This window comes from Phodopus roborovskii, unplaced genomic scaffold (assembly GCF_943737965.1).
Source record: "Phodopus roborovskii unplaced genomic scaffold, PHOROB, whole genome shotgun sequence".
Classification (NCBI taxonomy): Eukaryota; Metazoa; Chordata; class Mammalia; order Rodentia; family Cricetidae; genus Phodopus; species Phodopus roborovskii.
In genome coordinates, this window is record NW_026126433.1 from 29,832,345 (window position 1) to 30,265,387 (window position 433,043).

General features: G+C 40.6%; 2 protein-coding genes across 3 annotated transcripts; one reads left to right on the forward strand and one right to left on the reverse strand.

Annotated features, from left to right (window-relative positions):
• Nucleotides 1–15,709: 15,709 nt before the first annotated feature.
• Brinp2 (BMP/retinoic acid inducible neural specific 2) lies at nt 15,710–116,832 on the reverse strand. Its single transcript, XM_051186058.1, has 8 exons — nt 116,378–116,832; nt 63,264–63,608; nt 38,042–38,232; nt 36,782–36,990; nt 25,210–25,315; nt 21,546–21,782; nt 19,375–19,597; nt 15,710–17,720 (listed from the first exon to the last, which is right to left on the reverse strand). Exons 2-8 carry the CDS (start codon nt 63,530–63,532, stop codon nt 16,604–16,606), a joined length of 2,352 nt encoding a protein of 783 aa, XP_051042015.1. The 5' UTR covers nt 63,533–63,608; nt 116,378–116,832; the 3' UTR covers nt 15,710–16,603.
• Nucleotides 116,833–122,727: 5,895 nt separating this feature from the next.
• Nucleotides 122,728–427,236, forward strand: Astn1 (astrotactin 1). Of its 2 annotated transcripts, none has more exons than XM_051186059.1 (23): nt 122,728–123,222; nt 239,643–239,830; nt 269,861–270,254; nt 272,128–272,274; nt 273,246–273,353; nt 277,561–277,710; nt 278,683–278,874; nt 288,164–288,248; nt 335,566–335,640; nt 342,639–342,776; nt 343,234–343,384; nt 351,569–351,735; nt 354,733–354,927; nt 356,391–356,518; nt 362,416–362,520; nt 365,035–365,223; nt 402,523–402,791; nt 407,304–407,437; nt 410,767–410,918; nt 411,963–412,098; nt 417,062–417,162; nt 422,470–422,653; nt 426,739–427,236. In XM_051186059.1, exons 1-23 carry the CDS (start codon nt 122,940–122,942, stop codon nt 426,974–426,976), a joined length of 3,909 nt encoding a protein of 1,302 aa, XP_051042016.1. In that variant the 5' UTR covers nt 122,728–122,939; the 3' UTR covers nt 426,977–427,236. The 2 variants fall into 2 exon arrangements, with proteins under 2 accessions (XP_051042016.1, XP_051042017.1); XM_051186060.1 differs by having other exon boundaries at nt 278,683–278,850.
• Nucleotides 427,237–433,043: the final 5,807 nt, after the last annotated feature.

Below are 433,043 nucleotides of genomic sequence, written 5' to 3' on the forward strand. Positions count from 1 at the left end.
TATGAGTGTCTAAGATGTACATGTGGAAGGGGCTGGAAAATCACATTTGCTCAATTTCTTTGTCCAGAGCTCAGGCACATGGTTCTATCTAACGCCAAAGGAAGACAGGCAAATGGAGATTTACTATATGCCAAAGAGGCACGGGGAGGATGTTTTGTTAAACTTTTATCACAATCATTCTCTTATTTTTTTCTTTCTCCCTAGAGAAGGGAGGATAGACTTTTTTTTTCTATGACTTGACCCTGAAGGTGAAAGAGTCAGGAGACTACAAGGCAGGGCAACATTAATTAGCAGACAATGCCCGAAAGTTCCAAAGTGATTAATCATCAGGACAATGTCATAATCAAATTTGTAATGTCAAGACAAAAATTTCCTTCTCTTGTATTACAAACAAATTTAACCAGTTTGCCTCGTCAACAGCAGGAACAGCTTTCATAGGGCAGACTCTAGATTAATCTTAGCAACATTATTTGCCACCAGGTAGAGAACAATGTACCACAGGCAGCAATGCTGACGACGGTAGGATAATAGAAATGGCTGTCATGTCATCATTCTGGAAAATACCCAGAAGATAATTAAAAGGGGAAATACACTTGTATTTGGCTTATAATTTTGGAATTACAATCCATAGTCCCTTGGTCTTATCTCTTTAGCATGAGCATCTAATGTTTACTTATCTCTGTGGCCACCAGGATGCAGATATTAGGGGAGGGAAGAGAAAGGATCCAGAATAAAATACACCTTTCAAAGTCATTCCTTCCAATGACCTACTTCAGCCAGGTCCAAACACATTTGTAAAGCTAGTGACTTTATAATCCAAATCCCTCTCTATAGTGCTACCAGTAGCATAGCCTTCCATACATGAGCCTCTTGGGAATTATTTCATATCCAAACAATTTAACTCCACCACTGGCTTTCCAAATGTCCATGTTAATCTCATAATCAAAAAATGCCTTCAGGCCATGTGTTGATTAAATTTTTTGCAAACTTGGAAGAGTCAATCTCAACTAAGAAATTGCCTCCATCAGACTGTCTATAGGAATGTCTGTGAGGCATTGTCTTGATTGCTAATTGATAGAGGAGGGTCTTTGCCACTGTGGGTGGTGTTATCCCTACGCAAATGGGCAAATGGGTTGTGTAGGAATGGTAACTGAGCAAGCCAAGGGTACGAAACCAGTAAGCAGCATTCCTCCAAAGTCTATGTTTCAGGTCTTGCCTTGAGTTCCTGCCTTGGTTTCTCTTGATTACAGACTACCTTGTAAGCCAAGTAAACCATTCCTCTCTAAGTTGTTGTTGGTCCTGGCGTTTTATTACAGCAACAAAGAGGCAAACTAGAACAGTACATTTCCAAGAGCCTGTATTCTTTTCAGTTCCAACATTGCTCAAAATGTCAAGTCCAGAGTCTTTTCTGAGAGTCAACTCAAACCCTTACCTGTAAGATAAAAAGGGCAGGGGTGTTAAAATCAGGAATTGGACCAAAACAAGACTGAAACTAGGATGGAAAGCATTAAATCTTGTAGTTTCTGGAAAATTTGAAGCTTCCAAAGGCCTAAGCAATCTCATCTCTACAGCCTTGCTGCACGCATTTCTCTTCTGGGCTGGCTCTATTCATTGCTTGTGATTTTCTATGGAAGATGTTTCTCTAACTTCCCAGGGTCCCTGGTGCAGCATCCATTTCAGCCTTACCTTCATATATAACTTATTCAGGAGTTTCTCACAGGGAATCTGACCCTATGATGTGTTAACTGATCTCCAAAGCTATCCATTAAAAACTGGGTGTAGTCCTCTGCTGCCTTGAAACTCATACATTCTCTGTGCCTGAAAACCTAGCAGCATGACTGTGATGCCAGCCAGCATTTGCTATCAGTCCATGCAGTAGCTCAACCCATTTTGACTATTAACAAAGTAGCCACTGCTCCTGGACAACTGGGCATGGTGAAATGAATCCTATGAGCACTGGCATCCCTGTGATGCACTCTTCTCAAGGGAAAGTCCTCCAAATTAGTATGTATTTTTTTTTACATCTGGAGCCTGTGATAGCAGAAGGGTCCAGCCAGATTCAGAGATCTCTTGAGTCATATTCCCTACTGTCTTGTTTTCCAAGGGAACACCTTGTATCCAAAGCACAACAGACAATATAATCCATATGGCTGAGGCAGTGTGCCAAAGGGTGTCCTCTCCATGCTTGATACAGGCATCCACTAGCTTCCTGGAAGATCAACTGTTTACATTTCACACTAGCTTCTTACTAGAAATTCCCCTCAGTTACAGTGAACTGGCTCTTCCAAAGTCATGGCTCCATTTAGGGAAGCAGCTCTTATAAATGACTACTCTGACTGGTGGTATGAAAGTCCCTTATCTCATTTTGGGACAACTCTAAAAGGCCGGCCATTCAGGCTCCATCCCTAACCACAGAAGCAGCTTGCATCTTAATTACAAGCTCTTTACAAGTTAATTTCTTCTTCAATTTAAACCTGCCTTCCATGTGAATTTCTTTGCATGCAATTTCCATCTAAGAATTCTTGATGCAATAAGTGGTTTTACCAATTTCATCATTAAGATGGAATTTTGTACATGTGTCAATAGCTGGCTATCCAGCATTGCAAACACCATTGCTGCAGTAAGTAGAGGAGAGCAGCCCTTGTGTTGTATCAGAGCAATTGTTAAATGCTAGTACATTATTGTGCCATCATTAGCATTTTACCCATGGTTGCTCAGGGGATTATCTATGTACATGGTCTGAAACATTGCTACTCATGCCTAAATGGCATATAAGAATGGTGACTATTAATATGGAGTTTGGTGACTTTGTGAGCACCAGTGATTTGTAAAAGATAAACAATGGCAGGCTCAGAATTAATTCCCATTCCAAGGCAAATGTGAGATCCAAGAGGTTTCCTTTGCAGCATGTATGGAAACTACTGCAGCCAAATATCAAAAGAGAGTGAGCTAGGCTCAGAACCTAGTCAGTAGAGAGCCTTCATATAGGATTAAATCCTTTGCCTCAGTAAACCTCTTCTGCCAGGTACAAAACCCTAATATAAAAAAAGACAATAATTGAAATGAGGTTGCAGCTAAGAGCTTTGGTTGGGTGGGCTTTTCCAAGTCCCCTCCACACCCTCTCTTCATTGTTAGAAGATAGCGTTAAACCACTTATTTAAAGTGAGTGTAGAAGGCACACACTTTCCAAGCACTTTGGCCTGCTTTAGGATCTATTTAGACTTAATTCTGCCGATAGTTAGCCAACAAGAAATACCTGACCCGTTCACCAGTCTGTTAGTATGCTGATTCTGCTGTGGGATGAGTAATCACATACAAAAGGACTTATAGGGCAGAAATATTGCTAGAATCTGGTAGTATGAGACCAAATTGTGGAGTGATGGAGCAGGATGGGCAGAACGCTAAGCTAGATAGGAGTTTCTTTATATCAGAGCGGCCTCTTTGGATATTATTTGATAGCATAATCCGGGGTCAGGAAATGATACCAAAAAGTCGCTGGAAGAATCTTAGACTTCAAAATATAAAGTCTTGGATGGGCATTGGTGGTGCATGCCTTTACACTTGGAAGGCAGAGGCAGGTGAACTGTGAATTCAAGGCCAGCCTGGTCTACAGAGCTTGTTCCAGGATAGCGAGGGCCACACAGAAAAACCCTGTCTTGAAAAACAAACAAATGAAAACAAAATATAAAGCCACATGAAGATGTGATAGTACTGCCACAGAAGATGGTGGCAAAAGGTCCCGAGAAGTTGAACATATGAAATGTAGGACTAGATACCTCACTGCTGAAGATATTCTATGATAGAGTCTCAGTAAGGGACATTCCCAATGTCAAAGCAATAGGAATGCACTAGAGAGGGGGACTAGCTCATTGGCAACTGTTATCTTTAGAACAGAGCTGATGGCAGAAAAGAAACCCTGAAACAAAGACATAAACATATAGGTGGTGGCATTTGATGCTCAGAATGAACAGGATCATAATTGTGGCAATGAAGCACATTAAGAACAAATATTAGAGTGCAGGGAATCTCAAATAGCATTTAAATAGGGCTGGTGGAAGGACCTCTGGCTTCCATAGACATCAATGGAGTTTGTTGTTTCCAGAAAAGTGTTAGATGAACAGTCAAAGGGAATACTTTACAGTCTGCAGAAGCAAGAGATGTCAAGAGTGTATGAGAAGTCTAAAAGAATCTCTCAAATTAAAGTCCATATAACTTTGTAAGGTGTCCAGAATTGAGTCAGTTCTTACCCCTAGGACCCTGGAGGCAGAAGGAGACACTGATTCCAAATGAAAAGAAATTGTGCAAGTCTGAAGCAATTGTAGTCAGATGAAAGTCCTCCTGTTGTTCAAAAGGCATAGCCCTTTTCTCGTGATAACATTGGGGAAAAGGAAGGCCAAGACTTCTATAGAGTTGTTGGACATTGTGACAGAATTGATGTTAATACCCAACAAGGGAACCAATCTACATAATGTCCTATTAGAATTGAGCTGTATGTGGCTAAGGAATAAATGTAAACCTGGAATCTTAGATCTGTCTCACAGTATGTTCACCCTACTTATTCTATCTGATTGTCATCCTAGCTGATTGGCATAATTGAATAGTTAGTATAATTTGGTGAAAATCTTCACATGTGTTTTTTACTCTGTAGGGTAATATAATAGTAGAGATGGCATGGAAGTCACTGACTCTTTGTTCCTACTCAAGCTAAGATAGTAAATAAAAAGCAATACCTGATTTATTAATTTTTTTTTGAAATCTAGGGAAATGGTAGAGATTGGTGTTGATTACAAAGATGTAAAGAATGCAAAGGTCAAGTTCCATTCAAACTGGACCATACAGGAGGAGACTGAATCACACCCGAATGAACCACTACTTGAACAAATAGTGGCCTTAAATGCAACTGCCATTTCAGCCAGATGTGTTTTCACTAAATTAATGACAGTGTCCAGCATATACCAACAGGTAAGCTGTCCTATGAGAGAAAAGGGCCAGAACACAAGCAAGCAGGTAACACAAAATCCCATGCAATCTGACACTAAAGTACTAACATTTTTCTTGTAGATCTAATCAACAGCTTAATGAGAAGACTTTAATGCTTAACTAACAGAGAAGTAAAATGGCCAAGCTTTATTTATAGGGTGGTTTTGATGGATAGTGATAAATAAAAGTTCTTCCTATTGGTCAAAGGTCTTATATGGGGTATAATTGGCCATCTATTTTGTACAGAAAGAGCAGTGACCTAAGATAAAAATATACATGTATTTATAATACTGGTTAATACCCTGGCTTGTTAAGGATCTGGAAGGAGAATGATTTAATGGCCAAAACACAAGAAATTCTGGGAAAGAGGCTTGTGGTTGGAACTATGAAGTGCACAGGAAATGTCAATGTTTTTAAATTACATGTTAATGTTATCAAAGAGCATTTTCCATAGAAGAGGCACTAAACCAATGGACAGAATGGCTTGGTTAGCTACAAAGAGGCGATCTCTTTCACTGGCCACCTTGGTACAAGGAACATGTAGACAAAGTAGCTACAAATGCAAGTATGGAAGTTGCATAAAGGTCTTATTAAATTGAACTAATCACTGTTGCTCTACAGTATGAACTTTGGAGACAGCTGAGAAAATTGAAGCTGTGTAAAACTCAAGCACCATGCATTACTGAGTATTCTCACAATCTTCTCTATTAATGCTTGAAAACTTTTTATGTGTTCACACAATGCTGGCAGTGAGTTTTTATATGACAATCTGACCCCATAGTAAATTTTTTCCTAGTAAAAGCTTCTAGTAAAAGCCTAGGAATAAAGAACTCTTGCTCTACTCTGATTCAAGGATAAGAGCACATTAGCTAAAAATAGAATGCCACAAAATAAAAGGGGGGATGTTGTGTGTGTATGAATGTCATATTGAATAAGATTATGGCACATATATACCTATTGAACAAAAAATAACAACTTCAACTATGTTGCTAGACATAGATCAGCACACAAGAGTCAGCTCTAGTTCTATATACAAACAAAATACATGGACTACCTGAGCCTTTTGTAGAAATTGATAAACTGAATCTAATATATGTACTGAAATATATGTGATCCAGACTATCTAAAACATCTTGATAAGGAAAACAAGGTCAGGGTCTTTAAACTTCTGTTTCAGAATGTACTAGCATGCTACAACAGTAATAAGTCTTCTACTGTAATGAAGATAGACACATGGATCAATGAATCAAGCCATACATTTATGCTCAGTGACTTTTGACATTTTTGCCCAGAAAATTCCATGGGAGGAATTTTAATAAGTGACACTAAGAAAAATAACTATCTATATGCGAAATCAAGTTGACTCCTAACTCATAGGGATCTCTGAAAGTATCACAAGTAGATCAAAAGCTTGGAATAGACAATCTAAACTGTATTCTTTGGGAAAAAACCATACATACATATTTTTGTGACTGTGGATAAGCAACACATTTTTAGATATGAAGGCAAATAACAATTTGATTGGTAAGTAAATGGATTCATCACAATTTAGAACTTTTGTTCTCTAAATAGTAGCATTAAGAAAATGAAAATCCAAGTATTTTAATGAGGGAAAATATTTGTTAATCATGTATCTGAGAAGGGAATCATACATACAGTATATAAAGAACTCTTACAACTCACCAAATTAAAATGTACTTAATTGCCTTTTTAAGATGGGAAAACTTTTTGAGTAGACATGTCTTCAAAAAAGAAATACAAATGGTTAATAAGCACATATATACACTCAGCATTATCAATTTTCAGGGAAATGCAAGTCAAACTTACAATAGGATACCTCTTAACATTCAGTGGGAGGGCTATAGTCAAGAAACAGAAGCCTAGCTTAGAAGGGATGTCCTGTGAAAATGTGAAAAGATACAGCTCCTTTGGAATACAGTCCTACAGTTCCCCAAATTGTTAAACATGGAATACCATGTTACCCAAAAATTCCATTTAAAGCGTGTACTCAGAAAAGCTGAAATCATTATATTGACACAAAACATATACACAATGTTCATGGAAGAATTATTTGTGAATAACCCAAAATGCATAAAGAACCTAAATACCTATAATCTGATGAATGAGTAAACAAAAATTGCTACAACCCTTTAATGAACTATTTGATCTTACAAAGGAGTAACATTCTGATGTGTGTTACAACATAGATAAACCTTGAAAATACTACACTAACTGAAAGAAAACAGATACAAAAGACCACGTTTCTTGTGCGAGTCTATTTACATGAAATTTTCAGAATAGTTAATTCCATTCAGGTAAAAGATAGATTAAGAGCTAGTTACCTAGAGTTGGGATTGAGCAGGAATAGAGAGTGGCTGCTTATGTGTGTTGGTTAATCTTCATAATCAAGTTGAATAGATTAAGAAGAAATTAGATTAGTAAAGCTCACATGTGGGATGTCTACAAGGGGCTTCCAGGGAGTATTAACTAAAGGAGAGAGACCTAGCCTTAATTGTGAGGCAATCCACCTGTCTTGGTGAGCAGTTAACTAGAATTATCTGGAAAGATAATTATGTAGATCAGACTAGCCTGTGGAACACATCTGTGAGGAGTTTGTCTTGATTTTCAATTGATGAGGGACAGCCTATCTGACCATGGCCAGTACCATCCCCTAAGCAGATGGTCCTGAACTATATAAAAAAGGTAGGTAAGCATTTGCTGCCAGCAAGTAAACTACATCTTCCACACTTCCTGTTGTGCTTCCTTAGCTATGAACTGAGTTCCTTGGTCAGTTATGCTATGTCAAAAAGCAAGTGAGCATGCTTTGAGTTTCTGCTTTAAGAGCTCTTGTCTTGACTACCCTCAAAGATGGTGACTTGGAATTGTAAGTCAAAACAATTTTTTCCTCCCTCAAGGCTGATTTTAGTTGGGGGTGTTTGTCACAGTATCAGCTGTGGAAGGAGAATAACCCATCCAGTATGCTGGGGAACCCAGGAGAATAAAAGGGGAAAAGGAGAAAGGTGATGAATGCAGGCAAAATCTCTTCTAACTCCCTGGCTACCATGGGATGAGCTACTCTGGTGTGTCACATCCCCCTTGCCATGATAAATGAAAAACTCTAAAACCTTGAGCCAAAACGAATCTTTCCTCTTGGCTGGTTTGCTCATAGAATGTGAAAAACTAAGACACATGCAGTGTTTGGGATTTCTTCCTTGAGTGATAGAATTGTTCTGGATATAGTTGGTGATGATCTGTGCACACCTTTCAAAATAAAAATTACAAAACTACATACCTTAAGAGGACGAATGCCATGAGATGTGTTAGTGAAGCTGTTCCTTTACAAAAGAAAAAGGGAGGGAATGAGTTTAGGAGCTTAGCTATGGAATGTAAATTCTCAGCTGACTTTTTGTTGTGTTCATGAATACTTTCCAGGACTTATGTTGCAGCCATTCCCTCATATATTTCTCTCTACCTTTCTGTCTACCTATATCTTATGCTTCCACTGTACCTGCAATTTAAACTCTGCTTCTCTCCTGTCTGTATCTAGGAACCTTATGACAGAACTGCATGCTGCTTCCCCATCAAATAATTCAGCCAGGAATTGACTGCAATTTGGTGCTGGTGAAAAGTGCACTTAAGATGCATCCTTGCAAGAAGCCAGTCTAATGGTCACGTTAATTAGCCATTCTCTTAGGAACTCCGAGCTCTGTCGTTGAAATAAGTTATGTCATCAGAACAATGTCCCTAGGCCACATGACCTAGCTGGGCACAGACATTTTGGTGATGATTTATGTTGTAATAGTATATACTCTGCTTTTGTAGAGAGTCTATAGAAGAAATATACATTTGAATGGCTTATCTGTGTATTCTGGAAACTTTAATAGAAGAAGTTTTTCCATTATATTACCCAATGACCTTTATGTAAAGGCCCAGATGATAAACTCTTTGTTTCCAGGAAGAAGTTTGCTTAGCAAATGAGTCACATCAGCCTTCCCTCAATTTGTTTTTTTTTTTTCTCTCTCTCCCTTTCGTTCTCTCCTTTTCCTTTTCTTTCCCTCCAATAATAGATACCATTTAACACAATAAAAACAACCCAAATGTGTTGGACATGTATTATGAGTGTGTCAATCATACTTCATGTCAGTTAACTGACCATCACCATATCCTATGAATACACACTTGGTGCGCCTCTTTTATTTCCGTACAAACTGAGGCTGGAAGATAATGAATGGCATATCCAGTCTTGCACACCTTGTACAAGGTACAGCTGGAACCATCTGACTCTGGAGACCAAGGTTAGTCCAGCTTCTGTATTCCTAGAGCTGTGCATGTCTCCCCACCTTCCTGAGTTTCATTCCCTCAGTCATCTGCAGACCTTTTGAATTAAGGAAGTGTACACACTAAATCCATGTTTGCTTTATTTCCCAAAGCTCCAACTGAAAATGCTCAATAAATAATTTTGATTGATTCGTTCTTCCAAGTTCTGAGAGCCTTGAAATAATGACCCTTCATAAATCTTGGTCATTGTTTCTATTAATGATGCAAGGGTGGTAATCGTGCAGGTTGGGGCTGAGAAGGACAGAACTGAAAGTAAGAATAATTCATTTCATATTTTGGATTAGGTGCCTAGAAGCCTCTGGCTACATTCTAAGGTCTGGGGGCCTCTGCTTGCTCACACATTTCTAGTGTGAGTTTAATCATCTCTTCTGATGTATGGTTCCATCAGTGATGGGTATTCCCTGGCCCTCTCCTCAGCAGATTGACTCTAATGGGCCTGGAGTAAAGGCCTTTACTCAGTCACCATGACTCAGCCAGTCCTTGGGGCTGCTTATCTGTAAACACACATTCATGAAGCAAGTCAGCTTGGAAACCTTAGAAATTTCATTTATTAAAGTTTCTTTTCTTTTCTATCATCCCTCCATCCCATTGGTGTATATAGGTCAGGCATCTACCTCTTACATGGAGGAGAAATGAAGGGCCAAGAGAGCACCAAGATTTCTATCTGCAAGCTCCCTGTCTCCCAGCCAGAAGCGATGGATCCTTTTATTAGTCTGTGTATTTCCCCAGAGTCTTCTGTTTTAAATTCCTGAATACAACAGGGAAATGAGACATACTTTCTGAAAAGCATTCTTGGGAGTGTGGTTTCTGGAGAAGCAGCAGCAGCATTGCCCAGGGAACTTGTTAGAAATGCAGTCTTGGCCCATACTTCCTGAATCAGAGTTTTCAGATGATGTAAAGTGCAACAAGTGCCAGTTTCACACCACTGCACTCTCGAGAGTGGTCCTGTGAAAATCACTTCAGTGTTTCTTGGTGAAGAGCAATGTACCAATGTGGTAGGTACCTTCAGTGGGGGCTCTGCTACTATATTTTCTGTTCTCTACTTCTAAAATTATATCAGATTAAGTAGCTGGTGATCTGGGGGTTGCTACTCCCATAGTTGTTAGAAGAGACACAATTATTTTGTAAGTATTTTTTAAGGGTATAGTTTTTACTTTTTCTGTGTTCTCACAATACTCTGTACATGCCGGGCGGTGGTGGCGCACGCCTTTAATCCCAGCACTTGGGAGGCAGAGGCAGGTGGATCTCTGTGAGTTCGAGGCCAGCCTGGTCTATAAAGCTAATTACAGGACAGGCTCCAAAGCAACACAGAGAAATGCTGTTTTGATAAACCAAAACAAACAAACAAACAAACAAAAAACAACCCCCCAAAACCAAAACCAGAAAAACAAACAAATAAACAAAAACAATACTCTGTTCACTTCTACTGGAAAGTGAACCACTCCTGTTTGAGTGTTCTATACCAGAACTCTGTATGCACAACCTTAGAAACATGTTTTGGAGGGTCTTGAAATCCTGGTAATTGATACAGGAAGAACTTGTCAGCAATGAAGAAATTAGATAGGAGGTTGAAATTGAGTTATGGTGAATTGGGGCACATGTGTATTCTGAAAGTTGAAGAGTATAGAGTAAAAAAATATTGGGAAATGAGATGGCTTGAAACAAAAAGACCCCCAAAGGGAGTGGCACTATTAAAAAGTGTGGCTTTGTTGGAAGAAGTGTGTCACTGTGGGGGCAGACTTTGAGGTTTGCTATGCTCAAGATACCACCCAGAGAGTCTGTTGACTTCTTGTTCCCTGCAAGCCAAAATCTAGCCAGCACCATGTCTGCCCGCACATTGCCATGATGATAATGGACTGGACCTCTGAAACTGTGAGCCACCCCAATTAAGTGTTTTCTTTATAAGAGTTGCTGTGGTCAAGGTTTCTATTCACAACAATAAAACCCCTAACTAAGACAGGAGATAAATGTCCAGATAAAGAAAGCAAGGTGCTACAGTTGGGTTGTAGACAAGAAGATGATGATGAGGGTCATTCAGATTGTAAATGTGGGTCCAGATGCAAATGCAGATTGGCTTGACTCATGGGCTACACAGTCTGTTTTGTTCACTGCTCATCTTACTGTGGAAGGATAACTTAAAAAGTCCCACAGAACCCGTGCAGAAAATCCAACTCTTTCTTCCACGGGGGAGCAAACTAAACACCACAGATGTAAAACTCTTAGCTTAATCAGGGGACTGACTGGTAGCAGAACCACAATTAAAAGGCAGAAGATATCTCATGTAGTCCTGGCAGACTACCAACAATTCCCAGCCTGTCTTTCTTCCTTCTCATGCCTAATGCCTCATCTGAGAGAATAAAGCTGTTCCAGGAGTGCAGGTTGGTTTGGTATCATGGGTGAGACACCAAAAACACTTGGTGTTTATTGTTTGTATTAGAAACCGCCTACTGCAGGGTATCTCTTTATGACTCTTCTTGGCTACTTCCCAGATGCAGTGCACAGTGACAGCTCAAGACTTTCAGGGCTGGTGGCAACCAATGCTTCTAGCCTTCAAAAGAAAGATGTTATACAGACACCAGAACACTTTATTGAGATTCAAAATCTGTACTTGATGATCATGACTCATAGGGGTTCACAGAAACTGAAGAAACAAACACAACTTATGTATAGGTTTGAGCTAGATCCTCTGCATATACCTTATGGTGTGTAGCTTTGTGTTGTTATGGAATTCCCGACAATGGGAGTGGGGATGTCTTTGACTCTTTGCCTGCTCCTGGGACTCTTTTCTTCCTATGGGTTGCTATGTCCAGCATGATTACAAGGGTTTGTGCTTAGTCTTACTGTATTTTGTTAGTCCCTGTGCAGTGCAGTGGGTGCCTCTGGGAGGCCTGCTATTTTTTTTTTTAAAGGGAAACATAGAAATTGATCTGTAGGAGTGGGAGCGGGGACTGGGAGGAGTGGATGGAGGGAAAACTACTATTAGGATGCAATGTATGAGAGAAGAATAGAAATTTAAAAAAATCTGTAGTAGATAGTTTATAGAAAATAAAACTGGTATGGCCATTAGGAGACTAGCAAGGCCATTGCTCTGTTTATATCCTTCATGGAAACATGCCTACTTCATACTTAATGCTTCCTAGAGATACAAAACATATTAATTATTCCTAGAACCAACAACAGGGAGTGACACTAAGGTACCACCATCTCTTAACAGTCTTCTTCTTGGAATATTGTTTTCCTTTGTCTGTTTCCACACTCCCAAGTTCTGAACTGGGCCTTGCTCAACCCTAAGATTTGGGTATCATTTACTGGCAGAGAGAAGCCAAGAAGGGAAAGACAAGACTGTTGTGTCTACCTTTGCTGACAGATACAAACTAAACAGGCTCTTTACTCTTTTCAGTTCCCTTAGCTTCTTTCTCTTCATGTCAGTAATGAATATATTAGGCTAGCTAGCCTCTACAAAACTTCCCATTCCAAGAGTGCAGTTCTCTATCTTTCCATTGCTTAATTTGTAGACTTACTTCTCCCAAGGGATATTTTAGCTTCCATGCAGAACATAATGTCAAAAGAAGACTTCTCTTAACATTCAGGACAAATCTACCTGATGAAATTATAGACTTTAGGTCAGAACATGATGTAGGCAGAATATTCTGTCTACTGGCAATGCAGCTCTGCTTATTCTGAACCACTGTTCTCATACTTTTGAAAAGAAGCCAAGGACAGGATTTGAACGATATGTGATACCCAATATTGTGAGTTCATTTATGTTTTAGGCAGTACATCACCGAGTACATTTATGGAGCACAGCGCTATATTATTAGCAGCAGGTATTAAATATATTATTTAGTATTAGAGGTATTAGTCTCGAGCATTAGGGAAGATTAGCATTTGATGTATTAGTTCTTTGAGGTTACAATTAAGGCTTGAATTCCTGATTGTTATTATCCAGTTCATGATAGTAACTGAATTGTGATTTAGCTTTAATTCCACAATGAGTTAATCAACGTTGACAACCCAGTACTAATTAATGGCATTTCTTTATTTGCGAATGTGTCTGAGAATAGGTGGCTCATATGTTTGGTTATCATAGAATTTACAGGTAAAAACTTCAACATGGGCATCCTTTCCTTAATGAATTTCACAGCCTAGTTTTATGAAAAACTCTATGCTTAACTAAGTTTCAACCCTTTAAAACTTCCTCATAAGAAGTGGTTCTCAATCTTCTGAAATCTGCAACCCATTAATATTATTCCTTGTGGTGTGGTGAACCACAACCATGAAATTATTTCATTGTTATGCCATAACTATAACTTTGCTACTGTTATGAATCATAATGTAAATATATGATATGCAGGACCTCTAATGTATGACCCCCCCAAAAGGATCATGACCCACAGGTTGAGAATCACTGCTCTTAAGGGGCCTTGCCTACCCACTATGACCCTTCCTTATTTCTTTCTATTGTCTTCAAGAGAAATCTTTGGTCTGCTGCTTTAACCCAAGCTCTTCTACCCTAGGCACTCAATGATATTCCATCACAGTCCCAAAACCAGTGAGTAGGCAAAGTATAAAAATGTTTACTGTTGTCCTTAACGTTCATCTGACCTCTATCATTGTCCCTACACCTGATACACTGATAGAACTTTTGGATGCACTTGATACTCTCACCTCCCCATTTCAAAGCTTTCAGCAGGCAAGGGATGAAATCTCTGTAATAGGTAAATACATCCCTAAAGCCACAACATCTCACCCTATCAGACTTACAGGTTCCCAAGATGTCCTTCATCTCTCAAATAAGAACATCCTTACTTGAAATGCTGTAGCCCATTTTGATCTGATTCAGGGGCATAAGGCTGAGATTTCCTAGCCCTCAGCACAATAGTAGGATCGACCCAAGGGGAACCTGTATCTCTATGTGCTGATTCACTTCCTACAGAGGCAGTCGTGTCCTGCTGCCGGGGCTCCACACAGCTAACTTTATGCACAGTAGATACCCAATTTCTCTCTTCCCACTCTGAGTTTTGCTATTCACAGCGGGCTGACAATTTGCCACATAAAAAGTGTGCCCGTAATTTATGAGTGGAAGTTTCTGTCCACCCACTCCTACAGCATGTAGACAGGATCATTTGGAGTGCTAAAAGCAGACTCCTCTGTCTGCCTTACACCTCTCAAAGCCCATCCTCGGCATATATCAAAGTCTCTCTGACATTTGCAACCCTCTTCTCACCAAGAGTACCCTCCTCTGGTACCTCTCAGCACTTCCATTGATGAAGATGTCATCTGCTTGATCTGTTTCCTGCAGCTGAGAAGCTTGGTATAAACTCCACTTAGCAAGCAATGTTTTGAACTAGGACTAGCTAGCCTTTAGCTGTCTTCACCCTCAGTCCTCCCAGTACTCTGTATTTAAAGCCTTCAGAGAGGGTTCTAAGAGGTAACCTGCCACTTACCTGCCATGAATTTATTATTGTTGTAATTGACTAAATGTATCATCAGTTTCTTCAGTATGCAACATTGAACACTCCCCATTGTTCAATGGGGAGATGGGACCATTTTATCATTACCTTCCATTTCATTTCCTACTAACAAAGATGTACCATGGCTACAGATTGAGATATTTAGTATTTCTGTGATTTGCTCTGAATAAAAATAGGGCTGTCATACTTACATATTACACTTAGAACATGAAGCATGTGGACACAGAAATAGTTGTTTACATACTATGCTACGAGGTGATGCCCTACTGTTGTGAGGGGCAGTAAGTTGAGGAGCATGTGTTGTCTGTCTAGTGTATGTAGGTTGGGGAAGTGCGGACAGACTAGAGGAGATCAATATCACATTTGTATCTTTGTGAATTTCCTCAAAGGATTATCCCAGACCATAATATGTAGAACATGGGAGAGTATCCTGCTGCCCATAGGGGCACTGTCAGGAAAGCCCCTGTCATCAGGGTTCAGGTTAGGACTGCAGCTTCTTGTGAATAAGAACTGTCAATCCTCAGACATGATAACAGGATATTATGGTTCCAGGGCCTGTGCTGACTCTCTAATAGAGTTCTACTCCATTTTCATTTGGTGTTATTTCCTCCCTCCCTCCATCCCTCCCTTATTCCCTTCCCTCTCCCTCTCCCTCTCCCTTTCTCTCTTTCTCTCTCTCTCTCTCTCTCACACACACACACACAAACATACTCACACACACACTCTTCATACCCGAGTTAAACAAAGGCACAAATGAATGCATATATATACTAGTCAACCAGCTCCCACATCCATGTGCATCATCTGTGGGACAGTCCTCTCAGACACAGGACAATTACAACAACAATATTCAGGCAACTATGTTTCTCTTTCCCCTCTCATTTTTCACTAAAAAGGGTCTTTAAAATGTATTAGATCAAGTAAATTTTTACTCAGAGCTTCATGTGACTGGAGCAGGTTGACAAGAAAAACAATCACAAAATAAATATTTTTTTTTGTTTTGTTGTCTTTTAGAAAAGAACATTTCCATATACATTGTCTCTAACTTGACAAAACTGTTTCCTTGGACGGACAGGTGCTTCGGGAGGAGGGCTCTGGATGAAGTGTGAGGGGCTCTTGGAACAAGTCAAAACTCTGACACTGGGGAGGCCAAGGGAATGAGGGGTCTGGCAGGAGGAGGAATTGAGGAAGTCAGCAAGGAGGCTGTGGCCTGCCCTTAGTGTGTTCCTCTGCCATAGCACAGCACATACTTTCTAAAGAAGTGGCACCAAAAGCTGTCAGCCCATGGCCTCTGGGGTGCAGGGAGGCAGTGTACAAAAAGTAAGAACCGATGCAGGGAGTCACAGAACAACAACATTTTAAGAAATCTGGTTAAAAAGAATACAAAAGTGACTCCACAGAGGGGAGGTCTCCCGCCCCTCCCGCTTTTGTCCCCTCTTGCTATCCTGGGTGACACATTTGAAGAATTTTCACTCATTTCTTTCACGATTTAGCTGGTTCTTTTATCTCTTCCTTGGCTCTTTTTCAAATGCATTCATTCTGGAGAGCACCAACTTTACAGATCCCAGGCTGCTGAACTGTGGCCTCCCTGTGAGTGGGGGCGATGGGGGGGGGGTTCTAATCACGTGTGCACATGAGCAGTAGCTGTTTCATTGTCTCTGGCTGCTTCAGTCCAAGCCTTGAGCTCCCATCTCCCAGGTGCTGAAGGTCTCATGGAAGCACCCTGTTGGCACTGAGGTGAGGGCTCGGATTATCTTTGCACCCTGAATGTGTGGGTCAACTCTCTGACCAGCACTGGGGTTGTTGCCCCATTAGCTACAGAGTTTGCCTGTCTCATACTCCACGGGATTTGGCAGCTTGGAATTGAAAGCTCTCAAGGAGGACTGGATCCTGCCCACCTCATTGTTGGCCAGCTTGAGCCTATGCCGGAGCAAGCAGGAGAAAAGGTCAAGCCGGACTTTGCCAGGTGGAGAGAGTTGGTTCACCCGGTCTCTGAGCTCAATGAGTTGTAAGAGTGCTGAGTCCTGGGAACCTTGAGTGTATGGGTAATCCAGCTGGAGAATTAAGTCTCGAATAGCATCTGGATCAAAGGGCAGACTGTAGCCAAAGACCTGCAAGGTGTTGATTTTCATGTAGCCCAAATTCTTGGAGGGATCAGTCATCTCCAGGGGCTCATAGTAGATTGTCTCATTGGAGCTGTCATCCAGGGACTTGATTCGGCTCCTTAGGTAAACATGGACTGTCTCAAAAAAAGTCTTCCACCTGTTCCCCAAAGTGATAGTCCAGTTTTGGCACTGGGCAGCTGCATCCACGTTAGTCCTTTCCCAGTCAGGAAAGTTGCCCTCATTTACAGGCATGAACCAGCTCTCAGAATGGCTGCCCCCAAAGGGGTTTACGTAGATGGCCATGACAGGCTCCAGGGTGCTGTTCTTAGTGAGGCAGATCTGCAAGGACAAGGCCAACATCACATGCACCAGCCCAGGCTTGTACTTGTTGCTCTTCAGAGTGAGCAGCATCCGCTTCCTCCAGGAAGGGTCAAACCAGCTGCCCAGACGCATGTCGTTGCTAATAAAGATAGAGTGCACCTCAATGCGGCTATCCCGCTTCTGCAGCAGGTACTTGAGTTCTAAGTCCTGCAGGTCTGTTTCCAGCCCCAGAAAATTCTCCAGGGACTCAGCTACCTCTGGACGGCACAGTCCCTGGGCCAGCACGTAGCCAGGGTTACAGCTCCCACAGCGAGTGCTATTGTCTGAAGCACAGTGGGCACATGCAGACCCTTCGCCCAAGGCACATGGGATGGGGCCCTGGCAGGAAGATTGGTCATAGGGACAGGTGCAGCTGTGGCTTTGTTCCAGGAAGGTCCCAGGGAGGGTGCTTTCTCCACAGTAGAGAAGCGATTGGATTCGGTTCCACCAGAAAGACAGGGATCTTGAAGAGATAAGACAAAGAAGTGAGAATCAAGGGAAGCCGCCGCTATCCTCCCTATGGAGTATCAGCTCACTCACTGTCTAATAGAAGGGGCGGAGGGAGCAGGGAAACAAGGAGAAGATGAAAACCACAAGTTCACTGAGTGGTGAAAACACGGGTACTCCACTTTGGACCTACTGAGTTAAGCCTGAAACTCTCCGCTAGACAGCCAGAAAGATTTGATATCAGGCGTGTCCTGGAACCAGCCAGGATAATTTCTTTCAGGTCGTTCTGCTTTTCAAAACTGGAGGTTTTTCAATGTTTCAAATAAAACCTATCTTTTTAGCCTTCCCTACAGCATAGATCTTTAAACAGTCTATATTTTTGCCAAATTCATGTTCACCTAAAGGTCTCTCCTTATTTTCTGGTTTATCCTTCTTACAGGAAGACTTGGAGTTTTTTGTGGGTTACTTAGACTTTGGATTTCAGCTCTTAGCTACCTCCTCAAATGGGCTGTTCCCAGTGTCTCCTTTCAACTCCAGTCACTATCTCATCACTGTGTTCTGGTTTAATCCATGGCAACTATCTATGTATAGAATGACTATTGGTTTGTGGAACACTTATTTATAGCTGACTTCCCTGGAAGTGCAGTGAGAAGAGAGGTTCAGTACTGTCCACTAACACATTAGAGAGCAAGCTTGTTTCTTGTTCATGATAGGCATTTAATAATTAGTGGCTTTAAAAAATGAATATCTTACTAACCCCTGCTGGTCTGTCTTCTCCACTCCTTCATTCTGCCTTCCCTGAGGCTCAATCAGTGACATGGTTGGGCCTCTTCGAGAGTAGCTTCACTGCCCAGGGCACTGTTGCACCTACTTATTCCAGGCATTTCTATCTTTTTTTGCACAAGCTGTCCAAGACCTTTTTTTTTTTTTAGGAGGTTCTCCTCCCCAGCCTCTGCCTCTTGGGAACTATTTATTTATTTATTTATTTATTTATTTATTTATTTGGGGGGGTATGTTTTTGTTCTTTTTAAAATTTAAGTCCTTTTGATTGGTGCTCTATCCCCAATGATTTTAGGGGTTAATACAGTCAGGATTTTAAATATGTATGTCTTTACATGTTTGCTAAATCTAACTTTGTCAATGGTGTCCCTTATAGCTAAACAGCAGGGCATAGAATATAGGTGTAATATATTTGTAATGAATGCATGTATGAAAAAGTGAATATATAAGTGGATTCCTATCACAGTACACTCCTACCCTATTGGGAGATTCTAGGCCTCATCTCTCCTCCCTACTATGACTCAGACAAGTGATGAGAGTCACTGGTTTCTCATCATTTGCAATTGCTTGAACTCAACCTGTTTCCTCTCTAGAAGACTTAGAAAACTGGGAAGCGATAAGTGAGAATCCGGGTGTTACTAGAGTAGCATTTGAATCTACTATAATTATACAAAAGTAACACAAGGCTCCCTTAAATTCTTCATACACAATTGGTGCTTGAAAGTAGGGAGACCACGATTATATAATAATAGGGAGGCCAAGATTACATAATCAGAATGACTTAACATGTCACTACTTTCTCCTCTTCCATGTGACCACAGTGTCCTTCTTGGACTCAGCAGTTATGTCCAGGAGGTGCTGAGCCTTGGATCTGAAGCCTGGGTGCTCACCTCTCCTTGGGCAGGCGGAAGCGAGGCTGCCGGTGGCAGCGCTTGCAGAGATTGAAGAGGCGGCGGACGATCCGCTGCATCTTCTTTAACAGGACCTTCAGGCTGGCTCCCAACTGCTGGTAGCGGTGCTGGACGTTAGTGTCCATGGTCCAGTACTGGGAGATGGCTGTGGAGTTCAGGAATCGGTCACTGGGCAGTCTCTTGAGCAGGGCCTGGAACTCTTCTGTGGGCAAAAATATAGGATTTGAGCATAGTGAAGCTATATAGTGTTCTGGGAACAAATATTGCTACTTCTTTTCTCCCAGGGGCCCCTCAGAGTCACTCCATAAGAAAGAAGCCCCACATCCATTGTATTAGCCTTTCAATTTACACATGGCTTTGTTTGAAATTAATTAACATATCATAAAATATAGTTCCAGGATTCTTTTCTTAAGAAATCATTCATTTTTAGGTGTGTGTGTGTGTGTGTGTGTGTGTGTGTGTGTGTGTGTGTGTATGTTGTGTGTTACATGTATGCAGGTGCCCACAGAGGCCAGAAGAACAGGGCAGATCTCCTAGAGCTGTGTTAGAGGGGGTTGTGAATGACCCAACATGATTGCAAGAAACCAAGTTTAGGTCATTTGGAAGAGCAGGCCACGTTCTTAACTACTGAGTCATCTCTCCAGCCTTAGCTTCTGAGTTCTTGTTGTTTTGTTTGTTAGTTTGTTTTTGTTCTTATTCCAGTAAACCTTCAATTTTCAAAACTGATTTCTGTTACTCTTCAAATGGCTAAAATTCCTGCTTTTACTAGTACCCTTGGGATGTGTCTCTTTCTTTTTCTTCTCTATATAACTTCTTCATGGAACTATCTCTTTTTTTTTTCTCATATAACATGTTCTGATTACTGTTTTTCCCCATCTACTCCTCCCACTTTGTCTCTTCTTCCCCTCCCATCCTGATCCACTCCCTTTCTGTCTCTCTTCAGGTAAATTTCTTCAAAACTACCATACTCTCCAGTGAATGAGATAAACAGGCTCAATGACAGGCAAATGTTGGCACAGAGAAGGTACTGTACCCAACTCATAAATCTTAGAAACATTTAATCCCTGAGCCTAGCCTCTCCCTCCACAGCCTACTCTGATTCTCTAAGATACTCTTGCTCTCTGGGGCTCCTGGTTGCATAGACTTCTTCCAAGTAGCTAATATAGAAGTAACATGGTTTCTGCTTCTGAGCTCCAAGTAAGAGTTCTTTAAAATGTATAGTATGATTTTTGAACTCATGCTCAAGACTCTCTTCTCTGCTTTGCCTTGGGACCTACCACCACCTTACCAACTGGCATGGGTCTATGACATTCTCATATATTCACCTGTAGACTCTCACAGTGGTAAAAGCTAAAGTTGTATTGTAGAATATGTCCTAAGCATGGATTGGGAACTGGAACTTGATTTTGTTTTAATAGCTGCTTGCATCAAACTGTTGCTATTACTCTCTGACCTTTTTGTTTTGTTTTGTTTTTTAGTTTTTCAAGACAGGGTTTCTCTGTATTGCTTTGGAGCCCATCCTGGAACTACCTCTGTAGACCAGGTGGGCCTCAAGTTCAAACTCATAGAGATCACCCTGCCTCTGCCTCTCGAGTGCTGGGATTAAAGGTGTGAGCCACCAATGCCCGGCTACTATCACTCTTTTAATGATGAGGATATTATAGCACCAAGGAACTGCATGGTTAAACCAAAATGGGAAAGTTGTTCAGTAATAGAGCAAAAAGCAAACTAGCACCTCAGACTCTAGGTCTTAAGTTGGCATTGATTCTTAGCTATGTCAGCAACAAACAACAGTCGGTTTAGTTTCCACTGGGTGCCAACTAGATCATTCTATACACACTTCATATATTCAGCAAATACTTATCATGTGCAAGCATTGTGCTAGACAGCATGAAATCAGTAGCCTGAAGGACAGACAATGATATTTATACTCTCAACAGTATTTTTCTTAACTAAGTCCTTAACATGTAAGTTAGGCCCTGTGATTGCTGGAAGAAAAACACATCACCTGAGACTCTTGGTGACCATTTAGTCATTCTTTCCTTAGAAGTTCACAAAAATAGTTAAATTGGGATCTAAGTCAGATTCCTCATGTTCTGTCTCCTCACAGCCTCTACTCTTCAAAATTCTGAGTTAGTTGTCTTGCTTACCTGACTCTTCAAATTGCCTGTTGTGAGTGGCCCAGGAGTCTTGGATCTGCAGCAAGCTATCTTCCATGGCTTGGATGTCAGCATCAGGACAGTTGCATTCTGGGAAAGTGGGACCGCACTTGCACCAGCAGTCATTCTCCCTGCAGACAAGCTCACCCTCAGAGCTGCATGTGATATAGCTAAGTGCTGCAGCCACAAAACGCTCACGCAGGTGTTCAGGAAGCAGCACCTGCAGGCCTTGGGAAAGGATGAATCAAGGTATCAATCACTGAGCAGAACCCGTGGGGACTCAGTTTCTCAGTCCCAAGGCTAAAGGAATCCAAACTGTTTTACTGACTGGGCCTGAGCATGGTCACCTCAGGGTCTGATCATGCTGAGCTGGTTGGGAGAGAGGGCTTTTCTAGCCCCTATGACAGATGGGGGAGGATCTGAATATGCAGATGAGGAACATCAAAGCCCAAGGCTTAGCCAAACTCCTCACATCAGCCAAATTGAGAGCTTGCATATCATAAGAACAGGCTTACTGGCTACACATCAGCATTTCTAGGAGAGAAACAGGAAGATGTTTCAGATAAAATAGAGCTTAAGGCCCTCCTGGGGGAAATAGCCAGGCTTGATGAGCTTGCTCTGCCTCCAATAGCCATTCTTCTTATAGTTACACAAAAGCTGCAGTAGGCATGCTCAGACATTACTAAATGCTAACCTCCCTGGACCTGGCATTCCAGCTAAAAGTGTTCTGGTTATGAGATAGGGATAGGTACTACAGCCATACAGTAGTACTAAACCAAGTACATTCTATATATAGTTGATAGTAGCTCTGAGGGTCATCTCCATCCCAGAGGTGGTGTTGCTGTTGTTTTATTTTGTTCCCTAAAACCAGCTGGGCTCTCACATTCCTTATACTATTGATAGATTCTGGTCCTTCTGCCTTTGCCCAGCTAAGTGCTGGGATTATCAGTGTGTGTCACCATACCTAATTTCATATTGATTTTTTTTAATGAGAAAATAAAAGCCAAAAGGCCACAATGACCCATTCAGTGTCAATCACTGCCCTTATCTTACCAGGTGATACTGCATACTTGGAAATGGTTGCTTACCTCAGTGTACTGTAACTCTTTGTGTGTGTGTGTGTGTGTGTGTGTGTGTGTGTGTGTGTGTGTGTATGTGCGCGCATGCATGTTGTCTTGGTTTGCTTTTTTGAGACAGGATTTCTCTATATAGCCCTGGCTGTCTTGGGACTCACTCTGTAGTCCGGGCTGATCTTGAACTCACAGAAATTCATCTGCTTCTGCCTCTTGAGTGCTGGCATTGAAGACATGTGCCACTACTGAACAGCTAATTTAACTCAAAAAAATATTAATGTAGAATGATAGACTGTGCCTCAAGATTCATCAGGCCATTGGGCCTGGATAGGGATTGGCTTCAGGTCATGAGTAAGGTGGCTGTTGGAAGTATACAAAGGATGAAGGAAAAATAGATATGGATTATGGTTGGATTGAGAGTGGGTTAGTTCTTCAGGAGGCTCTAGAAGTAGGGATATTATTGGACTTTCTGCCGGGAGAATGAGGTGTATAATGACCCCTGAAGATGAGGAGTCCTTTTCCTCAAATATATGTTCTTTATTTCCATATCCATGACTTTGTCCTTGGCAGAGCATCAAAGAGCTCACAGTGTGAGTCTCAGCCTCAGCAGACCTCACACTATAACTTAAAGTTGTCAGCAGCGTGAATGTTTTCTGTTCTCACTTGAGGTCCACCTCCTACTCTTACTGGCTACTAAATTTCCCTTTCTTGATTCTGTGCCCACCGTGGCACTTGACAGTCCATTCCCACTCCTGCTCAATACACACGCCATATCCACATGCTCATTTTCAACACTTATGGTCTTCAAGTAGTCTCCTTCCAGCACCCTGTCGCTGCCCCCCTCTTCTCCAGAACATTTCCTATTGCTATAAAGTAAGTGCCCTGAGCAATGTCTGTGTGAGTGATGGGCTATAAAATTAAATGGCATAAAATATTCCAAATGAACCACCAGCCATTTTGAACTTCACTCACTGCTAATTTTCAGACACAAATCCAGCTTGTATAAGGACATAGCAAAAGAGAGATATTAATTGTAATGGGTATCCATTAGTAGGTTTTTTAACTCCTCTTGTATGTTCGTCAATTCCTAAAGCAATGTAGGTTGCCTCTGGTTCAGATTGCTTAAAATTTGTAATCGCAGATCCTGGGGGAGGGCTATTGATTTTGTGATGCTGGAACAGTAATATCTTAAACAGAGGCAGATGCAGTTGGCTCTTAGGAAAATGAACTCCTCTACTGAATCAGTTTGCATAGTTCTGCCCTTAAAACATTTGAGGAACAGATGGAATTAAACATCTCTACTTGTTCCCCCATTCTTTTGGCTTACAGCAGTGACCTTTTCTTTTTCTTTCTTTCTTTTCTTTGCCCATTCTATCTCCAGTCCAAATGTTCCTGTTCATTCTTCTCCAATGCTGCTCCTGGCTTTGAGGTTCTCCACTCTCCCAGAAAACCACAGACAGGGAAATGGAAAGCAAGAGCCACTCTTCTGCTGTGGTTACAGATCAGTAGGATACAAAGTTTGAGCTAGAGTGAGCCCACAATTACTATGCCTTAGTGTGTCTTTGGTAACCAAAGTGATCATTGAACTAGTTCCAGGTTTACAAGGTTGTGTGTCTGATCCCTACAGGATAATGATACAGGTTTTGAAAAGGAATACAATGGAAGTGGCAGGAGCAATGGGTAATGGGTGTGGGGAAAAAATGATGGAAAGTTACTACATGCAGGTCCTAAGATTTGTGAAGATTCTTCTCTTCAAAGGACTTAGCTGAGGCAGATCAGCATATTAATAACTCAAGACTCGTTCAGAGATGTGTACACACTTCTATTTGAAATCAATGGCATCCTAGGTCTTTTATCTGCAAGTGATTTACATACACACCTTACCCCAAACAATGCACCTAGTAAGTGTTAGTGACCTAGAACACCCTCCTGCAAAGAGCTGCATGTACACCCTGCTGTGAACCACAGAGTGCATTTTCTTCCTCTTTACAACCATTAGATTGCATTCTATTCAATTGAACTCCACTATGTCCAGTTATAATAAAACTGGGGGAACAATGTGACCTAGACTGGTTTTGAACATATGTGCAATAAGCTAAAACTGTGCCTATGCAAAATTGGGTACACATTTGACTAAAATCACGTGTTATGGGAATGAACATATACGGTAGAAAAAACTGGTTGGTTGTGGAATTTAATCGTCTATCTAAGTAGAGAACCATCTAAGCTCTGTCCCAAATAACTAGCTCCTCCTTCTCTTGAATACCATAAAAGGAAGACCTGAACAATAATCTAAGTCCTTGAGTACCTTCACTTATATAGCTTGCTGCCAATTCTGATAGTATATTTCTGATCTGTACTATTGATTTGCTTTGAATGAAGTTACTTTGTTCATTTGGTGAGCCCTTATTTTAGTGGTATAACTAAGAGACTGAGAGCCTAGACATATCCATCTCAGACACTCCCCGCCCCCAATCCCTGATGACATATGCAAATGAGAAAATAAGATCTTTCCTTTCTCTTTGAGGGTCCAGGTTTTCCATCAGACCTGAGCAGTATGGAACAACCATGCAGCTGCTTACCCAGTAATTGTACTTTGTTCTCTGGACTCTGAACCAGGACAGAACTGACCGAGTCCAGATTGTCATAGTTGCTGCAGCCCAGTGGACCAGTCCTGGTCTCTGTGACCTAGAGAAGAAGGGACAAGATATGGACTCAGAAAACAAGAAGAACTTTTCTCTTGGCCCTTTCCTTCTAGCCATCTATGTGGAGACTCTATGTCCTGTCCCTGACCAAAGGAACTGCATTTGTCTACTCTATGAAGGCAAAGTGACTTTGTTTCCTTGTCCTGAATCAGCGAACATCCTTCCTATGTGGGTAGTGGCAAAACTTGCATGTGATCAAGAGAGCCTTTCAGTGGGGAGCAACTTCCTGTATAACCAGGAAGTTGATATGCTGTGTGATCTCCAAGTTGGTGTCTGCCAACTGGAAGGAGGTAAAGGGTCAGAGATGGTCCCCATTAGCCTGTGAGTGAGCCTGCCCCATCCACTAGATGGGGTGCTCACAGGTTCTGGATATCCTGAAGGTGAAAAACACTAGTAATAGAAATATGAGTAGTTTTGAGTATTATTATTAGAATTGAACATTTAAGTCCACCTCAACACGGAGATGTTCTTAGAGAAAATCAGCTATGGTATTACTGCATATTTTACTAAGTATATTAAATATACATAAACTCTTACAGCTACATAATATTCCAAACACCATCTTTTAAAATATTATAAAGTTGGCCCATCTGTTTCCCCTGATGTTTAAAGTGTGTGATGAAAAATGGGAAGCTAGAATTTCACTGAAATAAGTATGTAATAAGAATGATGGGGACCTGAGGCCCTTTCTTCTCAGGGCTCCAAAGTCCTTGCCAACAATCAATCAACCAATCAAGGAGTATTTATTGAGCAGCCCCTGTTCAGTCCCACACAATTCATCAAACCTTCATAGAGTGCCTTTCTGGAGCTCTTCCGGGTTCTACTTGGTACTGCTGACCTCCTGTAGCTCCAGGTACCTGTGCTTTACAGCAGGCACATGAGCTGCAGTTTTATACCCTTTCCTGAAAGGCTCTCACCTGATTCCCATACTAGAGTCTCTACAAAGGTATGCTAACATTTATTTTGCTTGTTGAGAAGTCAGTAATGGCTAGGGCAGTGTCTGCAATATCTAAGCAGCGAACCTGAGAATGTATGAGGAATGTGTCCCAGTCTTTTCAGGAAGATAGGCACATGGCATATAAGCTACATAATGAGTCATTCAAGGAGGCAGGTAGTTTACAAGTGACAGATATCTAACCTGTGCCCAAAGGAAGTATCACATGGAGCCCATCCCTAGGCAGAGGGAAAACAAGAAGAGCAGAGGAAACACCACTGATGCTTGACTTTAAAGCTAAGTAGAAAGTAGACTTTAGAGGAGTTATGGGAAATATGTTGTAAAATGAAAACTTCAAAAAGAAAGACATTGGGGTCTACAGCTCAGGCTCCAAAGTACATAGGTATGTGTCTGGTTCCTTAAGGAACCCAAAAATGTAGGGAAAATAGCTGAGGGACTGGTGTTTATCTGGGCTTAGAAAATGTATAGAGAATAAAGTTGTCAAGTGGGAGACGAGATGATACCGCAAACTGAAAGCATGAGTGTAATGATTTCATTTGACCCAAGATAAATGACAAATGCATGTTTATTGGGGAACATTTACACAGAAAATTATAAAGAACCATGGGAGCACTTCTCTGCTCTGACAACAAACACTGGGAAAGGAGTCAGGGCTGATCCTGGGAGCCTAAATTAGCCTTGAAAACTGAACAGAGATGCAAAGGAACTTGTGAAAGTATAGTGATTCCGTACAAGAAGAAAGAAACAGCATCAGGCACAGCATCTGAGCGCTAACAAGACGCAGTCCAAATGAAGAATAGGACCAGGACCACACCAGGAGTAGGGTGACTCTACAACTTTCACCCCAGTGCAACAAAATGCCCCCAAGGCTCTCAGGACCAAATGTCAATCCTCCCTATCTAAAAGACAGACAATTTTTAAAGATTGATTGATGATTGGTGATCGATTGATTTCGAGATAGGGTATTTCTTCCAAGCTGGCCTATGAGTTATGGTATAGCTCACCCTGTCCTTATAACAATCTTTCTGACTCAGCCTCCTAAGTACAAGGATCACAGGCCTGAGCCAAAATCAATCAATCAATCAATCAAAATTAACATTGAAGTTTTCAGACTCTAAGTCTGTGTCATTTCAGTTCTTAGAAAACAGGTCCAAGGGCTGTAGAAAGTAAAGTTAACTAAAGCCATGTTGAAATGTCACCACTTTCTAGACAATATTCTAAAGAGATTAGTTCTGATATCATCAGAATAGGCTAGTGATCTTCCCTCCTCAGAAGGCTCACAGTGGGGGAAAAAAGTTTGTAATAATTGGAAGTTAGTATTGCTATCTATTGGGTCTCAAAAGTCTTACTCAGTACCTGTGGCTCCTCCCAGCACTTCCCCGCCCCCTTCCCTCTAGCTCTCTCTATGTTAAACTCTCCCTGCCATGGGATGGGCCTCCATATCCCCTAGCTTCTTTTCCTTGTATAATTCAGACATTTTGGCTATATCTCTCTTGGTCCATGCACTCTCTTGGCTCTCTTGGCCTGCTCATAACCTCTTGGTCCTCAACTTCCCTCATCCCCTTTCTCTCCTCCCTTTACTCTCTTTCTCCTCATGGCCTAGTTCAGTCTGCTGGGCCCATTCAGTCTGGGCCCTTCCAGATGCCTCTGATTGCTTTCTTCATCATATCTACAATAGATCCCCTCAAACATACCCAGGAGCCACTATGTCCTCAATTTTTCATTTATTATCTTCCTATATAGATTAAGAAAACAACATCTAGATAAGTTAAATGACAAACTCAATATCACATATGTTGTAGCCTAGGGGACCAGGATGAATTCATTATACTCTTGCATTGCTTTATTCAGTTAATATCACCTCACAGATGAATGTGACAATTCCTGCCTGCATGGCACTTGTAGACTGGTGGAAATGCTTCTAAAATCCCAGTGTTCTAGTAGATCTTCTTGGCCTAGCCTCTCTTCCCATGTGAACAGTATGTGTGGAATATTTCCTAGGGAGTGGTTGGCTAGTGACCAGATAAGACTGGGAAAACAGAGCCAGTCTTACTTCAAAACAAGTACTCCCCATAGGAAGAGCCAAAAACCTGTGTAAGTTGGCTGGGCTGAGCAGCAGGTTAAAAGTGGCATGCTATCATATTGAAAAACTAGCTTGTTCCAACCTCAAGGTAAGTTGGCCACCATAGTATCACTAAGCTGCATTCTGGATTTTCCAACTACCTACTCCAGAGTTGGTGATTCATCAAGTAGCGTCAGACAGGGAGTGAGATAACAAGCCATGTGTCAGGAAGGGCAGGACAGAATAACAATAGAGGTGTTCCTGTTCTTTATCTGTCTTCCAAAGCTTTTCCTACCCATCACTCATCTATCTACTTCGCATCATCATTTTCCCATACCGAGGCTGGCTGTAATCTTGTAATTCTCTCTATCTCTCCTTCCCCCCTTTTTCTATTTGCTTGTTCAAATGTCAATTCCACAAGAAGACAATCAGTCAGGTAGGTTTCTGAGAAGAGATGCTTCCTTTTGTTGATTGTGGTGCTCCTTGTGGTGTGAGAAAATACCCTGGCATCATACCCATGTCCTGATAGAGGGGAGAGTGGAAGCCATATCTTTGTGAGGAAGGCATGCTCAGACTCCATCTGATACTAAGGCCATGATTACTTTTATTTCTATTCTGTTATGAACCATCTCTCTCCTCCCTGGATAGATAATGAGGTTGGAAGAAGAAAAGGGCCTGGAAAGAGTCTCCATTAGACACTGTTAAGCACCAACTTGGGTAAACAGTACAGGCTAATGTATAACCCTGCTCCTACCCATGAGACAAAAGCCCCTGTCTCTGAAGGGCAAGTCAAGACAGTCCTGTAGCTTTCTCTTTGAAGGGGCCAGCAGCTCTGGGAGATTATTAAAAGGGCCTATAGAGGTAACAGAAAGTGCAATCCACTCAGGCACTCACATTTCAAAAAGTGCCTCAGATAAGCTTTCAGAAGGGGAAAATAATTGTGTGCTAATTGGTCTGTTGACAGAGACCATCTTGCCTTCAGAAAGCCCTGATGTATCTCAGGTTCATTAGCGCATCCAATTTTCCATAATACCAGACTGTGCAAGCCATCATTCCAGTGAGCCTATGTTCCTCCCCCTTCTTTCACTTCCAGGTTGCTACTGCCCTACCTGGGGGGACACCTTGGATTGCTAACAGCAGGGGAAAATGGGCTTCTAATGGTGAGCAATGGGGCTAAGCATGAAGAGCACAATGAAGGTGTGTGTGCTTAAAAAGGCTTCCAAGTGAATCGCAGGCCACAGGCTGCTATGGCTTTACCAAGTCCTTTTGTTTTGTTTTGTTTTTAAGGATGCACTCTGAGAAACTCTCCCCTTTGTCTAGGGTCTGGCTGGCTTCTGACCAGCTCTATTCAGTCAGTTTATGGGCTTTTCAATCCCTCCTCACCAAGTACTTCCAAATCCTTCTAACAAGAAGGTGAAGTATAGCTATGAAAAAGGCTCTATCTCTTCTTTGTGGTGCTGATCCCTTCTAGGAAATTATAGGCAGATATACATGCATATAACCTTTTATATTTGCACAGTTTCCCTGAGGATTGTGTCATCTGATGTCATCCCAACATGATAGCAGAGATGCAGTTATTATCGTTATCATCATGTAGACTATGAAGGTAGTAACCACCCTTATTATCCAGAAGGCACCAGAGAATTCCTGAGGTGCATTTGCCCTTTGGCTCTCTCTCTCTCTCTCTCTCTCTCTCTCTCTCTCTCTCTCTCACACACACACACACACACACACACACACACACACACACACACACACAAAGGTATGGAGGAACCAGTGGGGAAGAGTGACTGTGGTTAGGGCACATGAAATGGGTTGAAGAATTTGGAATTATTTCAATGTTTTAGAAACAGGAATAATATTAGCTGAAGCTCCTGTGTAGAGGTGAGTTAAGTGGTTGGTACCTCCGATTATGGAGGAGACAAATGGTGTTCAATGACTCCTCAAGGTCATAGACACAGCAAGCATCAAGGCTGAAACCCAATCCCAACTATTCCTGCTCTTGGTTTGCTTCTCTCTAAACTGGGTAGCCTGATTTTACCTCTCAAGCATTTTATTGAACATCCTGCCACATGCCAGATGCCGTAAAGGGACTTGGAGCTATGTGCATGCAGTCGAGTCCCTTCTGCTTTAAGGCCTACCGTCACAGTGGGTGTAGGGAGGAAGGAAACAGGCATGCAAACAGACAGAATGTAACATGACAAATCCTATCTTGAAAGTGTCTGCTGATCAGGGCAAGCCTTACAACACAGAGGGATGTTTACTGGTTCCCAAAGGAATAAACCAGAGGGGGCAGGGCACCTGTTTCTCTACTTCAATGCAAAGAAGTAACTAGGGAAGAGTGAAAAGCAACCACAGGTTTGCTTAGAGAAGAAGCATAGGCAGATGCACTAGAAGACTTTTCTTTCATGAAGGCACAGCAGGTGAGCCGAGTCCTCACCTTTACTTCATTCATCCCCACCCAGTGATACAGTAAGGAATGAGATTGAGCCCTGCAAAACTAAGGCTTGCTCAGTAGACGGAGACAGATGGCAAGTGCTACTGCACAGAGGAGGAGTGTTAGCTTCGAGGATGTGCTGTGGGGACCATCCTGGCTATTGGACTATCCTACATGGGTCTATAAGTACTAATCATTTAGAGCAAAGAGGGGGAATCTGTTCACAGCAATACTGCAGATCAAACCCAGCCAGTGAACAGAGCTGTAAGAGGGGTTACCAACATAGCTCTTTGATTCTTAGTCTAACAGGATGCCCTTGAAATCTACACACCTCACTAAAACTCTGGAAGCATGGAGATGGGAGAAAATATGAAACCATCCCTTTTAATGCATGGTCTTTTGAGTTGTATCCAATGGGAGAGCCCATTGGTACTCCCAAAGAAAATCTCAGGGCAGTCGGTGCAGCAGGAACAGGTTATTCATTTCATAATCAATGTGTCACTGGACAAGTTCCAAAAGAAGGCTTCCAGAGATTATGGTCCCTCCTCTGAGGAGACATGCCATGGCTGTAGCTCTGGGCCCATCCACAGGCATTATAAGAGATTTAGCTTTGAATACTTGCTGTCTTTCACTCCTCTATCATAAGGGATGAATCTAGGAACCCATGGCAGCAACTCTACATACACCGCTGTGTGTATGAACGGAAAGCCAACTCTCAGGCAGTTATTTTTTCTGAAGATAATTGAGAGTTATATGAAAACCCAATTCGTAAAAGGATTTGATTGTCGATGATATAAAATTCACCCAATTAATACCTAAGGATTAAGCCCACTCTTAATTAAGGCCATTCCTGATATCCTAGATATCAGAAACTAGGATTTGACCATGAATGAAGGTGTGGTCCTTGCACTGATGGCAGATAAAACAGAAAGATAACCTTCAGGGTCAGTGGTGGCTCTGCAGCAAAGGGAGGATTCTCGTAAGTCCAAGCCATGGGGTTCAGAAAATTCTGATAAACAGAGAATGTAACTCCCAAACAAAGAAATTGGATTATAAAGTAAGTGAGGACTTAAAAAAAAAAAAAACAGAAACATGTATCCAAATAAGAATCCAAAGGAGTATTCTGAAAGTGTAACCAACCTTTCCCAAGGCATAGATGTTTGCAATAGATTCAGTAACTGACCTTACACAGAACTCTTTATACGCCATCTTTATACTCAGATGCCTTCAGTAGAGTGTTGTTTCTTTCAGCTAAATGTGTGCATGGGTATTTGTATGTGTGTTAAGCAGACTTCTCTGACACGTGCAAAATGGTGGGTTCAGAGGCAGACAGATGGACTTTACTCCTTTGTTCGTTCGTTCATTCGTTCATTCCTTCCTTCCTTCCCTCCCTCCGTCCCTCCTTCCTTCCTTCTTTCCTTCTTTCCTTCCCTCCTTCATCATTTGACATTTTGTTCACTCACTCCCCATAAGGTGGCAAGTTCTCCAGGAAATAAAAGATGAATATGACCCAGTTTTTCCTCTAAGAATCCCTTAGTTTCCTGTGTGCATAGTCATGTTGGCTGGCACCTATAGTTCAAATGACAAGTTCAGTAATGGAGCATGTGCTTGGATCATTGAAAAGGAGATTTAACTAGAATAGGAGTCAGGAGAAGCTTCAAAGGAGTCACTTTTCTGACCTGAGCAAAGAAGGGAAGGAAGAACCAGGCATTGAGAATACAATAGAAAGCAAGTGTCAGGAAGTGAGATGTGAGAGGATAGAGTGTTCTAGTAACATCTGGTATGCCTCAGTTACATGATGTGAATGGAGGGTAAACAGTGGACAGGCAGAGAGAAAACTGTTTAGAGATGAAACTAGAAAGACAGCAGGGGCAAACCATCAATAATTTTGCTTTGTTAAGAACAATCAACTCTTTCAATCTCCTACTGTGTTATGCTCTGGGCAATCTGTACATTTCTTATTAAGTATCCCAGAATTTCTTCGAGGCTGAAAACTCTTCTAGTTATTTAATGATTTTAGAGAGAGGAAAATGAAGTCCATATAAGTTTGGTAACTTGTTTAATACCCAATCCATGCACAGTGGTAGGACTCAGATTCTTGGAATAGAGACTGCTTTCTTTCTGTTGCATCACACAGGCACCCTTCTTAGACAAGCAGGTTTGCTCTGTGTACAGTTAGAGCTATGGAATCAGGGGACACAAGAGTATATGCTCATAATATATGTAGTATAAATCAGGGAGAGGAGCTGAGACAGGAGGATTCAGAACGCATTATGAAAGAAAATCAGGTACATATTGATGAGGACTTGGATTGGGGACCACATGGGTATGAAAGGAATTCAGGGGCAAGGAGTACTGGTAGTGATGGATCAATGAATATAAATTAGGGTGTGAGGGGAATGGGCTACTAGAAGGCAATGAGATCTTCAAATTGTTGATAAAATGTCTTTCTTCTCATTTCCTGGTGAGAATTTTGTGTTTCTTTTCCAACTGTGACTCAGTTCATATGAGGCTGAAGGATGTGGTAAATTCTATGAAGTTCTAATCTTGGTAAAACTCTCTCCAGGCTACTTAGAGTCCCTTTCCATCACTTTGAGTTGCATTAGATACCAGCTTCATAAATGAACTTTTTCATTCTGTTAATGGAAACCCATCTTCTTCTCCTGGATGCTCCCTCCAGACACTGTACCCCTGTGATCTGCTACTTTTTCTTTTCTTCAGTTAATTTCCGCTGTGCCCCCGTATGCCATGACTAGTCCTCAGCAACATCTCTATAATGGCAAGCTCTTCTTAAGAGTCCACTTCACCTGTTTTGATTTAACTACAGCCTCACTTCCCCAGGGATGTAGTTTCCTCTGAAGCTTTCTCTAGTGGTAACTGTTTCTTATCTTGCCTCTCATACTCTTGAACATGGACATGAGGCTGATCCCTCACTGCAATTGTCCTTTATTGTCTAGTCATCTCTGGCTCCTGGAAGCCAGAATCATCCTGTGCCTGGTTGATATTTATTTTCTTGTTACACTTCTTGGTTCACTGAGGATTTACAGTAGTGAACAATTGTTACCGGCAGAAGCCTATACCATTCTTACTAACTTCTGCTCCCATACGTACAATCATTTAACTTTTGCTCCTCTTAGATATTTACTGCCTTACCTTGCTTCCTCATAGTTATAATCTCTTCTCAGTCACTACACCAATGCTATGTCCTAGACTTTATTGCAAACTGCATTTCCCCTATAACTGCAACAAAAAATGTCACATCATACTTCCTCCAGTCTCTTCCCTATAACATATCATCTCTCATCCTGGGGTTCAAATGACCCTTTCAATGGGAGTTACATTTCAGATATCCTGCCTATCAGGTATTTACAATACAATTCACAACCATACCAAAATTATAGTCATGAAGTAGCAGTGAAAAATTGTTGGGGGTCACCACATTATGGGGGACTGCATTAGATGACCACAGCATTAGGAAGGTTGAGAACTACTTATCTTTGGACTTGGCCTACCTTTTTTTTTTTTTAATCATAATTAACTTCTCTATTTCAATGATTGGCTTAGAATACTGAATCTATGGTGTATTCACTGGTATATAATCTTAATCCCTTTGTTCCTTTGTCTTTTTCTTTCATCTTGTCCACACATGCACCTTGATTAAATCCATCTTTCCATCTAACACATGCCTACTGGTATGTGAAAAAATGAATAGAGCTGAAAAAAATGCACCCAACTATAGTCTTGTGTATTTATGACCATGAATACTATGTGGGTCTTTAATGCTGCCCTGGAGTCTACTATGCGTTGCCACTCAAGTGACACTCCTCCCTCCCTGCCTTTGAAGTGACCAGGTCACACATTTTTCTACAACAGTTTCTTACTCCTTTTAGCCAAGACCATTGCTTCTTGATAGCCGAGGAAACAGAACCAATCAGAGAAGAAAAAATTGCATCTTCCCATCACTGCATCTTCCCATCCTTCAAAAGGTGTCCTCATACCTTCTACGTTGCCCCTGACACAAAGAATGGAGTGATTCTTTGTAAGGCCCATTTCTCCATTCCCACATAAATGTCAACCCTTTTATTTATGGATCATGCCCCTGAGATTATCTCCTCTTTCTACTGCTTCATCACTCCATTACTTTCTACCAAATCATTCTTCCTATGTACCAGTAAGGTAGAATATCTTTCGTCATGAAAACAAAATCCATTTTCTGGATCCCACTTCACTCTCCAATAAGTACCCACTCTTCTGATTTCCCTTACGGCAAAGACATGGTTTCTATTCACAACCAATGCTAACTGCCCGCATGAACACATTCCTGTGCCAGATCATGACTTCTTTCCTGAATCCTTGGTGTGTATGTCCAATATCCTATCAGATTCCTTTCCTTGGATGTCTAACAGGAAAGTCAGCCCAACATACCTGTATCTAAAACTAAACCCTTCCATTGTACTCTCTGGCTCTGTACAACGTTGATCTTTTCAGTAAATAGAACCTCTATTCACTTGATTGCTCAGATCAAATATCTTAAATCTGATTTTGATTTCTTTATTCCAATCCATTACCTCACCTTGTGGGTTCTGCCTTTCTACCATCAAACTGCATGTTCCACCATCTTCTTTCAAGACACTGTAATGTTCCACTGTACCGAACACATTGCCCTTGGACACTATACTGGTCTCTAGCACCACCCTTTCCTGTTTCCATAATCAATAAGGTCCCAGTGGTCTAGCCATGCAACTTCCATAGCTTTGCTTCTCATTTCACTACCTTGCTGACCTCATACCAGCTACACTTTCTTTCTTGGTACTCAGGGTCATACTCAAAACAATCTCCCTTTAAAGCATGTGTACTTGCTCTCTGGAGTACTTTTGCTAATGATACACAAATCACTCATTCACTCAGGCTCCTCCTGAAGTGGCATTCCTTTAACCCCATCACACCCTGTCCTCTTACTTGGTTTCATTTCACATTACTTTTGCATTTATTCACAGGTCCACTATTTGGACACAAGATTCACGAGTGTAGACTTTTATGTTGTGTTCTTGGTGTCTACAATAGTATCTGATACATGCTGAGTACTCAAGATATACTTACTGAGTTAACTGATGAGTAAACGAAATCCCCTTGCTGTTTTCAGATGATACGAAAGTAGAACATAACTTTGACTTCTATAGACCACTTTAATTTTATAGTTAGAATTTTAAAACCTCAGCATTCCCAAAGTGTTATTAGTCATCTATTAACCAAAGCACCCTTAGTAGAATGTTCCACAGGTTAATTAGAGCTGGTGTATGTATGTGGAGAGCATAGCTATTGAAGTCACGGTAACCACAGATCCCTTAAAGACATGCATGTGATCAAGAGATTCTGCCATGCTCCTGCTAGAACTCTTGCTTTGTCTGGTGTTTACGTCCCTTTTTGTGGTCATGCCAACCAGTTCCAGCCTACTTCAGAACCTCATCTTGTATCATGTCCTCATAGTGTATCTGTTTTCCTCTCTGCCGTCTCAAGACTCTTCTCAGCAGTTCAATGGGCAGAAAGCTACTTAGCTACTTCCTGACTTGGGCTTTAGCACTTAGCATTTGACTTTTTTTTTTTTTTTTTTTTTTTTTTTTTTTTTTTTTAATTAAAACAGCCTTCTTCAGTTCTACATGATCAGGTGATCAGGCTTGTCCTCTTTCAGATCTCAGCCTCTGACCAATATAACTAGTGCTAGCTGCTCCCCTTCCAGCACCCTAAAAAAATGTATACCTTGTCTTTAAATGGCTATGTGAAATCACCTTCTCTTACTCAATAGTTCAACCCTACCAGGATGCAGTCACACCTATCTTTGGCAACAGCAAATTGTTCTGCTGGCTAGATGTTCCTTCAGAAGTTGGATGATGCATCCTTTTGTAAGGACTTGAGATGCCACCAGAAAGCAACTGTTTCCCTTTGCTCAGTGTGGCCTGGCTGACCTGGAGCTAACAGGATTTGGCTTCCCCTTTACCTTAATAGCCCCTGTGGCTATCTGGATATGGTGCAGTCGGCGTAGTGTGCTCTCTCTGTCAATGAAATAGGAAGCTGCCAGCTGGTGCAGGGTTTCCAGGGACACAACAGAGCTGTTCCCACTGCCCCCAACTACAGGGGCACCTCCTGATGTTTCTGCCTTTCTGCTCAGTTTCCTCTTGTCCACAAAAATGGTCAGGGACTCTTCTCCTATAACAAAAAACATGAGCTCATTAGTGAGGATGTCAGTTTCAGAATCCCCAGCCATTAAGAACCTGTAGCCCTCTGGCAGAGCAGACTGAGCTAAGAGAGAACAGTGCCCCTGCTGTGGGTTTCTCCCCATCATTTCTACTTTGAGAGCTCTCTCCACAGACTGTGCATAGGGTCACAGGCCTCCCTGCCTGGAAGGGTCTCCTTTCCCTAGCTCTTAAAGCTCCCCAAAGCTCACCCCTCAACAGAGTCTCCATTTAACATCCTCTATTGATCTCCATCACAGGCAATCTGTCTCCAAGGGGGAGACACAATTCTCCCCTCTCAAGTTGTTTATGAGAAGCCACATGGCTATTATTGCTCCCAGGGAAAGGGCAAAAGCTTTGAGGCCCTGCCTGGTTCCTCTCCATCAAACACTCACCACCTACCACATGCCAGCAGCTGGTCCCAACCCTGGGGAGCTGCGTTTTTGTCCACTGCACACTTAACTAAATGTTATGATAAACCCTGCTTGCTTCTTCCCATAGCTGGGAGAACTCTGTGTCTTCAGGTCTTGGGAGTCTGTCAGAGTGCCGGCTTCACTGTGCACAGCCCAGTCCTCACCCCCATTCTACCAGAGGGAATTGTGGTTTGGCTAGTCACCAATCCTCACAGTGAGAAAGGAGGGGATCAGTGACTCAATGAACATCTATCTATTTCTGTGCCTATAGATGTGACATTTGTAGCCACAGTAAGAATTAAGAAGTGTTTTTAAGTCCCTGGGTTAAATGGCTAGTCAAAATAAAAGTAGGAGCGCCCCCTGCTGGTACATGCTTAGTAGAAACCCGTGTGCACCCTCCCACCCACCCCAGCCTGCTTACCCCATACCCCCTTCCCCTCATGATGTCACTTTCAAATGAATAGAAATGTTCTAGGGTGGTTTCTGGTGCAGAGAGGACGCACTATTCTTCGATACACCAAAAAGGGGGAAAAGATGCAAGGAGAATATCAACATACAAAAGCTATTTCAGCCATGGAACAACCAGTTGGCGCGGTCGAGGATGCTGCTTACCTCCGAGAGTGGCAGAAAGTAAGAAATGAGTGCCGTACTTTTTGATGAGGTTTTCAGTAACCTGTTGCAGGTTGGGTCTCCTTCCGAGGAGGCGGATGTTACGGACAAACTCTGGAGCGAGAGGCAGGGGCAAACTGAAGAAGTCTTTCCTTTCTAGGGCCAAGTTGTTCACTTTCCATCTGGCAAATTCCCTGCAGGGAAAGCCACTGTATTTCAGAACAAGAAGTGTGAATCCTGAAAGAGATAAGGTCATTCCTCTGCTTGAGGCCTCCTATCAAGTCCCCTTTTCACAGGATGGAGAGGTCCAGTCTGAAAAGCTGACCTCCACCAGAGTATCTCCCACACAGCTTTCCCACTGAACAGTGGTATCTCAGTGTCTTCCCAAGGCAGTTGCTATGCCTCACAGAGAAGTAGAAAAAGCACAGGCTGGGCACTGGGAAGGGATTTTCAGAGAACTACAGCTGTCACACAGCCGATGAGTTATGGCTTCCATCTTAGCTTCAATTGCTCACTGCTAAAAACCAGAAGGCAGGTCTAGAGAGAACAATGTTTTAACATTTGGGACTCAGATCCCTTAGTACCCTCAGAGATAATTACACCCCCCTACTTGCTTATGCAGCTCATATCGATTGATACGAACCACATCAGAAATTAAAACTGAGAAGATTAAAGTTATCTATCCAATATTGCATTTGAAGTTAGCAGTAATAAACCAAATACATAACACATAACCAAATCAATGCATTTTATGACAATAACTATAGGTAGTGAACAAAACAAATTTGACAAGAAGAGTATATTGCTTTGTGACTTTGTAAATCTTTCACAGTTTCATTCTCATATTTGCTTCTATATTCAGTGTGTCATCATAATTGTGGAGTTCCAAGCTCGGGGCCACACTAAACTAAAGAAATGGCTATTTCTTACAAGTTACTTATAGCATGGTGTCTGAAGCCATATCAATAAAATGTGTACTTTACTGCATTGAAATCTAAAGTTTTATATTCCGTTTTTAACAGATCTTCTTACCCTGCACAATCAGTAACAGCATGCATTAGCCATCCTGGACATATCTGTTCACTGAGATATGAAGCTCTTTTAACATCTGGGCATTTCATTGTATAGTTCTAAAACATCAGACTAGTAAATACCACCATGACTGCATCAGAAATACCTAAATATCATGGAGTTGACTAGCTTATATAATAATGAATATTTTCTTTTGGAATTTGAGTTTTTATGTGAAAACTGAAATTTTATTTTTACTAATAAATCACCAAGTTTTCCTAAATTTTAGTTGTTTTACTAGTAAATACCATCAGTTTAAAAGATAGCTTTTTAAAAGAAAACATCTGCCATACACTTGAGTCTAAATAACTATAGGTTGTCTGCTGCTCTTGCTTTCAAGAAAAATAGAGTATTAGGAAAACAAAGGTTGCTTGCTCAGCTTGTAACTCAACCACATATGTATTTTCCCTTGAGATCACCACAATTCTTTAGTAGCCTCAGACATGCTCTGTGTGTGCTAGCCATTTCATCACCTGGAATATTAAAAAAAAAGTATTCAAGGTCAGTATTTAATGCTATTAATAATAAAATGTATTGCTTTATGACATTCTTAAGTGAAGCTGCCATAGTCTATCTCTCCTTTCTGTTTGTGTGTGGGGCTATGTGTTTAGTTCATTTGTATTATGATGAACAACACATGATTACCAGATAAATTTTAGTTGAGAATTTTCATTCCAATTAACACATGAGTTTTCTTTACCTCCCTGCCTCCCAACTTTCAGTGCAAATGTCACATGGGTCCTGAAAGGAACCAAGAAGACCACACTTTAAGCAGCCTGTTTCTAAAGGTATCTGGGTCTCTTTACAGACACATCCATGATTTTACTCATCATGATTTGCCCTCTCTGACACATTTGAATATCAAGAGAGGAAAGATATCTAAGTGGAATCTTTGCTCGAGCTGAAATTTAAATAATTCTAGGAAATTAATTTCTCATCCCCTACCCAACCCCATATTACACTGGTAAAAACTGGGCCTTTCTGTCTTGGGAACCAGTAAGATATAAAGTTTTCATAGATCCCTCACAGATCCCAATCCTGGTCATTTTAAAAGTTCATAACCTTGATATAACCTTCCCCTCAAAGCCAAGAGTGCCAACAATGAGAGAGCTTCAGAAAATAAGAAAAACAAATAAATGAAAACCCATGCCTAATCTAAGCCTATGGAAGTCTCCCCCAACCCTATCTAATTCAAGAGGCACAGATTTAAAGTAGGAGCATATGCCCAACATCACCAGCCCAACAAAGGAAAATGGTGACTAATAATTCATGGTTTCAACTTAGTCTTTCAAATTTTTCATTGTGCTGCTTTATTTATCGAACAAGGCAAGTTAATAATAATATATCATCGGTTATTTCTTTTGTGCAGGAAATGCTAAACTTTAATTAAAGCACAGGGTATTTGTCAAAAGCATTTGCTATCCCAAATCCCAGTACAGGGTAAAGAACAGTTGCTGATCTCATTTGTGGATAGCTGGATGGGAACCAGTATCCTCTCGTTGGCTAGAGGATAATTATACTGATGAATCATAAAACCAGATTACTAAAAACAGAAACAAAATATAATCAAAAGAAAACCCCTGGGGTTATCAAACCCAGGCTCTCTACCTTGGAATGAGCAACATGTAGATTTCATTAACTAATACTTTTTATCATGATCTCTTCCTAAATTCAAGAATGAAGAAGAGACATTCTTGCACTTTCCATGATTTCTTACAATGACTCAAGCCCATCACTTTCCTTTCCTGGCCATCTCATTCAGATGGGCATTCTCTCTCTCTCTCTCTTTATCTCTTTCTCACCCTCTTTCTCTCTCTCATTCACTTAGACTTTTTATCACCTGATGTCATCTATTTTCCCTCCTTCTCCCATTAGAACATAAATTCTGCCAAGGTAGGATTTTTTTCCCCTGCCATTAACTTTTCTCCAGTAGAAGAAACATATTAACCATTCTTACAACAGAACAACAGTAGATCACTGCAGCACAGTTTTGTTAAGTAATTGAAGGAGACATTCTCCATGCCCTACAATGCCGTAGCTTTTCCAATCTACTTAATGGAAAATTGATTTAAAAATAGTTATAGGAAAATAACCTAGGAAGCAACAACCAATTAGTGATTGACCTGACATGAAATGAAACAGTCAAAAATGTATGTGTATCAGGAAGTTAAGTTTTATTTATAAAAGTACATGAGATAATTTTGTGCATTTAAATATCAATATTTAGAATGTAGAGGTAGGAAGATTGCTATAACCAGCATGGTCTATGTAGGCCAGTCAGAATTACATAGCTAGACCCTATATCAAATAATAGTAAAATACTGCCAGCAAATCCTTTTCTCTTTTGCTTTTATAGTGTCTGGGCCCTCATACACTCTCCATTGCAGACATGGACAACTTCTTGTCTGTCCGCTGTCTACATTCAAAGCCTAGTTCATGCAAAACATTCTCTCATTGTGCTTTCCACTCAGATGTTAATGATCAGTAGCTCCATTCCTCTACAATGAATCTAGTAATTTCTACCACTCATTGTGTTAAAGATCGACCAAAGAAGCAACACTCTTAGAGTTCTGCACTTTTGCTCAGTTTGTCATCAGCCTTGGAAACTCTGTTTAATGCAAGTCAATAACTAAAGAATATTTACTTAAATGAGGAACTGACACTCAGAAAGCTAAGTGATTGCCCAATGTCATCTACTAAAGAGCATGAGAGCATGTATTCTTTTATACTGTTAGAAATGAAGGGAAAGTTTGAGTGTCATCTGCCAGTCTTCTCCAGATTATGGATTGCCAAGGGTTTTGGGAGCAGGATAAATTGCAGTGTCAGAACCTGTCTCAAAAAGATGGGAAAAAAAGAGGAGAAGGGAAAGCGGGAGGAGGAGGGAGAGTAAAAAGAAAGGAGGAAGGAGAAAAGAAGAAAGGAAACAAAGGCAGAAAACACTTCAGAGTCCTGGATGAGGATGCTCAGAGCAGGCTAAATCAGAGAAAGAAGACCTGCCACCTTAGCACTTGCCCTGCTGTTTTTAAGACTTGGGAAGCCTTTGACTTATCTGTGATCCATTTATAGTGGACTCAGCTTCTAACATGCATCTTGGCTAAGAAAACCATGAAACAAAGATGTCATAGTTTATCCAAAGGAAAGCAACCAGCTGATAGCAGAACCTGAGCAAAATGATATCACATTAAATTTCCTCAGGGTCATGGTGACAATAGCAAGAGCTGAACCCCCAAAATGTTAAAGGAATAACTTGAATGGAGTCACAATTAGAGGGAGGCCAAGCTTAAATCTCAGTGCCAGTGGTTAAGGTCAACACTACACTGCTTTTGACAATTTTGTCTTCCTTTGTGTCCCTGAAGTATATACTCATGGTATTTCAATCCCTTTATAAAGTTAGCTGTCTTCTAACAAAAATAGTGTCATTACTAACAACATGGCATTTCTTTAATTACTACACAAAACATGAGTTTACTATATATTCAATACAGTATACTATTTATACTACAGCAGAACCTTTTTTGGATTGAATTGGTTTCCTGATGCTCCTTTGTAGAAGAAAAAATTGAGCTTGAGAAAGAAATCCAGTTAATATACAAAGCATTATGGGAAGAATCCCAAAGACCTTAGTCCAAGTTCCATGGGTGCTCAGAAAATCCTAACACAGAACAACAAATTACTTAGAAAAGTGATTGGTATTGTCTTAGAAAGCATTTCATGAATAAACTATAAAAAGAATGTCTAATGTTTAATGAATTCTTACCATGTGCTAAGATTCCAAGTACCTTAGAAGGGTTATCTATAAAATATCCCTATTAGGAGGAAAAATTACTTTTATCCTATGAATAATGAAATGGAGGCAGGTTATTTTAATTTACCCTACTGGTAACAGCCAGTAGGTGGCAGAATCAGAGTTGAAATATGCTTGTTTTGACAGGACATTGACCACTGTTACATGATACCACTGCCTGAGAAAGCAAAGGAAGGGGTCTAACACAGAGAGGGGAAGTGTGGAGGGAGGAGGAGGAAGAGAGAGGTTTGCTGGAGAAACAATGCATAAGGGCAGGGACTTAATTGGAAGCATTTCACCAGAGCAGATCACTGGAGGGAGAACTCATGGAATAGGGTGACATTTGCAACACAGGAAAAACAAACAAAAGCCCAGTCTTCTCCTGTCATTTCAGTGATTGTTGTTATGTCTTGGATGTGGATTGGACAACATATACGTGTGTGTGTGTGTGTGTGTGTGTGTGTGTGTGTGTGTGTGTGTGTGTGTGTATGAAACTTGATAGTCACTATGGCAATGTTAAGAGGTACTGGGAACTTTAATAGGCTGGGTGGGTGGGGGAAATGAGAGTGGGGGAGGTGGTTAGGCTAGATCTCATGGGACTGTGGATAGTTTTCTGGGAATTTTATCATACAAAATAATGTTCCTAGTTCCTCCTCTTTGACTGTCCCTTCTTGTTTTGTTCAGTGATCTCTCCCTCCTGGATTAAGTTTCACCATGATGCCATCCACCATGCAGCCACATGGTTCCTTACCAGTGGCTAACAGCACCATAACCTATCTCCTCCATAACTGTGAACTCTATTAGCTCTTTCCTTTATAATGCACCCAGTTGCAGCTATTTTGTTATACTGACTAATACAGGTGTCAATTTGGGATTAGGAGCTAACTACACAAAGGCTCAGACTCCAAGGCTTCAGAAACCATACACTAACTCCAGTCAGCTTCTTCCCAGGCCTTGGGGACTTTCATTGATACAAAATAATTGGGGAACATTTGTGAAGGAAGTTTAACCCAGATAGTAGTAGTATAAGTTCTATAAGCACATTTAGAGGCTGGTTCTTTGCAGCATCTAAAACCACAGAAGACAATATGGGAAAGCAGCCTAAGCTAGCCAAAGAGTAAGTGTTCATTTCCGATTTTTCATTTAGCAGTTTTTTCCCCCAGTAATAAAATAATCAAGGCTTTTTTCCCTAAGAAAAGAATGTTTTCTATATATCAATTATATTAACACACAGTGCCTCAATTAAGCCATCATCTTTGTTTCAATTAAGGCATCAAGTAAATCTCCATTTCAATTTAGCCATTTCTCCTAAAATCTTCTCCCACTGTGTTTGTTACACAGTAAATAGTCTGAGAAAGCAAACATTTCAAACAGCACTGTAGTCCTATGGAAAGTTCTTTAGAGCAGCAGAGGCCATTGCAGAAAAAGTTCCTGGGTTGGGCAGAAGAATGGACTGAGCTCTTGAAGGCAGACTTTGAGAAAAAGGCATATGCATTTCAAAAGGATACTTCAGTAGATGGCTATCATCAATAGAAGCTTACTGCATTTCTCATCTCCCTCTAGTGCAATCAGGGCTACCTCTGTCTGTCCAACTAACACAAACATAAAATCATCAATAACAACTAAGATAAAATATAAGAAAGGTGAATTCCAGACAGGAAGGTGAATTCAGTGTCTTGTAACAGACACACATACCATGCACAGCCATGTGTTCAGATATTTTTAGGTATAAAGAAAAAGAGGGGAATTCTAAAGTTATCACTACTATTTTCGTCTCAAACTGCTTCACACTAATGACACAGATGGACATTTAAAGATGGCTGGCTCTTCCAGTTGTACAATGATGATTGTACATGAGATTAGGGAAAGTTGAATCATACTCATGCCAAATTTCAAGCGCTTCAGCAGGGATTCAACTGGGTCAGCTATGAGCCAACTCTGCATTTGAAACCAGAGGGGGTCTCTACTCATGGTGTTAAATGGCTATAAGATGTACTTATTCAAAAACTGTAACTAGAAAGTGGTATCTCCAAGTCTTCACTACCCTACGGCACTGTGTCCTGTGTAACACAAGGTCAACAACAAATCTGCCAGGAAGAGCCTCCCTGCAGGGTCTCACAGCATCTGAAGATGAAAGATTCAGCAAGAGCACAGCTGGGGTCTTCCAGCCAGGTGGTGTTTCCACTTAAGCACCACTTTTCAGACTTGTAAACTGAGAGCATTGATCCAGCTACATGAAGAGCCATTAGTTATGAAGTTTTCCTACCTATGAAGGCTTAAGGGAGAGATATTTGAAAATTGAATATGCTGGATAGATAGGTGAGTAGATAGGTAGTTAGATAGATGATAGATACATGCATGTATAATACATACATATATACAAATAGAAATATGGTAGATAAATGACAGATAAGTAATAGACGATAGGCAGATGATACATGATAGGCAGATAGATGGATATGTAGAAGGATAGATAGATGCATGATAGATTTTTAAAAGTTAAAATCTAGTAATAATGAACAGTAGTCTAAACTGTGGATAGTGAGCCAAATTTTTCTACTACTGGTTTTCTAATACATCTTTATCTTTATTCTTTTATTGGAAAACATGTTCATCACACTACCAAGGTCACCGATATGGTTGTCATCTGGGAAGTGACATTCCACATACTCTGAGCTTGCAGCTTTCTGCATTGCATTCACCATGGCACCCCTGCAGGCTTAGCAGCATCCTATCCTAGAGTCAGTGCACCCCTGTGTGCTAGGAGCCATTTGTTCCTCCTGAGTTAGACTCTGGGAATCATTGCTGTTTCTAGCACAGTCAACCGATTATCACCTGCTCGGTCAGGCAGCAGTTCTCGGAATAGAACTGGGACTCCCTGAGAGGTGTGGGTAACTTAAATCAGCTATAGAGCCCAGGATGCCTAGCACCAAGCAACATCTTGCAGTTCTCAGATGGCCCACACAAGTGGGCTGATATAACAAGTACTATTGCTCCTTTCCATTTTGGACCCTTCTAGTCTATTTTTAGCAACCTCTCTTTTGGGAGGCATCACCCAACTTTGATGCTCCAAAGGACTGCTACATTGCAAGGGACTAAACTATCATTCTATAAGTGATTTCTATAGAATAGACCATGATCATAACAAAAACATATGGCGGGGTTTCCCTGCAAAATGAAGAAAGACAAAAAATAGGTTGTTGAATAAACTATTTAAGAACTTTGAAACAATGTACAGGCATTAATCCAAAAACATGAATGATTTTTGTAATCTTCCATGACTCTTCTTAGTCTACTTAAACTGTCAACCAATGACCTCTCAGAACATTTCTCACACCTCAGTAAGTTCTGGATAAATGTTAATATTGGATTCTCTGAACTCACCTTTTTCTTAAAGAGTTGTTTCTCTGGGCAGCTTAAATTTTGCTGGCTGGACACAGGAATGTCCACTGAGTATTGCATCACTGACTTTCCTAAAGAGTTTTTGCACATGGCTTTCTCTAGTTCTATGTCTCTACCAATGTCCCACATACCCAGGGTTCAATCTGCCACACAAAAACACTATCATTTTTCTTTTTTCATAGGACCACGGTTTTAAGTTCAGAAAACTCACAGGAATATGTAGTTGATGGTTTCTTTATTTCTTTCTTCCTTTCTTTTTTCTCTCTCTTTTAATCTTTCAGGACCCTCCACCAGCTCCCAAATAATCACATGGAGGCTTATTCTTATGAATGCCTGGTCTTATGTTGGCTTATTTCTAGCCAGCTGTTTGGAACTTAATTGATCTCATCTACCTTTTGCCTCTGGGCTTTTTTATATTCTATGTACCTTTGTTTGCTCCTTACTCTATATCTGTTTCTTGCTGTGTAGTTGGGTGGCTGGCCCCCCTTTTTTTTCTCACTCCATCATTTTTCTTCCCAGATTTCTCCTCTTATTTATTCTCTCTGCCTGGCAACCCTGACTGTCCTTTCTCCTTCCTAGCTATTGGCCATTCAGTTCTTGATTAGACCAATCAGGTGTTTTAGACAGGCAAAGTAACACAGTTTCAAGAGTTAAACAAATGCAATATAAAAGAATGTAACATACTTGCATCATTACACAAACATTACATAGCATAAACAAATATAACACATCTTCAACTAATATTTCTCAACAGGAATGGTCAGACCCAACATGGACATTGGGAGATTCCAGTTGTTCACCTCAGAGACTTGGCTAAGAGCATTTTAGATTCTCAAGCTTGATTTTAGAGGCATTGAGATCTATAAGTGTTTTGACTCCTATACAGAGTGAAGTATTTCTAGACATATCACATCATTAAAAGATTTCTGTCTCAACAACAGATCACTATAATCTTCTTGGCTATTAGAGTTTCTACTGCTATAATGAATGAGACATGATTAATCAGAGTCATAAAAAGAAATGATAATAACAATCATAATTTCTTATATGGTATAGTGAAATCTTTTAGTATTTTTTTAAACTGCATTTCTTAAAATGCATTTTCATACTTGCTTAGCTAATTTATCAAAAGGACCTTAGAGGAAATAAAGGGGATACTATTAATCAACTATTTTCCTTCTATAAGTTAACAAGTAAGGATGCTGGAAACAGAAATGACTGGCTCCCAAGACTCAGTCAATTAGCTTCCAGGTCATGCTACTAATGATTTTATGTCTTTGATGGCTGAGCTCAATCTCAAGTTCCAAAACCCACCTTTATCATACTCCCTAGATAATTCTGCTTTGTTCAATATTTTAGATAGGAAGACTCCCCAGGCAAGAAAGTTTTCATTTTGACATCATTGGGTTAAATATGTTCTCAGCCCCTAAAATCTTGAAGTCACAAGAACAGGCATGAGGGTGGTGTTTCCTTGATGTCCTAGCGCCATGTCCTTCTCACTGTCTGAAAAAACTCAAGAAGCTTGGCATGGAGGTAATTTAGCAGCCTGCTGTGTTCTCAAACAACGGCCCGTAAACAATGATTGGCCAATTTCATTCTAATCTTTTCAATTTTGCTCTAATTAAAATCAAGCTGCAGCTTTCAAACAGTTTAATTAAAGCTGATTGGAAGAGGTGGGGAGGGGAGAGTCAAGCTTAGAGGAGGAGGAAGAGATCACTGTTTGGTGAGTCACACTGCCCTGTAGAGCTTAGGGATGTGAAGAGGGCACCCAAAGTGGCATGTTTGTGGAATCAACATGAAATGCAATAGATTACTTGCAATGAAGAGCCAGTTAATCTCTAAGAAGGAACTGAACAGGATACTGAGTGCTCTCAGGGAACAAACCCCATCTTTGCCTCGACCACCCAGCCTGCTGTTCTAAAGTTCATCTGTTCACCCATAGAGAAAATGACCTTCACACCATGGTTCACCTCCTGTCATACTTGTTTATTCAACTAGCCCAGTCCATGCTCTCCTTCTCCCCAGTAGACTTCTTTCTAGGATTCCTGAAAGCCATTGGATAATTTCCATAGGCTGTAGTTCCTACCAGTACTCTGAAAGTTTACTCATTCTGAAATGAGGCAGGTTGTCCATTATATAGGTGTATTTGCTTTTTATAGAGATACTTTTCTTTGACCAATTATTCTTAGTTCCTAAGAATCCCCATCTCTAGCCCTTTATGTTCAACTTTCACTTCTTACACTCGACCATATCAATGTGTTTCTTTCCAAATACCATCAGGTTGATGTATTTCAAGAAAGTGAGAGTAAATTGGATACAAGTGATGATGACTCTGTCATCATCTTCATCATCATTCTCATGATCTTCATGAGATGATTAACATCATCACCGGTCAATGTAGTAGACTGACTTCTCAATCTTGCACGTTTTAGGTCCCTGATTATAGTTCAGTAGAATCATTCAATTATCATGATATAACTTATTTTTCAACCCCATATATTCATAACGTGGTTGTATTACTTTGCTTTGGACAAAGTATTGAAGACAGAAGTGGCAATGTGACAATTCCTGGATGATGCCTCAAGAGCCATTACCTATCACCTCTCCCAGCTGCTCCTCTCTCCTCTTTAGAAAAATCACACCCTAAGGGTATTCTTCTAGTTCTGTTCTGTTAGCTTTGTCCTTAAAATAAATACCATTAGGAGACAGACCTAATGACCCCTTGCCCATCTTCAGCATAAGGCAAAGCTCTTGCAGCCAATCCTTACACATGGTCTGAATAAATGACCATTTTAATCTACTGAATATTGTTCTACTTTCTATGCATAATTGTGGCAATTGTTAAATAATACATATCAAGTGTCCAAGCTCTATTTCATATCTGAGCTAGCAGTTATGAATTTAAGTACCTTTATCAAGGTTTACTAAGTGATGAAGTATCTCTTTTACTCTCTACCACTTTCCCATTGTTCTTTCACTTGACTATCATTTCTAAAGATAAAGCATGATTGTGTAGCAATGATTTTGTGATCACCCAGCACCCTACAATCCTTAAAGGCCTAGCTTCTTTGTCATAAGGCACTCTGAAGGAAGGCCTCCTATATCCTATATTTGTGAAGCTGACACTTCCAATTTAAATGTAGGACTTTGCATTCTACTTTCTTACATTCAACCCTTTGTGACAGAGATTAGAAAGTTGTTCTGTGGGCTATTTCCATTTTCCATTTTGGACTCACAGATGGTCAAGCTTCCCTGATCTCCACACCCACAACTTTCTCTTCTTGTTTAGCCATGTAACTGTGTTCTAGGTAATAGAAGGCGAGTACAGGCCTGGGGGCAAGGCACAGAACTCCTACATAATTCTTCATGTGCTCTCTTCCTTCATCTACCAGGATTCAGAAGAGGGCTGGACTTCAGGCCTCAAAAGATGACAAAGTAACTTAGGTCAAAAGAGTCTCAGTCCAGAATGAAGCCCTGAAGCAATCTCTGCCTTAATCCTTCTCATCAATTACATCGCAGTGTGAAATGAACAGAAAAGGGTAGAAAAGCATGTTGCCCAGGTTTGTGGGCTTGCTTGTTTCAACACTTAGCCTGCTCTGACTAATACTATCTGAATTGTATCAACCCAATTTTCCAACTGGTGAAATATTGTTAACCTTGTAAGGGTCTGTTTCAATGACTTGTATTGTGTGTGTTGTCTGCATGGTCAAATAGCTGTGCTCACCCAGTATCTCTTCTAGCTTTATGGATACACGTGGTAAATGGCAATGCTCTCCTGGCACTAATGTTAGGCTATTGGATCTTGTTGGGGAAGGTCTTCACAGTGAGAGCACCACTGCCGTGAAGGATTTATTTTAAACTGTCCTATAACTATAAAATCAAAAGATTAACTTGGGCTACAGTTAAAGAGAGTAGCACATAGATTTTAAGTGATAAATTTGATTTATACATGGATTTTCATGTAGTAAAACAAGCTCAATAGAGTGAGGCTACCTCTCCTTTTCTCTTTCTGAGGAAACCTCTGCACATTTTCTCCTTACAAGTTTCTAGTTTTATCACTCTGGTATTTTCCATATTTACCTTCTTCACACACACACACACACAAAAAAAACCATATTAACCATTTATCTTGAAGTACAATAAATCTATTTTTGGTAATCTTCAAGTAATTAAGTTATTGTTATCCTACCAATTGAGGAAATGAAGCTCAGACATTCCAAAGTTACTTACACAATACTACAAATCTATCACAACCGCAGAGAAATCTAGGCAGCCTATTTGAGAGCCTGGAGTTTCAATCACATCTGTGGGCTGCATCTAATTCAGTCCTATACAATTCAACTGTTACTGAGTGGTTTTATCCTCTTACTCTGTTTACTCTGTCTTTCTATGGTGTAGACATGGTGCTGAGACAGGGAGGTTATATAAGATGTGTCCTTTGCCCCAGAGATCTCACAGACAAGTGACAAGCAAAGATAAGTAAGCACAAAACATATTAAGTTCTATTATAGTTATATGAAGGAGATGGGGAATCTTGGTAGATATAACCAACCCTCTGGCAAGAGTCAAAGTGGATTTGTTTGAAGGATGTGTAAGAATCAAGAAAGCGTTTTGCAGGCAGAAGACATGAGACACAGAAAGACATGCTGTCAAATGAGCATCCTGTGCCTGGGCAGATCTCAAGCTGTGCATTAGGGCAGAGCAATGGGAATGCAAACTCAGTAGCCTGAATTCAGTACTCACTGACTATTGGTAGAAGTGGGGAATAATAGATTTGTGCACAAGTTTTATAATGAAAAAATTTGAGTTTTATTCTTTGGGTCAGAAGAACTAACTGAGAAGATAGAGTTCCAATGAAGACAAAAATACAAGAGGTCCTTGCTAAATCCAGGAGAGGGGAGAAGACTGGACTGGAAGTTGAACTACAGTTTGGGTGGGGACAATGTTAGAGCAGAGATGGCAGTCTCAGCGATGACATGGCTGCTCCCATTAGGGAGTACCGTAAGAAACACAGGAGTGTAGTAGGACAAGTTTTGACATGGTCATCGCTTTACTACCAAGATCAAGCTCGGATATGCAAAACCAAAGCAGGATTCTTGGAGAAACTGGTAAACAAAAGTCAGGACATTTTCCCTATACTTAACTTGAATGAAAACTGTCTAGATTCTCTCCTTGTTTTTCTACACATTTCCAACTCTGACAGCTGTGATGGTTCAGCTCCTAAGATATGCCCCTGTGTTCTGGTGTGTGCCTGCGACCTACAGCCAGAGCTACTTGCCATCCAGAACTACAGAGAATGCTTCGAGGAGGAAAAGCTGGCTGTCAGTAGCTCTAAGATAGGCAACAGATATTGAACTGTGACAGTTCTTAAGAACTCTGAAAGTGAGCAAACAAGTGTGGTCCCTAGGAACCAGAATTGGTTTAAGGAGGGAATCTTGTCAAAATAAATTTCATTTGCTTTCTTTAGGAAGGAAGATAAAACTCAGGGAGTTGGAGTAAAATAAACAAGAACAGCTTAGGAGAAGATGCTTGAGAGGAAAAGGAGGAGAAGGGAGGAACCTCTGGGAGAGTGTGAAGAACTGACTTAGGCTTATCCCAGAGGAGAGAAGGCAGAGTCAAGACCAGCCAATGACATTAAGGGGGAGCAAAACAGACTCTACTTCAGAAAGATCTTCATAGCACTCAAGAGCTGAGGCAAGAGGATTACCATCAGTTTGAATTTCAGCCAAGGCTTCATAGTGAATTCCTGGGCTACAGGGTGGGGTCTCTTTGAGAAAGATAACAGAAGGAAGAGAAGATGGTTGAAGAAGAAGAGAGGCAGGGGAGAAAAAGAGAAGAGAGAAAAGAAGGGAGGAAGAAAAAGCGGGAGGAAGGGAGAGATCATCATAGTATTTTTAAACTCCTGCTCCATGGAAATGGGCTTTGGTAAATCCCTGTGCTGGGAACTGCTCCAGCCAAGTCGTTTAACTACCATTGTGAAAATGTGGAACTGGTTGTCTATGCTAGTTTGGAAATGAGTGATTTTGGAGTTTCCTTCTAATTTAGACATCCAAGTATTCCTTCGTTCTTAGGATGTGCCATTTCATGTCATCAGACTTCCTTTCGAACCCAGATACTGTCTGTGCACATTTGGCTCCTCCTCTCAGGCTCATAATCTCCATGGTCCTCCGATCTAAGCTTCTGCTCTGGCTGTGACATTCAAGCACCAGAATGCAAACAGCTCTACTTTAGTGCTTGCAAAAACCAAAAACCATATTGTCAGCCGCAAGTCACATTTTTTTCCCTGTGAAGTCACACATGCATATGACTTTTTCCATAAACCAGGCACCTTTGAAAGATTCCCACAGCCTCTTTGCTTCTCCATGCCCCCTTAATCAAATTCATAATTTAGAACAGACACAGAACCAGCAAGTAAGAGCTTGGCTTCCCTGCCAAAGTTTACTTCTGTTACTAATAAACCAATGATGTAGCCCATGGCGAGAGATCATTAGGTGTTTACATGCCTCTGTGAATCCACAAGAAGTCATTCCCCAAAGAACCTTCTTTCCTGTCCTTCCTTCGTCACTAGCATGTCCCCAGGTGAGACCCGAGCTCTCCTGACACACGAGGAATTCTCCCTGGCCCTGGGATTGTAATGAAGGTTATGCACACCATTTTCTTCCCCTCAGAGCCTCCTGCCCAGGGAGTGGGACTTTGCGCTCACTCTGACTCACTGACATGAAGAGCTTGTTTGCTTTGTGCAGGCGGTGGAGACAACGGGGTAAAGCTCTGGTTTGAGGGAGAGCCTGGTGACAGTCATGGTGCATTGAACAAGAAACAGGGGAAGACGTGGCTGAACAGCCCTGAGAGATTCCTTCTTCTCTAGGCATGCCTTGACGAGGCCAGCCCTAATCTCCCACAGTCTTGACTACAGATTACAAAACAGTCACAGGGTTTCCAGCCTAGACACCTTTCACTCTCCCATCTGACAGCACAGTGTAGTGTGGAAGTGATATCAAACAGGACTGTCTGAACACATACAGGAAAGCTTGTCTGCCCCTACCTCCCCCCCAAAAAACAAACCTTTTAAATCCAAATTTTCAGTTTCTCAAATAACAGGTTATTTATAGTATTCACAAGTTTCTTTTGGCTTTGTATAGATATCCCTTGAAATATGAGATGTTTCCAAATGGCCGTGTATATTTGTAAATCAATGTCTACCTGCTCCTAAAAGCTAGGGCCAGGGATTTACTCAAATTTACTTAACACTGAATTTTTATAAGCCATTGCCAGGCAAGAAATAAGACATTATATCTGGGAAATGACATTAAGTGTCCCTCCAGTAGAGGATCTGTTTACAGAAATCCGATTTATACTGTATCCTGTGTGGAAAAACACAGTGATGCAAAGTCTACACATACAGAACTTGCCGTAGGTACACTGTTTCAGGAAAGCCCAGTGTGGCTTCCTCTTGCTCAGGGTTCCCAAGAGCCTGAGTGCAGATGGGGAGTTCTGGTGGAAAGAAAGGATTGCAGGAACTTGAGGTAGGACAAGCCACCTTATAGCCCTCTGAGAATTGTCTTCTGGATGTCAAAAATCTACAGGGATGCTGAAGGGAAGAGAGGGTGCATGACGATATGGCGGGGGTGCCATTTCTCTGGTAACATTAAACATCTGTATCTCAGTTTTTTTTTAACTGCACAATAATCATTGAATAGTCAGGCCTCGTATGTTGGGTACTAAGTACTGAATTTTCCTCCTGGTTGTGAGACAGCCTTAAAGTTATATAGGTGTACAAAGAACATACCACCATAGAATTATTATTAGATTATTTTAAGTAATATAATATGTTGTATGTTGGGCTGGGGAGATAGCTTGATGGGTAAGGGTGCCTGCTACCTTATGTGAGCAAGTGAATTAAGATCTCAGTACACACAAAGTCAGGTGTGGCTGCATGTGACTGTGACCCCAGAGCTGGAGGGTGATGGAAAGAGGAAGGTTGTTGAGGGTTATTAGCCACCACTGTCAACAAAATAATAGTCATTTCTAGGTACAGTGGAAGACTGTATTTCAAGGAATAAGGCAGAGAGAAAAAGAGGATCCTCAATAATTCTCACCACTGTGCAAGGGCACAAAGGTGTGTAAGCCCACACACAATGTGTACACACGTGTACATCACACATACTCATGAACAAATGTTGCATGTTTATATTAGCTCTTATTTATGAATACCATTAATATTAGTGTTGAGAGGATCCTTGCTTTCTTTCTCTATTGTATGTTAAAAAAAAAAAAAAGAATGCTAAGCTAGAGATAGCTCAGTGATCAAGAGTACTTTCTCTGCTCTTGCAGAATGATTGGCGTTTGGTTCCCAGCACCCATGTTGGATAGCACACAAACACCTATAACTCCTATTTCAGGGGATCTGATGTCCTCTTATGGTCTCTGCAGGCACACATGTGAACACACACACACACACACACACACACACACACACGGGCACACAGAGAGAGAGAGAGAGAGAGAGAGAGAGAGAGAGAAGATAGACCAACAGAGATCGAGACAAGAGAGATGAGCCATATACACACCTTTAAATTAAAAAATAGATGTTTTAAAAGTGATAAATAAAAATATTCAACCAGTTCTGGTTGTCCTTGTAGAAGCAGCAATTTTCTTTGTACCCCCTCCCCCACACTCACTTCTTCCATTGTAAGAACAGGAGACTGGAGGGATTCTCTTCTTTTGGGTGATCCTGCAGCAGTGCAGGCTATGCAGTGGGCAGGCTATGCAGTGATTACTTTGCTAACCAATGCTTTCTGTTTGGGGGAACTCCTGCCTCAGATAGTAGACAATCTTCTGGCTCTCTCTGCCTCCTCCCAGTCTACTCACATGCCCTCTTATATGTCACCCATTGAGGCAGGCTCCAATTCCCTTAAGACTGTGTAGACCTGTCAGCTAAATAAGTACATTTAATTGTCTTTAGCTTGGGGCAGGGATGAAAAGGTAGAGTTGGAATCCTTATCTCACACTGATGTCTAAACCTTGATCTGCAAACTTGCCTTTACCGTCTTGCTCAGCTGTTTCTGATCCTGCAGAGGGAGCTGGGTAACTGGTATGGGAGTCAAACTCTTCTCCCAGGGCCTTTTACTGCACCACAGACGATGGCCACACCAAGTGACTTTCATTCATTGGCTTTCCTGGAAGGCTGATCTCCCTGTACCTGAACTGTGCCCCAGCATTTGTGGAGTCAGCTCACTTGGATACTAAATAGGTGCTCAATGTTCAAAAGACTTGCTGTGGGCCACTCACTGTTCTGAGCTCTGTGTACTGAAAGGATTTTCTTGTGGGAGATGTGGGAAGCTCTGAGGTAGGAGAAATGCAGCAGACGCTGAATAAAGAAACACAACATGAGAATCTCTGACCCAGAAAAAGCTCATCTCTTGAAGACATGATAAAAAGAAAGAGAGAGAGAGAATAAAGAAACGAGCATGTGACTAGCCAGTGTCCCTGTCTGCTTGAGTCTGTGTCGTGACAGTTTCTGGAGGCAGTCTTCCTCACTGTTCTAGAGTATCTGTAAGTAACAATTCATTTATGAATAAAATTAATTTTTCTTGAAGCAAAAATTAATCTTCTTTTTCTCTGCCTGACTGACTCAAGATCTCTCTACTAAATCTTGTCTGAAAACATAAGTGATCTTGCTCTCCCTCCTTGGCCACCCTGGAGGCCCCTTTATTTCCTTCTCTCTTTTTTTTTTTTTCTTCCTGTTGTTGGTGTGTGTATGAATAAGCAGGCACTATAAATGCTAGGCAAGATTGTAGAGTTCAGATGACAGTCATGGGTGCTAGTACCGGACTTCCACCTTGTTTGAGACAGAGTCTCAAACAAGTACTTTTAGTTTGTTTAATGCACCCCCATTATAAAATGGTACGCTCCTACTCCTGAGAGATCTTTAAAATTGCACCCTATAAGAAATCTTTGACTAAAATATACCTAGGACATTTTTGGAGGAAAACAATAAGAACAGAAAGAGTAGGGGCATACTCTAACATTTCTTGACACTTATAGTTGCCTCATGGGATTGGCTGTCTGAGTCCTATTCACTTGAAGTACTTCAGTAACCCCACCCTGCCAGATCTTCTGAGAGATCCTCCAGCCACCCATCAGGACTTGTCTAAGTATTACATTTTTATCAGCTCCCAATCATATCTTTGCCAAATAATCTAAAATTTTCTCCAAATGAACTCACCTGGAAATTCAATCCAGTTAAAAACCGTTTCTCCCTTATTTCATGGTTTGTTATTTCATGAAGTCCTGTGAAATACTAAGAAGAGATGTCTCTCTAAAATGCTTGTTGAAAACACCAGTTGCTCTCCTCTGAACTGTAGAGGGTTGTGTTCTCGTTATAACCCTGCTCCAAGAGAACAGTACACAGCTTCAAATACAGGACTTCATAGAGGTGGGCTATGTGGGTCTTCACAACAAGGGACAAGAGTTTGCATAAGGTGAAGGACATGCTGAGGCTCAACTTCTAGACATTTCTGGAATAAAGTTTGCTGATATAACAAAGTGCCTTACATTGGGTCTACAATCTAGATTAATATTTTTGGTAGAGTGGCTATAAAGTTAGCCAACCACCCCACACTCTTAATAAATGCAACTTCTAAGCCATTACGTTTGGTCTCTTCCCATGTCCTCATTTCTCTAATCTGAGAAGGTGTATCTATGACTATGACTGCAAAAGCTCACCCTTGCCCCTTGTCATATGCCTCAAAGTGTGATCAACTTTGGATCACAGCACCAGTTGATGGATATCTCTTTCCATCTTCTGTCTTAACAACTCCATGTAACTAAAATGTAAATCCAGCAATGATTTTGGCGATCCAGCAGTTTACTTGGATGCTGGTCATTCTCCAGAAATTTTGTTCTTGCCTATCTCTGCTCCTGAGAATCATGGCTCCTTTGTGGAGTCCTGCAGCAGCACAGTAACACAAACTTCCTCTTTCTCACTTGCTGTAGTAAATGCCTAAGAAATCACTGGGACGTACTTAAGCAAGCTGAGGTTGCCTTTGGTTGCCATTTATTTATGTGGATTGTGATCTCTTAATTGGAGAAGATGGTACCTCTCCCAGGGTTTTCTGTTTATCCAAATCAGTATTTGTTAGTCGGCAAGACGTGGTCTGGATGATAAATCAGCTCTGGTGCTCCTCCTGCGATTGAATCCACAGCTGCTCTCTGCCTCCTCACCTCCCCATCTCCCAGGAGGCGCCTACAGGCTGCTCTGAGGCCATGCAGCATCCTCTGCTTTTAAAGTTTTCTCCCAGCTGCTGCAACTATTCTTATGAGTTCATTTGCCTTGGTATTAATAACTCCTAAATTTAACCTCCATCACCTGCTATTCTCTTCAATTTGTAACAGTTTCTTTACATACTTTCTATTGCAGATGCACTGTGAGGGGTGGTGGCTTCCCATGATACCATTTTCCTCATCCATTCTGGTCATCCTTTTACTTGTTTCTGTTTTGGGAATAAGATCTTAGTATGCAAGCCCAAACTGGCCTTAAACTTGTGATCCTCCTGTCTCAACCTCATTATTCTGGGATTACAGACTGTGCCACCAGGCCAGATTCTGCACCATGGACATTCTTGTTCTTGAAGCTCCATACACTGAGTGTGATCAATGTAGCACTCCTCAAGCTTCAAGGCCAGGGTAGTTCATCCGGGATCCAGTTCAAATGCTGATCCTGACTCTTGTGGGTCTTCGGAAAGACTTGAGGGCCTGTCTTTTTAACAAACTGTTGGGAAATGATAATAGGTCTAATTCACAGACCACTAACTCAGGAATGAAGACCAAATACTTAGTCCTTCCTGACACCTTCTTTACATGTGACCTATTGCCAGATCTCACTTTGCGTCTTGTTGGATTCCAAACAGATTGTGTCTTCTCAGGATTACCATTATGCTTCCTACTGGAAAGTTCTCTTGTCTTGCTCACTGTTGCCATTCACCACATGCTCAGCCTCTGCCTCTGTGATTCTACAAGAACTTGGCTTTGAGATATTTTCTTCTAGGGGTCTAGAAATTTGTGGAGTTTTCCCAGAATACAATGTTCTCGTCTGTCAATGTATGATGGCTAGTTCTGTTTTCATCTCAGACTTCTGATTTAACCTCATACCATTCCTTTCCAGAAAGAATTAGGTTTGTGCAGAAGTAGTAAGGCCAACATTCTGGAGTCACACCTGGCTTTGCTTTTCTCCCAACCACCATGTTACATTTGCTATTCTGTATGAATCCCAACTTTCTCAATTTTAATATATTCTTTCCTAGTTTTAAGTGTTTTATCATTGTGGCTTGGATTTTTTCCAATCCCATGATTATCTCTGTATTAAAACTTTAATACAAAAAGAAATTAAAAAAAAACCAGACTGTTCATTACTTTGATTTGTAGAAGAGAGAGAATGGAACATTACTGCTAGAGTGTTTCGAGAAACCATATTTACATTTGCATCATCTCAATTTAGGGGCTTGATTAGGTTGTGCGTTATGATGAAGATGCACTTAGCAGTCAGAGGGAAGTGGCATGGGCTGGAGTAATGAGCAGGAGACTTCAAGTCAGGAGCCCTAGTGCTATTTCTGGCTGTGACTGGCTACCTCTCTGACCTTGAACAACTTCATCTCAATGCCAAAGACCCTAATGGGCTCTATCTGCATTGAGGCATGGCTATGAGAGGTTAGGCACTCAGTGTTTATTGTAGTGGGACTATGGAGTGAATCAAGGATGGGTGCAGTTGGGGGTCACAAATGGAACTGGAGCCAGTATATCTCTTCCTACAACTCGTCTAAGTAGCCTGTTGAGAGATGGCGTCTAAGAGGTGGGCTGATGCTTCAGATTGTGTTTTTATGGGAGAAATACATGGCAAGAGGTCATTGAATGGGATTTTAAACATTTAGGTAAAATGTCAAATGCATCTTACTGTTTATGGAGGGGGCTTAACCAGACAGAGCACACTCCTTTCCTACTGGCACCACCCTGCCCAGGGATCTGGGAGCTTATGGTGGTCAGCCTCTGAAGAACATGCTTGAAGATTGCCGCTCTGCTACCTCTGGCTGCAGGAGCAAGAACTAAGCCTGTGACATTGCAAATTATGCCTAAAATCACCTTGCTCCCTCCAGTAGCCCCTGTGGTCAGTAAGAGTATGTGTGAGAAGCATCACCTGTTCTTTACTTGGGATCATCTCTCCATAAAGAGACAAATTTGGGGGAGATACAGGTTAAAGTGCTTTACAACAACAAAGGGATTCTCTCATTCTAAATATGTTTCTGTATGCTAAGCCCTCAGAGGGCTTCATAACAATCATAGCTATGGTTCTCATCTTGTCTTACCATTTTTGCCCAGGCTAATACTCATTAAAAACAATCTAATATCAATAAGTAATATTTATTAACCACTAGTCCCAGTGTTATGTTATCAACTAACTCACTTAATTTTACATCAGTCTTGAGATGGGTACTGTTGTTATCTTCACTTTACAAATAAGGGCATTGGGAAATAAGAACTATTAAGTAGTTTGCCAAACATGCTTCAGCTGGTAAACTTCCGTCTCATAACTTGGGCATCTTGCTCTAGAGTCTTAACTCTCAAGCACCCATACCTATAGAAAACCAATGTAAGGGAATAAGCACCTTTCTCTGGAAGCTCATGGGTAGAGGGATTGAAATTATTCTGGAATTATTAGCTATTTTCTCAGATTGAGACTTCACTCTGATAGTTAACTAAGGATGCATAAGGTCAGGTGGGTTAATAGTAGCACCTTGCTATTTGAGCATCTGCAGCTAGATGAGAAGGAAGGTTTCTTTCCTGCAGTTGAAAGAATTGTCAAGTAACTCTGCACCTTGCGTTCCACCCCCCTCGGAAAATCTTATTCTTTACTATCAATTTATTTTCCCTTTATATAGAGAGCATATATGGATGCCATCTGATTCCTATGTACCAAAAGCTTCCTCATTTTTCTTGAGACACAATAGTTTTCCCACAAAGTCTTTCTGATATCCTCTGTCAGCTGTTTTCTTTCCAGCCCCTTTGAATAGTAGGGGAGAAATTTGGATATGACTCAGTGTCTATTTTACCAGTTTCCTGTGACCTGCTTTAGTCAGCATTAGCTAGGTCCTGAATTTGCTAGAAGCAATTGCCATGGGATCCAAAAAGAAAAGGGATTCAGAAAGAATTCCCAATGGGATAATATAGAGCCCTACCAATATCTATAAAGGCAACATTTTTGCTTAATCACTGAAGGCAAATCTCCCAGAAGGCTCCTGGAGAAGTGGTGTGTGACAATTCTCCTCTAGCCCCACCAAAGGGTCACAAATCAGAATGCAGCATTTCTTTCAGAATGACTGGTTACTGTGTCCTCAAGTACAGGTTCATGTGCAATAACTGACCCCAGAAAAACTGAAGAGCGTAGTGTAAGAGCTTGTCACATTAAATGATCAGAAAACCATTACTACCTGATAGAGGGTTGATGGTGCAGAAGAGATTAGAGACACCCCCATGGGCCAGTTCTGAGCTGCCGGCATTAACTGGCTGCTAAGCTATGCAGACTTGGGTCTGGGGCTTAAGTGAGGGGGAAAGAATCTATCCAGAAGGGAAAAAGGAAGCAAGCAAACAATAGCTTAGTTTTCTTTCCTATAGCTCTTTGAAGCTCATAGTAGTATTAGGGTGCCTAGCTTGCCTTCCATTCCAATGTACTTAATAAAAATTATTTTTTTTTTTTGAAGACAGAGCTTCTGTGACACTTGAATACACTAAATCATGGAAGGTAAATTAAATCTCATTTCACTGGACTGGAAGAATTCTTTGTTAAAATGTAAGTTTTGTTTTTTTTTCTTGCAAGATGGATAAATGATTGCCCTAAATTGCCTTATGGAAAGTCTGTGGGGGCATGTGCCTAGAATTCCACATACTTACTGAAAGTTGAGTTAATGCTGAGCTCTGGTTCTTCTACGATTCTGCTTTTGTCTGAGCAGGTTGATTCAGCCTTCAGTAGTTCAGTATGAATCTGTGCTAGATTCTTAGAAAAAATACAAGGACTAATTCCACTTAAGTAAGGGGCAGGAACTGCAATCTCTTCCAGAATTCGACTAGGCACAATGTATAAATATGGCCATTGAGGGGAGATAGGAAGGTCCTTGGTGTATCAACTTCTCAGCTGTTTGGTCTTGCCCTGTTTGTATCCAAGTTTGAAAGTTGTAAAGCATGTGATTGGGCTCCCTAAGTGTCTGCTCTGTTCTCTTTCTACACCATAATCCTCCTAAACCTTGTTTCCAATGCTCCATATTTCCCTAAATAGGTTGCAAAGTCACTATAAATGTTAAAAAGACAAATAAATCCCATGAAAATGATATCAAATGTCTCTTATTCTATTATAAAAATTCAGACTCTGGCATCTGACTATTTGGATATTTGTTGCAAGTTGTACCATTCCTCTGAACATCAGTTTCCATATCACTAAAAATTAGGGGAAGGCTTTAAACAGGGAGACAAGCTCTTAAGTCAGGGAAAGGGTTGAGATGAAGACTCATGAAATGCTTCTGTCAACAGAAGCACTGGTGACTTGAGTCCCATCCTGGATCACACAAGGTGGCAGGAGAAAACTGAGTCCTGAGAGTTGTCCTCTATGTCCATCCACATGGGCACCATGTGGTCTGTGAAGCTGGCCATATAGGCACACAGATACACACACACATACATGCAAGCATGCACACATGCACACACACATATATAAGCATGCATGCATGCATGCACATACTCACAGAGAATCATACAAATAAAAAAATAATTAAGTGAAACTTTAAGGGCTAAGTCTAGGGAGCTATCCAAAGACTTTATACTCAGACCTAGGAGCACATATGTACAAAATGTGAACAAAATATCTAGATGCTAAAAGAATGAGTGATTTTGTGTTTCTGTTTCCTTTCATGCTTTTCCATATTTTCTTATTATTATTCTGCCTTAAAACTGATCTAGAAGCTGGACATGGTGGCACATGCCTTTAATCTCAGCACTCAGGAGTTTGAGGCCAGCTTGGTCTACAAAGCAAGTTCATGGACAGGGCCGTTACACAAAGAAACCCTGTCTAGACAAACCAAACAACATCAATGATAATTTAGAAAATAAATGTTTTTAAACAGAGAAAAAAAATCAGTAAAGCTTCCAAATGGCTAATGAAGCCTTTAATGCTGATAAGATCAGCAAAGAGAACAAGAGATATGGTGGGGGCAAGGAAGGGTGCCAAGGGTGAAAGGAATGATTGAAAACTGATATGTGTTATGTGAGGCCCAGCCTTGCCTGGTTAGTAGGGTGAGGAACTTTCCACTTTTGCAGTGTAGTCTAGCACCCCAATATGTGCTGTTCCCACATCTTATAAACACACTAGATACACCCACTTGCCTTTCATGGGGGTTGTTCCTAGAGATGGGCTTCTTCGCATGGTCAAAGCTAGCTGAGCATTTGGTATCGTCAAGGATGAAGGCAGGTTTGACCCTAACTGTGCAGGCTTCCCAAACCCTTCCCTTAAGGCACCTGAGGCAACAGGAAAACTTCCCTCCCTTCATTGCATGGCTAAATAATTATAACTCATAAAGTCCCTAACCTATTAGTTAAAACAGGACCCAGCATTTGACTCTAACCTCCTATTGCAGCCTGGGACACATGCTGTCTGTCTGCATGCCACCTGATTTGTCCTCAATTTATAAGCAGAACAATCTATAAATAGAAACCCTTTTGCTAAGTCCCCAGAAGGCATCAGCAGGTTTTCTTGTTTGTATGTGTTTTCTTTCAAAAACAAACAAACATGGCAGACTTGTTTCCCATCCCTATGTTGCTCCATATCCCTCCTCTAGTTCTGTTTGGAGGCATTCTGCTCAGTTTGGGCTTTAGGTTTGACACACCAGCAGGACATTGCCTAGGCTGGGACCTGTAGGAGACTCCACTCACCTGTAGATCCTGTACCTGGTGGTGAACCCTTGGCGGTAACGCTCCATGAAATCGGCATACTCCTGGGCACGGTGAAAGGGGCCTCTGTCTGTGAGCAGCCAGTCCAGGGGAGTCTGGGCAGCCGAGGAGGCATGCTGTTCCGGGAGCACAGCGGCCACGGTGGCTGAGACAGCCAGCACCCACCCGGGCACGCCTAGTGCCAGCAGGACTGCCCATGGGGTGGCCTCTGGCCAAAGCCCTCTAAATTGGGAGCTGCGCTGCCACCTCATGCTTCTCCCAGGCGGTTAGTGTCTTCATTCTCTCGCCAAGCTCTCCCACTCGATGCTGCTCCTCCAGGGCTCCAAACTAGAAAAGTATGAAGAGAGATGTGAGGTGGCTGCAAGTTTGTGTCTCATCTGAGAGCATCATATATAAATGGACAGTGAAATCCTCCCTAGTAGGTATGAAATGAAACTGATGCCCTAAGACGCTGAGATGAGCATTCAGTATGTATGATTTTATTTCTTTAAACACAAGCTTATGAATAAACACCATGTCAACATCATACAGATGACAAAAATGACCTCAGGTTAAGACAGTGACTTATGTCCTCACAGCTATGAAGGAGAAAGAACAGACTTTGATCTCAGGGCATATGAATGCCAGCTACATTCCTACCTGGGTTCACTAAGCATCATCCCTTTCACAAACATGTTCACATATTTCTGTAATTGCCTCATAGACTGAATGATGCCTTCCAGTAGCCTTATGCTTCAAATGGAGACTTGCGGGAGGGAAAAGTACTTTTACCCCTTTGTTGCTCTGAAGCTGAGAAACCTGATCACTCTCCTCCCTGGATCCAAGGTGGGTTCTAGGAATAAACAATTAAGTATACAGTAGCGAATAATCTTCTGAGGTTGAGCATCCAACTTATTCTTCTATTGAAGGTCGTACAAAGATGGAGTTGGAACGTGGAATTAGAGGAGATCCCCATACAAGGAGTCCATGGGATTCCTTCTCTCCCTGCTAGGCAAGAAAGCCCCTCAGGGGCCAGTCTGTGTCTCTTTCTTTCATCCGTCTAGCTCAGCTAACTTAGAGCACAGAGCAAGCTTGCAGATATCCTTCTTAAAGGAGTGAATAAGTGTATTCCCTGTTTTCTCTGGGTTGGAGGGAAGATGCCAGCAGGAAGGCTGCTTCTATCTTTCTCCATTCCTGGCTGCCTTGTGACTCATCACAGAACTCTGATTTCCAGGGCCTATACTTTTTTTTTTTTTAAGGACAATTGGTCACCTTTATCAACCTCTAGATGCAAGGAATCATTCAGGACTGCGGGGTTTCCTGGAACTGCTGCTCTTTCTCCAATCTTTAATTTCCAGCATGTGCAGTCAGAGCTCTGCATGTCACCTCGCCAACACCACTTCAGCATGTGCCAGAATGACTTCCAACACCCAGCACCTGTAATTCATGATTTGATGATTGTCTCTGGCTGCCAAAATCCAGAGATAGGATGCCTGGGGGTGAGGCAGACATGGTAATTCTCTGAACTTTCACTCCCCTGAAAGGGCAGCAAAGAGGGCTTCAGTACTTTGTGTTGCCTTCCAGAGTCACCCCCAGGAGCACTCTGAGATGTGTCAGCTCACTAATCCACAGAACCTAAAAGGCATGCTGGAGGCAAGTGTGAATCCTGGAATTCACAGCTCCAAAGTTATATTGAGCCGGAGATACAGAGGCCTCAGTTTGGTACAGGATGCTTTTCAGAGTCCCTGTATGTAAGGATGGAAGGGCAGAAGGATGTCTGAGAATCTGGGCACTCAGACAGCTCTCCTTCTCCGTGGCAGTTATTGAACTGGAGCTGAGTACTGAGAGATACTTAGAAACTGAACCCACTATTAAAGTTTCCTATGTTGGCATTATAATTATGAAATTATATTATGATGGAGCAAAATGAAAACCTCAGTCTGTCTTTTTGCCAAAGGATGCTATACCATTTGATAAGCCAGAGTAGTGGTGAGATACTGTCCCTACTCAACCAGCCAAGTTGGGGTGCTGGAGGAATAATGACACACCTTTTCTTTCATATCTTAAAACATGATAACCTTCTCATAATTAAACTAATGATGCTAATTCACAAAGTTGGACAGGTTGATCACTGATGTGAGAGAGCTCAGTATTAACCCTTATACAACAGTATATAAAAACCAAGCCATTGCAGACTAATTGAGTAAAAATAGAATATTTTATATATAACACCAAGAACTTAGTTCCATATGGATTAAAAATTAACTATAAAAAGTAAAACCATAGAAGTCGTCTTATTTCCATCAATAAGTTTGCATTACCAGGAAGAAAAACCAAAAGGAGGAATCATCCTTGTATGTGTGTGTGTTTGTGGGGGGGGGGTATACTGAAACAATCTGACAAGGATGCCCAAAATATTTTTCATTTAATCATTCACATATTCATTCATTGAAGAAACATAAATGAGAACTCGCAAGTGCCAGGCATTATGCTAAGAACTGACAAGCACGAACAGTGCTTACAGCCTTACCTTAAACTCTAGCATTAGTGACTTATACCTTTTATTGCTGTTTCTCCAAGACACATTGAAGGAGAGGGGTGGGAAGTTTGTTCATTTGGGAAAGTATGGTTCCTTGACAGAGGAGGCCAACACAATGCACACAGTAAAGCAGAAATCCACAACCATGGCTGGAAAGAACTTGGGAACCAGGGTCCTAAAGTGACTCCCCCAAAGCCCTATGTATTTCTGAGTATGCGTTCTATAATTCTGTCCCTGTGAGTGTGGGTGGGGCCTGGAAGTGAGATGGGCTATCAGGCTGTAATAGTAGACTTTGAGTTAAAAACGAATGAATGTCGACATTGAAAGTTCACACAGTCACTTAAGTGATGGTGGGTGCAAAGAAAGACTTGTGGATAACTTTGAACAATATCCTACGTGGGTCTGGCCTAGCTGGGTGAGCCTTTAGAATAAAATAGTGGCACAAGCTGACCAAAAACAGAGCAAACAGACATGCTGTGAACTGCCTATGAAAATCATATATCAATGAACCAAAGGTGGCATCTAGATTTGAAAGCAACCTCCAGCCAGCAGCTAGGAGGAAAGTGGGAACTTCTATCATACAACTGTAAGGAAACAAATGATACCAGTAGAGAAGAACTACACCCAAAAAGATCTGTTTCTGTGTCTAGCACATTGATTTCAGACTAGTAAAAACCAGAGCAAAGGACTAACTATCTATCTCCAGGCTCTGTAGTCACAAAGACTACCAGCCAGGGCTGAAGAGGTAGCCCAGACAGAGAAGTACTTCACTCATAAGCACAAGGACCAGAGTAGTGTCCTTACAGTCACACAGAAAACTCAGACGCAGTGTTTTGTGCTTATAATCAGAGCACTGGGGGGACAAGCAGATCCCTGGGACTAGCTGGTAGGACAGTCTAGCCATTTTATGAATTCCTGTGCAAAACCCCATCTCAAGAGGAAAAAGAAGGAAGGAAGGAAGGAAGAAAGGAAGAAAGGAAAAAAGAAAGAAAGGAAGGGAAGGAGTAAGGGGTGAAGAAACCTGTCCTCTGTCCTCCACACATGTGTGCATACATGTAGCAGTGTGAGATGGCAAATTTGTAGTACTTTAGATGATGCAAAGTTACACAGCAATAGGAAAACAGAACAGACACAAGAAGCTACAGCAACTTCTCCTATCCTGCCGAGGATCTGGTGCTTCATGTTCCCTAGAGGAAACTAAGATGTTATTCTGTGGGAGAAGAAGACACATGGAAGTTTCTAAAACAGAGTAATATCAATAGTGCCTCCTTACTCTGCCCTTCCACCATACCCCCCCATGCCAATTACACAGGTTCATCTAAGGCCATGTATGGAACGTATCATCAGTTTGCAAACATGTGATCCATCAAATTCCATGTACTTTATCAAGGTGTGACAAGACATAGCCTGGTCTAGCCACTCAGCCTCCTGACATCCTATGCCATGGTGGCCTCCACCTCACCTGCTGCATAAGGGTTTCCTAAGGACAGGTGAGCAACCACTGAAAAAACTTTTTGAAAGAATCAGACTATGTTAAGCATGCATCTTGTCATCACTGTTTGTAATTATGCCTTTTCAGAGCTCACAATGAGCTGGAACCTGCCAGTTACAGGAATATCAGCTTTGGAATCAAATGGTTTTGATTGCTGGGCCATGTCTGCTGAGCACAGCAAGAATGTCTGAATTCAGGGCCTGCCATTCCTCAGAAAAACCTGGCCTGGGAATCACATACTTTCTGCTTCAGTGGTTTTCCTGGGGGGATCTGAAGACATTTTGACTAAGAAGTCTCTGTTTAAGAAAGAAGATCCTTAGGCAGGCTTCAAAACTTCCTCAAAAAAAAAAAAAAAAAAATAGACAAGATAATTACTGTGTTGACAGTTGTATGAAAATTGGGCTTTTGAAGGGGAACAGCTATTTGGCCACTTCCTGTTTATTCTTTATAATAATATCACTGGAAATTTTGTAACAGCAATCTATCAAGCACATCTTGACTGTCTAAATTCTCAGTGTCTGGGACACCATTAATAAGTAGTAAGATCTAACAATCAGTGCCTTTCCTATCATGCGTTCAGTTTCTGCCCTTCCAAAGTTGACTATCCAAAAAAAGCCTCCATGTTACCTGTGAGGATGGTGACACAGAGACCATGCTGTCCTGTTCATGAAAATTGTTATGGATTTACCTGAGAAAAATGACTAATTTCTTTTGTCCTCCACAATAAGGTCATTATACACCTAGACAGATAAATTTGCTTTGCATCAAAGGTACAAGCTTAACAATTTTTACTTTTTAAAATTTTATTTTGGCTGAGTACCTAAGCTCAAATCTGTCCTTTAAGCCATGGATTAAATGGGTCAGAGTTCTGTCAATAGAGAAAATCAGGTAGAAGATGAGGTCACATGAGAAATGGGCAATGCCATCTTCAAATGGTAAAAATTATGTCACCACCACTCTGAGCTGAAAAGGTTCGGGACTCTTTCTATTGTTTTCAGTCACCATATCTGCTTGGTGTTTGAGAATAAGATGAAACTGTGATTTGTGGCTTAGGCTACTGATGTAAACAAAGTCTTGGCAAATGAAGAAAGTACAGAAAATGAACGAAAATTGGCATGGGGTTAGGGGTATAACTCAGTGGCTGAGCACTTGCCTGGGATGTGTGAGGCTCTGTTAAACTCTCAGCATTGAAAAGTAAACAGTAAAACAATTTCTGGTATCCTATGTGGGCTAAATACATAGCTAAGTTATAGGTGGTATTTGACTAATAAAGCTGTTAATGTTAAATATATTAATAAATACCATGGAAATTAGTTAATGTGCATGTGATAACTACTGCTTACGGAGCATGGATAATAAAATTACCTCTTTAAACAGAGGAGAAGAGTGTGGCTTAGAGTGGCTCAGTGCAGTGTAAAAAGTAGCAATGCTTCATTTGCATGTCTAAGTGTGCCTAACTGCAACTGCACTAGTCCCATGACTTGCAGCTATAGCAAATAGTTGCTTGTCGTTTACAAGATAGCGTCTGTGGGCAAGACACTTTTCTGTGGGAGCCTCACTTTAGCCATCAGTGGAATGATTTATGAGCAAAGATGATCCCCATAATATTCCTCAACGTTGAAGTTCCGTAATCCTATGCACATAGAGGGGGCACCGGCACAAGGAAGCCATGTTGTAGGAAGAGTTGAGCAGAAGAGAGATGAGGGATGGAGCGGAAATTTTTGCCAGCTAGAGCAGTGACATTTCATAAAGTGATTAGTCAGTGACATTAAATAAGTTTTCAAGCCATTTAAGTGGTTAATTGGCCAACTCTATTGAGTTGTTTTCTTGAATAAATCTGAATGTGTCAGTGCTAAAAAAAAAAATCACGGAAGTGTTATTTGTTCTTGTCATCCACAACATGTTTGATGCAAAACCTGTTTATCCTAGAAATAAAGGTTAGACAGAAATGACAAGACACTCCTACAGCCAAGGTGGGGGGGGGGAGGCTGGGATGCTTTTGGCTCCCATCAAGGACTGGGTGACTGGGTCCTTCCCTCTGTTTGGCTGACTATGCTGTTTTAGTCCATAAAGGATTCTTGGTTGCATTTCACAGAACTCCAGTAGCTCCCAGCATCCTCATTTGAATCCAGGCAGGTGTGAGGTATCTGTTGCCACTTTCCTCCCTGGGCTCCATGACAGGACCTCCAGCTTCAGCTCCAGGACTGGCATGAACCAGCTGCATCCTCCTTCCACTAGTCTGAAAGCAACTTCTAACATGAGGATAAAGATATCCTCACTGCACAAAATCAGGTCAACAATATTAATAACTATTTATGCAGAGAGGAGCTAATCGTAATTACTGTTTACTAAATGCTCTTACATTAATTTGAGACCTTTAAGAGGGGAGGCTGAGAGAGGCAAAGGGGTTCTCTAGAGATCACTCCACAGAAAGCAGAAGCAAAACTCAAACCCCAGATATTGTGACTTGTAGACCTATAACTTACCTCTCCCTATTCTGCCTCACCCCTGTCTATCGGGCAGCCAATTGGTTGTAAGCAATGTCTATACACAAGAACTGTACACATGGATGGGAAAAGCTGGTGGACATGGCAGACCCAGCCCTTCACTTCACTGGCCGGGAACAAAACACAGGAATGGAGGACTGTGTGCTGAGCTTTCTATATAATTCCACATTCACAACACTCACATACGCAGATTGTTCCAGTGTCAATAGTCCTTGTAGGCTTCATCCCGTTGTGGCCCCAAATTTATAAACTTCTCTCTGTGACAACTAGCCCTTCATTTGTCAAGGACAGTGTCATCTGTCACTTACTAAGGTGTCATACTTGTCATCTGGGAGTCCTTGTCATTTTCCTTGGGCCGGAGAAGCTGACAGGCTGACCTGCAGCCTCATATGACAAAACTGGGGTCAGATAGTATAGACTAGGGAAGCTCACATGAACAGATGAAGGCAGCTCTGCTAATGGGGTGGTTCTCCTGATGAAAACTTGTAAGCTCTGCATCTTTAATCTCTGTGCAGAACCTTTTCCTTCTTCCTCATTTAAGAAAACCTAGCAGTTCCTATTGCTCTCTACAAGCCAGAAATGCCCTCTTCTTACAGGTTCTGAGACCTCCCTGGAAGCCATTTGGAAGAGGAGAATGAAAATAAAGTCTGGTTATGGTGGTACACACCTTCTACCCCAGCACTTGGGAGGCAGGGGCAGGCAGAGCTCTGTGACTCTGAGACCATTTCTGGATTACATAGGGAGTTCCAGGCCATCTAGGACTACATAGTAAGACTGTGTCTCAAAAGAAGAAAAGGAGTATTATGTAGCAATGATACTTCATAGGGTTATGGGAATTTGGACCCTTAAAAAGTATGGCCTGTGTTGAAAGTTTTGGTGGTTGGGGGCATTCACTTATTTTTTCTGTTGTATCACACATTATTAATGTGAGAAACAGTTCATACACACCCCCTCTCAAATATGGCTTCGTTGTTGATCATTTGCTAGTTTTCTGGTTGTTTACAAGCAAGAAATAGCACAGATAGGTAGTCTCCTAAACTTTGTGTCTGCATGAGTGTTTAGCTATCCCTGCAGACTCAGAGGTGCCCCTCCACAGCACCTCACAGTGCTTCTAGCAGAGCCTTGAGCCTCCATCCAGGGAAGTATTGTCTTTATTCTAAGACCCTCGAATCTAAAGGTCCGGCTCTGTGCCCTGCCACTGTGCCACTGGCGCCTGGCTTCCCTGTCAACAACTGTCCCTCATGCCTTTCATAGCCATTTAGCTTCTTTGAGTGAGGCTAGTGCTGATCACAGTTACTCAGCCTTCCTTTTGACCCAATGTCTCTGAGCAGCCATGGCTAGCTATATCCTATGTATATGAAGAATGTCGGGAGTGCGAGGAGTAGTCTACCGATATGGAAGGAAGTGCAGAAGGGAAGGGAATCATCATCAGTTGTAATATATTGCAGCATGGAAGCCCCCTCACATGGTTCAGTCGATGAGAAACCTATGGCTACAGGAGTGGAAGGGGTGTCTCCAGGCTGGACTGTCGGTTTAGGGGTAAAACCCGGGCTCAGTGTTGAAAACAGAGCTTGTTATGTTTCTGCTTCAACTGTGTTAAAAGTGAAGTCTTTGAAGGCTAATGCTTGTGTGTTCCAGATCTGTCCCTAGAACCCTCTATGTCTGTGCAGATAGTGTTAGGATGGACCAGGTATTGATCTAAACACATGTCCTAATTAACTCATCCAAAGTTCACAAATCTCTGTAAGGTTGATGGTGGTTCAGATGACCTGTGACCTAACCATGGCACAAATTACAGTATTTGACTTTACCATGGCGTTGAGCAGTAGCAGTGAGGGGCAGTTCACACTCAGATAGATGTGTGCCCACGAGAGAGAACCATCCATACTCCACCCTGAAATTAGCTGGCAAGTTGTGATGTCCCTTCATTAGATATTAATATATTACAGTAATTTTCAATAATTTTAGTCTATGGTAGGCTTATCTGAACATAACTCCTTCAAAAGTCAAAAATTATCTGGGTTGCATCCATTTTACAGAGGAGAAAATTCAGAAGCCCAATAATGTTCTCCCAAGAAAATCCTAGTGCTCTTTCAGTGCCTATGTACATAAAAGCTACAGAGTCCATATGGGAGCTGTAGATGGAGACGGCCAGTCTGGATATCTATAGGTTAAACAGTGCTCTGAGCCAAGGGATAGTCTAAACTTGGCAAGGACAAAAGCAGAGGAACCTACCACTGCTTTTCCAGCTTGGCTGCAAGTACTGAATACCTCCTGCTTCATTGAAGCTGTTGACTTCCCTTGAGACTTTCTCTCTGCATGGCCTGTGAGAGGGCAGTGGTAATTCATGGAGGCTTTCTTAAAACAGTGCTTCTCAACTTTCCTAATGCTGCAACCATTTAAAAGAGTGCCCTGTGTTGTGATGACCCCAAACCTTAAGATTATTTCATTGCTACTTCATAACTGTAATTTTGCTACTGTTATGAATTGTTATATGCTTATCTGATACACAGGATATCTGATATGTGACCTCTGTGGGGGTCATGAGCCATAGGTTGAGAACCACTGCTCAAAAACCTTATGGTTAAGGGCTGGAGAGATGGGTCAGTGGTTAAGAACACTTGCAACTCTTTCGGAGACTCCAGGTCTTGGTCTTAGCACACCAGATCAGGTGATTCACAATTGCCTATAACTCCAGTTTCGAGGAACCTAATGCTTTCTAGCTTCTATGGGCACTGCATGCACATGGTACACAATAACTCTCTCTCTCTCTCTCTCTCTCTCTCTCTCTCTCTCTCACACACACACACACACACACATATTCATAAACATAATAAATTTTTCTTTTATGCTTATTTCCCTAAGCCCAACTGAGCATGTACCCACAATTTACTGTCTCCCTGCTTCAGGCCCAATCTCAGCAAGGCTTTCCAATTCTTGCTGGCTCTTTGTCTCCAGTTGTAAGTTCCTCTACTTCACATGTAGACAGACAGTCCTCCAAAAACTGCCAACCCTCCTGCCTCATTTCTCTGTATTCTGACCAATTCATAGGCTTCCTGTTACCAAAACTCCTGGAATAATGCCTTTTGACTCCTCCCTCTAGGCATGTCCAACTACCATCCCTGGTATCCTGTATGGCTTTGCCACCAACTCCACATTTTTGCCAACAGCTGACTCCATATTTCAGACCTTGTCTACAGTCCCCTTCCCTGTGCTTCCTTCCACAAGAGTAGATCCTATTGCTTTAGCCCAGATTGATTTTCAGCAGCGTTTCTGTATACACATAGAGTAGCTGGAGGTCTGCAAAGCCAAAATAAACTCAAGGAAGGCACACAGAAACCTCTCATCACTATGTGAGCTTCAGTACTGAGGTGGGGCTGACTATCAACTCTCCATTCTGACCTTCAGTCCTCAATGTGTCTCTTGCTATTGGCTTTCTGCCAGGCCTGTCATTGAATCTGAACTCTTAGCCCAGGACCTGCCCTATTTGGGCCTTGGCACTGACCAGAATGTAAAATGATAATGCGCCGAGCTGTGCCAAACAACACAGAGCTCTGAGATGTTACAGATGCAGATGTGACCAGCAAACACATTGTTTCCGGGACTGTGTTTGTAAATATATGAGTTGCCTGACAGCTTGCAGAATTAAATATAGATGCTACATCACAAACTCGAGCTAAAATAAACTATATGCTGCTCAATGAATGTCAATAAGTACACCGAGAGAGAATCATTATCCCTTTCCATAGCGTAGTCCAAGAAATCCACATCCAAGTCCTTTTCCCCCTCCTTCTACCTCCATCTTTCTCTTTTATTCCCCCACCTACCACCTCCACCATAACTCTTCGTTCTCCCCTTTCTGATTGGTGCTGGTATAAATGGAGCTGTGGAGCAGGATGAGGAGACAAAAGGAATTCAATCAATAAGGTTGCTGCAGAAGAAGTGAATGTGGTAGCAGGAATGACCTTGGGGTTTTCTAGGAAGGCTGGGACCTTGCAGTTAACCTACTTAGGCTTCTGGTCTTGAGATACCAAGTCCAAAGGAATGTCCTGGCTACCGCTTATAATTTACCATCACCTATTGATTGGAAGTGAGTCTATCCATGCAGCAGTGGGAGATCCCTCTTAGTTCTTGAGCCAAGTGACTCTTATTTCTTTAGATTGGTATTTACAGAAACCAGATCTTATGTATGAGTCCACCTGTTAATTAGTAATAATGTGTTAACCTGAAGCTCCTGTTCATACACTAATATCAGTACCCTAGAAGAATTTGAAGGTATCTTATTCCATAGTCAGCTGCAAAGGCTTACTGCTGTGCAATCTTGGGTGTAGAGAAAAAAACAAAACAAAACAAAAACAAATAATAAGCAAGCAAAAACCAGTTCTTAGCCCAGATCCCAGAAGACACTGCTCTAGACCTTGGCCCAAAATAAAGAGTTTTCCCTTTAAGACAACTTCTCTATTGTCCTATTGTCCTGGAGATTTGTACCAACCATTTTGAATTTATATAATTATTATTATTATTTTTTTTTTTTTAGCTTTTTGCTGTATTGGCTCTCAGTTTCTTAAAAAAAAAAAAAAAAAAAAAAAAAAAAAGTGTGTGTGTCCGTGCATTTGCATGCAGATGCCCATGTGCTGTGGTGCATGGGTGACATGTGGAAGTCAAAGGACAGCTCTGGGGAGTCAATTCTCTCTTCTACCATGGGTCCCCAGGATCAGATTCAGGTCATTAGACATGAGCAGCAGGTGGTTTTCACCAGCTGAGCCATCTTTAGTTCTTTAACACCAAATTCTTTTCCCGTCAAAATGTGAAGCAAAGACTTAGATACACTGCAGTGATTTGGGCACTGCCTCGTGGCCCTTGAGCAAAACTTTAAGAGTCCCCAACGGAGAACTGAAGTAATTCTAAAGAAATTGAACTTGGTTCAGACTCAGACTGCCAAGGCTTCCCTAAACTGTTGTGACAAGTGAAACCCTTTGTAAAATGTGGCAGTCATCTTTCATTTTCCTTCCATTTAGGAAAGTTAAGAAATATTGACCATCCATTGAGCTGTTCCTTTATTTATAATTATTTCTTTTATCTTTTGATATTTTAAGTACATTATTTCTCCTTTCCCTCTCCTCCTCCCAAACCCTCCTTGCTCTTTTTCAAATTCATGGCCTCTTTTCACTCAACTGCTAAAGTCTAGGCTCAAAATCAAAAGATAATAAATGTTTTTTTTTTCTTTTTTTTTAAATAAAGAGCGTTCCATTTAGGGAGAATGTAAAACTGAAAGGAAAGGGAGGCAGCCAGGGCCGAGGCAATGCTTCGGGATCTTTGAAAGAAAGCTGCCAAGCTCTTGCTGAATTTTTCTTTTGTCAAGTCCTATTGCTCTAAATCCTGTCAGCAAGCTTTTACCTGGAGGACTTGGACCTCTCACAACTCTGTGATACCCAAGATGCTTGGTTTCTGAATAAAAACTAAGATTATCTTCTGCCTTACTGTAAATTATTTCTGTGAGTTTTGGTCCAAATTTTTGGAGAACTTTCATGAAGTAATTGATCAGGAATTTTAAATGTATAATCGAAGATCATGCTTCTCAAATCTATTAGAAACAGAATTTCTGTAAGACAAAGCCAGCCAACCACTTGCTCTGGTAGTTCTCAACTGAGGAGGAGGACAGGATTTCCTGTTCCTAGGGGCCTTGGTTTATGATTGCAGACATTTTGCTGTTGTTGTTTGACTAGATGAAGAGGGTGGGGCCACATGTAATGGGATAAAAACCCTGATTATGTCAATAAATACTAATGAGGCTGAGCCATTAGAGCAAGACCAATAGTTGGTTTTTGTTTGTTTGTTTGTTTTTTAATCTATTGTTTACTGTAGACAAACTAGAAGTATCTCAGTATGGCTTTGATTTGCATTTCATAGGCTCATGAGCTTATGCACTTTATTTTCTTATTTTACACATCGATCCCAGTTCCCTCTCCCTCCCTTCCTCCCTCTCTACCTGCGCCCCTCCCACCCCACCTCCACTCCACAGGGAGGCTGATGCCTTCCAGGAGGGATCAACAAAATCTGTCAAGTCATTTGGAATAGAGGCTAGACCTTCTCTCCTGGCAAGGCCAACTTTTAAAGGACCTTTATTCATGCATGCCAAGGGTCTAGTTTCTAATGTACATAATGGTGTCCTTGTCTCCAAATCCCACATTTTCCCATTGCTTCCTTAAAGACCTCTAGTTACCTGCTCAAAAGGCTCTCAGTGTCAGCAGCAAAGATAATAGACAAATTCTACTTACTGAGCACTTACTGTCTACTAGGACTGTATGAACCAACTCATCCCTTGGGGAGAGTTAGCTGCTAAGACCTTTTTTTTTTTACAACTTTGCATCCCTCCCTTCATCTTTCTTATCATGCTAAGTCAGTCAGTCCTTGGGTTTGTTTGTGTTAGGACCAGGACAACTCATAAAGGATCTATCTAAAGTCATGAGTGTAGTTGAGCGAGGCAGAAGCCCAGTGGAGATAGCAACCCTATTACATACAATGGGGGTTAGCTATGTGGAAGAATATGGAAGAAACAAGAGCCAACTTCCTTGACCAAAGAAGAGTGATAATTATGGGATGAATGACAGCTACATTAAGACTTATGGTTGAGTCTTGGGATTACAGACCTACCTTTAAATATATATATAGGAAAATAGAGATGAGGATAAATTGGTGGATATGTCAAATTGTACATATATTTATTTATGGATAAAATATAATATGGTACTATGGATAGAAAAAAAAGATGTTAGTAGAAAAACTTGTGAAATCTAAAACAGCTGGCACCAATGTAAATGTTAATTTCCTGGATTTTATTTTATTTTGTCTTATTTTATCTCTGAGACATGCTGATCTCAAATTTTCTATGTAGTTGAGGATGGCCTTGAACTTTTGTCCCTCTTGCCTCTGCTTCCTGAGTGCTGGGAATTTCCCAGTTTAATTGTACTATGGCTGCACAATAAAGGAAGCTGGGTTGGGGGCACAGAAGAATACTATGCTCTAACTTTTCTATCAGTCTAAACATTTTCTAAAATAGATTTTTTTTAGGTTAGGATACACACACACACACACACACACACACACACACACACACACACACACACATATATATATATATATATATATATATATATATATACCTCCATTTCTCCCCCTTAGAACATCCTACCACACTCACTGGTTCCAAGATCCTGGTTTCTAAGTGCTGGTCTCCACTAAAAGGGATTTCAGGTCCTTGGAAAGTGAATGGATACAGAATGAGGCAGTTAACATATCAGTGGAGCCTGTGACATTGTTGTGTGACAGAAATGGTGGTGTGCTGGTTTTGCTGGTAAATTTTTAAACAACTAGATCTGGAGGGAAAAAGCTATTATGACATTTGCCAGTTTCCATGATGTAAGTACTCTTCCCATGCTTGATTCCAAACTACCAACCGGATATGAATGGCTCACACATTTCCTGAAAAATTTACCACTGGTTCTCTTAAGCTACAGCTATAGGACAGCATGGAGAAACAAATTCTCAAAGAGTAATGGGCACATGTCAAAATTACACAAAACTATCTTGAAAAGCCAGCTCCTGTGACTTCCAGGAAAAGAAGAGTAGAATGTAAATCCTTAAAACCATTCTATCTCTCAATCATATATCTCATTGATATTTCAGTCTGTTTGCATGTATAGACACATGGAGGTAGGTATGTAGGTGGGAGATGAAGTACATGAAGAAGAGAAACATTTTTCTTATATAACTTGCTAACTAACACAGATGAAAAATGATGACTATAGAAAATCACCTGCCAATCATCACAGTGATAATTCATTCAAGCCAGAAACAGGTCAGTGACAAACTAAAATGGTAAAAGTTGATCAGGTTGATGGTGAGATGTTTCACAGTTTCAAAGAATCCAGGCAGCAGCCACCATCACATTTCAGGGATCAAAGTGAACATTATCAGTAAGGCAAACACCTCGGGACCCCTGAGAGAAGTCAGTGAGATTATAAAACTATCATGACATATTCGGACTACAGTGTCTTTAGGAAGAACATTACACATTTCATCTTGCTGACTTAAGCATACAGACTTTGAATGGAGGGTAGTTCCACAGGAGTGAAGGGATCAAAGATACAGATGCCTGACCCTTTGCATCCATCTACTAGGTTATGCACCCCTCCCCTTTAATTATGGTGCCCTCTGCTTCAGGACTTAGGGAGATAAATGTTGTACACAGCAGGGTGTCATAACTAGGCAGAACTTCTTATGAGTGAGAAGCCTCAGTCAAATTTTAATTAGTTAGTTATTTTTGTAATACAGGTCAGAACCAGGGGAAAGAAAACACTGTTTCACAAATCTCTATGACTTTAAATAAGTCTGAATTATTTTCAATTCTTTCCCATATTGATAATAAGAAGATGCACAGTTCTCTTCCAGCTATCTTCATACACCTGCATGTCGAAATGAACCAGAACATGCCTGCACAAGGCTGGGCATTTGTATCATAAATGAATTTATATGAATAATTGTTACCATATGCTGAAGTTTTGGTTATTTTCTGGAATTTTACATATAATCACATATTTTCAGTAGAAAAGGATACATTATTTTTGTGATCAGAAGAAAAAGGACCTTTTTCTAATTCAGAAAGTAAAGGGGAAAAAAAGAAAGTAAAGAAAGAAGAGATAAGAATTAGGAGCACTTGTCTGTCCACAATTTTGTTATCTGTAGAACTCTTGGCAAGACATGAGGCTTGTTCATACTGGAAGATCTCGGCCACCGACCTGAGCATCTGGTCAGACCATCTTCTATTCGAAGCATCACAGCGTTCTCACACTTGTTTGCTCCACAGTGTGAAGCAGATCTGGGTTCAGTGGAAACAAACAGAAGCACTCCATCATACTCATTCACAAACTCAGCTATCACTGGGCCCCCACAGCCTTGATGTTCTGCCAACTACAGACCGGTGCTTAGTCAGTACTTGGCCAGGAGACCCATGGGAATACCCAGGCAGATCCTGGTAGTGACACTGGTGACTCAGCAAGACATGGCTTCTGTTTCCTTCATCCATCCTTACTCTGCCCTAATGAGCTGCCCTTGAGGCTGTGACTGCCCTCCTGACATCCCAGCTGGTGTGCTGGACCATGGGAGCAATTACACATATGCCTTCTGTGCTTGTTGTCCCTGGAAATTTCAATTACAAATGCTCTCAATTCTTTTTTTTTTTTTTTAATGTCTTCACTTAGAATGCTCATTTCTGCTATAGGGCCATAGCACAAGGGGGAATAGTTTTCTTGCACAATACTAAGAGGTATCACTCATACCGTAGTCTATGTGAATGGCAGTTGGTATTGCTGAGATACATAGAACCTTTAAGTACACACAAGGGGCTCAACCACTTCCTATCTTTTATCTCCCAATCCTGAAAATGGCAACACAGCTGTCTCTTGATAAGGTAGTACATTTGCAAAGAAAAGGATTCAGACACATGATAAAGAAACAGGAAAGGTTAATATAGCTGACCATGTACATCTGGAAGCCATTCGTACACCCCAATAGTAGAGTGCCCTGAGGTAGCAGTTTGATGGGATTTGAACCTGTGATGGTATAATGTAAGAGTGAAGGAGACACTAGGAGTAATATATGGTACCCTGACTTCAGCCATAAGGTGCCATTTCTTTGAAAAGCAGTTATTAACATTTGATGGGCAAACTGTTAGCACTGGAGGGAGAGAGAATACGGAGGAGTAGCTGAGGAGACTTCTTAAAATTCTTACCTTTCCTTCCATTGTCATTTGTTGGATTCCCTTCCCCTACATTACCTTTGGATATTGTTCTTGAATTTACACTTGTGTAGCAGTCTCTACCACCCATCCTGCATTCCACAAACATCATGAAGTGTGACTTCAGTGAAACAAGCAGAAGCTTTCAAATCACCAATCCAAAGAGTTGTTTTAATATCTGTGGGTAGTGGTTACCGAGAAATACTATTTATTGGGGAATGTAGGGCAGTGGGCATCATTCTTGCTGCTTTTAATACATTGGACCTTTTGATCTTTAATATAATTAAAGGCGCTGTTTTCTAAAGTTGCTTTCTTTTTATGATGAAATTGAGCAGCTCAGATGGCAAGTTAGTTACTCTGGGTATCAGTCCTTTATAACCAAAGTGGACTGACTATCTGGATCAAGAACCCAGGGTGTAGCCACTAGGTTTTATTCTCCTTAGTCCCCTTCTCCCAAGTCACCCTATGTTTCTGCAGCTCTCGGCATGGCTGGACCCCAGGGCTGAATGTTCCCTCATTTTGTTTCTATAATTCTGCTTTCTCTTGCCTCTCTCTTCAAATGCAGCATCCCGATCCACTTGGTAGCTTTATGTCTATGTCTGTATTAGAAGTCTGTTCTAAGTTAGTCCTGGGAATGCTCTTGAGGGAACAGGGAAAGTGGATCACCCCAGAAAAACTGAAATCTGCAGAGAAACATCTCTGGAACAGAGACACTATATCTGCAAGCAACACCAGAAATTCTAGATGCATAGACCAGGAAGGTAGCTTGTTTTAGAGTCAGTATATATAGCCAATTGAAAATGGATTGGGATTATACCCTGTATAAATCTTCAACATAGCACACAGACTCTTGCTCAAACAGCATTTTCTAATATATATATATATATATATATATATATATATATATATATATACATATATATATATATGTGTGTGTGTGTGTGTGTGTGTGTGTGTATTCTGATTTTTAACAAATACCAAGGGATATTTATCACTCGCATAGAACTTCCACATACCCATTCATGTACCTATACATAGCCATATTTATTTCCAATTTCTTTATTCTGTCCCCTTAAATGCTTCTGCCTGCTTTTACTTCCCATAATCACATTCTTTAGGCTCTAAGGTATCTCACAGTCTGTCCACACACGATCTTGTTTTCTTCTAAGTCCTTAGCCACTTGGGCTCCGGGTAATATCTTTCTTCTTCTTTAGGGGCTATTTGCAGCAGGATATGAAGGCCATTAGTCAATCAATAACTCTTTATTTAGAAAAGGGGTGGGGAGGTAGAAACCAGGAGTTTTTAATTCAGCTCTAGCAACTCCTGGGGCATTATTGGGAGAAGTCTATAAATAAACCTTTGAAAAGCATGATGCTGCAACTGCTGGAACGTTATAGCTTCCTACCCATAAACAAGAGCGGCTTGCTGCAGGTGGGAGCGTTCACTGAGTTCTTCTTCTCCTGTGGTTGTTGTGTCTTCCTCTAACTTGCTAGCATCACAGGTATTAACTATTGCTTTGGGCTCTTTGTTTCTTTTGTTGCTGCCTCTTTTATCTCCACATGTCTGTTAGATATGGATTGAATTTCCAACCATCTGTGTGTTTCTATCCCTCACACTAAATATACCCATCAGTGTATGAAGTCCTGTATTAAGTCAAGGCAGGCACACTGAGCGTCTCTATTACACCTTTTTTCTACTCTGTTTATAAAAATGTTTCCTCAAGAGTCAGCATATGCCCAAAGACCTTGTACTTCCTACTGACTTTGGGGAACCTTTTATTGCTATTTTACTTCCATTGGCCCAATTGTCTCCACACAGACAGTAATGGCATTGCCTTCCTGGCAAGTGTATGAGTGAGGCAAGGGTTGTGATAACATAGCTTTAAGGCCAGTGCTATGGCATCTGAAATAATGCATGCAAGATTCAATCATACATCAGGGTCCTGGATCTCCTTCATCTGACAGGGCTACAATTAATTTGACTATGAACATGAAGATTTGGCTACAGAGATGGTTGCTGACTGATACTAGGGAAGGAAAAACATGAATGCCATGACTTTCTATTTCTAAAACATCTTAACTCATTGCTGTTTAACAAATCACTCCAAGCTCCAGAAGCTAGAAACAATAGAAAAGACTTATTGTCTTTTTCATGCAATCTTTGGGGTGAGGACTTTATGAGGTCCTAGATCTAGGTCTTTCATGGGATTGTAGTATTATGGGTTGTAACCATATGAAGATTTGATAGGGAAGGAAGGGTTCGTGGATGAGGTGGTATGGGGTGTGCTGTTGCCATTTGTTGATAAAAAGGTCTCTGTTCCTCCTCACATGGACATTTCCAGTGATCAGTTTGAGGATTCTTGTGAAATGGAATGCGGTTCCCTTCAGAGCAAATATTCCCAGAAGCAGCACCGTGGAAGCTGCAGTGATGTTTAGGATCTAGCCTTGAAATCAATCATACTCACTCTATCATTTCTGTTCTATTCTTATTTACATGAACAAACGCTGTTATGTTTGAAAGGGAACTACACAGAGGTGTGAAAAACAAAGAGTAAGCATCACTGACGGACATCTTGAAGGTTACTACATGTAGGGATGATGCTATCAAGGAAAATACTCCCCTTCTCTCTGATCACCAAGGGAATGATTGTACTGAGTCTGGAGGAAACTGACCTCATCTGGCTCTACTCATTCTATCTAGACTTCTTTGTCTTTGACAGCTGTCCGTCTGCAAAGGATGGGCATTTTGCCTTCTCTGTGTTACCCAACAACAGCCGGAAAGCTACACCTTGCAGGCTAGCAACAGGAAGCCTCATTTGTCTGGTGCTGATTTTGTTCTAGATCTAGGTCACACTCTGTGCTCTTTCTTTTTGGAGATGAAGCTCATCTTTGTGTCTCATTTCTCAAGTGCATCTCCAGTGTAGAGATAAAGAAACAGGTGGTATTTGTTCACCTCCAACATCACAAAAATCTATTTATATTTTACTAAATGATCTTTATAATAGGGGAAATTTCAAAATAACCTAAATGTCAAATAAGAGACAACTTGAACAAATTATAGTATAGCCATATGATTCACTGCAACACAATCATTTAAAGGCATTTTATTCGAGAATAGTCAATGATACAGAAAATCATTGAAGATATATGAATTTAGAGACACAGGTTATAAAACAGCATGTGTGCTATTATTATATTAACAGTAATGTATATGTAACAAATCCCTCAATACCCAAAGACGTGTGTGTGTGTGTGTGTGTGTGTGTGTGTGTGTGTGTGTTTAGCAAAGTACTCTAATAGAAAAAGAAACACATCACATACACACATATCATTTGGAATTCTTATCATTGGTCAGTATATGAAGTAATTAAAATTCTCTTTATCTCACTTATCTGTTTCCTCCAAATTTCCAATATTTCACAGTCATTACCTTTGTTATGAGAAAAACATTTTACATCTCTGAGGTTCAATTAAAAGTAACTGGTGCTTCCTAACATGCTTTATTAGGGAGGGAATCACATATTTTAGAAACTGCAACTCAACTCTGTGAGTTCATTTCCCATGAGTGACTATCATCTCTAATGAAAACTTCTTTTCTCCTGTCTTCTTGCCCCATACTTGCTGTTTTTTGTGTGTGTCGGGGAGGGTGCGGGGAATATGGTTTCTCTATGGCTACTTCTTGTAGTTTCATTCTATATCAAATCAGGACATGTTGCTGTTCCTCAGAGTTTGGCTCTTATCACTCACTACGAACTCTATCTTTAGGAGACATCTCACACACCCATGGCTTCAGAATACAGTTACAGTATATGAACACATGCCTTTTGCCCTGGCCTTTCTCCTGTACTCACATGATTTATGTATTACTTGATTGTGTGCATAAAGTGGTGCACATCTCAAAAACATCCTCAAATTTAGCATACCCCAATTCAGCATTATGACATCAAGTGGTTTTCTGTCACAGTGATGGGCAAAATAATCCATCTGTTCTTACAGTTCTAAATCTTATGAATAGACTTGAACTATTTAGAAAGATTTTTACATTTTTCCTTTCTTGGAACCTCCCCCCCCCCCAAGAAACATTGTGGTTTTCAACATCCAGGATCAGGTCCTAGATCCCCAATGTTTCTCAACAACTGACAATGTTGAGTGCCACTGGTCTACTTATTCAACAGAAACCCATTAGTATTTCAGATATCTCTCTCTTCTTCCTTGCCCCTCAAGTGCAGGTCATCACCAAGTTCCATCAGTTTTTAACTCTAAAATGTTGCTCACACATGACCACAATTCAATATACACTTGCCCAACCTTATGCTGGACTCTCATTTCTCATCAACATTTTGAGTGTGTTTCTCTGCTCATCAGATCTGATCATGTCATCCTCCTTACTCCTTCTGCCATTGATTCACTCGAAAGTGACCCCCCCAAAATGGCTTGACCCATTTTAATTCCCTGTCCTTAAGTAACAAATAGGACCTGTGACTTGCTTCTAACTAAGGCAGTGTGGTAAAAATAACAGATGTCACTTACAATCACATTGCGTATATAAGGCTTCATTTTAGCTGACTAGAGAGGCAGAGACTCTATTGCTTACCTTGAAAAAGACAACAACTCTACACTGAATATCTGTGCTGAAGACAGTGTAACTTGTAATTGCAAGTGGGCTCTAGGACTCAAGTGAAGCAAGCCTCTGGCCAATAGTCTGGAAGAAGATGCAACCCTCAGACCTGTAACTAAACATTATAATCTCTGCCAATATCCTGAAAGAGCTTGGATGTGATTCTTCCCTAGCCTAGCTTCCAGGAGAGAATGAAACCCAGCCTATACCTTGACTGCAGTCAGCCCTGTGAGCTTCTGAGCAAAGAGCTAGCTAAACCATGCATGGACTCCTGACCCATAGAAACTACAAGATAATTAATGGATATTGGTTCAAGTCACTGTAAGTGTGGTGATCTGTTATGCAGCCCTAAGAAGTACAATCCCCACACCTATAACTCATCTAATGACATCCCACCACTGTATACATTTATAAAAATCATTGCAATGAATTCAGAGTTATGAATGGCCTCCCACTTGCTTACTTCTCCAGCCTCATACACTCTACCTTGCTCTGCAAATCACCCACACAGATCTTCCTTAAGGGCCTTAGTCCTGACATTATCAATGTTCTGTTGTTTCATTTGTCTCTTACTCAACCCACGTCTCTTAGTCCCAGCATCACTTATTTGGGAAAGCCGTTCTTGAATCTCTCTGTCAGGGTTAAATTCTCAATTACAGCCTTTGACAATATATCTCTTTTACTCATGAAGCTTGTTCCTTGTGATTTTACATATATGTTTGGATCATTGTTCTGTCAAAATCTGTCTTCCTTACTAGACTGTGAGTTGCATAGAGGCTGCAACTGTATCTGTTTTGGCTCATCATTTTATTCTTAGCCCTTATTCCCTAAATCAGTGGAAAATCAATTAAGAATAGTCCCTACTTCTTAGTACATACAAACTGGATCCCATCCCAGGACATCCCAATTAGAACAAGGGTATACAGTTGATCTCCTGTTCAGAATCAAGCATGGAGTGACAGATATAGTCTAGATGTCAGGAAATACTGCTCCCACCAGGCATTCAATATCCTGCTCTTCAAGCAAAACATTCCTAATGGTTATCAGCAATATGTAAAACAGCACATTACTACCTAGGCTACCAAGAGAACATGCAAAATCTTTGACTTCTAAAGACAAGTAAATTCATTTCACAGCCTCTTGGGGAAACTGGAGAAGCATTCTACCTTCTCTTTTATTAAATAAATAGTCCTTTATGATACAACTGATGAATATGAAATTTCCTGAAAAATCCTATTCAAGACTATCCTAATTAAAAGAGACATTAGGAGAAAATAAACCACAGGCATTGATGTATCATCAGGAGTTTAGCTTCCTGTTTCTCTTGGATATCCAAGTTCTATGGATATGTATGTTTTGTATACTATGTGGTACTTTAAATATTCTTTTTAATCTCATACTTATTCCACAAAATGTTGAGGAACTTCTATTTGTTAAGCACCGATTAACTATAACTTCAATTTTATAGTGCTTAAATTTTAGTGGAGTACACAGAGAAAACATATCAGTAACTAAACATAAAAATGCATCGAATGGGGACAAGTGTCATTAAAATTAATGCAGGGCAAGGGAACAGATGTCAGTGGTAAAGGGTGCTGTCATACAGAATACTCAAATACAAGTTGCATTTGAGCAAAGACTAGAAGCAAGTGAGATAGAGTCCCAAGAGGGCATTTGGAGGATCAGAACATAGCAACTCAAGGTAAGAATGAATGTAAGTGGCACTGGCTCTGCTTGTCTCAGGAATAGCAGAGACCAGAGCACCTAGATGGAGAGTTGGAGTAGATGAGGTAATTTCCTTAGTAGTGACCAGAATTTTTCAAGTGATGACCCTGTAGGAGTTTAAACTTGTGTCTAATCTGAGTGTGACATTGTATAATAGAAGGCTGTCTCTGGTTGTTATTTTGAGAGCAGATTCTAAGATGTCTGGGATGAAAATAGAAACCAGTTGCTGGTTCAGAACACTGGGTCAGATGAAAGATGATGGTGTCTGGAAATGGTGTGGCATCTGGGAAGATGATAAAATGGATTCACTACATTTGTTATACACTGAGCCACTGGTATCTGCTGATACAGTGCTGAGAGTGTGGTCAAAGAAAGTGGTGAGGGCATCCTCTTGAGTTAGGTTCTTTTTTTTTTTAAGTAGACATTTTCTTTTCTCACCCTGCTTTTATAGGATATGAAAAACTTCTCAGGACATGCCTGAATCTTAAATTTCTCAACCTAAATACAATTTTAAAATTAGAATGCTAAGAAGTTCTTTTCAGCCTGCAAATGCTGAATGCCTTTTACATCTTTACTGAAGAATGCGGGGTAGGGCTTCATCTGTACCATGCTGGACTCCACCTGAATACAAAGGAGATCCACATCAGATGCTGTGAGTTACTAAATATGGGCACGGATCCTTAAAATAACCGCCATTCCATTTTTGCCTGGGCAGTTGGAGGAGGACTCGGCCCATCTCATACCATTTCTGAGACTTGAACCCGAGAAGTAGATGACTAAATAGCAGCAGATAAGCACTCTCTTTATTAGTCTCATGCTGGGCAGTTGCCCTTAGTAAGTCACACTAAAAGTGCTCCATGTAGGTGACCAAAGTTTGAAAACAAAACTACCACTCTACTGCAAATAGGTCATTGATTTCTCTCAAATCTGGCCTACAATGGTTCTTCCTAAGAGAGTTATCATGCTGCCAAATCTAGAAGTTTCTGATACCATCATCAAGGAGCAATAAGGCAGAATAAGGTGAAAGACCTTCAACTATTGCCTGCTCCCTCCTTTTCCTTCAGTGAGCAAAACATCTTTAAGAATTATTTTTTCCCTTTCCTAAAATATTACCCCAGGAGCAAAAATAGAATGCAACATCTATGTGAAGCTTATTCATGTGTTTGTGTAACTAAGAGGCTACATTTCTTATCAGAATCAGCAGAGAGATATCAGATACAAGGTATGCCTCAGAGGAGAGAAAATAAAAATAACCTTTTATTCTTTTGTCTTTCATAAACCAGAAATCCTAATTGCCAAAATCAAAGGGCATCTTGCAAGCCAACTCCCATCTTCCAGCAGCCTGTGATGCTGATGCAACACTTTTTATCTGAAACATATTCTTTCACCCATCAACTGTGGAACTGTTAGGGATTGGGAGAGATGACTCTTCCAATACATCCTCTGATCCCAGCCAGAGCACACAAATGGTCTTGCTTCCTTTGCTCCTGAAGAAATAAGATACGAGTATAGGCATAGCAAGCAATCTAGGTTTACTTCAGTAAGGGAGAAAGCAAAAACAGGAATCAAATGCTCACTCCAGAGTGGAAGGGCAGACACAGTGAGAGGCAATGGCAAAGAGCTCTCTCCAGTTGTTTAAATCACTGAATCACTGATATTTTGGAATGGCAGCCTGAGCAGACCAATACGCATTTTCCTTGATTCTTTTAAGGGCAGCTCTGCACAGCAGGAGACCAGCAGAGACGATGATTGTTTGACACTGATTGGTCATAACCCAGGGGAAGAAGAGAGTACACAATAGGAGAGAGGAAAGAGAGAACATGGATCTATCAGAGGCACCAGGTGAATGGGATGGGGAAGGAGGAGGACGGGCATGTGAGATGAAAGAGGGAGACAAGAACTAAAGCTACCTTCCATCATGTCTGTCATTTCCCCCATCCTTTCCCACTCATTGATATTCTCCTCCCTGGAATATGCAGAGGCATTCTTTACCCCCAATTCAGTCTGCTAGAATTACATTCATTAGATGCAGAGATATGTATAGAGACATAGCTAGCCATTGGGTTGAGAAGTTTACCAGTCGGAAGGATGCTTTGCCCTTGATCTTTACTGGAAGCTCTGTGGGAGCTGCCATAACCTGCTGCAACTAACTTTGTTGTTTTTTTTTTTTTTCCAGACTCCCATCCTTCCTTTTATCCAGTCAGTATGGCTACCTCACACTCAGCTGCAACCACTCTTATTTACCCTACTCAGTGTTCCCTAGCCATACCATATGCTTTCCTCTGTCCATCAATCATTTGGACTGGGCTAGACACCAGTGTGTCATATTCAGATTTGCTTCCTTCTTCCCAAGGTTTATGAAATCTCACAGTATTCTCTGTGACATATTCAGCAATATCTCCCAATTTTACATCTCAGACTAAGGACTGTGCTCACATCTGAGCTCCAGAGCTGCATGCACGTGAACCAGCATTATTAAATTTGCTGAAAAATTAAATAGCACTGCATGCTCATTGCAATAAGTAAAACAATACAGAGGCTTAGGGGAACTGTAATTATTTCTTCTTTCCCTCTCTGGTTTCAATAGTCTGAATAAAGAATGTTAAGCATTTAATAAGTGTCTTTAAACAACTTGCCCCATGCACAGGAATGTGCATGTCTGCCTGCATATAATACATATGTAAACAAGCCTATTTCCGTAGGCATCACGATCCCAATGCATCTTAGATTTAGAATCAAACTTCCTTTATTTTAGTTCATTTTCTTTGCTTTGACCCAGGAATTATGCAAAAGCTTGGTAACTTATCAGTCTATTCTCCTAGACAATATCATTGTATTTTACCCCTTAACAGCTGTTGTTCTAAAATGCAACTCTGAGAGGAGGAAAGGCCTGGATAGACCCTACTCCAAATGACTTGACAGATTTTGATGATCCCTCCTGGAAGGCCTCACCCTCCCTGTGGAGTGGATAGGGAATGGGATGGGATGGGATGGGATGGGGGACCTGGGGGCATAGGAGGATGGGAGGGAGAGGGGACTGGGATTAATATGTAAGAATATTAAAATATTAAAATATATTTAAATAAAAAAGTAAAATACAACTCTGATTTGTTGTAAAATCTTCATTAGCTTCATTGGCTCTTCATCATTCATTAAAAAGGTGTAGACCCTTTTTCTATGCATAAGAGGACTTCAAACTCTGATTTCAATGTCTCTGACTTTAGTTCTTGTCTCCCTCTTTCATCGCACATGCCTTCCCTCCTCCTTCCCCATCCCATTCACCTGGTGCTTCTGATAGATCCATGTTCTCTCTTTCCTCTCTCCTATTGTGTACTCTATTCCTTTCCCTGGGTTATGACCAATCAGTGTCAAACAATCATCGTCTCTGCTGGTCTCCTGCTGTGCAGAGCTGCCCTAAAAAGAATCAAGGAAAATGCATATTGGTCTGTTCAGACTGCCATTCCAAAGCATCATAAACTGGGTGGTTGAAACAACAGAATTATTTTTTCATGCTTCTGACAACGAAGAGGTTCAAGGTCAAGATAGTCTTGGTTTCTGAGAGTTTATTTTTTGCACAAGGCCACTCATTGTGTCTCCTTCATATCACACAGAATGGATAAAATAAATTCCTGTCTCTCTTCTTTTCTGTCTCTCTGTCTATCTATATCTATCATCAGTCTGTCTGATGGGGCCACAAGAAGTCCCATAAAAGACCACCAGTCATCTATACAATAAGAAAAAGTATTTTATTAAAATTCCAACATGTTGGAGTGTCACATGGCAACCAGGAGATAAGCCCAAAGGCTCCTTTTAAGCAAGATTAGGGGAATTCCAGGAAGGGGAGGTTAATCTGGGGGATGATTGGTGGGTTTAAAGAAAAAAGTTTGTGGGTTGCTATAGGATTGGTTGGCAGCTCAGTGGTTAGGCACTTTTCAGCTACAGGGTGGGAGAAACTATCTTTAGTTCTCTTAATCTTGTAGGGCACCCTCTGGTTGGTTGTCTCTGGGTTGCAGCTTTCCCAAGAACTTCTTGCTCAGCTTTAGCCAGTGCTAGTAAGCTGAAACTAAAGCCTGGTCCCTGATAGGGGGCATTAGAAACCTGTCATGACTCTGCTGACCCCTCTCTCTTTCTCTCTCTCTCTTTCCAATTCCTCTCTACTAGATTAGGGCTATACCTTTCCAATCTCACCATTAAAAACCTTCCAAAGACCCTGTCTCCAAATACCTCCTATGATGGTTATAATGTCAACCTGACAGGGTCTAGAATCATTTAAAAAACCTTCAGGCACATCTGTAAAGGAGCTCCTACATTGGGTTAATTGAGATGGGAATATCCACTCCAAATATTATTGGCACCATCAGGCTGGGATCCCAGACTGATTGAAATGTAGAAAGTGAGCTAAGTGTCAGCATTTCTTTCTGTTCAGACAGGTTATAATGTGACCCGCTGCCCCACATTCCTGCTGCCATGCCTTCTCTGCCATGGTGGGCTGTATCCTCAAAAAGTGACTCAAAATATTTTCCTTCCTCCTGCTGTCTTCTGAAAGAATGTTTTATCACAGCAACAAGAAAAGTAACTAATATACCTCCCACTGTAGGGTAAAGCTCCAACACATGAACCCAGGGATGGAGAAGAAGGTCAATTCAGTTCATCTTTATTATGGTTCCTTCTCCTTTCCCAGCACAGACTTTAAGAGTGGATACCACAGTCCCATTGGTCTGGTTTGAATCCGCTTTCCACTGTTTAGTCCTTGAGTGATTCTGAGCAGGTCACTTTAACAATTTTCTTCAGCTGTGCTTTTTGAGGGGATTTCAACTGTGTGTACACATCACAAGCAACCTAGGGCCACATTAAAACTCTGAAGTCTATCCAAAGGCCTCCCTCCCAGTCAACAAGTTTGGGTTGAGGCCTGAGAATTTGCATTCTGAATGAGTTGTCAGGTGGTGGTAATGCTGTTGTTGGAGTCACTGACATTCAGAGAACCTTTTTGCTGTAGAAAATGTGAGCATCTATTTTATGTTTTTGTCATTGGAATGATTACATGAGTGTCAGGGCACAGTGTTCAGGGCAAGGGCTGGCTGTGCTATTAATAATTGCATAGTAAATATTGGGTATCATTATTAGTCTCTGCCTGGTAAAACTGCTACCCATTTATCATCACTTACCTTAAACTACAGTTTTCAGAAGCAGAGTTCTGATATACCCTGGGAGAGTTTTCAGCTACTTCTTATTGCCTCCTTGCCCTTTAACTCCTACCAGGATGCACATAACTTTGCACCTTAAGTGCACACTTGCATGTCCCTCATTGAGCTTTAGGAGGAAAACTCTATTATTTACATCGTATTTATGGAGAAGGGGGCAGTAGTGAATTGCTTCCCAGTGAACACATGTTGAATGAGAGAACATGCAGGACTGGCTAGACATATAGCATGACTATCATTTAGATTTCACCTAAATTCTAGCTTGAAATTTTCCCTTTTAAACTATGGCAATACCTAGGCCTGTATTAGACTAACCAACGCAAAATCCTCATGCCCAGGGCCTGAGCACTACAACTATCAAAGTTTCTTAGTCAACTTTAAAATATATGTGTGAGGGAATACTGAGCTAGGAAAATGCAATCCTCTAAAATGTGAGTCCCATTCAACTTTATCAGTTGTCTGCTCTTGACCATGAATTTGTTTCTCTTATCCCACTATAAATTGCCAGTTTTGAGCAGTTTTGAAAAGAGGTAAATAGAGAAATTAGCATTTGTAGAGCACTTTACAGTTTTCAAAGCACTTTCATACTCAGTGTGTCATCAAAATCTTAAAATAACCCAGTGAAGAAGGTATCATTCTTTACAGATGCTGAGAGGCAATAGCTCAGAGAGGGGGGTCCACCTAGCCCTTTTAAAAGAAGCAACAAATCAGCAAAATGCCATCTGCCAGGTTTTTGTGCTCCTGGCCTCTCTGTTGTTGACAATGCTACCTACAGACCTTGGATGCTCTTCTAGGGCCATGGACCCTGGGTATTTTCCTCCACTTGGCTGTTGGGATGCCTGACTTCACAGCTGGTCAGTGACTTCTCTTTTGCCCTTTGGCATCCAAGATTGGCTTGGCTCTTTGCCAGATGCTTTTCAGGAACCCATTCTCTCCTGCCTTGTGGGTGTTGGTGTTCGTTTGATTTCATTTAAGCTTAGAGGAATTAAATTACTTGCTTACAGCCACAGCACCAGTGAATGGCAGGCCTGGGATTGAGACCCAGATGGAGAAAGAAACAACACAAGGGGATCTAATGCTTTGAGACAAAGTGGATTCAGAAGAGGAAGAAAGATGCTCCAAAGAAAGAAAGGGTTTAAATGTCATCATTTTCAAGTTGGCCACCTCTGAGTTGTGGACATAATCAAAAACAGTACTTTAGGAAATGTTCCAGGATTGGAACTTCCAAAAGGAAAATTATGCCTCAAAGGAGTCCCATAGACAAACTGTTTTATTCTAGGGTGAAGGCAAAGAACCAATAATACTTTTAGAAGCACCCCAAAGCCAGAAGCCTTTTCCTGTAAATATAATTAATGATAGAAAATATTTGTCTTTGAGGGAATAATTTATGTTTAGATAAAGAAACATTTGGAACTGATTATGATGAGTGTTTAAGGGGACAGTGAAGATGGAAAGGGCTTTTTAAGGAAAATCCTGGGCTGTACAGTCCTCAGGGGAGCTGAGTGTGGCATTTTAAAATTGTATAGCCATTGACCTGTCTGTATTTCTTGCCATATAGTATGTTATCAATTGGTGTTTGATGAAACAACTTGTTGAATAAGTAGAAAGTGTTTTTATGATGCCCATAATGTGAATTCTTAAAAACAAACAATAAAAATGTTCAAAACTACTTTTGAATGTTTTCTGAGAGTGTCCAGTCTTTCAACAGCACTAGAAACAATTGCTGGCCACGTGGTACTGGGTATTTCAAAGCATGAAGTGTGTAATTTGCATGTATGCACACATATTCACCTGACATAAGTGCACACAGCATTGCCATTTAATACTTCTACGTTTATATATATAATGTATATATGTAATATATATGTAAGTATATATATACATATATATGTATATATATATATATGATTCTCATACATGTAAAGAAAGAGAATTAAATCTTCTTAGTCATGGGTAGCTGTTCAGTTAAAAGAGAAAAAAGAAGGCTTATTAAAATCAAAAGGGGACAGCATGAGATTAGATCCGCTGAGTGGTTAGACATAAGGTTTTGCCTGCAAGTTACAAATGCATCTCATTCCTAATACTGACACTAAGCAGATGAGTGATTCTTGTCGGTTTTTTTTTTTTTTTTTTTTTTTTTTTTTTTTTTTAGTAATCTCATCCATTAAAACCAAATGTGTCTTTTGAGGCTGAATCTTGGATATCACACATTACTAGATCTAGACTTGGGTTCTCAGAAACACCTTATTGGAGAAAAGAATGTGTTTATCTATCCCCATTTGAATTGTAGGTTAAAAAAATTGTGAAAGTGAAATATCCTACTTGTAAGAGTATCTTGGACTAGAAATGTCTCATAGAAAAATATTTTTAGGGTATTGAATGGAATAGAAACTATGTTTTCCTACATCTTACTTAAAAATGATTTTGGGAAAAGACGCATATGAAATAAACATTAAACTTGTGCTCTTGTACATGGAATAATGATAAATGATAGAATCTGTCAGTGTTATTGCTTTCTGCATGATACAAATGATTATATATATGCATATATACATATATATACACACACACATATATATGTATATATGCAAACATTTTGCAAGCATCATTAGCATCTTATTTAAGCATCAACATTTTTCTAGTCTTAGTTCCAATGTATCCATGGTAATAGAAGCAGGTAAAAATTAAGAGACATGGCCTGGGACACAAGAGATGGGTTCTAGTTGCAACTTTCACAAATAATTAACTGTGTGGCCCTGAGTGAGTAATTCCTCTAAGCAAATTACTCTCTGAACTTCGGTTCAATAAAATGAAGCTGAGTAAAAGGAGTAGATGATGACTGGGTCCTTGCCTGACACCCATGGGCTGTATAAATACAGTTTCACCATGTGATGGGAAAGACAAATGTAAAAGCCCATAGTTGTCTCTGCTGTGATGCTCTTGGTAGGAGTACCTGTTAGACACAGTAGACTTTGCTCTGTTGAGCTCTAACTGAGGGATGCTTTAGTGGGTGTGGCTCAGGTTCAGAAGAAGGCACACATTTATCTCCTTCTTTACATTAGGAGAGACAAATAAAAATTATATTGAATGTCCTAACAAGGGGAATGTAAAAATTTAGTGCAATTATATGATTCCTGAAGGTTCTTCTAATTGAATTACCATAGATGCCAGTTAGGCATTCTTGGCCATGTCCCCTGCAATTCCATTAGTATTACCTCTGTGTATGCTATAAATGCCATTAACATAAGGCCGATATTTGATTTCAATAAGATAACACAGATGATCAGATGATTCTGTGTAATTGTCTCTCTAATCCCTCCCCCTCACAGACTGGGAAATGGCTTCAAAATGCTCAAATACAGTCATTTACTACTGTTAATAAAAACTGCTTTGGAATCATGACGGTGCGATTGGGGAGATTCAGGCACTTCTTCTCAACCATGCTATGGTTCTGGTTTCAGTTTGTGAGGTTGGTAAAAAGAATCAATGGTATTAAAGTCTCTGTCACTTAAACAAAGAAAATTAGGCAAAAACTCACCCATTTCTTATGGTTCTGTAGATGCAACATATGCATCACAGCCCATGGAATTTTCTACTTACAAGACCTCTCTTCCTGTGTAGGTAGCAGTTTGTTATTGTTGGGCATTTACATCCAGTGCAATAGGCTCACCTTGCAGCCCATGCAACCTGGCTCCTATCTTTAATCAAACCTTAGTTTTCCTTGAGTTATTCAATATTTCTAGATCTAGTTTTTTGTTTTGTTTTATTTTTTCAGGGTATTTCCTGATCTACTTTATGTTTTCAATTACCTGATAACTAATTTATCCTTGCATGTAGGCTGAGCAGGGTAAAACCTGATCTATTTTTTCCTTTTTCATTGCTACAGTGAGATATTCATGAGAAGGCATGAATAAAATAATTTTTAAGTGTTCCTGAAATTTCATTTACTCATGTTCTCATATGCCACTATAAATAAACCAAAGTTGAACATAAGGTCTGGCTATTGGTCAGTGGTAGTAATAAAAGTTGAAACTCAGTTGTGTGAGGGATATGAGTGATGTTATTAATAAGACTAGAGCCAATACAGATTCTTTTCCTTTTCAGAAACCAATACATACACACAGGCAATTCAGCAATGTGGGTGGGGAGGGATAACTTAGACTGAGTTTGGGAGCAGAAAGCTTTTACAGTTGGTCTCTCTGGTGTCACCTTTATTTCTGCAAATAATTTCCTTTCAGGACGATACAGAATTGCAAGGTACATTCATCCACCACAGAAAAATCCATTTATCTACATAGAAGTGGACCTCCTCCTATACACTGAGAAGTGTGAACTGTCAACTAAAAAGCCTATGTTCCTTGTTTACACTGCAAAAAGCCATCTTCAAGGAGTTTCAAATCAGAACAGTCTTAACTTTAGGAGTTTGCTGAAGATTCTGAGGATTCACAGTCAGGAAGTAATAAGAGGAAATGAAGTTTGCAAGAGACTTCAATTATGTCTGCTCATAGTGGAGCAATTATTGGCGTAATCGCTCCATTGTGAATATGAACTCCACGCTCAAGAGTTGTTTCCCATTATTTTCATTACTCCAATTGATTGATGCCACTTTAAAACCTATTTGAAAGAAATATGGTCTTTCAATGTAATCTTTTATTCTTTAATGTAAGGTTAAAGCATTATATGTATTATGGAAAATTCAAGAAGAATGACATATTTAATGTGCATAACACAGCAAATAATTTTATATTTGTAAATAGATCTGATCATTGAGCATATGCAGCTTAAAATGTGAGGCTGAAAAACTTCAAAGGTTTACTGTGTCCAGCATTAGTGTCTTGTGTATCCACGGGAGGTAAAAGACACATGAATCATATGATCAAGATTTGGAAAGGATCTGAGAGCCCATTGAATCCTATGTTACTATTGTGATTTGTTCTCATCTTCATATTTCCAAGGATTGTATTTAGTCTTAAATAATACATTCTTCAGAGGACTAGAAGTAAGGGGCAGAATTGGTCACTAAAAAACCTTCCCAGCCCAAGCCTGGTGAACCTTTGAAGATTCATTCCAGAAATGGTCTTTGGGCAAATTATCACTTGTTCCATCAAGATACAAATTTTGGTAGGGCCCTTTAGCATCAAGACTTGGGATTTTATAAAGTAATGTTTTGTGAGCAAGAAGACAATGGACACAGCAATGTTTTCCCGAGTAGAACATTGGTTTCTGGCTCCTAATCTATGACACCCCAAGAGCCTTATGAAGGTGCTGAAGTAATTCTCTTGACTAAGAAGGGGATGGTGAGCTTTAATGTATTCATTTAAGAAGCTATACTAAGAACAACTAGCATGTATGAGCCAGGCAACAATGTAATGAAAAGAATTACTTCATTTAATCCTTTCTATAACACACAAGGAAAACAGGATGATTATCTATGTTCTCTACATAAGTAGCTTTTAATCTATTAAAATGACTCAGCCATTATTACAGAGCTGGGGAGTTCAGGTATGAAACCAGGCAATTTGACCTTAGAGTCTGTTCTTGTTAACTGTAGCTTAATCTACCCCTGTGTCTAGATCCACCTGGCATTCTGAGACCCCAAAGTTTACTTCCTATTTGGTGAAGTGAAGGTCCATCAGAGAAGCGGAACCAACAGAAAAGTCCACTCTGCCCATAACTGCTTCAAATAGGGATCTCCATGATTTTCCTTACCAACTCCCACCAGGGGAGAAAGGAGAGGAGTGAGCTAGAGCCTGCCAACCTTGGCAGATGGTATGTAGGCTGTTTTGGAGATGGGAAGAGGGAGATTTTTGCTGGCTGACAAAGAACAAGAGAGAGATATGGGAGAGAACTGTGATACAAGCAGAAAGAGCTGCACTTGAAATATATGTGGAAGAGAAAAAGAATGAGGGACTGTTCTAGGCAACAGATGGGTAAATAGACTTGAAAAGACATTTTCTAAATGTCACATCACTTCAGTCTAGTGAGGAAAAGTGAGTGAAGAAAGACACAACCAGAAAGGAGAGGAACAAGATCTTTTCCATGGTTGTTTTGCAGCTTGTTAATAGAAAAGTTTGAGAGCTGTTTAATGGGCAGAGTTGGGGACTATATAGAGCTTCTCAAGGAAACCTGCCCTGGCCATGCTAGTTTGGAGGCAGCCTAGTAAAACACAAGGAACGGGGGACATTCTGAAGAAGCTTCAGCTTTACCAAGTACTTTCCATTGTCATCTGAGTTCCAGGAAAGAGGATAATAAGGCATGATGAGATTTCTATTTGGTAGGCTCTCATCAGTGTAACATGTGTTACCAAGCTCTAAGGACTATCCCAAATCTCATCTGAGAGCACAATGGTGATATGGTTAGTGTCCTACACAGTATTCTCTTTTCTGTTCCCCTCACAAGCCTACCTTCAATTATTTATGTACATGACTTAATGTTAAAATGGTTTATTCATGAGTTTGCCTTAGGAGACAGGAGATGGACAACCTGCCTTTGTGAGGGCCTCTCTAGAGAGTGACAGATGCACAATGTGTTACTCCATCACGCTCTTTCAGGACAAAATATCTCAATGTAGAGAGGCCTCTGTTTAAAATAATGATCAGTGTTTTTTAGTTCCCAAGTGGAGAAGCATTTATATTGAAGTGACTGCTGGAGGTACAAGATCAAAAGATTCCTCAGCATCAGACAGGTCAGGTCTGTGTGCAGGAAGAACGATTAGTATCTCTGATTGTTCTGATCCATAACTAGCCTGAAGAAAATTTACCATCCTAGAGATAATTTGCCACTGTTGACCATGGTTCTTCGCTGGAGGAACATGTCAGCCAAATGAATCATTTTGTTACCTCCCTATGACAGTCAAGGCACATGGGCTTGGCCAGAGGAGACATACTCTGGAATCGATGCTGGGATGTTGGTACTGACAGATTCAGTGACCTGAAGGGCCTTGTTGATAAACAGGGCTCACCTTTCAGTTGACTGACTAGCAAAATAGTTTTTGATTATATCTTTTTTGTTTGTTTGTTTGAAATCCAAATTTTCCTTCTTATTAGCTTCTCTCCATAGTCTTCAATTATTTCTTTGTATTTGTGGTCAAATCTACATAGAAATATAGTTTTCTTTAAAGCCAAGTTTCAACTGCAATTTAGAATTACATGATGGTATTTGAAATGTTTTGTCAGTGTTAGGGATGTATAGGAAAACCATTTGTGTCTCTATCTCACCTTCCCACATTTTGCCCTTCTTCATTCCTAGAACTGCAGATTTCTCTGAAGTCAGTGTGCACAGTAACTTGGGTTAGCTTCATTGAAAATATCAAGCAAACACAACCTGAAGAAGGTGATTGAGCGTTCTGTAAAAGCATGTGTGAACAGGGTAAGTTTTACTCTAAATGTGTAGACTATAGTTTTTGCTTTTAAATAATAGCTTCCAAGGAAGATAGGTGGGATCATTTCCTGTAAACGATGTAGTGTGATGTTTTTTCTCTTTTGGTTTTTGAGGGGCTCACCACCCAGCTCCCAAATAAATCATACACAGAAGCTTTTTCTTAGTTATGAATGCCTGGCCTTAGCTTGGCTTGTTTCTTGCCAGCTGTTCTTAACTTAAATTATCCCATCTATCTTTGGCCTCAGGCTTTTTTATCTTTCTCCATTCCTGTGTACCTTTTCTTTTCTTCTTACCCCATGTCTGGATGTGTAGCTGGGTGTATAGGTGGCTGGCCCCTGAAGTCTTCCTCCTTCCTCTCTAGTTCCTAGATCCCCTTTTTCTCCTAGAATTCTCCTCCTACTTATTCTCTCTGCCTGCGAGCCCCACCTATTTCTCTCTTGTGCCTCACTATTGGCTGTTCAACTCTTCATTACATCGTCAGGTATTTTAGGCAGGTACAGTAATACAGCTTCATGGAGTTAAACAAATGCAACATAAACAAAAGCAACATACCTTAAAATAATATTCACCAACAAAACAATGAGTAAGCTCTTAACCTACACACACAGCACCATATTTGGAGCTCTGTGAGTGAACAGAAATGGAAGATACAATGTATACTTTAAGCTCTAAAGAAGCTCATAGTGAGATAGATGGAGGAAACTTCAGAAGGTAAGAGGCAGTACATGAGAGAAATAGACTTAATAAACTCATTGGGCAGCCATTAGACAAAATCCACTAATTTTCTGCTTTGTGGAAAGTCATATATTCAAATGGCATGATTTCCAAACTTCTAGTCTTTGTAAAAATATCACCTCATTGAGAACAAACCTGACTATAGTAGAATCTTGCAATCATTTTTGGAACAGCAGTCTTTTCTGCTATAGTGTTACCATAGAATCTATCGCCTTTTAACACAAAAACAGCAACAAAATTTATGTATTATGTATTACATTTTCTGCTTGTTGTCTATCTTCCTACCACCATTAAAATATAAGCTTCAACAGGGCAGGAATTTTATTCTCATCTGCTTTGTTCATATCTATTTTCCTAGCTCCTGGAGCCTCAAAGAAGCTCAGTATGTATTGGTTGTTTTTATTATATAAATATGGATTGAACAATATAGAATAAACCGGGATACAGAGCTGAAATAGTCATGGTACTTGCTGTAAGGAAGTTAGCAAATGATGCGAACTACAAAGACAATAATAGCCACAAGGATCATAGTTTTTATTAGTCAAACAGTAGCCAATAGTTGTGCTGTATTTGCTCTACCATCTAATTTAATTTTCACAGTAATCCTCAGAGTAAGATGTTATATCCACTTTATTAAAATATATACATATATTATTGACTCCAAGTAGTACATATTCTATGCATATGGAATATATATGTCATATCTCTCTCTCTCTCTCTCTCTCTCTCACACACACACACACACACACACACACACACACACACACATACACGTACGTTATTATTGGTCCCCGGTAACAGAATGATAGTACTTTGTTGAAACTTCAGCCTAAGACTCTATTACTCCAGGATCCATGGACTGATTTTCAATCTTTTTAATTATTAAACCAAACATATATTAAAATCACAGAATGATTCTGCTAATCCCTTAGTATCCATCACTCAGCTCCAGCCAACAGTGACAAATCCATGGTTAACCCAGTACCTAGAGTCCCCAGTCTTCACCACTTACAATAATCAGTTATGGAGAACAGAAAGTTGATCTTCCACAAGCAGAAAGAGCATAGGGCCACCCGTGAGAGGGGTTGGGGGGCTCTGATGAAGCTGAGGTTTCTTTTCCCTTCTTATAAGCTGCTGCTTGTTGTTTTACATGAAGCTGAGAGGAATGACAGGTTCTATCCTCACTGTGTTTGACCCTGCATTTAGCATATGGGAGGGAGTTTTTATCCAAAGGGAAATAGAATGAGAGCTCATTTGGGTAAGTGTGCCTGTTTAGTTTGAGTCAGAAGAAGTTTCTGCTTGGTTTCTTCAATGCCAGGGAGCACGGGGACCAGAGAAACAAGCTCACAGTGGGGGACAAAGTAACAGAGACAAGATCCCATGTCTCTAGTTGGGCTAGGAGTTAATAGCTGACGGTGGGTCAGCCAAGCCGATGTGCTATAGTCATTTAAAGTGTGGATTCAACATATCCTAGAGTGTGAAGCTATTGACACAGTGGAACCACATAACTTGGGTGTAACCATGGCATGCTGAGAAGGCTGATTCCTCACATACTCAAGAATAACTGTTGAAACCATTTTCTGAAGCCCCACCATTGGAAAGTCATTTCTATTTCCCATGTAGGAGTACCTCTTGAAGTGACTGAGAATGTAGTGGGTAACAAGAGCCAGGTTACTGTTGTTTTGGTCAAAATGTCAGCAGGATGCCCAGATAGTCAACCCATTTTGGGATTTCATAGGTACAATATTCTGTACCTAATTACTCTCCATGAATCATCTTTGTCAGGTTGTTTTACTGACCATATTTTGTGTTTAAATATAGCAAAATATTTCAGAGGTTTCTATGGACATTATAATAATTTCTCTGATGGATGAAGGGCTGTAATCATAGGTCTTCACCTACAGACATCTGTCCAGAAGTATTGAAGCATCATAGTTCTTGGACAGCTTATGTCTACCAGGGCCTGTCACACTCCTTGCTGGCCATAATTTCCAGGTTCTCGCTCCTGGAAGAGCTGCCTGACAAAGCAGTTAACAGGATAGGCTTTCCAGAGAGAACTCCCCATGTTCAAGTCTCACTGTACCTTTTGGTGAATTCGTGATCACTAGCATATTATTAACATTTCAGTGCCTTAGTTCCATCTCAGTGAAATGGGGATAATAAAAGAGTCTGATGTTTAAGGTTGTTCTGTGAATAAAGCGAGTTAATACATAATTAAAAAGAGAGAATGGTGCCTGTAAATATCAACCGCTTAACAAATCATGACTGCTTTTACAAACACTCCTCCAGACTATCCTCCAAAGCTAAAGAGTCTCCCAACTCACACTTCCTCCTTTAAGTAAATTGGACTAACACAGCTGGCTTGCAATACCACTCTTGTCTGCAAGAGATCCATACTTCCTATGGGTAATACTTTCCATACCAAATTCCTCAACATTTAAGAGGTGTTTGCAATAAACTAAATGAAAATTTTAAGATATAAATGCATATATGCATATATGTATAAAATATTTTGTTCAACATGTCCCTTTCTCGTGGACATAAAACCTCTGAGTGTGTCTGAGAAATGATTGTTTGAGAGACAGTGATGTTCCTCTAACTTTCCTAACCACAGACCCTTTTCCCCTATATGATACCTATTAACCAACTGAGAGACATACAGCCTACTAACTGGAATCTGGGTACAATTTTATTCAGCTAGTCTAAAATGTTGCTTTTTAATGTGTAGTCTTTACATCATGTGTGTGTTAAAATGTAGCTTTCTGCATTTCACATAAGACCTACAGCATCAGAGTCCTTGGAGAGGGCTCAGAAGATGCTGCATTTTAATAAGCTCCCTGGGTGCACATTAAAATTTGAGAGCCACTGCCTTACAGGAAAACCTTCCCAAATTTTATACGCCTATAAATTTAAAGTTCTGAATATTGAATACACTCCATAGAAAGGACACTTGATGACTTTGTACACATCACACTTTCATGAAAATGGGTGTGGTGCAGTAAATATTGAGATTTGTGCAGTTTTTGTTTGTTCTGTTAATTTTGTAAATAAAGAAGTCTTCCAAGTGGTTGATATTTGTGCCAGGAAGGAGGGGCTAAACTGATAGACAAGTCTCAAGTCCTGCCTTCCATGTGCGTTATCGGTTATTAAGAAGGAAGACAGCACACTTCTTAGCCTCTCACTTTCCTATCACTGTGGGCTATTGACTAGAGTCACCTTCATGGTCAGGTCCACCAGGGAACAAGGCACTTATTCTGGAAGGCAAAATGCATCAGACAAATTTTCTCTTCTACTTGGTCTAGTCATAAATGGACCATCAAGACTTGTTTGTTTTATGATATCCTGGTTGGGGGGGGTGGTGGGGACTGCAGTGGAGGACCAGAGTAAAGAGCCAAACAAAGCAAAGAATGAGAAGTAAGGGTTTAAAAAAGAAGAAAATGTAGTAAACAATGAGTTATGGGAATAAAGAACCAACTGCTGACTATGTTCAGTTTCAGGAGAGAAATAACAGGGTTAGAATGTCAAAGTGCTGAGTTCTCAAGGCTTGACTAGGAACCTCTAAGCTCTTTACCTTGTTTTTGTTTGTTTGTTTGTTTTTATTTTTTCTGCACTCACTAACTAAATCATGATTTGAAATATACAAAATGAAATAAATAAAATCAAATGCTTCGAGTCCAGAAGACCAGACTGCATATCATCAGCCCATAAGGGGCTGGGCTTCTGACCCATGCACAGATTTATGTAGAACTACTTACAGGAGGACCTCAGAGCACATTTAAAGTCATGTCTATGATCCAAGAACTGAACATGTTTCCAACAAGAGAAATGACCAGAAAAACTCAAGATCCCAAAATCAGGGGTTCTAACTAATCCCATGTCCCTTTCATAATGCACCCTTTTCTAGCTAATAGCTTAATGAACTGAGGAACTGCTTAATTTCTGACACATAAAGCTTACTGTAGGTAACTTCCTCTCTCTTCTCACTCAGTTCATGAAAACACAGTGTCTGTGTTCCATTCTTGGTAGATGGTATTTTTATAACCAGATGTCTTGCCACAAGAGCCTGAGACCACTATGAATCCATTTTCTGTGTCCCTCCTCACTTTTACACAGGGTAGGTTTGCCGTAAACTAAGACTATAACTGATGAAAACCTCAGTAGATATGCTGGCCCCAAGTTCTTCTGTTGTTTGCCTGAGCAAAATCTATCATTACTCTATATACATATGGCATGTGTCAACTGTTTTAAAATTAGGCAATTTTCCTAACCATAAAAATGGATTTTTGTCATATCACATGAATCATATATCACAAAAACAAACCAGGTTTTGTTATGGCTTTTTTTTTCTTTCCAAATGCATTAAGTCTTTCTAACTCACTGCCAAATCCATTTCTATCACTGAATTTGTGAGATACATTTAAAAAAAAACCAAGCAGAGGGGGGAAAAACCTCATACAGTGCCATCATCTGGAAAGCAATCTAGTTCTTTACCAAACCAACCACGCCTAGGAGGCTGCACTGCTGGGGAATCTTCTAAGTGATCAATAAATACAGCATTTGCATGCTGCTCTGTACTGGGAGCTTAAGATGGGGGGGATTATAAAAATAAAAGTAAGATTAGGAACAGAACTGTCACAGAGTGGGCATTCTTCAAGCACTAGGCATTTTAGGTAGTAATTCTCCATTATTTCATGCCCCCAAGCAATCCCGGGCTCTGAATTTTGCTACATACATATTATAGTTGCCTGCACTGAGGCTCATGTGGTAAAGTAACTGAGCAAGGACACATATCATCCCCTAACAGAGGCTGCCAAAGATGTGCACTCCAGTTAGTGGTACCCAATATCAGTGACTAAGATATTTTCCATGAGTGAATGAAAACTCATTAAGCATCTAGTCTTTTATGTCAAGACACTAGCAGCAGTGTCAGCTCGTGCACTCCAGCATTCTTCTTCTGATGAGGGTTATGCAGATAGGTGTTATCTTTAAGGAGTGTGCTTTAGAGAAGGCCTCTTTTGAACAATTCTGTGCAAGTGACTGTACAATGTCTTTGAATGTTGCTAGAAGTGGCAACTGTTTGTTCTGTACATTGTGAGTGGCTGGCAATACGTCTGAAAGGGGGAAAATGTGGGTCTTTCACTTGGTATAAAAATCTGTGAATTTCTCTCTTGAAATGCTCCAGTGTTAATTGGGAGGGCAGCACATTAAGTCATTATTGGTGATTAATGCTTCAGTACAAATGAGTTGATCAGGATACTGTGAGATGTGAAGGGGTCCTAGGGAAACTGTCGTCTTGACAGAGGCGGTAGGGACTTTATAAGAAGAGCAACCTTAGGGATGCCAGGGGGCTCAGCAGGGGCTGAGAAAGATGCTCTCAGGCAGGCAGAAAAGGGACTGGACCTAATCGGCTTAGTTCTGGACAGGACTGCTTCTACAAATGTAACCCGCCCTTCCCACTAGCTATACCCACGCACACGCGTGCACGCACATGTGCCAGGCTATGCCTTCTGAGCTTGCCCAAAGTGTACTTTATAAAAGGCCAGTCACCTCTATACAAGAACCTTCCCAGCTTGGAGGCCAGGGTGGGGGTCTTGTAACACAGGCTCTTGCCTCTAGGGGTCTCCAGAGCCCTGAGGCTTCGGGAGGATGCTGACCTTATTCTGTGATTACTGAATCTGAAAACCCAAAGGGCAAAGATTGCAGAAGAGGCACACAGGAAGCCTCTGGGGACCTATCACCCACAGGAACGCTGCTCATCACCTGCGCCTGTTCCTTGTCTAACAACATATTTATAGTATGTTAAGTGTCTGGATACTGTGAAGGGGAGGCAGAAATGAGCTGCCCCTGTAGTCAGACGTTATCCACCGCCTAGGTATTTCTATACCTCAAGGGGATTGATTGCAAGGACTTCTCTGGCTCCTCACCCCACACTCTTGAATTAACTCAGTTCTCAAGGCTACGAAGACTGAAGCCTCACTGGAATCTGTGCTCTCAGTCCGACTACCTCCAGTTCAGAATGTGACACCCTGAATGCAACCCCCAAGTGAGGAATGGAGGTGGACCCTCAAACCATGGCTGCCACTGGGCCTTGAACCTGATGAACAGGCTGCCCCTGAGCTAGAGGACGAAGAAGGGAAAGGCCAAAGAAGGGTATCCACAGCATGAGTCTGTGAGGCAAGGAATGCCTTGTGAAAACATAGAGGTGAAGCATGTTGATCTCCAGGAAGAAACTTTGAAGTACCTTAACATTGTATCCATCCGATATAGAATCTTTAGGGGTTATTGACCAATGTCAGACATGCTAATCCACTCTACCCATTGTTAAAAATTCCAACACAGGTGCCAGGCATACCTTTAATCTCAGCACTTAAGGAAGCAGACTTGGGAGGATCTCTTTGAGACCCACCCTGGTCTATATAACAAATTCCAGGGCAGGCCAGCCAGAATTACACAGTGGGACCCTGTCTAAAAACAAACAAAATTTCCTGGTATTATTATTCTCCCTCTGGAGAGATCGCAGATCAGTGTCATGCAACTCTTTTTTTCTCGATTGTTCTCATTCTCAAATTGAGAACAGTGAGATACACTACATAGGGTGTGTGTGGGGGGGGTTGAATTGAAGGAAATTGCACATGTACCACAGTCAGTGTCTGGTACAGTCCCTGGCACACAGCAGGTGTTTATTTATAGACATTGGATTTCATGCACTTTCAATCATTGAGAATAAGAGAGAGCAGTAATTTGTCCTAGTCTCAGTGAATGTCACAGTTGTGTCTTAGTTGGCAAAGGTCTTACATTTTATGATCAATTTTAATATGTCACCTATTATTTTAAACAAATGGCAAGTCTCGCTTTTTGAAGGATTTGTATAGTGTATGCTTTTCAATATTTTTCAAGGAGCCTTTAAAGCTCCAAGGAGGTGCCCTGGGCAGAACTCTTGACAGAGGAAAATAGTGTGGGGCTACCCAGCTCCAGACCCCTAGGCCTGCTCCAGCTAGAGCCTTCCGTATGCATTGACTATGTGTAGTGGGTTTTTAGATGAACACTTGTTAATGTAAGTCCTCTGATTTCCCAAAAGGATAAAAATCTTGTGTAGTTCAGGAAACCTTTGTTTGGAAACCTTGATCTTTTGGAAAACTGTAACACACCTGTGTTCAGAAATGGTGGCACTTGAAATATTCAGCCTGCCTGCACTAATTGCATAGGCTGTATAAAGCTTTGCACTAGAAACTCTTTTGGGGCTTTGTCTAGGTTTCTGTTTTGGTTTGTTTTGCTTGCTTTTGCACCCCCAGTGTTCCCATACATCAGCCCTGGTGGCCTGCTCCTAAGAATCCCCTTAGCATCAGAGAATTCTCTGTCCCACTTATGAGACATCAACTCAGCCCTATGAGTAGCTCCTCTTACCTCAACCACTGAAGTACCCTTTCCCTAGGACATATCCCAGGACAACGAAAGTCTAATGTTGGAGCAAATGATAGATTTAGGGTCAAGTGTGAATTCTGCCTCATCCAAGCTGGGAGGCCTTGTATGGGAACTTCAATTGCCTTATTAGTAAACAGAAAATAACCCATTTTATATGTTTTGTCACATGATTAGATGAGAAAGTGCCTGGAAAGCAATAGCTTGGGAGTTGGTACTTGGTAATGATTCTTAGGAAATACCTGAGTTAATTCCTCCAACAGAAACTGAAAGTAGCACTGGCTCTCATTGGCTATGTCTGGGTACCAACTTTGCCCTCTGTGGAAGTCCATGTCTTGCAAGTGCTCCTCTTTGGAGACACAGAAACAGAAGCAACCATTTTCTGAATGCCTGTTTTGAGGCAAGTACTTTGTGAATATTTTTTATTCATTATCTCTAATACTCAGGAAATGTTATCATTTACGTTTTGTTAAGTGGAGATACTTGTTCATACAGGTTATATAAACAAGTTGATGTCACATAGCTGGTCAGTAACCAAAACAGGACTGAAGTTTGATTGGCCTACAACATGGTGGTTTCTCTTCTCCTGGTGGCTCTCAGAGTTTCCCAGAATGTAAGTCAGAAAGCCTGGTACAGTAATTAGAACCTGTGGCTGAATGTTAGGTCCTTTGAACTTTACTCTCCTTGATTTTAGTCTACAAAATAGAAATGACACTCACATCACAAGGTAAGAATAAAACTTAAGTGAGCTATTACAACCAAACATGAGACTAGTATATTTTTTCCATTTTAAGATGTATCTTAAATATTTATGAACCTGTCCCAGCTAAGCTTTACCTGCTTTCCAAATCATTTCTTAAACTTTTAATTATAAAAATATCCCCAAGAAAAAATACATAAATATGTGGTACAGATTTGTGTGAAGATGGAAATCATGACCAAGCTGCCACTCAGCAATCTGTCAACTTCTCATTCGCCTTCCCATCTGCATGCTCCTCCTTGATCAAATTTCCATTTCTCCCCCTAGTCCAATTCACTTTTCATCTCGTTAAAAAATAATTTGCGTTTTCCCTTTTGCACATACCTCTGGGTTGTCTCCATCCTTTGGTGTACCTGTCACTTTAGTAAGGTTCTGAGTGACACATGGTTCACAGGAGAAAAATAAAATAAAGAGGTTTATCAAAGCCATTTTGTGTGTGTGTGTTTTCATGACTTGTCTCCTTCTACCATTATCAAGAGCAGCAAGTCATACACCTTGTGAGCCATGTCTTCACCCAAAAGAACAGGAGGAATGAATGGTCTGGTTCACAGGAGGTTGGAAGCATCTGGACTATTCACTACAGCCAGGATTACCTAGCCTGAATCTGGCAATTCCAGGGTGAATGTTGGACCACATGAACAAGAACTTCAGTTACCCTAGTTCTCATTTTTCATGCCAGATTCACCCCTATCCTCAATCCAACTGCATCTCTACCTTTCTGAGGACAAGTCACACCTCAAATGTAATGTTAGCTCCTGTAAAAGTCCTTCCCTGAATACTACCCCCGGTCATGCTTTCCTACAATATCCTATTTTCTTCTTTTCCATTATCACTATCTGAAATTGTCTCATTTGTTTACTAGCCTGTATGGCTATTTTTCTGAAGCCCGTGTTAAAACCTATGGACTCAGGACCTAAACTTGTGGGACACCAGCCCCCAGACATACTAGCTTTGTGACCTTGAACTACTAGCTTTTCTATCTCTCCCTTAAGCATTTTAATTAATTTGTATTTTTATTTATGTGTCTGCATGTGTTTGTCTTTGCACATGTGTTTGTCTTTGCACATGTGTATTGTGTGTGTTCACATGCTCAAAGAGGCCAGAAGAGGGTGCTAGGTCCTCTGGAGCTGGAGTTACAAGCAGTTGTGAGCTGTCCAACATGGGTGCTGGGAACAGAGCTCAGATCCTCTGGAAGAGCAGTAGCACTCTTAACCACAAAGCCATCTCTCCAGCCATAGCTGTTTCACATCTCTGAAATTCCAGTTTATCTTATATAAGATGGAAAGGATGAACCTACTATATAGGATCACTATGGAAAGTAAATGAGTTGATGTGTATAAAGTGTTCAGTATAGGGTCTGACACATAAATGCTATAAAAGCGCTGGCCATTATCAGCAGTGACCATATGAACCATAGTGGTACATTTTCCCTCCAGTATGGAAGCTTCTAGATGACAAGGTTTTGGTGACTACTAGCCTCTGCTCAATCTCTTATGCTTGGGGATAGGGCTTATCTTCCAATAATACACCCCCCTAAATTCAATACTAGTTAAGAACTATGTCTTAGCACCTCAATCTCAACTCCACTGCAGGAGCCAAATAAACAAATCATTACATTTTTGTGCTTATAGGGAGAGAGAAGATCTGAGCAGGAAATGTAGCAGTATAGAGGGAAAGGCAATTAATTCTGTCTCAGTATCTCAGAGAAGCCTTCACAGAGGAGACACTGTTTACAGAGTCTTGAAACTCAGTAACCCTCCCGCCCCCTCACCAGGAAGCAGAGACTAGGGTAGCAGAGTGAAGCCACTGTCAGCAAACACCAAGGCACAGCTAAGGGCCAGAGTGCTGGGGCTTCACTGCAGCCTGTAGTGAAAAGGTTTAGAGGACAGAGCCACAGAGAGGCCGAGGACTAGCTCATGGAGGAACTCTGTTTGTCAGACTAAGAAATTTGGATTTCATTCTGACACTCCTGGGAGCCACGGGAGAATTGCAATGAGAGGAGAGGCATAATCAAATTTACCATTTTGAAATATCACTCTGGCTGCAAGGAGGAAACAGACCTGGCTAGCCCTCCAGGCAGGAAACAGGGAGAGCAAATGTAGGAAGGCCCAGGCAAGAAGAGATGAGCCTCTGACTCCAGAGAGAGGAAGGAGGGGTGACAGGAGAATGAGGTTTCCAGACAACACTAGAGGCACACATTTTCCAGGGTTGCTGATGGATTGGTTGTAGGTGGGGAGCAGTGAGAGAAAGGAAACAACCAGTATCATTAGCCTTTTTGTTTTGTTGTTGTTGGTGTGTGTGTGTGTGTGTGTGTGTGTGTGTGTGTGTGTGTGTGATGTTGTAGGTACATGTGGTGCATACATGTGAATGGAGGGGTATGCAGGCCCACAAGTTCACACACAGAGATCCAGAACAGGATGTCTAATATCTTCCTGTATCTCTCCCTGCTTTATTGCCTTGAGACAGGGTCTCTTACTCAACCAGAAGCTTGTCAGTTCAGATGAGCTGGCTGGTTTAAGAGCCTTCCATATCTACATATCTTCCTTCCCCAACATTGCATTTTTAGACACATGCAGCTATGCCGGATTGGTTTTGGCTGTTCGTTTTTTTTTTTTTTTTTTTTTTAATTGATGCTTAGGATTTGAACTCAGGTCCTCAAACCTGCAAAGCAAGCTCTCTTACCCAACTAAGCATCTCCCTAACCTTTGTTTTGTGAAGCAAAGTCTTGCTAGCCTTGTCTGGCATGGAGCTCACTGTGTAGAAGAGGTTGGCCTTGAATTTTCATTGACCCTCTGCTTCCCCCTCCCCAGTGCCAGGATTACTGATGTGTTCAATTAAGCCCAGCTTCACATTTCTTTATCATGTCTCTAGAGATCTGATTATGTCATTTACTGAGGCAGGTATCTGGGGAAAGAAATGACTACAAGTCTAGTTTGGCATAATCAAGCCATGAAGATATCAATCCAGAGATCTTTGGCAGGAAATGGGTATAACATTTTTTGAATGTCTACAATGTACTGAAGCAATATTTGGCACTCTGCCTTCTTTCACATTGAACAGACCCCAAAGAGAGGGGACACAATTGTGTTTATAGGTGCTGAGACAAGGCTGTGAGAGGTACAATGCCTCTTTCACATGATCCACAGTTAAGAACTGCAAGCAAGACTGAAAAATTAACATACAAAGAGAAGAATCAAAAATATAGTCATAAGGGTAATTTGGAAATAGATCATGGAAGACATAGGAGGGAGATAATAATTGTCCCGCAGGGTTGTCGTATGAATCAGGTGAAAATATAGTTTGGGAAAACATTTTCACAAATGATAGAAGGCTAAGGAAAAATGACAAGTTCTAGGCATGTCCAAACCTTACATCAATGATGAACAACGAGAGCATAATAATAATGGAGGGTTTATAGTATTCCAATCTGTGATTAGCAAATAAAATTTAATCTCATGTCTTCTCATTTTAATTGCTAGCTTGATACATAATCTTTAAAACATAGTGGTGTTTCTTCTTTCCCCCTACCACACTAAAACATGTCGGTTATGTGAAATGAAGGTAGTAGAGATAAGAGAGAAGGGGATACTTTGGAAGAGATCGCTCACTCAGTTATTTCTACCAACATGACTTTAAAAGAAAAAGGAAGAAGAAAAAGGGTAAAAGCATGAGGCCTCTCACCAACTTGCTCTGGGCTTGTAAGCTGAGAGCTGCTTTCTTTGCAAAGACTTCCGGTGGGCTGAGTCACAGTTAGCTGGGTTCCTCCTCAAATAAATATAGGCCATGTAAGCTATTTGTGTCCATTGCTTTTAAATTTCAGAAATACATGACCACAGGCTCCCTCTGGGCTGCTCTTGACCTCTCCCTCCATGTTCTCTTTCTTTTTATGTCTCCGGCTCCTCCTGTCTCAAGATTTGCCCTTTTATTCCCCCATTAACCTGCCACTATTCTGCACGGCCTGGCCAGCACAGTCTAAAAGAAATGCAATGCCTGCCACAGATAAATCTAACTTTCTGGTACCTATATTAAAAACTAAAAAAGAAATGAACAAAACTAACAGGATCTTATTTAACCCACCATATCTGAAATGTTATATCACTTTAACCTAAGATCAGTGTACAACTAGTGATAGTTTTACATTGCTTTCATTTGTGCATGTGGGTGTTTTGTTCTTTGAAACAGGGTCTTCTGTATTCCTTGTAGGCCTCCTACTCTTTGTATAGTAGAGAATGATCCTGAACTTCTGTTCCTCCTCCTTCCACCTCCTAAGCAGTAGGGTTAACAGGTGTGTATCACCATGTATGATTTCTGTGATGCCAGGGATAAAAACCAGGGCTTTGAACATGCTAGACAAGAAGTATTATCAACTGAGTCACATACCCAGCCCCTTACATGGTTTTTTAAAGTAAGTCTTTACACTCCAACTTGCATTTTATAATCCTGTCACACATTTCAAGAGCTCCTGAGCTACCTATCTAAGCAGAGTTCTTAGATAGATTCTGCCTGTAATGGTTCCCCACTCTACTCAGGCCAGGAACTCAGATGTTTTAGCATTGCAAGTGAGTTTCAGAAAAATAAATAATGGGACAGGGCCAGCCACTGAAGATCCACAGGTTGCAGTGATAGTGTTCTACATTCCTCTGCATAATGGATTGACAATTTAAAGAGGATCAACCTGTTCAGAGAAGGCTAGCCCATTGCGGCCTTCATAACTAAGCCTTCTGATACTTTCCTGCCAAACAGAATAGGGTTTCTTCCAACACTATGAACCATACATCATGCGCCTTGGGCTCTGCCTCAACCCCAAAGTGGCAGTGATGTTTCTACAAGGAAAGAGAGACGATGCCCTACTCACACTCCATCTACATGCTCATTAGCAAAGGGGTGCTGACAGCAGAGTTAAGGGTAGGATCTTCAAGAGAGAGTTAAAATGTCTCTTAAGATCCTGTCCCCGATTGCATTCCTGGGTCAAAGTGCAAAAAGAGACCAGGGCTCCTAGAGCATTTCCTCCAAACCTCACAGAAGTTATGGTGTGAATTGTGGCAAGTCATTCTCTTCTCACACTCAGTGGAAGCTTTCTGTACTCTAGGAATGGAGCCATTCATGCAGTGACATGCAGCCTGCATGATGCTTCAAGCCAAGAGAAGACCAAGATCGCTGTGTAGCTGGTTATCTCACAGGACCTATGCTGTTCTTGACCTGTTCTCTGGGAGAGAGGCTGACTTCGAGAACATGTGTGTATGTCTAGCTGGCTGGAGACTTCTGGTAGAGAGCAACAGCCCCTAGACTTCCCTTGGCACTGCCCAGGCTGACACTATGCTTCTCCCCTTCCTTGCTCTGCTGAGCAATCAGTACCTCGTGGCACAGCTGCGGGCAGTACCACTCCCCACCCCCTCCTGCTTTTTTGTGGTCTCTTCCTTTGTGACTGCTACAGCATATGTTTTATTAAAAGAGGAAGAGAAGAGGAGACAAGAGGTTATGTACATGGGCATGCTCAAGAATCTTAAGATTGAAAATCTTCTGCTCAATGCTAAATGCCTAAGGGCTTTGGCATTTTGCCGGCTCCCAGTAAACCCCAAGAGGGACATTTGGGTGGAGAAATAGGAAATGGAGGAAAAATCAAAGCTCTCTCTTAAGAGATTCTGATTCTAACATATAAGATTTTTCTCATGTTCTCTTGAAATTTGCCTGCTTTCCCCAATATCCTTATTCAAATTTTTGGATATGAAGTGGATGGACTCTCTGACCTTGAGTAATGCTTTTCCCATTGTATGTGGATTAGACCTGAGAGTAGATGGAAGGCCAGGTAACATTTTTTGATGCGTAATGAGATTCCCAGTATTTCAAAACCCTCTGACTGGGGTCTTGGACCAACTTCTTCTATGCCATACATGTTTAGTATAATTAACTCAGATATGTAGGCTTTCCAGTTTGCAAGAGAAGTGGCCCTAAAAATCATGCAAACCATGACATTTCCAGCCTCTTACCTATGCCACAGTGAGTTTCTCTATCAACTGGAACTCTTCATTCCCTCTGCCTGCCCCAAAATATTCCACCCCAACTCTCAAAGCTCAATTCTATCTCTCCTTTCTTGGAATACTGATAGCTCTTATTATCAGTGAAGATCAATTGTCAATTAATAAGGACAGCCTTTTGACTTCTCTTGTATTGAGCTTCTGTTTAGAACTTACACCATCATGTACCTTTTACCACATAAAAGCCTATTTTCCCAATTAGACTACAGACTCATGGAAGATGAAGTTTTCTAGGGTTTTTGTCCCTCACTATACTGATGTTCCAGAGGAGGAGCCCCAAATCACACCACAGCCTACCAGCCTTGTAAAGTATAAAGTAACCAAGTCAGGGCCCAATCACAGAGGTGAAATAAGGCCTTAACAGAAGCCCATAGGGACTGAGGCTGGTGAAGAAGTAGTGAGACCCAGACCCATCCATGACATTCTTTACTGCTGTGTGACCGAGGTACGACAGATCTCTGTTTGGGGTGCTCCGTTCTACCCTTTCCAAAAGAGGAGGCTGAAACCATTTACCTCTGCATCTTAGGGTAATCAAAGACAAATAAGACAATAAGCCATGCAAGGATTATTTAGAAGACTTCTGTAAGTCTTCCCAGCTCCTTGGGAAGGGAGGCCATTATAAAATGTATGCAAGGACTTATTATTTAAGGGAAAGAACTGAATCTCCAGAAATAATAAACATTGTGTTTGTTTAAACACCAGCCAGGAACCTGAACACTGAGCATTCCAATGCCCATACACCATCTCCAGTCCCTTAGATTACCTCTTGTTTGTGAGTGAAGAGGGATTCTGGAGCATGCTCTCAGAGGGATAGGTTATAGGTGGTACTCCCCAGGTGCTAGCCTGTACCTTGGGGAAGGGGATCAGGAGTTGTTGATGACGCAGGGATGTTCTGTGCCCTCTGACTTTGCTGGGTAAACAACCTGTCATTGAGAGGCCAGATAGGAATACTCAGAAGGGGATCTTGAGGTCCAAGAAGAGAAGATATTTCCCATCCTGAAAACCAGGCCAACATAAGGAGGATAGGGTCCTTCTGTCCTTCCCAGCTCTTAACTTCCTCACTCTTTCTTGTTTCCACCCTGTAGCACATACCACTCACTCCATTCTGAGAGAGGAAAGCCAGCTCTGTTTGTTTGTTTTGTTTTGTTTAGGTTTTCTTTGGGGGGTGAGGAGAGAGAGAAGTGAGAGTCAAGAGTGCTTCTGTCTTCCCCATGGCTACAGCCTAGCTGTCAACCCCTTTAAAAACAAGCTGCTTCCCAGCAGTGAAGACTCTGTCTGACCTTTGCTCTCTTACCCTCAACACAGCATCCTTACTCTGCATCTTTTCGAATCATATTCTTCCTCAGAGAGGCAAAGTGTGCACCTTCCCCCAGAGTATGTGGCAGCTAAGATACTGGTATGAGAGGATCACCGTGGCAGCATTGCTTGGTCATGCTCTCAAGGGTACATAGCAACTCAGTCTAGGTGAGAAGGAACTCCAGAGGGTCATATCACAAACAAATATCATGCATACAACTGTATGAAATCAATAGGGAGAGCACCAGCTCAACTCTAACATCACTTTAGCTGTTGCCTGATGTCATCAGACTGCCCCCCAGGGGATTTAGTAGAATCCTTTAGCTGCCTGGTTAATACTGGGATTGCACATCTTCTAAGAGCATGGATGTGGGATGAGGAAAGGAAAGGTAAAACCATGCACATGTTTAGGAAACACCTAGGGGAGAAACACTTAACTAATAGTGTACATTTAATTCTTCTGATTGGCCTAGGCTAATATATCACTGTCCTTGTAGATTAAGGTCCAGATTATCTTTTTAAATTGTTATTCTCTTAGCATATTTGTTCCTACTCAGGGCAACCTGCTCCCAGGACAGGGGAAAGCACACATATGGTTCTTTACAGAGAGGTTTGCTCAATCACGTTACAGTGCATCCAGCTGATTGTTAGTTAATATTTGGCTTAAGTCTATATACCCTGGATAAATATGTACCATGCCAAAGGACTGCTTGGTGAAGAGAGAACTCCTCTGGGCTAGAACAGCAGTGCCTAAGTTCATTCTCCTTTGGGCAGGAACACTATAGGCATCCATGGCCTGGGCAGGGACTCACATGCATGCTTAGTGTTTCTGTGAGCAGCCAGCTTCCTGCATACAGCTGTGAACATACACACACACACACACACACACACACACACACACACACACCCCACAGGCAACATTCAACTGTGTATGAACAGGGAGAGCATTCTGATAGATAGTATCAGTAGACCCTTCCTTTCAGCACAGCAACACCCCACCCCACCCCCTTAGTGTCTCCAGTGCACTACTAGGATCAACCCAATCAATTGGGGCTTCTGCTATATCACTCAAGGGAGACTATAGGGTTCACTCTTAGGAATTATTTTTGTTCCTGGTTACACTTCCATGGAAGAAACAGACCGGCCTCTAAAGCATGCTACAGGGCTTTAAGAACATGTGAACACCGATATATTGTACAATGCAATACCAGGTCTTCAGGGTCCTCCCCAAATAGAGCGAACCTTTTGCAGGTCTCTCTAGCATCAGCTAGGCAAGCAAAAGTCCTTGTCATCCTCTGCAATTATGGAACCCGAATGAATTTTCCAAAGCTAATGGGAGTTGCACTAACTTTAAGGACTTAAACCAGGAAAAAACAATATAGGTCAGGCAGAGTGCCCGAGCTCTGTGACAGCCATGCGACACCAGGAGGCAAAACCAGAGTGAGCTCAAACCTAAAGTCCACTGCTATGCTCCACCTGACGAAACTAAGGGAAGCAATGGGAATTATTCCTTTTGCTTGCAATTGCCAGGCACCAGACCAGAGGGTTGGATGAGGACTCGTCAAAATTACAACGAAAGAGGATACAGAAAACCCACGACCCCCTGCACCATTACCTTGAATCCTTGCAAAAGCCCTTCTTGCTGTATCAGCTGCTCTCCAAACGACCAAGGACTGCGAGGAGACTCCTAAAAGATGCCCGATTTTTGTGCAACATCTCCAGTGGCAGTCTTCCAAAGTTTTTACTTCATGATTTCTTGTGGCTCTTTCTCCTTTGGGGAAATGCGAAAACCTCCCCCTCCGCTCGAGCGAGGGAACGGATGTCGCTTTTCAAATTCTCCTGCTCTGGGCTTTGCTGTTGCCGCTGCCACCGCCACCGCCGCCGCGGCGGTTAGACCACTTGCCTGCTGCCTTGCCGCGGAGCGGCGAGCATCCCAAGCACCCACAGCATATGTGAAGTGGGATCAGTGCTAGGCTGGGTCGCACGCAGCGTGAGAGAGATGAGGAAAGTGGGAAGCCAACTGAGGAGTCCCCGGTCCCTTGATCGAGGTGAAACCAAAATCTTGCCTTTTCTCCCAGCAACTCTAAAGAGACTCGCCCACCCTATCATCCGAAATCTGTGCCTTGCACATGGGCAGAAACCGTTCCTCGGGCGTCTGGGCTCCTTCGGCTGCCTGAGGACCAGCCGGTGTCCTCGGAGCGCGCGGCAGGTGCATTTCCCAAGTCCTCCCGAATCCTCCGAGCTCAGCGGAGGAACTGCAGGATGAGCCCCGAGGCGCTCCGCAGGCAGGCGGATTCCATCCTAAGGCTGCAGCCCGGCGCGTCCCCACTCCGACTCTGCACTCCGTACCTAACCAGTGTCACCTGCAGACTCAGACACCAGATGAGTGTCTTAAGATAACAATGCTGCCCTGCCTGCCTCTCTCGTTCTTTCTTATACACGTAGGTTGGCAGCCAATAGGACTCTGCGCCACACTCCTCACAGGTGCCCATTGGCTGGGCTGCCTGGCAGGGGGCGGGTTCTGAGGCCTACCGGCAATCTCCTTTGGTTAGCTGGCTTGGGGTACCAGCTCTCCTAACCCTCACAGCTTTGCAGCAGCGACTTTTTCTTTTTCTTCCCCCTGCTCCTCCCTCCCCCCCATCGAGGATAAGGAAGCATTGGATAAATTCGTGACTGAGTGTGGGATTGGGAGTGAGGGTTGGAGTGTCAAAAGCCTGAGGAACAGGAAGTAGACGGGGAATTAATTACATTTTCTCTAATCTTGCGAGTTACAATAATCATTTGTCCCAGCCCATTTTCTTTGCTTGCTTAACCAGAACTCCCAGAGATGGGGACCCATTTGATCCATTTTCCTTCTAATCTGAGGTTTCATTTGGTTGTTCTGTGCTTTTTAAGCCTCCAGAATTACTTAATTAGAAGTGAGCCCCCAAGTGAGAATTACCACTACCGCGCGTGCCTACACACACACACACACACACACACACACACACACACACACACACACACACACCAGAGATCCATGGGAAAGAGGGAGCATAAGACTACAGGAGTTTGTAAGATGACTAGGCAGAGCCTTAGAATGGCTGGACAGCTAAAGTGAGACACCTCTCGCCCCCACACCAGAACTGTTGAGACAATGACAAAGTAGAGAACTTGAGGGTTCTGGGGAGACATTTAAAATGCCCTGGGTCCAAAAGAAGGGAATTGTTTTGCCTGTGATGTTTTTCTTCTGTGTATCTCCTTTCACTCCAGTGGGTATCAGGAAGAGGGGCTCGTTCCCCCCCCCAAAGGAAGACTAGAGAAAGGAGAACAGGACCAGCCTTGTTTCTGTGAAGCAGGTGCTGTTGCTGAGCCTGTGAATCGAGGGGCAGGGGATGGTGAGAGAGGGAGGGAAGAACGAGGGATAAAAATATTAACTTTGAGTTGAAGGGTGTGAATAATATATTTTTGATATTCTAATAAAAGTGTGAAGCCGAAATGCATGCTATTAACTGGTGCACTACACTAAATTTCGGCGAGAGTAGGGAAGAGTCATTGTTGCAGAATCATCCACTTCAATAGAAGAGCTGGAGGTTGAAACTGCCAAGGAGATGTGTGGGGGGATTTCCATTAAGTCATGTGATGAGGGGCTATATAGAGAAAAAAAAGTTAGAAAGGGAAAAAGGTGTTTGAATTTCGTTTCCTTGAGTTAAGAGCAACATTAGAGATCATTTTTATAAAGAATTAGAAAGAAGAGTTCAGAAGCTTAATGTGTGCTAAAGCAGTATATATCTGGGTTAGCTAAAAAGTGTCTGTTAGCCAGATGTTCTGAATGGGTGAGGGACTCTGAGAAACCCCATCTTGCCTAAAACCCTCATTCCTACTTCCACTTGCTTCCTCCTCTGCATCCTAGTTAAGTTATTCCTTCATGCTGCAGGTTTCTAAGCTATAAAACATGCCAGAGAATGGTGGTCCTGTGGAGTTCCAATATCTTCAATCAACTAGAATAAAATATTGTGGTAAAACATTGAGAATTTAACTGCTTCTGCCCTGCACAGCTGGTTTCCCCGAAATTCCCAGACAGAGGCCAACTGAACCTGGCCCAAGTGAAAACACATTGGAGGTTGGTATTCTTGTGAAATAACTTGAGGAAGTGAGAAAATGGATGAATGGTACAACAAATGTAATTCATATCCATAAAAGACCAAAGTGCCCTGATCTTTGGGCTGGGTTAGGGTCTGATCACATGAAAATAAAAAAACATGGCTGTGCTTTCTTCTGCGGTCACTTAAACCCAATGCTATTTTAATGAGGAAAAACACACATTAAAAACTTAACATGAGTTCATCTGATTAATGTGTATGCATTGATGTAACCACATTCACACCATTTCCAACATTACAAAAAAGCAAATAAATGATTGTTGCTGCTTAGTCAAAATCTTATCCTCACTCAAAGAGAACTGCAATTTTAAAGCTCATTCCCAAAGAATGGTACTTGCTCTTAAGTTTTGAAAATACATAATATTAGTGAATATAGTGGTCTGTACCTTATTTCTTTCACTCATTACTGTGTTGGTTCTACATTTTAATATATTACTATTAGAGAACCTGCTCATAATGTTCTGGCATTTATCTGTTGGTGCACACTGGCCAACATTTCTTCTGGATAAACATCAAGGAATATAAATCACTAAATTTACTTTTTATATTTATAGTGGAGAAATTTATGTGGCAATGATTCAAAAGTCTACTTCCTGTCTGAAACTGTTATATAAGTAGTGACAATGGTGAGGGTTATCACCATTAAATGACTAAATGTCTGAATGTGCGGGATCCTTTGCGTATATACGTTCATTTCTTTTTCACAAACACCATACATATTATGAATTACTATTATTATTATATATCAGAGTTCTTATTTAAAAACTATAATAAAAACATTCCAAGACACTAAATTCAGTGTCAGCACTGAATGTGTGTGTGTGTGTGTGTGTGTGTGTGTGTGTGTGTGTACATGTGTACATGCTCAGTGATTGGAGCTAAGGGAACAGGAAGTGATGGAATTTCTCACTTCCACATGAGGCTGGAGGTTCATCTGAGGAGTTTGGGTAACCTGAAGAATGAACATCACTGTATATCATATGAACAGAAGGGAATGGGGCGGGGGGAGAGTGAAAATTGGATGTGGGCTTTATTTTCATTGGTGTGTATGTGTGTGGACACATATTTGGGGAAGGTGATGATCAGGGAAGGAGCTACAGCACAGTGAACAAGCAGTCTAGAGGGATAAATAGTGAAAGAATTGGGAAATTCTTTAAATTTCCAAACTACAGAAATTTGTAGAAAAGCTGCAATGGAAGGAAAAAAGAGTTCATGAATTTCTGGTAACTGTTGGGTACAGAACTGGCTGATAATGGAAGCAATCAAAAAGGTATTATAAGAGTCAAGGAAAGAGGCCACTGACATTTAAATATACAACAATGGACCTCAGGAGAAATGTTAGGCTTACAACTAACAAAACTTGGTATTTTGTAGTTTTAAATAGTGTAAGTACTTGCATCATGTGTGCTGTCTATGGCGTGGGATGTGGATAGAGACGCTTGAACTTATTCTATTAAAAACAACAACAACAAACAAACAAACAAAACAAAACAAACTAAAGACAAATACAGTTCAAATTTCATTCCAAAGGAAAAGTATGAAGGCACATACTTGAAACACAGCTGTTGTTTTGCTACAGCACATTGACTCTACACAAGAGCAAAAGCTGAATCAAGCCCACATCTCCTCATCCCACTTAAATGTAAGAAGTTGCACAAGAGATATTGTCTGGTTTCTGTGAACTGCAATGTCTATCCTCATTTCTAGGTATGAAACTGTATCCATGTGTTTGTGGGAACCAAGTGTCTTGGGCAAAATATGTTGTTCTTTTGTTGCCATACCCTCTATTACTAAACTCTTCTGTGGAAATTGACATCATAAAAGAAATCCAGATGTCAGCATCTAACAATCCCAACTTTAACATTTTAAGAAGATCCCATAGTGACTTGGGGGAAGCAATCCTATGGTGTGTCACTTGTGCTTTCCAACACATCACTTGGTCTTTTCAAAATCAGGAACACTCAAAATTTATAGTAGGTTACATACTATTCAAAAATAGGCCTATTCTCTGCCCATCCTATATTGAATGCCCCCAAAAGGTAGGTAACCTGTGTTTGCTGAATGAGTTGCTGTCATCTATGAAATACTGTTTGTGATTTAGTTGCACTTGGCTATTCTGTTGGCCTTAGCTTCCTCATCTGTTAAATAGGCCATTAGACAAAGAGATAATATGATAGTTGTATGCCATTTTTCACATTCTAGGGCTATTTCTGCTTCCTGGCCTTAGTTTATTCCATGTCAAATCACTTTTCCATCTATGTATCATGCTTTTGTTCTATGCTGGAGAAGAGGAAATGATTTCATGAAGCTCTTTAGACACCATTATGGGAGCAATGAAGTTGGCTGGAAAGCACACTAGCTGCTGATATAGCTTTTTTTCAGTAGTTCACAATGAAATGTGCTAATATATCTTGCATTAGTTTTCGGATATGTCAAGTTTAGGAACAAAACATACCTCAATTCATCAATTCTTTTTCTTTTTCCCTGCCACTCTTTAAATGTGACCTTAAACATGGCTGGTTCAACTAGATTGAATTATTCAATTATATTAATCTTGTAGAATTCCTGGCACATATCTTTGTCTTTTAAAGGGCACACATTTGCATTCATCAATAAGTTACACTGAGTAGGTTGGGACAGCAATTGTTTCAAAGCTGGGGCCCTATATGAAAAGGTGGCAAATTACATTTCTAGAGTAGGAACTGAGCTAAACTCAGTCTTCCAGCCCCTGATGTTTGAATTAGTACTTAACAGGCTATGTTGGTAAGGTGTGCTTTTGAAGTAAGTCATTACTTATCATGTGCGGATCCAGGCAAATATCAGATGCCAGTGTTCCAAAATTTTTGCTTATCAGCATTTAATGACAGCACCCTGCTCTAGAGGAAGCAGGCTTTACATGAACTCTGGATGGTGGTGATGCTATTGTTCCTAATGCATAGGGGTGGGTTAAATCTACTTTGCTGTTTTCTCAACAGAGTTTTCATTGATCTTGACCACAACCTGCATTATTCTTTCGTTACTTTCCTACTGATTAGGATTACTGAGAAACTTTAGTTCTCATGTATCCTCTCTGCTCCATTCTATTTACTGAATTTTCTGAAATTAAATGCTTATCATTTCTTTGAGCTAAGTCTGCTCTTCCTATCAACCACAGGGTCCCATCATCTTTTTATTGCTTATTGTACATAATGGTTGTGACAGAAGCGAAATGCATAAATTGCAAGTGAAAGTTCTGTCTTGCTTGATGGAATGAGTTACCTTGACTTCCTTCTTTGTTGTTCACCCTTTTTCAATTGTTCTATCTATATCAATATTGTAAATGTTATCATTAAATATTCTGCAAAGTCCAAATTGGGTCAAAATGTATACATGTGCAATTATTTATCGCAACACCCTCTTAATCCCTTAATCCAGCAGACAAATCCAACTAAGAAGTTGCTTATAGAAGAAACCACATTTAAAAAAAAAAAACCTTAAGAATGTGCATTTTTATTTAGAATGGCACCCCTTGTTCCCCTCCACCTGCTTTGAAGAAGAACCCTTTAAGGTGTGTGCCAGTGTATGCCTTTTCCCAAGCCATTTGGATGGTGCTGCCACAGGAGATATTTTTGCATTACAAAGACGCAGTTCTGAGAATGCAGATCAGGTAGTTAATAACTAAGAGCCTGGGGGATGGAAAGGAGGAGAGAGGCAGGAGCATCATCAGCCAGCTGGGGGCTGACCTGATTCCCTAGAATCCCCAACCCTCTTTCTCTTTCCTCCCAACATCCTTCCTTCCCTTTTTCTCCCCCCCCCCAAACCCCCTTTTTCCTTCCCCAGACAAGCAGCTCCGGGAAACAAAGAGCTAGGCTCTTCAGACCTCAGCGCTGGAACCTAGGGCTCTCTGAGAAGCATCTCATTTCGGGGACCAGGGCTCTCAGAGCTCTGTGTCGCCTCCCCAACCTCCCCCGCCTCTCTTGCTTGCTCGTTGCTCCCTCCCTGCTCGCTGCCTCCCCCACCGTAGCAGTGCTGGGAGAAAGGCGGCCAGGGCTCAAGATGGCTTTAGCCGGGCTCTGCGCCCTGTTAGCCTGCTGCTGGGGGCCGGCTGCGGTGCTGGCCACAGCTGCCGGCGACGTGGATCCATCCAAGGAGCTCGAGTGCAAGCTGAAGAGCATCACTGTGTCAGCACTGCCCTTCCTGCGAGAGAACGACCTGAGCATCATGCACAGTCCCTCGGCCTCCGAACCCAAGCTCCTCTTTTCTGTGCGCAATGACTTCCCGGGAGAAATGGTTGTAGTGGACGACCTAGAGAACACGGAGCTACCCTACTTCGTGCTGGGTGAGTCCCTGGAGAGGTCGAAGAGGCCGGAGGAGGCGCTGGACCGGCGCCCCCACCCCCCACTCGGCCCGCTCCACACATCCACTTGCTGCCGCCACCTCCCCTCCCCCACACTACCTCCCTGGTTCCGCCCCACTGCTGGACATCTTTCCACACCCACTTGCAGGCCAGCACTTTGGCCTTAGAGCACTTGATGTCTCCCTACATCCCATCTATCCGGAGACCTGACACCCCTTCACCCCTTCTCAGCTGCCTTGTCCCAAAGGAACAGGTTGCTGGAGTGTCTCTGAAACCTTCCTCAGCCTTGAGCTGGGAGTTTTCTTTCTGGAACACATCTGAACAGCATCAGTTTTCAGCCCAACTCTTATAGGCCTCTCTCCCTGCTTGCATGCCACATGCTTAGTTGGCTCCTTGCTTCACACCTTTGGGCACCCACACCCATCCACTACTATCCCCAGGCCTTGGGAACAGGAATTCTGTGGTCACCTTGCTGGTATGTAAGCCTCACTGCAAGGGCTGATCTTCACTCATTCAAAGTCCCCCATTTGTCACCAGGTCTTTGATACCTGTCCTTCCAAACAAGTTTCTTATGTGAGTTCATCTTGGGAAGTTGTACCTCCATGCCTAAATCTAACAACCTTTTTATTCAGACACCTCCATGAGGCTTTAAAGTCTCTTGTTTAAGGAAGTGGCCCAGCTGTATGGCTCAACTATTACTTTTGCCTTCCTCTGTTCTCTGAACTTCCTTAGGTAGGTATAGATATTCATGCATACAGAATGGCCTCCCTGAGCAAGAGCCTTTTCCTTCCTTTGTTTATATCTCTCTGATCTCTTCCTCATAATTTTCTAACAGTCACAAAATTCCTCCAGATACTGAATCTTATTTCACATTGACTCTACCCTTTTTGTTTTCATTACCAGAGTCTTGCAAAGCATCACAGGCTAGGCTCATGTGACTTAGGTAACATCTTTTCCATCTGAAGCCCCATGTGTCCCCATGCTTCCCACACCCAACTGTGTAGTCCATTTCTCCAAAATACAATATATGTAGTCTTTCAATATGCTTCACATATTCTAATTTTGTTCAGAAGAGAAGTTAAGGATAACCATAATTCAGCCTCCAGAAGGAGGGAGGGAGAGAGAGAGAGAGAGAGAGAGAGAGAGAGAGAGAGAGAGAGAGATAGAGAGAGCATGCCCAAGATGCTATTACATTTACTTAACATCCTACAAACTCAAGTTCACTTTGCATGAATATGGTTCCCTGCTGGCCCTGTGTAGGTTGAAGCCACAGGTGAAATTATAACCTCTCTCCCTGGTCTTCTATCACAAAGATTCGTCTTTACACTGAGAGCATTTAGGGGGCAGGTGAGTAAAACCTTGTTCCTGAACATCCATGGAAAAGTAATTTTAAAAATTGCCTGCTCCTATGAAAAGTTCATTTACAGTTCCTGGAGTGCAACTCAGTTAAACCCCTTGAAGGCAACCTACACACATGAATGGATTATTTTATTTTTTCTATAGGAAAATTACCAATAACATAATAAAGACTGGGGGCTGGCTAGAAATAGGAACAGTGTGGATGTGCTACTCTTTACAGCACACAATTTGTTGAGTTATTCAGTGGATGTAAAGTTCGTGTTGAAGTCATGCTGATGTGCAAATACACTGTGTTGGCCATGCTTTGTAAGAGTGAATGTGCAGAATTATGTGTTTCAAAAGAGGCTTCTTGGGGTTCTGCATGCATTATTTACTGTGCATAAAGGTGGACATATGTGGATGAAAAGGGGAGGTTGAGCTAGCAGGTACTCAAAACTCCACTTCTCTTAAGAAGAATCCCAAAGCCAGGGGCACTATACTGTGATATTCCCAAAGCTCAGAATGTTCAAAAATGGGTTTCTTGAACCTTTGTACAAAGCTGCCCACTGCAGCACCCTGTTGGGGTTGCTATGGTAACCTACTGCACTGAGGCATTTACACAGAGGCACAGACACTTTCACTTCAGAATCAGAAAGTACATGATTGTGCTCCAACCTCTCAGTCACCAAAATAGGCTCAGAACCAGTGATTTGGTGGTATCTGTCCCCTTTGACCTGGAATTTCCAAAGGAGCAGTGTCTAAGTGAGCAGAATGAGCAGAGTCCAAGTTCATGGAGGACAGACTGAAGGATATCTGTTCTTGAAGTTGACTTCTGTGGTGCTGAGTGCTACAACTGAAGACTCATGGTGAGGAAAGTAACAATCCCTGACAGATCTCATCTCACACTTCCCTGGAAGCAAACTAGCTACCAGTCATTAGTTCTGCAAATTTACAAAGCTCAGGACATAGAAGGTAACTAAACACACATGGCCCAGATACACTCTAGTCAACAGGAACATAGATACTTGTGTGTTTGGATGTTGACAAACATAGGAATGCCGAGGAAAGAGATGCTTCTGTGAGGGGAGCAGGCTTCATGGAGCATGGATGTAGCAGGGCCTTGGCCAAAATCAGGTGTTATAACTCCTGGAAAAAAAGTGAGAATAAACAACAAATGTTGTCTTTCTTTTTCTCTGAGGATCAAGTCAGACTTTTCTCATTCCAGGCAAGGGTCTTTGATAAGTGATCTTGCTGCCAATGCTTCAAGTCCCCTTATCCTTTCAGATCAGCTGCTGTTTTCAGGATTCTTTTAAGTTTTTTCACATGCCTCCTTCTTCCTAGAGGGCTCTCTGTCCTTTCCCTGCTCACAGCTGTCCAGTCCTGTGAACGTTATACCCATGTTACCTTAGTGTGAAGCCTTCCCTAACACCTCTTCAGGCCACTGTCATCTGGAGCAGTTTTATATCTGTTTGCAAAGAGTAGGAATATATATATATATATATATTAAAAGCTACATTTGACTTGGCTTTGTCTAGGAAATCTGAAGGTATTCTAGGTCACATGGAAAGGTTAAGATGATAGTGGTGACTATGAACACTTGGACATAGGAATGGCCTGGCTAGTATGGAGATTAGCTTGACTAGAGTGGAGCCTCAGTATGGGAATGGTGGGGACTGCATGTGGTTCTGGGTAGTAGTAGGACATGGCTCTCCACAGGTCAGCCAGAGAGGGCTGACTTGACAAAGAAAGCAGTGACATGTGATATGTGGCTCCAGAAACCATTTCAGCTATCAACCCTGTCCATGTGGTAGGGTAGAAGGTATCTTTGCCTCCTGTTCTTTGAGGTAGAAGTTGCAGACTGTGGTAAAAGCGTAAGATAACACTTTAAGTAGTATCTTCTTTGGTTATCCAGAGTTTTGAATTGGATGTTTATAGTCAGGTTCCATAATCTCTAGTTTGCCTGCCTTCCCACAGATATGAATTTTACTGTGATTGTTTTCTTTCTAGTAGTTGTCAGGCAACCCCAAGTCAGGTAATGTACACCTCTGCTTTCAGGTGGGTTGTGAAGGATTTTAAAGTATTGCAAAGCAGCTGTAATTTTTAACTGACACTATTTGGGTATATAAGCCACATTATCCTCTTGGGAGAATCCAAACGTTTACTAAATTAACATCTCAACTAAAAATTCTTGTCTTGGCTTTGGTAATAGCAGATATTTCTGCTTCGGGGGCATATTTGACCTTGAAAACAGGGTTAATGTGAAGAGGGATGCTCAGCTTTTCTGTGCTGGGAACAGGTTATATTTATCATTTCCAATGGCACCTGAAGAGGATGTTCTTCTGCTTCAAACCCAACTCTTGAGCCTTTTCAAGTGTAGAACTTAGTGAAGAGACTGTTTGTCCTTATGACTTTGTGTTTGGCATTAGCTGTTGTAGAGTTTATGGGAGAAAGTACACCTAAGGATAAATTAGTTAGCCTGTAGAGGTGTTGTAGGGACCCACATAGAAGATGCTGTCAAAAGTGTCTGAAGCAGTCGAATGTGGTGGTTTAAAAGAACAGGCTATGAAGTCAGATCTGGTGTCAGCCTCTGGCTTGCCACCCTTTCCAACAATAGAGAAGACTGAAGATCATTGAAGATAAATAAATTGTTCAGGGTCCCTTTGTTAATAATGGATAGATCTGTCACTTAAACTTAGGGTAGAATATATGACATTTAGGCTTTTCTCTATGCCTTTCACTGTATGCTTTATTTTTTTTTCAAAATCTTTTTACAAAGTTAGATAAAGGATTTCTAGCAATGAATAGGATAGAGAAAACATACTCACCTGCTTTATACAGAGAAATGCTTTGTGTGTAAATGTCTCTTCAACAGCTTTATCCATTTAGTGTTTCCTCACACAAACCTTGATGCAGAAGGTGAACTCCATCAAGAAGCACCCTATAAGTTTTATTTAGCTATAAAGGACTTGAGAATTCTTATTCATAGCCCTTTACTAGTTGGAGGCATTTTTGTTTTGTTTTGTTTTTGGCACACAGAGGCTGGATAATGATAATGATAATATGTTCAATAGTCTAAGTGGTGCCCCCCCACCAGGCAGAAATGCCAACTGAGAATATGAGGGGGAGCAGACCATGAGGCCATGCAGAAACCCCTGTGTGTGTGGCTCCTGTAAGAAGCCTTTGATTTTTGTTATATGGTCTTGTGCTTAGAATCCACTGTCACAGCCCAGTGGGCTATTCTGAACTGAGCAACTGGATTCCTACACAACAAAGGACAGCATTTTCTCCTTACAGGTGGCTTTGGGCTTACAGGAAGCAATTGAAGTACTTCAATATCCCTCACTTCTTTACACAGATCTCTCCATCTTCTGTGGAATAGGGAACTTTAAAATGAATTTCCTGTATTGCTTTGCTGTACAGTGAACTGTTTAGGTTAACAGTGACTAAATTTATACAAAGTGGCGACCTCATCTGAGACATGGTTGGATGAATGATGGCAATCTTAAGCTGGAGTTTTCAGCACTTAAACAACACATACTAGCAGAAGGCACTAATTTATAGTATTGAGAGGGTTATTATTTACTGTTTCTACAGAAATGTAGATTTTTACATCAAAGGAGTTTTGAATGCAGGAATGATGAATTTTATGATGCTTCAAGAGTTCCGCAAGATGTGCTGACACAGCTTAAACTAAAAACATTGGAGCTCATGAAAGAAAAATAAATACCAGCTTAATTTCTTTATTCCTCTTTGGAGTGAAGATTGAAATCTTGCTTTATAGAGCAAAGGCATACACATACATATGCATGTGCACACACACACACACATATCCCCTCCCATGATTCTTCCCTCTTTAGCTTTTTTCTTTTATTCCTCCCTCCCTTTTGTAGCTTTAAATATAAATAAACTTAAATGGCTAGGAGTTTCTCAAATAAATGCCAGTTTAAGAAGACAGAATTTGGTACATTGTTAGCAATGTCAAATCTTAATGTCTTCATTTTTATACCACATTCAGATAGATGACCACAGACAATAGAGAAGCTCTATTTTAAGCAAGTTAATCACCCAGGACAAGATAGCCCATGACAGTTTCTAATGCATTACAATAACATCTATCACCATATTACTTTGATTACAAATATGAAGCACTTTTAAACTTTCATAAGAAAATAAAAATATCTCCATAGATATTCATGAGGATTCTTCTCAAGGAACAAAATTCAGAAAAATTAAATTATTATAGATGGAAATCTGAACTGATACCATATCTTTTGCAAAAGTGGCATTGAAAATGTGCCCATGGAAAGATCAAGCCATTTTACTTCAAGCTATGTGTCACACAGTACAGAGAGTCTTCAGTGTACACACAGGGATATTTGTAACAATGCTGTTGGGAATAGCAAAACCTGAACACACCACTAGAGGAGTAGCAGACTAGAGGTAAATATGATGACACATTCACCTAGTATGATATGACCTAGCCATCCTGTGTAAAGGCAAATGTTTATGCAAAGCAAGGACACAAAAGACAAAATAAAGAATGGCATCACCTTTAATAGAAAAGGTCTTACTGAGGCAGGAAAGAAAAAATGGGGAGTTGAAGACTTGATTTTGTGGTTTTGGTTGTTGTTTGTTTGTATTGTTTAGTTTTGAAAGATATGCTTCAGTTTTTAGAACAATTTTAGACTCAGCCTTGTTAACCTTTACATTAGTATGGAATTTTTGTCACACTTGGTGAACCAGCTTTTGCCTTCTGCTCAGGGACCCATTCACGACATTGCATTCCATTCAGTTGTTCTGTTTCTTCAGGTTTTTCTTGCCAATGATAGGTTCTCAGACTTGTTTTTAATGACCTTGACAGTTTAAGAATATAGCTCAGCTAATTGTAGAATGTTCTTCCATTGAGATTTGCTAGTCTTTCCCCAGTAATTAGAAGAAATGTGGGGTTTGAGGATGAAGCTATGTCTTCTCATTTCTATTATGCAATATCAACATGGCTGCTCACAGGTACTTTTGATCTTGACTACCTGGTGAAGTTGTGCTGTGAGGTCTCCTCTGTAGAGGTTCACTTTTCTCCCCATTTCATACTCTATTCCAGCAGAATACATTGCTTATAGACCACACCAAGCTACCTATAGTTCACTTATTTTATAGGCTTAGTGTCTGTATAAATTATTTAAAATAATCTTATATAAGAAAATTGTATATTCTATTTATTTATTTATTCATTAATTCATAACAAATGTACTCATAAATATTTATTTTATACTCTAGGAAATATTTATTTTATATTTGGGGTTTTAATTCAATACTTTTGTATGGATTTCATTGCTCCAATTGCTTGTGCTAGCTCTGCGTAATGGGAAATCTTTCAGTGTGTTTCACATGCCCCTAACAGCATGGAGTTTTGTCTTGAAGACTTTCTTACCATTAGCCAATGTAAGCTCTTCTAGGTTTATCCCACATATTCCACATCCTTACCTGGAATAGCTCTGTCTCTATGGATCTCTGATTCCTTGTTGGAAAATGGTATTAGAAACCAAGATCTAGGCACCAGAAATGATTTTATGCACTAAATAGTGTATAAATTGTGCATAAATGGGGCATAAATTGTTGCTTCTACTCTGTCAACTGTCAGAACAAAATGAGTATGCTGACTCATACACACACGTATTCTGCATATAACATCTGCGTGCAACATCTGTAGGCATATTAAGCTAAGCATCAGTTAATTCTGATGACCCTAACTCTATCCCACTCATTACATTATTAATGGATTTGTGACTTGCTCTACACTTTTCTTCCTGATTATCTCACTTCAACAATGAGAAACCTGGTTCTGATCAGCTGCTATCCAGTTCTTTAAAATTTCAATGCCAGCATGCAGTGTATAGCAGTTACTAGACTTTGCTTATCCACATCCATATGGAAAATGACTTAAGAGCTAGAGTACATTTTGGGGTACAGTTTCTTTCACTTTTGTCTTAAACACTACTTATTTCCAAATTTGCTTGGGTCAGCACTTACCCCTCACTGCCTTTGGTGAGATGATTCATATATCTCTGTTAGACTTAGTATTTTTGTTACAGTCTTCAGCCTATTTTATGGTCCTCAAATCTCCTAAATGATTTCTTTTACTTTAATTTTTTGGCATCAGAGTTGGCTCTTTGTACACTAAAGTTACATGGTTTATAAAATGTACATGCATTGGTACCTCTCATACTTCCCTTTTGTAGTAATATATCCACAGTTATGGAATTATACAGATTAATTTGACTATCTTATGAAATACTCTGGCCTTCCTTTTTCCCATCCTCACTTCCTTACATCCAGACTCTGGGTGAAAGAGACTGGCTTTTCAGTTGAATCTAGGTATATTTGTCTTTGATGTTTTTCTTTGACTCTTAATTTTTCTTCACATGTTCAGGAAGTTATCTTGACTCCTAGAGGTGTTGATATGTTTGACACACCCATTTATTACCCTGGCAGGATTCTTGTCTTGATCCTGTGTGCTTATAATAAGGCAAACCATGAACCAGGTGATACTATAGTCTCTCAATTTGGACTGGAAACATTTGTGGGATTGTTTTTTCTATAATACCACCCATTCCCTTAATGTCTACCAACAGCATCCTTCTTGTAGACTTGTACCTAAATGGCCAAAGGAACAAGTTCATATTTGCTACACATCTTAGTTAACATACATTGAATGTCTCCTTTGTCAAGGTGGTTCTGGCTTAAGGCCTACAAGTTTTTGTGTAGTTAATTTATTTTGGTTTGTTTGTGTTTATTTATTGTTGTCTCAATACAGAAGTTTATGTTAAAAATATTTCCCAACCCACAGCTTAGTTTTATCACAAGTCTATGTAAGCTCTCTCCTTCCAGTTGTTTATTATTTATCTTGGCATTCTGTTCACTTTATTTTTGTTCCCAATTCCTATTCACTCTTCCCTGTTTAAAAAAATGTTTATTTTCCTGTGTGTGCATGTGTGTATGTGGGAGTACAGGTGTTCCATGGAACATTATACTTGTGGGGTCACAGGACAACTTATGGAACTAATTTCTTTCCCACCACCTTGTGGGATCAAGAGGTTGTAGTCAGCTCCTCAGACCTGTGTGCAAGCACCTCCACTTGCTAAGTCACTTTGCTGTCCCACAACTATCCTATACATTTTTATGTATGTATGTATGTATGTATGTATGTATGTATAGAATGAGACTTATGTAGCTTGGGATATTCTTGAATGTCTTCTTTTTTAATGGTTTTACTTTTTATTCTTTTAATTAAATACACATTTAACATAATAATCTTAATACAAAAGCATACTGGCTTGGTTTTGGAAACACATGTTATTTCTTATGTGTTTGATGTAAATTAAGCTTTGGCTCCAGGAGCAGAGAACACACACAATCAATGGAGTTTAGTTAGCAACAATCCCACAGTTCACTCTCCAGTAGTGACCAAGGGTGGGTGAGCAACATCATTCGTACTTTAATGAGACACAGACACACAGATCTGTACAGGTGTTCCTTCTCAGTGACCAAGGTCACAGATCAGTTTCTTAGCATTTCTCTGAACTTCCACTTGTCTTAATATTACAATTAATGTTTATGTCACTTTGTTAGGTTGCTTTTATTATTATATACTTCTGGTAAGAAGAAGTAGATGAAGTGGGAAGCAGTTAAATCACCTGAAATCACAGAATCAGAAAGATATGCAAGCAGAACTAGACCCACATCTGTGGGTCTTCAACCCACACTTGCATTTGAAAATGGCTGACACTAGCTCCACCATCATAACACACGGGTACTTTCTGAGTTGTTGTCTGTTAAAATTTGTATGTCATCTTAGAGGCTATATCTGTTGTCACAGGATTATAAGAAGAATTAAATAAGCTGACAGGGAAGAGTTATTTGCCAATAGATCAGCATTAGTTCTTACATCCGATTCTTCTCCCTGAATTGCTTTATAGTTATAGAGTTTTGGGTGGGTGTATGAACATATAGACCAAGTAACCAGATTAACAATATCTGGTATCAGTTAAGCACTTTCTATACCAAGCTTCAGTGCTAGGTTTTGCATTTATTATATCTCTGCATCTACCTCATAAGTTCTTGGACTGTGGGTATACTTGACCACTCCCCTTTCTTTTATGTACTTTTATGTATATTTATTAAGATTTAATTGTATTGTGATTTATGATTTAGACCACTTCTGTCTAATAGTGCCTTCTGAAATAATGCTATTGTTTTATATGTGGCTTATTCATCCTGATAGCCTGCACCTCTTCAGAACTTCAAATATAGGTAGTACAACAGAGTATCTAAATTTTAAGTTTTAACTTTTAATTAGTTAATTCTCAAATAAACTCCTACATTTACAGCCTACAATATCTAGCATCACATATACAGAACACTGGCACCATGGTTCAAAGGGTTACAGATATTGTCGAATACTCCATAGTGGGCATTAATCACATTTTATCAGCTTTTTGGATGGCTGACACCCAGGATGCCTCCTGCTGCCCACTGCTAGATACAATGATGCAATTATCATCTTTGTGAATATTTCCTTAAGTACTTTTGGGAAATTCATATACCTGGTATATATACCAGAAGGAGAGTTTCTGGTTAATAAAAATGGTAAATATGTAACAAGTTTACACTTGAGTGATTTATACCAGTTTGTATTCCCCTCTGTAGTGTATGAAGGTTCTATATCTCCCTCCCCCCATATATGTGTTCTATATCTGTTGTTATTACCTAGTTCTGTAATATTTGTCAGTCCACTAGATTGGCATCCTGTTGCTCATCAGTTTTGTATGTTACTAGTATTCAGATGCTTGGTTGAAAATCCCTTTGTCTGTAATATGAAATTTAGAGATTTTACATGATGTTGTACATTTTGCCTTTCATTGTATTTGTTTTGTTTGTTTTTTTGTGGGGGTATCATATAACCTAGACTAGCCTTTACCTCCCAAGTTCTGGACTGACAAATGTATACCACCATTACAGACCTTATTTGTTCATTTTGTTGCTGGGTTTTCAGAAAAATTTGAAATTTATAAAATTAAAGGCTATTAATTACTTCTTTTGGAGTCTATTTTTTCCATGCCTAAGCTGAGAATGTTTTATACAAGATTTAAAAATGATTAATAAATTTTCCTTTAATACATATTTGCTATTCTCTACACTTAAATATTTAATAAGTATTGAGCTTATTCTGGTATGTAGTATGACATATAACCTGTCTGGATGTCCTATGTGAGGTAATTCATTAGCTGTCCCTATAGTTACTAAGATGTCTGTACCAATCCTTAAACAGCCACAGGTTTCCCTCTGATTTGAGATGTCAGCTTTACTATGTACCCACTTGATAATATATTTAAGTTTGATTCTTAAATTAGGTTAAGTTTAATAAAAATTAACATATTACAGAAGAGTTGACTGTTTTTTTTTCTTCATAAGGCGTGTTTTTATAACTAATTGGTCTTTTTCTCTATTTATAGTGCTAATAATAAGGTTTTCTCCTTGGGTTTATTTGAAAAGTGAATTATATACATAGATTTCCTCATTTTGAACTGCTTTTACATTTATGAAACAGTCTTTACCTGGTAATAATTAATTGTTCCTTGAATATGAAAGTGGATTTTGTTTGATAATATTTCATGGAGAGTACATTGCATTTCTATTTCTTAGGTTTTCTGACTGTGTAGCCTTTGTCAGAATTTACTATCAATTTTACATTTGCTCCATAAAAGTAATTGCTTCTTTTTTCTAGAACAATTTAAACAGCATTGAAATGATCTATGGTGCCTAAATCATCGCTTGGTGATAGGATTATTATAATGACCAAATTGTGAATTAGTGACTTTGTTGGTGAGATAATGAATATGTAAGTAAGAGGTCTAAGTCAAAGGATGCTGGGATATATGAATGGGTCATAGAAGTTCTTGGTTTGTATGAGAAATTGTTCACTGTAACTTAAGAAGCAAGTAGTAGAAAGGGTAAATCCAAAAGTAGGTCAAGAATGTAAATAGATACATACTTTAGTGTCCATGTTTAAAGTGACAACACATAGTTGAAAGGACATGAGATTAAACATGTACAGCCTAGCAGTACCTAGTGAAATTTGTTTTTAACTGCTTCTAGACTGTAGATATGATCGACACCTTATCTGGTTTCTTCCAGAGTCTATTTTCACTCTAATCTGTATGCACAGAGCATCTTCTTGTACACTGAAATTCTGCACATTGTCTGTGGTCCTGACTCTGACTGGATTATCCTGCTTTCCCTTGGAGAGCTACTTTTCCACTACATATATAATTTCCCTTTGACTCATTCTTTAATCCATTTGTTTTCCCTTCCCCTCTTTTCTGTGTCCCCTTTTCTCTGGGTGACTAATGTGAATCTTAATTTTTAAATTGGCCTAGGAAATTAACGAAGCACACCTGAGTTTGTATGTGTGTTTTCAGAGCTCGCGGGATCATGGATCTTGATGACTATGACCTAATCAATGGTTTATTTCTTTGATGGGTTCAGAATTTAAATAGACTATCCAGACTATCCAGAGATTATGAAACTGTTAAAGGTGGGGTCTAGTTGGAAGAAGTGAATTGGTGAAAGTAAGGGTTTGAAGACTATATTTTGGCCTTTACTATTTATTTTTATTACTCTTCAATTCCTGGCTTTCACATGGTAAACAGCTTTTGTCTGTAATATTGTCCTCTATAGTGTTTCTGCCTTGCCATTGTCCTAAAGCAATGGAGTGAACTATGTACTTAAACTTCTGAAATTCTGTCTTAAATAAGTTCTTTTGCAATTTGTTTCTCTCATATATTTGTCACAGGACCGAAAGTATGACCAGCACCGTGGCTATTTTTTATTCTAATAATGACTTGGGGCACATTGTGATGGATTGTCATGCTAAAGGGTGGAACTTGTCTCCTTTCCCATGGGTTGGATCACTCCATTGCATCTTCCATAGTGTGTATTCTCAGCATTAGGACCATGTATGGGCTCCAAAGTCCACTGAATATGAAGTGAATTTGTAAATACAAACTCTAGATGTAGAGTTACTTCTTAAGTGGCGTTTTTAAATGGGCAAGATAGGCTAGCTTTCTGTGTGTGTGTGTGGGAGGGGGAGACTGTGTAAAGCTTAGAGCCCTTCAGGTGACAGTTTAGGATCAGTGGTTAAGTTTGGCAGGATTTTCTCCTTTATTTGTTTAGAAACCTAAGATCCTTCTATCCTACTCCTCTGCCAACCTGCAGGACAGAATCACCTTCTATGGCAAGGCAGCTCAAGATGATGCATGAATTTGATGGGCGGGGAAGAGCAGATGTTTTCAAGATAATACTTTTTAATTTAAAGAAATGAGGAAATGTTGCACACATCTGTTATAACCGCATACAACACCTGGAAATGTGGCCACATATTAGACTTAATTCAAGAGAAAGAAGGAAGGAGATGATGGGGGGAGGGAGAATGGAAAGAAAGGTATATTTTTTGTAAACACCACATATAAGGTTACCTCTGAAATAAAGAAGCATCCCTTGGCACACATGCAATCCCACTATCTTTACAGAACAACATTTATTTTTGGGAGTTCCCCTCTTCAGTTCTGTCATCTTCTGTTTTCCTCACTGCCTTATTAATCAGCATCCAGGCTATTCACCAGTGTGAATACACCAGTGAACACACTGGTCCTAGTGTTTCTGTCAATCTATCTCTTGCCTTTATACAAGGTGTGTTAGCTGCGTTAACCCAGATTAACAAGTGTTTTCTGAAAGGAAAATGTGGTAAATATTTTCAATCGTAGGTCACTTGGTCTCATTAACTACTCAATAGATCCTTATAGTGGAAAGGTATCCATAGATACTAGGGAATAATAGGTAAATGATTGAGTGTGGCTATGTCCTATTAAAATTCTATATAGAGAATCCAACAAAAGACCCACACATTATGGCTGACCAACCTTTCATGTAGACAGTAATCTAATGTTGTGCTTTATAATTCCCTGATATGCCCCATGCCACAGTTCCACCTTTATATTTGCATCCTGTACACAGTTTGACTGTGGTTCCACTCTTCTGATTCCTACATGTGTCTAACTCTGATGTTGTCCATACTTGCCACAATTTCCAGTCCAACCTTTCTCATGCTCTCTTTCCACTCTGCCCTTCACTTGGTTCTTGGAAATTCACCAGTTTATTGACCTCCTTGTATTTTTCATGTGCATTAGAGCACTCTGACACCATCCATTTCCTAATATACAGTTTATCACTATATTCAATTGTATTGGTTTTGTAACTATACAGCATCCAGTGATCAAATGAGCAGATGAGAATCATCTCCCAAAATCTATGGGCATTTTCTTTCAAGTCCAGAGCAAATGCTAAGGTTTGAATATGAATGTTCTTATTTGTGTGATTTGAGGCACTATAATTATCTGAGTTCTGATTTTGATTTGTTCTTGAATGTAGCTTATTAATTTTTTCATTGACTTTGATGAACTTCTTCTCACATTACCCTAAGTGACTATTTCAGACTTTTGGTAAGTAATTAAACTCTCAACTTAGTTCCTATATTTTTAATTTTTATGCTTTCCAAGATCTTGCCTCATACCTTACCTAAAGTTCTGAGACGATTCATGATAACAACTTCTGATTTCTCTGCAACTCCAACATCTAAATTTATAAAGTCTGATTTCATTATTATTTTTCTCCAATTTCTAATACTTTCTGAGAAAATATTGAGTCCAAGCTGTGATCATTGACTCTGACAATATACTCAAAAATAAAGAAGACATAACCCTGTCACAAAAGCAAGAATTCCATCTCTCTAGGTTCCCACTCTTTCTTCCATTCCTCTCTTCTAGATTTCCTCTCTTTCCCCTCAGTCACTCCTCTTATAAATATCCTTTATCTTCTGCCTTGTGTGTGTGTTACTGGCCAGCATCTGGCCCCTCATGGAAAATCCAGCTTACTTTTTCTAGCCTCGTCTTAGTAGCCCTTCAAGCTGTTGCCCTTCCTTGAAATGACAAGTATGGGTTTCATTGTCAGACTGATAATAAGATAATTGCAACAGCTCCAGGTGTCACATCATGAGAGACAATATTCAGAGGAATAGCCAAGATTTTGGCCATTCTCTTGAAAGAAAGGAAGGTACATTTTCCCAGTAGACCCTGGAAGCCACCCTTGCTAATTTTTGGTCTAGTGAATAGAACAGAACTACATCTGCAAATTCTTGGACCATTTTCTGTTCAGAATGATGCAGTAGCTAGTCAGCTCTGAAAAAAAAAATCAGGATCCATTCTGGAGCTGAAGTCAAACACCCAGGTAAAGGGGCTAGCTCAAGGTCACCTCCAGTTTCTGCCTTCTGTTACAAAACTGACATTCTGCTGGCATTTATGTCTTAAATATGAATCGCTTCCATTATTCTATGTGTGGTGTGTGTGTGTGTGTGTGTGTCTTAGGTGCAACCTCTTTCTCAAAAATTTCTGAGGGTTCTTTTCTTTGCATAGTACTCCATGCACATCTCTTTAGTGATATTCTCATTCTAAAGTTATTGTCTTCTCTATTTGACCACTCCAGGAAGCTTCAAGCTCATTAAAGGAGGGCAGTTTCTTAGCCAAGCACAGTGTTTCTTGGTACCAGTGCTGAGGGTTCAATACTCAGTTCCAGGCCACACCTGGCTTCACCATGATATATTTTTTTTCAAAATAAACATCTCAGCAAACACATTATTAATGATCTCACCACCCAGCTTCCAGCATGGTACTTATGTGGTCTGAAGTAGGTGGGCACATCCTACCTTGGTTCCACTGATCATCACCAGGCTAAGTCCAGAGAGCCCTCATGTGTACCTCACGTATTCTCAAAGGAATGTGGCAGCCTCCCAGAGGTCTGTGCAACCCTTTGTCAAAGCTCTTTTGAAGTGATATTATTTCATTATTGTGTTAAGACATCAATGGTCTTTTTTTTTCTGAGTTGATATTTACATTGATTGATATTGTTGGAACCTATGGGAAAAGCAGTAGCCACCTTAACAGAAGTAAGACCAATTACATCAATTGTTATTTTTATAGATCCAGTACTTTCTTAGGGATGACCAAAATGAAGCAGTATAAACAATTCGTTTGTTTGTACACATCCTCTGCTAGTTTTAAAATGGGAAATGCATATTTGCTACAAGCTGCAGCGTGATTGAGTCACCATCTGAACTACTTGCTGTGGTCTCATCACACAGTTTTTATTTGAAGGTACAATAGGTGGGGAAATTGTAGCTTTTCAAATGTATTTAATGAAGTTTGCCTTAAAAATGGATAACAACAAGCTTGGTTAAATAACAAACACTGACAGTTTTGTTTTCAAGGCTAAGATTCCAGCTTTCAAGTGAAGCAAAGAATATTATAAAAACTTGTGAGGGCCACAGTGACGTCATAGATTCCCAAAACCAAAGCCTTTCCTGATGAAACCAGAAATAATAAAGTGAGAATTCTTAAAGCTGTAGCATGAAGTGGTCTGACATTCAGAAAATCTATGCAATAACTATATTCTTCTATTTTCCAAGTATTGCTTCAAAAGCATGCATAGCTGAAAAATGTATCTTCAAATTTCAAAATTGACAGTGGATTTTATATCAAGTGTGCATAGAAAGTTCAACTTCCATTCTCTGCCCCCACATAGCCCCCTCACTACAAAGAAATTACTTTTTGAACTCTGATGTAGTTATCAATGAAAAATAGCCATGATCACTTATGATTTCATATCTGTTTTAAGCATGATTATCTTTATAAAATTCAGCCAAAATAACTTGGTGCTGTGTTTAGTGCAGAAGCTGAGATGAGAATCCAGCTGACTTCTATTGAGACACCATTTAAAGATTCAGAAAATATATTTGTGTGTCTGTGTGTATGAACACTTGCATTCATTCAGGTGCCTGTGGAGGGCAGATGATGGAATCAAATTCTTGGAGTTGTAGTCACCAGCAGTTGTGAATTGTCTGTTGTGGGTGCTGAGAACTGAATTCTAGTTTTCTTCAAGATCATTGGGAGTTCTCTTTCTAACTCCTAAGACAGCACTTAAAAGCTTTGCAAAAATATGTTAGAAACTGCTATTTTAACCAAGCTTTGTTTTATAAATGTAATTGTCTTTCAGAGAATCCATGGGTAACATTGGCCTGCAGCGGGCTTGCCATTGTTTTTTAAGTGAAGCAGTGAGGCAATGAGGTGTTTTTTGTTTTTTCTTTTTGTTTTTTGTTTTTGTTTTGTTTTTAACATATCTTAATTCTGGCTTCTGATATGGTACACTTTGGTAGACACAGCCCATATGAACAGACACTCCCTGTGGGCTCTGTAAGATTACGACTGAAAAAGGTTGTAGAGACCAAGAATGTGAGAACTACTGACCCAGTCAGTGCACAATGCATCTCAGCTGGGATGACTCTGATGCTCCAGGAGGAGTCACTGTCTACCATGAGAATGCTACATTACTTAGCTTATATCTCTGGTGTCACACTTACCACCAGGACATGATTGTCCGTGTTGGTATTTCCTAGCCTCTAACCCTAGTGTTCATGCTTGGTGAGTACATAAGAACATAAGAAAGACTGACTGACTGACTGACTGACTGACTGACTGACTGACTGACTGACCAACTGATAGAAGGAATGTATCTGATCTCATTCTACTTCTAGTTCTGATCCTGTTAATTTTTTATTATTATTACTAAAGTATAATGAGTTATTTTTTTCCTTTTGGGAGGAGGGGGCAGAGCTTTTCTCGACTAGATTCGCCGTGCTTGGCTTAACCTCCTTCAGCTACATGAGAATATTGGTGGGACAGAAAGAAAAGATGATTGGTTAAGAGTCTCAGCATCTGGCAACTTAAAGGGGCTTTCAGAGGTACTTTTATTTAGCCACTTTCTTTGGGACTTTGGACCTGAAGGCACACTGTTATGGTTGCCTAAAGGTCACCAGGGAGACCAGTTGAGAGACTGACATTTAAAGCAACTTTGGCTTATTTCCCTGGGGCCCTGATATTAAAGGGGATGGTGATGATTATTGTTCTAGAGCTTCTGGCAGATTTTGAGCGATGCTAGACCAGGCACTCAGAATCCCCGGTATTTGTGCCTTCATTGATCACCTGAGAAACTGGGAGAACAGATTCTTCCAGGGTTAAATGTTAATCTAGAGAGTAATCTGGTTCTTCATTGTCAGGCTAGAGTTAGGCAAACCTGAAAACCGAACCCTTAGAGATCTAGTGATTTAAAGATGCAAGGTGTCCTGAAGACCCTAGGCAGAGCTTCCAAAATTTTCAGTGACACACCTTTAGAAGTGATGAGTAAGTGAAAGGCTTTCCTATCCCACCTATTATCCACAGGGTGGTTGGAGAAGAGATTCCTTGCAAATTTCCAATCTGTAACATCCTCAAATAGTGCATCACAACCTTTGGGAAATATTTTTCAAGTCTGAACAAGTTTTGTCTGAGGGGCTGAAATCTCACTGAACTCCATGGTTTCCACATATCCAGTGAAATATTACTCTACCTTTCCCAGCATTTGAAGACCGTCACTTCCTGAATGAATCAATTGGTTGTAAGAAATGGGGGTTGGAATCTAGTCCAATGAGCTAGTGCTAAGAGTTCTACTTCCTCCTAGTCACTAAACTTGTTTCCCAGTTAGTCTTATATATTCAGGTAACTTGGTATAGAGATCACATGCCAGAATTTCCTACGATGTCATCAACACAATGTAGCATAGAAAACATAGTATCACAATGAGCATACTTTTCACAGGGACTTGATAGAGTTCTAGATAAACCATATGGTAAATGGATGGAAATTTTTACCCATTTGAACTTGTTCATGACTGGGATTGCCTAGTAACAGCATCTTATTATTTTGAAATGACGTTAGGCTTTCAGAAAGCACCAAAACACTGCAGAGCATTCTGAGAAACACCTATGTGTTTTTTATTCATCTTATCATCTACCATGTTGTCTAGTTGTTTTATTACAATAAAGCTAAGTTGACATGGGCATGAGAATACTCTAAATGGCACTTGGAGTATCTTTTAAAAATATATCATTAATAGGCCTAGATACTGGTACACTCTTGTAGTTTAGCACTTGTGGAGCTGAGACAAAAGGATGGTTTCTTTGAAGTCAGTCTGGACCACATATTAAGGGCCCCGATTTTAATTAATAACCATATCAGGCTCCTTATTTCATTAATTGTGTGTGTGTGTGTAATTCAGTTTAAGAAAAAAAAATTAACGTAAAGTACATTTCAATGAAAATGACTAATATTCAACATGGCTCAATTAAATTGTGAAAGTATCATTTGAATGACTGGTATTTTGGAATATCTGTTGAAAGAGATGCATGATTTAGATATTTGAAGAACTTTTTTCCTAACCCCTTTTTACTTTGGAAGCAGCTCTTACGATGGATGCTTCCAGGATGATGGCTTCCCAGAACAGGCCTTTTGCTTCAGGGTACCACTTCTAAGTGATTTGCATTCTCCATCCAATAGGTGGATGGTAGTCAAGCCTAGAATAATGTCCCTGCACACGGCCATAGCAAATCTGACTTCCCTGTAATTTTCACATTACAATGTAGATTGATGATTATGGTGCTGATGATGGAAGTTAATGTTCTTCCAAAGACTAGACATTGACAACAACTTGGAAATGTTCATACTAGAGGGAGATTTGAGAGGGAAATGTAAATTATCCAGTTAATGGATTTTCCCCAATATAAATGCAAAAACTGCTTTAGTCTCCAGGTCACCATGTAAATCATGTTGCTGCATGGCAGTTTTACATCCTCTGAGTTCTATGCAGAGATGATTACTAAGAACTCTGGAGCAGGACAGCTATGTGAGAGCTGTAGATACCCACAGGGGCACGCAGAGGACTGGGAGGACTCCTGCAGAAGTTGGAAGGGAATTTGCTGACATCCGTCTTCTGAAGTTCACTGTTTTCTGCTCCCTCAGGAGTCAAAATCACTTTAAATAATTTGTGGCTCAGCAATGTGAGGTTCCCCTGCCTCAGAAATCTTGATGCACTGCATGTGTCCTCACTGTTAGTGAATGTGAGCTCGCTGAGACAAAGCGCTTCTGGCATGGTCTCCCCAGTTTGGTTGTCTCCAGAGAAGTCAAGAAGTTATTAGGTTAAATAATGACTTATAGATAGAGCAAAAAATGATTTGGGGTATTGGCATGTGCTGTGGGGATTGTTATTTTCTCCTCTTTTCTTGTTTAATTCCCTGTACATTACAGTCTCATGTCAATCCTCTTGCCCTACTGTCTCCCAAGTGCTTGGGATTAATGGCATGAATCATCACTCCTAGCTTTGTTTCCCCTCTGCTTCTTAATCAGTGTTTGCTAATGAAAGTACACTCAGCCCACCCAATTTTTAGGTTCTCTTAGGTTTCTTTTCTTTTCTTTTCTTTCCTTTTTTTTTTTTTTTTTTTTTTTTGTAATCTTGATTGGGAAGAATGGCAGCAATGTATGTGGGAACCTTTGACCAGTAGCTGCAATTCGCCAGCTTGTGTTTCTTTTTTATGTTGCCCGGATGTCCAGATCAAGCCACATCATCTGGTGTTCTGAATTCCTTTTCTTAGGTCTTGAGGTACCCTGGAGTAGCAGACTGAGTAGAGTTTGCTCTCTGTATCTGCAGCCTTCACATCTGGGACTCAGTCAATTGAACACACACATGCATACACATTTGTACCAAACATGTATAGACATTTTCTCTTGGTCCTAGTCTTTATACAGCATGATATAACAAACATGTTAACACCATTTGTCCTGTTTTAGGCATTATGAATAATCCAGAATTATCTGAAGCATATAAGAGAGTATGAGCAGGTCATATACAAATGCTCTGCTACTTTTTCAAGGAATTTGAGCAACTCCAGATTATTATCTCTGCCATGGGTTTTGGTACCAACCTCCACAGATGCTGATGAGCAACTATATGCAATTTTATAAACATCAGACCTATAAACTGTAGCTAAATCGGTGTTCTGCACTGGCTTTGACTTGCTTTATTTTTTATTATTCTCCTATTTGTTGGATTTTCATATCATGTAACAACTACTGGTACTACAGGCATGTTTTTAAAATATATACTAGCAAAAATTGATAGCAATTAGATTATGTAGCAACATACCAACCATCTTGTGTAGAATTTGAAAATTTGGTGGCAATTTGCAATTATTATTTTTATTGCCTCAAATAACAGTAAGCACAGAGTAAATATGGCTGAAGGAGCTATCTTAGAGGATGTCTACTTAGGGCTCATAGTGTAATGTTAATTGCAGTTTTTATGTTCTGGTAAAAAGCAATGCCCCACAGATGATGCATGAGGGTCATTTATTCGTGCTGAGAGAGGAGGTAGGATATTTAAGAAGCACTTTATTTTATGTGTACTTTAATCTGACACTCAGCTATCATGTTGGGCAATTTCATGCAGTCTTGTGAGAAACTGTAGCACATAACTGTGCCTTGGTTTGTGTGCCAAGTGCCATTTCCAAAAGTACTTATTGTTGAGATCAAGTGCACCTAATGAGTATCACTCTTCTCTTTTAACCAACTTCACAACTAATGAAAAGGCACTGATATGAGCCAGCACATTTATTTGATAAAGCTATGCAAGTATACAAAGCTTTGATATAGTCAAAAGGTTTCCTTAACATTTTGTCAAAATAAAACTCACCTCTGCATGTGTCATATCTCCTTGGAAACAGAGCTGGTATTCACCCTTCATAAATTGTAGAGGCAGAATAGAGAAGTATATGCCTCAGGAGTGTAGACACTAAGACCACATAGAGGAGCAGGATGTATGTAGCCATGACTGATTCTTGTCCCCAATAGCCACCAGTCAGATAGATTTCTCTTCTTCCCATGATGAGCACATTCCAGAATAAGGAAGGCTCCACACAGACTCAGTGTTCCCCCTCCATTTGCATGTTCCTGTGCTAAATGTACTAGGACCATGACTCAAATAACGACTATTACAATATTAATGAGTATTTTATCACCATGTGAACTAAGGTTTATACAGCAAGTACTTTCACCAAGAACACACACCTAATTAAGTAGTGAAAAAATTAAACTTCAGTCCAACTGACCCCAAAGCCTCTGATGTCCAGAGAACAGTGTGTGATCCTACAGGTCTTTGGTTTATTAGCCTTTATTTCCCTTTTCCATGTGATTGGATGTAATGGCCTGTTTTTATTTCACCATCTCCTTAATTGAAAGACCAATCTTGGCCTAGATGAGCAATCTCACAAGGAATTGTGAGTAACTAAACCAACTTAACCAACACACAGTAGCATACCCAAATGAATCCAAGTGTGGATGAAGGATAAGCACTTAACAATGTAGACAACAGGATGTGTTCAGGATTTTGTTCAAACTATCTTTATCTGTGAACTGCTAGGTGAGAGATTAGCTTTATTTTCTTTAAAGTGGTAAATCAGTTTGTACTACATTTAGAAGATTATTTTACTTATTTATGTATCCATGAAACATTATATGATGTCTACTATGTGCCAAGAATGTCAGAGGTAAATTAGGGGATTGTTCTGATAAAACAGATGATACCAGTCATATGGTCGAGGATCTGCACATATGCATGAATGGAAAGCAGCAAGATTATAATGTTTGGAGAGCCATGGTAGCTTCCAAGAAGAGCCAGTTTTCATCATTATAATATTCTTTTTATAAAAACATATTCACTATAGCAATACTATGAAGATAGACTCCCCTTACTCATCCATCCATTTATATATTCTTATAGATTCGCTGGCAGCTGATTTGGGTCTGTATTTTAATATTCCCTTTGATTGGAAAAAATTGAACACTTTTTTGAGGTCAAAGTGGTGGTGTTTGAGGGATGTTTCCATTCATTTCATAGTAAAGTCACTTACATTATAGGTGATAACTAACCATAACAAAATGGTTGACCTGCCACTGGACTTCCACTGTAATATTCCACTTATAAAATTAGGATAGTAATTGCATTAGATGAATCCTGAAGTCCACCAGCACTTTGCATTTGATCCTAAAAGACAGTGATTTCCAGTGTTCCTAGTCACTGCCAGGAATCTATGCTGTATTAGGATTCGGTGATACCCAAGACCTCCATGACTTGAGTTTCTGCTCAGGACCTGTCTACTCTGGTCCTGACTCTTTTTGTATCATGTCATTCTTTTTGGATCCTACAGTGTTCACAATGAGTCCTTCTCTCTCATAAAGTCCCTTCCACCATAACTACCTTGTCTTATCTAGGTATTTGTCACTCCTAATGCTCACAGTTGTTATTGAATTTGCACAGTTTTATAATACTTAGCTATTCATTTTTCCCCAAACTATATACTCATGTACAATAGATAGTGTTTCTTATGTGTCTTTGATAGACAGAGAAGTTGCTCCTGCCAGAGCCTAGAACAGTATTATGCTCATCCCAGAAACTTAGTAGATAGTCACAGAATAAATTGATGTGATATAGAAAATCCTGAGCTCCATCTTGTTAAATTGTACCAGGCTCTTCAGTGGACTGTTCTTTCTTCCTTGCTTTTCAGCATAGCATGGTGGAAAGAACAAGGGCATTAGTGTCAGAGAATCTTCAACTTATTTTAAGCAGCCAGAACCACTCAACTTCCACGCAAAGCGCTCTAACTTGAGTTGCTCTGCCTGCATAGAGGAGATAATATTTGCCCATAAAACTGCAGGAAATAGTCTTTGCAGGAAGTTGGCACAGAGTTTGGCAGCAAGAACATGTCCCTTCTTGCTCCTGTCTTGGCCTCCATGCAGGCTTCCTCTGCTCCTCTCAGGGAGTTCCCAAGTGTCATTTCCTTTGCAGTTCAGTGATATCCTGATTAATGAAGGCTTTCTAAGGAAGCCCAGCTTGGTGCAAACAAAGTCAGAAAACCCCCTCTAAATCTTCTGAAGCAGAGCTGTCCGGGTGCATTAGCATGACAAAACCTCCTCAGGACACAGCTATTTGTCCCAGTCCAGTTGAAGGTGGAGCCATGTTGGTTCAGCAAAATGACCAACTGTTCCAAATATATGTGGGGCTGCAGCCTCTTCCCTCTGCAGACTTGTCTTTTCCTTGTCTCGCCTCAGCAACCAGATTCTTCAATGGCATCTCCTCCTTCCTCACCACAAAAATTAGAGGATCTCATCCCATGAATGCTCTTTCACTCACAGATTGTGGTTGAATGTGAATGAGTTTTAGCATGCATAGTACCCACCCAGCAGTTATATTTTAAGCCTTTTATTTCTGTGGTGAAATAAGAAGATTTATCCCGTGATAAGTGATGTCAGCATAGGAAGCAGAGAGACTTTATAGGGCAGGGAAATTCTGCAGTCCCAACCTGCTCACTCTAAAGTTGACCTTGAATGGAAGCCAGACTTTTTTAAGGTGAGAGGGCATGTTATCTCATAAGAGCCATCTCTCTCTTCCTTAAAGGCTGGGGCCCTTCCTCCCCTAGGAATTGTTGATCTGGGCTTTCTGAAGCTTGTGTTGGTTGCTGAGCGATGAAATGACCACTTTGTCATCACTAGCCCCTTGCAATCTTTGGAGGACTCTATTCTTGTCATTGGTACCTTAAAGGCACCTTCTTCCTCCCTGAGTGCTGACCTCTTAACCTCACCCTAAACTTTATCCTCATCATCTTCTGTTCTAAGACCCATAGATGCATGCTTTATGTTTTTCAATATACTAGATGCTATTTTAGTTAACATTTCATTTATAGGCTTTGCAGCTATAAAAACCACCATAAATCACAGTAAACAGAAAGGAATATTGGAGAGACCGTTAGAGCAAGATGCAGGAGACACAAGTTCAGTTTGACTGCATAGCAATCATTGCTCCTAAATGTTTTCTAGACATAACTTTAGGTATATGTTGTCCAAAGGCAAGCCTAAGCCTTCATTGAACTTGATGATTTGTGTTCCAACTCTGACAAGGGGTGACTGACTTTGGACAAGTCTGTCTGTCTCTATGGACTTTATGTATAATGATGACACTGGGTTGTGTGCATTTCATGCCAGCCTTTTATGGACCTATGCTTGGCAGTCTTGCCTGCAGGAACTAGCCTTTCAAAGTAACATTTTCATTCCATAATGATTATTCCTATTAGGTATCTCTGAACTGTTTTCTCTTTTGTCTCCTATAATTTCCATCTTAGTTCACAATATCTGTGGCTGAGAAAAGGCCTGTGATTTTTCTACCAGGTATGACTTTCTAAAAAGGTCCTATGCTCTTTTGGAAGAGGTGTTCCTGTATTAGAGGCAGCCTATTCCATTTGGTTTCTCCTCTTTGATTACAGTTCTTTCAGTTCTTGAATCTTTCTTCTTTTATCACCAATTCCTTGACTTGAATAGACTATCAATACATCTTCGCTTATCTCACCAATCTATGAACTTGTCCTGGTATTTGTGTTATGGTGCCAAATTCTTATAGCTCCAGAACCAGAACTTCACTCAACAATTTCCAGGAGTGGAAGAAACCCAGCCTATGCTTTCCAAGTTGCTAGCACCATACATTCTAATTTTGGAAGGGGTCAGACAGCAGGTAGTCAACAGGATGATTATTCCCCACCCACTCTACAAACAAAGAGTGCTTAGCAATTGTTAGAGATATATATTGTTACAAGTGTCAAATAGGCGGACCAGCAAATGCTGAACACCTTCAAAAGCTCAGCAGCCACAATAAAGAATGATTAGGTTCAAAGCATGAAATAGTGCCGAGGCTGGGAAATCCTGGTCTAAGCATTTCTCATACCTTCAAAATAGTAGCCTAAATGTTCATATCTGTTCTCACAGGATGTAGCATAGTGCTGTATGTCAGCCAAGGAAAGGTGTTATATATTATGGTTTGGTTAACCTCTGGGTAAGTGAAGATAGCAATCATGGTTCACAACAGAATTTAGTTGTATTGACCTCTCACAGGCAGATCCAAATCAATGAACACAGACTTCTGACCAAATCTACAGTGCTAGTTTCTATGGTACTTTGACATAGAGAACATTCTATGGGGCTATTTAGTCAAATGTCATAAAAAAAAATCTTAGGACCTGAAAGCTATCCAGTTGAGCTAAGTTCAAAATAGGTTGTTCCTCATGAGAAGAGCCATGAAGACCCTAGCAATGACTCCTGAGGCTTTGCATGATGGGGCTGTGCTGAGAGACAAGTCTGAGAAGACAGAACACTAAAGGAAGAAGCAACTGATTTTGATGGAAAACTAGCTTAGTCACATCTTAATAGCAATGGTGACTGTTTCTTTGGAAGTTACCAAGTCTCACATTCATTTTGGTTTATTTTATAATTCTCAAGTTAGAGCTGGAAATTCTTCATAAACCTTGGATGAAATATCCTAAAACAATGCTTTTAAAACTTTTACATGCTATGAGTCACCTAGAGATACTGTGAAAAAGTACAGTTTCCTTAGGTACTTATGGGTACTTATAACACTTCTGACAGGCTGTAGGTGTTAGCTATGCCCTTAGGCCATGGACACATTTTGAGTGGCAAAGTTTTCAAATGTTTAAGCTAGAAAGTATTTTTAAGGTCATTTTGCCCAAGCCTGTGTTTCATAAGAGGTGAATGGAGACTGAAGTACAGTCATAGGCAAAACATGGCAACTTGACAGCCAGGCTTGGTTTAGTCTTTACTCCCCCCACCCCATATCCTACATACCCCTCAATATTGCTCCCTGGTCTTGGGGAGCTCACAGAGTGTTGATGGCCCTTATCTTTCCCTTTTGGAAAGTAAATAGACAGTAGTATTTGTGAATTTTTGGCTGGAGCAGGCTCTTTTCTCAAAGCTGCTGCCATTTAAATGTCAATGTGCAACATGGCACATTATTGTGTGATGCCTTTAAGAAATGTACTTGAGTAATACCCAAGGCTTGGCTGGGTGAACCAAAGACTGCCAGAAACTGGAGTTAGGATACTGGTAGGATAAACAAAGGTGCCACCTTTGTTTGATGAATGAACCCCTATGAAAGGGTGTTTAATCTTAGTTACAAATGAATCCCAACTTCCTTCTGTCTGGCTTAGAGCACTCTTGATAGAGCTAGATGCAATGGAAAAAATGGCATTCCTTTTTGCTGAGAAACAAGCTGCAAGCACATCTACCTGCCTCCTCTGCCCCTATGTTTAGCAAAATTCTTAGGATCCCATGAACAACACTTCTTCAATAGTGCATTTGTAGACTTTGAGGAAAAGGTAGAAAGAGGAAGAGGAGACCTGTGCCTTCACTATCCCAATCTCTCCATTATGAATTTGCTACAGAGTCTTCCCTGGCCTCTTGTTTCACATCATATAATTGTTGTAACTAACTTCTCTCAGGATGCTTATTAATGCATTCTTGCCACCTCTTTACATTCGGTAGCATCATTCAGCAAGGTTATTTCTTAAAACTTTGGGAGAAAATCAATATTTCTAGGCCATAAAGACCCATTGTTTTTCACTTGAGTTTTCTTTGAAGATTTGTGCAGCCTCGAAACAATAAATTTCCTTCATATTCCTTTAAAGCATTAGATAGGATAGCTATTCTCATTGTCCTTTGAATAGTAGTAAGAGAGAAAAAGCAGTTTAGCATTTGGCTGAGTCACTACTGTGTGTATGGCAGAGGGGGTGAGATGGGCGGTGGGGGGGATGATGGATCATATCAAGAACAAAAATCCAGACTTCTTGCAATCCTTAACTACTGAGGCGAGGTTGATTCCAGTAGTCTATTAGGCAGAGCTCCAGGGGTGGGAGACCAGTGTGTTCTAACAAGACTAGTGCTGGGAGAGCTGATTAGGCCCCTGTGATGGAGCAGGAGTGGATAATGAGTGGTGCAGAGGTCAGCTAGGTGCTGCTCCTTTGTGGGCCCGTGTTTCAGAAGCAAGAAGGCACTCAGTGAAATGAAAACATAACCCACTTAGTGTTGATGAAATGACATTCTTAACGTTTGCAATTCATTACTAATCTGCAAATCTCAGGCTCCTTGGAAGCACAGAGGCCAGCTGTGTACAAGGCATGATGGGTTCTGCAGGTGTTAGCACAACAGATTGCAACTTGGGGATCCAGAGATCTGTGCCCTCTTTCCTGCCACTGTTATGTAAAATAAATAAATGTATCCAGCACACATTCCTTGCATGCCTTATGTGCACAAGTCATGGTACAGAGGCTTTATCTCCTTGACATCTTAAGTGAACGTCAGCTAAATAAAACAGGGCATGAAGGAATATAAGAGTCAAGGCTGAAGCTACCTCCTTGTTACAGAGCTTTCTTAAGTACGTTCTACAGCAATTTAGACTTGTCCATTGATCTCACTTCTTTTTCTACTTCAAAAATGAAAATGAGACAGACTTTTTACAAAAATAACCTATGAACTCTCCCATTCCCACCCCACCCTTTCTCATCTATTTGTACACAAGTAGAAATGCTTACCTACAAATTTCTGATAGATGTTTAAGTGGAAAATCATTCCATTAGCTGGGTGGTAGGTAATATAATAGCTTTAGTCTTTGATCTCATGGTATTAAATGTACAAGCATTATTAATGAAAAGGTATAGCTCCATTCCTGCCCTGTCATTATGCTTTGGGCATCTTAATCCATCTTTAGATATAGAGTTGAAAGAGTCAAAGTGGGTCATTGGAATGCCATTCAAGCCCACCTGGCACAAGGACTTTGCATGTAAAGGAAAATGATTTTAACCTTTTAAAAATAAAATCTTAAGTTTTCTAAAGTGACAAGATGTTGTGGAAAGAGAAAAGCTTGGGCAGTGTACCCAACAGAACTTGCTTTGAGTTCCACCACCGGTGATTGCTACCCATTTGCTGTGAGCTCAATTTTTATTTTGACCACTGGGAATTGAGAAAGAACATTCCCACAGTTATTGCTTAGTATTTCTTCTTATTCTGATTATTCTTAGGTTACAGCTTTGCAGAAACCTTAATTGGACAAGATCCACCAAGAAAATTTACAACGTCTGAGCATGACACCGAGGTGTTAGAATCACTCTAAAAAGGCTAGCTGAAGCTTCTTCTCCTGGAGAATATTGCCTAAGCTAAGCCCTCCAGAAAGGAAGACTGCCATCATAGGACTATCATCCTTCTCTTTTTACCCCCATCTCACTCTGGGTATGAATATCCATTAACACCCAGTTCTGCTTGGGAACTGCATGAGCAAATGTGTGATTCCAGGTCTTCAGAGAACAGCTTTGTTAGCTTCACACCTACTAAACACAGGCACTCTGATAAGCAAGTTGTAGAGCATATAGCAAGGCAGGTACTAGGTGGCTCGCAGAGGATTATAGGAGCTTCCTTTATGACAGGGTCTTTAGAGCCATTGCCATCTAGGGCCAACCAATGAACTCAGTCCTTGGTGGATTTCCTGAATACTGTTTCCAGATTACCATTGGGGTGATATGTTCAAACGGTGATCTCAATGCACAGATGAAAGCCTGATGCTGATCTACTAATGCTTTCTCCTGAGGAGTAGGCTTAGGAGATATTGGGGTCAGCATAAAACATACAGGAGTGTCAATCAAAGCTGTATGAGTGAAGCCACAGGATAAGAGAAGCCAATTCCCACCACTCCTATTTGGTGACTTTGTTTGCTTCTTAGTCATCTCCACTTAGCAATTATTGAGTGCAAATAGAAGATTAAAAGATACTAGCAGCGAACTTTAAAGTGAAAAATAGGACCCCTACCCTGTGTGTAGTGTATGTTGGTGTATATATGGTATGCATGTATGTCTCTCACATATATATGTGTGTGTGTGTGTGTGTGTGTGTGTGTGATGTAATATATGTATATGTATACATCTTCTCATTGAACCTGGAACTCATCAATTGGGCTACAAAAGCTAGGCAACAAGCTCTGGGAATCTTATTGTTTCTGCTCCTCTGGTACTAGCCTTGAAGGCATTATGTGTTTGGCTTTTCCATGACTGCTGGTGATCTAAACTCAAGTGTTCACGCTTGGGAGACAATCACTTTCCCACTGAACCACCTTCTCAGCCTGGGTTTTCTTCACTAAGAGAGGAATCACATTTTCTATTTATGGGAAAAGCATCGATTAGATTGGGGTTTGCTTTTATTTGCATGGTTTTAGAAATTCAATACTTTCCCACATCCTGAAACCATAAAGATAATGTATAGTCACAGTATTTGTACAGAATATAAAGAGAAAATTACGTTAAAAACATTTTTTTTCTCCATTTACTATCAGTTTTAACTACTTGAAATAGTGTGGTATACAAACATTAAAATATTTTCTCATTTCAAATATCAATATGGGTAAATCTCCAAATTGTCAGGACCTAAAAATAATGTCTCTTTGTGAACTATGAAAAAGAGGGCCATGGGTACACACAGCTTACTGCTAATGTCCCAGGGCTTTACAGAGTTAGGAAGCAATATAGTTTCCCAGGCTTGTGAAGAAGATCTGTTTAACTGCACCTGTCCAATAGAATGAACAATATTACTGCAACGTGAGAATGTAATAGTCTACTTAATACTGGCATTTCTGTGTCTTTGTAACTGTACCCAATGCTGTTGTGAACAACTTTGGTGTTGCAAACTTTTTTTTTCTTAAATCTCTGATTGTTTTCTTAGGATGTATTCCCAGAAGTACACTTACATACTCAATTTTAAAAAGTTATGATCATTATTTAAGTTCTTCAAACATATGGCCAAATGGCTTTCCAGAAAGGTAGTATTAATTTATATTTCCAGAGAATTAGATGAACACATTTTTGCTATACCAAGGGCAGACAAGGAACAAGCATGGGAGCAAGGTCCATTTACACAGCTCCATCCACCTGGGAGGATGGACAAGAAGAGTTTTTGGTGACTTGAGGGGAGGTATTTTTAATAGGGACTGAAAAGTAAAGTGTGTTGTGCACTTTAATTAAAAAATATCCAATAAGTGTAAACTGGCTCTCAGAATATAGAATAAAAGCTTTAGGAAACTGAAAGGTAAAGCTTTCTCCTACTTCAGGGACCCAACAGCCAGTAACTGCAAACCTCAGAGAGAATGCTGCATGCCAAGAGCTAACACTAACCTTGTCTGCCTTCACCACTCACTGTCAAGCACTTTAACATGGACCAGGCTCACACCAAACTCTCTAGGTGACACTAATCCCTGATTTAATTACCCATGGCAGCATGTGATGGGCCTTAACAGGCTAGGGTCCCTAATGAGCTGCATCCCAGGGTTTTAGAGCCTTGACTTGAAGGGTGTGGTCCTTACCTTGGCTAACTCTGTTAGGTACATAATCCCTGCTTCCAGCTCAGAGACTGTAGTACAAAATGACAGGGCAACATCCTGTGGCCTGCAGTGTGATATTTCTGTGTGGGGAACTGACACTGAAACTTCTGGTATTAAATCATTGCAGAGAAGGAACCATAGAGACAGTTTAAGAGTGCCAGCTTGTCATGACACCTTCTCTGCATACAGCTAACATCCTGGGGAAAATGGATGATTTTTGTTATTGCTATTGTTTCAAATTCTCCTATTGGCCTCTCCTATGATTGGAGTGAGGATATGGCTCCAACTGCTCAGGAGCGAGGGCCTTTTAATGAAGAGTGCACATGACTATGAGAGCAATGTCTGGTTTCACCCCCATCGAGAAATAAGCTTTAATGGAAGGAACCACAGAAAAAAAAGATGTCAAAGAGATTTGAAAAATCAAGTTTACAAACTAAAGTTTGCCATGAATGCTATTCTATTCACAAGTTCTGTGACCTTGAGACAAAACAATTCACCTTCATGAGCCTGTTTCCTCTTCTGTGTAATTCAGTGGTGCGACCCAGGATTCTTGTTACCGATTCAAAGATGGATTCACAAGGAAAGAATGTAGCATAACTTCTGAACCACATCAGGAATGCTCTGTCTGTCTGTCTGTCTTGTTGCTGTTATGCACTGTCTTTTATTATTATTATTATTATTATTATTATTATTATTATTATTATTATTAGCTTTTCTCTGCAGAACACTTAGTTTGACTGCTTCCAAACTTGAAATTCAATGCATCCCTTCCAACAACTGCTTTCCATATTTGCTGGCAGACACCCTTTAGTCTTGGAAAACCCATTCCTAAAATCTGCTTCTATATGCTCCACATCCAAAGTCCTTCAAATGATTTTTATTTTGTCTTTGCAACATTCTTTACCTCTTCTTTTCATGCTTGACTGACGATGTCCTAGATCTGAGTTCTTTATTTGGAGGCCATTCCAACTTGTATGACCACAAAACTTATGCATGTCTGGAACTTACTTTCTTGGCACTTACACAAGTTTGCAGGGAATTTTGACACTGCCTAAAAATATTAGGTTGATTACCATGTTATGATTAATCTTATTGCGTCTGGGATTGTATTTCACTTGGTAGAGGGAATTCTTACTTGGTGAGTTTGGCTCCTAGAATTGCATAAACCTGCCACAGTGATACAAGAGAAGCAGCCTGGAACACATGCAACTCTGGAGGGAGAGAGAGAGGAAGGATGGAGGGAGAGAGATGGAAAGGGAGGGAGAAAGGGAGAGAGATATTAATTTCACTATTTGTGAAATGTGGCATGATCCCTGAGTTAGCTAAAGATGATATCATCCTTCTTAGTGCTCCCTGACACCTCTGACAACTTTGACAATCAGAGGCTTATTCCTCTTTCTTCTTAGATTAGTCACACTTCTTTTTGATTATTTACTATATTCACATCTCATGTCTTTATCTAGTATTATCCCTAGAGCAGAACAACATGTTTGCTCTACCTGGAGGTCAGTGTGTCAGTGTCCATCATAGACATCTGTGGCTTGGTTACTAGTGCTACCAAGTTTTCATTCATTCCATAGAATAAAGCAACTCTACCTTAGGTGGCTCCAAATCATATTACTTTTCTGAACCTTTTTTGCTTCCAGGGAACACAAACTGTTGAAATCACAGGAAAGAGAGATGAGTGGGAGGAGGAGCATGAATGTTTCTCAGATGTTTCTTCAAGATTGTTACAGTGACTTGGGAGTCATTTACGGAACTTCATGTTTGGTGCATATACTCCTGAAGAGTCAGAGTCGTGCACCAACTTCCAAAACAGCAATGGCTGTTAGATCTTCAAATAAGGGGAAGAATATTTTTAAGACTGTGCACTTGCTTTAGATTAATTCATTCAGCTTTAAACATAATAATATGTGGGCAATTTGAGGGTAACATCATTATCTCTAATGATTCTTTGGTTCCTAGAATTTTGAGTCATTTAAACCAACATTAAATGTAGCTTATAATTTTTGAATTTACCTACTAAAAGCCTACTACAATGAATAAGATGTATCAGGGGCATAATGCAAAAATTTGGGAAGAGTATAGCCTGCAGAGCTAAGGCATAATCTCCAAAGTGGCTTATGAAAAACGGAGAAATGGAGACTCTTTTGTTTTCATTTTTTTCCAGTTTTTCCAAGTTATGAATCCTCTTTAGAAATATGTAGCAGATAAAATAATAAAAATATACAAGTAAAACCTTATATTTCCCACAGGGTTTTAATTAAGAAAAAATGAATCCCTTGAAAAATAACTATTGTTATATTATAACCTACATGTGAATTATCATTATTTTATTTTATTAGAATGTGGTGACTGCTATACTATGGCATTACAAGCTACTGTTTGTAGAGAAATCACATCTCTGTAGCATAAAGGTCATTTTTCCCTTGGTGCATAAGTTGACATGAAAAATTACATCTACAGCTAACATTTATGTTTTGAATCATATGCGTACAGGATGCTGTTGACCTGACAAACTGTTTAAATAAATCATCAAAATGGAATGTCATCCATCTAGCACTTTTGAAGGAACTTGAAGTAGAATTGTAAAACCATAGGCCAAATATATCAGACACCCCTGGTGTGAGGAACTTAGTCATTTGATTGTTGTGCAAGTGTGCAAGGCAGCCAGGGGTACGGAATAGCTCTCTGGACCTTCAGATCACTCCACAGATCACTGATCACTCCTTAGGCCTTTAATTTCAGGAGAGGGGTGAAACATTTACAGAAAAAATGACGTTTGAATGCATGTGCATATAAAACCATACCCAGAGTGGATGGATGGAATAGTGGTTAGAGTCCTGGCATCATATACACATAGAAGAAAGGACAAGGTATTTGAGGACTTCTTGATCATGTAGAAAGCCTGAGTGAGGGTGGAGGGCTGGAAACACTATGTCATAGATGATGAACTGTTTAAGATGTTGAAGAGAATAAATGGGTACTTCTTGGAATAAGAAACATTAACCATGAGATCTTATAGAAACCACTACTTCATATATTTTTAATTTAACATTTTAATAATTCCGTAGGAGAGAGAGATCATAATGAAATTTCTTTAGTGTACAATTGACCAATTGACATTAAAGTTTTCCACATACAGTCATGATGAGAGAGAAAATTAGATGAGAGTTGAAGGATATCTTTCCTTTAAAAAAAAAAAAACACCAAACTTCCTTTTTATAATCAGATGAGCACTAGGTTATTTTTTTTCTGTTACAGTATTTGCTCACACCTTGGAATAGCTCATGGTTTATGCTCTTTATTTGGCATAAAGCATATGCTGGCCTGAGACCGTTACTTACTATTTCCATGTATTTATAACTTGGGTCATCAGTGACATTGACACATTCCTTCTGGAATTGCAAGAACCAGAGAAGGGAGTCCACTAACTTCCGAACAAAATGCTGGTAACATTTTGATGTTTATTTTCACTGAGGTTTCTTAGAAAATAGAACTTGAAGCAAGATTCATTCTCATAGCTACAACCCCAAGAGAAGGGCCTTAAGAGTGATGACAAATGCATCCAGAGGGGGAGTGCAGAAGTTTCATAGGAGCATAGCTAATCAAAGAGGCCACTGCTTCGGATAGCATCAAGAAGACTGAGCAGTTCACTTGGCATGAGCACTTACTTACTCTGTAATACTGGAATCTTTAGAAAGGACTAACTCTTCCATAAAGCTTTGGAGTAAAGAAAAGACATTGCTTGTCTTCAGCCCCACCCCACCCCTACCTTCTTCCTTTTTCCCTCTGGTCCTTTACCATCTCCTCTGTTCTTCTGGGTCATACCATCTTCCCCTACATGACACTGAACAAGCCCGATTTTTAAGCCCTAAAGCACAGTGTCACATCTGATCTGAACATTTCAAGAGATGTTGAGATATAAATGTGTTAGACTTGGCAATGTATCTCCAGCCAAGACTGAGGGCCTGTCACTCCCACAGAAGTAAGCATTCCTAAGCAAAAATGTCCTGCTGATTCATGTCAAGGGAATTGTAGCAAGTAGTCTCAGAGATGGGTGTTAGACCAAGGGAATGTTATAAGGCATATAAATAGATGTATCTGAAGAGATAATATTGACAGTTATGATGGTGGTGGTAGTGATGATAACAATGGAAGTAAACAAACAAATAAAATACTGCCAGTAACAAATAGAGCCAGCTGAAAAGGCCAATCAGGATCAACAAATAGGGATAGGGGAGGTATGTGGATCAGGTGATATAGTGCTTGCCTAGTTTACACTAAGCCCTAGGTTCAATCCCCAGGACTATATAAACCAAGGTTACTTCTAACTCTGTGGTACCTTTAATTACAGTGCTTGTGAAGCAGAGCAAAGAAGATCAGAAGCCCAAGGTCATGTTCAGCTACATTATGTGTTTGAGGCCAACCTAAGTCTTATGAAACTTTGCTTAATTAAAAACAACAACAACAGTTAGGAGAAAATTCTAATGAAAGGATTGGATGTAGACTTATAATAGCTTGGAGTATTAGAAATAAGAGTCACACATAAAAGCTTGAAGGAGAGAATTAATTTAGGAGAAATGAAATGGGTCCTTACTACTATATACAGAAGGTAATAAACACATGAAAAATTACCCTTAGAGGTGATACTGGCAGAAAATACAAATTGGTTGAAGATGAATTTAGGTATATTATATTTTATGGAGCCACAATAGCTGCCATGAGAAAACTGAGAGTATTTAGGGTATCAGCCCCAACCTTTCAAGGTCACTAAAGACCATAATGTCCACCAAGTATATACTTGCTATCATTTTCAGTGACTGAATGTTGCTCTGATTGATCAATGGTCTGAGCCAATACAGTGATTTTGCATTCACATATCCATCATTAATACTTATAGTTCTTTCAGGGACTCCCCACCCCCAGAAGAGAGGGAGCTGTGAATGTGTCTGTGTTATTGTCACCACTTCTAGGTAAGCACTCAGCATTCCTAGGAAGGGATGATGTTCACATTAAGGGACACTCTGCCTCTGTCAATATTCAGTCTGTTAGCATTTAATTCTCCTCTGCAAAGCAGGGAGGAATTAGATGGGCAATCAATCCACTTGATCTCTGCCTAGTCATTTGAAACACAAATATAAAATGCATTAGTTTCTTCACACTCATTCTGAACTCTAGTTCTTTGCCTAAATTAATCTCTGTACTTGGATTTCTCTTCTCTGTGTGTTTATCCAATCTGTCCTCTGAAAGACTTAGGCCAATTCCCATTTCTCCATAAAATCTTCTCTACTCACCTCATTCTTTGTGGCCCTTTGCTGCTTTAAGTCATTTGGCATTTATTGTTTTTGTCATCAATATTCAGCTGTGTGCTGTCTTGAATTGGTTGCTAATTACTTTGTATATGGATGATGTCATCCTAACTCAATATAAAACATTTTTATGAACAGGAATGAGATCTCATCACCTGCTCACACTCTCTCAACATCCAGTACCATGGCAGGCAGGTACTAAGTTGATGCGTGCTGAACACATCCTGAGTAATAAGCTTACATGTGACAGGGGCACATAGGCTGGCATCACCCAGGCATGGCATAGCAGCCAGTCCTCTGTAGTTCCAAGTGAAAATGCTTCCTTATTGCTTTTGGATAATGAAAGCAGTTCTTAATTTTCACTGAGAGTAATAAAAGTTATTGCACCTTTTAGTGGTGCTAACTTAACTCCCTCCCCTCCTCCTCTATCTAAACATGGCTGGTGAATCTAAAGACCTCCTAATTGATAATAAAGAAAACTTAATCTCCCACCTGATTTTAAAAAGGCAGCTTGCCAGCCTTATCTTTTCCCTTTTGTTCCTCTGGACAGTGGTTTCTGTGGTATTTGTTAGTGAAATTCTTTAGGCAGTTTGTATCAGATTCAGAAATTCATCATTGGTATGTTCATCCTATCTACAACCCGAGGTGATACTGTCTTTAGCCAAAGCAATATCAGGGGCATGCTCACACCCCACCAAAGCTCTACTAGGGTTTCAAGGGCCTTTTCATCCTTTACTCTGGTGATAAATTTGAAGGACGAGTTCATGTGAGGTAGGGTAACACAGGCGAGTCTCTATGGAAGAATAATTGGAATCTTTTGGTCTCACACATGCTACTGAACTTCTGTCAACCTTAGTTTCATTTTCTTCTCAATGCTTCTTGTAAGGATGAAGTGAAGTAGACTAAGTAGGTGCTTTGTTCACAGGTTTAGAATCCTATTCAGGATTCGGAATCCAGGCCCTTGCTTCAAGCTCATGTTTTCCTCTAGCATGGAAAGAATGCTGAATTAGCATTGAGTGCTTCCTAGAAGGAGAGCCCTAGTCCTTGTGATAGGAAGAGGCAAGGCCTCTGTGGAGAAGCAGCTCCCAAAGCCATTCGATATTCAGAGATGTGCCTGAAAGCCTTCCTCGAAACCCTCTCTGTCAGAGAACAAGATGAAATGTCTTTAAATCAAACTTTTTACACAGCAGACCTGGCCCCTCCTAGGCAAGATGGAAATAGACTTACCATTCTGGTGTTTAATTCCATTTCCTCTACTTGCCTTGCTGGTGAACTCTCCTTCCTGCCTGAGGTTAGCTCACTGTGGCTCCTGAGACTTCCCCAAAGCTTGGACCTGCCAATTCCTTGCTGTGCCCTTGATCAAGGTGTAATTGGTTTGTAGAGACATGGTGGAGAAGACACAGCTTGAATTCACAGCTGTTGCCTGTAGAGAATGTCTTCACTTAAGAACTGGGATGCCAGCACGAAGAAGGAAGGTGCCTATGCCCCTGGGGACCATTAGGGCTAGAGTATAGAGCTGGGGTAGCCAGCCTGTTCCATCATCCGTAGTCTGCTATCTGCATCTTTGGGACATTCAGTTAAGTTTGTGTGGTTTGGAGACTTGGTTGTCTGCCTCATCTGTACAAAGGGAATATATATATATATATATTGCTCTGATGAATGACAGCTTTTTTTTTCTTTCAAGAAAATAAGTCATGAAAGGCATTGGGTAGCTATTAGGTTTTAATTGTCATCAATGAGGGGAATATTTCTAAATTTTGTTTTCCATTACTGTGATAAAATATCCTAACAAAAACAACTACAGTAAGAAAGCATTTAATTGGCTCACAATTCTGGGCTATAGTTCACCATTGCAAGGAAATCAAAGTAGCGGGAACTTGAAGCATTAAATCACATTATATTCACAATCAAGAGCAGAAAACACTGCATTAATACATGCATGCTAGTACCTGGCCTCATCTCCATTCTTCTTCAGCTCAAAATCCCTAGGAATGGTATTACCCACAGGTGGCATGTCTTCTGATCCCAAGTAACATAATCAAAATGCCCCTCCCCTCACAGACATGCCCACAGTCAGCCTAATCTACCCAATCCTTCATCAAAAATCCCTTTGCAAGTGATTGCAGGTTATATCAAGTGGACAATTATAAGGAATCATCGCAAGGTCCAGTAACATGGTTCAGTTGTTAACCTCTTGCTGTCATGCCTGAAGACCTGAGTTCAATCCCCAATCCCTGGGACCCTCAAAGTGGACAGACAGAACTATTCCAATTTATTCTCTCACCTCCATAAGCATGCTTGCAGACACCAGTAATACACCCACAATTAAGATAAATAAGTAAATAAATGTGATAAAAAAAAAACCAAAACAGCAGGACCATAACAATATTCAATATTATTGCTATTATTTGGTGATATTTCCCACCACTCCCTCCCTTTTAAATGTATGCATGCATGTGTGGGGATATGCATATGTATATATGTACATATGGAGTCAAGATGTAAACTCTGGTTGTCATCCATAGAAATTCTGTCTACCTCCTTTGAGTCAGAGTTTCTTATTGGCCTGGAGCTCACCAATTAGGCTAGATTGGCTAGTCATTGCATCCCAGGGTCACTCCTCTCTTTCCTCCCTAGCACTGAGACTGCAGGAGCATGCCACTGGCTTGGAATTTCATGTGAGTACTGGGGATCCAACCAAAGTCCTCAGTTTCTGGGACAAGCACAATACTGACTAAGATATCTCCTCAGCCATCTCGGTTTTTTATTTTTTCATTTATTTTACACACCTACCAGTTTTCCCTCACTTCTCCAGTCTCTTCCCCTTTTACATCTACCCCCTTCCCTATCCTCTCTTCCTCCATCTCCAGTTAGAAAGGAGCAGGCCTCCCATGGGCTTGCACAAGCATGGCACATCAAGTTGAGATAGGACTGAGCTCCTTCCCTTAAATCGAGGCAGGGCCAGGTAATCCAGGTGGGGAACAGGTTACCAAAAATCAGTTAAGCTCCAGGGAGAGGAACAGCCCTCACTATTAGAAGCCTTCCTAAGAAATCAAGCTACATGATTGTCACACACACACACACACACACACACACACACACACACACACACACACACACACAGAGAGAGAGAGAGAGAGAGAGAACACCTAGATTTGTCTCATGTAGCCTTCCTGACTGTTAGTCCAGTGTCCATGAGCTTCCCCATGCTCTGGTCAGCTGTGTCTGTGGGTTCCCTCATCATGATCCCTTCTTTTCTTCCACAAGTAAATGCCTTGAATTTTTTTTTGCACAAATTTCATCATATTTCCTGCTGACAGATGGAATGACAGTGTGCTATGCACTAGGGGGGTTTGCATGGGACCACTAGTACATTTTAGACAGCATGCATTGGTTTCCTTGGCTCCCTCCCTGCACCTTCACAAAGGAATGAGTCTCTTCACTCCTGACTGGCAAGTGACACTGTGGTTAAGCCTGCCTGTGGCTACAGTGAGGGAGACAGAAGCAGCTGTGCTGGGCATTCCCTGGAGGGTTGAGAGATATCCTTGCCTTGGAGCTGGGGACTGGTACTTCAGTCAGAATAATCCCTAGAGAGAAAAAGTTTGAGGGCTCCAGAAGGGGCAGTGCAGGAGTGTTTTGATCCTAGCTCACTATCTCAAGGGCTCTTTTCTCTCAGTCTTTTCCTTAATTTATTGCAAGCAGTTGAGGAGGCCTTTCAGATCCTGAACATTTCTGCCTCCAGCTCTTTGAAATAGGGAGGATGGTTCCCGTCACCTCCCTTTCGGGAAGGCAGTGAGCCTGATGACTTAGGTAATGTCTGGACAGAGTATTGTCCACTGTGAGGTAAGGAGCATAGAGTAGCCAGATGTAAAAATGTGGGCAGTGACATGATACAAGCAGTCGGGCCTCCAGGGTGGGTGTTAGTTCCAGGCTCTGAGATGATTTTGGTGCTGTAGAGGAATGCTGGGTGGGAGAAGGAAGAAAAATGGGAGAGGTGCTGATCTTGCTCCTTCATGAGGTGTCCCAAGGAGCACCTTTGGCCTTGCAAGTTCAGACTCTGCGTTGCTGCCACATTCCTGCAGCAATCAAATTCATGGTTTAAGTTGTCACTGCTCAGCTCCAGGGCCCCCAGGTACTGCAGATAATCAGGTTGACAGGAAGCAAAGATGGTTCTACTCTCTGCATTTTGTTGCAGGTGGCATCATGTTCTGCCTCTCAAAGAACAGGAAAGACGTGGCTCGTGTCACTTCTGATCCATGTCTCTTGCCTGCTTCCATCTCCGGTCATCCATGTTAAACCACTGGGTTTTCTCTCAGTCACTCAGTAGCATGGGGTTTACCCTCACTGTTATCTTGTTGTATCTCATTTTTAAACCACTTTGGCAAGAGGAGAATGGGATTTGGCAACTAACAATAGGGTTCCCATCGATCTCTCTTTTAACCCCATAACCCCAAAGTACTCCAGGTAGCCATAGCACTTTTCCTTTCAGAGTTTATGCATCTGCCTGAGCCAAGAGATGAAGCTGCCAGTTTCGCACTAAGTGGGTCAGGAGGGCTTCTCTTTTCACCCCACCTACCACAGCCCCTGAATGGCATAGTTCCATCAGTTCAGTTGTCATAAGTACTTCCATAGCTGAGGCTCTTGGTCCTAGAAATCTCCATCCCTGACTAACCCTCTACCCTGCAGCACCACAAATCTAAGAAGCTTGCAGGGACTGTGATGAATACTCACCACAGAGGTCTGTCTTCAGCAAGTCATGAAACTTCATGTGGGAGCTTACAGAAGCTTAGAGGAGGACTAGAGAGGTGGCAGGAATGTGACTCTTGGGAGTCATCTCTTATGTGCACCAGGATGCTTCATCCCCTAATGTTTGCTCTAAACCTCAAAAGGCGCAAAGGGGATGATGAATAGTTATCTCTGCCCTCCATTTAAGCAGAGACACCTAGAGTTCTAAGATTATAACTTCTCCACCAACGCAGAGTCATCAACAGACAGTTTTTTTTTTTTTTTTTTTTTTTTTGCTCTAAAGTCACCTCTTTCCCTGGAAATTAAGTTGTTTGTTTTGTGTGTGTGCCCACAAGTTTGTGTAGCTGCTCTCACACCACCTTAAAGTTGTTCTAGGGACATCCATCCATTTTTTCTCCAGAGCCAACAGAAAATGTACTCTGTGTCACTTGTTCAAGGCCAAAGAGAAGATAAAAGGAGCAAGGCTTTCTTATTCATTTATGCTGTGTCCTTCCTGTAAAGTGTCCAGCACTCCCTGTCAACCTTTATAGGATGCTGATGTTTGGTGACACTACCTCTGAGATTCACAAACTACAAAGCCTTTAATTGCCATCACAGAGTGCACATGTGCCTTGTATGATATTTGTATCAAGAAAGCAGCAGTGGGAGCAACGGCCAGCTAAACAAAACCAAACCTGACTGATTTCCCTGAGCTGAAAATACACTTCCCAGCCCCATCAGCACACAGTCTAAGCCACACGCAGTGGATGAACAGAGGAAACAGTGGTATTGGTTGAGCTGAACTCAATTCAGAAGTGGAGAGGGAAAGGCTCGCTGCAGATTCCTCTTGGTCCATGGGCCAGAGATGTCTCCATGAGGCAAAGTCTGGGTGTTGTTATCAGGTGGGCATCCCCTTTCTCATGACTGAATTGCCACCTGGGTTTTTCCCATAGAATTTCGGCATTAATAAGAAAAACTGAGGCAAATATCGGCTTTGTCAGGAAGACTGAAACAGAGGCTGTTTGAGTAAGATAGGAAGGGTGAAAACTCATTACAGAAGAAAATGCCATCTCTCTTCAATGGAGGGCCCTCCCTGTGTCTGGGAGTCATGAATATTGCATCAAAAGAATAAGCTTATTTAAGAGAAGGGAAAAGAAACAGAAAAGCAGAAGCTGGGAGAATTAAATAACTCTGGGGAACTAGCCTCAGGAAAGGCTTTTCAGTTTGATTGTGGAAGTGAGTTACTGTCAGGTTTTGCCCTGGAATTTTAGCTTTGTGTGAATCAAGATCAAGAGAACCCTCTTGGGATGCCTGAGGTCAGGAGAAAGCCTTTAGTGGTGATAAGGTAGTCAGGGGTCCCCCAAACCAGTGGGGCTTCTCCGTCAACCTGCTCACTTGTAAGTTTTTATAGTGTTCTTATGTGAAAGCTTGCCAGTGACTCAGGGAAGTGGGGGGCTGTTTTCAGGGGAGTATTATTGCAGCTCAGCCTTTTAATATGGGTGTTCCTTGAATTAAAATGGACTTAGGTTCTGATAAATCCACCCTAAGTTAGAAGTATCATAATTTGAAAATGCATTTAATACATCTATCAGAACAGCGTAGACTAGCAACACAATACCCAGTCCCTTTCCATATGTGGAGGAGAAAATCTACTGTTTTTTTTCTTCATAATCTAAGGGCTGAGTGACAGCTGTGGCTCACTGATGGAACAGCATCACGAGAGAGTTTTGTACCATCCATCACTAGCCTAGGGAAAGATGAGAATTCAAGATCTGAAGTATCATTTCTGTTGAATACATATTGTCTTCACACTATTATAAAGTGAAAAAAATCACAATCTGGGCTTCTGGAAATTGGGAACAATTTGTGTTAGAATGAAACATCAAGCAGTCACTTAACAAGCATGTTTTTAGGGCCTGTCTAGTGTGAGATTATTCACAGGAGCTTCTTAGGGGCTCCATTTCCCAGCCATGTACTACATTGCTGTTCCTTTTTGTGCAGAGTGGAGCAAATAACCACCAGCAAAACAGTGCAATGTAGCTAAGAATGAGAAAGAAGCAGTTGTTTGCATTCTTTATCAGGTCCTGACACAGACCCTCTAGGAAATTATATAACATGATACTTGTCTTTCATGTGGTGATGATCTAAGGAATGCTTGCAATCTTCTTCCCACACCTTCTTTTGTGGGACTAAGTGGATGGTTTTGCCTGTATGCAGTCATCAAGGAAAAGGAGGATGCTATGATGGTTAATAAGGATTGTCAAATTTAAAGGACTAAGAATCAGCTAGGAGACAAACCTCTAGGCATGCCTGTAAGGAAGTTTCCCCATTGAGTTAAGTAAGGTGGGAAGACTTACCCTAAATGTTGGTGGCATTGTTCCATGGGCTGCAGTCCTGGCTTGAATTAAAGAGAAAGTGAGGTGAGCACTAATGCTCATCACTCGCTGCTTGCTGAATGTAGGCATAGCGTAGTTGACTCATATCCCTACTGACATGCTATTCTCTGCCATGAGGGACAACACCCTCAAACTGTGAACCAATGTAAATGCTTTCTTCCTTAAATTGCTTTCGTGTGTTTGCCGTGGGCGGTGGGGGAGGGGGAGAAATTATGGCAGCACCAAGAAAAATAAGTAATACATATGTTGTCAGATACACTTGGGGTAATTTTGTGTAATGCTGAGGATGCGGAAAAAAAGGAAGAAAGAGTAATGTCACCAGCAGGACCAAAATCAAACAACAACAACAACAACAACAAAAAGGCAAAAGTTAAAGGGAGAGGAAGGAAACACAGAGGTATTAAACATAGTCCAAAACAAAATCTGCACTGCTCTGTGTGGGCAAATTGATGCCGGGCACGATATGGAGTTCCAAGAGAGCTGGCTTCTGAGACTTAGCTTATTTCAACTTTCAAGTTGCTTGAAAGGAAGAGTAGCTTTGGAGGAAAGGAAGAAAGAAGGAGAAGGAACCAAAATATCCCCCCCCCCAAATTCTGCAGCTTCTTTTGAGTTGAGCAGGGCTCTTTAGCCAGAGCCTCCATCCAGAACATTGTTACCATGGCAACCTACTTGCAGCCTACAAGACTGTGACAGCCTACTCTGGAGTTAGTGCTGCTGAACCAGAAAATGTTACAGGAGAAGTTCAGTTTCCTAGATTATTAACATGAAAAATATACGCATAGAGTTAAGAAGTAATCTGTGAATTCACTAGGAAATGCTGTTTTCCTCCCTTGATATTAAACATAGATTCTGTGCATTTATTAAATATCTACCTGACATGAGCAATATATAGTTTCTGGGGATTGAGGAGTGCATAAGACAGTCATTGACACTTGTGAAGGGAAGGCATGTCTGCAGTGGGGATTTGATGAAATAACCCCAGGCAAAGGAGCAAGGCGCTGTATCCTAAGATCTCACCACAGTGGATTTGTGCTGTGCTTGTGTGTGACACTGTGTATGAAAGATGAGCATGGGTGTATTGTTTTATTCAGATAAAAGAAAGAGTTTCAGCTGACTTTCTTAGGGTATAGGAAGCCTTCCCAGGAAAGATGGTACTCAAGCACCAGCAGAGACGAGAGAGTAGGAGTTTTTGAGGTGGAGACTACATGGAAAGAGGAATTCCTATGGGGATAACATCTATCAAGCAGAAGAGATATCCAATTATGCATTTTGTTCCTGATATATTCAAAGTTTTCTCTACCCAGCACACTCAGCTCTCTCTGCAGCCTTTAATCCCAGCTCTTGAAGGCCCTGCCTTCAGTGGTACTACATCCACTTGATATCAAGTTTGTGGGCTGATAGCCAGTCCTTTGTGGGCCTTGACCACTATACCTGCTTTGGGGCCAAATGCATTTCTATCACAGCATGGATATATAATTTGACATGGTGCTCTGGGAGCCAGAGAGTGGTCAGGACTGATTTTTCAAGACAGCTTGTAATTAAATAATTTTAAAAAGACTTCTGTTTGGAATATTTCCTCCTTAAACATTTCACATCATTCATCTGCCTTTCCATGAAATGACTTTCTAAAGGAGGGATACACCTTCCCCACACTCTCCATTTCCATCATGCTCCAGAGGATGCTGCTGTTTGTATCCTGACACCTAGAATATAAAGATAAATTACTTCATTGAGAGCACTGGAGAGCAAGGCCCACCTATGAGATAGTCCACAGAGCACCCAGGATCAATGCCAGTCATCTATAAACTCTCCATGCATATTAATTGGTGATAATTGAAAACTAACACCCATCATCCTTAAAGGAGAAAATCGTTGAAACCGATTGAGCAGACTATATCTTTATCATTTAGATTCACTAAATACTCAGACTGTCCACAGCACACCACCACCACCACTAATATAGTAGTGATATAGATATAGACATTCATTCATTTGTTCATTCATTCAACAGCTATATTAAACTGTGGTAGACACGAAGATAAAGAACAAATCCTATTTTCGAGAATCTTATGAATGACTATATAGAAGAAAGGTCAGGGATGCATAGATAAACATGATACAAGGCAGAACTATTGTTAGGTTAAACCAACATGTTGTAGGGATGCAGAGAAGAAGTTATTCATTTTTATAGATGTCCAGGAAAGAAAACCTGCACAGAAGAAGTAACATTTACTTCAAAGATCCTTAGGTATTGAGGGAAGGCCAAAACAGACTAAGGGAGCTAGAGTAGCGATGGGGTAGCTTGGAGTGGCCTGGAGAATGATGAAGGTCCAGTGAGGGCTATAGCAGGCATTTATTTGGGGAGAATCAAAATGCCATGCTAAGCAATTTGGACTTTATTGGAGGTGGGAGATGTTCAGAGTTGTTTGAATAAGGAATTGGTATGGTTATGGTTATTTATTGTCTATATTCTTCCACGAGAACACAATTTTCGTTACCTGGGGCTTTTGCCTACTCCATTCACTACTATATCTCAAGGCAATTACCCCAAAGACTAGCACACAGTAGATTTGAATAGATAACTTCTGAGTGGGATTCCAGTGGGGCTTTAGAATTGATTTCTGGTGATGATGTGGGAGTCAAGGAATCAGGCAGACTATCGAGGTAGAATGTTATCACAGTAGCTCAAAGGTTGCCTGAAGGTGAAGGTAGGGGTGACTGAAGACAGGAATATGTGTAGATCAAATGGTGGAGGTGTGTACTGGATGCCTTGGTCCTTTAGTGTATACAGGGCTGAATTCCAGTATGCTACTTTTGCTCAAGAAAGTGAACAAGTCTCTGGCTGCCACTGACCCAAGACAGTACCACAGTGGAGCTGCCCCTTAGAGGGACCAGTGCAAGGAGTACTGGGGGGGGGGGGGAAGAAGGTGGCTTTGCCTTGAGAAAGTCTGATTTGAGAAAATCATTTGGATAGTTACTTAAAGGGGGAAATTGAGGATAGCTCCTTCGTGTGCCTCATAGAGACAGAAAGCCTCAATTCAGGACGTGGGAGTTATTAGGAAGGAGGTAATCTTTAAGATGAGGGGAGTAGGGTGGGATGAGTGTCCTTAGGGAGTAAATGGCAAAATTACAAGGTCAAGAGAGAAAATCTGGGTAAAGCATCTGTTTAAAGGAAAACCGTACCGAAGCTTGAAAAATGATAGGTGAGCTGGCTAGTTTTATGTTAATTTGATGGGATCTAGAGTTATCTGAAAGGAGGGAGCATCAATTGAGAAAATGCCTCCATAAGATCTAGTTGGAAGGCATTTTCTTAATTTGAGATTGATGGGGAGAGCCCTTTGGGAGTAGGGCCACCCTTAGGCTGGTGGTCCTGAGTTTTATAAGAATGCAGGCTGAGCAAGCCAGTAAGAAGTAGATGCATGTTCCTTCCATGTTTTAGTTCCTGTCCTGATTTCCTTCAATGATGGACTACAACGTGTAAGTATAAGCCAAATAAATCCTTATGTTCCAACATAACAATAATAACCATAATTAAGACAATAGGAAAATTAGGGTTAAAGTTAGGACCTCAGTTGGTCAAAGAAGGAATTTCCGCTGCTGGAAGGACTCAGTTCAGCCAGAAGCAAGACACGGTGGAGTTTGTCAGAGCCACTGGGTTGGAAGGCATGCCATACTAGTAATTGCAGTGGAATGATAGAGGCAGAAAGCATGAGAAGTTACAAGTGTTGGATGAAAGAAAAGAACATAATGTGGACTAATTTCTTTTAAAAGAAACTTGGGAAAGACAGAGGGAGAGTTAAGTACAGGGAAATCACAGTTGAAAGATATAAACTATTTTACATATGGGGGAAAGGTATGTTTGTGAGCTAACAGGAAGTGGTTGCATAAACACTAAAAGTGCACTCAGTTTTTCTGTAATAGAGAAAAAAGTATTTAATTATGAGAAAAAGGGTCCTAGCTGAAACACTTTCTTTTATCTGAATAAAACAATATATCCAAGCCCATTTTTAATAATAGTGTCACACACAGTCAATCAAGATGATATCTAGTTTTACTAACAATGGCCATCCTTTTGATTTCATTTTGCCTGGGCTGTGGTGTTATGGGGTTACAGAGGTAGCAAGAACATGGTATATCTGCACCTGTTTCACAATTTGTTCTGGGGATGGCTTTGCAGCCCTAAGCAAGGTGAAGTCATTTAGAAAGAGGGGAACTCCACTGTCCTAAAATTCATGTATTATGAAAATGTTTGGAATCCTAGATGTTGAGGTCCATTAGCAGACTGGAACTTCTAGATAGTTCTTCAGAAGGTTTTCATGAAAATTCATCATATACATAGTTTACCATATTAAAAACCAAGGTAAGTGTAGTAAAATGTTAAGGGAAAATCAAAGCTATATTTTCTGTGTCGTACAGTGCAACTTTTGTAGATTAAAGGCCACACAGATACCTGCATAGAAGAAGAGAATGGAAGCTGTGCCCCAGGAGATCTGAGAGTAGTTACCTATAGTGGTAAGATTATAAAATACTGTGATTTCTTCTTTGTATGTCTACATATTTGTCAAGTATATATAATTCATCATCATGAAACTTATTTAAATAAATCCTGTACTTAAATATTGCAACATCAAAATTACCCATATATTCTCTCATGTTGGTCTTTTCTAGTGAGAAGGATTTCGGGGTCTAGTTTTCTAACTCCAAGTGGGGGAGGGCTGTGTTTGCAGTCAAATCCCGGAATTGCCTTTGGGAAACGTTTTCTCTTTTAGGTGCCTCCCTGGGCTGAGGTGGGTGATGGTATGTCCCTCATCAGTTTGGCAAAGGAGGGGTTGCCCTCCTTCTACTCCCTTTCCCTTCCCTTCTGTTCTTTTCCTTCTCCCTATTCTCACTGCCTCTGTCCCTGACTCTTATCCCTTTTCTCCTCTTACTCTGCTTGGCATTGCTTCTTCTAATGCACTATTGTGCCTTTGAAACATACTCACAGGAGAAAGGAAAAAAAGCTTTAGAAAATTTCCATGTATCATTAGGAAAAGGCACCAAGAATTAAGACAAAGCTGTTATTTTTGACTATTGGCCTCCAAATCTTGATCTTAAAAGTCATTTTAAAACATTATATCATCATGATAATGAAAATGTTGATTATCCTGACCAAGAGGGTGCATACACACACCTGTGAGTGCATGCATGCACACATGCACATACACACACACACACACACAGAGAGAGAGAGAGAGAGAGAGAGAGTATGAGACAGATGAATTACTAATAAAATGGGTGGATTTATTGGTGTCTGTATCTCAGCTGTAATATTGGACTATAGCTTTACAAGACAGAGAAAGAAAACTGTGTAAAAGATATATTATGTTAATAAATCACTTCTGATACATGCATATGTGTCTACTATAATTTTAAAACAAATGTTTAACCAACACACACACCACCACCACCACCCCACACACACCAAAAAATAAAAAACCCACGATCCATTCAAGTCCTATAAGAGCAATTGCCCATTTGGTTTTGATAGTAAAAATAGAACATTTAAAACCATCTGTCTATTAAGAAATTATTATATAATAGGCACTATGGTAACTAGGTTCTTTGTATTTATTGTTCATGTTTAATCAACTCATTATTCTTATTTTATAGATAAGAAAATGGAGGCTCAAAAAGTTAAAAATATTTTACTCATGCCCACTCAACTGCTAATTGCAGAATGAACATGCACCCCAGGCAGCCTGACTGCAGAACAAACATGTGTCAGCACATGATACTCCTTCTGTGTGTTGTCACATGTCATATTTGCCTTGAACATATGCAGCTCTGATAGAGGTCATTTCACTCCTAGTCACTATTTCATCACATTGATCTTTAAAATTGATTTAAATTTGCTTTCACTAGATAATGAAGTTCACATCCTGCTATGTAGAGATGTACATCTTATTTTAAGAGACAGTGATTACTTTATTAAGCTTTATTTAATTATTATAAATATACCATGTTAAGTCTATTCATATTTCAATAACTGAATGTTACTATTGTCGATAAATTCACCCATTGTCATTGTTTTCTTTTCTAAACTATAATTGTCCCTTCTTACACATTTTTTACATCTTCCTGTGTGTCATCTTTTACCAGGTCTGCATGTGTAAGACTTGCATTTGTATAATGTGCAGTTGAACTTTCTTTTAGTGGGAGGCTTCTCCCCCACTCATCATTTATTGGAGTTAGGTGGGGCTTGTCTATATCATCTATTAATCCAAGGCATATATTCTACTATCAGTGAATCATGTGGCCCAAATGAAAGACAGTGAGGCCTGAGAACTACTACTCTCTGAACAACTGGTGTTTTAGACCATAGAGAGTGGGTGCATGGGCATCATGTAGTGGGAATAGAGGACTTAAACCAATGGCTATCCTGGAAAAAGAAGATTGAAAAGACGAAGGCCAAAAACAAGTGCATTCCAGTCTTAGCATGTCCAAAGGAAACAAATTGCAACAAAGGATGGCAAGGAGAAGAGCAAGAGTGAGGCTAAAGCGATGACAGCACTAGGTGGCACTTTCTACATAGCTGTTGTCATTTATGCGGCATGTCCAAAGCTAGCAGCTCCAGGATACGGACAGCAACAAGTGCCACCTACTTGGCTTTGATTCCAGCTTGCTGGAAGACTTTAATCACTTACCTTTGAATGTCTTGATAGGGGTGATATTTTTGGTTCTGGGGAGTAGTGTGGAAGTTGGAAGCCACCTGTGATGTCTGTGTTCTGGGTTGGAGCAAGCATGGTGGTTATGAGTTGCTGGCTCCCATGCTGAATTGACTGCCCTCCTGCTGCTCCTGCCTGCACTTCTGGAGATACTGAGCCAGTTTGAAGGCAAGATGCCCAGCACCTGCAGAGTGGGCTGGGGAGTCATCATGGCTGCTGACCTCACACAGGTCCCCCAGGCACATGCTAACATATCTTTTCATGGAGTACTTTGTTTGGGGTTGGGAAAGAATTGGTCAGCTAGTTAAACTTAGCACTACAAAGATGGTCTTGCAGACAAAGTGAAAGAGAAGCTTCACAACCAGTCACAGGGGAGAATAGATCATTGTAGAGGGAGGAGCAGAAGAAGATGTGGAAACAAAATAATGAGAAGAGCACTGGGCATGATAACAGACTGACTCAAAGAAGGGAGAAGAGAAAAGAGATTGTTGGCTGGCCTGGGACAGTCTAAGCTGCATGAAATGTACAGATAAAAGGTAGTGTGTGCATCTTACTAGAATTGGGGTGAGTGTGCACTGCATGCATCTCTCCCCTAACTACCTCCCTAGAGTAAACTCTTAAACTTGAGGGCTTTGAGGATATGAGAATAAGAAAGGAAGAGAGATGCCTATTTTGGAGGCAGCAAAATCCAGTCATTGTGGCAATATTGATTGGGAACAGGAAGCTTTATTTGAAATTGTTTCCTCCATCAGACCTCATTACCCACATCTGCCTTTGATCATGTCCCTATATGCTTGCTGTCTAGGTAGCACCCACCCTCCACAACATGGACTAGAATGCAGTGTCCTTATGGACCTCCCCCGTGATTAATATGCTGGTCTCAACCAGGTGCTTGGAGGAGACATGGTAGATAGGAGAGAGAAGTCCTGAAAACAGCTGGTGTGTATGCCATCAGTATACATTCTTTGATGAGATGGATTCTTTCCACAAAAGCCAATGTCAGCTGCAAAATCATGGTAACAAGTATTTTTTTTTATGCTGAAATAAAGCAATTACTGCAGAGTATGCAAACACCTAAGTGACCCCAATGGCAACCAGAGCAATTTTGTTTGAAGCTGGTTTCTGCAGAAATTGCATAGCATTCCCCAAAGCTGAATTACAGACATAGAGGCATATTTCTTGAAGGAAGCTGTTTGATAACTTGGTTCAGGAGTGGAGGGGATCTGTGGATGGAAGGATGGGAAAGGAGTGTGTCAAAAGCTAGCTAGAGTATTGTAACATTACAAAGGATTCCAAAACACCTTTGCTTCAAATCCCTCCAAATGTCCAGCTCCTTTTCATGCTGAGAGCTGCTGAGACCTGTAGGCTACCTGAAAGGTGTGATCCCTTAAGGACATTTGTATCCTCTATGGTCATAGGAAAAATCAGATTTCCACCTTACAGAAAACAGTTTCTCTGGAGTCCTTTATGTGACCAGCAGTTGTCCAAATGTTTGCAAAATTGAGATGAGAGCTTGAGATTATATTCATGTAGTAGGTATATCATGATGGCTAATCTTGACTGTCAACTTCCTTGCACTAGTAAATGCCTAGGAGGGCTGGGGATGTAGCTCAGTGAGTAGAGTGTTCACTTACCACGCACACAGCCCAGGCTTTGGCCAATGACACTACATCAACTATACAAAATAGCACTTTTCTGTAATCCCAGCATTTAGGAGGTTGAGACAGAAAGTTTAGAGACTCAAAACTATCCAGTGTTATATAGTGATGGATTATGTGAGACCATATCTCAAAAGGAAAATCAAAACAAATGCCTAGGAAATTAATAAAACATGCCTTTGGGTTATGACTTGAGGGTCTCTCCAAAGACAACTAGGTTCTGAGAATTAAGACAGAGTATGTATTCATAACATGATAGCTTTATTGGACAGTAGTAAATGGAGAACACAGGGCCTACTCTGAGGAAGTAGATTACTAGGGCCATGTCAATGGTCACCATGCCATGCCTTGGTCTCTTCCTAGATCTCCTTTTATCTGCCACCTGGCCACGACGACATCTTAAACTGCCCTGCCCTGTCCTTCCTGCCATAATGGATGGATACCTCTGCAATTCAGAGACAGAATAAATGGTTATTCCCTCCAAGACATTTGTGCTACAATTATACAAAAGAAACTAATGCATGTACCTAGTTTCCAAGATCAATCTAGATTTAAACCTTAGCTCTATTACTTAGTAATGTCAATCAAAACCTCTAACTTTCCTGCGATTCAGTTTCCTATTTTGATCTCATAATACCAGGGCTGATGTGAGAATTCCAGTTGATAATGGACATCAAGTTCCAGACAGAAAGAAGCATAATAAAGTTCAGTTTATCTACCACTAAGTCGTCTTGCTAGAGGACCTTTGAATAAAATACTCCACCTCTGTCCTGAAAGAGCCAGTTTTTATAGAAACCAATGTTTTATAGAGTTATAGAAGGGCTACTCAAAATTTCACTTTACTCAATCGACATCACCTCTCTTAAACTCAACCAGGCTTTCAGAACAATCTTTTTAAAAATCATGTCTACTTGATAATTAAAAGCAAGACAATGGCTTATTTCGTGGTCTACTGATCTCATATTAGGTATTCTAGAATCAAATCACTTCCACTTTTTTTTTCCTTCAAAACAGAACTTGACCAATTTCCTGGACTACGAGTTTAAGTAACCTTGATCCTGATTTGGTTTTTACTATTTACTGATGTGTGGTTGGGGGGGAAGTCACGCAATCTCTCTGACCCTTGTTTTTCTCATTTGGAAAATGGAGCTGATAAACCTGTCTTGTAGGTCACTGGAACTATTAAGTGAAAAGTTATAAGTATGTAGGTGTCCATAATACTTATTTGCTTCTATCGTGTATCTAGAAATAACTTAAAGCATTTCTTGTGATCATTATATTAATATGTATTCTAGAATATCATTGAATGTCAGATTTGCATGGTTGGGACACACACACACACACACACACACACACACACATTGTATTTGTCTTTTACTCATTGGTTTTATAGTTAGGGCTAATGTTATACCAGATACTCCAGCCAAATATTCAAATGATATAAAGATGCATTTTAATGTGGTAACTAAAATGGTACCTACTTTTACACTTAGGAAGTCATTCTACCTTACACTTGTTTGATCTTTATAACTTCTTTTAAAGAGCTCCTTGTCAGTTTTCTTCTCTCTCAACATCTTACTATGGCCTTTGGCCAAAAGTAATAAAATTATGACCTAGTGAAATTTTTATTAATAATTTCCCCATATGTCACGAGTAGCTAGTTCATATTTATACATTACGTCTGAGTTCTCAGAAGAATACACTTTAATGAGAAAGGATCAAATACTAATGATTTTTCTTAGAAAAGTAAGTTAGGGCAGAATGTAAATGGGTGAGCAGACAATAGTGGGTGAAAGAATGAGAAGCAAATATTTAGAGGAGGGAGAGGAGAAAGGCCTCTAGCTTTGTGGAGGTGAAAAGCCAATGAGCTTGAAAAACTTAGCTGGGCTCTCTATTCTAATATATTACAAAAAGAAAGATGAGAGTTCTTCCCAGAGCAGCAACTCAGCAGAGACAATTGCACACTATTATGAGAGCCAAGACCCAAGAGAGATCGTCCCGCCTACCTTCATCATCCTGAGGCATGCTCGCACCTAGTTCCACAGATAGAAAGAACAATGTGAGGGGGAGGTGTAAGGAGGGTATTCCAATCAAAATCCTAGTTTTAACAATTTCTAGTCAGAGAATGTGTCTTGAAATCTCATTGCAGTTCCGTGTTTCTAGTTCAACACTTAATTTTATAGATATTACATTACCAATGGCTAGATTTTAAATGTACCATCCTGGGGCATTCACACAGTTAATGCAGTGTGTTGTTTGCTTTTCTCTCTGTGTGAGAAAGTGTGATTTCTCTCCTTTAAAACAACTTTTAAGGTTTTTATAAGATATGCCTCAAATATCTAATGGTTTGTCACAAATGTAACATCATTTATTTTTTAAACCCCTTCCTAGTAAGTATTTATATTCATGTAGTACTCCTTGGGCAAAATGCTTCCTACATTTACCATTTAATTCCCACTTACTTTGGTTCTTTTTATTTGCGATATCATGTTTGAAATACTAATAATTGAATCAGTTTCAGTTATCTCTATTCTTGATCATAGTTTTACCAAGTTGATGGAGCCCTGACATCTGAACATGCACATATGTGCATGTGCACACACACACACACACACACACACACACACACATACATACACACACATATGTATGTATACATGCAAGTATAAGTGTAAATGCAAATACATACATAAATGTGTAGATCTATTCTATTTTTCTTCCAAGTGTCCTGTGGAAATCATTAACTACACACTCTATTGAACTCATTTTTATTTTTCTGTATGCTATTCTGTCTTTCTTTTTTTGGCTTATTTTCTTCTACCTGGCCACAAATATTGAAGTTCTTTAGGATTTGGTCAAACACCACTGTATTTTACTCTGCCTGTTTTCTCTAGTCTATCTTATCCACCCCTTTGATTCCATTACCATTTAAATGCCTGCAACTGCTAAAGCTGTACCCGAAATCCAGATGTTTTTATTGTTCTTATGCACAACTGTGTCTTCTATATGTGTTGTTCAGTGTCACTGTACTATAATAGAATACCTAAGGCCACCAACTTATAAAGAAAAGAAATTTAGTTAATGCACAGTTGTTTTGGAGGCTCAAAATCATGATGCTTATATTAATTCACTTGGGGTGAGGGTGACTGATGGAGGTACATCATGGCAGGGGCATGTGTAATGGCAATTGCTCATATTGCAGACTAGGCGCAGAGAGATAATGGAAGCTTTTTCTTTATGGGCATTTCCTCAATGACCTAAGGTCTTCCTGCAATGTTCTATCTCCCAAAGATTCTACAAACACCCAATAACACCATCTGGGAACCAAACATTTATAGACAGACAATTTGCGTTCACAGGAAAGATTTATAGGCGCTGAAGTGTGCTCTGTCCTGCAATGAACTCTCTCTCTCTCTCTCTCTCTCTCTCTCTCTTCCTCTCTCTCTCTCTCTCTCTCTCTCTCTCTCTCTCTTAAGACATTTTCTTCTCTTTTCTGTACCACACAATGATCAAGGGTGGTAAAAGCCTAAGTCCCCATCATTCTTAAGATGAACAGGCAAACAAAATGTGATTGTTACATACAATGAAATAGTATTCAACCTTAAGAAGAGAGTACCTGTGGCAGACGCTGTGTGTATTCTTTGAAGATGTGATTTCAAGTGAAACGAACCAATCCCTCAAAAGTAAACCTTATGAAATTCTATTTACATGAAGTACGTGGGGTAGAAAAATGCATAGAATAAAATGTAGAATGTTAATTGCCATGGGAAATCAGTGTTTAATTGATACAGAAGGTCCATTTGGGAAAATTAAACATATTTGTTGTCAATGATGATGATTATACAATGATGTAACAGTTCTGAATGCCACTGAATTGTACATAACAGAAATCGGTGATAAATTTTATAAGTGCACTTTAGTACAGTAAAAAAAGAAAAGTTAGGGAATATTTTAAGAGATTGCAAAGAATGTAATGTGCCAAACCCAGAAAAGGAAACACTCAATGAGAGGAATGCTCTGAAAATGTCAAAAGCCTGGAACAAGGCAATGGGAACAAACAGAGGAGACTTAAGAGATGAAAACAAATTTTCAAAAATAAGTGGGACCCCAGTTCTTATTTTTTAAGAGCTTCAATGTTGCATTTGAGTCTCTCTGCTCTGTGTAGTCAGATATGTTTGCAGGTGTGCACTGCTAAAGGAATCCACTGGGTCCTGATTTAGAATAAGTTGGATATGGGAGAACTTTTCATGTCTTTTGGATGCAAGAAATGTACTGCAAAGAAGGTAGGACTTTGTGATGACGTTGAATTGCTGGGTGAGGTATAATACTTGAGAGTTGATTGTTGGATATAAGGCTGTATAAAGAAACCCAATGAGATATGGGGGGAATGGGCGTGGTGGATGAGTAGTCATGGTGGGTCGGCGGCTGCAGGAAAATAACCTGTCTGATCTGGTCAGGCTGATTACTCGTTTCATTGGACCATCTGGAGTAGGAATTATCAAAGAGAAGAGAAAACTGAAAAAACCTTTGACCATGAAACACCAAATCTTACAGGGAAAGTGGTGACATTTCCATCAATGTACACTTGATGGAAAAATGAATGTCTTCTTTTTCTTCCTTCCTTCCTTCCTTCCTTCCTTCCTTCCTTCCTTTCTTTATTTTTTATTTTACATGTACATCCCAGTTCCTTCTCTCTCCCTTCCTCCCTCCCTCCCTCTTAACCTCTGCCCCCTCACATGCACCCTGACCACCCTCCCCTCCCATCCCCCCACCCCAATTCCACATGTAGAGCAATGCCATCCAGGTGGGGCCAAGTAAATCTGTCAAGTAATTTGAAGTAGAGACTAGGAATTCTCTCCTGTCTCTAGGTCAAGGGCTTATCCCTCCATGGGGGATGTGTCCACAAGGTCCTTTTGTGCACCAGGAATACATCCTGGTTCCACTGTAAGAGGTCCCTTAGACTGCTCAGTCCTTCTAGCTGAGACCCATATTCAGGGGATCTGAGTCAGTCCCATGCTGGATTCTCAGTTATCAGTCTGGGGGCCCGTTAGTTCCTCCTTGTTCAGGTCAGCTGTCTCTATGTGTTTCTGCAACCTGGTCTTGTCCTCTCCCTCTTTATCTGGATTCTAGTTTGACTCAGTGTTTAGTTATGGGTGTTTGCTTCTGTGTCCAACAGGTACTAGATGAGGGCTCCATGATGGTGGATAAGTTAGTTGCTGATCTCTTATCAGGGAAGGGCATTTATGGTAGCCTTTCCAGGGTTGCTCAAATTGTTAGAGTCAGTCTTGTAGGTCTCTAGACCTTTCTTTAGGTTTAGTTTTCTCTTCAAACCAATAATGGCGTCCTGTCTTTTGTTCGTTCTCTCTCTTCTTTTGTAAGGCTGTTTCATGGATAAAAGGTAGATGAGCATCAAGGAGAATTTTGCTATTAAAAATTCAAATAGCTGTTGAACTTGATGGCACAGGCTATAATGCCCCCTATTTAGGAGACTGAGGCAGGAGGTTTGCCTGCTCAATGTTAGCCTGGAGTTCTGAGTAAATTCAAGACAAGCCTCAACACCTTAGTGAACCCCTATTTCAAAATTTGACGGAAGTCTGGAGATAGAGTTCAGTGGCAGGGTACTTGTCTACCACACAGAGTCTGATATTCATTTCTCAGTACTGCAAGCAAAAAAAAAAAAAAAAAACAACAACAACAAAAAAAAACTTCGGGTTTGAAACTTACATCCTACAGTGGCTAGAATATATATAGTCCCTTGGTCAAACTTATTGTAACTCTTCTGTGTGTGTGTTTGTGTGTGTGTGTGTGTGTGTGTGTGTGTGTGTGTGTCTGTCTGTCTGTCTGTCTGTCTGTCTTATACATCTCCTGTTCAACAATATGCTATTATGTTTCACTCTCCTCTCATCATTTGAATGAACAATTCTAAATCCACCAACCAGTGTCCCTACAAATAAGCAATATACCCCTATTGTGTATGATAGGGAAGTTTGAGGAGGGATTATTAAAAAGGTAAGGAGATAATGGCATAATATATAGGGATTAGACAGAAGATGCTGCAACCATCCTTAGGCCCGAGAGAGAAGGGGGAATGAGTGACTGCAACACAAAGGCAGAAGGAGATGTTCAGAGAGAGTTGTGCCCATCACTATGAGATATGTCCAACCTGAGTCCACCTCACAAGAAACCCTGCTCTGTTATTCTCCTAAAACCTATTCAGAGTAAGCCAGGTACCCAGGGAGCCATGCAGAATTCATAGGCCAGCTTCCTTGAACATGAACAGCACCACGGGAGAAGCAAATGTTGGATACAGAGCAGCAAGTAGAATGCCCTTGGGATTCCATGTGGGTCCCAGCCTGGCTGTTGCCACATTCATCCTGAGTGGAATTTAAACTTTAATGCTCCATTTTCCTTATTTTGATTTTATACTTAGTATGTACTTACTTATTCATTTAAATTATTTAACAGAGTGTATTTCATGCTGGGCATGGACTGCTTGTCTTAGTCTGAGATATGGATCATCTCTCAGAACCTCTCCATGCACAAAGTCCTCAGGAGCAACCCATTCCTGATGCTGGTTTGTGATCTGTAGCTCTGGGGAGATTCTTTCCTTCTGACATGCTCTCGTGGGATGTCTCTGCAGCTGGCCTATGGGCTACATTTGAAGAGTAAGTCCCTGAACTAGTTGAAAATGGTCTTCAGATAAACTGTCAGATGTCCCCAAATTAGACAGGTGAGGCAGTGGGAGAGCCCCCATTCCTGCAGCATGGCTGACCATCTGCTACTTAATTATTTCTTGGCCTCACCACCAGATCCTAGGATTCAGGTGTGCTGTGTACTTCTCTGAATCTCAAAATTTCTGCCAGCTATGTATAATTTCATGCCGCTCTTCTCTCTGGACTTGTGAAGGAGCAATGACTACCAATTACCATAATTATCTTCTGGGAACAGTGTCCTATAAGTTCTGCTATCTGCCTCACTGTTGCTATCATGTGTTTGAACATCATTTAGCTTGATGCTTACCTGAGCCAAACAAGCTGATGATGTTTTGGCAATCAGATCAGTGAGTTGCAGGAACTGGGGAGTCTCTAATCTTGGAGCAAGCTTCTCTTTAACTGAATAGACTCATATTTGAGGGGTTAAATTAATGTATCTCTGTCCCTGTTGCTCAACAACAAAACTCTGGAACAAACAAAGTAAGTGACTGTTTGACCAGGGCTTAGGCATCTGCAAGTCATCGGGAAAGTCTACAGAAGGGAAAAGGACTTGCTTGTTCTTTGAAGCTGTGCCAATCATCTTTGGAAGAACTATGAAAAGCCAGGGCCTGGAAATTTACAATTCAGGCTGGAAGAGAGACTGCCTTTGTGATGATCATAGATACAACTGAACAAGGGTTCTAAGGGCAGAGACCACAATCAGGCCAATGAAGTTGAAAATATTGGACGATGAAGAGGAGAAGAAAGTAGCTGATAATTTTTTTGTCTTAAGAAAAGGAAGAGCAACATTTAATATTAGAGGGGCTGGAGAGATGGCTCAGTCAGCAAGAGTGCTTTTTGTTTAAGTATGAGGACCTGAGTCAGGATCCCTGCACATACTCACAAAAACCTGGTTTGGTTATGTATGCTCTTAACTCCAGCACTATAGGGGTTGGGTGCAGGAGGATTATGAGAATTTACTTGCTACCCCAAGCTCCAAGTTCAGTGAGAGGCCCTGACTCAAGGAATGATGCAGAGAGCGATAGAACGGGATGCACACCATTGTTCTTTGGCCTTGCCTCCATTCACATACACACACACACACACACACACACACACACACACACACACACACACATATTCAGACATCCCCCCCCAAAATAAATTAAGATAAAAAGCAAATACCTCATTTAATCTAAATAATACAAAAATCCTTCTTATGGAGTGCTTACAATATGGCCAGTTCTCTCCACATGTCTTCAGATCATCACACCTTCTGTGAAAAATGGCATAATGATGAAGAGCACTGACTCTAAATGCAACTGATTGGCTTCAATCTGGGGGTACAGATTCTGGAAGGAGGGCCTGGAAGAACCTGGTTGCATATTCTTTAACAGTGAAATGACTTAACAAGCACATAGGGGTGTCTTCACGAATAGAGTCAATAAATGAAAATTGCTGAGGACGATGCTAGAATATGCCACGTTTCAATCACGGCTCACAATAATTATTATTATCATCTAATCAAGGTCTATTTCCTGCATAAATATGAGGTTTAGCCCACAAAGCTGTGTTGTTGTATCCAGCATGGAGAAAATTTAGTTAACAATGGGATGACCGACTTCCTTATGCTGGGTGTATGTCGGTATCTTAACAGTGTTGAAATACATGCTGGATAGTTTCCCATTATGTTCCCAGCATAATAAGCATCTGTCTTGAAAGGCATATGGGAAAAACGATCTGGGACTGTAAGGCAGAATGATTCTTTCAATACTCTGAGGGGAAAGAGAAAGCACAACTAGCGAGAAGGAAATCCGTGCTTTTAATGGCACACCGAGATGCTGTTTGTGCACAATTCTCCTTAGAGAATGAGAAGAAACTAAGCCTTTTAGGGAGCCATTTGTCCTTGAATCTGGAAGGCATTTCAGGTGAGTTCTGTGAGTCTCAGAAGGTAATTATTCCCAAGTATCTAGTGTTACATCAAGTATTGGCTGAATCCCGTACAAGCATATTATTTAATCCTCTCTCTGTCTTCTGTGGTAGCTGAGTGTTGTCACATAATCCCCCCATCAGTGGGGAAATGATGGGCCCAGCATTCCTAAGTGACTCACTGTTCAAGGGCAAATGGAGAAGCAGAGAGAGAACCTTTGCTTTCCTTCCTAGCGTGTGAGTCTCCATTTTGTCTGTAAGTCTGGGCTCAGGTAAGTAGTCATAGAATAATGCCATTAAGAAGAAAAACTCATTTCCAAGTGATACTTGATGAAAGGTTGTGGTGATCAAGAAGGGATAAAGATAATGCCCAGAGAATTCCACCTGTACAGTTACAAGTTGGGAAGGCTTAGGTTTCACCTCACCCAAATCTTTTCATTTGTAATATGAAGGAGGATTTAGACCTCAAGGTCACCTGCACTTAGTGTCTAAGCTGAGACAAGAACCCCCTTCCAGACTAACAGTCAAGTCCATTGCTTTCCCTGAACTGCCATAGCTATAGCTTACAAAGTTGATGGTAGCCTTTCAACAGGAAATAGTTAAAATTGGAGAATTATGCTTGGTAGTTATTGAAATCATTAATGGATGCAGAGATGCTGTTTGTTTGGCAAACATATGTGGACAATGTAGACCTCTGCATCACAACATACACATGCATAGCCCAAAAAACATGGCCTTGCCTTAATAGCTTTACAAATAAATTATTATTATGACTTTAATTTTCTGGAGTAATTTTACTAGTTTGATTTTTTTTTTAATCAGTGCTTCCATGGGCCTATAATTAAAAGAATGTGTAGCAGCTTTTCAGCCAGAAACTTCAGGAAATTAATAAAGAATGGCCACAATTTAGACTAAAGTATACATTCAGAGAACCAGGAGTATAGCTTGGTTGGTAGATTTTCTAATAGGCATGATGTCCTAGGTTTGATCTCTTGCTGAATGTAAAATCTACTGTGGTGGTAAAAATCTATAATCTCAGCACCTGAGAGGTAGAAGCAGGAAGATCAAAAGTTTGAGATCATTTGAGCAACCTAATGAATCTGAGGACAGTCTGAGCTATAAGTGACCTGCTTTAGAAAAAGAGACAGACAGAGGGACTAAGGGTTGATAGTGAGGAAGAAAGGAAGGGAGAAAGTTCTGTTTATTGAGGGATTCCTGATGCTAAGAATTACTTTCAATGGAGCAAACATGTCTGTCTGTGGATGCTTCAATATCTAACAAACTGCTGGGGACACCTGTGTTAAAACATCAGCAGATGCTGATCCAGACCAGACCAGGAAGAACACTGTATCAGTCATATCTAAGAGAACCCCCTGTGCATGGCAGATTGAGTGATGCTACACTCAAGGACATAATTTTGCGACTCCAAAGCAGCACCATGGTTTGGATTTCCTACTGACTTGGCCCAAGGATCTGCCCAGAGCTAGTATGCATTATGAGTAACTGACGAGGGACAAGAGGACCCAACTTAATGATCAAGGGCTCTCGTGTCAGCCAGACCTATATTTTAGTGGTGCCTTTGTCTCTGGCTGTCTTAGGGAAGTTACTTTGTCACTCTGACCCCTATTTCCTTAAAAATGATAATGTGTGCTTTACAGGGTCTGCTTTGAGAAGTGTCTTTATTATCCACTTCTGCTTGACACCAGATGGAAGCCTTGGAGTGGAGAGTCACAAGATTGTGTGCCAGCTATTAAGTTTGATTTATCTATTGTTTTTCTGTATTTGCATAATCACTGGGTATCTTGGTAGCAGTGTCTCCTATTCTCCATTCTCTGTTAAATGTAGTTTTAGGTCAGAGAATATCTGGCTGCTCTTCACTACAGCCTCCCTCTGGTGTTGCTTTGGACAAGTGTTCCAGTATTCAAATCCTGTCAGAGAAGCTTTAGAAGACAAATATCTGTCCTGTCCCTGTGTTTGCAAAATCAAGGCTGACTGTAGGTCTCCTTTGCCTGGGCAAATTCACTGTAAATTTTCTTCTTAACTCTAGATACATTCAATGCCCAAATATAACATCATATTATCTGTTTGCCTTTGCTTATCATTAGGGGTGAGGGAGTTATCCTCGGGCCTTCTCTGTTAGGAACTGTGAACAGGTGAGGCCTGTAAAGATCAAGGCCAGCTTTGTTCAGGACACTGATGAGCACAGAAGCCCATAGATATTTCATGGTGCTTTTTCACCAGTAAGAAAATTTAAGACATGAGTGGGATCTTCCCATGAAGTCTTATGGCAAGTAGGTATTTTCATCCTTCTGTCAAATGCTTATTTTTTAATTATTATTTTTATCTTATATGTGGGGTATTTAGACTGTATGTACATATGTGCACCACATACATGATCGGTGCCCTTGAAGTTGGACAAAAGAGATAATCAGACTTCCTGGGACTGGATTTATAGTTGCTTGTGAGCCACAAGGTGTGGGTGCTAGGAATTAAACCTGAATCTCCTAGAAGAACAGCCAGGGCTGTTGATTGCTGAGTACTCTCTCTACCCCCTCAAACTTTCAGGACATAGCAACAGCCATTACTCTGGGTTCAGCTTTGTAGGAAGCCTATTCCTAGTATAAATTCTGACAACTCAAAGTAGCACAAGTGCTTTACAGCTTCTTTGATGCCCTTTGGGAGCACAGGTTGTTTTTATTGTGTTTTCTCCCTAACTAAATATTGTCTAATTTCATGGTGGTAAGCATGAAGAATGGAGGCTTGAGAGGGGCTCAGCTGCCTACAAAGTTTCTTGCTCCTTCAAAGGACCAGGGTTTTATTTCCAGAATCTACAGGGCTGCTCACAACTATCTGTAACTCAAGACCCAGGGCATCTGATGCCTTTTCTGGCCTCTGTGAATACCACACATATGCTCAGAGACATGTATGCCAGCAATTCCCATATACATAAGATAGACAATTAAAAAGAGAAGCATAAAGAATGATTCACCCTTGGGTCTAAAAGAAGTCAGTTATGTTGAAAGTAGACAACTATGGCCTGGTTTTGAAGGTCTTTCATTGAGTACTCTGTAGAATATTTGGCTGAGTTGAGAGTATGATCTGGTCTATTGATGACAGGTTTCATATTTTTCCTCGGACACTGGCTCAGCTGTTAAAAGCATTTGTTGTTTGGGTATGATGCTGTTTGGTTTTCTATTATACCAGGAATATTCATAAAGTGAACTTTACCCATAAATAAAGTTACAGATATCCAATTTTGTGGAATACCACTAGGCGAGTATGTGGCAGAGTTGAGTAACCCCTAATTCAGATTTCAATCCTTCTTCCCTTACTCAGTAACAGTATAACTTACTTAGTATAACGTATCCTGACTTTGTCTTTTGTCCCACAAACTGAGGCTACTAGTGAAGTTACTGTGAAGATTATATAAATATTTAAATGTGTATTAACTCTTAAGAGGCCACCAATGAGGCTATTGTGAAGAATATTTAAATGTGTATTAACTCTTAAGAGATATTTCAAAAGTCGATTCCCCTTCCTTTCTGCCTTTATTGAACCTTGAGGCAGATTTCTATATTCTTTCAGTAGACCTTACAAAGAACAAATAGCAATTAGTCCATGGCCCTAAATGATGTATGTTCCTGAATGTCTCTGATTGCTCCTTATAATTGGTGGGACCTGTCTTAGGTCCTGAGCATTGCCAGCAATCAATTTGAAAATGACAGACATGAACCTACTCATTATCCTAATAGGTCCATTTTTAGTATATAAAAACTGATATCTGATCTTGCCTTGGGGCACAAAGGAATGAACACCTTGGTTCCTGCATAAGAATGTGACATTTAACACACCGTGTTCTCATTTATGGGTTGGTGACCAGTTTCATAATCAAGGAAGAGAGAAGACTAAACAGGAAAGGAAAGGCTGCCTGTGGGAGTTTTCACACTTCACCTTGGTGACAGAATATCTCTCCTAACTGACATCACTCCCTGATGTATTCCTATAGGAAAAATATTTAGGACTTCAAGTTTTTAAAATGTCATGTACATAATACATTCATATAAATTCACACTTCATAAGATAAGAGCTCACTCGAACTGGTGAGATACACGCTGACCCAAGTTCCATCCCCAGAATGCATACAAAGGTGGAGAGATCCAAGCAACTTCATGAAGCTGTAGTCTAATCTTTACATACATGCTTTCACATGCATGTCCACTTGCACACATCATGTACAGGACAATAAATTCTTCTTCTTCTTCTTCTTCTTCTTCTTCTTCTTCTTCTTCTTCTTCTTCTTCTTCTTCTTCTTCTTCTTCTTCTTCTTCTTCTTCTTCTTCTTCTTCTTCTTCTTCTTCTTCTTCTTCCCCTTCTTCTTCCTCTTCTTATTCCTCTTCTTCCTCTTCTTATTCCTCTTCTCCTCCTCCTCCTACTTCTTCTTTTCATTCTCTTTTCCCTCTCCATATCACTAAAACAAGGTTATCAGTCCCCTTTGACAAATATTTCTTGAGATTCCTTCTAGGGACCACTTCCAAGGGCTTCTACCAACTAAATTTTACCAACATAGATAATTTGATTAGTTTACAGGTTCATATTCAGTGAAAGCTTTATGGAGCTTGGATTTTTTTTTTTTAACCTACGGCTTCATAGGAGTGTGTTCATTACTATAATAGCTGTACATAGTCACTGTAATGGTACTTCATTGTGTGTTACCCTACCACTGATGATCATTGTTTTCAGTCTGGGGCTGCTTTAACCAGGACTGCTGGAAATCTTTGAAAATCTTTTTAGTTAACTCTATACCAATACATTTAGTTAACTCTATACCAATAAGTGGAACATGGGGCTTGTATGGGAACAAAACTTTGTACAAACACTGCCATAAAGTTCTTGAATTCTTGGTCTTCATGTTTTTAAAGAAGAAAGTCCTATTTCTGGTAACACTATGAAAAGACTCAAAACCAAGTTTTCATTAGGAATTGACTCTTAAATTTAGATATAGAGGCACCTGCCCTGAGTGGTCCTTTATGTATCACTCAAACAGAATTTCAATACCCACCCAGTTATAGTTAGGATTCCTCAACCAACGCTAGGACTTTTCTCTCCCAGACTCACGAAGGCAGAGCAATATCTATGGAAGTGTCAACCTTTCTCTGGATGTCAAAGGCTTAGAACATTCAATTTTTTGTAGTACAAAAAAAGATCCACTTGTTAAAGTTGTCCAGCAGGGAATCAGGGTGGCTGTGGAGGAATTTTGCTTATACATGGTTTCTAAGCTATCTTTATCCTGCTTGTTCTGTTCTCAAAATGTATTACTAGGAGCTGTCACTTGTCTTAACTCTTTTAATGAATGATATTTAGTTGCCTAAGGCTTATTTTAAACAAAGTACATGGTCTAAATTTTTTAATGTAGAGTGAGATAGAAAGGAATGGATTCTCTGCCTTAACAAAGCACTGCTGAATGCCAGCTAACTGACCTCATTTTTCTGTTCCCAGTACAGTGAAATTTCATTATCGTCATCATCAGCCTTAACTAACTTTTATTATCTACTCATAAAGCACTGAAGGAGTCTATACTACAGTGCACTGTTGTGGAACATGTGTTAGAATTAGATGCTTGGGAATGAGTCCTGCCTGCTAATTAATTACTAACTCTGTGTATAGTCAGAGTTCTTTAGAGGAACAGAACTGATGGAAGGACTATACATGCCATTCTAATAAGTCCCATATATAATGAAATCCCATAGGCTATGGTCCAGCTAGTCCAACAATGGCTGAATACCAATGGAAGGTCCAAGAATCCAGTAGTTGTTCAATCCATGAAACTGAATATCTCAGCTTGTCTTTAGTATATGCCAAAATTATCAAGAAGTGTTCTCTAATACCAGGGAAAGAATGTACTTTCCAGACCAAGAGTGAGAGCAAGGAGGCAAAGAGCAAGCTTCCTTCATCCATCTCCTTTATATAGGCTGCCTACAGAAGGCTTGGCCCAAATTAAAATTGGATCTTCCCACCTCAAAAGATCCAGGTTAAAAATGGGTCATTCCACTTCAAATGACTTTATCAATAAAAGAGTCCTTCATAGTTGTTCCCAGCCACTTGGATTTTAGTTAATTCCAGATGTAGCTTAGTTGACAACCAAGAATAGCAATCACACTCTGTATCCATGATGAGTTCAGTTTAGTTTAGTGTTAACATTACAAATGAGAGCTTAAGTTTCTACTTTGATGTAACAATATTTTATTTTAAAATTTAAGCAGTTTGGACATAGGAAATAAGATTCATGTGATCAAATTTTCTCTTTATCTGAACATATGATTCTCCTTACAGCTTATAAAGACAGATGTAAATTTCTCTGAGTTCTATGACTTTCTTAAATAAACAAATGAGAATGTGCCTCCTAGGTGAATTTAGGCAAATATCTCATAATTCCCTTGAGATTGGCCTTGCTCTATTTTTGAAAGGGAAAGTGGAGGCATGGTAAGCAAAGCCAGCTAGGCCAAATATTGACTCTCCAGACCTCAAACATATTCTTAGTTTTTTATTGTTAATAGTAATGTTTATTCATTCAGAAAAATCCATTAAACAACATCTATGTGTCAGGCACTTATGTTAAGAAATATGATAGCAGAAATTCTTGGAGTAAGTGAAATTCTGTGGTTGTCTCTGGATCTAAAAGATACAATTGAACCAATATTGTATATGATTTTTTTTTCAAGCATCAACAAAAAAGGAAAATAGTATGTGTTCACTGTAGAAAATTTCAGACTTGATGTTTAAACAACCTGTAAAGATCATAAAATATAAGCTAGAACTTTCAAGAAAGATTACATGTTGATTTATTCTTTTGCCTGCCTGTTTTCCCAAGAATATAATTATACCGGGAAAACCCTGGTAAGAAAGATGTTTGCAGAGGAAAAAGAGAATATATAAAATCTGCTTTGGAGTTTCTTCACATAACTCTTCTTGTTTAATTTTTAATTATAGAAGCACAAGAGATTATATCAAATGTGTTGAGAATTGATGTTGCTTAATGAGAATGTATGTTTTTCCACAAGAAGATGTATGATTCACAGATAAAGAGGTTCTTTTATAAAAGGGCAGTTGGTCCTTCAGAGAGAGAAGCCTTCTGAGTTGAAGTGACTGCTAACAGTGGTTTTGATTTGTTGCCCAAAGTGCACTTACAGCCTCATTTTACATTCATAGAAGTGATCTGGGATTCATTCTTGACCTCTAAGAACCTAAATCAGACCAGGTCACTTAAGTGCTCGGGGATGAGTAGATAGCCACATAGCAAGAGGTCATGGGAAGCACATTCTCACCTTTACTTCCTTCAAGATCTATCCAGGGACTACATTTCCTTATAGTGGGCCAGGTGGAATGAAGGGATGGAGGAGATTACAGACAATGATTTGATCTTAAATCACTCCTCTACCATGTTCTTCTGTTACTCTTCATTTCTTCTCTGAATCTCAGAATTTTTCCTTACTTCTTTTTCCAGCCCCATTTCCTTATTCGCTAAGAACTGTCTCACACATCCTGCCCAGTTTTGAAAAGTCACACATCCTATGGATAGAAACTATGTGACTGACTGCAGGGACTACCCACAAGTCCTAGACATATAAATGTTTGTAAATAAGAAGAGCTTGATAAGCTATGTCAGACACTGTGTCATTTAATTTACTCTCCATATCAAAGCTTTGGAATTAGTATATCTACTGATATGATTATTTTGTTTTTGTACTCACAGCCTGTTGTCATTAACTCTGTGAGGGTTTCCCACACCAATAGCCAATGATTTGTCTCTCCAGGCATAAACTTGATGCCTAACAATTCCATTCTTCCAAACACAAAGCACCTTAAAATGTCTCTTCTTTGCAGGCCAATTTCAAATTTTCCCAAATTCTTGATCAGCAAGGAGTGGAAGATTTCCCAAAACCTTATACTTAGGTCCAATAACTGGCTAGAATTCCACATAAAACTCAGAAAAAAAATACTTCACTTGTTTTTCTCCTTTTGTTTTGCTACCTTTTTTTTTTTTTTTTTTTTGGTCTTTTTGTTACTTTGTCCCACCCCCCACCCCCGCCCCCAGGAGCTGAGGACTGAACCCAGGGCTAGGCAAGCGCTCTACCACTGAGCTAAATCCCCAACCCCTCTCCTTTTGTTATAAAGAACACAGAACAGCAAAAATGACAAGCCAAAAGGACAAGATGCAAAAGCTAAGGCATGGAGAAGGGTGAGCTTCCATACCCTTTCCAAGTACTGCTCGCTGCCAGTGTTTGCCAGCCTATGTCTCTGAATTCTGTCCTGGACATTGGTAAGGAGGCTCCATTATATAGATATGAATTGGTCATTGCTAATTAATTCAGTCTGCAGTTCTTATTTAATGTGGAATGGACTTATTGTGGAAGGACTGAGGTCCTTCTGTTATCTGCTCAGTTCCTCTCTCTCATTCTGAAGTTCTCCAAGGTTCCATAGATAGTTACTTAGCAAAACAGAGGGATGTTTGAAAAAAGAAATTTATGAACAAAAAACAACGAAATATTCCGTTCATGATAGGAGATGTCTTTCTGTATATATGCTTCTCTTATTGGTTGATGAATATAGCACTGTTTGGCCAGTAGATGCAAGAAGACAGGTGGGACTAGGAGTCAAGGAGAATTCTGGAAAAGGTAGACATAGACAAAGACCACAAAGAGATGTCATGTAGTGACAAGGAGGATAGATCCTTCCAGGCATTCTCTGGTATGATAAGGCCACCTGGAAATACATAGATTTATAGAAATGGATTAATAATTAAGAGAGAGATAGTCAGTAAGATACCCTAGCCACCAGCAAACAATTTAATAATTAATATAGTATCTCTATATGTTCATTTGGTGCTGCAATGCTGGGACATGGTGCGACAAGGAACACTAGCAACACTTTCATCCCCTAATCAGTCAAGAAATTCTAAGTGCTCTGGGACCTCTGTTTTAGGAACCAGAAACAAAGACCAAAGATGCACTTTGATTTGTGTTGCAGTATACCTATACTGTTACTGCAGCTACTCTTATATAATAGCATTTATACATGGATTCATTGAATGAGTTGTATAGAGACATGGAGCTGGTAGATAAGGAAACTAGAGCCTAAATAAAGTTTTAAGTCTAGTGTGTGTATGGGAACCGGACATGTCAAGTTGAACCAGGTAGGAGAAAAATAACTGGAGTACCCCTAAATATGCACATCTTCTTAGCAGATACAACAATGGATGGCATCATAAACTGAATAAAATTCATGGAAGTTGTGTCAAGTTTGAGGTAGAAATGAAGAAACCATTTGAAATCTCTGTGAGGGCTGGTGTGAACTGCATTTATAAAATACCATGTGCTAGATGACTTATATATAAAATGTAGATTTAGAAATTCCAAAATTAGGGTATCTGTAATCTGGTGTTTGCTGAAGGCCCATTTCCTGGTCTGTACATGGTGCCCTCTCACAGTGTTGATGTATGGCTCCTTCTTGTTACAAGCTTAAGTGGTGGTAAGGGGCCAGGACAGCCTGCACTAACCTCATTCCCATGTTCCCACCCTTTCAATTAAAGGCTCTGACTCCAAGTCCCGATTTCATCATTGTTGAGTGAATTTCAGTATGTGAACCTGGGGACCATGAGCACTTAAACCACAACAACCTCTGCCTAGAAATGATCTGTAGAGGATCTGAATGTTGAAGCAGCCTTTAGCTTTCTGGGATTCATCAAATGGTCTCCATATTTTCTTTCGAAGCTAATACCACAAGACAACATTGTAAGAATGGCCTTTTGTGGTGGACTAATCTTCCAGAAGAGGAAAGCAATAAAAGCCCAGAGCTTTGTTTTTTTTCCAGAAAAATTTTTTTTTGGGGGGGGGGGTTTAGGACCCTTTGTGATTCTCTGCTAACTTCAAAACATACCACTATCATAATACTCCTCTTCCCTGTACCATTTACAACAAAAGAATGTTTTGTGATTTTGCAAAGGATCTAATCTAACACTTGGGATAGTATAGCCATTTTAGCAATGGAAAAATCTTAAGCTCTTTCTCCATTTTGTCTTCAAAACATTACAAAGCTATATTAACCATTACAACAAGATATAACATCAAAAACATCAAACTAAACAGCTTATGTTCAAAAAAGGGGAAAAAATCAACAGTGTGAAGTTCATAGAATTGGGGTACTTGTTTGTAAGCTATTAACTTGATAAAGAGCTACTGTAAAAAATATTTAAGGATAATATATGTGCATATATATGAGATGTAAAGCTCGTGTGTGTGTGTGTGTGTGTGTGTGTGTGTGTGTGTGTGTGTGTGTGATAGGATTTCCTTATGTAGGGCTGGCAGCTGGAGAAAGAGCAATTGGATTCTATTTGGGAATTGTTCAGGCTCACAGGCATCTTCTCTTTATTTAGGATTGTTCTGTGCTCATCTTTAGTACATTATATCTTTCTAAGAGGTGTCATGATATAGTGATTAAAGCCATACAGTTTGGTATCAAGTAGATCTGGGTTTGAGTCCTGGCTCCTCTGATTATGAATTGGTAATATTTCTGGCTTCTCTGAGCTTTGATGGTCTCATTTTTGCAGTAAATAAAAATGTCCTTCTCAACTGAAAAGATTAAATGGGATAACCTGTGTAGCAATCTGGGATGATAATGGTGATGGTTATTATTGATACACATGAAGGCCGTGCTAGTACTCGAGGCGGAAATGATTATCTATGTTACAGGAGTTACTTGCAATTTCAGGCAAGGACATTTCCATAGGACAACCAAGCTTTGGTATCAATGTCAGTGCCAGTATTTGCCTGTAGATCTACACTGAAAAAGTAAACATTAAAATACAAACTTCAACTAAATGTAAAATTTACCAATTTTAGGTACCTTTAACATGTGTGCATCTGTGTGTGTGTGTGTGTGTGTGTGTGTGTGTGTGTGTGTGCATGTGTGTGCTACTCTCCCATAATTTAAAATAATTTGTTTTATACACAGAAAAAATACTGAATTTATGAGAAAAAATAATATTGAACTGTTTCCTTGTCTTGGTTGATTGTTATTTAATCTTCAGATGAAAATGTACTTATCATGCCATTTTGCAACTCTTCCAGACCCTGATCAGAAGTAGAAGTCCCCTTTGTAGTGCCTGTCTTAAGGGTGTGTACAGGGTCTTTCCTTTGCCTCTATCATTGCTTTCTGGATTGGTTCTTTTAGCAAAGAGCAGCGACACTTAGGACATTAGCTCTTTAGATAGTGCTTCCTTTCCTCCTGAGAACAATATATTTGCTTGTGAAACTTGAAATTCATAGAGGTTGGTAACATTGGCTTTGTTGGAAACAGTTAATAGATGATTTCCTTCTTAAATCATCAGGAGTAGCCCTGCCTGTGACAGGAATGACACCATTTTGGTAGCTCTAAGATGATGGATGTCACAAATAGTCTCTTGACACTGAGGGTTAAAACAAATAATGTTTGGACTTTAGCAAGTTAGATAAGGTCTTTCATACTAGTGTTCCAGACAGACACACGGGAGGGGAAAGCAGTGTGTCCAGATTAAGTAGGTTCATAAGGAATTAAAACATGACAAATGGACTCTACTTGTATTTTTTATTTATTCAGTCAATCAGTAAGTGAACAAATACTTATTCATACCATAACTCCATGTCAGACCTGGTCTACTAGAAATGTACTAGTAACCATAGAGGAAGACACTGCCTTCATGAGCTTCATAAACCAGTGTCACACAGACCTCTGTACTCAGTCCTGTTTTGTTCAACATTGCTATGACTGATTTCTGTAATAGTTTATAAAGCTGCAGCAAAAATGACAGTGTGCTATTAGCATAAGCACAGACATATACAAAGGGGATACAATTGGAAGTCCAGAAATAAACCTTACATTTATAGACAGTTCATCTTTGACAGGCATGCCAAGGCAATTCAATGGGGGAAGAATAGTCTTTTCAACAACTGGTTCTGGGACAACTACAAACTGTCTATCATATACAAACCATGAAGTTGGACCCTTGCTTGGTATCATGAATAAAAATAAATTTGAACACATCAAATACCTATAGACAAGAGCTAAAATTATAATACTATTAGAAGAAAACGTAGGTAGAATTTTCATGATCTTGGACTTGGCATTGAGTCCTGACTAAGGCATCAATAGTCCAAACAAAAACAACAATACATCAAAAAGCATGGAGTGCATTTGGTATTGGCCAACTATTCCAGAGCATGTGGCCTGCCTTGGACTGTGGTTGTGCCACTCCATTGAAGAAAACCAATTTTCCTTCTCCAAGCATGAGAGGAATGGGAACTTGAAGGAGTTGGAGGAAGGAAAATAAGATGACCAAATGAATTTTCAAAGTTTGATTAATACAACAAAATGCACAAGCAACAGGAAAAGTCTAGACAAGTTTAGATTTCAACATTTGAGACATTTGTGCTTCAAAGAATACCACCAGGAAGTAAAAAATAAAACTCACGGAATAGTAGAAAATATTTGTGAATTTTGTATCTGATCAGGGGTTGGTGATATAAATAAAGCACTCTTGAAATTTAACAACAAAAACAAATAATTAAATTGAAATTTGGACAAAGATTTCAGTAACCATGTCTCATGGCAGATAGTCAAATACTCAATAAGCACATAAAATGTTAGTACAGTGTTAGTCATTCGAAAATGAAAACCCAAACCATTTCATGGCTACCAGGGTTCCTTTGATAAGAAATGAGAACAGCCTTAGGATCTGTGGGAGATGAGCTGAATCATAGCTCTACCCTTACATATAGGTACTGGGAAAACTGATTTGGGGAACAGTCTGTCCATTTTTCAAAAAGTTAAACAGAATACTCACACGACAAGCCATCTAGTTCAGATATATGCCCCAAAGAACTAAAAACATTTGTCCACATGAAATGTGTGTGTGTGTGTGTGTGTGTGTGTGTGTGTGTGTGTGTGTGTGTGTGTGCATGTATCTCGATCTAGAGCTAGAGCTCTAGGCATATATGACTGTATTTTATGTGTAGCAGCATTATTCTTCATATAAGAAAGGGACATAATCCAAGTAACCATAAATAATGAAAACATATTTATAGGGTATGTCATTATTATATCGAGGTGAAATTCTCATACATGCTACAGAATGGAAGTACCTTTAAAAACATTACATCAACTGAAAAGAAAACCAAAAGGCTATGTTGTTGGTTGATTTTACTCTTTAGCTCTTTGCTCTTTGGGGGGCCCACCACCTAGCTCCCAAATAAATCACACATGGAGTCTTATTATTACTTATAAATGTCCAGCCTTAGCCTGGCTTGTTTCTTGACAGCTTTTCTTAAATTAACACATCTACTTTTTGCCTCTGGCTTTTACCTTTCACTTACTTCTGTAAATCTAACTTTCACTCTTACTCTGTGGCTGGCTGGGTGGCTGGGTGGCTGGATGGCTGGATCCTATTTTCCTCCTTTCCTTCACTCACTCCTCCTCCCCTCCTTTCCTCATTTCTTTTATTTATTCTCTCTGCCTGCCAAATCCACCTATTCTTTCTCCTGCCTCACTATTGGCCATTCAGCTCTTCATTAAACCACCAGGTGTTTCACACAGGCAAAACATCACAGCTTCACAGAGATAAACAAATGCAACAAGAAAGAATGAAACACCTCTTTGCATCATTAAAACAAATGTTCCACAGCATAAACAACTGTAACACACCTTAAAATAATATTCCACAACAGGGTTACATGTGTGCAAGAAAGGCAATGTACACACACAGAAAATGAGTTAGCAGTTGCCCAAGGATGGATTGAGAGGAATGAGACTGTTAATGGGGATAAAGAAGTGGAAAATGTGAGGTGAAAGGTGGGAGATTTGTGCAATCTGCAGAGAAACATGGACATTATTCTGGAATTAGATAGAGTGATAGCTGAACAGAGTTGTCATCCGCTTGATTAGACATCTGTTAAGAGGCAATGTGTAGCATTTGATAAGGTCAATAAAAGTAGTGTGCATCAAAAGCATAAGAGTCATGAACCTGGCAAAGGCAATGTTTGCATTGGATGCAAAGATGGCAGCCAGTGCACAGAAAAAAAATTGGCAGATTGGAAAGATGGGTTGAATCAGACAGTATGAAATGTAGTCAGAATAAACATAGGTTCCCCAAACGGCACTCAAGAAAAACAACTAATAACTACCCTATAAAAATAGTTCCTGGCTTTAGTTCCCAGGGAGGCTGAAGTGAGTCAACAGAATATAACAGTCTGAAAGGTTAATGTACTTACTGTTTGCAGCACTAATGGAAGTATAGTTACTCCAATAAGAAATTAACAACAATTTCTGAGCAAGTTAATTGAGGGACACATGGAATTATGTGGTCAGTTCTGGTTACTGTGTTAAAAAGCATCTAGATCAGTGGGTGATTGAATGCATACTATATTTGTTTCTTTTTCAAGGTCTAATTTTTCCCCCATTTGGAGGCATTATTCTAGGGCACAGCCTTCCTCTCAGGCATCAGTCCTGTTACTCCTGCATGACCTCGTTATAGTAGAACCAAGTCACCCATGTGTGTTTTCCACTTGCTGCTTTATGAATACTTAGATTATGCCCCCCAAACTGTACCCTCTCCAGGAAATGAAATCTTGTAAATGAGTTGTTGAGGAGCTCCAAAGTGTATGAAAAGATAAGGAACAACTGAAATAACTAGTTGTGTCTGGTCACACAAAAGTCGGGGAGTCACGCGAGTTACCATCAAGTATTTGAAAGTTTCCTGAGCTGTGGGAAAGGGATAATGAACATGAGAATGGTTTATCAAGGCTTCAGAGAAGGAGGCTCTATGAGTCAGTGCAGAGATATTTCTAACTTGCTCTCTGTGGCCCACAGTCTTCTGTCCAGGATGAAGACCCAACTGAGTTTTACTAGCACAGAGCTCATGGCCAGTTCTGTAGAATTAACACAAGGTGGATACAGCATATCTATAATCTTTCTGACATTTTCTAGTTTTGAGATTTAATCATGATACTAATTATGTCAAGTAGTTCTGCTGGATCATTTGTCCAATAGCTATAGCTACTCTAATGGGCTGAACACATAATAACATCCCATAGATTTTGCCTTTTAGAATGCTTGCTCTCTAAAAATGATAAAAAAAAATCAACAACCAAGTGATATTTTTAGAATTAATAATGAAAATTAATGATGCAATGAATATTAACTATCTATGATATACTAGATATTTGATTAATGTTAGTGATCATTTATATTAGAGAATAGAGAATGTAAGTTAATAGAGTAAACATGCATAAGAGATTACTAGAATTATTCTCTCTCTTTCTGTCTGTCTCTCTCTCTCTGTGTGTGTTACTAATTGTTGACTTTGTGAGCCCTATTGTCTTATTTTCATATAATGGTTTATGGATCATTGGCTACAGGGTACTTTAAGGCCAGTCTGAGCTACATGAAGAGATCCCATTCATATACAAATGCCGTTCTATTGTTTCATTTCTTAAAATAAGCATGTTACAATTTTAGAAAAAATATGTAAAGTAGCTCTTCACAGAATCATGTCTTAATAAAGTGTAAGTTTTTTCCAAGTAATTAAAGTAGTGTTTCTTTGCTGGTTGATATTACAAAATCACAAATTTACCCCTTGTTAATATTCTGCCTTCCTGCCATCACTCACAAGGACAGTGGCCACATTCAAGAAAGCTTGTGTTTAATGTCACAACTCTTTAAGTCCCTCCATATTTTGGGTTTATTGATCTGCTTCTCAAGATAAAGAGAAGTGCCTCTATTTTCACTGTTGTGGGATGAAGAACAAGAAAACTTGCCTGGGGAATAGGGGTATGGCTCAGTTAGTAGAATGTTGCCTAACATGACCTTGGGTTCAATCCCCAGCACCTCATAAATCTGGTTGTAATAGTACATGCTCATACTCCCATGGGAAGGTATGAGTGTCAGAAGTTCAAGGGCATCCGTGGCTATATAGTGAGCCTAAGGCAAGCCTGTGCGATTTGAGACACAGAAAGAGGGGCCAGGGGAAAGAGGGAGGGAGGGACATGGATACAGACAAAAGGAGGGTGTTTGATACTTTAGAGGTGAATATGATTTGACTCTTGCAGCAGAGGTTGGCCTTGCTTTCTTGTCAGTGGCAGAAGTGGCAGACAGACATCTCTGTGTGTCCTAGCAAGTAGGAAGCCTTCTATTCTCCTCGGATGCTTAATCAGATTTCCAATCCAACTCTGACACATCAGAGGAGTTCAGATGCCTTGTCAAAATCCTGGCCTTTTGACATATACTAAATTGAAAACTCTGAGGCATGTGAGGTTGGCTTCTCATCACCCTTACCTGAGTAGAAGATAGAAAAAGACTAGGTGATGATAATACCTTACAGGCACACAAGTTCATTAACTGAGAACTCTTTCCAAACACTCACCAAATCACAGGACCCAGAGTTTAGCCCTGCTGGGCTGAAATGCAGCCATCACCTAAAGGCAACATCACTCCGCGTAAGCAAACCACCCTCAAACACACCTCAAGTCCAAACTGCTGTCTGTGAGGTGAAAATGAAAGCTGCCTCCAATGGCAGCAGCAGGGACACACTTTTTTCAGGAGAAATGTAATTACCAGAGTAGGAGCTGGCCTCCCAAGTGGGGATTAACACTCCTCAGTTCCTATAAACACCTTCAGCTCCTCAAATGCTTACAGCAAGATTTTGAGTTTTATGCTCCCATCCAAAAGTTGGCTCGGTGTGAAGCATGGTTGAGGACTTGCAAACCACAGGGACATTGATTCACTGCAACAGGAGAAAGGATTTACTAGTATTCTTTGTAAGCCTAGGCAGCCTGAGGGCAGAGGTAGAGATTAGAGGAGATTCACAAGGTATGAAGGTTGTAAAAGAGGCTGTGGTCACCTCTGAATAATAAATTATGTTCAGAGTCTTGCTGAAGGGGCAGAAATCAGCATATGGCTTGCTGAATGTGGTACTGAGGTGAGTTAGCTATTCATAGCCAGCATCCCAGGTATGGACACTGGCTTTAGTTCCCAAGAGCACTGCTGAATGATAAGTTCTTCATATAGTTATCTGCTGTGCAACTGTTATCAGGAGTCTGAAAATGGAAGATTTTTGTTTCAATGCGCTAGGACAGGGAGGCTATGTAAATCACTTCTCCTTTCTTTGGTGATGAATTCTTCATAGGTGGCATGATGACAATAGACAAAGTAAAGACCTTTACACATTATATTAGTCATTTTTTCATCACTTTAACCAAATACACAACAAGAAATAATTTATGGGAATAGGGGTCTATACTGACTTTCAGTTTGAGGCCATACAGACAGAGAGGCATGGCCATCATGACAGAGAGAGTGTGGTGGACATGACTGATCATACTGCATCATAGCAAACAAAGAAATGTGAATGCCAGTGCTTATCAGACACTCCATTTTCTCCTTTTATTCACTCTGGACCACAGCCTGTGAAGTGATGCCACCCACATTTAGGGTAGGTCTTCCAGTGTAAGTTAAGCTTATCTAGAAATATCTTTGCACATACACCTTATGTGTCCCCTGGGTGAAAATCCAGTCAAATTGATAGTAAAGAGTCACTTAAACAAACTATGTTCTCCAGAGTCCAAGGGATTCACCCAATCCTTTCACTTGCCAGAAAGAATAGGAGAGAGTGCAGAATGATAGGACATGGGACCATTATTATCTCTGCTGGAATCAAAATAACTCTTCTTTTATCTTTATCAACATAGTAAGAATCTCTCTAAGGTTTATCTTAGATAATTTTCCTGTAAATAAAAATAGTTGGAGGTAAATGCATTTTAAGTTCTTTTTAGCTATACTATTTTATGCTCTTGTAATAGCATTGGCAGCTTACAATTAGAACACTCAAAGCATGTGTATTAGTTATCAGAAAAGTAGCTAACAATCATATTCTCAAAATAATGTATTTTGTTCTTATTAAAATATTTATTCTTCTGGCTGGGTGGTGGTGGTGCTCAGCTTTAATCCCAGCACTTGGGAGGCAGAGGCAGGCAGATAGATCTCTGTGAGTTCAAGATCCTGGTCTACAAAGCTACTCATAGAAACCCTGTCTCAAAAAATATTTATTCTTGTGGAACAATATAAAATATCTAAATAAAATTTAAAATCATTCAGAATTCTACATTTGAGTAGCATACTATAACATCAACCACATATTCTGCTACCTTCTATCTACATAATTTTTTAAATTAGTAAACCGAACTCCTATTTTACACATGTAAAGTTTAAAACATAGTATAGTTTTGACTTGATCAACTTAGTGGTACATTCCTCTAATTCCAGTACCTGTTATTCCAGGACTTTGGGTCTCAGGCCACTCTGTAATATATAGTGATATCCTGTCTGGAAACAAGCAGATTACTTAACATTGCATCGTGAGTGCTTTGCCATATTATTAAATGTTCTTTGAAATTATGATGACTAATAGCATATACTATTCCATCATATGTCCACAGAATCAATTATCAATCTGTTCCATGCATCTAAATGAAATCCAATGTTTGCTCATTCAACCTCAAGAAGAATATATTCTTAGACTAATTCATTTCTATAATATGTGCCTGTATGTGTTTAAAGTTTAATTATTGATATTGTTGTTGGATGAATTTTATTGTTGAGTTTTAGGAAGTTGTTGTTTTTCCCTTTTTCAAAACTTTGGTTTATGATTAAATATACTTGATGAGAGAAAGAAGATAAAAAGTAGAGATAGGAGTCGATTAAAAGGACCAAAAGCTACCAGATGGTGCTCAAAAAGGGACAAGAACGAAAGGATAGACAGATGTAGACATACAGACAGACAGAGAGACAGACATGGAAAAGAGAGGACTTTTGCTTTTATAGAAGATCATGACATTTTATCGAGGAAATCTTGTATAATATCAAATTATTTAATTGAAAATTTCATTTGCAATAGCCATGACATGCTGAAAATTGGCTCTCTATGTCTACATATATAGTGATAGATTAGATTAGATAGATAGAAAATAGATAGATAGATAGATAGATAGTGTGGTGGGGCTTGGATAAGAACCATATGTGTGAAGTGAAATCCCAATTGGTAGGCCAGAACAGGAGATTCACATGTTCAGCTTGAGAAAGAGAAGGAGAGAGAGAGAGAGAGAGAGAGAGAGAGAGAGAGAGAGAGAGAGAGAGAGAGAAGAGAGAGATGTTTCATAAAACTAAACAACATAGTAAAGAAAATCAAACTCTCATGAATAAATAAATCCACTTGCTCTCTGACTTTTACCCCATCACAAACTAACCCAGTGGATTTGAGGAAGTAGGGACACTGATGGATTTAGAAACACATGAAAATTCTGATCTTTGTATTAAAGAGAAGGAGAAAGCTGGGGAACCTCACAGTTCTTTCATGCACCCTGTGGCAGAAGCTTTGTGCCAGCAGGCTTTCATAGCATCCCTGGGAACCAGGGGTTCTCTTTGCTGCTTTCTCTGTACCCTGAAGTCTAGGAATCTGAAGCTGCATCAGTCAAGTGACCCATCTAAGGATCGTATGGCTGTTAAGTGACAAAGTAGGATCAGATTCATTCTGCATAGGTTCAGAAACTGTGATTTTAACAAAGACCATATGCTTCTACTCATCTGTATATGAATAAAAAGAGAGAAAATGAGTTATTAACCAATAAGTATATCGAAAACCAGAAGATAAGCACAATACAAGAACCCCCATCAGGTTTTTTTAAAAAAGTAATGATGCCTCAGTCCCCAAAGCATCATATCATTTCTAAAGTCTTCTCTAACATACACAATCAAGAACATTTCCATATTATCTCTGAGATGTCAAGTAGCACAGAAATTGTTTCCTCCAAACAAAGGCTTTATGACTAAGAGAAGAAGGTCCAGTAATGATAATCAACTTGTTGAATATCCTATAAGTAGTTAGGAAAAGTCATTCATTAAGAACACAGATCATCTATCCTCAAATAAGATGCATATTTATAACTTCTACTACACAATTTGGCATAAATTCCCACCAGTCATTCAATGAATGCCATTCTATGTTATGACCTCTGTTCTCCCTTCATCCCTCTGCATTCAACCCTTTATTCATTAACCATTCATTTGCTGTACTCAAGACATGTTTCAAAGAAACTCCCAACCCTCTTACATTCACATTATCTTACACAAGTGCTCTTCTCCCCACACACTATAATATCTGGGACAGAAGCAAAGGTTAGTGGGCTTAGAATTGACTGCAAGGGTAAATACAGAAACTGGATTCACAGGCTCAAGTTTTGAACAGGTGGACAATTAATGAAAGGAAAAAAGAGAGTAAGATATAAGAAAAGTTAAAATTGAGGTCAGATGTATTTTTTGGAGAACATGGTGGTGAGACTTGAGACTAATTTTTGGTATTATTTTAGACCAATGTGGAAGAAACAGTGGAGAGGCCTGGATTAAAAGGCACCAAAGCACTACAAATTCTTTGGAGGTGGCAGACAAAGAGAGTATCGAGGGCACAGCTTAAGAGATAAGTGTGGGCAAAAGCAGAGCCACTTCCTTCTGACACGGAAAGGATACAAAAGAAGTGAAGGCATGAAGGGCCTTAAACCACAGCTATTAACAGAGCTCATCTTTTCTATAGGTAGAATTGGGTTGGGATAACAGATTTGATCAATGAAGACAGCCCCTGAGAACAATGTGCAAACAGGAGATTTTGGAGGAGGGGGAAAGCAGGGCTCACTGAAAGGCATCTCTAATGGAGGTTTTCTACATACTATTGATACTCACATAACAGCCTTCTTGTGTTGTGCATGATGTAGGGACTAGGATTGTAGGAAAGCTTTATCTAGACAGTTCTCTTGCCTCTGTTTAGTATGGCTGTTTGACTTTTCTTTCATCCCAGATGGAGCTGAACCATCCTCAAGCACTTACAACCGGATAGGATTTCCCCAATGACAGTCACCATGAGTAGTTAACTTCCATGCTGGAGCAGTATTATTTGCAGCATTATTTAGAATCAGAGGCAATGCATGCAGTGCCCTGAGGAGCAGGGGTTGAAGGGAGCATGAATTTGCGGGTGTTCTAAGGATTCTCCAAACTTAGCACTTTCCATCTTCACCGAAGGCAATACCAAAAGTATTAATTCTGCAAATTAATTCTGAAAAATGAAGACCCTCTGACTTAGTGTAAGTGTGCAATTGAAAACAATTTAGAGGGGAGCATAGAACATCTGTCCTCAGAGTCCTCCAGCTTTTGTGGTGAAGTGTTTCCTGCAGGGATTTGGTCCAGGTGGTAGGAGGATGTGCTTGTAATTCTATATTTAAAGTATGGTCATGGCATCCTGACCCTCAGTAAGCGTAGTTGTCCATGTTGGGGGATGGACTGATAATGCAGGATTTGGGGCAGTTTGTTGAATCCCACTGGCTTTCATGGAACAAACAAGAAGGTAAGAGGTACCTCTGTTGCTTACTTGATTCAGAAAGACTGAAAGGTACTTATTCCAGAGGTTAAAATCCTAATGCCTTGTGTCCATTTGGCACAGAGGATGCTCCAGTTACCACAGTTTCTTCCAATCTACTCTACACTTGAAACCTTGGCTTCTGATACCTAAAACCAACTCTTTCATCTTGAAAGATGAGGTGAGAACTTTTCTGTCCTAAAAGCACATGACTTGATTCATATAGAGAGAAAAGAATGATGCTTTGGGGCTAACAGATTCTTCCATTTCAAAATTTTGATAATCCTGAGGGCTGTCACATCCTAATATTGGGTAGTTTTAGAAAGAGGACTTGCTGGTGTTGAATTTGTGTGTGATAAGCAACACATTTTATAGTCTGCCTAGACAACCAAAAACATATGGCCCTAGACTCACATAATAAGGAAAATATACTGACCCATGGCTTGCTGCTGTCACCAGGTCACTAAACCTATTTCTCCAGATATAAAATGAGACTATCTTGCCTCTCAGTACAAATGAAATAAAATCTAGTAATGCTGCCATGAAAATAAGCACTGGCTCATAACCCAAGGGCTTAGGAAGTCAAGGCTAATGAGAAATGGACAGTATACAAAGAAAATTGAATTTCCTCTCCTTTATTTTGGGTTTAATACATATTTAGAGGTATTTTCTCCAGAGACTATCTACATGTGGCTGATTAGAGGAGGGATGTAAAAAAGTAGGAAATATGCACTGATAAATGGCATACATGTAAAATGATAAGAAGGAAAGGGCCAATGAAAATATTATGGTCCTAATAACTTCTGAGGTCTCCTAGCAAGTAATGAGATGCCAATGCTTTAGGCACAGTAGAAGTTCCTCTGAGATTGAAAGAAAGCCAGGAGTACTTAAGGCAAAGCCCTGGTGTTATTTTCTGGGTCTGTATCAAAAACATTTCCTCTGAACAACTGAGGTGTGGGAGGGAAGTCCTTGCTGTTGAGGCTCCTTTGAAAGCATGAGAAAGGTCACGTCCTGGCACAGAGAGCTGCTGTGGTTCTCCTTTGCCTTTCCTTCTCCTGTAAAGTGCCCCTGCTGTACTCTTTGTATTGGTGTCCTTATGACAGAAAGATCAAGGGGCCACTTCAGAGGAACTTAGGTTTCAAACTGCTTTTTCCAAAAAGTAATAAAGATGGAAGAAAAAAAGCATCCGTGCAAGTGAAAGCCCATACCAGACTTTTTTTTAAAGCGCCAAATGAGTGAATGGGTGGGTGAATGGAACCATAGAGAAAACAGTACATCCTCTCCGTTAATCAAAGGACAAAATGAGGACCAACGTAGCCTGTCCATAAAAGATGTTGGTGTTGGTCTAGTTGTTACTCTTGGCCTCAAAATTTTACATAGTGTACATTTGTGGGCAAATTCATCTTGTCCTTTGGCTTCAACTCACATAATTTGTGCATACTTGGAGATAAGAAGTTCAGCACATACCTTGATGCCCAAGGGATAGTCCACCTGGAGGTCTAAAGTGCAACTCAATAGTAGCATACCCATGCTTCTGCTTCTGCACTTGAGTCCCTACTTCATTGGTATGTGGAAGATATAACTTATGCCCTCCCTTTCAGGTCAAATCCACTTTCCTTCCCTTCCTATCAGCACACATGCCTTGATTTAATGGGCTGTTTCTTCTCTTTCAAACTCCTACCTTTGCCCTATACTCTCTATAGGCCAACAACATGTTCATCCTCAGCCTGACCCATTTGTGCATTCGCATTCACTTGGGATATCTGTACACTGTGTGAAGAAGGTGTGTTGCTGTGATTGGTGTAATAAAAAGCTGAACAGCTGATAACTAGGCAGGAGGTGTAGGTAGGACTTCCAGGCAAAAAGAGAAATGAGAAGAAAGAACCTAGGTGCATAAGAAATAGGAGGTGCAAGATGGAAGAGAGGTAAGGCCACATGGTAGAACACAGATTAATAAAATTATGGGTTAAGTTATAAGAGCTAGTGGGACAAGTCTAAGCTAAGGCTGAGCTCTCATAATTAATAATAAGTCTCTGAAGATAGAGGTTTCTGTTCTGCCTGGTCCCACAACCACTTTGTCCTAAATAAACATATGTATGCTATATTAATTTTTAAACTGTTGGCTGATGGCTTAGGCTTCTTATTGGCAAGCTCTATCCTAATTATTAACCCATCTCCACTATCTATACATTGTCACGAGGCTGTGGCTAAACTTTAATCCAGTATGCTACACCTTGAGCAACTACATGGCATTTTCATGCCTCTCTCAACCTTCTTCTCCCCAGCCTTCTCCGGCTCTGGTAGTCCTGCCTATACTTCTTGCCTGGCTATTGAACAATCGGTGTTTTATTCATCAACCAATAAGAGAACCACATAAACAGAAGGACATCCCCCATCAAGTCTCTATGTCATTATTTGGGAGCTGGCTGTTGGGATAGATGAAGAGGCATTATATACTCATTCATACCTTTTTCAAGTATTAAAAAAAAATCCAGCCTTATTTTGAGCTCCCTTTCTCTAGGCACTGCAGTCAAGTCTCTTAGCACACATGGTGTTTTGTGTAACATGGCTTCCAATATGTATTTACACAGCCTACCAAATACTGCCTAGTTGCTTCCAGAGAGGTTTTAACTTCAGCACAGTGGTTGTGCCTTAATCTCCAGCTATTTCATCCTGAAACTGCCAATTCGGTTACCTGCCTGCTTCTCTGGCAGCAGCCTGGATGCTCAGGCTGCAGTCTGGTGGGACTTTTGTTCCCTCAGGCACTTACTTTGTTGCTGCCACTAAAGGTAGCTTTAACTAAATCTCTATCATTCTATTTATAAATAAGACTCAAGATTCAAAGGCTTGGGTGAAAAATCTGCTAGTTCAGGGAGGTCGAGTAGCAACTAGCTAACTTTCTATCCTTGCTGGCCTTTCCCAAAAAGCACATCCTTCTTTCTCCTCTGTCATAATAAAAATAGCCACATCACTCAAAATCCATCCTTACTATTTCTGGTACATCTCTCTATCTCTTCCAGATGCCCTCTGATTCTCTATGGTTACTCTCTGTTAAATAGTTGCTAACTCATCCTCCTGACCAAGGTTATCTTATTTTAATTAATGCAAATGCAAACTCAGGGTTCATAATATGATCAAATATCCCCCAACAGGGGAGTCCAACTCTTAATACATGACTGTGAGTCTTAGCCAAGGTTGTGGCTAGAGTGTCCTTACCCATTATATATCAGTATGAACTCATTTTCCCTTTGCTTCTTGCGAATAGCACATTTTTAAAAGTATTCTTGATAGAAGAAACTGATCAACCTCCCCTTCTACTCTTCTTCCATTCTTTATGCACCCCACATGCATCCCTTTGTTGTATTTATAATGTTTTCTCTTTTCCCCCCTCCAACATAGGGTTTCTCTGAGGCTTTGGAGGCTGTCCTGGAACTACCTCTTGTATTATCAGTCTGGCCTCAAATTAACAGAAATCCACCTGCCTCTGCCTTCCGAGTGCTGGGATTAAAGGCGTGTGCTACCATGGCCTGGCTATAATGAAGTTTCTTATTTGCTCACTCTTACTATAAATTTTTTCTGGACAGACTTTTCATGTTTGCAACTGTAAAGTCCAGTGGGAAATAAGACTCAAGAAGAAATATTTTTAAAGCAATAAATGAATGAAAGTTCACACGGCAATCAGTAGTCACGCAACAGGTCATCTTTGTTCTAACTCACATTTTTGCTACTTGGTTCTACTTATTCCTGCCATTTTTGTTTGTTTTACAAAATGAATTCTATTATCAGAGTGAAATCTTAGCAATCCCAAGAAAATTAAGAGTAAGAATGGGTTCCCGGTCTTCTGGATAAATTACATTTATTTTTCCAAAGATAAAATACAAAGAAGTACACACATATTAAATGACTGCTGCATGTCTCACATGGGGGTCTCATTTTATTCTTATGAAGCCTTTTGAGGTGTATGTGTCATTATCTATAATTTACAAAAGAAGCATCAGAGGCTTCCAGGTTAGCTGGTGGCCTAGACTCACAGAGCCAGTAAAAACCAAGGTTGAGAATCTAACCATGTCTATCTGACTCTTAAGGTTGTCCTCTTTCCCCTTCATTGAACTTCCTTCCTGGTTTTCCTAGTGACACAGAACAGAATTATGGACATAAAATCTCAAGAAGTTTCACAAAAAGACAGTAATAGTCTGTGGCACAGACTGAAAAAGGCTGAGTCTGTGACCTCTAGCCTGAATCCTGAAGCGTGGTGTGGTTTTGCAAAAGGCAATTAACTTCTTATTTTCTATTTCTTCTTATTAGCAAATATGGCATGCTCAGGCTCTTTTTATGAATTAACAAAAAGTCACCATACTCAAAGCTGTGTCATTTGCAATAGAAATATATTTTATACAATGACCTACAATGACTAGCTCTTAATGTATGCTTATTTCTACATGAAACAATATTGTGCTAAAGGAAATAAGGAAATTGGCCTAATCAAAATCAAACAGTGAGTAAATATCTGATTCTCATTTTAGGTAAATTTGATCACTCTTTGCTGGTGTGTTAAAGTCTATTTCCATGCTTAGCAGTAGTGAAAAAGCAATGAGAAATGAAGAGATGGGTTTGGCATTCTTGCTGGAGAGGGAGAAGAAGCATGAGCAGAACATTTGATGAGCCAAATTGATTTTTCCCTTAGTTTAATAACTTTTTTAAAAATGACATATTTTTCCTTTGAGCATTGAATACATAGCTTTCAAGGCATCCATTTGATTGCAGCAGTTACTAACTGTTGACAGAACTTAAATTTTGATGGTCCTTTATACAATGCAGACTATCCAAAATTAAATACACTGGGCACAGCAATGGAAAGAATATTCAAAGTGGAATAAAATCCTAGAACATACAAACTATATTGCCAAAGTTGGTTTCTTTTTGTTTGTTCTTTTTGCTTTTATTTTGTTTTGTTTTCCTTTATTCTTTCTTTTGCTCCTGCAACAGAAAGGTATTTCATTTAGGAATTCTTTCTCTGAATTGCTTCTGAGTTAATGCTTCATGTAACCTTGAAGAAAACACTTGTTGCATTTTAAAATATAGCAACATTTAAGCAGGGGTATGAAATTATACTATTGAACATCTGCAAAAATGTTGAAAGAATCTGTAATTCTTTTGTAGTACATATGTCCTCAAGTTGTATGATGCCTAGGATATTGGATTTGATCTCCAGATACCCTAAGACCATGCTTGATGAAGTAACAGAAAAAAAATGTAGAGAAGGGGGACATTGAAGGACACATGGGGAAGTGGGGACTGAGATAGAATTTTCCCTTAAATTTGTAAAACCTCTTTATAGAGTGCCACATTTTTGAATTTTTAAAAAAGTGTAAAAAGAATTAACTTTAATAACTAAAGGCTAATTTCTTAAAGGAGGAAATTAAAAAATATATTTTTATAATTACCCTTATCATTGAGCAACTAGAAGTATAACAGACACTTAACATGGCCAGGGGCCTGACCTTACTGATGGCTCCACACCCTATGCCTTTTCCTGAGACCAGGGGAAGAGTTATTTTATGAAATCCAGTACTCTCTGCAACGTTCTATCCAGTCCCCTTGTTTTATGTGAAGCCCTAACCTCTGTACACCTAATATGATTTAGCCCTGCTTTCATTTCCTGAATCTTTGTGTTGCTTTTTCTTCCTGGATCTCATGCTCAATACTGCCAGTTTCTCTGTCCCTGCAGGTGCAGACAAATTAGCATAAAGAGTAAGTTGCAAAATTGAAGAAGAGCAAATTTGATTTCAAAAGCCATTTCAGATTGAGGTCCATTTGGTGGCATTAGGAACAAAACTAATAAACAAACCAGATTTTTTTTCCCCTACTCAAATTGATTTTTTTTTTTACATGACAGTATCCCTTTAGGAATAGGATATTTTATCAAATTCTGATTTTAGTTGTCATGTACCATGGTTTCTTTTGTCTCTTTTCTCATTATTGCTGACTATCAAGTTGCATGGGCTGGCAAAGGAAAATCTTTTCTTTAATAATAAAGAATGCATTAGATTTCCAAGATCATTACTGTCTGCTTGCTTTTATGACCTCACAGATGTGGCATATTGTGGTATAATACTTGCATTGTCATGAGTCCTATTTTTACAGGTAGAAAAAAATTATAAAGGGACATCAGGGCCATTCCTAGACTTTAAAAGATACAACTGTGAATAGATCTGGAATCCGGTTTACTGTCTCATAATCTAAACAGACTTAAGTAACTTCTGCTATTATACAGTAACAAGTATTTATCAGTTATTTGGAGTGGGAAATTCCTCTGCAAACCCTGAGGATTCAGAGGATTCCCCTGGGCTCGCATTTGCACAACAATTCCTAACCATGTTCAGACAGTGTTGGGCCTGTTTTAGGACTATGCTAGATTTTTAATAGGCCTGTGTTAAGACTGTTCTAGGCCTATAATGAGCCTGTGTTAAGCCTGTGCTGGTCCTGTGGTAGGACTGTGCTAGGACTATAATGGGTTTATTCTGGACCTGTGCTGGGCCTGTGTTAGGAATATGCTAGATCTATACTAAACCTGAGCTGGGTTTGAAGCTGGTACTGTGCCTATATAGAGACTGTACTGAGCCTATCCTGGTTTGCCCAAGGCACATGCTCATCCTGTGCTGACCCTGAACCAGGCTTGTTTTGGCCATACGCTGGGTCTGTGCTGTGAATATACTGGGCATGTTCTGGACCCATGCTGGGAATATGCTGGGCCTATATTGGGCCTTTCCTGGGCATATATTTCTCCCATTTTGAGCCTGTATTGAGCCTGTCCTGGGCTATACTGGGCCTGTGCTGGGCTTATGCTGGGTGCTGGGTCCATACTTGGTCTCTATTGGGCCCATGCTGGGCTTCTTGTACTGGGCTCATTGCTGGGCCCTTGCTGGGCCCATACTGGGCCTGTGCTGAGCCTGTGTAGGGTCTCTACTAGTCATGTTCTGGGCCCATACTGGGCATATGTTGGGCCTATATTGAGCATATCCTAGGCCTATATTTGCCCCATTTTGAGACTGCATTGGGCTTATCCTGGACTATATTGGGCCTATGCTGAGCTGTACTAGGCCTGTGCTAGGCCTATGCTGGGCCTACAGTAGGCCTGCACTGGGCCTGTGCTGGGCCTGTGTTGTTGTTTGATTTTTCGTTTTTACTTTTTGAGGAGCCTGCCATCCAGCCTCCAAATAAATATATACAGAGGCTCATTATTATTTATAAATTCCCTGCCTTAGTTTGGCTCCTTTTCCAGGATGTCCTGCATATCTAGTCTGCACAGAACATTGTCAGCAGTCAAAGGCAAGAGCAGTTTCTTTGCCCAGTGGCTAACCTTGCCACAATGAAAGCAAACTCCATAAAGGGTTTCTTCAGTGCCCATCATCTCTGTTGTAAATCAGTGCTCCAGGAGCAGATGTGTCTCATTGCCATGAAAAACCTTAGGTTAACAAAACATTTTAAATGGCATATTCTATCTAAAATTTATCTGTATATGATTTTGAAAGCATACCTAGCATATCTACAAATTTGATTGATATATATGACTACTGATCTGTTTCCTGATTATCCTAAATAATTCATAATAATAGATTTCAAAAACTAGAATTTTACCTTACATTTTAAAATGAACTGCATAGGTACAATACCTTAAACAAAAGTATAAACATTAGGCAATATGTTGTAACAAAAATAACCTTAAATTGGTATCAATATACAAAAATCCTTTAAACAAGAGTAGAAACATGTATACAGTGTGCTGTAACAAAAATGACTTTAAATTGGTATCAATATACAAAAGTTTGTACCAATACAAAATATTTGAAATTCATAGTTGTTTTTTAAAGTTGATTCAATAATCTACCCTTTTAATCTTATTCCTATATTCCCCTAAATATAATGAACACCCATGACCCACCAATTAGCCAAAAGCCTCCCATACCTGAGAAAATTTGAGATAATGGCCAAGTCCTGGGAAGATCAGCAGTAACCTTTGTTGATTTATATCATCTGTGAAGTTTCAGGAAGTCTTCCTTGATCAAACCTACTCCATATTATTCCTGAAGGAATCCACAGTATCTCCTGTCCTCCAAAGCATTTTTGATTTCCATTTAACAAGTACAGTTTTTTTTTTTTTTTTACTTTTTAAAAGTTAAGCTATTCCTTTAAAGATTTTATTGCGTTTAAACTATATTTCTTTCTATGATTGTCTATACCCATATTTTTCTTTCTTAAGCTTATGCACATTGTAAAACACACTGGAACCTGTTTACAGTTTTTGTTTGTTTGCTTGTTTGTTTTTTCCATCTGGACCTCTTTTACTGCATATCTCTAGTCTGTTTTGACCACACGAACAAACTGCTATGCTACACCTGGATCCTCTGCATGGCTCTCAGCTGGCTCTGCCTACTTTTAGGTTTGTGAGAGCCAAGCTTGAAGCTCCTGGTGCTTTCAGAGGTTTGTGACTAAATATCAGTGCCTCTAAAGGAGCCCTATCCTTTCTTTCTTCCTTTCCTTTTTCCTTTTCTTCCTTCCATTCTTTCTTTCTTATTCAATCTTTTTTAGGCCCTACATGGAAATTCAATAGCCCCATGTTTGTGAAAATGTTCTTGTTTTTTTAAACTCTTTACTCTTCAGGGGCGAGTACAACTTAGCTCCCAAATAAATATACATACAGGCTTATACATTACTTATAGATTGTGGCCTTAGCTTGGCTTGATTCTTGCCAGCTTTTCTTAAATTATCCAGACTACCCTTTGCATCTGGCCCCCCCTTTTTTTTCTTACTTCTGTATGTCTTAATTTCATTCTTACTCCATGGCTGTCTGGGTGGCTGGCCACCAAAGTCCTCCTCTCCTTGTTTTATCTTTCTCTGTCCTCCCTCATTTTCTCATTTCTTATTCTCTTCCAAGATTTCTCCTCCTTTTTATTCTTTCTGCTTTCAAGCCCTGTCTATCCTTTCTCCTGCCTCACTATTGTCCATTCAGCTCTTTATTAGGTCATCAGATGTTTTAGGCAGAAAAGGAACACAGCTTCACAGAGTTAAACAAATGCAACATACCAGATTGCAATACATCATTGCATTATTAAAACAACTGTTCTAAAACATAAACAAATGTAACACATCTTAAAATAATTTTCCACAACAGTCCTGTACTAGACCTACCCTGAGCCTATAGTGAGCCTCTATTGAGCCTCTGCTGGGTCTGTACTGGGCCTGTACTACTAGGCCTATGCAGGGGCTATGTTGAGCCTATGTTTGGCCTGTGCTGGGCCCATACTGGGCCTGGGCTGGGCCTATAATAGGCCTGTGTTTGGCCTGTGCTGGGCCTGTATTGGGCCTATATTGGGCCTGTGCTGGACCTGTGCTGGGCCTGTGCAAGGCCTCTGTTGGGCCTTTGTTGGGCCTGTGCTGGGCCTGTCCTTGGCCTATGTTGAGTCTATACTTGGCCTATATTGGGGATTTGCTGGACCTATACTTGGCCTGTGCTGGACCAATATTAGACCTGTGCTGAGTCTCTATTGGTCTTACACTAAACCTATACTTGGCCTGCACTTGGCCTTCCTGAGACTATAATGGGCCTATATTTTGCCTTTACTGGGCCTTTGCTGGGCCTGTACTTGAACTATGCTTAGCCTTTGCTCATCCTAAACTTGGTCTATGTTAGACCTATGTTGAACCTGTGCTGGGTCTATGCTTGGCCTTTATTGGGTCTGTGCTGGGCCTGTGCTGGAACTATAGTCGACCTGTCCTGGGCCTGTTCAGGCCCTGTGCTGGGCCTATGCTAGGCCTGTGCTGGAACTATATTTGGCCTGTGCTGGGCTATACTTGACCTATATTGGGTCTATGCTGGCCTACATTGGGCCTACACTAGGCCTTTGCTTGGCCAAAACTGGGCCTATACTGGTCAGAGGTGTGTTTGGTCACAGGTGTGTTTGGTCAGAGGTATGTTTGGTCAAAGGTGTGTTTGTTCAGGAACTGCATCCAATTTCCCATCTCTGGAATGCTAGTGCCTTGTACTGGGGCAGGTGTTTTTTACTTAAAAATTTTTTAAAATATATTTTACATTCAATCACAGTTTCCCCTCCCTTCTCATCTCCAATTCCCTCTCCATACCTTCTTCCCCCCCCCCCCCCCATCCACTCATCAGAAAGAGTAAGGAGTAAACAAAGCCTGGCATAACAAGTTGAGGGAGGATCAAGTTCCTCCCACTCCATCAAGGTACCCTATCACTTAGCTTTCTGTTTCTACTTAACGGACCAGTTGCTCAAGAGCTTAGTGTCCAGGAGAAACTCTTAAAGGAGCCATATCCACCTGTTTTGTTTGTTTGTTTATATGTTTTGTTTGTTTGTTTTTTGTTTTCCCCAGCTTTCTCAGGCCCTGCATGGAAATGCAGGCCCTAGTTGCAATGTCATTTTTTTTTTTTTATCCTCTTTATCTTTGGGAACCCACCACCCAGTTCCCAAATAAGTATACAGAGAGACTTATTCTTACTTATGAATGCCTAGCCTTAATTTAGCTTGTTTCTAGTCAGCTTTCCTTAATTTATGTATCCTCTTTGCCTTTTGCCTCTGGACTTTTATCTTTCTCTAGTCTATACACCTTTTTATTTTTTACTCCTCACTCCAAGCTGACTGCTGGCAACTGAAACCTCCTCTCTCTTTCCACTGCCTGCTCTTCTCTGTCCTTTTATTTATTGTATCTGAGTGCCAGCCCTCCTATTCTCTCTCCTCCCTAACTATTGCTTGTTCAGCTCTTTTCTAGACCAATCAGATGTTTTAGACAGGCAAAGTAACACAGCTTCACAGAGTTAAATAAAGGTAACATAAAAGAATGCAACACATGTCTGCATCATTAAACAAATATACCACAGCATAAAAGAATGTGATACACCTTAAAATAATTTTGTGTAACAGTGAAAGCAGTGGGGTGTAGCAGGCCGTGGGGTGGTCCATTGCTGGCCTACTGTCCTCCCACACACCCTCTCCTCTGCTGGTGCCACCTTACTAGCACTTTCCTCTCTGCCCTATGCTTCTTCTCTACATCAGCACTCTTGCTTACTCATGTTTTTCTATTTCCTCATCTCTCCAGCTTTAAGTGGCCCTTATGGCCCAGACTTCCCATCTGTGCTTTTACTGTGTATCTCTGTGAGTTCTGCTTCTGCTGATTTATGCCTGATTTGTTCCATATTCCCTATTTTAAATTCCTAAGAGTGAGAATCTGATTAGCTCATCGTTTTTGTGCCCATCCATGCAGCAGGTCACAGCACCATCTGTAGTTGGGTTATCCTTGAGTGAGGCATCCACCACAGGGGTCAGAGAAAGGGCTTAGTGAAGACTGGCCATCACAGGTGGAAACATCTCTCACTGAAAAGACATGTACACACATAAGAACAGACTTATCCAGTGAAGGAGCCTACCCATCTTTTCATAAGGCCTGCTAACCCTTCCCTATCCTGAAGTCATCTGGCAGCCTACAAAGAATGACTGGAAATTAATTTCTAGGAACTGAAATGCTTCAAGGTCAGAAAAGGAAAAATCATTAAAGTGACCACGACTGCTGGATGCTGTGTTCAGAGCTTTACATTTATTACTTCATTTCTTCCTCAAAACATCTCATAAAACAAATGATGTAATCTTTAATAGGTTTAAGCAACATAACACATACAAACAAAAACATTTTGAAGTAGGAAGGTTGGTGTTTAAGCCAGGTAGGTCTTTCTTACTCTGTCAAAGTATACTCCCCCAGAAACTACTATCTTAAATTAACATTGTCTTTATCTCTGTGGAATTTTATTGAAATTGGAGTTGCAATGGTCTACCACTCCAAGGCAGTGCTGGGATCATTGGAATCATTTTGTGCTTATTATAAAGGCTTGTCTGCATCCATGGCAAAGTGCACTTTTGATGTCAATGTTATGGAGGTGTGGGGCCTCTATAATGTGTCTGCATCCTCAGTTGAACTGAACAATGTTCCATGCAGAAGCCTTCTGTGGCTTGTATTAACACAGATCCATCATTAATATGACAGATATGCACACCTGCAGACTTAATTGCTTCAATTTTTTCAAGTCACTGATAGGTTTATGGCCTGCCTCAATTCCAGTAAAACTAAAGCAATCTAGATGGGGAGGTAAGGGGGAGGGGGGATCTCACTCCAATCAATCTCCTAAGCAGAGCCAGTCTCCAGCCTGATGGCAGGCTTTCTTTCTAGACAGGATAATTAAAGTAGCAGAGCCAGCTACTTTTATAATCCCTTCATCTTGGTTTTATCATCAGTAGCACAAACCCAGGAAACTCAGCACAGGAGTCAGCTTTCCCTTTCCCACCCTCCTTCCAGCAGCTGACTTTCCATGTGAAAAAGTTATACTTTTTTCTGATTACATCTCTCCAGACTTTCTTCTCTCTCTCTCTCTCTCTCTCTCTCTCTCTCTCTCTCTCTCTCTCTCTCTCTCTCTCTCTCTCTGTGTGTGTGTGTGTGTGTGTGTGTGTGCGCGCACACGCATGCATGGGGGGGTATTTTCCATTGTAGTTTATGAATCTCTACCTTAAGAAGGAAAGTCCCAGAAAAAAACAAAAACAATGCTTATAATAGAAGCTTTATTCTCCCACATCTGAGAAGCCCAAAGATAATACAGAGTGGGCTGTTTTTTTCTGAAATGTCTGAAGAAAGTCGTATCCAAGAAATCAAAGCTCCCTGTGGAGTGTTTTGAATGGATGGACCCTTTTAAAATATCATTTAAAACTATCAAGGACTTAAACAAATCTATTAATTTATTAGATATCTATACAAGAAACAATGGGCCTTAAGTAGAAATTAATTGACAGCAGTGTTTAGGCATATAAGAAATCTCAAGATATGGACAAGTGGTGCCAGTCAGGGCACCGAACACTCTTTTATTTTTGTGATTTTTATGAATGAGGAAAATGAGAAAAGTAACTGATGGGATACATTTTCTCAGTTTTTAATTGAAGAACACATGAAATTCCAACAAGTGTGTTACCATCTGACATGGAGGTGTATATAGAAGTAATCATCAGTCTTAAGAATATCTCAAATCAAGCTATAAAATAAGAATAAATTACCAGTTCTGCATAAAATGCACTCATGAATCTCAAAGGGTTTCAGAGGGAGAAGTAAAGAGTTCATCTTTTATAGCAGATGACCCTGCCTGCCTCTGTTGGTAGCAGACCATTGACATTGATAATGCAGCATGGAATCTGTAAATACTTGAAACCTAATCAAGATAAGCTTGAGTGTAAGGACTAGATGGGAGGGGTAATACTGGTGGGAATCTGAAAAGGAAATGAGTCTAAAACATCAGTGGTCTGTACCACACTCATTCATCAAAGGGGTCTACTTAGGTTCTCAAAATTATGCCTTTGAAATCCATCTTCCTTAAATAATAAGTTATTGCATGTATACATTTCTCGTTGCTCTGACAAAATACCTAATCAAAGCAACTTAAGGAAGATGGTTTTACCTGGCTCACAATTTGAGGGTATGATCCATTGTAACAAGTCTTCTGTTGTACCACCAGCACCCCAATAATGACACAGAGATTGTTATTAATTATGAAAGCTTCGCCTTAGCTTAGACTTTCCCCCAACTAGATATTATAACTTAAATTAATCCATTTATACTAATTTACATTCTGCCACATGATGTTACCTCATTTTCATACTGTTCATCCTGCTTTCTCTGCATCTGGCTTGCCACTCTACCTTTCTTCTTCACAGAGTCCTCTCCGTTCCCAAGTGTTCCACCTAACCTCTTTATGCCTAGTTATTGACCATTCAGCTTTTTATTAAACTAATCAAAGGCATCTTGGCAAAGATACATCTTCCCAGTATAAACAAATATCCCACAGCAGTCCTTCCTGGCCAGTCACAAGTACATGAGGCACACAGTCACATTGCATCTTCTCTGAAGACTCAGAGAGATCAATATTTTAGCATTCAACTATCTAAATGCCTTTCTATGTATTCTATCTGGGAGATTAGTCTACTGGATAATGCCACCAACACAGGGAGTCCTTCTGCCCTCATATAAACTCTTCTGTAGCACCCTTACAAATACAGAGATGTGTCTTTTAGGTAATGACAAGTGCAGGTGACAGCAGAGATTAATCATCACAATTCTATATCTGTTGGGCATGGTACTTAAGTTTTGAAAACAATTTAACTGCCAATCCTTAGGAATGGTTTTGTGATACTTTGTTTACTAAAATGTCAAGTTGGTGGAGACAGACTGTGAGACTATCAGACGCATTTATGTGAAAGGGAAGGGAGTTATAGGTGGTATCACATGATTCTCCAGTGTGATCATCATTAAGGTAACACTCCCATGGATGAAGACTTCCTGGAGTTATGAAGGATGAAGTGGAAAAGATCTCTTCCATACCACTGGTGACTTGGGGACATTATCTAGAGTTCATTAAAACCATGGTCTGAAAACATCAACTCAGTGGCCAAAAAGGGAAAACAAAATACCAGGTGAAGTTGTGGGAAACATACTCTGCATTTTGGAAGACCATACTATTTGCTACCCAGAAATAAAGCGAGTTATTCTATTCTTGTCAGCAATTTTCATTGATAATATTACTGGTGAATATTTCTTGTATTTCTAATCCTTTCTGTATGCATATTCATTTACTAACACCCTGAAACATATGTTTCTATTACTGCCATTTTTTAAAGAAAGAGAAACCGAGGCACAATGACATCAAAGGTTCTACATGTAGAAGCCTTACCTCAGATTCTGCTTTTCCATTATTAGAATCTTCTTACTTCTGTAGCTCTAATTCTGCCTTCTTATGTGTTAGGGATATATCTGACAGAGGCTATGCAAAGGAGGCTGCTGCACCCATAGGAAGTAGTTTGGCTCAGTGGAAATGGAGCCCAAAACCTACCTTCATGTAACATCCAAGCATGAGTGAGAAAGATTAAGAGGAGAATGTGACAGGTTTGATTACAGAAGGTGACCTTACCCTCTGGGTGGTCAACTGGTAGATGTCAAAACTCATTTGAAACCCAAGGAAGTGAGGTTGGGGAAAATGAAAGGAAGTATACCTCCATTCAGCAGGTATTACTCATAGGGGACTCATTTACCTAGGTGGAGTATAAACAAAAGAGAGAGAGGTGTGGCAAACAAACCAAAACACACAGGGCACTTGATGAATGAAAGAAGCAGTGTTGCTGGGAAGTGGAGCTTGACCTCAGCCTCAAGGTTGAAATGAGGGAAGTTGAGGGCATGCAGAGGCAGAGAACTGCCTTCCTTCCAGGTCTGGGCCTTTTGCCCATGGAATGGGAAGGAGACAGAGAAGCTGTCAGCTGTATAGTTACCCCTTAGTTCTCATCTCTGTGTCCTGTCTTGAACCCAATGATCCACTCCTTTTTAGCTGCCTTTCTTTCATTCACAATCTGTCTTATCTGATGAAATTTGCAGCTGTTTTCCTTTAAAGTATCATCTTACACAGTGGAAACAGAAAACCCGACACTTTCTGCTTTTGGTCTGTAGAACTTGAATGGCATGGTTTTGAGAACAGCCTCAAATGAATGGAAAAAGGGCACTGGGAAATGTTTATGAAAATGTAAGCGTATTCAAACACACACACAGCAGACAGTGACCAGGGCCACTGGGGGTGGAAGAACAAAGTGTATCTGAGAAATAGAGTCACTGCTGAATGCAGCTTGGCACAAAGACATCTGTGACAGTGGCAGCCAGTCGGGTGAAGGCAAACTTCCTTTCATGTGCACAAAACTCATTCTTCTTGGATTTCAAATGGGGTTTTGACTCTTATCAGCCAAATATTTGGAGAACAATCTAGCATGTACTTTATGCAATCAACAGGGGTCACATTGCTCTCTTGATATCTGCCTCGTATCAGAGACTCATTCATATCTCCCATATAAAACACATCATTCTTGTCATAGCCATCATTTCCCACTGTGAGGACCATAATGGATGTGTGTGTGTGTGTGTGTGTGTGTGTGTGTGTGTGTGTGTGTGTGTGTAGTGTTTGGAGAGAAAGGGTGCTGAAATTAGGCAGTGCCCACTCTAAGTTACTTCTCAATGTAGAAAACAGTAGCATTCTGGCTAAGCCTTGCCCTGAGAGACTCAACCTAAAAATATACTTATTCTTTATTTACTGTGTTTGTACAAATGGGTTTCAGAGAACATCTTTCATGAATTGATTTGCTCATTCCAAAGTGTGTGTTTCAGGGACAGAACTCAAGTTGCCAAGCTTGACAATAGGTTACTCAGCCTTCCCACTAATTCGAGGCTTCAGTCTTTTTACAGGGTGTGGAAAAGGTTTTTCTTATAGACATGAGCAAAAACATGTCCCCCTTTGGGGGAAGTACAAAGCAGCCATGGCTACAACTGTAGAGCAAAGAGGAGAAGGGCAGATGGCAAGGGCCAGATCTCTCTCCCTGGAGTAGATAGAATAACAGGGACAGGAATCAGGAAGAAATATAATGGGTTATAAGGAAAAAGTGGTAACAGAAGGGTAAGGGAGGAAATCCTGTCAACTGCAGAAACCTGTAAGTTTGGGATAGCAGAGGAGCAGGCTTGTGGGCCTGAGTTTTGGTATACAACATAGGTACATGTCAGTAGGGAAGCAGATCTTCCTGGCAGACAGAAACCCATTTCACAGATTCTTGAGCATTAATGGAGTGAGCAGCAGCAGTCCGTCTACAGTTCAGCCAAGACTGTCATTTTGAGGTTCCCTGTAGAGCTGATATTCCAGCCTTTTGTTGATTATAAGAGGGAATAGAGGAGCCCTCCTTCCGGTGCCCTGCTCCAAGCCTCCTGAGGCCTCAGGACTGTATACTGGAGAGTCTGTCCCAGTGAACCAGCCTGTCCAGACTCTGCTAGCTCCCTAGTCCTGCCACCATCCACTGGAGGAGGGGAGCAATCACAGTATTGAACCTGCTTGCATCCACTGGAAGAGATCCTTGGTTCCATACCCACCAGAAGAGGGAAAGACCCACCGGGATACACTGGAAGAAGGAATGGGTAGACAACAGTATAGAAACACAGTCAACAACAGAAAGATCAATATGACCCCACCAGAGTCTAGGGATTCCACACCAGCAAGACCTGAACTTCCCAACACAGATGAAGCAGAAGAGAATGACCCTAAAAACAACTTTGTGAAGATGATAGAGACCCTAAAAGAGGAAATAAGAAAATACTTTAAAGAAATGGAAGAAAAGACAAGCCAAAATTTGCAAGAAACAATTCAAAGAATGCAAGGTTTAAAAGCTGAAACTGAGACAATTAAAAAAAAAAAAAAAAAAAAAAAAAAAAGTCCAGGGAAATGCTTGAAATAGAAAAACTGGGTAAACAATCTGGAATTACAGATACAAGCATAACCAAGAGAATACAAGAGGTGGAAGAGAGAATATCAGGTGTTGAAGATACACTAGGAGAAACAGATTCATTGACCAAAGAAAATCTTAAGTCCAACAAATCCCTGACACAAAATATCAAGTAAATGTGGGACACCATTAAAAGGCCAAACCTAAGAATAGTAGGTATAGAAGAAGGTGAGGAAACCCAACTCAAAGGTGCAGAAAATATATTCAACAAAATCATAGAAGAAAACTTTCCCAACCTAAAGAAAGACATGCCATTAAAAGTAGAAGAAGCTTTCAGAACACCAAATAGAGTGGACCACAAAAAAAGTTCCCTCACCACTTAATAATCAAAACACCAAATATACAGAATAAAGAAAGAATATTAAGATCAGCAAAAGGTAAAACAAAGAAACATATAAAGGCAAACCTATCAAAATTACTTCTCCATGGAAATTCTGAAGGCCAGAAAGTCCTGAATAGATATTCTACCAACACTAAGAGACCACAGATGCAAGCCTAGACTACTATACCCAGCAAAGCTTTCAATCATTATATATGGAGATGTTCCATGACAAAACAAGATTTAAACAATACATATCAACTAATCCAGCCCTACAGAAAGTTCTAAGTTCTGGAAGGAAAACTCCAATCCAAGGAAGTTAGCTACACTCACAAAAACATAGGCAATAGATAATCCCATTTTACCAATAGCCAAAAGAAAAATGGGGGGAAATCCACACACAACACTGCCAACGACAAATCCAAAACAAACAAGAGTTAACAACTAATGGTCACTAATATCCCTCAATATCAATGGTCTTAATTCGCCTATAAAAAGACACAGGCTAACAGAATAGATACAAGACAGAATCCATCCTTCTGCTGCATACAAGAAACACACTTCAACTTTAAAGACAGAGGTTACCTCAGAGCTAAGGGTTGGGAAAAGATTTTTCCAATCAAATGGACCTAAGAAACAAGGGGATATAGCAATCCTAATATCTAGCAAAGTAGACTTTAAACTAAAATCAATCAAAAGAGATGAAGAAGGTCATTTCTTATTCATCACAGGAGAAACATATCAAGATGAAGTCTCAATTCTGAACATTCATAAAAGAAATATTACTAAAACTCAAACCGCAAATACAACCCCACACACTTATAGTGGGGGATTTCCACACCCCACTCTCACCACTTGATAGGAAAACCAGACAGAAACTTATCAAAGAATCAAAGAAACTAACAGATGTTATGACCCAATTGGGTTTAACAGGCATTTATAGAACATTCCATCCAAACACAAAAGAATATACCTTCTTCTCAGTGCCATAGTGAGCCTTCTCTAATATTGACCACATACTCAGCAATACAGCAGACCATGCTTTAAAGTTAAAATTCAATAAGAATTTAACAAATTCATGGAAATTGAACAATGCCCAGTTTCACCATTCCTGAGTCAAGGAAGAAATAAAGAAAGAAATTAAAGACTCCCTGGAATTTAATGAGAATGAAGACACAACATACCTGAACTTATGGGTCACTTTGAAAGCAGTGCTAAGAGGAAAGTTCATAGCACCAAGTGCCCACATGAAGAAACTAGAGAATAGTCATATTAGAGAATTAATGTAACAACTGAAAGCTCTAGAACAAAATAACCAAACTCACCCCAGGGGATTAGACACCAGGAAATAATCAAATTGAGGTCTCAAATCAATAAAGTAGAAACTAAGGAAACAATACAAATAATCAAAATAACAAAGAGTTTGTTTTTCAAGAATGTCAACAAGATAGACGAAACTTTATCCAAACTAACCAAACGGCAGAGAGAGAACATGCAATTTAACAAAATTAGAAATGAAAAGGGGCACTGAGGAAATCCAGAGAATCTTCAGGTCATACTTTTGAAAACCTATACTCCACAAAATTCAAAAATTTAACAGAAATGGGCAAGTTTCTGGATAGATATCATTTACCAAAATTAAATCAAGAACAGATAAGCAATTTAAATAGACCTATAACCTCTAATGAAATAGAAGCAGTCATCAAAAGTCTCCTAAACAAAACAAAAAAAAAAAAAAAAAAAAAAAAAAAAAAAAAGCTTGGGGCCATATGGTTTCAGTGCAGAATTCTACCAGAAATTCAAAGAATAGATAATACCAATACTCCTCAAAGTGTTCTATACAAAAGAAGCAGAAGGTTCATTGCCAAACTCTTTTTACAAGGCTACAATTGCCTTAATACCCAAGCCACACAAACACATAACTAAGAAAAAGAACTACAGACCAATATCCCTCATGAACATTGATGCAAAATCCTCAATAAAATACTGCCAAATCGAATCCAAGAACACATCAGAGAAATCATCCACCGTGACCAAGTAGGCTTCATCCCAGGGATGCAGGGCTGGTTAAACATATAAAAATCCATCAATGTAATCCACCATATAAACAAACTGAAAAAGAAAAACCACAATATCATCTCACTAGATGTTGAAAAGCCTTTGATAAAATCCAGCACCCCTTCATGATAAAAGTCTTGGAGAGATCAGGGATAACAGGAATGTACCTAAACACAATAAAAGCAATATACAGTAAACCAACAGCCAACATCAAACTAAAGGGAGAGAAACTCAATGCGATTCCTCTAAAATCAGGAACAAGACAAGGCTGTCCACTCTCTCCATATCTCTTCAATGTCGTACTTGAATACTAGCTAGAGCAATAAGAAAACAAAAGGAGATCAAGGGGATACAACTTGGAAAGGAAGAAGTCAAATTTTTACTATTTGCAGATGGTATGATAGTTTATATAAGTGACCTGAAAAACTCTACCAGGGAACTGCTACAGCTGATAAACTCCTTCAGCAAAATGGCAGGATACAAGATTAACTAAAAAAAAAAAAAAAAATCAGTAGCCCATTACAATAACCACAAACAACATAAAATATCAGGGGGCAATGCTAACCAAACAAGACCTATATGATAAGAACTTTGAGTCTTTAAAGAAAGGAATTAAAGAAGATACCAGAAAATGAAAAGATCTCCCATGCTTTGGATAGGTAGGCTCAACATAGTAAAAATGGAAGTCTTGCAAAATCAATCTACAGATTCAATGCAATCCCCATCAAAATCTCAGCACAATTCTTCACAGACCTTGCAAGAACACTACTCAACTCTATATGGAAAAAAAAAAAAAAAAAAAAAAAAAAAAGGCCCAGGATAACCAAAGCAACCCTGTACAGTAAAGGAACTTCCAAAGGCATTACTAGCCCTGACTTCAAGCTCTGTTATAGAGCTATATTCCTGAAAATAGATTGGTATTGGCACAAAAATAAGCATGTAGACCAATGGTATCAAATTGAAAACCCTGATATTAACCCACACACCTATGAACACCTGATTTTTGACAAAACAGCTAAAACAATCCAATAGAAAGAAGAAAGCATCTTCAACAAATGGTGTTGGCATAACTGAATGCTGGCGTGTAGAAGACTGCAGATAGATCTGTATCTATTGTCATGCACAAAACTTAAGTCCAACTGGATCAAAGACCTCAACATAAATCCAGCCAGCCACACTGAAACTCTTAGAAGAGAAAGTGGAAGGTACCCTTGAACAAATTGGTACAGGAGACCGCTTCCTGAACATAACACCAGTAGCACAGACACTGAGATAGACAATTAATAAATAGGACATCCTGAAACTGAAAAGCTTCTGTAAGGCAAGGAACACAGTCAACAAAGCAAAACAATGCTCTACAAAATAGGAAAAGATCTTCATTAACCCCTGACAGAGGGCTGATTTCCAAAATACACGAATAACTCAAGAAGCTAGTTACCAAAAACACCAAATAGACCAACTAAAAATTAGGGTACAGAGCTAAAAAGAGAATTCTCAGTAAAAGACCCTAAAATGGCTGGAAGACACTTAAGAAATTGCTCAACATCCTTAGCCATCAGGGAAATGCAAATCAAAATAACTTTGAGATACCATCTTACTCCTTGTCAAGATTCCAATTTTACAAACAGTATCTGACACCATTTTGGTTACAAACTCAGAGAAATGATTCTGTGCCTGGTGGGTCACATAAAAACACTATCTGTCTGCCCTTACCAGAGAGACACAGATTGATACATAGTTTAAAGTTAAAAAAATTAGTTAACCTATAAATTCTTCAAGGAAAACTATAGCCATATGTGCATGTGGACATATTAAAAATCATATCCAGAATATCAGGCCCAGGAACTTATTGAACACATCAGTTACCTAGACTCCATAAAGAGGAAGTCTAGCATGTGCCCCCAGCAGCCATCTTCTGAGTATCTGGTGTGTGTGTCTATGGACTAATTGGCAGATAACTTCTGACTACTCCAGGGTTTTCAGTTTCTTTAGTTCTTTTTGCTTTTCATTTCGCCACCCATCTGTGGGTCTGCACAAGTATGCTTTCACCCTTCTCTTCACCTGATTTGCCTTGGTCCTGCCCTCTGCTTCCATGTCTCCCATGGTCCCACACCTTGCCAGATAGCTCTGCCTAACCCTGAGGTTCAGCTCAACTCTCACTCTGAGTCTTGGCTTGACTCTTGAAGCAAGTGGTCCAGCTTGGTTTTAAAGTATCTTATCTAAACATTCTGAGTGACTCTTCCTGCATCTGCATCATTCTATTGTAAGAAGGCATCTTTAACACACCTTGTACTCTGCTCTGACCTATTTAACCTTTTGTAGACATTCTGCAACCTACACAAATACATGCATATATAGAGAGACGTTTGCTGTGTTAACATTAGTAGTTGAGATTGAATAAAAAAAAAATTGCCTTGGTCATCTATGAAGGAACTACTGACAAACTACAGTCAATAGAAACATTGTAACTCAAAACAGTATTCAATAATTTCTGACTTGGAAATACACACACACACACACACACACACACACACACACACACACACGCACACACATAGTCCATGTATGTTTCTGACACAGAGCCTCAAAATTAAAGGGAACCAAGAAGGAGTGGATTGTGTCTTTCCCAGCTGTGAATCACAGCATTCACAGACAAGGTGGCCTTGAGTCCTTCGAAATCATCCACCCAGGAAATACTAGACATCTAGATCAAAGATTTCCATGGGGATATGTCTATCAGGTCATTTAGAGGTCATCTTGACCCTTTCGTATAAGAGGCACTTACTCAAATTAGCCTGTGGAACTGGGCCAAGACAACATCAAGAGTCTTTAGTCCAGAATCTGGAAGTATAGACTAAGCAAATCTGATCCAGGGCCCAGGCATGGTGAAATCACATCAGATGGGTACATCATTTGTATACTAGTGTGAAAGGATTAATAGCAAACTTTTAGTCTCAGCTCCATAGTCTCAACTTCTCAAATGTTTGGCTGTGTGTTTACTATTGATGAATGTCTTATGGATATCTATTTTTTCTGTGAAGTACAAAAACAAGTCATATTGTTTCAAGGGTAAATATGCATTGTTTTGGTTGAAAGTCCAACTGAATGGATAAAGTGCTATGCTGTGAGCTGGAAGACAAGATTCCAGCCCTGTTATTCCATCTCATTAACTCTGTCTTTTGAAATGGTAGAGCCCTCTCTTTAGATTTCTGGCTTCTAGTTCTGTGAAGCCCATTCTTCAGAGCTGATCAATTTATAAAAAGGGGTTTATTAGGAGGGCTTTGCAAATGGTAAGGCAGGAGCCATAGTTATGGATTTTTCATGGAGCTGAGTCTTCATGGCTTTCCCTTGGTCCTTTTTTCTCAGTGAATAACACAATAATGGCACCTGATATAATGACAGCATCTTATATTCACTTTGGAGTAGCTCTTGTCCCAGGTCCCAAGATGGCAAGTGAAGATGATAGGAAGGTAACATTGGAGACTTCTGGAGTGAGAAGAGGCTTGCAAGCTAATTTATTCCCACCTTTCTGTAGAAGACAATGGCTCAGAGAGGGGAACCCAGAGAAGCAAATGTGCCTAAGCTGTGGGTAACAATGGGAGGCACTCATGATCAAAGATGGAAACTCATGTGGCGGTGGGAATGAGATGGAAAGCCGCATTTCCAAAGAGAACAGAGTGTTCCACTTGAATGCAAAGAGTCTTGGGATTTACCTTAAGAGGAGATCAGCTACAAGGATAACCCCAACTAACTATCTGAGCAACAGTGGAAAGGCTACCTTATATGTCCTTCCTGATAATGAGGTTGATAACTAACTTAATTGCCCTTATAGACCCCTCATCTAGTAGCTGATAGAAACAAAGGCAGACACCCACAGCTAAACACTGAGCCAAACCCCGGGAATCCACTTGCAGAGAGGGAGGAGTGATAAGAAAAAGGGTCAAGACCAGGCTACAGAAATACGCAGAGACAGATAACCTGAACAAGGGTGAGCTCATAGTCCCTCAAAATGATAGCTGGGAAACCAGTATTATACTGACTCAGAACCCCTGAATGTCTCAGTTAGAAGACCTGGGCAGTTTAAGGGACTTCTGACAGTGGAACCAGGATGTATTCCTGGTGCATGAAAGGACTTTGGGAGCACATTCAGCAAGGAGCGATACTCCTTTAGCCCAGAGACAGGAGGTAGGGCCTAGACCCTATACCAAATGACTTGACAGGTTTTGATGATCCCTACTGGAAGGCATCACCCTCCCTGTGGAGTGGGGGGGGGGGCAGAATGCGATGGGAGGGGAGTCGGGGGACATGGGAGGGAGAGGGAACTGGGATAGATATGTAAAATAAGAAAAATTATGTGTGTGTGTGTGTGTGTGTGTGTGTGTGTGTGCGCATATGACATCAGGTCATTAATTCTACAGAGTAGAACCTAGTGTAACATCAAATAAGGCTCAACTATTATTTTAGTAGTCTCATTTTCTGATCTACTCCTACCATTTACTACCATGCTTCATCCATCTTGGATGACATGAGCATATTTTATTTTTTACTTTTTTTTTGAGACAGGGTCTCACCATGTAGCCTTGACTAGCCTGGATCTCACATGTAGATGAGGTGAGATTTGAAGCATGAATCTAATTCATCTTAACCAATAAGAAATCAGGAGTCAAATATTGGGGGGAAACCTGGAAGATCAGACAACTGAGAGAAGCCACCAGTTGCTTTATACTTACTCCTTTCTCTATTCAAGAGACTGAGATCCTGTCTCTGACCTGCCTTATCACTTCCTCTCTCTGCCTCTGGAGTTCTGGGATTAAAAGTATATGCCACCATCACCCAGACCTATGGTTAACTAGTGGCTAACTCTACCCTCTGATCTTCAGGCAAGCTTTATTTGTTGAAACACAACAAAATACCACACAACAGAGGTTGGCTTTAAAGTCACAGGGATCTAACTGCCTCTGCCTCCTGAGTGCTGGGATTAATAGTGGGCACCACCATACTCAGCAGGACCTGCACAATTTAATTCAGGACCATGTTATTGAGCACCAGACATTCAGTTCACTGAAAGCTGATCTTACATGCCAGTATTCAGTGGGCACTGATACCAAGGCATCCCCAGGAAGAGGTCCAATCACTGGGTCTTAAAGCAGAGATAGTTTTATTCGACTTCTGTTATACACTTAGAAGAAGTGTTCCCTTTGCTAAATAGCACTTCCAGGAATGCATCATTGTGACCTGGCCTATGTTCCTCAGGGGGAACTAAACTTACTCATGGACTTACAGTTTCTGGGCTTAATAAGACTTTGAAGCCCCTGGAACCATTTGAAGGTACCACTTACCTAATTCTGTCAAAGCTTATGGCTCAATTTTAGTATTTAAATGAATGGCACCAATAATCACAATTACTATGATGATGTTGGTCTTTGTTGTTAGTTAAATGATGGTTTGCTTATATCCTGAGACTGGGAAATGTAAAACAAGAACCAGAAGGTATGATATTGAACACTGGCCTTAAAACCAGGAGACCTAGGTTTTCCTTTCTCCACATTCTAATGTTGCTGACTGTGAAAACTTGGCCAAGTAGGTTAACTTTTCTGGAACTCAAGTTCATTACCTGTTAAGTTTGGAGATATAGTCCAGAGTCATTGAGCTTTAAGGCAATCATGAATATGGAGAGAGCAGCTCAGCTCAGTCACCACCTGATAGGTTATTTCATCACTTGTGGAGTTGAGCCATGGACAGTCAGAACAGAAATAAAATTGAACAAGAACTAATTAGAAGTAGAAATGAATCAAGACAATTTAAAGCAAGCAACACACCTTTCTATATACTACTTACAGATATTTTTGCATTAGCAACTCCCTATTTCCATCTACTTTTTTTTATTTTTGAGAGTTTGTTTTTTTCATTTATTTATTATCCTGGCTGCAGTTTCTCTCCTTCCTTCCCTCCTAGTCCCTTTTCCTACCCACTTTTGGTCTCCAACACTCAATCCACTCCTCCTCCATTTCTGCTCAGGAAAGGGCAGGCCTCCCATGCACATCAACAAAACATGGCATTTAAGTTTCAGTAAGACTAACACCTCCCCATGTATTAAGACTGGGAAAGACTACCCAGTATGAGAAGTAGGATCCCAAAAGCCAGCAAGAGAGTCAGTGACAGCTCCCACTTTTAGGAGTTCCACAAGAAGACCAAGCAACTGTAACATATATGTTGAGTGCCTAGCTCAGTCTCATGCAGACTCCCTGGTTGTCCAGTCAGTCTCTGTGAACCCCTATGAGCCCAGGTTAGTTGATTCTGGGGTTTTTCTTGTGGTGTCATTGACCCCTCTGGCTCCTAAAATCTCCTCTTCTACCGGACTCCCCGAACTCTGCCTAGTGTTTGGCTGTGGGTCTGCATCTGTTTCCATCAATTACTGGATTATGACTCTAGAACCACAGGGACTCACAACCTCGAAACAATCCGTGATGTTTGATTAAAGCAGATACTGAAGCCTTTATTAGCAAGCAAGAGATCAAGAACATCAGAGAGAGGGCCTCAAGTACACAGAGCTCTTGGTGGATCTAGTGGGGAGTTTCCTTATAATTACCTTGCAACAAGTGTTCTGGGTTTCTAAAACCCAGGTGTCCATATTGCAGCTATTGCCACACAGCAGAGGAGTACCCCCCCCCGCCACTCTCAAGACCCACAAAGCTCAAATTAGAATTCCAGTGGAGAAATCTCAAACTTCAAATGACTTATTCTTCCCACAATGTATGAAGTGATCTATAAATACACATTTTAACATCATGGAGCTTAAATATTATTACACGTCTTACTTGGTGTCAGATTTTGTTAAATGCATGTCGTTATCTCAATTTACAAAGGTCAGCCATGTGGCAGTGGAGAATAGACCTAGATGTAAGTTTTAAAGAAAAAAAAAAAAAAAGCCAAAAAACCTTTTACCAGTACATCTGCAGCTCAGAGAACCCAGTCCTTTTCAAAGAGCTTTGGACCCCCCCTTTCAAATGAGACTTTAATGAGTATCATGTGGATAAACTCTTTTCGAGGTTTGAAAAGATCCAGAGAAACACTGTGGTAGGAACAAGTAAACCATTTGGGATGAAATCACAAGCCATTTGAATGCTTCCCATCTCTCTGGTTGTGTCAGAACCTCTTGGCTGCTTCTTTTCCCCCACAGGAATGTTTTCATCTCCATGGCTAGGTAAATAAAATGTGCATGAGGTTGCTTGATTGCTATTCATGCCAGCACTGAGGAGCTTAGAGTGACCTACTTCCAGCAGCATCCATAGAAAGCCCCATTGCTTTCCATGGAGGCTGATTTAAAAAGACACCATCGGCTTCCCACAGCTCCCACCCATCACTGCCCTTAAAGCTGGCATTCTGTGGGCTACCCAGGCCTCTATTTCCTTCCTTTTTCATGCTTACTACCTGTGTTGACTCATTTATTCCACCTTTGTCTGTTCCTGGAAAAGAAATGGGTGGGTGGACAGATTTAAAGGGAGCTAACATATCAGATTTTTGGAGTATAGCATTTTCAGAGAATATATGTTAGGGGTGTTGAGACAGATCAGATGATGTTCTATCTAGACACTCCTTATATGTGCATAATGTATTGAAGACCAGTGGCTGACTGGAAAACATTTGGAAGTATTTGTATGTGGAAGAGTACCCATAAGGAATCCTGGACTGAAATTAGACACTGTAGTGGGATATTCACTTTGTCTCCTTCTATTGCACTGACCACACCCATTGGGGGGTGGAGTCAGGGGTGGAAGTGACCTGGGGAACTAGGTTGGAGGAAGCGTGAGAGAGGACTTCTGGAGGAATTCTTGGAAGCAGGAACCTGTTGGTGTTCATCTGTCTATGATGTGAGTTATTTCTCCCTGAATAAACATCTGTTCGGCCTAATTGTTTATCCTGATCCTTATTAAACCTTGATAAGACACTTCAACCAACACCCCCCTTCAGAAAGATAGACTCAATTGACACATGCTAAACCAAAGGCCAAGAAGAGAACTTACTTTGAAAATCTCTAGAGATCATTACGCAGTTGACATGCAAAACTATACTTAGCCTGCACCTAACATGGAGTCTCACTATCACCAAGTGTTGTTTTCGATTATGTGACATCAATGAGAGGTCAGAACTAGAAAGATCTTGGAGACTTCCATTCCATCAGTTGAGGACAGGCATATGAGCTCCAGAAAGATCCAAAGAATTCCTTCCATACCCTTGTTTGACGCTCTGCGTGCCTTATGATTCCAGTTTTCATCACTGGGCCAGTGATGAACTGAGACCCTAGTTTTTATCTATCATGCAGGGTAAATGTCACTAAGCTGAGGATATAGACATTCAATCAGCTGGGTGAATTCTCAACTCCAAATCTCAGCAAATCAAGAAGGTTCTGCTACCCTTGAAAATGCTTCTGTTGGTGGCTACTTAAGGTTTGAAGCTGTCTTGATTTGAACCTTTGTTTCAGATAGTTCTGCAGCCATTTCTGAAGTTTATTTGGAGGAAGAGGATCAAGAACAGGATATTAGAAAACATCTCTGTGCTGCCAGTGAATTAAATGCAGAAACCACAATAGGAACTACATTCCTAACTGTTCTATGAACATCTTCACAAAAGAATTTTCTGGCTCTGGGATCTCACATTTTGTCCACTTAGCTAGTCATTTGCAGACACATACTCCAGGCCAAGCATCAGCATTCCTGGCATCTATGCTGGCTGAATTCAGGCCCAACAGAATCAATGGTCTTCTCACTTTGGGATGTGGGACCACTCTACTTCAGCACTCCAAAGCATATGGTCCCTTTGGTGAGAGGTGCAGGACCTCAGCCAAATCGACCCAAAGCTAGTCTCATTTCCTTATGCCTCTTACTTTTGTTCATTTCTCTACCTCCTTCTCCTCTGTCTGCCCCTCATCTTCCTTCACAGATGGCCAAGACACTAATGTGCTGCTGTCATTATGTTTATGAAACAAGTTGAGGTCTTTGGAGGCTGCTGTTCCAGAGACATTAAAGACTGGTGTCACATTTGATACCAGGGTGGAGATTTGCAAGATAATTAGTGATCCCTGGCTGTTATTAACCCCTGACTTAAGCAGGTTATTTTCTTACAAAGGTGTTGAAAGTTAATACCACTGTTAATAGTTTCAGTCAGAAGACCATAATGAAACCATGTGGAAAACTAGGCCTACCATCAATATCTTTCAAGCTCTGAAAGTAGGGGATGGAAACAGAAAGTTAAAAGGAAATGAAAGAAGACTACAGTGAAATAGACTGGTTCTGTCCTAGACCCAGCTTTGGCAGCAATTTTGACAGTCACTGTCAGATAGACAATCATTGCACTTTAGTTTTGCTGGTTGGTCTAGTACTATTAATAATCTGAGCTCAATGATGTGTGTGTGTGTGTGTGTGTGTGTGTGTGTGCGTGCATGTGTGTGTACATATGTGGAGGTTATACATTGGGTTTTCTTTTCTACCAGATTCTACTTATTCCCCTGAGTCTCATTGACCTGGAGCTCAATGGGTTTGTTTGGTCGGTTGTTTTTTGTTGTTGTTGTTTGTTTTTTGTTTGTTTGTTTTTTTGTGGGGAGTTATTTTTGTTTGTTTGGTTGGTTTGGTTTTTTGTAAGCTGGTGGGAACCAAGCCTTTGAGCTCCTACTGTTTTTACACTCCCCTAGTACCAGAGTTACAGGCCTGTGACCATGCTTGACTTTTTACAGTGGTGCTGAGGATTTGAACTACAGTGTTGGTGCTTAAACAGTAAATGCTGTGACCTACTGCATCACCTTCCCCCCAAATTAATCTTCATCATAAAAGGAAACTCACAATGGCCACTGGGATAGCACGTAGTGGAGGTGAGGTTCAGTCTCATTTTCACGGGTGTTTTTCATGGAATTATTTTGCAAATAGTATAAAGCTATTTGTGACATCACATTTATAATTAAAAATAACAAATAAATCTAAATAACTCAGAGATTCATCCTCTCCTTTACCAGCAAGGCCCTTGCTTAGTGGTGCATTTTATTGTTCCTTCAATGGAACTAGCTCTTCTCTAATTCTGTTCTTGGGGGAGTCCCTCAGAAGCATTTTAGATTTCCATTAGAGAAAAGGTTGTGTTGAGATGAAAATAAGTTTGAAAATCTAAGCAAAGCCTTTCAACAGGAAGAATAGCCACCAGGGGGTGTCTACATCAGCTTTGAAAGATCACAGGTTCAGTTCAGCAGGTACCCTCAACATAAGGCCAAGCATGGACAAGTTAATGCTACCTCCTGCCTTGACCTCAGCAACCACAGTACCTCATTACTACTCAGCTGAACTCAGCTTGAAACTCGGGCTTGCTGGCAATGAAAAGGGGTCCCAAGATGCCCAGACTGCTCTAACATACTCTAAGCAATTCACTGAATTAAATGATCCTTGAGAATTTTTCCAATTAAATCCATACTCCAATTGGAATTGTCTAGCTCACTGGAGGAGGGCGTGGCAGATCTGGTACATGGGAGAAAATTCTGATTCTTACTTGATGTTTCTTAACAACTCAGCTCAGGTACTCTAGAGCAGTGTGAGGATATGCACAAAGAAAGAAAAAGGTATGTGGATAGTAAGGTCATGCTGTAATGCCAGGTAGAAAATTTTTGCAGCAAAGTTTTGAGTGTCCTGAAGTAACCCCACAAAGAGACTACAAACTCCAAACCCACAAGCTATCATTAGGACAATGACTAAGGCTAATTAAAAGTGATATCATCTCACTCTGCCTTTTCCAACCCAAGCTTTTCTCTCCTAGGACTTTTCCTTCCCAACATCCCACCCAGTGTGGTTCTCTGGGGCACAAAGCTCCAGTATTCTCCCTTAGAAACCAAATATTTGCAGCAGCATGATGAAGGTATACCTCAACAGACTGGGGTACAGAGTGACATTGGGTTTATATCTTGAAATCTATGCACACATCCTCTCAATCCAGGGTGGAACATTGGTACAACCTGAGAAGAGGTTTGACATTATTTGGGACATGAAACTTAACATGCTTTCTGGAGACAGACCACATAACTATCAAAATTACCAATGAACCCTGAAGTTTGTCTACATGGTTGCATCTTCCCAGAGATAAGGAAGCTCAGAGCATGGGAGCTAATTCCAAGTTCCTCAGATCATGCCTTGGCCTCCTGAGTCCCACTTCTCTTTTTAGTCACTGACAAATGCAGAATCAGAGCCACAGTGATGCCTAGATCTGGTATATCAGCTACTCTCATTCTGAGTCTTGCTGATCATTAACTTCTGCCTAATAGAATTGTGAATGACTTTCCCCTAGCTGTGAACTCCTTAGGATAGCATTCAAGATTCTTACAAATGCCATTGATCTGGATTCTGAGAGTAGGACCTCTGTAGCTCTTCTACATACCCCATACCCCTGCAGCTTAACCAGACCTCCTGTGGTTCTGATAACATGCACCATCTTCCTGTCCCTTTGCACACACTGTGGTCTTCAGCTGGGAATGTGTCTCCAGCATTTTCCAACATTTTATTACTTCCCCTCAGTGTTTACCCAGCCAAGTCTCACCTGACATTCAGCATTGCTGTCACTTAGCCCTGAACACATGTGAAGTTTTTTTTATCCTGGAGAGTAGGAGTACATAGTTTAATTTCCAACCATGATAAACATAATACGCTCCCAGAATATTTATTGTATATAAGAAGGAGTGGCACTCTGTTTTCTCTGTATTGCAGTACTTGGGGACTTTACTGAAGATGTGAGGTTTGTAGGAGCAAGGAGAGACATGGGAAGAGCTGGGACAGATTTCCCTTTCTGGAGATCTCAGCCCCACTGTGTGATGAATGGATCGGTGCTTGTGACAACTATGGCACCTGTGATATCTGGAAATAACCATAGAGGACCCTAGGTCCTATCAGAATTTGTTTTATTCAGTACATTGCTGCAAAAGTCCTGAGTGGGGCTCAGTGGCAACCCCCTGGCTTTGGACTGGAGTAACAATTTTATCACCTCCCCAATTTCCTCCTTGGAATCTCAGAGCTGGCTTGAATTATAATTCTTCTTGTGATAGTGGCGTTCACATCAATGTGTTTGCATTAATGTTCCAATCTCAGATCTCAATCTTGTTGGTGAAGAAGTTGACAAGGCATTTACTATGTTCTGTGTGGTCTTTCATCAGCTGATCAAGCCAGATATATCATAAGTATAAATACATTGCTAGTTTAGCATTTGAGCTCTTTTATTTCAGATCCTATGAGGAGAGGAGGAAATGCCAAGAAAGAAGCTATCATTGTGTAATTATCTTGAAACTTAAAATTGATGAATGCCCATGGCAGACATGGTGCCCTCTTCCCTTCACCTCTTGACCTATACAGTGAGTCAAGTCTGTGCAGAATTATGATATCACCATTCACAGGGATGGGAATGCATAACCCACAAAAGGGTTCAAACGGTTAGCCTGGAAGCCACTGCCAGACTCTGTGATAATCCCATTGTCCCATGGAGCACTTTGTCAGGGTCATCACTGCAATTTCCTTGTTACCCCATGCCTAGTGCCATGGAAAGCAACACCTGCCTCCTCACTGAAACATAGTAGTTGCTCACAAACATAAAGTTTCTTAGTGAGCTGGTGAAGATGTTCTTGAATTAGACAGTGGGTGATGGTTACACAACATGATGAATAAAAAAAAAATCTACTAAATTCAAAGGTAAATTTATGGCACTTAGATTGCATCTCATTTTAAAAATAAGTCATGTGATAGTAAGATCTGGAACAAATGATTACATTATTATAGCCTCTGAGCTCATAAAAGACCACATGTCCTTCTTACTATGGACTCTCCCTCCCCCCTCTACATTCTGAGGTCACGTTATCTGCTTTTGTGAAAGGAGTAGAGGACAACTTATGGTTCATCTGCCCCTGTCCCTATTCTGTGTCAGGCTGGTTGACTTTGATCCAGGTACTTCCTTATCTTTGCTTGCATGGTTAAAGCAGAGTCTGACCTACTTGATGAGTCTGACCTATCTGCTGGGAAGCAAAATCTTGTTTGTGAAGTGATTTAAAGGGGCAGGTGCTATGTCCTCCCAAATACATACAGAAGGGGCTGAGAGGAATCCAGACATGCATGGAATAAATATTAGACTGGGCAGAGATGGGTCTGAGAAGAAGCTGGGCTTGATTATGTCATCATATGCACTACTGGGAACTGGGATGCTGATGATCTTTACCTCTGTTGAGATGGATACAGAATTTCGCATCCCTAGTGCAGTGTCAGAACAAGGACTTGGAGAGGATACATTTCTAGGGGAGGACGCATTTCTAAGAGTCTACTAGTATGTCGATGAATGAGAAGGCATGAAGGGTGCCTGTGGGATACACAACCACAAGCCTGGAAGAGTCAGCCATTATTGGGCCTGCACTCAGTTTGTTTGACTCCTGCTGCTTAAATGCTTACCTTCAGAGGTGCGTTCAAGAATGTCTCCACTCGAGATGTGGAAGACTCTTTAGAGGAAGGGCAGATGTGGGAATCTAGCATCACTACCACACCAAACGAATGTGGAGGTGCCTTCTGAAAGCCAGGTCTGAGCAAATCTTCCCATCTCAGTCTCTTCACCCTCTGAAGCTCCCTGGATTCCAGGTCAAACATGTGTGAGATCACAGATGCTATACCAACCAGACAGATGTCAGAGCCTTTTAGGCAATAGAAAAGAAGGGCTAAGGATTGAAAGGGGATACTTTGTGGACAGCTTGCCCTCACAATCTCAAGTGTCCTCTTTTCCCTGGTAAGTGAATAATGTTGAATGAGTGAGGCCATCACTTCGCCTAATCATGGATAGCTTTCCACACTGTTAATAGTTACGGTTCATAAACTCTACAGTGGGGTATGATAATTTTTTGCCCTGGCTTCTTGCACAAAACCTTGCATGACAGTTTGCAACTGATGCAGACTATTACAGAGATCCACATCTGGTCAAAATGCAGAGAACACCTGACAGTGGCATGTCCAGAACCACTACAACTACGGCTAGGGCACTATCTTGGAAGAGGAGGGAATTATAACAACCAAACTTCAGTAACTGAAGCATGTCTTTTAAAAATGAAATTTTATAAAGTAATGATTTGTTGAAGTGTGTATAGTAGAACACTGGTCCCCACTTCGAGGCTGTAACAGGTGTTAAAGGAAGCATGTTCTGAAGGCTAAGCAAAGTCCTGGAAAAGATGGATTAATCAGTTTTCTCAGTTATGGGATGCCCCAGAACTCTGATGTAATACTGCTTAGGAATAAGAGAAAAGAGGGTATGGACCCAGGGTGTTCCTGCAGGAGCAATAGCCCTTACTATAGTGCAGAAGGCAAAATAGTTTTCTGGTATTTTTCTATTGACGATAGCCCAGCTTTTAGCTAAATCTCTGAAGAGGAAGTAAATGTTTGTGCCTGTGATAAGGCCCAATTCACACCACTTTCTTCACACACCACATATGCTTTGTAAAACTAAAGAAGAAAACAAAAGAGAATTAAAACATGTCTCTTCCTGTCATGACAAGTTATCAGACATCTCCAGTGGGCTATGCAGCCCATGAGTATGGCTTCACAAACAGGCCAGCAGCTCCAATGGCTTTTCAGGAACTTCCCTGGACTGCTCCATAAACGCAGGTTCTCTGGATGGTAATTACCAGCTCTCCCCTTGGTAGATTCACTGCCATCTAGGAGTAATTGCTGTGAAGCTCACATGTCCAGATTTACAAGAGGCAAATATCTTTGCATTTACCCCAGGGGGTTATCAGGTATTCAAACTGTGCCATGAAAAGGATGTTATTGATCACAGAACAAGGGGAAGCACTAGAATTTTCACCTCGGTATTTATCTCACCAGGTGAGAGCCTGGTTCACTAGGTTTATCATAGAAAGACCTGTGGGGGATAATTCTCTTCTCTAGATCTCTTGTCTTTCTTGAGTTTAATAAGCAGCAATAAGTCCAACCTAACTGTAGTCAGATCCCTTTGCTGTCTGCAGACAAAATTAGCTTGTTAGTAGCAGAAACTAGGAATATGGAGTCTTTATCCTGTCTGGAATCTCACCCTGTGACTTTGGTGGTTTTCTCCTAGAGATCTCAGGGAATACTGAAGACATCCCTCTGGTGCGCTGGAGGCAGCAATGGCTGGAGAATGGTACTTTGCTTTTTCACATCCATCACCAAGATGGCGCTCCAAGTCTCCCCGGACAAGACCCAACTGAAGAACCCCAACATGAGTCAGCAGAAGAGGAACTGAGGATCCTCCACATCTCAGTCATGGTAAGAGCAGGCTAGCCATAGCCTTCTGGCCACACATAGTTTGTTTTACCTTGATATTAAAAGTCTTGATACCAGCACTCTATTCATGAGTTTTTTGTTGTGACAACAATACATCGTAGGTGACTACTTATAAAGAAGCCCACAGTTCTGGAGGCCAAGGGCAGGGTATCTGTATCACTTCAGCTCTGGTGGGGACCTGCTCATCATGACATATGGCATGACAGGGCCAGGTGTGGAAGAGTTCATATCCTAAACAGAAAGCCAGTGAGTACTACAGTTCCCTCTTAGGGCATTCTGCTGATCAATATGAGGACTTCCCATAGGTTCTGCCCTTAAGGTTCCACATCATCTCCCAATACTGCCATTCTAGGGACCATGCTTCCAACCTAGAGCCTTTTAGGAAGAGGGACCATTTAGATCATTGCAAGAGACATAGCTGTTTAAAATCCAAATCCATGAAGATAATTACATCGTGATACCTAAACTTCTCATTTGTGGGGAAATCATCCATGTGTGCTATTACTATTGCAGCTATTTCTACAGTATCATTCTCTAACTGTTCTTCTTAGGAACATCCTTGTATATGGAGTAACTTTCTCCAACCTGAGGTAATATCAGGCTGCCTTAGAAAGGAATTATTCAGTTAATGTATTGGAATGTTATATAGTACTTACTCTATGAAGGTTTGTTGGATGACTGACTCTCCAATCCACTTGCTGCGACCAAATCTTCTGTCCTTTTCTCCCAACCAGGAGAAATCAGCACCCTGGTGTTCTCTTATCCCACAGTAAAGGGTATACCAATAGATGCTCTGTAGCCCAATTCCAAAACAATACCATCATCATCCTGTCAATTTGAAAACATGAAGCCCCATGATATAATTCTTCTAAAAGTACTAGGAAATTAAGAATTTCACTAAAAAAGTGAATGGCATGATAATAGGTGTATGAAGTGTGAGGGATTTTTGATAGTGTTTTGTTTACTGGTGAATGCTTAGCAATAGAACAATGTATTCACATAGCTAATACAACACTTATGGAACAAATGTATACATTTTCAATGAAGACATAAAAATTCATATTTTTTTTTTATTTACATCTGAAACAAGGTTGTTTTACATGTCAATTCCTATTCCCTCACCCTCCCATCCTCCCCTATTACCCCCACAAAACCCCAGCCCATTCCCTTTCTGCTCCCCAGGGAGGGTGAGGCCTTCCATTGAGAGTCTTCAAAGTCTGTCATATCATTTGGGGAAGGACCTAGGCCCTCCACTATGTGTCAAGGCTGAGAAAGTATCTCTTTATGTTGTGTGGGCTCCCAAAATCTATTCATATACTAGGGATAAATACTGATCCATGACTAGTGGCCCCAGAGACTGCCCAGTTCTCTAGAACCTGGAAGCAACCTAGATGTCCCTCAAATGAAGAAGAGATAGAGAGAATGTGGTATATTTATTCAATGGAGTACTGCTCGGTGGGAAAAAAACACAATGGAATCCTGAAATTCACAGGGAAATGGATGAAACTAAAAGAAACCATCCTGAGTGAGATAACCCAGTCACAAAAAGGCAAACATGGTATGTTTCACTCATATATGGATTTTACACATAGAGCAAAGGATTACCAGCCTACAATTCACACTGCCAGAAAAGCTAGGAAACAAGGAGGAGCCTAAGAGTTCCCCTGGAGAAGGGGAAAGAGAAAAGATCTCCTGAGCAAATTGGGAGCATGGGAGGAGGGGAGAGAGAGTTAGGAGAAAGAGAAGGGGAGAAGAGGAGGGGAGAGGTGGGCATGAGGAAGCAGGAAGATTGAAACAGGGAAAGAATAGAGGAGAAAATAAAGGAGATACCATAATAGAGGGAACCATTACAGAATTAAGGAGAAATCTGGCACTAGGGAAATGCCCAGAGATCTACAAGGATGAACCCAACTGACAATATTAGCAATAGTGGAGAGACTACCTTAAATGCCCTTCCCAGATAATGAGACTGACAACTACCTTATATGCCATCCTGGAGCCTTCATCTAGTAGCTGATTGAAGCAGAAGCTAAACACTAGCTGAACTCGTGGAATCCAGTTACAGAGAGGGAGGAATGATGAGCAAAGGGGTCAAGACCAGGCTGGAGAAACCCACAGAATCAGCTGATCTGAACAAGAGGGAGTTCATGCACCCCTGTCAGGTAGCTGGGAAATCAACATAGGATTAACCCAGATCCCCTGAATGTGGGTGTCAGTTAGGAGGAAAATTTCTATTTCATTTGACATTTGTGTGTTGGTGAGCCAATGTTTCTAAGAGGTTGTGAGAGTAGGTTGACATTTGACTGATTGCGCTCACGGGCTATGTGGTTAGTATACTGCTATTTCACTGCTAATATGTTCACACTGGCCCAGCCTAGGATTTGGTCTAACTTTAATTCATCTCTTGCTCTGATATCATTACATATTGTTTAGTTCACCATATTAGCCTGACACAGTGCAGAGAGCAGGGTAAGTTCTGCGTATTTTGTTATTGATGGGAAACAGGAAAAAATCAGTACATTTTATATAGCATGAAAATCTTCATTATCCAAAATTTAGGATGAAAGATTTTCCCATTAAAAAACCTGGCGCATCAATATTAACTTAGCCATTCAAATAGGCACTTGCACAGACCCCGCATCTATACATCTGAATGAACTTTTGTATAATTGAAGTAACCATGAGGCTTCATTTTGAAGTTTATATTTTCATCATCAATTTAATTCTTATGCTTGTATCCACCAGAAAAAAAGTAGAAATCTATGATAGAGTTAAATCTAGAAAAGCAAATAGCTTCATATTCCTCCTTTTTTTTTTTTTTTTTACAACTTACTGCCTGCATTCTATTACAAGTTCTTTACAATAAAGTGATTTTTATTTTTTTTAAATACTGACTTAAAATCTCTCAAAATATAAACCTTTCATCTCTTCAGTCAGCATCCTCATAGATAACTGGCGTGATATGTTACCTTCATGGACATAGGTACTTTGTTTAAACTCCAGGATGGAGAAAGTTCTTGAACAGGAAATGATACACTCCAATGCCTAGATGAGGCCATAAATGAACTGGAGAAAGGAGACTGCTCTACCCTCAGTTGCTCATGGGGGACAGTACTTGTGGACCCTTAATCAAAAGCTCTATTCTTTCTCAGGGAAGGTTGTCTTCTTCAGTGTGGGTTATGGCTTCCAGACATGATGAGATCAAGCAGGCAAACCCAGTTAGCCCAGGGTTATATCACCTTTACCTTTATGATACCATTTTTTCCCCCAACAACCCACCTACCTTCACTTGTGCTCAGAAGTGATTTTAGTTCTGTTTGATTCAACACAATTATGAAGAGCTTGCTTTAGTCATATCATTTTTTAAAATGTCAAGTAAAGAAAACTATATAAAACTCCAAGGATGAAATTTTGTGTGATTGTGTCAGAGCATCAGCCCCTGACTACCAGAGACTAAGACAGAGGCTATGTGAGCAGGGGTTTTGGCAGGTAAAAATGATACAGGGTAAAGAACTGGTCTAAAATGGCCTGAAGATTTTCCTAGAGGCTTTGTCACATGGGGCATCAAGGACCCTATCATCCATCCTCATAGTGAGACATTCTAGCAAGTTCTCCAGAATGTACACACATGTGTGTGCATGCATGTTCATCAGTGGTTTTAAAGATAGAAAGATACTGGTCAAGAATGCCACAGGGCTTAAGGTAATACATTGTGCTATAGCAATACCTATGAGACATACTGCACAGTTAATGTCTCTGTTGAGGACCCTGAGCAGGGATTACTGGACAGCTGACACTGGAGTGAAGAGAAAACAGTGTCAGCCTCTGAACTAGCTTTCAGATCTTCATTATTATTATTATTATTATTATTATTATTATTATTATTATTATATGCTTCTAATTACCCAACACAGACCAGCAGTAACATTTAATTTTCCAAATAAAGTGGAAATTTCTTTTAGCTTTCTTTAGTTTACTGTATCTCATTTTTAGCCAGACTGGAGGAAGTAGATGTTTAAAGGGTATATGCAAAGGATGAGAATGGCAAGTGTTATGTTACCTCTACCTTGGCCTTCTGGATGTGATCAGCCCTCATCTCTATGAATACTCAGAAAATCTTTGACCTCAGCCAGAGAGTGGGATCTCAGAGTGAGCAGACCATTGCTGCCTTCCATCTTTCCTAGTCGAAAATTACTCCTCAGTGGAACCTGCAACACACCTGTCCTCCCTGCTCTGCCCATTCCCATTCTGCACACCACACACCCACCCATTCTACCTTGCCATCCTGAGGCTGCTTCTCCAGAAAAAAATTTCAAAGCCTGAAGTTGAGGATCGGCCCTCAGCTCAAAAATCAAGCCTGAGGGTATCCTGTTTGAAGATGTCGTTCCGAGAGTCTCTGATGGCCTCTTCTGAGGATACTCAGGGATTGGTAGACTGTATTTGATTCACTTTATGCCATATCCTTTAGAGGTAATGTAGGCAGCTATTGAGGGATCTGGAGTGCGGACTGATAAATGTCAGAAGAAAATAAAACCCTCTGGCTAGTGATAGTCTTAGACAGTGATGTGTGCACATACGTGGTATCACCCCAGTTCTCTTACTCAGAAAATAACAATAGCAAGGCTATTTTTCTATCAACTCTAATGATCAATAATGATGTAATTTACTGATTGGTTCAAAATAGAATCATTTGAAAAAACTTAAGGTTATTATCAAAGTGTGAATATGCCCCACTATTGCTCTCTCACTAAGAAGTTTTACATTTAAGTTTGGCAGGTAATCCTAAATATTTCCAGTATGTACAAAGGGAATGAATGGTTTTATGAACCTGCAAGTTTACATTTGTCAGTTTGTATTCATACTTCCTCAAGTATGTCGCCTTCATACAGGGACTAGTGTTTATTTTCATGTTTTGCCTTCACTATATTTCATTTTAAACACTACACTTAATGAATTATAGAATGACTAACAAAGGTCCTTTTTGTATCCTTCTGAGATGGCATGAATGAGAATGTGCAGCCTCATCCTCCTACTGTGCCTGTACAAATCTGTCATCAGCAAAATCAGGGGCTTGTGCAAAACCAATACTCCAGTTGGACGCTTGTCAATTTAAAACTTTGACAAAAGATTTTTTTTTCCAATCACATCCTAAAATTTTTGAATTAGTTTTCAAAGAGTCACCATTTCTTCCTCACATACAATAATTGGATTTCCTTCCTGAATTGTATATTATTGCTTTGAGGGTCAGAGTATATATTTTAACCTTCTGCATGATTCAGGCTGGATGAAGAGATTTATTCCAAAATTTGCAGCATAATGGACACTCAGAGCATATTCTTTTGCAAACTCCTAAACAAGTGATAGCAGAGTTAATGAATTAAAACTGAGTGTGAATTTTAAAGCAAAAGTTAAATAATAAACAAAAACCTTGAGCAGCAAGGCACTTTGTTTATTCCATGGAAGACTAGATTTTGACACAAATAACATCAGATAGTCAGAAACTGTGCAGATTTAAATTTCTACATGGTACTTCTGCTAATTTACCATATGATGCACATTTTTCTCCTTAGAATATGGAAAAAGAATCTAATGATTCATAATAGAATATAAATGTAGTATCTCTATATTTCATGGTTGTAATTAAAGATAACAATGTTAATAGATTTCCTAAATGCACACAGATAGGTTAAATTTTTCACAGCAGCCAGCCTTCAGTTTTGTCTGTCGGTCTAGTTTTTATTGTACTAACTCCTACTACTAGAGAATTTCTTTTGAATGGTAGCCTACTTGGGCACAATTTACAATTTTGTGTGTGGGAGAAATGTCTTTGAGTTTCAGTGTGTCCTTCTGAGTATTCTGTAGACAAGCCCACCAGTCAAGACTAAAGGCTGTTCAGGACCACTGGCCCTAGGTGTGTAAAGCCAGCATCTTCAGGTTCCTGCAGTCTCTGCTGGTCAGAACTTTCAGAGACTTCCCATCCTTGAGCTCCCTACTCCTGGGGACTTCATTTAACTTAAGGTACAGAGTTCTCTTTTGATAAGAATATCATAAATATCAAAAATTTAAGGCAAATGAGACTGCTCTTAGACAGTTCAAGAGTCTATTAAATAGAGAATAAGGAGATTTAGGGAAAGGTCCATTCTGGAGAAGCCATCTTTGGGGCCCAGTTTAGTCTAAGCCCTCTCAAAGCCACATGTGGGTGGATCCAGTTTACAAGGCTGAACAGCAGCATTGAATTAAAAGTCCTCATCCTAGCTCTTAATTGTTCTTCTCAAGGTCAGTGCAGTTACTCAGCCATCCCATGTCACTTTGCTTGGAGCTGGCTTTTATTCATTTGTAGAGCACAGGCACCTAGGATATAAGAAAGTGGTCTCAAATGTCAAAATCCTTGCCATCAGGACCTTCAGGTGCTTAATAAGTGGGCATGAGAAACAAGGCTGGATGCTTTTTGCAGTACCTTTCATCTTCAGCAAATTTGATAGAAAACTTCATTAACAAATTGATGAATCAAGGTCATTTTTGCAGGTTTATGGTCAGCCAATATTATTTGTGCCATTCAAATCAGGAGGTGCCACTTTAACAAGGCCAATCCTTTGATCTCCAAGAGTCAAATGGAAATGCTTAGGTATGTGTCATACTACCTGGAAGGAAAGGCCTGGAATAGTAAGTCAAAAACACAACAGCCAGATTGTGATTCTTTTGCTTGCCTTTCAAGGCTCTTGCCATGTGACTTGGCTGACTTACTGGTCATCCCCAAATCTGTCAATGGCATCACTAGATGTTTTCCTTCTAATAACAAGGGCAGTTTCTAAAATAATCAATAAGCTCTCAAAAACAAATGTCTTCACTCTGTTTGGCAGACAGTTATGCAAACACCAGGGTTCACAAGGAAAGATAGCCAGACTTCCATAGGGTTTGTCCTGCAGACCTCCCTCTCCTGTCACTGTGGAATGGCTGTTCTCCTGCCAAGCACTGGGCTCAGGAATGTGTGAGTTCCTTTGCTGATTCAGTGGCCCATCCCTCCAGTTCCTAAGAAGCACCTTGCTATGTCCCTGTGCTGTCAGAGATGGGCTACAGTATAAGCCTGTTCTTGATTTAGAGCTGGAAGCATAAGCCTCTATTGTTCATTTTACCAAATCGGATAAATTTACTGACCTTTCTGGAAGCTTCTTTATCTCATCTGTGAGAAGGCTGTGTCAGTGAGACTTTCTAGAGTTAGAAAATGGAGCTTCTTTTGGGCTCTACCTGTGACAGAGTTTCACTGCAGGACTTCATATGGAGATGTGAGGGACAACACTCTCCCTATTTCAAAAGGCAGATTTCCATGGAGGGAGGCTGGAAGGTTGCTTTGAGCCTCTGCGGCCACAGCCTGGCTCCTTCACACCTGTTTCTACTGCTTTGTGTCTTTGTCAGGTCCACTCTGTTTCCTTTTTCTACATTCTCATGATTGTATATGTTTGAAGTTACCTTTACTTTCCAAGTCACCTCACTGTCGACCTCTCCAGATGTGTTTTTTCCAACTTCATTTCCACGGTTTCTGCTTTTCTTCTTTCTAATTCTAGCTCCTGGGAGTGGGAGTCAGGGCCAGGCCTCTTTTTTCAAAATTTTCATGCCATGTTAATCCATAGGTTGATGGTAGACCTAATCCTAATCTTTTCTGTTGGCTGTGGTTAAGGAGGAGATTTAGTGGTACATTCCTGCTCCTAGAACAGTTTGGAACAACATATATTAATCGAGGCTGAACAACAAGACTTTCACTGTGTATGTATTTGGCATGACAAGCACACTAAGATCTAACTTGAAGAGCTGTGATGATAGTCAAAAGATGACATAGGCACTGTCACCATCACGAACCATCATCATTACCACCATAGTCATCAAAATCTGAATTTGCATTTGTTACATGCCAGGTATTATTTTAAGTGCTTTCCATGTAGAAATGTTTATTTTGTATTCTCGTCACAATGCTGTACAATACAAATTGTAACTGTCTGGTTTACCAGAAGAGGTAACTAAGGAATAGGCAGGGAAAGTGTCTTACTTAACTTTGATAGCTATTAATTTATGAATCTAGAATTTGAATCTGGGTAGTCAGCAGAATCTAGGTTCCATGTGAGTGAGCATGTGCATGTCTTTGTTGCTGTGTGCATTTGTGTATGTGGATTAAAGCATGCACATAGGCAACATGCATGCAGAGGTGACTAGACAAGCTTAGCACACTGGTTCTCATCATCTTCCTTGCTTTAAGACAGTCTAGTTTTGTTTTGTTTTTTTTTTTTTTCTGCAGATATATGGGCTAGCAGGATCATATGCTTCTGGGATGCCTTCCTCTTGGTCTCCCATGTCCCACTAGGAACACAGACATTGTGCAATGTACCCAACTTTTGCATGGTTACTGGGGATTCCAACTCAGGTCCTTGTATTTGTGAGGCAAATGCTTTTACCCGATGAGCATCTCACTAGCTTTATAGTCTTACTTGTAGAAGTGCCCAATTCAGCCCTGTCCTAAAGGAAGTGATCAACCTGTATTTATTACTTAAGTGTGTTCACTGTCTTGTGAACCTCTTTTACTTTGGCATATTAAGTCTATGAGCACTAGGACCCACTGCCATAGAACACAGCTTTCTGAAGCTGTACCAGGCAGCTGACCTCAGGAGTTCAGATTCCGTTCAGCTCCACTAAACCCACCTGCTAACCTTGGCTTCCACTGCCCTACCTCACAGCTGGCTTTGGGCTTCTTGGCAGGAAAAGAAGACACTGGTTGGGAATTCCAACTCTGAATTGTTACAGTTCTGTAGCCATAGACTCAAGCGTCTCCATATATATAATTTCTTACTTTTGCAGGGAAGTTTTGGGAATCAAAAAGATCTCTTCCTAAGTGTTGCCGACCTGCCATAGATTTAAACAACTCATTGACTCATTCTCTCACTTTAATATTGATTCTTTCATTTATTTGACACTATTTTTCAGGCTTCAGATTTTTTTTAGATACTAAGTAGATAGAAATCAAATATGGCAAGGTTTCTGTTTTCACAGAACTTTAATCATTTTATTAATACTTGATGTTTGAGGTTGGCCCTTGGCAAAACTGACAGCCAGGTGAAGCTATCATTGTTTGTATCTTCTTTCAATTTTTCTGTATGTCCTAAACTTCAATGAAACCCACTATCTTCCTCATCTTTCCAGACACCAAGGAAAATAACAGGCTGAATTTTCACAAAGATTTTGCTGCCTTTTAACTATCTGATGTGATATATTCTGTTCAAGAATTTAGCTCAGTTGATACAGAAACTGACAAAATACTTTTGAATATTTCGTTTCCCCAAATCCCTGAAGTTCCTTTTAAGATCAGAAGTTGAACTCTTCATGGTGTGTAAGTAAATGTTCTGGGACTGAAGCACTCACTGTTCCTTCAGAGGGCCCTGGTTTGGTTCACAGTGTGCATATGGATGCTCACAACGTCCTGCAATGTTAGTGCCAGGTAATCCAATGCTCTCTGCCTTCCTGTTACTCATGTGATGTACATAAACTCACACCAGCACACACACACACACACACACACACACACACACACAGAGAGAGAGAGAGAGAGAGAGAGAGAGAGAGAGAGAGTAAATAAACTTTAAAGCTAATTTTAAAAAATAACAAAGTTATTGCTTACTAAGCCCTGTATCCTATCCACAGAGCTACACAAGATCATTTTTATGCCTAACAGCAATAATGTTTTGTAGAAATTTTGTGAAATGGGTGAAAATGACTGCATGTTCCAGATTTGAACACTGAGACTCAGAGAAAAGTCACATACACCATGGGAAGTAAAGCCAGGGCTCAAGGTACTTGTATCCAGATTCATCTTTGCTGCAAGATTCCTTAACAGGATAGCTTCAGGATTGCCTGGCATGTGCACACTAGTTTTATTTCTTTTGGATATCACAGCAGAAATTCTATACTTGGTGAAGATTAGGATGATAGATATGGCACTGAGCCAATGGCACCATAGTGTTATCTCTGAGCTGCTCCAGACAGTGAGATTGGGGCTTCAAACCAAGACTGGATTAGCTATGAGAAAACACCAGTCCTTGAGAAGTCTATTAGGCCTGTAAGTTCTACAGCAGTGAATCTCAGTGATGTAGTTTACTCCAAGGGCTTCACTATTAGAGAGACTGATTCAAATCATAATTCTATTACTTGCTAGATTTTCCAGTGACATTGTTGAAATTGCTTTATCTCTTTAAACTCTCTTTAGGATAGGGATAGTAATAGATCTTACTCAAGGGGCTCTTTTGATGATTACATAAAGGATTCTTATAGAGCACTTCCTAGAGTGCCAAGGCTATTGGAATTGTCCAGTAAATATCATCTAGGTAAACGCTCTCACACTATGCAAACTGCCTGTAACAATTCTGCATGCAAGTTGTTACCCAGGAGGCCACTACCACAGGGAGCCATAAAAGCAGCTGGGTTCATAGCAACCCCCTCCAGAATCTTGGAGGATCTGTGCTTAGGGAAAAGATTGAGGCAATTAGGGCCATGAAAGCAACAGAATTGGTCTATTACAAAATATAGCATGTGCTTGTGGATAGCCAAGCCCTGTTAGGCCTCTGTTTCATTGTTTACAAGGTTTCCTAGCAGGTATCCTAGCAAGTATCCTGTAGTTTAAGCTGACAATCCCATCTCCAACTTCTCTGGAACTACTTCAATTAGTATACTTAATTTTTAATCAAGCCAAATGATGTCATTATGGGAATTCCTTTTCTGCCCAGGTTTCCATGCATACAAAAGTTGTTATTCCTTCCGTTCACAATAGGAAAAGAAGTTATAGAATGATGGGCAGCACTCATTGCTAACATTATGGGAAAACACAGAGATTTTGATTCCTGGTACTATTGTCCTTCTCCAAACAATACTGCTGCTGCTTCTTACTTAGCCTATCAATCAATCAATTTGAGGATTTTCTTCTAGACTTTAAGTAGCCTTTAAATCTGATTGTAAACCCAAACCCTTGGGCTTTTGCTAGAGCCATAATAGACTTGAATATAGAAAATGGAACCAGCTATAAATCCACAGAGAAAACACTTGCAGGGATAAATATTATCAAAACTAAAAGTGTGTAGAGGACAGCTGGTAAACCTTTTTAGCTTTGAAGGCACGTGAGCTGTTTCAACTGCTCAACTCTTGTCAAAATACTTCCCAACTCCCCATATATAATATATAGATGTATTGGCGTGACTGTTTTCAACAAAACTTTATTTACAAAAGGAAGCAGCAGACCACATTAGGACCATAGGCTATAGTGTATGAGCTAGATCAAATACATTCTCATCTTGTCTTTAGAACCTAAAGAGACTAAAATCTAACAACCTGTGGGATAAGTGCTAAAGTCCCATCTTCAGTGTGAAAAAATGGTAAGTCACTAGTTTAGTCAGATGCTCATAAATTTATTATAATTATTATTTAAGGCATATATTATTTTTGTAAGAAATTGAAGGCCATGAAGTATTCACAAATTCAAAAGAACTTCAAGCACATTACCTATTTCTGTGAGACATTGATGGGCTTAGTCAAGACACATGGTGAGAACAGTACAATAATGTAAACAGGATATTCATTATATGAACAATACAATAAGTAGGATATTCATTATATTCTATTTTTCTTCTCTGTAAGGGTGATAGTTCCAGCTTGGTTTCAACTTTGGTGCACACAGTTTATATTTACAAAATGTCAGGATATGTGAAAACACTCCTTTATACTTACTGTAAGTGTGTAACAATGAGAGTAGAACTATACTCCCAAACACAGTGTAATAATGAGGCTGGCTTGTGTGGGGAATGGTACAGGAGACTTTCAAAACCTACTGGTTTATTGCATCCTCACTGAGGCTTAGGGTAGACAAAGGCATTCACACCTTGCCTTATAACATCAACTTTTCAGTATCGTCTGACATTCACTAGATGGCTTGCTTTTCTGAGAGGATGATGTCAGTAGCCTCTCCTGAAATCATGGAGGGATCTAGTAAGGGCAGGTACTTTTAGCTGATGCTTTGCTATTTCTGATTCCTTCCATCCTGATACCCCTACCACTGCATCTGACATCCTCGAATAGCCAGAGATGAGTCAAGTTGCTGAACTTGGGATGAGTCAGATGTCAATTTGTTGATGTTGTACTGTGGCTGACAGAACTAAGTGCTTCATTGAATACTATTTGGAACCTCCTTGTTCTCTTTGTCTCATGGTTCCAATACATGCATCTGGGACCTGTACAACTACTTGTGGTAGTTGTACAGGTATAAATTCTGCTACCCAAATACCATAAAGAAGGCAGGGCTAGATGGGAGGTGTGCATGGAAGATATTGTGCCAGGTATGAAAGAATTCAGCATTCATTTTCTCCTGAGATGTGATGTATCTTATCTAAGGAAGCTGATGAAAGAAACTCAGACATACTAACTTTTGAGATTTGAAAGACTGGAATTGTCAGAATCTGGCATTTGCTGGCTTTAGACACATTCTTCTAGTGTTGGGTAAGCTGTCAGACAGAACAAAACAGGAAAGAGTCCGCATCCCAACAGTGATGTCAAAGCAGCCATATTTTATTCACTTTCCTTTTTCTAAATGTCATACAGAACACATATCCACATCACTACCTCAGAATTTCCAATGACTATGTTGGTCCCAATCATTCTCAGTGTTCTATGGCTCAGAGCCAAACTTCAACATTTGAGGCCCACAACCATGTAAGGTCTGTTCCCTCTCCTTTGACTCTACCTAAGGCGAGGATAGAGAAATGTCACCCCATTCCAAATGAGGCTATGCTGACAGCTTCTAAAGCAAGGTTGCATGAGTGTAGACCCGGCTCTTCTAGCATAGCCTGTATTAGACCTGAATGACCTCAATGATGAGGATAAACAGGTTGGCATGACCAATAGCTTGAGATTAAGATTAGGCCACTGAAATCCAAGTCAAGGGCTAAAGACCCCCTTTTATCACATTGTTCCTCCTGAAACCTTTAGGCAGAGCCCTCTAAATTTTAAGCTGAAAATGTAAACTTTGGCTCAAATAAACATTCTGAAAACTCTAAGGTTTTATTTTAGCACCATATTTTAATGTACTCTGTATTAGCATTTTACAAGTATTTTAATTTAAATTGACTAATGTTTCCAGCTCAAGCTTATTCCATTCTTTATCTGAGGTGAAAATACCAATAAAAGCACAGGTTTGATGGTCTAGTTAATCATTTCAATGCAAGTTAAAAATAATCTTTTTATAACACTAATGATGAAATTAAAATGTTTCACACTTTTACCAGAAATTGGTGTGCCATGTACTAGCAACACACAGGCAGGCTTTGTCCTCTGCCTTGGGAATCTCAGGGTAGATGACCTTGCAAGTAGCCTCAGGCTATCACATTCTGGTGGTATGAATGTGAAGGACATGTGGGACACAGAAGTCCCTGGTTGATAAATTTGAAAGTAATCTATGAAGAGACTTTCATTCCCTGCAGCAACTCAGCTCTCCTTTCTTTCCATTCATGAACATGAAGCAATAGAGTCTGTGGGGAAAATGAAAATGGCAGGATTGTGTGACTATGGGTTAGGTGGGATGAAAAACTTCTTTCCACTGTCTTTGGGAGAGACTTGATAACTGTGGTCTTTCTTCATAGCATTGTGGAGTCTCTTAGCAAGTGTCAGTTCCTTACAACCTCTCCCAGGAAGTACCTCCAGCTTTTCTGGGGGAACTACTTTGGATGGAGCAACCTTAAGACTCCTGAAGAAACAGGCTATAAGGAAAGCTCCTACTCGCCATTTCAAGGAACTGGATAAAGCGGGAAATTTGGGGGGAGGTGGTGATCTTCAGAGGAAAATGGCGTAATTTGGGAATATGGAGTCAGACTTGTGGCACACATGTCCATACCCAGTGGGAAGCTTCCAGACTCCCATTCCAGGGAGGCCCTCTGGTTCTCAGAATAAATTTGGAGTCTACAGGCCAAGAAGGTCAGTCATGCGTTCTAGGCAGATTCAAGTTCCTCTCTGAGTGACCAGACATGGCATCTCTTTTTCCTACTCATGCCAGAGGTCTGGTCATCAGGCATAGCAAGATTTTTGGCCTCTTTGATCAAACTTGATGTTGCTATTTCTTTTCACCTCATGGCATCTAATGGAAAAGGTGAGATTAAAAAGTGGGTCTTCAAGCTATTCAGTGAAGTACTATAAACATGTCTGTCCTAAGGTCTGATTTTTGCATTCAGGAAATTTTTTATAAGGACTACCTTACCAAGTATCATTCCAGGTGACTAGAGTTATATATAAAAACAAAAACAAAAACAACAACCAAAAAAACAGCCCAAAGGAAAAAGACAGTTATTTCACCTGAAAATCATCTGCACAAAGAAATAGTGCATTTCTACTATTCAGGGGCTACTTCTTATTTATGTTTTATCATCCAGTATTCCCCTTTCTCTGCCCACTGACTTCCTGTTCTATGTGCCCATCATGATGGTTGGAGCCTCACGTACTGCCCATCTTTCACCAAACTTAACATATCTTTTAGATGTTTCTGGATCTCTCCATTCTCTTTACTGCAGGTACAGACTCCTCACCTCCCCCTTAGGCCAAGGCAAGGGTATTTGGGTTCTTCCTCTGACCTGGTTTTTGTGTGTGTGTGTGTGTGTGTGTGTGTGTGTGTGTGTGTGTGTTTAATAGCCCTCTCAGTAGCATTGGTTCATAAAACCCAGGTTAAAGTATATTCTCTTCAGGGCAAAGTGCCTTAAAGAATTCTCTGTGCTCAGAAAGTAGGAGTCCAAGGTGCCCAACATTTCACTGCCTGACCACCATCCTTCTTATCCCCCTTTTCTCTGCCCTAGCCACTCTGAACAGCTCACCCCTGCTTCCTGAACCACCTGGATGTTTAATACTTCTGTGGTTTAACCAGCAATGGCTAACAATGGTTTTGTCCCCGAGTGGGGTCGCCTCTTCTCACTCTTTAAAACTCATCTCTGCCTCTTGAATTATTCTAGGAAACTGTCCCCAACTCGTCATTCCTATGTTCAGTAATGATACACATTTCCTATTGCCCTTATCTGTGCAAAAAGATGTCTCCCATGAGACAGCCCTCCTCACGGCAAAGCATTACGAATTTCTGTATCCTAATTGAGCACCTTGCCTTCTGGCAAGAGACCACAAAGGACTTACATAAAGAACACACAGTCATATGTGAAAGGCTGAGCTAATCTGACCGAATAGCTAAAACTCAGAGAAACTAGATTTCTGAATAGGAGCTGGTGACCAGCCAGTCACTCCCTATGTGCTAAGACCTTCAGAGGGATAAGTTGACTCCTGCCTCCTCCTTTGGGTGCTCATGGCTCCCTTTCCTCACTACATTCACTGGACCAGAACCTTAAGACTGTTTTTCACACCAGAAGTAGGTCACCATGAGGCCTTATCTCCCTCCATATTGTAAATATAATATATCTCCTATGTATATAAGCATATTGTCATCATCATAATTGAGTGTATGAATAATTTGTTTCATGTAAGAGCTGCATACACTCATTCTGGTTGATAAAGAAAAAGGTGACTAAAAGATTTTCAGAGTGAAAACTACAGTTCTGAGTTTCAGAAAGCATAGTATAAGTCCTGGGGTGAGACCACGTGATGTTCTGTATTTAAAAGGCTCCCTCAGACTATGGAAGTCTGAAGAGTTCCTTGCCCAGCCTTTGGGGGGGGGAAGTAGCTGTTCCTTGTTTTCTTGTCCTCAGTGGCTGTTTTCAGACTTCTGCAGTTTGCAGCCATGGTGTCATGATACCTGCTATGTGCCCATTAATTGTTACAATATGGGAAGTGTATTTGATCTTAACAATAAGTAAAGTGCTGAAATTTGTGGCTGGCTTCCTTTTTACCATTAGAGCATAGTTGGAGTTATAAATGACATATAATAAGGCAGTTTCCACTCAACTCACATTCTGCTGTGCTTTCTTGACTGAGAAAGAGAGAAAATATAGTGTTATAGCTGGTATGGAGTGCATGGAAACTTCAGTGTTGCTGTGAGGTCTACCTAGTTTGTGACCCTCATCTCTCATGGTATGGTGGCGGAGAATACTGCTGGTCCTGATAGCATTTGGCCCTCTGCAAGTCAGATTTACTCCCTCTAACTCCAGAATAGAGCTAGCAAAAAATGTTTCTGTCCTCTCTTCAGTCACTGCAGAAACAGAAACACCAGTGTTAGTAATTTTACAGAAATAAATACACATGATGTACAGATTTGAAAAATGAGAATTGGAGCTTTAGTTTCTAAGAAAAAGGTCTTTCTTCTTCTTTTTTTTTTTTTTTTTTTTTGTCATAACACTGTCCCTATTACAAAATATGTGATACAGGCTGCCATGGATAATTAGGTGCTAAATAGATGTTAAAAATTGTTGATGACAAATTTCTTTGACCTCTCTGGTGATGAGACTATTCATACAGCGCCCCATGGACTGGGGCAGGAACAGTAAGATCTGAACACAGCTCAATTAATTTTACCAGGAAAAAATTGTGTTCACTTAGCTGAGCCCTCAGCCATGTCACAACTGCTTGCTAAAGGCACCAAAATGCATGTGCCAGAGTGGGGTTGGGGAAAGATAAGGTATCAAGCTTTCTGACAAAACAGTTCTCTTCCTGCCCCAGGAACATCTTATGGGTGAGAAAGCTCTCACTCTTCTCTAGCTGGCCCCTTCTTAAGAGGAAGTGTAACCAAGTTGATGACCCAATGAGCTAGCTCAAAAATCAGCCAGTTACTGGACACAAAGACAGGTGCCTAGACGAGATGACAAAAGGTGTGAGGGTAATGCTACTTGTGTTTTCTCAGCCTTGCTGAGCCAGTGGGCACCAGTTAACCTAACAGTTTTCCTCACTGGGGGTGGGGTGCTGCTCTGTGCTGGATACTCTTCCAAAACAGGGTTCTAGAAGGTATTGAAATGTGTTTCCTGTATGCCAGTTGATGAGCACTATGATGTAAGGAACCCCAAATTATGGATTCTGGATTCATTAATTAATACCAGCAAGTACTTCAGGAATTGGAAAATAGCATTTCAGGGAGGAGAAGGACTTGTGCTTGGCCTTAAAAGAGTGGGAGGGGTACACACAAATAGGAGGGAAGGGTCTAGGTACACAATCGTGTTAAGAAATGTCAGGTCGGAGAAAGAGCAAAGGATCAGACAGAGATGGGCATAGATAATGACCCAGACCCCATATCCTCTCCACACTCTCTCCCTCTGTCTGTGCCTCCCTCTCTCTGTCACTCTCTTTGTATCTCTCTCTTTCTCTCTCACACACACTCACGAACATAATGTGTTAAGAATTTTAAAAAAGGAATAAGCCACAACTGTTTTTTTTTTAAAGTACAAACTGAAGCTTCATGAACACTATGATCTAAATTAAAATTAATTCATAATGATCTCGCACGTTGTCTGGGAATGGTGAGCCCAGGGTCGCCTGCCCCAGACACAGAATTAGACATTGGCCTGGCAGATGAGGTTGGTCTCATCAGTTGCCTTGGAAGCAAGAGTCTCTGCTGTTCTTTCTATCATGTGATCATCTCTGGCTAGATCAAGCTGACCCACAGATTCGCTCTGCATGATTGAGTCACTGATCAGTAAATTAAAATCTGACAAACAATAGCACAGTTGAGCTTTTTGTTGCCTCCCACAAGGGAGAGGGGGAAGAGTCAGGGCTGAGCTTCAAGTTTCCTTTTGCCCAGGCCTATCTTTAGTTGGTAAACATCAGGCTTGTGCCCAAGGTCCTGATGTATGTAGCAGGCATCTGGCTGGGAACAAAGTTAGCCTCAGTCCGCTGGTGAAGAAAAGAAGCTTTTGTGACAAACTCTCTGCCTCACTCCATCACCATCCGGCCCCATACTAAAAATCCAAGTACTAGAGAGGAAGCCTGAAAACCAAAAGTTGGCAGCATGTGGCCAGGGTGGGTGGGACATTAGGGCAGGAGGAAGCAGAGCAGGGCAGTGGGGATTTAGTTTTCATTTTTATTTTTTCACATTCATGATAAGAAGGATTTGAAGTCTTGACTTGGTTAATGACTTTGCCAGAAAAAGAAAGAAAGAAAGAAAGAAAGAAAGAAAGAAAGAAAGAAAAAAAGAAAAAAAGAAAAAAATGTAATTACCTGAGGGAAAATATGCTGCTGATGTTTGGAGCTGGTGGTTTAACAAAGCCTGTCCTAATGAGGATGTCAGGCTCTCACTCAGATTGCCTTTACAAGCCAGGCCTCTTCTCCAGAGTTTGTGCTTGATTAACTCCAGAGGAAAACTGAACACAACACATTCTTAAAAAAAAAAAAAAAGAAAAAGAAAAGAAAGAAAGAAATAAGAACCATGCCAGTGTGCCAGTTAGTGTGTGGCCCTGGAGAGGCAGATTTTCCTGTCAACCTTACCTATTGCTTCTTCTTCTTATGCTTGGGGCCTTTGGCAAGAAGCTAAGGTTTGGAAGGAATCTTGGCACAAAATTGTCTGATTGTGCCTGGGTATCAGCATCTCCCCTAAGCCCCAAATTCCTTCTCTCCAGCCTTTGTTACAGTCTTCAGCTCTATTGTGCATCTTTCTTGGAGGCCAGGACTAAGTCACAGCTCGATCATTACAAGGGACATGACAGAAAGTATTCATTGTTCTCTGTAAGGTTTGAATTAGAACTGGGGCCTTGTGATTAAAATTTTGAGTGTTCTGGGTCAAATAACTTACCAATTGACATCATCTCGTGACTGTCAGCTAGTGGTTTGTGTTGGGAGTAAGCATTGTTATCCTTTGGATCTGTACTGGTTAGTTTTTATTGTCAAGTTGACACAACCCATATTTACCTAGGAAGAAGGAATTTCCGTTGAGGAATTGCCCAGATCAGATTGGTCTGAGCCAAGTCTGTGAAAAGTCATTGTGATTGTTGATTAGAATAGGAAGGTCCAGCCAACTGTGGAAGAAACTATTTCTCAGGCAGGTAGTCCTGGGCTATATACACAAAACTAACTAGGATCAAACCACAGAATAAGTCAGTAAGCAGTGTTTCTCTATGGCTGCTGCTTCAGTTCTGATCTGAGCTCTTGACCTAATTTTTCTCCATGATGCACTGTGATCTGGAAGTGTTCACCAGATAACCCCTCTCCTCCACCAAGGTGCTTTCGATCATCGTCGTGACATTTATCATAGCAAACTAGAACAGGGTCCTAATGCTTTTATCCTCTGTATCGACATCTCTTGGTCAGAAATTCAGGGTTTGTGGGCAAGGGTGGTATCTGATAATAATGTGATTCCTAGTTTCCATCCCTCTCTCTTGTGTAGTAATGCTCTGCCATTGTGTACTTTCACATAGGTCTCTAGTGGCAAAATAAGAATTTACAAACAATAAAAGAGAATCAAGTCTGTGTGCCTGTATATTATGCTCTCAAGGAAGTGACTGAGCTTTTCTACCCTTAGATTTATTTTAAAGAGAGTTAGTCTCTCTCTTTATTTCTGTGTGTGTGTGTGTGTGTGTGTATGTGTGTGTTTGTGTGTGTGAGTGTGTGTGTGTGTGTTGTATGGATGTGAGTAAGACTGTGCATAGTATGGATACTGAGATCAGAAAACAACTTAGGATGTTGATCCTTAAGTGATTCTATCTTGTGTTTGAAACAGTTAGACTCATTGGCCTGTAACTTCTCCATGGCACTAGGAGAGATGACATATGGGTTTCTTGAGATTTACCCATCAGACATCAGACATGTGGGTTTCTAGGGATCCAGTATCTCCTCTAGAAACCTTGGCATAGCTGGGGTTATAAGCATTACCTATAAACTTTTGGAGATGGGCTCTGGGCATCTGAATTCAAGTCCTATTGCTTGGGAAGCAAGCACATTTCTGACTGAGCTATCTCCCCAGTCCATTGATCACACTTAGAAAGCATCTATCTCAGAACTCTTGATTTCAATCTCCTCCCTCTGTGTAAGTGACTACCTTTGGCACAATTGAATTGTTACTCTAAGTTATGTATTTATCCAACCCAGTAATCAGGCTTCCCCAAAGGATATGATGACATTTTGTGCAGGCAATATTGATAGAACCACATATTGACACATGGAGACCCTTGCTTGCATAGCTCCAAAGATTAGATGTCGAGGCAAGATGGTCAAAGGCTTAATTTAAAGAGGATACAGAAAGAGTTGGGTGGCTAGGGTCCTGATTATTGGGATAGGCCTTCTCTCTTCTACAAGGTCCTGTAGCTCCATTGCTAAGGTCAGTGATTAGGTATTGGTTTGACTTTGTATCTCTAAACTTGTAGAAACTACTTAAATCTTTTAATCTTCTGTTTCTTCATTTGAAAATAAAAGCAATAATTTCTACTTATATTTATTGGTAATATTAAATTAAATAGTTTTAGGCATTATGTCTGGCACATGCTAAGAATTTAATAAACACTGCAGTTGCATTGACTTCTCTTCTCCATCATACCATAAATAGTATGGGAAGAAGATAGTATGTTCCTCTAATCACAAAGCAAGATAGAAGCTCAAAGAAGAATGAAGTACACTCAGCAGAGTTGTGTTGAAAAGTGAAGGAAAAGGGTTTGTGTCATGAAATAAAGCATCAGTTATGTTGACTAATCACTCTTCTACATCACTGAAGACTCTTTAATGAGGGGAGAACAGGAGCAAAGAGACCTGAACACCTAGCTGTGCCCTGGCACAGGAGACCTCATAGCATCCATGAGGATCAAGTTGTACCCTACATGTGGGTCATGAAAATGGCCAAGGCTCTACCCCATCAGAAAGGCCTGCCACCTAGTCTAGCCTCTCTGAGAAGCATAACATTGAAGGGCCCATCTGATTTTTCCATCTTCTAACAAAGCAGATCTTTGAAGCTATAACTGGTTTACATAGTGACACTAAAGGTTATAGATCAAATTCATGAAAATCTTAACTTCTATTCTCAGCTGATGGTGCCAAAGGCTGTTTTCATCTGAAGTCAGTGGGATCCCCGTGAGGCTTTGCATGTGGTCTGCCTCAATGACTGGGTTTTTAAGCTACTGATTATTTTTTTCTCAATCCCAGCTGCTGTCCACAGAGCCATCAACTCTCTAAGACTTCCTTTCCTCCCCTTGGACTGATCTGCCTTACACTTGAAGAGATAGAAGAAAAATCTCAAATAATACCATCTGATTAAAATGAAAGAGAGAAGAATTCTAATGGTCATTAGCAAAAAATATCCCCTGCCTCTTCTGTTACTTGTTCAATAATTCCTTTAATGTTGAGTCCTAATAGAACAGATTATTATCATGATTTTATTTAATCAAGACCTCCTACTGCATGAAAACAAGGAGGAAGGAGAAAAGAAGTGTAGCCAAGTATAGGCATTGGGCATTAGCCAGCTGGAGACGTTTATTTATTGGCTTCATGCTTGGCTAGTGAAGATTTGAAGAGCTGGTGCTCATAGTCCAGGGAGAAAGCCTGCCTCATGCTGTTCTGCCCATGGGTTGCTGAGACAGTGACCTGAAATTGGTTTTGCTTCTATGTGGATCCCAGATTGGCTGTTATGCATAATACACACATTTATACATGGGTGTGCACCCAGAGTCACAAAAATGAGTTCTATGCAAATCTGTCCTTTTAATACCTAACACTGATTGAGGGTCACATCCACAATGCCTTAATTGCATCACCTCTCATAAAAACTGTTGTGTTTAACTCCAGAGGGTTGTAAGAATATAAGCTCTGCCTGATTTCCTTGCTGCCTGTCTAGGGATCTAAGCCTGTCATTGGAATGAGGGAATTCACTGAAGTGGCCTTGGACCTAAAAACACAGCCATGGTAAACTACTGCTCTGTCATCCTAGTCCACTCGGCACCACTTGCCTTAGCATTCTCATCAAGGCAAAGACAGGTAACTGAATCTATTAAGGACCAGAGAGCAATTTAATAAGAAATGCATCCCCCTGTGTTGCAGTGCAAGAGCAAAGTCAGGGGTCTGAGTCAAGAAAACTCCCAAGAATCAAAAGAGCGTCTCTAAAAAATAATTCAAAAGAGAATACCCCTAAATAGCCTAGGCTGACTCCAGCACACTAGCCTGCAGCCACTGTCCCTGTTGGCTCCAGGATCTCATTAGATGAAAGTCCTGAGTCTCTCTCATAGAGGAGTGAAAGACAAACATTCCAGATTCAAGAGGAAAAACAGTGATCAAAGCTAACTCTCTTGAAACTTTTAGATCTAGGAAAAAGCAAAATGAAGGAAATAAGTATAAAGCTATAATTCTGTGTTGCCTTATAGAAAAACTTGCTCATAATCTTATTAGATTAGAGGGCCCTTAAGGATTCCCCCTGCCCACCTAGAAGGCTCTACATGTCAGAGTTGGTGTTTTGTTTATAGGCTGGCCCTGTACTCTATCTTGACCAGGCAAAAAGCATTTTAATGAAGCAGGATCTTCAGAACATCCCATTTCTTCCCTAAGCACTGGCTACTTGGGACTGGAAGTGTGAGAAAGGGAATCTGGAGACTTCAAGGCAGCCAGCTATAGCAAAAGCATACTTCATTGACAGACCAGCCAGGTGTGGTGAGGCTTTCTCCTGCCAGTGAGTTTTACAATTTATGTCAGAAGACTCAGAGCACATATTGAGGCCTCTTAATTAATATGGTGGCCCATGGCAACTAGAAAGCATTTCCAGAAGATTAAAAGCTCCAGAAAGGCCCCAAGAGAAGGTGATGTTCCTAATAACTTATAAATTGAACTTGCTGCTTAATATGTTTAAGGTGTTTCACTTGTCTTCCACTTGGGAAGAAAATAGGTAAGGGATAATGGATTTCTACTCACCAAACACCACAAGAGAGAAAACCTGTCACAGAAGATAACCAAGGGGTGTTCTTTCTAGTTTCAGTGGCTTCCTCTGGCAGTAAAGTGATTCTCAAGGTCAAGAATATGTTACCACAGTCTTAATGGCATTATTTGACTTAAAAGATCTGACTTACCTTTGGGAAGGGAGATATATGTTTGTCAGCACTAAATGGAGTTGACAATTGCTTCTGAACCAAATCCATTATGTCCTTGGTCTGTGGTTTTGGCTTAATGGTCAGGAAGACTTGACCATGATCTTCCTACCCTGACCCTCCCAGCTTAGCATTATTTCCAGTTTGGCTTGGGTGATGATTACAGTCATCAACAAATTATAACAAGAATTGTCACAGTTCCTTTACTTATCCTATGCTGTAGGTTCAGTGAAGTTTGTAGAATGTTGTACAGTTAGGCAGAATTGTTAATTTATTGGGAACTCTATTAGTTTATTTCTTGTGGCTGGATCAAATATCTTACAAGAAGGAACTAAAGGGAAGAAGGCTTAATTTTGGTTATATTTCAAGGGGTACAGCCTCCAGTGGTAGAGAAGCCATGGCAGTAGAAGCTTGAAGCAAGTGGTCACATTGTAACTGTAAACAGAAAGCAGGGAATGTGTATGTGTGTGGGGGGCAGTGGGATGGATATCAATGTTAGTACTTAGCTTGCATCCCCAGTCCATGGGGTGGTGCCATTCACATTCAGTTTTGGTCTTCCTTCCCCCGTTAAACCTTTCTGAAAACACCATGTGTTTCCATGGTGATTCTAAATCCAGTCAAATTAAAATATTAGTTTCATCATCACAGAAATCTTCATGCTAGTAATTTAGGTCAGTTTTTTAGTTGACTTACAAATCAAAACATCAGAAAGGCCTTGAAGCCATCTATCTATCTATCTATCTATCTATCTATCTATCTATCTATCTATCTATCTAATCATTTTATCTACCTGTCTACCTATGTGTTTGATTATATCTATTTTATGTATCTATCTACCATCTATCATTATAATTTGTCATCTATAATTTATTTGTCTTTCATCTAACTATTACAACCAGTCATCTGTTTGTCTGTCATCTGTGCCATTCATTCTTTATCCCAGGAACTCTGATAATGGGTTGGAATGTCACTAGATGGCCCATACATTTGCCAAGTTTTCTTGTCTTTGTTGAGTTCCTAGAAAAGTCAAAGGTAGATCAGATATGGGTTATTGTTGTCATATAAAAGCCTTATTCTTGATCTTCAGTCGTTGTTAAGAAAAATCAGGAGACTAAATGTGCCTATTTAATTCTTATTTTTTTTATCACTTTAATTCCTTTAGGGATGTGATTTGAATTCTGTGTGTCCACTTGCCTTGAGGGATAATTAATGATGTCTCAGATTCACTCTTCTGTTACTCCTCCACTGAGCTTTGAAATGCTAGCTGATTGATTGGCTACAGTCTCTTGACAGATGGTCACTAGAAACAAAATCTCAGCTTTTCCACTTTTCTGCCAATAGTTCACACAGGCCAGGTGATGCCCTAAAACTTCTGTGACATTTACTAAATACAGACACTTTTTTCTATGATTTATTGATCCTGTGACACTGATCAGGGAAAGGCTTCGCCGGCCCCCCAGGTTACTAAGAGCCTCACTTACTGTACAACATATCTTTACCTATTGCTGCTCCTTTCATTCTAAAACACATCAGCTGTTTTAATACCAACAATCAGCCTGACTTTCTTTTATGCTTGCCTTTACTTTTGTTAGCTTGATTTTGTTCCCTAACTAAAATGTAAACTCCATTAGATTAGGAGCCCTACCTGTATTATTTCTTTAACAGTAATAACAGAAACTACTAGAAACACACATCCCCAAAGCAGGTATGGCAAGCATTCATTGAATAGCTTAATGACAAATAAATGACTCACATAAGTTGTCGGCTTGTATGAATTTAGCTTGTAGGCACATAGATGTCTATATTGCAATGTACTCAAAGTTGATGAGCTTTGTCCTCCTCCTCTATTGTGCTTTCTCTCTCTCTCTCTCTCTCTCTCTCTCTATATATATATATATATATATATATATATATATATATATATATATATATCCTTTTCTCTACTTGTGCCTTTGTTCTACAAGTAGTTATTGACTTTCTGCTTTATGCCAGGTACTAAAATCAACTTTGGAGCTATAAGAAATACATCAGACACAATCACTTTCATTAAGTCTATACTCTTTTAGAAGATATGGAAAGGCCAGTCAAAGGCAACAGCACTTGTGGTTAGTGTGAAAAGGTCTATAGGCAGAGCACTGAGGCATGAGAGGAGTCCATGTAAGCCAAGATGCAGAACTGACTTTGGTCAACTAAGGTGGGAAGCATAACCCAAGACCTAGGCTGAGGATCTTGTGGTTAAAGTAGGGGGTTAGGATTAACTCAAAAAGGAGAGCTGACTAAAATTTTTCTGACCCACTGTTACATATATTTTATAAAATATACAAATTATCTGACAAACTTCATGTTTGTGACTCAGGTGAGTATCATAAATGTCAATTTCACAATAAAATAAAGTTTTTTCATTTGTTTGATCTCTATTAAAGCCAGTAGAAATGATTTATTGATTTTTTTTTTAAAAAATGTGTTTTAAAATGCCACTTTTTTTTGCAAGGTATTTGTAAATAGATGTGGAGTCCTCACATAGTTCCAGTACAATTGTATTTACAAAATGTTAACTGTTTTGAGAAAAAATCAATAAGATAATCAGAAAACATATACAAAGATAATAAAGAGCAAAATAATGCCATACCATGAAGTCAGTTGTTACTAATTTTTAATGGTCACCGTCTACATTGTTCATCACCTGAATATAGATACATCTTCAGGTTTTGTTTTGGGTTTTCAACGCCATAAAACCTGAAGCTAATGAAAATACACTCTGAACAGGGTGATGGAGTCCTGAAACACAAAGCTAGCCAAGGCTTGCCACTATGCCTATAATTTTCCTGAAGCCAGGTTGGGCAGTGTGTTCTTGCCCAGACTTCGGGTAGAAGTCTATCTGGATTCAGATGCCAGAGGGAGTTTTTTTCTCAGAATAAACTTTCATTTGCAAGAAAATAATAACCTTCATCTTGCCTTTCTTCTTCATTTGGTTAGCAGGCAATTCCCCAGATACCCTTGACCTAAGGTCCAGGCCATTTTCATATGCCACCTCTTTTAGAGACTTTGAAAAAATACCTTAAAACATTCGTGACCCTCAGGTGTAAACTATTCTATGAAGGCAGGAGAGTTAAAAAAAAAATGGATATTCCAATAAACTGGGCTTATATGAGAATATAATTGTAACTGAATATGTCAGTGAACTTACAAGTTCTCGTGGTAGGACAGTTTATTTAGATTTCTAGACATACACCTTACTCTAATATAACAATGAGTTCTCTTTATTATGAAAGGGGCTTTGCACTTCTACTTCATAACTGATCATTGAATAGGGCATGCAAGTACTTCAGGAGAATTTATACATAGTGAGCTTATTATTATCACAAAGTCTCATTATTAGGTAACATTACATAAATTTGTATAACATTACATCTCGCATATTATTGTTTACATAATACTACACAATAAATTAGTAAGTCTCAGCAAAGTGTTGTGATTCTTGTTACCAGTTTTAGTTATGAAACCAAAGAAAGCAGGGAAGAACTTGAGGCCTGAGCATTCTATCTCCTATGCCTGGGGCTAATTACCCCTGATGGCTGGAGCTCATTCCTGGTAACTGGTTACTAGAGAGCTGAGGTCATCAGGAGTCACTGCCTCTCATCAGAGGAAATATTTCCCTGAAGCAGGACTAGAGACACAAAATAGACAAGTTGAGGCAAAAAAAAAAAAAAAAAACAAAACAAAAAAACTTGTATTCTAGCATTCTATATGTTGTATGTTTTAGAGAAACAAACATAAGACATCTTTGATTAAATGTCTGGACTCTAATATATAAGTTAATTGTGCATGAACCTAACAAATGGCCTCATGAAAAGTGTAGTGAGAAGATCCAGCATCAGCCACTCAGCTCTACCAATGATTTCACTTCTCTAGACTTTGGCTTGCTCATCAGAAGAAGGGGTCAAATCTAGAGATTTTCAATGGGTCGCTAAAGCTCAAAGACAACATATATTTCTTTGTTAAAATTCAGCCAAATTTGAGGATCTAACAGCATCTTGCTGGCATGTAGTGGTACGTGCTATGAATAATCTTATTTACACATGGAGAAAAGAAAATGTGAGAGAGTTGGGTTTTGGGTTTTCTCTGTTTGTTTGTGTTCCTACGAACTAATTGTGGATCTGAGTTCTTGGTAGTTGCTTGAGAAACAGTCCTTTGTGATAATGCTCCTCTGATCTCTGGTCAGCTAGACATGGACTTTGGCTAGATTCTTTCTTTCAATTTGGTGAGGATGGATCTAGGTACAGGCATCCACATGTTCCCATTCTGTCTTTTCAATTTGTGAGGAGTCAGAGAGAGCTTAAGTGTCTATGGGCAAAGCTCATTATGGTAATGAAGTCTAGTAGTGGTCTATAAGCTCTGGGGCTGCAATCTGGGAAGATGGACTCGATAGAGATAGATCACTAGACAAAGTGACTGCTGCACAAGTGTAAGGACCCGAGTTAATCCCCAGCACCCACATAATGTTCAGGTACTATGGTTCTCTATGGTGAGATTCTATAGCCCAACCCAGCATAGGTCAGGGCACAGACAGGGGGGTAGTGGGGGGTAGCTGGCCAGACTGTCTAGCAGAAACAGGAGCTTCAAGTCCAGTGACAGACCCTATATCAAAAATAAGATGACTACCAATAAAGGAAGACACCCAACATTGACTTCTGGCCTCTGTACATGCATACCCACTGTGCATATGCCCTGTACCCCCATACAAAGAATGTGGGCTCTGGATTAGTCACTGGGGCTCCATTCCAGTCTTTCTAATCATATATTGTGTGACCTTGAACAAATTATTTGACCTGCATGCCTCATGTTTTTTCAAACAATAGTGTCAAATCTGCCTCTCAGAGTTAAAACTGTAGAGTATTTTGAACAACTGATACATAGCAAACACCCATTAATGAACTGCTGCTATTGTTTTATTATTGTGTGATATGGGCAATGAATCTATGGGCTGGATTTTACTGTAACCCTGTTGTGACCATCTGTATGCATAATTAGTAAGGAAGGGTGGAGGGGCTCCTAAGGAACCCTGTGTGAGTGAGAAAGATGGTGTTTAAACCATTCCTCAGGGATTGATGTTTATGTCGCTCTTACAGCTCTTTAGGGAATAAAATTACCTCTGGCTTTCAGTGGCCTAATTCAATGTCTGACAACTTCTCTCGGTCGGGAAGTTATTCCTTCTGTGTGGCTTAATTACTTATTGTTACAGCTTCAGTTTGGGGTGAGAGAAAGGATAGCCCATCTGACTGTGCCACGAAGATGATTGACAGCTCTAGTAAAAGCTACTGGGTCATACACAGATGCTTACTGTCAGTGGATTATTTCAGAGCTTGGTTCTATACAGTTGAAGTCAGTGTCCTCTAGGCAGGGTTCTGCTCTGCTTGTCTGAGAGTCCTTAGTATGGACTGCAGAGGAGGTAGCAATTAGGAGGATCTAGAATACTTGCTTCTGTACTTCTAACATGTGCAACCAGAGCATGTTTACTCTCTGAGTATTTGCATGAGAGCTCACACCAGAATGCATCCTCAAGACAAAGTGAGAAAATTTTGAAAATCAGAAAGTTATGTCCCCAGAAAGCCTTGTGGCTTGGTCTGTAACTTAGCAGCTGATTCTTCCATGCATATCTTCCTCCTCATGTGGCCTGTTTGAACATGGTAGTGAGTATGTATGTGTGCTTGTTTGCATATATGTGTGCAGATGGCAGGAAATGGAGGATAGCCAGGAAGATTTACTGGGAGACTGTATTCATACATCCAGAACATAATCATTGTGAAACTAGAAATAAAGGGGGGACTTTTAATTTCTTTGGGGAAATATTATATTCTCAAGCCATATTCACATGGGTGGGCCCTGTGGGAAATGATAGGGACTTTTTAGCTCTATCATATACAGTAGGATGGCAGTGACTAGAGCCAAGGTCAGGAGGAGGATCCTTTGGCACACCTTGACCTAATGAAGTAGATTTGAAGGGTTATCAACCTAAATAAAGGGGCGAGCTTGACTGGGTACCAGAAGGTTTATACCTGCAGAGTCCTGTGAGGAGAGAGACTGGGAAGCTCCCTTCACCTCTCCAAACTCCATCTTGGGTTTGTCACCATGGCAAGCTTGTTCAGCCTCACTGAGCATGGTATCCTCATCTCCAGCAGATAGTTAATGCTGTCCTGATTTGCTGTCTTGGGATTTTTGAAGGTTCATCAAGAAATTCCTCCACCCACCTGACTCTAGGATATGATGCCAGCTCCTTCCCCCATGGTAACAAAATCAAAATGTGTTCCTGTCATGTGCAGAACAGCAGATTTCTTCCCACAGTTGGTGCCCAACTCTGATGGATGTAAATGTGTTGATGGTTTACCCTGGGTGCCAGTTATTCTGGGGGAGACAGTTAAGGTCACTCTGAGCAAAGTCTTGGTGGTGTGTGATGTATTGTGCTGCACACTTCACATCGTTACTTAGCCTAATTCTTAGCACAACCACAAACAGCCTAGTGGCAACTTCTCCATTGTATAGACAAGAAATCTGAGATTTAGAGTTCATAGGACTCATTGATTCATGACTTCAGTATTAGGATCCATCTAAGATTGATTGTTTTGATAGGAGATTAAATTCAATGCCACCCCATGCTGGCCACTAAAAAGAAAGCCCCAAATCAGCTTTATGATTAGCACATTTACCTTAAACACAAACCAGTTTCCCCACTTCTGCAACTGAAAACCCCAAATCTCAATCTTCCCCAGCCTCTCTCAAATATTTGCTAAGCCAGAAGCAACTAGATTCCTTGAAACAATGCCCTAACCACACCATTTCATTTTTCTCCCTTGTTAAACACCAGTGTCAGGAGAGTGTCTCTTGGTTGCTGAGTAATGCTTACTCTAAGGGCTCAGTACATTTGATTGCATGAACTAATGAGTGAGTGATGAATGGAATTAGCAGATGGAGCAATGACCCTGTAGAGTGCCTACATTTCTTTGTGCAAATACCTGATGTCCTGTCTTTCCAGGGTGGCATGATTGCTCTGCTGCTATCCATCTTGTGCCTGGTGATGATCCTGTACACTCGCAGGCGCTGGTGCAAACGTCGCCGGGTACCCCAGCCCCAGAAGAGTGCCAGTGCAGAGGCAGCCAATGAGATTCACTACATTCCATCTGTGCTGATTGGCGGCCATGGGCGAGAAAGCTTACGCAATGCCCGTGTGCAGGGCCACAACTCCAGTGGCACCCTGAGCATCCGGGAGACACCCATCCTGGATGGCTATGAGTATGACATCACAGACCTGCGTCACCACCTGCAGAGGGAGTGCATGAATGGAGGGGAGGACTTTGCCAGTCAGGTCACACGCACTTTGGACTCCCTACAGGGCTGCAATGAGAAGTCTGGGATGGACCTCACACCAGGTAGGAATGGGAGAAGGGATGAGCCCATTTAGTCCTTGCTCAGAGAGCCAAAGAGTAGGTAGGAGTAGCTAACCAACAGCTGTTATATAGCAAAATGTACTGATGACTTTCCTCGGGTGGGCAAAATAACATGTTTCATGGACTCCACCCCAGCTGAGACGCTATTAGCAGTTAATAGCTTCTGGGAGAAGAAGAGCCAGTTTTCTTCATGAATGTGAACACTGGTAGGTTGCCTGTGCTCCTGTGGACAGTCCTATACCCACCTACATGCAGGCAAGGACCAACTGGACTTAGTGGGATACAAAAACTCTATTAAGAGGATGTTAAGTTACAATGGCATTACATGTGGGCAAGTTTATAGGAAGGAGTAAGAATGGGACATGAGGGTGGTGGGTCTCATCAAAATACTTTGTATACATTAACAACATTCTTAGACTGAATGAAAAAACAACCCTTAACCTATTTTCTTAGATAACTGTATTGGTTTTCTAATCCATAAAATAAAAAGCATAGTATTAGTATAAGTTGGATCTACTTCCACCCAGCACTGGGAGCAGAATGATCCTTGTATGTATAGTAAAAGTGCATTAGAACCTTTCAGTGTATATTAGGAAGCCCCCTAGAAAGTGAGGTAATAGAATGGGAAACCATCCTGGCTTGACATCTTTGTATATCACATATTTGCGCAGGCAACTTAATTCTTTAGTGACGTGGAGGATCCTTAGCTAACCATTTTTGTTGTTGTTTGGTTGGAGGTTTTTTGTTTTGTTTTGTTGTTTTTCTCTCTGCCTCCTAAGATGTGGGCCTTGAGTCTTCTAAATACATTAGCTGGTCTCACCTTCAATGATCTCCATACAGGATGCATTTTTTTTCTTTCAAAGAAAATGGAAGAATGCAATCAAAGCATCAGATCTTAGATGCTAGATCTGTCAATGGAGACAGTGGATAGAAGAGCCCTGGCCCTAATCAGACAGAACAAGATCAGGGTCAAAAACATGCAGAGAGGGAGGAACTGTTCTTTTATGATAGCTCACCTCTCTCTCTTTCAAACTGCTATGAATAAGTACATCTTGAAAGGAAGTACCTCAACAGTGGTCCTTCAAGGAAGGCACTGTCCAGTACCTTCTTCTTTGAGGAAGACACATCTGATACTGCACACTGCTAAAGATGCACAGACTCTGGGTGAAGCTGCAAAGGTTAAAATCACATAGTGGGAAACAGAAGTTCTATTTATCTAGAAGATGACCTTTATCAATAATCATTTCCTAGTAAGATTTAAAGTCTGAGAACTTCAGTGTCTGGGAACTTTGAAGTCTGAGAATAAGAAGGAGGATTCTTCTACATGTATCATATTCCCCACAGCTTTGGGCACAGTACCAAGGCCATGGAATAGACATAGTGTACTAGGGGGTTCAAACCCAAACTCCTTTAGGGAACAGACAGATCACACAAACCCATGCAATAGCTAGAGTTCAGTCAACAGGGGATGGTGAAGACCGTGACGAAAGAGAGGCCACCTTCTGTCTGAAAGCACATAGATTCTATTTCTGCTAAAACCCTGTACTGGCCAGAAGGAAAAAAAAACCCATTCTGCATTTAGCCAAAGGCTGGCAGGCAGTGACATTATCAATACAGAATTAGCTAAATTGGATTTTCAATTGTAATCCTCTTACTTCACTCCTGCTCTAACATTGTAGCCCCTAGAAAGCAGAAAGGAGCATCCTAGCTTCCACCAACCTCTCACTTTGCGTGTCCCTCATTTCAATGCCCTGGATCCACCTACTCAGCCCTTGTAGATTTTCTCGCTCTCCTTCATGTTTTGCCTGTTCTCTGAAGATTTTTTTCTTCTTTGTCTTGACTTTTCCTTATTTAGGAAGTGACAATGCCAAGCTGTCCCTAATGAACAAGTATAAAGATAACATCATAGCCACAAGCCCCGTGGATTCCAACCACCAGCAAGCCACTCTACTCTCCCACACATCCAGCAGCCAGAGAAAGAGGATCAACAACAAAGCAAGAGGTAGCCATGTCTAGTTCTAAGTCTCCAAGATGGCTTCCAGAATGTGGGTAGTGGCAGAGTCATTAAACCAACTACACATACTGTCATACACAGCTGCAATGGGAGGACAGATAAAAGCTACTTGCCCCAAAATGTAAGAGTGAAAACCTTCTTTTGATTAAGTACATTCATGGATGGGAATAGTTCCTAGGAATTAATTGAACAAGTGTGCAAAGATGTTTGCAAGTGGCTGTTTATCACATTTAAACAGGCTACAAATTGGAAATGGTTCAGATGCCCACCAACAGGGAATTGGTTAACTATCTGGCACATCTGCCTAATGTCCAGTGACTTAGCATGCGGTCATTTAAAACGATCGTATAGATCTTTATTTGTTAATATGGAAAGTTGCCTGCCCATCTATTCAATTGGGAAAATGAGGTTATAATGAAGGTATGGCACAATTCCATTTTAAAGGGAGATTAAAAACCCTTTACCTGTTTCAGTATCAGAAAAGGACAGAGGGTATATACATCAAATGACCAAAGAATTTGCCTGAGCTTTAGTGAGCTTGAAGGACATGTCACTTGCGTATATGACTTATTACTTATTCTTTTTGTATATATTCTAGAATCAGTAAAAACTTAGAAATTTAATGTCTTGCCTGCTCTGACATAATTCTGGTCTCCTATTAACCAGAATGGAACATTTCCCTTTCTTTCTTTTCCACTCTTGACCTCTGGAAGTCCTTTCTGACAAGCAGATGTCAGATGAGTCTCTCATCATGGAGCCATGTTCTGTGGAGATTGGAGTATTATCAATTCTTGCTTCCCCAACAAACCTAGACATTGAGAGGCCCTAGCCCCTCAACTACCTCTCTGACATTGTCCATCAGCCACTCTTATTTTTATTGATTTTCCAATTAGGCCCCAGCCTATGATTCTGCATCATGAAAAGTGAAAATACCTACTCTGGTTTTCTATTCATTTCAGCTGGTTCTGCCTTCTTGAACCCTGAAGGGGACTCTAGCACTGAGGCAGAAAATGATCCACAGTTGACCTTTTACACGGACCCCTCTAGGAGCCGGAGGCGCAGTAGAGGTAGGAATGATGGGAAGGTGGGTAAGCCTGGTGCAGGTGGGGAAGGCAGAGGCCACACAAGGTCTGTGCATTGGAGCCAACTTCACCAGGAAGAATGCTTGGATCTCAGCTGGTGCTTTCTCCCAGGAAGAAAGAAGAACCTAGCGTTCAGTGAGAGTGAGAATCGTCTCTCCCAGATAATGGCACTCTCAAACAAGTTTTCAAGTTGTTTGAAAGGCTGTTTCTTGGTCAGAAGACTCTCAATTCCTTCTGGAAGACTCAGCAGTTACATTTTGCTATTTGGGCAAATGAAGTGGATGAAGTTTGTTAAGTGAATACTATATGTACGCCTCATCAATTCAGCTGAATTCAACCTTGGGATTGAACTAGGCTGGGATAGCCAGGTGTAGCCAGTAAGGAATTACCTAGGAGCTGACAATACTTAGTTTTCTTTGGCCTTTAAGTCTTTACTCAGTAGAATCTTGAGACCTATGCCTCCAGACCCCTCTTCTCCTGACACAGAAACTAAAATTGTTCTTTGCATTGACACACCTATGCTTCCATGTAGCCTCTGTGTGTACTGCTGCGGGCTCATCCTTAGTGACTTCAGTTATGACTTCTGGTGCTGTAGGTATAGCTGTCCACAACTTTTCTGGTATTACCATGCCTCTGAGGGAGCTAGCTCTACAGCCAAACATGGGCTTCATCATCAACTCACTGTGTGGTGTTGTGTAAGGACACAGCTCCTCTGAGCATCAGTTCTCACACATATTGAATGACTTACTAATAACTCATACACATGGCTTCAACTCATACACATGGCTTCTGTGAGGATTACATCTTTTATTTATTTTGGCAATGGGTAAAATATATGAAATCACCATTGCTGTTCTCAGATCTTTCCAATTATAGTCTACAGTGTTTACAGAACTGCATCTTGGAATCTGTTGAACAGACTCCCCTTGAGATAGTGTGGAGGACATATGAATGGCACCAACTGTCCATTTTGTGTGGATAGAACTCAGTACCAATACCTAACCAGTAGTTTTCAGAACATGCACATGTTGGCTGAGTCCTACCTCTATTCAAATTCTCTTTACACAGAATTCATTCTTCCCAGAAACAGCAAGGCAGAAGGCATTTCATTCCGTATTCCACTGTTTGTAGGCTTTCCCAGTCTGTAGCATTTTAATTTTTCTTGCCATTGTGTTTTTTTTTTCTGAAGAGCCAGTGGGGCTCTTCATTGTCTAACTGTAAATGTTTCCTTTTTCCTGAAGTGAGAATGTGGATGACAGCATCCCCCCCACTCCCTTCATCCTCAAAACATTTTATAGAACACATACCCAAACTAGGTTATATCAAAGCAGGTTGTATCTTGCTTTAATAAAGTCTTATTTGAGAAAACCCTTGGTAATGAGTTAGTTGCTTTACAACATAAAATGATTTGTTTCTTTAAATCTAAGCCCCTGTAATGCATCAACTGTCTACTGCTATTAACTAAACTGTAAGTGGCTCAGGGGTGGAGCATTCCTAATTACTTTTTCAAAGTGCCTACTAAAGAGTTTTGCCTATAATATATGTGTGTAAATGTCTGCTTAATTGGACTGGATACATCAATCAGACCAGCGACAACATCTTATAACCTACCTCCTATGGGTCAGCCTCTATGATAGGTAGTGGAAACATGAAAACATGACACAATGATAAGGCTTCATCTAATAATATAAATAAATAAAATGAGTACTCAGAAGCGATAACACTTAATTCTACATGGCAGCAATAGGAGGTAATAAAGAAGAATTAGAACTGAAATATAGGCAATGCATAGAATGTCTTGAAAAAGAAGTCTTAGTTAGGAACATTGCAGTAGAAGAATGTAGTATATAAAAGGCTCTGAGGACTCAAAGAAATGTGGTTGTCAAGGAAGTGAGGGAGATGGCAGCTCTGGCCAGGATATAAACATAAACATGTAGGGAAGGTGGGGGGGGGGAGCCAGAGAATAAGCTAAGGACCAAAGCAAAAACCTGCCATGCTATTGCAATTGCACTTGCTTCTGTAAATAAATAGGAAACCATTGGAAAATTTGAAGGCAGGCAGGGATGCTGGATTGTGGGTTGATGATGCACACAGAGGAAAGAGACAAAAATATTGGTTTCAACTTATTGCAATCACAGGAGAGAAGAGGCAAGTGCCTGCAAACAGCGGTGACATTGTGTGATAAGAGCTGTAACAGCAGGGTGCGCTGAGGGCTAGAGAAAGGAGGACTAGTGAGAATCTGCTCTTGAAGGTTTCAGGGAAGTGTTTTCAGGAAGCTATTGTTTGAGCTGAGTCTTGAAGAGTAGGTGTGGACCAGGGTGACAAGGTGACAAAATGGCCTTCTGTGAAGGAGGAGATAATATGTGCAAAATCCCTGGCATGGAAGGGATGGTCTAGTGAGAAAGCCAAAAAGTAGTTCACTACAGTAAAGTCCAGGCTGCATTTTTGTGGGTTGTATCAGGAAGAAAGCTAAAAGATCAGCAGAATCCAGGAAGATGTGACACAGTTGTGATTGCAAAAGGTCTTGGATCTGCTGTGTTATCTCAGTTGTACTATGTGGAGGTCTCCTCTTGAGGAAGTATAGATGCTAGCTGAGAGCCAGGGGGTTGCATCTGTGAGTGTGACAGAAGTACTACCAGAGTCCTAATATAAGACAAGGGAATGGAGGTGAAATAAGGGGAAAAAATGAAGCACACACACAATTAAAGGTCTTGGTGGTAAGAAAGTGTGTCTTGAGAACTTAGAGAGAGCTGGACATAATGGAGTTGTTTGAATTAAGAAACTATCCAATGACAGAGACATATCCCAAACAATGGAACTAGGACAGGAAGCTGGGCTTTGAGAAAGGTGACAGGTGTAGTTTGGGGTGTGTGGTATTTTGGAGCCAGAAGGTATTCTGTTGGTGGGTCTGCTACCTAGGTTGGACTAGGTGGATCTGTAAGTGTGAGGAAATGGTTATCAGTGTTGTAACGATGCCAGTGAGAATAGTACCTCTCCAACTTGTAAAGGTCAGAGGCTATGGGCAGCCTCTGCATCTCATCTTCCCTCCTAACAGCCCCCCCAAACACACACACACACACAGTCACCCAAGAGACCCTACATACTGATGTGGGTGGTTGCAGGCCCCAAACTCATCCCTCTGTTTCCCAAGAGCAGCAGTTCCCAACGCACTGTCCTTAATAGATACTTGGCTCTGACTACACTCTGCAGCCTTTTATGACAGCTGCTTCATGATGCCTCGATTGTTATTCAATGATGTGAGCCATGTAGAACTCTGAGCACAGGCACCTGACACATAATGACCATTTCACAAGTGTGGGCTGTCACAATTAGGGCCATCTCTTTGAGACTTATTTCCCTCTTCTGCAAAGTAGATAGTCACTCTGCAGGCTCACAGGTGTGTATTATGAGCAGACAAGTATTTAAAAGGAAATAATATACAGAGATGTTTAGCAGTTTGTCCTCCAATAACTGGACTTACATTACTATTAATAATAAATATTAACATGAATAAGAAAATTCCAGAGCTATACATTCCATTGCCTTGCTTTCTCACCCTCCCACGTGTATCCTGCCTCCAAGTGAAAGATCCCTCTGCTTCCCACCACTTCATCCAAAAGCAACAGAAAATTCAGCTCCACCAAATGAGCACAACAAGCTCTTCCTTTACAGTTCACTCCAGTGGTGTATGGACTGAGAGGAGGATTCTGGTGTGACAGCATCATTTGCTCACCCATAGATCAGGTGCAAGCTCTTCTAGTTGGGGAAGCTCCTCCTGGAAGCCTTGGTTTACACTGTGGGAGCATGGCCTTAGAGTAACCTCTGTGAACAGACGTGGGACTGCATTGCAGGGATGAAACAATTTTGCTTCCAAGAGTTTGGAACTCAGCTAGGGAAGGAGAGGAGACATGCCCCCTTTGTGACCTCTTGTGACCCTGACCCAGTCAACTCGCAGAGAATCTGCACTCATCTAATCACTACTGACCTGGAGGGCCACCAACTGGTCAAGTTCACTTCCACTTCAACAGGTGATGTCCCCAGTGAATCTTCCTGAGGTCACATAGTAGAGATGTGTTCTGATAGTTGTGGGTTAGGTTTGTCAGACACCTCCCTTGTTTGCCAGCAGAAGGCCGAGTTGGATGGTCAGTGCCTGGATTTTTACCACCATGTCTTGTTTTTGTCTTGCTTTCAGTGGGCTCTCCCCGAAGTCCTGTGAATAAGACCACCCTGACCTTGATCAGCATCACCAGCTGTGTGATTGGCCTTGTGTGCTCCTCTCATGTCAGCTGCCCTCTTGTTGTCAAAATCACCCTACATGTCCCTGAGCACCTGATTGCTGATGGTGAGCTCCTTCTGCCAAGAATGTGACTGCTTCTTCAGAAATAGGCGGTTTTCAGTCTGGGCAAGAGACACAAAAACAAGGGTCACTCTCATGGTGAGGAGGGATATGCCCCAAAAAGAAAGAAGGAGGTTACAGTTAGATTGTCCACAGATGACCTAAGAAATGGGGCTATTAACAAACTGAATGGGTCATCTCCATTTCTCTATGACCATCCTCTGTCTGTAAACAGAGAAATGCAAAACACACTGGCTACAGAAGGAGTAGACATCACAGCCCTTTAGTGTTTAAGGAAGGAAAAGCTAAATGGGGCGGTAGAGGTGTTTAACGACCAGCCATGCTTTGGCTTGCCCAGATGAGAGATTACTAACTGCATTAACTTGCTAATAAACCTAGACCTTAAAAGCAATGAATGACTTTCATATAGGAGAACCCCAATATATTGAGGGAGTACCATAGGTTCAGAGAGTTCTGAATCATTTAAGCGCATAGCACCTAATTGACTTGTTAAAGTCTGTCCTTTGGGTTGCTGCAAGGCTGGAAACAGGTGGGAAACGTTCACAGCATTAGAGGACCTGCTATTTCATGGCAAGCAAAGGCAGGCAATGGGTCCCTGTTACCTGACCCAGTGCCAACACCTTGTGGCTAGGTCTGATGGAGCCATACCATGGTCACCACAAAGCCATTCTGTCCCTCTATTCCCTTAGGAACATTCCAGCAATATGGGATGAGGCATGGCAGTAGGCAATGATAAAGCTGGAAGTTTTAATGTCCCTGGTTTAACAGCAGTCATTGAGTCATTGTGATGGCAGAACCTCCATCTGACAATCCATAGGGCTAGTACTAATGGTAGGCTAGGACTGGTGAGTGTAATGGTCCTGGATTAGGATGTGCTCTGTCTCTGGTGGCTTGTGCCCATGTGTTGTGTGTGCAAGTTTGCATCTGCTGACATGTTTCTTCTCTGTCACCCTGTAGGGAGTCGCTTCATTCTCCTGGAGGGGAGCCAGCTGGATGCCAGTGACTGGCTGAATCCGGCCCAAGTGATTCTCTTCTCTCAACAGAACTCCAGTGGGCCCTGGGCCATGGACCTCTGTGCCCGGCGGCTCCTGGACCCTTGTGAACACCAATGTGACCCCGAAACTGGTAGGCGGGAGCACCGGGAAGCGGGTAACTGTCAGAGAGAGCATGCCTTTTGCAATCACTCACTTGAAATTCAGACCATTTCTCCCAACTCCACTCTCCCCTTTCCATTTCAAGCATAGACCACCTATGGATATCACCATGTGGGTGAACCACTGGGCATAAAGACATGTAATAGTTTGGCAGGAGCCTACATCATGTCTCACTACTAGGGCTAGCCATTTGATACTTGTTTATTCGTGTTTATCATAAAGTATAGTATAGAAGAAAATAATAATTATCTATATTTCTGTTTCCTAGACAAATTGCTTCAAGACTTTTCATGCCCTTTCTTTCTATCGATAGCTTTTGCATATTTTCCTTTAAAAGGATTTCGTGGTAGGATAGGAAGTCTAGTTGAGTTTTCCTGAATTTGTTTCCTTGATACCCTAGCATAAGAATTTTCCATAATCATAATTCTCAGTACCATTTTCATGGCTATTTGTAGCTGCATTCTACATCTATATCATAGCTCATTTAAACAGTCACTATTTTAAAAATCAGAAGGCTCTATTTTTTTATGTTATTTAAACAAACTGTTCCACAAAGAAATGCAGGGCCCTTGGGAATTCATTTTTCTTACAATGAATCTCAGAGATGGATCACCTCACAAAGGCTGTAGACATGTTTAAGTGTGTTATTCTACACAGCAAGACGAGGGTAGTTCTGAGTAAGGCCCAGATTCAGGTGCCATGAAGTAGGGTTGCTGCCTTACCCTGGAATTGCATGCTCAGGAGCCCGGGTCTCTATACCAGATAGATGCATATTTTGTGGCAGGAAAGGTGTTTGCTTTTCTTGTTAATATGTCAGAATATCTACCAGAAACAACTTAGAGGAGGAAGGATCTATGTTAACTCTTGGTTGAAGGAAACAGTCCATCATAGAAGGGAAGGCATGGTATATGGGTTTTTACCTGTGATGGTGGGAGGTAGTGGAAAGGCTTATTACATATTTATAGACCAGGAGGCAGATGGCTCTAGCTGTCAGTGTGCCTAACACAGAACCTTAAACCTTATCTCTACTCCTATTGCCCTACACCTGCCAGCTAAAGCTCATGTCTGAAAGTTTCCACAGCCTTCCAGTGCCACCAGCTGGGGACCAAGTATTCAAACAGACAATTTCACAACAAGCCATAAGAAGTTCACATATAGTAGCCTCCTCTGCAAAAAGGCCATTTTCAGGAGCTAGAATGTCATAGGTGGAATCTTCCTGGAGAAGTAGTGTGATACTATAGAATAGTAAAAGAGTCGTGAACCAAATCCTCAAGATTTTGTCTATCTTGTGTAAACTCTAGAGACAGAGGCAGGGTTTTCATCTTGATTACTCCACAGATGTGGCCTAATATACACAATGTGCATTTTGCTGTAATCCATTACTAAATCTCTTTGAGAAAGTAGCAGGTAACTGTGACATCTAAAGTTCATGTTCTTAGGTTTGAAACTTATTTTTACGTGGGCCCTTGACAGAGATTCTAGGTCCCCATATGGACGAGAAAGTACAGCACTTTCAACATCTGATGTCTAAGACAGTGCTTACTTGCCGTCCCTCCTACGCTGTCAGGCAAACACCAAACCAAACAGATGGGCTGTGCACCATGCCCAAAAGCTAGTGTGCTTGGAAGAAATTAAAAAGAGCTCATCTCAGAGGTGGGAACTCTCCATGTAGCAGAGCTGGTCTCTGGTACCCTTGTTCTCCAGCTGGTCAGGATTAGGAGGATTTGGGACAATCTTAGCTGTTAAACTCACTTCTGAGAGCAACAAGATCTCCAGAGGATCTCACATGCTTCCTTTTTGTCTTGAAAGAAAAAAGAGGGTCTACAATTACACATGGAAAAGGGGACTGGGTAATCTGCACTTGGGAGGGTGCCTTCTAACTTTACACAATGTTTGATTATCTGGGCCTGATTGGCCCAAAACCCCATGACTACCTATAAGGAGAGTTTGTCTTTAATATATCATGAAATCAGAAGAAATAAGGTTGTCAAAGGTATGCTCAGTAGAACACATTTGTTACTCAACTCTTTAGAAGGCAACTTGTACTGAGCATTCTTGTTGGGTATGCCAGGAAGCTGATTGTCTGTATAAAAGTCTTCCTGTTAGCTGAGCATTGGTTTTACACATCTTTAATACCAGCACTCAGGAGGCAGAGGCAGGGGGATCTCTGTGAGTTCAAAGCCAGCCTGGTCTACAGAGCTAGTTCCAGGACAGGCTCCAACGCAATACAGAGAAATGTCTCAAAACAAACAAACAAAGTCTTCCTGGCTACTCTTCAGCTACTTTCAGATGTCTAATTTCTAATCCTTCCAACAAAATGACTTTGGGAAACCCCTGCCTTGTAAATGGCTTCCTGGTATCAGTGATAACTAATGAATTTGCAACTGGAAAGTCATAGGGATACTAAAAATAAGAACCCAAGCCCCACAACAGAACTAAGGTACAACATCTTCATTTGGTGTAGCAGCTGAGAAATGATGCTGCGGAAACTTTCATTTTCATTAATGCTGGAACTGGACCCCTCCGCCTGTGCTGCTTCTCTCTGCACATGGGATGATGTGGTCATCCCCCACGCTCATCACTAAGAAACTTTATCGCCTCCCACACTCCATCCTAGAGCCTTTCTCCAAAGAACTGAGTGTGGGAATTGGCTTCAAGTCAAGTCGACGTTATTTTTTGCAATCCTCCAGCTAGCTTCCTTGGAAATGTCAGAGTGTTGGGACATGTGCTTTCCCAGCCGAGCTGAGGGGTCTGCCCATATGGATTCATAGGGCTGTGCAAATGCACTTGTGTATTTTTTTCACGCAGACACACATACCCGTAAACACACAAGCACACAAACACAGATGCTCAGGCACTGGGAAGGAGCCGCCTTTGGTGCCTGGAGCTTTCCTTAGGCAGCCTTCCTAAGTGTCCCAAAGCTAAGTGTGTATTTACACAATACCAGGTGTGTGGGAGAGAAACATGCACTCACTCCACCAGATGCCCACATCCTCCTTTCCACAATATGTATATGTGTGATATTGCATGGCAAAAGAAGGCATGATGGTATACAGAATGAAGGTTGCCTACCAGCTAGTGTACAAAAACAAGATTACCCTAGGTTATTTGGTGTCCCAATTCAATGACAATACTTCTCAAAAGTAGAAAGGAGAACAGGTCCAAGTACCATGATGAAAGAACAATTCATCAAGGTATTGTATACTTTGAAGATGAAGGATGAGTCATGAACCAGGCATACAGGCAACCTTTAGTAGGGGGGGCGGAGAGGCAAGGAAGCAGATTCTCACTTATAGCCTGTAGAAAGGAGCCTAACTCTGTAGAGACTTAGTCTATAGGCACTTTGATCTTAGCCCCATAGAACCCATATTGGTCTCCTCTGGCCTATAAATGCATGATACAATGAATCAATATTGTTTTAGATGCTTGAGTTTGAGATCAACTACAAATATACCAGAGAAAGGACAAAAGAGTTAAAGGAGAGAAATCAGTTGTATTCCCTCTTCCTATAACCCCATCATAATCTCAGAACTCCTAAAGATGTGTGTGGGCCCATAAAAGAACCAGGGCTACAGAACACTTGCTGGTTAATTTCAGGTCCAGCCTTCCCCTCCACTTATATTCTGACACTAGGTTACATGTGAGGGATGGAGCTCAGAGACCAACCTGGACAATTATAAATTGCCACTGGCAAATGTTCTTATGATCATCCCAACTCTTCAGACCTTCTGGCTATATGTTGGTTTGCTTGAGAAAGGAGAGACAAAATGTGTTTTGTAAGCACTGTGATGGTCCTTTAGTAGGTATTAGTTCCAGACTATGGGAAGATGCTTTTAAGTAAGGTTCAGACTGCTGAGGACATCACACAATGGTCTGTGGTCCATCTGCTTTGTAATGTCAGGTGGGAAATGATTTTGGAAAAAAAAAATCATGCTAGGCAGTGTTTATCAAGAGCTCATTATGTTATTCTCACCAAGCTTAGACAATCAAAGCTCCCTCACAACCCTACAAAGTAGACAGTATCTTTATCTCTACTTTAGAGAGATGCTGACAAACTGACTTAACACCACTGCCTAGTTAGTAGCTCAGCTGGACTGTAAGCTCAGAGTGCATGATATACCAGAATTTGCATGCCTGGTCATTTTGTGATGTTTCTGGTCATGTTGCCCTTCTGGAAGGGAAACTAGATGGTAAGCTTAGGGTTAGTTTCATTCCTCCTGGGTGGCTGTTGAATGCCTCAGTTTCTGATGAGGCTTTTGGCCAACTGCCAATCTTCTTGCCCACCCTGCCAGCCTGGCCCCTCAGCATCTCTGGTTGAGTTGAGATAATTACAAAGCATTCAGGGCTGTGTAGCTTAGTGTCTCCATCCTGTCACAGGCTGATTTTTCCTCTGGTTACTAAGGGGAATGCTTTGTGGTTGTTTGTTTTCATTTTGTTTTCTGATGGCAGACTACCTACTTGAATCGGCTTTTCTCCTTGCTCATTCCAAGCCTCTGCTCTGCCATGTGAGCATCGGTAGAAGCCGGAGACACCTGCTTCATTGCTCAGTCACATTAATTCTGTCCATAGCCTCCATTGCCTTTTTCAAGCTATGCAGGGTTTTCTGTTTTGTTTGGTTTTGGTTTTTTGTTTGTTTGTTTTGTTTTTTAATGTCTACAGGAAGCACAAGCATCCATGAAAACTCACACTTGAATGTTTTAATATTGGTCTAATATGTTCTTCCCAAGTCCCTACCTCTCCAGATCTTTCTATGGGTAGCACAAACAGGTCAAAATGTATCAGACAATAGAGGGGCATGGACCAGGTTTCCAGGCAATTCAGCCTCAAGCTCTATACTTGCTCTGAGCCACTGTGTGCCCCACCCCTGCACTCCATCTCTCTGCCTCTGTCATTGGGCATTTTTAACCCAGTTAATTAGGAGAGCTCCATCCCCGTTTTGTTGCTATAACTTAGATTGTATACTCATTCCCAATTCACCTCTGTAACTCCATTAAAGCACCTTCTTCCTTCAGGGTGAACTTTAGCCTGTTCCCTGCCCTCTCTCTCTCTCTCAGAGTTTTGTGGGGGTCATTCAACCCTGGGCCTACCCCTTTTCTGCTAACTCCCACTGGTGGAGAATGATTAGGCAATTTTGTATCATCAATGTCCAGACGGACATTTCTCTTTTTAGACAAACGATAGCCAGTCCTATTTAATAAAAGCCAACCACTTCTTGAAACAGTGTGATGACTCAGGGCTTTTGGTTTTGTGTGGTTTTACAATGAAAAAAACTCGTGGTGAGCCCTGCCAAACCTGAGAAATCCTAGCTTCAAGGTCTTTCTTAATCTTTAGATGTGATTTGTGACACAGTCCTTCAGATATAGAATGGGAAATGAGCAAAGGCTCTGCCTGTTCATCATGAAAGGTGGCTCAAGGTGTTTGTCCTCAAGGTACCAAGCAAAAGTAGGTACGGAGGTCTCTATCTCTTGCACCAACATCTTGTAGTGGACTTTCTTCCTTGACAGTGTGAGCCACAGAACAGCTCTTTGCAGCCACTGTGACATGTTACACTCTCCTGATTGGGTACTTCTCCGTGGCCGTGACATGTCTTTCTGTTGGATTTCTATGTACACCACCACAGAGTCAGCGCCTCATGTGTTCCCTGCCATCTGTCACAGCAGATGCGGAGACTGTAACACTTCGGCTTAGGAGGGCATCCAACACCCTTGTGGGGTCTTTAAAATTCACAGCTAACAGTCGGAGTCTGTGCTTACATGAAACCCCTCTTAAAGTCAAGATTTAGCAGTTGGTTTCCATAGTAACTTTCCTCATCAAGTCTGAACTCCTTGCAGTATAGATGGCCAAAATGGTTTAGGAGGAATAAAGAAGAGGGAAGTTTGGTGGATTCCAGGAATGAGGATCTGTTGAGAGGCAGATTTTGGATATCCCCAAACTCTAGCCTGGTATGTTTGAAAATCTCTGATTCTCTGACTTTGGGTGGCATATGCCATTATATGGGGAAAAGTTTTATCTGTTGTCAGCAGTGTATCCCCACATGGTAATAAGTGATGGAAGCCTCATGTGGAGATAATGACCATGAAGGCAATTTGAGAAGGTAAATGCACTGTACAAATGGTAGGCATTTACGTCATTAGGAAAATAGGTCTCTGCTTGAACTTGGAGTTGTTACTCAATTTATTTTTACATGTTTTGTGGTAACCAGGTATTAAATGTAGAAGAAGCTACTCTTTTATCATTAATCCTTAATTTTAGAGAAAGTGTCCAGCTGAGACTATTCTTGTTTTGTGTTTTGTTTTTGAGTAAGAGTCTCATACAGCCTGAGTTGGCTTAAAATTACTCTGTAGCTGAGGATAACCTTGAGCTTTCGAGCCTTCTACCTTTATGTCCCCAGTGCTGGGATTACAGGCATTCTCTACCATATCTGTTTTGTGTGGTACCAGGGATGGAACACAAGGTCTTGTGCATGCTCAGCAAGTACTCTACCAATGAGCTACCGGCCCGGCTCTAGTTGAGACCATTCTGGGAATCAGAATGTTGTACTGGATACTCTCCTATGAACATACCCTCTTTCTTAGCATCCTGTTCATGTCTAATTGGCAACAAGGACAATCAGAAGAATATATTTCCCACAGGAAAAGATACATTTCAACATTTAACCCATCAATTGGCTTATATATCTTCATATTTGGGGGTGTTGCTACCTATAAACCAATCAAATCTTTATTTGCTTTTTTCTTCTTATTGTGTATGTGTGATATATCCTGTGTGTGCACATGTATGCAGGTACATCTATGGGTGTTCATTTGAAGTCTAGAGATCCATTTCAGCTATCTTCAATTACTGTTGTCTATACCTTTTTTGTGTTTTGTTTGTTTGTTTGTTTTGACACAGGGTCTCTAACTGAATCTGGAGTTTATCCCTTCTGGTAGTTCACCCCTGTCTTTATCTCAGGAGCTAGGGTTACAAATATACACAGCCATGACTGATTTTCATATGACTGCTGGGGGATCCAAACTCAGGTCCTTATACTTGGGCAATAAACAATTTACCATGAAGCCATATTCTCAAGCTAAATATTTTAATAATTTAACTTTGAACTGTAGTATTATGGTTAATATTGACTGTCAACTTTACAAGAATCATGGAAGAAACAAGCCCCTGAGCACATCTAGAGGGGCTCACTTAGATTAGGATAACTGAGGTGAAAAGACCTGATGTATGTATGTATGTATGTATGTATGTATGTAAGTATGTATGTATGTATGTATGTATGCATGCATGTATATATGGTATTATTCCATCCTGGACTGCATATAAAGCAGCTGAGTACCAGCATTCATTGTCCTCTGCTTCTTGATTGTAGATGTAGCCTCCCTGCCACTGTGATGGACTATATGGGTGATCCAAAATCATCCATAAATTGCTCTTGACTACTATTTGTCACAACACAGGACAAGCCATTAATGCCCACAGTATTTATGACAAGCCTACCTGTTAGTGGAGATCAACCTTATCTTGGCCCTGTATACTTTACAGTTTGGACTTTGTACTTTATTTAGAATTCTTAAGGGATAAAGCCCTATTCCCCTTTTACTTTGCTTTTTAAATATTAGAATCTGCTTTTTAAATCTTATTTATCTTTCCTATTATCAAAAAGTGGCCATCATTGGCATATTTTATCACCAGCAACCTAATTTCAAGCTATATTTTCTGATGCTTCACTTTAATGCCCATGATTATTTGTAGCTATTACCCAGTACCAGTTATGATAATAAATTTGGACCTAAAGTGGGTCAATACATTCTAATATAGCCATATTAAATTCAGAATTTGTCAAAAATGAAACAATGTACTGATCTCTAATACTCCTTAGATTTATCTAAAACTAAGAAGTTACCTATTTTTACTGCCCCCACCAGTACATTGAGCTGAGTGTTTTGGGGATGGGGGTTAAGTGACTATTATTTGGTATAGGTCCCTGAGAGTCAACAGCTTCTAGGTAAATCTTAAAATGCATGAGCTAATTTTTTTAATGAAAAAATGTCCTGTTCACACTGTTCAGACTCTTCCCCCCTATCACATATATTCTCTCCATTTTTATTAAGTTTTGTCTTCATAAAGAGGAAATAGCATTTAAAGCTGTTATTCTATTTATGCACATTTTAAGCACCTCTTCCTTGGGAGATAAATAAAACTGTATACGTATTGTCTCCTCAGGATTTGGCACCTTTGTAAATTTGTTATATACTAATTTCAAGAAATCACACTTTGTTATTTCACTGGTTGTAAATCGAATAACCAGCCATGGGAAGATTAAGAGCAGATGCTTTAGTGTAACATGTCATAGTGGCTCAGAGTCAAGCAGCATCATATGCAAAAGCAGTCACATCAGGAAACAACAGCTACTGCCTTCAGGATTGGTACTCAACAGAGCAATGGGTGCTAACCCTTTGGGAAGTCACAAGTTTGCTTCTTAACTGGTTGAATGTCATGCAACCCTGCCGGAGAAAGGGTGAAATCCACAAATAGTTAATCTTGTATGCAATTCCAGAAGGTCATTGGACCTCTTGGTATGCAAAAATAAAACTAACAAAAGAACTCCCATAAAAGTAATGGTGAGGAAGAACAGGAAGATTCTGAGCAATGCAGGGTGTAAATGATGCTTGCTGAGTAGCTTTAAAAGATGGCTAGATATGTCCACTATAAAATTTAGTCCCTATAAAAGCAGAAGAGAACATTGCAACTTCCTTTAAATCCCAGTTCTATGGACTCACAGCATGGCATGACAATAGTTTCTCAAGTGACAGAGTCATAGGTTCAATTACTAACTCATTGTTAAAAGGCTAACAAGTCTCAAAACTTTTCTGAGTTTTGTCTTCCCTTTTCAGCATAAAATAATAACAGGACCTAGGCTTCAGATTCTTAGAAATACTTGAAATAGTTCACACATGCAGACTTTACACATTTACCCATCACTTGCTAATTGCCAAACATGAAATGTCCCCTTCATCAAAGACTTGATGGTCTTTGTGTATCCAATGTGTACACACTAAGTATTTTTCAGTTAAGATTTTTCAGTGTATAAATTCATCATGCATTGGAAAATGGGGAGATTCATTCATGAGGGTAGTGGAGAGGGGCATGTGTGACATAGTGGGGGTGTATCCTATTATTTATGCTATTAATGAATCCAGGGTCTAATCTGATCATTTCACATCAACTTAAATACTGTCATGGTGGTTTATTGACTTGTATTTCTCTTTTCCTCCTACTCTGATCCTAAGGGGAGTGTCTGTGCTACGAAGGCTACATGAAGGATCCTGTGCATAAACACCTTTGCATTCGGAATGAATGGGGAACGAACCAGGGGTGAGTGAGATAACAACTTGGCAGTTCCTATGTCACAGCTTTCTCACACAGACATGACAGGAACAACTGTGTACAAAGAAGTAGAGTCCATGGATGGCTGAATTCTTAGCAGTCTGTAGTAAAATCATCACTGTGTCTTTCCATAGCCATGTCATTCCAATGACGTCCATGTCATACATTCTTCCATCTATGAGTCAGGAGACAATGCCCCTGACTCGCAGGCCTCCAGCCGCCAGCTGGGATCTGCAGAAGAAGCTGTCTTTCTCCTCCTTTCCATTCCACATCCATCCATGAGAATTCCATAGGCAGAACTTAGCTGGTGATTTTGTTGGAGACTTGAGAAGCCACACAGATTCTGCTGTATCTCTCTGGGAATTTGATGAATCCTTCAAGAGACTGACAGACATCAAAACATGTGGTCACCAGTACTGTCATCAGGGTGACATATGAGACTCAGGAAGTGCTTTGTGCTGAGGAAGAGTACTTGTGTCACATTCCCAGTTACCATAGTTCTTTGTATGACTTTTACTTTCCTGAAACTACATGTGACTACTTTATCTATTGCTTATTATTAATTTTTATACGTTTGAATGTTTTTGTTATAATAAAACATACATAGCATAAATTTACCATATTAATATATTTTTAAGTTTATGACACAATGAAACTAAGAAAACCTATGTCATTGTGGAATCATTACCACTATATGTCTTGTGATTTTTGGAGCAAGTTTCGGGTTTTGTTTTGAATTCTAAGAGCTTGCTTTGTTCATTGGGCAAATGGTGAGAAGGATCAGCAAATGTTAACTATAATAGCAATCAATAGGCTAGGGAGAATCAGAAGGAAATCAGGAAAAACATGTTGGCAAGTGATTTCCTGGACTGCAAATTAGATCCGTGTTTGCAGCTTGACAAAGTGAAAAAATAAATAAATAAACCAATGTCATTTGTGACATTGCCATAAAGGTTTTCACTCCTAGGTCAATGGTCAGCCCTTTCTACGTGATTCTAATGAGTCCAAACCTAGGCTATTCAGTGTAGTCCTGGACCTTCAAAGCAATAAATATGGTGACAAATGGGTGAGAGTTTGGAGACAAGCAATAAAAATGATTGAGGAGCCTGAAGGAGTGATTTATGATAAGGGGAGAGAAGAACTCAACTCCGATGACTTAGCCAGCTGATGACTAGTCAAGGTTTGATAGATGCCCTCAGATGTGGGAGAGGGCAAATGTTCTGGAACTGGTTGAAGTTGAGGAATAAGAACAAGAGTAATTAGGAAAAGGAAATCTGAGTCACAAGTGAGAAAAGTTAGGGAAGCCAAAATATCATGAAATTCTTGTGTTAGTGAGAATGAAGGGCTTGATATGAATGGAATTTGAGTTTTTTTCAGATAGGCAGTCCACAATTTTAAAGGAAAGTGTTTGGTGAGAAGAGTAGGGACCTTGGCTAATAGACGTCCAATGAGGTATGAATATAAAATGACAGTCACTATTTAAACTCCTCATTGTGCCCCAACTCTCATTGCTGCTGAGTTTGCACAGTTGGAGCCAGCCCTTTAGCTTATGTGATGGCTGAGAATCTCAGCTGACCACGATTCTCACAGAGTAAAATGTTGTAAAAGGTGATGGATAACCGCCTCTCTATCTCATAGCCTGCAATCCTGCCACTGAAGAAAACAACTACGAAATATCATTTCACATTTGCTCTAAATGATCCGGCCTAGCCCTCTGCAGTGATTGGATTTGGTGGTTAATCACTCAAGCCTCCACATCCCTAGCCTTGCAGACATATCTTGTGAGGATGGGCCTGACTTCACTTGGTAATTGCAAAGCCTTTGTTATTCCCTATGGCTGGATGGGGAGACAGTCTTAGGATGCAGACAAGAGCCTCTGGGGAAATGGTAGAGGTCCCAGCACTATTGTCATTTGGAGCAAGATAGACTAAAGCACTGAACTGCAGACTGACGAGAACATTAGCCCCAGGAAATAGACAAAGACACCTAATCTGTCATTTCCATCTCTAATTTCCATTATTCTATGATCGTCACTGTCTATGCGGTCTCGTTGTGGACACTAATGAAATCATAGAACAACTGTTAGGAGGAGGGAGAGGAGTATCTTGAGGACATTGAAACAGGAGTGATAAGCAGCTCGAGGTTATATTTATAAAACAATTCCAGACAAATGGAAGCATTTTTCCTTCTGAAATAAAAAAGATGAGTGAAAAGTAGAAGATGCCATGCATCATGATTTAAATCACGATACTGAACTAATACCATGTTTCTTTAGCTGATTTCCCCCCAAATTAATCGAAATTGGTTTGAATGTAAAGAATGCCACTTGAATTGAAAACTGACAGATTTCCCAATAAGGATACATATTGGATGTTATGAAAAAAAATCAGTGATAAACCTTATTTTTCCTGGAATGTTTATTTAATGTTCTAGACCATGAAGGTGAGCAACCCATATAAGGGGTACTGATGTTTCCCTCCTAACATTCTGATATGGCCTACATTAAGACTGCAGTAGGTTAAAGGCAAAAAAAACCAAATCTAGGTCTGGTAATTGTTAAAATCTTTTGTGAGAAATTAAGGTTGATATGCCAAAGTGGAAAAAAAAAGCATTTGTGACTTTCAGAAAAACAAGAAAATTGATCATCGACATTCATACAAAAAGTTACAAATGGGTGCTTCTGTGAGACAGAGGAGTGCATCTGAAACTTTATACAGCTGCTGCCTGACTCTTACTCATACAGCTCTGTGTGTGTGTGTGTGTGTGTGTGTGTTATGAGTGTGTCTGTGTAAATATGTGGTGTCTGTATGATTGTACAGTGTGTGAGTACATGTGCATGAATGAGACAGTTTATAGAATGAATCTCTCATCATTATGTTCTATCATTTACTCTTCAATTCATTCATGTTTTCAGCAGATGTTCACCACATTACTCTTCTGGAGAAGAACATACATGGTTGCTATGCCTGAGAATAAGGTGGAGTTTCTGTTCTACAAGAACTAATAGTCCGCACAGGAATATGGGTATATAACAAACAAATATAATGAGCTCCAAGACCTACCGCAAAAACAAAAAACAGAAAAACACAAATTTTTGAGTAAAGGTCAATGAGAGCATACTTAAGGGGTGACTTAGGTAAGGTTGAAGATCAGGAATAGAGTTTCATGGAAAAGCCAGATTTGTTGTTTTGCTTTGTTTTGTTTTTAGCTGTTTTATTTGGTAGGTAGAGACATGAGGAACATGGATTTCCAGGAATAGTAGATAAGTAGCTCAATTTAGTTTAAATGTGTCTTGAACATGGCTAGAAGAAAAAGCTAAAATGTTTAAAAGCTAGCTTTCAAAGAGGTCTTGCTTACTGAAGCCTTGAACACTAAAACCCATTTACAGGATCCTAGAACTGAAATAGAGGGTAGGTCCTCAAAGGAGTTTGTGTATCCTCTTCCTACATAGTAATTTGGGAACCCTTTTTAATGAACTCAAATAATTGTTAAAACACACACACCAAAAAGAAGCTCAAAACCTATTGGAATTGTCTAGATTTTATTTATCTAGATTTTTCAAGTAAAATACATTCCTGAACCTGTCTTATAGATAAACAGCAAAGTATAACCAAGAATTAGGAAGCCTATGTCCAAAGTCTCTTAAAGAGTTGTATTGCAGTAATTCTGGTACCTCACTCCTGCCAGCAATGCCCAGGAGAAAGCAAGCAGGTTGTGACATTCATGTATTGATCTACACAGTAATGCCAGCTGCTCCAACTTGCACATGTGAAGAGGTCCAGGTGAAAGATTATAAAATAGTAGAATTCACCGCATAAGATGAAAATTTTCACTAAAAGGAAAAATTAGTTTCAGGACTATGTAAGGAAAGTTGTGGATGACAGAATTCTAATGAGTCATTCAAAGAACATGGGCTGTTTGAGGTCACATCCTTGGTCTTTGATGCTGGCAACAAAATCAAGCATCTCCTGTCCTAACACTCTGTATCAGCCAATGGCCAGGGAGAGAGGTCAGGGCTGGAGGGTCCTAACCAGTGCACAGGTGCAGTGTCTTCTGTCTTTCCTGTGGGAATTTTCCAGGTAATTGCTTGCCTTCCCATCACTGTGACTGCATGACACAGGCAGCGCTTGTTAGAGTTTGCATTTGGTATTTGTTTGCCAGGACAGCAAAGACAAATTGAAAATGTTCAGATTAGAAATGAAAACAATAAATGAGTGTGGAAGAAACAAGAGAGATTGATTTACATGTGAATATCAGAGGAGGAAAGAGATGCCCACATTTATTTAGATGCTTCAGAGTTATTAAGAAAGGCCATAAGAATGGCTTTTTGTTAAATTAAAAGTGTACTCAAGGGCCTCTAGATACATCTTTCAGAATACCACAATTAGATTAAATTCATGCTTTTGGAGATTCCTGGTAAATAATAGTCTGATTACTTATTCTGGCATCTCAGCTGCAGAGGGCAACACCAAGGAGATTCTCCAATAGAGAAATATAAGCTATCACTGGGCTTCAATGCTGAAGGGTAAAGACAGAGTGATAACTCATGAGATGGGGTGAGACCTGCTGAGAGAAATGAGCAGGTGTTTTTTCAAAGGATTTAAAAGCTGTTGTCAGGAATGACCCTGCTCACTGAGTGTCTCCTCTTTCCATGGCTGCCCAGGGAGATAACACCTTTCACAGGACATTCTCAGATCCTGACTCACTAACTCATACACGGTCTTAAAATACTGCCTTAAAATGGCCTTGTCATTGTTCCAGGTGCATATGTACTTCTGTTCCTGAAATGTTTACATTCTTATTTATTCAGTGGTTACAGCTTGGGCAGGGAATCCAATCTGATGTGGATCAATGTCCCATATAAACCCACAATGCCATGTGTGTGATTGTATGGTTACAATGTATGTGCATATACACATGTGTATAAACACACACAAAGGCTGAAGATTGACATTAGGTCTCTCTCATAATTGCTTCTCCGAATTATTGTTTGAAATGGGGTTTCTCATTGGAGGTCACCAACTGGCTGGCCAGCAAATCCTCAGGATTCGCCTGTCTCCACTTCCCCAAAGCTGGGATTATAGACATGCCCCCTTAAACCTAGTCTTTAATGTAGCTTCTAAGGAGCTGAACTCAGGTTCTCATGCTATCTGTGTGTCATGTCCTAAAGAGTTTGAAGAGAGGGAAAAAAAAAGTTATTCACAGTTATGCTAGAGGCCACAGTGGAGCTTTAAGTCCACCCGGGTTTGGGGCTCAGATCAGACTTTTTTGAATAGCTACGAACCTCTTTGGAAATGACTTAAGAGTTATAGACCTTAGTAATGCAACAGTCCCTGAATTTGGGGAATCTATTTCTAGCCCACAATCTGGCCTTTATTACCCCACTCCCTTGATTATTTCTGTGTCGCTGAGGTCATCCACCTTCCCCCAACCCTCCAGATAGAAGGCACAGCAAGGCCACCAGCTGCTGCCTTATCTTCAATACCTCCCCACCCCCACCTTTGCTCTCCAGCCCAGACCTCATTGTCTGTGCCCAGTTCCTGTCACTGCCATGCCATTCACAAATGGGATTATCTTCCCATTAGCTCCTCACTCCATCTCTAATGATTGTACTAATTCTTAACAAAGGTTTCAATGAATTTATTTGCCCATTTATTTGGTTTTCCTTTTTTCCTCCCCTTCTGTTTTTATTTGGCTTTGTCTTATCACTTCTCCCTGTCTCCCCCTCTTCCTCCAAGAATCAAAAGCAATGCTGCTGTCATTTTCCTCCTCATTTCAGTGTTAGAATATGAGAGGGAGGCTCTTGGAATGGAGCTGAAATCTCCTGGTCCCTTCTCTTCAGATGATGTCTGCAACCTCAACCTAATTCCACTGAGAATCCACAGAACAACCCCACCCCCCAGTGAGCAAGCCAGAATTTGAAAGTGGCCCATACATGCCAGGACCTTCTCTAAGGCTTAGTCAGCTTCTCCCCCCAACCACCAGATGGTTTGGGAAACTCTGAACCTCACTCTTAGGGATTTTCTCACATGAAAACACATTTTATTTGACCAATTTTCATGAAAACTGTATGGCCAGTCACCTGAGTATAGGAAGGCACTTAGTTCTCTGCAGATAGACTAACCTAGCCTATGGTTTCCAGGGCATGGCACCTCTGTGACAAACAGTATGTGTGTCTAATCTGAACAAAGGCCCCTGTTGAGCTACTGCTGACTCTTGAGTCATTTTGGATAAAACCCTTGACTCCTTTCTTAGGGGCAGTGCTTAGATCTCTCTTGATCACTTGTTGATGACATAAGATCAAGCTATGCCCAAGTGAGTGGCTCCTGCACACCAGTGCAGACCATGGAGCAACTAACTACTTATGTATCATGTTGGAACTGAATTTCTGTCTTTGTCATTTGGTGATTTCAATTTCATTGGTCTTGGGGAGGGCCCTGAATCTATAGAATATCTCTGTTGTTGGTTTGGTTTTTAATAGGGATACAAAATATGCATGCATGTGTATGAGCATGTGTGCATACGTGTGTGTGTGTGTGTGTGTGTGTATAAATGTGGGTGCACATGATTTTGTATGTGGAGGCCAGAGGACAACCTAGAGTGTCATCCTCAATAATACTGTTCACCTCTTTGAGGCAAGATCTCCCATTGGCCTGGAGCTCTCCAATTAGGCTAGACTGACTGGCCTGCAAACTCCAGTGATCCTGTGTTCTCTGTTCTCCAACTGCTGGAATACAAGCATGAGCCATCACAGTCAACATTTTCACATGTGTTCTAGGAATCAAACTCAGATCCTCAAGTTTGCAAGGCTGTATATACTTTATCAGCTGAGTTGTCTCCTCAACCTCTGAGTGTGTAGTTTTGACACTTTCCCTGAAATAACAATGGAGCACAGCCAAATGTAAGAAAACTTCATAAACAAACAGCTTCCAGGCCGCTGGTAAATGGAGGCATTGTCTTGCCAGTATTTTACCCGCTTCCAGAGAAAATAAGAGTGGTTCATAGAATAGTAACTAAAAGGTTATTTTCATTTACTGATCAGGAAATGGAGAGCCCCAGAGGTGAAATAACTTTTCTTAGACCATATAATTGGTGGCCAAGCTGTATAGTAACAACTGACTACTGGAGATAAATCAATTGGATAAATATTTAAGAGAGAGGAATGAAAAGTGTGTAATATTCAGAGACTCAGTTATTAGCTCTTGGTGGGTGGCAGGCTTGCTTGTATTCATCCCTCTTCCCAGGGCAAGTAAACTCATCTTTATCACGGGCTCTCCACATTTGAGTGACAGGCATCCACCTACAGTGCTGCCTACCCTCCACAGGAGCGGTGACACTCTACCAGACTTCTGACTCTGCCTAGTCCAGTCAAGGCACCATAAGACTTATTTTAAACAGTGCCGGAGGCGGGAATACTCATATTTCCTCCAACATGACCACCAGGGTGAAAAAAAATCAACCTCAATTTACCCTCCCATCTGCTCAAGAATGGAAGATAAATTGTTTCAATTTTATAGAAATGAATGTTTTATGTCTTGCCCATGCTTTCCAGAGAGTGTCCTGAATTCATATATTCTATTGAATGCATGGATGTTTTCCACTAAAAATGCTCCCTGTGTCCTCCGTTTCCTTGGGTTCCAGTTTCAGAACACTAGAAGGATGAATGCTGTGATTTTTCTTCCCTTTGGGGACTTGAGCTATTTATTTTTTTTTTAATCAATAGAAAAAGAAATTCACTCATTATCTTATGTCATTGCCATTTGTGTGTATTACCTCTAGTTTCCTTTTCTGTGCATCAAAAGTTCTTGCTACCACCACCTCTTTCCATCTGCATCTATTTTGTTCTTTCTCATAGTTTAACAATGAGTATGCCTAACCTTTGTAATCATGAAAAGCAGAGAAGATCCACAGCAGGTCACAACAACTATTCCTACAGTGCATTATTTTTCTCAAAGTTTTCCATAAGGTAGTCAGTCTCTATGTCTAATGGAAAACTCTCAGTTTTAACCTGTTACAGTGAGGAGCTAGAAGAAATTCACAGGCTCTCAGTCTAGCATTCAGGCCAAGTCTTTAGTACACACACCTCTGTAAGTCAGTATAACAACGGCACATAGTATCTAACACATTACTATAATATTTAGTATAATACTACAACATCAGTGTCCTCAGATACTAATGCAATGCTAATGAATTCTTATCATTTATTGCACGTAAGACTGAATGTCATACTGAATAGTTTTTAAGACTGTATCTCCATAAGAATCTGGAGAGATGGCTTATTGGATAAGAGCTCTTTCTTAGCAAGCATATGGACCTGAGTTCAAATCCCAGCACTCACAAAGGCACCTGGGTATGACCATGTGAGCCTGGCACTCTAGGGGGATACAAACAGGATTCTTGGGGCTTGCTGGCTGCCATACTACCTCCATGTTCAGTGAGAGACCTATCTCAAAGGAGTAAGACAGAGAATAACAGAGCAGGACACAAATACCATTCTTGGGCTTCCATAGAAATAAATAAACTCTCTCTCTCTCTCTCTCTCTCTCTCTTTCTCTCTCTCTCTCTCTGTGTGTGTGTGTGTGTGTGTGTGATCTGTATCTTAACAAAAATCCTACAAACTGGATGTTTTTAAAGAGATGGGCAATTAGTGATATTTATACCACCTACAATTTCTGTGAAAGCAATTTCCATAAAACTAATCTTAAGGTTTGTTCTTCCTAAACAAGTATTCTAGATTCTAGTTCAATCACTCATGCTGTAATTATTTTCCTAAGCTTTAAACATTATATATAATTTCAAAAATTAGAAAGTAAACATTTTGTTACAGCGTAGCTAGTTTTGTGCTGAATCTTTTGTTTTGCTTCATATAAAAGAAGTGCATATGGCAGAAAAAAATCTAAAAAAAAAAAATCAGCAAAAAGTAAAAAAAAAAAAACCAAAACCATGTACTTGCTTGAGCACACGCACACACACACCTCAAAAAACTATGGATGTGTGTGTATGTGTGTGTGTGTGTGTGTGTTATGATTTGAAATTCAGTTGTACATTGGTCAGCATCACATGGAAGTAAACAGAACTCCTTGCACTATGACACCAACATCCAGGTTTTCATTATATAATATTGGAGTTCAATAATTAGAATCACCTTTTCCTTCCCAGGTAATCTCCTTCCCACCTAGTTATAGTGGCTACTTTTGTTGTTTTATAATAAGTAAAAAATCAAGGTTTAACTTCATTGGTGGTCCCGGAGCATCAATGCAAGCAAATCTCCCACAACCCCTAGTTTATTAACCTTTCCACACTGAGATGAGTTTGTTGGCTTGTGGAGATGCAGCCAGTGCTAATCTTGCCACTTGTGCCTGGCTTTTGCATTCTGGAGTCCCCAGACTTCTGTTGTAAAGGTCTCTGAAAAGAGGTCACAGTTGAGCTGTACAAAACCTGAGGTTACATCAGCCCAATTAGCTCTAAAGTTGCAAGTCTCCCATGAGGCTTCCAGGATCTAGTTCTCAGCATGACGTCATCTGTCCATCCATGCTAATGTATAGCAGAAACTCTTTTCTCTATAACCATGTGAAAATACTGGCTTTAAGAAAAGTCAAGGTTCACTTCTATGAGACGGTCATCAGAGAGAATGTCATCAACTCTGGGAAATCACTGTCTTGAGTTGAGTAGATGTTACTAGTGAATCATAATACTTCACATGCATTAAAGCATTTCTGTCCTCTGACCTGCAGGTACAGGAGTAAAACTCATGATGATCATAATCATAACTACAAACTGGATTCTACTTGATCTTTGCAGCCAGCCTTTTACATACTTGTATTTCTTATTTTTCTGGTTGTGATGGCAAAATATCTAACACAAGCAACTCCAGAAAGGGCTTATTTTGGTTCACTATTGGAAGGTAGGGTCCATCATAGTGGGGAATGGCAAAGCATAAGGTGGCCACGTTGCATCTGCAGTTGGGAAGCAGAGAATGATAAATGCTGATGCTCAGCTAGCCTTATCTTTTTCATGCATCTTGGGACACCAGTACATGTACTGGTGCTACCCTCGTTCAAGATGGTCTTCCCACCCCAGTTAACTGAACCTCAAAAGACCCTCAATTATATGTTCATCTCCTACGTCATTCTTGAATATCAATTACTAACACACTAGTAGTTGAGGTTTAATTCTTACTTCAAAACTTTAAGGGAAGATTTTTGTCTACATTTTACAGGCAAGAATATAAAATCAGATTCCCTACAGAAGACTTTGTTTGGTCAAACACTTCAAGGGCAGTTGTTCCCAAGAGTTTCAAAATGAAAGCAGGGATGAGGCTGAAATTTAGCTTTAGATTTTTTGAGGACAGAGACTTCAATAGGTGAGACTAGTTTAAAACAGTAAGTATGTGTTCTGAGTTGAAAATCTTTCAGAATGACATAGCATCCTACAGAGGATAACAAGTCACTAGAGGGATCTTGCTAGAGGCCTAAGCACAGTAAGTGCCATTGGCTTCTGTCCAATTGAGGTAAAACAGCACTTCAGCTAGACACAGGCTGAGGGGCCCTAGGCTGTGACTGTCTATGGGGACAGGCATTTGTTGCTGATTATTTTTGTGCTATTGTTAGTGCAAAGTCGTGGCCAGCATTCAGCCACAGTGACTCATCTTAACAGAGTGCATGCACCGCCTTTAGCAGGACTCCATCCAGGGGTCCACAGTCACCCACCTCCTGACACAAATAAGAGTGAATGGAACACTGGGACAGGTCTTTGCTATGGGAAACTTTTATAGCCCTTGCCCAGTGAGTCATGAGTGAATAATATGTTGTTCACATCTGAAAGACAAGCTTACCCATTTTACTCATGCTACCTGACCTAGGGACCAGTTCATCTGGACATACTCAGAAGTTTTCTCCCAGACATAGTCTTGAATATTCTTAACACACTACTCGGGTTTGCTCAAACTATTTCCTGTTAGGCAGCAAACTACATAACACCCATCTACTAAGGTTAATATTTACCTACCCATTTTATTATTTGACTTTAGGTATGGGAATTGAATTCAGAACCTCTTGCATGTTAGGCAAGTACTCAACCCCCAACCCTCATCCACCACCCTCACCTGTTCATATTTAACCTTTATGGGGGACAGTATAGCATAATGTCAAGGGTAGACTCTGACAAACATTGGCTTAAATCTTCCTTTTACTTAATAGACCTATGCTTCTGGCTAATTTTATGACTTTTATAGGCCTTGGTTTCATTGTCATTAGCAATAAAATAATAGTATCTATTTAATAAAATTGTAAGGATTATTGAGAAAACCTAAGATGTGTTGCACTCAGTAATATTCATAAACATGTGAGTTCTGGATCAGTATACAGTAAATGTCCTCCCCAATCTTGTTTAGAATTAGTTGTAACCTATTTTGTCCTCCTGTGATCTTTCATCAAATGATGCAATTTTAATGTCAAATTGGCAGGTTAGTCAAGCAGAACCTATCACCAGAATGTAAATTACACAATGGGAAAATAATATCTCATGTGTCATTGCTTTGTCATACCATAACATACTTCCAGGAACATAGTAGGAGCTCAATCAGTATTTGTTAAAAAGTGAAAAGATATGCCTATCTTAAGAAGTTCTTCCTGGAGCAGTGACCGATTTAGGATTATCAAGTTTTCATGTGGTTTGGGAAAGACATAATCAGACCTGTTTTCTAAAGGTAACTACAGGTCTTATATAAAACCTTATTAAATTTTAGCTCCTCTCATGGAAGTGGTGAGTCACATATCTAATTTTAGGGACAAGAACAGGAGTGTATCAGCTGGATCACTGACAAATCTAGAAACTTAGAGTCACAAGCCCACCTCAAGGTCATATTATCCAATATGCCACTCTGTGTAGACATCCCTCCCACAGTCCTTGTAGCAGACGGGTTTCCAATCACTGTTTGGTAGGGACAGGTACAGGTACAATGGTATTTGATGATGCAGCTCGTTCTATTGTTGTAATATGGATCTTTGGACTGAATAAAAATATATTTCCATGTGACTTTCACCCATTTGATCAGCTCTGTCCTTTAGAATGAAAAGGAATGTACTTAGTTCCTTCTATGCTTCACTGCTAATTCCTGTGGTAACTTGATGTAAATTACAAAAATATGCTGAACTTTTGCACAGTGTAGGGTGAATGTCTGAGAACAAATAGTATTGTCAGGTGCAGGCTGGCTGGATCTTAAATCTCTGATGTCTTTCTGTCAAAATGCCTAAGTCTTAAAACTATTCTCTCTCTTACACACACACACACACACACACACACACACACACACGTATGTGCGCGCAATGTATGATGTGTACATGGAGGCTAGAGTTCACATCAATTGTTTTCCTCAGTCACTCTCTGCCTTATTGTCTTGAATCAAAATCTCTCACTAAGCCTGAAAAAGTTCACTGGTTCTGCTAGGCTGGCATAGTCAGTGAGCCTCAGGGGTCTGCCTGTCTCTGTGTCACCTGTGATGAGATTATTCACATGTACTGGCTTTAACACAACTCAGTTAGATTAGTTAGCAGTGTATTTTTTTTATTTTCTCTTTTAATCATATTTATTTTTGAAATAATATTATAATTATAGTAACCGGCCTTTCCTTTCCTATCCAACCCCTCCTATGTGACCTCCCACCTTGCTCTCTCTCAAATTCATAAAATTCATGGCTTCTTTTGGTACTGAATAACTAATAGAGGGACTCTTCCCAGAAGAAAACTATTTCTTAGCGTTCCTTTGTTGCCTATAGCTCTTTATCTAGGCTTGAGGCCACTAACTAGGGTTTTCCAACTAGGTCCTAGGAGTGTTTGGATTTTGAAAGAAAACCACATGATGAAAAAGTGGACAGAGAACTAAACTGCTTCAGAAACTACAAAGTACATTTGAAGAAGTCATTGTAGTGCCCCATGGCCCTTACAAGTGAGGAATGGAGACCACATGTCAGGGACATCCTTCTAAGTGATGAACTATTCTAGTTGTTTATCTCTGACACCTGGTTTTGGCAGTAGCAGGCCATGTTTGTTAAATGTTTTCTTGGTCGCAGGCATTACTTATAAGTGCTTTATGAATATGCACACCAATTCCTCAGCAAGTTTTGGGAATGAGGAAGCTGGGACACAAGGGAACCCATAACTTGCATGGTAGGAGTAGAAGGAGGTGGAATGACCTCAGCAGTCTGGCTGCAGGCAATCTGTGAGGTCTGAGAATCACTGTGACCACCACAGAAGCTTGCAGATCAGCCTCTCACAGAACCTCCTCCCAAAGTGGACCCAGAATCCTTTGCAGCCCTACTGGGACATGTGTTCACACCTGCCTCCTTCACTTCTCCAGGACATTTCTTCATCTCTAGTTCCCCAATTCTACCCTTCCTTTTTTTAAGGCCAGCCAAATAATTGCTCCACTATAAAACTTTCCCAGCTCCCACTTTTGAATGCTACCTTCATCTTTGTCTGATTCAGGCTTGTGGCTTTCCTGTGCCACTTTGTGTCCCATTCTATTTTGTCTTGACACCCTGTTAGTTAATAAGGTTTTTGAAACAAGGACTTAATTTTGAGGATCTTTCTCAGCTGTACACAATGGGTGTCCAATAAAAAAATTAATGGCTTCTAGTGATATTTCTAATATTATGAGGTACAGACTCACAAGGTAGATGTTTATGCAAGGGTCATGAAGGGACTGTCTTGATTTTGCATGTAACACATCACTTCTGCAAGAGATTTCTTCTTTGCTATCCACCCTTTAATGATCCAGAAGCTCTCTTTATTCTAGTTTATTTCAGAGACAGGAAGTGTTAATCTATATAGAACTGAACCAGAAGAACATAGGTTAAAACTCTACAGATCATCTTGGTCCAATTCCTGGCTTTACCCTTATTAACTACCTACTTCCCTTGAACAAATCTCCCTACAGCTCCATTTCCTCTCCTATGAATTAGAGTCATTAATAGTAACTATTTCACAGAGGCCCAATGAGATGTAAAGTCTTCACCCAGTATTCACAGTTGACTGGCTCCAGTAACCCTTCCCACACTCAACCCCAAAAAGGCTTGTGCCCCTGTAGAATCTGCATTTGATCGATGTGCATATTCTCTTATTCTTTAAAACATCCCTGGCTTACTTACAATAACTAAATACACGGTACACAGTCAGTAAACTATTCTGTGCTGTGTTGATTAGAAAACAACAAGAAGGAAGAGTCTGTGTTGGTTCAGTATGAATGCAATTCTTTCCAGGTTGCAGAACCTGAAGACTGACTGTTAATGACAGAATCCTGGAAAGCAAAGGGTATGGCTCCTCGAGATGGTTGGTATCACCAGTGACAATAAAATTAGATGGTTCTTCCTTTCAAGATGAAGGTCTCCAGCTAGCAATAGACATAACACTTGCTCGTGAAATGATTTTCAAGAAGAGCAGCCTTGCTTCCACTGTCCAAAACCTCTGAACTTCATTCTCTGCTTAGCAGTCCAATGGCAGTCTTGGTTTTATTTAGTTTGGTTTTTTTATTTACTTTTTTTTTCCCACTCTGCTAGCTTCATAGATACTCCTGTTCTTCAAAAACCTTGTCTTAGTCTTGTCCAAATTGTGCTTTGCAGTGGGCAGAGGAGGGTGTTGTTGGACACAATATCCTAAACATGGGCCTCTTGCCTAATTTGCAGTCAGATGTTCCATGGAAGTCCCCAGCATGGCAGATGCCCTCTTTGAAGTCATTAGTCTTCACAGCAGGGAGGGAACATCATCAAAGACTCTGTTTCCCAGCACCCCCTGCTGCACTCTTGTGCACCAGAGGATGGGGGGAGGAGGAGAGGAGCCTATACATGCATTAAGTCTACTGTTTTCTGGGCCTTGAATCACACAAATCCTTTTAACTGAAGCTGAGGGAGAAGGCTGATGATGCTATCTCAGAATTTCTCCCTATTCTTGCTATCTTCAGCTAATTTAGAAATTAAATTTACAATGGACTGGAATATAAAATATAGGTCATGGTTGGGGTTTGAGTTGGTAACCTAAGGCCCTATGAGATGGGGGTTAACAAGGAAAAGAAATTTATCTAAGTATATAGATACTGAAAATATAATTGATAATCACTATAAGCTGTGAGGCTATAGAAAACAATCTCTCTCTCTCTCTCTCTCTCTCTCTCTCTCTCTCTCTCTCTCTCTGTATATGAGAAGATTAGTAGGGCCGTAGTTTGCTTTTTGGTTTTTGGATGTTGTTATTATTGTTTTGGTTGTTCTTGTTCATGCTGTTTTTCTTTTGTAGTTTGTTGTTTGCTGTTGTTTTGGTTCTCTCTCTCTCTCTCTTTCTCTCTCTCTGTCTCTCTTTTACTATGACTTTGAATTTTACTTTTTATTTATTGTGGACCTAGGGAGCATCATTATTTCTAACTTTCTGCTTCTTGTGCCCCTTGGAAACTATTTGGCTAATGTGAATAAAATAATGTTTAACACAATTATTTTTTTTTCTGAGATCTTGTTTTAAATTTCTGCACAAATTTGGGCATTAGATTTCAGTGCTGGTATCTGAGGACTTGAATCAAGCAAACCTGCCCTGCTCTTTCTTTGGAAGACCCACAGTGATACTCCATCATAAAATTCTTAAGTAAAGGAGAGTGACATGAAGTCCTGGTCTCTGGAATACCCTCTTGAAGTTTAGCATGGAGCATCCCCCACCACCGTGTTTTTAATTCATAGATCTCTCACACATGCTTATAGATTGATATATATATATATGTATATATATATATATATATATATATATATATATATATATATATATATATGACCACAACTATCAAGCAATGGGCTTTATCTCTCCTTATGTCATTTGACAGGCTGCTATCTGGCTCCCACCTCCTTAATTAATCCGCATGTCCTTCCTCTACAGGCAACAAAGAGATTTATCATAAAGATCTACCCATTTCACATTCTGTCTCAAACTCATCAGTTGTCTCTATGGCCCTACGGAAAAGAAATGTGAAGCTGTCAAAGATGAGTTACAAGCTTTCTCTGTTCAAGTATCTGTCAAGCTCTCCATCCCTTTTACTTCAATCACTCTCTACCCTAGATGCTATGATTGTCTTTTGCAGAGGATGCAGATGTACCATGATATGTCTGTGTCTCTACTACTTCTGTCTGTAGATGTGTAATGTTTTGGAAGCCTTTTCTTACTTCTCACCATCTGGATACCCAAGCATCTTATTAGTGTTTAAGTCTATATTGAAATGACCCTTTCTGCAATGCTGACTAATGCTATCCAGTCTTGTGGAAGCCCTCTTGCCTCTCCTGTTATCTTGCTATACACATTAGTATCTATGTTATTGGTTTCAAATGATAATTACAATAATCTGGTAACTATAATCATCTCTGTGTCTATCTCCCTGTGCCCCTGCTCCACCAAATTGCAAGTTGAGGGTTATGTCATTTTCATTTTTATAACTCTGTGTTGTTGGCTGTCACGTTCACTGCTAAGCACCAAATAAATGTTCATGCAATGAATAAAATAATGGTTGCACTTGAGGTTAAGCATGCAAGTTCTATCAAACCTCTACATGATACCTAGTATTTATTTCCCTTCTGTCTTCTAAGGAGAAATCAGTGTTTTATGACATGGTATTCTTTTATGAGTTAACTCATTTGTCTTCTAGGAGACACTAAAATAGAGTATAGCTATTATTTATTCACTTAAAAAGCCATTACTGGTGTCTAAGGTATTGTCTTTGGTACCTGGGAGAAAAAGATGGATAATAATAAATAGCCATCATTCAGGACTTATAATATATGGTAGACCCTCTTCAAAGCTCTTGATTCATTTAGTCTCTACAACAAACTTATAAGTAGGTACTGTCCAGGTCTATCTGCATTTTATAACTGGGTAAATATTCCTCAATTAATATTGAGAATACATCCCAATTTATTATATGCTGAAAATCTCATAGATCAAAATGTATTTAGTCATGTGTGGTGTCTCACACATATAATCCCAATACTCAGGAGAATAAAGTTCAGGTAAGCCTGGACTACATAGTTAACTCCTGCAATCTCCTGCTCACCCAAACATTTACTTAAGACACATGACCCTATGAATTTAGGATTAGCATTGGAGAGTATTACCTAGTCACCTGACAACTGTGTGACTTGACTAGGAGCTGTGACTTCATCCAATATTACTATAGAAAATTGAAGTATAGTTTCTACTAGTTGCATTCAATACCCCCCCCACACACACAATAATGTGAAGTTAATCATCCTTAAGTGTAAAACTATCTGTATGAGGTTGTCCTTCCCTAAGGACCCTGAAAACAATGTATATATGAAGATGTAATCCTATTGAGAGGGAGCAAGGCAGCTGAGATTGGCAAGAAGAAAAATCAAATCCAAAATGATGCATAGTTATCTACCCAAAGCTTTATATGAAGACCATTTTGGCTATAATATATAGAGGATACACAGGCTTTTTAATGCATTTTTATGTATAACAAAATAGCATAAAATGGGTCATTTATAAGCAATAGAAGTTTATTTAGCTTTAGAGGCTGGGGAGTTCAAGGGTGCTAACATCTGACAGTGGATGTCAGATGCTACATGTGACAGGTCAGTGGAACAGGCAACCACAAATAGGAGCACAGGTAAGACAACTCACTTTTATAGGAAGCCTGCTCCATAGAAGTGGTTCTCAACCTGCTGGTAGTGACACCCTTGAGGGGTCAAACAACCCTTTCATAGGAGTCACCTAGGGCCATCAGAAAACACCAATATTTACTTTATGATTCATAACAGCAGCAAAATTGTAATTTTGAAGTCTGGCAATGAAAATAATTTTATGGTCACCACAACATGAGAACTGTACTAACGGAAGGATGAGAACCACGGCTCTAAAGATAACTTACCTATTTCTGAAATAGCATTCATCCATAAGTCAAATATGTTTAGGTAAATAGTCTCTTAAAACTGTTAAAACAGAGTTTAAGTTTCAGCAAGAAACATTCCAAACCATAGCATGCCATCCCTGGTCCCCTCAAACCTGTGTTTTTCTCACATGCAAAATAGATTCATTTCACCTGATAGCCCCCAATTCTCAATTCATCCCAACATAAAGTTCAAAGTCCAAAGCACAGCATTTCATCTAAGCTGGATGTGAATAAAGCATAAACATGATTCATTCTGAAGCACGTTCCTTCCAGCTGTGAGACTGTGGTTTCAAATTTTCTGCTGCCAGAATGCAAGACAGGATAGGAACAGAGTGGGCATTTCTGTTCCAAAGAAAGCAATAGAAAATAAAATGGGGGAAACTGGTCCCAAGGAATCCCCAAATCTAACAGGGAAGACATTGAGTCTTAAAGCAAAAAGGTGTCATTCCACCCCATGTTTCACAACAGGACACACTGGACTTGGCTCCCAACCCTCTCACTGTTCTGTCTTTATGTCTAAGCCCTATTTCTCTAGGGTTGGAGTCTCATTCACGTGGCTCTCCAAGGCTGCCAGTTCAAGCTGTTATTTTTACCATTCTGGGATTTTGAGTGTGGCCCCATCTCTATAGTTTCTCTACCCAGAAGCTCTTGTAGTGGCTCTACTTCTTTGGCAAGTGTCTATCTGGACATCCTCCCCATCAGCATCCTTTGGATCTTACCAAGGATAACTATGCTCCTCTAGCTCTTACATTCTGGAAGCCTAAAGACCTATGGACATTAAGACTTTGCCAAGGTTTGCCCGTTCTACCTTCTAGATCAACAGCCACAGTGATCCAGGTCAGTTTGAACCTGGGGTCAGTTAAGCTGTGTCTTAGTAACACTCTGCCAGATTGAAGAGCACAAGCACCAGGAGGCTCCAGGCATTGAGCCCATAGAAGATCTCTAGATCTTCTCTTCATAAACCATTCTACCCTTCTAGTTTTCTGGGCCTGTTAGAAGGGGGAGCCTCGGTGCTTTAACCTCTTTGTTTAATGTTCTTCCTTTATTTGGGAGCAGATCTGCAGTACCAGTATTTTCTCCTATACATTTTCTTTTTAAACTATAGAAAGTCAGATTCCAAATTCTACTAATCTGACTAAATTTTAATTACACATCTTTAAATCATTTCTGTTCCTATTTTCACTACATGTAGCTAAAGTAACCATGTTAAAGTAGCAGTTTGAATGCCTGGGGGACCATGTATCCTAATTCACCACTCCTGTTTTGCTTTCCATAAAGTTCCATATGGGACATAGACACAACTTTATCAAGTTGTTTGCAGTTGTGTAACAAACATGGCCTTTACTCCATTTTTATGTAGCTCACCCTCAGCCCCCCACAGAGACCTATTCTGATTGGGTGGAGTTGACGCCACAGAGGTTCATGTGCTTGGAATTTTATCCCATTGTTGCAGTATTGATGCAGTGAAACCTTTTAAGAGGCAGGGCTGTTGGGAGGTGGTCAGGTCATAAGGGAAGGCACCTGGTTGGTCTTTCATACTATGACCTTAAGAGAGTAGGTGGTTATAGAGTGAGCCACCCATGCATTTTGTCTCTTCTGGACAAGTGTACGTCTCCTAAGAATGGCCTTCACGAAAAAGACTTACAGCAGCTTTTCTCTACTGACTCCTCCTTCATCAGAATCACTCCTAATGCTGCAATCATACAAATATAGGGTTGCTTTGCACAGTCCTGACAATTTATCTATGCTTTGCACATTGTCCATTTCCAAAGGCACTTATTGCAAATGTTTGATATATCAACACCTGTTCTATTCCTAGCCAGTTTCCCACTGCCTTGACAAAATACCATAGACTAGGTCATTTATAAACCATGTAAGGTTTTTTTCAGTTCTGGAGCTGAGAAGTCTAAAAGCATATGCTAGCATCTGGTGAGGGACTCTATACTATATCACAACACAGAGGAAGGACAAGTGGCCACATATGCTCCAGAGACAGGAAAACAAAGCCAAGTCATATGTATAAGACATCTTCTTGCCATAATTCACCCATCCTATGAGAACATAAATGACCTTCATGATCTAAGCCAGTGGTTCACAACCTATGGGTTACTATCCCCTAGGCAAACCTGTATCCCTACAAATATTTACATTATGGTTCATAACAGTAGAAAAATTACAACCATGAAGTAGTAATAAAAATAATTTTATGGTTTCGGGGTCACCATAAAATGAGGAGCTATATTAAGGGGTCACAGTATTAGAAAGGTTGAGAACTACTGACCTAAGAACTTCTACAGCTTCTATAGGCCCCACCTCTTATTACACTCATAAAGGTAATTACATTTCAACTGAAGTTTCATAGGGAGTGGGTAAGCCATGGTACAAGATTTGTGGAAAACGGTACTTTGGAACAGTCCATATTTCGTGAAGAGTTGGCAGGAAGGGGGATTTATTAGTTTTTTTTTCTTACCTAATTTCTTAAGAGTTGTTAAATTCAATTCCCATGCACATCAGAGCTAAGGTATTCTCTCTCTCTATCCCTCCCTCTTCTTCTCTTTCTCTCTCCTCTCTCTCTGTCTCTCTCTCACACACACACTCTCTCACACACACATCTATTATAGTGATCTTGCTGGATCCCATATATAATTAAAATAGAACTCTAATGCAAATGGGACAAAATCTCAGCCTATGGCAAATGGGGTCTGATAAAGCCCTCACCAGCTTAGCTTGGGCCACTTGAGTGTGTATCTATAACACAGATACAGCTAAATGTTGTTAGAAGATGGATTTCTGGGAGGGGAATGTCCCTGGAATAGCTACTAGATATGGGGTGGGGGAAACAGAGCTTTGGATACAGATCATCCTGTTCCCAGTTACCTCTAACTCATTCCACAGAGCTTTCCCAGAATACTCATTTCTGTTCTCCTGTCGCACCTGTCATGATTTAAAAGTCTCTACCCTGAAGCATGACAACACTTACACATGGCCAATGAGAGCTCAGGCCGGTATTCTTGCCAGTCTTTCCATAGGACTTTGAACATTGAACATCTTATGGACATGGACTGTTCCTTTTTGGTTCTGTGCTATGCTATGCATGTGATATAGGCTTCTTGGTAGAGAATAAGTGCTTGCACTAGTCATCTGCAGTTTCTGTAACAAAATATTGAGCTGGGAATTGTGGTTTATACTTGTAATTCTACACAGGAGCCACAAAAAGGAGGCTTACCATGAATAAACCCATGGCCAGCCTGCACAACAGAGACACATACCTAAAAAAAAAAAAATAACACCCCAAATCAACAACACAGCCCATTCCTGCCCACACAGCTTAGGAAACAATGAGGAAGGGAAGAGGGGGTAGAAAGATTGTAACATCTAAAGATTGGGCAGGGATGCTAGCAACCTGTCTTCTGGACAATGTATTCATGAACTCTCAGCAGCTGTGGTTGTTCTGCACAAAATCTCAACATCTCATCATGCAGACGGGTGATCACAATGGCCTCTCCCTAGGTGAGGATATCTGGCTATTTAAGGGTGCTGGAGTAGAGATTGCCAATTTTCTTCAGGGAAGTAGCCCCTGGTAGGTGGTCCATGCTACAGTAGGTGACCCTACTCGTGAGCTTTGAAAAACACTCATTGGATTCAATGAATTTTTAAAAAGGAGGAAATGAAGTTGTGATGGAGACATGGCTGGAGGTGACAAAGAATTCTAGGGAGGAGTGGGAGTAGATATGACCCAAATGCACAAAATTCTCAAAGTAAGAAGAGACAAAAAAGAAAATAAAAACAGCAAGTTAGATGATTTGGACATACATCAGAAATTATTTGTTCACCATTACAGAGGCTACAAGACCCAGGCTGGAGTCCTTTTCAGATAGCTACCACTGACTTCCAGATGGGTACATTATATTTATACAGTAGAAGGAGCTCTGGGACCTGCCTTCTTCTACTTATTACAGAAGCAGTCCTGCTCAATTTTAGAGTTCTACCATATATTCCTCTTTCATTTTAGTCACCTCTTTAAAAGCCTCTGCTCTAGTATGTCACAAAAGGAGTTAGGGTTTTAGCATCTGGATTTCAGGTGAGGCACAGCAATGCTGGGTAAGCAATAAATCAAAATGAATGACAGAGCTGATGCTTGTGGTCCCACCACCTCACTGTACTGTGTCTGAGGGAAGAATAACAGAGTTTTTTTTTTCTTTTAATCCCTTTGAAATACATTCCCTTTAGCAGCATCCACCCAAGTAACACTCAGCACAGACTGTAAGAGATCTCATCTCAGGAGAGATGGCAAATCCCAACGGGGAGGAAAGGGAGGCAGGTGTTTCTCTTGCTCTCTGATTATGTACAAAGCAGTGAAATGCTTTCTCATCTTCATCTAGGTTGCTTCTTCATTCGGTAGGCACACTGAATACATGGTAGAGGTCTCTAATGAGATTGAAGGCAGAATTCTCACTCAAAATGGTTATCTTTAGAATTTTTCATATACATAAGTATATAAACACACTACATATGAACATTACATATAAAACACACTGTATATAAATATATACACACACATATACCACAAATAAATATATAAGCACACTATATTTATATAGATGAAATATACAAATAAAACCCACACACCTTCAAGGCAGGGTGGCAGTCAGGACTTGACTTCTGACTTTTTTTCTGTGTCCTTCAGACCCATATTTTTAACTCTATAGGGAAGAAAATAAATCTGGATGAGATCAACTTTAATTCTGTTCTTTAGGTCCAACCCACATGCTGTAGAATGTCACCATTAGTAGCAGAAATAGATGTCATTTGTTGGAGGACTGCTCTGTCCTTAGAATTTTACCCATACTATGTTTACATCAGTGGTTCTCAACTTGTGGGACATGACCCTGGGAGGTGACCCTTTGGGGGATCAAATGACCCTATCACAGGGGTCACCTTAAACCATCAAAAACACACATATTTACATTATGATTCATAACAGTAGAAAATTACAACTATGAAATAGCAATGAAAATAATTTTACTACGGTTGGAGGAGTCATCACAACATGAGGAACTATATTAAAGGGTCGAAGTGTTAGGAAGGTTGAGAACCTTCCTAATGTCTTACATCATTCCCTACACATGGAGCACAACTGCCATTACACTGGGTCATTGTGGGGTATATTCTATTATCAAACAAACAGCAGTGTTTGTCAGATGCTATATAGACTCTTTTGAATTTATGACTATTGCTTTTTCCTAATGGCTACTAAGTTGTAGCTATAAATAATAACACTGTAGTAAATGAAACTTGTAGATATTCCCTTCAGCCTAAGGAAGCTGTGAAAATTGGGGAGTCACCTTGGAGACTCTTTGTACTTCTTGAAGTCTCCCTAAGAAGGTGAGAATTATCTTAGAGCTTGCCTCTAAGGAGCCACCATCAGAGGGTCAAATAAATTACCACATGGCTCCTAAGCACCTGAAGCTGAGACTTGAGCTCAAGGCTGCTGGGAGGTTCTGACGCCCATCCCCCAGTGTGCTACTCTCGTGCAGATTTAAGGAAGATCTGGTTTTAAGACTGGCAGAGCTACAACAGGCTTCACACTAATCCAGCTGCTCACACAGCTGATTAATGCCGAATTATCTGGGATCAGGTCCCCTGAGGTCTGCTTGTGCATTTATTTCCTCTTCAATGAACTTTTCCTTCCCAACTTTGGACAACCACTCATAACGGCTTCTACAGCTTTCACAGACAGATGTAGAAGGTTTTTTATTACCTGAGGTTCAGAAAAATGAGGGACTTCTGAAAAGAGTACCAAAACTAGCTATAGGGGAACAGGCATTAGTTTACAGGGAGAGATGGAAAGAGCAAACACAGGTTGCATAATTTGGTAAGCATGGTTAAATGAGATGTGTCCATGCTATGGTAATATCCATATAATAACAACATCATGAAACAGGGCAGAAAAATTATGGAAGTAGATACAACCAGGAAATGGGATGAAAAGAAAGAAAAGGTAGGCTGAGAATGTGCTGTTGTTTATTAGATGATGTGTGAAGGATGGGTGCCACACACATCTCTGCATTGCTTGGCTGATGGACCCTGTTTAACACACCTAGGGATTAGGGTGCAAATAAGTGATCTCTGGGGATACCCAAGTCATTCCTATAGGCAGCTAACATAGTTCTTTAACTGCCCAGTTCTTCATTATCTTCCTTACTCTTTTTCTTTCGTATTCATTATGACCACTCCAAACCTCCTTCTACTTTTTCCTTTCCCTCTGTACTGTTTGCTGCCACCATCTTCTCCTACTCACCCTTGGCTTCCTTTATCCCTTTGATTATTCTTCCTCTTCCAGAGTCTTTCTTGGTACCTGGTACACTGCATGCTTCTGTTCTTTCTCTCACTCCTTCCAAACTAGAAGACGAAATTTGCCACTCTCAAAAGAGAACAAAAGCTGAAAGTCTCTGCCAAAGTTACAAGGACAACATTTTCTCTTTTTTTAGGGAATTTTAATTTTAAAATGAAAAAAAAAAAAATCCAGCCTCCTCCTCCTCCCCCACCCCCTGCTGTGCTCGCACTGCTGTGAGCCTCAGGGGAAGGCTGGGAGCATCCAGAGGGACAGCCAGATAAAAAGCTGCTCCTTGGTTCAGATCATTTCTGCGCCCGTGTTCCCTCCCATCCTCGGCTCCTTTTGACTGTGTTTGTCGGAGATCCAGGCAGAAAATGGTAGCATTAGCATTTTTAATAAAGGAAACTGGAGAAAAGGGAGTCAGCTCAAGAAAGCTGAAGGAGGGAAGGAAGCCCAAATCCACTGACAGTCAACACTCCCTTTTCGAGCCAGAGAGAGCTCAAGGTGGGGGCAGGGGGAGGCAGGCAAGAGAAGCAGGAGTTTACAAAAAGTATTCGGGCTGATATAATTGGGGCTTTGAGCACAGGCAGAAACAGTTGGGAGGTGGGAAATTGCTGTGGTGGATCGAGTTTGGCTCAACTTGATACTGAGGCCCAGCATTGTGAAATGTTTTCTAATTCAGCCCATTTTCTCTATCTTCCTGGAATGAGCCATTATTCGTCCATTACTGGAAGAAATCGTGGTCCAGGCTCACCCCTTCTTTTCTTTTCTCGTCTTCCTCTTCTCTGAGCACACCGTAGGAAAGCTGGAGAAATACACTGGAGGCAAGGGTCACGTGTGCCCTTCATTTAAAAAGAGCAAGTGACCCTCAGAGACCTGGTGTGACTGGCATTCTCTTCTCCCTTCCTCTTTCTAGACGATGCGGATGCAAAACTTTAATGGAGTTGCTAGGTTTTCGTTTTGTGTGTTTGGCCACTGTACCTCTGCAGGGATGAGGCTTAATTGGCTCTTTTCCTACTACTGAAAGGGACAAAAAATATCGCTGTGCAGAGGTTACTGTTCTCCAAAGAAAGTGGCAGTGATTAGATCTAATGTCTTTGACAGCTGGATAAAAAGTTGCTAAATAAGAATAAATTGAATGCCTAAGCCTGGAGTCATTCAGAAGGTAACACAAACTGCAAACACCAAAATGAACCATCTTGTCACACACAGTATTCTTCTTCCATCACACTTAATAACCCTATGTGAGTCAAAATAGTGGAGAATGTATTTTGCTTTCTTAAATTCAATTCTGTAAAAGATCAAGACAAGTCAAAACTGGGTGAACAGTGAATACTTTTTTTCTTTTCTCTTTGACCTGGGTTTCAGCCTATTAAATACTTAAGACCTCTTCCCTGGTGCAGTGTCAGCTGGGTAATTGCAGACATCTCATACATTTAGACTTGATGCTAATCCCATTGTGCAAAGGTCTGCAATTTTAACAAGAGAATGACTGTCACAGCCAGTGTTCCTTACATGTGGAATCGATCCCTTTAGCCTCATTTGAACAGACAATAGAATGCACATGTTTGTATAAATACTTATTTCCATTTGGCCTATATCCTAATACTGAATTTTGATGTCTTTTATTAAAGAGCTACTCTGCCTGCCCTTGTTCTTGTGGTGATGACCTAGTGTAGGTACTAGGCATATAAATGTATGTAAAAAAAAAATGCAACTTTAAAAAAATATGAAAAATCCTTAAATCAAAATAATTTTTTAAAAGTGGGGAACAACAAATAGCTCTTAGATTCCATCAAGGAAGAAATACCACCTCAGCTTAAGATCCAAAAGTAGAATTAGCATCATTTGGACACTTTGAAGCACATTTAGGTTTGGATGGGGTATGGGTTTAGACCCAGAGCCAAGTTTCTTTGAAGGAGTGAGAAATTCATTTGGAAGTTTCTTTGTTACTATATCTAGGGCTACAGATGTATTTTTTTTCTCATTCCTATTAATTTGCATATATACCTTGACCTCCTTCTATTTGCACAGCAATACAAGTATACATGTTTGAGGATCAGAGAAGCACCTGTTCTCGGTGACATTCTCTGCATTTCCTTTCTTCTCCTGGAGGCTTTTCAGGGTCATTGGTTTCCCCCCATTGCCAGGCTACATTATTTTCTCTGGATGCTCTCCTCCATCCCAGTCTTGACTCTAGTCCATATGCTTGTTTCCAAAGTGTTATCTGCAACCATCATCTATCTTCTTATTTTTATGCCTCCATCTCTAACTGCCTCTGGATATCTGTTCATGGATTTGCTATAAGTATCTAAAATTAGCCTGTCCAGAATGGAACATAAAGCCTACTCCCGCCTGGGTATCTGCTCTAACTCCCAGCATCTTGGCTCATATAGACAGTATCATCTACCTTCATTCTCCCAGATGAGAATTTGTGGGGGGGGGCTCTCCTTATTCCCTACAATTACCTTACTCACTTTCACATACCTACTATTAATCACCAGATCCAATTCATTTATATTGGGAATGTCTCTGGAAGCTAGTTGCTTGTTTTCTTTGGAAAGTTGTTGCCTGGCTCCATACCCCAAGAGAAGATTCCAATGTCTTCAGACTCTAGTAATGTCTTTCTAACTGACATCATGGTCATTGAAAGAGAGGAGGGGAAGAGAAAACAAGGAGATCCCATCTCGGCAATGGAGGTGTTTATGATAGGGCAGGGTATTGGTGGTGAGCTGTGGAATGTGTACAACTTCTTCAGGGTAGGTGGTATGACTGTATGATCATGCTGTGGGTTCTTACAGAAGAGGCAAAAAGCAAGGAGAGAAAAAAAAAAAAAAAAAAAAGGAAAGTTCTTTGGATTCTAAACAAGTAGCTCGAGTTGCACCTAGTAGGAAATGGGAATCTATAAAGTATGAAGTGGGTGATGATGGGATAACAGGAGTAGCATTAGATAGATACCAGCTGACTACTGGTTGGCCTCAGGCCAAATCTGACCTCCTGTCTGTTTTTATAACGTTTGGTGTTAACACACTGATACCCATGGTTCCATGGCACAGTGTTAAAGTCATGTGGTTGCAACACACAATACAGGATCTACAAAGCTAAATGAATTTATTGTGGTACTTTTAACAGAAAAAGCTTGGCAACCCCTCCATCACATGAGATCCTTTCAATCTCAGAAGTATTGCCATATGTTATGGCAATATCTTGTCACTGGTAGGACATATTCCAATGCCCCTGACATTCAACCACTACATATATGTAGCAACCAACACCCAAGATGTGATAGTCAAAAGCGTCTACAGTCTTCCCAAGTCAGAAGAAGCCTAGATACTACCCCTTGTGTCCCTTGTGTGCTTGTACACACACACACACACACACACACACACACACACACACAGAGAGAGAGAGAGAGAGAGAGAGAGAGAGAGAGAGAGTGAACATCTGCGATGATAGGAGTCAATGTAGGAGTCTGTTGCTACAAAGGATGGCAGGCATAATGGTAACAGCAAACATGTCCACAGTGCTGCCTATGTGCCTACCACTGGAGGTCATGTTTTATGCATTAACTTCTTCAATTTTGTCCGCATTCTATGAGGTAGATACTGTCCCATCATTACTGTCCAATGAGGTTAAGATGGTCATAATTGTACACACAAAGTAATGAGACAAAGAGGTAAGATTGTTCTCAAGGTCAGCTGGTCAATGTGTCAAATCTATGTTCTGAACTCAGTCTGGTTTTCTACCTAACATATGTGTCCATGAAACTCTCCTAAATAACAACAAAAGAGCAGTCATGTATAGAAAGTGAATTTAAGCTGTAGAAAAGAAGACACTGTGGAATAACTACTTCTCCCCATTTCAAAACCATTTTGTTTTATTTTAACCACAGAGAGCTAGGGCATCTCTTTAGGTGCTGCTTTATAAATCCCTCCATCTTTGTCCTTTATCAGTCAGATACATTATAGTTCGAGTTGCCAGGATGTCTGCTTTTCTCTGTGCTAATTGATTTACCAAAATTTAAGAGTAGTGACTTTTAATGCTCCTCTCTGCCATGAAGTGATTAGAACTGTTTCCTGGCTTGGAACCAGCTTAATTTTCTGTCTGGACTTGACACCACTTCTGACATCTTCTTGGTTGGTTTGTGCCCAACAAGTGCATGTGTTGTGAAGAGAATTAAGTACAAGATGAATCTGGAAAACCTGAAAGGCAACCATGAAGGGAGACACTCCTTTGAGGGGCAAGAGAGTGAATTAGAGCATCAGCTTTAGGAGCGGCCCTGCCAGGGACTCAGCTACCACCCTGGCAGACCTGTCACTAAGCTCTCTCTGCTCACAGCCTTCTGAATTTACCAAGGTTTTCATGTGAACAGTGAGGGTGGATTGGTCACCTCTGCAGCAAGAAAATATCCCATTTCTTCTCTTCATGACCTTGACAGGAGAGAGTGTAACAACAAAATACCAAGAACTAGAGATTATGGTTTGAAAGTAAATTTATATATTCAGTAGAGAACAGGGATCTAGTAGGGCTAGTAGGTCCAGAATGTCAGAATAAGTTTTAACACACGTCCAGGCAGAAGATTTTCAGTAATGGACACAGGAAGCAGGTATGGTGAAACATTGCATGTTGTAGAATATTATTTGACTATGCAAAAATGTGTTACATTTGTTTATGCTGCAGAACATTACTTTAATTGTGTAAATGTGTGCTCCATTTGTTTATGCTGCATTTGTCTAATCATGTAAGGATGTGTGTTTAATTATATAAATATATATTGCATTTGTTTCATGTTGCCTGATTGGTCTTATAAGAAGCTGAACAACCAATAGCTAGGCAGAAGAGGGGAAGCTGAGAATATCAGGCAGAGACAATAAGTAGGAGGAGTAGTCTAGGCTCCAAAGAAGTATGAAAGGGAAGAGAGAGAAGAGAACAAAGGAGAAAAAGAGGGAGGCACTCTGGAAGGCATCCTCCAGACAAACATTGGAGGAAACAGGAAAGTAATATATACAGAAAGAAAGAAGGTAAAATCCCTAAGGCAAAAAGGTAGATGAAGAAAAACAGGTTAATTTAAATTAAAAGAGCTATCCAGCCATGAGTCTAAGTTTGTCTGAGCATTCATAACTAATAAGAAGTCTTTATGTCATGATTTGGGAGCTGGTTGGTGGCTCAAAAGAAAAAGCCTGATACAGCACACCTGTTGCTTGGGCTTTGGGCTAACATCTAAGGCGCCAAGACATTGGCTTTGTAGCAATAAGCCACAAAAGGAGCAATAGAAGCCCAATCCTGTTGTTTAGTCATTCCCACCCACTCATTTTAGCCCTGAGTCCTTGTTTGATCAGCCTGACTTCTTTTTAAGGGCACAGTGACTGCCAAGAGCAGGGAACAGAGGGAAGGAATGTAAAACTGCAGTGAGCTTGAGGACTGGGATCCTGGGAAACTAGGATGGGCATGGGGAGAGGCAGTGAGTGGGTAGTGGGACTAAGGTTGTAGCAGTGTTGAGAGAGATGGAGCAGCAGGGAAAGAGCAATGAGAGGGTGGAGAGAAATGCTGAGCCAACACAAGTAAATGGAGACAGATCTGCTCATGGCAGTATGGGTGGTGGGTCAAACTGCAAGGAACAAGAGGCACAGAATAGGCACTGAGAGAGAAGAGGCCATAATGGCACATCTTGGAGCTAGGATGGGCCTTTATGATTGTTTCAAATGGAGCCAGGCAATTTTACCTCTGCCTCCCACCTTGACTTCTCAGTGGATGTGAACTTCTCTGAGAAGCCAGCCCCTGTTAGGCTAAGCAACTCTCTTCTGCTAAGGGCAAGCCCCTGAGACAGCTTGGTGGTATTCAGTCTACTGCCAGAGAATACTGAGAATGCTGAGGGTGTGTCTGTGTGGTATCCCAGCGGACAAGAACTAAATGGTCTGGCAAGAATGAGGGTATTCTCATTGCTACTTGGCCTAAGTGGCAAACTTTTTGGCAAGTGAGTCTCATCTGACTACAGCTAAGCACCTGTTACACAGGCTCTATAGGATCTGTGTATAAAGAAAATGGTTGAGGAGAAGGTGCTGTGGATGCTTCTGTGAATCTCACTTAGGATGTGCATGTCTGATCAATCATAGTCTTCATGGCATAAATTTAGAGAATTCAGTGACAAGCAGGAGAGTACACAGATAAAGAGTGACCAGAGGTTGGTTAGTTGTACGAAAGCACTTGGAGATGTGTAGACTAGAGAAGAACTAAAAGGAACACATCCAAACAGATGTGCTAAGAGCAAGAGGTTTGCTTTGCTTTGTCCCAGAAAGAAAGGCTGAAGCATATGAGAATGTTGCATATTTCAGCTGAAATGTTTTGAAATGAGCCAGGCATAGTGACGCACACTTGTAATCCCAGCACTGTCTCAAAGAAAAGAAAGAAAGAATGCTAAACACCATGACACCATCTCAAAATAGAATGCACTGCGCTGGGAGGCAATAAGTGTTCTATCCTTTGGCACTTGAGAATGAAGCTCACAATAGTTGCACGTGTCAGTGGGTTTGTCATGAGGAATGTAGGAGATATGTCCAACCTTGTGACACGACATTGTCATCTGTAAAGTTCGTGCTTAAGAACCACACATTTGGATTACAGAAAGATCACGAAAGTCTTGCAATAATTTTAAGCAAGTTTCTAATTCTGTGTTGGGTTGCATCTGTAACCATCCTTGGCTGCATGCAGCCCACAGTCTGCATGTTGAACATGCCTGCCAGGTGTCTAAGCCTTAGCATTGTATGATCTCACAGAGAAGTCCAGTCTATTCTTTGAGACTACAATCATCTCAATATTCCCCCAAAGAGTCCAGTCTCTAAACTTTGTTTTAGCATGATGGCACCCTGACTACCTTATAAAGCAGAAGGTTTGCTTTCTGAAGGGTGTAACTGTGGCTGTCTGTCCAACCCTTATCCCCAGAGTGATGCTTACCATCCCCTGTCACTTAAATTGGAGATGGAGAAAATCAAAAGCCTAACACTGCAGAATGTCATTTTTGAACTGTTCCATTCTTATCACTGTCTGTCCTGAACAATTACATCCTCTGCTTTTTGTTCCTGGCTACTGCACCAGTGGTGTGGAGGGTGAATAAGCCCCTGTGTGGGAAGATGCTAAAACCCAGAGAAATGGCAAAGCCCGCACAGTGTCCCTGAAGCCAGAGCATAGTCTCTGCCACTGTCTCTTTCTCCGCCTTGCCTCTGGCTGGGCTGTCAAAATTGCTGGACTTCCTGAAGTCTTCACTCTCATTCAGTCAGCTTGACAGAAAGGATTAGGCTCCAGCCAGAACATTCTATGGCAGCACAATCCAACAGTGGCAGTCCCAGCAGCTGTCATTTGTATGAGTGAAATTGAGAGTGGTGAGAGATGCATGAGGGACAGCCGCAGGGATCTGAGGCCTTTTGTTAGTTCAGAAGCCTGAAGCTGCCCACCACTGTGTCCAAAGTCTAAGGTCAGAACGAATGCTTTCTAGCCTTCAGAGAGAGAGAGAGAGAGAGAGAGAGAGGAAGAGAGAGAGAGGGAGAGAGAGGGAGGGAGAGAGAGAAGTTGGCACACTATGGTGTGAAAGAAGAAAAAGAAGAAAACAAAGTTTGAGCAGATGAGCAAGTTGCTGAAAGGGGGAAACATCCTCAAACCCCCAGACAAAATATGTTATAGAAGAGAAAAACTAACTATGTGTGAGCTCTAACTGTGTCTGTGAATATTCTTCTAAGGAAAGATAAGGGTGACGAGTGTAGAATGAGTTAATGCTGCCAAAAGGATTACATGGAATAAAAATGTGTTTACAAATATACCAGGGAAAAGAGAGCACTTGGGAAAAATAGGTCCATAAATAAGCAAAGGGGATTGAAATCTGCTTTGAGTCTAACAAGACCGAGAGTCTGAATTATGTTTTCCTATCTGTCTTTTACATGAAAAAAAAATAACAAAAAGATGCTAGTTATTATGATTTTTTTTTTTAGGAGAAAATCTCCAACTCCAGACAGAGTCCAATAGGAATGTCAGGGACAATCAATGCAAGGAGTCCTCAGGGCTCTCCTCAACTCTATGGTAGGCTGGGCTGAATCCTGAGCTTGGCATCTATGCTGTTCACTGACCTGTCTCCTGTCCAGCCTGTCCAGCCTGGCCGCACACCCTGGTCTTCCAGGGCCCTCATACATCTGTCCTGTTGGCCCATAAACCTTAGCTAACCTAACGCCATTTTCAGTCATCCTCAAGCTCTTCCCCTGAGTGGGATGGAGTCCGACCCCCTTTATCATTAGAAATCACACCCAGCATCATCATTGCTGTCTTCCTCCCCATTTGGGAGCCCTGGGCAAGGCCATCCTGTTTTCCAGTCTAGCCTCTTTTGGGGAATCTTACCATAGTGATCATCTCTGAATTTCTTTTGCTCTATATTTATCCACCCTCAGTGCACCCTCCCGCATTACTTACTTCCCTGATGTTGCATAAATATGTGCACGAGTATTCACCCCACAAGCCATGAATTCCTCAAGGCCCAGGCCTCACCTCTTCGTGTGTATCTGGTTTCATGCTTGAAGTTGATTGACTATCCTCAACTTCACCTTAAAATCTTGGGGGAAATGAAAATAAGTTCATGTCTATGCCCCTTCTAGAGCACACTCCGTCAGGAAATTTTTCAAGATGTTTCAAGATCCCAGATAGTTCAGGTAGCCAGTGATGAGTTGTTAAAACCACTGATACCATGATCCTTAAAATACCCTCCTCTACCAGCAGGGTCAGCAGGCACTGCAGAACTTACTAATGCAGGTTCTTTGGCCACTTCAGACCTACTGAATCACAAGTCCTGAGGTGAGAGCCCCAAATTTACATTTTAATGAGCCCTTCTGGTGGTGATCTGGATGCATGCTGAACTTAGAAATCACTGCTTGACTTGAGGCCTGCCAAGAAACAGTTGCTGAATGGAAGTATTTGTCCTGATTGCTCTGACTCTTACCAAGCAGGGTCTCTTTACTTCAGGAACTAGTACCATTAATAAAGCCACACTTTTGGAATCTTGCTGTCTGTCTTCTTCCTATGTCTTTCTACACAAACCCTACATAAGTCACAGGGCTTCTATGTGTTTAAGGAAATTTAGATGCACGATCACGTTTATTCTATCACTGAACCTAAGGTGTGGCCAGTGGAGAGTTCTTTACCTGACCTCATGCTTGCCCAGTCTTCTTCCATTTTCTGCTCACCAGCACTTTCCAGTCATGCCTTTGTTGGCTGCTGCTTTTGCTATTCTTATTCCTTTGATTTTTCTAGAACACAAATTAAGGCCCTTTCAGTTTATCACAATGTAAGCCCAGATCCTCACTGTCTGCCTCTCACTAGTTGCTACCCAGCTTAAACAAATCCAAACACTATCAGAACCTGAACTCTTTTTTTTTTTCAAACACATTTTTATTTGAAAAACAATCTTTTCTCATTTTACATACCAATCCAAGTTCCCACTCCCTCCCCTCCTCCTGCCCCCTTCATATCCCCCAACCCTATCTCCCCCTCCATGCCCCAGAGAGGGTAAGCCTTTTAGTGGGAGTCAACAAACTCTGGTGCCTTAATTTGAGGCAGGACTAAGGCCCTTCCCCCCATATCTAGATTGAGCAAGGGATTCCTCCAAAGAGAATGGGCTCCAAAAAGCTAGTTTAAACACTAGGGATAAATCCTAGACCCTCTGCCAGCGGCCCCACAGACTGCCCAAGCCACACTACTGTCACCCACATTCAGAGGAACTAGTTTGGCCCTATGCAGGTTCTCCTTAGTCAGTGAGCTCCCACTAACTCTGGTCAATTGTTTCTGTGGCTATCTCCAAACTGGTCTTGACACCTTTGCTCATGTTTTCCCTCCTTCCTCTCTTCAACTGGACTCCTGGAGCTCAGTCCAGTGCTTAGATGTGGATCTCTGCATCTGTTTCAATCAGTTAATGGATGAAGATTCTATGATGATAATACAGGCAGTCATCAATCAGATTAGAGGAGAAAAACAATTCAGGCACTCTCTTCACTGATGCCTAGTCTTAGCTGGGGTCATCCTTGTGGATTCCTTGGAATTTCCCTGGGAATTCCAAGTTTCTCCATAGCCCCATGATGACTCCCTCAATATTGCATTGATCTCCCTCTCTGTTCTTCCCCCATCTCAACCATCCCATTCCCTCACATTCTCTGCCCCCCTCTCCTACTTTACATTGCAGATGCAGATGACTGGCCCCTTAGTTGCCTCTGGTGTCCATTCATGTCTATCTGTTCTATGCCTTTTTTCACACTGTTCTTTCTCTCCCCTCTGCGGACCACAAATACTTAGCTTATTCTCCAAGTGTGTCTAAACAGGCTCTTTCTGCATGAGTTTTTGTTTGTTTTTTGTTTTTTGTTTTTGGGTTTTGGGTTTTTTTTCCTCATGGCCTTTGAACTGGATATTATCTTTTCTTCCTCTGATCACATTTGCTTTCATTTCATTTGAAATATCTCATTCTTCCAGGGATCTAGGTGTTGTTCTAACCTCATTAACATTACCAGATTGCAAATTTCCTCTGTTCCTTTGCTGAACAGGGTGACAGGAATTCTCAAATATTACAGAAAAGACTCTGACTTCCAAGAGGTGGAACTAGAATGCTGGCTCTATCACATTAGCTGTATGTATGTATAGGCTAATGTTATTTAGCTTTCCTTGGCCTTACTTTCATCATATATTAAATGGGACCAATACAGTAGCTGTTCTCTATGGTTCTTAATGAGAGTTGATATAATAAATGTAAAACACTTGCTCAGTGAGTATTAGCTAACATACAATAAATTGTGGCTTTTACTTCTTCGATCATAACAATTGACAAACTAAATGCCATGGTTTGTTTACTTGTCATCTTTATCCCATTGGACCATGATCCAGGACAAGGACCCAGCCTTTTATCTGCGTCCCAGAACTTGCCACAGTGGCTGTTCATCAGAGGTGCATAATAGATGCTTGGGGAATGATGTAGTACATTAATGAAGTCCTTGATGGCAAAGAACGTCTATTAATCATTTCTATGTCCCTTGACAGTGTTTAGCAAAGTGTTTTTTATGTGACTATTGGTTAATTAATATTTTCAAGTAAATAAGTAAATGAATAAATGGGTGAGCAGTTCAATTAAAAGCAAAACTTGTTAAATATATGTTGAATTGAAATAAATTGGTTTGTAGGGGAGAGCTTTGGGAAAATAGTAAAATATAAATTGGGTTTCCTGATGGATATTTTATTCCTCTCTGGCTTATTTACATGATTAATCACAGTAACAGAGTGATCTGTGCCTCCCACTGTAAATTCTGTGCCCTTATTCATCTCCCTTCTCTTGAGTTAGTACTATTTACTAACTCCCATGGGAACTTAAAGTGTGCATCCATGGTGAAGTAGAAAACCCCAGGTCTGTGGCTTCTTTTGTACTAGGAGGTCACATTCTGCCATGGGTAGATGTTGAACCATTTTACTTGTATGACAGTGAATTTATGCAGATCCATTGCCAAGTTCTTATCTTGTTCATTTGTGATTAAAGTTGGATGTCAGGGACACACAGCAGGCTATGTAGAGAAAGCGAGACTAACAAGCTTTTAAGAAGATTGAACTTGAGACCCTGGTTGCATTAGCCCAGAGTACAAATCTATTGAGTCTCTGGATGCAGGATCCATGGAGACAAGGTAAGAGCAAATTTTAATTCAGAAAATGACAACTCTACTTCAGTTATTGTCCTGAAATTTCTACTCATTCATTCATTTAATCTCCTTAGAGTTCCCTGAGAAATAGTTTTTGACTATTTTAATCTTTCCACAAAAAAAGGGGAGTCCAGAGAGGGTTAAGTATCTTACTGTATCAGTTTTGTGTGGCTGGCAAAATGTGGCTTGCAGGGTATGCAAATCTAGACCTTGGACTTGACTAGAGATTCTCTGACTGCAGAGCCACAGACAACACAGGGGCTATTTGTGAAACCTTTTAGGGGTGGCTTATCCACATGACTGCAGGCCTAGTGGTGGTCTACAAGGGGCATGCACTAAGCATGTTGTGCTCTGCATTAGTGATTACTTATCTGCAGCACTTGCCAGGAGGGCAAGAGAGAACAATACAGCAGTTCTAAGTCCCACCAGCTATCTGGTCTCCAAACCCCAGGAGAAATGTTGTATCTGTGCAGAATAAGTAATGTGAGTTCTGTGGTTGTGAATGTCGCTTGGGTCACATCTGCATGTCCATATGTAAACACCTACACTTGTGGATGTGTTCACACATGTAAAACAACATGAAGTTTGAGTACTGCTGTGTGATGCTTTGAATAAGAATGGCCCCTATAGGCTCATATATTTGAATGCTTGGCCATTAGGGAGTGGCACTACCTGACAGTGATTAGGAAGTGTGACCTTGTTAGAGAAAGTGTGCCACTAGGAGGTGATAGGCTTTAGGGTTTCAAACACTCAAGCCAGGCCCAGTGTCTTTCTTTTCTTCTTGCTGCCTGCTGATCTGGATATAGAACTCTCAGCTCCCCCAGCATTATGTCTGTCTGCATGTTGCCACACTTCCTAGCATGCTGATAATGGGCCTCTGAAACTATGAACAAGCCTCAATTAAATGCTTTCCTCATTAAGAGTTGGCTTGGTCATGGTGTCCCTTCATAACAATAGTACATTGACTCTATTAATGGAAATGTTGGTCTACAGAAATCAAAATGACTGACAGGCTTTATAAAAATAAATCTATATCACATATGACAGCAATGAGATATGAAATCTCTTAGTTTATCAATAAAGCACTCAACATGCTCTATTCCTCAATTTCATTCATCATTCAGTATCATGTAAATGGGTTTCATTGAGTTCTTAGGATGTATTACAATTTCTGCTTTAATGCCAGTCATATTTTGTAAAACACCAGATTCACCTGTAAAGGTTGGCTTGGCTGATAGATCAGTAATTCTCTGAAGTGTATGTTTCAGAATCATTTGCTTCACTTTCCAAAAATATTTATACCTGGCTCAACCCTAGATGTGTGGAATGAGAGAAACTCAAATTTAGAATCTTTTTCTTTTTTAATTTTTTTCATCTTTTTATTATTATTTCATTATAGTCATATCAGGGGTAAACCTGTTGCACCCTAAAGTTTGGGCAATGTTTTGCTAAGTGTCAGTTTTGAGTGTTGTACAGATAAAGGAGATTTCAGTATCCATGTGGGGGACAGAACATTTCAAGAGGAACAGAGAAACGAGTGCTTCTAACTATGTGTGCCATCTGAACTTGCCCTAGAAAATACAGACCAAGGAAAAAGAGAGTCTTTATGTGGACTGAAGACAACTTCTTCTCTGGCCAATGGTCTCCACATAGAGAGCTAGGCCAGTGATTATCCAGCATTCCTGGAGTTAGACCCAAGGCCATATTTATACATTTTCTCCAACAGCTCTCTCTCATTCCATGGTGGTGAGATGAAAAGAAAAGTACAGCATGTGGTTCATGTTAAGCCTCACCTCTGCCCCTTACTATATATACAACCTTAAGCAACTGAACCTTACCAGATGTGCTTACCTCTGTAGCTTGGGCATCATAACTACATAGCTGAGATGCTTGCTATGTAGGAGGCTTTGAGATTTACATGGATGCCTCTGAGTGTGGTGCTTGCCTGACACAAGTGTTCAATAAATAGCAGCTACTATTATCAGCCTCTTCTAACTCACTCAAGACCTTTTTTCCTCCTTTTGCCTTAAATAATCTTGAATCCCAAAATATTCAAGAGAACTTCAAGGCCAATTTTCCTCATCCGAAGACACATGAACTCAGTTTCTGCCTTCTGTGATGCTTCTTAATTCAAAGACCATGTAGAGTTTCCCCCTATAAGTTGTGATGTCTTCTGTGTTGTTGGAGTTTACTTCCTATAATCTCCAACTTGCTATTTTTGAAAAAAAAAAAAAAGAAGCCAAGAGTGAATTTTATTTGTGTACATGTATATACTTACTTATTGCTACTTTGTGTGTGGAGGGGTTAGTGGGGGTCCAAGTTGTGTCCCGGGATACTAAAATCTGAGATGAAAAGTACATTTTCTTCACTGTTGCATTTTCAAAATCATTTTATATACTTCTAAAAATATCTTCAGGTAAAACCTCATTTTAAGGGGAAGACAGCTTAGTGGGCAAGGTGCTTGCTATGAAAGCTTGGTGATTTGAGATCAGATCCCCAGAACTCATTCAAAAGCTTGAGGCATAGCAGTAACATCTGGGATCATAGTGCTTCTGTGGGGAGAAGGATGTGGAGACAGCTTTCTAGAAGATTCTAGGTGAACTACCCCATGCATTCAGCAGTGAACAGGTGAACAAGAGATACCTTGTCTCAAACAACTTGGGAGGTTAGGACAAACTCCTAAGGACGTCCTCTTATCCCTATATTAGTGTTGTGACATGTGTGTGCCTATGGTCACACACGGCGCGCGCGCCCACACACACACACACACACACACACACACACACACACATCATTTACATAATATAAAATTTAAAATTTCATTTTAACATTTAGAACCATCATTTTAAACACGATTTTAACCATATGGCTAAATTTATTTATCCCAGGGTTATAGGAAGTTAGTTGCACATCTTTAACAGAAATCATTTCACTGTGTGCTGTTGATGACACAGGCGCTATTACAGAGGAGACAGTCAAGCCACACACAGGCAGGGATGTGGCAGTTTCTCAATGCTCTATCTTTAAATAAAATAATTTATGCAAAGCATATTCATGTTCACACATAAATTATAGAATGAAAACTACTGCAAAAAGTTGAATTAAAATTAAACCCAAGATTCTTAATGATTTGAAATTTATTTATGCATATTTCATTCAACAATATCAAGGGTACATATGAATCAAGTGGGGGCTCTGTGGTGTTTTGTTTTTGTTTTTGTTGTGTTTTGGCTTGAAGTCATAAGATCTGACAAGAGTTTGGATTATAAATTCCATGTAAAGCTTCTGCTTTACAATCCAAGGCCTATACAATGCCAAGAGCAAGCTGATATGCCTTGTAGTCAGGAACACACACTTCTCATGCCTCATTTTCATTACAGGGCCAAGAAATAGTCCCAGACAGGCAATAGGTGAGTGTGATGGGGAAACGTTTGAATCTGATTGCCTTTCTTATGTCTTGGTTGCATAGAGAAAAGATATTAGCTGACGGATGAATGGGCTGGTGTCAGAGGTTCAAGGAGAAAGTATCAAATAGTGGTCCAGAGAGAAGACAAAAGAAATGTAACTTGATCAGTAGGAAGTATTCTGAGCACACTGGAAGTTAGTAGGCAGGGATTTAAAATGAGACCAACAGTGTGGCTGTCAGCTGCCTTCTCTTGTGTGCACATAAATGGAGCCATGTGGTCACTGGTTTTAACCAGTGTTGAAGTGTTGCAGAAAAGTGCATGGAAGCAGTGCAGGAATGTGGGGGCTGATGTTGTAGCAACTAATGACAGAATGCAGTAGGTGGAGGTTAGGGAAATGGTGGATAGATGGACTTTCTATCTTAGGAAAGTAGAATATTGTCAGACTTTAGAAATGAGACAAATGCTGGTTGGTGGTGGTGTATGCCTTTAACCCAAGTATTAGGAGGCAGATCTCTGATTAAAGGCCAGTTTGGTCTACAGAGTGAATTGCAGGACAGCTACTAGGGCTACACAGAAAAACTCTTGAAAAAAAAGAAAGGAAGGAAGGAAGGAAGGAAAGAAGAAAGAAAGAAAGAAAGAAAGAAAGAAAGAAAGAAAGAAAGAAAGGAGGCAAGAAGGTGAATGATAATGATGAGGGTTGGATTTTGGGACTCTTTTACTCAAAACCAATGGTAGGTTTCAGATATTGGCAAGTGTAGATGTGATGGCAGGAAGGAAGGCAAGAGACAAGATCATTGGAGAAATGTCTTGAGCATTGTTTTAGTTAGGGGTTCTAGTTCTGTGACGAAGCACCATGACGAAAAGCAACTTTCTAAGGAAAAGGTTCATTTGGTTTACATGTTCCCATGTAGACCCTTCATTGAAGGAAGTGAGGACAGGAACTCAAACATGGCTGGTCTCATCTGAAGGCAGGAGCTAATGCAGAGATTATAGAGGGGTGCTGTTTAATGGCTTGTTCAATATGGCTTGCTCAGCCTGCTTTCTTGTAGAACCCAGGACCAGCAAGCAGCCCAGGGGTGACCCCACCCGGCAATAGGCTGGGCCTTCTTCATCAAATACTAATTAAGAAAATCGTCTACAGGTTTGCCCAGTCTTGAAGGGCATTTTGCTCAGTTGAAGCTCCCTCCCCTCTGAAGACTATAGCTTGTGTCAAGTTGACATAAAACTAGGGAGCATAAGCATCGAAAGGACAGTTCAGTGGGCGCTGAAATAACTAAAAATGGTAGAAACCTTATCAAGGACAAAGATCCAGACTGTGAGGGGTGATGGAAAGAGGAAGGTGGTGTGGGTGTGGCATGCTGTAGCAAGGTGTAGAGATAGGTAGAATGGCCTGATAATATGAAATAGTGGACTCTCTAAAGTCACAGAGTTAACAGTTAGTGAGACCTGACTATAAAACTGCTCCATTTAGCTTCTGAGTCCAACTCCTAACTACTTTTTGCTAGTTACTAATAGCCATGTTATTTTACATATCAAAACTACAATTAATGTATTTACTTATGAATAAACATTGACTGATGGATGCACTGTCATGAACATTTAATTTTACAGACCTTGAGATTTACATGTTGCAAGAAAACAAGTTTATAAAATATACCATCATCACAACTTTTTTCGATATGTGACATTAGAAATATACTCTCTATTCACCAAATGGAAATGTGAACTATAAAGCAAATAGTATTTTTAAGTTTACTCTATGTGTCATAAACTTTATTTAAGCCATGTTCCTTGGCAATCAAGTTTTAATGTGTCATACACACCTGGGGTCCTTGCTAATACACTAAGATTTTTTTCATATATTTTATTTTATCCGTCAAAATATTCTAACACTCACTAAATTCAACAATTGCATTGCCGAGCTCTCTGACTAGTATCATAAATCCATGACTACTAGCCTCAAATGGGCTCTGAAATTGACCATTGATTGACATTTGTACATTTTATATATGTTTATACTAAACAAGTGACTTACTGAGGTCATGCAGTTCAATGACTGTCTCACCCAACACTAAAACCAGGTCTGTCCAACCATCAATCTCTTGTGTGATGCAGTGACCACCAAGGACATAGTGGCTATCATGACCTTTACAGATGGTGAGGGGGATATGTTACCTGAATACTTAATATATTTATTAATTGCTCTATGTTCTGTGAAGAGATGTGGGAGGGGAGGCTTGAATTTCAGGAAGTCATCTTTAAGCTAAATTTAAGTAGTATATAGTATGATGCATAGTATTAGTTATCTACAATACACAGTGATGACAGAGGGAAATTTACTAGTTCAAACACAATTAGTACTACCTAATAGTATAAATTAAGAGTAGCATAAATTGGGGTAATACAGGATTCTGGGTAAACAAGTATCTGCAAAGATTCTGAGGGTATAATGTATCACATATACACTTTGGGTGGTATTAACCATTATCATCCTGATTATTTTGGATAAAGATATTCATTTACCCACCATTCCCTTTTGATTCCATCCACAATAAAGTCCATTGTCTGATATTCTGGCCAAAGGCTGTGATCTCTGTTTCCAGTGCCCTATTCAATAGAAAATCTGCGTTAGCAGTCAGGCATAGAAAGGACCCTCATGTGGTGCACAGTAGTTAGTCCCTTTTTGCAAAGAAAGAGCCTGTAGGAAGAGAATTTTCAGCCTTACACATAGCAGGCTAGCCATACAGGGATTCTTCTTACTCATTTAGGTCCTAGTTATACAGTGGAGAAAATGTCAGTGTCACCAGAAACAATGCCAAATAGCCAGTCAAGTATACAGACGACTCTCCTGTGTCCAGCACATCCTTAGGACTGGATATAAAATCCTTAGGACTGGGGGGGGGGGAGGGAGAGAAAGTTGTGAACAGAAACTGAAAGCTGAGAAAAAAAATTATCCATGCTTAGAGAAGAGTAAATAGGCTGAGGGTATTGCCTGGTACATAAACAGAAAAAGAAAGGCAACAAGAGACTGCTAATGGTTTCAGATTGCATAGTTGCATGTGTACCCTTCTGACTGCCATGCTGCCATTCTAGTGAGTTATGGTGGCTTGCATTCTGCTTCTGTCTGAAGCAATAGCTCAGTTGCTGAATTGACCTTGGTGGGCCTACATGGAGGTCATCTGAGGAGAATGTTTCAGGGCCTTCATTTATCAGAATAAAAAACATACAACAAGAAAAAATAAAGCTATAATCAGACTTTGAATTCTGCCCATTTTTCTGACAAGACAATGCAGGTGTATTACCCAGTCCAGCACAAAGACTAATCGAGGCAACTATCCAAGGAGAGACAAAAGACTGGGAGATCCTTTTATGACAGGTCCCTGCACCATGTGTGGCCTGATACTGCCTATAGGCTCCAAGGTATAGTGCCCTCTTCATACAGCTAGCTTTGGTATAGTCTACTGCACTTAGCAGTGATGGCCAGTCCTGCTAGAGGTACCAGAAGAGCATAGGCTGAGGTGAAAATCTCTGATTTGATTCAGTGCCTATCATCGCCCAGTTATAGTCTTAAGAACCAATGTGACTTATAACTTGCTTAGATGCCTCTGTGTCTACAATGTGATCTACAGACCTAGGATATGTCAAACAATTATTTCTTAGTTATTGCTTTGCTAATGATAGAGTAGACATTCTCTTCTAAACTCCGAGTCTATGGAGACTTGAGCTGTGGCTGCTGAAGGCATCTATCCTGTACTTTAGCAATGTGGAGATGACAAAGTTCATGGTGTGAGCAGCAAAAAAAGGAGAGGGACATTTCTAACAGTCCATAGAGTGGTTTCTAACCTCAAGGGGCAGCACTGCTCTGATCTGGGATGGGTTTCCTTGTGTTGGGGCCAGAATGTTTTTCTTTCTTGACTTGATTGTTGGAGTTCTAATAACAGAAACCTTTCCATTTGGGGTTGGTCCCAGATCTTCAGCTTCATTATATTTTTGGTGCTTTTATATCCACTTCCCCATTACTTCCTGCTATTCCTGAATTATGATGTAGTGCCCCCAGTGCTGTGAGCCAAGCTCCCCACCATTATTCCAGGCCTTGCCAAACACACAGCCTTCTCTTCTCTGGATGACCCAGCCTTCTGCAACTCCACCCCTCTTTCTTGTTAACACTCTCTATTATTTATCTAAATGCATATGTATTTCTTCAGAAAGACCAGATTCTATGGAGGGCAAGGATCTTCTTATTTCAATTCCTGTAGCTTAGTACCATAGTTAACACAAAATAGGCCTCCAGAAATGTTTGGTAAATGAATCAAGTTAGAATCCTCATCTTTGGCAGATCATCCCTGATTAATAAGGAGAAAATAAATGTTTCTTTTTATTCCTTTGCTGGTACAATCTGCAACTCCCTGAATTCTCTAGCAATTTTATCATGTTCTTTTCCCTGTATCTTGGTGATTAGTGTCAATACTGAATATTTAGCTCTCTAGGCGGGCATGTGGGGGCTTGGTTTTCCCATGCTCACAATTGTTTTCATTTCTGCAAATTCAAATGTGTCTACAATTTGAGTTAGAGCTGTGTTGGCACTGCATTGTACCTTGGGGCAAGATACACCTTCCTATATGACAGTGGTTTCCAACCTTTCTAATGCTGCAATACTTTTGTACAGTTCCTCATGTTTTGGTGGCCCCCAACCACAAAATTGTGTTACTATTTCATAACTGTAATTTTGCTACTGTTATAAAGCATAGTGTCAATATCTGATACAGAATATCTGATACATGACCCAAAGGGGTTACAACCTACATGTTGAGAACAATTGCCTCTATAGAAATGGAAAAATCATTCCTTCTTCTGAGATTTATATTTGATCAAGGTAATTAGCAAATTTAACATATTTAATAACAGATTCTATGACACTCATTAAATGCTAGGCACTGTTCTGAGCATATAATTATATGAACTAGTTCCTCCTCATAACAACCTTACCAGACAGACACAGTTTCTTCTGGTGTCCTCATTTCACAGATGAGGACATAAGGATAAAGAATGGTTAAGGAACTTACCCAAGGTTATTATAGGGATTGTTGGTGTCCTGGAATTCAAATCAAGCAGACTCACTACAGAACCTAAGTCCCAACCACTTTGCCCTCCTGCCTATAAATGTGAGGGGATCTATATACCACATATCTGAGTCCTTCCTATATCAGTTTGTTTTGCTTTTGAGTGAGTCAAAAGCTGGAGGCCTCTTCTACTTTCATGGAGAAGAATGCAGGTATCTGCTTAAGTGTCTCTGAGCTCACTTATTCATTGACTATGTCTTGAAGATATACATATGCATGCAGGCATGTCCCTATGCAATTCTTATTAACATTGTAATCAAGCAAGTCCTGCCATTTGCCTCCTCAAAATATATTTTCAAACAATCTAGGAACCATGTCAAGAATTTGCTTCAATTCCACGCTGTACCAGTTTTGACTCTAGAGATAACTGGAAGGTAAAACGTGTTATTTAAAATTGTTTTTAAAAATTAAGTGAATATGCCCCCCAAAGAAAATAAAATGAAATACAATGTCTCTTTTCTTTATTTTTAATTGTTATAGTGTTTAGGATCACCTGAGTCATTTTCTCCTCATAAATTTGATATTTTATTGAATTGGTTCATGTTTTGGAGTGCTCAGGAGACGTCACTTACTGTTCAGCCAAACAGGAGCAAATTCAAATGCTACTCTGCATCCGTATATGATGAAAGGAACATGGACAACATCTAGTGGAGGGAGCTGTTGCTTTGATGTGGGGGCTACTTATTTTGCAGTGTTTGGATACTTTTGAAGCCTTGGATATTTCTAAATTGAATCCTAGGAAGAGTGCATTTATAAATAGCATGGAAATGAACACATTTGTACTGCCTCATCCCTTATATAGTCCTAATAGCCCATACTTCCTCTTGCCACAAAGCATGAGCTCTCCTGAAGATTTAGTGGCTTAACTGGTTAGGGTTAGTTAGTGGTTCTCAATTTAATTTAGCCCAACACCCCATCTGGTAAAAACTATTTTAAAATCTCTTGTATTGTTAATAAATAATACAAGTGGTGCATACAAAATTTCCACAAGTAAATAGAATGCTTTATGCTTTAATAGTAATTAAGCGAGAAACAGCAAATAATTTATAGTGGAATAATAACTGTTCTAACATGTAAATATTGTATTACAGCACAAAAAAGTGCCACTACAGACATTTATACATAATGTAATTTACTTAATGTATTGCATAATGGATATGTGATGTATAATGAGAGAAATGGAGACTGGTGAATATATGCTGTATTACATTTGGTGTAATGGTATACTACAGTGTTCCTAACAATTCAAAGGCAGAGGCAGGAGGATCAAGATGTTGAAACTATCCTCAGCTATGAAGTGAGCTTGAGACTAGTCTGGGCTATGTTAGACCTTACCTCAAAAAATAGCAAAACAAAATAAACCCAAACCAGTATAAGTTGTGTTGATGAATCAATGATTATACAATGTATAATTTCCCCTCAATCTGCATAATAGCTACACACCTGAGATGGATCTTCTATTAAAACTGTACAAGCTACTTTGTATTTATACGTAAATGGAGTTAGCATTTGGGTTCAGATTTATAAACACTTTTTAAACACTTAAGCTAATGGCCATATGACATTCAAAAGCTTGCAAAATGTGGGGGACATTTTGTGTTGTGAAGAGCAATCTTCGGCACAGCAATATTCCAACCATCCTATCCCTACCTTTTAAATGCCAGTGTTGTTCAACTACCGATGTGTCATTCAAGAACAATCCTTTACATTTCTCTCAATTCTGTCTCCTGAATGATAAGCCTTGCATTGGCAGCCATAGAGTTAATGATTAATATTAGATTTAGCCCCACATAATTATAATATATTTTCTGACTTTTGAGCCCCCAGGAAACAAAAGAATAGCCAAAATAAATGTTCAGTAATTGGATTAATTATGAGACTATTCCACAATTATGCTCCATAATTGAAAGACAAAGCCCACTCAGTGCACAATATCTCAGTACTTAACTCAAGTTCTAGGCTTTAGTAAGACTTGTTGGAATGAATAGCTCATTTGGGATTTCCATGGCTGAGATAGTAAAAAGATACACACCCTTTAAAAAAGATCTTTAATACTTTCTAGAATGCTTGCCAGTATCCAGATGTTTGCTAGCAGGGTGGAGTTGATAATGTCTTGAAAAGAACTAATTGCTTCTGTTTGTATGAGTAGCATTAAAAGTGTTTGGCTAAATCTGGAATATCTGAAACACTAAGGGCCCTCATGTCATTTTAAGTAGGGAGAGAAAACTGTGAAGACTGTGACCTGAGACCTAAAATTTTGCTTAATGTTCAGGAGAGTCTGTAGAGGTGCTATTTTAACCCATAATTGCATTTATTTATTTAGCAAATGAGGAGAATGAGGAGGTAGAGTCAGCAAAGCAAACTATCCGCCTTACTCAAACAACTGGCTCAGTAGCAGAATGGACTTGGAACACAGAAATGCCTAGTTCAAAGAACTTGGCTTTTTTTAAGATATCATGTCTCCCCTCATCTCCATCTTTCTTAAACAAGGTAAACAAAGGTTTCTGTGAATATACAACAGAAAGATTGTAAATTATGGCTGAGTCCCATCTTATTCTGTATAGCAGCAATGTCATGTCTTATATATTTCTGCTTTCTTGGTAATTCAGGCTTTTTTTTTTTTAATACTAACTTTGTTCTTGGTCCCTTTCCTGGGTTTGAGGTTGTACATGAGCTCACATTTATGAGCTCCTTGAGGGCAGGGAATATGTGCTCTGCACCTCTGGGTCTTTAGAGCCTAGCACAGTGCCTGATATGAAGAGAGTGTTTGTTGAATGGACTTTAATTGAATGATATTTCTCCTTTTAGGCCTTGGCCTTACACAATATTTCAACGAGGCTTTGACCTGGTTTTGGGAGAGCAGCCCTCTGATAAAATATTCAGGTAAGTTCATATCCAGAGACCTTCTTGTGTCTATCAGCCCAGTGTTCCACCTCCCATTGAACATTTCCAGTGTTAAACACAAGGCACACTTGGACTTGTACTGTCTACTTACAACAAAAGTACTTGACCCAAATCATGCCCAGTAGCAGCACAGAGGGCTGTGAAGTCAGATTGATTTCTGTCTGGGTCCGATTTCCTTCCTTGCCAGCTCAGTGAGCTTCAGTAATGTGCTTAACCTCTCAGAGCCTCCAGTTTCCCCATTTGTTAAATGGGGCTATATTACATGCCTGGCTGGATTATTGTGAGGGATATATGAGATAATACAGGGAAAGTCCCCAGCACAAAATCTGGCACACAACAGGCAATTAATGTCAGTTTCTGCCTCTCCACTTTACATCTAATTTGCACCTTCCTCATAGTCTTGAGTTGTTCAAAATTAATCTCACCCGCCCCTGCCTCCCTCTATTCTAAATCCTACCTTATTATTATTTTCTTTTATCTATTACCCTTCTGATCAAATTTGATGATTCTAGTCCCTCCCAATTTCTACCTGCATATCTGGTAATAGCACATATTGCAAAGACTCATAAGCAAAGGGAAAATTTGGGTGCCAGCCATGAACTATTGAATTTTCATAAAATTTAATTCACACCAGGCCTTTTCTGGAACAAAAGCTTATTTCCAATCCAAGATCTTATTGTTCATTCTTGTAGTCAGTTTGTCCTTCACTTAACATACATTTACCATGTACCTACTTAGAGCCAGACACTGTGTCTGGCCTGGCAGGATGGACTTTGTTTTCCTCCATGACCAAGCCCACTTTTGGAGGAAGTGAACAGACCTTCACAGGTGGATATTGTCAAAGAATGCGCTCAATTACTGCATGCCATTGCTGGAAAGATGGTGAGCGGTGGAGGATGGGTGGAAAGCTTGCTTCCTTGTTACTGTAGTCATGAAGTTGGCTGAGCTTCCTTTCTTTGTGCTTCCTCTAAATCCTTCTCTATCTCACACTTAGCTTTGGTATTGAATTTTGCCCCTGTATTCACCATCTTGAGCCCACTACCACATGCAACTTGTGCCATTCCTCCTCATGACTTAGGATGAACACAGTTGCAGTTCATATTTATATGGCCACTTCCTCAAATGGCCTCTACTTGTCCTTCAGTCTCCCGAGTGTCTCTCCCAGGGCAAGTTGGGTCAAGGTAATGATGCTGGCTGCATTTGAATACTACTTGAGCTCTAGGAGAAATCAGCAATAATTAAATTTTCTAGCAATGACTTTTTTTTTTTTTTCATTTGGATGACTTTCCCCATTTTCTCACTGTTCAAATGTCAGGACCATTGAAAGTAAAATTCAAGATGATAGGGAATCACAAAAAGCTTTGTTGATTAACATAAATAACCTCTCTGTTTCCTGCAAATTGTAAATAATTAATAGTAAAAACCAAAGGTTTTGGTCAATTCTCTATAAGAGCAGAGCTTGCTTATGAAAATATGTTCCATCTCTGCAAGCATTTTTTTCTAACCTATTGGCTGCCAAGTGGATGTGACAAGCACACACTACCACAGAGGGGAGCAGGTGTGTGGTTTAATCCATGACTTCACTACCTCAGGAGCCAGTGGGGTGATCAATATGCTATTAAAAATTTTGGTCACTCTCACGACAATAACTCCTTTCTCAAATGAATACAATGGCTTGTGCTTCACTTATTTTGAGAATTTTTAGATTAAAACCATCCTAGCATCTAAGTCAACCATTTACCAATGGAAATTCTGAGAATAATTTGATCTGGTCAGTGATGAAAATTGGTTATTTATTTGCTGGTGTACTGATTCATGATTTTGTTATGACCATTTCCAAGCCACTGCATATTTCTCTAATCTGTGAAATATAGTTTAAATTTTGGCATTCAAATCTTTCCACAACTGAATGTTAACATTCAGCTATTAAGTAAGTTGTTCCTCTCCTATGGAATTTCCTATTGGACAAATCCATCTTCTACTGTATCCAATTCATTGTATCCAGTATTTTTTCATACTCTATCAATTCAGCAGGATTGCATATTTTTCTCCTAATATAAACATTGAACATTTCCGTGGTCCAGACAAGGTCTCCAGATTGGTTATTTCCTGAGTATCCATCACCCAAAGCCCTATTTCAGATGCTATAGATATGACCTTGATAGACTTGTAAAGAAAATACCTGTCTTTAAGTTCTCAGACTCGCCCAAGAGGTGGTCTTTTATCCCTAGGCATTATAAGGACAAATGCACCCAGCACAAACAAACTTATTCAAAAATACTGTGAGTTGTGCCCAGGAAATGAATACTTTCTAATGACATCATGGTAAATTTCATCTACAACTTTGATTGATAAACACTGCTATAAAGCTCCTGTACTGTTTAATAATGAATGACTATAGTAGTTAATTGTCAATTAATTTATCTCAATCAACTTGGCTGTTACTTCTGAATGAGATGGTTACCTTCTTGAAGAAAGGAGTGGCTGTACAGAGAGCTTTGCAGATTTAATATAGTTTTGAACATGTAGGTCTTTGGCTGGTGTATGTAGAAGGTCATTTTCAGTATCTCCCAAGCTTTTGAAATCAGAGAAGAAAAGGCTATGGATGGTGAACCCAACTTTGGAAACCAGATATCCCAAGCTAAATGCAAGAGGGCACTGTGCTCTTGCCCAGCTGTGCTTTTACAGCAAAGACTCTCTCATGATGCCTCATTGTGAAGATCCATTCATTCCACTGAAATCTCTGATGCCAAGGACTAGTGCAGGCAACTTTTTTTTTGTCTGTATGACCTTCCCTCCAAGTGTGTAGCTTCATTTCTGAAAATAATATCTTGTTCTAGAAAAATCTGGCCTGGGGAATGGTGAAGACACCAGGTCAGGAGCTATAATTTTTCCCACACTCTATTTTTCACGAAGCTAGAGAGACCACAGGCCTATTCTGTCCAACACTAGCTAATGAGTATTTGCCTCTGAACAAAAAATTCTGTCTGGGTTTCATTGGGACTGTATAGCATAAAGCTGAGTCCTCAAAGCAGTGGTCACCACCAGCTGTCTCTAGAGAAGGCCCAATGTGGGCGAACATTCCAGATGCTCACTCAGTTACCCTTGGGTAGTGTTTTTTAAAGTCATCTCTGCCAAATGTGCATGAATGAGGGACAGATGAGATTTCAGGACATAGTTTTTTTTTTCTAACAGCTTAGACTATATTTGGATTTTGGAGTTGTTCAGTAGAAAGTTTTAGAATTTCATAGGCACAAGCCAGAACAGACTATCAAGATGCTAGAATCCATATCTAACCAACTCCATCTTTCTTTTCTAGAAAGGGTTGACCTTTGGGAGAGGGGTCACTGACCTCCTTATGGTATTAAATGGTGGATTTGTAAAATGAGGCCAAAGAACTCGCTTTCGGAGAAGGTCATCATGAAAATAAATGAGCAGTTCTATCCAGTGCCTGCCTTTTTGAGAGTTCTCAGTAAATGTTAATTTCATTCCATACCTAATTTGGCTTTCCCTTTTGAGTTCCACCTTGACTCTTCCACAGACTGGAGGAGACTACATTGCTTTGCTTGTTAACTAATAGAGCAGTTCATCTTCTGCTTCTCATGGAAACTATGTCTTGGTTATTAGATCCATCCAAACCCAAAAGTTAGCTCACATCCTATTTACCACAAAGGATTAGCTTCAACAATGTATTCCCTAAATGTTTACCTTTCAGGTATGTCATCTACATGCCATTGAAAATGAATGAAATAAAATATTTTATTGATTGGTTTATTGTGTGACATTCTTAGTCTAGGCATTGTGTTAAATGCCCACTGCTACCTAAGAATGCATATCTCCTTAATGATGATGAACCCAGAAAAAAGACAGGTGCAATTCAATGCATGAACTGCAGCAGAAATTGTGTAATGTGGAAAGCAGAGAGTCACTTGCTTAGCCTGAGTGTTGAAGACCAAGCTTCTGGGAGGACTTTCTGGAAGGATTTGTGACTATAAATGGATGTTTAAGTGAGTCAGTTGAGATGAAGAAAGGAAGAAATCCAGAAAGAAATAATAATAGAAGCAATAGTAATGTAATTAAAAGTGTAAAATGATGATGTTAGGAGCTACAGTCATAGGGTATGGAGGGAATGAAAGTATGAAGCAGGGTTGAGGCCAGAAGTAGCTAAAGATGTGATTGAACTGACACCTTCAGAACTTTGAATGTTGCATCCACAAGACTGTCAAATGGTTTCAGTTATAGATGGCTTTTTCTTAGGAATATTGTGAGATGGTTGGGTAGGAACCCCACTTTTCCATAAGAATAATTAACCATTGCAGATGTACTAGAGCCTAATGTAATGTAACCAAAATAGGAATAAAAAGTCAATGTCCAATGAACAAAAGAATCCTGGTGCCATTCAAATTCGTGGTTGGTCCTCTGAAATGGTACATGCTGATGTTGCCCTTGTTCAAGATGACTACTGTAAGTGCCCACCTCAAGAGTGTCCTATATGGAGTCATACAAATGCCTGAAGGTTATTGCTGTGGTTATTGTTGTGGTATATTTGTATACTGTGTGACAATACACTGTTGTGATTAGTTTAATAAAGAGCTGATTGATCAATAGCTAGGCAGAAAGAAGTTAGGTGGAATTTCCAGATGCAGGGTTATCCAGATACTGGGAGAAGAGAGGCAGAGAGACAACAGGAGATGCAGAGCAAGCAGGTCGTGCAGGAGGCGAGGTAATAGCCATGAGCCATGTGGCAGAATGTAGATTAATATAAATGAGTTAATTTAAGTTGTAAGAGATAATTAGAAACAAGCCTAAGCTAAGCCCATGCTTTCATAATTAATAAAAAGTCTTCATGTCATTATTTGGGAACTGGTAGAAGAGAGAAAGACTAGTTACATACTTTTCTTGTACCCAGTGCCAGCTTCTCAAATTCTTGTCTGTATAGCAAGGCCTCTTAAAAAAAGCTGTGTCTCTGCAAACTGAGTCTACCTGAGAGACTGCTTTCTCAGGCCTTGTGTGGATGTTTGAGCCCCGTATTAGTCATCATATGTGATGAGTCTATGTTTCAATACACATTTAAAGTCCCAGACTCAAGTCACCTTGGAAATAACTCATCATTCCTGAATTAGTCTGTTATTGCCATATTATCAGATGAATTTGTGTGTGTGTGTGTGTGTGTGTGTGTGTGTGTGTGTGTGTGTGTGTGTGTGTGGTATGTAAAGGTGCTGCTGTGCCTTCAAAAAATATTTCTGTTTGATTTCTTAATGAATGAAGCAATAGCCCTTTGCAGCCCCACCCCACTCTCACACCAAGTCATAGGCTTGCCTCCTTCCTAGATGTAGGAAGATCTGAGAACCTCCTACAGAGTGAGAAACATCCCAGAGCATCACCAGAAGTTCAAAAGATCCAGAAGAGCAGAGAACTAAGAAACAGAGCAGAAATGGGAGAAATATCTACCAAATCAGGCCACATCCTACTTACACAGAGATGTACCCCTCTCCCAGAATCCCTCGTGGTATTGCTGAAACCCATCTGCAATTCTGACGGCAAGGACTATCATTCAGGTCATAGGAAGAAATTACTCAGCTGGGCATCCTCAGTCTGTAGATCAGTTCTGTGGCCAGCATTCTGGGGCTAGCTACACACACACAACACACACACACACACACACACACACACACACACACACACACACACACACACCACACACACACACACACACACACACACGCACAGGCACACACACGTGCACGCGTGTGCGTATGCCTGTGTGTGTGTGTGTGTGTGTGTGTGTGTGTGCGCGCGCGCGCACACACATTCAGTTTGATTTCCTCACATCTCAGGCAACCCAGAGAGGAGAAAAGACTGTGTGGGCTGGAGGAGAGAGCAGCAAGGCTCGGAAATGTGGCTGTGACCAGCATGCTGATGGCGCCAGTGCAGCGTTCTGCTTAATTGCACATATCCTTCCATTGTTCCTCCCTCCACATCTAGTTGGGAGGAGACACTAGGCTGCTGCCGCCTTGTAATATTCCACCCACATTAGCTTTTATCCCTTAGACTATGTTTTTTTACTGTGAATACAGAACATTTTAATGTCTTTGAGATGAAATGAGTGAATAAATAAACAAATAATCTCTCCTGGTTTCCTTAAGCTCTCCCTTGAAATGCTGATTGATTCTTTTTTCCTTTTAGCTCTTGTTGTAAGAATAAAAAAAAAAGTCTTCCCTGCATCCCATGGGTTATCATTGTTAGCTCGGGGTGTGGGTTGGAGTTCAGAAAATAAATCTGGGCCTGTTTTGTTCATTTGTTCTCATTTGTTCATTTCTCTCTTCTCGCCCCTAAGGGCCCCTAACTTCAGTCACTTCTCTTCCCATTATACAGAAGCCAGAATAAGGAAACTTTCTTCCTGTCTTTTCCTCTTTAGGTCTCCCCCAGGCAGGGAGAAACCCTGGCTGCAACTAAAGATATACAGTCACAGGATGAGGATGGGGGTGGCTGGTATCCCTTCTCAATTAAACTGCTTCCAATTTTCATATGACTTAACACAAAGGAGGCCCAGCTTCAAACCTGAAATATCTGAAATCCACTGTTTATGACTTGATAGAAAAGCCACTTCTGATATCTGGTGAATGGGCACCCTAATCAGATCTTCTGCTCTTTGGCCCTGTGAGTGGGATGAGGCCTGTCTTCCTCTGATTCAGTCATGCTGTCCATGCCAGACAATTCCAACTGTTTCACCTGTCTGAAAAGCACTGCACGGGATGGGGAGGATGAGAAAGGAGCAAGCAATGATAGAATTCCAGGTCCTCTGGTGTAGTTCCTATGCTACATCGTAACTAGTCTGTGAGTGGGCCCCTGCAGGCACCTGGTGTGTAGGTCCCTGCAGAGTCCTCAGGAAGGCTAAAGAGGAGGTAGCTAGTGAGAGAATGCTAATGAACAGTCATGCTCAGCTGTAACCATCCTATATGTGTGTGTCCCTACAGATTTACCTACACCCTTGGAGAAGGCATGTGGTTGCCCCTCAGTAAGAGCTTTGTGATTCCACCAGCTGAACTGGCCATCAATCCATCAGCAAAGTGTAAGACTGACATGACTGTGATGGAAGATGCTGTGGAGGTCAGGTGAGTCTGGCTCAGGGGGTAGAGTAACAAACTACCTGAAGGTACCAAAACTGGGGGTGTGGGGCATATAACAAGCTGAAGTTGGCAAGCTGCCTTCAAGTTCACCGTATACTCAGCCAGGATCTGCTATTTGTCTGGGTCAATACTATATAACCCAAGGCTTATTCACTGGAAGAGGACATAAAATTAGAGTTTGTAAGCACTTCCCACAAACCTCAAGGACTGACGGGCAATAAAATGTTAATATCCTTGCTTACATTCAGATCTCCTTCTTTGACCAGGCATTATAACATTGGCTCATTTCCCAGATATGGTAAATGCCCATGATTTGTTAGCTCAAGGCTAATCTTCAACTTTTATTAAAGAGTGAGAGAAAGCAAACCAGATTGGAACATGGAATGTAAGAACACTTGTTGCTTTTGGAATTCCTTGATTCCTCCATTGCTTCTTCATACAGAGAGGAGCTGATGACATCATCATCCTTTGACAGCCTAGAAGTCCTCTTAGACTCCTTTGGGCCAGTGCGTGATTGCAGCAAAGATAATGGAGGCTGCAGTAAGAATTTTCGCTGCATTTCAGATCGCAAGTTGGACTCTACTGGTTGTGTGGTATGTGGATTCTTCCATCCTATGGGTTCCTGTATAGGGTAGTGTGTGGGGGGGGCGGGTGACACATGATATTATCAGACAGAAGAAATTATGGGTGATAGCCAACTGTAATTACCATCTAATCTCAGATAAGAACTTTTCTCTTGATAGGAATAAGGAGTTAACCAGGCCATCAAGAAGTACCTACAGGGCATTACTAGGTTTTCTAGACCTTTTCAGAGGAGATTCCATAGATTCAGTAGTAGTGGTCCAGCCTTACAAGACAGTTGGTAGGAGTTATTTTAAAGTTAATCAATTGCTTCAAAAAATGGCATTGGCTCCTAGCCTAAAAGGAAATTTTAGGGGAAATCCACCACAGCTAGGGAAATGAAAAGAGTAAGTTATGCTAGAAATGGAGAGAGAAAAAAAAAAACATAAACAAAAATGGCATCAGGAGTGAGAGAGATGGGTCAGCTGTCAAAGGCTAAAGCTGACAAAAACAAACAAACAAGCAAACAAAACAAGAGTTTATTTCTCAGCACCCACACTTAGCTCTTCAGTGTCCTCTCTGGGGGCAGGCATCTCTGAGAGTTAGAGGTAGAGCTTGTCTACATAATGAGTTCTAGGCCAGCCAGGGCTACAGAGATTCTATATATTGTGATCAGTTGGAGCATACATCAAGGAAATCTTGCTTATCTAAACAAGTGGGTTTCTGTTTTATTTTGCTTTTGTTTTCAGATCTATATATTTAGCCAGTTTAAAAACAGGTGGTATTGTTAACCAGTAAGGCTTCTGGGGCTAGGATGCACTATGGTATCTCCCAGGTTATAGAAATGAAGTTGGTTCTGAACCAGAAAGGTAAATGGAAGCATGAGCTGATAGAGACATCAGAGCTGGTTGTTGTATATTGGCCATTATTGTTTTCACTAGCATAATCATCTGTTTTTAGTCCTAACTTCTTTAGAGGTTCAGAGGGAGAATCATGAACTATTTATGTAGGTAGAGGGGCCAGGTCAAGGAAAGATGGCAGGGATGTGTTCGAAGAACAGAGGAGGTAGGGAGCATTCATCGAGTCATTGGCTTGGGAGAAAGGACTGGGAACTTTCAGCCCTGGGGGTGAGGTGGGTATGGTGCCCCATTTAACTTCCCTTTCTAGCAGCTGTGATGTGGGAGGGGACCCAGAGCATGGAGAAGCTGTGAGGATGCTGAGCCAACACCATCTTTCTTTCACCCTCCTTCTTGCCCAATTCTGAGCATCTGTTCTACCCAGGGATCTGTTAGGTGTCAATGATGAATGTCTTTCTGGTGTCCAGTGTAGAGTCTCCAAGCTGGTATCAACTAAGCTGCAGCTGGGAGGAGGCTGGCTTGCATCAGAAAGAAGTAGACATGAAGAAAAGCAAAGGAAAGATAAAGCTGCATGATAGATAGGAGGATCTGGCAGATACTCAAAGAGGATAAGAAGAGCAGGGGGACTCGGGGAAATACAAAGGAAAGCACTTGTTAGTTCATGACACCCACAAGAAGCCAGGGGGAGAGCTGAAACCTATCAGTTCTCTCCTCCTTTGGTAGTTCCACATACCTGAGTCCCTCAGGAGACAATTTCATCTTTCAAATGAGCTCCAAGATGAGGTGTTTTTGTTTTTCTCTTTACCCCAATTTCAACTTTCATTCCTTATCTTCTGGGGTCATTTTAAGTACTGAAGCATCAGCATGTACCTAGATGATCCTCCCTTGCCCACCCTCGTTAGCCATCCACATATGGTTTGAAGATTCATGTGCAAGAATTGACTTCCCATCCGTGCCTCTTTTTTCTATCAGGACCCTTCCTCCAGGGTGGGAGTTTCCTGCCAGGTGCCTTCCGTTGGCCATTCTTGGCCTTTCACTTGGCATGTAGCTGTGCTGATGGAGCCCTACAGTTTCCACATTGTAATCTGCGAGACAGAGCTAGCAGGAATAGTTCTGATGAATATGCATTTGCAGAATTGGAGCCACTGCAGAAAGTCACCCAATTATACTAGTACTGTATTAGCATAATTCTTTGAAGTCACTTCTCCACGTGGCTTCCAGAGGGAAAGGGGCCAGGCTGACTGGCAGACACATCCCATTCACTGTTTCTCATTGGCTATGAAGCATATGATCTCTAAACAGAGTATGTGAGAGGTAGAGTGTGTGAGAGGTCACGAGGCTTGTGACCCTGCTGAAAAGATGTCTAGGGAATCTGACTTTGAGCATGACCTAACTCTATAACTGTATTGTCTCAAAATCCTGTTGTGTTAGCAGAGTGGTCCTTCATCTGGAGGTGGGCCAAAGGCAAAGATAATCTGTACCCACTGCAGTTTGAGAATTGACTCACCTCTGCATATATACCCTTATTTTCAGTCTTTTGTGTTTGAATGTCCCAAGAAAATCATATTTTTATGAAAAGAGAAAAGCATGAGAAACAAGAGCATATTGGATCTTCAGGAATGTAGGAAGGAGTCAGTGATATGAACTCTGAAGAAGATGAAGCTACATATTTCCTAATTTAACACAAGCCAGACAGGTAGGATTCATGTTATGTCCATACCACCTGCTCAATGAATTCTAGAATGAATTCTTTCTAGGAAGGCTCTTTCAGTTATGTACCAACTCCCAGGGGTTAATTGCCCTGTTGTTTGTATAGTCTCCAAGGACAGGAAGCAAATACCTGTGAAAAGCAGAAACTTGTGCAAACCTTAACATATTATTACAAAAATGCAACCACTCTCTCTCCAACAATTGGGGACTGTGAATGTTTCCAGAAGATTCCCAGAGCATAAGGCTATCCCACCTGCTACTGATGGCCAAACCTTATAATCATTGTCTTCAAAGTCTCCTCCATCAGACACCTTAATATTGTTGCTGGAACAAATTACAATGATTTTAGTGGCTTAAAGCTATACAAATGCAAAGATTCTCATTGGGCTGAAATTAAGGCATAGTCAGGGTTTTATTTCTTTCTGGAGGTCCTAAAGAGAACCAATTCCTTTACTGTTTTCAGTGTCTAGAGTCCATACACTTTTCTCAATTCAGGGCTCTAAGGATACACCTCTAAATCTAGAGATACTGTAATTTTCTAACCATTATTCTGTAACATATTTCTCTTCTATTCTGTGTCCCTCTTCCACTTTTAACAATGCCTGTGATTACACAAATCAAGTGAATCTACATAATCCAAGATAATCCTTTCATCTAAAGATCCTTGATTTAATCCTATCTGTAAAGTCTTTTTGGCCATGTAAGGTTAGCTATGCTTTTACATTTTTATGATTATATTACACAGACAAGTTTGGATGAACCATCAATGAGTAGTGGCAGTGGGAATAGAGTAGACTTAGCAGATAGAACTCCAGCCTCCCCAATCCAGCTCCAGTTTTCATGAGGATTTCCTTATCAACTATTATAGTGTGCGTGTGTGTGTATATGTGTGTGTGGGTGGGTGCATTCATGCCTTCATGTGGAAGCAAGAGGGCAGTACCAATCACTTCCTACCTTACTCTTTAAGATGAGATCCCTCACTAAACCTAGATCTTGAGAATTCAAAAAGACAACCTCTCTGAAAGTCACAAATCCCCAGAGATCCTTATGTGTATATCTCCCCAGTGCTGGGATTAGAGATCCATGCATATCACGTTTGTATTTCTATGGATGTTGGGAATGTGAACTCACATCCTCATGCTTGGGCAGCAACCACTTTACTGACTGATCCATCTTGCCAACCCCCTTTATTCTTATCAAGCCTACCTACTGAGTTTCAACACAAAACGTGTCTTGAAAGTTAAAAAATTACTACCACTGCTATTCCAGAAATATAGGAAATCCCATTTTTACTTCCTCATCTGTACACTCACACTCATGCTGAAAATGCTCAGCAAATGCTTTTGTTTTGTAGGACATTGAAATACACTAGACATGTAGTAGACCATGGCCATGCATGGAGTGGTGTCAACTGCCCTGCATTCTTGTGTGAGGAACACATGACCTTCCCTGCCTGATCATTATGTTCTAATGATCGCTGAATTGCTCAGTGACTCTGACACCCTTCCTCCACATGCTATCCACTATGGTTTCCCATAACATGTGTCATTTTACCTTTGCTAGAGCACAGATGTGCAGGGACCATTAGAGTCGAGCATCTCTCCTTCTCTCTGGAGGACAATAAGTAAATTAATACACTTCAGAGATTTCTAGAGAAATTAGGGCAGGAAACCACAGCAGCTGAAATATAAATTTAACTACATCACACTTTTCCCCTTGGGAGAAGTCCTGCATATCTTGGACCAGCATGTCAAAGCCCATCAAGAAATTGTGGAAATCATCACTGGCAAAATGAATGAGATTGCCACACAGTAAAAAAGAACCTATTTCCAGTAGAAAATGTGGTCATATGCCTTATGAATCATCTAAGTAAGGTGAGGCAAGCTCAGCTGCTGATAGCTGTTCCTCTTCTCCCAAGGGAAACAAATAAGATCATGCATCCATCACTCATATCCATCTGCCAACAGAGTATCTACTTTGTAATCTGGAACTGAGATGTCTGTGGTCTCCAATTTAGTCTCCTAAGTGATTAATCAACCAAAACTCATTGGAAGAGAAAGAGGGGGAATGAAGGCAAAGAGAAGGATTTGAATGGGGAAAACCATTTTAATCTCATTAGCAAATTGTGCCTTAGACTAGTAATGAGTCAAGAAGCCATGAACATCTCTTGAAAGATGATTAACCTTGTGTGTTTTAGGGGTCACTGAAACATGAGCTCATTTATTAGACCTTCCTGGTGGGGGAGGGCTATGGCTATAATAAATGGAGTTTTCTTTTTCAGTCTGAAGTTCAAAATCCCTGGGACTGCTAAATATAACCTATGTAAAGTAGGGTTGACATATGACTTTGGGGCTATCTCCAGGGCAAATGGTTCTCATTCAAGGACCAAATGGAAGAATTATCCAGCCAGGAGCAGAGACCACCCAAGTCTTGCCAACAGAAAATGCAACTTCTATAGACAAGAGCTACACCTATGTCCAGAAGCAAGACTGCAATTGGCTGTAGCCTCTCTTTATATTCAGATCAAAAATTTGAGGAAACCTGAAATTTGAATGTATTGACAGAAGGAAGACACATGAGAAACCAAATTTATTCCATGGATGCTTGAATGATTAGCTCCCTAGGGGATGGGTGCTCTGGGTACCAAGAGCTATGAAGAAATCTCAGTCTTTCATTTCAACATTGTTTTCCTGGAAATATTTCTAAAATGTAAAATGCTCTGAACTGCTGCCCAAGTTAGTTACAGTACAATAAAGATAATTGCATCTTTCTCGGTGACTGAGGATCTTGTTTTGCCTTCAAGGTCATCATCCTAGACAGCTTGCAGTGTTTTCTCCTAAAATAGTGCCACTAATAACATGGTGTGTGTGTGTGTGTGTGTGTGTGTGTGTGTGTGTATAAAGAGGAACACAGGAAAACTAGTAGGCCAAATCTGTAAGTCCATAATTGATCCAAGAATATACTACAAAAATGGCTTAAAATAATCAAATAGCAGATCTACAGGCTTGTTTTTACATTGTTTATGCAGTGCCTTTACTTCTTCCAAGGAATCCAGATTTTATCATGGTACACAGCAAAATGTCAGAAACATATACAAGCTTTGGAGTCAGACATATCTAGGCCCAAAGTTTGTTTCTGCTATTTCCTACCATGGTAGCCTTGAACAAGTGCAGTATATTGTTGGAACTGCAGAAAATATACATAGATTAAAAATGGACTACAGAAAAAAAATCACCTAATTCTTTATAACTATGGTTAGTAACTTAGTTTTTACTTGTAAGAAAAACATTCAATGTGGGAAAATTATCAAATGTTGTCTTTTCTCCAAATCTTTTAAGAGTGTGTGAACATCTGGTGGTCCAGTTAGGAATAACCATGGTCATCTAGGCATTAGGGCCAGGCAAGATGTGAATATGCCAGGATGTGGAATTCTGAAACAAAGCCTGTTCATGTTTCATTCAGTGATGTCTTTGTCAAAAGTTGTGCATGATGGAACACTCTGAAAAAAAAAAAAAAAAGCAGGTGGTTGAGAAGCTGGGGAGTCCTGGCTGGGGACTGTTAGAGCTATCTGGAGTGAGGGTTGAAATTATGTTAAGCAGTATTGGCAGGACAACTGGCTTTATCTCTGCTTGATGGCTTCTAACAAGCTTTATAAAAGGGGATGGGGCGAGAGCAACTCCTGGCCACCAGTACAAGACATTTCATTCCAATAACACTTCGTGTTTCCATACCCAAATCATGCCTGTGCAGCCACATGGTGCCTAAGCCAGACCCCTCTGGTAACACATCTGGCCTAACAGCTGGGTGGCCAAGGAGCTTGATGGGGGGCTAAGTAATCATGGGGTGCAAACCTCAGCTTCTTCATTTACTTGTTTGCCATCATAAAACCATTATGGGGAACATCTGGGTGTACACAGCATGAGCTAGGCCTTGGAATTGGCTTTAAATGCTGCCACCTTCCAGCTTTCCATCTGCCTTCTTGGGAAGAGGGGATGGACCAAACTGGGGGCCTGGCAGGTCCTGGGGGGGCATTGGTTTATGAAATTGTAGAATTGGTGTCAGTAAACAGTGGATGTCCTGCTGTGATCATTGACTGGGGAAGGAGGAGGGAGGAGATGTGGCTTTTCAGAGACACATCTGCTGAAGCACTAAGCTCTGTGCAAAGCCAAGGTGCCTGGCAGAGAGAAAGAGAGAGAGAGAGAGAGAGAGAGAGAGAGAGAGAGAGAGAGAGAGAGAGAGAGAGAGAGCAAGCCAGGCAGTGGGGAGTGAAGGGAGACTCATCACATACTGTGCCAGGTTTCAGAAGAGACAGACAGACAGACAGACAGACAGACAGGATAAGTTATAATCATTAAAATCCTGAGTTTTGCAATCAAATCTAGACATGCTCTCAGTTCTGTCCCACTCTAGCAGCTTGAGCCTGGCCTTCATGTATACCCTCTGCCCTGCCTGTGCAGATCAGTGTTAATATTCATGCACAGCATCTTCACACAGGCACAAGGACTCAGGTAGCAAAATAGTTAAATAAAAATTTAAAAGTTAAAAGTAGGATTGTAGAGATTCTAGTGTACTCTCAGGGTCCCCTTGTCCTGAATGAGGGTTAACACAGGAAACTGTGAGAGAAAATAGCACAGGCTCCGTTCTCAGACATCACTCCGAGTCTGAGTGTGACATAGAAGATGATAGAGTCACTGAATCAGGATGCCACAGATGATCTGCCAGGAATTCAAGTGTGGACCTTCGTGAAACAGCTGTGATTCCAGGAGTTAAAGACTCCGTGCCTCGGTTTTCTCATATGGGCCATGCTTCTCACCTCATTGGCTGTTCTAACAGTGCCACCCCCTTTGGGGGCCATTTTCTCTCAAACCACCACAGTTGGATTACACAATGAGGTAGGCCACTTGCTGGCATCTGTGAAAGTGTTGTCATCAGGGGTCACCTTGCTCCGTGACCTTTCCCAGGATCTGAGGTTTTTATGATTTCCTCCTTTGCTGTCACCCTTGAGAAGTTGACTGGGGACAATTAAGGCAGGGGAGCAAACGTTTCACATTAACACTAGCTGGCCAAACACAAGCACAGCCTATGGGTGCTTATGTAGCAGTCGCTTTCTGCTGTGTGGCTTCCAAGGGGTGTCTTTGAGAGAGCAAGGTGCAGAGCTCAGGATTCCCCCTGTGAAAGGCTTCCTCTTTAGGCTACAGGAAAAGTCTCTTCCTAAGCTCAGATTGGCAGCCCTGGCTCACTCAATTTCCCCAATGTCGCCAACTGGTACCAACATTGATAAAGTGCCCTTTTAATGTGGAGTTCAAACAGTACCGCTGCTTTCCTTAGTCCCCAGGAATCCTGGCTTAATGCTTTTTAATTCTAGCCATCACTTCCCCTACCCTGCCAGCTCTGTCTTGCCACATAGCTCCATGCCAGCCTGCTTAAAGCCAGAGGCTTAATGCAAATATGTATGAGTTGTGCCCAGAGAGAAGCAGCAAGACAAAAAAAAAAAAAAAAAAGACTCCTTGTTTTTAAAAGGAGGCAAAAAGGCTACAGGAAATCCATGGATTATTTGCCAGGGGTAAGAGTTTCACACGGAGTGTGTCAGTGGCTGCACTTGGGTCTCTTGTTTTACTCACTTGTGTGGATGATTTCTGGTTGTGCCAGTGCCCGGCAGGACTCAGCCCCATGAAGGACAGCTCAGGCTGCTATGACCGCCACATTGGAGTGGACTGCTCAGATGGTTTCAACGGCGGCTGCGAACAACTGTGTCTCCAGCAGATGGCGCCTTTTCCAGATGACCCCACCTTGTACAACATACTCATGTTCTGTGGGTGAGTGAGCAGCCTTGAAGTTGCTGGGCCAGGAGAACTTCTGGTGCTCAAACCCCAGTAGGTCCTTGTGAATGGACTGGCCACTGTCTAGGCTCTAAGGGGATATCCGGTACCATAAAATGAACACTTTGATAGTCTAACTTAGAGGAATTTTACAGCAAGTCTAGTTCGGAGGCTACAGAAGTGCAGCCTCTGACTTACCTGAAAGGAAAAATTAACCATGTGGTTTACATAAATCATTGCCCAATTAAGTCAGGATGTTACAAACTTTGCTTTTGAGGAACTAATGATGTGCCTTGTGACAGAAATTGTTCCCATGGTCTAAAACCCGAGAAAGACTATGTGAAACTCTCAGATTATCAGATAAGGGGAGGAGGAGGAGTGGTTCTAATTCTGCCCCCAAAATCGCGGTATTGCATAGCCCTCCTTCCTACAGCAAAGTCATTAGTTCCTCCTGGTATACAACTCTTTCTGCGATCAGCTCTCTCCCCCCACCCATGTGAGGGAACCGGGGGTGTGATAGCACCCCATTTCACAGGTGAGAAGAGAAAGATCCAGTGAGGCGAAACTATCTCCCCCAAGACTGAAAAGTTAGTATTGTGACAATGAGGAGCAAAAATTCAGGCCCCTTCTGACTTTTTTAAACTCTGCAGTTTTCCCAAAAATGTAAATTTGTATCGCTGAGTGAAATTATATTTAAAGCCACTTCATGCTATATTTATCAAGTAAATAAAGACTTAGCCAATTCTGCTATGCCCATAGATTGCTTGTCCATCTTTTTCTCCCTCCCCACGCTCCCTGCTTCTGCCCCTAACTCTCCCACCCCACCCTGCTGCTGCAAGTGAGCTGGGTGTTCACACATCACACTGACTACTAGGCTGCCGAAGAAAGTAGCATTTAAGTTTGTGTCTTCAAGAATCTCACCATCTAATAAGCTTGCAGTGAAAATCAATGTTTGTAGTCATAAAACTATGTTAGGGGCTTGCTAAAAGCTGGTGCCTGCTGAGTAACCATGAAAAGATTTCCAGTGCACTTGTAATGTTATTTTATTGTATGTTATCTCATTTCTTTGCAATTGAGCAATTTTCATATTTAGTTTCTTGTAAAATCCCATTCCATAAATAGAAGCTTGCTCTAAATTTTAATGTTCTCTATGATGTGACCATTAAGGTTGACCCACTTCAATTAATTGAAGCAGACTCAGCCAATGTTACATCCTTTTTTATTTACTGTATATACATTTCATCACCCACTTGTGCAGAGAACCTAGCTAGATACGAGGGGAACAACAGGATGTCCAGCCTGGTCTTCCCTCTCCAAAAAGTTTGCTGTGCAATACTTGGACAGAAGAATAAGAATTGGGGCCATGTGGAAGAGACAGACAGTTGACAAGGGACTGAAATGGAACCAGCCAGCTTTAAACCACCATCACCCAAATTCTGATTTATTTGTCTAGAGGTCTTGTCCTAGACCTCCCTTGAGTCGTGGAGTTAGTCCTCTGTAGGACTTGAATCATACCCATTCCCTGGACAAAAGCCATGACTTCTCACTGGACTTTCTGGTTTCAGTTGGAAATAGGCACATGTTAATTAGTGTTACCCAAGGCTGGATATATATATATATGTATGTATGTATGTATGTATGTATGTATATGTATATACATACATATATATATATTCTTCCAGATATGCTCTGATTTGAGGTTCTTGTACAGAGAGCAAATTACAGGTACCTACAGCTAAAAAGCTCCATTCACACCTGTTCACACAATGCGGAAAATTAGCAGTTAAGGTTGTTTGCCCACAGTTCTCATTTGCACCTCTGCTAATAATAATAGCATTCAACCAGCACTGGCTGTACCATCAACATGGTATAAGTTCTATTTGTTGAATATATAAATTAATTTCCTCAACACTCTAGTGCAACATACTACTCCCACCCTTCTTGCAATTTTGGAAATGAACTCTCATAAGGGTTTAATCAGCTGTCCCACAGTTACACAGTTAAGGACAGCATTAATGTTGTTACAGTATTATGTCTTGCTTTTTAAAGCTATGATCCTTTGTTCCTCTATAAAGACCAAAGCTTTTAACTTATCACAGTTACTACAGGTAGTGCTAATTGATGTATTCAGTATCATAATCATCTTAAATTTAAAATTTGTTCTATTTCTAAGGATGGAAAGAATCTTTTTAATGATGGCCTTATTAAAGAATTAAGTCTTACTTGAGTTAACAAATGTATCTTACTCACAAAATAACTGCAAATACAGTCAATTAATGACTTATGAGTCACTGACCCATGATTACCAAATTAGTATTTCTTTCCCATTAGAGCAACACAATGAGGAAAACACCGAGGAGGCAATTGTTGGTTTATGGAACACACAGTATTCACACTGTGCCCTGGCATCTTTTTAGTTCAGGATGTCAGCGCTGAATCAAGGGGAGTTTGTATGAGTTGCTGGTTTGTTTGTATCCATTCAAAGAGAACACAGCTAGAAGATCATAAATCTTCCTCATTTCTTAGTTGACTTGCCACAGGACCAGATTAGAGAGTTATTAATTTCTTAAGCACACTGTCACTCTTCTGCTGCCTAATTACCCTACAAACAAATGCAGAAGCTCCACAGAATATTCTTGAGAGAAATGCTGGCATAGTTTTATGTAAGTGTGTTAACTCACTTATAAGCTGATCTCCTCTACTTCTTTAGAAATTAAAGAGCTAGGGCAGGTGGGTGTTCTCAGTCCAAAAAGGCTTTATCATCTAAGGAAAAAAAAAAAACAAAACATTTGATGTGGCCATGATGGAAAATAATTTCCATTTCAATTTATAGATGTAAGAAACTGAGTTTTAAGAGACCCAAATCAAATTGAATTATTCCTAGCTTGGGATCATCTGACACTTCTCTAGAGTCCATTGCTTCCCAATTGTTGAGTTGTTTTCCCTGATGACTCATTGACAAATAACTTTTTATTGTGTTCTCTATCCTGTTAGGTGTATCGAAGACTACAAGCTTGGGGTGGATGGACGGTCTTGCCAACTTGTCACAGAGACCTGCCCAGAGGGAGGTGACTGTGCAGAAAGCAGAGAGCTCCCCATGAACCAGACTCTCTTTGGAGAAATGTTCTTTGGTTACAATAACCAGTCCAAGGAAGTGGCCTCTGGACAGGTGCTGAAAGGGACATTCAGGTGAACTTCCTATGCATACAGCTGACTTTTCAGGAGTGTTGATGTGACTTCCTCTCTGAAGAGCCTTAGTCTCAGCAGATACTCTATATCTTGGACCAGGGTGAATGTGATACACCTAAAGGGACAGATTGTGTTCTTGTCCTTAATCCTGTTCAAGTCTATACTCTCCATTCAAGAATCCAAGAAGCATGACAGGGTGTATGATAAAACCTTAAGCGAAATCTTACCTTCAAGATTTCTCATTAAAGCCTTACCAAAATGTTCAAGTTTCATTTCACCTCCAAATCTTAAGACCTAGTTCGTAAGTGAGTTTAGAACAGCAGTCCTCAGAGTGGGTGTAAAGAATTCTTGGACATTGCTAGACCTCTTCAGGGTGTACTAAATCCTACATATTGGAAAGCCAAATTTCTTTCATATATTTCAAGTAAAACAACATGTTGTAATGAGTTAGATTCAGTTGTGAGAATCCAGTTGTCTTCTATTAAGTCAGACATTTAAAAATACAAAATAATGCTGAGCATTTCGAGGCCAGCCTTGCCTACAAAGCTACACAGAGAAACCCTGACTCAAAAAGTGTGTGTGTGTGTGTGTGTGCGTGTGTGTATGTGCACGCACGCACACACACACAAACACATGCACCATTGTCCTCTTTCCCATAAGACAAGTTGAATATGTATATTGGTACTTTAATAGTAATATTTAAATTTTCTCTTTTAATTTCTAAAATGGTAAATGCTGACATTTATAATAATAGCCAAGTAATTGGGGCATTTCATTATTTTGAAGATTATAAAGAACCACTGAGGACAAAGTATTTTGAACAATTTATGTATAAAATCTGATTTTTCATTTCACCCTCCTATCTGTTCTTCCTTGGGCTATTTGAATTTTCTTAGAAGCCATTGAAATACGCTTTTCATGAGATGACGATGATGATTAGGACAATGGTGATGCCAATATTCTAACATAAAACCTGACTTGGTAGCAATCTAAGCCTATACTCTTAGGAAAAAATTGGAGGCAAATTTTCAAGGTAATTCTTGTATTCAGCTCCTGTTTTCGTCACGGACAAGAGACTTTACAAATATTTTCCACGTTCATCAATGGAACTGGTTTTCCAGGTCAATAAGTGTGGTATAAGAATTGATCTTGTGATAGCCAGAGTCTTCTCTGTATTCTACAAATGTACCTGAGAATATTGATGTAGAGGGAGAGGGAGTCAGAAGGGAAAGCTGGGAAGGAGAGAAACACTCTCTACACTGTCAACTGACTTTTTCAGCTGATTCACCTCTCCTCTCTATGTCTCCTTTACCTCCTTTATTCATATGACTAACTCATATCATGTGTGCCAGGGTAAAGCAAGACTTTTAAACCAAAAGACTTTGCACTGTGGGTTGAAAAATGAGCTGCATGCTGAGTATTACCATGGACACTCAGAAAATGAAGGTCTGCTCTGCTTTTAGACAAAACAACTTTGCTCGTGGTTTAGACCAGCAACTGCCAGATGGTCTTGTGGTTGCCACTGTCCCACTGGAGAATCAGTGTCTAGAGGAAATCTCAGAGCCCACCCCTGACCCAGACTTCTTGACTGGTAAGTGTGCCTTCCCTTATGCAGTCAAATCCAGGCTGATGTCCATAGTTTCTTAAAATCATGGTACTTGCTTGACTGTGCTCATTTTTGTTTCTAAGTCAGTCATTTCATTCACACATGATAAGTGATCACTTAGAAAGCCAAACATTATTAGGATTAATTATCAATAAAATTGTCAATATTCTCATACACTTAATACAAAATGGATGCGATAATATTTTTTCTTGGTAAATTTCATTGAAATTGTCCAGTGTTTGGAGGGGTGGTATGCCATAATGGATGCATATACATTCAGAGGTTTTGGTTGGGTTAGAGGTATGTAGGTTACAGAGGCAGAGAGAAGATGGAGTGCAACTATCCCCTAAATGTGCATTACTAGTATGTAGAGAACTTCTGGAGCAGTGAGATAAGACAGAGACTTACAGAATTTTGTTATCCAGTGACCCTGTGTTTGAATCCAGCTCTTTTCTCTGAAGGTCTCTTGATCCCTTGTCATGTGAAGGGGAAAATAAACCTTGCCTTCCTGATCTTCCGTTCCATTACCACTTCTCTTGACCTATATGGGACAGAGATATAGCTTCAATAGCAGAAGCAGCACCCAAAGGATAGGCTTCTGGATAGACCCTGTGTGAGCTAAGAAGAGGCTTCAGGTGCTGCATTAACTGTAGAAATCGGTACCTTGGGATTTGGCATCACTTGCTAGAACAACATGCATGAGCTCATTGATTTTACTTGTTTCTTCACTATCTCTCTATCCTATTCATTCTGTCTTCCTTAGTCTATACTTTCTGCCTCCTTTCTTCCATTTTTTAATGAATGGCTGATCATAAGCCTTTAGTAGATACCAGGGATTAGAAGTGGTTCTTCCCGAGGCAACGAAGCATAGTAATTATTAGCATGGGCTTTGGAGCCAGGCAGCTAGGATCTGCTCATTACTGGTCTAAGTTCCAGACAAGCTACTTAACTTCTCTGTGCTTCAGTTTCTTTTACCTTTAAAAATGTGTTTTATAACATTGTCTTCCTCATAGAATTGATTTGAGAGCCTAAATCTAATGAAAGTGATTCCTAACACATTGTGGTATTTGTGTCTGTTAACTAAATAAATGTGCCAATGAAAAGTACTGTTCAGCATTTACAACCTTTGGCTGCATATGGTGGTAAGTGTGGCTCAGCACAAAGTGTTAAACTTATTTAAAACACTATTCCATTTCTTGAGCATGAACTTTGTAGATGATGACATTGTTTCTCAACAATATTGTGTATCAATATCAAAAAGGTAGCCATGCTTCCGATGTGTCTTCTCTATAGAAGGAAAGGAAGCAACATAAAATAATATAAAATAATAACAAAAAGAAGATATATTCTAGGCCTTGAAAGAATCTCTTCAAAATAAAAAATCAGTTGCCCATGGAAGAATAACTACACACACACACACACACACAGAGTATTAACATAAAGTCTTAGGTATGCTTCCTAAAAAGCATAGGTGTCTAGTATCACTTTCATTTTGTTTTCTGAAAAACACTTCTCTCTCTCTCTCTCTCTCTCTCTCTCTCTCTCTCTCTCTCTCTCTCTCCCTCCCTCCCTCTTCTCCCTCTCCTTCTCCCCCTCCCCGTGTGGTGTGTGTGTGTGTGTGTGTGTGTGTGTGTGTGTGTGTGTGTGTGTGTACATATGCCAGCTTGGGGGCTAACACCTACTAACAAGGCAAGTTCATGCTACTAATGAGCTGCTTGTTTAAAGACCCACTGTTTATGGTTCATTTTGGAAGGGAAGATTGTCCTGCAATTATCAGGCTAGAAGGATGCCTAGAGCAGCCTGGGATGGTGCCAAGAGCTCTTTAGGAGTGAGGGGGATGGAGCTGAGACAGCAGAAGCTCCTATACTTGAATCCACATCTCTGAGATAAGGAAAAGCTTCAAATCAAATTCTTAGCCATAACAGAGATATTTACTCCTGTGTTCCTGGGTCTCTCTTTGTGTGACTTAAAGTTAAAAAGGACCAGTTGAGGCCCTCCTCATCTGTATGGCTCCCAGGCAGAGTGAATGCTTCCTGACCTGGCAGCTTCTCTATCCAGCTTTTAACCTAATTTTGTTAAGCAGAGCTAGTTAGTGCAAGGGTGTGTTTTTCTGTGATATAAGCAAAGAGTAAGTGCCTTATCTTGTACTTTCAACCCAGAATAACTAGAAGTATTGGAAAAGAGATGACTGATCAAGTGCCTTTCATATTCTCCAGATAGTTCTGGCAACACTTTAGATAACTTTCCATGCCGTGCCACAGTGAATCTTTTGTCCTGTCACACTCTGTGTTGATATGGGTCATAATCCTCACAAACCTACAAGCTTGGAGGGTTTTAGAGCTAAAGTGATCTTCAGAATCGTCTGTCTCAGCATTCCTAAGCATGTTTTTTCCGCTTCATTTTTTTTCATGAAAAATCCAAGTTCTGTTCATAAACTAGTTCTGACTTCAAATATGTTCAAGAAAGCTGCGTGTGGCATCCTCCTTTCAGTAATTCACACCACCTTAGTATTAGAAAGCCTGCAGGCAAGAAATCCCTTTCACTTTATTTAACCCAGCAATTCCCAATCCTATTTAACTAGAGAATCCTTTGCACACAGACCATCTGGCAGAATTATTAAATAACACACTGGAAATACTGATTTATAAATCTTCATTGGCTTCTTCAGAATAACAATTAAACTCCAAGCTTCCCAGGTCATTCCACTGTTACAGGTTGCATGGATATTAAAGAAGGCCAGCCAAATGAAAACAGATAACAGGTATTTTTACTGGCCTGGCGATAGCAGAGAACATAGCAGCTATCGTGTGCATTTTGGCACAGTCTCAAAGGTAGAGAGGAAAGTAGGAAATCTTCATGACAAGAAAGAGGAAGGTTAGAGGTATGATTGCCAGCTGGTGACATGGAGATACTATAGATAAAGCTGTCACCTATGCCGTTGACTATGGGAAAGTATTAGATACATTAGATCACAGGTGTTTAGACGGAATTGTTATAGGGATAATCATCAGTCTTCTTGGGCAGTGTGCTACAGAGGGTCTGGCTTTCCACACATTGACTTGTGGGCTTTATGGAGGCTTCCTGGATGGGTTAGAGACAATAGGATGGGATAGTTTCCCAAGCAGTTGCTATAAATTTGGAATAGAGTTCTGCTTCTGTATTGTTCTGTCTTCTGTCCATTTGTATACTCTTTCATTTTCCCTCCCCCACCTTCCTCTGCCTATCTTTTCTAGTCCCCTCTCTCTCCTCCCCTTCTCTTATCCAATTATACACATGCATGTTCAGTAGCTTTGTCCTCAAACATAGGTTAGAAATATAAAATAAAAAACAATATCTATTCTCGAGAAAAAAAGCCAGAAACTATTTTGTTTGAGAATAAAAACAATTTTGTTTGTTTGGGAGAAAACCATTTGGTGTAAATGTGTTCCAAAATGATAATAAAATAAGCCTGACTGCATGTCAAGGACACACTGAGAAAAAAACATGACTCAGCTAGAAATTATGTACTTTATCCTTCCTTTGTAAGGGAAGAATTATCTGTAAGTAGGTATAGGCAGACACTTCCCAAGCATTAACAGTTATGTAACCACTTCCCTGACTGTAATGGTGTCTAAGCATATCCACTGGAGTTGTGTCTAACTAGTAAATAACCAAGTCTAATGAACTCATCCTGGGGAAAGATGGGATACCATCGTACCTATCTGCAAACATCTGTGGCTGTGACTTATTCTTAAATTCTTCGTATTTTTCTGGAATAGAGTTTACAAAGTCACAGCAATGTATCAGTTAAGAAATGTCAAGTTTGCGCATATATGGTGCAGAGACAGACAGAGAGAGAGAGAGAGAGAGAGAGAGAGAGAGAGAGAGAGAAAGAGGATGTCACAGGGACATGCATACACATGCTGTTTTATTTTCCCCAGAAGGGTTCTGTGCTCATAATTTTATTCTGCTCTCAGCATCTACCTGTGTAGAAGTTGAGATAAATGCCCTCAGCCTCACTTTTGAGACATGAAAACAGAAACATTTGAACAGCTACTTGAAATCACAGAATTGAAAAGGAAACCAAAATATATTTCATCCAGGCCTCTGATTTTTGCAGATTAAAAATCCAGGAACCAAAATGCCCATAGCCAGGTAGCCAGAGAGAGGCTACTTGGGTTGTGAGATGGAAATATGACAGACATTAAAGTAATTTTCATTGTGAAACTTTCAGCTGTAGCAACACTAGCCTTGGAACCCTTCTTATCTACTTATTTCCTACTAGGAAATAGTTCAGTTAAAAGGATCCTCTCCTCCACATGTTGAAGATCTTTACTTATTAGACTTGGTGTGTTTTATAAACAGGAATTTTCAGATGGTAACAGAATGGATGTGCTGCTGGGGACACTGTATTGGAATGGCTCTGTACTACACATGTGTTTTCTGTTCTAAAGAACTGTACCTTTAAGATAATGAATTCTTACGTTGGTTAAGTTTGAAATTCATCTGTGTGCCTTTGAAGTCTACATAAAGGTTAAAGGCTAAAGTCATCACAAAGCCTTATACCTTGAGAAATGAACGTTCAAACCTTCTCTTCCTTACTTGAAACTTCTCTTTGATTACCTGAGACAAAATTTAAGCAATCTCTCCACTAAGCAACTTTTCTTGACCTTTCTTCTTTTTACCTTACCAATAATTACTCCCATATGAATCACACAGAAATGGAAATTCGGTAATTACTCACCTAATTTGATCAGAGTTGACAAGCAGTTAATTAATCCTGCCCACTCTTCATTCAGTTTAGGTATTAAGTTAGTTGATTTAGTTTAGAAGAAGCAAAAGCTAAAAGTCCTGAAGAATTGACTGGGTATGTCTGCTTCATTGCTATATATGTGCAAACACAGTTATGCATCTATATACACTTCCTTATGTACTCACATATGTACACATATATGCATATACATAAGGGCACACATAAAATTCTGTGGCATATATAATGCTAGGCACAGAAATGAAGCTATTTTTTTTTACTAACTTGGGAAATCTTTTATTTCCTATGGCCTAATTATTTTGTTTCTGTAGCATTATATATTTATGGAGTTGGCTTGGATTCCCATAGGGGAACTCATTCAGCTCTTGAGGAAGAGCAGGTCATTGATATGTGTGAAGGCTCTAAGGGGGCATATTTTGAGAGGACCTTGGGCAACAGGTTCAGTTTCTCAGAGCCTGGATTTCCTCATAAGTAAAATTGCACCTTAAATGCATATCTTATTGCCTGACACATAGGTGGCATTGGATATTTGACTGTTACTATCCTTTGATGACTTAGTTACTCTGACAGTGTCCCTTATGTTAAAGGAATAATAAGCATTATCAGCCTCAGAATAATTAAAGTGTAAATACCAAATATAAATCAGTTAAATGAGACAGGAAAATCAATGTTATAGATATGTGAGTTGAGACAATTACTGCAAATATTAAAGAGACTAAAAATCAGGCATTACAGTAAGTCTAGAGTTAAATATAAATTTCTTGTTTAGATATTACAATGGAATGAGAAAGGAGCCTGTTTCTGGGTTCAGGCGAATCTGGGACCCCATTCTGTCTCATCTAGTCTCTTGGGTCCTGGTTTCTTCATTTGGCAGGCGCAGATGATAACACCAATAGCACAAGGATCAAATGGCTTAATATATGCAAAGTGCTTAGCAAAATGATGGGCAGAGAGCAAGAGTTCAATAGACAATGGCTGTTACAACTATGCTTCTAGAGAATCTCGTCATCAAAGAGCACTTCATAATTTCCTCACCAATACATCCTTACCTTAATTGAACTGGATCATGCTTTTCGACTTGGGACTTGTGAGTCAGTCTCACACGCTGACCTTTTGTCTCCTCTGTCCCCAGGGATGGTGAACTTCAGTGAAGTATCTGGATATCCCGTGCTTCAGCACTGGAAGGTTCGGTCTGTGATGTACCACATCAAACTCAACCAAGCAGCAGTCTCTCAGGGTGAGCAACCACTACAGCAAACTCTCCCTCTGCCTTCCCTCCCCCCCCCCCCCCGGTCTTTTCCAAAGGGATCATTCAGCTCAGAATTGGAGAAGCAGCCTAACACAGAGCCACTGCATGAGACACACAATCAATGCACTCAGAATCATTCTTCAGGGCAAATGGATAGAATGAGATTCTTTTCTAAGCACAGATTAAATTGTAAGGTGTGTCTTATGCTATAGAAGGTAAGGCTGAAACCAATGAAAATATCATTTTCCCCTGGGGTTATCCAGTGTGACAATTTAATAAATTGTCAGAATAAACATTTGAAAGGACAAAAACATAATTAAAAGATTTCAAATGTGATAACCCCAAAGAAAGTGGAGTAGAAGGTGGGGAGAAAAAAATAAAGGAAACAATCATTTTGAAATATCAAGTGTAATAGGAAACAAAACAGAAATAGGTCTTTAGCTATATGAGGTAATCATATAGAGCATAAGTATGTTAGAAATACATTTATACTTTAATAATTTAAGGAGTGGTGACTTCTAAGCTTATGTAGGGTCTTAGTGTCAGCAAAAGGAAGGGAGAGTCTCAGAATCAATAGAAGGAAGACAATTGGCCATAAAGAATTATGATGAAAAGTGAGGCCTATACTAAAAAAGAATACTGCTTCATGAATTAGAAAAGATCAGAGATCTAGAACATTCTTATTGGACATGACATTACTACAAACTTTTTAGAACATTTCCACAGTACCCAATGGATCTCAAAATTTTTATTTTTATTTTTTTCAATTGATAGACTTCTTGGGAAAAGGGGATTGGAATGAGAATTGTACTGAAGAAAGTATCAAAAGTAGATTATGTAGAAAATGAAATTATCTTCACTTCACTCTCAGAAACCATGGCAATAAAAACACATGTACTCAATTCACACCCAGCACAGATGTTGGGCATTACTGGAATAATCACTTGGGTGTTTCTGTTGCCAGGGGCCTATCAAAGAAACACAATGTTGTCACTAGTGATGTGGACCTTGATACTTAAGATCTCATGTCTGTTTTAGACTCCACTCTGCCCTGAGAGAACAAGGATGTTTAGAAAGGAGGGCTTAGTAGAGCTGACCAGACAAAGTCTTAGAATTGGAAAGTTTACTATATGCCAAGAGTGAGGATGTATCAGGGGTCCTTATTCCATTCATTGTTCACCTTTGGTTTTTCTAAAGTAAAATGTAAGCTGTGTTTCCATGACTTTTTTAAACCTAATTTTTCCCATTATCTTTCCATTACCCATTTCTTAGTCAACATGTTTTGCAAACAATTTTGGTTCCTGTATTCCTTAGTTTCCACATTGTTATGACAAAATACCTGCCACAATTAATTTAAGGAAGGGAATGTTTAGTTTGGCTCACAGCTATGTTAGAGAAAGCATAGTGGCAGGTTAAGGAAGCAGAGAGAGATGAATGCTGGTATTCAACTTGCTTTCCTTATGTATTTTGTCCAGCAACCCAGCCCAGGAAATGACACCACCCAGAATTAGCGTGTTTCTTCCCATCTTGTCTCAGGTGCTGTGATAAAACACCACAACCAAAAGCAACTCCATGAGGAAAGAGTTTATTTTATCTTACATTTCTACATTAACAGTCTATCACTGAAGGAAGTTGAAACAGGAACTCCAGGGAAGAACTTCATGGCAGAAGCCATGAAGGAATGTTACTTACTAGCTTGCTCCTTGATGGCTTTCTCATACTGTTTTCTTATAAAACTCAAGCCCACCTGCCTAGGCTTGACATCACACACAGTAGGCTAGGTCACCCCAAAATCAATCATTAATCAAGAGAATTACCAATAGATTTGTCTTAGGCAAATCTTGTGGAGGTATTTGCTCAGTTAATATTCTTTCTTCTTCAGGACCTATAGGTTTGTGTCAAGTTGACAAAACCAACTAGGACACACTTCAATTAATCTAAGCTAGAAACTTCTTTACAGACATGTTTTGAAGTCCATTACCTAGATGACTCCAGATACTGTCAAGCTGACAATCAATATTAGCCATCACAGTCTCTACCCACAGAACATTTTTTATTCTATGACCCATACTTCACACACACCCACATTCAAACAACACTTGCACCATAAAAAAAAAATTCATCTTATGATGTGGAATATTCCTTGCTAGTATTTATGTTTCTATTTTAGACTATGCTATTCTCTTTCCATTTTTAAAATGCTATTAATTAAACTGACTAAATTGATTTAATGTCATGAACTGCAGTTTTAGGGAACACAAAACCATTTACTTAACAATTTCGGAAGTCGAGATGTGTGCTCCTCTGCTTAACTTGCATAAAATTGACAACACAACCAACATACTTTACTTCAGTTAAATAGAAATGTGTGACATTCCTAGCCAGCTCTCAAATATCACTTGAGGTCACATGGTCACATTTGGGAATAGGTTGCCTATGAATCCATGTACATATCTTGTGAGTTCCTATCCTTATTTACTCTTGGGTGATGTTCTCCCACAGCCTTCAGCAATGCTCTCCACTCCTTGGATGGGGCTACATCTCGTGCAGATTTTGTGGCCTTGTTGGATCAGTTTGGTAACCATTACATCCAGGAAGCTGTCTATGGCTTTGAGGAATCCTGTTCTATATGGTACCCAAACAAACAAGTCCAAAGACGACTCTGGCTAGAGTATGAAGACATTAGTAAAGGTAAGTGGTTTGTTCCATGGCAAATTCTACATTTGTGCAAACACTATCTCCCACCAGCAATTTGTATAGCCAAATGTAAAGGCTACGTAGGAAAATGATTTAATTCAGATTTCCCCCAATTCTGTGTACTTATTTGTAAAATTTCTAAGGTCAGGTTGCTAAAATAAAATCTGAACATTAGACAATGCAGGATGGGATCACAACTATATGTTCATTGTGTTAATTACTATAGAGAGTTCACTAAAGCTTGATAGCCATAATCCATTCTGCTGCTATGAAATAGGAGGGAAGGAGGAGCATGTTCCAGTTCATTTACTCACAGCAACATTAACATACTGTCTCTTAACCCCTCACAGGAACAGCATACTAAATCCCTTCTCATTCCATCTTGTGTGGGAACACACAGAATTGACTCCATTTCATTTTGACTTAAGATCAGAGAGATTTAACCTGCCATTTCTCCTTCAAGGTCAAGCTATGGAATGTCTGGCCTAAGATGTAAATGCAACAGGATTCTTGGCATAGGATGTGGTCATAGATGCATCTTCTGCCTGAAAAACAGATTGTTTAACTCAGGATATAGTTGCTTGATGTTTGGGTTATGGAGAAATTAATTATGCTTGGGAGAGAAGTCTTTTGCCTTTCCCCCCCTCTTTTGATGGGTGCAAAAAAGCCTGTGCACAATAATCACAGGTGATTCAGTATTCACTAGATGCCCTCCCAACACTATCTCTTGTCTTCTCTCTGTTCCTTTCTCCAGTCCACACTCCCCTCTCGGGTGTCGACTGGACTAGTTGGTTGGTCCCAGCTGAAGCTCCCCTCCCAAATCGGGCAATGCCACATGTTCCTCAACATGAGGCAATGACAATCTTGCACTATATTTGGGTTTATTTCTCATTTTCCCTACTGGTTTGTGTTTTGAAGAACTGTCTTAAGTTGGGTGGCATACGTAAAAATAAATCTTTGTCCCCACTGTCTCAACAGCAAGTGACTGACCAGTCTAAGTATACTATCTTGAAAACTTTAAAATCTTCTGGATTGACTTTGTTGTATAGTAGTGGTGCAGTCCTAAGTATTTATAATCATATCAAGACTGATTTAGCATTGCCATTCTCGGACTTCCTCCTGAGCCAATCTGCTTGGTATTCTAATGAGAGCTAGTTATGGATGTGTGAACTGCTAACAGGGAAGTCTTGAACTGATACAATGTAATTCAAGAAATGGGGCATCTTATCAGTCATGAATCAAAACTTCCTTTGAGACTAGAACCCCTCTTCTATTGATGGAACTACCAAGAGGGTAAATGTCTGTAGCCTGAGCATTCTTATTTCTGTGAACTCCATACAAACTCCCATTTGCCTTGTTCAGTGGGATACAGAAGTATGATGGCTTCTCTTCTGTCTGGCTTCTTTCTCCCAGGACCAAGAGATTAATCCCTGGGCCACAGTGGCTGTAGGAATATTCAGGAATATTCCCCTAGGCCAGAGTCCTCCAAAGTCATAGATACAACCTTGGGCTTCTCAAACTTTGGAATCTGAACAATATTCTGAATCCAATTTGCCAAGAGAACAGTGTCATGTATGTGAATGTAGATAAGATCAGTTCCAGCTGGCAAAGCTCTCAGAAGTCTCCACTCCAGAGCCCAGGGACTGAATCACAAGGCTGAATCCTCTGCTCGTCCTGCTTGCCAGGGGCTCCGTGATTGCCAGGGCCTGGGATTTTTGAGAGATAAATGTCTGACCTTTCTCCAGGCTCCTGACTCTATAAGATGCCTCTCTACAGGCACTATGCAATCCTTAAAGAGGAGCACTGAGCGTAGTGGGGAAATTTGCCAAAGCCTTGGCATTGTGTGGGTTTCCCTTGATGGGAAGCCTCTCTTGCCACCCAGGACCCAGCTTTGCCACAATCCAGCTGTTGACTTGAGTTCTCAGAACTATGATATATGTAACTTCCTGCTTGATAATCACATTAAAAAGTACTCAATTGTTTTAGTTTACTTCAGCTATACCTGACTTCTAAGAAGTGACCCTTGCCCATGTTCACCCAGGAGCCCCCATTCTTGAGACTTCTCTGTAAGCTACAGGATTCATCTATTCTGATGCTTGTCCAGGTTCTCAATTTTAAACTTGAGCATTGATCTCCCTTTACTCTAAAACACAATCATTTGTTGCCTTTTCTGTTGTTGCTTTTGTTTCTTGCAGTTGTTGCCAGTGGCGATAGGAATTAGCTGGTGTAAAAGCCTTTCTAGTATGGACTTTTATGTGGGTATCATTGTAGGCACACAGCATTAGTTACAAGTGACTAATGAAAACTTTGAGATGCATGTTTTAGGCCAGATGTTCAGAAGGAAGCACCCCATTCAGTAGTTCTTACTTCTCATGATACCATTTTGGATTAAATAGCTCTACATGAATCTTTTGGAAACCTGTGGAAAAATATTCCTCCATTTCTTATGTCTAAGGTTAGACTTGATCACTTTCTTTCTTCTTCCTTTGCTTCTTTATTTCTTCTTTCACAAAACAATTATAAAATAGGATTTTCCAACAGCCTTCATCCCCTTGTCTCCTTTCATCAGCTTTTGCCCTTGAACCCAGAAAGCAGGAAGTTCTTCCTCTTCAGATCCACCTCTCCATCTGTGCTCTGGCTCCCAACTGATTGGTTTCATCTTAACTCTTGCTTATTAGTTATGCCCCTTTTAATCTCTACAATCTCTTCAGCCACTGAATTCTCTCTTTCCCAATGCTGAGTCTTTGAAAATTCACCGTCTCATAAGTGTGAGACTTTTTACCACTGTTTAAACACATTCTCAAAACATTTCTTAAGAGTTTTTGTGTCATTTCTCTGCTTCCTCTCATTGACTTCATCCCAGTCTTCCAATTGCTTTCTCACAGCACCAAAAGAGGAGAAAATCAAGGATGTTTTAATCAGGGTGTCACTAGCATTTGTTCCTTGACCACTCCATCTATCTTATCTATAAACTTTTCTATCATCTTGTCACTCTTTAAAAATTGTCTCTTCCCATGATATTCCTATTGCTGCTCTGTTCATATTCTCATCCTATGTCTTTAACCTTTATTTTTATACACTTTGCCCTTACCCCTTTAAAGAAATCATTTACATATATAATAATGGTGCAAAGCTTTCATTTTTTTGGAAGATTTATTTTAATCAGTGTGTAGGGTGGAGGGCACGAGTGTGATAGTGTCCAAAAAGGAAAAGAAAAGGCATCAGATCCTCGGAGCAGGAGTTATTGGTGGTGTGAACCACCAGATTTGAATACTAGGCACTGAACTCTACCCTTCTGGAAGAGCAACAAATGTTCTTAACCAGAGTCATCTTTCTAGCCTCATTTCATCTTTAGTATTTCTTCCTTCTTCACTGATATTGGGTGATTTCCATTTGAATCATCAGCTACCACCCTAGAATCTTTCCTTTCCTCCCAGAATCAGGACTTTATTGCCACCGAATGTTCAAGATTTCTACCTGCATCTTCTCCAAACACTCCAGTGGTCAACAACTGGCTTCCCTGTAGCCTCTAGATTCTGAACCCATGAATGGCACAAAATTTAAAGTGGGGAGTCTGGCAGTTCTCATCCTTTGCATTCAACCACTATGAAGTTTTCTGACCTCTTCTCCACCCATTTACTCAACATGTACCTCATCTTTTGCATTTCCTCAAGGCTATATTTACAATATTGATTGTTATAATAACAATTCAGATTGGAGAGAGTAGGGGAAAGTGGAGAAAGTGTGTGAGAGACTGATATATAGTGTGCTATAATAGACAGAAGGAGTTAAGTCCTCATATGTGCTGTGCAGTAGGGTGAATATAGTTAACTATAATGTTATCATATTCTAAACAGTTAGAAGTGAACTTTTGAGTGTATTCATCATGAATAAGTGATCAAAGTTTAAGATGATGGGTATACTAATCACCATGTTTTGATTATTGCATCAAACATACATCATGCATATATATATATATATATATATATATATATATATATATATAATACATTAATCAACACATCATGCTATACCTGTAAATCTGTACAGTTATTATATCAATAAGAACACCATCTAAATGGTTTCCTCCTTTGTTTCTATTTTCTGCTATCTCACTGCATTCTAAAATTCACCATCTGTTACCTTTTCAAAATGCAATTTAATGGCATTGCTCCTCAGCTTGAAGCTGTACACTTATTCCTTCCTGCTGTCTCAGCATGAGAAGTGCAGCTTCACTCCATGTATCAGGTTCCCATGGTTGCTGTAACAAATTACACATTCTTAACATCTCAAAATAAATTCGCACTCTTCTAGTGCTAGAAACCAGCAGTCCAGATCTAGTCTCAGTGGCCTGAAGCCCCCAAGGTTGACTTATGGAAGAGAGTAAGAGCTTCTCAAGGTCCAGGCTCTTTCTGGTTTGTCGTTGAAACTCTTCAGACTTCTGAGTCTTGCAGCTTGTAGCTATCCTTCTACCCAGCCTTGACTACCATTCTGGATCTCCCTCCTATGCAGCAAGAACTAGAGTGATGCCATTTCACAAGGCCTTCCTGTCTCCAGGCACAGTTCTTGGCAGCCTGCTTCCTGCTCTATCATGCTTTTTAGACTCTTTGCAGCATTCTTCACATTCCCCTGTGTTGTCATGTCCATATGTGCTTGTCTCCCACAATAATGACCTTGGCAGCACTAAATATATTTCTATTTTTAATTTCAAGTGCATTTTTAAAAATATTGAAAGTGCATAAAACAATATAAAATGAAAAGCAAATCCTTTCTCCAAACCTTATTTCCCAGTATTCTACTCAACACAGGAAAAATGTCAGTTTACTGTCTGTAGTAGGCTTTCTTTTGGGACACCATCTAGCTTCCAATTCATGATGTGGAGACTATTATTAGTTGTGAATGCTTGGCCTTATTATATGACTGTCCTACTAGGTATTATAATTTAAATTAACCTGTTTTTCTTCATTTACATTTTTGTCCTTGTGGCTTTTTACCTTTCTTTCATTCTATATGTCCTACTCCAAGTCTTGCTGGCTGGCAGCTACCTGGCCCTGGCTGTCTCCCTCTCTTTCTCCCTTCTGTAGTTCTCCTCCTACATATTCTCTCTGCTTGCCAGCCCCATCTATTCCTCTATTGCCTAGCTATTGACCTTTAAGCTTTTTATTAAACCAATCAAGTGCCTTAGGCAGGCAAGGTAAAACAGTGACACATCTTTGCTTAATTAAACAAATGTAGCTTAAAGAAAAGTAATACATCTTTGCCTAGTTAAATTAATATTCCACAACAACTGTTTATACAGCTGGAGTTTCTATTCCTCACCATTATAAATGAACACATTGTAGATGAGATAAATTAGAATACACTTATATATACTTGTGTGTGTGTATGTATGTAATGTATATATGCAAACACACATATACATAGATAAACACATAAAGTCCCTTAACTCTTTTCTCTCTGTATGTCTGTCTACATATGAATACATGTACAGAGATACACACACACACATATATATGTGTATATATACATATATATACAAGTAAATAATATGTAGAGAAAATACATATGTAATCTCGAAATCACTTTATATAGAAGAAAAAAAATTTTGGCTGTTTGTTCCAAGATTGATTAGTGATTAGTATAAAAGAATTTTGTTGTTTTATGCTCAGAACTTCCATATTCCTTTTCCTACCACAAACATATGCCTCTTCTATAATAAGTTCTTCTAAAGATTAAAATGTACTTACTGAAAAAGTTTATGTTATCTTGAGTGAAAACTCATAAAATGAACCTACAAAAGCAAAGCACACAATGTTTCTACAGGGGACTCAGCTTTGGCATGACTTTGATTTCAGCCATAGGAAGTGGAGATGGAGGATGGAAGGTTCAAGGTCATCCTCAGATCCACAGCAAATTTAAAAGCCAGACTGGATCATGTGACACTCTGGATGAAAAACATAAAATACACCCCTCAAAAGAAAGGGGATAACAAACCCTGAACATTGGCCAGAAATCTGGGAGGAAATATAAAGCATTATAATCACATTTTATTAGTTTCTAAGCCCTCATCCCCATGAAAGTATCTGATATACTCCCACAGATTGGTTAAAGAATGAGCCTTTTACCTTCCCTCACTTCAGAAGAAGCAGGGAAAAAAGCTATAGATCTATAAACCTCAGAAAAGTGATCAAGAAACAGCGCTCCTTCCCGAAATAAGTCTTGCACAGGCTTAGCCTTAATCCGACACTCACACATTAAACACAGCTCCCTTCTTCCTTTTATTTTTTAATGCTCCATTCAGGAGTGGGTTCCCCCAGGCCTTTCTTTCCTTCCTTTTCCAATATCACTCATATTGTTGCTTGAGACACGACCTTTTACTGTTGCCTTCCTGACCAATGCTTTTGCTGCATATCAGCTGGGGCATCTAGGCTGGTGAATTGTAATAAGCAAGGCTTTCCTCCCTGCTGTGACTGCTAGTCCATAATGCCCATTTGTATCTATTCAGTTGCCTCCTTTCCCGGCAGGGGTGGGGTGGGGTGGGGGTGGCAGGGAGCTGAGCACAATGCCTGCCTTCATTTTCCTCTGGGACTCAATAGAGTTTATCCCATCCTATGATCTCTAGTTCTAAGCCATTAGAACAAAGAAAACAAAGAAGGGAGTGGTCCACCTATGTGGCATCATACTCCCACTACTCAGGATCCAGCTTTTCCGTATTTCACTGCTTTGCTTTCATGTGGGACAGATTCATCTGATCCCTTTCCTAGTATAGTAGGCAGACTTCTGCTACAACTCTCACAAAAACAAGCCACTGCATCGGCGGTTAACCTTTAGTGTGGACAGCTGAGATCTAGGCTCATATATTTTAGCCTGGAATGGTTTTCAGGCTAACTTCCCAGAGTGCAATTCATGCCTTAAAAATGTGACCAAGTTAAAGAGACACAAACTTACAGAAATCCGATAAAAAGTAATCATTAAATTTTCTGCAATGTTTTGTTTTACGACCCTTGGGTTGCAAACCAGCTCCAAAGGCTCTTTCTATATATATTTGCAACAACAAAGTTAGCACTCGAGTAGCAAAGCAATTATGGCATATGGCTATTTTCTCTAAATGATTCATTTAGTCGTTCAGCAAACGTTTGCTAAGGGTCTGTTACATGTAAAGCCCTGCAGTAAGCTGAGAAGGGACCAGGAGAATTATGCTGCTCTGTGGCATCCAAAGGTTTGAAGAAGGAGCTACTAGAGCTAAGCACGACTATGCCATAGGCAGAGCCTCTTGCAAGATGTTTTAAGCTTTCCCAAACATTTGTTTGAGTATCCAGTTTGAAGCTTAGGGTCTCTAGGTTCTGTTGTAAAGAGTTCAGAGTAAACTGGATATTTAAGTTAAGGGAGGAAGTTAAGAGTAATATTCCCAATAGTGATTGTGTTGAACTCTTGTTCTAAGCCAGGAAAATGTTCTATACACATAACATAGATTTTCTCATTTAATTTTCTAGCAGCCAGGTCACTTAAGTCCCACCCTCCCCAGTATGTAGGAAGAAAACCTTGTAGAGCTTCAGTAATTTGCACGTGGTCACAGAACCAATGAGTAGAAAGTCCTACTCTCTACAGAGCTAGGGAGGTAATTGAGTTGGTAAAGCACTTCCAAACAAACATGAGAACCAGAGTTTGATCTCCAGAACCCACACTAAAAATATATATAAAAAAATAAATAAAAGAGTAGGATGTGATGGCACATGCTTGTAATCTCAGTGCTGGAGAAGATGAGCAACAGAGTTCTAGAGCTTGCTGGCCAACTAACCTAACCTACCTGATGCACTCCTAGCCAGTAGAGACTCCATTTCAGAAGACAAGCAAAATGACACTTGAGGAATGACATCCAAAGGTGACCACTGGCCCTCACACACACACACACACACCAGGCATACACTTAGGAAATTCTTTACTTACTAGAAATGGCTTCATTCATGTTACCTAACAAGTATACACACTAAAAGGATTCAAATTGGGAACAGGAAATTACCAAAACCAGAACATTGGTCTAGGATCAGCCCACCAGGGCCTGATGTCCACCTCTGTTAGGTGCTTGATGGATGCACTGCCATTACTTTTCAAGTTTCTGGATTTGGGTAGTTTGTTACAGAATATTTTTTCATCATGATCTCTAGTTCTAGCAGTTCCCTAACCCCATAAATGATTTTCAAAAGTTAATATGCACATGCATTGCTCCCACTGAATTGGAAAATACCTCCGTAAGTCTAGGTGGAAGCCTCAGATGCTGTATTTCTAGCAAGTTCCCAGATGTTATCAAAGCTGTTTCTTCCAGGAACACATTGTGTATGCTTCCTCAAAATCAACAGGCAGAATGTTCTCTCACCATCCTATGAAACAAACTTCCACACTGTTATACTCCAGGGTTCTCTCCTGGTTTCCTTTCTAAGAGGAGCAGTGCAGGTGAAAGGGCTAACCTTGGACAGAGAGTTTGCTCTGATCAAGTCATTAGTTATTGGGCTTGAGTACAGAAGCAGGCAGATGCAACATTGGACTGTCTTAAGGACTCTGACACTGAAGGGAACTAGAAATATACAAGTCAGAATTAAAGCTGTTTAGCTTTGTATCATAGGCAACACTGTCTTTATCCTATTCTCTCAAAATTAAAAACAACAACAAAAGCAAAAAAAAAAAAAAAAAAAAAAAAAACTCTATGTAGATTGCTTGAAACAATGCTTAAGAGAAATGGTCCTTTTTTTTCTTTCTTTATTCATTTTCTTCCTCTGGGAATCACAAATTGTCAAAGAATTTCATATTTCAACCTGGATAGGATAAACTTGGTGTCTAGTTCTGGCGATAGAAAACCAGCATATTTTTTCTACAGTCTTGTAGTTGATTTGCTGTTTTATCATTAGTTACTGATCTTGCACTGTGACTGAGTATATGACAAAGGCAGCCTAAGGAAGGGTTTATTTTGGCTCCAAGTTTCGATTGTACTATCTGCCATAGCAGGAGAGGTGTAGTGGCAGGGGCAAGAAGTAGCCGGTCACATTTTGTCTATAGTCAGGACGCAGGAGGGGAATCAATGCTGATGTCCAATTCACTCTTTTCTTATTACATTTGCTACCCCAGTCAATGGAATGCTATTACACACATTTAGGGTGAGCTTTTCCACCTTGGGTAACCTAATTTAGATGACTTCTATCAGACACACCCATTGGTTTATTTTTTATTTTTTTTTAATGTCTTCAAACTGACAATCAAGATTAGCCACTAGAGTTGCATTCTGGGTTCTTCTCAGTTTCTACAAATATGTAAATTTTGCTTTTTCGGCTTTCTTGATCACTCCCTAAGAATGGGTTTTGGGTTGCTCCTTTTATTTCTTCAGTAGCTTCTCTCTATTTAGACATTGGTCTAGGTGCTTATGTATATGAACAATGCAGCAGAAAAAAATTACCATTATAGAATTTGTGTCCTAGAGACAAGCAAAAAATAAGCAAGTATCTACTGAATAAGAACAATGGTTTCACACAGAAATGTACACTAAGAAACTACAAGCAGCTGATATATTCAGGGCTGACTAGAAAATTTGTAATAGATGAAGTTGGCAGGCACCAGGAATCACCCAGTGATGATGATGAGGGGTGATTCTAAGTTGAAACCTGGGAGATAAGATGGAGCTGGCCATATAACAACCTACATGCAGGATCTGGAGAGATGGCTGAGTGGTTAGCAGAACTTGGCCTTCTTGCAGAGGAACACTGTTTCCTTTCTAGTACCTACATGGTGCCTTAACCATCTATAACTCCAGTTCCAGGGAATCCATTACTCTCTTCTGGCTTCTGGGCACATTCATGCACATAAAACTTTTTTTAAAAAATATTTTTTTAAAGACCTGAGGGAAAAAAAAGTCTAGCCAGATATAACAACAGGCATACAACCTTCTCCTTTATTCCCATAGCTCCTAGAATAATATAGTGCATATAAGACTGTAATCATTAATACTGATTGTCAATATGAAAAGATCTAAAATCCTCCAGAGACAAACCTCTAGGCATATCAGTGAGGTCATTTTCTAGATTAGAGTAATGGAGATAGGAAGTCCCACTCTAAATGAAAGGCGCATTTCTACTGGTCTGGGTTTGAGATTGAATAGAACATGGGAAGCAAGCTGAATATAAGTTTTCATTTCTCTTTGGTTTCTGACCATGATACAGTGATCAGTCCCTTCAAGGACCTGCCTCCATGACCTCCCTACCATAGTGAACTGTACCCTCAAACTATAAGCCAAACAGAACTTCCTTTATTAAGTTGCTTTTGTCATGTGTTTTTGTCTCAGCAGCACATAAAATAATTAACACAAGGAGGTAACTGAAAAATATTGGGCTGTGAAAGAACGGAACTACGAAGAGGAGAGAGGGCTGGATTCTGGATTGCAATATAAAGAGAAGAAACTCTACTTATGGCCAAGTTTATTCTATTCACTAGATTCAGCAATGTAAAATGTGGAAAGTTTGTTTGCTCCATTTAATTTTATTCAACATATACCACTGAGCTGGAAATAAAGGTATAGATCCAGGAGAAAAAATGCATATGGATAGAAGCTTAACAATACAAGGCACCTATTTACCTAGCTTTTGTCTTGATTAAGTTTTGGGGTGAATTCTACAACTAATTACCTCTACAGGAATTATGTGAGAGAAAAAGAAATCACAAGATAAAGAGTGCTTTGGAAGGAGACTGTATCACATGGGAGAACCTGAACTTGGCATCACTGGTTTTTCACATCTCTGTGAGATGAGCGCTGTTTCTTCGGCCTGGCATGCTCATCTTCCTCTATAGTGACATGTGGAGGTGAGGAACCCTGGACCAGGACACAGAACCAGAACTGGGTTTTTTTTTTTTTTTGGTCTGGCTAACCCATTAGCCAGCCAGCTTGACCTTGAGTAAATTACCTAACCCTCTTCAAAATAATTTTCTTGTCTCATAATAACAAACTTGAAATTAGATTACACTTAAGAGTTTCTTCTACTTCCAATGTTCTGTGACTCTATAAACTCAGCAAATGATTTCTATTTCTGATAACATAATGCAACATTTAATAATGCCTGACTCAAGGCTAAATAGGTTAATTCAACAGATACTGCAATAGGGGTTTAATGGAGTTGCTCACAGCAAAGGTTTAGTGTCTGACAGAATTACATCAGATTTTTTATTACATGTTGCTGTTGAGACATTGGTTTCCTGGTGGTAGGACTCAATCTCCATGTCTGTAAGATAGGGTTATTAAGATAAATGTGTTACAAGTAGTAGAAGAAATGAATTCAAGTTCCATATGCAATGCAAAATATCGTATTTTGGGTTTGATGCAGTAAGGCTTAGATTACTACTATTCCTTCTGTTGTTCTTATCATCATTTTCAGGAACCAGGATGTTCATCTCCCTACTTTTGAACAAAGTAACCACTGATAAAAACTGTTAAAGGGATTTCAGTAAAATCCTCCTTTTATTCCTCCAAACAAATGATGTGTGTTTCACAAGTGAAACCAGATTCCTGGGGCAGAGGATCAAACCTGTGTTTCACAGGAGAAGGTCTTTTGAAGGAAGGGGTGTGAACACTCACTCCCTTTGGAAAAGGATGCCCAGTGAAGCCCTATGAGCAGCTGCAGGGGGTCCTTCTGCCTTTTAAGTACTTGGGAAATATCAGAGCATCCTCCTAGCAGAAACAGCTGAGGGATGTTTACAGGTACCAACTTTCCCTTAAAAAAAAAAAAAAAAAAAAAAAAAGACGTTGTGTTTGTTGCCTTTAATTAGCATACAAAGTAATGGATTTCATTATGCCTTTGCATCCATTTTTTGTTCTTCAGGCTCTCCTTCTTCCTATTCTGCGCCCCTTTCCCCCTCCTACTGGTTCCTTCCCTCCCTCCCTCCCTCTTCTAGACATATGTCATGTCACATATTTACATATGTTCTGCCTCTTTCTTCTCCTTAAGTTTTCTCTTCCCCTCTTTATGGTCTATTTTCCAGTATTACGGAACCCCCCCAATATATGCACATCCATATATAAAAACTAAAATCTAGGGTGCACATGAGAGAAAACACATAGTATTCATCTTTCTGAGTCACGCTTATTTTTCTTGACATAATGATTTCTAGTTCCATTTGCTTCCCTGCAGATGTCATGATTACATTTTCTTTCTAGATGAATAAAATTCCATCTTATATATGTGGCCCACTTTCTAGATGCAGCTGTTTGTTGACAGGCATCTAGGTTAGTTCTGTTTCTCAGTTATCATGAAGAAAGCAGTAAACGTGGATACAGAAGTATTTCTGTGGTAGGACACAGAGTCCTTTGGGGATATAAGCGAGAGTAGTAGAACTGGATCGTATGGTGGGGTTCTGGTTTAGAATGTTTGAGAAATTTCCATACTGGTTGCTGCACAGTTTCCATCCCCCAGTATCAGTGAGTGGACAGAACTTCTTTCCCTATATACTCACCAGCATCACCTGCCCCTTGCTGTCTTGATGGTTGCCATTTTGATGTGATTGAGATGGAATCTCAGTGTAGTTTTTTTGTCTTTTGATGTTTTTGTTTTGTTTTGTTTTGGTTTGGTTTGGTTTTCTTCCATGTTGGCTAAGGATCCTCCTGCCTTGCCCTGGGATTTACAGTCTATTGGCTGGATCCGCAGGATACATATAGATACAGACAAGGCTTTGATGTGTTCCAAAGGTGAGACCCCAGCCCTGTTCCAGTCCAGTCAAAGCATACATGGATACTGGCAGTTAAAATATAAATTATTAGTCATTGTATAGTTTCTTTTCAGCTTGTATATTTTCTCACTCCATTTAAAATCCTACTTTAGCGGAACATTTTTAAGGTCATATTTTTTTTTTAAATTTTATATGCATAAGTGTTTTGTCATGAGTGTCAGGTCTCCTAGAACTGGAGTTACACAATTGGGAGCTGCCATGTTACTGGGATCTGAACTCAGGACCTCTGGAAGAGCAGTCAGTGTTCTTAACCACTGAACCATCTCTCCAGCCCCTAGAGGAACATTTTCGTATTCTGAAAGCATTTGGAAGTCAATGATTGCTAAAAGGTGAGACCCTGTCTCTACTTCCCTAAATTCTGCTTCTCACCCCGTGTCTTACAATGTACCACTGCATGAACAGTGTTTAGCAAGCACTCAAGTAGTAGTTTTCTTTGAATGAATAAATGTATAAAGCTATATTTTTCTTTTTAATTTTCTAAGAAAACTGGCAGGATCTTAAAAGACCATCTCCAAACACCTCCCCAGCCGTAGCCCTGCCTTTCCACACTCCACAGGAAGCTTGATCCAAGAACCCACCCTCCTCTCAGATCTCCAGCTTTCATCACATATGGGGATATATATGGTGGCAGGAGGGTTGAATGGATAATTTGGCATTGAAAGAGCAGACTAGATATGAAAATGGAGTCACCTAATATTACTTGAGATTAGAAGTAATCATCAAGAAGAATGATTGTTGTTCTGAGTCTGGAGTTACCAGTCAGTATTATTGTAGGAAATCCGCAATAAGATTTTCTTTTGCCTCTCTCGCTGAATTACTTTTTAACTTTGTGGTTTGGGACAGGATTTCTCTGTGTAACCCAGACTGGCCCCTGTCTTCTTACCCCTGCCTCACAGGTCCTATGAGTTCAAGGTCACATGTTATCATAGCCAGATCCAATAGATTTTCTCTTGTAAAGTGAATGTAAAGATTTACTCCACAGGGGACACAGGGATAAGTGTTAGGACAAAATAAAAATGGTACAACTTGTATTTAAACAGAAACATGCCAGACATGCCAACGCTTTGAGGAGAATCAGCACTTCACTGAATCCCTTCCTGTAAACTCACATTAGTGGTCACCTGCCATTTCTGGTAAAGTCCTACCTAGTTTATGTTCTTTGGTCATCAGAGAGAGCATTTTCTTTAATAATTTTATCTATTAATTAATTAATCGATTTTACATCCTGACCTCAGCCTCCCCTCCCTCCTCTCCTTCCACTCTGCCCCTCAACCCCCCCCCCAGTCCATCCTTCCTTTATATTCACTCAGAAAGGGGCAGGTTTATGAAGCTGCCATAAGACCAAGCACCTCCCCCTATGTTCAGGCTGAGCAAAACAATCCAGTGTGAGGAAGAGGTTCCCAAGAGCCAGCCAAAGCACCTGGGGTAGCCCCTGTTCCCATTGTCAGGAATTCCACAAGTAGAACAAGCTACACAACTGTCACATACATGCAGAGGTCCTTGGTCAGATCTATGTAGGTACCTGGTTATTGGTTCAGACTCTGTGAGTCCCTTGAGCCAGCAAGTGGTTTCTGTGAGTTTTCCTGCTATGTTCCTGCCCCATGTGTTTCCTACAACCCCTCCTCCCTCTCCTCAGCAGGACTTCCTGGAGTTTTCTTTAATCTTATAGAAAATTTTAGAAGTTGGTTCCATTAACAGTGAAAGGGCTGGGAGCACAGAACACACCCAGACACCAAATTCTCAATACAAAGGAGATTTATTACCCCAGAGGGCCAAGTGGGGAGGGTGGGTGCCTCTGGATCAGGCCAAGACAGCAGTCTGTGCTAGAACGAGTTGATAAGTTCTGATTGGACATTTTAGCCAGGGTAGCCAAATAATTAATTTTGATTGCTTGACTTTGGTGTTTGATAGCTGGACCTTGGAGTTTTAGTCAGGCATAACAAAGTGGTCAAATAAGGGAATAGACCTTGGGGGCTAGATTAAGGGATGCAGTCTAAAGGTTTAGCAAGGGAGAGGGAAGGGGAGAGGATAAGACTTGCTGGCAATGTTTGCCATGATTGGGGCTGTTAGAAAGCCCTTTAAACAGAATAATAATTTAAAATAAAGGAACTAAAAGTACATAAGAAAAAAATAATATTTAGAAAGTGAGTTTTAAAAATAACTGCTAAGTGATTTTGTTTTTTGTTTTTTTTTGTTTTTTTTTTTTTTTTGGTTTTTTTGTTTGTGTTTTTAAAAAAGGAAGTTAGGGACATCATTGTCAGACCTGTTCCCAGTAGCCAGTCAGGAACTGTTCATGTTATAACAGCCAAAGGTCCCTGATACACCTCTTTCATCTCTGTTACTGGTAGGGGTGGTTTTTCTAACTACATCCACCTCTCTCCTTAAACTTTCCCTACTGGGAACATTAACAATAAACTTAATAGCTGTCTAGTCATTGTCTCCAGGAAGGAGCTTGTGGTTCTGTCCCAGGATCCCACAGAAGGAGAAAAGCTGATGCAAGGTTCAGAATACACTCCCTACTGAGTGGGTACCTTGTCAGACAGCCTCGTTTGTCACACCCATGCCTTAATGAGGATGGCTGCCCTTGGTGAGACAAACAGTGGGGGAGCTGGGGAGCTTGTCTGGAAGGTTTAAGTGCAGGAAACTGGAAACATTTCAGGAGCAGGTACATGTTGGAGCAGCCCTGACCAACCTGAGATACATAGACATCAGGCTTCCCTCTGGCTCAAGTTATGATTCAACAGAGCTCAAACCTCAGAATACCGAAGGCAGTTTAAAAAGGAGCAGACAGCTCCACTATGTCAAATTACCATGCAAAACACATAGGGTGTTTTGCCCAGGCAGGGCAAGTATTCATTCATTTGGTTGACCATATAAAATGTAACTGCACACACAAGACTATAACATTGTAAGCTTAGAATTTATGAGTCTTCAATTTAGAGCAACTGAAAGAAAAACTGGGGAGCTGATTTCTTTTTAAAGGTGGGGCAAATGGGAAGAAAAAAAAAAGGTAGAAGCATGTAGCTCTCCAGTTCAGTTTCTCAAAAGTTCTGCCTGTCAACACACGTATTTTAGAGGTGAAATGTGAGTGCCAACAGCAGAGGAAAACAGTATGAGTGGGTAAGCTGTCACTCTATAGTCACTCTGTATATGTCTCCACTGCCCAGGCTGGTAGCAATGTTCCCTCCTGTCAGTCTATCCATCACTGCGGTAATGGGCTCTGTGGATATTAATATGTTGTGGTCCTTTAGGCTTTATTCATTTTTGTTCAGTCTGGTTTGGTCCTTTTCTTAGAGAACAGGCATTGTCCCATTTCCTGCAGCCATCTTCTCCCTCCAGGTGTTCCCATAGATCCTGCTCACAGTGGGTTCACACTGGGTATTGGCCACAGTAATGGGAAGAGGACACTCAGAAAACAGCTTTCTGAATTCTTCTGCAGAGCTATGCTAAAAGAAAGGGGTAGATCCTCTAAACTGTCTTCAATATCTACCCCAAGGGTCATCAGTGTGTTTGGGTTCATACAGATCATATATGCTGCACTTGCTGGGCTAGCAGGGTGGAACTGGCCTTTCTTTTCAAATTTTATTTGTAAGTCCTTCGGTGAACAGTTACTGAGTGTCTAATCCTTCACTGGAGAGTTGCTGAGTTTCTAACTTATGGCTACTGGGCAAACAACACGGTATAAGAAAAGGGATCATTTTTCTGCTGGGGATAGAGGTCATGGAAGAAGTACAATATAAAGAAGTAAATAAACAGCAAAAGATTGTGGGTTTTGAATGAGCTATGGGTGTTATGAATAAGGAGAGCTACCCACATTAGAAAGTATCAGTAAAAGCTCAGCCTAAAAGTTGCACATGCCAAGTTGTGAGGATTATCTAGGTAGGGGAAAGGCTTCCATGGGTTATATGTGGGGGGGATGGGCGAAGGAGGGGATTTAAAATGACCAGCAAGAATTCTTGAGGTAGGATAGGGAAATATGAGCAAGGGAACAGTGGCTTGGCTTGGGAGAATAGAATGGATGAGGATGAACAGACGGACCTGGCCCCAACTAGAGTATTAGGTAGGAAGTAATATGTATGTCTCCAGATCTCCATTGCATTGAATAAAAAAATGCACTGGCACAACGACAAGTTAAGTGACTCACAGCAGTGCCCAGCAGTGGAGGGAGACAGCAAGAAAGATATCTAGGTTTACTTTTAAGAACGTAGTTGCTAGAGAAACTTGACAATAGGGTTAATTTGGTAGGAAGAAGCAAGGGAAAGAACCAGAAATAGTCTCTGGTTATTTGTTAAGTAACAGAGTCTCTGAAAGAGCCACTTACTAATTGGGAGTGATCAGATCAGGCAGGAGAGGACTGGGAGGAAAGAGCTACAGGTAGACCTGTCAGTCTTGAGTGGCTATAGACATCCAAATGTAGACGTCAAACAATGAAATAGTAGAGTTGGCCCTAGAACTCAGAGAGGAGATCAAAGCTACAAACACAAACCTGCATTGTCCTAAGCCCTGGCCTTGGGGATAGATGACCCTGCCAGAGAGAAAAAGAGTGGACCCAGGATTAAACTCTAGAGTGCCCCTGGTTACAGATCAGGTGGGAAAGGTGGGACTGGGGGGCAGTGAAGGGATTGTAGAGAGAAGGCCGGAGGTAGAGGGGTGTGGGAAGCTTTGGTAATAAAGGGTGTGAGCAGCTATGTCCTTATCTACTGAGAGTGGTAACAAAACTACCAAGCAGGTAGACTGTACTGCTTGTCCTAAGAGAACCATAAAAATTTAGGACCATAACTGTGAATGCCCCAAGACATAATTGTACTGAAATACATATGCAAAGATTTGAAGTTCTTAGTGTTTTTTCACAACTAGTGCATTTTCTTACCACCTTATAATGTGAAAAAGAAAGTTACACCTTAAGATGCTGTTTGGTAAAGGGCTTATGTAAATGGCATTCACCCACAAAGGTGCAGGTTTGATTAGAATTTCTAAGGGCAGAAGAGCAGAGCCCTGTCCCTTAAGATCTCACAAGGGTGAGTGGATTATTCCCTATCCTATGCACACTAGCAGAGGTGTTGCTTCCCAGTCAGGAGAGCACCCACAGACCCAGTGTGTCTGTACTGTGATCTATCCTCTTCTTCCAATAACAACCTAGCATCCCCAACTATAGAAGGGAGGAACAAATCCCATAGGTAGAGACTCTAGCTTGTGGTCCCACACAGAGTAGAACTGAACTGGGGCTCAGTCTGGACTACCTGTCATTTTATTGTCAAAGAACCACACATTCGTTTCCACTTGGGCCCCAAACATACCTGTTGCCTAGGCATTTCTCTTCACTTGTGGATGATCTGCCTGGATGCTCCTTCTCTCTCATGAGGTTACCAGATCAGTCGTGTCCATTTTAACAGTTGTGCTGTTGCTAGGTAATATTAAGATGATAACAGAGTAAAAGAAACCCTTTACTCTGCTCCATTCTCCTTCTGTCATCTCACTTTTGCATTCCACAAATACCTGTACTAAGTTCAGGTGGGGACCCAGACTTGTGTGAAATGCTGAGGGGTCAGCTGTAATGATTAAAAAAATAATAGGCAACTGCCTTCAAGTTGCTCACATGATAGCTAGGCAGTAACCAATAACAAGAAGTGACACTGACATGAGAGGGCTACTAACAGTGTGGCAGCAGAAAACTCAAAAGCACAATGTGATCTAGATCAGGATTGAGAAAAACAGACATTGCCTGAACTGAGTGATGGGAGTGAAGGAACTTCAATGTTGCCAACCCCAGGAAGGGTATCTAAACTGAACGCTGGTCCAGGCTGGCTTGTGAAACCAGCACATGAAGATGCCCCATCTACGCTGAGTATCCAAAGCCTAAAGTGAGGGGCAACAGCCAGGTTTAAGGGCCAGCCAGCCACATCTTATTTGACCTTTGTCTTTCACTTATTTTAAAATTATTGAAAGATTTTAGCAGGAGAACTTATAATCTGGGTGTTCCTGGAGGATAAGGAACCGTAGGAGAAGTTAAGCATCCAAGAACATGTGGAGTAGACAGATAAAGGGAAAAGAAACATCTGATGGACGCTGGATATAACAGTAGTTGACGGTTTTTCCAGGTTGTGGGGTTCTCTGGGTATGGAAGGCAAGGATGTGGAGAACGATAGCAGAGCATAACATAGGGAATTACTCAGAAAGACATAAATGAAACCCACCATAGGTCCTGCAGAACTTCCCAAACCATCATTTCCTAAGACTTCCAAGAAATTAAACTTATTGACATGACTTTCGGGGTAGCAGAACTGTTCTTTGATGGCTTACCCCTGGATTCAGAAGAGGCTGGTAAGGATGAAATCAGTGGCCTAGTTAGCTTTCTCAACTGATCCAGAAATAGAGTCATCTTAGAGAAAAGCCTAGAGTGAGGAATTGTCTCCATCAGGTTGGCCCATAGGAATATCTTGATTATTAATTTATCAAGAAAAGTATAACTGAACCGAGCTCCTGGAATCCAGTTGCAGAGAGGGAGGGGTGATGAGTAAAGGAGTCAAGACCATGCTGGAGAAACAATTAGGAACAATCTTGTTTTACATGTCAATCCCAGTTCCCTCTCCCTTCCATTCTCTCCAGCCCCTCACCTACCTCATATCCCATCCCCTTTCTGCTCCTAAGGGAGGGTGAAACCTTCCATGGGGGATCTTCAAAGTCTATCATATCATTTGGAGCAGGACCTAGGCCCTCCCCCATGTGTCTAGGCTGAGAGAGTATCCCTCTATGTGGAATGGGCTCCCAAAGTCCATCTGTACACCAGGGCTAAATACTGATCTATAAGGAGTAAGGTTTTTCCGCCCGCCACCGGTCTTGTCTTTCCACCGTGCCAGCCCCAATTAACACACAGAGACTCTGTATTTGATATAATGCTGTTGGCCAGTTACTTGTTTCTTATCGGCTAGCTCTGTCTTAATTATTAACCCATTTCTATGTATTTCCACGTGGTCTTACCAGGGAGAGGTGGCTGGCGGTTCTGCTTTTTCCAGACTCCATTTTGACTCCTCCTTACTCTTTCCTCTTTCCTCCTTGTCTCCTAGTACCGCCGATCTAGCCAACAGTGCTTTATTCATTAACCAATATGAGAAACATATTTACAGAATGACATCATCCATTACTGATCCACTACCAGAGGCCCCAAGACTGCCCAGACCTCCTAACTGACACCCATATTCAGGAGGTCTGGGTCAGTCCTATGCTGTTTCCCAGCTATCAGTCTGGGGTCCATGAGCTCCCCCTTGTTCAGGTCAGCAGTTTCCGTGGGTTTCTCCAGCCTGGCCTTGACCCCTTTGCTCATCACTTCTTCCTCTATGCAACTGGATTCCAGGAGTTCAGCTTGGTGGTAAGCTGTAGGTGTCTGCTTCTGCTTCCATCAGCTACTGGATGAAGGCTCCAGAATGGCATATAAGGTAGTCATCATTATAGGGGAAGGACATTTAAGGTAGCCTCTTTACTATTGCTTAGATGGTTAGTTGGGGGTCATCCTTGTATATCTCTGGACATTTCCCTAGTTCCAGGTTTGTTCTCCTCTATTCTTCTCCTGACTTCTTCCTGATCCCTCATGGTCTCCTCTCCCCTTTCTTTCTCCCCCTAGTTACTTTTGATTAGTTTTATCTTAGAAACAGAGAAGGACTTAGAACAGACAGCAATCTCAACTTCTGGATTGTGGAGGGGAGGATAGACATCTTTCCTGGTCCCTTGAGTTTCAGGCACATCCTCTTGAGGTAAACAAGTACAAGAAACTGGTGCACTCATCTATACCCTAATCTCATTGGCTACCAGTGCTCTGGCAATAATCTCAAGTAGAAATGCTTTGTACCTAGCCCAGATCTCTATTCTAACACATATTGAAACCTGGCCAGACTCATCTGGTCTAGGGCACAGGAAAAGACCAGCAGGAATGTTTTGAAAACTCTGGTTTACAATATCAGGTTACTGCATCTACTGTAGTAACAATTCTAATGTCCCCCAACCCATTTGTATAGAAATGAATTGGGGATGTGGGTGAGACATTGAGAATGAGTAAGGGAAAACCCAGGTTTGTAAAGTGTACCAGCTCTTTCTGCAATAGCCAGCAGTCATGCTTGATTCTTGCTATTCTGAGCATATGTTTCCTTGTTATCTTTTAATTGGGTTTTATTCTAAACTTAACACTAAATGGTTCTTGATGGTAGCAACTGTGAGAACTAGCCTAGTGCATGTCAATCCTGGGGATGTATAAGACATCAGAACCTCTTCCATTCCCCCCTTCTGCTCCCCACATCACACCAACCTGCATTAGAACACAGGAGATTGCTTATTGTGCCCTTTCCTGCCTGTGTTGTCATGTTTATAGATGTCAGATTCTAGGGAACAAAGGGAAAGGAGTAATCTAAAATCCGAATGATACCACCGGAAGCCATGCAGAACCACAGGTGAATGCCAATACATTGGAAGCTGGTATCAGCAGGCTCACAGTGCATGAAATCCAGCATCCCAGGCAAGGACTTCAGAAATTGGTGAAAACAACTCAGATTTAAAAGTTGGGTAATCAGGTGTCCTGGAATCAGCTGTGACAGTCTGATACCAAAGATTTTGTACATCTGTAATACGGGTGGAGGGGTTAAATTGGGGTGCAAGAGTTGTGGTTGGAGTTTCAGCGCCTGTATAATCTTCTTCAAAGAGCTAAAACCTCAGTATTTTATCTACAAATGGAATGATGAGAATAACTGTATGCTGGAATGGTAATGAGGCCAGTAGTGCCCTGGGCCATGGTTAGGTTCTGAGTATAAGACTACTGGGATTTTTCTGAAGCGGACTTCATCGTACACTGGTTCAACAAGGTGCTCTTTAAGAGTTCCATTTTCAAATTATTTTTGCCCAACACCAACCATGTGCTATATTCCCTACTATGAGACTTTAATGCTTATTAGGATTTTAAAGGCTTTTAAAAAATTTATAAGATTTGAAGATTTACAAGCTTAACTTTGATAACAAGCTTAACTGCTTCACCATCTTAAGGACAGAGAACCTTGCCTGTTTCTTGTTTTAAGTATTGCCTTTAAAACATTCTAGACAAAAGAACCTTCTGACATAGTGTAAGCAAAAGTTCTATAAACTTTCTTTTCAAAAAAAAAAAAATCTGATGCTTTGTTGTTATTTAGCCTCTAAGTAAATAAGAGCTCTCACTCTTCAGTTATGGCATAATCTCTCATTTATCCTGAAATAGCTCCTTGGTTTTGCCTTTCATTTGCTGCACACAGCCACTATGCTAATCCAACCTCCAGAACTCTCAGCCTGAGTGGCTGCCCTTGCCTTCAGTCTGGTTTCTCATTCACCTGAACCTTCCAGGGCTGACTTCATGGTGCTGCAACTCTTACTTCTTTAGCCTCCTCACCAGGCTTGCTTAATTTCTAGCAAGTGCTTTTCCCCAAACTGTAGCTTCAAGCCCTATATTTTGGGCTTGTTCTTCAGGATCCTGTCTCATGGCTCATCATGAAACTTCAGTGTTTGTTCCTTTCTAGGTAGCATGCCTGTGCCACAGAGTTAAACTAATAACTTCTGTGGCATCCCTTCCCTTTGTGTGTGTGTGTGTGTGTGTGTGTGTGTGTGTGTGTGTGTGTGTGTGTGTGTGTTTAAATCCTCCTACCCTCTGTGGGGATACACCCTGCCCTAATAACCTAGGGAACCCCACTTACTCTATAAAACATGGTCCTCCATTTATCCCTGAGAACCTTACATCCCCTACTCATTCTCTTCTTCCTTACACCTTCAGTTGCTACTGATTATATCCCTGGGGTCAGACCTAGGCATAAGTTTGGCTATTTCAACATTAACTTTGAAGGTTCAAGTAGAGAATTGATAGTGATGTATTTTTGTGGGAAAAGTACAAAATCCCTGTGCTCCTCTATGATCTGGAAGAGATATCCTTCCCTCTGATACATAGATGGACTCAGCTAGGGCACACATATTTACCTCTGATAAAGTCACAAGGCCAACTACCAAATTCCTGTTCGTTGTCTCATGTCTGTACTGCTTGTATCTTCAACCAGTGGGAATAAAATGCTTGTTAATTATGATTTGGTTTAACTTCTCTTCATCCTCTAGGCTCTGGTCTATCCTTGGGGTGAGCTACCACAGAAAACAATCTGGCCTTCTATCTAGTCATAACAATTCCAAATACTATATATTTCTAGCTTTGTGTACTTCTCTGTATAAAACTAAGAAGTCTTTTCACATAACTTGAGCAACTTGTAACTCCATCTCACTATGAAAATGGTTCTCTTCCCTGTATCCCTGCCATTTTTGCTTTGGCAAGCATCCTTTTCAATAAATGTCTGATTATTAGTCCTAACTGTTATTTTTTTTTAATTTGATAGAATACACACTGGGGCGTAGAAAATATTTAATAAAGAGAAGCTGGCATTGTTTTGTTATTACATGTTTGTTGGTCTTATATCCTAAGTAGATTATAATTTCTTTTGAGGAAAGGTGGTTTTACTATCTGAATTCCCCACAGGGCCTAGCACAGAGCCAGACACAGGGCTGTTCCTTAATAGATCTGTACTAACCGATGAGTATGTCAGTGTTATGAAAGAGCTGAAAGCTCAAGGTGAGTCTACATTTGTGAAAAGCCCACAGACAGTTGAAAGGACAGTTTAGCTCTGTTCAGAGAAAGAAAATGATCCAAGAAGTCTAGAGACCACCACTGGGGTAATCATAGCAGATGATGGAGAGAACATGGCAATTTCTGTTTTTCCTCCATCTCCTCTAGTACATGAGATTGATTTTAAACAAGGGAAAGTAAAGAAGCCATGCAAGAGGGAATTGTGGCTCAAATGGAGAGAAAAAAAGAAAGAGAGAAGTTAGTGACTTAGACAATCCCATCTCCAAGCATATCCATCACCTGCTGAGGTTAGATAAGCTTCCACAAATGGTTTCTGGCCCATCATATGAGATGGAAGACTTTAGAACATACACTGGAAACCTACTTTTCCCCCTTCAAATATGGGGGAATGCAATATTCTGGAAATAAAAGCTATTGAGTATTATATCCATCCCTTGCATGACGTGTTAGAGAACATGATGAACACAGGATTCTGAAATAACAGTAATAGGCAAGAACTACCACAGTAAAAAAACTTATATTCTTTGCTTTGTTTTGTTTTTTTGAGACAGGTCTTCTCTGTATTGCTTTGGAGCCTGTCCTGGACTAGCTCTGTAGACCAGGCTGGACTGAAACTCAGAGATCCACCTGCCTCTGCCTCCTGAGTGCTGGGATTAAAGGTATGTGCCACTAACATCCTGCAAAACTCATATTCTTAGTTAAAAGAACTTTTGGATTTCAAAATGCCTCTGGGAAAAAATGTTCATTACACCATCTTTATGTATTCCTGACCATTATAAGGAGGCAATGTTACCTAGTGGTTTGTGCAAGGCCTTTGGAATCTGCATGATCTAAGATCTCCAGGCCTGGAAAATGGAAATGATACCTATCTCATGGAGAAAGTCTAATAATTGAGTAAGATTAGGCATAATAAAGCCTTTCTTTGTAGTAAAATGTCAGCAGAGGAGGGGGTGATGACAAACCATAACCCGCAGACAGGTCTGGCCTTCTGCTTGCTTTTAAATAGCTCACGGGCTAAAAATAGAATCTGAATTTTTGAAAGTGTAAAACAAAAATTAAAAAGGTAATGAACTTAGAAACATGTGGAAGTTATGAGGTTTTAGGGTCTGTAAGTAAGGATTTATTGGAATAAACATGTTCCTTCAAATTTTGTAGTACATGGATACTGTGGAGTTGTTGTACAAAGACCCAGTGGACCACAAAGCCTAAAGATTATTTAGAGTAGTCTTTTGAAGATGGCAATAAGTCTGTCCTAAAGGATGCTCATAACCCTTGAGGCCCATCCCAAAAAGCGTCCCTCAAGAGCCATCTCTCACTCTAACTACCCTGGTGGAATCTGCCACTTACATGATCATTTTTAAAGGTACCATTTATATTGTTTGTGCATGTCTTAGCTCTTTGGGAGATAAGACATTCTTTGAATTTGGGGATTACATATAATTCATTTTGGGATATTCAGAAAAGCCACACAGCACCTTGTAAATAGACATTCAATAACTTTGTATTTGCTCTACTGAATTGAGTTGAGTTCCAGTTTAGGTCTTGTGACTTTTTTCCTGATGTCACGAAACTTTTTGATTGAAAGCAAGTTCTAGGAGGCTGACAAAAGAATCACAAGAAGGACATAAATGATGTATGCATGGGGGAAAAGGCTGTGATTTTGAGATGGAGACTTGAATGGGAAGCCCAACCCAGCAACATTTAAGTCCTTCCTGTGTGACATGCCTCTGGAACTTGGAAATATTCCAGTTGATCCTGGGAGCTTCTTCTGGAGGCCAGAACTAGGTGTCTTTCTGTCTGTCTGACTCCATGTACATTGCTACCTTGGTATTGCTTCTCCTTGGTCAATCTTCATTCAAGGAAGTCACATGTATAAGAAAAAGTTTGCTTCTTTTTTTATAATTACCATAACAAAACCCTGGAGACAGGCTATTTATAGAGAAAAGAGGGTTATTTTGGCTTACATTCTTGTTAGCTTCTGCTTGGGTCTGGTGAAGGCCTCCAGGTAAATGGCATCATAATGCTTGGGAGTGCCAGCAAAAATGGAGAGAGAACATAGGACCAGATAGAAATCAAAGAGGCTGGGGAGTGTCCATGCTTATTCTTTTATAACAAACCCCTACTGCATGCAAGTCAGTTCGAGGGTCTCAAAGGAGCTCCCTAAATCATATCCAAGGGTAGTCCCCTGAGTGACTCAAGGACCTATTCCCTAAAAACCCCAATCACTTTTTAATGTTCTTATATGAAGGTGTGAGCATATGAACCTTTGGAGAACATAACTCACACCTCATCTAAACCAGAGCAAAGGCCTGGGTACAAAGGCTTGAATGGGCTAATAAAAAGATGACTCCCTTATTGATTGTTTTAGCTACCAACTGACCATGCTCTATGAATAACAATACCAGCCTTCACTTTCATTAGCAGAAGGCTGTATGGGAATAGCTATATTGTTTCATATTTATAATAATTTCATATCTATTATTGTTATAAGAATTCCAAGAAGTAACACAAAATCACAGTACCTTCTAGTTGGACCTAATGATATTTTTTTTCCTTCAGACATCTGAATGAGACATGCTAATACTGCATGGGCTCTGTTAACATGTACTCAAGCTTGAGTCATGTTAGGAAGGGGACATGTGTCATCATATGCTCCTCCTATTGTTCTAGATTTGTCTTTTTGGATGGCTGTGGATAGGGGTGCTGACTCTTCTCATTTCTCCACTAGGATTTTCCCTCTTATTTCTCTCTCTCTGTCCCTCTCCACTCCCCACCCCACCCTATTACTGTGTAGCCCAGAACTGTCATCACATTCCATATGTTGCCAAGGCTGGCCTTGAACCTGATCATTCTACCTCAACCTCTGAGTGCTTGGATGGCAGGCATGTACTCTATACCTGGCATGAGAGTGCCTTCTCCATGAGAAGATGAATTTATGTAATTGAGTAGATGTCTTCTTTGGTCAGGAATCTAGAACACTTCTGATTTAATTCGTAGCTAATTAGGACAGAGAACAGATCATTTTTGTCTTGTAATATCCAAGAAGGAAATTAACTATGGTATATGACAGAGTTCAGGCCAAGGTCATCAGAGCTGAAATAAGTGGCTCCAAAACTTGCCCTTTTGTACATTTTGGGACTCTGCATAAATGCTTACAGAACTACTCCATAAACAATGGAAATTTTTATTTTCATCAAACAATAATATGCTGAAAGCCTAAAAGCTCTATCCCACAATTTAATCTTTTTGACTTATTATAAATGTTCATGAGAACTTTTCAAGGTATTCTGGCAATATTTAATAAAATACTACCCTTCTCTGGAGTGGTGAGTCTCAACATGTTACCTAAAGCCTGCCTCAGTCAGCACCTTAGAGGTGTCTGATAAAATGCAGGTTCCCAACTCCACAATTTGCAAATAGTGAGCTTAAAAATTTAGCTTTTAAATGGGACCTGGAACCCATTCTGAAATGCCCGCAGTGCTCTGGCACCCCTGACAAGTGGCTCACCATCTTTTACAGGAATACTATGTCTGATTAGGGGCTTGCAACCTCCAGGACTGTCTATCCTACTCGCTACAAGCGGAAAGTATTATTGCAAAAGTCATTCTTAAAGGAGTTTGGTGTCTCCCTTCAGCCCATCTCCCCCACTGGAATAGGTTTCAGTATTTCTCTCTGTATACACTGAACTCCCTCTTGCTACTCTACTACAAGTCCTCACATCACTGTCATGTTCCTGTCCACTCTATATACCTGGAAACACTTTTTTAAAAAAGAGCTTTATTTCCTTAGCCACCTGACATTTTTCTCACAAGCACTGAGAATCATTTCTGGCACCAAGCAGGTACTCAGTGAAACCACAATAAACTCACCTCACTCTGATTTCCTGCCTCGGGTCTATATTCTACTCTCTGGAAATATACAGAAAACATGCAATCTCATTTCTAAGAGACAGCCCATCTGATGTCTAGAGAAAGGGAAAGCCTCACTGTATCCGCTAAACCTATCTCCCTCAGCTCTTTGTTGTTCATGGGACCATATCTCACAGTGTCTTGCAATTCTGACTACCTCCTGCAGAGTTAATGTGACTTTGTACCTCAATCCAATGAAAGCCGAGCCAACTCCTGATGTAGATTTGTCGTGGAAGCATGGCCCTCTGTCATCTCCATCACCACATTCTCTTAACAAGCTCACCCATCTGCTGGCTTAGCATCCATGAAGTCCGCATAATTAGACTCCTCATCTCATACCATTTGCCTGCTTCTGCCATTTACATGTAGTACTGAAGACCAGTCTGAGGCTCTTGAGTTTCTCTTCTGGTTTGACTTATAGCCCTGAGTAAAGCTGCATCTCACAATGAGAAAGAGCTTTCTTAAGGCTGAGAGGCAGCAATAGGGACCAGAGAACCTGCAAACAGAGGGCACAGATCACCGAGAGGTGAAAAAGAACCTGATCCACTCAGCACCTTTTAGAACTCAAGAGATGAGGACCAAGAGGTAGGGGGATTGTTCAGAATCCCAAGTCACCACCAATAGTCACAGTGTCTTTGAGCTTGTGGCTCCAGGAGGCAAGGAAGCAGCATAAACTTCAGCGAAGCAGAGCTAACTGGTAACAGACTTTAAGTTCTATTATAAAGAGTTAATTTGCAGAATAAATTGGTCATGGAAGCAAAAGGATTTAACATCCAAATTCATTTGAAAAACGGAAGTTAGATGAGTATCCAGAGGAAAATGGAGACTATTACAATGTTCCCTTGCCGGATATAGTAGTAGTATTATTATTGAATAATATTTTTATTTAAAAAATTCTAGACCATTGAGTAGTTAAGGATATTTATAGTCAGCCTTTGCGGCATCCTGGTGAAGCCTTGAATATCATACCTCAGACCTGAGTTTGCCCCAGAGACTCCCACCTGCACATAAGTCATATTAGTGGTCCTCATCCAGCCACACCTCACATACACCATATGCAGCCACATCCTTAGACTGTGGAACCAGGGTAGCCCATGCTCATGACAGCCCTATTTCAGAATTCTCCAAAGATTCACAGCCCTGTGTTCCTGTTCAGGTTTATCGAGAGGCAGAGAAACAGATGCATGAATGGGAGGGGTTCAGGGAGTGATCAAGAGGTGGGGACCCTCCAAAGTGCAGATGGCATCATGAAGAAGCAGGTGCTGGCTTGCTGAGCTGGAAAGCCAAAGGGACACATGCAGGTCCCTCACCTAGGAATAATGCTGTGGTGTGGCTATAGGAAGTATCACTGATTCTACTCTGTAGATGGGCAGATCCTCATCATCAGTTGAGGCTGAAGCCAAAGATGGAGGCTCCCTTCCAGCTGCAGGATTCTGATTCTTTCTGCCTCTTTGGGTCATGATTTTTCTCCCATTCCCTGTTCTGGGCTATTCTTCCCACAGTTTTCTTGGCTCTTCCTTGGGGAGGACCCAGGAATTGGGGAAGTGCTTGCCCTAGGAGTATTATAGGGATATGTCTTTGTTTTCTCAGCTCATCCTCCCACATGAGAGAAATGGGGATGGGGAGCCTACATCCGCACCTCCAGACAAGTGCATGGGAGGCTCTCTCCTGGTAGCCTGCTGAACATGCCTATCCATTCACTTGTCTTCCTGCTAATGGAGATTTGAAAATAGCAAATCCCGCAGGTGTTCCTCATTTTCGCCTTTCTCCTAGCCCTGTCTCTCTCCTCCCTCCCTCTCACCCATGCCACTCTGTCTGTGGTGAAACAGCGGGGATAATCCAGCCCAGCTCTGCACATCCTGAAGGCTGTGACTCTGAATTTCTATGTCAGGTTTATTTTGACATTGACAAGAGGCTGCAGGCAGCTGCTGCTGGGCAGCGGGAGGCTGAATCAGTCAGAAACGCATTGTTTCCTTTTTCCAATGTTTGTGTGCCCAGGGAGGAAGCCAAGGGGTGGCCAGTGCCCAAATGGCCAGCAAATGAAACTTCACTAGCTCTGCATCACAGAACTCAACTTCCAGTGTTAAAAATGGGAACACAGAGGTGGGTTGACTAGAATCCATGCCTACCTGGGACCTCATCATGTTAACTGATTTGGTAGTAGTCTTTGCAAGAGGAATTATATTAAGGTGACATGATCATGAACCCAATATAGATGCTACATCCAATGGCTAGTATAAAGGAGGAAGAAGCAGATTTGGTCACAGACTCACAGGGAAAAAAAAGTCATATGACAACCAAGGCTAAGATTATAGTGACAACTTTGCAAGTCAGGGAGGCCAACAAGCACTGGGATCTTCTGAACGTTAGGAAGAAGCAATGGAGGCTATTTCTCTAGAACCTTCAGAGGGAGCATGGCTCTGTGCACCTTCAGTTCCTCCAGAACTGGAATGATAATTTGTAAGTGTACCCTTAGGTAACTGGGAATCAAAACCCGGGGAGAGCAAACCTTGGTCAGCTCTTACTTGCATGAAAGGCATTTAGAAAGGAAAGGTATGAGGCTGTGGAGGCAACTGAAAGGGATCATCATGTTTCCATTCCTAACTCTCACAGTGCTCACACAAAAGTCCTATAATCTAGCCAAGGCCAAGATTTCTCTCTCAGTATTGGACTCTGTGGCATGTCCCTTCTGTGTGAGTGATTGAGGCAGGAGCCACCAAATGGAGTGCAGTTGACTATCTCTCCTGTGCTTGCCTGTACAAGTTTCAGGTAGAATTACTTCTATGAATGGGGGGATGGGGAGAGTAAAATAGGAAGGAATGAAAGAAAGGAGAAAAAGAAAGAAACACTGTTTCAGAGGCTTCATGTCTGAGTGATTGTGATTTCAGCTCAATCTCCCAAATTCCCATCCTCACATGGACATTTGGCAAACCCTTTTGGATATACTGCAGTTGCTCTTGTGGTGAATCTTGGTGAAAATTTAGACTATTCTTTGAGGGTTGTAGATAGAGGGCAGACATAATTCCTGTTGCTTCTTCATGTTCCTGTGCATTTGTAGACTGGGACACTTTGAAGTGTAGGGCACTGGGCATATTCCATGACAATGCAGCACAGCATAGGCAGCTTTCTGCACACTGGGAACTGACATTGCAGCTGAGTCGGGGAGTTTGTCTTTGCAGCAAAATCTTGAGGGCTTCTCAGCAGTTCTTGGATTTAAGCATTCCTCCTCCTGTGCAGAGATGATCTCCAGGTATTCTCCCAGAGTTTCTGTTAGCTGAGCTAGTGTCCCTTTTATATTTTTACACAGAGTGTGGTATCTTAAAGGAGGGGCAGGTAGGCCAGAGATTCATTTTAAAGGCTGCTTGGGTGTTTACTTTATAGATCTCTGGTAGATTCTGATACCAAAAAACATCATTGACTGAACTTTGAACCCAATGTCACTGTCATTGACCAGAGGCTGTATATGGGAATGCTTGATGAATTTAGAGTATTTATTATTGAATTCACTGTTCCCATGCCAAAGCTGATTAACAACTTTTGGCAAAGACTAAGTATTGTACGTATACCAAATCTCAATTTAACATGAACTTAATTAGCCAGGGACCTGAAGCGGACACTTACTTGTTAGAAAACAAGCCTGTGGAGATGGAATTATTTTAAGAACCATAACATTGTGTTATCTATCAATTTTTAAAAGCCATTGGGGCATTGATGCCATTTTCTTTCTGTCTCCTCCAACTTTCAAATCTGCATAGTCATAATTGATGACCAAAATCATCACCTGGAGGCACCCAGGGAAAGGTTTGATTCTGTTTGGTAGGCAGTCCTTTACGAAGCAGTCAAGAAATTGGAACACTGCATTTTTAGAAGAGAAAAATGTCAGCAAGGACTACAGAAAAAGTAAGCATTCTTTTCTGGTTAAATGTCAATTAAACAAAAACACCTTGGGATACCCCAGCTGTTGGCAGTTTGCAAGGTGGTCGGTGGAAATCTGATGACAATCAGTCCACCATATCCTCGAATGCTATTCTCCAAGGACTGGCTGCAGGGTCTGATTATAGCAAAGGCCTGCTACTTCTAGAAATTTCCTAGAGAAATACCAAATTATTGAGTCTAAAATGTATAATGGCAATTATGTTAGATCAAAAGAAAGGTTATAACCGGAAGAAAGGATCATTTGAGGATTTATTTGTAGGAAAGGAAAAGAATATAAACTCTTTGTTGTCGGGATTACTTCCTAAATCTATTGGTCAGATAGCAACCAGTGATTTCTATTACTTAATTCCACAAGAAGATTGCCTACTTGGAGCTCCTGGGTGTTAATGGGTGAGAGGCTGAGAACCTGGAGTGGACTCTGTGAGCAGGCTGAGACTAGGACAACTGGAGAAGGTGCAGGCTTCCAGTGTCTCTCTTCCTTATGCCAGCCTGTGGAGCCCAGCTCTTCCTCTTTGCAGGTGAAGAGGCACATGCAAGGCCAAAGTCCCACTCTGTCCGGAATGGCTCTGTTCCCCAGATCTACCCAGACCCCCTTTCCCTCCCCTATTTGTCTACTTCTTGGGTCCATTCTGCTGGCCTGGGCCATCAGCCTTGATCTTTTTGCTACCTTAAGGTGTTACTTGAAATAACTTCCCCAGATTTTCTAACCCCAGAGAACCACTGACCTTTACCACCCAAGCTGGCTGACCTGGATATTCTCTTTCTTAGGTCTAAATCCTCACATCTCTAGTAATTAGCTGCTCAACAACCACATAGATGCACATGCATACAGTTTAAATTTTTGCAGAATGAAATTTTTACAGTATTTACCCAAGTCTTTGAAACCAAGCTGTCTCTGAACAATTCTTCACACCTAAAAGTAGTAGAAATCACTTTATTTCAGACAAATCTAGAACATTTCGAAAGAACCTAGGCAGCAGTGCTCCAAGTTAATTAAGGCTCAGCTGTCTAGTTGACACTAGAAGAAGACAGGGTATAACCACTTTACATATAATTCATCATAAAAGCTTTATAATTCAACAAACTCCCTTGTCATTCAATAAATACTTTGTCTAATGAATTGTTGAGTGTATCACATATTGAGTAATTACTATGGAATATTGACTGGAGAGTAAGGCATAACTTTGTCCTTCATGGCACTAAGCATGTGATGGTGGCAGTAGAAGGCAGAGCAAGGTAATGGATGAGCATGGTCTGAGTGCGTAAATTGAGAGTGCACTCACTGTGTCCTCGAGACTGCTTAAGATGGACTCCGTGGCTTGCAGATTTGTTTGTTTTTGTTTTGGTGTCTTGTGCCAGATTCTTGAAGGTATCACACAGTCAAGGATGACTCTCAACTTCTGATCTTCCTGCCTCTGCCTCCCAAGTGCCAGGATTATAGGCCTTGGTCACCATAGTCAGTTGTATTGTAAGTGTGTTGGTGAGGAATCTATCAGTCTGGACATTTCTACTTCATACACAAGGAATTCTAGACTCTAGAAGGTTATGAAACCTGTCCTAAATAGTATAGTAGATAAGAGGTAAAGTAAAATCCCAACCTAAGCAATCTAAGGAATATGACTTTTTTCTTTATAATTTTTTTATTTTTATTTTTACACCCTTTCATGCTCCCTGACCACCCTCCCCTCCCATCCCCCTCACTCCACATGTATGGTGATGCCCTCCAGGAGAGGTCACCTAAATCTGTCAAGTCATTTGGAGTCTGGACTAGGACTTTTCTCCTGTCTCTAGGTTAAGGGAGTATCCCTCCATGGGGAATGTGCCCCCAAAATTCTTTTGTGTACCAGGAATACAGTGGTTCCACTATCTGAGGTCTCTTAGACTGCTCAGGCCTTCTATCTGAGACCATGTATGTTCTGCCTCCCTTTCCCTGGTTAAGATTTGGGTCTCAGAGAATATTTGATCATTGTGTGACTATGGACTTCAGTTCAACTTCCAACTTGCTTTAAGCTCCTTCCAAAGATACTAAACACTTGAAGAGATTGACTGGCACCTATCTTAGGGTTGTAAGTGATGCAGGTTGTATTCCTCTACTTGGAAGATATGAGATGACCATATAACCTGGATGTGCACCAGATATCCTGGAATCTTGGCTCACACAGTAGATAGTGGTGAAGATTGGGGTGGGTTCTGATATACTGGCTGTAAGTGGGCAGTGCATCTTGCTGAGCTGTGACTCATTTGCCCGTGTCAACTTTCGTTCTGTGCATCCCAAGCTATCCCCCAAAGCTGTGATCTGATTAGTTTGCATTTGATTTCTTTGCTGCCTAATGAACTTGCCTGTGTAGTTCTAGCTGTGATGTCATTAGCATCTCATCGCCTTGGGCACCAACTCAGGAGAGAGATTTTTAAGCAGTCCTCAGAATCCTACAGGAATTGTACCAATTTACTTCATAACAAGCAATTCACCTTTGCGACCTGTCAATTGGCACAGGCAGAGCAGAACCTGCATAAGAATGGGTTGGCCACTTTCATCATCCTAATGTGTCCCCAAGTTTAGGTGGGTCAGTATGTTTGTGCCTAAGGCCATGGGCACGTACACAGTGAGATTCTGAACATTAAGGATGCCAATATTCTCATACCATGATATTCTATTGGGGAAACTTATCCACTATGTGCTGGAGGATACAGATTTAGCCTAAAGCAAATGGCACTTATTTATAGCAAACTGTATTTGCAAAATGCTTTGCAGTTTTAGGGTTGTTAACTACATTCCAGGTTGAATATTCCTCTACTTGTAAGAAGGCTAAGTGTCACAGCCGAACATGAGGACCTTCCCTGGAAGCAGGTGGTGAGGGGCCACACAAGTACTCTATGTCAGAAGTCACACTCGCCAATCAGCGTCTTTCAAGACCATAACTGTAGACTGTTTCTTTTGTGTAAAGACAGTATGTTTACTGAAGTAGATATTTCTTTACCTGGAAAGCATCTTAGTGCTTCAGATTCCAGGAGTGTCTCTACTTAGGTACCGGAGGATGGAGGGAGTTGACAAGGGCTGTAATAGAAGCGGTCAATAGGAAGAGGGGACAACTGGGTCATAGGAAATAAAGTGGCTTTCCCTCTTCCCACCTTTCCACCAACAAAGAGCAGACTCTCTTGAAGAGTTTAGTCTGAGCTATTCACTCACTTGCAGTCAATGGTGGCACTCTCTTTGGTGTGAGGGAGATTTATGTGGAGTTTCACCAATGGACTCCATCATTTTAAGGAGTATTTCCCAATTGTATCTTTAACTGCACATAGAAAATGCATTTTCTCTTTGAAAAATCCTTCTCACACACGTCTATTCTTGGCTGGAGACTGAATAGATGGCTTTTGGGAACTCACTGTTCATAGCTTCTGTATAAATCCGGCCTCTCTCTAGACACCTTCATCTCATGTGAGCACGGAGCCAGCAAGATACATTGGCCTTAGCTTCCAGTAGAGACTTTGTATATGGACCTGATTTTGGGGGAGAAAGATGGAGAATAAGGTCCTGAAGAAAAAAAACAAAAAAGGGAGCATTTGGTGGTAACTATCATTTTTCCCTACATTCTTTTCTCTGCCATCCTTCTGCATTCTCTAGTCTTACCAAGTATATAGGGTGGATAGGTATTGACAGGGATTAACTTCATCTTGATTTTAATTGGCATTGACAGAAGATAGAAGCAAGGGGAGCAGCCCCTCATGTTAATAGCAATTACAGGTTTTAATGATGGTGAGCTGGAGGGCCTGGACGTTAACTCCATACAGGGCATGCATATTACAGTGCCCCCTGGTGGTTATTTCTGTACAATTCATCTAGATAGAGACCCAGGGAAGTTCGTTTACAGGAGAAATGCCTTAGTATAGTACTCACCCTTTGAAGTAACTGTTTCTCAAAATTAAGGATATTTGGGGAAGTTTCTTTTTAATTGTTTTCTTGTTAGTTTTCTTTCAATTCGCCTGTCATTATTGCCTGTTTCTCATATTTTTTACTGAAGAATTGCAGTATATAACTTGTAATTGTTTTACTTCTCAGTTTTTTATTGTGTGTTAGGAAAAGGAAAAGAGCCATAAGATTGTTGAGATACCTACACCATACTTAGGGTTCTGAACATTTATTTTTCCTGGTGCAGTCCCACAGCACAGAAGGTAATCATTTTAGATCCGCTACCGCCATCTCGTGGTCATATCATAGATATCCAAGACTATGAAATGGAGTCTCAACAAAGGAAGGCTGTGGCTTGGTAGGGAAATGCCTCTGATAATGTGATTAAAAGCCAAAGAAGAAAAGATTCTCAGCCTCATAAAGACTTGTCATGGATATCAGATACTGCGCAAAGACCTTCCGCCACCTCCACTTACTTTGCCTAAGTCATTCTTCAATCTGAAGAAGACAGGAGGCCGGATCTTGACTGGTCTATGGCCCTTCAAAAAACTCCCAGTAATCCCTTTTTCAGCCTAAGACAGAGTGCAGAACCATGACTGAGCTTCAGAAGCCTAAATATTTGTAAAGGTGAACCTGTGGGTGAAGTGATTTGGGGTAGGTTATTCTAGGCTCTAGCTGACGTCATCATCCTTGGCTTTTGCTGTGTGTGCAGTTGTCCAGTTCTTTCACAAAGTAGGAGGGACTGGAGCTCAATACTGAACCCATGATTAAATAAAATGCAAGTGTTAAGTAGACTGTTTCCCATAGTCACTCTGTGTGTCCTTTGCCTTCATGCACAGGAGGAGTCCCGTGTCAAGAGTGGTTGGTAAAAGTGTCTTATCCACATACCAATGATATCCATTTGGTAATCAAGAGAGTTGGGAACCCCACATGGGTCCATGTTACACAGAAAACAAGACATGGCATGGGGGAGCTCCCTACACCCCAGAAAACATTTGTTTTTCTAAGTCTGTGAGCCATATCTCCACATCACCTCCTGGAACCACTTTGGAAAGTTGTTCAACTAGTTCACCCGAGTCCCATCAAATATGACATTCTCAATGCATCCACAGGAGACCAGAACATTCTGTGTGTCCCCACCATCTCCAAAGGCACAGCAGTCTCTCCAAAATAATTTCCTGCCTGGGACACCAACTGTTGGAAATAGCTTTAGAAATCTGGACTGTTCTGTTCACAGACTCCTTTATAGATAACGAGTTAAATGGGTAATCATGAGCACTGGAGGAAGAAAGAGAAAATGGGGCTTTCGTGTGTGGGGAACAAAGAATTATTCTCTAGTAGGCATTTCTCATGTTTGTTACCAAAAATAGATTAAGGGTTTATGTAGCTAACGTCTATTCACCAAACAACAGTGAATTTTCTTTCTTTTTTTTTTTTTTTTTTTTTTTTTTTGAAAAAGCCAAACTTCCCTCTGCAAGCTGAATACATGAGCTAATTAGATGGTGGAGAAATGCTGATTTCGCTCTATGCCATAAATACTTTGGGTTGAGGTGCTACTGGGTTGAAATACCAAATTTCACAAAGGTATTTGTGACCTTGATGATATTGTCCTTTCCCACATATAGAAATAGGTATAACAGTAGGCTCTCTGTAGCTGTAAAAGGGGACTTTGAATCAACTCCAGTGACACAGGAAGTCTCCATAAATCTCAGTTGGAATTATGACTGATGATGAGTGCTTCATATATGTTAGAAGCCATATGTGTGTTTTCAAAACATTTTGTTATTCATCCATTTAATAATGCTGGAGGTAGATGGTAGGAAGGAGCCAAGGCAAAGGACAGCATGGTTGCTATCATCTGAATTTTTGCCAATGGATATACCACAGTCATCCCTCTAAGTGAATCAGGGGAGCCAATGATTCTCAGAAAAAGAAACAACCCATTCTTGTGCTTGAAAGGACATTTCCACTTCTGTAAGTCACTGGAAGATATGTGCTCCTGATTAAATGGAATGACAAAATCACAATTTCACTCCCTCAGTGACACTTTCTAACTTCTCCATGTTAGACCTCAGAACTCAGGAGCCACCAAGTCATGGCAGTCCTTGCTGTCTTGCCTGCCTCACTGTTGCTTTTTCTTTTGTGTCTGGCAGGCAACTCTCCATCTGATGAGTCGGAGGAGCGGGAAAGGGATCCCAAGGTTCTGACATTCCCAGAATACATCACTAGCCTGTCAGACTCTGGCACCAAGCGTATGGCAGCTGGAGTCCGAATGGAGTGCCAGAGCAAGGGACGATGCCCCTCTTCTTGTCCTTTGTGTCATGTGACGTCCAGCCCTGAAACCCCTGCTGAGCCAGTCCTGCTTGAAGTGACCAGAGCATCCCCCATCTATGAACTGGTGACCAATAACGAGACTCAGAGGGTAAGAGGGCTGAGACACTTGGCTCTGGAAGGTACCAAAAACTCCACACTGCAAGCGAGAGTGGAGAATCTTTCTCTTCAGCTAAGAGCAGCACATAGTGTGTTTAGATTTGCATGTTTGCATATTAAGTCAAATAAAATCAGTGCATTCCATAATACCCACAGTAATGGGATTCAGAAGTCACAACCATGCACTTGTAGAGTCTGAACAAAGACAACTTAAAGGAAATAGGTAGGAAGGTATGTGGTTTGCTATCTCCAAAGTCATCACAATACCCTTTTCAAAGAGGGCATGGTTCTAAGAAGGACATTCATCTCTGTCTCCCCCTTGAGGAGATGGACCAGCTCCCCTAACTGATCTCCCAGCCTAGAACCAGCTGCAAGAACAGGCCCTAGAGGGAGGATATATAACAGCTTCAGACTGGAAGGGTCTGGTACCCTGATCATCACAGGCTTGCAGGACAAAACACCACACCCATACTGATCTTCCCATGTTTTATACTGCTGGAAGGCCATGACATTTCACAACCATTCCTTCTCTGCCTTTTTCTCTCTGTTCCTAGAGATCTTAGGAGAAAAATGAATGAGCCCCTAAGGATCAGGGGTGGGGGTAGGAGGAGCAGAGACTGACAATTCCTTTTCTAGCCCCCTTACCTCCTCCAATGTACAGGCCAGAGTAAGTAAACATACACACACACACACACACACACACACACACACACACACACACACACACACACACGCACACACACACAAAGACACTTGCCATGCCAAACTTGAAATATAGAGGCTCCAAGAATGAGGTTTCTAAGAGTTATCTGCAAGGCAGCTGGGGAGTGAGCTTACCTGACTGTGAGGGATGCCCATCCAGGTGGGGTGATAATTGCTTCCTTTATTCTCTTTGAAGAGACACCTGGTGTGTCACAGTTGGTTTCATAGGTGTTTCTCAGACCCACAGGAGGGATTTTGCATGTGTGTTTTTCTCACCTACCTGCCTCTTCTATTTCAATGAGTGTTTGAAAATACACTCCCCCCCCAACAAAGCGACAAATGGTTCCTGCAGGCCTACAAGTTCATCCTGAATCTGAAAGAGATGATTATGGGATTGTGGAAAGAGGACTAGGAGAGAGGGACTTGAAGAAACAAGGAAGGGCTTGGTTCGCTGGCCACTCAAGGTGTGCTGATGTCACTGGACACCCAAAAGTGTGCTGGTGTTAACATGGTGTCCACCCTATTCTTGTCCACCTAACATTGTAATCCCTCAGATTGTTGTGGCTTATGACCAAATACTTTCTGTGTCACAATCTGGGTACAGTGGGATCTTGGCTCAGCAGGGCTATTCTATGAATTGTGTGCAAAGCTACAGAATAAAGAAGATCTCACTGAGAGACAAAGTACTTAGGGGCTATCAGTCAAAACCAGGATGGTTAAGGAAGTTCAAGTTCAGCAGCCCCATTTCCCCAGTTTCACATAGCGGTCGGAAGACACTGCCTATTTGGCCTTGTGTTAAATAAACACTTCAGTTTCTAAATGGTGACAAGCTTGTCTAAGATGGAATTAGGTTACTATCAGGGGATGCTCCTCTTTTCTGTGTGTGACCCACTACGTTTGTCATCCCTTTTCTAAATCTGATTTTCTGTCTAATTTTTACTTTCCATCAGAGAATATAGACAGGGGTTTCAGAAGTTGGGGAGAGGTTCAGAAAGACACTGAGGACTCTGTGTTGGTTTGTACCTTCCCTTCCAATATGTGGGTTATTTTCTATCTACTTGGTCTATTCTGTTGGGCTAGATAACGTCTGATGTAATGCTTCAGTAAAATCTTTGTTAAACCATTTAAACATCCCAACAAACTTTAGTTCATTACCTTGTATCTCAAAACGATGCCACTTGTGTCCGCATCTCATTAAATGGCATGAGTGTCCTCATCATCCTTTGTATTGTTTCCATCATCAAAAGCAACAGGTATATCCTGTATCTATTCTCTTATCTGACACCCTATCACAACTCCATGGTTCACTATAATCAAACATTTTATTGCAGCAATCTTCTTCTTGTTGGTCTTTGTATTAAAACACCTGGAATTACTATACAATGTGGACCTTCTAGCCATATTGTATCAAGGTGATTTAATGGCTCTTCAGATTGAGTGCAATTTAGAACATGCCATTACAAAGCAGCTCATGATCCAATCTGTCTTCACTTAAATGGTTAGGTTGATAGTATTGTATACTCCAAAATTTAACTTTTGTGCTCCTCAAGCACAGTCCACTTCCTTTCATGAATTCAGCTTTTCAGACTTACAAGTCTTTGTCCCAAGAATATAATCTATCACATTTAGACCACTGGAAAACTCCTGCTATCATTCCATATTTCAGCACAAACATTCCTAGTTCTCAAGGTATCCTCCTTCATCTTGCTACTGTGTGCATCCATAGTGCCCTCCTTCTCATTCAGATTCCTCAACACCATTGTGGAATTTGGATATTTACATGAATCGGTTTGCTTGTTTATTATCTGGCTGCAGCATTTATGCTGACAGGGGCCATAAGTGTCTCCTTTTGCGTCATTGAATACTTCATGCTTAGCACAGGAAATGGACCCTTGTAGATGGTTATCAAATGGCTGTTGACTAAAGACACCATCAAACAGAAGGCACAACTTTACTTTTATTCTGTATATCTCAAAGAGTCTGGTTTCCTAGTTTTAAAAAGTTCACCTTTTTCATTTGAATTAGGTCAGAAAAGCATAAAGTGAGTGACTTGCAGGTGGCCTCAGTGTTACTTAAGCATACATAATGGTAAGAGCCTGAGGTGTCCAGTGAGCCATGCAGAGCTCAGACCCTGGCACTGCCTCATTCACTAGCCTGTAGCCTCAGTAAGCACCCAATTCTCACTCCCAGACTCCTTCACAGTAATTCATTATTAACGTTTATCCAAGAGTTAGTATCCAAAAGGGTCTTATCAATTAGAAACTACACAAATCATAACTGATTGGGAATCAGTTCCTGCTTCTTAGGGCTTCTTGGTCTTAAGAAGAAGTCAGTTGACTGTTATTCTAGTTTGTAACCTTAAGTAACCAATGTTAAACTCTGAGAGAATGGGACACACATAATGACTCTTTGTATAGGTATTTGTGGAGGCACATCCTTTTTCCTTCTCTTCCTTTCTCTCCCCTCCATTCGTTGCCTTCCCCAACGTCCTTCTTTTCTTTGTGACTTTTTAGTCTACAGGACAGCTGACCCCTCTTTCCCCAATTTACCAGTGTGGACAAGAGGCACTGGATGGAGGGGAGAAAATCATAAGAAAGCCAAGGTTGAAGCTGTGGGGTGAATGTCTCAGAGACTCGGTTCTGAGCTCGATGACCTGGAACCTCCACCCTTGAACTATCTGAGGGAGCAAGAGCCCATCATTTGTTCAAGATAACTCTTTCACCAGCGTTGCCACATCATAAGTGCTGTTATCTCTTTGGTCTGATTTTATCTTCGTTTTTGTTTGTTTGTTTGTTTTTGTTGTTGTTGTTTTTCATTCCACAGCAAACATCTCCATGAAATTATGTTATATAAAGAACTATGCAAGACTGGAGTTTTTATGGAAGACTCAACCCAGTCTTTCAAAAACAATAATGTGTATCAGGTGTGAAGCATATATTATGTCACCTGGCATAGATTGTTTCATTTAACTATCACAACATCCCTACTAGGAAAGTGATGTTTTAATCAGCAAGAAAACTGAGTTTATGTAACTTGTCCAACGTCACAGGCAATGATTGACAAAGCTGAGGTTCTCATCCACAGAAGACTGATGTAGACTCAGAATTTAGCCTTTATATTACACAGCTTCTAGTCACAGTCTAAGGCAGAAGCTTAATGCCTAATCACAACCCAAAGCAGAACCACATACATATTCCAAGTGGATAACAGAACAGGCTGAGCGACCATGAAGGACTAGAGTGGGATGAACAGGGCAGGTAAGGGTGAACAGAGAAGCATTCAAAGAAAGGCAGAATGTCTCTGGGCAGAGGGAAGTATAGCAAAGATAGACCACCCAGGAATGTGTGGTAAGACAAGACCACAGTTTGAGGTGCGATAGAATGCAGTGAGGAGGAGACAGAGGATGGAAACTGACTTTCAAAGTGAAAGCCGTTTGTTTATTTGTTTTGATACAGGATTTCTAGCCAGGACAACAGGCCTCAAACTTGTATGTAACTGACCTCTAACTTATGATCCTACTGCCTCCAAGTCACACTTGGTTGATAAAGTAACAAATCTAAACTATAGAGATGAGCTATTATATTAATGGGAGAATGACACCCCAGGTGTCCCACAGGGCTGTGGCTATCTTAAATTTCATCTTCTGTGATACAGTTTCAGGCTAAAGGATGGTGATATTGTGTTGATACAGCCTTTTCTCTGAAAGTGATTTAGGACCACAAAGAAACATGATGCTATAGGTATCTTGGTAATAACCAGCCAGCCATGTTTCCTAACACTTACTCTTTGCCTTCTTGTTCAGCTCTTACAGGAGGCCACCATGAGCTCTCTCTGGTGTTCAGGGACTGGAGATGTCATCGAGGACTGGTGTCGATGTGACTCTACTGCTTTTGGAGCTGATGGACTCCCTACTTGTGCGCCCCTCCCACAGCCTGTGTATGATTGCCTTTCCATGCCCCTCACCTGCTTGTATGCCTCAGTACCATTATGCAAAAATAGGATCAAGTAGATATTTATCTCAAACTAATAGCCTGAGTGCTGGGGTTTGGAAAGAAGAATGTGGCACAGTTCCTGCCATCGGGAACTTGCACTGTAATAGAAGGAGCATGCACACAAACTGTTTAATGGAAGTTGTGTGACAAATATTCACATTGTTAAAATATGAAGGGCTGTTCATTGAGTCTACATTTGGGCAACAATAAAGACTTTATGGAACAAATAGCCATTAAACCTCTTCCATATGGAGGACAAAGCAAGACAGCATGGTTAGAAGATCATATGAGTGGCAGTATTGTTGCTATGGAAGATGGTAGAGGTCTATAGTGAAGGCTGAGAGACCAACAATGCTACTATGTCTCAAATACTTCCTAGGTTCCAGACACTATACAGGGTGGGTAAACCCTCTCACTGCCACACTGTCAATTAATGAATAAGAACATGACTTTAAAAGGATTAAGTTTTTTTTTTTTTTCAGAGTTATAGAGTAAGAAGCAGGTCTTGTCTGAGAGCAACTGTAATACCAGAGAGCATAAAACTGAAATGATTTCTGGTAGAACCAACAGGGCAAGATTAAGTATGGATGAACTGTAGCTGAGAAGGGACCCATCAGGAGGTATACAGAGTTGAGGTAAAGGCCGATCCCATTTGAGCTTGTCTTTGAGCTATAGAGGAATAATTGTGTAGATGTTAAGTAGACAGAGAGACAGGGAGAGAGATCTGTGAAAGAAATAAAACCTAGAAATAACAGGAATTCAATCAGTCTCAGAAAAATGGTACATAGAGTCAAAGCTCTGAGCATTGATGCTCTGTAAGTAACACACTGTGAAAGGCAGATACCTGAGATGGACATGAGGGAATGTCTGCATTGAAGGGATGGAATGAGGTGTTTCAGAGGTGGCTAAGAATGAACACCTCCAAATTCCTTATCTCTCATGGGAAGCTTAAACAGAACCAGCCAAGATGAGGAACCAGGGCCCAATGTAGGAATTTAGGTTATCTTATAATAAGGTGTCTTCCTCAAAGGTTAAGGCACAAAATGTTATTTCTGTGAAATAGTGCTGGTAGGACAAGGTGGCGCTGGACCTCATGGGTTCATGAAGCCGGGAAAGCACAAAGTGATAGTCAACCCCTGCAGCAGCTAAGGGACTTGTTACACAAAGCACTGGATCATAGACAGGAATCTGCCGGTGGAGGCTGCCCTCTGACCTGCAGGTAAGGTAGATGTTAGCAAGACAGAACTAAGAAGAAAAATACTGAGAATGAGGGTACCAGTGTTTACCAACAGATCATCAGTAGAAGCCAATTTACTCTCTGTGTAGGTGCCTTCAAATACTCCAGCCATTGGCTTCTTGCTCCTTGTACTTATAACTTGAATATCTCAATCAAATTAAAAGAAGTTCTTAATTAGTAAAAACCATTTTATGTGGTAAAAAAGGAGACACTAAGAAAATCTTGTGCTGTTAAATCAATTCACTAGATAAGAAAGCTACCCAGTAATATGCAAACCATAAAGCAGAGGAACACAAGATCTAGTGATGATGCTCCAAGGCTAATTTCATTTCTGAACATCCATTAACTAAAAGTGATGATCAAGTTGAGCTGAGTATTGTACATAGAAAATGTCTATTAAAACTGCATTTTTCTTGATAGTAACAGATCTTAATTTATTTAATTGGTAGATAGAAATAGAAATGTATTCTACTTTTATGTAAGTCCACGTAAATCATACATACTTCTATTTCTCAATAGGGGTTGCCCTTAGTTCCTATTTTCACAGAATCTGAGTTCTCAGAAAGCTTAGTTACTAATTTATGCTTCCCAATTTTTTTCTTCAAAATAGCATTCTGCATATGACTCTAATTAATGAATTTGTCAATATCCGCACTGTTTTGGGTCTCTTCCATCCTAATGTCATATGCAAACTATGCACTCGTTCATAGTAGCCACTAGCAGATGACCATGTGTTTCCTATTATTTTCCTAGTAGTTGAACTGCTTCCTATTCCCCAAGCAGAATCCCTTGATTTCATGTTGAAGTTTTATCACATGCATAATTGTGTGTTTCTGATACTTATTAAATTGCATAAAAGAAGGCCTGGGGATGGGTTTGTATACCAATGCACAGCCTTGCAACCAATAAAAACACTATGAACATAATCGTTGAGTTAAAACTGGACACGGCAGGTTGTTTGGTATGATGCAGCTCTGGGGTTTTTTTCCTTTGGTCTTGAGACTATGAGAAGCACCTGTGAGCTGGGTAGAAGATGAAAAGGCTAGAGTTGCAGACACTTTTCAGATGGAAGGACAAAGAACAAGGATGTGGGTGAATTCTAGGGATGTTGTGAGAGAGGGAGACTAGAGTGAGCAGAAACTGGGGAAACTCTCTTAACTTAATTGTCTGGAGAGAAATGAGGGGTTGGGGGCAAGAAAGGAACATGAGCCATATACAAGAAGTCAGAACATGGAAGCAAATTGCTAACACTTGGACAGTCAGGAGGCCCAGGGCAGTGAACATTAGCATTGGTAACTCACTCACTATGATGTACAGGGAGATATGAGATAGCAGGGTAAAACAGTGGTTAAAAGACACCTTGGAAAAAAATGAAATGACTGTGAACTGAAAATAGAGGAAAATGGGGACTGAAATAGGAGCCAGGGTTCATAGGCACCCAAAGGAGACAAAAACTGACACCAGGTCCTAAGCAACAGACTCAGGACATTACCCCAATGAGAATGTGGCATGTGGCCAACTTTCTCTTTTGAGCCTTACTTCTAAGCTGAGTCTGTTCTGAAGTTCAGTCAACAGATGGGCTGGAGAAGGAGACATATCAGAACAAGGGGAGGGAGTGGAGGGGGGAGCAGGGCTTGCCAGATCCTGGTGGTTATGCTTTTTATTAATGCAAGATTCTCTTGGACACCACCTTCAATGGGCTTTGAAGTACACATTGCACAATATTCCCTTGATCCCTTAGTAGTCCCCAAGAGTAAAGCCAGAAATTATATCCCAAACTATATAAAAGAGACCTATCAGTAAAGCTCAGTTCTCAAACACATGTACTATGTGGACATTCATTGATCTTCACACCGTTGCTTATTTATCATTCACAAGACCCAAATATAAACTGCCTACGGCTTTGGAAACTTTAGCATCTAGTGGGAGAGATGAGTTCTCAGAGAGAGGTTGTACAATGGCAGTTGAGATGGTATCTAATGAGTGACAGGTCCCAGCTGGGTCTGCATTTTGTGTTTCTTCCTTTCTGCACTCAGGCTGAGACTTTCCACAGAACATGAGCCCAGCAGTACCCTCGTGGTTCTGGAGTGGGAACATTCAGAGCCACCAATTGGTGTGCAGATTGTAGATTATCTGATCCGACAAGAGAAAGTCACTGACCGGATGGACCACTCAAAAGTAGAGACAGGTGAGCACAGTCTTCACCCCCTGGACTTGTCTTGTTCCAAGGTAGTGAAAGTAGAAGAAGAAAAGTATGTCTTTCCTCATGGCATTTCTTCAGGTTTCCAGTATCTTGGGGCAGCACTTGGAAGCATGGAAAAGTAACAGCTATTGCCTCTTCTAGGCAGCAGCCATCTTGTCCATTTAAGAGTTTTTGCATTGTGAGCATCTGACAGTCTTGTTTTGATTTTGCTTTCCTTTTATTTATAAAAGAGGTGTCCATTTCATTGCCTCTAGGCACACTCACAAGCAACAACAACACAGTGCAACACAGTACACTAGTTATCCTAGCCCACAATTAAGAAACAATTCCCTTCTAACCGCTGCCATGATTACAGAAAAAAAAATTCCTTTGCTAATAACCCCCTTTAGGCAAAGGCATGTGCAAACAGATGCTCTTGATCCATGTCTTGTCCTAAAGCAAACTGACTTTTGTCAAGCCCTAAGAAAAAAAAAGACATCTTACAGGAGTAGAAATAACCCACAGAAATAAAAGTCCCATGCCCTATTCTGCTACCTACACATAGAGAAAAGCCAACATAAACAATCCTCAGACTTTCACAGAAAATATGGTCCTTCTTGGGGATGAGGATGCCTATAATCTAAGAACCTCTTATGAACTTGGTAAGAAGACTTGGAGAAATAGCTTTGGGGCATGGAAAGCTCTCTATCACTGTTTCTGGGGCTCTTCCCTTAGTGTGTACAGGGATTTCTAAGGTATGTTAGGGCCCATAGACCAGCACGTCTGTTCTCTATCAATGACAGGGTATTTCATGGAAAATTTCACAGATGTGGCATGTGCATTTTGCCTCAGTAGTCCTTGAGCTAACTCTGGACAAATGACTCTCAGCTGATTGGCTACCAGTGAAATGGTAAGATAAAAATTATTTCCTCTAAGATCTCCTTCATCTGCTGGGAATTTAAGAAGTTTCAGCAAGTTCTCATAGCATTTCTCATTGCTTGGACATCCCTGTTTTTTATACTTTCTCCATTTATTTTATCATTTGTGCAGAAACTGTGCTGAGCTTTGTAGATGACATCATCTCTGGAGCAAAGGCTCCATGTGCCATGCCATCTCAGGTGCCAGACAAGCAGTTCACCACCATTTCCCTCATCATCAGATGCCTGGAACCTGACACCATTTACATGTAAGTAGAACACACCTGAATTATTCCTTACCCATAAAGCCCTGGTATCTTTGCTGGCTCCCCTTTGTCACTTGAGTCCCTTCAGAGACTTGTCAAGAGAATTTTAGTCTGTGCACTCTATCTCAATCAGCATCATGGAGAAACTTCCTGAAGAAGTCTTGTCACCAAAGGGTTTACAATACACAGAGGACATACAAAAACAGATCATTATAAACCAAAGCCAGGGACATGTTGGAAAGAAAGAAGGAAGTGGTTTATTCTAAGTAGAGTTGGTGTCTAGATCCTACGTTGAATTGTATGGGATTCAGTAGTTAGTGTGAAGTGGAGAAGGCACACTAGGTTAGAAACCCCAGGGGAAGGTAGGGAGGCATGAGGGAAAGCAGTGGGTGGACCAGTGGGTCTGAGGAAGATGCTAAGTAAAAGGAAGAGGAAAAAATGAGCCTGGGAGACTGGAGTGAACGCTGTAAGTCAGAGAAGATATATATATATATATATATATATATATATATATATATAGAGAGAGAGAGAGAGAGAGAGAGAGAGAGAGAGAGAATGCCAAGAACTATGTGTTAGAAAGCTATCTCTAGTGGCTCTGAAATAATTTATAGAGTTGAGATGCTGGTCAGCATTTTTCTTCAAAGAAAATATAGTGAGTTATATCAGCATGCTCAGAACATCCCTGTGTTCTTTGTGAACTCTCCCCATCTTCCTGTGCTTTGGGAACAACTGTAAAATATTTGTGAGCAGAGACATAAGAGATGCCAAAAGAGGAGATTCAGTGATAGAATCAAAGTCATGATGGAAAAATTTGGGGTCTAACACAGAATTCATAGTGATACAGTTTGGAAGCTTTTTGACCCCTTCAGTATGAAAAACATCTAACAGTTTACAGATGAGGTCACAGGCTTGGAGTCAAGGTTTCCAGAATAAATCATCTCCACTTCCACTTTTAAGGAGTTCAACGATGGAAAGAGCTAGAAGTCTGAGTGTCATTGATTGTGATGAACTTAGATTATTAGCTATATATCTTTTGTATAAAAAATAAAAGACATAACTCAGGGCTGTGCAGAGTAAAATACATAAAGACAAATGAGATAAGAGAATCTGGGATGGATACAGATGCAAGGATGACAATGCCAGTACCAAGGACTGTCTGCTCCTTGGACGAGGATGCCATGATCCATAGCAGCTCTCTTGATATTGGACAGCTGTGGCCTTTCAGAGTAAGGGCTCATGGCAAGGGAACACAGATCTGGGACTGAAGGCCAACAATCTGCTTTCAAAAGTCTGATAATGTGACTCATATGATCATTTATGAGGATGCGCCAATGTCTGTCAGTATGTCCTGTCAGGAAGTTGGAATTTCTAATGAAACAAGAGAAGGGCAAGGCTCTCCTGCAGAAAGTCCCTTACCAAGTCTTGGACCTTCCTCTAGTTGGCCTGATGTGGCTTTGTTTCCTGGTCAAACATTTGAGGGCTCACAAGATCCTCTCCCACATTCAACATCCTTGGTGATCTAGTGTTCACTTCCTATGTTCGGTAAATCACCTACTTCCTGTCCGTGTTGATTAGAGGAGTGTGAGAGATGCACCAGGCAAAAGGACAGCCAATTTCCACTAGGTGGCAGTGCAGATCGCTGGAAAAGCTAGCTCAAAGTCAGGAGAACTTATACTCCTCGTGAGACCAGTTCTTGCTTTAGCAAGATGATGTTCCTAGATCCTGGCAGAATGACCCGGAGTGGCCTGATCACAAGATCCAGTGTGTGGGGAAAGAGTGAAGTGGGCTACAAGCCACAATATTCCTCTGTAGGGAAGCAAGGAATAATTGTACTTCCATCCCTGGTACAAAGAAAGCATCCAGCAAGCCTGGTTTGGAGCTTAAACATAAAGTGACTTTAAATAAGACTCTTTAGTTTCTGCACTTGATTTTTCCTACCTACAAATTAAGAGGAAGATGTCCAACATTCATGGCACTGTGTGACTAGACTTATTCCTGTTTTATAGCTGAAGAAACTGAGACTCATGAGAATTTAATAACTCCCCCCCCACCCCGAATCACACAGTGGGGATGTAAATAATGGCTAGGAGCTGAAGTGGATTTGTTTTTGTTGTTGTTATTGTTATTGTTGTTGTTTCCACTCACTGGGTCTTACCAGCCACCTCGGTTTATCCTGCATGTAAGAGCTGGTCTACAAGGGGGATTATTGAGTTACAACTGAATTTCAGCTTTGTCATAAATTTCATTTAAAGCCACTTGAGGAGTCTGACAGAGGACCAGGTGGTACATAGTTAAGAACCACTTAGGTATATAGGATCGAACATGTTCATTTTAGAGTGGGGAGGGGACCACCGCCCCCTCCCACTACACTCTCACCACAACACCAGCCGTTACGAGAGCCCTGCATTTCTGAGCACACTACAGCAGACATGATAGAGACGAGTCTGTCAAGCAGAGCATCAGCAAAGCCAGCATTGGCAGCTGGAGGAAAACAGAAAAGCAACAGGCGATGCAGCCAGACCCTGACAGGCTTACGGTCTTCCTTAGAGTTAGGCTCCAGACCTTCAAGGCCCAGGCCCCGGGGCCTGAGCCAGTCTGTGTCAGTTCCCACGCACACATGCCTCCTCCTGTGTCATCATCACGTCGCTAACTACGCACTGAGAGGTCCCAGCCTGCGGCTGGGGAGGCAGCCCAGAAGTGTTGGAAGAAGCAGTTATGGACTTACACATGAGCCCTCTGGATCTGGAGCAAGGCTTATCTCCTCTGTCAGTAATCCCATCTAACCCTCTTGCTGCCTTATGAGAGTGTGCTATGGCAGGATGAAAATGCTAACAACAAACAGAGAAGGCTTTCCTGAAATGACAGCACCACCAGCACGTGGCATTTCCACATGAAAATGTAGACAAAAAAGTGCTCTTCAGCCTTTATTTAGTAGTCAAATACCCTGGCTGCTCTATCCCTCTCTGAGGGTTGGGGATGTGGGACAAAGAAGAAGGGCTGGGCCTGCTGAGGAATAGTTTCTAAGGTCAAGCTCTGTCTGTACTTGGAAGGTTGTATGAGGCATTTCCTTTCCTAATATCTGCCTTATATTAAAAATAAAATGTGCTACTAAATAATCAGAGCTTAGCGGCTTGCATTTCATACTAACTGCCCTTCAAAGTATGTAAGATTTAATACAAACAGGGGCATCTTTGGCCCAGCTCTGGATCTGAAACAATGTAGCTTAGACTTATAGCAAGGCAAGCTAGGAAAGATAGCTCCCTGGAGTGTGGATTAGCTGAAGGTTGGTGATGATTTCCTTCCTGGGAACTGAAAGACAAGATCCATCTGGCAGCCGATTTGTTACCCAAGGGATAGGATATTGTAGTCCAGAGAAAGTTAGGAATTCGGGGTCCAGGCTTAAAATATGATGGCCTGAAAATAGTGGCTCAAACCATAGAGTTGAGGTTGGTGCCTTCAGCTTATTGGCAGGTGGCAGGACTAGGCACATTGGAGCCTAACCTGGAGTTGTAGAGCTGAGGGAAGATTGTCTGCTCAAGAGCACTGGGGCAAGAGGGCCACACGTATAACCCAAGGCCATGCCCAGGCCATCCTGGAGTGTCAGCCTGCAAAAATCAGGGTTTTGCATCTCCTGGTTCTCCCAAGAAAATGCTAGAACTGATGCTGTTAGCAGCAAAGAGCAAACCTTACAGCCCTCGCAGTAGAAAAAAGACCCCACGAAAGGGTCTCAGATTCGCAAAATAAAGATTTGTTCTATATTGAATCCCAGGGATTTCTAGCTTAATGTCTTATTAGGGGTCACAGAGAAGATGGTTTGGCATGGGAATCAACCTCCATGAACTGTAAGTCTACCCCTCAGAACCTTATTTGAATGTGCTCTCAGACTGGGTTAACAAATTGGACTCAGAAATGGATCTAATTCCAAGGTATAACAGCTCCAGGTTGGGGGGGTCTCTGGACAATTCTAGAACCAGGGCACTCTGATGGGGCACACAGAGTCAAGTGAGAGAATATATCATGGCTGCCAGGGCTGGGGTGGGGGTAAGGAATGTCAGTGAAGCCCCATGCTCCCTCTGGGAAGGCATGGCAGGAGAAGGGTGGCAAGAGTCTCTATTTGGAATCAGGGTGCATGTGGTGGTAGCGGGCTGTTGGTGGTGGTGTTTCTGGGGAAGGCCATTGAGCAGGGCATAAAATAAACATGGTGGAGGGCTCTGCATACATTCTGTTGATAAGAAAGAAAGCTGAATGCCTGGCCCTGCCCCTCTAGCTGAGAAAGCCCTTTAGGCACCCAACACCTGTGATCCAACCCATGCCTTTGGATTTAAGCAGGTTATCACATTTTAGGTCTTACTAGACCAGGGATCTTGATAGGGTGAACCCTGCCTACTTGAGGCCTCCATGATCTTGGCATGAGGTTGAGGAGGGAAGAGAAGGACGCATGGTATCATGGGCATCCAGGTCCTTGCTCTGACTATCCTCTGTGCTTCTGTGTGAGGAAGGAATAGTGGGCATGAGGTCATCTCTTTTCTGAACACCATTTGTTTTGAAACAGTATAACAGATAAATAAGTTGAAAAGAAAAAGAAGTCACCTAGAATTCTCAAGGTTGGAAAAGCACAGGTTTCTAGTCCTTGTGTCAGACTGAGTAGGTCTGAGCTGAGCCTGAGAATTTCCAGCAATAGTGTTGAGGTTGCTGGCCTGGGGCTTCCCTATGGAAAAGAAGTGTCCTTCACTAGGATGCTTTTTATCATACACCCCTCAAGGCAGCATATCCCAACTATAGACCACAGAAAGCAGTGGAGGGGGAGGGGGGACTTCATGTCACTGCTCTCTAACCAGAGTGCTATGGGAGCAATATGTGTCCCAACCTTCTATTCAGACAAAGCTGGGCGTCAAGACAGAGTTGCTCAGCCCTAACCCTCAGACATGCCCTCTCTAATAATGCCACCCTCGTACCTCTCCACCAGGTTCACTCTCTGGGGAGTAGACAACACAGGGCGACGCTCCAGGCCAAGTGATGTGATTGTGAAGACCCCATGTCCTGTAGTGGATGATGTCAAAGCCCAAGGTAAGGGACACTGAGGTTAGCAATGTCTACACATGATTGCCCAGCCATCTATGCTTGCCACACTAAAGAACCGGTAATGAAAGCAGTGAACAGCATGATCTAGAGTTTGACAGGAAGGAAGAATCCAGGCACAAGGTAGAAGCTTGGGTTTTATATCAGTACTGCTGTGCACTCTGACAGAAAAATTCACTGTGTTCTATTACCGAATACAGCTATCCCATAATACAGGAGTCAGCAATAGACATTAGTAAAGTCCCCAGGCACGTAGGTGCTCAGGTCCATGCAAAAGTACCCATCTTCTCTGCCTTAACAATTGGATCACTTGCTCTTTGTGGGATTTGTACCTCTGAAAGTTTTTTCTGAACTAAATTATACAAAGCCACAGACTTGGATTTGATCAGTTATCAGCCCTCTTTCGATGTACCTAAGTCTTTAACTCCATACTGTAAAGTTATCATGAGCCAGTTCTTCAATGTAAGCTCCCTCACTGGCATTGGACTTGGTCCACTAGGAAGTTTGTCATCAGCCATCATCCAGCACACACGAGATGCTCCCTGGCTGGTCTTGGCATCATCCCCTGCTCCAAAGTTTTCACATTTCTGAAGCCAGAATTCTTCATATATGCTTCCCACATCTACAGGACTCAAGCACCAACTAAGGTGATACTATAAGCCCCTAACATCAATTAGGCAGAACTGAAATTGGACCCTTTTGATCAGCAGAGATACTGAACACTTTGGTTCCACAGATTCCAGTCAGGAACAGACCATGGCTAAGCTAATTTTCTGATACCCCCCCCCATTATCTCACATATGGTTCTTGGCTATGTGCATATCATCTTAACCAAGAGGGACACCATCCTATAATGCCATAGGGTGACATGATGATGATGAAAATCATTTGGAGAAGAGTGGTCTAGACCTACTTTATTTAGTTCATCTGTTTTTTGAAGAACAAGCCAGCGAAAGTGAAATGACACCTTCTTGTAGCCGGGATGGGATCCCCCAAATGGGCTGCCCACCTAGCTCTGCTTTAATTCAAACCATTGGTTTTTATTTTAGTACTATACAACAAATATTTTCATAGTTAATTGTATTGGCATGTTATAGGGACAGGGTTTACAAATACATCTGACTGGGGGATAAGAAAAGTCACTTAATCACTTGTGCCTCTGAAGTTATTACCTCATTTTAATCATACTGTTTCCCCTAGCCCCATGCTGCCATGTTTTGTGTCTTCTTTATTTGTCTTGGCATCAAGGAAAACATGATATATTGAGAAATTGGCAGTAAAAAAATAATAATTATTTCCCCTCCGTTCCCTTCATTCACTTGTTTCTGTGTGTACTTGCTCATTTGATTGGTGCTGGGACTTCTGGTCCCTGTATGTTCTTTAAAAGATATTACACAGCTCATGTCTGTTCCCCTCAGTATGTGACCCCAGTACCCATCGTGTCATTGAAATCTGATGCAGACACCCCACTTAAAATAGCAAAGTCTATCTCAATACTTCCATCCTTCTCCCTTGTGTTTTATCTCCTCACCTTCTAACACACATCATTTCCCTTATTTATGATGTTTCATTGCTGACTTGGCGATCTCCCATAACAACAGTGCAAATACAAGATGGGGATTTTTGTCAGATTATCTCAGTTATTTGATTACCAAGACAGGAAAGTTTCAGGAATAGTGAGGCATTCCATAACAATTTTATAAAATCAATGAATAAATATAATGTTACATTGTACTAAATCCAAGTTTTGCATTTAGTAAGCCTTTTATTCTCCTGATAACCTTGGGAAGTGTATATTACTATCCATTATTGGAAAGACAGGAAAACTAAGATCCAAACAGGTTAAGTAATATATCCAAGGCCAATACACAGGAACCCAAGTCTATTCAAACCTCTGATGGCTGCCCTCAGCCCTGCCCTTGAATCTAATGGCTTCAGTGCAGCCCTGTTATTTTATACTACTGTTTAAGAGACCTCAGAGCCATTCTAGTAATTCAGCCTCCCTTTTTTGCAATGAGGCTACGTTGCCAGTCTACCTTGCCATCCTTTCACCTGCACTTCACTTGTTTCTAACTCATGTGTATTAAGGGGGGAGGACTTGAATTTGCATGGGTAACTGAAGACTTCTGCAAAGCTCAAAGCTAAGTAAAACAATAATTTAAAATACCTGCAGTCTTTGGGTTGGTGAATTCTTATAACCCATAAAAGCTAATTAAGCAAAAAGTCTCAAAAATTTAATTAACAACAACAAAAGAATTGTTAAAGGAAAACAAAAGTCCACTTCTCTCAGTGGAGATAGGAGGAGCCAGATGTGGTCATGCTCTGGGAGCTGAAGCATAGTTTTTTTCTGAATATATGATCCTGTTTACTGATAGGTTTTCAATCTTACCCTTCAACTAGATTATCTTGGTTTTAGCAGATTTGTTGTGGAACTTGGTTTTGCCCACAGGATGCAGATGTTGGCTTGTTCAACTAAAAGTAACTATTATGTTAGGAGAGTGACTGCATTCACCAGGAATCACCACCTCTGCCATAGCCATTTCTCAACAGTAAATAAGTAGAACCTGGAACTGAACACAGTATCTCCCATTGCAAGAAATATTATGAGAGGAATTCCGAATCATCCTGTCTAAGCTATGGTCTGAGTACCAATGGTTCTCCTTCCCTAGCCATTCTTGTGTCTGCAAAACACTCCCTGCCTTCCAAACAATATGAATTAGTCATCAGACCTGGCCCTCTGCTTCATTCTCTACTAATTCCAGAAAAGACAGCCCCCACTCCCTGGCACACTTACAGTGACTTCCTGCTTACATGTGCGCTATTGGAGATAGTATCCCAAGATTCTGCCCTCTTATACCTTAAACTGTTCATATGCCACTGATGACTGCATCAGTGCAAAGTAGCAACTGCAAACAGAGAGTTCAGAAGTTTACCTGAAGGCCACATTAGCAATGTGACCTCGACTTGGTAACCTCTAACCTCTTCTGTCTCTTAATCTCAGATGTATGCAGTGAGGGGATGTAAAATTCTTAGCCTATTAAATAAATAAACCTTGAATAACGATGAGATATTATGGAACTTTAGTTTCTAAATTGCTGCCTTCTTTATCTAAAAATCCTATTATAGCTGCCTGAGGATTTTCACAACCTAAAAACCTAAATGGATTTCTGAAAGACAGTCATGTGTAATGAGACTGAATGTGTAGCCTGTAATGTTTGTTTCTGGTGTTAGTGTAAACAAGATTGGAGATGGAACACTTAGAAATCCTGCTACAAAGTGAATTCAAGCTATACTCAAAGTTATGAGCTCCATTCAGTTAGCTAACAATTTCTGATCAGCTCTTTCATCTATATAGCTTCTAAGGATATCAAGAAAGTAAGGTCTAGTGCTTGTCCCCCAAATGATCAACATGGCGTGGAGGCCATCACTGGGTATAGGTTTTATTCATTTTACCCATAAACCCCTCAGTTGAATCTGTCACTTACCAATATTCCCAATTCACTTGGAATTAGCACAAGGAGTCTCGTGCTGTGATTGGCTAATGGGTCAAGTAGGCATAATCCAGATTTTCTCACCCAAGAACTCAGTTTCTTCAACTCCAGAATTAACACACCCAAGAGAAAGCATTTCTTACCAGCTCAGTGGATGGATGTTAGTTCTGAGATGTTTAGGCAGAACATGCAAAAGCATCTCTTTTCTGATAGCTGTAATGAGAAAACATGTAATGATAAAAATCCTTGAGTTACAAAACAAAACAATAATAAATGCCAAGTATATGCAAAGCTGTTACTGCTTTACCATGTCTCCAAGCTCAGTCTTAGCCACAGATGCCTTTGAGGCAAATATAAATTAAACTGAATGATTACTCATTTAGGATTGCATAATGTTTCTAACTTGAGGTTTTGGATGTATACAGATCGCCATGTTACCTTTATGTCAGTCCTACATGATTCCAACAAATGTTCTGTGTTTCAAAGTCATTGCCTCTCCAATTTTTTCCTCATGGCTCAGAAGTATTATCTGGTGATACCTCACTTTATCTCTTAGCCAAAGCCTACCTCCTATGGCCAGGGCTTCCCTAATGCTTTTTTACATAACCACTTGGTACCCAGGGAAATGCTACCTACAGGTATAAAGTTGTCATGTCAGTGTCTCATGGGAGTAAACTTGAACCAGTCTTATATGGAAGCAAACTTGGACCAACCTTTAATGGTAGCTGCACATGAAGACTTTATTTTTCCCATTGTATGGCTCAGTAGTTATTTGGGAACTTCATAGCCCTCTCCTGCAAAATATAACAGGTTCCCAGGATGGTATTACCAGCTTCCTAGTATAATCCTTTATATTTTCTCTCATTTCTTGCCTCATTGGCTTTTATCCCCAGCCTTACTTCTCTGGGATTACACTTTCCCATCAAGCATGAATGTATGAGCTTTTGCCTCAGGTTATGTATTTTTAAGTAAGCCTTGGTAAGACAAAGAGTATTGCAGCTGAAATTGACCTTAGAGGTGTATTAGTCAAAGACATTTAATTTATTAAAGAGAAAACTGAAACACAGTGGTACAGAGGTAAAGTGAATTACACAAATCAATCTCACACTTTAGAGTCAGTGTTTTAACATAATATTATACACACATTAATAAATATGCATGTGTTTATTTGTTGGCACATTATAAATATGTGCACATATATTGAATATAATTGCACATATATAATCAGTGGCTAAATGTTATGTAATGATATTTTGATCAGTAATGGACCACATATATCACAGTGTTCCCATGAGACTATAATGAAGCTATATATTTCTTATGTGCAGTAATGCTGTAGGAGTCATGATGTAAGAGAGGGTGCATTCTCATAGGCTTATGGTGCTGATGTAAACAAACCTACTGTGTTCTCAGCCTCATAACATATGCAACTATGTGTATTAAGTAATATTGATCATGATAACTAGCAACTACCATTGTTATTTATTTCAGACTGTACTCTACTTATAAAATAGCTTATTGAAAATAGTGCACTATGTTACAGCAGCAGCACCCTCATAGATCTGTGTCTAGCATGTCTTCTGATTGAGTCCCTTCTCTTGTTCCTGTTTTAATCTTGTGGTGTTCATCACGATTGTAGGACCAACAGGGTATGCCCTGAGTCTATCACATGTTGAACGTGTTAATAGATGGCACCATCTACATTTGTGTTGGAGCACTCTATATCATCTCTGCACAGAGTTGAAATACCCAAATGATGCATTTCTCAAAGCACAACTGGCCTTGCCTTTTCTTCCTTCCACAGAAATAGCAGACAAGATCTACAATCTCTTCAATGGCTACACCAGTGGCAAGGAGCAACAGACTGCCTATAACACACTTCTGGATCTGGGTTCCCCCACTTTGCATCGAGTCCTCTACCACTATAACCAGCACTATGAGAGTTTTGGGGAATTCACTTGGCGGTGTGAGGATGAATTAGGACCCAGGTACTGAACAAACTGTCTCTTTTAAACACTCTATGGAGTCTTGTGTCTCTTGTGCTGTAATACTGAATCATGAAAGTGGCAGAGGCTCTCTGAGTGATCTCAGATGCTCAGAGAACTAAGTATCATGCTTTACCCAGCCCATCTCACAAAGAATGGTTTGGAATAAGCTCTTTTCAAGCAGCTAAGTCATGAATTCACATCCTGATCTCTGGAAATAAGCCTTTGCTCCTGGTCTTGATCTCACTGACACAGAATTCCAATTGCTAAATTTACAAGAAATGAAACCTCAGTCTTGTGAAAGGAAATCAAAAGTTTTATTGAGGATGTCATCATGAATCATCTAGTGCCCATGAATGTTAACTATATTATGCAGATTTTTGCATGTTCATTCAAGGTGGTATCAGAGAAGATGAGGCCTCCATTAAGGTGACATGTTATTTGCCTACTTACTACCTACCCAATCCTGTTACTTCCTAATACACAATATACACTGTTTTTAGGTTATAGGGAAGTAGGAAATGAGGAGTGCAGAGAGATATCACTTCCTGTTTATTATGACCATATATTGAGATAGTAGACTTTCTGAAATTCTTAAACATTATGAAGAAGGGGGTTGCATAAAGCTTAGTACTATAAATTATTCAAGAACTCGTGAAAATTGAAAACAGGGCAAGGACTGTGAGAATGGGGAAAAGAAGAAGAAGTGAGTGAAATGGAGGACTGTGTGCTGTGTGGTGGAAGGTGGAGGTCAGAAAGCTAGAGAGATGGGGGAGCAAGGAACAGAGGGTGTAATCGAGACCAGGAGAGGAGGCAAAATCAATCAGGGAAACTGGCACTGCAATATCCATGCCCACCCACTACCTGAAGCTCTTAAACAGTTTTTACACTTTAGCAACAGGTGAAGCAGTGTTCCTCAGAAGTCATCCCATCCAAATCATATGACTTCTAAAAACACTCACCTCAGTAGTTGTAAAACTTCCCAGAAGATCCTTGTTCAAGACATTTTCTCTTTATTTTCTTCTCTCTCTGTCTCTGTCTCTCTCTCTCTATCTCTCTCTGTGTGTGTATGTGTGTATACACTGGAGTGTGGGTGTGGTTGGAGGCTAGAGGTCAATGCTGGGCATTGCTCTGCCTGTCTCTACTTTTACGGATCTGGGATGGCAAACACACCTTATCCCTGTGCTCTGGTTTCTGAGGATTGCATTTGCATCTGAATGGCAAGCACTTTGTTGACTGAGCCATCTTTCCAAGTTCTACATTATTATTTTTGAAGGAAGTCGAAAATTCAGGGCATTCTTCCTGGAATCAAACGATTATCCGTATAAAATCAGGTAGGATCTTGTTACTGTAAGTTTTACCTGTACCTTACATGGAATGATAGAGTTTGAACAAACAAAGCCACTGTTGTGGATCTAAGGGAAATACATAGGGGGCAGTTAATCTGTCTTGTCTTAGTATTTTTAAGAAATAAATGCTGCCTTGGAATGTAGATAAATATTAAGGAATGTCTTTTCTACTCTATACCATAACTCTACCCCTAGCCAAATTATAGCTCACAGCTGATATAGTCTTCTCTAAGCACCTCCTCTCCTTCTACTCTTTCCTTTCCCTTCTGGTCCTAGCATCCCACTTTCCCTCTCTTCCCTTCTTTCATCTGAGATTTATTGAGTATACGCACACACAGTACTTTGTTAAGGAGCATAGATGCCACCATTTGAACAGCACTAACATGGCATAGTTCATTATTACTTCTAAATGCATTTGAATCTTTAAAATTTCTCTTTTGTGACTCAAAACTCAGAAGGAAAATTGGTTAATGCAGAAAGTGAACAGGGGAGGAAATGGGGATGCCACTGTGAAACAAAGTCCACGGTTGACTGTGCACCCTTCTCTCCACACTCTCCTCCCTGGGTCCCTGGAGGATAAGGCTGGCCTTTCACAAATCCGTAGTAGAAAACATTGTGCTAGTCCATTAGTCCATGGAAACAAAGTCTTTAATGTTGTGAATCTCAGGGAGAGCCACAGGAAAGGAAAAGTCCACCGCCTTAAGGGACATCAACTCACTCTGGGGTTAATTGTGAGAATTAATAAAAATGGGTCTGTGGGTACACACTTCCTGTTAGCAAACAGAAAGGGTTCCCACAGTTCTGTTAGATCCAATTCTATTAAAACCCGAGGCTTCCAGACTGAGCTGAGGTTGCAAACACTCTGAGGACAACAGTGTTGCACCACTGCTGACAAAAAAGACTGTTGATTCTAAGATGGTCAAGGGCAGACCCAAAGTAATTATTATTTAAAGAACAATCAGTGAGCAATGAGAACAGCAACAAAGACTCCATAGACTAATTCAATTCACTCTTTTGAAAGGCTACTGGGTTGTGCTCCATCTGTTTCTGGAAGATGATGAGATGTTGTTGTCATTCCTTCCGCATACAATGCCCCCACCCCTGCTTCTTTCAGCTCCTCAGAAGGCTAACTAACTAGAGTACACAATAGAAGGATTAGGAGGAAAGGGCCAGCAAAGCCCTTGGTGGTGATGGCTTTTGGAAAACCTGCCTAAACAAACCACAGCAAGTGATAGGGAACATACAGATAGTCATCCTTCTGAGAGACTATTTATTCACCTGGCAGAGTATTCCTTTCAGTTTCTCTGACCATCCACCATTGGAGAAAACACAGCTTCTTTGCAGTGAGGTCACACTGCAAAGGGCTCTCAGCCCCTGGACGTTGCTGCTTGAAGCTAACATCTTTCCTCCAACATCAGCTTCACCCTCCTTTTTCCTGTCATCCTAGGAATCCAGTATTACCATCCCTGACAACATACTCACTGCCCAGATGAAGAGAAATTTAAATGAATGCAGTTATTCTTCTTTGAAATGTTTATTATAAATGACATGTAGAAAAATTCCCATTGATTAAAGCAGAAAAGAGATGATTCTTCACAGGAGAAGTTTTCTGGCTTAGCAGTGAGCTAATACTGTAAGGGGGGGTCTGTTCTGCAAGCTTTCTAGCCATCATCCTGAGCCTTATCTGAGCTTCTCCAATAGAAGAATCATCTTCCTGGCTCCCTGGCCACTTACATCTTTGAAGACTAGAAAAGAAACAACCAAGTGGGGGAATCCCTTGTCCTAGGTGCTTAGAGAGAAAGCCATTGTTGCTTCCAGATATCCTTTATCTCTGACACCAGGAAAAAGGGCACAGTATCATCCATGTTAGCCATGTCTCCAAGCTGTGTGCTAGAGGCCACCACATGCTAAGGCATCAGCATTTTCCGATGTGTGTAATTCTGGGCAACCTTGTTCTCCTCTCCTGCTCTGGGGATCCTCAATGGCTTAGTTGTCCTCTCATCCACTCCCTTGCTTGTTTTTTCAACTGTTGTTACCAGCAACAGCAAAGGCCTTGTGGTTTTATGAAGGAGATAAAGAAGTGGAACATGAGCTACCTTGAAGGTTAATTAGGTGTTGTGTGCACCTGGGAGTCTGCTCCATCCAAAATATGCTCTGGTGTCAATGTGAGCCAGAGCCCTATTGTTCCCAAGCTTATTGTACTATAATTACCTCAGAACAGGCATAATTGGTTACATCAGATGCCCGCTTTTGCCCCACTATATTGACTGTTTTTTATCAATTCAAATATAGCCTTGAAATGAGAAATACTCAAGCAAGTATATTACTTGTCATTTAGTGATGATAAATTACTGGTTTTTATAGAACATTGATTTGATTTCATTCAAGACTACATACAGAGATCTGATTTAAAACATTATTTATTCCCTCTAAAATATTAGTTATTCGTTTTCTCAGTTTTATTATTTTTATGGCTGCATTTGTTACTTCTAATCTTATGTGTACCTGCATCACTTTGCAATTCCATGCCATTAATTAATTAATTCATTCATTCATTCATCAGACAGACAAGCATGAAGGATCTGTTGTACTAAGTGGAAAAGATAGAATGGTCATCTTTATCCTCTTAAAATCAAGAGTCTCTCTCTGGTAGCATTTTTTTTTCTGGCCTTCTCCTTTTGGCTTGTTTGTTTGTTTGTTTGTTTTCTGACAAAAACATCCTTCTCTTTTTATCTGTAGGAAAGCAGGCCTCATCCTTTCCCAGCTTGGAGATCTGAGCAGCTGGTGCAATGGACTACTTCAGGAGCCCAAGATAAGCTTGAGGCGTGGTTCGCTCAAGTACCTGGGCTGCCGCTACAGTGAGATCAAGCCTTATGGACTGGACTGGTCAGAGCTCAGCCGGGACCTCAGGAAGACATGTGAGGAACAGACCTTGAATGTTCCCTACAATGACTATGGGGACAGTAAAGATATCTAGCACCATGGGGCCAAGGTATAGCTGCCGAAATAAAGCAGGAGAGAAGAGGGGGGCATCTGGGTTAATTTGTGGATTTTTAGATATTTTTTAATGGGACATCCAAAGCTCCACAGGTACCTTCTAACCAGGACAAGAGTGATCCTTGCTCCCTACAGGACTTGTCCAGTGTGATTATCTCCATCTGCATGATCAGTCAACCCGACAGCCAGTAGCTTCATGCAGCACTATTTTGTTTCCTTAGCAGATTACCTTGAAACTCACTTTGCTATTCATTTTTTTCATTCACGTTTTATTTTTCTTCAAGAAATTCACCAGAATGCTTAAGAGCTCCATCCTACTTCCTACACAAGGTTGAAGGTGGAGCTTCTTCTGTTAATGGGTTCCCAATGGCACCTGGGGACAGAAGTGGAAGCTTAAATCTTCACCTGCCTCATGCTCCAGCTCAGGCATTTCTTCAGCAGCATCAGAATGCTGGGAACCAGGGCATGAGCCCAAGAAGATAATGAGGCGGTCCATGTCTGTTTCTCATGGGCTTTCACCCAAACTCCCCTGCACCTCATTGGTGAAACCAGGTTCTTTTTCAGGTCCACTGGGTCTTATAGAGTTTTAGGTCTTCCCTTCCTCCATGTTAAGCCAGGTCTAGAATTTCTGTCCTTTCTTCTAAACATTATCTTTGAGAGGCAGTGAGATATCATCAGTCAAATATAGCTCCAGAGAGGGCTACTTGCAAGACTACTTAGTAGGTTCCATTGCAGGAAATAAGTGGAGTTTGTTTAAAAATATTTATACAGTCCTAGACTACCAACAGAGATCTAAGAGCCTTGATTCTGTCTGGTCTTGTGCTTCTTCCTCTGGATAGAAAGGACTTGATTGATGTTTGAACTAATCCAGAAATGAGATTCTTTCTTGCTATTATAAATCTGAAAAGCACGTCCCTCCACACTCCCCTTACTATATTTTCTTAAGTATTTTTAAACATTGACAGTCCTTTCTCTGATGTCAATCAGTCAGAGTCTGTCATTGTCACTGCCTATCCATGCAACTCTGCCAGTTACTGAGAATAGAAGACCCTCTGGATAGATCAGAATATCTGTTAATCACCCGTAAGGACTAAGGCTCAATTTGCACTCACTGTCCAAGAATAGTGATGACCCAGCTAACAGGGAGGCTAGTCTTTCATAAACAACCTAATGAGGCCAGGTTGACTAGTGATGGCTCAATGTACATTCAGCCAGCTTGCCTTGACAGGAACTCTTTGAATGGAAACACATGACACAGAACTGGAAGACTTTATAGTGCAGTCACTGAGCCTTATTCAGGCTTTCCAATTAGGAATAATGACAGACAACATTGATAATTTTCTGTGTGATGGTCACTACTGTGAACACTTTACTGAATTCTCACAGCAACCCCTTAAAGAAAGTTCTGTTCTTATCTCCCTTTTAGTGATGAGCAAACAAAGGCCGGGAGGTGACTCAATGGTCCCCAGGTCCCTCATATATGCCTCAAGCAGCAGAATGAGCTCAGTGTTTCCAGAGCACAGAACCATAACCACTCTGTGTTGCCTAAAGCATACAGCTGTCCAAGCGCTAAGCTCCACAGGGAACCTGCTCAAGCTCAACTTCCTAAGGAACCATGTACAGAATGCCCACCATGCAATGGAAAGGGTGGAAAGGGAAAGAACCAAAGTACACCAACAGCCTTTGGAGTCAGGGCATATTTGGTGCCCTCAGCACTGCAGCAAACTGGCTTCCCCATGAGTGAGTGGGGAGGACATTAAATTGCAGGCTGCTCTTATTCCTCCTTTGCTTCTTTCTTAGAGAAGTATTGCAAGACTTAACTTGTACATTTTGCCTCAAAAATTTCCTAACTTTTAGAACAAACTACAGCTGAAAACTTGGTTGTCTCACCTATGGCCAGTACAGGAGCTTCAGTGAAAAGGCCTCCAAGGGCAAGTTGTTCACCATTGCCAGATAAGAGAATGCTATGAGACAGTATGGCAGGGTGCGTACATCTCCTAACTGCTGCCCCCCCTTTCCATCCTTCTATTCAACTCTATGAAGAAAATACTGTCTTGAGTATGAGCAGAAGGATGGTGAGGCTGCTGATGCCTTCCAGCTCTGTTGAAGGTAGGAGCAACATGAATGGGTTAGGGGTAGTCTTGAGATGGTTATACATGTGGACTTTTACCCTCAGAGAGATCAGGATAACACCCTGCCAACGATTCTCAGTTCTTACTGGAGGAACTGTCTAGAAAGGCTAATGCAGTCAAGCCAGTATTAAACCTCATTTCCAAGCTGCCAAATGGGTCTTAAGAGAGCCACTTCTGTCCACCTAAACTCTTCCAGTTCTGTGTCAAACTGAGACCTCTATTGTTTCCTCTTGAATGCACACAAACCACTGTATAGCATCAGACCCTTAACTGAGTGTGCAATTGTTTCTCTTGAAGTTTGGCCCGTTCATTATTTTTAATTAACCATATTCCTTGATATTCAAATGTTCTATTAAAAAAAACTAAGTGTGAAAAAATACTCCACTACTGTAGACAGAAGAGATGGTATAATGTGACCAACTTCAATTATAACAGTGTTGTTTAAGAGAATTATTGTACGATTATGAGAAATGAAGTAATTGAGTAAATAATAAACAAAGCTGTTAGTTAAGTGCTGAGTGTGTGGCTATTGCCTCGTGTTGTCCCATAAACTGAGAGATCACAATGACCTACTGGTGAATTAAAGTTTTAAATGTTATAATTTACATTCCAAATACCTAGGCTTTGAAGCCATTGTCTTAACTAGAAAATGAAACACTTTCCACAGTCAATTATAAACTTACTTTTATGTGGTAATGATATTCATTTTCTATCCCCTCCTCCAGGTAAGTAGTGAGTGGAATGCCTTACGTATTTGTTATATCCCAGACATGAGAGTCACAAGCTTTCTCTCTGTCAAAGCATGGCTTTCCACGTTGCCCCTACCCCTACAAGGGGAAGATAGACTGACACAAAGCATAAGATGGCAGGAAAGGTGCTGGAATATAACCCTGTACATTTAAGAAAAATGTTGTAAAAGGCTATCCCAAATCCATTTTTGTGTTTTGAAAAGTCATTTGGGATTTGTTGGGTGTTATGAAACACCTCCTGGCGAGTAGCCTCAAATGTTTAATCTGTTTTTTTTCCACTCTGCAGTGCGACTTTCGATGTTTCTTGTCTGCTACCAAAACATATGCTTCACTTTAAATTCACCAATAATCAGAGGTTAAGAGTCTGGGTTTAATATATCCTCTGAAAGGCAATGATCAAAGTCCTAGTCCCTGCCTAGGCAGGGATGATTAAAAGAAGACAGACCGTAGCGTGTTACATTTTGGCCACAAGTTCTTCCACACCCCTTTCATCTAAATGTTCTTCTGCTTCTGCCTTCAAGTTTGGGCAGGTTTATGGCTGTTTTGGTCAATAGGTTATAATAGAAGTGACAGTTTGTGACTTCTACATCAGAGCATAAAAGGCTTTGGGACTTCAGTCTCCTCTGGAACTCTTGCTTTTGGAACAGACAGTAGTCACCTAAGAAATCCAAGACTTGGAGCTGGAGCAATGATGGCACCACAGCTAAAAGGGCATTCTCTTCTCACAGAGAACCTGGGCTCAGCTTCCAGCTCCCACATAGCAGCTCTTAACTATCTGATACTACAGTTCCAGGGGATCTGACACTCTCTTCCGGCCTCCAGACACATGTATAAATATATTCAGGCAAAGTCTTCTTACACACATAGTAAAAATAAATAAGTCCTTTTTGAAAATGAAAGAAGTGCAAGGCTGCTGAGCTTCCTTCTGCTCCATGATGTGGAGGTTGTATGTTAATTCTTGGGTCCACAGTACCCATTAGGGCAATTCTATTGAGAACACACTAATGAAATAATCTGGCACCTATTTCATAGGACCACCAACCTCTGTCAAAATAATGAGGAAAGTAAGAATCCCCTTATCAAGCCTGTCTAGAATTCTTAACATTCATCCCAATTATTTAAGATAGTGAAATGGTTGTGTCCTGTGAATTAAAATAATCAAATGAATACTAACATGTCTATTCTATCTGCTACTGACCAGCATATAGGTAAGAGTTCCCTTGGTGTAAATTTATCTCAAAAAAGTGAGGAATAAATGTAGGCATGCCTGTCTAAATAGGATGTTCTTCTCACTGATGAACAGAGTCTGTGGTCCATGAAAGGACTACAGAAAGAAAGGTGGATACTGTGCCCGAGGGCTTCCAGGAGAGCAAGCCCCAAAGCATAAATGGTAACACTGTGAGAAAGGAGACATTATTTTATGGCCAGAAAATTTAAGAATACTCCAGCAAGGAGTGAGAAAAAGTACTGGATGAAAGGGGCACTTTAAGCTATTCCGTTTGTATGTCCTTTTGCATTTGGAACTTGGTGGAAATGGACGTGCCAGCCCACACTTCCTATGTACCAGGTCCTGTGCTAAACCCTTACTTGCATAATATCTTCTAATCTTCATCCCAAGTCTGAAATGAGTACTTAAAAGAAAGCAAGCAGCTACATGGAAGTATAGCCATCTCTACCAATTTCTACATGACTAATTTGGATATTGTAATGCTTCTACACATACATTTGTGTTCCATTTATTTCTCCCACTGTTGACTTTTTTCCTCAAACCATTGCCTGAGTACCCTATGCCAGGCAAGAGGAGGGGTTGTAGCTGATCCCATGAAGACCAGTCATTTCCACTAGAAAAACAGTTCAGTTGAGAATAAATGATGCTTTCTTCTAAGTGAGACATCTCTATCACCTGCTGCCAAGACTGAGAGAACACTCTGGAAGAGGGAAGCAGAAAGAATGTGAGAACCAAAGAATAGGGAGATGTGCCTCAGAAAGTAATTTTCTGTATGGAACATAGCACTTCACTTGTGAATTCTGTATAGTCATGGTTTTCTATAGCATATGACATTACAGGTGAGGCAGGTTCCCATGGGGACTCAATCTTCTGTGAGATCCTGTTGAGTTTCATTGATGATTGCAGAGGAATCGCTTTCTTCAGTGATGTAGTACTGATAAATTTTCCATAAACTCCTGAACACCTACAGGATGCAAGCAACTCTTGTTAAACTCCCTGGATCACACACCAAATGAAGACATGTAGGTAGGAGTGTTCTTGTTGGTAAATAAGAATGGTGGGAGATGCAGGGTGATGAGAGAGAAATAGAGAGTGATATGAATCAGATTCATTGTGTGTGTGTGTGTGTGTGTGTGTGTGTGTGTGTCTGTGACAAAAGTTAAAAAAAATTCAGGGGCCATAGCCTATTTTCAAAACCTGAGCATATTTTGACTTCCTTTTTGGTTCTTTTTTAGTCCCCCCCCCCTCCATAGGAGTATAATACAAAGCTACAGAATTATTATTCTAGCTTTCTGTGTAGACTTGTGGGTCTTTGGGGTCTATTTCCCTCTCAAGCAACCAGAGTCCCATCAATATTTAGGGTGGATCTCAGTGGATAAAAGCCTTCAAGATAGCAGAGATGAAGACAGACCCAGAATCCAGCCCTGATGTTGATAAACTCAACTACCAACCCTGTTTCCACCATGAAGTTTTATAGTATTACTATTCCATATGGACCACTTAATTAGTAGTTCCATTTCAAATGAAGCCCCAGACCTTATATGGACATTACTCTCAGTTCATATGGGAATCTGGGAGTTGGTTCATATGTGTACTAATCCAAACAGAAAACAAATAAATATCTTGGTCTGGAGTTTTGCAATTAGAGTGCTGCAGTTAGCTGTTTTCCTTACACATGGACAGGTTTTGACACCACATTTTTCACCAACACTGACTTTTGTTAGTGTGTATGATATACTCGACCACATGGAGTAGAAATTAGTGTAATTCATTCCTTACTACCTTTCCTAGGAAGAGAACCCCAGGGGTACTCTGTGCCTAATAAGTAAGGGCAAGTTCTTTTGTTTAGAATGATTAAAATGCCAAGAACCCCTGAGGCTGTTGTCCAAAGAGTCACACTGTTCTCTGACATACTCTCTAGACAGGAACATCCTCAAA

Excerpts from the sequence above, each read along its gene's own strand:
- Brinp2 (XM_051186058.1), bottom strand. The coding sequence starts at position 63,532 with ATGAGGTGGCAGCGCAGCTCCCAATTTAGAGGGCTTTGGCCAGAGGCC. Across the intron at positions 36,991-38,041 it reads ACTTTCTGCCACTCTCGGAG|GAGAAGAGTCCCTGACCATT; the intron begins GTAAGCAGCATC and ends TTTTTGTTATAG. Across the intron at positions 17,721-19,374 it reads TTCCGCCTGCCCAAGGAGAG|ATCCCTGTCTTTCTGGTGGA; the intron begins GTGAGCACCCAG and ends TATCTCTTCAAG.
- Astn1 (XM_051186059.1), top strand. The coding sequence starts at position 122,940 with ATGGCTTTAGCCGGGCTCTGCGCCCTGTTAGCCTGCTGCTGGGGGCCG. Across the intron at positions 278,875-288,163 it reads GCGGGAGCACCGGGAAGCGG|GGGAGTGTCTGTGCTACGAA; the intron begins GTAACTGTCAGA and ends TCTGATCCTAAG. Across the intron at positions 402,792-407,303 it reads CCAATAACGAGACTCAGAGG|CTCTTACAGGAGGCCACCAT; the intron begins GTAAGAGGGCTG and ends CTTCTTGTTCAG.